Raw genomic sequence first — 576716 nt, 5'->3', positions numbered from 1 at the left:
TATTAGAATATCATCTATACCCGTTTGCTCTCTTGTCCAAACTGCTCTCTTTGTGTGTCTTAAAGTTATACTTAGCATTTTTCATTCCATCACTCTTTGCACGGCTCTTGTTCTCAAGATTCTTTGTCAGTCTCCAAATCTCTGCGCCATATGTCAGCACCCATAAAATGCACTGATTGTATACTTTCCTTTTCAATGATAATGGTAAGCTCCTAGTAAGGAGCTCACAATGTCTGCCGTATGCGATCCAGCCCATTTTTATTCTTCTGTGAATTTCCTTCTCATGGTCAGGGTTTCCTGTGACTAGTTGACCTGGGTAGACGTACACCTTCACAGACTCTAGAGGCTGACTAGCGATCTTGAACTCTTGTTCCTTTGCCCAGTTATTTATCATTATCTTTGTCTTTTGCATATTAATCTTCAGCCCCACTCTTACACTCTCCCTGTTAAGGTCCTCAATCATTTGTTGTAACTTGTCCGCAGTGTTCCTGAATAGAACAATGTCATCGGCAAAGCAAATGTTGCTGAGGTGTTCGCCGTCGATCCCTACTCCTAAACCTTCCCAGTTTAATAGCTTGAATACTTCTTCCAAGCACGCAGTGAATAGCACTGCGGAGATTGTTTCTACTTGTCTAGCTGACTCCTTTCTTCATAGGTGTCTTCCTACTGTTCTAATAAAGTTTATTTACAAAAGCAAAACAAAGCACTTTCAAGACTGTGGATACTAACTGTAGCTCTAACATGTCCGGCTGAGTTTGTGAATGCCATAAATTAGACACTACCAAGGTGATTTCATAAAAGCTACTTTCTGGGCTAGTTTGTGCATACTTGATTTGAAAATTATAACAACGCTAATGGATCCATCCACAAAGGAACAAGGACAAGACACAAGCAACATGACTACAAACATGACTAGGGTTTATTTTACACTCCACTATCTAAAGAATAAGCAAGAAACTTTAGCCACATTTGAACAAACACACAAGAGGAAGAACACAGACTGAAGTACCAACTTCACCATGCCCATTTGTGCTCACAGATGCTGTATAGAACACCAGGTCTAATTGGCATATGCTTTTATAATATTACAACTTCATATAAAGCTATTTTCTCTAGACTTTGCATTTTTGCATTCATCCTAAAGTGTTGTGATATGTGACAGAACACAAGTGAGCTTGTGCAAAAAGAACAAACTGGCATGGCACACTGACAGGAAGCAAAGAAACAGGACACGCATTGCTATTGGTACAAGATCTACAGCAATATATCAGAACATGACAATACAGCAATATTATTTAAGCAAAAGTGAGTACAGATCTGAGAACTTATTCAAGTAAGAACATGGATTTACCATTTTTAAAACCACATAATCATGAACAAAAACAGCTAAACATCAGTGCACATATTGCAAAATCAGAAGACACAATTCTTCACTGGGTGCTAGTTCAACCACCGCACTTCGAAATGTGTAAAAGTAGTTTAACCTGTGTAGCCTTCAGCATGCGAAAGCAAAGAAGACTATCAGAACAGGCGTCATATATAGTGTTTGGAGCCTTTTATTCAAACCGTAATACACTGTTAAAATAATATTTCAGAGTTTGCTTGTTTCATTCAGAAAAAAGATAGTGTCTTAGTCATGCTGCCACAGTTAACGGATAAACTTGCAACCGCTACATTGAGTCAAAGGAGTAAATAAAGTGAGGCAGACAGATGCATGGTGTGAAAACGATGCTGTTGTATCAAGTAGCATAACTGCTCACTTAACATTCAGCTGCTTTCCATGCCTCTGCATACAGATTGAGAAGCTTTACCTCTTCACCATCTGCTAGTGAAGCACTGTTTGTTCACTGCGATCACCCACTCAAGGCAGTCACGTGGTTAAGTAGGGCCCTTCGCTACATGTAAGGACACCGACCCGAAACTGTGCATAAGTCCTGTGAAATATTGTCATTTTTGGCTACTGCAGCTGTTCATCAGCAGCTGCATCACTACTGCCAACATGCAGACCATGCAATTCCCCAAGCACCTAATCAACAAGAGTACAATAATGAAGAGTGGCAAATTGGGCTAGCTGGTTCATTAGGAAAACAAGAAGCTAACGCAAGAAAAAATAAACACTCTAGAATTTTGATGGCTCTGGCTTGGTTAATATATTCAAACATCAAAAAGCTGATTATTGCAGAATGCCATAAAGTGTGGTGCACTGTTACCAACTGTTTTTTTAAAGCTATAACCTGTTATTACCAGACATTCATTTACCATGGCTGAAGACATACTGTTCATTGTTGCCATGTCTTGAGCATGGGAATTAGTCTCTTTCATAAAGGTTTCGTATTTTCCATTCAAAAATATTGTTGTCTATTTCTACAAACATAAAGGCGCATAACTTCGCTGGGTGTTACGTAAACTAGTGGCTCCTCTCTTCTGATGCACACTGAAAGGTGCTTTGCATGGGGAATTTCAACAGGAAATAGTTTCTTGCATTTCAGAATTATACAAGAATTCGCTTCAGTAAGAATTCTACAAATGAGAGAAAACGCACCTGAGAAGCTGACAAATGCACTGTTTTTAGTCTTTATAGTTCAAGTGTACTGGAGAGAGTGGAATGTTTGTTGGTTGATGACCATTCGCTAATATTCAGTGACACTTGTTGAGTCACAGCCACAGTTGTGGACTACAGCCTGTTTTTCACTTTCATCCAAGTTCAGGCACAGCTTTCCAGTGCCTAACAAAACTGTCTGCTGACCAGCTCTCCTCTCCTGTACACCAAAAAAACTCACTGCTTCTGGTGAAAGATTTAAACTAGCTTTAGCTGCCTGTAACTTTCGAGCGAGTACATGACATTCTAATATTTGTAAAGGAACATCATTAGCTCCGCTGACCAATTTCACAAGAAGTTCATTTCTACCTTCAAAAATGAAGAATGTGACCAATGAGGTCCTAGTTTAGCCGCACTTTTAGGAAGATGCAGCTTTTGGTGTACATTGCATGCCATTGCACCCAATCTAAACAAAGACTGTGCTCTCACAGCAAACTCCGAGAGAAGATCAGATGATCTCATTATGGTCATCTGAAGTGACGGTATCTAGTAGAAGTATATAGACACCCTCCGTAAGCAAACTGGAATGTCTGACATACTTATCTGGCAAAAAGCCATGAAGGCATGGTAATGAATAATGAAGATACCACCACTTCCATTCACTAGATTTCCAGATTGTGAAGTCTAATAATCTTTGTGGTGTACGTGTGCACCAATTCGGTGGCTTGATTGCCAATAACCTCTTGTTTAAAGAGGCTAAACTTTGTTGTGAACCAATCCAAACATCTTTTCTCTTTTAAATGTGATCACATTTTTATTCTTTTTAAGCTGTTGTATGGTGTATATTTCTTCCAACAATCTTTCCTTTGTGAATCCTCGGCTTCATATTTGATTTGTATGTAATGTCTTTTCTGATAATATAAATGCATTATTTCTGACTCATTTTGGGGGAAAAAGAGGAAGCTTGCTTCTCTTTGAAGCACATTACACCTATACAACACACATAGATACTGATAGACTAAAGATCTGGCAAACTAATATGAATACACTATTACACTAATAAAAGGAATACACTAGTAGACTTGTACAAGCAGAATAGCACAGATACGTCCAGAATAGAACTGAAAGTAATTTTATCAGTGTATCAGTTGTATCGTTTCATAATGCAGCAGAAACAAACTGATTTAATTTTTATTAGGTTGCCCTATCAGATTTTTCGCTAGTGATCTTTCAGTGTAAATGCATATCAACTTTTTGACTAATGCTAATAACTGAACACATGGCTTTTTTTGCTGCAAGTTTTCTTGGACTCCTGCTTCCCTTAAACTTATACTGTATAATGTGCTTGCAAGATAAAAACTGGAGTATTCTTCATCAATCCGGGATACACCGACAAAAAACACAACTCTCATATTTAGTTGAAGCCATACAAAACCAACCAGTAAATTTTATTGTAGCTGCTTATTCCCATGCCGCAAGCATATCAACAACTAAAAGTTGCCTTGATTGGCTAGGCCACAAGAAAACTTACCCATTTATTTCACAAATTCTCAATTGAAACATATGTTATTACCTCCTTGTATCTCATTGAGAATGAACTACAACCTCAAGGTACAGGTGCCAACTTGCCAAACCAATCTTTACTATTCCTGTAAAAGGCAGCCTCAGAACACACACACGCACACACACGCACACATATATATCAATGAGCTACAAGGAGGTAATAAAAATATGTTTCAATTGAGAATTTGTGAAATAAACAGGTAAGTTTTCTTGTTGCCTAGACAATCAAGGCAACTTTTGCTGATATGCTTGCGGCATGGGAATAAGCAGCTACAATAAAATGTACAGGCTGGTTTTGTATGGCTTCAACTAAATATGAGAGTTGTGTTTTTTGTAGGTATATCCCGGATTGATGAAGCATACTCAAGTTTTGATCTTACAAGCATATTATACAGTATAAGTTTAGGGGAAGCAGGTGTCCCAAGAAAACTTGCAGCACAAAAAGCCACATGTTCAGTTATTAGCATTACTCAAAAAGTTGATATGCATTTGCATTGAAAGATTATTAGTAATATGAATACCTATGTACAAGGTGCTTAATAAGAACAGAGTGTTTAATTTTGTAGGTAAATGTGTTAAAAGGACTAGTCATGATGTGAAAATCTTTTTATTTTACTTTTACCACCCCACCTTACCACCATTTTACCTTTACACACACACACACACACACACACACACACACATACACACATATATACATATATATATATATATATATATATATATATTAGTATATATATTATTATATATATATATATTATATATATATATATATATATATATATATATATATTTATATATATATCCATGGCACCCATTGCGTAACTCTTATGCTCCATACGATAGAAAATACAATAGAAAATTGGGCAAGTTGTTGAAGCTTCATGGCAGCTACTGCATGACAGATGCCGAGACAAAAGTAATAGAATGGGACAGGATACAGCACTATCAAATGAAGTTTATTGAAAGAAAACAACCAATATATAACACACATCACGTGACCAACACCCGGCCCCCTAGCATATGCAGATACATACCAAAACAACCTTCACATCACCTAATGCACATGTTTTGACGGCAACACACATGTCACGGCTGATTAATCAATGTAAAAAAACAATTACTAAAACACAATGCAACTCAGTGGCTTTAATTAAGATCTAACACGGCAACCTCGCTATCTTGCAGCGAGATGGATGGCTGGCTAACACATAGTGAGCCTTTCTTTCTAATGTGATAAGCCTCCATTAATTCATGTGAGAGCTTTTCACAGTGCGTGAACAGCAGAATAGTACTTTCAAAAACTGGATGACGCCCAATGCTGCAACAATGCACAGAAAGGTGTGGATGCGCAAAAACCCTTCAAAAAACTATGTTACTTCCTTAGTCGAATGTTTAAGCTATTGGGCAACACGATCAGTCACAAGCACAGGTGAAGTCCGCAAAACACTACATGGGCAGAACTACTACGGCCATACTCAATCACTTCGCCACAAGCTCTCACATTTAACGACATCAAACAGCTACAATCACTTCTCCACAGCCACGGACATAGGCGAAGACCGCACGGACAGAACGGACGCACCGATTCAGGGCTCGATCATCTCGTTCATCGCTTTAGCGCCACCTATTTAAAAATAATATACGGAGCCAAGCCAAACCATTATTTAGCGTCTATTTGGGTGAACCTAACGCTTTCGGGCCCTAAGCGTTTGAACGACCCGGGCACTATAACGCTTACCCCCCCCCCCCTTTCCACTCCTACGACCGGGTCGCAGGAACGGCGGCCTTGCAAAAGTCTTGTTACGAAACTTACACTCGTCGGGGGTGTAGCTCGAGCGCTTTCTTAGCAGGCGAGAGGTACTGGGTTTGACCCCCCGCCAGCGCTTACACTTCCTGCTTCCTGCATTTAGATTGCGATAGCAATTATATGGACTCTTTAGGCGCATTTCCGCCTTCGCTGTCGGCGTCGCCATCGCCGTCGCCATGAGGTTCTGTATGAGTGAAAGCTGTGAGCGTGAGCCAGCGAACGCTGTTCATTCTCGCGCGCGCGAGCGAGCAACGCCGCCCAGAATCGCGCCCTCTCTTGCGGCGCGCGAGGAAGGGTGGTCAGGCGTGGGAGAAAGGGCGTTCTTCTCTGGCGGGTGCCTCGGCGTCCTCTTCGCCCGCAGCTCCGTATATAGTGGAGAAAACCGCGGCGTCTGCTACGACATTGACCACGCGAACTCCTTATGCGTGCTTTAGTGTTTACCTGTATGTATTACTTTTTTTAGAGCGCAGCTCTTTGGCGTCCGTTCCTGGGTTTCGCGTCGTCGTCGGCGTTGTCGTCGGCCTCGTAACCAGCTCCGCCCCCCTTTCATCCCCCCAGCGCTAGTAGCGACCGACTGATACCGCTGGATGCCGCTGACGCCGCTAGAGAGTCAAGATAACGTGACTGCATAGAACACCGTCGCCGCCATGCAGAAAGAGGAGGAAAGGGTCCCCCCCCCCCTGTTCTTGTGTGGCGGATAGGGTGCTCTTCAGTTGCCGACGCGCCGGTTATTTCACGTAGGCCCTGGCACGTCGACGAATACGTGACCACCTTCCCACGGCTAGACCTGGTTCTTAGCGCTGCGGAAGCGAGGGTATCATATTGTTTGTGTCGGCATCGGCGGCGTTGTCCCTGAAACCAACTCCGCAGCTGGGGTTAACTCACTATCGGCGTCAGCGGCATCAGTCAGTCGCTGCTATCTCTTCCCTCCTCCCTTTATCGTGTTGTCCTCTTGCTGCGCGCGCTTCTGCCCCCATCGTTTGCCGCTGGGTGTACACGCCGCCCCCCTCTTCCTGCGAGTCTCCGGTTGTCAAAGCGCCGGCTCGAACTTAATTCCTTTCTTCGCTCCTCCTCCAATGCAACCCCTGTGCGGTGGCAATCAGAGAGCCAGATCGGTGGCGGCGGATCTGTATATGTGCACCGCCCGAGCCGAAATTGCCGCTGCCGTTCGCCCTGTGCGGTGGCTATTTTGCTGCGCTCAAATTTCGCATTAGGAAGTAACGTAATCGTCGGTAATTTTTTTTGTTACAGCCTGGCTTTCTTTTTTCTCGGGTTTCGGGAAATTTTTGGCTTATCAGTAGCATCGATGGTACACAGGCGCTCAAGAAGAAAGTCATCCTATCAGTTAATAAGCGTCGATTAAGGTCCCACTGAGCAAAAAGGAGGCGTAAACGTAAATGGAAACAAGCATCTTCACAACGAAAGTATCTGTTTGCCTCCTTCGAGCCTTCATCGAGGAAAGTGTCCCGCCTAGTCCTATGTCATAGGCTATATCACATTGAACTTTCAGACACCAACTGATCACTTGTTCACCACGGACAACTTATTGCGTATTCCTTTTTCATGCCAAGTTGGCTGGCTCATATTTTTTTCATGGACGTGATAGTAATGTAATAACTTACTTCTCTTCATTGCCACAACTAATCACTTATTGCGCCGAGGTCAGCCAATAATAGCTAGTTTGTGTTTCTTTAGCAAAATTTTTGGAATTTATTAATTGCTCAAATCTAAATGTATTGCATTATACTGAGTGTTACGCATACAGAAGCATCAGGTGCACATATCTCATCCTGGAAAACCGCTCGGCGAGTGCCATTTTGCATCATGTTGTGATTACCACCCCGTTTACGGGCATTACTTACTAATTTCATCCGTGATAAATTCAGTGTGGGTGTTTTATCAATTGCGCTGCAACATTTCAATCAGCGCAATCAATTGCGCTGCAACAGGGGACTAGTGGCATATATCACGGGACGGGTGAACACCGTTCTTTCACAGTAGTCATGACCACCGTAGCAACGTGGGCCGTGGAGTCACCTTACCGTCGGCATAATAAAAAGAATTCTCATTAGCATCGCCTCTGGCGACGCTAACTCCGGGCTTTGTTGTTGACTAAAACTTTCTTTCTCTCTCTCTCTCTCTCTCTCTCGCTATGTGTGTGTGTGTGCGTGTTTGTTAGGCGTCTTAGTCATGAATTTCGCAGGTAGAGTCATATTTACCTGGCTCTCCTGTTTGAGCGAGAAACGGAACAAGTGGTCACGTAACCATTCTCTTTGGTGACCGCATAAGATTCCTGACGCTATAGTAATAAAGGAATAAAACCGTAAAACCTGAGTGGTTGTATGCCAAATTGAGTAACACATCAAAGACAACGAAACTCTGCACGCGCATTTTCACGCTGTTCGGCAGTCCCTAAGCGTTCCGTTTGCCACTTCCCTAAGTCTATACAAATACTCACAAAACTCTTCACTCCATTATGCGAAGTTCCTGCTAACTGCTCCCTACCGTTCACGTACTACGAGACGCCAGCGTTGAAAACAAGGTGCCACATCCGCTGACATGGCCCGGGCAGCACACCCATGATATGATCGTGTACATATACACAAATAGCCAAGAATGTAGAAATGGGAAATGCCGTGGCAGGGACCCTCCGTGTCAAGCCTAAAGCTGAAGCCCAGAACAAAAAAAAAGAACATTTACTGCAGCAGTCAAAGAGAAAATTATCTAAGAATTAAAAAAAAAGAAAGAAGTTTATCCAAATGGCGATTTGAAGAAAAGACATCTTCGATTTGAACAAAAGACATCGCACTGGCGCATTGACACACACAAAAATAACCGATCTGAGCGAATGCCTATTCCGGAGTATTTATCCGCTGTTGGGTAGCGCAGCTTGGCTAGCCACAAACAGAGCAAAGCATGTGCTTGTCCGTAGCGCTGTAGATAAGCAAAACACATTTAGAAGCAAGATTCCACAGCAAAATATCCACAGATTTCTCTGACCGTACTGACCACCCCGAAAAAAACTGCTCGCTCCTCGGTAAGCTTGTCGAGGCTTTCTCTATAAGTTCAAGGCTGCTGCAATCACTGAGCAAGAGACCATGTTAAAGGAGCTGTTGGCCAAGACTGCAACAAATGGCGATCGGCTCGACACACAAAAGAACTAGGGAGGAACACGCCCCAACTAAGGCAGTATGTCGAGCTCTCAGTTTAACCGGCGTTTTACACGCCCAAACATGTAGCAGGTGGATGTTGCCTGAAATGGCCTGTGTGGTGTAGGAAATAGCTACGCACTGTTCGTATGTCGTTTCACTCTGTCCTTGTCATATGCATGCTCCAATTATAACGCGGGATCAAGACCAACCGACATGGTGGCTTTCGGTGACAGTATTGCGCGATGAGAGAATGGGGTGGGCTATGATGCGATCAAAGAAGGTAAGAGGAGGGCCGAGTGCGGTTGCAAGTTGAGGTATCTTTGTGTCGAGCTTCGACAAATACAAGTCATCTTGTCCAAAACAATGAGGAAAAATGAGAGAAACAAAATTTGATCATTGCAGGTTTCAACTTCGATATTTTACGATACTGACTAGCGATATGGAGCCACAATATGCATACGAATTCATTTGCCCTAAGGAACGATATCTGCAGCTATCAAGAGGGGCCTACCGCAAAACACATTAAAAGCGATCGAAGCTTGCTTTGCAATCTGTCTCCTCCTACTTTGCTGAATATTTTTTGACCATGAGTGCTCTCTTGCTGACTTTCCCACCAGCAGATGCACAGGACGCACTCAATAAATAAATTGGTTTATATATATATATATATATATATATATATATATACAGCCATAAATCTACCCTTAAAACCCTTAAAGATGTGCCGGGGGCATCCTTTGAAAGAATACTGCGAAATTGACCACCCTTCCACGACTTCGAAGACAGGTGCAAGCGTAGCTCCGGATCCGCGGCTCTGCGTTGTCGTAACGTCTCCGCTTCGCGCTCCTTAATGTCGAGGTCGGCAGGTCAACTACGCGCCTCTTCCAGACCGAGTTCCCGGCGGTGTTCATCATCCGTCGCCTATCATTCGGTCGAACACATGACACGCAACCCGGTCCCGCTCCTTCAACGGAGTGTGCTCTTCGGCAGCACGAACCAAACCTGGCCTCCCCATCTGACTGCCAGGCCTGAATTGGCCGAAAATGGCAGAAGTACCCTCCTCGGAAGGAGGGGACTTCTGTGATTAGCTCGCGTCGTGCACTGCGTCTACTTGTTCATGCATATAAAAGCTTGATTTAAAGGGCGCATATGCTGAACCGACAGTGGCTGAATCGTTTAGCTTGGTGGTCTCACAAGCCGGAGGTAGGTGGTTCGTATCTGGCGCCTGACAAGCAATTTTCATTTTTGCGCGCCTTGGGGTTTTTTTGTACGGCAACACCAACATCGATGCCGACACGGGTGAGGCTATACTAGCTTCGCTAGAATAAACAACGGCTCCTGAATATCCCCACTACCAGAAATATACGTCATCAAGTGCATAATTATTGTATTACAGCGATGCAGTTTGGGATGGTATTCGCGCATGTCCGCCGGTGGTGAAGCGTTCTTTCTGGTATACGGCATCAAATTCGATGATCTCTCGAACTCTGTTGTGCATTACAAGTGCTTCCAGACAAGGTGTTGCCGTGCTGGGTGAGAGCCCTAATGTCTACTTGTGTGCTTTACCTATAAGCTGGCCGGCATATCCAAATCCACAGAACGGAGGAGGTATGCACTGTAAAATAATTTACACCGTTACAAGTGAAAAAGGCTGTAAATGTGCCTATAACTCACGCCCTCGGGGTGTGATTTATATAACTGACACCCTATGGGTGTGAGTTATGGACACATTTACACCCTTTTTCACTTTTAAGGGTGTAAATTATTTTACATTCTGGGGCAGAGTAGGCTATGCTGACCGATTATGAGGGCTTGTATGGGTTACGATAAGTCGCGTTCTCTTTCCGTTCCTAATGCGAACTAACCATGCGAAGGACTTGCGTGGTGGAGGCTTGCAGCCGTTGGAGGCATAGCCACTGCGACTGTCGGCTTGCATGTGCTGGCCGAGGACGCGAAGGGTCTTTACTCGAGGGATCTTGCTTGAAGCCATGTGGTGGTCTATGTTTCCGATCTATTCTTCTGCTCGGCTTCGAAGTCAGGATGAGGAGCGCTGATTTCTCAGATGACCGCTGCGGGTTGCCTAGGAAAGCCTTGTTTGCTGCTCGCAAAGAGATCCACCCGTTGTATGGATTTCTATGGCGTCAGCGTAAAGAGCATGTAGAATGCTGGGAATGGTTCCTAGTCGTTGAGAAAGTTTCATGATGGCGATGTTGAAAGGTGTAGGGGTTAGTACTGTGGTTTGGGGTGTGCCCTTGTTCGGTGGAGGGATAATTGATGTGAATAGATCAGTCATGCCTATGGCGGCCGCACGGTTATTGAGGGAAGCTCTGACATAGCTTCGCGGGCGTTGCCCACAGTTGGATGCGGTTCAAGTTATCTAGAGTGGAGTAATGTATGACGTTGTCAAAGTCGGCCTTTAGATCGACAGTGAGAACTTCGCCAGGAGTGTTATGGGAGACATGATCTGGAGCCTTTTCCTTGAGCTGGAGAAGCAAATCTCGCGCTGTGATGTCTGGGCTGATGATAAACATGGCATCAGGGAAGATATGGTTGTCCTCGATATATTGTTGAAAACGTTCGAGATCAGTATGGACTAGCAACTAACCCTGACACGATGTGAGTGATTGTGGGTGAAGATCGAAAACCCAGAGAACGTACGGAGCACGCCTGTCTCACTAAGAATCTCCAGACAGCAGCCTACGTGTGACCAAGGCGCCATCAAGCCTTACGTTGTGCGAAGAGTGATCTTTGAGACCAAATCTAATATGAATCGCACAGTGCCAGAAGCGAATGGAATCAAATATCGAATAGCTTGAGAATAATTTTCGAACAAAAAGATACTAAATTATTGGGTTTGACGTGCCAAAACCACGACCTGATTATGAGGCACGCCGTAGCGAGGAACTCCGGAAATTTGGGCCAGCTGGGGCTCGTTAACATGCACCGAAATCCAAGTACACGGGTGTTTTCGCATTTCGACCCTATCGAAATGCACTGCCTTGGTCGAGATTCAATCCCGCGGCCTAGTGCTTAGCAATCAATACCATAGCTATTAAGCAACTACGGCTGGTAAACTTAGAATAATGAACAGTTGTTATCGCAATTAATAAAAGAACGATATTCACATCCTAGTATTCTTAAGCTTAGTCAGTTTCTGTCATTATATAGTACGTTATAAAGCGTTAATACAGCGAAGCTATAAATGGCTAGGATTCCGGAATTCTTTTGTGTATGTCGACAAAAAAATATCATCATCAGTGGCTCATACCTCCACAAGGCAGCGGCTATAAGCACTCAGCCACGTGAAGCGAACAGGGCATTTATTCTTTGGAATCATGCATACAACACACAGAAAAGCATACGTTCCAATATAGACCAAGCTCAAAACAAGCCTCCGAACGACATAACTGACGATAAGGCGCTCGTGATAGCAATGCGAAATACATAGCGCTCCCTTCGTTCGTTTCGCGCTAAAGATTACTGTTGCGCAAACTGCCGCGGGCGACGCCAGCCTGAGACGTGGAGTGTGGCATCTCTAGGCTTTCGTATACAAAATAACCAGCCTAGCAAATTATTTCAATGTTGCTGCAGCACCGCTATGGGCGACGGCCTGCTGTCCAAATCACCTTACACTCCCATTCCTACCAATAATCTAAAATAGCACTGCTATCATTTATCTAACACCATTAAGCATTGCATGACACATCAGCAGTTGTAGTTGCTCTTTTCAGCAGATACGTAGGACATCCACTTTTGAAGTGGCGGGATGGCGAATTTTTTTATTAACAGCCCGAATGGAGCCTTAGGAGCAAACAAGCAGTTTATTCACATGCACAGTTGTGCGAATGATCGCTGCATAGAACGACAGAAAGCTGAGCTAGTTGGTAAGGATTCATTATGCAAAATAGAAGTGAGGCGTGCAGACAGGACACAAGACACTCTTGTGTCCTGTCTGCACGCCTCACTTCTATTTTGCATAATGAATCGCTCTATAGCCTGTAAAGTATGGCTACCTAAGCCACGTAGCCTGCTTCCACTACGTAGATTCTCATGCTTTAAGTTTATAGTGTGCCCGCTGGGGTGAAAATTTACCGTACTTTCGCGGCAATATTTCGTTTAGTTGGGCGCAGTTGAGTTTTTTTGAAGCATTCGAAAAATATCCGCATTTAGCACCCCTACCTTAGTGACACACAGGAGCAGGCCTTCAGGGCGTGGTAGCAATTCCCTTGCACAAAGCAAAGCAGTTACCGGTGCCAAGGTAGCCAAATTTATGCAGGCGCAATTAAGATACGCTATCTCCAGCAGCCTTCAAGCTTTCTCTGCGTGGACTGCAAATTTATTTTTGATATCTAATTAGCATTATACGCCACATTGACATAAACATTAAATGATAATGCTCTTTAACACTACCCCATTTCTTTTAATAGAGTATCTTGAAAGCGAGGCAAGTATGCCTCAACTTTATATGCTTCAATTCATTCATTCATTCACAAAACTTTATTAGCTTCCTGAAGCCCGGTCTTTTCAGACCGAGGCGGGCCGCGTCCACGTCGGCACCGCCAGGCCGAGCCTTATGGCGTCATCGTGGACCCTCTGGACAGCCCGTAGCTGATCTTGATATGAAGAGCTTGTTATGAACTTGTGCCAGTAAAGCCATTTTTCTTCGGGGTCGGTGAGAGTCGCGGGACAGCCCGCCAGCATGTGTCTGATGTCAATGATGCCATCGCACATGTTACATTCTGTCCTAATTTCTCTTTCTGGGTGAATTTTATTTATGAAATACGGAGTGGGGTACGTCCCGGTTTGCAGTAAACGTAGCGTCACTGCCTGAGCCCTGTTCAATTTTACGTGTGGCAGAGGGAATTGCCTACGTTCCAAGTAGTAATATTTAGTTATGTCGTTGTAAGTTAGTAAGTGATCTTTATGTTCCCCGGAAGGGTAGTGGGCGTCGGTTCGGTTCTGACCGGCACGGCAAGCAAGTCCTCGTGCCAGGTCGTTCGTCACCTTCAAGTCTTTTTTTTTTGTGAAATGATAGGAAAAGGTGGTGGTGCGAATAAAAGATGACAGTGCTCGAAAAAAAAGAACAAGAACGAAACAAAACAAGCACTGCAAAATATAAGAACCACTTCTTCTGGCGCTTTTTATTAAGGTTAAATTGCACAATAAAACATCAAATGTTCCGGATAGAATTATAAGCTATCCCGTCATTCGCGTAAAGTTCTCGTTTCGACTTCTCTTCGTGATATTGCGCCTAGCTCAAAACACCACCGAGAAGTTCCAGTTTTCACTTTCAAGTGGATCGTTGTGCTTTTCCTGTTTCAATGAGGAGGAGGAAAGAACTTTATTGTGTGCCCTGCGAGTTGGTGGGGAGGGCCAAAGGCCCCGCCTAGGTGACGGCCAGGAGTTCTTGGGTCCTGGCGGCATCCTCGGCCCGCTGGACGGCCCATAATTGATCTTCGAGGGCGGGGCTGAGCAGCGCGGCTTCCCAGCGCGTGCGAAGGCTGCTGCTAGAGGCCGCGTTTTCTTTATTGTTATTTAGCCCTCTGCATTCCCATAATATATGCTCCAGAGTGGCTCTGGATTCACATGTTTTGCATTTGTCCGTAGGGTATACATCCGGATATATGATGTGCGAGAGCGCAGGATTCGGATACGTCCTAGTTTGTAACTGCCGCCATGCGACAGACTGCTTTTTTGTCAATTTTGCGTGAGGTCGTGGGAATATGCACCTCTGTAACCTATAATGTTTCGTAATGTCATGTTGTCATTCTGTCCTCCCGCTCCCACTCATTTACCGCACCGTCACGTCCGGAGGGTGTCGGGGCGTCACTTGCGACTGCGGCTCGGTCCGTAAGCCCTCGAGCCGCGTCATGTGCCGCCTCGTTGTTGCCCTCCTCCGCGAGGGTGTGAGCGGGTGTCCAGGTGATGTATACTTTTGTAATTTTGCCCTCCTGCAAGAAGAATTCGTAGTGCCTCCGGGGAGATTCGGCCGTTGGCAAAGTTTCTTATTGCCGTCTGAGAGTCGCTGACTATCACGGTTGCGTTAGTCTGAGCTGCTGCGAGCGCTATGGCTACTTCTTCAGCTATCTCGTTACTTGTGGTGCGTATCGTCGCGCATGTCTTGCACCGTTTATCCCTATCGATTACGGCTGCCGTAAATCCCCGTCTGCGACTGTATCGAGCCGCGTCTACGAACACTGCGTCCTTGTCGCTGCCGAATTTCTTCTGTATTTGCTTCGCTCTGTTCTTTCTTCTGTCCTCATTGTGTTCTGGGTGCATGTTCTTTGGTAAGGGAGGTATTACCAATCTTTCCTTTGTATCTCTCGGGATGTCCACCTTGACACCATGCTGTGTGTGGTAACCTATGTCTAATCTCTCTAGGATGTGCCTGCCTGCTCTAGTCTTGTAGAGGCGTTCATATTGTGCCGTACATTGCGCTTCAATGAGCTCGTCTATAGTGTTGTGTAGGCATAATTGCAGCAACTTGTCCGTGCTGGTGCTGATCGGTAGTCCTATGGCTAGTTTGTATATTTTTCGAATGAGGCATTCTAGTTTGATCTTTTCCGCTACCTGCCATTTTAAGTACGGCGCTACGTACACTATTCTACTCATTACGAAGGCCTGTATTAACCTGATCGTGTTTTCCTCTTTCATCCCGCTATGTTTATTTGTTATCCTTCTGATTAGCCTCATGATTTGCGCTACAGTTCCCTCCAGTCTTCTGAGGGTTTCTCCGTTGTTGCCCTCGGCTTCAATGAGGAGCCCCAATACCCTGATCCTATCGACCTTGGGTGTGGGTTTCCCATCGGCCGTCTTTAACTTTATCTCCTCTCTATGGGTGAGCTCCGATTTCTCTGCCGAGCATGTTGGCCCTGTCCCCTCTAGATATTTTTCGATTGTTTCGGCCGCTGTTTGAAGCGTTTGTTCTATCTGCCCATCACTTCCATTTCTCACCCATAGGGTGATATCGTCTGCGTATAAGGTATGATTTAGACCCTCGATTTCTTGTAGCTTGGCTGGCAGCCCGATAAGCGCCAGATTGAATAGCATCGGTGATAAGACAGAGCCCTGTGGCGTACCTGCACTGCCTATCTCGATATCCTCCGAAACTAGGTCCGCTATCGTGATCTTTGCCTTTCTGCCCGTTAGAAAATTGCTTACATAATCGTTCGTGCGTTTTCCCAGTCCTAGTTCGCCTACTCTATCCAGTATCGTTGCATGTGTTACGTTATCGAAGGTTTTTTTTAGGTCCAACCCGAGAATTGCCTTTGTCGATCTGCCCGAATCGTCTATGATCTGATGTTTTAGTTGTAACAGAGCGTCCTGCGCTGAGAGGTTTCTCCTGAATCCTATCATCGTGGGCGGGAGCGCGTCGCAGTCTTCGAGGTAGGTGGTCATCCTAGCTAGGACCACGTGCTCCATGAGTTTCCCCACGCAAGAAGTGAGAGATATGGGTCTCAAGTTCTCAATTTGCAGTCGCTTGCCTGGTTTAGGTATTAACACGATTTGTGCTGTCTTCCAGTGCTGCGGAATCTGCCCTGCCTCCCAGCATTCGTTAATATATTCGGTTAACTTAGCTATAGACTCATCGTCCAAGTTCCTTAGCGTTTTATTCGTTACACCGTCTAGTCCGGGTGCCGACTTGGTATTGAGTTTCTGCAGGGCTGCCCTGACCTCTGACTCGCCAATTTTGCTGTCTAATTCGTCATTTACCTGCCCTGTGTAGTCAGGGTGTACGACGGGCAGCACTTGCGAGATGTATCTTTTCTCGATTTCCTTGAGGAAGTCCTGCTCTGTCCCTCGGTACGTTTGTATTAGCCGATTTATATTTTGCCTATGTGCCGACTTTGTCCCGTCCGGGTCTAACCAATATCGAAGGATGTTCCACGTTTTTGCCATTCCTCTCTGACTGTCCATGTTGTTGCATTTTTCCTCCCACTGTTGTTTGCATAGCTGCTGGGCGTACTTTTCTATGTCCCTGTTCAATTTGGCTATCTTTCTACGAAGCGTCCGGTTGTGCTTTTGTTTTTTCCATCTCCGTTGCAACCCTGCCTTAGCTTCCCACATGTGTAGAAGCTTACTGTCTACGTTCTCTAGATGCGCCTCCGGCGGGACCGTTCTCGTAGCTGTCGCCACATCTCCTTTTAGTTTTTCGGTCCATTCCTCAATACCTTGTTTCGTGTCGTCGGCCTCCTCCCTTATTTTCCTGAATTTGTCCCAGTCGACAATCTTAAGTGGTCTACCCTTTGTCTTGTGCCGTCCTGCCCTTACCGTTATTTCTAGTATATTGTGATCGCTCCCAAAGTCGTGTTGCGTATTTGTCCACTGCGCGTCCCGTATGTTCTTGGTGAATGTTAGATCTGGCGTAGTATCCGCGCAAACGCTGGTACCTATTCTCGTGGGAACCGATGGGTCGGTCACGAGGGTCAGGCCTTCCTGCTGCGCGTCTAGCCATAGGTTCCTGCCTTTTTGAGTTTCGATTTTGTAACCCCATGCCGCGTGTTGGGCGTTAAAATCGCCTCCGATCACTACCGCTCGGTTGTCCGCTATGGCTAGGGTTTTTTCAAAGAGCGATCAAAATTTATCGAATTTCAATGACTCTCAAATTATTTACCCCGTAAACTCGTGAACAATGCGTCACCGTAGTACGATCATCGAAACTCTCTCTATAGTTCGTCCAATGTCGCATGTACGGAAACATTTAACCTGTGCGACGCACCAACTGCGAGCAAGAAGCTGCAAGCCTTCTGCAAGAATTGAGGTGCGTTGCGCAGCTTCGTCATCGAAAAATTACTTACACGGCGTCTCTTGTCCTGCATATTGTGCCAAAAAGAAGTAAACAACAGATATGGCTATGCGCCTAAAAAACGAACGATGTGGGAGCTGATCGGTGGATTCATCAAGTAAGGGCCAAAACAAAACTAGGCAGTACTAGGTACACAAATACTCTCAGTCAGAGTGTTTCAGTAAAAAAAGAATGTGGCGAGTTAGCGCGGTAAATGATAGAAAAACGCGTTAGCGCTACGTTGCATCTCGTTGAGCTCCCAGATTCATGATTTAAACCACGTACGCTAAATTTCAAAGTGTGGTTCAGGAGCTCACTCGACACTATATATATATACATATATATATATATATACATATATATATATATATATATATATATATATATATATATATATATATATATATATATATATATATATATATATATATATATATATATATATATCGATATTGTAAGTTCTCCCATCCCCTCTGTACATCTGCCACGTGGGCTGCTTCCCACCCTTTACCCAGACACGCACGCGAGCGCGCACACACACGAACACATACTTTTTTTTTTCAATTTTGACAGTCGTAATGCTAGCGCATTAAATGTCCTCAAAGTGTCGTTTTTACCGACAGCATTATGCCTGAAGCACAATAGAACATTGATAACGCCTTGGACAGGGCACCGTATAAAGCGAAGTGCGCCAAATTGTTTCTCGGAATATGAGCACTGGCTTGATGCTTTCAAGATGCTTCGGCCTTTTCTCATAACCCCAGCCGGTACGTTTTGAGTGTCCGGCTGCTTGACACGTAATAGAAGCCAATAATATTTAACGTGGAGGAGACTCTGACAAACTAGACGCGTCTTGGAGTGTTTTCTGACTGGAGAAAAGCCATTCCAACAGTGTCAATAGTCAACATGGCGGTAGCTAAATCACAAACTGTTTTCTAAATGTCAGCTGAAACAGGTATGCATCTGCACACTGCGACCTAAATAAACAGTGAGACCTTGAATGTCATTGAATCCATGGAACCGCGCAAAGTAGTTGAGTTATTAAGGGAAGATCAAGTAAAATACAAGCAGCATGACAGATTGCTTGCAAAAAATTTGCGCAGTTAGCGATTCCATGGAGTACGCAAGCGCATCAGCTCAAATTTCTGTACTTTGACCCCATGCGACGAAAAATCGGGATAGAGTTAGGAGAGGTCAAAACAGTTGATCAAGTACGTGAAGTACACCCCCATTTTTTCTGGCTGCATTGCATACGGCAAGGAAAACTTAACGCTCAGCTTGCCCAGCAAGACAAGATGCAACAAAGCCTCCTCAACAACCAGGAACTGCTCCAAGAGGCAGTATTTATGGGAGATCTTGGGGTCAACAAATATACACTACAAGCAGTCTCGGACAAAGTTTAGCTTTAAAAAAAGGCATGCGCAGTTGTTTGGACCTGCTGACACCAATTTCTTCAGCAGTCAGTGCGCTTGAACCGGACAAGTCCTTGCTAAAGCACGCGTGGAAAGTCTTTCAGTCCACCAAAGGAGAAATGACAGCAAGCCTATGGGACAACTTTGTGCAGAAGCAAGCTAACAAAGATACATGCGTTGAGCGGGTGCGAAGAGTACTTTGTGCGACTAATTCATCTCGCTGCTTACATCTTAGAGCAAGAGGAACCGCTGCAAAAACGTCGGTGTCGAGCTGCTTGCGGTCGCGTTTGACTGGTCCCGCTTTTCCAAGCAAGCGGAGCAACTCTCGCTTGAAAATTGTTATGTTAAACATATTTTAAAATGTTAAGTTGATAGGTCAGTGGTGTGTCGTGCGTCTTCCTCCCCCTGGTGTCTGCTTTCTTCGCTCCGACCTTTCCCGGGCGGAGGAAAATTGTCTTCGTAGTCTTCGGCACTGACACCAGTTGTAACATACCGCTGGGGATCTCGAAATGACTACTCTAAAACGTGTCCTAAGCGCCCGGTACCCGTCTCTACAGCGGGCAGTCACCCTGTTTCGTGGCTGTGTGCTGGCACTAAGGACATTAGGCGCGAGATGCTTAGGTAAGTCAAACTAAAGACGAATGTCCCAGATGACTTTATAAATTGGATAACCGACAAATTGTGCTCTAATTCATTGCTGTAGTACCTGCATCAAACAGGGAGGCATGCATTTAAAGGACGCTTTTTGTAGTACGGCTCGTGTAAAAAATTAGGGGCGAAGATGAAGAAGAAGTTGAAGTGATACTCCGGGCCTCCAGCCTCTTGCTTCTCCTGGTGTTATCCGCTTTTCGCAGCTGTAGAAGCACCAAACTGGTCGCCAAGAAACTCCAGGTGCACCGCGTCAGACTGCACGACTCTCTGGTGATGCCTTGCGCGGCCAAGGAAGGAGTAATGGTTAGGCGGGCTCGCTGGAGTGACCAGGCTGGCGGCACGGCGTGGCTCAGCCAGGCGCTGCTGTCAGACAGGTGAGGCACGTGGTCTGTGGTAGATTGGCTGATGAACGGACAGATGATAGATGAAAGAGATGGTGTAATAAACTTCAGAGATGTATGTATACAGATATACATTTCGCTATTTTAATTCACTAAAGCGTCGAAGCAACTCAAAGTACAAACAAGAGGCGGTTGGCAGGTGCAAAGTGCAGTAAATGCTGAGTGCAATGGAAGTGAATGCAAGTGAACGGAGGAAGCCTAAAAACAGTGAAGAAGAAACTAGGAATTGGCAAGAATCAGATGTATGCGTTAAGAGACAAAGCCGGCAATATCATAACTAATATGGATGAGGTAGTTCAAGTGGCTGAAGAGTTCTATAGAGATTTATACAGCACCAGTGGCACCCACGACGACAATGGAAGAGAAAATAGTCTAGAGGAATTCGAAATCCCACAGGTAACGCCAGAAGAAGTAAAGAAAGCCTTCGGAGATATGCAAAGGGGGAAGGCAGCTGGGGAGGATCAGGTAACAGCACATTTGTTGAAGGATGGTGGGCAAATTGTTCTAGAGAAACTGGGCACCCTGTATACGCAATGCCTCACAACGTCGAGCGTACCGGAATCTTGGAAAAACGCTAACATAATCCTAATCCATAAGAAAGCGGACGCCAAAGACTTGAAAAATTATAGACCGATCAGCTTACTGTCCGTTGCCTACAAACTATTTACTAAGCTAATCGCAAATAGAATCAGGAACACCTTAGACTTCTGTCAAGCAAAGGACCAGGCAGGATTCCGTAAAGGGTACTCAACAACAGACCATATTCACACTATCAATCAGGTGATAGAGAAATGTGCGGAATATAACCAACCTTTATATAGAGCTTTCATTGATTACGAGAAAGCATTTGATTCTGTCGAAACCTCAGCAGTCATGGAGGCATTACGGAATCGGGGTGTAGACGAGCCGTATGTAAAAATACTGGAAGATATCTATAGCGGCTCCACAGCCACCATAGTGCTCCATAAAGAAAGCAACAAAATCCCAATAAAGAAAGGCGTCAGGCAGGGAGATACGATCTCTCCAATGCTATTCACAGCGTGTTTACAGGAGGTATTCAGACCTGGATTGGGAAGAAATGGGGATAAAAGTTAATGGAGAATATCTTAGTAACTTGCGATTCGCTGATGATATTGCCTTGCTTAGTAACTCAGGGGACCAACTGCAATGCATGCTCACTGACCTGGAGAGGCAAAGCAGAAGAGTGGGTCTAAAAATTAATCTACAGAAAACTAAACTAATGTTAACAGTCTCGGAAGAGAACAGCAATTTACAATAGGCAGCGAGGCACTGCAAGTCATAAGGGAATACATCTACTTAGGGCAGGTAGTCACTGCGGATCTGGATCATGAGACGGAAATAATCAGAAGAGTAAGAATGGGCTGGGGTGCGTTTGGCCGGCATTCTTAGATCATGAACAGCAGGTTGCCATTATCCCTCAAGAGAAAAGTGTATAATAGCTGTGTCTTACCAGTACTCACCTACGGGGCAGAAACCAGGAGGCTTACGAAAAGGGTTCTACTCAAACTGAGGACGACGCAACGAGGTATGGAAAGAAGAATGATAGGTGTAACGTTAAGGGATAAGAAAAGAGCAGATTGGGTGAGGGAACAAACGCGAGTTAATGACATCTTAGTTGAAATCAAGAAAAAGAAATGGGCATGGGCAGGACATGTAATGAGGAGGGAAGATAACCGATGGTCATTAAGAGTTACGGACTGGATTCCAAGGGAAGGGAAGCGTAGCAGGGGGCGGCAGAAAGTTAGGTGGGCGGATGAGATTAAGAAGTTTGCAGCGACGGCATGGCCGCAATTAGTACATGACCAGGGTCGTTGGAGAAATATGGGAGAGGCCTTTGCCCTGCAGTGGGCGTAACCAGGCTGATGATGATGATGATGAATCGCCTTCATCATGGCCGCGTCTCGTCTCGTCAAGCAGCACGGGTCGCCTGCGGTTTCCCAAGGTCACGGCCGTGCTGAGCGGTCACTACGAGTGCTCGGGATACGTCCGGCTGCCACGCCGCGAGGTGTTCATCAAAGTTCGTCACGAGATCCAAGGTGGGGGTTGGTGATAATGCGCATTGCATTTCCGTAAGAAATAGCACCTTCATTCCTTTCTCCTGCGAGAGTACATTCGAACGTCGCAAGCAATATGTGTGGTTCGTACACGCACGCAAACACATGCATGTCCAAATTGCGCGCACACGCAAATAGACCACGGACGTTCTCGCTGGCACACAAGTAATAACACACGCACATAAACGCACACGCATGCACGTGAGCACAAACATACAAGCGTAATCACCATGTGCGATCGTAAACTTAATGACCGACGTTATCGTTGTCGAGAATTTTGAACAGTTTTCTTTAACAGCGCAGTCAGGAATGTACGGGAGAGCTTCAATCCGTATAGGATTGTGAGCATTCGCACTAGATGAATGGATGGTGATACCAGACTTAACGTCCTTTAATACCAACAACACAAATGAAATTGCACCTAAGTGTCATAGCGAGACCATGCATAACACGAGGTTTAGTTTGAGACTTCTCGGTGCATTCACCCGTATCCCACCATACTTTGTGCTTTACGTGTGCACAAATGCATCTGAATATGAGTGGTCAGAAAAGGTTTTCGTTCTGTATTCCAGTGTTCGAGAGCGACAAGAACGGAACCGGATGTCGCTTGGGATATGTCGTGGACGACCGGCGCTGCTGGGAGTAAACTCGCATGTCGCCACAGGCTCGGTGCGAAAGTCGCAGAAACTGGAAAAGGAATCGGCAATGCTCCGGGAGGCTGGGACCCTTGACGAGCCGTCTACGTTTGTGTAACGTGTTTAATCGCAGCTATCGTTGAGGCTCGTGTAGTGGAGCACATACGCTGGTCATTTTCTAATTGCGGGAAGACGATAGATTTGTTATTATGTCTCGGAGCGGTACTTGTAGCTATGACGGGGCGGTTAGCTTAGGCTACGGATTAATTTCCCCCTATGAAGTTTTCCGAAAGGCACCAAAAAAGTCCTTCGTGCGGGTGCGTAAGCATGTCGCCGCCCAAGCGTAAAGATAGGTGGAAAGTGTGAAGGTCTGGGACAGACGGTTATGTACCTTTATCTGGGGCATTGCGCAAACGGGGAGGAAGGAACAAAGCAGAAGTCGTGGCTGTGTGTGTACTCAGTTGCCCACTTGCGTCCCGCTTGCACAAAACTCCAGTAAATGTCTGTAGAAAGCGAGAACGTGCACCGCATGACCATTTCTCTTTCGTTTTTGTTTTTGAAAGAGGAGCATCAAGGCCCGCAAGCTTTCCAAACAGACAACCGACGAGTCCGCGATGCGCTAACAGCAAGAGGAACCGATCACTCTAGCATTGCCATGTCTTGCAGACGTCTGCCGGCCCGGGTCCTTCAGCCCTGGCGGCGAGTTCCGCAACTGCATCCCCTGCGACTTCGGCGCCTACACCGAGCAGCACGGCTCCCCCTTCTGCCTTTGGTGTCCACCGGGCAAGTCCACTTATCGGCAGGGAAGCACCTCGCCCAATGATTGTGAAGGTGCAGAAATCCGTTTAGCGCGGTGATTAGCGTTAGTTTAGATCCGGGCATTGTTGTAGAGTGAGCGCATGCTAGTAGGGCGTCATGAACGGCCTCCTACGGGAGTGAGCACCTAGCGAGGAAGGTGCATAACGTTCATAACTAGCTTGCATGCACAGGGTGTCCCAGCTGTCATGCACCAAGATTTAAAGATACGCAAATGCCACGTAGCTGGACAGAAGTAAGGCAATGTGATTTGCCGTCGCTTGGAGATACTCAGATTAATTTTTGAATTCTGCCAAATCACATAATTAGTCTAGATAATGAACTTCTCAAATTTCATAGATTAAAAGTATCAATGAGAAAATTGCAGAGCAGCATGAAAAACTTCCGACACAGGTTTCTGTTGCTCAATACGTGCTGCATAAAAAAATATTTTTTGGCGAGATTGAAAAAAACCCCCGAACACATGCAAAGTGCCTCGAGCGGCTAGTCGTGAGATGCCGCCACGCTGCACCGTGCCTCCTTCAGGCGATTTTACATACCGCTGTGGCTTAGCGGTTGTGGTGTAGCGCTGCTAAGCTCGAGGTCGCAGGATCAAAATTTCGATGGAGGCGAAATGCAAAAACGCCTGTACCCCGTGCACTGGAGGCACGTTGAAGATCCCCTTGTCGTCGAAGTAATCCGGGTCCCCCTCTACGGCGTGCCTCATAGTCAAATTGTGGTTTTGTCACGTAAAATCCCAGATTGGATTGATTCCTCTTCTAGCTAGGAAGTGTGCTCTGTCTCCCTGGCGTCTTTCACTGCCTATCGTGCGGCCTTCAGCCAGGTTACTTCTTCTCGCTGGTCAGCTATAATATGGTCCTGTGCACAGTATGGCGTGGTGCGGTGTGGTGAGGCGTGCTGTTGCGAACATGCACTACACCTATTTTTAGATTGTTGCTAGTATCATCTCCAACCAATCTCCTTTGCCAGATGCCATTTGATGCTTAATCTACTCTCGATTACCGGAGAGCCTGCATTTTTGTTTATTTAAGCATTCGTTTCGGTAAAAAAAATGTGGCGTTGTAGTAGGGCTGCTCCGACCTATTTTTCAGTTTCCTGGATGATCTATGCTTTCCTGTTTGGAATAACGACCCTGACATCGCTGGTCCTATTTGTATGGTAAGTGCCACTTTACTGACTAGACATTGCGACACATAGTCTTCGAGAATTTTACCATAACAAATATGTGAAACGGTTTTTCCTGGTGCCATCGGAGAACAAGCCCTGAAAATCAGAAATTGCTTACATTATTCTATTGAGTAGCATACTAAAGCTTTGAATTCTTATGAACAAGTAGCATACTCGGCCGCCTACGGATATACGCATCTAATTTACAAATTTTCGTTGTCCATTTTTCAAATTGGTTACCTGGATATTGCAATTTGTTGTGGAAGTAACTTATGCGTTTTCAGGCAATCCACCGAAACAGTTCGAATAAAAAAGAAGTAACCCAGTTCATATTGTTTTGTATGTTAGTCGAACCAATATGCAAGGCTTTTTGTCAGTATTCCTGGTACCATCTGCAGTGTGTGCGTAAATTAGTTTTCAAGTGAGCTTCAACTATCACCTATTTTGCAATAAAGTTGATGTCCATTAAGCACTGTTCACTACCACGCGTGGCGTTCCTATGTCGTCTTGAACATTAACGCGACGCGACACGACAGCGTATGACTTAAATCAAGATCGTTTGAATTATGTTATTGTTAAGCGGTCGCTACGGTTCGGCTACGAACTTACAGACCCCGCACAATAAAGTATGCGCTGGCTGAACTTGATTAAAATGAAAAGTCGAGAAACAAGGCAATATAAAAAAGTAATGAGAAAGCGGTTTTCTTGAGAGACTTCCGAACCTTCGCCGAAGGTTGGACGTCGTACTCACGCGCGAAAAATCTGTGACTTTTCTGGATGAACACGTTGTCGCTCTTTAAACCAGGGTGTCACAAGCCTGGTCATCCGAACGGAGGGTTAGGACCATCATCATGGAGGACAAGCTCTCACGGTGCTTTCAGGTAAGGAGGCAGATACCGCATTCCGGTCAGAAGTACTTGTTAGCCTAGTTGGCATTTTCTGAAACTCGAGTTCACTGTTAAAATGTAGATAAATATCTAGACGTGGCAACCATCTTCGATATTCATACTTATACGCTTTTTGTATTCGTTAATGTACATTACGCAGCGACATATATGTGGGCACATTTATCCTTCAGCATCGCAGTGAGCTTAGTTTCCTTGGAATGACGCTACTGTTTAGGCCAGTTGATCGGAGTAAAGCTTGGAATAATATAGAAATACATAAATGCCCCTTTCTCTTTACTGCAGCCCAAGGTTCTTCCGCCATCTCGTAGCAGAGCTTCGGGCCGACGTAAGTTGACCAACTTACCACCGTCACCACGATAACCAATGTTTGTGCAACGGGACCTTGCTCAAATCCTAAGTTCAAATTTCACTCCGCTTCATTTTAGGAGCCTCGACGGCCTGATGGAGTGCACCGAATCAAACACAACCAAATTTAGAAAGGCCAATTATTTTTCATAGGGTTCCTCAACGCCGTCCTGCTTTCCTGATAGATTTGTGCTTTTGGCAATATGAAGTCTGTATAAGCTGACTACGTACAGCAACTGTTAACTAATACATTTTTCAAGGAGTGTAGCATCCCTAAATTGTATGTGGCGGTTTACGTGGGACGCCGTATGGGGCTGCTCTCGGATAACTTTGACAACTCGAGCTTCTGTAACGTGCACCTAAATGTATTTACGCAAACCTTTTAATTTCGCTTACATAAGGATGCGGCTGTAGTGGCCGGTTATCGAAATGCTTTAATACCTTTCGTTAGAAGTCCATTTTGTTTTGATTCGCATACTTCCAGACAGCCTGTTATGGCTGCAAAGAGTTGATAAGCAAGTACTAGTTGACAGAAATGTGTAGAACGATAATGCCAAGGGCTACACAGACAAGCTACATAGCTTGCATGGAAGCTTTATTAAGTTTTCTATAAGCTAGCTGAATGCGTTTTATTGAGGGTTACATGAAAAGTATGGCTGCAGTAAAAAAGCACACAAAAAAAGCAACAACAGATAAGCCTTATGTAGGAATCTGGAAGCTAACAATTTAGACTGTGTGAGCAAATTGCCGTGACTACTGGGCAACCTACAAATGCAGAAATGGAGAAAACACTGGTACAATGCGCACAGCCTGGAATGTAACTACCTTAGGGCATTGAACTCGTGCAGCGTGTCATTTCCAGCATTATAACAATGAGCGATTAGCTGCATCCTACAATATTAGCTGCTCTAGTACAATATTTGAGGGAAAACAAAACAAAGGGATGCAGCGCCTTCAGTGTTGACGTACAAGATTTATTTTACTCGATTCCCCACACAGAGCGGTTAAAATGTGTTAAAATGTGTATTTGCGAAGATAATGATGAAGTAAAATTTAGAAATGACAGCGTAGCACCGGTGGAAAGCTTCATAGAACTACCATTCTTTTATCTTCATTCTACTTTTGTCGTTTGGAATGAAGCAATGTATGTGCAAAAATCAGGTATATGAATAGGTTCCAAGGTATCCCCAATACTAAGCGACATTTATCTAGCTCGTGCAGACCAAAGTATTCACGGTGCTTTAGAAAGCTTGGCAAATTTTTTCCATTTGTTGATGATTTTTGGTTATTTTTGATGGGAATGAACATGGCTGTAATGAGGTTAATGTACTGAAAGTGTTCCATGATTGTGGCCTAGGCTTTAGTTTACCCATGAGATTGCCAAAGAAAACGAACTACAGTTTTAGATCTTTCTCTGCGATTGCTGCCCGATCACAGGCTGGATGTACAGCCCTAGATAAAAAAAACTGTATTAAGTACAAATCAGGACATCCAAAGATTGTAAAAAGCGGAATTGCGGTGTCTTGCCTTCGGGCAGCTTTAGTAAAATCTTGTTGCCACCTAATAAAAGAAAGCTTTGCCATTCAGGTAACAAGACGAGCTTCAGTGGGATTCCTGGAACACATTATAGTCAGAGCGGCCGAAAAGGTAATAAAAATAGTAAAGGGCGTACAACCCACCGGTTCAAGGAACAGGCTTAGCACGAACAAAAAGCGCCTTGCAGTTGTACCTTACGTCCATTATTTTTCCCATGGGCTAAAGATTGTTGCCAGCCGGTATGGCGTTGAAGTGGTTTTCAGCGCTCCTAACAAGGTGCAAAACCTGTGCCAAGCTATTTCCAATAAGTTAGACAATAGGGTAAAAGAATGCAGCTGTGGTCTAAAAGAAGATCAAAAATTCACAACATGCCGAATAGGCGTTGTGTATCGGCTTCCGTTAACCTGTGGCAACATGTACATAGGACAAACCGGTCGGTGCATAAACACCTATCTAAAAGAGCATGAGCGTTCTCTCGGTAAAGAAAACCATTCGCACTTGTCGAACCACTGTAATCTTTGTCATGGTGATCCGGTATTCTTTCACACTAATATTTTGTTTTCAGATAAAAACAAACTAACTCGTGAAATCACAGAAGCCTTTCATATCAATAAGTGCGCTGACAAATGCATAAGCCAACCATCGGTTGCAATCACTGAAAATGAATTTGCTTTTTAAATACTGGTTGAACCTTCTTAATCTGTTTTTAATCTGTTTCTTTTTTACTGACCACTCTTGTTGCACATGCTCAGCACTGATAGCAGGGGTATATATGTTCTGTATCTTTCCGAAAATAAAATAGTTGTGAGTAGCGCTCGTGTATCTCCCTTCACTCTGTCCTTGTCAATTGTGCGCGCTAAACATTTTACTATGAATCCCTTTTTGCATTTGGTGATTATGCTCCTGCAACCTCACGTTTAGGCACCTTCCCGTTTGGCCCACATCGTGCTGCCCGCAGGAAAGGATATGCCGTGCATTCCTCCTCTTGTGCACTCGACGAAAGCCTTTCTGTGCGCAGTGTTGCATGGTTTTGATTTTCTGCTGACAGGCTGGTTCTGGCGCATAACTGAGATAAGGCATGGGGCACAGAATAATCGACGGGACCTCTCGCACTTTGGCCTATCCTCTTTAGTTTATGGGAGATAGCGTGAATGTATTGGATGACCGCTAGATTCTTGCGTATGGTATCACCTGGATCGGGACGGATATCACAAGATTGCAACTTCTTACGCAGCGTCTCTGAAACGGAAACAATAAGGCAGCTGCAATAGCCAACAGCCTTCAAACGAACTACCTGTGAGCTGAAGCTCTCTTGTACTCAGTGGTAACAGGGTTTTAGCAAAGTGTTTTGCAAGCAAGCCTGAACAATGCCGCGTTTGACCAATTTGCTATGGGCTGAGGCAAAAGGCAGCAGGGTTTTTTAAGCGAGGCTCAAATTTTCACAGACGTGTTCGCCTAAAAAGGAGAACCTCAAATCAAGAAATTTTAATGTACCATTTTCAGGACGTATCTGATAGCGATCAAGTGCGAGAGCTTATATATGCATGCCTTTTAGTAATAAACGCCAGTTGGAAGTCGGCGCTTATCCTTGTGGCCTTACTAGTGTCCCGTGTCCACTCTTGCACTGGTTACATCAGTAACGTTGTAAAGTGTGGATCAGAGAGCAAACAGGGATAATCGATATTCTAGTTGACATTAAGAGAAAGAAATGGAGCTGGGTCATGAATGCGTAGGTTAGATAACAAGTGGACCCTAAGGGTCACAGAATGGGCGCCAAGAGAAGGGAAGAGCACTCGAGGGCAGGAGAAGGCTAGGCGGGGGGATCAAATTAAGAAATTTGCAGGCGCTAACTGGAAGCGGTTGGCGCAGGACAGGGATAATTGGAGCTCGTAGGGAAAGGTGCCTTCGTCCTGCAGAGGACATAAAATAGGATGATGATGATGATGATGATGATGATTTGTGACCCTACGTCACTCACGTCATTTAACACGTGATAGAGATGCAAGGGATTGCGATGTAGACGGCATTCAAAATAACGAAAAGTAGGTGACTCTGCCCGTGAGGTTGACTTCTCTGCAGCACGGCGGAACATTGGGTGTCAATTTAGGCTACGTGACGGCACCCGGCGAGTACCGACGTTAGAGCAAGTGGCAAAAAATATTACAAGTACCGCGAAAGTAGGCAGCATGCCGGCAACACTGGGCGCCGGCGGACGTATTCCATCCGGAGCGCCGGCGCACTGCTGGCGTGCGTTGGTGAGATTTTTCGCGCCTGTTTCTCGTGTTCCATTCGGCAGTAATATGTGTGCGAGTGTGTGTGTTCAGATGAATATCATAAGTAATTCTAAGATCTCGATGGGCATCAACGTACTGCGTGGTAAGCAACGAAACAGCGATGGTTCTGATGCTCATGATGATGCTTAGTGCCTTCATGTGCCATCTTGCGTCAGGTGTCGTGTTTGTTATGTCTGGAGCTGTACGCATACTTGAACGCTTTCAGTGAAATCGTGTAAAACGTCGTTTATTTGCACACTGGGCCTTGAGATTGGGCTCGTGCTTAAATTACAGCTTCACACTCCATTGCATGTGCAGTCGGAGATCATATTGTGATCATAGTGCTCATTATCATCCCTCTAATCTTGGCGCGTGCCCTCACACAGCCAAGTTGCGGGGAGTGGCGGCGATTTTCGCTCGTTGGCTCTTGCGCTGCCAGGTTGTGAGGAAGGGACGTAGGAAAGGAGAGGATGGGGCACTGGCGTGCTTGATCATTCGTTTGTTCGGCAAACTTCCGAACGTGCAGCACGGCCTGAACTCCGAGGATGTAACAATCTGGGTAACCACAGGGACGGATGGCGCTGTTCAAGACGCACTATAGGAAGCAGTAAACACCGTACATGAGCAGCTGAGAAATCGTAGCTCCTGCTTGTATTCCAAAAACGCAAGAAACCCGATATACCACCAAACATCACATCGCATCTCAATGGCAAATTTCATTTCATTTTTTCATTTTTTTTTCATTTTTATTTCCCTAAAGACCCCCTGTAGGAGTTTTACATAAGGGGTGGGGTTAACATGAGAAAGTAAAACATTTTTTTCATGATGACAGGTGGGATGTAACTTTTTCTAGGAAGGTTGATGGACAGGTGATGGCTGAAATTTCATGGGGAAGGTCGTTCCAGTCGCTTGCTGTTCGGAGAAAAAATAACTTGGAAAATGTTGTCGTACGGGCACATTGGCGCGAAACTTTCAGCGGATGACCAATTCGGTGAGACGTGCGTGATGGCGGTGCGCAGATGTATGGTTGCTGTTTGAGCTGGGAATAATAAAGTTTGTGAAATAGGCACAGGCTAGAAATACGGCGGCGGAGGGAAAGACTGCATAATTGGGACTGTAGCTTGAGAGATGAAACACTAATATAGGTAGAGTATGAGCGGTGAATGAAACGGGCGGCTCTGTTTTGCACAGCTTCTAATGAGTCAGTGAGCTAAGCTTGCTGTGGATCCCAGATGGCGGATGCATACTCAAGTTTGGGCCTGATTAATGATTTATAAGCAAGTAGCTTTACATTTCGAGGGGTGTCGGGAAGGTGACGTTTAAGAAAACCTAGTTTTTTATTCGCAGATGATATTAGCTGTGTTACGTGCTCGCGCCATGATAAGTCATTGCTGATAGTGATGCCGAGGTAAGTATAGGACAGGACAAGTTCGACAGAAGAATCAGAAATCTTATAAGTAAATAAATGCGGGTGTTGACGATGATGCAAAGGCATGTGCTTGCACTTATTGGATATAAGTGTCATCAACCAGTGATTGCACCATGATTGAATGCGGTTAAGATTGTTCAGAAGGGATTCTTGATCAGCGGTATTAGTAATTGGGACATAAATAAAGCAATCGTCGGCGAACAGACGGACATGACATGATAAATTTTGTCGTAGATCATTAATACAAATTAAGGATAGAAGAGGGCCAAGGACAGTTCACTGAGGAACGCCCGATGTTACCGGCAGACGGTTAGAGGAGTAGTTGTTAATAGTAACGGACTGTGAACGATGTGTGAGGAATTCTTTTAACCATGCAATAATTTGACGATGCAAGTTTAGCCTGGAAAGTTTTAAGAGTAGACGTTGATGAGGTACCTTATCGAATGCTTTGGCAAAGTCTAAAAAGATGGCGTCAGTTTGTTAGTTAGCATCAAGGTTGGAATGAAGATCGTGAAGAAAGATGGCAAGCTGTGTCTCACATGATAAGCCTTTTCTAAATCCATGTTGGGATGGAGTGAAAAAAATTATGGAGTCTAGATGCTGCATTAGCTGGGAGTAGATGACCTGTTCCATTAGTTTACAAGGGATGCTAGTAAGGGAAATGGGGCGATAGTTGAGTGGAGAGTTTCTGTTACCTGATTTGAAAACAGGAACTACCTCCCTCATCTTCCAGTCTTCTGGGATGATACCTGTGGCGACTGACTGAGATAACAACAAGCATAAAAACTTGGATGAAATGTCCTTAGTTAAAAACTTTGTGTTAATTTCGTCGGTTCCGGCTGATGATGACATTTTCAATTTGTCGATTGCGCACGAAATGCCATTTGGATGAAGAATTATGGGTGGCATTGCTAGTTCAGTAATGGAGGGTAGGGAAAGGAATGTATCTTCAGGTTCTTTCGTGAATACTGCTGAAAAGGCAGTATTAAATATATCGGCACAATGAGCATTACTAAAAGAGCCGGCGTTATCATTAGTAAGGGCGATGTCATGCGGTTGCTGGATATTTATCACGTTCCAAAATTTTCTCGGGTTAGTTGTTATCATTTTGGGTAAGTCGTTGTGAAGAAAGAAATGTTTCGTGCTTTTCACTGCTGCCAAGTACGCATCTTCAGCGCTGTAGTATTTTTCCCATGCAGAAGAGCTGGGTCTAAGTTTAGCCGCACGGTACAGCCACTGCTTTTTATTTTTTAGTCTTTTGAGCGTTTTGTTGAACCAAGGATTATGGGAATCAGAGTTCATAGTGCACTTTGGAATATATCTGCTCCTTATATCACTAATTTTGCTTTTGAAGATTGGCCAGTTTTCGTCGACTCTATGCTGATGAAAGTGAAATTCAAAACTGGATAAGAGGGAGTTTAATTCATTATTTATTGCTACGTAGTCGGCCTTATCGTAAAGCTTTCTTGTTTTTTTTTGGACACTTTCCTTTGAACGGGAGCAATGTTAAATGAGGCGTGAATAACTTTATGGTCGCTGATTTTCCTCAGTTAAGTAATAGAAGTTAAGGTCTCAGGATGACTAGTTAGAATGAGATCAAGAATGTTTTGTGAAGTCTCTGTGATGCGTGTTGACTCAGTTATTAGCTGTTAAAGATTAAAATTGAGACATACGTCGACAAATTCTCGAGGCTCTTGAGAAACGGTAACGTGAGGTTGGTGCCAGTTTGTAGAAGGGTATAGAAGGGTACTCACCGAAAAGAATAATTCGTGCGCTTGGATACCTAGTTGGTAATTGTAGCAAAACACTGTTAAACTCACTGGGGAAGTCAGGGCTATTATGTGGCGGTCGATAGCAGACACCAATTAGTGTTGTTAGTGGCGCAGTGCGGCAAATGAGCCACATAATCACAAGGTGAGATGTGATGTTGACAAGTGAGAATGGTTCTCGATTAACGGCGACTAAAACACCGCCCCCTCGAGAACCCTGGCGGTCGTTGCGAAAGAGGCGAAAATTTGGCAAATTATGCAGAACTTCAGAATCGCTTATGTTTTCGTTGAGCCATGTTTCTGTTAGTACAAGTATGTTGCTTCCGGACGACGATACAAGGTTAGATACAAGTTCTCGTTTGGGAAGGAAGCTGCGTATATTTGTGAAAATGACGGAAAGGGAAAGGGTGGTTCGGGAGTTGGTTCTAGAATGACAAGCTGATAGAGGGCATTGTGGGGACCGGCGCCGAAAAGTTATGTGCTGTGCGATTTCCTTCACTGTGTTTGACGTTTCGTCGGAGAAGTAGCGCTTGGGCCCGATATGAAGCGTCTTATAGGGGAGCGAGAATTTATTAGCTGTTTCTTTTGCAAATGCAACCAAGTGCTTTCGAATATTTTGGACGCGGCTGGTATAATCTTCACCTACACTGAATTTCGTTCCTATAAATTTAGGCCCTTTAGATAGAATAGTTTCTTTTGTCTTGGATGATATGAATTTGACAATGATAGGGGGTAGATGGTTTGGGGTATGATGGCCAAGCCGGTGGGCGCGCTTTATTACTTTGGGATCCAATGCTATTTCCAGGTGTACTAAGCAATGATCAGCGATAATGTTTGCAGACACGGCATATGTTTCACGCGGGGATGGATCAGGGAGACCCTAGAAAATTAGATTGTTCTTGCGAGAGCGGTTTTCAGTATCGTCAAGACGAAGCTGCAAGACTTGAACGAAAAGAGCTCTTTGGCTAACTGTTGATTGAATGATTTCAACGTCTGATTTAACTGAAGACAGATTCTGGAAATGTTCTTCGAGTTCAGTGAGGCAGGTATTGAAATCGGAAATTGTTCTGTCGATTGAAAGCATACGTCCTTTTACATCTTGCAGGTCAGAGATTAGTGTTGCCTGGCCATCAGACAGCTTTTTCAATTCAACCAGAACAACATCCAATTTTTCAGATCCAGGGTTATTTTCAACATGACCAGCAAGAAGTAATAAGGACCGTAGACTATGACAACATTCGGCACAAATAGCGGTCAAACACTTCGGGCTCGGCAGCTGTATAAGGAAATAATTACTGGATTTTTTAGTAAATAGACTGACCGGTTCACCAACCTGGATGATGAAGAAAGTCAGATTCGATAACCGTGCCGTGGCACAGCTGCCGAGCCCACAGATCGTGCGAGGTGATTGCTAGCCCTTTATAGGTGGCTCGCCGAGTGATGTTGCTGCTGATGGTGTTTCCCAGTTGATGGCGAGGGTCCAGTTTTTCACGTGCGGTAAATGGGCAGAGTCGGCGATGGGACTTTATTCCTTTATTTAACTTTATTCCAGGTATAGACAGACTCCGTGTACTAGGCCTCCACATACAATACAAGGGGAAGACCACACATACCCTACACATACAGCGCCAAGAAATTACCCAAGTAAAGCGCGTGATAAAGGGCATTACGAGCCGCCGACAAGGACTCCTAGAAATAGATGTACACCGAACCATGCAAGCCCCATAATTAGCAGATTACCCCACCACCTCCCCTACGGCAACCTGACTCAGACCGAGACGAAGCAGACGGACACCCTCCTCAGCACGGCACTAAAGCCAGCGCTGGGACTACCACAACATGCGTTCACGCAGCTCCTACGACGGCTCGGGATGCACCTTAATAGCCAGTTAGGGCTCCTCCAACGAACAAGGCAGGGGCACCTCATTCTATCCCGGCTAAGATGCCAAACACCAAGAAATCAACCACAGGAAGACGGCGCACTTCTTCCGCCTAGTATTCGAAACAAAACTCAAGTGGCCCCAATTCCCCGGAATATGCAGCCTGACCATCGCAAAGTCCGGAGACAGGAAGGAGCACAGTGCTTGCTCGATTCTTTGGCGGGGATAGATCGGACACACCTGCCCTATATACACTGACGTGGCCCGGTAAGCACAGATACGTGCCCTGTGTCTGGTTGTACTAGATAGCACAGACATTCTAAGGGCTTCGGCCACGCTCGAAACTGTGAACAATGGCGTGGCAGAAGAGGCTGCTATCACCCTAGCCATCGTATATGCCTCAAACATACCGACCGGATGGACCCGTCACAGTGGTCACTGATTCACAAACAACCGCACGACTTTGGCACCAGGTAGGGCGACACCCTAAACACACCGCATCCTTACATCATTACACCCCGAAGCATTACACAGGGTACTACTGGATACCTGGACACATCTCTATGGTTACGAACGTGCTAATGCATTAGCCCGAGAGCTCACACAGCAGGTGTCACTCGAAGAGCTATCCAACCCAGACGACCCACTGGCAGAACTGCTGAACCGCACTGAAACTCTGCAACATTACAGAGATAGCAGGAGACACCTCCCCCTACCACACCATTGCCTTAACCGAGAATATGCTGTCGCGTGGTGACAGCTACAAACTACTTTATTTCCCTGTCTATTTTACATCCACCTATTCCATAGCGCACCATTATTACTCATACTCTTCATACTGTGAAGCAAGCCCCACAGTATATCACTGCACCTAAAAATACCCACACCCTCCGGGCTACTCCCCTAGTCATTCACCTTCACCTTCCTCCTGGCAGGCTGCGTCCACCAGCTTAGGCCATGTACAGTCACACACACACACACACACACACACACACACACACACACACACACACACACACACACACACACACACACACACACACACACACACACACACACACACACACGCACACGCACACACACACGCACACGCACACACACAGAGAGAGATAGACAACAGAGATATTTACACAGTTTCGTTAAGTCTCGCAGCCCGCAAAGACGTCTGCAAAGCCCTCTTGGCGCGTAACACACTGGTGTTGGTTTGCCATGGGCGTGGATGTGCCGTAGCGACAAGCACGAATCCTGTTGAAGGTGCAGTGACGCCTTCAGAGGCTCTCTCTTTCTAACGCGTAGCGGTAGCAGTCACACAAAACATTTCAGAAGTCTTCAGGCGCGTTACATTGAGAGCACATTGGCTAGTCCATGAGTTGAATCTTCCACCTGAAGTTGTTTTTGTTGGCCACGTTGAATCTTTTGTGGTGAAAGTATACTTGGTCTTGTCCGTTGAGGCCTCGCGGCATACAAAAGTAGCACGATGGATCTGTTTTGTATAGGGGTCCGTATTGGTAGCTGGCACATGTCCAGAGGGATCGCTGGAGACGGCAAGTCTGTGCACATACCAGCGTCACCGCGTCTTTTCTTGAGAAAGGTATCTGGACCATTCCTCTCTAAGTGTCGTGTCCAGCTTTAGCCGCATGGTCAGCCTGGATATTGCCTTTTATTCCGCAGGGGCCTGGTAACCACTGCCTCACAACGTTGGGATGCAGCTCGCAGGCCTTATTGCATAGGCTTCTGATGTCCATTACGTGTTGTTCCTGCACGCTTGGCGACTTCAGGGACTGCAGTGCCGCTCTTGAGTCGCTGAAGATGACCCAAGAATCAGCTGTCTGGTCGATGATGTAAACTGCCCGCAGTGCAGCTAGTTCAGTGACTGTAGCCTAAGTGTGGTGACTGAGATCTCTGCCACTTGCTGACGGAATACACACACCAATGGGAGATTATGTGGCGTAACAGAGCCATCAGTGTAAATATGTCGGTCAGCCCTGTAGCTTGTGGCCCTGAACTAAGGGCTCCACCCTACGAGGAATATGTTTTAACATATCTGTTTGTTGGCCTAGTTGGTGCCTGCTGAAAGACATCCTTTTTTGCGGCAAATTAATACACAGAGAAAAGGACACGTAGACGACGGCACGGGCAGCATTTCCAACTGATTTATTTTGGGTGTTCACCAGGAACGTGTATGCGTGTATGTATATATATATATTACAGGGTCAACGCCAGAAATAAATCAGTTGGAAGTGCCGCCCGTCTCGTTGTCAAAGTGTCTTCCTTTCGTGTGTGTCTTAATTTGCGGCAAAAAGCATGTCTGTCGACCTACGAGGAAGTCACCCACCTCACTCAGAATTAATGTTTTCTTTTTATCTCTCTCTTTCGGGCTATTCGCCTACATGGACAATTATCAAGGGTGATTTATGCACAATTTTGTTTTGTTTGTGAATACGTGCTTGTCATTTTCTTACTGATCTATAAAAGAAGCCATTTGAAGAATATGACCCGCGTTGTAAACAGCTCGTTAACAGCGCTTCATTGGCGTGAGCCGTAAACGTACTTTCTATGTGGGCATGAGTCAATGTGTGTACGTATGTCTTTTTAATATGTATTCTTCCTCATTTTATAACATCAAACTTGAAGCGTAATTGCAGATCTGTTACTGTGTTTTCGAAGGTTGTTTTGTAGACGTTTCCAGTTGCAAAAACGGGGCGTGTTTCTTCTTTTAACGCCAACATCTCCATATTCCTGTCGACCGCGCTCTTCCCAGTATAAGCTACCGTTTATGTGACAGATAATAGAGAAAGGTATCCTAAGAGGAAGTCTGTAAATTGACGCTAAAACCAGATATGAAGAGAAAGAGAAAGAGAGAGAGATAAAAATGAAAGAAAGGCAGGAAGGTTAAGCAAAGTTCAAAGCGCAATCATGACCTATTGTGCGAATTGGGCACTTACATTTTTTTGGAAGGACACCCTGCTTTTGCTGCACAGCTGACAAAACGACCTAAGATGCTCTTTAGAGATGCAATGCGTGTTTGCAGTGTTCAAGAACTGAAAATATGCTGTAGCAGGGCGTACGCTGTATTTAGGATACCATGAAGCACGGCGAGCCGCGTGGACCGAACAGCTTACTGGAAAGGTATGTACGTTGTTTTCAATGGAGCTAAGCCGAGCCACATGAACCAAACAGGTAAGCTTTATTCGTCGCATGGAAAAAGTCCAGTTACGTGAGAGCAACTATTCAGGAAACTGCGCGTAAGTACCTGTTCACCGAAATTCTGTGCCTAAATCATCGATGATAATTTTAATGCAATAGAATAGCCCGAAAGAGTGAGCTATTGAACGAGTGACGTGCGGAGTGGGTGAGCGGCCCAGTGAGTGACACTCTCCCTCCCGTCTCTCCCCGCAACTCGGTTGAGAAAAGGCACGCGCCCTTTTCCTCGGTGCCTTCATATTGCAAGTCCTACCACCGACCATCAACTATCGCCGGAAGCCAAGCGCCCATGACCACAAAAACGGGTGCCACACAGAATGCAACAAAATATACGCGTATTTCCAGGTCCGGTCGGTTACTATACACGAAGGCGCAGCAACCAGGCATGATGTTGGGGTAATTTCTGGCGCGTGTTAGTACGCGTTGAATAAAGTAGTCAAAGTGCTGCTAAAAGTCCGTCCACGCTGTGTGTTCAACGTGTGTACAAAGAAGACACTTGGAATAAATATGGCGGTGGGAAATCATAAGGTGAAGCTACCCACTCAACGCTGCGGCGGCGCGTAGGAAGAAGAAAATGTAGGTGCAACTCTTCAACCTTTTGACGGCATATACAAAGACACTCTGCTACATTTAAGTAGTTCTTTGGGTTCTTTTAAAACTGGGCTTCTTAGATTTTCCACTTCTGGATACCCGCGTGCTGTGACAGCCACCCAGCGTGCCTTCATTCTAGAGCACAGCTCTTAGGCGCCCGTTCCTGCGTTGAGCGTTGGCGTCCCTCGGCCTCGTCTCTTGGCGTAACCGAGTGACCGAGCACAGCGAAAGTTGAAAGAGCGAACGCGTAGCGCAGCGGTGGATGAAAGGCGGCGATAGTGAAGACAGGAGGAGGAGGTTGCAGCGGAACCATGAGGCGAAAAGCTGATGAGAACGGTATGATGAAAGCGTGAGAAAAGCGTAGTGCTGCGCAAGGCGGGCCCTGCAGTGATGACTGCTATGAGATGGCGCCAGGGTAGTGCACTGTCTTCTGTTCACCGATGGCATGCGGCGAGCGCGTCCACAGACACCATATATGGAAACAAAGCCCTGCACGAGTGGAGGCCTCTCTGCGGCGGCTGCTTGAATCGCGTCCACGCGTCACCCACGTGCTGAGTCTCGCGATTTCCTGATTAGCGAGGCAGCCCCGCCACGCATTTGCAATGTGCCGCACGAGACAGACTGTGTGCGCCAGCCAATATATCGCGAAATGAGAACACATATAGGTGCTCATATTTCGCATTAGGGAGTATCGTAATAGTCGGTAATTTTTTTTTCTTGGTTTGCTCCATCCACTGTGCGACGCACTTCCGCCACAGGCTCGTTTTACTGGGGCTGGACGGTTCTCGCTACCCACAGGCTGCCAGAACGAGCCAGGACGATTGTCGTTTGGCTGTTCTTTGGAAATTTTCTGGCTAACTGAAGACAAAAAGAGGCGACGAACGCTCAACGCTGTCTTTGAGGGGACTTGATGGATTGCAACGCGGACGCTTGAACAATTTCACCTTATTGCTCTCTCATGATCAATGAATAGTGTTTTCTGTGGAGACCTCTCGCTGGGCCCAGGCACCGTGCATTTTTCATGCGCCAGCCACAGCCACAACTCCTACAGTACAGAGGCAGAAGCGAAGCCCTATTAGCCGAAACAATATTTATGAAATCGAAGTCCAAGCAGGTAGGCACGAAATGTAATGCGTTCAAGGTGTACCCGAAATCGTGCATTTTCGTGTCATGTCAGATGATGACAAAACGCCAACTCATGAATGTCGCCTGTGTATGACGTGATCGTTGCGAGCAAGCATCCTCGAACGCTCGCCTTCAGGGTAACGATCACCTACGCGCGATTTCGCGCCTTGGCATCGGATGCGTTAGAAGTGGTTTGTTGCGCTGTGCAAAGTGAGGTGCCCAGTGCGCGTAGCGTGCCGTCTCTTAGATTCAAACATTCAAGGAGCAAAAAAACCCTTACTTTCTCTCTCACAGTCGCTCTTACTCGCGCATGCACACAAACATCCGGCGCCTCTAGAAGTGCCACGCGTCGCTGCACTTACTAGAGTCGCGTGCGCCTAAATGTCGTACAAAAATTCCTCGCGTGACCTGATCCTAGGTGCCTAGGGACAGGAACGTTTAGGGACTTTTGAGAAGAAGCGATGGTGGCGCCAAGTGATGCCGTGGCGCCATGTGGTGCGTGGAATCTCCTGCTCACGCCGACCGCTGGTCGTATGATGTCTCCGCAGTGGGTTCAGTATTTGTTGGCGAAAAGTCGTGCAGTAGTAGTGGTGTGGCATGCCAGCTTTTGGTCTCCGTGAACTCTGCTGGTGGGAGACTCGTATTTCTGAAGGATTCAGTGGTGCTGACGATCGAAATATTCAAGTGGCGTAGCACGTCGGCCATGCAATTTGCGAACCGGCGCTGTGCAGCAGCGTGTTCGCCCTTTTCGGCAGCGTCATCACGTCTCACATGCACCTTTGCTTGACGGGCGTCGCAGGCGGAGGTATTGTATGTGTTCTTCACCATGACTTACATCACGTTAGTAACACAAGGCATAAGGTGGTGTTCGCTCACAACTGCTCACGCGTCCTTGAAATGAGGCAGCGCATGCTTTCAATCATGTTGAGCGCTAGTGCGCTGTCTCTGACTTCATGTAATTTACCTTTATCGTGGGCTTTACGGCAATTATCGCGTAGTGCTGTGAACTAACGAAGCTTTAGTGACATCGCGTAGTCTGCCAGAATTTCACGAACTAAAATGCAGAGTAGATTTTAATATTGGTACTAAGAGCGCCATAGACACAGTGAGGTGGAGCTGATGTTCAGCTGCGTCTCTGCCCGTTTTTCGCGCTCTTAGTTTTAGCAGTGTGACGCAGGGTTCTGTGGAATGTTGGGACGAGTGAATGTGTATATGCGTCTGCAATAACTTCCCCGCAACACACTTGTGTAATGCGATGAACCAGTGTATTGTGGTGACGGGGTGTATGGCAGCTCTATTTCCAGCTTTGATATCCTGGTTACCATGAAGGTACTGCACCGCCCGCTTAACTAAAATCTCTGGTGCTCTCGAACTCTCTATTTGCCGGTATTTTTATTTTCAGATGCTGAATGGTCCCACAGCAATACATATATCTAGTGAGGTTAAGCTTATTAAATTTGCCAAATGCTTTGACAGTGTCAGACCTAACAGTTTTAGAATGACATGGCCAATACAACAGCCCAGACCTTCACTTTAACAATTTTATTACGACTTTCAAACTAATCTTACAGCACAGAAAAACAGTGTAAACACCTCAAGAGTTGATTAGCAAGTAATACTAGAAAGCACGAGTCTAGTGGCAAAGGGTGTGGTGAAGTGCTTTAAACACTCAACCGACACACCTTAAGTGCTTAAAAATTTTTAGCATATAGATGCAGATTGATCAGAAAACTGCGATATTGCTTGCTTTAGAATGAAAATAATAGCATTGGACAAGATGATGCAAACAACTCGTGTGCTGCTTGGTTATACAAACCACATGGGTCCCAGAAGTACCCAAACAGGGCTTTTGTTAGCGCATGCTCTTGCGTCCACTAATCTAAAGCTCTCTAAAGTCAGTAGTATAAAGAGAGGCTGTAAAAATAGGGCTTTGAACTTCACGACTCCAATTTCGTTTCTTTTATACTCGTACAACCTAAACACTACACTGTCGTGCCAGCATCTGCCTAGATCATTGTCACATTTTGCGCCAAAAGCAGTGAACACTCAATTAGAGTTACCTGTCCTAATATTACTCCAAGGATTCTTTAAACAGTTCATTTTTAAGCACGAAGCATGTCATACCGAACAAGAAAATTAAACAAGCACTAGGCTACTAGAAGTAGCTGAAAAATCAGCAGTCTTCAAAAGTCAGCTTGATTTGCGTCTCCTAAAATTGGCTATTATTGAATTAGGGCAGGGAAAGAACAGCTTGAATAAACATATCTCATAAGAAAGCTGTGGTGGTATGCTGCAGGCTAAGGCAGTGAAAGGAAGCCGTTTTGGCATTGGTCTACCTCTGTCCGGAAACCAGGCACCGCAGCCGAGGTGACAACACTGGGCTTTGACATCTTCAAATTCGCTTTCCCGAGCACAGAATACTCAGTCGAGGTGACCTCAATGCACATTACCCACATTGGGGATGGAAAGACCTAGAGCCAGGAGGATGCCACCTTGACGAATCAGACACCACAGACCTCAAATTAACAAATGACACCAAATATCCCAACTGCCACACCGTCCATTAAAACCAGAAGGGCAGTACACTTACCTAGCATGGGCAACTGGTGCCTTCATCCAGAGTGTCAGTGCGACTCTGCCCCAAGAGGCAGCGACCATTATCTGATATAACACTTGGTGAAGGGGGGGGGGGGGGGGGGGCAATGTGCCCCATTCACAAAATCAGGGTTTCAGGCTGGAACCATTTTCGTGATGCACTTGAGTCTGCAGTATGTGAAAGTGTTGAAGAATCGCCAGCAACACGCATTATTTACACACTGCAAAGAGTGACATCTGAACTACAGCTTACTGGGACAACATCCAGCCCTGACAGGCACCTGCTGCAACTTTGGCGTGAGCAAGTCAAGTTGCAAACCGCATACTTAATTTGTCGCGGCACGCAATAAACCCTGATGAATATTCTGCACAAGACTGAGCAGGCAAGATGTGATGCTAACAAACTTGTCAGAGACAAGGGGGTGGACCACAGCGCGTCATTTGAACGTAAAGGTCTCAGTAAGCTGTGACACAATCTTGGCTATAATGCAATGAACCAAATACGGCACAACTATTGAAAACACGCTGCTCGGTCTTAAGTGCACATCTGAGAAATCTGAGGAACAAGCTGCAGATGCTTTCCTCGACCACCTCACAGTGACTGACCGTCACCAGAGTTGTGCGCACCTTAATGACCACTTGCCATGGAAAGAATGGAAAGCCTCTTTACGATGGCAAAAGCTGTCGTTGCTCTCGAACATGTCAACACTTAGGACGCACGTAGCAAAGATGGAGTAATGTTGCAGATGTTGAGAAATCTTGCCAAAACGAGGAAGCAAGCACTATTGCTTGTAATCAATGCAATCTGGATTATTGGAATTCCCCACAGAGTGGAAACACTTGGTTATGATATATGATATATGTATAAGCAAGAGAACCCACCACATTAGTGTAACATGTGTTGTACATCACAGTAATATGTGCTTTAATTTACCAAGTGAGATGAGTTACTTTTATGGCTCATTCAGCCAAATCACACTGCAAGCTGCAATCATCAGTCTTTTATTGGATTTTGCAAATCTTTAATGAAACATGTTTCCCTGTTATGCAGATATGCAATGACAAGCCCTGCTATGTGTTCCAAAAGTAAAATTTAAGCTCTAAGGTAAAGAAGACATTTCTAGTCAGAAATACAAGTAAAAATTGTGAATGCATAGTATTAGAAGCCCAAGGTACAGAAATTATGAGAAGTATCGAATAATTTTGAGGAAAGAATGGTATTTCAATATGCAAGACTCTTTAGTGGATGTCAAGCAAGTCACTATAGGTAGAATACTCTGCAAGATTAGTCGAGTAATGGGATAGCAAACAATGGGTCAGGAAATGCGTTGTTTTTTCTGCAAAACAAAAGCTGATGATCCTTATCACGAAGTCACTTTAGCATCATGAGGCTGCTGCTTGAGAAATTCAGAAACAAACCCCAAAACAAGTCACAAAAATAAAAGACAATTTAATGATGCTCTCTCCACACTGGGATAAATAAAAAATGGCTGTGGCTTAGGTAAGGTTAAGCCCAGGATGCGAAGCATACTAGCCTTTATTTTAGTTGTTGAACCACTGTTTAGCCTGGTGAACTGCTGTTGCTTGGCTATATTTGGTTCGGCTAGACGAAGAAACAACTCATGCATTACTGCTTCGCCTTCAAGAGTGGAACGCGACAGCGTTCCCGTCGACCCGCCAAGGGGTGTAAGACAATGGGCTACAGGGCAGCGACTACGCGCCCCGCATTGGACGCGGTGAGCGTCGAGCAAAGCAGCGTTCGGCGCGGCAACGAAATGTGCGCCTGAGCAAGAGACGCACGCCTTAGAAAGAGCTCGTTTCTAAGGCAACACCGCATTCACTAGAGGCGCTTTTGTACCGCTTTGAAGCATCGTACTCGTGGCTCAGTGGTAGCGTCTCCGTCCCACACTCCGGAGACCCTGGTTCGATTCCCACCCAGCCCGTCTTGCAAGAGTTGAGCCAGAGCCACTTCTCCTCTGTCGTGACGTCACGGTGTCACGTGGTTTCATGGCGACACCGCCGCGCCTGAGGAGCTGGGTTGAGCTCTCGTAATATGCTTCAAATAAAAGAAACGGATCACATATCTAATGTGGACATATCAGACACCTTGTGAAACACTAAAGGAAAAATTAAGTTTAGAGCTATGGCACTTGCCGCATAGATGTGGAGGGGCTTGCACCAATAGTGATAGTTACCGCTGCATTTAGAAATTGAAAGCATTCATGCAAACAAGGATGATTCTTTATATGTTTGGCTACCACTTCAGATGCCTCCACCAAGTGTTACAATGCTGCACGGAGCCATACTAAGGATCTCACAGCAACACCTGCAGTTAAAAAGCAAAAGCAGTCAAAGTGCTGGTGTATTCTAGACACTATGTTTGAAAACTTTTAGGCAAGAACAGTGCAAGAAGCAGACATAAGAACTGAATTTATTTCCATAATTCCCCATTTGAATGGCGTTTTCTTTTTGCTCAGGCAATGCCTATGCCTAGCCACCGCAGCTCCCTCATGCAGACTCCACAAGACAAAAGACCATGGAGGTAAATGCAGATAAGAGGCAAGAAGCAATAGCACTGGTATTGACACGGGTGTGTCACCCAAGTCGCCAAGGACGCCTTTGAGGGAAAGCGACAGGCAATGTAAACAGCCACTTCTCCATGTAAACGATACTCTTTCTCTCAGACGACTCCTACGCCTCGCCATGCCAGCTCACCTGTACAGACTCCACCAACAAAGATGCCGTGGAGGCACGTGCAGGTCAGAGACAAGAAGCAGTGCCACTGGTTTTGACATTCACCCAATTTCTTTCTTTTGCTTACGCTGAGGCAGCCAGCACACCTTGACTGCGGGTGTGTAAGTAGATTCCTGTTGTACATATGCTCATAATAAACTTCAGTAAACTTGAACTTGATAATAAACCTGAAGCCAAATGGACATTCATGCATTGCTTTATTGAACATTTAGTGTACACATTCAATATATGTTATACTTTGCAGTGCTACAGAGTGTATATTGAAACTTCCGTCTATATTTTTCACCTTCAATTACGTATGTGTTGTGTGGTCCTCAATGCTGCAGTTCATATTGTAGCGGCTGATTTGTCTGTGTATTACACACTGGATTAAGCTTGTGATATCCACATGTGCAACAGGCCCATACTTCTCTCACATATACAAAATAAGGTTCTATGTAGTTCTCAGTGTTACAATAAAAAATTTAAGTAAAGCAATTGGAGCGTGGAATTGTATTTATTAGAGTTATTTCTATGACAGTTATTGACAAGTTGATGACTTGAACTAGTCAATCCGTCATGGGAAGGAATTGTATGTATACATATAAAAAAGGTATGTGTGTGTGTTTTGTAGGTGCGGGGGCTATAGGATTCGGGTGGTACGAAAAAAAATGTACCAATGCTCTAGACCCATTCTTTTAAGGTACTGTAACAAAGCCTACTATACATAAAGTTCATACAACTAACTCTCACATTACTACATACGCTAGGCGACGCGAGCTTACATATGCCCTGACTCGCATTCGGGACTGCACCGGATGCCCTCCATATTATTCTGGTTAAGCTTGCTCACTGGAACGAGGCAAACGAAAGATCATAGGCGCAGGTGCCTTCAAAGTATCTCGACCTTGCGAGGCACCACTGCGCGCGCCAGGGAAGCTGTCCGTGCGAACACTCCCTGGCACACACATGCCTCGGTGGCCCCAGCCTATATACGTACTGTTCTCCTTCGAGCTTTGATCCCCCCCACTGTCCCTCGGTGTCCTGGAGTTCCTGCGCCACCTGCTTTATTATAATCTCAGGTGCCTGAGACCTCCGTTTGTCGGTTACATGTGCCCTGCAGCTGAATCAGTACTTGTAAAAAAACGATCTATCGTCGCGACGATAGATCGTGACAGAGGCTTCTGCAACATGCCGCGCCCATGCGAAGAGAATTACGGAACGCCCACGAGGAGCCTGACCGCGGCCGCATACCACCGGAAACTTTAACAGGGTCATCCTTCGGTTGCATAAGTGCCACCTGCATGGCCAACATCAACCACACCTACACCATCCCGCAACAAAGACTAAATAACCAACTTATAAAGCACAAACACACGGCTGCACTCACACCACATCACCACACGACAAGCGAGACGCTGCTACTTGGGCTACGGCGCTAACTGCTAGAATATATCGGTTGCCAGATTAAAACTCACTATTGTCGCCAAGTCTAGCAGGCGTCTCAGGAGTTGGCAACCTCGGCGCGTAGCACGATGGCAGCGCTCTTGTGGTTCCCGATTTCAATGCATGGGCCCCATGAGTAGCTTGTCCGGTAAATTCAGTATAGTAACTCTATGGTTGTTGTCAAGGGTTGACCATCACGGCGTCACGGACTTTATGTAACGACAAGTTTATTTATTTATTTATTTATTTATTTATTTATTTATTTATTTATTTATTTATTTATTTATTTATTTATTTATTTATTTATTAGTATTACACTCAGGGCCAGAGGTATTACAGAGGGGAGTGGAACATACGGGAAAAAAATACGCCATACAGGTTTTTGTTCTGTTAATACAATATTAGCTAAAGAGATGAGGTAAAAGCGGGAAGCAACAAAAATTCAAGAAATTTATCGATAAGAAATCTACTAACATACTTGGTTAGTTACATAGCAATACATTTGAGTTTAAAAGATTATGAAACTGGGAATAGTGAGCTGTGAACGTGACTGATCCCAGAAGATGGTTCCAGTTTTGTGAGGTGCGGGGTACAAATGATTGATAAAATGTTTGAGTTAAGCACGGCATTATTTCCACCTTTTGCGCATGATCGAAAAGAGGGGAAATGTATGATGGAGGAAGAATAAGGTCGTTGTGTAGGGCGGGACTGTAGTATATTTTGTGGAAGAAACATAGGCGAGAAAACTTGCGGTGACAGGCGAGTGACACAAGCTGTAGAGACTCTTTCATTAAAGTGACACTGGCAGTACAACTGTAGTTTCCTAGAATAAAGCGGACAGAGTTGTTTTGGACAAGCTCGAGGGCAGAGGTTAATATAGCAGTGCTGGGGTACCAGATGGAAGAGGCATACTCGAGCTTACTTCGGGCTAAAGATTTGTAAAGGAGGAGTTTGAAAGAAACAGGAGCAGATGAAAAATTGTGCCGGAGGTAACCTAACAAGCGGTTTGCATAACGAATTATTTTGCTAATATTGTCACGTATACCCTGCTGGAGTATACAAGCTGAATCAAGACACAGGTGGTTGCACTTTACAAAAACGCAAGCGGCGACGCGCGACGCGCGATGCCGAAACGAACCTTGTTCTCCTTTTCTTCAGTCTCTTGCTGCGCCACACCATGTGGCATTACCCCCTCTTCAAAAAAAAGAAAAAAGAAGGAAAGCATGCATAGGCTTGACCTGGGAGCGCCGAGATGGTCTAGGACGAAGACATAGGCTATAGTCACAATCACTGTGGTGTGCGATATAGTCACAAGGCACTGATGGACGAGCAACCACAAAACTAACCGAAGCGGCTGAAAACGTCGAATTTTAGGGACTATAGTACGGTTTCAACCGTACAACGTGCACAATCTCAGATTGCAGTTGTCGTCGTCGGGGAGGCTGACTTTCGTCAGGAAGGACTTCGTAGTTCACGTCACTAATTCGCTGCAACACTCTGTAAGGTCCGAAGTAGCGACTCAAAAGCTTCTCGGTTAGTCCTTTTCGGCGCACGGGAGTCCAGATAAAACCTTGATCACCAGGTTGGAACTCGACATGTCGATGGCGGAGATTGTAACGGTGCGCATCGATGCTCTGTTGTTGCTTTATGTGCACTCGGGCAAGCTGACGGGCTTCTTCCGCTCGTTGCACGAAAAGTTCGGCATCTTGGGCGAGGTCGAGATGATCGTTGTTGTCGCACGGCAGCATTGCTTCTAATATAGTCTGCACTTCATGGCCGTAAACGAGGTAAAACGGCGTGAAGCGTGTTGTTTCTTGCGTAGCAGTATTATAGGCAAACATTACGTAAGGGAGTACGTCGTCCCACGTCTTGTGCTGTACGTCCACGTACATAGACAGCATGTCAGTCATCGTTTTGTTCAGTCGTTCGGTCAAGCCGTTTGTCTAGGGATGATAGGCAGTTGTCCTTCGATGGGCCATGCAGCTGAGTTTAAAAACGTCTTCAATGAGCTGTGCTGTAAAGGCTTTGCCTCGGTCTGTGATGACGTGCGATTGGGCGCCATGCCGTAGGACAATGCCCTGTATGAAAAACTAGGCAACCTCGGAAGCTGTGCCTCGAGGCAGCGCCTTTGTCTCAGCATATCGCGTTAAATAGTCCATGGCGACGATTATCCACCTGTTGCCAGAAGATCACAATGGAAACGGGCCCAGAAGATCCATGCCGACCTGGTCGAAAGGTGTGCCAGGTGGGTCAATCGGATTCAGCAATCCCGCAGGCTTCACAGCTGGCGACTTTCGGCGCTGGCATTCCCGGCAGGTTTGGACGTACCGCTTAACCCACTCGGCAAGTCTCGGCCAGTAGTAGGATTTGCGCACTCTATCAAGAATTCGCGTAAAACCCAAATGGCCAGACGGAGGCTCGTCATGACAGGCGAACAAAACTTCGGCACGGAGGTCTGCTGGAACGACTAAAAGGTAGGTCTTGTTGGTGGCAGCGGAGTTCTTCTTGTATAAGACGCCAGGTCGTAAAGAAAAGGACGACAATGAGAGGGCACGGGATAGCGGCCACCATGCAGTCGCCGCTAAACCCTTTTTGCTTCTTCATGCAGTTCAGCGTGCTCCTTGCAGTATGGCTGTATCCCTCGACCTGCTCATGTGCGGTTTCACCAATGCTCATCTATAATGACTCACCGACACCGTTGCCAGTCCTGCTATCTGACGAAAGTCAAGATCTTTGGTGCCAGCAAGTAATCCAGGGCGCCATCTTCATACCTTTGCACACGGATTCACAGCCGCCAGGAGCGACATCTCCCTTCTGGCTCCACTTAAGCAGCTGCCTTCGTCCGGCCACTTTCAGTGGGCACGGGATAGCGGCCACCATGCAGTCGCCGCTAAACCCTTTTTGCTTCTTCATGCAGGTCTGTGAAGCTCCGTCTCTTTACTCTAAACGTACGAGTAACGTCTGTCTGCTGCTTTTCCCGTGCCCAAGTGTATTTTTTGCCTCACTGTGTGAATGTGCGTTTGTTGCAAGGCTACTCATCCCATCTGGTGACGTTGAACTTAATCCGGGACCCGCAACTGACGCGCAGTACAATGAACTTCTTGCAGCCATTTCTGCCCTTTCAGCAAAAATAGATTCACGACACACAGAGGTAATAAGTGGTCTCGCCGAATTAAAGGAAAAGCAAGCTCAATTAACTAATCAAGTGTCCGATTTAACCACTAGATTAACGACAGTTGAATCGCTTGTTGAATCACTTGAGCTTAACCCGTCGTCAGCTGACATACCTGCAGTTGTATCTCACGCCGTTAAAACTGAAAATGCCTCCCTCCTGACACGTCTCGATGATCTAGAAGATCGCTCCCGCCGGGATAACTTAATATTTTATGGTATTTCTGACACTCCGTCAGAAACAAGGGCACAGTCCGAAAAATTGGTGTGTGAATTTTTATCTCATCATCTTAAGTTTGAGGTCCCCGAGAATATGGTATGTAGAGCCCACCGACTTGACTCGTATACTGCTAATAAGACTCGCCCGATTATAATGAAGTTTTCTTGCTCAAAACTAAAGGATAAAATTCTGGCCCTAAAATCTAATCTGAAATCCACCGGAGTATCTGTGGGCGAAGATTTCTGTCAAGCAACGCGCCACTCTAGGAAAAAGCTCCTTGATTTTGCTAAGGCATCAGGACAGACATACTCAATACGGCTAAATAAGTTATTTTTGAACAAGAAGTGTTACGTTTACTGTTCTACCACGGACAATGTATGCGAAGTCAGCATGCCACGTGCAGCACGCTCTTCTGTTCGGTCGCGTCAAGCTATCGAAGGGAATGGTTCGACATAGCTAGCACATGCGCAATCTAATAACACCACATTTGTTTTTTTCCCTAACGTGCGAAGTCTACTAAATAAACGTGCTGCGGTGTCATCGCTGATTGATTCATGCGCTGCTGACATAGTATGTCTCACTGAAACATGGCTCTCTGCTCGGATAAAAAATAGTGAAATTTGTGATTGTGAAAGACTGTGTTCATGTTATCGCTGCGATCGTGGTGTGCGATCAGGTGGAGGTGTCTTGATTTCATTTACTGAAACGCTCACTTCGAGCTCAGTTTCCATAGAAACACCACTTGAACTTGTTTGCGTGCGCGTTGTACTCGACAATAGAGATGTTATTTTTTGCACATGCTACCGCCCTCCTACTGCTTCGACATCATTTTGCGATGACCTTCACGACGCATTGAACAAACTAGTTGTCAGATACCCTAACGCTCCCATTTTTCTTCTTGGTGACTTCAACTTTCCCGATATCATTTGGCGTAACGACATGGCAACGTCCCAGTCTTCTCAGAGTGCCCAGTTATTCTCAGAGTGCCCAGCTGGGTGAAGTGGAAATCCACTTGTGTGGATTTGCACTTCACCCAGCTTGTACTGAAACCAACGCACGTGTCTGCCTCTTCATTTAACATACTAGATCTGATTCTCACGACGAACCCTGACACAGTTTCCCCAATTCTTTACATAAAAGGCTTAAGTGATCACCTTGCACTCACTTTTCATATCAACACACGGGCTCCTGTTAAGAAAACTACGAAGGTGATCCGCGATTACAGCAAAGCCGACTTGGCTTCCATTACCACTGAAAAGGAAAATTTCGCAGCTTCTTACATCGCTAATTGCGATCAGCGCTGCGTTGAAGAAAACTGGTGCATTTTCAAAAATAAATTGTTGTGATTAATCGACCGTTTCGTACCGCAAAGAACAGTCGCTTGCAAGCCACGGTCCCCGTGTTTCAACCCTTTTTTGAAGCGACTACGTAACAAAAAAAAGCGGTTGTTTCGTCGCGCAAAAGCTTCATGCAGTGACGTTGCTTGGTCCGCTTGCTACCTCACTGAAAGTGACTACAACACAGCCGCCGCTAGTGCGAAACAGCATTTTTATTCTTTTACCCTTCCGTCCATCTTGCAAACTAATCCTCGTAAATTCTGGACCATAGTTAACGGTACTCCAAGCAAAATAATCCAATTAACATACCCAAATGATCAACCTGTTGCTCCTGAAGAATGCTGTAATGTATTTAATGATGTGTTCTCTTCACATGTTACCACAATGCCACGTGCATTACCGCTTGTATCCAATTCTGGTTTTTCGCCCATGGATCCAATCTCTATTGACTGGGTTGGTGTTAGCTGCCTAATAAACAATCAAAAAACGCCCTCCTCTGCCGGCCCAGACTGCCTGAACTCAAAAATTTTGAAGTGTACTAATGTATTTTCTGCTGTTATTTTGTCACACATTTTCACTCAGTCATTACAGCAGTCTGTTCTTCCACACGACTGGTGCGTGGGAAAGGTGATTCCAGTTCATAAATCAGGTAACACACACTTACCCAGCTATTACAGGCCTATCTCACTAACAAGCATTTCATGTAAAATTCTTGAGCAAATAATATATTCACATTTGGCTGAGTTTTTAGAATCAAACTCCTTTTTCAACCCCTGTCAACAAGGTTCCCGTAAGTTCTTTTCCTGTGAAACACAGCTCTTAACATTTACTAACGATCTCTCTGCAATTTCTGATCTAGGTACCGACATTGACTGCATATTTCTTGATTTTGCCAAGGCCTTTGACTCTGTGACCCATGATTTACTTCTGCTTAACCTGTCTCAACTTAACTTGGACGCAAATGTACTCGAGTGGATAAAAAACTTTCTTTCTAACAGGACGCAGTTTGTAAACACTAATAACTGAAATTCTCGGTTTTCTAACGTACCAGCAGGTGTTCCTCAAGGGTCAGTCCTGGGTCCACTTCTCTTTCTAATCTATATTAACGATCTTCCGAACTGCATTCTTTCCTCTTCCATAAAGCTTTTCGCGGATCACTGTGTTCTTTACCGTAAAATTACTAATCCTTCAAGATTCCCAAGAGCTGCAGGACGACCTTAACCGCGTAATTGAGTGGTGTTCTAGTTGGTGCATGCAACTAAATTCAAATAAATGCAAGGCCATGCGTATATCTCGTAACACTGCCACGCACACCTACTTTATTAATGGTGCACCTGTGACGTCAGTTAGCGCTTACAAGTATCTCGGCCTTCACATATCAAATAACCTTTTTGGCACTCGCATATTGACTATGTTACTAAAGACGCTAATAGCATGCTTGGTTACTTACGCCGTAATTTTAGCTCTGCCCCTTCTTCCCTGAAGCTAACTCTTTATAAAACATTAGTTTGCTCCAAATTGAAGTATGCTTCAGCCATTTGGGATCCGGCTCAGTCTTCATTAGTTTCTACTCTTGAAAGTATTCAAAACCGCAGTACACGCTTTATATTATCTAATTATTCTCTCTATGCAAGTATTTCTTCAATGAAACGAACTCTTAACTTACCTTATCTTTCGTCACGCCGCAAATCTTCCAGTCTCTCCGTTTTTCACAACGTTTTTCACTTGAACCCCCTTTTAAAGAGACCCTTCTTGCCCATCCGTCTTATATTTCTGCCCGCACTGACCACAGCCTTAAAATCGGGATGCCATTGTGCCGTACTAACCGGTACAGTGACTCATTCATCCCCAGGACAAGCACGGACTGGAATCGCCTTCCCGCCTCAATCGAACTCATCACCGACCCTACTAACTTCAAGACCGCCGTTCAGAATGCCTTGTGTTAATATTTTTGTTAATACTTTTTTGTTTGTATTTTTTACTGCATTACTTCTTGTTTTGGCTCCACTCATTTCTGTAACGCCTTCGGGCCTTGAAAGTACGTGAAATAAATAAATAAATAAATAAATCCTCGAGCGATATGCCGGGGTATTGTTGGGTTTCGTCCTTCCACATGTTCGAATATATGCCGTAGTGCATCGTCTGCGTGCTGCCATGTGGACAAATCAGTAACGCTTACGGCCCCAAGGAAAGCGCCGTCATCCTCAATGTCGTGGTCGGTAGTGTCGATAGGGGCGCGCGAGAGTGCGTCAGCGTCTTCGTGTATGCGGCCCGACTTGTACACGATGGTCACGTCGTACTCCTGCAAACGTAGACTCCGCCGTGCCAATCGTCCAGAAGGGTCCCAGAGATTTGCAAGCCAGCATAATGAGTGGTGATCAGTTACAACTTTGAATGGGCGGCCGTAAAGGTAAGGTCGAAATTTCTCCAGCGCCCATACGGCGGCAAGACACTCTTTCTCCGTGGTGGTGTAGTTGGTCTCTGCACGCGATAGTGTGCGACTTGCGTAGGCGATCACTCTCAATACCTTCCTGCCGTTGTACAAGGACCACACCCAAGACCAACGTCACTGGCATCTGTATGAACTTCCGTGTCCGCTTCCTCGTCAAAGTGGGCCAAAACTGGTGCTGACACCAGACGCTGTCGAAGCTCGGTGAAAGCAGTCTCTTGCTCTGAGGACCACACGAACGATACATCCTCCCTCGTGAGCCGAGTCAGCGGCTCCGCCATCTTCAAAAAATTTTCGATGAAACGCCGGTAGTATGCGCAAAGGCTCAGGAAGCGTCGGACACCTTTCTTGTCGGTCGGTGTTGGAAACGAGGCTACAGCGGCAGTTTTCGCAGGATCGGGGCTAACGCCTTCCGCGCTAACCACGTGTCCGAGAAACATCAGCTCCTTGTAGCCGAAATGACACTTCTGAGGCTTAAGGGTGAGGTTAGCCGATCGGATGGATTCGAGAATTTGCCGCAGTCGTTTCAGGTGGTCGTCAAATGCCGCCGAAAAAACAACCACGTCGTCAAGGTAGACGAGGCAGCTTTGCCACTTCAGACCAGCGAGAACGGTGTCCATCATTCGCTGCATTGTTGCTGGTGCCATACAGAGACCGAAAGGGAGTACTCTGAATTCGTAAAGGCCATCTGGAGTGACCAAAGCAGTTTTTTCGCGGTCTCGTTCATCGACCTCAATTTGCCAGTAACCGCTCTTTAGATCGAGAGACGAAAAATACTTAGCTCGCCGCAACCTGTCTAAAGAGTCATCGATACGTGGTAATTGGTACACGTCCTTCTTGGTAACATCGTTGAGGCGTCGATAATCAACACAGAAACGAAGCGTTCCGTCTTTTTTCTTGTCTAGAACGACCGGGAAGGACCACGGACTGTGCGAAGGCTGAATGACACCATCATCTAGCATCTCCTTGACTTGGGCTTGAATTGCCTCACCTTCTTTCGGTGAGACACGATAAGGCTGTTGTTTGATGGGACGTGCGCCGGCGGATGTCGTTATTCGGTGCTTCGTGATTGGCGTTTGGCCCACCTTGGTAACCCGAGCGAAGCACGCGCTGAATTCTTTCAAGAGTTCCTGCAGTGCACTCTTTTGGTCGTCCGTAAGTTCGGAGTTTACATCGATGTGTGAGAGCGAACCATCGTGTGTGTCCACCTCAGAAGCAAAGCACTCGACGATGTCCGTTGATGGTTCGGCGTAGGCAATGGCAGTGCCACGAAAAATGTGCCCATGCTCGAAGGTAAAGTTGGTAACGAGGACCATTGTCTGGCTTTCACGAAGTTCCACAAGGCTTCGCGCTGCGCAAATGCCTTGTGCCAGCAACATTGCCTTCGACAATGGCTTCACCGTCTTGTAGTTCGTCGGACTTGACCGGAACCATAACACACGCACGCGGCGGTATCGTGATGCTCTCGCCCGAAACGCGAAGTGCGGATCCATGTCCAATGTCCTCGGTCTGTGTTGCCCTTTGTGTCGAGAAAGTGATGCAGCGCTCGCGGAGGTCAATAATGGCGCCATATTCCCGGAGAAAGTCCATCGCAAGGATTCAATCGGGGGAACACTCGCGTAGAACCAGACAAGTGGCGAGAAAAGCAGCACCGCGAATTTCTACTCTGGCCGTGCATAGGCCAAGCGGCGTGACGACGTGGCCACCTGCCGTACGAACTGGTGCCCCGTTCCAGGGCAACGTAACTTTTTTCAGAACGCTCGCCAGTTTTCCACTAAGAATAGAGTAATCGGTGCCGGTATCTATAAGTGCACTCACTGTTTTGCCGTCGATCAACACAGGTAAGTCCAGTGAAATCTTGTTCGAGGAGACTGGTTTTGGCATCATCGTGTTTTCGTTATTCTGCGGTCGGCACGATACGAGGTCTTCAGCGCGTCCAGTATCAGCGGCCGCGCCTCTTAAGGTCACTGACGTCAGTTTTCCCGGCGTGTACGTGGCGATCGCCCTTGCGTCGTCCTCGAAGTGGTATCGCGAGCAGGGTAGGGGCACTCCGGATACACATGACCAGCTTCGCCGCAGTGGTAGCACAGCGGTCGTCGATCGGGTGCACGCCAAACCTCTGATTTCCTCGCGGGTGTTCGGCGATCATCGAAATACGGTAGCGGAGTTGTCGCAGCGGCTTGCGCCGATTGCAACGCGACTGGCGGCGCCACATAAGTAGGTGCGAAAGCTTGGACGGGGCTCAGTAATTTTTTTGCGTACGTCTTGTGCCGGGATTCGCTTGGCAGAGGTGGTGCTTCACTGCTGGAAAGAGATGCCTGCAGTGCCTGCTGAACTTCGTTGCATACGACGCTGGCGAGGGAGCTGACTGGAGGTGACGACGTGCCGTGGTGCTTCTGCAGCTCGTCGCGAAGCAATGAGCGAATCAGCTCGCAAAGCAAGGCGACGTCGCACCCTAAGCCTACCGGCGTATCCGGAGTGGAGGCGGCATTTACTTGTCGGTTGTACAAGCTCGACCGTTGCTGAAGGGTCTTCTCCATCGCGGTGGCTTCGGTGAGGAACTCCGCAACAGTCTTGGGGGTACTCCGAACAAGACCGCCAAAGAGCTGCTCCTTTACGCCTCTCATCAGATGACGCACCTTCTTCTCTTCCGACATGCTCGGATCGGCACGCTGAAAGAGACGCGTCATGTCTTCCACGTACATCGTGACGCTCTCGTTGGGCTTTTGGACGCGTGACTGAAGGGCCCGTTCCACTTTTTCTGGGCGGTCGGGGCTGGAGTAAGTCTCCAGTAGCTTGCGCTGGAACTCAGGCCAGGATGACAGGGCGCTTTCGCGGTTCATAAACCACGTGCGAGCACCATCCTGGAGGCTGAAGTAGATGTTCCTGAGTTTGGCGTTGTTGTCCCACTCGTTAAACGCAGCCACGCGCTCGAACTCCGCCAGCCAGTCTTCCACGTCTTCAAATGTGTCGCCATGAAAAGGCGTCGGCACTTGGGGGTTCAGCAGCGTTAGGTAAGTTGGTGTCACCCGTTCCGTAGAAGTCGCAGTGGTCGCAGTCATCACTTTTTCCTGGAGGTTTCCAAATTCTGGGGCGAGGCCTCGGATTCGCCGGCTTGGGCGTGAACTGGAGTCAACTCCAACTGTGGGGCGAGGTTCTCGCGGTTCAGTGGGGTATCCTGCATAAGTTGAGCGTACCCAGCACCTCCACCAAATTGTCGCGTATACCCTGCTGGAGTATACAAGCTGAATCAAGATACAGGCGGTTGCACTTTACAAAAACGCAAGCGGCGACGTGCGATGCCGAGACGAACCTTGTTCTCCTCTTCTTCAGTCTCTTGCTGTGCCACACCGTGTGGTAATATAAAGAGACCAAGAAAGAGAGGAAGTTATGTGGACACCTAAGTAGCAATGGGATTTACGGATTCGAGAGCGGAATTATCGAGCAAGTAGGAAGTGGGGGAAGAAGTTGTACCGGAGATACGTAATACGTTACATTTAGTTGTGCTGAGTTCCAACAGCCAGACTTTACACCAGTTAAATACACAGTTGATATCGTTTTGAAGGATCATAACATCATTTTGGTCAATAATTTCTCAGAAGACTACGCAATTGTCGGCGAATAAGTGAATGTTAGAGGTCACGCATTGCAGCAAGTCATTAATGTAAGTGAGAAACAGCAGAAGGTCGAACACTGAACCTTGGTGCAAGCCAGAATGAACTGGCCTCAACGGGGAATTAAATGTGTTAGCAGACAAGAATTGTGAGCGTCCGGTTAGAAAATATTCGATCCACAAGCGGTTTCCTATCAATGTTCAATTTGCTTAAATTAAAGAGAAGCAAACTATGGCAAACGTTTTCAAAAACTTTTGCGAAATCTAGGAGGACACAGTCAGCTATAGAACGACGATCAAGAATTGTATGTAGTTGGTGTGTAAGCGAAGCCAACTGTGTTCGGTGAGAGATCGAAAAAGATCGGTGAGACCATGTTGGGCCTTCGAAAAGAATGAGTTGGCATCAAGGATATTAACAATGTTTGTGTAAAGGACATGTTCGAGGATTTTACATGGAATACTAGTTAGTGAAATCGGGCGGTAGTTTAGGGGTGATGTTTTAATTCCAGATTTATTAACTGGAACCACCTGTTCGAAAAGGGATTACCGTAGTCGAATGCGTAAATGTACATACAAATTAATGTGGCTGTATTGGCTACAAATTTGTTTTGCTCTTTTTTGTGTTTGGCTACATTTGGGCTACCATTTGTCTAGCTTTGGTCTACGCCGCCTTGCCCGACCTGGCAACATTGGTTCAACGTTGCTCGTATGATTGTGCTTGGGTTGCTCGTGTGTTGATTGTAGGTTCTGTGTTACTTGGCGGAAACCCGCGAGTAGTGGTGGGTATGTCAGTGCGGCTTAGGCCTCGTTGAGGTCTGGCAGTACAGAATCTGCGTTGTGCGACCCGTATTCCTGGAGAATCTGGCGGTGGTGATGATTGAAATGCCGAAGTGGCCTAGCGCCTCGGCAGCATAGTTTAGTGAACCACGATGTGACGTCGCCATGTCCGCCTTTGCTTACCGGACTTCAAGGGATGTGCTGCTCTCCACAACTCACGTAAATATGACTGCGTCGACCACCCACTGTCCAGCGCTGAATTTGAGGTTTGTGATCTTTGCCTGAAAGGAGTGGACCAGCCGTGCAACCGGGGTAGTGGAAGAGCAGAGCGGCTTACAGGCTCCAGTTGCGCATTCACCGACATGTGCTCCCGTTTTGGCCTCATTAGGGGCTGTCGCGGGATTAGGGTGTGATCCTTACCTAGTATGAAGTTTAAGACCCTAACACACAGCTTCTTCACATTCTTCCGTGCTAGGTGTCATTTGCATGACAATCGAGTTGAAAACGAGACTTATGTCTGCTCTTTGCGCTTGTGTGTTCTAAATTGTTTGCTATCTGGAAGTTCTGCATGCCGCTTCACCGTAGTACATATAATTATGCGGTGAAGCCTGCGAATGTATTGCGGTGCAGCATACTGAAAGTAGGTGGGGCCCGCTATGACTGCATAATAGGTACACTTATCCGGCACCCGGTGTGCGCAATGTGACATATGGCGGCGGGTGCGCGAGTCTACAATTAAGGACACTCATGTCCAGTGACAGTGGCCCCTTTCACATTTAATATGCTTCACCGCAGTACTTCGCGTATGCTTCACCGGGAGACATCAGTGTATTGAGGAAAGCTAATTTACTTTTATAGCTTGCTACACCGCAATACAGCAGTCTGATGTGGTGAAGCGCATTGATAGTGGGTGGGGTGGAAGTAAACATTGTTCAGTAAAGCACAGTAAGAGTGGAAAAGGCACACCTGACACATAGGGCTACGCTGTGCCCAGTACCTTCAATTGTAACATCATTTGCAAATGCGTCTACACTCATGGTATGCTTCACTGCGCTGCAATTCTTTGTAGTAATATGTTTCACCACATAACAAATTAGTATCGCGGGGAAGATCACGAAAGCACACTTGTCATTATGGAGCACGTTATTCACATTCAATGCAGAAGCACAATGCCGATTCAGGCCCATGCTTCTGGCTGAACCGTACATGCTGTTTAAGAATTGATCCGTTGTTCATAAGTGCACCTGTGCTTTATCCTAAGCTGGAGGGCTGAAGTTGATATGGAAGCACAATTTTTATTCAGGGGACAAGAGGTTGCCAAGATGGTCTTAGCACAGCTTTCTTTTTTCCAGGCACCTGTTCTGCTAGCAGCTTCCATTGCAGTGCTTCGAACCTCTTTGAGCCAGCACATAGTGTATGTAAAAATAGACAATGATTGAGCTTGGGAATATCACCTATGTTCCTTGCAGTAATCTGTGCACAGTTCATGTCCGTTTATAATTTTAAAAAATATAGCACTACCAGACTAAATAAAAGAAGAAAGGGGTGGGCTGCAGCCTAAGTGTTAAATGGTTATGTATCTTTTCCCTTTCTTTCTTCTTTCTTTCTTTATTAGAACATAAAATATACAATCAAATATGTGCTTTGTTTTCGTGCTTATATTTATTATGCATGCTACACAGCAATCACATCAGTGCCGAATTTGAATTTGTTGGTTTCAGGTCTCATGGCTGTTACAAGGGAGCAGTGTGAAAGTGGAACAAGGTCCTGGAGGGATCCAGTAATGTTGCTAGTCTCACGGTGTCGCTCCCTGAGCACCGTGAATCTCCAGGCTAACTAAGAAGGAAGGTTTGTTGCAATCATTTCTGAACAGCTTTTCCATCAAACCAACAGCGCTCGCCTTTAGGGATTTTGGACAGAAGAAGGCTTGCACCCAGCAAAGGCTAACAAGGAAGCATTCAGGATGTGCGAAGTGGGCCTTTTGAAGCTGGCAGCATTCCTGAAGAGACTTAGCTTGCCTGCCCTCTTTAGGGTCGCACAAAGATGATTTCCCTTTGAGGGAAATTGTTTCAGAGATCGTGACATGGCAAGTGTTGGGTGTTTAGCAGTAAAGTTTATCTTTGCCCACTGTCAATGATCTCTTCCTTCTCCAGGACCCCTGTGAAGGGCCCACTTTTTGGACGCAACGTGCTCTCCATGCATGCATGTATTTTTAGCTCTTAAAGACGTCTATTGCCCTTTGCCTCAAGTTGGTCCTTGCTGATGTCACCCAAAACGGCAACAGGGAGTATGGCAATGCACACTTACAAAACAATGTTGATACCAGTAGAACCAGACTAATGGAGCTTCTGCTTTTTTGTCCACTCCATCCTCATCAGTCACAATGAACAGTTCTTTGTCCAAACAGCAGACATATATATTTGGCCATGCATAGCGCGCTTACTAATGGCACGTTCACACTGAGGAATCCGGCGTCTACAGCGAATGGAATACTCCTGCCACCGAAAATCGCGTCATTCACACTGCTTGCGCACCGCGCCGCCGGAACGAGATACAGCGCCATCTGCCCCATAAAGTTCTAACCTCCAAGCGAGCGCGGGATATCCCGGATGTTCGCGCGACTCGGAATTGCGCAGTTTTCTCCGCCCACGTACAGTTCGTGTGTTCATTTTGCGCGTCTCCTCCATTGCTTGGAAAGGCAATGATGAACCCTGAGCAAGAAGAGGCAGTACTGCTAGCCCTGTTTGGCGAGCACCTTTCTGGCGAAGCGTGACGAAGCGTGACGAATGCCGGTGGCGAAGCATTCGCCGAAGCGATGACGCCACCGGCATTGGTGGGTTCGTCCTGCTTTGCAGGAGCGCACGTAGCTTGGTCACGCCACCTTGTCGGGTCGCTTAGACCTTGTGCTTCGCGTGGTACTCGTCGAAAAGGACGTGGTGGTTACGCACCAATTCGATGAGCATTTCAGATGTCGCGATGCGTTCGAAGACGGCAATATGACGAGCGCGTCGAGCTTGGTCGCCATCTTTCGAATTGCTGAGACGCGCTCCGATTGGTACGCGGTGAGGGAATTTGGCGGCAAAATCGGTCCGGGAGCGATCGGCGCGGAAGGGGCTATTCCGGCGGATCTCGCCGCCGCCGAACTGGGTTCCACCGAACTGGGCGCCGCTCCAGACGCCGAATGTCTCAGTGTGAACGCGCCATAAGACCTGTTAGTGTGTTATGACAGAGACCTGCCTAAGAACCTTAGCACGGTGTCTATACGTAAGGAAATTTCTGATGCGTTGATGACTTCCTGCTCTTGCTTCAAATGTTCCCTGGTGAAGCCAGCAACATGGTCAAGAGGATGTTCAACAGGATTCCCATTAGTTTTCCCTGCCTCCGTTTACCAGGGTGCCGCTCATAGATATCTACGTTTTCTTGACCTTATGCTGTACTTCAACCATGGCCACAGCTGTTGAATATATTGACACGTGTATTTATATTTATCGGGCGACCAGCTTTCGCCGCCTAACAAATATTTTCACACAGCGCGGGACGCGCTTGCATGTATCCGAAGTTTCTGGAAAGTTATCGATGCTTCTATCCACAGTCTGTTGTCGCCGAACCTTGTGTTATCTGATTTATTCGCCTGACGCGAATGATGTAGAACTTCATGGAAGGCACGCGGGTCCCAATGATTAGTCTGCAACATTCGACGACTCTGTATAAAAGCAGACGCGCTTGACCCGCTGATCAGATTGTTGACGATCGCCGACCGTGTTCGCCGCTATCGTTGTGCTATAAGTGTAGCCTGTTTTGTGGGCACAGGTTCGCCCAATAAAAGTTAGTTTTGTCTATCACAGTATTGCTACTGTGTTCTGAACGTCACCACCACGTGACATCTGGTGGACGTGCTTTTGGTTCATGTACCGCACGCCCCCGACAAGCCGTGATCCAAGCCCGGAACGCAAAGACAACACCAGCGTAGTCCCGGACCATCGAGCAAGCCGCCGTCTTCAACAACTGCCCCCGGAGCACGGACTTTTGCCTGAGACCACCAGGAAGATCGCCACCAAGTCCACCCCAATGGCAGCCCCAGCATCCCCCATCGTGCTGCAGAAGCCCAGGGAGCCTCCGACGTTCCGTGGTTCAACGTTCGAGGACCCGGAAGGCTGGCTTGAGACATACGAGAGGGTCGCTGCTTTTAACAACTGGAATAGCGACGACAAACTGCGACATGTCTTCTTCGCATTCGAAGACGCTGCCAGGACGTGGTTCGAGAACCGAGAAGCCACCTTAACGACCTGGGAGCTGTTCCGAAGCGGCTTCCTGCAGACATTCGCAAGCGTCGTACGCCGAGAACGAGCCCAAGCGCTATTAGAAACCCGGGTGCAACTACCAAATGAGACCACCACGATTTTTACAGAAGAAATGAGCCGCCTATTCCGCCACGCCGACCCGGAAATGTCCGAGGAAAGGAAAGTCCGGTTACTAATGCGTGGTGTAAAGGAGGAGCTTTTCGCCGGTATGGTACGAAACCCACCGAAGACCGTCGACGAGTTTCTTCGCGAGGCCACTAGCATCGAGAAGACACTCGAGATGCGAAACCGGCAATTCGACCGCCGCCCCAACTCTACAAACTATGCCGGAGTTCATTCACTGGCCTCCGACGACCTGCGCGAGGCTATCAGGGCAGTCGTACGAGAGGAGCTTCAGAAGATCTTCCCGTCGTCGCAGCCTCAAGTGGCCTCGATCGCTGACATCGTCAAAGATGAGGTTCAGCGGTCGCTTGGAGTTCCGGAGGTGCAACCTCAATTACCGCAACCCCAGCCCGAAGCAATGACCTACGCCGCCGTCGTACGCCGTCAAGGTCCTCCTCCGTGACCGCGCCAAGGCACTGTAACGCAGCAATTCCGTCGACCACCGCCGCCACCGCCGCCAGCACGCCCACCCGTCGCCCAGCGCAGCTACCCGAGGAAGACCGACGTTTGGCGCGCTCCTGACCACCGCCCGCTCTGCTACCACTGCGGAGAAGCGGGTCACGTCTACCGATGATGCCCATACCGGGAGATGGGACTGCGAGGTTTCGCCGTCAACGCTCCGCGGCCGCAGCAAGGTGAACGCCCTCGCGATATCGCCGACTACCTCGCCGCTACTCAGTGGAGCTCTCGACGACCGTCGCGTTCGCCATCACCAGGCCGCTACCTGTCGCCGCAGCGCCGACCATACACTGGCCCAGCCCGGGGCCGGTCAGCGAGCCCATATCCGGAAAACTAAAAGCAGCAACCGATGGAGGTGCGGTTGCTGTTCGTCGAACTGACGAAGATCCTCCGCCGCCGACGAAGACGACGAAGAGACCATCTCGACGACATAATAACGACATGCCGCCGTCCCGACAAAGGCAGGTAGCCAAGACTACACCGAATAAAGACGATTTGACGAAGCGACGTTCCAGATTCAGTTCAACCGGACGCAGCCGTGATCCGACACCAAGACCTAATTGCAATGCCAGACAAAGAACCACCGATCTCGACGTGCTTCTCGATGGCCACGTAGTCACCGCTTTAGTGGACACAGGAGCCGATAACTCCGTCATGAGTGGACCCATCGCCGCACAGTTGAAGAAAGTTAAAACTGCATGGGAAGGCCCTAAAATTCGGACCACTGGAGGACACCTCATCACGCCGACTGGAATCTGCACGGCAGGAATAACCATTCATGACCGGACTTACCCTGCCACCTTCGTTATCCTCCAACGGTGTTCACGCGACGTCATTCTCGGTATGGACTTCCTGAACCAACACGGCGCAATCATCGACCTGAAGTCGAAGTCAATAACGCTGTCCGAAGATCAGGCGATAGCGCCGGAGAGCCCTCGTAGTCACCACGCCTTGAGTGTGCTTCAAGATCAAGTGAGCATTCCGCTTCGCTCCAGCATTGTTATTTCGGTCGGCACCGAAACACCCGCTGACGTAGAAGGCGTCATCGAAGGCGACCAACGTTTACTGCTCTACCATGAAATTTGCGTCGCAAGAGGGATCGCTCGACTGCACGGAGGAAACACGAAAGTGTTGCTGACAAACTTCAGCCAGGAGTTCAAGCACATCAACAAGGGCACGACGATCGCATACATCGAGGAAATTCAGGAAACCAGCGATGCCTTTGTCCTCTCGGATTCTGTTGCATCTACCCCGACGACCGTAGTTCCCGAGACAGTCTTCAACATAAATCCAAGTCTCCCCGTGATTAAGCAGCAACAGCTCAGAAGTCTGCTTCGACGATACAAAGACTGCTTTTCGACGTCATCAAGGATTCGACAAACACCAGTTGCAAAGCATCGCATAATAACACAAGAGTGCGCTCGACCACTACGCCAGAGCTCTTACCGAGTTTCGACGCGAGAACGCGAAGGTATAAGACAAGTCAACGAAATGCTGCGCGACGACATCATCCAGCCGTCGAAAAGCCCGTGGGCGTCTCCAGTTGTTTTAGTGAAGAAAAAGGACGGAACCCTACGTTTCTGCGTCGATTATCGTCGACTGAACAAAATCACGAAGAAAGACGTATACCCCCTACCACGGATAGACGACGGATTGGATCGGCTCTGCAATGCTAAATACTTCTCATCGATGGACCTCAAGTCTGGCTACTGGCAAATAGAAGTCGACGAAAGGGATCGCGGAAAGACCGCCTTCATCAAACCGGACGGCCTCTATGAATTCAAGGTTATGCCATTTGGACTGTGCTCGGTGCCTGCAACGTTCCAGCGCGTGATGGACACGGTTTTAGCAGGATTGAATTGGCAGACCTGTCTTGTTTACTTGGATGACGTCGTCGTCTTCGCCGGAAATTTCGACGATCAGCTTAGGCGGCTTGCTACAGTACTAGAGGCCATCAAATCATCAGGGCTCACTCTGAAGCCAGAAAAGTGCCGCTTCGCTTACGACGAGCTTCTGTTCCTAGGCCACGTCGTCAGCAAATCCGGAGTACGCCCCGACCTGCAGAAAACAGCTGCCATCGCAAAGTTCCCGCAGCCCATCGACAAGAAGGCAGTGCGTAGATTCCTTGGCATGTGTGCCTACTACAGGCGCTTTGTCAAGGACTTTTCACGCATCGCTGAGCCGCTAACGCATCTAACCAAATCTGATGTCGAGTTCAAATGGCAAACGCCGCAGGCCGACGCATTTCAAGAACTAAAACGACGCATGCAGTCACCGCCTGTACTCGCACATTTCGACGAAGACGCCGATACCGAAATCCACACTGACGCCAGTAGCCTAGGCTTCGGTGCCGTCCTAGTCCAGAAGAAAGACGGACATGAACGGGTGATATCTTATGCTAGCCGGTCGCTGTCAAAAGCGGAAGGCAATTATTCTACGACTGAAAAAGAATGCCTCGCCATCATTTGGGCTGCAGCAAAATTCCGCCCTTACCTATATGGCAGGCCATTCAAAGTCGTCAGCGACCATCAGCGGCGTAGCCAGAAATTTGGTTCGTGGGGGGCTCACTTTGCAGCTCGGCCTCCTCCTTATAGAATTAGTCGAGGGATATATGTGTGTGTGTGTGTGTGTGTGTGCGTGTGCGTGTGTGTGTGTGTGTGTGTGTGTGTGTGTGTGTGTGTGTGTGTGTGTGTGTGTGTGTGTGTGTGTGTGTGTGTGTGTGTGTGTCATTCAACAACCTTGTTTACATTTTCGTACATATACAACGACCAGGGGAAAATCTCAATGACGCTGTCCTTTGTTAGAATGTATTGCGCAAGGAGCAGCTGTCACCGGTTGTGTATTGCGAGTAATATCTCCGAAATTATAATCGCAACAGAGAGCACATATAAAAAGCAGGAGTTTTGCAAAATATACGAGGGCGAGTCAAATGAAAGTGAGCCAATGCGAATATATGACAAACGGGGTACTTTATTCAAAAGTAGTTACCATGAGTATTTAGACACTTGTCCTACTAACGAGTCGCGTACTTCCTGTCTCATAAAACTCCTTGGGTTGCTGCCTCAAAAATCTGTAAATGACTATCTTCTGACACGAATCTGGTTCCTTTAAGCAGTTTTTTTTTCAAATTTTACCAAATGTGGAAGACGCAAAGCAACAGGTCTGGGCTGCATGAGGGATGTTGCAGCGTTTCCCACTTGAACTTTGCCAGTTTTGTATTAATCACATCAGCGACGTGGGAACGGGCAATGTCGTGAAGCAAGATGTTCCCAATGCTCAATTTTCCGCGTCGTTTGTTCTTGATTGTGACATGGAGCCGATCCGACCTTTCTCAATATCTGAAACGATTTAGAGTCGCTCCAGGTTTAGAAAATTTGATCAATAATGGCCCCTAACGATCTAAAAAGAAGTCAAGATTTTGCGGCAGAAATGACGGCCTTTGTTTTCCTTGGGAGTGGTGAATTCAAATGTTTCCGCTGTAAGCTTTTCCGTAGTGTTTCAGGCTACTAGTAGCGGCCCCATGAGTCATCCCCGGTCACAATTGCAGACAAAAAGTCATCACCCTCATCTGGGGTTCTTTGAGGTGCACTTAAATCTAAGTACACGGGTGTTTTCGCATTTCGCCTCCATTGAAATGCAGCCGCCGTGACCGGGCTTCGATCCCGCGACCTCGTGCTCAGCAGCCCAACACCATAGCCACTGAGCAACCACGGCCTTTTCAATTGTGTTGGGGGTGATTGCACGGTGGCTTTGGCTCGGCCATGGATCGTCTTTGTAACTTTCATGTCCTTCTTTGAACAGTTTGCTACAACGCTTCACAGTGGCCAATGAAACGCAATGTTCAACGCATACGGCAGCCATACGGCGAATAATTTCTTTTTGGGAAACATCTTCATTTGTCAAAAACCTCACGACACCAAGCTGTTCAACTTTTGGAGTGTCCATTAGGTCACGCAACCATGTTCAACCCAGTGTATGAGAGCATTAAAGGACATTTAACCTCACCTCTGCATGTCACTTGTAAATTAGATGCGCGCATGCCTCCGAAATAATGAACAGAACCATTATTGCGCGGGGTGGGTTGTCTCACTTTTATTTGACTCGCTTTCGTACATTATAAATGCGAAGATGCAATGGAATATACAAATGTGAAGATACAGCTTGATGCAGGGCAAACAATTGTCACTGGAAGCAAAGTTCACAGCGCATATACACAAAACCTCGCAACAAGAAGTTTAAATATACGTATAAGTCTCCAATAAATCTACGTACCTAAGAAAAAGTCACTATATATAATGAGTAAAAAAAAGCAAATAAACAGGTTGCGCAACCACAGATTCACAGATCACAGCACCCCCCCTCCCTCCACTCCCAAAATGTATCGTGTGCGACTGAAGGCGGCACGCTTTCTCCCCGCTTTTCTCCCTTGCGCACACACGACTGAGCCACCATCGTCAGCTCACCCCCTCCCTCTCCCCCCCCCCACGCTTTCACTCGCACATAGAGCATGCTACGCGCGGTCACGATGTTATCGCCCTTGGCCTTTATTTATACGGAACATGAGGGCAACGGCAGGAATGCGCCTGGAGTCTTCATATAGCTGCTATCGCAATAATAAAATAGTATCCGCCAACTGAAGCGTCCCGTGGCCCATTACTTTCCGCAAAACAAGTAACAAAATCCAACTTTCACCATGCGACAATTCGCTGCGCCGCAACAAATTCTTCTTTTTTTCTTTTGTGGGGCGGGGGGCGGCGGAATAGAATAACGCAAAGGAAAGCATGTTGGCTACAATCGAATGCCTACTTTGGGCACCTAGTGTGGCTACCGAAGGAATATCGAAGAAAATGTGTGACGCTGGGTCCACAGAAAACCATACGCATACTGCTCGGTATCCTACACCCGCGAGACAATATTTTCCGGAGAGGTTGCGTTCAGGCGAACGCGTTGCAATCCGTCGATTCCCCGCCGTGCTGGCGGCGAGCGACTATGCATTGTTTCTTATTCTCGTCTGCTAGCCAGAAAGCGTCCAAAACTCTGCCAGGCGAAAATGCAGTCGGCCAGAGGAAAACGAACGCGCATCAAAGTGCGCCGCGCGGTTGTGCAGCACGAGAAAAACGCATGCGCTCTGGCTGGATTGGCAGCCCGCCGTGTTGCGAGAACAAAAAAAAGAGAGAAAAAGGCTCAGTGTATCCTCGCGAATAAAAGTCTAGGTAGAAAAATAAATAAGAACTTCGTTACAATGGTGGCTTCACTGTCTGACATGGATGCCTTGGCGCAGGTGCAAAAAAAATGTTCATATTCTTTCCTGTGACCTGACGGCACAAATGAACCACCACAACGCTTTGTCTCATCGGACCTCGTGCGTGCTTTGTCAACTTGTCTGATAGTATGTCGATTTCGCTTGCCTCTTTGTATGGCCCGATGTACGACTTTAGAAAAGTCGATGCACCTTTGGCGTCAAATATTTAACAGCATTAAACCCACAAAGTTCCGGAATTGAAAATCTAAAGCACGACTTTGGAAATGTCAATGCACCTTTCGCATCAAAATGTTATGAGAACTTTATACCCACAAAGTTTCAGGATTGAAATCCAAGCGCTCCGTAGATTCCGCGGCTTCCGCGAGATGCCGAGACGAGCCCGCTTGCCATCAAAACGCCCTTGAAATATTGTGCTCGGTGGGGCTCCTTGCGTTACGATATGTGACTCCCGATGCAGGGGCGTTTGCGCAAATTCCAGCCCGATTTCGCAATGTTCATGCTACAATGTCTTTTCGAGCGTGAATTAAGGACATTCTAGACAAAACCGAGCATGATTTCCGGCGCCGGGAGTTGTTTTGGTCGGCGGCGCATGACAGCAGGAAAAAATTTCGGGGTGGGCTGAAGCCCTCTCTAAATATTTCTAAAGGCGCAAAAGCCGACGCATCAAATGTTTCGAACAGTTACCGTCACTTTTGTAGAAACCTGTACGTTGTAACATAATTCTAAAGGACACGCTTCTCGTCCACTTTGTTGTTCTGTGTCTCGCGCTGGCACTATATTCGGAACTTCTAACAAGAAGACCATATCAATACGCGCTATTCATAAAGCAGGATCGTAAGCCTGCGGCATTCGCACTTGCCGTAAAATTTTCAGCTTTCTGCTCAGCCTCGCACTTCTGTCACGGTTAGCCTGTTTTGTGGAAATAAATATTATTCTTATATTATTAATGTTATTAGATATTATAGTTTCTTCACTGTAATTTATAGCAATCATCCAGATTTCTTAAGCTAGGCATGCATTTAACCTGTATTAGATAAACATTGTTACGACATGCTTATGGGAGTCATTTCAAACTAGATTTCTCAGCCAGAGAAAGTACAAATGCAAGTCTCAATGTTTATTCGAATTTGGTATTCCTAAACAGATTATATTGGCAGAATTTTATGCCTGCTTGCATTTCCTGCAATTCAATGTTCAGAGCTGGAAAAACTGATTCCTTTTCTTGCTGTCAAAAGGCTGCTTCAATGTCGATAGCAAGCTATAATTATTCATTTCAAAAATTTTAAGCAATGACTATATGTCTAAGCTTATCAATGCGTTCTTGTTCCATGAACACAATTAAGTTTTCTCTCTCCCTCTTTTGACAGCCATGGAATGAAACCGTTCACTTTCATAAGTATCAGGATGCAAACATTCTGGAGTTTGTCCTGAGCATTTGCTTGCATCCTATAGTGTGCATGTTTGTATCAAGTTCTGGTGTTACAATCGCAGTGATCTACACATATTGTTATGTTGCAACAAACAAATTTATTTAACTTTCTTTTCAAATCTACAATGTGGCCATGCAGTAACAACTACATTAATAAGCAAAAAAAAACTGCAGATTCAGTGTACGTGTTGGAATCTATGCGAAGTGAAGTTTTTGTCAAGTGGTCAATTAAATGCGGTTAAAGTAACTGCAATATACACAATTCGTCTTACTTTCAACAATCCAACATGTCATCTTTTGCAAGGTTTGCTTATGCACCGCATAAGTCACAACCTTAATGTCATGTAATCTTTATGCATTACACTATTCACAAACCATACCGAGACGCAAATGACAGTTAATGTAGATGCATGCTGCGAGACATCAACACAGTGACATTTGTTGAGCAAGGAATGGTGCGAGGTGTATGCAGATGAATGAATGACGTGCTTATGTACTTATTTATTTATATACCTCGCAGGCTGCAAGGTTGGAGTATTATGCAAGGAGGAATAAAAAAGTTGTTACAAAAGGAAGAAGGGCACAACATTAAGAAAAAAAGCAGTACCAATACATTGCACCAACTAGCCCAACATGTTTTACTGGCACAACATTATACAATACTTAACAAACAATAACAGAAACAGTTACTGCCCATGCACCCTGTACAGACGGTAAACCTGCGAAGCTGAAATGTGCGGCCCCGGTGTTTATCACTGAGTTAATTCCAATGGTTTATTCAAGTCTTTCTATATTATTGGTTATGTCTGTGTTTCTTAATGAGGTTATGCACATGTTTGGCTTGGGTTTATCACATTGTTTGTTTGGAATGCCACACATTTCACTTTGCAAGATCACCATCATGGAAAGTGCAATGAGTGGTTCATTGTGTTAATCTAGCGGGTCCATCAAAGTCTTTCCTGATTATGTTACGCACTTGTGTTTTGTAATGCGTTAATCATAATGTTTATGACTCAGTTACGCACTGTAGTTACGAAGTGACACACTGGGGCTGCACATTTCATTTAATTAAATACAGGGACACATTTTCGAACCTCTTGGGAAGTCGGAGAGAGACTGCTGCACGCGCACTCTGCTGCTAGAGAGAAACGACGTAACTATCGGTCTAGCCAATGGCCCACCACACCTTCACTGCGAGATAATAATGACATCATGATCTTGTCTTAACCCCATCCCTCTCTGTGTCCCTTCCCTGCAATAATACGCAGATAAATGTATGCTTGAAATGCATAAGCATTTCTATGTCTACCCAACACGATATGTCTCCGTCCATCATGCAAGACGAATGCAATGGCTCACACCCCCTTAAACAATGGCTCACACCCCCACACTAGGGTTTTTGGGATCGGACCACGAGTGTTTCGCATAGGCATACGCAGCTTCACTGTAAAAAGAATGAACACCTTTCTGCTAGAGACCAAGACAATCATGAGGTGTATTAACAAATGAAAGTTTATTGAACATGCCGAGTAAATGCTGTTCGACAAGCAATAAATCAAATTTACACAAAAAGCTGAAGCAAGATCAGATGTGTGTCCATACAAATCCCAACAGGAAACGCATCCATCTCTGAAAGTGTAACAGCGACCATGCTGATACAAGATTCTCCCAGTGTATTTGCATCTACAGCATCCATAATTTCTCTAGGCAGCCGATCTCCACAGAATGCTAGCTTCTTCCTCTACATTGCACTCTCCACATCTGAGCGTGCATTGTAGAGGAAGAGGCTAGCATTCTGTGCAGATCGGCTGCCTAGAGAAATTACGGAAGCTGTAGATCTAAAAATGCTGCGTTAATCTTGTCATCACGACCTCCGTTAGAATGGATGAATTTCCTGTCAGGAAACGCACATGAATTTTTGCTTCTCCTTTTTGTGTATGTTCATTCTATTGCTTGTCAGCGAGCATTAACTCGGTGTGTACATTAAACTTTTGATTGTTAGATCATCTCGGTTTTCTTGTTTGTCCTATGTGTTCTCTGGTGCCATTTGCAGCCAGGCTATTCGTTTTTTTTGTTAGACTGCAACAAGTCACTTTAATGGCCCTCATGAGACCTTATAAAATCTTTTATTTGGCCAATGTAGCAAGAACGTACAGTGTGAAGCAGTAAGAACAGGTTATGCTAACTTCTAATTAAAAGGTTTATTGTGAAAATGCAATGATCTATAAAGGTTACCACACAGTAGTACAACAATAAAACCTGATAAAGACTAGTGCTTGATGAAACCAAACATATAAGCAGGAAAGGGAGAAAATACATATAGATATACAAGTCCAGGGGAAAAAAAACATTGTGATCACCAAGTGTGCATGTGGCTACCTTCCAGGAAACTCATTTTTTTCCCAATGGCATGGAACTGGAAGAATGTGCTTGCAGAAGCAAGCTGTCAGTCTGTCCATTGGAATAACAACAGTGTTTCTTGAAAGGTGCTGGCATGCAGGATTGGCGATTGTAATTATTTTTTCCTGCACTTGGAATTTTTCTGTTTTCTTTCTGTAGCATTTTTATTTATTTTTGGCTGCGTCAAGCACCAATTTTTATCTATCTTTCAAAGATGTCTTTTTTTTCTGGGGAAAACTCGGGGAAGGCAGGAGATGGAAATTCAAGACGATGAGCAACATGAGAACAAGGTGAAAGTAGGAGCCAACGTTTCCAAACGTGGATCTTGAAGAAGACAAGTCCACTAGTCGAGACGTTGGCTCCTGCTTTCACCTTGTTCTCATTTTGCTCGTCGTCCTTTCTTTTTCTGGTAATTTGTATAACTCGCCACATTTTTACAAATGAACCTCAGTTGAAAGTTAGTCCTCATCCATATCTAGTGTCATCCTGTTGATACTGCTTCATGCTATGCACTCTTGCAACATTTGTGTGCGTGTGTGTGCACACATGTGGATTTGGATGTGAGATCGGGCCCTTGGGCAGAGGTATCATTCTTCTCCTGTGCAGCCTTATGAATTCATTAACTATAGTGCAACAGAAATGCAATGGACAGGAACGAAGTGAACACACAGAGCGCTTCGTTCTTGTCTGTTGTCTATCTGTTGCACTTTAGTTAATAATGAATACACACAAACTCTAGTTTTCAGTTATTATGTCAGGCTTATAAGCCCGCTTGTGTCCTGGAATATTTGCGTGGCTATGTATCCTGTAATTTAATTTCTGGCCATGTGCTTGCAAGTCGCGTGTCAATCTCCTGAATTTCCTGACAATCTTGTGTGATGTGCAGGCCCAGACAGTTTCTGGTGAATCCATGCAGGGTGTTGTGCAGGGTGTAATCTGCACTACAAGTGCTGCTTTGATTGCTTTCAGTTGAGCTTTTCTAGGTGTAGGATGACCTGGAATGGTACTCACTTATATGGGGTTTAGTTTTATGTAGTGTCATACTACTGTTACACTGCTATTGCCAGATCAGTGTACTATATGTGCCTTATGTTTGCTTGCATCTTCCTGATTAGCAACCTCCCCTGTGGTTTTGGCAGTTGCATACAGTCTCCTGGCCTAATTGTTTACCCCCATATTCCACGGTATGGGCCTGTTGTGCTTCAAGTTCAGGTACTCCCGAGGTTGTGTTTCTGAAGGGAGGGGTAGTCGTCTTCGCATCTCATATGCTAGCTGGCATAGTATCTTGGTACGAGGTTCTGAGCTCTTGAGACAAAGAATTTGTGCTGCAGGCAGCAATTCTACTCTGTCTATGTGCTTGTTCGTTAGCTCTTTCTCATAGAAGTCTTCAAGCATGGTACAGTTGGAAAGACCTGTTATTACTACCCGATGCCTGTATTCGATGAGTTGTCTTTTTTGTGTGCTGCAGGTAATTCATACCGTACCATAACTTGGACACAAGCAAAGCATCTGCGATTTTCTATAGTATCCACTCGTCCACTCCCATTATTTCGAGATTATTCTTTTCACCAGGTGTGGAAGTTGCGTCCAGGCATTGCATAATTGTTTCACCCACGTGCTGGCTCTGCCATCATGGGCTTACACTTGCTGAGGATTTGTGGACGTTGACTTGCGGGCATACTTGTCCAGCTATGTGGATCACAATGTGCAATCTGGGGTAGTTCTTGATTCTAGTCTTTCTTTTTTTCCGACGTCGATATGAGCTGACTTATCAGAAAGCGAGAGGCCAGACTGGCCAAGAAAGTCTGCAGTGTTGTCGATGGCTTGTTGCATCATTCTTGATTTCTGTATAAGATAGCTTTCACATAGACTGTAATACGCCATAGGCTGTAGTGTTTCTTGTAGTATGCCCGTGTTGTTGGTGTGTGTGGGCCAAATGTACCTCCAACTCTGACCTGGAATTTTCTGTCTTGCAGAAAGTCACTGTTTAAGTGCTGTACCAGAAATGTTTTTGCTCATCGCTCCTCTTATTAGAGCAGCATAAGGTACTGCTGTTCAAGGCCTCTTCACTCTTTCATAAGCGGTATTACACAATGTCCTGCGATAAAGTTTCTGCTGCTTATGGCCCACTCATAACTGCCAGAAGGGACAACTCTTGAAAAAGGTTTTCTTTGTGCTATGTGTGCGACGTAGTATGAGCACTCGTGCCTTGACATTTATACATCTGTAGAACCAGCTTCCTGACACAGTACTTGCTATACCTGATCATGCTTATTTGTGCAGTGCTGTTGAACAATTCATATTGATGCAATGAATATTTACACACTCGAATTATCACGAAAGATGGTTGTTTTACAATTCTGCCCTCTGCTTGCTATTACTTTTTTATTGGTGTTAGATTTTGCATAAGCATGCCCCCCTATGCAATAGTATTTTAACGTCTAAGGGTTCAATAAAAGTGATGAACTAAATCTAAGTGCAAGAGCTTCCTTTTTTTTTCACCGATGACTCCCATCGAAATGCGACTTCCATGGCTGGCAAATCAACCCCTCACCTTGTGTTAGCAGCAGAATGCTATAGACACAGTGGCAGGTGAACAAATTGAATAACAATATTTCTGTCTATAATTTTTTTTCTTGCCTGTATGCAAGTAAAGTTTGGAATAAATTTGTCATTACAATAAAAGCCCAGTTTGTGGTCCTTTATTGAATAAACCACATATTGTGTATTGTTGAAATGCACAAATTTGTTCTAAGATCCTCGGGTGATATATGTTCTTGCAAGTAGCATGGTATTTCATTACTTATAAAGATAGTAATCGCAGCGGATATCGTTATATGGGTTTACACACTAATATATGTGATCACAAACCTATTAGAAACTTACTAGAAACATGTAAGGCATGAATGTTTCTGCACACTTGAACAGCTGTGAACGTGCAAGAACTGCTTGTACTGGCTGACTTCACTGCACAGTTTTGATTTACTTTCCTTCAGCGTGTCGTTTTATACTGTTTTATCCCCACAAGAACAGGCCGTTTGCCTGCTTTTTGCATTGTTGCACAAGTTCTACATGATTGTGCAGGAGGGTACGTTGTCACTGTGCCACTATAGCAAGCAATTTACTTAATCTACTAGCTGTACAGTTAATTACCTTGCAGAGCAAGTGTTCATACAGATGCAATAAGATACAAAGTCCGCAACATAGTCGATGTTTATTGGTTCTTGTGCAAGAAAAAAAAATTCTCCAGAGAAGAGGTGCAACGTAACGTGCATGTAATATTTTATTCGAGCCACGGATTTAATGCTATCGTAGCGAATTCATTACGATAGCCTACGCTTTTGCGCTGTCAAATTTAATAAGAGGCAAGATGAGCTTTCAAGATGCATCGGGAAATTCATGCTTGAAAACCGACAAGAAAATGCAACTGAACGGTACCGCGTTCAGCGCAACTTTGAAATTTCGGGTACTTTACTGTATTGTCATTTGCCCTTGCCGAGGTTGAAATAATTCAAGCTGCTCCGTAAGCGCGATTTTTCCATGCTACTCAACAAAACATTGTAGCGACCTCGTCGTCTGCTGGGGATCGAACATCTCTAGCTACTGACAACTCGCAAAGGCGTACGAAGCAAACGTGAAAATGCACTTCATTTGCTGTGTAGCGTGTCAACAAACGCATAGCAATCGGAGAATGCAATCTGTGGTACAAGTTTTTATGCGAAGCATATTACGAGGGCTCAACCCAGCTCCTCAGGCGCGGCGGTGACCATGAAATCACGTGACACCGTGACGTCACGGGAGAAGTGGCTTTGGCTCAACTCTTGCAAGACGGGCTGGGTGGGAATCGAACCAGGGTCTCCGGAGTGTGGGACGGAGACGCTACCACTGAGCCACGAGTACAACGCTTCAAAGCGGTACAAAAGCGCCTCTAGTGAATGCGGTGTTGCCTTAGAAACGCGCTGTTTCTAAGGCGTGCGTCTCTTGCTCAGGCGCACATTTCGTTGCCGCGCCGAACGCTGCTTTGCTCGACGCTCACCGCGTCCAATGCGGGGCGCGTAGTCGCTGCCCTGTAGCCCATTGTCTTACACCCCTTGGCGGGTCGACGGGAACGCTGTCGCGTTCCACTCTTGAAGGCGAAGAAGTAATGCATGAGTTGTTTCTTCGTCTAGCCGAACCAAATATAGCCAAGCAACAGCAGTTCACCAGGCTAAACAGTGGTTCAACAACTAAAATAAAGGCTAGTATGCTTCGCATCCTGGGCTTAACCTTACCTAAGCCACAGCCATTTTTTATTCTCCCTTCGCGTACGTACCGAATACGACGATCCACGTCTCCGCGCATTGCACTTGTCGATCGAGACGCCATTTTCCAAAACAAACCGGCGAAATAGCTCCGTTGACAGCTCTCCGCGCAATTTCGACGGAAAATCGCAGCGATCGGTGCGACGATGCGACCAACCGGTTGGTCGCAGCCGAAAATCGGAGGGTCGGCACTGCGACTGCGATTTTCTTCGCAAACGACGGAAATCGCACTTCCGGTGCGACGAAAATCGCATCATGTGAAACAGGCTTATGAAGTCTATAGACTGTCTATAGACATTTATTTAGACTGGTCTATAGACAGTCTATAGATTTATGGCCATACACTTTTTATAGACTGGTCTATAAAATGTCTGAGTTTATAGACTGTCTATAGACATTTCTTTAGACTAGTCTATAGACAGTCTATAGACTTATGGCCGCACACTTTTTATAGACTAGTCTATAAAAAGTCTGAGTCTATAGACTGTCTATACACTGTCTATAGACAGTCTACAGACTTATGGCCATACTTTTTATAAACTAGTCTATAAAAAGTCTGAGTCTATAGATTGTTTATAGACTGTCTATAGACTTATGGTCATACACTTTTTATAGACTAGTCTATAAAAAGTCTGAGTCTATAGATTGTCTATAAACTGTCGATAGACTTATGGCCATACACTTTTTATAGACTAGTCTATAAGAAGTCTGAGTCCATAGACTGTCTATAGACCGTCTATAGACTTATGGCCATACACTTTTTATGGACTAGTCTATAAAAAGTCTGAGTCTATAGAGTGTCTATGGATTAATTAAAATTCATGTTTGTAGACAGTTGTCTGCATAATGTCTATGGGCAAGTGTATAGGCTTACAGTTCTACTTTTGTAGACTGAAGTCTATGGAATGTCTACAGACAAATGTATATAGATATATTATAGACATTCTATAGACTTCAGTCTACAAAAACAGAACTTTACAATACACTTTTTTCTATGACATTCTGCATACACTTGTCAACAAACATGCATTTTCATTAATTTATAGACACTCTATAGACACAGACATTTATAGACAAGTCTACAAAGAGTGTATAAGGCCATAATTCCATAGCGGCTATCTACAAGTTAGTTTACATTTTTCATTACATGCGGTAGCAAAACGTTTTGAATGTATTTCATTTCATTTTGTAGATATGAAATGCATGGAAATGCATGGAATGCAGATATTATGCATGTGCACCTGTTCCTTTTCATCTGCACGTATGCATTACCGTTAGTAGATTAATAAAGCTCCTGAACCAGCTGTACTTTCATATATGTTGCATAAACAGAAAGAATTTATATAGTGCTGAATCATGCAGTGTAAAAAATAAAACAAATGCACCGGCAATGCATTAACCGTCTTTATTGCTCGATATAATACATGAATTCCTTAAATTCTTGTCTTATGCTATTATGGAAACAGATTAAATATTTACACTACTCCTTGGCAAGCATGGTCGCCAGGCTGGCCTTGACCTTTATGTCATTAGTCCCAAAGGTGCTGCAGGTGTATGCTGCAAATAAGTACATGCAGCAATATGAGGCAAAAATAACAGATGTGTATTCTTTGTATGTTCATTAAGCAGCTTAATATATTTACTCAAACCATCTAAGTCAATACTTAATGCGGTTTAACTATGACTAATGGCTGCTTGTCAATGCAAATCAGTACCTTTATGCAATGTTCTAGTGCATGGTATGGTGAACTATTAAACAGACACAGCTGCTGCTCGTCTCAGCAACAGTATGTTCCCTTTTATGACAAGTTCATATATGATGCATTAATGTACTTATCTCAAATGGTCCCTATATTTATTGCGGAAACGTTACCCAGTTGGGCTGTCTGTACAGTTTTTTTGGCTGGTAGTTAAGTATGCCCGTGCAGAGGGATATTTTCAGAAGACGTGACTGGAATATTCCCAGTATCATGCCTAAGATTGTAATTTATTTTGCTTAGTACACATTTAAATGTATTTCTCATACTTTTCAATGAATGGCTCATTGGCCATAACTTCAACAGATGGCAGATGGGTTGATTGTATTGATATGGTACCTTAATTTCTTGCAGGTAATGAGGCCTCTTGGGCATCCTAACAGGTTTCCAAGTTAGGTATACCACATGAGCACCCGAAATACCACACGAGCACTTTGTGTCGTGGCACGACAGATATGCACCTCCTAGGAAACGGAACTGATAGTATAGTTCGAATGAATTCTATCACAGTAAATTATTTAAGGTGCTTTGAAAGATGAAAATTTTTTCTAGGTTATCGAGGTTCAGGACGTTTAGTTAACGCAAAAAAAAACATATTGAGTAAGAAATGCCTTGTCAGTCTGCTTGACTTCTTTTTTTAAATAAATAGAACCAATTTCCCTCAATTTTTATGAAGTGAAACGTTTTAAAAATACATTTAACACAGAGACTCTCTGGAAAGTTTGACATGTAACAAGACAGCATACCTATGTGGCCAATTTAAAGTTCCCGATCTTTTTCCAAGCCTTTCCTGGCTGTTTTCATGAAAATTTTCTGGCAATCTATGACGCCTGCAGCTTAAGTGCAATAAAAAATACTATGGTTTAATGCTTGCCAAGTAGTGCCAGTCCATAATATTTAGATAAAACGAATAACACGTCAGTCACTTAACATGTAGTATTAGATGCAACTGACTTGAATCCCTCGTTTAATAAAGCTGACAAGGGCTTGGGTAAGTTCGTAATTGATGGCCACACGAGTACAGCACGGAATACACAGACACACGCGTAAAACAAATGCAACAATGCGAGGGAAAACTATACAATGAGTTATTTTTACTGTTCAATAGTAGTTTTCTATATAATTTGCTCTCATCCCTTATGCCTCTAGTTAACTTTGTTTACCTCTGACTAAAGACTACATGGCAATATTAATCAGTACCATTATGATGCTCTGTTATATTACAGTATGATAAGCAGTTAGACAACCATAACGGTCGCCGGTGTTAGCAACGGTACGTTTCGTTTCAAGACAGCTTCATGTGACACACAGTGTACTTATAAAAATAAAAGAAATGTGAGAATCCCAAACGATTCCTATAATAATAATTGTTGAAACAAAGATACCCTGCTGGACTGTGCACATTTTTCAGGTGTTAATGCAATGTGCCCGTGCCGATCGAACATGCTCAGCATACTGACTGCAGTTTTGAACAATCACGTTAACATTTGCAATTTATTTCCGCTTAGAACAGTCTGCATTGTCTCTTTTCTCATACTTCGAGATGAATACATTTGCCACACTTTCAGTAGAATGCACATGAATGGGGGCGTACTGATCAGGTTACTTATCAACTAAAACATGTTACGATCTCTTAGGTGTGTTAATAAGGGTATAACAAATGCAATGTCCACTGAATTATTTGAATAATCTGTGCGTTATCTACTAAGAAAAGACCACCAAATTGATAATCTGGCTCTTTTTTCTTTTGTACAGCGCATATAGTATGCAGTCTGTCCAAGACGACGGCACTACATGCAACAGTAATGAAAACCGGAACACTTATTGCGCACGACAAGGGCTTCATACCGTGCACGACTGGCACAGTGCGAATCTGCGCCAGCAGCTGCCTAGAGATTAAGAGCACGTAAACTGCATAACGCCGAAGCATCGAAAGGCGCTTAACGCTTTTCATATAGCTCAAAAGATAACTTCTGCTGCTAAACTGTTTAAAAAGGGACAAAAAACAAATCTTCCAACTACCGTCAAACGCAATGCCTTCAGTCTGAAACGTGTAAAGGTGCTTCCCGGAGCGACTAAATTATTGTGCTCCAATTTTTTCGGCTAAGTTGCGAAGCTGCGAGTGACTGAGCTTATCGCAGGTTTCATGCTCCAAAAGCGTTTGTGGTTGCATATAAATAGATTGGGTGAATCTAGAGATTATCGCTTGACATTTCCTCAACTCTCGTGTTTTGCTTGCGGTAACTTCCCAAAATTATTTAGATTGGTTGCCAGAAACCTTAACAATACTGCTACTTTTAAACAATCCGAAAACAGCAGTGCACACACTGCTGATGCATGCCCCGCAAACACGGCCTTTCATCCGAGTACGTTAGCAGTTATTCAACTATAAGTGTCTGTCAGAACATTCTTGATGCTAACACAATTTCGACATATATACGTAAAGCGTGTAACGAGAATTATACGAGAAACGTGTCACGAGAAGCGCCACGAAATGAGATCTACCACACTGGCTGCCCAACATACACAATCCGCTTAGTGGTAGCTCAATATCAAGTTAAAACATGGTGTAGCTTCCTTCTTTATGCACCTAAACTATTATGCTCAAATCAACAAGCCCGAGCGATCGCTCGCCGTAAAACATTCCGTATAGTAGAAGCGAGAACAAGACCGCGTTATGAAACCATGTCAACGTCAAACCGACACTATACCCGAGTCGCCTGCACTACATGCAGCCGCTTCGCGGCACGAAATGCGCTCACATAATCATGAGCTATTGACGCAAAACATCTTTGCTAAAGCTTACCGTTCAGTGTAGTTGACGTGTGATGCCACAAAGATGACACGCATACACAGACACCAACGTTCAGGCCGACACCGCACACCGGTACAACCGTTTACGTGCTTGGCGCACTCGTTGAGATGGTGCACCGCCGCGCATGCGCAAGATCTCCGAGCATGCGCAGGAGCTCCGCGCGCGAGGGCGTGCGCGCTCGGAGGAGTGTGAGCGCCTTTTCCTCCATTTTTTTTTCACTCTCTCTCTGCGCGCCATGCGCGCCGGAACGGGTGGCTTATTCATCTTTATCACCATTATTCATCTTTTTTCGTGGACGAAGGAAATGCGCTGGCAGGTTGTATGACAAACGCTGTGGGCTATCGTATGGGACTGGAACGCTAACTTGAATGCGCTGTTTGTAAAAGCCATTACAGGGCCCTTCAAACGTTTCAGACGCATTATTGCCAGCGTCGATTAGTAATACAGCGTACTTGTAGCATATCTTCCAGCGTACCGCCAAATGTGATGCCCGCACGTATGTTAGTGCTAATTTTCTGTTCCGGTGATAGGTCAAAGCAATCAGTACAGCATTGAGGTACTCATATGCGTGGCTGCCCAGGCATACCGCCGGCGAAATACTGGGTGGGCTCTGATAATTTAGCACCTATTTTAAGTGAATGAGAAACTTTGATGGGTTTATAGTGCAGGATATCAGTCAACAAAAAACCGCCCGATGTTAGTCACGCAGCCGAGGTATGAAGAAAATGTGAAAAGTATCCGAGAATCTGACGACACACAACGCGAACACCACATGCGCGACATCGGTTCATCGCACATTCACAAAGTTCGCGTTGTCAGCTACAAACATTACGAGTGTCTTTGCTGTTAGCTCGATGCCTGTTTGGAATCCACTTGTAGCTGAAGCTGGCGTTCATAACAACTATTATAACAATTGGATCGGCGTTTTGCTTTCTTTATTCTACTGCCGCAAAAGTGATGCGACAACTGTGAAGACTGTCTTGGGATTGCCGAGACCGACTACGTAGATCATATCATGTGGTCAACAAATGCGGAGGTATACACTATGTGTATACTAATGTCTACAAATAGGCTCTACAGCAATCTCAGCAGTATACAACTTCAGTGGCTTATATCGAACGCAGCTACGTATTATCCACCGGTACCTGCGCTTGGTTACAGCGTATATAATTAGCCGACTATTATTATTAATTGTCTAATACAGAGAGTCTATAGACGGAGTATGGACAAAAATAGAGACTGTATCGGCTTTCGTCTATAGGTAGTCCATATAGAGGGGAAGCAGACAAAAAAGAAACAAATACTTTACGGAATTTTTCTATAGACCGTCTATAGACTGCGCGTAGACAAAAAGAAATAAAAACCTTATTGACTTTCGTCTATAGAAAGTCTATAGACAGAGTATATGGACAAAAATAGACAGAGACTGCACCCACTTTCATCTATAGGTGGTCCATAGAGGGGAAGTAGACAGAAAAGAAACAAACACCTTATCGACTTTTTTCTATAGACCGTCCATAATTTACGAGTAGACGAAAACAAATAGAAAGCTTATCGACTTTCGTCTTTAGAAAGTCTGTAGACAAAGTATGGACAAAAATAGATAGAGACCGTATCCACTTTCGTCTATAGGTAGTCCATAGAGGGCAAGGATACAAAAAAGAAACAAGCACCTTATTGACTTCTTTCTATAGACTGTCTATAGACTGCGAGTAGACAAAAAGAAATAGAAATCTTATCGACTTTCGTCTATGGAAAGTCTATAGACAAAGTATGGACAAAAATAGATAGAGACCGTATCCACTTTCGTATATAGGTAGTCCATAGAGGGCAAGGATACAAAAAAGAAACAAGCACCTTATTGACTTCTTTCTATAGACTGTCAATAGACTGCGAGTAGACAAAAAGAAATAGAAATCTTATCGACTTTCGTCTATAGAAAGTCTATAGACAAAGTATGGACAAAAATAGATAGAGACCGTAATCCACTTTCGTCTATAGGTAGTCCATAGAGGGGAAGGATACAATAAAGAAACACTCCTTATCGACTTTTTTCTATAGACTGTCTATAGACTGCGAGTAGACAAAAGAAATAGAAACCTTATCGACTTTCGTCTATAGAAAGTCTATAGACAAAGTATGGACAAAAATAGATAGAAGCTGTATCGACTTTCTTCTATAGTCCATAGAGGGGAAGTAGGCAAAAAAGAGCAAACACCTTATCGACTTTTTTCTATAGACCGTCTATAGACTGCGTATAGACAAGAAGAAATAGAAACTCTATCGACTTTCGTCTATAGACAGTCTACACACTTTGTATCAACAAAAGTCCAAATCTATAGAAAGGAAAGGTCGTCTATAAAAAGTCTATAGACTTTCTATAGACAGTCTAAAGTCATTTTTGTAAGGGTTATTAGGCACATTTTATTCTGATTTTTTCTAATAAAAGCTTTCTATGCTAACTTTTCATCTCTCAGGCCTGTTGCGTTGCTCGATCTGTTTAGGTCTGAACTAGGCTTTCTTTTGTGCCTATGTTAGCCTTAACTATGTCAGTGGCGGCGCGTCGTCTTATTCCTGGATGTTACCGTTTTCATCCCTTATAACCATTTGCGTATTTTTAGTTGGAGGTGCGAGTGCTCTTATATGGTTCCAGAATCTTTTTTGAGACGCCTTTGTCTCTTTTGGGAATGTTATGCACCCAGCGGGTTCACCGGCGCATTTAATATTCTCCTGCACGAGCTCACCGCCACCCTTTTCTTTCACGGTATTTGTTCCACTTAAGGAGCTTGTCTTGGTGTGATCCCAACTTTTTGGGTTCTCGTTGATCCCTAGACGCCTGCTTACGATCTTCTATAGCTTGCTTTATTTCCTTGTTCCACCACTTATGTAGCTTCCTCTTTCGAAAGCAAGAATTTTTTTCTAGTGTCTGTCTTATTTCCGACTGCATAATGTCTACCAGTTCCTTGCATTCCCAGACTACTGTAAGAAAAGCCTCCATTATTTTTCGCTATGCTTTTTGCCGTCTTTGTTATTTGCTCTCATTCATTAGCAATTCTGATGCTGTTGGTTCGCGTTTTGTCTTAGTGTCTCTCAAACTAATGTTAAATGTCTGTGATAGCTATCCAGGCTATTTTTCCGTGTTCGTCTGTTATCGTCTGGTCTATTTGCTCGTTGACCATTTCTGAGGCTAAGGCATATTCTATACATGACTGCCTGTTTCCACATTGCCACGTTACCTGTACATGACACTTATTATCCCTGTTAATTGCTATGAGATTATGTTGATCGCACAGATCCAGCACATGAGAACCGTTGTAATCAGTATATCCGTCCAAAATATCCATGTGCGCGTTCATATCTCCCACTTATATCACCCGGCCCGATTTCTTGAACTCAATAATATCCCTTCTAACGCAAACAATTTCTTATTTTTATCTCTGCTATCCCTACCTGTCCATAGGAAAGCTACTCCCAGCCAGATCTTTTTGCTTTGACATGTTCCGCTAATGCACAAATGCTGCTTACTGTCTCTTTTACTCTTTGCCACTCCAGACCTCACCTAATTTACAACCCTGTGCCTCCGCCTATCCATGACCTAGTCATTCTGTTACATCCCTCCCATACAACATTTTCAATAACAGGCGGCTGCTCCAAATCTCGTAGATACGTTTCGGTCACTGCGTACATCGCTTCGTCATTCAGCAGCGTATAGCTATTTTTCCTGCTTGCGACCACCCCGCGTGATTACGTTACAAATTGTACCTTCCCTATTCATTTCCTTTGTGCGTCTTTTCCTAACTCCTTGCGGTGCATCGTGGGCACGTTAAAGATCGCGTAGTGGGCAAATTGATCCGAAGTACCCCCCTACGGCGTGTCTAATAATCAAATCGAGGTTTTGGCACGTAAAACCCCAGAATTCGATTCCAACTTCTTGTGGTCTAATTCTGCCCTTTAACATTAGTGTGTCACTACAGTCAATACTTAATCTTCCTTGCCGATTTGCCGGGGCCTGCGTAAAGAAGCTACAGCCCGCGCCGCGAACCGACGTCCAACCGATATTGCTACTTTCGCTAATATGTATCCCGTCACGCGAAGAAGTGGTTTCGCTGCCTGCTCGGTGCACTTCTCGGTTGATGTCATTGACCGCAAAATTCGTTCCATTAGCTAGCGTCCAACTTTCTCTGTTTTCTGCAGGCACTATCCTTTCAATTGCATGCCCCTGCCTTTCGACCTTTCGCACCATGAAGACTTGGATTTGTACTTTTTTTAGCGGAGTGCAGAGAAGTGATAACCACTCCGCTCATTATCACTACTAGGAGCCTCTCCTCCATTGTGTCCCACATGCGTTCCTTGGCTTTCGCTATCACGTCCTTAATCGGTTTTCCCGGAAGTGCGCTAACCTAGACTCGTTGGCCTGCACCTGCCCTCTATGTTATCGCTGGTTCTACTTTACGCATGTTGGAATCCCCAACAATGACAACTCGACGCTCTTCCTCCTCCTTGCAGCCAAAGCCTGTACCTGTGGCCGCCATGCCTTCCCCTCCTGTCTTATCCTTGTCCTTTGCTTTGTGGTCGTTTTCCGCGGCCGGACGACAGTGTTAGCCCCTTCGTGACCACCGCTGACGTTTCCGCCACAACTTTTCGGCGTGATGCTTTCGGCTTGCTTAGCTGGTCTCGCTTCGGAGCCAGCGCGGTTGCGGAGCTCGCATCGAAGCGTTCACCATTGTTTTGCGGAATGGTAGCCCACCGCTTCATTTCTGCATTGGCTAGCTTTTTTTTCTACTTCCTTCCTCTGTTTCTGTTCGCTTTTGAGCTCTTTCTCTAGCTTTCCAACCCGTTTAGCTAGCTTATCCTTCCGCTCCATGTGGTCAAACCGCGATCCTACACTGTAAAACATTTTTCCTTAAAATAAACTGAAATTTCCTGGCAGCTGGCTTGCCAGAAAATTTCTGTAAAGCTCTGTTTTCTATTTTTTCTTTTTCTGTTGTTCAACAATTTCTTTCTGTTTTACATTAAAGAAATTTTATGTTTAACGACAGTTATCTGTATTGTGTTACAGGAGAAGTTCTGTTTTCTGTTAAAGGTTGTTCTGTTATTTAAATAATGTTCTCTTTTATTTTACAAAATATGTATGTATAAAACAATTATCCATTTTGAGACATAGAAAAGGTTATGTCCTCTGTTTATATTTTTCTGTTACCTTACTTTTTTTTCTGTTCCACTGTACAGAAGAGCGATGTGTAAAGACAATTTTCTATCGGGGTGAATAATGGGCGAACCAGGACTGTCGCTGAAGCCACGCTTTGAAAGGGCATTTCTCTTCGTGATGACAGTTGCCATCATAACGAAGACAGTTTTCTTTGTACGAACGTTGACTGCTACCGATATTCCTTGTTCGACCACTGTTTATAGCTTCTAGCCTCCATTTTCATGTGAAGTTTTCTCATGTTTGAATTTGCTATCGCGTGTCACATGATCATTATAAAATAACAAGTATCATGTATATCTGCAGCTGGTCTCAAAACAAAATTAGGCTCTACGCTCAAAGCTGAAAATGTTCAACTGCAGCGCAAAAAAAACGAAGGTCACACATAGCACTTGTGTGTGTCTTCGTTTTAATTGAGATGCCCATACTGGCTGGGCATCTCAATTCTGACACCATTTGAGGGATTGATGCGAAAAAGTTCATAGCACCGACCAAAAAAGCGCGACTCCTTGGGCAGGAGAATATATAGCCTCGGGTCACGTGGTGCCCGCCAGGCAGTGTTGTTGGACTGAATCTGGAACATAGCCGATGCAGTGGTCTGTAAATCTCCCTTGACATGCTAAAGGCCCGTTTATAGTCCGACGTTGTCGGCGCGCGGACGAGCGTCGTTCGCGGTCAGTCACGCTACGTCGGTTGCGCTGCGCCAGCCGAGATGCCATCCCCTCTATTGGCGGCGAGGAGTTACGGAGTCGCCCTCTATCGGAAGCGCCTCGATGCCGTAGTATGAGGGATCACGTGACGCGCTCCTCATAGGTTTTGCTGTCAGCGCTCACTGAAAACACCACGCGCGAGCTCTCCCGGACATTTTTGTAAGTACTTTCGAAACGAGAGAAGTTTCTTACTGTCTAAATAATAATCTTGGGCAAGCTGAAAGCACAAAATCGTTTACAGCCGCTATCTCTTTACCGAATACGTACAGTGAACGCCACTGCGCGCGGTCGCCGCGATGGAGTCTCCCGAACCGGCTTCTTGCGTGAAAGGTAGGTAAACGCCGAGAGCAAACTATGTGAAATATGTTCTTATAGTGTTTGTATAACTAAATGGAGCGTAATAGAATGAAGCCTCAATGCAGCGATCGCGCAGATTCGCAGCGACCGACTGCGCGTCTGCATGCTTGTCCGCGCACTGTTTCGCTTTCTCCGCGCGCGCGTTTTCGCATCGTGCCATGAGCTTTAGCCCGCAGAATATGAGCATTTGACAGTATACAGGCAACCATTGTTGCGTGGGCGCTATCAGAGCTGTTCAACAATAATTTCATTGTAGAGACTTCGACGCCTACGGGGACTGTGATGTGCCGTCGCGACGATGCAATCTTTTTTTTCTTCTAAATTCTTTGACCTTTCAATACTATTTCTCGAGTTGCGTCGCACTGTATGTTTATCGGCGTTCTCAGCGTGCAATTTCCCGCTGCTCCTTTTTTGTAATCCAGTGCATTAATTCACAACACAAACATGACCATGTGCCATGCTTTCTTTAAATGTGCTTCTCACCGCTGCCTTTCCACTCCACTGAACTTGGCAGTATCTATAGTATCGACAAGTTCATAGACCAAGCCGTCATGACATTAGTCGGGCAGCGGACTCAGGCGAGCGTCTCAGTGCGCGTTTTGAGAACATCGCAGACCGGGCGCCGTAGCAGAAATCTTCCTCGCGTCTGTGCTTGCTGCATACCCGAGTTGTAGCCGATGACTGCCGGTTTTATGTTTCGCGAGCCAAGCTTCACACAGCTTCTTGTCCTGCGGCTACGTGTGAATAAGGCCGACACCGGCCTCCGTTACGTGCGTCCGGCCCTGCGGCACCGAGCAGTAGCCTACCATGTTGCGCGCCTTCAAAGGCAGCCACTACCTATTGTAGTGCTTTCAAGCGTTGTAAAGGAGACACTCGAAGCGGGAAAATTTCGCCACTAAATGAAAACCGCAGCGTACGAGGGAATTTAAACTCGTTTTCAGCTCGCTTCGGCGCGCCCGAAGCAGCCGACGCGGCCGCTATATCCACGTGATCCCTCCTAGCACGTCACGCCGACGGTGGCGCCAGCTTTTCCAGTGGTGGAGCTCGAGGCCAATACTTCAACGCGCGCGCCGTAGGCTGCTATCTTCGGAGCATGCGCAGAAGGTTCGCCAAGTCGCGCGCCGTCCACAAAAGCCGTCTGCGGAGTTGTGTTGGCGCCTTTTTCTTCGCGCGCAATGCATTGTGGTGCGAGAGTTCCGCCGACTTCGACGCGCGAATGGCTCCGGAGCCAAATCGGCGCCGGGTCCGTCGGGGCGCGTTGGAAGCCGCCGGTTACGTTAGCTGCGCCGGTGCGCCCGACTATAGAGGTGTCGTTTTCGCCGACGTGACGTAGCGTGCGCGCGTGCGTTACGTCGGACTATAAACGGCCCTTAAGTCTTTCATGCTGCCCCAAGGAAAGGTGGCTTCCTGACTTCGTTTAGACGAATGGTTTTCTTCATGTGTGTGCTTTGCAGAGATCAGTGCACACTTCGCCATGCAGGCGTTGGTGTCGTTGAAATAAATCATTGCAGCTGCATTACGGAGGCGTGTGTAAACTTGATTAGTGCTGTCATGTGGTCTCCGAAGTTCTCTTGACAGGCCAAGTTTTTATGGCTGCCTAAGTGCATTAGCCCAGTTAAAACAAACAGTGGTGGCTGCCTAGCTGCCATTGCTTCGTATTGATGTCGTGGGAAAGCAGGTGCGCCTTTGTGCGATGAGCTGCTGCTTTGAAAGTCTTTGAAAACCGTGCGACAAGTGGCATGGTGGAGACTTCTCACAGCTCGGAAAGCTCTCCTTATACGATGAATGTTCGCAGTGCTCCAGGACATCTTGCATAAGGTCATCAATGTAGCCTGCAGAGTGACGAGATGCAGTATCAGTATGCAGTTGTTCGGAAAACCAAGTTTTGTGCCATTGTTGCCAAACACTTTTTCCATCTTTTGTGCAATTTATTTTATTACTTTGCAACCATACATTAGGATTCTGATTCTGACACTCAGTAGAACTCAACTTTCTCAAATGCAAGAGTTCATTCCAATTGGTCCAGCAGTTGTCTAATGAGGAAAGTTTAGAGAAATTAGAGTTGACCCAAAGTTATACCTTCCTATTACCACCCAGGTATTTGCAGCACTCGTTCAAGCGTAAACACCTTCCAATAGCCACAAAACTCGGTCGTCCATAGGATTAGCATCATGTACGTCTAGCTAGACAAAATTATACACAAAAATTGGCTTTCACTATCGTGCTGCAAATTGCTTAGTAGGTCAAACAAAAAGCTGTACAGCACCCACGTAGAGGTTAACTGTCGTATTCTGAGTTCCTGCGAGTGCGATTTGGCCAAATTTGGCATATTTTATTTAATTTCATTGGGTTTACTGCTGTGGTAATAAGAAATGCCGCAGTACGGCATACTATAGGCTCCTGACAGTGGAGTTTCCCGGCGACGGCCGCGCCACCTGTAGCGTCGAAAGCGCAACTCTGGTACTGATACAACTTCAGTCGACGGCGTAGAATCCAGCTGGCGCACGTATTGTAGTTATTACTGCGTGTGATTCGAAACTCCTGAACTACGTGCGCCACCGTCCTGCGGGCAAACGTTCTCATACCACTGTTTTACGATGGCAAATGTGCAAGACATCGAAAACAGCCCAGGAAAAAATAGCGTGGGGACGGCGGTACTGCTGCGTCAAAGGCTGTAGCGGCCGTGCAGGGCTGCCTGCTCTCCGACTGTACAGATTTCCTGGCCGGCCGTGGTTTTGTGCTTGCGCTTCCTTCCTGGAGGATCGCGCTAGAAATTATTGTAGTCAGTAGACTAAAGTTTTTGGTTGAGAAAGAGTCTTGCCGGGCAGCCAACTTGCATATTCTTGCAAATTGTCCATATCTTTTAGAACTATTTATTTTGCTGTACGAAGCGTACTGCGTGGTGGTTGCAGATGTTCTGGCTTGCGTGAGTCGCTGAGCACTTCACGCTGTGTGGCTCTGCTTGGGTCCAGGTTGCCGAATATGGTCACCCGAGTCTTGGCGGCCGGAGCGGCTCAAGGTCGTGCCGGTGCCTCGGCAGTTGTGTACTCTTAGACAAAGGTACCCCCCCCCCCCCTCCCCTTGGGGTGCATATCTGCCACACAACGATAATCGTCATCTGCCTTGTTTGGGTTTCCGTTCTTGAAAACGCCGCGCCCCCTATTTTCCTATCGGGAATGATATGTCATGCCGATAACGCGCAGGCCGTTCGTTACTGGGAAGTACCGGGCTCGCAGCGTTAAATAAAGGAAATGCGGACAAGACAGATGACGTTAATTGTTGTGTGGCAAGATACAACCCAAAGGGTGTAATTTTGTTTTAGAGTGTAAACAAAGTATACTGCAGTTGCTTGGCAGAATATAGCAGCCTAATAACATCTTGTGCAAGTTGTTTAAAAGAGCCTTTTAATAATTCTAAATGATATGGCGCCCATCCTCCATCGCAAATGAGGCTTTGCAAGCGTGTCAAAGCAGCAGCATGGAAGGACATATTTTATCTGCGGTAACTCAAATGGTTGGATAAGAACACCTACGCCTAATGCTTAATAAGCTCAGCCATGCCTGCACACTCAATTGAGCTGCTTGATCAAAGCATAATATGATAGTTGAGTGTACTCAGGCCAGAGATACGCTGCAGTTGTGTTTGCCTTGTTGGGAGCGACACTTCGCCAGCACAGTCTCACTGGTGACTTCTTTCACGCTGTGAACGTGCCCGGCAGCGTAGAGCTTTTCCCCTTTACGACGAATGGCACGGCGTATCCGACCGTGTAATTTTGAGATTGGTCTGAAACCCCATAGCGAAACTTGCGCCATTTGTTCGTTTCAAAACAAGCATGAACATGCGATCACGTTGGCAGATCCGCTTGGGCAGCGTGAGTAGCGTGGTCCGTCAGTGTCAGTTTTGACGGAAGGTGCCGCAAGAGGCGCTGACGATCGCTGCTCGGACGCGCCGCCTGGGCAGTGTCAGGAGCGTATACCACGTCTTAATGAAAAATTGGTTCATGCATACAAAACAGTGAAAATGCGGAAAGCATCCTACTGCAAGGTAATTGCCCTGCTGTTGGCAACAATTTTTCGCATGCGTATTGGTATGTTACCATCGGTCCAGAAATGTTACATAGGATAGCTTGTACCCTCTTTCACTGTGGTCGCACTGAAGTGGCCTCACCTCGACATGGAGGATTCGCTGCTTCCATCCCGAGTGAGTGCTTGATTTTGTGCAACAATCTCATTGAAGTGGAACACAGCGGGCATCGTCCTAATGAATGAGACGTCTCAATTATACCCTTGTCTTATTTCTTAGATGTCGGAAATAAAATTACCTCTAGCATTCCGCCCGCTGAGAAGGCATTGGGAGCAAACCGATTCAGCACGCTGTGGAAGGACTACAAGTAAAATTTTTGCACCTCGGCCGAAAGCCGGCGGATATCTCGCAGTAATCTTGTGTTCTCCACAATGCTCTTCAGACGAACAAATGCAGGCGATGCTGAAACATATGTAAGAAACTTAAAATTCTTTCATCTTTTTATCTGAAGATGTGATGTCCACACTGTAAGAAAAGCTCTGTAGGGCACGAATAAACTTACAGTTGTGCTTATTTGGCCTCAGCCATTCCCTATCGTCAAGAGAGTCATGGAGGCATTTTTTGCAGGGCCCATCGTTGCCATCGTGCTTGTTGCACACATGGTTGAGGAGACTTCCCCACATGCTAACAAGCTTTTCATCGCCGTGGCCCATGGCAGCCACCCAGTAGAGGTAGTTTAGGACTACCTAGATCCATGGCCTGATAACTTGATGTTTGCAGCTGCAGCCAGGAGCTTTTCTTCAGACCTAGAACATATGACAAAGGTTTCCGATTCGATGTTCTATTTACTGACATAGTTGTCGAAAAGCAAGGGTTGTTGAGTAAGCAAGATGGTTGTTACTAATCAAGTAACAGTGCCAGGGGCTCTATTGACTGATCTGGACCATGGACTACAATCTTCATTCAAATTTATTTTATTTTTCAGAAGCTAATACACGTTCCTATATGTCACCTGTCCTTTGAGTATGCACACATTTTCAAAGATTGCATGTGATAGACATTGTTCCTCCTCCTGAGACGCATTTGTGCAATAGACAAGCATAATTTACGCGATAAATCGCAATGTACAGGTATCCAATAAAAAAGATTCGCTATTTTTGATTACTGACTTCATGTCACTTTTCGCAATTGAGAAATTAAAGCAGTGCAATAAGTTAAGTCATGCTTCCTAAATGAAAATATTGAGATTAGACTCCCTTTCAAGATGTGCAGCCTCAAAGTGTGCTAAGAAATACGTTGGTATTCCAGCTAGTAGTTCCTTCAAAGTGTGTGTCGCAAAGTTCGGGATTATCTTAGCCACAACAGCAATGCATATTTCAGAATATTATGTGTACAAAGTCACGGAAATGGTATTGCTCACAGGATTTACGTTAAGCACACATTTAGGCATTGCAACCAAACATGCAAAAAATGTCTGGCTCGTCAGGCAATCCTCCTGGATATGCCGCATTGTGGCACATGCAATTCTTGTGGACGCAATTACTTTAAAAACTGGCCTAAAAATTGTACGTGTGCTTACCCTTAGCAACATGCCAAAGATGAAACCAGTGCCTGTCCACATGGCAGTATCGGGTAACACCGGGATACCGGTCTGTGAAATGTTGAGGCTTTGTGAGCAAGGAGGTTTTATAAAACTTCTAGAGTAACAGTCCCTCACCGAAGCGAGTGAAGCCGCAGCGGCCATGTTGCTAGAGGCAAAAGAGTGCATCCCCAGCATAGGCAATTGTGGAATACGTGCAGGAAACAGTTTCATTTGCAGTACCGCAATAAAATCATGAGGAGAAACATCTTTCAGACGTAAACCACTTCACAATCAGTTTTTGTGAGAAAAAAAACGTTTCTGCATCCAGCCTCTGCCGCAGCCTTCGATAAAAACAACCAGTGAGACGCTTCTTTGTGCTGAATTACGAATAGTCTCTAATGCGATGGGACTGCTCAATATGCACCCCTGAATACCTGCTATTTGGAAAGGAGCATTCTTGGACACCTTTTGTAAAGACCTAATACACTTTTCACCATAGGCTACTGACTATACGACGAGTAAAAACAAGGCATTTCGGCACTAACCTTCTGTATATTGCCAAACTGCGATCAATGATACGTTTTTCGACTGATAGACGACATGCAAACAAGGAAAATTGCGAGGCACTTGTGATAGAGATCAAGTGACACCCACAACAGCAGCTTCTCTGCAGTAGTCACCCGCCGGTATCACTCAAAAATGCTGCCACATACATGGTTTAGTATTGCAATACCAGCAAATATATTATCGGCTCATTGCATGTCGCCATTAACAGCTACCGCCACCAACCCTTCCGATAAGCCTCTTCACTTATCTCTTTCACCATGAGTGGGCCGGAATGTTATAAAACATTCATGCTTTATATCATTCCTGGCAGGGTTACAAATACCTTAACCCTGCAATAAAGAGATATCGAGGCTTAGGGGGCAGGATAGGTTGCTATTTTGGACCTTTACAATATACCTGGCTGGGCGCCTGTTCTCAAGTTCATTACAACAATGTGAATAAAATGCTGTAGTACACACAGCAGCACTGCTCACTGTTTCATATTGCATAACAAAAAATAAGGAACACAAACTCTGTATGGTGCCTGTTGTCAGCGAACATATCCTGATGCCCAGCCTCTCGACACCCATCAAGCACTTGGCAAGCCCTTGTTTTTCTATGGAAACACTGTTAGGGACTTCGGGTGACTGCACAAATACAGCAGATAGTTTCATAAGAATTCGCACAATATGCATACTAATAGCAGTACTATGGGTCTACCTCTCCAACTTGCACTTGTTCTGTGTGCAAAATGCAGCCAATCTGCATAGAAAGCACACTGTATGTCATGTACTTGGCATTGTAGCCGGGAGAGTCACAGCGCCCACTACCTGCAAAGTCGACTTGCAAGCCAGCGAGGTCATTGGCCATTTCATCTTGAGTACTGTGCAAAAGCCGGAAAAACGAATGCATAATACACAACTTGTACTGTTCCGCAATATAACAGGAGTGCACTTCCTAACTAGAGTGCCAAATGCATTAAAACAAAACTGCTACAGTTTTGCTGCCCAAACAGCTTCCTATGTACTCGGGCTGTATGTAATTGGGGCCATGTGCAAGACACTACAAGCTAAAAAATGCAGGATAGCAAAACTGTTCGATGTCAATTAAATGAAACACACAAATGGTTTCGAAAACTCAACACCATGTACCAGAATTAGATGTTAGGTTAGGTGTTAGAACAAGTTAGATGGGCCAGCTGGTTACAAGAATTATGCAGCATGACATTATGGTGTAACATTGAGATAGACAGGAGTAGCGCCATTGTTTGTCCTCACTATCCTGTGTTGTGCATTCTAAATTTGCACAGTAAGATCGTGTTCAGTAATATCAGACTTTCAGCTGTCGATTGTGCATTACCTTGCTGGAACATTATTCTACAAGCATGCATAAATCATGCTTTGGTTCTTTGTAAATGTGGCCAAGCAAGTGAACCTCGTTTATGGTAGACAGCAAGTTGTAGAAGGTCCATTCTGTGATGGTCGGCAAGCAAATAGAATTTAGGCACCGAATTGTCACAGCCACTGCACAGCCAGAAAATAGCACTCCTACTGCTAGAAGAATATTTCCAGCTCCAGCTCCACTCCTACGTAGAAGTGGCTGGCTCCTCCACTGGAGCAAGGCTCCTCCACTATTAGCAAAGTGCCCACAACCCTAGAACTGATGTCGCCTACAGCGTGGCCACAGACTTTGCAGCTGGTGAGTAAATCCCATTGGCAGCTCTCAAAGGCAATGAACTTCCGCTCAGTACGCAATGGTTCTTCTACCTGTGTAGGAACTTCTGAACTCTCGCGATGAGCTCTGCAGGCGAAAGGCATCTCAATGCATGTCAATACTTGTGTGTTCATATGTTTATTTGGTAGTGTACAATGCATGGTGGCACCAGTTATTTTGCTGCCGTTGTGCCGATTGCCAGATAAGCAATCTAAACTCTGTCAGTATTGCCTCCTATGTATGAAATAGAGCATAGCTGCAGGCATCTCGAGGGAATTCTGCTGCCTTTTTACATGTATAGTCATTTTCACATCTATAGCACTCTAAATTGTACTCACTCTAGTCCATTGTATCAGAGCTTGAGTGTCGTGCCTCTTTAAGAGCTATGAAAGGTAGAGCTATGAAGCCTTGGGTATGTTGGTAGTTCATGTTGGGTGTGTTGGTAGTTCTCGCAATTGCAAGAACTACTCGCTCAATAAGCTATCTGAAGGCTATCATTAAATTATAATCCTGATGTTTGCTTTCCATTTAACATTTTTTTTCTTCCTTGTGTTATTTTTTTAGTTAGTATGTTTGTAATGTTCCTGACCTTTACGAATATGCTCTCTCACTAGCCTGCTTGTTTTTTGACTGTTTCTAAGATAATTGCATTCGTTTAGTGCATATTAGAACCCATTGCATAGTTTGTCATTAGATTTATTTAATGCGATTAGCATTATGGGGACACTTCATGCACTGTTATGCAAAATGGTAAAAGATTAACTTATTTTGTCGTGAGTCTACTGTAGTTTAATGCACGTCATGCCTGCAGAATCTCTCACTGAATGATGACATATAGCTAATATCTACATTAGCTGCTGACTTGTCTTCGTCACCTGCACAAGAGTCATCCACTTCCATTGGCACAGGCGTTGAACCACGAAGAGGCCTGAAATCAGCTGGGATCAATGGTAGTCGGGCAACTTGTATTGCAGTGTCTCTTTGGGATTCAGGGGATGCAGCTTCACGCTCATTTTGCACTGCAGTTCATGTGGTGGAGGGATGCTCTGTCTGTGTCGCAGCAGAAACCATAACTTTCACGGTCATGGGCACCTGCTTTGCTGGGTTAAGACCGCTTGGGTAAGCAAAACATGTTTGCGCGACAACGTGCCTAATTTCTTAGCCATAATAAACATTATTTGTTTTTATTCTGCTGACATGCAAATTCTGTCAATAAAGTACAACATTGCACCTGTGCATAGAATGTGCATTGTTTCTGACTTCATTGGTCAGCTTACCAACAGACTGACAGTCTGGTGTTGTCTGAATTCCCACTTTTCTTGCAGGCTTTTCTTGCGGCTGTCTGGCACTCAAATCTCTGCACGAGCTCCTAATATGTGGCGGATGAGAATGAACACCAACGGTGGAAGCTGAGTATCTTCATAGATGCACATTGCAAACATCACACTGCATTTCACGCATCATACAGTGTGGTGCACCAAATACATCACAATATATTTCATATACCACACTGGTGTTTTTTTTGCTAGTAAAATATTTTCACGCCCGGTGAGTTCCCTTCGTAATGCGAGCCATTCAGTTTAATGATGTTAAAAATACCTGTGGTGTTTATGAAGATGACCATGGGATATGAAGTTAGCTGCTCTAAAGCTGTCTTCTGGAGTACCCAAAATAAATTTTAACGTCTGTGGTGAGAGCCGTAGCAGTTGAACTGCCCTGTCCTAGGCCGTCCTGTTGCACAGTGAGCTGCATATTAGTAACGCCCACATGTGGTACGTTTACGTACCTTTGTTCACTTGTTTCAGTACTATCTTGTACAAGTTGAGAGTATACTTACCTGGCTGGTGGAGCTTTTCTAGACATTGACACTCTCTGTCACGCAGCCCCGAGGTGGTGTATTGCGCTGCGAGAAATTAAATCAGCAGCTTGTTTCGCAGCGCACCACATGAAGGATAACAATGTTTTGCACTGATTTCAGTTCATTCGTATCGGCGCATTCGCAGTGTAGTTGCCTTTTCTGCACGTACTTTGCTCTTGATAAAAATGCGTGAAAGCCCCTAGCATGTAATGTTACAGCTACTTTACAAACTTGAGCACCCTCTGAACGACGGACTTCACGATTATTTATAGAACGCCGAGCTCTTGCCCCTCGACATGCTAGAACCTAGCAGTCTGGTAGCTGTATACCTAGAGGCCGCGAGCTCAATTATTTGCTAGGGTAGATCTATTTGCGCTCATTGTATAGGAAACATGCCATCTGCTATACGCTGTGGACTTCTCCAAAATTTTCTGCTGGTCCGAAGATGTAGATAGTAGTATGGTAGTGTCCAAAGAGCTTAGTTCTGATATCGTGCCCGACAAGCAGCACAGCACCTGTATTGCTCGTGATCTTACCTTTGCAACGGGAAGGAACAAAGATGGTAGGGCCTCGTCTCTGAGATGAAATTTGCTCGTGCTGACTTCCAATCGCTGCATGAGCACGGTATTGTAGTTGTAATCCTCCGGCGTAAAGGGACGGCCGCAAACGCGCAAATCCTGGCGTCGATCGGATACCGATAGTCCGAGGCGCTGCAGCCACTCCGCTCGTGTGCTGCCTTGCAGAGGGACACGATATGGCAATTAGACATATTGCCAGTCTCTACGTCTGCAGTCTACAACGCAACAATGTTGATTCATGGTGCTCACGAAAAGACAGACCGACACTGATGGCGAAGCTCTCGTCAAGATGGAGCATGTTGTAACACAAGCAGACGACACTTGCTGTGTGCCTAAGTGTACTGGAAAATTGTTCTTGTGCATTCTCCTTCTGTTACTTTCTGTTTATAGAAGCACATTAACTAACATTCCAACTATTACAAACATTTTTCACCATAAACTTGGAAAAATTATCGATGACGCGCCCTGGGCAGGCAATCGGATAGCTCGCCCAACTGACGTCAGTTGGGTGATTTACGTCAATGGGTATACGGGCGGCTGAAAATTCAGCCGAGCACTGTGCTGCAATCGGCAGCGAAGTACATTTTTAAAACCTTATAATAAATTACACGCTTTACGCGGGGCACTAAGATGCGTCAATTTATGATCAGAATAACCTACTCTAACGACTCAGTACGGTTGTGCAAAATCGTCAAAATTGTTTCAGGGACCCCTTAAGTGTTTTCAAAGCAGTTAAAACATACTTACTAGAATGGCTGTGCTTTTTCACATTTGGCCAATCATTACGCTCATTCTTAGTGGTGCACTATTGTCTGTGTGATTGTAATTAACTGCTTTCTTTATTTTCTTCTGATCTGTAACTTCATGGCTACAACATTGTTCTTTGAAGGCACAGAATCATACTGCTCGCCCTGGCAGACCATAAGTACCTCTTCAGGCACGTGAACGTCGGCTCACCAGGGCGCTGTCACGATGCATATGTGTACCGCCAGTCTGCGTTGGCCGATATGATTGAGGGACCCTTCTTCCAAGCACCAGCAGCAACAATGAACGGAGCAGCAGGCCCACCGTGGACCCTGTGCGAGCAGGCGTTTCCACTGACTTCTAACCTAATCAAGCCCTTCAAGAGCTTCGGAGATAACGATCAGCATCGGTCCTACATTTATAATTTATCAAGGCCGCGGAGGATGGTCGAAAACGCCTTTGGGAGGCTGAAAGTTCAATTCAGGCTGGTGCTGAAGAAAATGGACGTGGACATTAGGAATGTACCGATGATGTAAAGGCCATGTTGTGTGCTTCACAACATAAGTTAACATTTTGCCGACCCACTTTCACAGCAGTAGCTGCAAGAGTCTTGAAAGTATGCCGTATTAGTAACCTGAACATTCTACAGATTTGCAAGTTCGAAGCGGAACAGATGTAAGAGAAGCTCTTGCTGACGACTATCTCCAGCATGAATGTTACTGAAGTTTATGATGCAGTACCATATGCTCGTGAATGGCCACCTACCTATAAGGCAGCCAAGGTTAATTAGAAGGGCAGTATTCAGTTTGCTGTGCTGCTGGTCACTGTCCACTTGTACGCATACATATTCACCTTTTCTTTTCTTATTTAAATTTTCTGTGAAATGTAAAACCGCTTCTGACTCAAACCAAAGTGGCCACATCACCGAATGAAAGCATTCTAGCATAATCATCATGTTGCTTCACAAGTTATTTTTATCGCAGTAACAGCGAAACAAAGCATTTTAACACAAAGTTATCTGCATGGCTTTGTGCACGACAGTGATGCGAAATAGTTTCAATTATATTACAAGTCATTTATCGACATTTTCTTTAGGTTAATAGCCTCTGCTACCTTCAGTCAAGCTAAGAATTCCACTCTAAATAGTGAATTATCAGGCTGCTCCCTGTTATAACTATAAAGCTTAACATGATAAAGCTTAACATGATCTTTAAAAAATTCTCACTTGGTTAGCTGGATTGCCAGTTTCGTTTCTCATCGCTCACAATTCGTATGTTATAATTCAAATAATTCTTCTGTTGACATGTCCTCTGGTGTACCCTAAGGGTCGGTTCTTGGTCCTTTACTATTTCTACTATACATTAATGACTTACCTCGAAACGTCGCTTCACACATACGCCTTTATGCGGACGACTGTGTTTTGTATCGCGTGATTAACACACCAGAAGATCATCTTGAACTAAATTCCTGATTTGTCAGCTTCTGCACTTGGTGCAACACTTGGCAAATGAAAATAAATTTTGCTAAAGCTGTGATAATCTCGTTTTCTAATAGTGCCTCTCCTTCATTGATCAATTACACTTTCAACAACTTATCCTTGCACAGGGTCTCGGAATACAAGTATCTTGGCGTCATATTTAGCACTAACATGTCCTGGTCAAAATACATTAATTTCATTTGCACTAAAGCAATCAGTAAGTTCGGGTATCAGAGGCGCAATTTCAACAATTCTCCAAAAGAAACTAAGTTACTAATGTATAAAACTCTAATTCGCCCAAGCCTAGATTATGCTTCTCTTATCTGGAACCCTCATAAGCAATGCGACATTAACTCCATTGAGAGCATACAACGAAAAATCTAATAGGTTCATATACCATCGCTGTGATCACCATTTTTCACCCTTTCGTGCCTTATCTTCTCTGGACCTAACCCCCTTATCCATACGCCGTCACATTGAGTCATTCAAGTTTCTGCATGGCATCATCAATTTTTGTTATCGTGTCTCACATCTCATATATATTCCTTCAGATATTCCTTGGTCAAGTAGGAGTCACCATAGCCTTAATATTAAGCCTTGTTTTACTCGATGTAATAAATTAAATACAGATTTTTCCCACGTACTATTGAATTCTGCAACTTAATTCCCGGAACAATTAGGTCACTGCCATTAAACGATTTCCTGTTAAAACTTAACTACATCTGATTTTATGTACTTTCTTGTTGTTACAGTGTATTGACTCATTGTCGTTTTTGTACTGACTCTCAGTGCTGCTGTCATTTTGAGTTTCATTTGTCTCATGTGCTTATTTCTCGAGAATTTTTAAATATAATTGTTTACTTGCTTTTGTATGACTTCTTTTGGTCTAACCCACTCCTGCAATAGCCCCATAAAGGGGCAGCAGTATGTGTAAATAAAAATAAAATAATGTATACATCTTTCATTTAGCAACCGGTATGTCACACACGATCATGATCATCACACATTACTATTTTTTCCTGTTGTAGCAGAGAAAGTGAAAATTAATTCGCAAAGCAAAATGACTTCTTAAGAGGGGGGCCACCAGCACATAATAAAATGGCACCTCAGGCACAGCTAACTGGTTGCGTAACCATTGAGCGACATATGCCTAAGATGACCTTTCCCACAATATGAATGTTGAAGATCGTTTTTATTGCGATAATAATTAAATAGACACTGCAGGCACATTTCTGCCATCGCCGTCAGCGCAGTGTTCCATATAAAAGGCAAGGCCGATAATGCCGTCGCCGCGCGCGCCCTACGCTGTATGTGCGAGAGGAAGAGTGCGAGGGGAACAGACGATCGCGGCTCAATAACGATAGCGCGAAAGAGAGGAGATCGAGGACGAAGCGCGCCGTCTTCCGTCACGCGCGGTAGTCCAACGCTAAGAGGGAACGGGAGAGAGGAGGGACGGGTAGCGTTCTACTCCGGCTGCAACTGCGCATGTGCCGGCTGCACACGGTCGCGCGACCGTATCTTGAGAGCAATCTGCTGTTGGGGGCAGTCTAGGTGCGTCAGCGCCTCGTAGCTTTGTGCGTGCTCTGTGTTAGCGGCGCTCAGTTTGCCTTGAAGTGGTAGACAGCACGAAGGTCACTTCGCTTCCTGTTGCTGCCGCGCTTGCTCACGCCTGCGTTTCGACAGCGAGGGTCTGCGGTCATCGAGTGTGAGGTGCTCATGTTTGCTGTGCGCGCTGACACCGTGCTTTTTAATCTAGTGATAAGCGAATGTTTACAAGTTGATATGGCCGATAAAGCTGCTATCCTGATTTCGTATGGCTTGCAGCTAATTTGCTATCGCAATCGATGCTTCGCTTTGCTGGTGAAACTGCAACTGTTTTTTAGAGCGCAGCTCTTTGGCGTCCGTTCCTGGGTTTCGCGTCGTCGTCGGCGTTGTCGTCGGCCTCGTAACCAGCTCGCCGACGAATCTGCTCCGCCGCCGCGCATGCGCGCTGTCGGCTCTCCGGGCGAGGGAGGATGGTGGAAGGGAGGAGGAGAGACTGTGGAGGAGGGCTGGCTACACAAATGGCTCTTTGGCGTCCGTTCCTGGGTTTCGCGTCGTCGTCGGCGTTGTCGTCGGCCTCGTAACCAGCTCCGCCCCCCTTTCATCCCCCCAGCGCTAGCAGCGACCGACTGATACCGCTTTCGTGAGTCCGCTACCGCACTCACGAAAGACGTCGTGCACTTCCTGCAACTCGCATTAACCGTCCATCGATCCACACCGATGTTAGTAGTGGGGGACTTTAATGTTGACATAAAGACAAACAGCAATTTCCTAACACTTATGCGGGAGAACATCCCGTTCCTCTCGCTCGTAACGCGTCCCACGGCTGTGACAACCTCGCGAGGCACTTGTATAGATCTCGTCTTTGAGAATCAAGCATTGGTGTACCAAGTCGAACATATATCAGTCTATTTCTCCGACCACAAAGCTTCCTTCATGACTGTCAAGAACTGTTAGTGGAGTCTTCGTTAAAGGAATACGTGTGAAAAATAAAAAAAAATTCTGTGATAGCGCATACATGTGTTGCTCGATTTCTTTGCCTCAATCTATCGAAAAGGTGAAACAGCTTATTTGCTGCGCTCAAATTTCGCATTAGGAAGTAACGTAATCGTCGGTAATTTTTTCTTCTGCTGCTGAGTGACTTTCATGCCCCCTCGTTCATGTATCGTGGTACAGCAAAGATTAGAAAATTATCAAAATATTGCGACAGTTAGATGCTAAAGCGCTGTATTCATGTCTCGGTGCAACCACTTTATTTATTTATAAGAATGCCAAACATTTTTCTTAGTTTCTTGTGGCCCGAAACGGCAAAAAAGATATTGTTGAGCGTGAAGGAAGAGCGCGATGAAGACTTGCGCGCTCGGCACGTGCAGTCCCTCATCTTACAATGCAATAACAGCGCTAAGACACACCTTTATTTACACCATCCAAAAGTGCAAACCATCATTTATAAGCAGACTACTCTACAACCCGAGAACAGTCTTCAGATGATATGATGCAAGCTACACTAGCAGATGTAAATGTAGTGGGCAGCAGACACTGGCACAGCCCCACCTACACTAAGTGGAGTTTAGCTAGGGATCAGCAGGTGGTGACTCCACTCAAGCGCAGCGAACAGTTCTCACAAATTACGCCTTACCACGTTTATTCAACTGCCATTTTCGTTTAGTGAAGCTGCTGTTCTGTACGAACATGACAGGAGACAGGATGGACTGAAAACACGTTTTATTGTCACTTTTATACGTGCGTGTTGCCAATGTGCACTGGCTGAAGCTGGCACTCCTGTATACCACATTATATGCACATGTATGTACACTATCGTATTTGCACTTTTCTAACACGCAATCCATTTTAATAAAAGGTGCGTTAAAATTTCCAAGTGCGTTACAATCGTAATTAAGTCTACTCAAAATCACAAACGAAACCGATCCTTGCTAAAAAAGATCGCAGTTTCGCTAGAAGGGCGTAGCACCGATTGGGATAGCAAGTTAGCAGACGGCCACACGATGTAAGGATGTAAGGCGTTATCAACTTGTAAGCATTCGCTTCTTCGTAAGTAAATTAACAAGCATGGTGTCAGCGCGCACGGCAAACATGAATACACCCCACTCGATGACCGAGTGCACACATGTCGAAATGCTGGCGGGAACAAGCTTGGCCGCAGGAGCGAGCGTATTGTCCTTCGAGCTATCTATCCCTTCGACGCAAACTGAGCGCAGAGAACGCACAGCAGGCACGAAACTACGAACCGTCAACGCACCTAGATTCTGCCCCTAACGCAGATCCCTCTCAAGATACGGCCGTGCGACCGCGCGCAGCCGCCTCATTTGTAATGACGCAAGGTTTGGGTACGGGGTAGTTGGTATTCCATTGTTTCAAACATCACTTACAGCGCATACAAGGACAAGGGACCAAAAGAATTGTAATTGTAGCCGGAGTATAACACCGCCCCTCTTCCTCCCCTCCCCCGGGGCCTTAAAATGCTTGGTGCCTCGTGCGCGACGGGAGACGGCGCGCTTTCTCCCCGCTCTCCTCCCTTTCCCGCGAGCGAGATTTAGCCGGAATAGTCGGGTCTTCTAGCACGCTTTCACTCGCACGTACACCGTAAGGCGCGTGGCGACAGTATTATCACCTTTTGTCTTTATATGGAACATCACGGCGACGGCACAAATGTGCCTGGAGTGTCCATATCATTGCAATGAAATAGCTCAAGGCAAGGTGGCTAGCCACATTGCCATCCAACGCGCAATCTGAAGAAATCTGAAGAAAGCGACGCGCGGAGACATCGGAAGGTGGGTCCATGGTGCGTGGAGTGAGCTACCGCAGACGGTGGTTACGCGAGCCTTCAAGAAGTGTCGCATTTCTAATGCAAAGAATGGAACTGGAGATGACTTTCTGTGGTCGGTAGACAGCGAGAAGGAGGTGTCGTCGGACTCCAATAGCGGCTAGCCGCTAAGATTCAGTTGTGTTTGTGTCTTTGTGCCTTTCTACGTTCCATAAAATCGTTTCAGCAAGGTACGCGTCAACTCAGGCTTCGTTACTTGATGTGCGCGGTAGAATCGGCATCAAGTTAACTTCTTCGATATTTGAACGATGATATAACTGTGCGTTACAATCAGTAGCGCAATAGAATCGTTCAAATACGGTACGTATATTCACAATAGATAACGTCTAATAGGGCTTGTATTAGTGAATAATTTTAGCATCACGTACAAACAACCTGCATCTGATAGCCCTGAGGTTGTAAACTGACCAACAACTGAGCTGTAGTCACATTACAATTTCATCCGTCACTAGGTGCAAGCTGCTGCATCAACACGGAGAACCACCATCATCCTGCGGAGTGTCCCGCACTTCCACGCGCACAACCTGCCACGGAGACACCTCGAATACCACCGTCATCGGCATGATCGCCAGGTTATAATAATGATGCGGTAACTGATGGATGCTATACGGGGTCTACTCACCAACACGAAAATCCCGTCGGTGCAGAGCGCGCTGCAGGTGCAGGGCGCCCTAGGTCCAGTGCCTGCTGTTCAAAGGCGAAGCAATGGCCCGCGAGATGCCATCGTTTCGTGAGTAGGTCTAGGATGCATCTGTCTTTCAATGGAATGCCAGTGGACTTGAGTCGCGTATGTCTGACTTTCGACAGTTTGTATTCGTGAATACTTTCCCATAATTGTTATTTGTGAGCCAAACCTGTCCTTTCTTACCAGGCTGTCCGGGCATAAATGCATTGTATCCTCCACCCATGGCCAATGCAGCAAGATTGTTCTTTTCATACGCCATGACTTGAGATGTGTTCACTACCCAGTCTCAACTGACAACGAAGGCCAGTACGTGTGTTTGACTGTGAAAAATAGCAAGGTCCCTTTCAAAATTCTGGGAGCCTACTTATCACCATCAAGTCACCTAAATTGCGAGTGCTCGCGGGAAATCTTGTCTACGACTTCTCTGCGGTGTGGTAGACAAGGACGAAAATAAGGAAAAAGCGATGAAAAGCCATCTGTTCAAGTTTCTTGCAGGAAAGAACTGGGGTATGTACACAGAATTCATGTTACAGCTGTACAAGTTCGTCTTTATTGGGTGCCTCCGGTACAGCCTGCCTGTTATATCCAACACCTGCAAGACTAATTTGCGTACAATTCAGACCAAGGCAGTGGTCAGACTTGTAATGCAGCAGAAGGTGCTAAGAATTTCTGGACCTGGACAGGCCGCCACTATAAACTGAACCTGACAACGTTCAACACATGAACCCTCTCGAAAAGCAAGCTTAGCAGTACTCTTTGAGGAAACTATCTGGCATCATGTATAGTGACGCTAGAAGAACGGGTGAGACTTAAACAGTGCTGAATAACAGCCACATCCACCACAATAGAGGACTCCCAGATAAGCAATAAGGGATAGGATGTCTAAACAATAAGGACGTAGCGGGCACCATTGAAGACTTCTGCAGCCTTATTGAGAGAGTAGCAGCCGCCGTAATAAAGCTAAAATGGAGGTATAGGATAAAGGTAGTACAAGCTTATGCTCCAACCTCCACTCACGATGATGAAGAAATAGAACAGTTTTATGACAATGCTGAATTAGCACTGCAAAAAATGCAAACTCAGTGATCACTCGAGATTTCAGTGCCCACCACTATCTCTGAATAAATTCCAAGATTAACTAGAGGGGCAGAAGATTGGTGTCTATTGCCGCTCAACAAGAACTTCAATTGTTATATGATGGAAGCCCCATCTACCTGCGAAGAACAACGTATAGCAACTGCTTCGACCTTAGCTGTGTTTCGCGCTCCTTTAACAGAAGGGTTCAATAGATATCGGACTCACAAACGCGGAGAGGTGACCACATCCCAATTTATCTCACGATTGAGGTGCTGACTAGCTCCAAGTTCTCCAAAGACGTTCAATGCATCGATTGACCAATATTTAAATCAATCCTGGAAAACAGCTGTATAAACGACGTACCATCCAGCCTAGGGGACGCAATGAAAGGTACGTTAAGCTTGCCACGCATTTTTTGAAGCGCTCAACAATAACCAAATTAGACATCGAGCTCGAAAAAGAAGAAAATAAACTTTAATGGAAAGAATGATCAGGCAGCTTTGGTTATGGTGGCTTCAGGTGGTGGCTCGAAATTCTTAGACTTCGCGCCGCAATTCTCGCGGAAACCTCGCGCAATTCTCACCCGCGCAGAACGAGGATATAGACGCTCCAAGTCTATTTATAATTTGAGATTGGCCAGACGCACACAGAATAAAATTCGTCGTCGTGAGAATAAGTTGGCTTCACAACGACGGGTGTTTTTCTGCGAGTCTCTAGATCCACGGAGGTCTTTGTCGGTAATATGGGGAACTGTTCGTGTCCTCCGTGCAACCCCTACGCAGCGCCACCCATTCAATTCTTTGGGTGTTTACCTACAGTGCTGAAATATTGACGTCGCAGACAAACGCGCTTCCCCAGGAATAGAGGTCACATCACCTGATTACGCTCCTGAAAGCTGCAAGTCGTCATTGGACATTGCGTCATACCGTCCGATTGCGCTTGCTAGTTGTGTAGGAAAAATAATGGAGTGGTTGCCTCTAGCACGTCTGCAGTGGTACCTAGAGCCCCATGAAATTTACCCAGGCATGTTGACAGGATTATGGCGCGGCCATTGATGTAGAGACAATGCTGTCGACTTGGTACCGTACGTCGAATTCTAGGAGGCCTCTAAGCGCTTGTCTGTTAGCTTGTTTCTAGCTGTTAAAGGGACTTACGATATAATGAGACCCGTGAAGCTATCTTTCAAACATTAGATGTAATAGGACTTGGATATATATATATATATATATATATATATATATATATATATATGCACGTTGTGATGTTCAGATATGGATCTCGGCTTGCCTTTTGTCGACTCGGCTTGTTTCTGATCGACTACTGTTTATGTCTTTTAAAAGTGTTTCTATAATAATTATTTCACTATGCAAACTAGGTATATAGCAGCTTTTGTCCAAGGTGGGCAAACAACCTCCCAGTGCTCGGCCTTCTCTAAACTTCAAGTCAGATTATGACCTCGCTAAAATTGATCCCACTAAGTTGAAGTGCATCCAGTAGTTATCGCTTTAAATTTCAGCCGCTGCCATCGACCTATCCTTGACCTGTCGCGGTTCAAGCCGGATCCTTAGTCAACCCCATTTTTGATTTCGAGGTTGGTATGTAATTTCGAGTGTCTTTCCCATCCTTAAGTCTGCGTAAACATGTTTGCGTACATCTGGTAAGAGTGTCTTAGTAAATTAAATACGAAGCTTCACGAAAAGCATTGTTCTGCAGAATGCTTCAGCGGCGAAACACGCGATGTGACGGCGTCTTATGGTATTAATAAGGTCAACAGTCGCATAAGAAGTCTATTCAGTACCATCGACTCATTAGATGAAGGGAAGATGAAGGGAACATTAACTTGTATATGGTTCTTATGACTTATAAGCCTAGCGCACATAAGCGGCCGCGGAGAAATTTTTCTTCAAACTTTGTCGTCACCGAGCATTTGACCGTGCTCAACCTCGAACTCACACATAAGGTCGAGCTTAACATTGTTGACCTCACTCGCTTAACTGCTAGCAGCCCCAAGCGAGCAATATCACCTCACTTTGGGGAGCTGAAGTCGACGTCACGAGGTGGGAACCTTGTCAGGTTGCCCACCCCTGCTCATGAACGATGTTAGAAAGGCTGTTGCATTATGCTTTCTCCTCAGATAATCAGAAATTGGGCACGCTAAATTAATGATCGCACCAAGAGGCCGCTATTCAAAGGCGTTTATACTACTTGAGCCAGTCATACGAAAATAGAGCTTCAGATAAACTGAATGAATGAGCTGCTCGTAACAGTGTAGATACTGGGCCTTTGCTCGCGGCCGCAACCAGGAATCAGGTGAAACACTTCAAGCTACAGCGAATAAGCAGAGTGAGCATTCTTAACACTTGGCGGTTCGTGGGGGAGCCGAAGTTCCGACAACGATCTGGCATCGCCTTGCGCATTACACGCGCTTTCGCCAACTCATTTGCATCAGCGCGCCAATGACCCCTTCCTACCCTCCACGCTCACGGTGCGTGCCGGGGTGATTGCGAATACACCGGCCCGCGAGTGGCCGACCCAATTAGGTGCCCGCTGGGGGCGCTTCAAAGCCAGGGACCTATGGCCCTCGCGGCTCTATTTCCTTCTTCCTCGCATCGACATTAACTTGTACGTGTTATCTTGCTGTTTGTGTTGTTTGTTCTACTAACTTCTTCCGGGTTCTTTTATTGTGTCCGCGTCCGTTCGCCAAGGGCTAACTACTTCCGAGGCTAGGCTGAAAGCGACACGCATGAGAAACGCGAAGCCGGTCCATGACGATAACATTGCAAAACTCCATTTCCATTTCTATAGCTTCTATGGCCTCAAGGGTTCATTAGTGGTGGAGAAAATCACAGCCAAACTTTTCTTTCTGGAATTCTGCATCTCTACCCCGAAACCAACGATTTCTTTTTATTTGTGTTACCCTCAAGGCCCGAGGGCGTTACACACACAGAGAGAGAGAGGGCGGGGGGTGCTTTACAGAGAGGAGTGGTAAAACGGGAAACATAACAGCGAAATAAGAAAAATAAAATAAACAATGCAAAATAATAGTAAATTTCTAATCATGTTATGTAATATCTTGCCTAGTATTATGCAACTACCACAAATAATGAAAACAGAATAACATATTCATAATTCCTGCTAATACAATGTTAGCTGTCTTTCTTATCGTTTGCATGTATGGCTAATAAACGAAATAACATGTTAATAATTGCTAGTTACACTGGAAGCATAGCGCGCAAAGGACGATCCACAATGACTAGACAGGACAAGCGCTACTTAGTGAATCCTTGTGGATCTTTGTGAAGTCTTTGTGAATCGTCCTTTGCGCGCTACGCTTCCAGTGCAACTATGTTTTACCAACCAGCCCAAGCCTATACTCTTCTAATAATTGCTAATTGTTCAATGCTAGCGAATGCCTTACGAAAGATTTTGCTATCCACAATGTCGACAACTTCACCGGGAGGGTGGCCCAATTGCCGTGACAATCTGGGAAAAAGAGTGTCAAAGTTTTAGTGGTGCCTGTTTGAATTCGACTTTATGGTAATGATCGATGAGGCTCGAGATGTAATGAGGCTGAAAAATGAAGTCGCTGTGAACGGAGGAATGGTGATAAAATTTGTGAAACAGGCTCAAACGTGCTATTGCTCTACGAGATACATGTGATGGAAAAGATATTGTCTATCATGGATGTTATGCTAGCAGTACGGCTGTAATTTCAAGATATAAATCGGTTTGAATTATTTTGAGCAAGCTCGAGTGAAGAAATAAAGTGCTCATGATATGGGTTCCACACAGCTGCAGCATATTCTAACTTAATACGCGCTAATGACGTGTAAAGTGGTAATTTTATGGATGATGGTGCCTTGGAAAGATTGTGACGTAAGTAACCTAGCATGCTATTAGCTTTATTTATTGTGTACTCAGTATGAAGGTTCCAAGTTAGATTTGCAGTTATATGAACTCCTGAGTACTTGCTCGAGGTAAAAGGTTGTAAAGAAATTCTATTCAGATACTAAGTAGAAAGGGTACTGGCATTCCTATGCACACGCAAAAGGTTACATTTATTAATACTCGTTTCCATTAGCCAGGTGTTACACTAATCAATCACATTCTCTAAGTCACATTGAAGATCATTAGCATCATCGTTAGTACTTATTTCACGATATATCACACAATTATCGGTAAAGGTAAACAAGTGAATGTGAGACGTCATCAAAGAAAGTAGGTCGTTAATTTAAATCAGGTAAAGTAGAGGCCTTAATACTAATCCCTGAGTCACACCAGAGTGAACTTCAGTCAATGATGAATCATAATTATTGCCAGAAACAAATTGATAATGATTAGTAACAAACACTCATCTATTTCAACAGGTTACTGTGAAGGTTTAAAAGACTCAGCTTGAAAATCAGCTGCTTCTGACGAACCTTGTGGAACGCTTTTCTAAAATCCAAAAAAAGCACAGCCAGCAATGGAGGCACGATCTAAAATACCGTGTGGTTTATGAATAAAAGATATTAGTTGGGTTTCAATTGAGATTATTTTGCGAAAACGATGTGGAGCTGAGGTGTAAAATTAGTTTGAGTCAAGGAAGTTAACGAGGTTCGTAAATATAACGTGTTCGAGTAGTTTGGAACAGGTGCTCGTAAGCGAAATCAGGTGGTAATTCATGGGTGAGTTTTTACTACCAGATTCGTATAGAGAAAATACTTTCCCGATTTTCCATTGTGCAGACAGAGTACAAGTGTATATTGATTGTCGGAAAATATTAGCAACTATTACAGAACTGAATGCGGTAGTGCTTTTTAAAAATGATAATATTACTATCATAACGTGGCGCTGAGTACAAATGCAAATTATGAATGAGCTTAGCAACACCGGAGGAATGAGAAGTTATGGGATTCATAATGACGTAGTTGTAGCGCTCTGTGTATGGTATATGAATGTCAAATGAAACAGAAAAATAATTTGTTAATGATTAATTAAGGATGATTGCGCAAGCGTCACTTGGAATGACAACCTGACCGGTCTTTCAAGGTGATAGAGCTATCACAAAAGGAGTTAATGACGCGCCAAACCTTTCTGACACTTGTTTTAAGCATTTCAGGTAATGTGGGGGATAAGTAATTGTCTTTGGCATTTTTTATTGCAGTAAAGCACATTTCATTGGCTACGTTATAGCATTCCCAAAGTGTTCTACTAGCAGGTACTTTGGCTAAGCGATAGAAATTGTTTTCTTTTTTTGACTAGGCACATTAAATAAGAGCTGTAACAAGGTTCTTGCGGATTAGAAGTGATGGTGTGATTAAAAATTTACTTTTCAGTTAATAGGCGTACCTGGTCTACAAATACATCCCAGTAGAAATGGACCGAACTGTTCTCAAAATCAACAAATGTAGTTTCAATGACGGTAGTTCATTGTTGATGACTTCAAAGTTGGCCTTCTTATAATCGCATACATCTTTCTTACCTTTTGTCTTTTTGAAAGAGCAGACATAAATACCAATTGCTAATAGTGAACGGTCACTAATACCAGGTAAGTATGTTTATAGAGGAAGCCAGACCTGGGTGATTACTTAGGATTAAATCAAAAGTGTTTGTGGTGTCGGGTGATGATCTGGTAGGCTGAGTCACAAGTTAAGAAAATGAAAAGAGGGAACACAGTTCACAGAGATCTTTAGCCTGGGCAGAAAAATAATTTGTGCTGGGTGGATGTGTATTTTATATTAGATTACGAAAATTATTATCGCCTAATAAGTATAAAGGTGAGGTAGGAAAACGCAAAAAAAAATATATTATTAGCGCCGTGTAACTCTTCAATGAAAGTAGCAGATGACGAGGGGAAGCGGTAGCAAACGTCGAGGATTACCTTTGTGTGACTGGGTGTTAGGCAAGCCCACGGGGTTTCACGTTTAGCGTTAATATTGTTAAGAATGGCGAGCTGCCATGCAAGATTGCCACCCAGTTACGACCGGGGAACAAGGCACGCATCCCCCACTCTCCGTCGCTTCAGCTAGGATGCGTTCGATGAAGCGGGCTTTGTGCTGACACCGCCGCCAACCTCCAGCCCCATCGCCGTTGTGACGGGACGAGTTCGGCGGGCGAACTATTGTGCCCGAGCTCTCCAGCGCGTACCTGATCTGCTACGCGTGAGCAAGCTTCTGCGGGAAAGCCGTTTTTTGTTGCTTCCCACACGCCTTCCGAGACGCAGGACAACGAGTTACCCACCATGGCTCCGACCTTCCCGGAACGGCGCCCCTCCGACGTCGGCGCCGGACATCGGAATGTGTGTGCCTATGGGTACGTAAACTGTTCTGCAGGGCGGCGGCAAGTTGACAATGAGTAAACGAACGTTCGCGTCACCTTGTATCGCGGGAGGAACGAGGTATAAAAACTGCTGTGGTGCGAATGTTGGACACTTCTCTTGAGCAGTCATGTTAGACTGACACACTTCTCTTGAGCAGTCATATTGGACTGACACACTTCTCTCGTGCAGTCATGTTGGACTGACACTATCTTTCTCTAGCAGTCATGTTAGACTGATTTAAATATTGTAAATAAACCCATATTCCTCGTTCTCGATGGGAAGCAGTTCTTCCCTTCATCAACGTCCTCAGCGTGGATAAGTTGGACGACGGCATGGGCCAGCTACCTTCGAATTCATGCCGGACTCCTATCTTGACAACGGATCACGAGCGATGGGATTGAGCCCCCAATCCTGACAACATCTGTATTAAATTATAGTATATCTTTAGAAATTGCAAGAAAGGCGGCTCCTTCTCGGCGTGCAGTCCGGTCACAGCGAGATAGGCAAATTGCGGGCGTCACTGAAGGTATCATAATCACGCTCATGTGCAGGAAGCCAAGTTCCTGTCAAGGCAATACTTTTTTCACCGCACGTGTCGATTGCCGAAGATAAAGAATTGAATTTATTCGCAATCTTTCTGAAATTTGTAAAGAGAATAGGCAGGAAGCTGTTCGTGATGGTCAGCCACGGCTCCTTACGCATCCCTACTGTGCCGCACATAGTGGAACTATACGATTCTTTAATGTGCCAGATGTCTTCTGCTTTCTTTCACGGATGCTGTCCGTAGACGCGTCATAAATATAGCATTTGTTGTTCGTAAACAATTTATTGTAGCAGAGTTTAAAGTTGGAGGAACCGGGGTGACTGGTACCGCACTCGATTATCGTTTTGCGACCAATGTGGCAGGGTACCGAGAAGGGTTCCCTAATTGTAAGGTTATTTTGTTAGAATTCGTTGCGCAGCGCGAGCACTTTCTCTCTTGTTCTGGAATGTGAAAACTTTGCAATTATGGGGCGACACTTGTTAGGTTTGAAAGTGCCGAGGCTGTGCACGCGATGGAGTGCGTCATCTGGAAATTAATCGCAGGCGGATTTAATCGTTTATATTAGCTTGATCTCGGTTTCTCACCACGATTCTTTGGTGTGAACAATACAGTGAAATATTAAGTTTTCAACCCACGACCTGTCTTCAAAGTCCGTAAGGCATGGATCAAACCGTCCAAACGACCGGCTCTACGGTCAATCTTAACATGCACGTCTGACATTTCTTTGGTTGTGTGGTCGACGTTTCTAGATTTTTCTTCGAGTACGTCCAACCGATTTTGGGGACCATTTATTTTTGTTTCAATCCCTTTCTTGCTACTTTTGATGTCAACAGCTAACTCGGATTGTGTCTTGAAATTCTGAAGCGATCGAGTGTGAAGGGCTTTGAGTATTTTGATCAATACATTCACTTCTTCTGAAAGACCAGCAGGAAGCGATTCAATACCAAGTCGATATCCGGAGCCTCTGTTACGTCCACGATTAGGATCTACATCCTGCCAACGTAATAGCACTAGGGTGACAGGAAAGCAGTCGCAAACTGTCTCTAATAGCATCTGTGGACAGGGGAGCAACAGCAGTGGAGAAGGCAGCGATTATCAGACTTTTTTTTAGCATCAAGGGAGACAATTATACGCACCTGCATAGCGAAAGCAAGACGATTCGGAGGGGTATCATGAGCACTGTTTCCGTGTCCCCTGATGTGTAGGTGGTCGGCAGCTTAAATCAGCGTCTCCTGGTGACGGCTGTGTCGACGTGGCTGGGAGACCGAAAGGGTCGTCTAACGAATATGCCGGTATCACGAATGGCGCATTACCGAGATAGGCAGCGGTCATTCTTGAGACTGGCAGAAGAGCATGAAACGGCGCAGCCTCGCAGGATAAGCAGGACGACCATCGGAAGGTGATCGTAAGCAGGGATGGATGGAAAACTTTATTTGGTCCTGCAAGTAGTGGTAATTAACCACTAAGCGGGCCGCTCCCACGTCGGTACCGGAAGGCCAAGCCTAACGGCCACGTCGTGAGCCTGCTGGACAGCCCAGAATTGTTCATCCAGGTCCGGGCTCCGAAGTGCAGCCTCCCACCTGGACGCATCCTTGATCGCCGAGTCTTCAATTCTTTCTCAAGACCAGAGAATGTGTTGGAGCGTGGCTAAAGCACCACAATCTTGGCAATAAGGCTCTGTATACGTCTCCGAATAAAACATGTTCAGTCTCCGTGGGCAAGGATAAGTACCAGTCTGTAGTAATCGTAATGTAAGTGCCTGAGCCCTGTTTAGTTGAGGATGTGGCAAACTGTAAACCCTGCTATTAAGAAGGTAATACTTCGTGATTTCATTGTATGTGGAAGGGGAGTCTCTGTTGTCGGGGAGTACCGGCACGCCGTTACGTGGGGCATAGTGGAGGGTAAGATCTCGTGCTGTCTCATGCGCGGACTCATTGAGATTCGGAGGGGCTCCCTCAACCATCCCTAGGTGAGCAGGGAACCAACATAAGTAGTGTTGAGAGATCTCACATGTCTGCATAATTTTAAAAGCAACCTTAGCCACCTATCCCTTCTCAAACGCCCTACCGGCCGACTTTGAATCGCTATATACAAATGGCCTGTGCCTGGCAACCTGGGCGAGCCCAACAGCCGCTTGCTCTGCGACCTCTGGTCTATCAGTCCGAACGGTAGAAGCGTTAACGACACTGCCCTCATTGTCCACGACAACTATGGTAAACACCTTCCTCTCCTCGTTAAAAGAAGCATCCACGAAGCCAACCTTCTGATTCTCATCACGAATGAGTCTCAGCAGGCAAGCCCCCCTGGCCTTTCTTCTACCCACATTTCGCTCCGGATGCATGTTCCTGGGAACAGGCTTGACGTGATACCGATTACTGACCTTCAAGGGAATACCGACATGAAGCTGCGAAAGCTTCTCCTGAGGAACACCTAACTCTCTCAGAATCTGCCGACCCGCGTTAGTCGTAGAGAGACGCACCATCTGCGTCCTCTCCTGAGCCTCAGCTATCTTATCCAAGGTATTATGAATTCACAGCTGGAGTAGTCGGTAAGCAGGGACTGGATAGCGAAAACAAGACGATTCGAAGTGGTGCCGTAAGCCCTGTTCCCGTTTCCATTCGATACCGACGTTGCATCATCATCATCATCATCATCTTCATCATCAGCCTGTTTTATGTCCACTGCAGGACGATGGCCTCTCCCTGCGATCTCCAATTACCCCTGTCCTGCGCCAACCAATTCCAACTAGCGCCCACGAATTTCCTAATTTCATCGCTCTGCCTTGTCTTCTGCCGTCCTCGACTGCGTTTCCCTTCTCTTGGTACTCATTCTGTAATCCTAATGGTCCAACAGTTATCTAACCAGCACATTACATGACGTGCAGAGCTTCATTTTTTTTCTCTTGATGTCAGTTAGACTATCCTCTATACCCGTGTGCTCTCTGATCCACACCGCTCTCTTTCTTTCTCTTAACGTTATGCCTAGCAATCTTCGTTTCCATCACTCTTTGCGCGGTTTTTAATTTGTTCTCAAGCTTCTTTGTCAGTCTCCAAGTCTGTGCCCCATATGCGAGCACTGGTAAAATGCACTGATTGTACACCTTCCTTTTCAGTGATAATGGTAAGCTTCCAGTCAGGAGCTCACAATGCCGTATGCGATCCAACCCATTTTTATTCCTTTAAGAATTTCCTTCTCATAATCAGGGTTCTCTGTGATTCATTGACCTAGATAAACGTACTCCTTGACAGGCTCTAGAGGCTGACTGGCGATCTTGACGTCGTGCACTTGCGATCTTGACGTCGTGACGTGATCTGGACGCCATGCACTTCACCATATTTATGAATATTGGGGCCAGCTTTGCTTGGAACTTGCAGTGCATTCCTAGATTGAAGCATTGTTTATGGTCAAGTGTGTGTGTGTGTGTGTGTGTGTGTGTGTGTGTGTGTGTGTGTGTGTGTGTGCGTGTGTGTGTGTGTGTGTGTGTGTGTATGTGTGTGTGTGTGTGTGTGTGTGTGTGTGTGTGTGTGTGTGTGTGTGTGTGTGTGTGTGTGTGTGTGTGTGTGTGTGTGTGTGTGTGTGTGTGTGTGTGTGTGTGTGTGTGTGTGTGTGTGTTTGTGTTAATTTTTATTTGGAATCCGGCGATCGGGAGGCCAAGGCCTGGGCCCACCTAGATGGCCACTGGGATAGGAGCTGCTACTCCCGTGTGGCCTCCTTGGCTCGCTGGACGGCCCAAAGTCGGTCTTGCATTTCTGAGCTGAGCAGCATGGCCGACCACCACGCCCGTAGATTTGCCGGGGAGACTGCCATTTTATCTTGGTATAGTTCACATCCCCACAACATGTGTTGAAGGGTGGCTCTAACAGACTTGCATAGCATGCACACATCGCTCTCGTATATATCGGGGTAGAAAGTTTTTAGTTGGACGGGACTCGTATAAGTTTCTGTTTGTAATCGCCTCCAAGTAACGGACTCAGCTCTGTTCAGTTTAGTGTGAGATGGTAGTAATACTCGCCTGAGGGAAAAATATATATTAGCAATATTACCAAATTTTATGGTCAAGCGCAATGAAATTATTTTCTGTAAAAACACTTCACCAGCTTATAGCGAAGTGTTTCAATTACATTGAAAGCATGTGGTGCTAGAATATCAATAATGAGGAAAGAGTAACAATAATGCCAGAAAAAGAAGGAAAGGATAAACAAAAAATTAGAACACGAAAGGCATAATACCAGAAAACAAACAATAAATATGAACGACCAGTTATTAAAAGGACCACTTCCATGTGTCAAAACGGAAAGTGTGTTCAGTAAGAAAATGAGGGAAAATGCACTTGAACAATATATGAAAAGTGCTATAAAATGTGATGCGAAACGGGGAAATAAACGACAGTGACTTATGAGAACTATGTAGGTAAACAAAATAAGTGTTCGGAAAACTGTATTCTGTAAACAGTTGCGTGTTGATGATGGCAGGAGGGAACGTAGAAATGTCCATGCTTCTTGGCGATCTTACGCGGAATTCGAAACACGATAAAACTGACGAATTCGGGTGAAGCGAGGATACCATGAAGGGGTTTGAACAGAAACAATCTGAGCGTGATTACGTCAACAAATAAGTGACGGCAGAGACGATAATTCAAGAGTGATACAACAAGATCCAGCGCCATTGTAAAGGAAGTGGTCCAAGTATTTGCTTAGAAACTTTTCTAGGTCCGTTCTATAATGTCACTGTTGGATTTAGAAGTGTCATTCCAGTACACCGACGCGTAATGAAGTTGAGGATGACAGTGTTGTGCACAGCTTGCGGAGAGGTGCAACTTGCGGGCAGTGGAGTAATAATCATGTTTTACTTTGACAGAGTACTTGTAGTGCCAACAACTTAAGTTAGGTGAGTTGATACATGATGAAGTTATTAAATATTAAATAACTATTACTAAATTTAGGGGCTGTAGACGAAAACCCGGGCCCGAGGACTGCTGAATTGTTACAACAAATCTTGGATAATCAGAAAGAATCTGATGACAAGATGAACACCATTAGCAAAGAAGTCGCTGAACTTAATATGAAGGCTGCAAGAGTGAACAGGCATCTCATGGCCGTGCAGGAAATAAAAACGAAAATTAAGAGACTAGAAAATAGAGTTCAACAAGAAGCTGAACGACTAGTTGATTATGAAAACAGAAGCAGAAGAAATAATCTACTAATTTTTGATGTCCCCGAGGCCAGAGCTGAGACAGAAACAGATCTGCGGAAAGCCGTCGTAGATCACATTCTCAGAAGCATGTTGGGGGTAGAAACTAAATCCGTAGAAAGAATTCATAGCATTGGCAAACAAAGACAAGGCCGGATAAGACCAGTAATAATTAAGTTCCTGGAATATCGCGAAAAAGAGGATGTGATGCGCACCTGTAAAAAACTAAAAGGCCCTTCTTTCAGTATCAGTAATGACTACTCAAACGAGAAAGAAATTATGGGAAAGTACTGCACCAGACCGTGCTAAGGGATCTCACTGGTGAATGATAAACTAAAGATAAATGGACATATTGTTTATTTGGAGTCAAGAAAAAAATGAACGGCGTCTCTATAAAAGCCGGAGTGACAAGATCGACAAAGACGAAACGACTCCAACAGCATGACCGGCATGAATCCTCTGGCTCGGATGGTTTTGCCAGCAGTTCAAGAAAACCGCCCCACTCATAGCTACGAATTCTTGTGCAGAATGCCCGTAGCATCGTTAATAAAGTCACAGAACTAGAATATATTCTACCGGCGCATAGTCCCCATGCAATATTACTTACAGAAACATGGCTGCGTCAGGGAATGCGCAGTGATTGCATTGTTCCTTCCGGGTACAAATTCTTTAGGTGGGACAGAGATTCACGAGGCCATCATAGTTAAAGATTCCGTCCAAGCTTCAACTATTGAATGCAATGTTCCCGAGAGTGCATGGTCTAAGCTTACTTCCGAAAACAGACTCTACTTCATTGGCGTAGTATGCAGACCACCTGCGTCTTCACCAGAGTTTCTGGATCTGCTAAGCGAATTCTTGATTTACCATGTTAACAGGAGCATGGGGCTGATAATGGCTGGAGACTTTAATTTGCCGCACATTAACTGGCAAAGTTCATTGCGCGGAGAAACAGAAACAATTAGAAAAGTTCTTGTACATAAAATTTTACCATGGCTTGGAATAAATTGTGCAAGAACCAACTAGGGTTACAGAAAAGTTTAAGTCAATATTGGATCTTGTTTTCTTATCGCACAGCATAATAGATTATGCATTAGATACCTTAAAGGGCATACCAGACCATAAAATGTCTTTAAACATGCAGACTAGTGTGTGCAGTGTACGGAGACCGTTTCTTCCGGTAAAAGTAAAAGACTAAAAATGCAGATGACATCTTCATCACCGATTATTTAGAATTACAGTTTAGTGACTTCGAGCAGGCATCAAAGTGCGAGTCTGTAGAGCAACTGTCGCAAAAATTTAAAAGTAGCATCATAACTTGCGTCGAGCACTTTGTTCCTACTCGTATTAAGAAAACGCGCAAACGAAACCCCTGGATAACACGCAGCATCATCCATATGAAACGGAAAATTATAAGACTACGAAAACAGAAAGTGAGAGCGATGCAAATTGCTGCTATAAAAAATGAGATGAAAGAAGCTTTTGTGAATTCGAAAGAACAGTTCTTTCACCACGTGCTTGCCAACTTTCTTAAAAGTTCACCCCCCAAATTATGGCGTTACTTCAGTGAAAAAAAGGAAAAAAATTCAACAAACCCAACATGAGGGAAAAGTCCTGACTCGAGTTGAAGACTTAGCTGATACTTTCAATAGCTACTTTCAGACTGCTTATTCAACAGACAAAGGTGAAAAGATAGGCGACTACATCAAAGGCGACATAAGGATCGCAATGGAACCAGTTATTATAAGCGGTGAAGGTGTTTTACAATTGCTGCTTGATTTAGACGCGAAGAAGGGAAGCGGACCGGATGGTCTATCAACTGAATTTTTGAAACGATATGCCGAATGGGTTTCTTTTTACTTAGAGATAATATTTGCGAAGTCAATTGAAACGCATTCACTTCCACAAGACTGGCGCAATGAAATAGTAATGCCTGTTTTTCAACATGGTAACCGTACGCAAGTAAGCAATTACCGACCCATATCCTTGACGTTGCAAAGTCCTAGAACACGTTATTGCAAAACATATTATTAGTTTTCTTGACACTAATGAGCTACTTTCCATAATCCAGCATGGATTTAGGAGCGGTCTTTCGGCGGTGACACAGTTAACAGAAACACTCCATGATTTCTACTTGAACATGGATGCAAACCTGCAAACAGACGTAATAAGTGTTGATTTTAGGAAAGCTTTTGATAAGGTTTCTCACCCTAAATTGTTTTTTAAGCTTGATAGAATAGGAATAGGGAAAGAAGTAATAAAATGGATAGAGGCCTATTTATCTATGCGTCAACACTCTGTAAGGATTGAGAATTTCACTTCAAGTCCATTGCGTATGTACTCTGGGGTTCCCCAAGGTTCCGTTTTGGGACCCATACTGTTCTTTATTGCTTGTTAATTATATCGGTGCACTAGTTGAACTGCCTGTTAAAATGAACCTTTTTGCCGATGATGGATTTATTCCCCAATAGCTTGCGAATGTGACCAATTTAATCTGAACAGACGCTTACAGGCATTAGATTAGTGGTGTTTAAAATGGGACATGGAAATAGACTATAGAAAAACAACATTTACGCATATTCGCTCAAGTAGAAGCGAACTTTCCTTCATATACTACATCGGAAACCATCCTTTGAATAATGCAGCTTCTTTCAAATACTTAGGAGTCAGTATTATGTACACAATGTAATGGCACTAACACATGGATAATATATGTTCCAAGGCAAACCAAAAGCTATACTTTTTAAAGAAAAAACTGGAATGTGCTACACGGGATGGGAAATTAACAGCCTACAAAACTTTTGTACGACCAGTCTTGGAGTACGCTTGTGTTGTATGGTCCGCTCATCAGAAAGTCCTGAAGGCAAAAATAGAAAGAATGCAAAGGCTGGCAGTCCGTTTCATATGCGGTAAATACCGACGCATGGAGTCTGTTACAGCCTTGTTCAAATCTTGTGAGCTAGAGCCTCTGGAGGAACGCAGACGTAAGCATAGGATAAAGTTTCTTTTTAAATTCCTGAGTGGGCGAACAAAAATAAACAAGGATCTATATCTACAACATCCAGGAAGGAGACGCGATCGTCTAAACAATAGCAGACCTATCCAACCTTATTTAACACGTACTGATGTTATTAGTTTCTCCTTTTTTCCTGACACGATTGAAATCTGAAACAGATTACCTAACGCAGTTGCGAGCAACGAGGGGTCTGCTTACTTCTAAATTGCGTTAGATACTTTCTTTTGGATGGATGTATACTAAATATTGCTACGAGCATTTTTGTTGACTTTTCTTTGTATAACTACTGTTCATTGCTCCTTATTTCTTTTTTGTTGTTGTAGTCGTTAACTACCAACAGCGTCAGTGAATTTTTATTTTACATACAACGAAAATTATGTATCATTTATTTATTTATTTATTTATTTGCTTATTTATTTCTTTACTTATTTATTTATTTATTACAAGTACCTACAGCGCCCGAGTTGGGCATTATCGTTGGGGGGTTAATTAAAAACATAAAGGTCAACTTCGCCAACAACGGTATCATATCATCTGTGGTGTTAAAAATACAATCATCGTAATTAGTAAAGAAAGACAACACATCCAATACTAACAACATCCAATTTGTCACACAATGCACAAAACGGCCCACTGGAAATATTGTCTAAAACAGATTCACGTAAAGTTCTCTATGGGAGATGAAAAATTGGGTGCAGACATTATCTCATCCGGGAGCAAATTCCACTCTGCAATTGTTCGCAGAAAGAATGAAAACTTAAATACATTAATACGACTTTGGTAGACCCTTATTTTCTTGGCATTGTCGCGTCTTTTAGATTGATAATGAGGTCGGTCTAAATATATGTTCTTATCGATACCTGTGTTACCCCTGTTAATGTTGTGTAAAAGCTTTAACCTTATTATTTTTCTGCGTGTGGACAGCAACTTCCATCCTAGACTTTCCCTGATTTGTGAACCTCTAATTTTGTAGTCGTAGATGCCCGTGACATGTATTCTTGACACTTCACCCTCCCTGTAATGACCCCAAGAATGGGATTGACAGTATCAAATAAATAAATAAATAAATAAATACTGAAGCCGCGTACAGCGCTGCACATACAAACATACAACGCTACTCATGTCGGGTTCATCTTCTGTCTTCGTCCCATCGTGCTGCTATACCATACTTTCAGCAATGCCGATCTCGTCGCGTCGCCATCTGCCAGTCCTTTTATGCCTCAGCGTAGATGGCCTGTCCGTGAAATCGGCGAGATTTTGTTTGAAGCCGCCAGGGGAGCAATCGCCGGAGGAGGAGGGCGCCTCGAGGTGGAGAAGGAAATCGCCGCGTTCGCGCCCTCTCTATTTGTGCTTCGACGCCGCGGTGCTCGCTGGTTCGCAACGTCTTTTCTGTGCATGTGTAGCACTTAGGTGCTTTGCCTGTGGCACACCAGGCGTCGCACCGTCGAGATCAATGTAGTTCGCGCCCTTTCGTTTGTGCTTCGATGCCGCTGGGCTCGCTGTCCATGTTCGCGGCATCCATACACTTGCACGTAATTCGCGTTCCGTAAGTGAAACGTAACTACAACTATTCCGAAGCTGATTTGGCTTACCAAGTTTTCGCTCGAATAAAATCTTACACGTCTTGAATTGACAGGAGTAATATACTACCTATCTAGTTCGACTTAATATTTCAGTTTCGGAACCTCTCAAACTTAACGTGAATGGCAGGGGCGTTGAGAAGATAGAGTTATCGTGCTCCTGTACTTGAGCTGCACTTCCTTATACGACACCATGTGGCGCAACGTTCTCGCGAGAGTTAATGCACCATATGTAAACGGCGTCGCATCGCCTTTCCCAAATGCGCTTGGAAATGCGATGCGCCACTGTCGTATTCATGTAAACGGGGCTACAGTAGACTTGGTGACGCCGTGTGGCTCGAGGGTTGCGGTGGCGTTCCAGGAAAAGTTGACGCCGCTGTCGCAACTGGCTGGCAAAACTTGCGCCTCAGCGGGCCGTTCTTAACAAGGGTAAACGGCAGTGATCCCACGTCATTCAGGTTTAGTATCGCTCTCCATATAGAGAGAGAAAGGAAAACAACGGACGAGTTAAAAACAAACGAAGGATGTTTTTTTTTTTAACTTCAAAAGAGGAAAGCATAGGAAGCAAATTTCACTATTCAGAGCAGGATAATGAGGTTGAATCACACCTTCACCAAAGTAATTTTGGGGACTGCAAGCGATGTCGGATGTAAGATACGAAGGCTGCTGACACCAAGCTTTGTGAACTAATAAAAGGCTTAATGACAAAAAAAGACAGGACATGAAAGTATTGAACCTTAGATATAACGTCTAATTGACTGAGCCGTCAATCAAACTAGCCAAAACAGAGAAATATAAGAGACATTTCAAATCAAAACATTGCAAACATTGAGAGGGGAGTAAAAGACCACACAAGCATGAAATAACAGACTGGCATTAGCGAGAGCATGACATATACCTTAAGAAATAAGCAAGCTGGTTTCTTCAGCAAATTTAATCATGTGGGTATAAAGGCAGCAGATAAATTGCAATCTAAGCTGTGCAATGCCTCGAATATTCAGATAGCCACGTTTCGAGTAAGCTGTGCAGAAGAAACGCAAGTCCTGTGTGTAATTATGGATAAATTGATGCCGCTAGTTGAAGATAAGTAAGAGTAGTACGAACTGCCGACTGTATGAAAGCTGAAATATCGCACTCGTTAATATTGCGTATTTGCACACGCTATGGCTCATGATTTCAAGTGTACAACAATCTTGAAAGAGTACTTACATAATTCATGAGAAAACAGATTTAAAGCATTGACCAATTACAAGTTACGAAGCTTTATCTCAGTATTATATGAACTTTTCATTGGGATAATTTTCAGTTGATCACGATCAACAGTTCATTGACATAATTAAAGGAACAGGCTGCTTGTAGAAAGTGAAAATCAGCAATGCATCACATCTAGGTGTTTAGGTAAACCAAAAGCCTGTGGGATGTATGGTAACGCCGTTCCGCCATGTATGGCGGAACGGCGTTGAATTCAGAAGACAAAGCATCTCTCATGGCGGCATCTCAAAGCCAGTGTGAGGAACACAAAACAGATTTCACTTCTTTTTTTTTTTTGCAAGAATACGCTGGCACACCGTTCAAAATCCATTACAATGTATATTGTTGAGGCTTGGGCAGAAATCCAGGAAATTGTCAATTTAAACGAAAATTAAACCTTCAGTTGCTACAGACAGGCAGTTTTAGGTCGCAGAAATGTCAAATGATATTGTAGTAAAATGCATCAGGCATTTGATAGGGCCACATAAGTAATTTAAGTTTACATGAGGGGAAATTTCTTTACACGCACAGCAAAGTGGATATTTTTGCATGGATACCGTTCGAAAACGTTTATTATTCCACCGGGCAAGACATGTCAGACGACTTCTGTGAATAGATATGTAATCTCGAAGTAGACGCATACATATTCGTGGTGTTGCGACACCCCGAGAGTAAAGCTAATCCTCGTTAAAAACTAAATTGCTCCGTTTTACGTGCCGAAACAACAATATGATTGTTGGGAACTTCATTTAGCGGAGGCAAGGAATGCGCGTTTTCAAAGCTTGAGAACGGGGAGTCGACTGGATTTATTCAAAAGTAAAAACATGTTTCCCGAGTGGCAGTGGTAGCACCCTAGTAGTGCAGTCGCTTCGGTTCAAGCAGGGGGCAATAACCCCCACGGTGGGGATAACGAAGTGACGGACAGTCGCTACGAGGGCTCCACCCCTAGAATGCCGGCGGTTTAGGTGTGAATGGCGGAAGGAATGAAGAGTTAATTTTCAAGGCATAGGCTGGTTTCACGCGATCGATCGATCTTCACGGTTTTCTCTGAACGCAAAACAACACGACAGGGGCCTTCATAGGAAGGAGTCAATGGTAACTTGATAGAGTCGCGTCGCAGAAAGACATGCGTGGCTGTGCCCATTGTCGGGAAACAAAACACGGGCTGCCCGCGGACGATACGTGGGAGGATAGGTCGAAGCTGATCGAGCCAGGAATGCAGCCTCTCTAAGTGCTGCGTGGCCGGTGACGGGGTGCCTCGCTGAGTGCCGAAAAACTGGCCTGGAACGCGGATTGCTGACCCATAGAGTATCTCGGCTGCGCCGACTCCGAGGTCATCCTTGATTGTTGTTCGTAGCCCCAGTTGTACTAGGGGCAGCCTTTCCCCCCAGTGCTGTCTGTCGAGCGTGGCGGTCAATGACGCCTTCGGTTGTCGGTGGAGACGCTCGACCATGCCGTTGCTCCGTGGGTGGTCACCATGCAGGCGCGTGCCGAGCAGTCTCGCTAAGGGAAAGAAAGCTAGCTTTGGAATCGGCTGCCTCGGTCAGTAATGCGCAAAGGGGAACCGTACCGAAACGCCCACGCAGCAACAAATGTTTCCGCCGCTGTTTCGGCCATGATGTCTTGTAGAGGCGTCGCCTCAGGCCACCTTGAGCAACGGTCGACACACGTAAGGAGGTACCTGAAACCTTGGCAGGGCGAAAGAGGCGCCACCAAGTTTAAATGCTCATGATCGAAACAGCTCTCTGGTGGTCGAAACGGCTGCACAGCTGAACGCGTGCGCCGGATAACTTTCACGGCTTGACAGCTTGGCAACTTCTTTCCCATATTCGAACATCTTTGTCGATCCCTGGCCAGACGAAGCACTCTGCGATAAGCCTATGTGCCGCTCTGATGCCGGGATGGTTTATCCCACGCAGTGAATCGAATATTGGCTGCCGACACCGATGGGACACGAACGACCGAGGAGCTTCCTGCGATTTGTCGCACGTGACCAATGTTCTTGTGTAGGGAAGCGCCACGTCCGTAATCTGGAGCGACGAGCCTTTTTTCCGCAATTGGCGCAGCTCGGGGTCGTTTTGCTGGGCGGAGGCTGGAGCGTGGAAAGCCACAGGGCCAGCAGCCATGGCGCCGCTCCGCGACAATGCGTCAGCTGCCTGCTTTTCGGACGCATAGATATGGCGCACGTCCATAGAAAATTCGGAGACAAAGAAAAGTTTGGGAAGCTTACGTTCTGTGTACGTGGAACTATTGTTCTTGAAAACGAAGGTTGACGGCTTGTGATCAGTCAAAATGTAAAACCTACAGCCAACATGGCCAAGATCTCCTTCCTGAAGGTGTTGTAGCCAGCTTCTGTAGGTTTGATGTGGTTTGAGAATGCTAGCGGCCTCCACTCTGTGCCATCGTGCTGGTGCACTACTGCACCCACTGCCCTGGTCGGCGCGTCTACGATAAGGCGAGTTGGCGCGTCGGGCAACGGATGAATCAGCAGTACTGCAGTCACGAACCTGTTTTAGCATCCTGAAAGGAGTGTTTGTGTTCCGATGACTAGTGGAAGGTAGGCGTTTTTTTTTTTTATTTCGACGCAGAAGATCGGTAAGCAGCTCAAGAACTTGCGCACAGGGTGGTATGAAGCTCCTGTGAAAATTTATGAGACCCAGAAATTCGCGCAACTTTTGGAAGGAGGATGGAGAATGGAAGTGCTCGATTGCCTGCATCTGTGATTCCAGTAGTCTGATGCCTTCGGGTGAAATGCGATGGCCGAGAAAATCTAGAACTTCAACTCCGAAAATGCATTTCTAGGGTTTTAGGACGAGGCCGTGTTGATGCAATCGCTCAAATAGAAGGCAAAGGTGCCCTTTGTTATCTTAGTCTGTGCGACTTGCAACGAGAATGTTGTCAAGGTAGTAAAAAAGGGACGGGAGTCCACGCGTAACCTCGTCCATGAACATTTGAAAAGTTCGCACCGCATTCTTCAAACCATAAGGCATACGGACAAGCTCAGATAGGTGAAATGGAGCAGTGATTTCAGACTTCGGACTGCCGCTAGGTTCGATAGGAATTTGGTAGTACGCGCTCGTTAAACCAATCTTGCTATACATTTTGGTTCCAGCGAGACGCGCGCCGAAGTCATGTACGTAGGGAAAGGGATATTGATCCGGAGTAGTGACGACATTCGAAGCTCCGTAATCACCACAAGGCCGCTCGCCACTGTTCTGCAGGTTTACCGGGTGGCAGTGGTGGCGTCGCAGTCGGGCAGCCGCTTCGGTTCGAGCAAGGAGTCGTGACCTCTACAACGAGTCAAACTGGATTTCTGGAGCAAGTAACAGTGACCCCATGGCGGGGACAACAAACTGACGGACAGCCGGTAGCAACATGATCATGCGGCACAGCCCATAGTGGGAGCCCTTGGTCTTAACAGTGCAACGCCATAGCCCTACGTAACCGCTGCGGGTATTTTAATCCTTGGCTACGAACTAAGTTCACTAAGTAAAATTTGCTACATACCTATCAAAATGACCCATCGTACATCCATAAACGAACAACTACAAATGAAAAAAATTTACCCACCACTGTGCAATCACTGCAGCCTGTGGCATGACAACTTTTGACTGTCCGTGAGGTGCAGCATCTGATTGTTTTACGTATCTTAATGAATATTTTGCCTATCATTAGATCCTTCCTGCCTTTATTCAGAAGATTTATGTTTGCTTCAATTGTTTTCCCTCTTCGAGCGCAAAAATTATTGTCCTAGAGAAGCGAGTGTCCGTAGTGTAACTATTGACGCCCATTTTAACACCTTGCATTCAAGCTGTATTCTACTACATTATTTATACCACGATCGAGACACAATTACCATAGACCTGGTTAAGTGCTTACAAAAACGCGTTTATAACGCAGCTTTGGAGTTCAGCGTTCTCATTTGAAATGGTCTTCATGGGTAAAGTAAACGTAATAAAATGTTAAAATTTTACCCTAAAACGGCACTAAGACCTGAGGATAACAATCGAAAAATTGAAAGTAATGAGATAACTAACATGATCCTAAAATGACACTGAAACATACCTGTGGGTATATTTTCTCTAACTGACGTGCAGTACGCAACACGGCATTCATCTCACCGCAGCAGTCATTTCCTATGGTTGTCTCACGGAAACACCTCTTCACTGCCTTAGATCAGACCTCAGTCAGCGAAGAGTCTTCGTTCATGGTCGCCGCTGTCGTACCGCCCGGTCGTCTTTGTTGTTATCGCCGTTATCGTCGTGACAACGCCGTAGTCATACCGCCGTCTGCTGTCACGCGGCAGCCGTCCTCGCTGTCGCAATTTCTTCTCGCCGTAAAGGTCGCCATCTTGCCGCCGAGCAGTGCGGACGTGTTTCGCATGGGCTGCCGACTTTCGACCGATTTTTGGCAACTTTACGGACTACGACGACCCGGGAACATCACACCGAGGTCAGTGAAGGTGCTGTGCACCTAACCGCTACGTTTTTGGAGACAAGACCTGCTCATAGCCAGATTTCGGGCACTTCTCCCCCGAGCCGCACGTAGTCGTGCTGGGCCTACTTTAGGCCTACCGCGACTAGGGCCTCTCCCTGCCGCCGCCGGCGAAGACCGCCGCCGCCGGCGCCGAGCCCGAATGGAATGTACCGTGGATGGGGAGGATATCTCCCCGGAAGAATACAACAACGAAAAGCTCTGGACCTCTGCCATCAAGGCCCACGACCGCGTCCACCCTAGGAAGAAGAATGCGACGCCGCTTGCGTCATCCATCACGACTGACGACGGTAACGGCAAGGCCGCCGAGAAAGAGAAATCGGCCGCTGGCCGACCAACAATCAGAAGAAGGAGACCGCTTCCTCGCCTCCCGGCCACGGATTATAAAGTGGTTTTCAGACCGAAAGGAGGCCTCGATCTCCGTTTCCACACCGCCACCACCCTCCTGCAAACGGTATGCCAGGGGTCCGACACGGACATCGCTACAGCTCGAAAGCAAGACCAGGTGCGTGTCAACCCAACCAATAATTCTTTCACCGTGAGCTCTCCATCGGCGGAGAGAGTCAAGAAATATGTCAGTCTACAAAACCTCAGAATCATCGACCAGATATACCCTGTCAATGCTTACACTGCGGCCCCGGACGAAGCCATCAAGGGAATCGCCTACAACGTGCTCGAAGACCAAACCCACGAGGAAATCCTCGAAGACATCCAGGACCTCAACAAAGGGTGCCAAATTGCAGACGCAAGAAGGCTAGGCAGGACCTCATCGGTACTAATAACCTTTACTGGAACCCAAAAGGTACCCAGCCAAATCCGTTTGTTCGGAGGACTATACTCGCGCTACCCCTTCCATGCCAAAACGGAAGCCTGCTTTAACTGCCGACGGGCCGGACACAGAACCGACGTCTGCCCGAGGGAAACGACCAACCTATGCAACCGCTGCGGGACGCAACACCCCGCCAAGGAGAAACCGGACTGCACCCCAAAATGCATCCTGTGCAACGGAGATCATTTCACGGGCGCCAGAAGCTGCAAGGCCCGCTTCTAAAGACCCCACTACAGGGGAAGAAAACCCACCGAAAGCCAATGGCAACGCGGACAACAAGACAGCGGAAGACACCATTCCAGGAGCCGGGAAAGGTCCAACTCCAGCCAAAGAAGATGGAGAAGCCGGAGCCGCTCCATCTCCTTCCCTCCCCTCCCGAAAGCCGACAGTCAAGAACGCCCAAAACAGGTGAGCTGGAAACCGCAGACCTCCCTAGAGAGAGATAGCAACGCAGAGCTCAGGGCTATGATTGAAAGACAAAATGAAACAATCAAAGAGCTTAAGGAAATCATTGTAAACCTACAGGGTAGAAACTCCCCCCAGAAGGAAACACAAAGCTCAAAACAACGCACCCCTTCTACGATACCCAACAGCTCAGTACCTCCCTCCGCGGCATCCTCGCGTGCCTCGTCACCACAAAGAAGCCCCCCGGCTAAAAAGAGAACGATCGAAACGGTCAAAGACGTGGAAAGCCCCACCCTAAACGATGTAATTCACCTAATCCAAGGCATGAACACCCGACTTGATCGCATGGAGAAGATGGCAGCAACCGAAGACAGAATCAGGGCAGACATGAAGGAACAAATTGGTGCATTAGCTACGCAGCTAAACGGGCGCATGGACGCCCTCGAGACCAGACTAAGCCAAACAGAGGCTACCGTAGCCACGATAAAAACTCAACTCGCAGATCATGCTGAGCAACTTGCAGCGATCTCACTATCCAAATCGGGTCTCATCAACACCCAGGTACAAAGATCAAACCAATATGGAGGGAAACCTTAAGGAAATCAAAATATGGCAGTGGAACTGCAGGGGCTTCCGCCCAAAGCGGGAGAACCTACAACTCCACATCCAAAACTTAGACAAGCCGGAAATACCGGACATCATAGCACTGCAAGAAACGCTAACTAAAGCCAAACTCAGAAACTATAAAACGTACGAAAAAACGGGAGCGCAGAACCCGCGTGCGGCCGTCTTGGTCCACAGAAACCTGACCGCTGTCGAACACGAAATTGACACGAAGGACGCGGACTGCCTCCTCGTGGAAATAATTCCACAGAAAAGAGGACAAGCGAGCCTATTTATTCTCAACATATATAGCGCCCCCAGATCGAACCACCCCCCGATAATAGAGGCAGTTAACAAAACACTCAAGCTCTGTGGACACAAGCCGCTATTAATAGTAGGCGACTTTAACGCCAGGAACACGGCCTGGGGCTACAAAATAAACAACAAGAAGGGCACCGCCATATGGAATTACATACAAGACGAAGGCCTAACATTACTGAATGATCCGCTACAACCCACGCGAATAGGAAACAGTGTGCAGATGAACACCAGCCCCGACCTCACGCTCAGTAAGAACATGGGAGAAGGGAAATGGAGGAACACCGCCTGTAGCCTAGGCAGCGATCATTATATAATCGAAACCACCATCCCGGCCACATCGCTAAAGAAGAAAGGGCGGAAAGAGATCACGATCACCGACTGGGACAAATTTAGACTCATCAGAGCACGAGACGAACCCATCACCATAGATGACCTCGACAAATGGGTTGAACAGCTAGGCAAGGACGTCAAAACCGCGACCAAAAGCATACCAGTCACAGCAGAAACACACGCAATAGACAACAGACTACTACACATGTGGCAAGCACACGAAAGCCTTCAAAAGAGATGGCTCAAACAAAAACACAACAGAAGACTCAAGCTCAAAATTACTCGCCTAGTTAAAGAAATAGAACAGCACGCACAAGAGCTGGTCAAACAACAATGGGGTCAAACATGCGACCAGATGAATGGAAAACTGGGCCTAAAAGACACGTGGCACCTTCTCAGGTACCTCCTAGACCCTGAAAATTGTAAGACGGCACATAACAAGAACATCAGCCGCATTATACACGAACACCCCCTTCAAGACGACGAACTCCTCGACGAACTCAGGAGCAAATATGTAGATACCTCCGACAAGGAAACGCTTCCCGAATACAAAGGACCTCCGAATCCAGGAATGGACGAGGAAATAACGACGGCGGAGGTGAGGGCAGCGCTACACAAACTCCGCACATCCTCTGCCCCGGGAGCGGACGGAATCACAAACCGAACCTTGAGAAACCTGGATGAGGAATCAATCACAGCTATCACAAAACTCTTCAACCAATGCTGGGAAAAGGGCAAGCTGCCGGCAGCGTGGAAACACGCAAAGATAACCTTCATACCGAAACCAGGGAAGAGCCTACAAATACAAAATTTGAGACCTATCTCCCTCACGTCATGCCTGGGCAAATTGCTAGAACACGTGATTCTAGGTCGCCTGCAAGAACACATGGACAAGCATGAACTCTTCCCCAACACAATGTTGGGCTTTAGACAACATCTCTCCACACAAGACCTCATGCTTAGACTATCGGAGGAGATCACTAACCCTATTCACAGCAAACGAACCAAAGCAATCCTAGCTCTGGATTTAACCAAAGCATTCGACAAAATCAAGCACGAGGCTATCATGGAAGCCCTTTCAAATCTAGGAGTAGGCGAGCGAGCCCACACCTACGTCAAAGCCTTCCTATCCGCTAGAACGGCGGAAATACGCTTCGGGTCACTCACATCCGACCCTTTCACACTGGGAAGCAGAGGAACGCCGCAAGGATCGGTACTCTCACCCTTCCTTTTCAATGTCGCGCTCACATCCATCGCACAGCTGCTCGAAGGAATACCAAACCTATCGCATTCCCTATACGCAGACGACATTACACTCTGGGTAACCAAAGGGAACGACGGAGAGATCGAGCACCTACTGCAAACTGGAGCAGACGTAGTCTCGGAACACGCCAGAAAGATAGGATTATCGTGCTCCCCGCAAAAATCTGAACTTCTCGTCATGAGATACAATCCGCGATGCCATACAAAAACCTCAGTCCCTATAGAAGTAAACGTGGACGGCACCCTAGTTCCCGAGGTCCAAACGATCCGGATACTAGGTATGCACCTACAAAGCAACGGCAAAAACACAGTGACTATCAACAAACTTACGGCATGCGTGAGCCAAACCAACCGTTTGATCCGACGCATCGCCAACAAACACTTTGGGATGAAGGAAGTGGATCTTCGGCGTCTAATCCAGGCTTTCGTGCTCAGCCGTTTCGTGTACTCCCTCCCATATCTCAACCTGTATAAAGCGGAGAAGGAAAAGGTAAACTGCCTCATAAGACAAACCTACAAGGCGGCGCTCCACCTGCCGAGATACACATCAACCGAGAGATTCCTGAAACTGGGCGTCCACAACACGCTGGACGAACTAGTTGAAGCACGCAGAACAGCCCAATACGAAAGATTAACCAAGACACCTGCGGGAAGACACATCCTAAGGAAATTAAGCATCCCGTACGAGAGCACTCAAACAAACGTCGGGCATACCCAGAGACATCTTCAATCGCCTCAGGGTTGACCCAATCCCAAAGAACATGCACCCGGAGTATCACAGCAAACGGAGACAGGCCCGGGCCAAAGCACTCCAGAAACACTACGCAAACCACGAGGAGGCGGTCTACGTAGACGTAGCCGAACTCGGAGAACACGACGCTTTCTCCACAGGGGTAGTAGGAAACGACCTCAAACCTATCACCGCGGTCACCATTTTTGGAAGGCACGCGGAAGAAGCGGAAGAAGCCGCGATAGCAATAGCTATCACAAATACCGCAGCCAAAATAATTTTCTGCGACTCCAAGACGGCAGTGCGTAATTTTGCCAAAGGCAGAACCCACGAACCGGCGCAACAAATTCTGAAGAAAATACATTTCACGCCCCGCCAGATCAAAATCATCTGGATCCCTGCGCACTCGTCCCATCCCGGGAACGAAGCAGCTCACAATTTCGCCCGAGGACTCGTCAACCGGGCAGTGAGCCAACCGATCCTGCGAGGAGCAAAAGAGCGCATGATAACCTACCACGAAATTACGCAATACTATAAAAACGACAGACTCGAATACCCACCCCCTGACAATTCCTTAACCAAAAACCAGCAGGCGACGTGGAGGCAACTCCAAACACACACCTTCCCCAACCCGTACAAACTATCCATAGTCTACCCAGGGACACACTCCCCTGAATGTACGCTATGCGAGGCCGACAAAGCCGATTTAGCACACATCTTGCACGGATGCCCTGAGCTCAAACCTAGAGCCGAATGGCAGCTATCCAACCGAGAGCAGTGGGAGGCTGCGGTGACCAGCTCGGAACCTGCGGTTCAACTGCAGGCCGTGACCTGGGCTTTAGAAGTCGCCGTAAGACACGGTCTGACGGCCACCTCACGAAGCCATCATGACTTCCCACATCTAATCTCCTAAATCATTTTCTGCTGACGAATTAAAGTTTTTACCACCACCACCTCGCCGTAAACGGCTTCAGGACGTCACTGGAGCCTGCGTCTGCGCCGCTTTACTTCGAAATCGCTTCATTCACGTCGCCTAACTTTGTATGTGTGTCTATGTGTGCGTCTCGTTATTTTCGGTTACTCCACATTTGAATATCTTTCTAGTCTATAATCCGGAGGGACAGTCGTGAGTAAAAACCACAGATCTCACAAAATAAAAAGAAATCGCAGCCTGGCCTGTAGCGCCGAGCATGAAATGACGCAGCCCACATCTGCGCGTTCGACCAATGCAGTGTGCTGACTGAGCTCTACGTTGTGCGAATCTGTCGCGACCTCTGCACCTCTGCGACGTCGAGAGTAGCACACCGAGCCCTCTTTTTATCCTTTCTTTCCTCCCGATACAACTCCTGCTTCCTTCCCCGCAGCCAGCTGGCGACGGCGCCCTTGCGCGGCGGCGCTGGCCACGTGACAGCGGCCGGAGCAGATGGCGACCGCAGCGCTGCAGCCCGCCCGCCACTCTCGCCCGCTGCGCTCGCGACCTGCCCGTAGGCGTTCGCAGTGGGCGCCGCCCGCCGCCGTAGCCGCAGACGACCGCTTCGAAAGCAGCAGCGGAGGCCGCAGAAGAACGAGCGATCGAGCCGAAACGTCGTCATCGGCGCCGCGCGGTAGCAGGATAAGTGGCCTGCGGCCAGCTGTGCGCGTTTCGGCCGTTTGGGTGCGGTGACCGGCGCATCGGCGTCGTGCGGATTCCCCGGGGATACGTGTGCCTGTGTGACCCAACCCGGTCCAGCGTTTGGATACCATTGGACGCCACTCGGCTCGACAGATAAACGTGAGTATTGTCGTGGTCCCCTGATCGGCGCTCGTGTCACCTGGCAGACATCCGACGACTACCTTCCTCGGTGATATTTAAAAAACAAAAACAAATTACTGCAATTAGCCAGCGATTCAATGGGCCTGCGACACACATTTGGCTCGTTTTCCCAGCGACTTGTTTAGCGCTATCGTGGCGTTGAAAGGGGACCAATTCTGTTTTCTTCCCTCGGTCTGCATTGATAGCGACGCCACCGCGCGCGTGTCCTACATGTCATCGATTTTACTTTCTTTTTATTTTCACTCTTCGTAATGCTTATTTGGGTACTTGCATAAGCCCTCAACTGACACAGTTATGGCCACATAAGCCTCGTGAGTGTGGGAAGCTACTTTTAGTTGTGGGCGAGATGCAGAATAACTGTGTGTTCGTGTTTTTCCTATACTTGTCCTTGTGGGGTACACTGCTGTTTCTCTGTTACCGTTAATCGCTACCTTCAGAGTGAGTCCAGTTGAGAAACATCTTCTGCGCAGAAGACCTGCACAAATAATAACATGCGTGCCCCCTTGAATGCTAAAAAAATATTAACGATAAATGCACGCAAACTACTTGAATACTTGGAGACCGCGCGAGAAAACAGGATAACACTGGAAAGCACGAGCGGGGCCTTGTGCCGTCTGTTCGCGCTCTTCTGACGAATTCACATCAACATGTATCAACAGGCTCAGTTTACGCACCTTTTGCAATTTACATGCATAGTGGCGGAGCCAATATCGTTGCACGATACAGGAACCACATACGCTTTTCTCATATAAGTTGGAGTTTCACTACAGGCACCAGTGCGTTCTTTAATTGCTTAACTTCTTATTTCTTCTTTCTTTAATTTGACAGTTTAGTGTCTATTATGTGCAACTTTCACAATCTTCGCTAAAGTTCTTGCCAACAGCATCGGCCATACCTGAATGACGTCATTAACGTAAGGCCATAAAAGCAGGAGAGCGTGCTTCGCGAGGGCGGACGATTCTCGCGGAGCGAAGCACTCGTCCACAGGCTTCACACGGACGCTCTGTTTCGAAACAGCGAGTGCTACTTCGGTCACTTTATTCGACCGTTGTCTCGTTGATCTCGTGTTGGCAATGGAGCCGCGACATTTTTTTTTTTTTAATCAGCTTTGCAAGAGACCACGGTTGGCCTTATTGAGAGATCTTTGCATTCCATCACTATAAAGCCCAGCCGCAACGCCGTTATGACTCTTCATATATCTTATTATTATTTCTTACATCCCCTTGGCTTTAATATAAGCTTAGCCCGCGTATTTCAACTATTTATGTAGCATGCTCTTTATATACGCCCTCTGTTTGTACAGTACAGAAAATACACGCGACACACATTACACACATTACAAATACACACATTACAAATACACACATTAGTGATATACGTGACGCATTCTATATTATTGAGTGGTTACTGGTCCTGGTTCGTATGTTACTGCAATTACGCTCCTAGGAAGAGCCAGCCAAGTTCGCATTCTTCCGTAGAGGCTGTTCCTAAAGGAAAGAACGTTTTCTCCAATATCTGTGCCACCAAGATACCCGGTCTTTTCCAAGACCGGCATCTTGCTAATGACAGCGTCTCTTAACGAACTCGGCGTCGTTCAATTCGGCGGCAGGGGCGACAAAAGCGACACAAGTCACGCAGCTGCGTTGCGAGCGCATTCCGCAGCGACGACCTTCGATTCCCGAGGCGCGCGTACGCACACTTCCGCCATCGGAACGGAGACGATCGCGTTCGTGATGCCATCGTGCCTGGGCGAGGCTTGCTCGTACGTAGGTGCAGCGAGCGAGGCTGCATTTCGGTATGTGTGTCGTGCGTGCGTACTGCGCAGCGCACCGTACCCGTGTTGCACGGCAAAGCGTAAAAGGAGGATGCGAGTCTCATATGCAAGGCTCCGCTTCGCGCTCTTGTTCTTCGCTCTGGGTGTCACGGTTTTTCTGTCTTTTTTCTTTCTTTTCTGTCTCTTTCTTTTTCGCATGTATGTCATGTTTCCGGCTGCTGTGTCGTGCGAGGGATTTGCTCCGCATTGATTTTCTGTATATGATGGGAAAGCTTCAAGGTTAGCAAATAGAGATAAAAAATGTTATAACTCTATTTCCATTTCACTTTTACGTTTTATTGGAAAGACTGCAAGGTGCGTGATTGCTCACGTTTCGTCACGTAAATCTGTGACAACGCTTAGCCCTGGAAAAGTGCTTAACCTGAAGTTTACACGTACATCCGCATCATACAGTAAGCGCTAGATTTTTTCTCTGTCTGCATGGAGCATTTGTTTGACCTATGTGCTTCCAACGCTCACACCCATCAGTGTGAGTGCTCCAAAACAAAACAACGCGACCAAATTAACGTGTAAAAGTGATTTGGTCAACAGTAAGCGAAGTAGGGAAGCCTCTGCCTACGTCTCGAGAAAAGGACTTCTATTCATCAGGGCCCAAACGACAAGTGATTATATCGATCCGTTGACTCCAGGCCGAGGAATTCCTTGTTCGCCAGCCACTTTCGATACACCGAAGCATGTCTACTGCGAATGCACATGGCTAACACCTATGCTCCTGCGGTGAGGTAGAATACACAGCACAGACGTCCCTGCAAAGTGCAAAGCGAAGAAAACAAGCATTGAGCTGAGTAACCTGCGCTAGCCTGGAACAGAGACCTCTCGTAACCAAAGTCATTCCCCTGCTACCTTCGAGAATTATTCTGCGAAAGAAAGAGCGGAACTGCTGTACGCGCACTGGCACCAATAGGTGTTGCTTTCTTTCTAAGACTATACATGACGCAGGCGCCCAGAGAGATGCATGCTGATTGCAGTCATCCAACATGGGCGCACAATGCGCATTCGTGGGTATTTACGAACGGTAATATCTCTGTTTTCCGAATGACAAAACTTCAGACATGATTCCTTCTATTTTAAATTTCTTTCGTAACGTGACCTGCATTGACCGGTCCCACGGTATGTGACCTGGGCCGCGATGTTGTAGCGATGCCTTTTTCCCGGTGCTAATGCCTTTGGGCGCTTTTCGCGTCCGTGAGTGGCCGTGTTCGACGCTGTGCTCCCAGGCGGAGCGTTGCTTGACCACTGAACAACGTGAAAAGTGGCGAACGGCATTAGCATCGGGAAAAAGGCATCGCTACAACATCGCGGCCCTGCACTGCGTGTGTTCTGCTTTATTCTTTAAGATTTGTCATCTTGCTCCTTCTTTCCTATTTTTTCCATTGCCCCCTACCTTTCATTTCAATGTTTCTGTCTTCTCCTTTCTGAAGAGCAGGCAGGCGTAGTGCCCCTCCCGGTGGTAGTTGCCAGCCAGCTCCTCGCTTTGCCTTTCCTGTCAAGTGTACATGTGTTTTCAAATCAAATAATAATAAGAATTCATCGTTCTATTCTCTCTGTTTGTATTTCGGTTGCTTAAATAGCCATTTTCATTACTGTAACAATATTTAGAAGACATATCGCAAAAAAGAATCCGAAACAAACCCGCCTGGCCATGCCACTTGAGTGCGCCTTCATACATACGATGCGATCAAACGAACCAGTAACGAATGATTGTCACATGTGGAAAGCCCAAAGGCTGCTGACCCCATTCAGCGGAAAGGTAAACAACGGCGATTGCAAAGCGTAACGGACGCGCCATGAAAGCCGATGAGGTGGCGAGAATCTCTTTCCGCGGGCACTGACACGAGCTGTCGTTTGCTCTTGCTCTGACGCTGTTGTGCAGGCGCTGGATTTTGCGTTGCATCAGATGGACTCTGCAAACAGCGTCAAAAGACGCTTTCAACATCCTTTTTTTTTTCTCTCTCTCTCTCTCTGCGTGTAGAAAGACGAAACCCGGGCGTGTCGAAAGTCTCGCTGAATCAAAGCGGCCGCTTAACGTGCCACTCTGTCAGCTGGCGCGGTGTGCGCGCGTCTTTGCTGCTGGGCGCACGTCGAGCGTGACGCCTGCGGCTTAATCGCGCTGGGCAGACGTGGTCGGCGACTGCGCCGGCCGACGCTCTCTCAAGGATACGGGAGCACGCGTGCGTGAATGCAAAATGCCCATGGCGCTACAGCGCGAGAACAGGAGGAGAACCGGAGGGCTCGATTTTATAGTCAAGTAGCAGCGTGATGTTTCAACCCGGCGACGTGTCAGGGCGAGGGTCTGCTCCCTTCCAGCTTTTCAAGAAACACGCGAGACTTCAATGGTGGAGTGCCTGCTCGTAAGATCGCGTGATACGTGAAGCCTGCGTCTTAACGTAGGCCGTGGCCTCCGAGATTGCTACGGTGCAAAGATACGCCGGTGCTATCTCGTGGTACCTTTTGTGAATGCAGACCCCGTTTACGTACAGCGAACAAGCGACAACAGAAGCAAGAGCTTCGTGGCACTGAGTACATCACGTGTAAACAGCGGATGCTTTCTAAAAACACACCGCAGAATACTTTTGAGGTCAGCGTCACAGCGCTAGCGGACACGACCCTTCAGGCGATAAACGTAAAAAGCTGCTCGCGCGGTTCACGTGCAGCTGCCCCAAAATGCATCGGCCGCTCCTCGTTGCAGACGAGCGGATCGTGACACGTACAGAGCAGGCACGAGGCTCGTGTTGTCGTGTTAACATTGTCTGGTGGATGAGCTTGCATATTGACTCAAATGAGTTTTGCTAATAATTACCATACCCGGTGGTATCACGTTTGTAATCATTACGCCTAACATGAAACTTTTGTTATGCCTAGCAAAGGTGTTCAATCCTCACATCTGCCTATAGCTGTCGGTTCATTAGCCGTGGACGATCACTGAGTCTCCGTTTTCGGAAAAATAAAGCTGAAATACCAGCGCTGGCTTTTAGCTGTATGTGGGAAATGGTTACCGGCGTCGTTAACATTCATCGTTCCCAAGGTTGTGAGTGCGGGTTTGTTTGTGACCATAATGCCCGCCGTTGCCACGCTTTAACATCGCTAAATGATTAAGTCCTGCGTGGAAAGCGACTACGCGATAGAGTTTGATTAAAATGTCAAATAACGGATGTTAAGAAAACAAGCAAACAACAGTTTTGAACGTGTCCCCTGAACTTTCTCAATAACTATACCACTTTCGCAAATGGAAGGATCAAGCCTTCCCAACAGAACAAATCAACAACTAGCAATTAGAGTTGCACCCACCAACCGGCCTTCATACTTAACGGTGCCGCGCAGACGCCAAGGCACACGGGTATACGCTTAGCAAGAGGTTAGCTGAGCAAGAAGTGAGCTACTCGGGCAATTAACCTTTTCAGCCGACCACGCTTGCTATGAGTATAATGCAAATAGGCTTTGTTCAGCCGCCACTTCTCATTTGTTTGTATTATAGTTGCCTTGTTTTTGATGTTTGGCTCTGATTGTCCAGTGACTTTGAGCGCGAAGAATTGAGTAAGGCTATGTGTGTGTTTGTGTGTGTTTGTGTGTGTGTGTGTGCGTGTGTGTGTGTGCGTGTGTGTGTGTGTGTGTGTGTGTGTTTGCGTGCGTGCGTGCGCGCCCGCGCTTCCACAGGACATAATTCATAAAGAAGCAGACGCGTCCGAGAGCACATTCATGTAGCGGAGCGCAATCATGTTCCTTTATTCATTCTTGCTCGAAATATAGGTATGCGGAAGTTTTTTAGTGAAGTATGCATATTATGTTAAAGACCTCGGCAGGTATTCACACACTAAGATCACTTACAAACAAAAGGATTTGTGAATTGGGCCCCTGATTTCTTTGGTCTAATTATTCTAGGGCCGCTACAGCGTAAAACTATTCCAATATCCCCATCTCAAAATTACGTGCACAGAATAATTATGCACGATGTGGCTGAACACACAAGCAAGTACTTTTCACCCCAATTCTACATCTTCGTTGCACTTTGCTCTTGGCTATTGGTGTAAATTTTTCGAAACGGCCCGCTTGGGCTGTTTGTGACGCGACGTTACGAAACCGCGAAAACTCACCACTTCAAAGTGAGGTGGCCGCGCTAAAGATGCACTAATAAGCCGAACAAAACTAACATTTTTTTTTGCGTAGTCTGTTCAGTAACGAACAGACTACGGCTGCCCGCAGATCGCGCTGGCTACTCGGAGCTGCTGGCAAGAATAGATTTCTTCGCGTATAATAAAAATTTCCCTGACAGTACAACGTTCTCGAGCTCCTTCACGACGTGTACATCACTCTGCCAACGCATTTTCACTAAGGATCCGTTTTGGCAGCCAGCTGCACGCCGCCTTCATCATACACAAAGTAGCGCCAGCTAAGCAAGGGGAAGCGGACCAATCGGATACGCCGGCAGCACTTCGCTCACGCTCTTGTCTACTTTCACTGCACTAGCCTAGCCAGACCGATACCCTCACATATTCTGCGCACTGCTGGCTTCTCGTCAGCCAATTAAATAAGAAAAATGTTCCACTGTAGGCAATTTCATTCACTTTGTAACTGAACAGAGGTCATCACCTGTAAACGAGGTGAGCATTTGGTTGGGCTGCTCAAACAGCGTTGCGGCTCAACGCCCAGGCTTACGTCGTCGGTTACGTGAATGTGACATCACGAGAGTGAAATAAAATCTGAATGGGAAACAGGTTTACGTTATAACACCCTAGAGTCGCGCCGCAACGTCTCAACATTAAAGCCAGCGCTGTAACTTGTTCTTACTTATGATACAGCTAGTGTCTACCCTTAATGAGAGCCTCAGAAAACCTGCCAGAAGCCAGCTGCCGCTTCTCGCCAGCGCTCTCCATTTCGACCGCGCCGCCTCGAGTCGGCTGCGACGCCGCAGCGAATCTTGCGTCCTCCGCCCACGGCGCCCTTGCCGCGAGCCGATGCCTCCTGGCACAGAAACGGGCGACCCCCCACGGTCGGCTGCGAACCCACGCTTCGCCGAGCGGAATCTGTGTGGGACGCGGCAGCGCGGGCGATGCGCGCGGCTGCGGCGACTTGCCCCCGCGACTGCTCGGCGCTTTGACCAAGCCTTCGCTGCCGCGCTCACGCCTTGCGCCAGCCTCGCAGTCGTGCACTGGCGTGGCGTCTGCTTTGGCTCGAGCAGCGCGTGCGATACAGCGGACAGAAAGAAGTGGAAAAAAAGGAGGCGCACCGCTGTCTCTTTTCGTTTTTAATATATGAGTTGCTCTATAAACTACAGTCTCAGCAACAAACGTTGAGACCAACTGGCACCTTCGAAGAGCCATTGCGTGGGATCATAATGTAATTACCTGATTTCTTTTCGTTTCATGTTATTTCCTTAAACACCTCTCGGGGGAACTGAGGAATTGTAATGCATTGCAGAAATACGTAAAAATTATCCTCACATAACTTTATCGTAAACAATGACTAGTTGCATTTTCTCTGAAGGTCGAAGGGCAGGTGAGAGGAGCGATGTTGTGGAAAAGGTCGTTCCAGTTTCTGTCTGCTCTAAAAAAAAAAATCGCGGCGAATATTTCATAGCGGGCTCGTGGACGTTGAACCTGTATGCATGGTTAGTGCGATGAGATGTGTAAGCCGCAGGGTAGGATGTAAGGCTGGCGGTTAAGTGTATAATGGAAGAACTTGTGGAACATGGAGATGGTGGCAAGACGGCGGCAGAAGGACAGAGGAGATTGGTCACATTGCATTTCTAATGCAGACACGCTGACGTTGTAGGAATATGAAGACTGAATGAACGTTGCGGCATCGTTTTGAACTGATTCAAGATCGTTAGTGAAACCAACCTCAGGGGGTCTCCGGATGGGGGACGCGTATTCTAGTTTTGATCGGACTTGTGATGTATAAGCAGAAGTTTGTATTACATGTGATGCGTGGCACAGATGACTTTCAAAGAAACGCAATGTTTTGTTAGCTGCTGAGAAGACGTTGGTCACGCCTACGTTCCACAGCAGAGCATGAGATAAGGTAACCCCAAGGTATCTTTAAGTAGATACCAATTGAAGTTGTGTGTTGTCAACGTTGTAAGTGAAGCAGAATGTGTTACAGTGGAAATTGAAGTGCATAATTTTACCTTTTTTAAGGTTCAAAGTCATTATGGCTACTCATCGCTCCAATTTTGGATGCGGTTGAGGTCTTTGTTAAGCACAACCTGGTCTGATGAGTTAGTATTTGCCCTCTAAACTACACAGTCGTCAGACAACATGCGAATATTAGAAGATACATCCAGAGACAAGTCATTGCTATACATTAACAATAAGAATGGGCCGAGAACACCCGAAGATGCTGAAATAGGTATAGGCAAATAATTACATAAAAAACACTGATTGGGAGCGATTATACAGGTACTTGTTGATCCAAGCTAGTACATTCAGATGCAACTTTACACAACATAACATTATCATTGAGCGTTGGTGGCATACTTTGTAAAAAAACCTTGGTAAACTCAAGAAAAAAAAATGGCATATGTCTGGACATCAAGGTCAAGATTAGCACGATCGAAGATCGTGGATGCAGCTAGTCAGCTTTGTTTCGCAAGAGAAATTCCTGTGAAGCCCACGCACGGTGAAATGAAAGAAATTATTAGAATCGAGAAAGTTCATGATATGAGAGTAAATGACGGGTTCCACGAGGCTTGCAAGGCACGCTGGTTAATTGAGAGAGATTAGTCGGTAATTTAATAAGTTTTTGTCATCAGACATGAAGACGCAAACGACCTTTCCCATTTTCCAGTCATATGCGGTGCAGTACCTACTAATAGCGACTAGTATGAGCTACGACGCCGCAAAAGCGCGTGGCGCCTTGTAGTTGCGCCTTGTACCTCATAACGGGCGCGATAGCACCTTAAGCTTCCGATCCACTGTCAACTCCATATCCACATGATGGATACCACTGGCGCAGCGGCGTGTCCAACCATGAGACTGCTCTTTTTGATGGTGTTACGAGTTTACAATACTTTATACCTTCTTTGAAGAGCTATATGAATAACTTGGACACGTATTTTAAGTGTACTTAGATGGCCGATAGTTCATTATGAATTCTTTGAGGCAACTACGTAGAGCGCGAACAGTTACCATAGCTCGAAAAATTGCGTAATCGCACATGGCGCGGTAGCGTCGATCACCGCAAGCGCACCGGTCTCTGTTCCGTACACGCCTTGGTCACTATACGCTCCGGAAAAGGAAAGGTTACCTGAAACGGATTGGAAAAGCGTTGTAGACGCGTAGGGTAAAGCTGCTGTAAAACATTCGCGGCACAATTTAAGTGAAACGTCTCGCATTAAGAGAGCTACGGAGGATTGCAAGCCATGTCTTTCCTGCTCAACTCGTTCGCCGAGCGACCGGGGCTCCTGGTCGGAGCTTCGCCTTCACTGGCTCTGCGTCACGATCTGACGTCGTGCCATCTGGTGTCCTGGTGCCAGCGCGCTGAGCCTCTCCGATCTCTTCGTTGGCCGCCTCGCCGTCGATCCCCAGCGAGAGATGTTCAAGCAGCGTGGGCGGCGAGCGTTCGGTTACAGCGTCGAGCGTGTCCGGCATTTCGATAAACGCAGGCGAGTTTGCCCTATTGACGGATCGGTGGAGGTGGAAACGTGAGCGGCCTGCACCATGTAGCCACCTGGCACCGCAGAGCTCGACCAACCAGACCCAGAGGCAATATTGTTTAAAATGTGAAACATTTTAAACATTTCAAAGCACGTGTTCACGATTACACTCCTGCCGAAAACTTACACCAGCCGCAAAGTAGAATACGCTTGGTTAGGCTTGTATTAACTCTGTGTTTGGATGGATGGATGGATGGATGGATGGATGGATGGATGGATGGATGGATGGATGGATGGATGGATGGATGGATGGATGGATGGATGGATGGTATGAGCGGCCTTTTTGAAACGAAGAGGTGGGTTGCGCCGCCAAACCCTTGTTATTATATTGCCTAATGTCCTACCTATGTTAAAGAACAAACAAAGAAAAGGAAAGAAACGCGATGAAGTCCCATAACCAAATTTTCTGTACCCCTATTATGAACTTTGTTTTTGTACGCCTCCGTTGCTTGTCGTTTCCTATACTCTTCTTCTACCGATCTTCCAATCACCTCTTACTAATCCCTATTGCGGACATGTTTACTTTCATCTGCTTTCGCTAAAAACAAGGGCTTCAAGGAGGCCATAGGTGGCTAAATCGATCGCTGAGCGGATACTGTCAAATTCTAATAACACATATGTCCATCGTTCCCTTAGCTTTGTCGCAGCAAGCAGATTATTCGGCTTCCTTCTTGTATATATCAGTGCGTGTTATAAGGCATCCTAATCTCGCTTCGTAAAGTAATGAGCTTCCCTTTGAGTTATCATAAATTGTTTCTTTCTTGATTTCGTTTTTCCTCTTAAGTAGTTACTCGTAACAGGTTTCTTTTCCATTGCCGCCACCCATGAGATTATCTCAGCCTGTCTGACTTTCCGCTTGACGTTGTTTGTTGCCATGTTGCTCACCATGCCGTTTGTCTAGTTGAGCTCTGCGCCACCAGGTGGCTGAGCCCTGTAGGGCGCTTGCGCCACCGCCCATCGGGGAAAATGCGGAAAGATTATCGGACACGCTATAACTCTCTATCGTGGTAGTAATCTTCCGGCGTGAAGTGACGGCCGCAAAAGCGCATGTCTTGGCGTCGATCAGATAGCGACAGCCCGATGCACTTCAGCCGCTCTGATCGCCTGCTGCCTTGCAGAAGGACACGATGGCGCAGCTTGGCTCGTCGCCAACCGCTTGAGAGCCGTCCCACAACACATCAATGGTGACTACACATTCCTGGCGAAAAGGAACCTCGCGAGTAACAATGACCGCGCAGCTCGCGTCAACACGGAGCACGTTGTAACACAAGCAGACGACGCTTGCTGTATGCCGGAAATGCTTGACTGCAGTGATAAAAAGTGTCGTTGTGTATTCTCTTTCTGTTACCCTTCCTTTTACAGAAACGAATTAACCAGCATTCCAGCTGTTACGAACAACGTTTGTTCGCCATAAAATTGGAAAAATTATCGATGAAGCAGCGTGGATAGCAACTCGGTTAGCTCGCCCGACTGACGTTATGCGTACGCGATACGCAGATGATGAGAGGAAGGGCCCTCCAGACACATTTGCGTAAAAAGTGGCCCTGGCGCATGGATAGTGACAGCGAAGCTGAAACCTCAGAAGGTCGGCACCGCTAATATCGGTAGCGATGCACATTTTTTAAACTTTATCATAAATTAGACGCTGTACTTGGAGTACTTAAATGTGTCACTTAATGATCAGGAGGACCCCAACGGCTCACTTTGTTTGTACAGCTTCGGGAGTCGACGCTCCGTTAGTGCCGTCTAAACATCCTCTCTTGACGCGCCGAAACCTTCTGGACGATCAAGTCGATTACGTTATTGTTAGGAGCTCTCGTGTATACTGGAGCACAAACATCAATAATGAGCTCTGCTTTTCGTACAGAGCTTCGCAATGTTCCCTTTCCGGATACTCAGGACACAGTGTGAATCGCTGATAGCAGCAGTTTTTCCATGGTTATAAGATGCATTTTCCTTGTACATTTATTGTCGGCCACCAGAAAACTGTTTTCTTTGCGATGCTCGAGCAGTGTAGTCAAAGGGTAATCCTCGACGTCGCTTTTCCCTGGAACGTACTCTGCACTTAGATTGCGCAACACATGAATTTGGTGCTGGCCGTTGTTCAACTGGAACTGCTTTTGGACTTCCGCACCATGTTCAGTGCTCCAAGCGGTGTATGTTCTGCTGAGTTTCGACGATTCCATGTCAAGCTGCCGCGTATATTAATACGTTTAGCGTCCTGTGCTCCTGCACGATATGACGATGACGTCGTATCCCCGCTCTTCGGCGTCATTTTTGCGCACTTTGTCGTCCTCCCGTACACCTACGTCACCATACGCCGGAATCAAGCTTGTCTACCTCTTCTGAACGTAAGAAAAAAAATGAATTCTGCGTTATTACGTGACAAAAGCCCCATCTGAATATCGTGCGCGCCGTGGTGGCAGACTCCGGAATAATTTTGACTACGTAGGACACTTCAATCTAAGTACGCGAGCGTTCTCGCATATCGCTCCCGAGACCTCACGCTCAGGAGTACAACGCCATAGCCACTAAGCCTCCGCGGCAGGGTATTGAAATTTGGCATATGTGCTACCAAACGTTATTACACGTGCCCTTGTGGCGTCGTTGCATGAATGTGATGTTTTTGCGTTAGCAATCAACGGCCTTCGGTTCAGCGCCGTTCGGACAATCCGATATCTATCGCAATGCCGAGTCCCGGTTTTGTAAAGGCGATATCTTTAGACTCCCCACCCGTGCACGTAGATATTGGTCACGTCTTCGTACTTTACGGATATTTCTTTGACATTGGAAACTGTCTATAAGGTCAGGCCTACACTTTTACGCGTCGCATTCACACCGGTGACGCGAACCCAATTCACAGCAGCACGATACGGCGTTTCTTGTAAAGCGAATTCTACCAAAACCTCATTAGGACGTCGTCGAATTGTCATATGGCCCGTGAGTATTTGCTGCCTATGACGCTAGTTAAAAGAACGAACAAAAGCTCATGGTTGTCCAGAATGAAACAACCAAATAAAAATAATAACTGAAGCGAAAAAAATTATCAGGTACCTTTTTTGTTAAGAGGAAGCTTTAGATCAGGGGGGCATTTCTCGAAACGTGAGCATGGAGAAATAACTTTTCTCGGCAACCACTGCGTCAAATTTCACAAATATTGTTGCAGTTAAAAGAAAAGGTTAAATTCTAGTGAAGGAGTCAAGCGAAATATTGATTTAGGCTGCCAATTTCAATGAGTTATCATTCTTACAGTACTCCACGCACTTTCCGGGAGCTATGCAACTATTTATGTACGTATCTAACCGTTTTTCCACTTATACCTGAGCCACCGAGTAGTTCGAAAAGGGTAGCGCATTGGGCTGCTGTTCTGAGGTAACAGGGTTCGAAGCCAACCACGGGTGACTGAGCGTGTGGCACTGTGTGCATACGTGCCGCTCTTCAAAGAGCCTCTTCAAAGAGATGCGCGACTAGGTAGGTACCGCTGTTCGAAGGAACTGTTTGACGCCGACCTGGAGCACACGGTATGTGCCACTGGGCCTGTGCTGGTCTCCTATGAACCTCTTTGATGCCACCTTGGGTCAGTGGGTATGTGCCAGTAGTTGTGTGATCATCATCATCATCATCAGCCTGGTTACGCCCACTGCAGGGCAAAGGCCTCTCCCATACTTCTCCAACTACCCCGGTCATGTACTAATTGTGGTCATGTTGTGCCTGCAAACTTCTTGATTTCATCCGCCCACCTAACTTTCTGTCGCCCTCTGCTGCGCTTCCCTTCCCTTGGAATCCGTTCCGTAACTCTTAATGACCATCGGTTGTCTTCCCTCCTCATCACATGTCCTGCCCATGCCCATTTCTTTTTCTTGATTTCAACTAAGATATCATTAACTCGCGTTTGTTCCCTCACCCAATCTGCCCTTTTCTTATCCTTTAACGTTACACCTACCATTCTTCTTTCCATAGCTCGTTGCGTCGTCCTCAATTTACGTAGAACCCTTTTCGTAAGCCTCCAGGTTTCGGCCCCGTACGTGAGTACTGGTAAGACACAGCTGTTATAAACTTTTCTCTTGAGGGATAATGGCAACCTGCTGCTGATCTGAGAATGCCTGCCAAGAGAATGCCCGGTCATGGTAAATGGGAATATGGTGAATATAGTGGAATATGGAATACAGTAGGTGTGTGCCGCTCCTCAATGAACATCTTTGACGCCAACTTGGGTAACTAGGTATATGCCACTGGGAATGTGCCGCTCCGTAATGACGAAAAAGATCCCTTAAATTTCGCCGCCACTGGGCAGAATCGAGCTTCCCAAGGACAGCAACCCGACGCATTATCAGGCTGCGCGACAAATGCACTGGGTATGTGCCATTTTTCAATAAACGCCTTTCGCGCCAACGCTTTAGCGAGCTGGGCCATCAATGCATGGAATACGTGCCGCTCTTCAATGAACCTCTCGCCAACTTAGGTAACTGAGTACATGCCGTCGAGTGTGCAGCAGGCGCGGGAACAATTCTCAACGTTCGCGCGCACCGGCGTGCCGTGTGTTTCGGAGGCCGCGCGCAAGCTTGGCGGTGGCGCCGCTAGATGGCGCCGAGTTTTCTTAAGAAAGTGCGAAAAGGGAACCCCGCTGCAGCTCACGCCTCATACATGACTCGTTTCGACGGCGGCATTACGTTGTGTCGCTATATTTGCTCGACGCTCAACGCATTACCGTTGACATTCATCGTGAGATGGGTTCTGCAGCAAATGTTTAACTATAAGTTGTTGAATATAGCACAATTTTTGAAAACTAAACTATCAGGATTATAACTCTGTCCCGCAGGAATGAAAAAACGATAGCGCACTTCTATAAACTACAACTAATAGTACATATAAAGCAGACAAAATTGATGAATTTTACACGACTCTCAAGTACAGTACTAATGTATGAGTGGGACTTTTCCAAAACGCTCCTAAACATTCTAACAAATTCGCGTAAGTTATAGATTAATACACCAAATTAGTCCACTTTAAATATTTTAATAGTTGAAGTTTACAGAAGTGGAAAATCTATTTTCGTTGTGGAAGTACAAGTCTGTGAACTGCAGATTCCAATTCCTAATTTATCAATTCTTTAAAATTCTTGTGAAACATTACAAGTCTAAATCAAAATTTTGCTTGTACTGACACTAGAATTTATGCTTTCTCTCTTAAATGCAACAAAGTTAACGTGTTTCCCCGAAAACGTTTCCTCATAAAAGCATTTCTGTCTTTTACATGTTTTTGAATAGGAGGCATCGGAGTTGGCCCGAGCTAAAGCGTCCTTTTTAATTAGTCCCGTGAAGGGTAAGGCATAAATAAATACTATTCCCTTTACCAAAAGTTATTGCATTTGTTGTTTGTCTTGTTTCCTTCACTTCGGCGCGCCACTCGATAACGTGCTTTTTTATATTTTAGGACGTTGCAATGAAAATGCCAAGCCAGGGTCCCACTTGTGTCGTCCGTGTACCTTCTCGTGCAGTCGCGTGTTTCGTAATGAAGTTGTAGTGGAGCAGGCCACACAATGCGTACAGCGGACAAGCCGTGGCCTATTAGAGCAACAAAAGGGGTGCCATGGAAAGGGAAGCGCTGTATAAGACTGCAGATAGTTAATTGGTGTGTTGATGCAAGGGAATGAGCCGTCATGTAAGGAAGCCCGGTGGCACAATGCAGAAGTAGTGGAGAACGAACGTTGGGAGAGAGAGGCCTTCTCCATGCAGTGGCCATAAAGCATGATAAAGATGATCGTGTTGATAATGATGATGATTGAGAGGATAATTGACATGGTAAGTGCGATTCAGAACCCGCTGATATTTATGAATGCTTTATAGATGTTTTCTTTAAGCAGAAAATAAAGTGAGTTGACAGGACTGACCGAGCAATTTCTTATTGCCTTTGGTTTTGTATTCTCAGTATTATGCAAATAGGTACAGTATGATCCGCTTTCTTTACAGTCAGTCACTACATGGACCGTGTTCTCTTACAAAATCAGCGTTGTGAACCAGGGAATGTATCTCGACATCAAAGGGGCTTTCGACAACGTCAGCCACCAAGGAATCCTAGAAGGGCTGGCCAACAGCAACTGCGACGTGCGAACGTACAAGTATGTTCAGAGCTTCCTGAGCCACCGCATGGCGGAGCTGAAGATGGGAGAGATCCAGACCCCAGTGTACCACCCTCCCAACAAGGGAACACCACAAGGTGCTGTCATCTCTCCCACGCTGTTCAACGTCGCCCTGATCGGCCTCGCAAGCAAACTGCAGGACGTAGCAGGTCTGCGGCACGCAATCTACGCAGACGATATAACACTCTGGACCACAGCAGGGTCCCTCGCTGAAAAAGAAGAACGCCTGCATACTGCAGCAAATCTAATCCAAGAATACGTCAGCCAACGGGGACTACAATGCTCGCCCGAAAAATCTGAGCTCCTACGAGTCTGGCGAGGCCGGGGTAACCACGCAGTCCCCACAGACCCAACAAGAAGACTCGAGGTACGCCTCAACGGGGGCCTCATACCAGAGAAGCCATTGCTGAGGGTGCTGGGCATGTGGTTGCAGTCCAACCAGCGCGCTACACACACCCTTACACTCCTCAAAACCAGTGTCAAGGCGATATCACGCATGAGCTCTCGCGTAACATCCAAGAACAGAGGAATGAAGGAAAGGGACACCCTCCGACTGGTCAGTAGTCTGGTGGTGAGCAGAATCACATACAGCCTGCCTTACTACCACCTCACACAGTCCGAGACGAAGCAGGCCGACACACTTTTGAGGATGGCGTTCAAGACCGCTCTCCGCCTGCCAATGAGTACATCGACTGAAAAGTTATTGGCGCTAGGGTTGCACAACACCCTCAGCGAACTGACAGAAGCCCATTACGTCTCGCAACAACAGAGACTAGCGCGGACTCACACGGGCCGGCAGGTCCTACAAACCTTGGGGTTCCCAGCAACAACAACACGAACCCAAGAAACCTGCTTAATACCTCGTCACGTCCAGGGCAGGTTTCACGTTGCCCCGATACTACGCAACATGGACCCTAACCTACACTCCGGCAGGAGGAGAGCAAGGGCCCAGTACATGGAGAAAGCGTTCAGGTTCAATACCACGGCCCGTTTTACGGACGCCGCCATGTATGGGACGAACAACAAGGGCGCAGTGGCAGTGGCATGCGACCACCGGGGCCACGTTACCTCCGCTGCATCGACCCGCCCCTGCACGATCACGGAAGCCGAAGAGATGGCCATCGCGTTAGCCATCCGCGAGGTCCTACACGCAAACCAACCACTGACGATCCTCACGGATTCCCAGCAGGCCTGCCGCAACTTCCTACAGGGAAGAATTGGAAGACCTGCTGCACAAATCCTAGCCCGAATACTTAAGGAGGACCCTGAGGACTTCACCACCCAAACCATCATCTGGATACCGGGCCACACTGGCATCACGGGCAACCTGCAGGCCGGCAGAGCAGCTCGAGAATTCGTACATAACCGAGCACTCATCACGCCGGCTGCAGAAGACCCGGACCCTGTCAACCTCGAGTATTCAGCCATCGTTAACTACCACAGAGGGCGTCGCTTGCGATATCCACCACCCCATCGAAATCTAAAGACAGAAGATGCCGCTGCCTGGCGTAGGCTCCAGACAGGCACTTACACGAACCTACACATATTACAACGGATACACCCCACAGCCTACAGGGACGAATGCCCATGGTGTGGGGCCACGCCAACCCTATACCACATCACGTGGGAGTGCACACTACAAAACATAGAACGCCTAGACACGAACACCACGATGGAGCAATGGGAGGCACTGCTGTCCAGCTCGGCCCTCGACGACCAGCTCAAGCTGATAAAGAGAGCTGAGAAGATGGCAAGAGCCAGCGGAGCCCTGGACTAAGGGCCCCGACCATTAGCGGTTTTCTGATTATTCTTTTTATAAAGTTTATCTATCTATCTGAGTGGAGTACCCCTAGCATTCAGAAATACATAATCTTGGCCTGACAGAGCCATGCCGTGCGAAAGCATTATGTACCAATAGTTGCTGCGACTTGACTGGCAGCGAACTTACTGATACATACATACATACATACATACATACATACATACATACATACATACATACATACATACATACATACATACATACATACATACATACATACATACACACACACATACATACATACATACATACATACATACACACACACATACATACATACATACATACATACATACATACATACATACATACATACATACATACATACATACATACATACATACATACATACATACATACATACATACATACATACATACATACATACATACATACATATGTGTGTGTGTTGACAAGAAGGGCTTCTTGCAAAGACACCGATTTGCGTATCACGTATTCCTGACCTAAACTAACTCACAGCCTCCTTCCGTCACGCCACAGTTTACGGTGCATCAGTGCCCTCAACCAGACACCGCCGCCGACACTTGCGTGAAATCGACCTCTACGGAAATTTCCGCATTCTTCCAAACGTCAGGCGCAGCCGTGCGGGTTCTTTGCATCGTTAAAATCCAGCGCCATCTACGCAGCCGACGAAAGATTAACTTGAGAGCCAGCCTCGGCCTCCCGAGGAGGAGCTTTCCTGAAGTCTCGGATGTGATTCTTAGCTCAGTACCAATCTAACTGAATAAACAAGTTATCGTTGATCAAGCTTCTTAACTGTTATTCAGGCCTCAAAAGACATAAACGAGGGCGAATCAGAAAGACGTTGCCCCTATTTTTTTAGCCAAATTACGGCTGTAAATGCGAAGTCGACATGTCCATTCCCACTGTTAGACCTTTCTCCGACCTGCCCGACCTTTAGAATAGCTGTCAGTTTGGCATGTTGGTCCGGCCTTATCCGCCGGTAGCTTCGCGGCACGGCACTGCTGTCCACCGCGTCCACGGTGTATACATGTCCGCGACTGTCCACACGTCTACAGCGTACGAGCAGCGTAGGGCGATTCGTGTTCTATGGAGCAAAGGATGAACGCTCATCAAGATCCACAGGGAAATGCAGCCCACGCTTGGGGAAATGTGTCTATCTTTGAGAAGTGTGAGGTGGTGGTGTTGTGAGTTCGCAAAAGGCCGTGAATGCTTGCATGACATGAGCGTTCGGGCGGCTGCGTGCGTCGCTGCCTGACGAGAACATTTATCAAATTTAGTACTGCGATGGGACAAGTGTCTGAACCTGTGTAGGGGCTATGTGGAAATGAGTGTAAAGTAGCCAGAATAGTACGTATATGTGTAATTACCTGTATGTACCTTAGTTTGGCTTATAACATATAAGGACAAAGACTTTCTGATTCGCCCTTATTTAACAGGGGGTTTGATAGTACCACGACTTTTTACCGTTTTTCATCTTTCAATTTTGAGATTGTGCGTGCCAGTACCACGATTTGATTATGAGGCACACCGTAGTGGTGGACTCCGGAATAATACTGACCACTTGAGTTTCTTTAACGTGCACCCAACGTGCACCCATGGTACACGGGCGTTCTTGCATTTCGCTCCCATTGAAATGCGGCCGCCGTGACCGAGATTTGATACCGCGGCCTCGGGCTTAGCGGTGCAACGCCCTAGCCACTAAGCAATCGCAGCAGGTCCCCGTCGTTCGTGTTACTAAGCACCGGAGCAGCTCACATATCTGCCGGGTTCCGAAAGACCCGAACAGCCCTTCGCCACTTGCCGTCCATACGTGCGAGATACGTGGGAAACACTCGCGGGCTCTCTCAAACGCTGCGGCAGTTAACCAGTGTCACAGCGTGATATCCTGGCCTCTTAGATTGACTCTGCAGCCGCACAACTGCAAGGTAGGTCGCGAGAGCCAGGGTTAACGTTTTCGCAGACTGGAGACTACGTTCGAGACTTAGAAATTCAATGCGGACATGCCCCTCCCTCTTCACTGTCCTCATCATCATCAATTACAGTCACGTCATGTTTATCACCTTAACCCTTCCAAAATGCTGAGCATGGACCGTTCCAATACTTGTTGTTGATGTCATTGTTGTTGTTGCCTCCGAAACCCACGAGCGGGGATTCAATTAAACTTTTTTTTTCTTGATTACAAGGAGGTAGCAGCTACATGAAAGCTACTGCATTGATCAGCTTGATGAAGGCGGCTGCCCCCATCTTTGGCATAAATAAGAGCTTGACATCGAAATATATGCTTTAGACAGATATCTAATAACTAATAATTCCCGCATGAGCGTACGTACGTATATCAGAGATTGGCTAAGGTTCGCAGAGGAAACATAATGGGATGCCTTCCTGCCCATTAACTTAATCACCTGTATTACCTACATTCAAATAGGAATGATAAATACCAAAAATATTGTAAAGTGGTCATGCCAAATTTTTGTACCTGTAGAGTTCTTGGAAGGCATCCGGTTTCATCTTCTGGAATATTTCGCTAGAAATAGAGGGCACAAAAAATTATATTGGCCAGGCGCAGCTGCTGGCCAATATAAGGTATCGCACCTGCCAAAGCTCTTAATCTGCGCCTTATCACGATCTTATAATTTTTCTGCCAAAACGTCCGAAGTTTTGTGGATCAAGGGGCGCTATAATGTAAAACTATTCCAAACTTTTATATTCCAATTCTGCAAACAGCCCTCCACGATTGGTCAAAACTATTTTGGACCACCCCCACTTAACCTGTCTCTCACGCGACGTCACGAACACCATGATAGCTCCCCATCTGATATGACGTGTACACACTCATTATGCATGATTTGATCGAACAAAAGAAAAATAGTTATTTCTGATTCGACCCCTATTCGCCATTAGCCCTCGGCTATTGGTCAAAAGTTTTCGGGCAGCAACCACTTCACCTGCCTGTCATGCGACGTCACAAAACCGCAAGAACTCACCGTGTCAAAGTGACGTGTACGCAATAAAGATGCATTAATATGCCGAACAAAATTGAATTTTCTTCTTAATAGACGCAGGCTGCCCCATTCCAAAAGGAATGAAAGATGGCTGCCGCCGACCGCTCAGGCATTGGCGACTCGCACCTGCCGGAGAGCATGGGTTTAATTGCGTATAATAAAACTTTTTTCGTGGCCATGTAACGTCTTCGAGCACTTTCGACACGCTTACGACCTCGTTCTGCGAACGCTTCTTTGCCGAGGATTCGTGTCAACGTCATTCTTAAGCATCCGTTGCATGCCGCACGAATTTCGACGAGCCACCGCAAGCGAAGTAAGGGAAAGCGGACCAATCGCAGACGCCGGCACCACCCTTTTCATGCGCTTATCGATTTTCCGCGCACTGGCTCGGCCCCGCCGAATCCCTATGCACGTGAGCGTGCTCCTCGCCTCTTGTCAGTCAATTAGATAAGACAAGCCGTCCAGTGCAGGCAATGTTATTCGTTTTTCAAGCAAACAAAAGTTACCTCCTATGAACGAGGAGAGCGTTTGATTAGTCTGTTCAGGCAACCCTGCGAGTGACCGCCCGATGCTTGCGTATGCGGTTACGCAAATTTGTCGTCAGAAATTTGGAATTAGAACATATAGGAATAGTTTTACGTTATAGGGCCCGAGGGCACGTCACTTTGACGCGGTGAGTTTTCGCGGCTTTTTGACGTCGCTTGAAAGACAGGTGAAGTGGGCACAGCTTGAAAACCTTTGACCAATATTAGAGGGCTAATGGCAAAAAAGTGTCAAACCAGAAATAACTATTTTTCTTTTGTTTGGTCTTATCTAGCATAATCATTGTGTACACGTAATATCAGATAGGGAGCTATTGCGGTTTTTGTGACGTCGAGTGACAGAGAGCTGAAGTGTGGGTGGTCCGGAAATTTTTTTACCAATTGTGGAAGATTGATTCCACAATTGGAATACAAAAGTTTGTAATAGCTTTACGTTATAGCGCCCCAAGTTCGCAAGACACGATGCTCGTGTGTTATGTTTGGTCAGATCTAAGTGAATTAAGAAAATGTAGCGTTTTTTTTGTGTGTGTAGGCAAATTTTGTAAGCAAGTTAGCTGCCAGAAATTCTCTGAGGCCGCTAACACTGCTTTCACAGCGTAGGTTATGGCATGGTATGGAGGATTCTGGAGCTGACTGTCATCTGTGTGGCGGCGGCGGCGGAGTTCGAATCGTCTGCCTCCTTACGCGCGCTCTGCAGTCAGCGCGTGTTGTCACAAACACGCTGACCACTGAGCCTTCGCCGATTTGCCGACAGCTGCGTCTTATGAATGGAGAGGGCCATCAGCCACGATGGCTGACAATGTCGATGTCCCTGAAGAGCGAGCACGTGATATTTCTGTGCGGACAATTAACACCGGCGACTGTCTCTCAAGAAATAAGAGCACGTGATGAGAGAGAAGCGTTGCCTGCGAGCATCTTGGTGCAATGACGAGAAAGTTTGTTCGTGTAATTAGTGTCTGTAGACTTCTGCTTAATCGCTTGAGTGGCCTCGTATACGGCGCAGCTATGGCATTGTTTCAGCGCATCATTGGTGCTATACTTCCCGAACGCGCGCGAAGGTCCACGCAAGGCTGTGGCTCGTTTTAGGCCGCGCACGGACATCTGAAGGCCGTCATGGTCACGCGGATGCCATATTCGAGATACGGCTGAGCAGCGAAGCTCTTTCGTGGTGGTCAGGTGAGGGTAGTGACGAGCTGCCGCTGGTCAGCGTCGAAGGCGGAACAAAAGTGGTCAGATGAGGACGACGGCAGACGAGTTGTTAAAGGCCAGCTGCAACGAGATTTCAGATTGGCTGTATTGGTGATAAATAAGCGTTTTAAGGTGATTGATTGATTGATTGATTGATTGATTGATTGATTGATTGATTGATTGATTGATTGATTGATTGATTGCAATATATGTGATGGAAAGCTAAAGGAAAAGGCATTCAAAAATTGCTTGAGGGGCTCCTTCTCCCCCATACTACCAAAAAGAGCAGCAAAAGCACAAACATTCTATTTACATTGTCGTTCACTTTGAAAAAAGCCACTAAACTAAATACAACATATTCATACAATTTCCCGCAACCATCAAATTAAAGATATCACTAGCTGCTGCTTAACACAGAGCGTCATGCATCAGCACACACCATCATACATCAGAATCAGCACAAGCCTTCTTTACAAAGTGTGTAACACGTGCAGGTAAATAATATACTATTTTTACAATGTTGGCAAATCGGCATGGGTGGTAATTTAATTTTTCTTACCAACAGCCTGTAAATAGCATCTCAACAGGCGACGCGTGCATGTTGTGGTTAGCGGATATGACGTAAGTGCCAGCACGTCGCCTTGGAGATTTTTAGCACGTCGCGAGCGCCGCCTAATCTCCGGCGTGATGTCGAGAAGCTCCGCTGGTCCTCAACGTTCTGGGTCGGGCATCACTTCCGCGGCAGGGTAATTGATGGCGGAGTTTTCAATGCGACGAGCTTTCCTTGGGAACTCTCGATAATCTCGATAATCTCGAAGATCTCGATAACCTAAAAGGGAAGTTCAACTGGGCTACACAGAAACGGAGAAGTTTATAACGCGGTGTGCCACTACATTTCTTCAATACTATTGCAATGCGGTGGCTAGCTTATTGTTACTTACAGCGCGCACTAAGAACGCGGACGAAAAAGAGAGGCGAAACACGAGCGCTGCTAACGCGAGCCTTAAATGCTACTCGCCTTAACGTCGACACTCGTCGTGAGATTTCGTCTTCCCGAATTTTTTTCCTTCTTTTTCAGTTTCAGTATTATAAACCTTTACTATTGCTTTCATTTTGTGATGCACTGACTTGTATTTCAAACGTGTAATTTTGCACGCCGGCTGCTTTGTATATAAACTTTCTGACACTGAAGCCTTTTCACGGTTCAAAATGTTATTTATTTATTTTTTCTCGAATATCCCAAGGGCCCCTAGTAAGGCGGTATTGCGTGGGCCGTTGGCATTTAATGGCCATACTCGATATAGATATGGGTTATTTGATTATTCAATATTTAGCCAAATTGCACTTGCTGAGAAGGAAAAGTGCCGCGCTTCCTTTGTTATATATCATCGACTGGCGGCCTCACGGGCCAACTGGTCGAGGGAGAGGACAACGAGGAAAGTTAACAGGGGTTTCTCACAGTTCGGTGCCACACTAATGCGACAAGCCCTGTTGACCGCGCACGCGACGAGACACGCAGACGCCGAGCGCAACGTCAAGCCGTTCTGAGTTGTTACTTGGCAGGAAGAGTTCGTGCCGTACGAGGTGCACGCAACTTGAGGAAACGCGTGGGACGTGCACGGGGGGGGGGGGGGTGCAGACTCCCGACTCGTCACACGATGATTCCCGTCGCTGCTTCTCCTCTGGAATATTTGACACAATCTCCGAGGCGTTTAAACATTTATACTGTGACCATATATGTCGGCATTCCACTACTTTGTATGTGCGCTTCTAATGGATAGCCCAACGGACAGCTGAACGCTGGCGCAACTACAACCGCCGGCTTCCATTAATGCGCTTCGCGAAACGCGAAAAGCTTCACTCGTTCAAGATAACGCTTGGACTGAACTAGGGGTCGCCAGCGTGAATGGAAAACAAATTTGACCCGTGGATGCGTTGTATACGCCCATGGGTCGTCGTGTTTTTTTTTTTAAGTAACTGATTGGAAAACAGTATACGATAGCCGAAATTAGCTGGATGAGGCCCATCGTTGTCGTGCGACCGACTTGCGAGGACGTGCAGGCTGCGTTGAATGGAGAAACTCGGGAACGTGTTCGAAGCAAGAAGGGTTAAGTTTAGACTGGTCTTTTCCATTCTCAGGTTGCATAAAGCGCTGTACTGGTAGCATGCTCATAAATTGTCGCAACATTTTTCTCTGGCATTCTTTAAGAGACGACAAAAGAATGTATTCGGTCGAGCTAGATTGAAAGATTAGGCTTTCCTAATATCGAATTCGTCGTTCGTAGCGAGCACAGAGATATTGTAAGCGAGAAAACCGCGTAAATGGAATATTGGAGTGGTGCCACCTGTTGTGGGCTGTGTCATCTCTCTTTTTACCTCAGTACTGGCTTAATGAGGGAGTGTGCCATAGAGGGAGGTCACGTGAATATTACGTCAACTCGTCCATTGAGCGGGCGATTCAAATTGAGGAGCATCAGGGAGACATTTGGCGAGATTTTCCACACGACCAAGTGGCACACTGGCACACAGAAAACGATGACAGACTTCCAGGCAAACAATCTATCGATCTGGCTCGACTTAATATTTTCCTTTAATGTCGCTTTAACATGAGAATGGTGTTCATACTGGCATGCTGAAATGTTTTGCAGAACGTTGGCTCAACGACTTGTAAATTGCGTATGCCTGTGAGCATTGTGTGGTCATCGTCGTGGCGTAGACACGCCGGCACCTTTGTCACTTTCGGGTCCAGTCTCGGGTGGCAATTAAGGCTTCCATTTTGAATGGTCCTCCTCTGTTTTTGTTGCACCCTTTGCTACCGTGTGACGCCCTTTCGTTGCTTCGTGCTGAGGCAGCGGTTACCGGCGGCTCAAGGTCAAACGGTTGCGCCGGGAACAAGCCGCACAGACACGTTCGCAAACCGCTTTGCTCGCCTTCTCGGCGGCGTTGCAAACTGGGACGGCCGCTTGTGTGGCGGGGCGTGCAACCCGCCTCGGCGCTCCTCCGCCCGCTGCGCGCGTGCGTGCCCGATTTTTGAATGTCTGCGCTGCTCGCACGCATTCACCCCCACCGTCGTGCTTTCCGCGGCTCGGGGTGTAGGACAGGAACGCTCGTTTAAGCGGATCTTGCTTGTCACCGTGTTGGCCGCACTCGGCTAACACGTAACCGTAATTTCGAATATAACTGGGCAAATTCTTGAACCAAAGTTTGTGTTACACTTTGCTGAGGGCACAAATAATATTTTCCGCCAGATGTGTACTGTAGCGTAAAAAAACAAAGCGTCTTAACGAAAATGTTTCAGTTGAATATTAAACTAGGGTAACTAGTCTTCTTCAACTACACTGCTACGGCGCAGTGCCACAGAGAAAGAAGAAGCCAGCCACGTTTAAAAGACGACGACAATTTAGAGCTAGCGTGGGCCTTTTCTGCCAGTGCGGCGTATCTACTTGTGAATACACTTGTATACGGCCTCCCGTCTGGATTTTTCTCAGCAACATCTTGGTATAGCTGCCCGTAACAATATACATAGTCCGCTTAGCTAAACGTGGAAATCGAGTGAAACACAGACCTTGCTCATGTTCAATTTGCTAGAGCTCGCTTATCCATTTCGCTTACCTTTGCTGTGAACGCTGTTCATCGTAATGTGGCCGTACAAACACCAGAGCTGTTGGAGATAGCCTCCAACTGAACATTCTCGGTCTGCTTGCACTGAAACGCTGTTACTATCAGCGGTCTCCAAGCCAGCCACGTGGCAACAGCGCTCGCGTAACGTCCATGGGATGATGCGGTTTCGCACGTTCTTCTTGACGTTCAGAACTACAAGGATACGTTGAATAAGCCGCATGTTTAGGCCAAGTTGATGCTCTCGCAGAGACGTTTATCGGGAAAGATTCCGCTCTCGTCGCGAACCTGTAGCACTACGAGAACTTCGACTTCTTAATATATGACATTTCGTTACAATGCGAGATGACTCCTATTCGCATTGAGCAAGTATCACTGCATACGTAGCATTTACGCTCGTGGAGTAGGATCGGCAGGTGCCACAGCTCTAAATTGGGCCATGAGGAGTTTCCTGGCTGCATGTGCTCCACATTTCGGCTTATACTTTGGCGTCTTGGCGAGGCAGTCGCAGCCTTGAATCTTGTCCCATTCCTCACGCAGACGGCAAAGACAGCTGCCGTGAGACAACATCGAAGCCCGTAAAGCCTATTTCGCTGTCCAGTGAGCAGACTATATACATAAACCGGTGATATAATGATGACCTGCAGGATGCGGTGAAGTCTTGCGAGCGCCATTAGTCATACTTAACTCGTGCTGAAGGCCCGTTGACGCGGCTGTGCAACAAGACCTAAGGAATCTTTAGGCGGGAGTCGCCGCTCTTGTATAAACACAGTTTCTGAAAAGCGACATCGGGAAATGTTTAAGCTTCAGGGGCCGAATTCACAAAGCTTTTCGTTCATAAGCGCTCTTTCGCCCATGGCTAGCTGCCTTCTCTAATGATATGCCCAGAATCAGGGTTGTCTGGAACTTGCTCTCACGAACACTACTATTCGCATGAGCTTTTTGTGAACACGGGCCCAGTAGCCTGTGTTCACTCAGATTTTATAAGACAGGTTAGGCAGCACCACTGTCTAAAATAAGATTGAAGACTTCAACGACTTTATTTTTCTTCTGTCTGTAGTGACAAATACGGACGGCAGCAAAAGACGTTAAAGAAGACTGTTGTTGATACTCGCACTCTCTCTGTTTTGATCGGGCCGCTTTCGTGTCCCATGATCCACGCCATAAATCACGACTACACTTTAACGTGTGCTTGCATTTATTTCTTTGTTTTCTTTCCTTCTTTTTTTGCTTTTACGATTTTTTTAGGAAAGTTACTTGAGGTGAGCTTCATGTTTACATTACCTTCAAAGATTGAACAGAGGGCGATGCACATGGGTGTTCCAATGAGCCGAAAAGAAGCTGTCGTCCTAGCCATCCAGCTAAACAGCTTCGCTTGCTGTGAGTGATAGTTATACCCTCAATGAAGGTCGCGTCTATCTGCCACACAGCAAGCCACATGCGCGTGCTGAGGTCGGTTCCAGGCAGGTTTGGGTTACGCGGTTCGCAGGCAGCCTTTGGGAGTTTCTTTTTCGCATAACGCACCAATAGTTGAAGCCGCTCGCTACGTGCTGCATAAAGCGCGCACATACAATAGGGCACCCAGAATTAATATTTTCGGAGGTTCCCGCTGCTTTTGTGTCCCCCTCGGCGTCTGCGTGGGAAAGAATGGGGTCTGCCGCGCGACAGGCATATACAATAGAAGGCGCGTAGTGCGGGATTGTTTCGCCACGGCGCATCCAACGATCCGCCGCAGGCTTCCCGCGCAGATTCCGGATGCGCGCCAATCGCCGACGCGCATCGCCCCCTTCCCGGCGGTGGTCCGGGGTGCGGATAACGCGTGGCTGCGAAACGGAGCCGCCAGACCCACGTCGGCGCCTCTCTTTCACTACGACGGGCGCCAACCTGTTTCGGAACAGTGGCGCGGTCGGCCCGCGAGCGAACGGGTGGGTTTCCGAAACAGCGGGCGATGCGCGGCTGTTGACTCGCGCTGACCTGGTGCGCGGCACAACAAAGCAGCGCATAGAATACAGAGCCGAGAGAATAGAGAACTCGGCCTCCGCCGCGGGCCAGCCCGTTGTACGGCATCGCGGGCGCATACTGCGAGGGCTTCGCGAAACCTGCGCGGACGCATACGCGGTTGACATTCCGCTCGACGTTGGCTTCCCGCCTACCCAGACCACGCGGCTTGCGCAAGGAGAGACGCCGGCAGCGCGGCCGCACTTGGTCGGCGCCGTTCGCGGGCAAGGCGCGCACGCGTTCGCGTCCGGTGTAGGTGCGCCGAATTAAGAGCGCCCTGCGTCTCGGCGGCTGCGCGATGGAATAGTTGGGCAGCTGACGCGAGGATCATTCCGGAGGGGGGGGGGATAGCTGCTGGGGGGGGGGGGGCTCTCGGCGCGTCAGTATACGTCCACCCATAGCTTCTTTTCAGAAAGCAGCTACTTTACGCAAGTGACCGTGTTGTTGCTTCGGGCCACCAGGCGTAGAGGTTTTTTTAAACGATTTAAAGATTTTCTGCCAGTCTTAGAGCATGAACAGTAGCCGTGAAAATTTCGAGTGCGAGCGTGTTGAAGCGATTAGAAAGGTTAGCTATGCTTCAGCCGCTTTACCGATCTAGCCTCCTTACGGCACTTTATATGCATAAAGTTCTTCGTCTGATGAGCGGAATCGAACCCGCGTCACACAAAAGACCGAAGCATCAGTACTTTCACTTTTATTCTTTTTCTCTCTCTCACCTATCGCATCCCTTTGCCCCTCCCTCGGTACAGGATAGCCAATCGGAGATGATCTCTGGTAAACCTCCCTGTCTTGCCTTTGCCTTTTTCTCTCTCTCTTTGGTACGCTTTTGTCATTAAGCAACCAGCTCGGGCCTCCAATATAAGCTCTCGGCCCTTCGTGCCATGTGCAGATTTCTAGATAACCTTTCTGATTTGTGATAACCTTTTCGATTTCTTTCTTGCCATTCTCGTAGATATCCATGGTCACCTTCGTTTCCATCCTTCGCGGCTAAATTAATGTCTCTGTTTGTCTCACTTTCTTTTTGATGACTCCTGGTTGTATATTTACATCGTTCCAGTTACCCTGTTCGTGGTTGCCAACAAATTGCCCTCTAGCCGTCGACGCCCGTGCGTTAGCGCGCACCAGCGCGGCGTCCGCGCAATCTCGGAGACGCCGCCGCTCGATGGCGTCCAGAGGGAAGCGCGAGCGAGGAAGGAGCCCGGCTGCGGGGCTCGTGCGGGATGCGTTTCGGCGAGGGCAATGCGCTGTGTCGATACACGGCTTGAATACGAATCGCATTAACGTCGGCACTCGTCGCGAGGTGGGTTCTGCAGGAATTTTCGCGTTCGAAACGTTGCAGTTACGGCAAATCTGAGTTCTACGTTTGCTTTTGTAAGCAGTCAACTCGATCGCAAGCGAACGCTAACGCGACGGAAGCTCCAACGTACTGGACGCACAAGACATTTAATAGTCATATCATGAGAAGCCAACAAACACCAACACCAAGGACAACATGGGGAAAATTACTTGTGCTTAATAAATGGAATGAAGAAATGATAAATTATTGGAAATTAAAGTGCATGAAAAAACAAGGACGTTCTTTAGGGCTACTTGGTTCATACTTGAAGGTAGGTTGAAACTGCGCGAAAAACAAGGACAGCGAAAGAAACACACGCTTCTTTCGCTGTCTTCATTTTTCGCGCAGTTTTAACCTATCTTCGAGACATTTAACTCAAGAGAATATTCACATATGCAAGTTATTTACCCTAGAAAGAAGAGCCTTAATGTCCGCACTGCGCATTCCGCAAAGAGAGACATCGCTTGTTCTAAAACACGTTCTTGCCCCACGGACTATAACGCTACCTGTGCATCTCGCATACCCAAGGCACTTTTACACTTTCTCGGAGACACTGGTCTCAACGAGATACTTTATTTTGTTGAGTGTTGTGGTGCGTTTTGCGTATGTTGCGTACCTGTGCCGTGCACTGTACATGTCATTTCATTTTTTATCATGTCCATCTGGATAGCATGCTAGACGTGCCGTCAGGCAAACCTATCAAGGATTCATTAAAAAACATCTATCTCATTCTCTGCCTCACTCTCTCTGTCTTTATTCCTCTCCTTGTCTTTCTGTATGAGCGTCCGTCTCGTGAATCATGCCCCTATACAGTAGTGGCTGAACAAGAGCTCCAAGATTAGGATTATTTTGTTGTTGGGCCCGTGTTGATCACTTCAAGTCAACGTGTTCCTGCGAACTATTGTTCAAGCGACGATACGACAGCGTAAAAGAAGGACGCAGTTGAGAAAAGAAAACGTTACGCAGTCCAGCCGTACCTCGGGACATTGCTGAGCGCGAAAGCTGAGAGGCTTCTGGTTTTCAACTCTAAACTGGGTGAAACATACGGGGGGGGGGGGGGCGGGGGGGAGGAATAAAGACAGAAATCCCGCCTGAGAAAGGCTTTTCCCACCTGGCTTCGAGCTACACGTATGGTTCACAGCAACATGGTAGTCAACAGAGCAATCACAATGACGAGTATGAAAAAGCCATAATATCAAGTCGTCACAAAAGTCAGGAGGAGCAACGGCTAGCACTCTTAGCAGTGGCGCCGAGTTTCATTCGTAGACGATTGCAGCTTTATTTTTTTTTATATTAGAGTGCAGTAACGAAAAAAAGAACTGAGAAGAACAGAAAAATGTTGCTAGTTTTCGAGTCACCCTCTTCCTCTTCGTTTCAGATTGCTCCGAAAGCTGTATAGCGTATCGATAGGTACGTATAGATTTCTCCATGTTCTTATCAACATTATATTGTTGTGGCAAGAGGACCGTGATTAAAATCCCGGTGCCGCGCAATTCTCCACCGGAAAATACAAAAAAAAAACCGTGTGTTGAGAAAATTGCACAAACAGGCCTGGAGTGCGGCCTGATTCCGGTGACCAGAACCGGTAACGCACTCTCTCACCAGAGCAGGATTGGCCACCCTGGTGCAGTACTTGGCCACAACCTCCTATATGAATACAACAATCAAACCCCGGCCCTCAGTCCCCAGCAGCCGCGAAGCAACTGACCACGGCGGTGGTCAGATCTGAGACGCTGCAGAGGGTGCTAAGAATACCTGGCTCCGGACAGGCCGCCATTGCAATCTGAACCTGGCAACGTTTAACGTTAGAACGTTATCTAGTGAGGCGAGTGTAGCAGTGTTATTGGAGGAATTAGAGGGTAGTAAATGGGATATAATAGGGCTCAGTGAGGTTAGGAGGACGAAAGAAGCATATACAGTGCTAAAAAGTGGGCATGTACTGTGCTACCGGGGCTTAGCGGAGAGACGAGAACTAGGATCAGATTCCTGATTAATAAGGAAATAGCTGGTAACATACAGGAATTCTATAGCATTAACGAGAGGGTGGCAGGTCTTGTTGTGAAACTTAATAAGAGGTACAAATTGAAGGTGGTACAAGTCTATGCCCCTACATGCAGTCATGAAGACCAGGAAGTCGAAAGCTTTTATGAAGACGTGGAATCGGCGATGGGTAAAGTCAAAACAAAATACACTATACTGATGGGCGACTTCAATGCCAGGGTAGGCAAGAAGCAGGCTGGAGACAAGTCAGTGGGGGAATATGGCATAGGCTCTAGGAATAGCAGAGGAGAGTTATTAGTAGAGTTTGCAGAACAGAACAATATGCGGATAATGAATACCTTTTTCCGCAAGCGGGTTAGGCGAAAGTGGACGTGGAGGAGCCCGAATAGTGAGACTAGAAATGAAATCGACTTCATACTCTGCGCGAACCCTGGCATCATACAAGATGTAGACGTGCTCGGCAAAGTACGCTGCAGTGACCATAGGATGGTAAGAACTCGAATTAGCCTAGACTTGAGGAGGGAACGGAAGAAACTGGTATACAAGAAGCCAATCAATGAGCTAGCGGTAAGTGGGAAACTAGCGGAATTCCGTATCAAGCTACAGAACAGGTATTTGGCTTTAACTCAGGAAGAGGACCTTAGTTTTGAAGCAATGGACGACAATCTCATGGGCATCATTAAGGAGTGTGCACTAGAAGTCGATGGTAACGCCGTTAGACAGGAAACCAGTAAGCTATCGCAGGAGACGAAAGATCTGATCAAGAAACGCCAATGTATGAAAGCCTCTAACCCTACAGCTAGAATAGAACTGGCAGAACTTTCTAAGTTAATCAACAAGCGTAAGACAGCGGACATCAGGAACTATAATATGGATATAATTGAACAGGCTCTCAGGAACGGAGGAAGCCTAAAAACAGTGAAGAAGAAACTAGGAATAGGCAAGAATCAGATGTGTGCGTTAAGAGACAAAGCCGGCAATATCGTTACTAATATGGATGAGATAGTTCAAGTGGCTGAGGAGTTCTGTAGAGATTTATACAGTACCAGTAGCACCCACGACGATAGTGGAAGAGAGAATAGCCTAGAGGAATTCGAAATCCCACAGGTAACGCCAGAAGAAGTAAAGAAAGCCTTAGGAGCTATGCAAAGGGGGAAGGCAGCTGGGGAGGATCAGGTAACAGCAGATTTGTTCAAGGATGGTGGTCAGATTGTTCTAGAGAAACTGGTCACCCTGTATACGCAATGCCTCATAACCTCGAGCGTACCGGAATCTTGGAAGAACGCTAACATAATCCTAATCCATAAGAAAGGGGACGCCAAAGACTTGAAAAATTATAGACCGATCAGCTTACTGTCCGTTGCCTACAAAGTATTGAGTACTTACGAAGTACTGATTGTGCCCGTTGAATTTACACAACTATATTTCGCCGTTCGTGGGGCTCACTTTATTAGAGTTACATAGAAAGTTGCACCGATTTCGGAATCAAGCTAGCAACGTCATATATCGCATATGTCGCGCGCACAAATTTCGAGCATGAACGGCTAAATTCTGTTTAGTTCAAAGCTGCAAAAACAGAGATTAGACTCAGTCTTTCGTGGTTATATAATCATGAATCACTGAGCCACCTAAACACAAAATTTTGTGAGGGAATAGTACCTCATCGCTCATCGTACCTGTGCTCGTACATTCTTATGGCAGCAAGCTGCGTCCAATGTCCGGCAAGGTTTGAAATGGGGAATATTATACGCATACTCACACATTGATCATAACAGTACGATTTGCAAAGCAAGCATACCCCAAGAAATACAGTCATTCACTGTTGAGGAACTCCACTTTCATTTCATTTCCGTCTGTATACAGGAGTACATAATCGCAGTTCGAAAACAGCCTTTTTCCAAACGTCACCGTACAGTTTACAAAAAGTGTATAGAATAAACGGAAATTATTGACCTATATGGCGTAGAGGAAAACAGATACAAGAGCGAGCACCGGTTTCATATTTCAGAAAGCAATACAGTCCCCCAATTCCAGCCGCAGTTTGCCGTCGCCCAACGGAATTAACATGCGCCCGATATTCTGCATACATTTCTTTTTTGCTTTTCCCCTGCCTAACCGTTACCTCCGCACAAGCACACCTTCCAGTTCGCATGTTCACTTGGCTCATCGCCTGGGCGAGATAGTTGTACTCCATCACGCTGATTGACAAGTAGCCGTCGTGCGGCGGCGGTTAATGGAGCTGTACATAAGCCACTCGGCGTGCAAAAGCATCGTGTATTTTGACCGGCGACGGAAGAGGAAGAATTAGAAACACATAGAGTGTGGAAACCAAACAAAAAATACTCGTAGCCGCAATAGGAAAGCACAGCTGCTCGCCTTGGCGAAGGAGGACGAAGCCACTCCGGGCAGCGAGCCGTGAAAATCATTCCGGACAGGAAAGGTTCCGCCCAAGACTGACGCGACCGTGCATGCGTGAATGTACGATCTTATTACCGGTGCAAGACGGTATCCCATTTGAGCATGTAAGCGTATGCGCTGTTACCTTCAAGGACGGCACATGACGTGGCAGTTCGGTTTAAGGAAAGAGACAACTACATATACTACTTCGCCCAGCCTGCTGTAAGAGCCTGATCAAGAACCACCCTTCTTCTTTATAATATCCGCTGGTCAATGCGCTGTTTTCATTGCGATAGTGAATATAAGGACGCTCAAGGCGCATTCCCGCCGTCGGAGCCGCCGTAGTGTTGTGCCACTATCGACGGCGCATGCCCGGCTAGCGCATGGATGTTTAGAGAGACGCCGAGTGCATGCGCATGGATGCAAAAGCAATACAGCTAAGTGTACGCTCGTTCAACGTTCCATTCTATTGTGCACTGGCTGGCAAACTCCAGCCTACCGATTTCCTTCGCCCCCACTTCCCCTTAATCCTCCTATCCTATCTTCTTCCTCCCCCCACTCTCCCCCCTCCCCGTTTGCCCTGAGCCGTGTTCCCTCAAGGGCTGCGGAAGACAGCGCCAACCTTACCCTTCTTCATAAAGAACCACCTCTCTCTCCTCTCTCTCTCTTTCTCCCTGCGCTGCGAAGCCTGCTTGAATTTGTGGATTCAACTGGAGTCGCCACGTCGTGAGCGCCCGCTACATCGCTGGCCTCTTTGCTAAGGGCCAGTGAAAAAGATAGACGCACGAAGTTTATAAATTAATAGCGCTGCATCAAGAACACATGTCACGGTTCTATCAACGACACCCATTAGATCATTCAAAGCGGACAAATTCTATATGTCAATTTATATCTTACTTGAATCTTACCTTGTGTACATGGGTTCTGCAAAAGTTGTATTTCCATATTACTAAATTGTTTGAGATTCATGTGTAAGATAACAATTTTGCCCGCTTTAGATGTACTATTAGATGCAAGCAACATAATTGTGATATCATTCTTTTTTTGCTGAGTTACAGAATTGTAAACTTTATTTTTATTTATTTCACAATACTGCCAATCCCGATTGGAATTATTACAGGAGTGGTTATATGGTCATCAAAAAAGTACAATGTGAGCAAACACTGAGCAAACAAGGAGTTAGCATAGAAAAACATGGACGCTTTCATTTATTGAGTAACACACTGGTCTTCACATAGTTGCTCTTGCAGAAGAGAAAAAAATAAAATAACTAAAAGACTAAGTTGTGATTGATAGTATTGTTCTTGGAAAATTTGCTACATTTGCCAATTTTTAATTAAAAAATGACGACTAAATCAACAATTGCAAACAACAGTCAATAGATTTTTAGTTTTTGTTTAAATGCAACAAACCTCGTCAAGAGAGATAATTTATTTGAAAGAAGGCAGAGATGTCGGCCTGAGCTAAGGCGCTCTAGCCTGCTACTCTGCACAGGGGGATGGGGAACGGGGACATAAAGGCGTGATCAGGGATGATGATGACATAGAAAGAGGGATGCGCAAGGGTGAAAGCAAGTTCAACACTCTGATGATAAACGCTCACAAATGTCATCCATGAAGCCACTGTCAGGTTCCGTATCAAGTCTGTAGTCAAATTTGGTGCAGTGGTTGCCGGAAAAAACGAATTCTCTTTTTACATGTATTTAGGTAGGAGCACCTGAGCTAAAGCGTCCTCTTAATTATGGGCAGGGATTTGCCGCGGATCTGCTGCACTCGCCGAGCTGCCGGGTAGCCAGATCGGTCAGAATATGGCAACCCCAATCTGGAGACGTCGGATCCCTCCGTAATGTGTGCGCCGCGCACCTATTTTCCTCCGGATGAAACGATGGCGTTCCTTGCAATCATTAATGAAATGATAATAGGAAAGCTGCTGGACTCTCGGCGTCAGCGCAACATGTAAACGCAGCGCTGTATTTAAAAAAATCTTAATCGGGAATGCGACGTCAATCCATGCAGTGACCGAGCCAAGAAGAAACCGGGAACCGGTTGTGCCGGAAGCACCGGAAACGTTCCTTTGTATTGATTGGGTGTGCGACACCATGCGCCGGCACCACCAGGGGCATTGCACCAGGCATGTAAGCGCTGGAGCATCGAATTACTCGTGATGCGCTAGGAAATGGGATACGGTGCTTTCGAATTCTGTCTTATTCGTGTAAACGCGGCTACTGCTGTAGTATAAGCTGTCGCGGCTACTGCTGTCGTATGTTACACGACACATGAGTGTTGTGTAACATGGCTGTCGTGTAACATGGCTGTCATGTAAGGAGTAACACAACACATGGCGGTCGCGTAACATGCTTATCGTGTAAGGAGTAGCACAAGGGTGTCGTGTAACATGGCTGTCGTGTAAGGAGCAACACAGCACATGGCTGTCGTGTTACTCCTCCATTTCTTGTTTGTAAATTGTAGGCTGTGCGCATAAAATAATGAGATTGTTCAGTACCGGTTTCTTTCTTCATTCTTGCTATAATATTTGCTCTATGTGAAAAGGAGTAACAGTCGCCGAATAAAGGTGCCAGCAGCTTATACATATCATGTAACAAAAATAAGTGGTGGTGTTTGTGCGCGTACATTTCGGGGGGCCACGCCAAAAATACGCTAGTGGACGAACATGATGTTGCGAGCATTGCGTAGAGTAAGCTTTTAGTTAAATCAACTTGGCAAGCAGCACAGACGACGGTACAAGCGATACGAACAGGGCGGATTCACCTTAAGAAAAAGAAATATGGAGTTGTTCTTGGGTCGAAGAAGAAGTCGACTAGTGCGGGCGCATTGACATCAGCTCCGGCTTTCATCAAAGTTCTCGTGTGGCTCTTCCTGTGGAACCGGGTGATTTACGCCTTAATTGACGAGGCAAGTCAAGAGGACTATGCCGATAGCGCATTTTCATCGGTTGAAGGACTTTTCGCTGTTCTGTGAGTGCTTGAAACACGGCAAGGCTAGGTTTAGGCCTACTCCCATACATGTGGGACTTGGAACCCAGTATGGACGTTGTGGAGGGAGGAGAGATTGCAGACACAGGGAATAGAGTGGAATGGAAAACTTTATTGCCTCTTTAAAGGTTTTAGCGGGTCGAGGCCGAAGTCTTCATTCTTGAAGCTTGAGTCCTCTTCAGCCATGGATGGGCCCCTAGTCCAGGGCTCCACTGAGCCGGGCCGCCTCGCATGCGTGCGCTATTAGAGCTCTTTGAGTCTCTAGCTCGCGGCTGGTGAGCCAGCTCTCCCATTGCTCCGCACTTGGTGTTTTGTGTTTGTGGAATGCCTGGTTTCTTGTACACTCCCATGTAATGTGGTATAATGTTGGCTTAGCTCCACACCACGGACAGGTTGCGCTATACTGCGTGGGGAACATCCTATAGTATGTGTAAGTTTGGAAAGGTGCCCGTTTGCAGTCTCCGCCATCCTGCGGCCTCCTCCTTTGTTAATGCTTTATGTGGTGGCGGATATTGATATCTTAGACCCTTATAGAGGTTTAATAGCTCTGAATAGCTGTTCCCGCAGTTGATCTGTGGCCCCTCTGGGGCGGTTGACGTACCTGCTCGGCTGGTCATCCCTCGAGCTAGGCAGTGCGCCCCTTCGTTGCCCCTGATCCCTGCGTGGCTTGGTATCCAGATAATGTTATGCGTGGGTTGTCCCTCAGCGACTGGAACTCTGCTGAGGATCTTGAGCGCCGTGTTACTTAGTCTGCCTCTTATATAGCTCCGGAACGCCTCTTGTGAATCTGTTAGAATATTGAGGGATATTCCTGTTCTATAACCTTCTTCCGCTGCCAGTGCGACAGCAATTTCCTCTGCCTCGGTTATGTTAGCCACCTCGGCCGTGAGTCCTGTGATTAATTCTCCTTGATTATTTACTACTACCGCTGCCGCGTTGTTTTTGTGTGCGTGTGAGTATAGGGACGCATCGGTATAGACTGTATTGTCCCGATGTCCCATCGTCCTTTCGTAAAACTCTGCCCTAGCCTGTCTCCTACTCGCATGGAGGTTTGGGTCCATGTTGCGAGGGATAGGTTGTATGCGTAGTTTCTTTCTTAGTGGGTCTGGTATTGTGGCCCTGCTACTTTGTGGTTTTTCTACTTCCCGACCTAGCTTTGTCAGGAGCGCCCTTCCCGTCGTTGTATTGCTGAGTCTTCGTACTTGTGCGTTGAGCTGGCATTCCCTTAGTTCTTCAAAAGTGTTGCTGATTACAAGTTGCATGAGTTTGTCGTTGGATGTGTTCCTTGGGAGGTGGAGAGCTGTTTTATACGCTTTCCGGAGGATGGTCTCCACTTGCTCTTTTTCGGTTTTGGTGATTGCATGGTACGGCAGTGAGTATGTGACCCGGCTGACTATCAGGCTGTTGACCAACCTGAGTGTGTCCTCCTCTTTCATGCCATATCGCTTGTGTGCCACTCTGCTAATCATTCGGCCCACCTGTCCTGCTGCTTTGTTTAGCAGGCAGATTGTGTGGCTGCATTTCCGGCTTCTTTGCAACCACATGCCGAGGATTCTAATCATCTTTTGTTCCGGGATCTTCTGTCCTTCTAGCCTTACTTCGAGCGGGGCATCAGTGGGGTGTCTGCCCACCCTGAGGAGTTCAGATTTCTCCGTGGAGCATCGAGGCCTCTTTGCTTTGTGTATTCTTCGATGCAGGTGGCAGCTTCTTGTAGTGCCTCTTGTTTATCCCCTAGTGAGCCTTGAGTAGTCCAGATCGTTATGTCGTCCGCGTACATTGCGTGACTGATTCCTTCGATCTTGCTAAGTTTCTTGGTAAGGTTGACCATCGCTATGTTGAAGAGTACTGGCGAGATTACTGAGCCCTGCGGAGTGCCCTTGCATGGCGTTTGAAAGGAGTCACTCCGTAGGTCTCCTAGGCCTACTGTCGCTGTTCTGTCGGTTAGGAAGCTTCTGATATAGTCATGGACTTTCTTCCCGCAATTAGTGGTGTTAATCCCCTCCATAATGGCGGCGTGGGAGACGTTGTCAAAGGCTCCCTTGAAGTCGATGGCGATGACCACGTTTTCCCCGTGTTTCGGAATTGTCTCGAGTACCTCTTCCTTTAGCTGTAGCAAGATATCTTGGGTAGACAAGTTTGCCCTGAAGCCGAACATGGTGTTGGGGTACCATCCTCCGTCTTCAAGATGCGTTTGGATTCTTCGGGTCACAATTCTTTCGTACAGCTTGCCTAGGCATGATGTAAGCGAAATTGGTCTGAGATTTTCAATTTGGAGTTTTTTGCCAGGTTTGGGAATCATCACCACTACGGCGTGTTTCCACTCCGCTGGTACTTTGCCATCCTCCCATAGTTTGTTGAGGTAGAGGGTGAGCTGATCAATTGCTTCGTCGCTGAGGTTTCGAATTAGCGAGTTTCGGATTTTGTCTGCCCCTGCTGCTGTGTTCTTTGTTGCAGCCCTTACAGCCTCGACGACCTCTTCTCTTGTGATGGGTCGGTCCGTATTTGAGTTTTCGTCACCCTGGTAGTCGCCTCGGTAGCCTTCTACCGAGATCTTTCCGTAGCATTTTTCCCGTACTGCTTGGAGCAGTTGTTCTTCTGTTCCTTCATACTGGTGGATTAACCTCTGAATGGATTTGCTGCTTTCCGCCTTGCTCTTGCTCGGATCCATGAGTGTTCTGAGGATATGCCATGTTCTGGCTGTGCTTAGGGTGCCATTCAGTGAGGTACTAAACTGCTGCCACCCCTGCCTTGCCAGCTGCGTTGCATACTCCTCTGCTTGCTGAGTTATTTCGGCAATTTTCTTCTTAAGCTTTCTATTTAGCTTCTGACGCTTCCACCGCTTGGTTAGGCCTCGTCGTGCCTCCCATAACCTGAGGAGTCGTTTGTCCACTTCTGGTGCTTGTTCTGTTCGTTCCACTTCTTTTGTGTAGAGATCTCTTATTTGTCTGAGTTGATGGCTCCAATCCTCTGCCGAGGTTATGTCCCCTTTTAGCTGTTTACAGTGGACTCGAAAGGCATCCCAGTCTGTTAGACTTGCCTTGCCAATCTTCCTCCTGATGATTTCTGCCTCTGTGCTGACCCTGATGATGTAGTGGTCGCTGCCGAGGTTTTCTTGCAAGTTCTCCCATTCGACTTGCTTAGCGCCCCTGACAAAGGTTAGGTCGGGACACGTGTCCACGCTTACGCTCTTGCCCTGTCTGGTGGGTTGGCTTTCATCTGTGAGTAGCTCGCAGCCTATGTTTTCTGCAGCTGTGCAGATACTCCGCCCTTTCTCGTCTTCGATTCTACTGCCCCACTGCGGACTCTTCGCATTGAAGTCTCCTGCTATTATTAGGGTGTTTTGCCCTGCAAGCTTCTTCGCTTCCGCAAAAAGCTTAATGAAGTTTCCTCTGTTTTTAGGTGGGCTATATAGATTGATTACGAAAGTGCTCTTCGCTTTCTTTTTTCGTTTTGGAATCACTTCGGTCACTATATGTTCTAGATGTGTGTCTTCTAGTTCCTTATGTGTTATGGTTGTTATTTTGTTGCTTATTAAAGTCGCTGTTCGTCCATTTTCCTGACACGTATATCCTTTTAGGGTTGGGATGCAATTTGTTTCCTGTAGTAGTATTAAATCTGGTGGATTTCCTCTAGTGTTAATGAACTGTTGCAGGAGCCCTTGCTTGCGCTTGTAGCTCCTGCAGTTCCACTGCCAAATCTCTAGTTGGTTTGGTCCTGCCATGTTGATGTATTGGTGTTGTTATTTGTTCCCTGGGATTCTGATCCAAACCTGCGCTCGTTGTAGAGGCGGTCTCTGGCGTCGTTTACTGTTCTCTGTGTAGTTTGATTCTTTACGTAGTTGCGGAAGCTCTGGTCTTGCAGGGCTATCTTTTGATTTAGCTGCTGCATTTGCTGCTGCATTTGCTGCACAGGGAATAATATTCCTCGGTTCAAGACGGTGGAAATACACGTGGCAGACGGAGGGACGGCGGCCGCACCACGCGACACGATACGGCGCGTCACCGATGCTTCGAGGCTCCCTCGACTGCCGAGGGACACCTTTCGCATCATTGTCAAACCGCGGGACGGCCTGAATGTAAACAAGGTCAGTAAAATACGCTTTGAGCAAGCCTTGGCCGTGGCGGCATCCTTGGCTCCAGCCGCAATCGAAGAGGACCCGATGTGTCCCAATGGAGGTCAGTACATTTTTGTGGTGTGCACTCCGCACGAGAAAAACGCGGACGCGTACGCCCGAGTGCAGCAGATCAGGCTTGGCGAAGGCAGGATTGGGGTGGGGCGTACATGGCCTCATCCGAGAATACGTGTAAGGGAGTCATAAAAGGAGTCGGCGTGGAAGTCAGCGACGATCAACTCAGAGCGAGAATTGTGAATCATTGGAATTTGGGCGCTTCAGAGACCAGGCGGATCAAGAACACCACGGCGGTGGTGCTGCTTTTCAAGGGCATGAGCGGGCCCAACGACGTGCCATGCGGCGCGAGTATATTTGACTGCACGCTAAACCCAAGCCACACGGAAGTCTGCTACGGGTGTGGAGGACTGGGACACCGGGCTGACGTGTGTCCCAGCCCGGGAAGCAAGTGGTGTTGCACCTGCGGCAAACGATCGCCTACGGAAGATCACCAGTGCGATCTGAAATGCACGTTGTGCGGTGGCCCGCGCCCCACAGCGGCCAAGGAGTGCAGGGACAAATTTCAAGATCCCTATGTCGTCAGAAGAGGACGGCGGCAGCTGCGCCGACGCGCCGTGCCGCTGCAGTTGGGGACCGACGTCAACAAGGCGGGCGGCAGGAGCTGCTCGCGCACGCCAGCTGCGCGGAAGCACGGCTCAATCAGGCACCGCTCTCGATCCAGAGGGCTTTCGGTCTCCAGCGTGAGGACCCAGGAGGAGCCTACCTGGGCGGATCGCGTCAAAGGGAAGACGAAGAAGGAGCAACAGAGACCCACGGAGGTAACACAGTCGGCTTCGCCAGAGCATGGTAGTAGATCGTACGTCCGAGCTCAAAGCAAGGCAGTGAATCACTCCGAGGTTGCTCCGGGCGTTGAGCAAGGCATGGTAATGTAGCATTATGGCGGGCAATCAGAAAGAGCTGGTAATCTGGCAGTGGAACTGCGCTAGTGTTCAAAGGCACAAGGTCCCGCAACGGCAATTTTTGGCGAATGAGGTGGAAAAACCACAAATTTTGTTATTACAGGAGACACTATGTGACGTCCCTACCCTCTGGCTTCAGCACTGTGTCGGTCAGGAATGAGGGAGGCAGAGGACTAGCCACGATCATCAGAAAGAATTTAGCCTTTGTTGAGCATCCAATCCAATCTGGACGACGTAGCATGGATACCCTTTTCGTGGATGTTATACCGCACAGGCGGCTTAAGCACGTCAGTTGCGCGAGACACAACGCTTCATTTGGCATGTGTAAAGAACGTAGGTAACGTCACGTGGGCAAATAAGCAGGAGAACCTGGCCAGTGGCCACTTTTTAGCGGCGGTAACACTAAAGGTGGACACCTGACCGGCCAGTGTATTTCTAGTCACAGACTGGGAGGAGTTCTGAAAACTTAGGAAGAAGCGAATGAGCACATTTTCCTAGTTTGGCGAGGCTATCGGCTCGCTCACGGAGGGCGTAGAGAGGGCTACTAAGGTAGTAAAAACGGAAGCGGAGGTCCTAAGAATAGACCCGCATCTAGCGCACCTGTTGGAGGCCAAAGACTCAATTATGATGAGGTGGAAAACACAACGCCTAAACTTCAGGCTGAAGGAAAAGGTTGCGGAGCTCAATAGGCTACAATGGGACAAGGTCTGCGCGGCAGTAGACGGGTCCATGCGCTCAGGAAAGAGTGAAACCTCCTCCCAAGCGGAATCAAAGGCTAAAACTTAGTAAAGTCATACACAGGTACAAACAGGAGGGAGGTATTGAACAGTCGCTTTTGAATGCGGTCGCAGATAGATACGTCGCCATAGGGCTGGCGCAGAAAGAGGATTATCCACAGATCAAGTGCGCCACGGTGGAGGTGCTGCACGCGCCCTTCACAGAATCGGAGATCAGGGCGGTGCTCTAGAACTACACAGAGCGCAGGGACCCCTTCCCACATAATATGGTTGGCCTTCGGCCTGGCCTATCAACGGTAGAGGTTAAGCTAATGATGAAGAAACAAAGCTTTGACAGCGGCACCCGGTACTTGAGAGGGATTCGACGCAATCTTGCATCGATACATACTCCAAGCCATGGCCGGGATAGGCCTGGGAGTCAAATTTCATGCCTTTATCAGGTCCTTTCTCATGAATAGAACCACTACTATTCAGGTGGGGCAGAGTCGGTCGAACGTGTACGTATTTGGGGCACGGGGTACCCCCCAGGGATCGGTCATCTCCCCACTGCTCGTCAATATAGTCATGAAGGGTCTTTCAGACAGGCTGGGCGGCCTCCAGAGCATAGGTCACGCACTCTACGCATATGACATAACGATCTGGTGGCCAGGGGTCTCCCTAGCGGAAAGGGAGCAAGCTCTACAAGCAGCCTTGGATGAGACGGAGGCCTACCTCGCGGACACGGGTCTCAAGCTGTCTCCGAGTAAGTCGGAGGTGTTACTTCACAGACCCGCAAGGGAGGGGTCTGACACCCCTCAACCAGCTACCCGTGGTATTATACGGGAATAATGGGCAGAAAATTCCTTGAGTCGACTCAGTTAAGATCCTAGGCCTGCTCATAAACGCGAGGGGCTGTAATGCCAGAACAATTACACACGTTACAGTCAACACAGAGAATATGGTGCGGTTAATCGCTAGGGTGTCCAACCGAAAGAAGGGGCTAGGTGAAGACAACCTCCTTCGAATGTACTACGCGTTTCTCATGAGTCATGTTAACTATGTGCCGTCAACTCTAGTATTTACCAAAACGGAAAAGACTAAGTTACACTAAATACCCTCATGCGCAAGAATATCAAGAGAATGCTAGGCTTGCCTATTGCCACGAGCTCCGACAGGCTAGATCAACTCGGTATGCACAATAACGTAGACGAGATCACAGAGGATCCAGGTGGTTAGGCTATCGTCGACCAAGGCTGGCAGACGAATTCTTGACAAGGTTGGCATGGCTTCTAGCATAATATAGGACCGGCGCGTAACACTGACACGGGAAACGAGGGCGACCTACCTGTTGAGGCCCTTCCCGCGGAACGTACATCTACAGCTTAATGAGGGAAGACGTAAAGCCCATGCACGAGCCAAGGAAGTTGGGAATCACAGAAACTCTGCGGTCTTTGTCGAAGCGGCGCAGTACGGGAACAGGAGAATGTTCGGGTTGTCGGTTGTAGACGGGCGGGGGGTGCTTCGCTCCTCCGCCTCGGCAAGAGCGGCCACCCCGAGTATAGCAGAGCGAATTGCGGTTGCGTTGGCCTTGTGTGACCCAGAGCGTTCCTACATTTACACCGACTCAAGAGATGCAATCATAGCTTTCGAATCGGCTAACCTCGCTCGAGAGGCGGCCTCTATTTGAGAGAAAAGGGCTTGCTCTGGTTCTCATGATATCATGTTGCTCCCTGCACACACGGGGACGAACGTTCTCGAGGGCTTCCCAAACCTCAACGAGTTGCCCTACGACCGTGCGCGAGAGCTCTCGCGCCGCGACGGTCTGGAGGTTCCGGAGGGGCAGGAAGAGACTTAGCAGAGCGATCCACTTCTCACATTTAATGAAATTACTAAGCATTACCAACTTGGTAGGATAGTTTATCTTCTTCCTCGCCCGAAGCTCAATAGAGGTCTGTCAGCAACTCTCAAAATGTTGCAGACGGGATCTTTCCTGTCGCGGGGATTCCTCAGAAGTACATACTCGGATGTGGACCCTAGTTGTCCCGACTGCAGTGAAACCTTTTGCTCTATGGCTCACATGCTCTGGCGATGTCCCGCGTTGCCTAACGACCTTCTCTGCGGCGAAGCCGAATGGAAATAGGCCACCAGAAGCACGGCACTCCGAAAGCAAGTCTAGGCTATCCAGAGGGCCCAGGAAAGGGCGGTGTGTCACGGCGTGCTGTCCTCTACGTGGGCGTGGCCAGCAGCTACAATGGCCTCCCGTGACGGGGTCCTGACAGTAGTTCCTCAGAATCAAATAAAGTTCGCTGTCTGTCTGCTTGTCTGTCTGTCTGTCGGTCTGTCGGTCTGTCTACTTGTCTGTATGTCTGTCTGTCTGTCTGTCCGTCTGTCCGTCTGTCCGTCTGTCTGTCTGTCTGTCTGTCTGTCTGTCTGTCTGTCTGTCTGTCTGTCTGTCTGTCTGTCTGTCTGTCTGTCTGTCTGTCAGTCTGTCTATCTGTCTGTCTGTCTGGCTGTCTGGCTGGCTGGCTGGCTGGCTGGCTGGCTGGCTGTCTGTCTGTCTGTCTGGCTGGCTGGCTGGCTGTCTGTCTGTCTGGCTGTCTGCTTGTCTGCCTGTCTGTCTGTCTGTCTGTCTGTCTGTCTGTCTGTCTGTCTGTCTGTCTGTCTGTCTGTCTGTCTGTCTGTCTGTCTGTCTGTCTGTCTGTCTGTCTGTCTGTCTGTCTGTCTGTCTGTCTGTCTGTCGGTCTGCTTGTCTATCTGTCTGTCTGCTTGTCTATCTGTCTGTCTGCTTGTCTGTCTGTCTGCCTGTCTGCTTGTCTGTCGGTCTGTCTGTCTGCTTGTCTGTCGGTCTGTCTGACTGTCTGTCTGCTTGTCTGTCGGTCCGTCTATCTGTCTGTCGGTCTTTCTCTCTGCTTGTCTGTCTGCTTGTATATCTGTCTGTCCGTCTGTCTGTCTGTCTGCTTGTCTGTCTGTCTGCCTGTCTGTCTGTCTGTCTGCTTGTCTGTCTGTCTGTCTATCTGTCTGTCTGCTTGTCTGTCTTTTGGTCTGTCTGTCTCTCTGCTTGTCTGTCTGTCGGTCTGTCTGTCTGTCTATTTGTCTGTCTGTCTGCTTGTCTGTCTGTTGGTCTGTCTGTCGGTCTGTCTGTCTGGTTGTTTGTCTGTCTGTCTGCTTGTCTGTCTGTCTATTTGTCTGTCTGTCTGCTTGTCCGTCTGTTGGTCTGTCTGCCTGTCGGTCGGTCTGCTTGTCTGTCTATTTGTCTGTCTGTCTGCTTGTCTGTCTGTTGGTCTGTCTGCCTGTCGGTCTGTCTGTCTGTCTGTCTGTCGGTCTGTCTGTCTGTTTGCTTGTCTGTCTGCCTGTCTGTCTGCCTGTTGGTCTGTCTGCCTGCCTGCCTGTCTGTCTGTCTGTCTGTCTGTCTGTCTGTCTGTCTGTCTGTCTGTCTGTCTGTCTGTCTGTCTGTCTGTCTGTCTGTCTGTCTGTCTGTCTGTCTGTCTGTCTGGATTTAGGGGGGGGGGGGTGCACTGCATCGCTCAGTGTCCATTTTGTTACAGCCGTGCAACATGCCAGCTGCATGACGCTCGTGTGGAGCAACTTGATTTCGTTATGTTCACAGCCAATTCAACCTGTCATGTAATCTTAAAATGAACTCGACACTCGGTATTCCGTTAGATCAAGAGATGACAGTTTCGCAGTAACACTTATCGGAAACACCATCATACTTCAATAGCACCATCATGGAAAGAGGGAAATAAAGTTTCTGTTTTTACAGAAATAGTTAAGGTGTCTTGTAATTAACGACGACGTGGTAACAATGCTCATTATAAGGATATCTCGAATTTCCTGTCCTGTTCACCCAATTAAAGCCCGTATGTTTAAAGAGGCGGGCAGACGCGTGTTCAAAATATGGTCCTGAAACAATGTTCAGCAACAAAAGAAAAGGTCCACTACGAATGTGGAACCGTGGACTATTGCGAATGAGTGGAGTATGGTCAAATGTGAGAGTGCGTTACGTATGTGAGTGTTGAATTCGTAAATACCAAGATATTTTGCGGCATATTATAGGATTTTTGGATTGTAAAACTTTATTTGTCCAACAGATGTAGGGAAGGCTTTAAGTCTTCCCACCTAGACGACGGCCAGGAGTCCTTGGTCCCTAGCGGCGATTTCGGCCAGTTGGACGGTCTTCAGTTGAATCTCCGGATCGGAGCTGAGTAATAAGGTCTCCCACTGTTCTAAAGACGTTATTCTTCCCTCAGAGGGAGCCTGTGGGCATTCCCACAGAATGTGATTAAGATTAGCCCTGGCTTTACATAGCTTACTCTGGCTAGAGTACTGACCTGGGTAGTAGAGGCTGCACGACACCGGGCTTGGAAACGAGTTGGTTTGCAGGCGACGCCAAGTGGAGGCCTGGCTCTTGTTTAAGGATGCATCAGCCGGAGGATATTTAACCCGCCCTAGTCTGTAGTGTTGTGTGATCTCTCTGTAGCACACTAAGCGGTCTCGCCCCGTGAAGCCTTCGGCTAGCCCACCAGCTCGGAATGTGAGTCCTCGAGCTAATTCGTGGGTCGCCTCATTCCCAGCGAGGGAGGCGTGCGCAGGTGCCCAGATTATTTCAATTTTCCTGCTATATCTGCAGGTCTGCAGGATTCTGTTCGCCTCGGGAGAAATTCTGCCTCTGGCAAAGTTCATCACCGCAACCTTAGAGTCGCTGACTATAATTTTCGCTGAAGTACTTGCAATTGCAAGTGCTATGGCAGATTCTTCTCCAATTTGAGAGCAATCCGTTGGAACTGTGTCACTGGCTATCAATCTAGTTTCAGCGCTCGCTACAGCTAGGGCCATGCGGCCGTTGCCATAGTCTGCAGCATCAACGTAGAGAACGTCCTTCGAGTTTTTGAAACGCTTCTCAAGAGCCTCGGCCCGTTTCTGTCTGCGTTCCTTGTGATGGATTGGGTGCATGTTTTGAGGTAGTGGTGGGATTATTAGTCGGTTCCGCACGCTTCGCGGCAGGTCTGCTTTGATGCCTTCCTACCCCTCATAGTTTATGCCTAGCCTAGCTAGGATTTTCCTGCCCGTAGGGCTTCCCGCAAGTCTCTCATATTGCGAGATCCTCACTGCTTCAATAATCTCCTCAAGCGTGTTGTGGAGCCCTAGAGCTAAAAGCTTTTCATTTGCAGTGCGAATGGGAAGCCCCAGCGCCTGCTTTATACTTTTACGTATGATGCCATCAATCTTCTTCTCGAATGACCTAAAACTGAGGAAGGGAGCAACATAAGCTATTCTACCTATCACAAAGGCCTGGACTAGCCTAACTAGATTCGCTTCTCTCATCCCGGACCGCCTGTTGGCGATCCTGCGGATCAGCCTCATGGTCTGCAGTGCGTAGCCGTCTAGTCTCCTTATTGTTTCGCCATTAAAACCGTTGGCCTGAATAAAAAGTCCCAGAACTCTGATTTTGTCCACTTTTGGAATGGGGATCCCCCCAGCTGTGAGAGAGATTTGCGGTTCCTCCTTACTGGCCCTGCCTTTCGGCTGGTATAGAAGCAGTTCCGATTTTTGCGGTGAACATTTAAGCCCCCTAGGTCCGACATAACCTTCAACTGCCTGGATAGCCCTTTGGAGGGTTTCCTCTATTTGGGCATCGCTGCCCCTAGCTATCCACAACGTAATGTCATCAGCGTATATGCTGTGATTTAGTCCTTCAATAGCATCCAGTCTTTCAGGGAGTTTGATCATGGCCACATTGAAAAGAAACGGCGCGAGCACAGAGCCCTGTAGGGTCCCTTTGCTGCCTAATTTAATGTCATCCGATTGGCATTCTCCAATCTGGATTTTTGCTTCTCGGTCTGACAAGAAGTCCCTAATGTAATTGTAGGTTCGTACGCCTACTCCCAAGTCCTGAAGATTCTCAAGAATGGCTTTATGTGTGACGTTATCAAAAGCCTTCGCTAGGGCAAGCCCTAGAATTGCCTTTGCGTCCCCCGTTTCCGCATCGATGATTTGGTGTTTTAGTTGCAGCATCACGTCCTGGGTGGAGAGCCTGGGCCTAAAGTCCACCATCGAATGCGGATAGAGGTCATTATCCTCCATGTTGTTATTGAGCCGCGTTTGAATAATGTGCTCCAAAAGCTTGCTTGCACAAGAGGTTAGAGAGATAGGTCTTAAGTTCTCTATCTGGAGTTTCTTGCCTGGTTTTGGGATCATCACCACCTTAGCGGTTTTCCACTGATTTGGTAGTTTACCCTCTTCCCAGCACTTCTGCATAAAGTTAGTTAATGCAGTTATAGAGTTATCGTCTAGATTGCGTAGCATTTTATTGCTAACGCCATCCGGGCCTGAAGCTGATTTGGTTTTGAGCTTGGCAATCTCCGCCCGGACCTCCGCCTCGCTGATGGGTTCGTCTAGGCTGGAGTTGCCTACGCCTTCATAGTTAGGCAGGGGTTCCTTGCTAGTGTCCCCTATGTATCTCTCCTGTATGTCCTTCATTAGATCAACCTCCGTACCTTCGTACAAGTGAAGAATTTTTTGAAGGTTCTGTCGCTGCGCTGTTTTGCAGCCCTGTGGATCCAGCAGGTAGCGGAGTAGATTCCATGTCCTAGCTAGGCCTATATTTCCGTCCATCCTATCGCAGGTGGACTCCCAGTTCTGCCTGGTTAGTTTGAGCGCGTAATCTTCTATATCTTTATTGAGCCTAGCGATCCGTCTCCTGAGATTGCGGTTCCGTATTGCGGTTCCTGAGATTGCGGTTCATATTATAGGAAGGAATTGTACATACTATACTAGAGAAATGGCACATTTTTAATGTTTACTGCGGGTATTTTTTCCGGCACAATTTATATAATAAAGTGTGCCGGAAAAATTAGCTCATAGTATTCGGAGATTTGACTGGGCTTCTAAAGATATTCCTGCCAGTCCCAAAGGCTACAAGGCTTGTGATGCGCCAAGTCATGCGAGACACAAACCGTTTTATCGTCAATCGCTTCCAGCCTCCCACCTCTTTCACCCTGTTATCAGTTGTAGTGACAGCTATCATAAGCCGAGGCTAAGGCGTGTGCCTCGGCCTGTTCAAGTCAGAGCATTTCGTTCAGTGGCCCGGATCAGGACCGAGAGGTGCCTGGTTGCCAACCGTCACGTGAATTTTGTTGTTTGCCTACGGAACAAAGGAAAATTTTCGAAGATCCCGCCAAATATACGCGTGAATGCTGCATAATGGCGCTGCTTATTCGAAGTTTTACAGCAGAAACACAGCTGTATGCGTGAGTAAATGATTTGGGGGAGTACGGTCTCTCGGACAGTTATAGTTTACATATATCCCTATAAGGTGGATTCCGACAACGGACAGCACCACCGATATATTTTCCGACCCAAGAGTACTACTGGTCAGCCACCAGTGTGTGGCCTCGAAGTGTTTCATGGCAAGGTGAGGGAGCGCCTCGCTGCGCCCTGCCCCATTGCCGCACTAAAGTCAAGCAGCACCAAACGCCGCCACATATGTCAAACACAATGCACCTGCACTCCAACTACTGAAAACAAACAGCAACCACACGGACCAATGGGGACGGCGAGATGCAGGCGGCAGCGCTTATCCGGTTCGTGCTTTCATCGTGCAAGGCTTCAAAAGTCGGTACACTAATGCGGCATTGCAGCTCCCAGCGCATCGGCCTTTTTGCTTGATGTCTAAACGCTGCTCCGCCGAATCGGGTTGCGTCATTTGACCGCGCGGCTGATTCACGCCCCGCTCGGCCGGTCCCAGCGACGATTGATTGATTGATTGATTGATTGATTGATTGATTGATTGATTGATTGATTGATTGATTGATCTTCCGGCCGGAACAGAAACTTGGAAACGGATGGCAAGTTTTTCAAAAGATTCTCCCCTCCCGGGATGTTCATTAAAGTCGCACCTCAGGGAATACTTCATTTAATGTGAATCGTCTCCACCGAATGAAATCCAGGGTTTCAAGGAATCCCGTCTGGTCAGGAAGACGATGAAAACAGAGAATACCAACCCAGCACAACTGTGACCAAGGGTCCCGTGTGGGAACTGAAACGTCTTTTAATTTTTCATTAAACTTTTGTATTTCGTCACGTCTCCACCGAACTGTCAAACTCCTGAAACCAAGAATCGAGCGTACTACATGACGCTCTGCGAATAGTCCCCTGTAGCCACGGGGATTCGCATAACTTCGGAAAGTTATTGCTTCCTTCGCAATGCACGTGTGCGCCCCGCTCTTGCCGACAAGCAACCGTGAACAGCCTTGTCTTGGTACCCAGGATATTGGCCTGGCACCACAGCAGGCCTAGTGGGATATCTGCTCTCCTATTTACTGTTTATCACTTTGAAGCTGCCGCGAGGGTTCCCCACTCGACGCAAACGCACCATCGACACTAATGTTTACCTCGAGGCCAGGCGCTGGACTTAATTACGATCGATTACGAGACAGCTAAATTTTGCTAGGCGAGCAGCGAACCCACTCGCAATAAGTGCCCGATACCCCGCGTTGATAGCCTGAGCAGCTGTTTTCCTTTTATTTTGTTGTTTGCTGTGTTTCTCCAAGCGAGCTTATAGGTAGATTTTAGATTGACCTAGTGATTATTGGTTGTGTTATATTCATTTGGATGTTTCTAACCAATGACGGTGGAAACGAGCGCCTGGATCGGCGATTCATATATTATAATAACGAGATGCAACTTCGAGCACTTGCGCGCTCGTATCATTCTTGTGCGACAGCGCGTGCAGGAAAAACACGATCGTTGTGTTCTTTAAAAGGGTGATAACTCGGCTGCGTGCTCACTTGCGCGAGTTCCAACGGCGGCGACCATTCTAGAGGCGCTAGCATTCAACGTCTTGCGACCTTGAGGCCTTCTGTTTGCTAGAGCACAGCACTTTATCCAAGGTCTCGTTAGTCGCCTCCTCCTATACATAGTGCACCGTCATATCGTAGTGAAGCCTTGGCAGAAGTTAGCAGTACGCCTTGCATAGGGTGCGGCATAAGGACAATCGTGCTACGTGCTACGACAACCTATAGCCGCTGGGAACCTCAGTTCGTCGCGCGAGCTTTCGCTGCCCAATACACGAACTGGTGAGCTGCGCTCGCAGCAGCGAACGCCAAGGCGTGTACCAGTCAAGGCTTCCAGTTTCCGGGGTGCGTTAGTTGCCAGAGCAGCGTTGGGCCTCGTGGCAGGCACGGCTGAAACCAGAAAAAGGTGCGCACACAGGATATCACCCACAAAAGTGCACCCACGCGCCATCTTCGTCATATCAACTGCATCTTAAGCGTGCTGCCATCTTAGATGTTAAACTTCGTTTCGTGCGTCAGTTGATAGGACTTGTGACAAGAAGCTCCAAAGCTCTCCTATTGCAGTGAAGGAAGTAACTGGCAGCAACATGTTAGCGAATGCACAAAAAGCGCGGGCATATTGTACCCTCTTCGCAGTGGCAGGCACATGAGACCTAAGCGCCGTGCTTCGCCAGGTGCGAAGAGACAGCATGGAAGCGTGCTGATGTACTTATGCATGTTCGGAAAACGCTCGCTGTGTATTGGTGCGTAACCTTTGTTACGCTGTACAGCCCTGCCCATCACTGCAGCAAAGAAGTGGCATACCCATTCTGTCGTCTGTGCTGATGAAGCGTGCGGTAGAACGGCGCAACAGAGCATCGCTGGGAAACTGTGTGTTTCGCGCCAAACACGAGTTTGGTGGGGCTGCAATTTGAGCACAGGTGCAGAGCTGAGTGCGGTAAAACTGCTTTAATCAGTGGCCGGGCTGACAACGGGCGCAGGCTTCTCTCGAAAGTGAATTCGATGTCGCTCGCGACCGCGGATGCGAGAAGACACTAGTGGCCAAAGCCGGGATGGTGTGAGGATTCTGTTTGAATTCCTGAAACAAAACAGACTCCAATGAAAATGAATAAATTATTTAAACAAACTTAATGTTTTTATCCCAACCTGAGTCCTTGTTCAAAAGCTCATGTGTGGCGGCCGAGGCGTCAAGTTTTCAATAATTTATTCACCTTGGTTTGCAGTACGCTTTCTTTTCTTCACTACTCTTCCCCACCAACAAGATTTCGTCTGACTCTCGCCTTGATTTCGTTTATTTTTTTATTTTCGCGCATCATTTGACCTCCGCCCACGTTATCGCCAGGGTTGGCCGATCATGAGGGGCGGATGATAAGAAAGAAATATAAACGAAATAAAGTATATTCGTTACATTATATGGTGCTAGATATGCCGATTGCTGAGCGGTGGATGGCGACGGTGAAGGAGGGCGGGTGAAGAGCTGCAACAGAGTCACGCAGTTAAAATTACTTTCCGATACCGTCTTGCGCTTTCTTTTTGTGCGGATTGTTGCAGTGGTGTCGAGTAGTCACGGTTTCGGCTTTTCATTTCGGAAAACTTGACGTCAGAGCTAAGGATCACGGGGGCCACATCTGTACCTGATGTGGCACCATCGATTTATGCTCATCGTGCCACGATATTTAGCGGCCGTTTGCTGTTCGACATGTGTAAACGAATGGCAGCGTGGAAAGAAAATTTGTAACTTCATATTAAACACAGTGATTCAATTTCGCCCAGCTCTACATATACAACACCCTCCTCACTGCTCTATGAAGGACTTCCGCCTTTGTTTAACAACAGTGTCGCATTCCAGCGAAACTTTTATGTCATCAAGTGAGGAGCGTGTCTAAAAGGAGCCGCATATCAGTTCGGTGGCAGCACAGGACAGGGCAGAGTCTCGTAACGACCGCAAATTCGTGAGGGCCCCGTCGAAAAGCGAACGTCCAGCCACCTTATGTGAAAAGCCTATAGCTTGCACAGGCGGCCATTATTCATACTTCTGCGGCGCCTAGTGAGGTGTCGGCTTAGCTATGGACGTATGGATACCGCGTAGAGCCATCTTACACAACATGTAAGCCTGATATATTACTAGAAGAGAAACTTGGGCGAGTTGGTGGTGATTCATCTTTCGGAAACTAACAGCGCAAAACAGACCAGGACGGAGGGAAAGAAGAAGCGCCAGTGTCGTATTTTTCTTTCCCTTCGTCCTCGTCTGCTTTGCGCTGTTAGTTTCCGAAACGGGATGTATTACGTAACAATAACGGCTGGCGTTCTGTGAGTGTAAGCTCGCTACGCAAATCATTGTAGTTTGTCTTGCAGTACATTTGAACCATTCATTCTGCAGTGCATCACAGCTAACAACCTTCTTGTTGCCTTACTTTTTTGTTCTTTCTTTTTTGTGTGTTTTTTGACGTGAAATCTTGTTTTTTTACAGGTCACGCTGATCTGTATGCTGCCTCTTTAATGGCTCCGGTACATGCAGTAGACCTTCCATAATATTATATACTTATATTTCACAATTTTTGTTGTTTTTTTTTCTTTTTAATTTTATACTTCTGTCACAATTGCTACCTCGGCACGTCGGCTACGAACGCACTCTTGCCTGTCGTCTGCTCTTTGGGTCGCACACAACACGAGCCCGCGCATTATCTGTGTGTATGACGTCCTCCATCACTGGAGCCTGGCGTGTCAATGCATGTAGCTCACCGAATTGCCATGCTTTCATTGAAGCGTTCTCTCCCTCAGTGGTTCTTGCACAAGCGCCGCACAGGTTACGTAAAGAACGTGAGGAATAAAAGAGCGGCGGTCTCCTCCGCGGCCGCGCTCTCGCCGGAAGAGGAGATCGGAATCTGTCCCGCGCCGAGGACGCGGTCGAGGTCAGGCCGGAGTGGCCGACCGTCGGTGGACGGGCCCGGCTAACGCGGTCTCCGCGCTGGCTCACTTTGTTCCCCGCTGCCCCCGAGCGCGCCGAATGCGATTAGTTCCGAAAGTGAGCGCTTGCTTTCGGAGTTCGCGGGGTGTGACCGGAATGCCGTCCCATGCGACGCAGCCAAGTGCGGCCGAGACTCTCTCGCGTGTGCGCTCTCACGACGATTGTCTCCCGCGCCCTGATTAAGGACCTGACGATATCGGCTCAAAGTGGCCGCACGAGACACGGATGCACTCCGCAGCCGAGAAACAACTCCAAGATAACGTGTCCTAGATAGACAGAGATAGTTTAATGTTGGAGAGCTGGAGAGAGCCTAAAGGAATTCTGTCATGCTCCTCCACATGGAGAGGAGAGGGCAACGGGAAAGATAGGGGCAGAAGAGGTACGGGGTGGTAAGGAGGAAAAGTGGTAATAAAACAAGTCGGTGATGTCACACACATGCGGTAACAATTGTTTTACACGAGTCGAAAGCAGCCAGAATCGTCTCCATGGCCTGCGTTCCTGGCACTGCTATTTTAGCCACAGGAGTAATTAAATAGCAAGTAGCAGCTGCAAAGCACTTAGCATTTGCTTCAATATCATCTTAATGTGACAATCCGACACTTAGCTCTCGCTGTGTTGCTGTTCGGAATGAAGTTCGAAGCGGCGTTCGTGTTGTCCACTTCTCTACTCTTGTGTCCTGTATGCACGCCTCACTTCTATTTTGCATATCGAAGCTGCAGTTCCTAGAATGTAAGGAACGCCACGTTTACAAGTCCAGCCTGGTGTCGTTTACTCGAGGCTGAACTTTTAGTCTAGCATCTTCAATTTCTGTAGTATGTTTTCGTGGAGTTGACGACAATACAGACGCAGTTTTCAAATTCTGAGGCGCATTCCATACGACGGGAATGCTTCCTCCCCCCCGGAAGCTCCTGCCTCGGTGCGATTGTTCTTGGCCATTTGCTTCAGTATGACGAACTGTGTTTTCATCTTCGGACAGTCCATCAAAGTCCCTTCGAGGTGACCGGTGCTTCGAGCATTTTGTCACCAGTAACGTTCACGATGTTCACCCGTGTTTGCCTGCACAGCGAGGTCACGTAGCCTGGCCTGTGCAGACCGCGCTAACGTGGCCCAGCTTCAAGAACTTGTGGCATTGCACCGGTCTGGTGACGTTTCAGCGCATCAGGTGTCTTAAATACCGCACCTGTACACGTGACTGCAAGGTGTCTCGTTCGAGGGTAAGCTTTACGCTCGCCATCCCGCCAAGACAGCGGAACTCAAGAAGTTTGATCGGGGAGGACGAGAGCTCTTGCAAGTCTGTATCAGTGATGAATGTGTCATGAACGAAAATGGCGCCGGTGCTCATGGGGAATCCATGACCGATAAAAGAACGCACTTGTATGTGTACAAGTATCTTCACAGACTTCGGTGTATCCACGTGTCCGGTGAGGACTCGTCAACCCTGAGAAAGTTCTTCAACTCTGAGAGACTGGCGTCTTTCGGATGAGCCCATGCTATAAGCGCATCCAGTTAAACACGATCGACAAATATATAGATTTTGTGCGTATTAAGTTGCACAAATACACGAGGCCATGTAACGCCTCGTGAAAGTTTTAATACACAAATGTACAATCAAGAAATCTTTTCCTGGTTTAGAAGCTGAGGCACAACAAATATAAAAATTGCACTATATATTACAATTTGTGAACACAGCTTCTGAATTATTAGCGTAAACCAATGTTATTCCATAACGCAATAGCTTAATTACTTATCAAAGCAAATGTATTAGCGACGCGCGAAACCATTCTGCGCGCGAGAATTCGCGAGGATTCGATAGGTATATATCAGCGCAACGAACGCGATTGCTTCTGGATTGCTTCTGGACGTGAAGACTACTGAAAATGGGCAAAAGAACATAGAAACAAAGATCACCGGTATATAAAAAGACTATTCGAACTTGAAGGAAAATGATGCTACTTCGTCCATCTTGGCAAAGAATTAACAGAAAGGCACAACGTATTTGGCAGCTTAACGGACCGCAGTAATTGCTTCCAAACACGTCTTGAGGAATTTGAAGATCAATTTAGGCGCGTCAACTTAACCTTTCGTGGCCTTGCCGGCGCTAAAGAAACCGGGAGCGACACAGAATGAAAATTGCCAATCGCGATAAAAAGAAGTGTTTGAATCCTTCAGCACCGACTGAATTGATCGCGCCCACCGTCTTGGTCCGTTTTCACCGACCAAGTACTGTCCCCTTATAGCCAAATTTGCGAGATTCGAGGTCAAACAAAACATTATTAGGCCAAACAAACATTATCATTAGGCCAAACAAACAAACATTATTATAGTCAGTTGAGACAATAAAGCATTTCAGTGAGCGAGGGCTTCTCCCCCAGCACCCCATATCTATCGAAAAAAAGACTAACCAATTTTACTAAGAGCCAACCAGATTCCCCTCAGTTCAGATGGCACTACAGCAGATTGTTCATGCATAACAAATGCTTTAACTACAGCCTCGACCGTGTGCAAGCGGTGAACTACTTAAAACAAATCTTAAAAAGTTTTGGTAAACAGTAAACCGAGCCACTAACAACAGCATTTCATTGCAAGATTTATCTATAAATGCTGTTTCCGACAAGATATGCTCGACCGTTCTTAATGATTCATTTACAAGTCAGTTTTAAAAAACTGGCCATGTTGAATATCCTATGGCATACCCACACGAATACTTAACAATTAATCCTGTGATTGTAGAGGTACTCGGAATTAACAAGTTAATAGATAGTTTACCGTATCATTCATTACTTGGCTACGACTGCATTAACAGTAAATTCGTGAAAAGCACTAGCCATGGAACTACTATCATGGAACAATAGAGTCCCATGATACTAACACAAATATTCCACAAATCAACTATATAACACAAATCTTTTAACGCGTGTGAGCTTCCAAAGGAATGAAATATTGGGAAGGTGGTTCCAATCTATAAATCTGGCCCCAGGAATTCACCTAATTATCGACTCATATCCCTTACAAGCAGTAGCTGTAAATTATTAGAGCATGTTGTTTTCACGAATCTGGCTTGCTTTCTAGAATCTAACTCATAGTTTACTAACCCACACCATGATTTTAGAAAATCATATTCCTGCGAAACACAACTAGTATCGTTCACTTATCAGCTGCATCGTATCCTCGATCGCTCATCCTGCACTGAATGTATCTTCGTGGATTTTAGTAAAGCATTTGATAAAGTATGCCATAAACTACTGCTATTTAAACCAAGCTTAGCAAATAGCAACCCTAACCTTCTAAAGTGGGTGGAGCATTTTCTTACTGACCGCTTCTAATTCGTTACTGCTACCCGTCCTAACTCTCCGCTCACCGAAGTTCAGTCGGGTGTACCACAAGGGTCTGTGCTGGGACCACTATTATTTCTTATATATATTAATGATATGACTGCTAAAATATATTTTAACATACATCTGTTCGCAGATGATTGTGTTATCTCCCGGGAAATTAAAAACACTGCTGATACTATAACACTCCAAGCTGATCTGGATAATATAGATGACTGGCGCGGGAAGTGGCTAACGCAATTGAATATTAACAAATGCAAAGTAACGCGCGTATCCAGATCTAATTCTACTCCTAACACCTACCACCTGAACAACGTTCCCTTAGATTTCGTCGCGACATATAAATATCTACGTAAACACATTACAAATAAGTTAAATTTGACCATTCATATACAGTACGTCATTAACAATGCTAATCGCATGCTCAGGTACTGATGGTGCAACTTTTGCGAAGCACCGATTACATTAAAGTTAAAGCTTTACAAGACACTAATACGCTCGAAACTTGAATATGCATCTGCAATATGGGATCCGACTAACGTTAATCTCATTACGTCACTTAAACTAGTACAAAATAACTCTAGCCGTTTCATTCTTTCTAAATACAACCGTACAGCGAATATAACCTTAATGAAAAGTAACATAGCACTTTTTTCACTGGCTAAACGCCGCTAAATCGCCGTCTTTCGCTACTTCATAAAATCTTTAATCACACCACACTTCGCGACGATTTCATCCCGCGGCCTCAGTACTTTTCAAACCGCGTCGATCGTCGCAGTAAGGTGGGGATTGATTCACGTTACGCGAAATCTTTCTTTCAGTCTTTCATCCCCCGTGCATCGAAGGAATGGAACCACCTTCCGCGAAGTGTCGCAGACACCACGGATAACAATGTTTTCCGCGTAACATTTGCTAACATTGTATAATAAGGTGAACCAGAAATTACTGTACTTGTTTGTTTGCTTTATACTACTCTTCTATAAACACTCCCCTCTTTAATGACATATGGCGCTGAAGGTATTTTAAATAAATAAATGAATAAATAACCCCCACCAAATATGTAAGGCGGTTTAATTACCAAGCCAGAACGTTGCACGATACACAGGAAGGTCTGTTGATCAAGCGTTGGGCACCGATCGACGCGTTGACGATGCGCCTGAAGCACACGCCTGTCTTCTTCGCTACAAAATAAATAAATAAATAAATAAATAAATAAATAAATAAATAAATAAATAAATAAATAAATAAATAAATAAATAAATCGCAGTTGGCAAACACACACTGTAGTCCAATACCGGTAATAACCGGCAGTCTTTTCGACTTACAGAATGGTTGGCAAGGGAAGAGAAGATCAGTCCACGACGGCGTATGGGATGAAATTAGGAAATTCGCAGGCATAACTTGGAATCAGCCACCGTAACGCTGAGGTCATCAGAGCGCTGAGATGCCTTCGTCCTGCAGTGGACATAAATAGGATGATGATGATAATGATGATGCTGATGATGAAATACAGAGAAAGTCCCGCGCACGAGTCCAGGAAGCTGCAGAAGAGAAACTTGTAAAGCTGCATAAATAAACAAAAGTAACGCCTTGATTAATCAGTAAATTGATAATCACGTACTTAGACCTTCCCGAGGACACCTTAACTATCAATGATAACTAGCTCTTTCATCAGACTTTAGCGAGAATTGCATCACTACGGGTGAAATTTTGTGTTACAAGTGTTTACCATTTAGACTCTCGTATATTTTTTTTTTACTTGCTCACTAATCACCGCTAACATTGTATAGTTGTTAAATAGTGTATAGTTAGGCACATTTTCTTTTTGTCATATACTAATTTATTGCTGCAGCTGTTCTCTTTTTCTTGCTACTTTGGAACCACGCCCTTCTTTATTGCCGTATGGCCTTGAGGGTAACATCAACAAATAAATAAATTAATATGGGTAGTTTCTGCATGTTGCTGAACACTGAACATGTTACGACAGGAAAGGGGACGCGCAGTAAGACACGAACGAGATAAAGTGGCACGGCAGCGCTATCATGCCTTCCAGGCATCTGCAGCCTCCCGGAGCTTGAATGATATCGCGCGTTCGTCGGCCGCGTGACATGCCAGCGCCTGATAAGCACGGAGTGACGAGGAGGGAACATTGCGCAACATCATTGAAGCCAAACGTGTCGGCCCAACGCGTAATGGTTCGGTCATAGCGCGCGGCCGGTGTCAGAGCTCTCGCTCTGCAGGCATAGGCAGGGCTATGCGTTCTCGGCCAATACGCCCAGTCTCAGAGTTCGCGTGTTGGACTGGCACTACGAGGACAAAAGCGAAGGCCATGACTTCGCAGAGTTCGCTGGCCAAGGCTGGCAGCGTGGCACGTAATGGTATTTACTAGTTTATTTCCTTCCCTTGGGCTTCGAACAACGCAGCCCGATCGGCGATAGCAGGTGCAAGCTCCGAAAGCTCGCTCCACTGCAAGCGTCGTCTGCTACGCTGTTACTCTTGTTGTGCCATTACCACAAGCCCGGATTCCGAATCTGCAAGATGCAGAATTTATCCTGCGAGCGCCCAAATTCTCCCTTAAAAAGGCAAGATGCTGAGCCGTCAGGCAGCGGTGTCCTGCGGGAGAAGCCTCGGCGAGCAGCGTGTTCGGACGTGTCAGCGTGTGCCAGACAGCCCGGCGCCGCACCTCCTTTTGCATGGAGGTCTCCGCGCGCGCGAACTTTGAACCGGGTGGCCAGCGCGGTCGCTGGTTGGACCCCTCGGACGACCGTCGTGTGCTGACTTTGTATTGGGCCGTTTGAGTGACAATGGTTCCTCGGGGATTATAAAAGCAGCGACGCGCTGCCTGAAAAACAGGATCCGCCGACCCACCGGGAGCCAGTGCCGCTCTCGACTGGAGTGAGATGTGTCACGCGTTTTCGCCGGACGTCGCCGTGCGAGAACAGTCGCGTCTGTTGTGAGCACTCGGCCCCAGTGCCGACCCGTTCATGTCCTGTATGATAACCTGTATATAATGTATAAAGTCCCTTTTGTTATTCTCATCGACGCCTGGCTCGGAGTCTTCGCTACCAACGCTCTGTCACGAAACGGGTGACGAGCGCTACGGGACCACAAAGCCGTAATCGTGGTGCAGCGGTGAAAAGTCGTAACAGTGGCGGCACCGGTTGGAAGTTCGTAACACTCTCCAGAAGGGCACGCACCCTGCCGCAGTCGTCTCCGTGGTTCTGTTCACAATCAGAAACCGTTGCGAAGCAGAACGCGTGCACGTATAAAATGTTCCAACTGCGATGCGTTCCCCACATTTCTTTCGCATTACTAGACCCGCTCATGCGCCAGGGAATCAAGGTGAAAAAGAAAAATTGAAACCCATGAGGCACGCGCTGGTACTTTTTACTTTTGTTTTGACTCTGAAAACTGCCTACAAAAAATTGTTGAGACGTGGTAAGTTTCAAAAGCATTGAAACACGAAGTTTGCAGCGCACAGTTTACTGTGCCCCAACAGGGATTCAAATTCTTTAAACATCATTTGTTAGAGCGCCTGAAGATGGTACATACGATATATTAGTTCGAAGCGTACGTTAAATTGTTGCATTGTTTACGGAGACTTCGCAAAAGTTGTATTTAAAAACTAATGTTATATTTCAATGACGTCTACGCATGTTATCAATTGTGCGCACTTTAGATACCCCGATATATATATATATGTATATGTGGTTTGCAGAATTTTCGAATCGCATATCTTTTTTAGGCGAAGCTTTGTTTATAATTTCTGTCATTTCCTTTCATTTTTCATTTGTTCATTTCGCTGCCTTTTGTTGGCCATTTCATAGCCTGCGAAATTTGACTCTTATTGATGTTACGTTGGTTTTATAATATTCATTGATGTATTTATTGTTCGGTTCTCATTCAAAATAATATAGTTGGCTACATTGCAGCTCTTTCTAGGTAGTGATAACGGGACAAGCTGCTGTATATTTTACTACCGCCATCGTCTTCGTCATCATCGTCATCGTCGTTATTATTATTATTATTATTATTATTATTATTATTATTATTATTATTATTATTATTATTATTATTATTATTATTATTTCTTTATGTCCACTGGACGACGAAGGCCTTTCCCAGTGATCTCCATTTACTCCTGCCTTTCACTAGCTCATTCCAACATGCGCCTGCGAATTTCCTAATTTCATCCCCCCACCTAATTGTCTGTCGTCCTCGACAGCACTTTCATGTACATCACATAAAAATAAGCAACAAATTCATAATTGAAAATTGTTTTAAATATAGCGATGATAATTAAATTTGGTTCCGTGAATGCGCATGCAGGAAAGCGAATTCGCTCTCGCGTCCTTGGATAGCAGGTAACGAAGTAAAAACGAGGTGATGAAGACCGTGACAGCTGTCGTCGTTGTGAAGGCAAAGGAAACCTCGTTTTAATAATCAGTTTGCTGTTCGCAAAACTATCCCGTACACCTGTCAAGGCACAGTCCCGCTATCGTAGCGTCATCATGTTCAAAGTGTGGGGGATATTTGAAAAAAAGATCAAATGGGGTCGTAGAGCAATGTACGCGGGTGTTTACTTCAGTTTTTTTTGTTCTACTCTATAACGTGTCTGAACTGAGTTCTGTGGCTGGATTGTCGACCCTTGTTACTACATGGAGGAGTCGTTTATTGAACGTTCACTAACCGTTCGCTAAACGGCAATGTACTTCGCATATCTATCGCAGAGTAGTGGTTTAAGTGTCACTTGTAGCAGCCGTCTCTCTCTCTCTCTCTCTCTCTCTCTCTCTCTCTCTCGCTGCTTTTTTTTGCATATACATCTTTTTACGTACATATATTTTTTTACGTATACGTATTTCTTATTTCTGTAGGACAGAGATACACAAAACAGCCAAGATATTATTATTATTATTATTTTGGAGAAATGCCTGCCCAGGTCTTAGGAGAGCTGTTTGCAAACGAAGATTATTTCACACGCCGGGCCCGAAGCGGTGCATTAAGCGCTTCCACTGGCCGCAGTGCTGTATACCGGCTGTGTGAGGTTGCGCTGCTAAGCACTAGGTCGTGGGTTCGGCTCCCGGGTGCGACGGCCGCAGTGGGAGTGCGGCGAAATTGCAAAAAAAAAATTTAAAAAAATAATAGACAAGCCAACGCTCGCGTACTCAGATTTAGGAGTGCACTAAAGAACCACTTGGTAGTCAAATTTGACCCGGAGCCACCAACAACAGCATGCCTCATAATCATATCGTACTTCTGGCACGTGGAACCGCACAGTTTAATTTTTAATACAACTGAGCGCACTCGACATACCTACGACCGTCGGGCCGAAAGGTGCGCGGCCGCAAACCGGGCCCGTATTCCGAGAGTGCGACTAACGCGGCCGGTCCCCGCTCGTGCAGCCGCCGGCCCCAGCAGCAGCGACATGACGGCCACGTGGACGGCAACCACGGCGAGCGCGACGGGCCCGACCATGTCCCCGGACCTGTTCGGCGTGTACCAGGAGCTGGCATCGGACGACGACATCGGCTACAGCTACTTCATGCCGCCTTCGGTGAGTGCCGTGCGTGGGCGAGGGGGAGACGCCGTCAGCAGTCGCTGGTCCAGCAAGGGACCGTTACTAATTGTGGCGCTTGGGGAAAAAATTGAGAACATAAAAAACGAGTGCACGTTATCTTTGCGAGCTAGGGAAAAATAAACAGACGCTCGCGCAGGTTGCTAACCTGCACGAAGACGGATGAAGAAGGAGATAACGCAGAGTAAAATCCCCCAACTTCTCGCATGCGTAGATGCGCACACCTCGTTTATAAACGGTCGCACATATCTGTCGACTTGAGTAATTCTCTTGCCGCCACTGAGGAAGGAACAATATAGAATGGAGCATTACGTCACGCTGCCTGCCTCGGCGGGCGAGCACTCCGTGAAGCCAACACGGGACCTATTGCGTCGAGATCACGGAGCAAGAGATTTTATCCGGTGTGGAGCAGGAGATTTTCTGAGCAGGAGATTTCATTCGGTGCGAGCTTGTATGGCTGCCCTACCGTGGCTCTGCCTGCAGAGCGGTAACACTAAAACCAACCGCGCACTTCGACGTGCGATCACGTGTTGTGCCACCAGGTTTGGCTTCAATCGCGTTGCGGTATACTCCATCCTAACCTTTTCCTTTCTCCATGCTTGCCACCAACGAGAGTAGCCCATGCATGTAGGTGTATTTGGTAGATTCCAACGAGCAGCGAGCAAGCGTTCGTAAAAGTCGCCCCGAGTCAGAGGCGGCGCGGTATAATTTAGCAGCATCAAAACGGGGGTATAATTCGTCTTGGCATTTCCAGCTCTAAGAAAGGGTTGAATGCGAGCGCGGCAAAGCATTCTTTACAAAGAGCCAGCAGGCTAAAGCTCACCTAGAAGTTGAACATGCCTTCGATTAAGAAATCTGTGCTTGAACATGAAATACCTAGTATATACGTAAACTATCACTGACCCATGGAAAATACCGCTTGGCGCAAAATGAAGGCATACAGTATGATATGAGCACGTCCACAATAGAAGCACTATTGTCTTTGTGTTCCTTTTGGTCGCGCCTTTTTAACCATATCTTCTTCTTCATTTCGTACTTATTAAGGACTTCTATGAATATGAACTAACTACCCCAACAAGAAGCGCTCTTAAATCGATACCTCGTGGGCCCGTTAGCACCGACGACTTCCTTCTATCTTTTATAGTGATTTGTTCTCATTGATTTATAAGACAGTCGTGTTCTTCGTTATGGGTCTTCCCTCGCGGCTGTTAGAGGGATTCGGTTGTCACGATGGTGTCGATGGCACATAGATCGTAAAGGAGCTATTGCGAGTGCCGAAATAAGAAACTTAAAAAAGAACGTCTACATGTGCCAAATAAATTGCATCGTTCGTTCTCCCAAATAAATACTGTGGCGTATAGCACGTTTAGATTTTAACGAATCACACTAATCAGCCCAACTAAGAATTGTCTCGGTTATCACAGGCCATCACCCGCCTGTAAAATTCACAGAACATGTATAACAGCACTCCAGATGTTGCGCTGTGGTTCAGTGCCTATGGAAGAGGGAACCGTAGGGTTAACACTTTCTCGGAATTATACCTAATTGATGCGCCCCCAGCTGGGCCTACTATTGCTGTACACGTTTCGAGCGCACTCCCTGAAGTGTGCAACACATCGGATGCATTCCGCTTCCAACATCAGTTGCGGGTCTTTTCTTCGTCAGCCTTTGAGTGCGCGGTCCTTTATTTGCATGTAAATAGAGTAGTGATGGTCTACTATTTGCGCTGTGAACTAGGTTATTTCCACTCTTATTTCATTTTTAGCGAACTGACATAGCCTTCCGCTTGCTGTCTGCGCTTGTAACGTACGGTGAGCATAAGGTTGGGTGCTCATGTGCGCCATGCTTTCTGGCAAAGCGGATAACATGGTAGCCATTATAATGTCAAATGGCAGGCCACGATTGATTCACGCGATAATTTGTTGCAGCGGTGGTTTATTCTGCTTTTCCTACACCTCTCTTGTTTTTGTTTTTTCTTTTGCACTCGTGAGTCTCCGTGGTTTGTCGTTGACGTTTGTTGGCATAGCCGGCCCTCCTGTGGCCTCTTTTGCCCGCTTCACGGACCACTTGCTCCGACGCTTTTCCGCAGAGAGACAACTTCTCGGCAAATCGAGCTCTCCGTCCCTTTCTTTTGAAGACCGATTTTCCGGGCACTCGCTCACCTGTAGAGGGAGCGAGTGCGTGCACGTTTCGATGGCATCGTGTTACGACCACCCTCTGGTCGAGCAACGTGGTTCCGCACCCAATCGAGGCGAGTGGTCGAAACCGAAAAGTGGGAGCGGCTGCGTCCCGGAGGCGCCTTTGAGCGGCGAGCCGGCGGGTGAAACTGCACCGCGAGGCACGCCCTATTGAGCGCGCGGGCTCCTTTCTTTTTTAAGTAGCACAATTACCCGCATCGTGTTCGCAGACTTCCTTAGAAAGTTTCTTATTGAGCGCTGAGCTTCCGTCTTCCGGCTGACTTATCTATAGCGCTTTCGCAGCAGCGAGTGAGCTACAAGAACGAAGCCTTCGTAAGCCCGCACGATACATACGCGGGCTCTTGTTGCTATAAGTTGCACAAAGGACGATCTGTAAGGGCCGCGAAACTTCGGCTTCAAAGTTGTGTTAAACTGATTAGTAGTGGCACAATTAGTGACTTGTCATTGTTCTTCGAGATAGGCTGGAGGGAAGGACACGATGGAAGCGTGACTCTGAAATAGACTGGAGTAGGGGGGAGGGGGGGGGGAGCCTGGTAATTGTTTACTGGTGAAGAAGGACTTGGAGGTTAATACAGAAGCTCGAGAACAAGCCAATGACCGCGCAAAGAGCGATGGAATAAAAATTGTTCAGCGTAACGCTAAGAAATCGGAAGAGGGCAGTGTGGATCAGGGCGCAAATGGGCAAACGGAGACAGCCGATATTCCAACTGACACTAGGAGAAAAAAAATAGAGGTGGGCAGACCTTGTAAAGCATAGGGCCGATAAGCCTGATAACTGGTGGACCATTAGAGTTATATAATGAACGTAAAGGGGAGGGAAGCGTAGTCGAAGACGGCAGAAAATAACGTAACGTGAGGAAATTAGGAAATTAGCTGGCGGAAATTGGATTCAGCCAGCGCAAGATAGGGGTAATCGACAAATGCTGGGAGAGGCATTTGTCCTGCAGTGGACATAAAAGGATTATGATGATGATGAGGATGATGATGATGATGAGTATGATGATGATGATGATGATGCTAGGACTTCGTTGCGTTCTAATGAAAAAATTTAAACTTAGCAAGACTAGATAAACTTTCGAGCGCCGAAAGAGCTTAGCTAGATACAAGAAAATCGTCCAAACCCATTGACGTCATACTGACCCATACAGAGGAGCTGTGATTTACAAGCCGCGATGGACTAGCAGGTATAGATAGCATCGCAGTGCTATGGACGAGGTCGTGACTTTGGTTCTCAGCTATAGCCGCCGCATATGGAGGGGGGGGGGGGTGAAAAAGCAGGAACGCTGGTGCTCGTCATTTAGATTTAGTTTAACGAACGCTAGGAGGTCAAAAATTTATCCGGAGCCCCCACTAGTTCGTGGCTCATAATCATATCGTGATGTTGGCACATAAAACCCCAGAACTTAAGAAGCTGAGCTTTCAACGCAATTACTTAAAAAAAAAAGTTAGGTATTGCCTTCTTGTCCTTCAGCATTAACTAAACTTTTTTTCACCGCTGAATCAATGAGGATCGTTTGGAAAGGGTGCTAGATATGCTTAAATTGATCTAGTCTTCCTCTTTAGTTGTTTCGTTAAATGAAACTATGGTGCGTTGCTCTATAGAAGTGTATACTTACACGTACACAAGTTGTGTTGACCATGTGATCCAGGGTTGCACTGCCATGAAACACAACTGTCGTTCTATTTGTGAGTATTTTATTCTGTATAACGTACAAAGGGAGCTTCACTCCCCTCTGCGAAACACGGATCTCTGTGACACGTTTACTCTTTTGACGTCCGTTTATTTGTCTTCAGGTATATGCGCGGTGCCATACCGCACTTATTGCGGAATTGTGCTAATTGAACGAAGTCGAGCCGACTACATGCGCGTGATCGTGGAACAAAACGTCGTTAGCAGCTGAACTGACCTGCGTGCGTTTTGGTGTTACTGCGTCCGGTGTTGTCGAAACTCGCAGCAAGTGTTGAAGCGATGACAAGGTACGGCTCCAGACAGCACAGATTCCGGACATCCCCTGTGAAGTCGCCTCTGCTGCGCCGGAACTACTCCGGTGGCGCGCGCGCGCAAACATACACACACACGCACGCACGCACGCACACACGCGTACACACGCACACGCACGCGCACGCACACACACACACACACACACACACACACGGTGCTTAGCTTCCTGCAGCTCATCTAGCTCTCCTTTCTACAACGATACACTTTTGTGCCTCACATGACAAACGGGCGCGAATCAGCGAGTAGAACGAAGCAGGTAAAGACATGTTGATATGCACGTACATGGAACGCTGCTAACGGCAATGCGCTCCATGACAGCAGGCGAGTACCTGTTGGCGATAGTGCTGAAAAATGAACGTAATTCTTGCTGGCTACTCCTTGAGGTAAAAACAGACGTTTTGTTCTTGCTGAGTGTGCCAGGAAAATCAGACAGGCTTTTCTTAAGTAGTCCAGTGTTAGATCCGCTTTATCGTACAGGTAAACGCCCACCTGCACGGTAAATCACTTATTCTGAATATGGAAAACGTGCGAATCAGAGCGTTACCCAATTGACCCAGGGCTGATACGGCAGCTACACTGCGCTAAAACCCTCTAATGATTCCCTACTCCCAGAACATTGCTCTGATCAATATGACAGAATAACAGCGCCCACTCAAACAGGCGTTTTTACGAGCTGGAATACGTCCTGTGGGGAACAATACAAAAGAAAACATTTGATTCGTGCTCGAGACCACGAATTGTCCTCCTTTCAGGAGAGAAACCACGAAAGTACGACGCGGCAGGACGTATTCGACAGAAAAGCTGCATAACGAGTAGCCAGGAGTATGTTCTGAGGCCCCATTTCTGCAAGAGACGCTCCATTGGTACAAGCAGGGGGTACTATTCATTCATTCATTCATTCATTCATTCATTCATTCATTCATTCATTCATTCATTCATTCATTCATTCATTCATTCATTCATTCATTCATTCATTCTTCAAGAAAACTTCTACAAATTGTCTTGGGATGCATAGCAAAAGGTCCAGAAAGTGCCTGACTAGGCTATGCCACCCAAACAACAGCCGCAGCAGTGCTATCATTTTTCTTCTTTTTTGTTATACATCGTACAATCACAATGAGGTGCATACAACAATGCAAATCGATTCGCGCTGGCGCACTCTGTACATCGCCTCCCGCATTATTTGCACTCCGCGTCCATCTAGCCTTCGTATGGTGCCAACGGCTTTGCGCTGGCTGTCTAATTTGTTATCATGAGAAAGAGCAATTGTAAAGCACAGGCACACGAAGCCTTTGCCACCTTGTCGTACACAGCATTAGCAGAACGGCTACAAAATTAATTACTTGCCTTAATGCGTCGCTCCCATCACAGTAATTGTGTATGTTTGCAAGAGCATCGCGTTTCCATATTTCAGTGTCCATATTTCATATGGACGATATTCATTATTCGCATATTATTCTGTTCCGCAAGCTCTATTAATAACTCTCCCCTGCTATTCCTAGTGCTTATGTCATATTCCTCCACTGCGTTGTCCCTGGCCTGCTTCTTGCCTACCTTGGCATTGAAGGCGCCCATCAGTATAGTGTATTTTGTTTTCACTGTACCCATCGCCGACTCCACGTCTTCATAGAAGCTTTCGACATCCTGGTCATCATGACTGCATGTAGGGGCGTAGACCTGTACAACCTTCATTTTGGTAATTGCAGTTTTGGACACTCCAGGTGCATATTTTGCCGTCGCCGTCGCCGTAATGGTCGGTATAAAGCCCAAGGGCGATAGCATAGCCGCCGCGTGTCGTACGCTGTATGCGCGAGTGAAAGCAGGCGATGGAAGCCGACGATCGCGGCTCAATCTGACACGCGGGTAGGAAGAAAGTGGTTTAGAAAGCGGAGGGAAAACGCGCCGTCTTCCGTCGCGATAAAGACCGTGGGGGGATGGGAGGGAGGGAAACGGCGTTGTGCTCCGGAAGCAACTGCTCATTTCGCGACCCGGCGCAAGGGAACTGACGATTGCGGCTCAATCTCGCGTGCCATATATGGAGGAAAGCGAGGAGGCGGCTTGGTAGGAACGAGGGGGGGGGGGCGGCTTCGACTCTGCCTACAAGTGCGTACTTTGCACGCGGTCGCGCGCGCCGTATCTTAAAAGGGATCTGCAGACGACTCATACCTTTGTGCGCGCTGTGTTCTCGACGTTCTTCCGTTGAAGCGATAGACCACACGAAGGCCATTTCGCTCGCTGCTGCTGCCGCGCTTGTTCACATCGGCGTTTTAACAGCGAGTGTCCGCGCTCATCGAGTATGAGGTGCTCATCTTTAGTTGTACGCTGACACCATGCTTCTTAATTCAGGCAGTAAGCGAATGTTTCCAAGCTTATACGGCCTATAAAACTGATATCTTTACTTCCTGTAGCTGTGTTCTAATTTGCTATCCCAATCAGTGCTTCGCATTTCGGGTATAACTACGGCTCTTTCAGGTAACAAAAACGTGTCATTACGGGACTGTATCAAGGGACCTCCAGAACTTTTACATAAGAGACTGGTTATAGCTTTCAAAACATTGGACTAAACAATTCGGTTCTACAAAATAACGTCATAAGTCTATTCTTGCGCCGCATGCGACTACAGATGGTTCAAAATTTTTTATGCATGTCGTGCTCATCCCACAACCTTTATGATAGCAGTTTAAGCTGTCAAGACTGTACACTACATGTGTGAGAAGTTTCAATTCGCTAGAGAAATTACTTTCAGTTCAGTTCAGTTTATTTCTTTAATAAGGAGGAGACATACATGTTTACATAAGTATACAGAAGGAGGTCCCAGAGCATGTGGCTGAAAGGGGACCTCCTGACAGAAAATATATACATTAAAGAAAATACAAGGCATAAAACAGCAATACAGTAGTCACAGTGATGAAGAATATTCAAAGTATAAGTACAAACTGTAAAGTAACATGAAGTCAATAGCTAGTCGTACAAATAAAACAGTAGTTTAGGGCATTCGCAACATAATAAACCAAAATACTTATAAAGGCTATAAATGAGAGAATAAGAAAACTAAAGAAATAAGAAAAAAAAACGGCAAGGAAATGAGCAGGAGTGAGGTGAATAGCTTAGATATGTGGATTATTTTGGCTATCTAGTAGGAAAGTGAATAATGTTTTCTTGAAGGAACTCAAAGAAGAAGAGTCCTTGACATTTAATGGGAGGCTGTTCCAAGTGGATACTGCTGCGAAGTATCCAGATTGTTTTCCATAATTAGTATGTATTAGTGGTAATAAGAAATTGTTGTTAGCTGCAAACCTTGTGCGGTTCAAGTTAACCAAAGTAGCCGTAGAAAATATATTTACTGGAGAAGGATTACGTATTACCTTAAATAACGTTATGGCTAATTTATATTTAACAATATTTTTTACTGAAAGTATTCTGTGGTTGAAAAGCATATCAGAAGCACTGCAGTTGAATTAGCTGAATGACAATATCCGGATGGCTTGATTCTGCAAATGCTGTAGTGGTGCTATATGAGTTGGATATGTGTTACCCCATGCTGTAATGCAATAATTAAGATGGCTGTGAATAAAAGAATAATACAAGATCAGCAATGTTGGTTTGCTAAAATAATATCTAGATTTAAGTAAAATTCTAATACCGGGAGAAATTTTGCGCTTTAAATAGGCGATATGCTTCGTAAATTTTAAGTTTGAGTCAAGAATTATTCCAAGAAATGAGCATTCATTAACTGCACTGATGTTAAGAGAGTTTAGGTTGACAGTGGGAATGAACTCTGGTGTCCTGTGATTCGAATGAAAAAGCATAAAAGACGTTTTGGTAGGATTTATGCTTAGCGAGTTAAGCTGGCACCACGTTAAAATATTTTTCAGATCAGTGTTTAGCTTAGTAGTCAGGGAAGTTAGTGAACGATCGGTAGCAAGTAATGTAGTGTCATCGGCGTAAAGAAAGGCCTCAGTTTCTGTTAAACAACCGGGTAAATCATTTATATAAAGCAGGAATAGTAGCGGGCCAAGTACAGACCCCTGCGGAACCCCTTTATTGGTTATTCTGAAATTAGAAAGTGAGGAACTAAAATACACAGCTTGTTGTCTATCTGTTAGGTAACTTTTTATAAGTGCTAATGCTGGGCCATCGATGCCTACTGCTCGTAGTTTAGTAAGTAGGATGACGTGGTTTATTGATTCAAATGCTTTGGATAAGTCGATAAAAATTGATCCTGCGTAGAAACCGGCATCTATAGCGCCTTTTATTTTATCCGTGAAAGAAAGTATAGCACAATCAGTCGAGGATCCTACCCTGAAGCCGAATTGATTTGGCGAAAGAATGTTAAATTTTGAGAAGTACTTGGTTAAGCGTTTTTCAAGACCTTTTTCGATAATCTTGCTACAGAAAGGAAGAATTGCAATAGGGCGATAATTAGAAATGTAGGAGCGGTCACCCTTTTTAAATACTGGAATAATTTTTGCTTTTTTCAGTTGACTAGGAAATACTCCAGTCTTAAAGATTAAATTGACAACATGTGATAACGGGCGAGCGATAAGATGAGCTACTAATTTAATATTAATAGAGCTGATTTCGTCCAGACCTGCTCCTGTAACCTTTAAATCTTGTATGATATTAATTATTTCATCTGGGCCAGTTGGAAATAGGTACAATGATTGTAAGCATCGTTGAAATGATAGTTGATTATCAGTGGTATGATCAGAGGAATGGTCACAAAAGAACTCATTAAATGCGTTCGCGATTTCATCTGCTTGTTCATACGTGCCGTCTGATGAATGAAGCGTACTTATTGGTTTAGCCTTATGGCTTCGGTTCAAGAAGGAATTTATTACATTCCACTGCCGTTTTGTATCTGTGCCGGCTTCAGCTATTCTTAATTCATAATATTTTCTTTTGGCTACCCTGAGCAGACGGTTTAACAGGTTACAATAGATCTTATAGCGAGTTTTGAGTCGAATGTTAAAAGGGCGGTGTTTAACTTTTCGGTACAGGTTATCTTTTTTACGTAGGCTAGTGAGTAGACCATTGGTTAACCAAGGGTTCTGTAAAGCTGGGACATGTCTTCTGCATTTTACAAAGCTTGTAGAATTAGCGATGCATTTCTTTATGTTGTCCGAGAAGTCATTAAATGCAAATTCAGCGTTTGATTCTGAAAACACAGAACACCAATTTAGCTCACCAACGCGAGCGATGAAGTCGTCTTTATTAATCACGGCTTTATAGAATTCATGACAAGGTTTATGTAATTGATAAGGAAGTTTAAAAAAGACAGGAAAATGGTCAGTGATGTTAATTTCAAGTATACCGCAAACTGGAGGGCACATAAGGTTGGAAAATATGTGATCTATTAAGGTGGCCGAAGCCCCTAAATTACATCTAGTTGGAAGCGAAACCAATGATTCGAAGCCAAATCCATGAAGGCAGTTAGTGTAAGCAGTAGTAGCAGAGCTGCAGTCATCCAGAAGATTGATGTTAATGTCACCAAGAAGCACAACATTGTTCTTTTCTGAAGACAAGTTACCAAGTATACCGTTCAGGTCATTGCAAAAAGCAGATATGGAAGTTGAAGGTGAGCGATACAGGCAACCGACAATTGTCTGGTTCGCATCTTCCAGTTCGATCCACACAGCTTCACAGTTTGGCATTGAAAATGATATATCATGTCTTCGTTTGTAACGCACATTTGAAGATATAAAAACAGCGACCCCTCCGTAGCTTTGATGAGGGCGGTAGCAATACTCCGAAGCATAAGAGGGAAAGCGAAATAAATCATTATCTGCATCTGAAAGCCACGTTTCAGAAATGCAGATGAGAGAAAATGTGTGGTCTAAAGATGCTAAAAAGTTGTGGATTTCATCATGGTGTTTTTTTAGACTTCGAGCGTTAAAGTGAACGATATCACTTTATCAATTCATGGTATTTTTCAAATCCTTACCAGCCTAGACACAAATAAAGCGACAGGGCCTGATGGCATACCCAATCGCGTGCTGAAAGAATGCGCTAGTTCTCTTAGCAATCTTCTTCATACAATATATATGACGTCATTATCCGAAGGAATCGTGCCGGACGAATGGAAGTTTGCTCATGTGGTTCCTGTTCATAAGAAAGGACCAAAAAATAATTTAGAACAATATCGCCCAATTTCCCTCCTATGCGGCGCTTCGAAAATTATGGAACACATCGTATACAGCAACCTAATAAGGCATTTGAATTCGCAAAACTTTTTTTACACAGAACAACATGGCTTTCGCGCCGGATTTTCTTGTGACACACAGTTAACGGAATTTTCTTTTGACATAACGACTGCATTAGATCAAGGTACTAGCGTTGACTGTTTGTTTTTAGATTTCAAAAAAGCATTCGATCGGGTACGGCATGATTGTATAATTCACAAGCTTCAGCACTTAAAAATTCCCGCTGACCTAATGAACTGGTTAATTAACTACTTCGTAAACCGCAGACAGATAACAGTGGTAAATGGATGTTGCTCATCAGCTGTTCCGGTCACGTCAGGAGTACCGCAGGGGTCTGTTCTGGGGCCGTTATTATTTCTTATTTTTATTAACGATATAGCGAAGAACATCCAGTCGAACCTACGATTGTACGCAGATGACTGCGTTGTTTATCGAGCGGTAAACAATCCAAATGACAGCAAAATCCTTCAAGATGACCTTAATAAAATTTCTAACTGGTGTACCACTTGGTGCATGGCCCTAAATGAATCAAAATGCAAATACGTGTGCTTTTCTAGAAAAAAAACTGACGTTTCCCATTCTTACAGGCTAAATAATTCGACCATTTCGAACGTAACAGGGGCCAAGTACCTCGGCGTTCACTTCTCAAGCGATCTTACTTGGCATGATCACATTGCAGAGATTGCCGCGAAAGGGAATAACACACTAATGTTCTTGGCTCGAAATTTTCATCCCTGTCCTCTGGCAACCAAAAAGTTATTATACACGACATACGTAAGGCCTATTCTTGAATACGCGTGCACGATATGGGACCCTTATCAGGACAACCTTAAGTACATCTTAATAATAATAATATTTGGGGTTTTACGTGCCAAAACCACTTTCTGATTATGAGGCACGCCGTAGTGGAGGACTCCGGAAATTTTGACCACCTGGGGTTCTTTAACGTGCACCTAAATCTAAGCACACGGGTGTTTTCGCATTTCGCCCCCATCGAAATGCGGCCGCCGTGGCCGGGATTCGATCCCGCGACCTCGTGCTCAGCAGCCCAACACCATAGCCACTGAGCAACCACGGCGGGTGATTAAGTACATCTTAGAGCGCGTGCAAAACCGAGCGGCACGCTTTATCACTGGGAGCTATCGCAGATGTAGTAGCGTCACACAAATGAAAACACGCCTAGCGCTTACGACGTTAGCCGAACGCCGGCGCTGCTTGCGTCTCAAATTTTTTCATAAGATATTTTACAACAATACTGGCATTAATAAATCAAAATACATGCTTAACCCGCATTACACATCCCATCGCCGTGAACACCCATTAAAAGTAAGGCCAATGAAGTCAAGAACGAACTTGTTAAAGTATTCTTTTTTTCCAAAAAACATCAATGAATGGAATGCTCTGCCTCAGGATACCGTTTCTAAAACATCAAATTCAGCCTTTTTCGAAGAACTGCTTGACATGTGATCATTTCGCGTGTTTCTATGTTCTTTCTTTTTTTTTCGCGTTTCCTTGCCTACTATATGTATTTCTGAGTGTAGATGTGTTCATATGTTCATGTATGCCCATGTATGTGTGTATGTATGTACATATAGTCCATTTCTTTTTTTTTTTCTCCTTTATGTTTTGGCATAGTTATGCTGCCTGCACTGCATTATTCGTCACCGTGTTTTTTTTTATGTAACCATAATTACAACTGTTTAACATGTGTATTACTTCCCCCCCACTGTAATGCTCTCCGAGCGAATGTGGGACTGTATAATAAATAAATAAATAAATAGCAGATAGGCATGGGTTCCTAAAAAAAGATTTAAGTTCTTCAGTCGAAAAATAAGATGACATTATCAAGCGCAACAAAATAGGTTAATATTCAGACCCTCCTACAACTACCGGACTACAACTATGTGGAGCAATCGTTTGATATTGGGAATTGTTAGAACCACGCATGTACCTGGACGTTTAAAATATTGTTCGAGGCATACATTAAGTTCCGACGCAGTTCAATAAATTAAAAGACCACGGTCCTCCGTCTAGTTCTTAAAGCTCCGTCCACGCACTCATTTGCCTATCCGCTTGTGTCTGGACCACGACTTGTATTGCCCAAGTTTTTATATGGCGCAAAAAAACAAAAACAAAGGAACACACTTCTACCAACTGGCTTTATTTCACGAGGGAAACGAGCCTTTATACCACAATCATTGTCAACAGAACATGCGCAATAGCAGGAGCAGCCCCTACGTTGCAACAACAGATACAGTGCAACATGCGCCTTAACAGTATCGACGAAACAGACACACTCCTAGGCAATGCGCGTTTATAACGTGAGTAAATGCCCCGTCAAAAACGATACTACTTAATCGAGCAAAGGCAGCGAAGGTTAACAGACGCATGTGTACCCCGGTTGCCAGAATCGGAAAGCCTATGCCGACTTTGCCGACCGGCGAAACGGCGGGGACCACACGTACTAGGAAGAGAAGTTTCATGGCGAGCTTGTTAGCGGGTTGGCATTCGCTGCACGAGCAGCGGTTGTTTGTTTTGTTCGCGCTTCTTTTCTGTCACATCCATTGTTACACTGGAGCAGGTGCCCTGCGCCAACCACCGCGACACACATGGCGAGGCGAGAAATTGGCGTGCGCGCAGAGAGGGAAAGCGATGGGCGAGTGGCGCACGTCAATTGTCCGATGGTCCGCCGCCGCGAGGGCGCAATTAGGGCGGCGCGGGACCATTGAGCGCGCCGCGCGCTATCTCGTCCGGGAGGGCCACGAGCGACCGGAATGCAGGGTTGCGGCGGCGCGAGAAGAAAAGGTCGCCTCGGGGCGGGCCGTACGAGACGTGCGTGTCACTCGCGTAGATGCGAAGATTGACTCGTATGCCCGGAAACATCCGATCCTCAAGCCGTTTTGGTTGTCCGCCTGTTCTGGATAACGGGACGGTTGCGAGCGTTCGCAAAATGCATCCCACGTATCCATCGTCCTATGGTTTATTCATTCGGCATACCCTGGGGGTACAAGTGAATAAGGAATGCCGCTGGAGCCGTAATGTTTGAACAAGTGGAGTTGCCTTCGTCGGGCCAGCGAGAACTCCTCTTGTCGAAACGCTACGTACAGCGACAATCCTGTTCGACCACTGTTAATCGAATAAAGCCTCCATCTTGTTCTGAACGTCTGTCCTGGAGGCCGGGGTACTATATGAAAGAGTGAGTTAAACTTTGAATGTATAAAATGACAAAACCATGCAGCATTGTTGCGTACTCCAGGGTAGCGTATCGTACTGCTGCCGAGTTGTAGCGACGCCTGCCTATCGAAGCACGACCGACGTTACTATGGGGTAGCGTGGCGTTGTCGGCGGGTTGCAGGCATCCGGTAGACCATGGCGACCGGGCAAGGACGAGACGATTTCTAGTGCGAAGTTTGCACGGTTTATTCAAAGGTTGATGAAAGATGATGAGAAGAGAATTAAAAATGAGAAGATTAAAAATTAAATTAAATGAGAAGTAAAGAAGTACATTTCGGAGCCCCTAAATAGGCTTTCTACAATCGTGGGAGGGATCTTGCTTCCGTCGACGTCACGTGACCTGCACAGAGTCTGATCCGCGGAAAGAGGGCCCCTCCTCCTTTGGTCATACCGAGCCTTTCGTTACACCGAGCCTGCTGCAAGGAGGAGGGCGTCCCGCCTCCGGCCACACCAAGCCCCAGGTCCGGGAATTGCAGAAGCTTGTCCTTCTCTTTTGGGCGTTGCTGGATCGCGGAAGTTCCCCTGTAGAGCTTGACCGTTCAAGGAAAGGGTCCCTCTAGAGTCGCACACACGCACACACACACACGCACACACACACACACACACACACACACACACACACACACACGCACGCACGCACGCACGCACGCACACACACACACACACACACACACACACACACACACGCAAACAAAGGAGGCCTGTAAACACTGCGGTGCTTCCGTCAGACCGGCGGACACTCGAAATGGTCATGGCGAATTAGGAAGTCACGCTTCATTCCGACGAGGCAGTGTGGGTGAAGGTCGGGTGAAAGAAAGTCCTTTCTGCACGAGGTGCTGGACGCCGACCGTAACAGAAGTCACGCCTCATTTCGACGAGGCATGTTGAGAAGAGGTCGGGTGAAATTCCTTTTTGCACATGGTGCCAGACGCCAACGGTAACAGCATGCGCTTATGTAATTATTGACATGGTCGGTCATCTCCATCAAAAGGCAAACGTATTCTTCAAAGGCTTTTTAGTGGACAGAGAGTGAAATAAGCGTCTATAAGTCTGTGTGTTCACTTATATGTGAAGTGACGTCCCTGTGGTCTGTACAGTGGACGGGACTTAAACGGATGCTCGTGTTTGGACTCGTGTTTTCACATAGACAGATCCCATCGAACTCTCATCTGCGAGGTTGTGTTCTTTATTAGTTTCGCTGACATATTTTTATTCATTTATTTAGCTTAGTTTGATCATGTATTCATATTTTTATTATAAACTGCTGTCGGCACGTTCATAATGGCAGATAAGCAGAACACAATCCTAACTGCAAATAGAGTTCTGCGTGCTCCGCTTGAACACAGCGTCATTGGATGTGTCCTCCAAGGCTCTGCGCTATATCCTTTCGGTATTCTTGTACTGCCCTAGTATACGCCTCGAATGCGCTGAAGCTGTTCAAATACCAACGCCATGCGCTGCAACTCTTCCGATCAAGCAAAGGCGGCAGGGACACTGTGGATTACAATCGTAGTGCTTACCGTGCCAAAGCAGCATGGCTTTCGAGCAGGATTTTCTACAACAACGCCGTTATTAGAATTCACACATGACATAGCCACATCACTAAATAACCGCGGTCAGCTTGATGCGATCCTTATCGACTACTCAAAAGCATTTGACACGGTAAGCCATAAAAAATCGCTTCTAAAACTTGCTGCAATCTTTCCTGGTAATAAACTAATTGACTGGATATCCGATTACCTGCACCTCCGATTCCAATCCGTCACCTTTAATTACAAAACCTCTTCTATAGCCCAGGTTACGTCAGGGTTGCCGCAGGGCTCAGTTCTCGGGCCACTCCTATTCATCATATATGTTAACGACATTATTGAAGTAGCCAGAAACACACAAGTGAAAATACGTCTTTATGCAGAGGATTGTGTGATCTATTCTAACATTCGTACTCTTCGTGATCAAGAAGTGCTTAATAGCTTATTTTCATCCTTTTCAGACTGGAGTAAGACATGGCAGATGAGCATTAACTTCAGCAAGACTGTGGCAATGTCTTTTACTAATAAGAAACAGCCCCTAAAATTTACGTATCGCACACAAGGATACAGTATTAACGAAGTTGACGAGTTCAAATACCTTGGACTTACTATCACAACTAACCTTAGTTGGCATAATCACATCAATATAGTGTGCTCTAAGGCGATCCGAAAACTAGGGTGCCTAAAACGAACTTTAAAACACGGCACTAAAGAGTGCAAGCTTACGGCCTATAAATCACTCATTAGACCTGTTTTAGAGTATGCTTCTGTAGTGTGGTCGCCTTATCGCATACAGGATATTTCCAAATTAGAATTCATTCAGAAAAAAAGATGTTAGATTTATCTATGGCCGTTACGACCATATGTTTTCACCGTCATCCCATGCACACGCTTTATCACTGGACACATTGTCGTTTCGTCGCACGTGTGAGCGCCTAATCCTGCTGCACAAAATCGTTCACGGATCATTTAACATTGAAGCGCCTATCTCGCTAACCACACCTACTGCGCGAGTAACCCGGCGTACTCACCCATTAAACATAGATCCCTTCGTTCCAAAAATAGATTGCTACAAGTTTTCTTTTTTTCCACACACTGTTGAATTATGGAATAACTTGGATGGTTCTCTGCGTTCATTGCCGACTAATCAATTTCAGAAAGAACTGCCCAACCACGTTGGTTGACATGTTATGTTCATAAGTTATGTAACCCACCTCTGCTATGTCTCTAAAATGAGATAGCAGTATTTGTAAATAAAATAAAAATAAAAAGTGTAAAATGCGCGTGCTGCGTGCACCTTCTTGGTAGCACCATAAGTGAATTTTCAAATTGAGCCCGTTCTCCTAGTTGGATCACATGTGGGGCAGCTTTTGGAGTTTCTTGGTCCTGACCACGTGACTCGAACTGCTGAAGCGCATCGCGACGATGATTCTGTAACACTCCAGGCGACCCACATTTGCTGCGCGAACTCAACAAGAGTTGTCTGTCCGCGCCCTCCAGACGTCTGAAGTCCGGGAGTTAAAAAAGCAGGCTTCTCTGCACAGCGCAGGATGATTCTCTAACGTCCCAGCCAACGTTGCAGATTTTCTCCGATGAGAATTTGGAGGACGATTAAGTATAAACCCCATGCAAGCGATCTTGCACGCGACAGCGACAAGCGACGCGATGGAGATGGCTGTCGCGTTCGCTCGTCGCCTACAAGTTGCACCCCATGCGAGCGATGACTTCGAGCGACGTCTCCCTAGTGTTGCCGGTATGAGGGCAGCAATATAGGCGCCAAAACTAGCGTGACGCTTGCTTTATTAACTTAACTTGATGTATTTTACTGTAAAAAGCAGCATAAAATATTTCTGAAAGTCTTGCAGTAGGTTTTTATCCTTGCACGTATAAAAATTCAATCGTTTGCTCGTTCCGTGCGACAATCGGAAGTACTGGAGTTATGTACATCCAGTTCCGGCTTTGCGCTATTGGCTAGTCGCTCATAGCACTTCCTGGCGACGAGCGACGAATTCTAGATTTGCAAAACCGAGCGATCGCGCGACCGAGCGATCTGTTCAAGCGACGGCCGATCCGTCGCGCGAACCCGTCGCTCGTCGCTGTCGCGCACAAGATCGCGCTAATGGGGTCAAGCCTTTGAGCTTCGCCTTTAAGAGTGGAACGCCGATAGCATTAAAAGGTCCCTGACTACTTCTCACGCTTCCCGGCAGCTACACCGTATGTAACCGTAATGTTTACCGGGAAGCGCTCGCGGTGAACGCTATGCGCGAAGGCGGGCTTTCTGGTATAAACGCGGTCTCTTGCGTGGGCCGCGATGCGGCGGAGGCGAACGCCATCTGGAAGTACGCACCTCAAGGAAACGGGCGCGCCGCTCCGTGGACTCCGATAAATTCACGCGCTGGCGCGCTCAAATGGCGGCCGCCGTGGCCGGTCTATATGAACGGTGGGAACGCTGGCAAATGTGTTTGAGTTTTCACGTAACATAATTATGTTTTCTCGTATATTCAGATTACAATCCGACGCTGTAATGTCTGTAAGTTGTGTGTAAGTCGTGCTTTACAATTTTTGTGCGTATTTTAGCTTGAGAAACACAATTACTTCAGTAAGGGCCGATTTACGCTTGAGCCGCCCATCGCCGCAAGTCGCACCGCACGCTTGCGGTAGCGCGAAAAATTGCACTTATGCAGCACTTGTGCACAAATTACCATTCACATTGTGTGCACAGTGTATACCTTACACATTGTAAACTGAAATTTGTGCACAAGTGCTGGATACGTGCAATCTTTCGCTCGACCGCACGCGTGCGGTGCGGCTTGCGGTGATGAGCGGCTCGAGCGTAAATCGGCCCTAACTTCCTTGCGCCACATGAAGGACCTGGAATCTCTTTGCCGAAACGACGTCCGACTCTGGACGCCGACGCAGGATTTTCTGCAACGCGGTGCCCTTAACGCTATCGAAAGTACAGCAGCGCGACCGCAACAAGACATGGTGCTCAGGTTCTCGTACCACATTCGGGCACGCTGCGTGGCGGCCTGGCGTCAGCCTTGCGTCTACGGAGTTGTTCGGCGAAGACGTTTCAAGTCTGGTCTTTTCAGTACGCTATTTAGGGTCCTTCGTTTGACAGCGAATCGTAGCTTTTAGGAAACCTAGATGTTACTTGCCATCTTAAGGAGCGAGTGTTTGCACTCTATAGACCTTCGCTAGACCCTCTCGTAGACTGCTTATCCCTTTCTTCCTTCTGTAATCACCGTCACCCCTTCCGCCAGCGCAGTGTAGTCAGATACACAACACCTCAAGCCAACCTATCTGCCCTTCATTTATTTTTATAATAGAAGCACATCTATGCCGATGGCTCGATAACATATGATTCCTCCTCGATAAATGTCTAGTCCCAACCTACCAGAAAAACGATTTCGACCAGTCTCAGCCATCGGACGGCTACAGTCCCGGAGCTCACTGCGATTGGCGGACTTTTCGCCTACAGTCTAAACCATCCAGAAAGTCGGAGGGTGCTCTGCACCGCAGCAGTGTGCCTCTTAGCCTTCCTCAATACACTGGCCTCGACCCGTCATTCTAGTTGTTAGTCTGCGTGCTTGTGTATGTTTACATTTTTACGTCATTTCACTTGTCGACTCCCGTCATTTGGAGCAGCATACTAGACCGTAGGGCCAGGCAAACATCTACAGCAGCCATTATAGAATCTCTCTGTCTTGTCCTGTGCAGAACAAAAAGAAATAAACGAATAAGCAGGATGTCAGTTCTCACGGCATTTCTTCGCTAGCAAGCAACACTTCACCAAGAAGGGAATCGAGGCCGGAATACCGCTTTATTTCGCCCGTGCGCCCGAAACGTCAAAGTTGCCTATGCCAACATGTACTACGCCAGTCCGCGCACGCATATCGTTTCTCTTGTCGGTATCGAACTTGGCTCCGCGCACCGAGCACATACGCGCCTTGTCCGGCGCGTCTATATGTATCGGTGCCGCGCCGGGTCTCCTTGGCCTCCGACGAGAGAAGCGCGGGCGGGCAAGGATGAGGGCGAGTGACCGGTTTTGCCGCGCAAACAAGCGCGCACTTTTTAGCGCGCCAAAAGGGCTGCCGCGCATTCCTTTTCTTGCACCGCGCCACGGCATCTAGTGAGTTCCCCCATGGCCGCTTTAGCGACGAGTTGCGATGCAGCAGCTCTGCTGGACGCCGAGCTCCCGTTGTGGCGATCAGCCGCCTGAAGCCACTACTCTTCTGTACCCTCCCGCTGTCTCCGCGTATTATAATTTCGTTCATTTCCAGTTCAGAGGCTCTTGCTCCACTCCGTTCAGTTCCGCTAAAGGTGTTGTGACTCGGAAGCATGCACGCGGGGAACATTCCTGTGGCACAGCAAGTTCTTTTACCCCTGTGGTACTGCCATAATTGCTGTTGTTGCTGATACCGCTACTACTTACTATCACTACTACTGCTACTGGCCGTAAGATATTATTAATAAATAGAGCATAAACACCTTAGACACATTGATCGTTAGCTAGAATAACATGAAGGCAACATAGGGCGCAGCCCAAGGATGCGTGGATGCAGGAGAACGCGCAATTGTTCCCTAAGTGGTCGTGCCAGTTGACGCTACTAGCACCAACAGTGGACGGCCGCTGAGAAGTATCCGAGAGAAGCAGAAGTTGCGCGACGACTGATCGAAGAAAGCTCAGAAGAAGACCTACAAGTGAATAGATCGACCGCTCAGTTTCGTGAGTTCGGATAAAACGACAGCTTCGCGACAGTGACTCATTTTAATGAATTAGGAATGAAAGTGTCTTCAATAACTCGGTTGTTTGCTGTGCATAAACGTCTGTCTGACAGGGCACTGGGGGTGCAAGTTACGTGTGCCGACATATCGAGAACCGGAAAACCGGCCAGGGCTGCGCCGATGTGGGGTTGAACCGGTAGCCGGCATCGTGATAGAGAAACCGGCTTTGTCGCTGGAAAACAGGCCAGCTGGCAAACCTGCAAGCAAGTGCGATCGTCCCAGTGGCAGTTTGGATTATCAACGACATGAGGAAATTTGAAGCTATCTGGTACGTCAGACGATCATCTAGGGAAAAGTCGCACAGCTCGAGAAAGCTACGTGCACCCGACATAGCGAGTGTGTTCGTCCGGACGCGGTGGCTTCAACGGAGGCGTACCGTGTGTGGGCGCTTCAAGTACGCCTCGACACCCTAAGAGCGCACCTTCGCAGTGAATCTGGGAGGCCACCGAATTGGCTGATAAGCTATTCAGCACGGTTGCCTTGACGGGGTTCCTAAACCCGACTCGTAAATTCAAGAGGCCATGGCGTATTCAATTCTATATGACGCGTTTGGTGGCGCTTGTAAACCGAAGTGCAGCACATTCTCTTCATTTATCGATGGTCTTCGAAATAAATTTCGATTACGAGAGAAAAATAAGTATATTTTTTTCCGAATGTGCCTTCAACGTTAAGTTTAAGAGGGTTGGGCTATAAGCTTCTTTTCTTTTCGGGCAATGCAATATGTTTGTGAAGTAGTCATACAGCACCAGTGACACAGCCGTTCGCGTTCTTCGCTCAGACCAAACTAGCGAAGGCAATTTTTCTCTTAATTTATTCGTGTAGCCGAGACCTTCGAGTGTAATGTTGCGGTTATAGCCCTATCCATGCAACTCCTTAGCGCAATAAAATAATGCAGCCAAAGCAAATCTAAAGGGAGAGGCGTGGCCTTTCGACGAAAGCCGAGCGATCAGCTGGCGAGCCGACGAGCAATGCTCGGCATGTGCCCGTTTTCGCGCTTCGAATCCTCCCCTCGAACGCGGCCGAGACAAAACCACGTAGGAGCCCGAAGTGGTCGAGCTCGGCCGCCCGTCGCCGTTGCGCAGCCGCGGCCTCTCGCTTCTCTGCCCCCGTTTGGCGCCGCGCGCTTTGAATTCGCCGCCGAACGCCACGTGGCCGGCCGAGCAGAATGGACGCGGTCGAAAAGAATGGCCGCGGGGCGCGAGCGAGATAAAAGCGAGGAGGAGGCGGAGCGCTTTGCGGGTCCCCTCACGGCGGTGCGCGTCCGTGCGCTGCTGACCCGTGCTTCCCTTTCCTGGCTGCGTTCGCGTTTTAACTTTCTCTGCCTTCTTTCTTTTTTTTCTCTCTGAATAAAGCACGCAGGTTTCGCAATTATGGAAGCTGGTTTGCGCATGGGGAGCACATACACGCACATGTAGACCACATAGGTCGATGAACTCACTCTTGAGCCGGTGATTCTGGGGTCCCTAAATTGTGACAGAAGTCCTATGGGCCCCGGGTGCCAGACGACCTAGCTACGCCACTGCACGGGCAACTAGTTTTATTGAGATTTGCGTTCCGATTCTGCGAGCGTCGCGCCAGAGTACCACTTCATTTTCGTTGTTTTGTGAGTTACGTCTGTTTTCTGACTCTTTCGATTCGTATCTCTAGACTGCTTGTCCCTTAACGTTGGCTCTCTAGCTCAGCTACTGCAGTCCCCACACCACGCACGGCACGCGGGCAAGTGGGTAAGCCAAGACGAGTGTTGACTTCGACGTCTTACTTGCCTTACACTCATGCCTAACTTTGCACCGCAACCTAAGGGACACACACACGATTCCTTAACGAAAATTGCAACTATGCTACACCAATCGGCGCATGTTTTTGAGCTAGGAAAAGATGAAGAGGAAGCTTGGTTCGCCATAGTCGCACTGCTGTCTCGCTTCCTAGTTTTTTGCATTTTTTAGGTTGAAATTTGTCAACAAAATTGACGAAGATGTCAGATGACTCGCCTAGATACCTTCCCTACCAAAGGCCGGTGGACTGGGAAGGGGTGAGAGGGATTCCCCTCCCGCCATTTCGATAGGAGCCTGCAGAAGAGCCCATCTAGTAGCAGCAAGAGCTCCGTCATGATTACGCCAGACCTGACGCCGAGCCAGAGGAGACCACCTCTGGCTTGGTGAATGTAAGCGATATAAGACTACAGAAACAGACATCGAGTCTACGCTTTTTCATGATTGTGATATAGCTGGCATCATAGATCTGGACGATGAAGGCTTCAGGCTTGAGTGCCATCGCAAGGAGAGGACCGTCGGAATTTCAGTGATAATTACATCTGTCAAGGAAGGATCTGACCTGTAAAAGGTAAATATGATTGCTCGGCTACTTACATTGAAGAAATTCTTGGTTCATCACCAGTTAGGAGTAGATTTAATGCTCAAGGGGCGCTGTTTTGACATATGCATACCGAAGAACATGTGAAAGCCGTTCTCAGTCGCAAGTCAGTCTCAGGGATTGCAATCTTAGCACGAGTTCCTTACTCTTACATGCAGAGAACTTTCATTATTAGAGGAGTGCCGAAGTGGTACTCGGACTACCTAAAACTACAAGGAGTTAACTAAACATGACTACCTAAAACAACAAGAGGTTTATCTTGCAAGGAGAGTCGCGCGACGCGTCCAAACTTCTGAATCCGAATGGGAGTCCAGGCGAACCAGCGCAGTAGTTCTGACGCTCGCTCCCAACACGGACCGTACAGAGTTGGTAACTTGAGCTTCACAAGGCACGAGACTATTGGCTACGTTGAGACACCACCTTGGTGCTTTAAGTGTGAGCGCTATGGATATATGGCCAGCTAATGTCGTGGTGATCAGCGGTGTTAGAGATGCGGAGGACCGCATGATTTCAAAACATGTGCGGGCAGTGAGAACTTTCTTTGTGCAAATTGTAGTGGCGGCCACCCAGCTAGTTACAGCGTGTCCTAAGCGGGCAGCGCCAATAAAGCGAAATAAATCGTTTATCTTGGGACGAACAGCAAAGGATGAGAAGAATAAGATGTAGAAAAACTGGCGGAGTCGCAGAAAGTCAGACGACAACGAATGAAGCTTAAAGAGTCATACTGATTTCCCAAACTTGAAGCTCACATGAGGAACCCAGGACACAGTAGGGCTTGTTTAAAGAGGAAAAGAACCGCGACCTCAGATGGGACGGGACGAAGGAGTTGACAGGACGAGCGGTAACTAGCGACTGAAGTTTATTACCATGAAACACATAGCAGCAAAATGTCGCGTCTGCTCGCAGCATGCCTTGGCATACTGATGAACAAAATGAAATACGTGGCAGAAAGCACCCTATATGACTAGGGAAAATGCCAAGGAGCAAAAAATCAATTATCACAGTTTATTCAAACACCGGGTTTCTTTATCTAGGAGCGCCACCAAAAGCCCACTTACACACGTGTCTAGGCAAATTCTGCGCATGTGTCTTTAAAGAAGTCTTTAAACATCTCGGACCAACTGGCCCAAAGTTCCCTCCCTCTTGAACACGCTAGGGCCATCGCACAGCGGACCAGCTAAAGCAGTGAGGTCATTGAACAGAGGCCCCGTATACAAGAAGACTGCTGAACAACCGAAACATAGAAGTTATTTACCTGCACTGTAGCGACTCCATTCCCCATGGACGTTGCGGTGAAACAACACCATCACAGGAGGACTGTCAACAGATTCTACCTGCTATTTTCGAAGCCATGCGATCACACACGGAGGAGGTACCGACGAGCTTCATGAAGGAAATGCTAGAAGTCGTCCTGGACATTAAGTCAGTGATTCTAAGCTCTGCCTCCTCTAAGAACACCTGGCGACACGACCGCGGTCAGGACACTATGTTCCCTGTCTCGTCCAAAGGTGCCGCATCTTATGCAATGGAACTGTGCCGATCTTGCGTGTCGTTTACCTGAGCTGTCGCTTTTCTTGCGCAACATGTCTGTGCCAATATTAGCTCTGTCCGAGGCTGGCCTTCTAAGTTCCAGATCAATTGCTGGTTATTTCGCACATGGAAACCAAAGTATTCTGACATTTCCGAATGAAAGCTCGTTGAAACAGACGTTTGGGCAAGTTGGAAAGACATATTTCAAACAGGCCCAATAGACACAAGTGTGAAAAACTTTGACTCAAGCCTTATGCTGATCAAAGATACCTTTGTTCGGTGCCTTCATCCTCTCATATTAACTACTGAAATGCCAGAAAACGATGTCATCAGATTTTTGGATATCAAACTCAGATTAATGCAACATCACACGTGTTGGTGTTACGAACCACGAAGCAATAAGCTACCTTTTAAGTCATCTCATTCTAAGCTGGTTAAACGAGCAGTGGCTAAATCATGCTATCATAACGCGCTTAACAATCATGCACGCACTCCATGCAAGATAGCTTCAATCATCAAACAGATCGTCTGGTAAAGGCTTGTTGTTATCCCAAGCAGTTGCTAGTGTCAGAAACCATCCTCAGTAGTTTGAGCCAAAACAGAAAAGAACAGAGGGTACATTCGACGACAGGAAAGGAAAAAGTAAAAACCGCTGTGGTGCCTTATATTCATCATGTCTCCCATAGAATAAAAAAGACAACGGAATGACGTAGACAACTCCCTCTTTACAAGAGACGAATTGATTTTCATGTTTAATGTTGCACTCTCTTGGAACGCTCGTCCGTGTCGTTTCTCCCTGCTTGTCCCCGTGAACACCGCGCTATTCTGTTTCGAATGGAAGCGCCACGCTATATGTCAGACATGAAATACCACATTTCGGCCTACCAGTTCAAGACCTTCGCAGCAGTGTTTGGAGGCCACTGCTGTACATGTTAGGTTGGGAAACCGAAGCCTCAGCGAGGCGTCCATACATGTGAGTTCTCGTCAGAAGGTCTCGATGGGAGAAATTATAAGAGACCTCTGCAGGCGCTGCCCTCCATCGAGAATTATATGCGGGGAAATTAACGCGCACCATATACTATCTAGGTTGACAAGGGCATTTATGCTCGTGGGAAGCAAACTGCCAGTGCTTTAGATACTGAGGGATTCTGTGTGGCAAACGACAGATATAGCCAACGTTTTCCCGACCACTGGCCTCTTACAGTGTCACTGACTTCACTTGCACTCAGTGGACACCCTCGCATTATTAACGACAAGTAAAGATAGAATGGGCAGCGACCATTTTCCTGTCTTCGTCAACATTGCTGGATTTCGAACCACCGGCCGAAGAGCATGTCCTATGACACACTGGGATACTTACAGAGACGATCTAAGCGAATCTTCTGGATACCTGTTCGTGGATATGCTACGTAGCAAGATATCAGCTACCGCTGAGGTGAAGCTGCCGGACCACTACCCCGCTCCGGACATAAAGCTCAAAAATCTGTGCGCTGCTCGTAGAAAAAGCGCAACGAAGGCTGATGAGGACGAAGGACGACCCATCAATGCAGACAATATATAATAGAATTAACGCAGTGATTCGCCGTTACACACGGAAACTAAGAAGAGATCGATGGGCAGCATTTTGTGCAACCCTCTTGGTCTTCACACCAGTGACAAGGATATGGTGGGTCATTCACAAGGTTGCTGGAAACTTTCGATCAAACAAGTAAGTTGACATTCTAGAAATGAAGTTAGGCCAGATGCTCGTTCGTCTTGCGAATGCCTCTGCTCAAGTAAACTCTTCCGTCAGGTTAGCCGGCACAACCGACCCACCTCTGCCGCTATCATCTTCTCGGATGGATGCTCCTTTCACACTGAGAAATTTGGAACGAGCTATGAGCAGCCTCCGACGTCGCTGTGCGGTGGGACTTCACCTTATCAGTAATCAGACGCTGACTAACCTACCGGTTGAGAGATGTGACTTGCGGGAATTTTTTAATGAAGTGTAGGCCAGAGGGGATGTCCCACATTTATGGAAGGTAGCATGTGTGGCACCGGTTTTGAAGCCTGAAAGGAATCCTGCAGCTATGTACTTGTACAGACTGGTATCGCTGCCCTCCTGTGCAGCGAGTCTTATGGAGAAGATGGCGTGCACAAGACTCATTTGGTACGTCTAGCAGGGTCGGAAACTACCGCCGTGCTTGACTGGGTTACGGTAGTGTCTTAGTGCTAAAGACAGCGGGCTGGACCTGATAAATCACGTAGAACATACAATGCAGAAGGCCTGTTGACACCTGCTGTTTTTATGGATGTTTCCAAGGCTTACGACTACGTGCCTAAAAGAGCCATCGTCAGCCAGTTATAAGTTATAGGCGCCACGGGAGATCTCTTGCGCTTCATACGTGCGCTAATAAATGATCGCCGCATGAGAGTTCGTCTTGGCGACACTTTGAGCAATGAAACTGGTATATTTCGCCGCGTGCCACAAAGGAGTATTGTATCTCCCTTGTTATTTACAATCGCCATGGCTAGTCTCCCAAGAATACTAAATCATCGAACACCAGTGAAGCTGTCTATATATGCTGATCATATCCGCATATGGGTCTCCGGCTAACAACGTCGGCGCCTCGCGCGAATAGCCCAGGGAGCAGTAAATGCCATTCAAGACCATGTGGCAACGCTTGGCTTATCACTATCAGCAGCGAAATCATCATTCGTACTATTTCCTGGAATTAAAAGAAAATCTGCATGCTTTAAGCTCAATTTGAACGGATACCAGATTCTACAAGTCACCAACGCCCGATTTCTTGGTATTATCGTGGACACCAAGCTACTTTGGTGCCGCGCTGTTGACCACGTTATAGCTTTATCGTCATAGAGGCTTCATGTGCTCAAGCGAGTCACTGGCATATGGTGGGGCAACCACCCGATGTCGATTCTTTAGCTGCATACAGCATTGGTTGCAAGTAAGATCCCATAAGTGCTACCTCCGATGTCACTCTCAGATAGCGAATACTAATGCGCAGGAGCCATACACCGAAAAGTTATTCGACTGTGTCTGGCAGTCGCTCAGCCGGCATCGAACAAACAAGTGCTCTACGAAGCTCAGTCCCGCCCTCTGCTACTTCAGGCTGTCCAGACTCTCATGACCAATCTACTGCGTTTAAGTGAATCTTCGCCCGGGCTCCTAAGACGTTTAGGTAGCAGGCGGTGCTGGCATTTTTATGCAGCACTGAACGCGCTTCGAGTCTTGGGATTCCACAGCTCGACACATAGGGAAAAGCTAGACCCACTCTTGGCCCATTCGAAGATATTGTTACGGTGAAGTGAAGGAAGACGTTGAATTGGACTAGAGAAAGACGAAGTCTGGCGGTTGCCTGAACGCCATATCCATCATTTGTAAATATAAGTTATTTTACACTCGTGGGCCTGCTTTCTTCCCGCAACATTTTGGTGGAGGTGCGGGGTACCACCACGGAACTTCGCAGCGGACGTCATCTACCTGCTGCCACAATGGCAAATCAACCGACACAAGCGACAACGCCTCGGCAGCCCGTTCCCACGGTCATCCTCACTCACCCACGGGACCCGGGAACATTTTGTGGCACGGACAACGTCGACGTCGAGGACTGGCTTACGATGTACGAGCGAGTGTGCGACAACAACAGGTGGGATCCTACAATGATGCTTGCAAACGTAATATTTTATCTGAAGGGAACTGCGAAGCAATGGTATGACACACATGAAGCTGACCTAACGAGCTGGGATGTTTGCAAAGAAAAAATGCGAGACCTGTTCGGCAGACCTGTCGGTCGTCAGCTGGCAGCTAAAAAAGAACTTGCGTGCCGCGCTCAGACGTCCACAGAATCCTATGTCGTGTACATACAGGATGTGCTGGCCCTCTGTCGCAAGGCTGATGACAACATGACCGAGGCAGACAAGATTGGCCATATATTGAAAGGTATTGCAGACGATGCCTTCAATCTCTTGATGTGTAAGGATTGTGCCACTGTGGATGCAATTATTAAGGAGTGCCGGCGCTTCGAACAAGCGAAGGGCCGCCGCGTCACTCAAACTTTCGACCGGTTGCCCAATACCGCCGCGACATCTTCTTGCGAAGACCCGCCGCGGTTCGTTCAGCCCGCAGGACCGGAAGAAATAACGCGCATCGTTCGCCGTGAGCTTGAGGCCATGGCCCCGGCTCCCGTTCGTTCAGACTGTCGGGAAAGCGTACCCGCTATCTCCCTTATACAAGCGGTCGTTCGGGAGGAAATAGCAAGTTTGGGCATTCCATCTCTCTGCTCAGTGCGCCATACCAACACCTACCAAATTTCTCCGACCGCTCGCTCCCGGACGCAAAGCTTTCCACCACTCCGTCGCAACCCAGCTGAATGGCGCACAGCGGATGATAAACCCATCTGTTTTAATTGTTCCGGTATTGGACACATCGCCCGTCATTGCCGCAACCACTGGTCGTCGCCTCCTCGGTGGTCGTCTCCGAGTCACTACAGCCAAGTACCCGACAATCGCACTTTCTCGCCCTATACGCCGACTAGGAACATCAACGCCGACAGTGCTCCACCAAGATCCAGCCGATCCCCGTCTCCGCAAGGTCGTAGGTCCCGTTCGCCTCTCGTTCACCGCTCTTCGTCCCCTTCTGCAACCGGTCGCTTCGCTTCGGGAAACTAGGCGGTGCAGCTCCCGGAGGTGAAGCTGCAACTCCGACCCGGCCCACAAATCCTCTATTGACCCTGCCTACATGTGGAAACCTGCTGGACATTGAAGTCGATGGCGTTCCTGTTAGATCTCTCGTTGATACAGGAGCGCAGCTTTCATTTATGAGCGCTGCTCTCCGCCGCCGGCTCAAAAAGGTTCTGACCCCCGCCGTACCGTGCACCGTGCGAGTCGCCGATGGGAGTACGTCACCTGTCCTTGGAATGTGCACAGCACGTGTGACCATTGGGGGCCATTATACCGTTGTTCTATTTATCGTCCTTGAACACTGCCCACACGACCTAATTCTCGGCCTCGACTTCCTTTCGAAACACTCTGCCCAAATTGACTGCTCCGCAGGTGTTGTACAGTTGGACCTGCCGCTTCCTGCCGACGCAACCACTTGTGCTCCACACCGCTTATGTGCTGCTGAATTTGCAAGGCTGTCTCCACAGGCTGCTACAAATGTCCTGCTGACGCCCTGTCCTCCCGTACCTGATGGCGAGTACGTCCTGTCGCCGCTTACTGACGTGGTTTTGTCGCGTAATATTGCCCTACCGAGCACCTTAATTCGGATCCGCGAAAACTGCGCTCGCGTGCCCATCCTCAACTTTGGGTTCTCGTCACATGTTTTGCCACACGGTATCGCCATAGCGCATATCACTCCTTTGGAAGAATTTCAGATTTCTTTTTTGACCTCTGAATCCTTCCTCAGTACGAGCGGACCTTTGTCATCCACTCCTTCGTACTCGACGCCTGCGGACGATGTTTCTAAGATGATCGCCCCCGACCTTCCTTCCGAGCAAACAACAGCTCTTCGTCATCTCCTGTCATCTTATCGGGACATCTTTGATTTGGACGACCGTCCACTTGGCCAGACATCTGTTGTCACGCATCGCATCAACACCGGTGACGCCAGCCCCATTCATAGGCGGCCATATCGTGTCTCGGCAACAGAAAGGGCCATCATACAGAAAGAAGTAGACAGGATGATGGACAAGGACATCATTGAACCCTCCAGTAGCCCGTGGGCATCACCGGTTGTCTTAGTAAAGAAAAAAGATAACTCGTGGCGCTTCTGCGTTGACTACCGTCACCTCAACCGGATAACAAAGAAGGATGTTTATCCCTTGCCTCGCATTGATGACGCTCTTGACTGCCTTCACGGATCCCAATACTTTTCATCAATTGACCTCCGCTCCGGCTATTGGCAGATTAGCGTCGATGAGATGGACCGCGAGAAAACCGCCTTTGTCACACCGGACGGTCTGTACCAATTTAAAGTCATGCCCTTTGGATTATGCAATGCGCCAGCTACATTCGAGCGCATGATGGACTCTCTCTTGCGCGGCTTGAAGTGGTCTACATGCCTGTGTTACCTCGACGATGTGATTGTGTTTTCGCCGAACTTTGAGAGCCACCTGCGGCGCCTCACAACCATACTCTCCGTGTTTCGCAGGGCTGGCCTTCAGCTAAACTCCTCCAAGTGCCACTTCGGTCGCCGTGAAATTAACATGCTTGGTCATCTCGTCAACGCCGCCGGAATCCAACCTGATCCACAGAAAGTTCACGCCGTGCGAAATTTTCCTGTACCTTGTTCAACGAACGATGTCCGTAGTTTTCTGGGCTTATGCTCTTATTTTCGGCGATTTGTGAAAAATTTTGCGGACATCGCTCACCCTCTCACTGACCTTCTTAAGAAAGACGCCTCTTTCTCTTGGGGACCGCTACAGGAGAAAGCCTTCTCTACCCTGATTGAGCGGCTTACCACTTCCCCGATTCTCTCCCACTTTGATCCTTCTGCGCCCACTGAAGTACGAACTGACGCGAGTGGTCATGGCATCGGCGCTGTCCTCGCTCAGCGTCAACAGGGCCAAGACCGTGTCATCGCTTACGCTAGCCGCCGCCTTTCCACGCCCGAGCGAAATTACTCCATTACTGAGAGAGAATGTCTCGCGCTCGTATGGGCGGTCGCGAAATTTCGCCCGTACCTTTTCGGTCGGAGCTTCTGCGTTGTCACCGACCATCACGCCCTCTGCTGGCTCTCCTCTTTGAAGGACCCAACTGGACGACTTGCACGTTGGGCATTGCGCCTACAAGAATATACATTTTCTATTATATATAAGTCAGGACGCCTGCATAAAGACGCTGACTGCCTGTCCCGCAATCCCGTGGATCAACCGGACGATACCGATGCAGACTCGGACATCAGTATTCTGTCCCTCTCCGGCTTCCTCCACATTGGCGACGAGCAGCGCAAGGATCCTGTTCTTCGAACACTTATGGAACGCCTAAGCTCCTCGCCCAATGACCCGTCCCTTCGGATGTTCACCTTGCGCGATGGAACTTTATACCGTCGTAGCGTTCGTCCTGACGGCCCGGAGCTCCTCCTAGTCGTCCCCAAGCACCTTCGACTCACCGTGCTCCAGCAACTTCATGACGCTCCTACTGCTGGACATCTGGGCGTCACTCGTACTTACGACCACCTGCGGCGCCGCTTCTTCTGGCCTGGCATTTATCGCTCTGTGCGCCGTTATGTCGCTTCTTGCGACCTGTGTCAGCGCCGGAAGACGCCTGCTATGCCTCCCGCTGGTTTGCTTCAACCCATTGATATACCTACAGAGCCCTTCTTCCGTGTGGGCCTCGACCTCCTTGGTCCGTTTCCAATTTCCATCAAAGGAAACAAATGGATTGCTGTAGCAACCGATTATGCCACTAGATATGCCATCGCACGAGCCCTGCCAACCAGCTGCGCTACAGATGTCGCCGACTTCTTACTAAAAGACGTCATCCTGCACCACGGAGCCCCTCGCCAGTTGCTGACGGATCGCGGCCGCTACTTTCTATCGAAGGTCGTTGATGATCTGCTCCGCTCCTGTTCTACAGAACATCGGATTGCTACCGCGTACCACCCTCAAACGAACGGCCTCACCGAGCGACTCAACCGCACACTCACTGAAATGCTCGCCATGTACGTTTCCAACGATCACCGCGACTGGGACGTCGCTTTACCATACGTCACTTTCGCATACAACTCGTCCCGTCACGACACGGCCGGATTTTCACCATTTTTCCTTTTGTATGGCCGCGACCCCACCTTGCCTTTTGACACGTTGCTACCTTCCGCAGTACAGTCACCCAGCACTGCTTACGCTCGCGATGCTATTGACTTAGCCGCCCAGGCCCGAGATGTCGCCCGTCATCGCCTCACAGTCTCGCAAGCTTCTCAAAAGCGACGCTACGACCTTCGGCACCGAGACCACCATTTTTCACCTGGTTCCCTTGTCCTTCTCTGGACGCCTTCACGTCGTGTCGGCTTGTCGGAAAAATTACTGTCCCGTTTTTCTGGTCCGTACCAGATCTTACGCCAACTGTCCGACGTGACCTACGAGATCGCCCCACTCGGTCAGCCTTCCGTGCCTCCCAACTTAACTAGTGATGTTGTTCACGTCACCAGGCTCAAGCCCTATGTCCCCCCAATAAGTGAGGCTGTTTAACTTGCACCGGGACGGAGCTCCCCCACCGGGAGGGTGATGTTACGGTGAAGTGAAGGAAGACGTTGAATTGGACTAGAGAAAGACGAAGTCTGGCGGTTGCCTGAACGCCATATCCATCATTTGTAAATATAAGTTATTTTACACTCGTGGGCCTGCTTTCTTCCCGCAACAATATCACATGCAACTTAAGTGTACCACGAATGCAGTCAAAGAGCTGCATTCCATCTGCAGAAGCCAAGTCACTAGTTCTGGAACATTTGAGCACAACTTACCCAACTCGCCTCCAAGTATACGGACATGGCTCTGTCAAAGTAGACGAAGACCGCTGCGCAGCTGCTATCTATATTCACTCTCTGAGATATACGTGGTCTAGCCATCTTTACTTCATAGCTTGTAGCTGTGCAGTTGTGGAAGGCATGTCAATAGCTGCTGCTGTGTGCACACTAAAGACTTTGCCTCCACAGAATGTCGTTCTCCTTACGGACTCAAAGACTGCGTTGCAACAACTCTACGTGATCTACCATCCCTCAGGTTTCCGCACAAATCACTAGCCTTCGGGAAGCCGGAACTCGACAACAAAGCCTTCACAGTAAAGCTTTAGTGAATTTCGTCCCACCTTGGCAATGCTGGCAACGAGAAAGCTGATGCTCTTGCATACGCAGCGCTCTACCAACCTATCAAAGTCAAGGCCCCAAAGAGTAGTCCAATTTAGAAAAACCACTATTCCAAATCACTTTGGGTGAGCTTGGTTTCCACCACATAAGGGCATATGTAACCAAGAGAGGAAGCCTCACTTCTATATCGAATGAGGACAGAATCTGATGGTACACAAGCATGGCTCTTTAAGACGGATTATCAATTCTCTGAACTGTATGGCATATACGACGAGACAGGGGGCATTGAACACTTTCTGTGGTCATGCCCGAAATTCCGAGATAAAAGGGGCGCTCTCCGGCAAAACCTGCAAGCAAGAGACCTTCCGCATGTGTGCCTGCAGCACTCTGTGTTCGCCGAAGGATCAGTTATAGCCTGCAAAGAAACTTCACGTCTCCTTATCGCATTGTTTAGAGAGAATTGTTTGATGTACATGTGGTGAAACAGCGCAATGATATAAGAGACGCTCTAGTGGAGCAACTGCCGGCCTTGATCGCCAGGTTGAATCCGCCTGTTGCTACAACTCACCACCACTACTGAACGAATTTTTACCTTGCTAGAGTATATTTGACGTCCTGGTGTTGCAGGTGAAGAGAGTGGCGGAGAAGACGTGCGGATGAGCAGTTGTGGAAATGAGCGTGCATGCCGTCATTCATCGCCACGGGACAATGGGTGCGTACTCGGTCGACAACAGGATACTGCCGGAATCGGCGTATTGTGCAAAACTATTCGCGGCCGTGTGCACCTTCCAGACCGGCCGTGCACTGTACTACACTCGTGGACAACTTTCTGTGACAGTGTAGAGACAGCTGTGCACGCAAAACACAGACTGGTAAGACTGTTCTTGGAATATAGTGCCACATTCTTAATCGTATAATTGTTTATAAGCTAGGAAGCAGCAACCATATACATCTGGCCGTGGGTGAGGAGTACTTCTGTTTTGGGCAAGTCGGTACGACATATTTCAAGTTTCAGCATCGAGACAAAAAAACGACGACAACGAACACTTACACAAAGGACCGGCGCTGGCCCTTTGTGTAAGTGTTTTTTGTGATCGTCCTATCGCGCTGTTTCAGATTGAAACATGTACGTCTTACATGCTGTACTAGAATAAGACATAATATACGCCACTAAGTGTTACGTATGACTTACTTTTGCTGTTTTCTCTTCCGCATTTAGGAAAATTCGCTACTTTCGCATGTGGCCGCTGCCCGCTGATTCCCGTATCTGTTCCAAGAAACCGAAAGCGCTGTGAAACGCTGCTGTATACTTGACGCTGCAACACATGCGCAGAAGCACCGCTCTTCAAACTTGCATCTTCGTTGTCACAGAAAGTTTTTCCGTGAGTACATGCACGACAAAAGTGAGACAACGATGGCTCTCAAAAGCTTTCGGAATGTCGACAGCGGAATGGCTCCTCGACCTCTGGAGAGTGACGCAGCGCATGATGCTGATTTTTTTGCCAAAGACAAGAAGTGAGGTTTCCCTTCCTTTGGCAATCATCTTCGGCGGTTTTCGCACAAATCTTTAGCCCGAGAAAAAAGGATAGTGCTAAGTAAAACCGGCCAAGGCACATAGGCGGATCGTAGCATTATACGAAATTGAAACATCAGTGCTATATACACAGTATGACTCGGAAACAAGGGACATTTTGTGGCGAGGGAGTCGACCTAGGAGATGTTCTAGCCGGCCTTGGCTAGCCACTACACTTCAATATTCACATTCTCGCAGTTCAGGCAAAAAGGTGTCAGCCGTTCTTTTTAATTTATTCGTTCATTTTATCGCTTTTTTCCCGCCTTTCTTCGTTCAACAGAATGTGTGTTAGTTCAATGAATGGTTATGTCACGGCAAAATACGTACGTATAAAGGAGCGCTGGTTTCAAAGGAGCCACGAATAGAGCTCTGTTCTTAAACGTGAGGAAACATTCAATTCCTCCAGTACCTTGAAACGAACGTACTCGTCCGAAGCAGCCTTGCGAAAGCATGGTTGTAGTAGTTGCACAACGTCAACACCAATTTTTTTCCCGCTGAACGGTACCATAGAATGTAGTCCTCGGATCGAAACCACAATGGCATTGCTTCTAGTTGAATCTCACTAGTGGTATAAGAATGTTAAACCTGTACGTATGCAACATTTTTGTCTCCCTATTATGTAGTCACTGCATTGCGACGTCCACATTTGGTACGTGCTTGACCCCTTAGCGGCGTTTAGGTGCGTCGGTGCGTCCTTACCTCCTGGCGCCTTCCCTGCCTTGCTACTATATTCACATCGTAGCATTTAGAGGATATAGATGCTTTCATTCTGTGCTCAGTAGACAGGCAGAGAGCGAGGAACCGGGAAAGGCAGGGTTGTTAACCATATGAGAAGATCTGGTTTGCTACCCTACGCTGGAGAAAGAGGGGAGGGGAGGTAAAGGGATAGCATAGTAGAGATAAAAAATGAGAGGAGCATAGACATACAATCACAGTCGGTCACTGCCATCGCATACCGCCACCGCACAGCACAATAGCACTTGCAGCACTATAAACATCTGTTCAGGCTACAGCCGCTTGTCCAATCCTGTTGCCCTTAAAAACTGCAACAGTGCCCTCGTCACCCTCCGCTGCGATGGCTTGTGATATCGGCATTCTAAAATAAGTTCCTCTATTCGAAGTCTTTGGTCAAAGCACGCTATCGCAATTGCGAGCGATCATCTCTCTAAATTGTAGCGAGGACAGTCACAGAGAAGGTGTTGAGCCTCCTCGCTAGCACATTCATCACATGAGGCGTCGTCGGCCCATCCGATTCGGAATGCAAAAGACTTAGTGAAGGACACTCCTGGGCATTTCCGACAAAGCAGGGTAGCTTCGCGACGACAGAGTCCAGCTGGAATTCAAAGGCGTAGCGAGGAGTCTAGGTTGTGCAGTCGGTTGTTTTGAAAATTTCCTGCGTTCCACAAGGAGAACGTGATATCACGCGGGAGAATTCGAAGTTTTCTAGCAGCATCTGTCCTTGATATCGGTATCGGCTCCACTTCGTCCCCTTGAAGAGCCGAAGCGTTATCGGCGTGCTCGTTCCCTATGACGCCTCAGTGACTTGGAAACCACTGAAATGTCACGTGGTGTCCTTTTTCAGTCAAGGTATGGATAAGTTCTCCAATGTTGAATACCAGTTGTTCGTGTGGTCCACGCCGCAGGGCTGATAGCAAAGACTGCAGTGCTGCCTTCGAGTCACTGAATATTGATTACCTTCGAGGTTGTTCTTGGCTGACGAGACGAAGCGCAGCGTGAAGAGCTGCACGTTCCGCAGCCGTTGGTATCGTTTGGTGACCCGTCTTGAAACCGGTACTGGTGGCTTTCGCTGGGAAAATTACGACTCCATAAGACACTGAGGAGTTTCCGATCCATCAGTAGAAATATGTACGTGGTCGGCGTACCTCTCGTGCAAAAGGAGCGAGTTAGTTGCTTAAGAGCAGATAATGACAGCTCAGACTTTTTCCTGATCCCTGCTGCGGTGAGGGGAACTGAAGGTCGAGCCAAACACTATGGAGGAATCGATGGCTTGGTTGCGAGGGTGGAGCCTGATGAAAGGCGGGTGTAATAATTCGAAATCATAGTACAAAATGATGCCTGCGGCCTTTCTGACGGTAGTGTTGCCAGCTGATGCGAACGGGCACGGGCAAAGCGCCTAATGTGCACTCTCAACACTTCCACCGCAATGTGGGTTTGTATGGGTTGGCTCTGGGTGATTGCAATAGTCGCCACTGTCGATGTGCATTTTGGCAAACCAAGACAAACCCTGAGAGCCCGAGCTTGAATAGCCTGTAGAGCACGAAGATTTGTGCGGCAAGTGTTTGTCGGTCAGTGCGGGCAAACCGTATCTCGAGAAGCCCAGAAAAAGAGCCCTGTACAATTCCAACATTGCATGCACTGACATTCCCCAAGTCTTTCCACCCAGAAACTTGAAAAGCTGGGAAACTTCTGTCAGATGTTGTTTCAAGTAGGTCATGTGCGGGCTCCATGAGAGATCTTTATCAATGATTATGCCAAGAAATTTGTGAGTCTTGTCATAAGAAATTGTCTGGAATTTATTGAGATGGCGTAGGGTGCCATTAGTTTGCGAGTAAATGCCATCAGTGCACATTTGCTTGTCGAGATTTCAAGACCTTGGTTGCGGAAGTATATAGGTGTCAGAGCAGCAGCTTTTTTGAAGTCTTGCACGTATCTGAGGACGTGTCATACCTGAAGTCCATGCAGATATGTAGTCTGCGTACATTGATATCTTGATCGCTGCTGGCAGATATTCAACGAGACCAATGAGTGTGACGTTGAATATGTACACCGCCTTGAGGAGCACCTCGGTAGATGTAGTGTGGTGTGGTTTGACCATCGCCGCTACACACAAAGAATGATCTCATAAAACGGTAATGAAAAATCCAGTGAAAAAACCATCTCAAGAGCACCGAGGATAGCCTCGTGAGATACGTTATCATATGCCCCCTTGACATCCAAGCACAAAGCTGTAGATAATCTTTTGCATGACTTTTGATGCTGGACATACGTAGTGTTATCAACAACACTGTCTACTGATGAACGATCTCGACGAAAACCAGTCTTGCGATTTGGGAACTGCAAAAAAAACATAACAAAAATATAGAACACACCAGACGTTAGTGGACGCGTGAAAGGTGGGCGAAGTCTTTCGTTTTGTAGCCACAGAAAATGCTCGCTCTAGCGCAGCTTCCATTCTCTCGGCTGTTTTCGTAATTTCGCGCGCTCCTGTTCCACTTGCTTTTCCACCCTTTGCTGGTGCGTCCGTTGATGGCCGTGTGGTCTGGTGCGTCTTGTGTTACCGCTGCCGACATCCTTCTGCAGCAACGAAAGCTACACGGAAGCAACGCCCACGCGTCACTGCGCTCCCGGAAATAGTTTCACAGTTTCGTTTAAGCTGGGGAACGGAAGTGATGGGCGCCGTATTCACCACAGCACTTACGGTAATCCCACACAACTCGGAGCACCATTCCACATTAAGGAAAGTAAAAACAACTTGTTCGCATTCAATTCTTCCCACGTAGAGTATACTGGTATGAAGAAAACCATGATATCACAATTGAGTAGAAGTTACTTAGTGTGGTACTTTATTACTTTATTGGTGATTGATTTGCTGACCTATCCAGATTTGAAAACATCCTCCAGCATATTAAAAGCGCCAGTATGGGCTCCACATTGGTTTTACAGTGTACATTAGAGGGTTTGGGCATCAAGTTCCGTGTATCAAAAATGATACGTTTGAGTTTGTGGGATTAAAATATTACACAATATTGTAACACTGAGTGTTCAATTTAGTTGTCTCACTTTGCTCTTCCAGCGTTCTGGCAATCGCCTTCAGTCAGGTTTTTCAAGGCGCGGTAGGATATTTCATTTGGTCCCGGAAATGAAGAACGCCTGCATAGAGCAAGAGCCGCTTCTAGTTCCTCCATTGTGAAAGGAAGATCCACGTGGCAGTCACGCGAAACAAGGATGTCACTGCGGGCTGGAAAGCCTGGATCCGTTGATTGGGCAGCGATCCTTGCACAAAAGTCTTCTGCAACATCAGCATCCAGTCGCCTCTAGAAGAGCACCAGTGCTTTGTATGGGAAGCGCTGTTCAGGTAGGGAACGCAGACCACGTATGGTTCTTCAGATGTGGGAAAGTGGTTTTCGGGGGTCTAGTGACTGGCAAAACATTGTCCAACTGAATTAACACGGCAAGGGTTGTGTGCTTGCCGTGTTCGTGTACTTCCTTGTCTTTTGTCCGGGTTTCGCTGCCCACCCCTAGGAACATTGTCCAACGTCGAGAAGCCAATCTATCTATGCGACGTTGAATTTTTTTTTGTAGTCGTCTGGCTGTCCTAAGGTGATCGATGCATTTTGTACGCCGGTATCGCCGCTCCGCACGACGACGGATTGCACGCAGCCGTTCCAACTCTATATCCGAATACGTGTGCTTCGATGAAACCGTGACCGTCCGCGTGGCGTCTCGCGCTGCAGACTTGATTGTTTCCTCTAATCCAGAGGGCAAGCATCTTCCATGGCAGAAGTAAAATTTAGCCAGGTTCGCAGCACCGAGATCGGCTCTGACACGTGTTCATAATCATCATCAATGCCAGCCCATCCGTGTCCACCGCAGGACGAAGGTCTCTGCGAGCTATGTCTCTCAGTTTTTTAACCTTATCGGAAAGCTAAGCCTACTCGTCTTTGCTTGACGCCCATTATGCTGCTCAATAGACCACGGGGTTCTGCTTTGCACATCATACGACCTACTTAACCGTACTTGGTTATCTTAACATCAACTATATAATATCGGCTACTTTCGTTGGCTCTCGTATCTAAAACGTCGTCTTCTTGTCTCCTGATGTAGGGGCTATTATTTCCCACTCAATGGTTCATTTCGTAATTTTTAGCTTCTTTTAAGCTTGTTATTACCAAATTTGGCAAGTACAGGTTATCCAGTGCTGGCACAATGTCTTCTGATTATATATGATTTGCTCTTCAAGGGCATCGTTAACCTGCTTCGCATCGCACCGAAGTGGCTACCATGTGCGCTGTAGCCTTTTTTTTTAATCGTCAGGAGGTTCTTATCACAGTCCTCCTGACTGCTTGGTCGAAATAACGGTACTCAACCACAATCCCTCGTTTTTTTCCAGGCCATTGAGCGCTACTTTTGTTTAGTGTGAGTTATGAGTATGAGCTAAACGACATACTAGATTTTGTTGGTTCGAGTCTTCAATCTTTTGATACAAGTCCTCAGCAATGTTACTGAGGAGGACATTGTCGCCTCTACAAATCGCAGATCGCTTACATATTACCGGTATATTTCGATCCCCAATCCTTTCAATCTTGCCTTTTAATACTTATTGCAAGCATACCATGAATGACATTATGGAGATTGTCTCTTCATTCGTGTCACGTACTCTTCGTATCCAACGTTTTTTTTTTTAACTTGTGAAGAACAGTGGTAAAATCCTGTGAATATTCGTGTAAAAAATCGTGTATTCGTTTACGTCTTCGTTACACACTGTCTCCACGACTGCAGATATCTATATACTAAATTGAGTGGCTTTCCGCAGTATATAAAGGTCATTTAAAGCGCTTGGTTTTATTCCACTGACTACTCAATTACTGATCAATAGCATAGTTACGATCCATTGAAGTTTTCGTCTACAATCAGTCTGTCCTGTGGGATGGCTTTGGTCACGTATTCCCTTACTATACTGTAAATCACCATGGTACAATGCGAATAACAAGACAATAGCTATACAGTTCTTCAACTCTTTAACTCATCGTTTCTTATAGATTAGTATCATGTTGGCATTCTTTCATGTTCTTCTGTGTATCACGCCCTGAACTTTTGCACATAAACGCTCGTAATCATTTCGAGCATAATACCCCCTTCTTATCTTATCCTGGTTTTCTCCTAGACGTATCTTGCAAAGGCCTTATAAACCTGCCTCCAGTGGCAATTGAGACTTGAATATCTTCTCTACAATAACTTCTGGCTATGTGGTTCATTGTATATTGTACGCTTCGATATACAATTCCTCTACTCGCTATCACGGGTCCTTTCAACCGCGGCATTACGCAAAAGGTGTTTTTTTTTTCTCCCTTGGCTGATTTTATGTTATGATCGGCGATTCAGGTCTAATTCTTTCTATTCTTCTCAGCTAACAGACAACAACAAAGCAACCAAGTAATACAGCTGGCTATATATATATATATATATATATATATATATATATATATATATATATATATATATATATATATATATATATATATATATGTATGTATGGATATATATATACAGTAAAAGCTCGTTAATTCGAACCGCAAGGCGAAGCCGCCTCAGTTCGAATTAACGAAAGTTCGAACTAACGAAAGTGAAGGAGAGCAACAGTACACTGCGATTTGGAAGCAGTAGGGCGTGTCAGAAATTTCGCGAGTCAGAAAGTGATGGCGTGTGCCGCGGGCACACGCCATCTTGAAGTCGAAGCTCTGGGTCCGACTGTGCCACACTACCGATGTCCACCGAAACGAACGTTAGCCGAGGCTTAACACCATCACAATGAATCGCGATGGCCGATACCTCCTAAGCTGAAAACAGACGTGCACAACCGATGAATACTGCCGAGACAAAGACGCTGAACATGTGAAGGTGGCGAAGGCCCTGATTCGTTAGTTCTTGATTGCAAGCGCAGCTGCGACGTACTTGATTCGCTGTGTTACGATGGCGCTTGCCGTGCCATCTCCGCACAACATTAGCAGCTGTACAAGATTTGCAAAGCCTCCGAGATTCGCAACGGGCATGAAGTCTCGGAGGTTACGTAGAATGGAGAGGCGGCAGCCGCCGCTGCCTTCTGGCTGACCCCGCGTCGGTTAGATTTTTTTTCCGATTTCGCCTTCTCTCGCCGTTCTCTCCGTTTCGGAGGCAATACAGCCTTGTGTGTAGGCAGTAGGCACGTTTCTCTGGCCGTGCGCCAGGCGAGCGTTCGAATTATCCGTGAGGGAACCTTCTCGCGTTCGAATTAACGGACTTTTTGATACATACACTTCTGTGGAGCTTGGTCGGACCAAATCGTACAGTTCGAATTATCCATAAATTCGAATTATTGAAGTTCGAATTAAGGAGCTTTCACTATATATATATATATATATATATATATATGTCATCTCTCTCCCTACTTATCAATCTATTTCCCTCTTTCTGTAATGCAGACTTCATTTTTTCTGGTTACCATTAACACCCCTTAAACTTTGTAGAGTAGCGACACTCTCCTGCTCCGCCTGCACTTCTCAGAGCGCGCGAGGAGAGCGCGAGGAGGAAGCGGCATTCTTCAAAGCGTGGCATTACTTTACGAAGTTTAAGGGGCTTTAGTTGCCATCGCTGATTCTCTCTCTCTCTCTCTCTCTCTCATAGCAGCGCGCTTTGCGCAGCCCTGTACCTTGCACTGCTGGCCTATCGCGTTACCAAGATCAATGCGATGGCAACGGCAGTGTGTCGTGCGGAAGTTCCTTCACTTTCAGCGGGGAATGCGTTTCACTGAGCTCTTCTACGGTTCGCTTCTTTCAGCCGCTAAGCCGCAATCTCAAGGTTCATGCGAAGAATGCGCAAGTAGGCAAGAGCCCCGGAACAAAGCCACGTCTGCGCTCTCGAAGCTGGCCAAGCGGAACGTGGTTTGGCGTCTTTCTGTGGCACTTCTGTTGGCTTTTGTCATTTCGCAACCGGCGCTAAACGGTAAGAGTGGCTATGCTTTCGTGAGACCTCCTGTACATTAAATTGAACTCCTTCTGGCGGCAGCAGCTTCAACGTTGCATTAATTAATTAAATAATTAATTAATAAAGCGCTTATTTGGAAAATACATCCATGGCCTGGACCAGATATGAGAGTTCTTGGGAAGGGTTGGGGAGACAGTTGCGCCAAAAGTGCTGAACATCCGTTGGATGAGGTCGGTCTCTGTGTCGAGTTTCCATGCTGATAGCAGATGGTGTTTCTGCATTTCTGGTCGAAGATTAGGAGGTAGGGAGATCTACTCTACGTAGCCCGTATTATATTGACACAATGATGTGGGGCTCCCGCACGGCGGGGCGGGACGCGCAAAGGTCGGCGCCATGAAAGACGATGAAGCGCGTGAGCTGCACGTTCTTCTCCTGGCCCGCCATTAAACAGAAGCGTCTATTTTGTAAGACTCCGTCCTCAATCTACGTTACATTTTTCTGGTGGAGGTACGGGGTACATGCTACCACCCCCAGATCCAACACCGCCTACAAGCCCAGTACGAAGTCCGGTTGAGCTGACTCCAGTTCACGTACAGACAGGCCGTCGACTTCAATGACTGCCATCTGAGCACGAGCCTCTACCCAATCGAGTCATAAGGATGAGTATCTCAGTTTTGCATTCTTCCTCAACCCCACCGACCGAGGTCGTCCTTAACCAGCCGCGAATCCCCACATCCTTCCATGGGGACACCTTCGAAGATGTTGAGGGCTGGCTCGATCACTTTGAGCGTGTCGCAGAATTCAACGGCTGGACTCCAGAGCGCAAGCTACGCAACGCCTACTTTGCCCTCGAGGACTATGCGCGGACATGATTTGAGAATCGTGAGGCGGCTCTATCGACATGGGACGAATTCCAATGGCAGCTGATCAGCACATACACATGCCTAGATCGCAAGAAACGAGCTGAATCTGCAATTCAGGCGAGAGTGCAGCGGCCGAACGAAAACGTCGCAATGTTTGCGGAAGATATGAGCCGACTTTTCCGACGCGCGGATCCATCCATGCCGGAAGAAGAGAAGCTCAGGAACTTGATTCGCGGCGTTAAGCAAGATTTATTGGGTGGACTAATATGCAACCCTTCAAAGACCGTTGCAGAGTTTCCGGAAAATCGGTCCAGAAAATTTTTTCTGGACCGTTGCAGATCCATGGAAAAGGCACTGCAGCAGCGAACAAGGCAGTACAGTACAACCGCGATGTGTCGACCCTATCGAGATGAGCTTGTCCGAGAAGAGCTTGAAAAGCTTCAAGTGGCTCAAGTATCGGTACCGCGACTCGCTCTGGCTGAGGTCGTCCGGGAGGAAATCAGGCAGGCAGTACAAGTCCCGGAGTGAAGCGAGGCACCACAGCACGAGGTACGGCAGCCACGGCCTCGCATGTCGTATGCGGAAGCTGCGAGAAATTCGTTGACCCCGACTTTTTACGATGTGCGCGACGTCCCGGACTTTCATGGTGTGCGCGGCGTTGAACAAGCAACTGCCGACTTCAGGATTCGCCGCATGCCATTCATGGCTGAAACACGACCACCTCGCAAGAGTGACGTATGGCGCACTGCAGACCGGAGACCCTTGTGTTTTCATTGTGGTGAATCCGATCACCTCTACAGGGCTTGTCCTTACCGCCGAGCTGGGCTCCGTGGATTTTCACTGAATGCGCATTGCCCACGCAATGGTGAACGCCCCCTCGAGATTGAAGCCCACCTCGCGGACGCCAGGAGCTCGTTTGGTCCACGATTCCGTGACCCCCGGTCACCGTCACCTGCCCGATACAGGTCTTCCAGCCCCGTATTCACGCCGAGCGCAACAAGGCGTCGCTCACCCAGCCCTGCCTCCCGGGAAAACTGAGTCCAGCGACCTGCGGAGGTGAGGTCGCTGACGTTGCGAACGCAGTAGATCCTCCATTACGACAACCGCGAAATGACGTAATTGATACGCAGAGAAAGCAGTGTAGTTCGGTGCCAGTATCTTGCGACGTACCAGTTACCATAGGTGAGCACGAAGTCGCGGCGTTAATCGACACGGGGGTGGACACGTCTGTTATGAGCCAAAATCTCGCGCGTATCCTGAACAAAGTTTCGACGCAATGGACCGGGACTCAGATTCGTACTGCAGGAGGGCACCTCATAACTACAATGGGCCGGTGCACGGCACGAGTCAACATTCGGGGCTTCGCGTACCTCGGCGACTTCGTCATTCTTCCTGAATGTTTGAAGGAGCTTATACTCGGCATGGATTTCCTTCAGGCGAACGGTGCCATCATCGACTTGCAAGGGTCTAGAGTCAGCTTCGCTATATACTACGCAATCCATAGCGAACAACAATGGCAATGACCGTGACATCGCACGTCACGTAACCACACAAGAGCGGCGTGGTTGCCTTTGTCCGATGCGACATGGAGGACGACGCCGAATGAATTTCGGAGGCTTCTTGAGCGCCACATTTGCATAGCCAGAGGGCTTCTTCAGCTTCGCAACAAATGTTCAACCGTCTTGCTAACAAACTTTAGCAACGAATATCGGCATGTACCGCGAGGAACGACAATCGCATTTCTTCGCGAGATCATTGATGTTACTGACATTGCCACATTAGAAGCCGCATCGTCTCTGCAATCTGAGTTACCCAGCCTAAAAGAACGGATTCACGTTAACGCTGCTCTGCCAGACCATCAGAAAGACTCTCCACTGAGTCTCGTGAATGAATTTGCGGACTGTTTTTCAACGTCGTCCAAAGCACGGCGCACGTGCATCACAAAGCACCGCATTATAACGGACGAGTCTGCACGTCCTGTTCGTCAGCATCCTTACAGAGTGTCTCCAGTGGAAAGGAAAGCGATCAAGCATCAGGTGAAAAAGATGGTCTAAGACGATGTGATCCAGCTGTCTACAAGCCCGTGGGCTTCCCCTGTAGTGATAGTCAGAAAGAAAGACAACACACTACGCTTCTGTGTAGATTACAGAACGTTGAACCATGTCACCAAGCACGATGTTTATCCATTGCCACGCATCGACGACGCATTGGATCGTCTACAACATGCCAATTTCTTTTCTTCGTTGGATCTTAAATCAGGGTATTGGCAAATCGAATTCGATGAACAGGATCGTGAAAAAACAGCGTTTGTGACACCTGACAGGCTTTATGAGTTCAAAGTTCTCCCCTTCGGTCTCTGTTCAGCACCTTCCACCTTTCAGCGTATGATGGATACCGTGTTTGCTGAACTCAAATGGCAAACCTGCCTCGTACACTTGGACGACGTCGTCGTGTTCTCGAGCACGCTTGACGAACATCTCGCACGACTCGAGAGTGTCCACGTGGCGATCCGTACTGCCGGCCGCACCATCAAGCCTGCAAAATGCTCATTCGGGTTTCAAGAGCTCAAATTTCTTGGCCATGTCGTTGGTCCTAAAGGCGTCCGACCAGACCCCGACAATTTAGCTGCCGTAGCCGAGTTTTCGCCACCCACAGACAAGAAGGCTGTCCAACGATTCCTTGGTTTGTGCGCATATTATAGGCGCTTCGTCGAGGGATTCTCGAGGATTGCTGAGCCTTTGACACGGCTCACACGCGACGATGTGCCTTTTATTTGTTCGGACGAGTAGCAGCAGTCGGTCAATGCATTGCGCAAGCGCTTGCAAGCGGCCCCAATACTTGCTCACTTCGACGAAGACGCTGACACTGAAATTCATACTGATGCCAGCAATACGGATCTCGGCGCAATTCTTGTGCAGTGGAAAGCTGGTGCGGAACGCCCCATGGCTTATGCAAGCCGTGGTCTCACCAAGGCTGAGAAAAACTACTCAACCACTGAAAAAGAATGCTTAGCGGTTGGGTGGGCAATTGGTAAATTCCGACCCTATTTGTGCGGTAGACCCTTTAAGGCTGTCAGCGATCACCATGCCCTGTGCTGGCTTGTCAACCTCAAAGATCCTTCAGGCAGACTAGCACGTACAGGCAGACTAGACAGTTTTTCGTGCATTCGCGGGCTTCTTTCACGCTCGGAAAAACACTTTATGTAGCACATAATGAGCAGTTGAAAGCTGTATCGGCTGTTTTTCATATTGCCCTACAATTTTCTCATTGAAACTCGACGTTGTTTCAATACGTAAAAAAGCACGATTGAATAAATATATTTACATCCAACCGCCAACTTGCGACGCTAAACCACACCCCGCGACTTCTGCCGGCACGCCTATATGGAAAATCGCACACAACACGCGCTAAGAAACTCCTCCGTAGTGCCTAGGCAGAGTCGTATATTCTAAGAGCAAAAGTCCCCGCATGTCCTCTCTCGCACCCGCTACTCGCGCATACGCGCAAACGACCTTCGTCTCCGCAAGTGCCACGTTTCGCTATACCTACTAGCAATTGTAAATACGCATACAGGACTTCGAAGATCGCGTGACGCATACGTCACAAGCCCCGCCTTCATTTTTTTTTGCTCCTCGCCTTTTTTTCGGCGCTACGTACTTCCGCTGACGGCGTTGTGCGCGAGCTGTTGTGATGTCTCGTATCGCGCAGCGCACAATTTTGGGCACTGTGCACGAGAACACATGACTAGTGGTGTAATTCAGTGCTACATGAATACTGAGGCAGATCATGTGGATCGAAGAGCATGACCACGCGCTGGAACACGGTATTGATTGATTGATTAATTGAAAACATCTTTATTTGCACAATATTCATAGAACTCGTGGGTGGGCCGCCTAGTCCGGTAGTCCACTGGTTATTGCTGCTGCGCTGGCCCTCCCCACCAGCCAGTGCTGACGGTCAGGATCATCGCTGAGCAGAATAGCCTCCCACTGCTCTTCTGAGGGATTTGGAATGGGGTCAACTATGGGATTAAATTGGCATGCCCAGACCATGTGGTAGAGGTTAGCTACCTCTCCACAGTGTGGTCATTGCGGGGAGTATAATGTAGGGTACCACTGGTGTAACGTAGTTGGCGTTGGGTATACGTATTGGTTTGTAGCCTCCTAAGGGTGTCCTCAATTTCCTTCTTTCCTTCCCTCCTCTCTCTCTTTGCTATCTTTGTTTTCCTCCTTTCCCATTACCCCGGTGTAGGGTAGCCAACCGGACGTGATTCTGGTTAACCTCCCTGCCTTCTTCTTATCTCTTTCCCTCCTCGTCCTAAGGGTGTTCTCTTCTAACTTATTGAGGAATTTATGTGTTGTTGGGTACTCCTTCCTGGCTGTTCTGTGTGGTGCGAGATTGTCAGCATACACTGCTAAAGCAGTTAGGTCGCAGCACCCTTCAAGGTCATCAGGGGGAGACGCCCGGTATAGAAGAGCTCGGGCATGCCTGTGAGCGGCTTCGTTTCCTCCTGGTAGCTCCAGGTGACCGGGAAACCAGATGACTGAGGTTTGGATGGGTGGATGCTTAATCAGCAATGACAACCGTGACCTGTGAATTAATCGGACCTGTGAATTAATCGATTATTGAAGCTGCGACAGGCGTTCTGGGAATCAGTGAGCACATCGGCGTTGGGGTTAGATGTTATAGCTAATGCAATAGCTGCTTCCTCTGCGTGAGTGGGGTTGGATGTTTTCATCGAGGCACAGTTCACCATCGATCCTGAAGGCGTTGAGACCACAATAGTCATCACTCCGTTCGTTGGTCCTGCGGCGTCCACGTGAAGGGTGTTAGGTTGCTCGTCCCATTTCTTCTGCAGGGCTTACCCTCTTGCTTTTCTCCTTTCGATGTCATATGCGGGATGCATGTTCCGCGGAATGGGGTACACGTCGATGCGTCTTTTCACATCACGTGGTACCTCTTCCCTTTGGTCTATCGTATAGGGCAGATTAATATGGATCCTTTCGAGCACATCTCTACCTGGTTTTGTGAGTGCGAGCCTATTGAGTTGTAAGAGGTACTGTGCTTCCCACATCTCTTTGAGGGTATTATGTACTGCTAGAGCCATGAGCTTTGCCGTTGGCGTGGAGTTTGGTATCCCCAGTGCCGTCTTGTAGGCCTTCCTGATCAACCAACTTTTCACTTTCCGACCTGGGGAGGTTAAGGAATGCCGTCCCGTACATTATCCTAGAGATCACGAAAGCCTGCACTAAGCGGATGGTGTCCCTTTCTTTCAGGCCATGGTGCTTATTTCTGATACGATGTATCATCCGGAGGATTTGCTCTGTGGATGTTGTAAGCTTCTTCATAGTGGTGGTGTTCTGTCACCCCTGCGGGATATACAGCCCTAGGATCTTGATCTCCGTGGGCTTCGGTACTGAGTGGTTGTCTATATACACCGTGATGTTTTGCGCCAGAGGTGCCCTCGGGTTCTTCACGATGAGCAACTCGGACTTTTCCGGCGTACACTGGAGGCCTCTCTCCCTGGCGTACCGGTCCACCGTGTCCGCTGCTGCTTGAAGACGCTCCTCGATCTCGGCGTCACTCCCCGAGTTGCACCAGACAGTGATATCATCCGCGTATAATGTGTGTTTGATACCCGGGATTTCGGAGAGAAGGCCTGGGAGATCTTTCATAGCCAAATTGAACAAAAGGGGTGACAGTACCGCCCCTTGCGGAGTTCCTCTCGGGCCTAGAGTGATGGTATCTGATTTTATTCCACCGAAGTTTATAGTGGCTTGCTTTGCTGATACGAAGTTTTTGATATAGTTGTAAGTTCTGGCGACACAATTGGTGTCGGCGAGGCTTTGCAGAATATGTTTATGCAGAACGTTGTCAAACGCTCCTTTCAAATCAAGTGCCAGGATGGCCCTTGTTGTGACTTGGGAGGTGTCTGAAGGAGGTCTTTGTACAGGTACAAGAGGGCGTCCTGCGTCGGTAGGTGAGGGCGAAAGCCCAATTGAGTGTTAGGTGGAAAATGGCAGTTTTGCTACTTGCGCACGTGACCGCACGACAGTAGGAGCAAGCAGACGAAGCGGAAGTACATCTCTCTTGCTGAATTCGGTGCGAAGTAAAACAAAAAACACGCAGACATTCCGTTTGTATGTTTTATTATTTCTCTAAGCTTCAATTCGTCAATTCAAGCAACAGACCGCACAGATAACAGATGTCTTGAATAAATCTCGAAGTCAGGTGTCACCACGAGCGACGTCACGCTGCGGACACGACTACGTAGGCGCAATGGCACGGCTACGTCACCGTCCGGCTTGGAGCGTGGCGGCCGAGTGAAGGAAACACGGTGTTCGGTTTGAAATTTCAGATCCTTCCCCGGCGCGTAGCGATGTAATACTTTGCAGACACGATCGTTATCGCGCAATGTATGCTCAGCGCTTGTCAGCTCAAAATGGCCAGACCTGATGAGGGGCCCTTTAACTGAAAGTTCACTAGACAGACGAGTCACTAGAATATGGAACGGTGTAGGGCAAAATCAGATATCGACTCAAAATATCGAAATGCAATTTCTGGAGTTATGTACATCACTATATACAAAGTACAAAACAGTTACGTTGCTGCTTATATAGGCAGCAACGTAACTCCAATTTGCAATTTGCAATTGCAGTGGTGCTCCTAAAGCGCATGAAGTGACAAAGATGTCCAGAGATTCTGTTTTTGGGCGCTTCCTGTGGTAAAGCTTGTTGCTGAGACACGAAGGCTCGCAAATTTCCAAGGCATACTACAGTCTCGGCAAGAGCAAAGGATTTGAATCGGCCTCTGCCATTGCATCTTCCTAGTCGCAGTCTTCTTCTTCGGGTGAGCTTTGAAAACAATCTCCAGATCTGATAGTTCACCACCAGTAACGAGCTCAATGTCGCACTGCACATAATTTTCAGACAAAGTGTTGCCAGGGCCACTGATCAAGTTCGTTTAACTGAAATATTCGCTATTAAAAAATTCGTTTAACTGAAATACTTTTGTGTAAAATGAATAAAAGAACCGCCGTGGATTTTCTAAATGTTCTTTATTGTAAAACATTCGTTAAACCAACGTTCGTACAAGTGATAACTTACTGCGTAAGGATTCCGCTTTCTCTCATATAGCCTGAATCTCTAATTATGGACCCAGCCAAGTATTGAGATTACTTAGCAGTTCTGGCGTCCACAGACCAGATGAAATGCGTCTACATAGAAACGGCACATTGGTTGCTAACTTGGACCGGTTTAACATCAGGCACCAAATGGCGCCACGTCCGCTTCTGTTTTCTGCACATATGCGATACCATACGTCAACTAAACGTCTTCGGGTCACGTGCACCGTAACGTTCTGAAAAGTAATTACGTTGGACCTACTAAGACAAGGATACTATTCTGAAACTGTCGAATACAAGGACAGGCGATATCCAAACCCTGACGACACTGGTTCGAATACCAAAAGCTCCAGCATTTGCTTTTATATTTTCTAAGACATTCATTTACACCGGTGACTTGAGGAGGTCGCGCAACCATTTACTACTAGCGACCAAAGAGCGACTGAAAGTGACCGATGCCCACACCGACAAGTGGAACCAGCCAGCTCACCCCCCGCTTGCAGGGCCACGCGAAATAAGTATCAGCATATACAGAGGTCCTGCTCCTGCGCATCTGATTGGTTCAGCAGTTTGAAAAATGGCGCGACTGAATGCGCGCGACTCGAGCAGCGAGCGACTGGCCCAAAATGGTCGCCTTTTGAGAAAAGCGACCATGTGCGACCAAGCTGGTCGCGCGACCGCTGTCAATCGCCGGTGTGAATGAGCATTTATGCGCATGAATAGCGAACAGAATGCGGTCGCGAAGTCGCTTCGCTCCATGATTCGAGTCGGTTGTCTTCACCACAAGCCCTTCTGAGAGGAAAAGCGTAACCTTACAGGAGGTGCACCTCCATTCAACGGTAATTTTGTTGCCACTTCTCAGCGGAAAGCTTTTGAGAAATAAGTTCTATTAGCAACCTGCTCTTGGCACAGCATGGCATGAGCGCCGTATATACTACGGCAGATCAAGGGACGATCACTTCGGCGATACGATTGCCTTCAACGTAGTGCTCAACCAGCCAACTAGCGCGCGCCTGACGACGATACTATTGCCGAAAGTGATCGTGGTAGAATAGGTCCCAAGGTAGATCGCCTGAAGAGCAAAATGTGAGAGCGACAAAGTAAGCTTTTTTATCGCTGTTGTAATATTACACATTATAATATAAGAGTCCTTCAGTGAATAAGGGTTCTGATATTATGAAACTGTTTTTTCTTGCTGTTCTACTAAAGCTCTGTTGTAATGAAAGCGTTACAGCATTATAAAACGAACATGACGTAAAAGAACAGGCACAGCGTTGAATTAACACGCGAAAGCCCAATTTCCCGACGGCAGGTGTAAATGAACTTGCCACTGAGCAAATCGAAAAAAATGAAAACAGGGCACTATATGTCACAAGCTGCAAAACACATCACAAGTCGCGTGTCGATTAAACACAGGCCGCGTGTCGATTATTCCACAATAGCATTTTCTATACTGACCCGACAGGTGGACACACGCTTTGGATGTTTATGTCGTTTTAATAATTTTTTCATACAAAAAAAAAAGATTTGCTGTGCCTGTCTTAGTCTTCGCAATTACGCACGCTTGATAGAAACGAAGGCGGCGACCACGATCGTGATAACCATTTTGACGTCATGTCTGCGCTCTCGACGTCGTTCAGTCGCAGGCGTGGGCAAAATAGTCCTACATGATCCCGCATGCTCGATGCCTGAATGATGTAAACAACGCCTTCACTATATGTGTTGCGAGCCTTTCTTTGCGACTTGTGGTACGCCCTTGTCCTGAACATGGGCGAAGTTTCGCTTGACCGCACATTCTTTGATATTTGTCTGGGTACGAAAACACAACGTTGGTGCCAACTGACGACCGATGCAGTCGAGATGTATGCAGTGCTTTGCTCATTTCCCATGCGGATACTCCGGTATTTATTTTGCCGAATTAGCGCAAGCTGCGCCACCGCCAGCAGCTTACCCTTTTAACTGCTGTATATTTTAGCATGTGATCTGGGAAGTGCTGCTTATTATTTAATACATTTATTACTGCACGTACTTACTGATGATGTTGACACGGAAACGCTTTACTTTGTATTACGAAATCGAATAGCGCGCTCGTATCTCTTAGCAACATATCTTGCGCCAAATAGCCCAGAGTTGTTCCGCACCTTCTTGGCGTTTCCTGGTTGCGTGACATGAGTCCGGTTGGACAGTGGCGGGAACCTCTTTAGTCACAGCTCTATCGCAAAATGACTAGAGCGGATATATATCGTAATTATTTCTCGCATATCTTGCTCGAATGCTTATTCGGTTCTCATACGAAAACATTCCTTGCTTTTTCTTTTGAACACTGAATTATCTGTCGCTGTGGCAAAACACAACGCACTTGCGTTCATTTTGTGCACAAGGATAAAAAAAAAAAGATGCGGAATACACAAAAAAGAGAACAAGGAGAAAAATATATAACTCGGAGAAGTGATTCTATACTGTTGTTTAAAACGCATGTGTCAATTAGGAAACTGTCAGCATTATCACTCGAGGGGATAAACATTGTAATAGAATTATGGAACTTTGAATACAAACATTGTGAACGATGTTATTTATATTATTGGTATGAATATATATTCTTCTGCGATTAAGCATATTCTGAGCGTAATATTTGTACGCGAAAGCTCCTATATAGGTGCCCGTGTTAATGCGCTGTAAAGATTGTTTTGGTGAACTCGTCAATACAATGCAAGAATGAACGAACCTCTTGTGCCAGAAAATTGCACACGCTGCCTACTTGCGCTGCACCAAAAGGCGAGGGCAGGAAAGCACGGATAAACGAGCTTGCGCCAACTTAGAACTGCTTTGTAAGTTTGCAAACAGTTGTAAGCTTGCGAGCCGTTCGATTGTCCATGTTCTATTGTCCTCGCCTTTTCGTACATTTGTATAGAGCAAGTAGAACACGTGAAAAGCCACAGAGTAGCCGCTCTCATAGCCGTTTGGGAAACTGCGGTCACAAATTGTAGGTGCCGAAACCCGTACTGAGCGCCATCATTCTTCTTTATTACCTCCCAGATTGCTGCAATTGTCGAGAGCCACGCGTTTTTGCACCCGGGTGCTTTACAACTATCAGCTTGTTCGATCGTATTGCCACCAGACCCAAACCGGAATCTATAAGGGCCGTCGATTATGCGTTACCTGTTCTTAGCAGCCGTTTTGGGCGAACTCATGATCCTTACTCCATCCCAGATGCACGTACACCTAATTCTCTGTGGAGAGGGGGCATAGCCAGATGGAAGAACACCGGGCAAATGCACCCCCCTACCGTCCCCGTAATTTCTATGCACCAGGGATATCTGTCATTAAACGACGTGTGACCACACCCGTCTGCCTCGCCCCCCTTCCCTGGTTTAGTGCGACATTCCTGGCTGCTCCACTATACTTGTGGGAAACCAGCGCTGCTGAAAACTGTCACCGATACCAATTGCCTATGGCCACGTTGCTAATCTATACTCGTTCTTCTGCGAGATGACTAATTGCAGAACAAAGAGTTTCCGTCTTTGGTAGCAGCACTCGGGCACCCTATTTCTGGACTCATTAGGCCATTGTTATCCCTATTAGGCCATCCCTAAATAAACGCCTCTCGTCCTTAACTCGAGTGCTCTGCCGATATTCGCGCGGCTGGGCGAATGTGTGAGCTACGTGCGAGGGTGCAGCTCAGAAAAGGTGCTAAAGTGACACTAACTTTCGAATATAACGGCGACAATTATAATAAACTGAGATACAATGGAGCCAAGTTAAAGCGTATAGTTTATTATATCATGTTTCGCATCTCTCGTCATGATCACGAGGGGCGCTGGCTAACACTCCTAGGGCTAGGGGTATTAGCCTAACCTAACCTAACCTGACCTAAGGACGGAAGCCCAGCCGTAACCGTGGCACAATTGGTGCATCACCGCACCAGCGACAAGTTGTCTTTTCTGTCTGTTTCATTCCTATTTTCCTTTATTAAGGACACGAAGCTTTCCCAAACCTTATCCGTGATTATATCTGCACTTGAAATAAAAACAGCACTTAAAACTTCCCTATGCTTTCATTGGATTCATTGTGTTGTTGATCAAAGTAGTGTCCTTTGGTTCCCCTGATCCTCCTGGCTAAAATATATTTGATTGGCTGATTACATTGCTAGAATACAGCGTGCACAGCACAAATTCGGCGGCAAGGATGTGATCTGTGTGAGCCGGGAAGTGACGAACGCTGGCGAGGCCTCCGCAAAGAGTAAGCTTCCCTAACTTTTGACTGCGCCAGTTTGACTGCACCACGGAGGGCACTCGAAAATGCGCAGCGTATATTTTTCTTTTCTCTCTCTCCTGTAATGTTCAAGTATTTCAAGGCCAAAATGTTCAGACGTAAATTTAAAATAATTTAAATTGATTTAGTGTTTTAGTTCACTAGTCCTCTAAAACACATTTCTTGCTCCTCCTTGGTTTCTCCTACATGAAGATCTTTTTTTCTTTGAATCCATCAAGCTCGAAGGGAACAGACAACTGAAACCTTAGTTTTGTTTTGCGAAGGAGTTGAAATTGTAAGCTTTTCATGCGGTGTACGGCCCAGCAGTACGTGTTGCTGGGCTAGTCAATTTCGGACCAGAACACCTATGGCGACTTGCGCAAAGATGGAAATAAAAAGGCAGTGGTATAAAGAAGTCTTCGTCCCTTTTTATTTCCATTTCCAGGTGGGTTTTGATTAAATGGACTGAAATTGTTGGGTATACGACTCCTCGATCTCATTTCTTTTAGTTTCGAAATTAATTTGCTTATAACCGATCGAGCGGAAAACTAAGTTTCACTCACGAAGATTTCTTAAGACAGTGCTATTTACTTATAACTACCGCTGATGCTCTTCTTGCCTTACTATATAAAACGTGAAGTTCTCTCCGTGTCTTTCGGAGCGTGCTTAATTTTGTTCCTAACCAGACGTGAAACAGAACTTAAAGCGTCATAACGCGATGGAATGCCGAAGAAGCAGGAGTGACAGAGAGGGAGAACAGAGAAGTTTACGGAAGGGGCATGCCGCAAATATTTGAAATCCTTCCACTTATCGACAGCTGCATAGCTAAGCCGAAAAGAAAAGCAACGAGTGGTCACGTGACCATTCCATAAGCAGTCCTCGAAACGGGCGAGTAGTCAAGCCGGCTTCCCACAGCTCGCAAACAGTTGCCGCAGCTCAGCTGCGAAGGAAATGAATGAAAACCGCGCAGAAAGAAGGGGTTGGGGGCCTGTCTCCGGCATTTGTCTCCGGCCGGAGGGGCGCCGTATTTCCGCGTTCGCCGTCCACCGCCCGAGGGACGCCGGCGCCGAGCAGAGGACGCCGACCTCCGTCGCCGCCACCGACCGCGCGCGGCGGCAGCGCGACCTGTTGCGCCTTGGGGCTTCGCGCGCATCGCGGCCCGAGACGGCCGCCGCGCGTTCCGCTCCTCCTTTCCGGCATTCCTTCGCGCTCGCAACGTGACGTATCACGCTTGGGGCAGTAAAATCCAACGCGCCCGTTTCGTGCCGCGGTGCTTTTGGTTGCAAAGAGCGGACCCCGACAAGCTTCTCGTGACGTAAACGTCCACAACGCAACGTCATGGATGACGTCTGGTTGTTCTAGCGGCACAAACCGAAGCGCCTTTCGGCACGCGCGGCGCGCTCGCAAGTTTGCTACCGCGTAGTTCGTCTGGGTCGTGACGCAAACTGACGTCACGGTTGTTCGGAGGCGACGGCGCGTTTTCATTGGTAGAGCCGGTCTCCCTTCTGTTCTCCCAGGTGCGCGGCGCGCGTGTTGGGCCAGGTGGCCCGAGCGGTGCAGAAGCGGGTTTTGCGCGCGGCGCCCGTCGAGTTCGTGCGCTTGCTGGCAGCCGCTGAGTTGACTGGGTTCCGTTTCTGCGATTGTGTGGCGAACCCCTCAACGTCTTTTGTCCGCGACTGCCCTCGTCGTCGTCACCGTTGCGAGAGGGCGAAGGAACGAAGACATGTCAAGCTTTGCGGGCTGCCCGTCGGGCCGACTGTGAGCGGTGTTCTTTTCTCCGTGTGTTGTGCCAGTGGTCGTCGTCGTGGTTCGGCCGGCCGGCCGGAAGTTGTGGCTCCTCTGTTTTGTTGCACGGCGCTGTCATGGCGGTCCGCCGTGCGGTGTAGCGCGCGCGAGACGTTTCGGTTCGGCCGCGTGCGTGCTCCCCTGCGAGACGGCGTTTTGTCGTTCATGGCTGCGCCGTTCCTCGTCGCGACCCCGTGCCGTCGTCGTCTAGCGGGGCCGTCGGCTTAACCCCGCCAGGAATACCGTCTCTTCGCCATGGTAAGTGGCCCGACGGCTCTGCCCTTTCCTCTTTTCCTCGCCAGTTGCCCCTCGGAACGCCGTTAATCGGGGACAGCCGCCAACACCGCCAGCGCACGCTTTCGCGTGCGTCCACCGGCGCCGTTTTGCTGGTGACGAAACGTCGGCGAGTTAGTGGCGTGTAGCCTGAATGGGGTAAGCCTGGTTAATGTCGCGAAAGCCGCGGTGGGCAGTCGCCCCGTCATTGTGATGCTTACGCAAGTCGATTTTCTTTTCCCAACGAGCCTTGGCCCACATCGACCGCTGTGCAGATCATTCGAGGATCGCGCACTCTGGCACGTTACGTAGTCGGGGCACAGAGAATAACAAAAACAAAGATCTTTGTTTCGCCAAAGACAATGTCAACGTATATCTTAGGCGCGCAACGCAAGGCAACACAAGCACACGGCTCCATCGAAATCGGTTTAGACGATCGGCGCCAAGCTCGCGAGCATTTTTCGCCGGAAACGATTCGAGGTAACTGGCCCTAGTGCCATTGTTATGATACGCACCGACCTGCTGCGGTAGGAAAATAATGGATGGCATTTGAATCGGTGCGTCTTGCTTAGTCATAGCGAATTGCAACGTTGTGTACACGTGATCACTTGGCTTCGCAAAGCGCCGAAATGCTTGGGGCGGCTGCCGACCCTCTAAAAGATGGTCGTTTTGATGAGATTGCCGCACGTGTTTCGTACGTCACGTTAAGTATTTGTTAGCTCAAGACAGGTCGATTCGGCCGTGCGCCTCAGCGAAGTGTTCACAGAGTGACCGATCAAGTTCGGCTGCAAGAGCACCTGTCGCGTAGTGAATGCCGGCTGCAGCTCACTCGCGCTTGCTGAACCCCGACTCAGAACTGTTCCAACCTAACACACAGGGCTTTATTTCGGTGGGTTTCAGTTGAGCTGAAATGAGGTGACCTTTCTTAATGCAAGTTCTGAACCATGAGTATATAGGAACCTACTGCGTCATTGAGTTTCGCATCGAGCATCTATTTCAGGTGTGTTTGACAGCTGTTATGCTTGTAACGGCGCTTGTTTGGAAATCGTTTGGTGTTCTGGCTCTAAGGGGTCTTGCGCGACATTCGTCTCTACGTTAACAGTGCCTTTTGGTGCCACTTGACATGGTCTCTTTCTGAGCTTCGTCGACGGCGTTGTCGTTGTACTGATTGAACGAAGTATAAGGCCGTGATTAGCGCGGCATCTGCTGTGTAAAGCGATGTGCAGGACATATCCTCCGCAATCGTACTGTAAGCTAGGGGCAATCGTAAGCAACGGTGTTATGCGGTTGAACATATAGGCGAACCTTTGCATAATCACTCAAACGACGGGCTAAATGCATGTCGTGGTTTTGTGATTTTGTTGAAGTTCGAATTTTCATAATTAAAAAAATAAATGAGCGGTATTGATGTACATGTTCGTAATGGGTAATCATGCCGTGCAGAAACGTAAATTTTCAAGGTGACTTGGTAGTGCGTCTATCTAATGCCTGAAGAGGTATTGGATAGCTGTCAATTTTTGGCATAGAGCAGCGTGTCGTAATGAAATGCGACCATTGAGTTTTTGACCGTACTTCCTGAATGCATTTAACGAATTCAACAACCTCCCAAGAGGTGTTTGAAAAGTTTTGCCTTGTAATTCAGGCAGTGTGCGCTACTTGTGTATTCTTAAGCAGCTGAAATAAATAAAATACACGGTGCACTGCCGAAACAGCTTCAGCAGTGCCTTTCAGCTATGTATCGAGGGGATTGCAGGCATAATTTTCGAAAGTGTTGAGGAGATATGTGCGCGTAAACTTGCCCGGCTTTCCGTTTAAAACCACTCATGAAAATCTGTATTCGTGTTCCAAACTGTGCCATAGGTGCAGGCTCGACCACGAAGAAGTTAACCTGAAAAAAAAAAAAAAAAACGGAACCCTTTCTTTCTATTGCTACAGGAAATGTATGCCGGTGAAAGAAGCAGATTGTTTTAATAAATTCATTCTCTTCTGTTTGTAGCCGAAAACAATTTTCTCTATATTTACAGAATTTGTCCCAATGCTGTAAAGTGAAAAATTTCTGGTCAGTACTGTGAGCGAAATTAGATTCGTTCGTTTCTTTACTGTACTCGATTAGCATTTTATGTGCAGCTTCACCAGCCAAGCAAGCGTACGCGGACAGATCTCGTGTGCGTGAGCCAATTGGTCTTAGTCCCCTTACAAGGTACAGCAGCAGCTGGGGGCGGGGTCTCGGAGCACGGCTATACAAACTCTTCGAGATGATACTCGGATGTGTCGCGTAGTGGCGGCCGTCTTGGCGCCAGATGGCCTGTCAGGGCGGTCACACATCGTATGTTCCGCGTAGCCCGCTTACCTCTACGTGTATCTGTTACAGCCGTATCCCAGCCATTGGTTCTTTCGTAGTACACGAAAGCTGCACTAAACTATGTGGCAGCTTCTTTCGGTAAAGAAACGGGAAAACGGTGAACGTATTGTTTTGTTGAAATCGCAGAAAAATAAGCTAACAGAAAACAAAGCAGAAAAGGGTGATACAAGCATTAGTATACTTTTTCCTGCTCTTTGTTGCTGTTCTTTTATTTAATTTTGTTTGTTTTTTTCGCCGAACTAACAGTTTAAATTTTAGCGTGGCATGGGGGTCGTTTCGCCGGGCTTCTCGAGCGCTTGCAGCGCACGCAAGCGGTAGTCCAGCTGCCTGCCCGGAGTCGTCGCAGCGCGAAATCGCGCGCCGAGCGCACTTGTCGCTGCTAAAAAGGCGCGCGCGACGCCTCGTTTAGCGGTGCGGTGCCTCGACGCCCAGCGCGCCCTGACATCGAGGCGCCCGGTTTAGCGTCGACGCGCAGCGATTCGCGCGATGAACGGCATTCGCGTTGCCCGGCGCCGTGGCCGACGCCTTCACCCACCTGCTGCTTTCTTTTCTCTTTTTTTGCCCCGAGCAGTGGCTCGGCGGCTGTGGTTTCCTGCTTCTGGGCACAAGGTCACGGGTTCGTTTCCCGGCCGCATTTCTGCCGAGGTAAATTTAGCCCCGCACGCACGTTATAATGAACCTCGGCTCGTTGGAATGCGCGAGGGCGCTCCACCGCGACGTCCTGTGGGACTTGGTGGTGCGTACTGCGTCGTGGCGCGAGGCAGGCGCACGTGCACGCGAGCTCTGAAGTTCCGACTTTTCTCTTTCTTTTTCTCTCTTTATGTATTCACCAAAGCCTTGGATTTATAAATGTCCGATTTGCTGCACAAGTGAAAAAAGATAATAAAATAACAAACCTGCCACCTACAGGACATGAATCGAGTATCACAACGCGGCAATGCATGAAAGTGTGGATAATAAAATAACAGTTTTCACTGGCACGTCTGAAATCGTAAGCAGAAGGGAATCGAGTCAGAAACACTGCAAAAAAAAAATGAACATAACAAAAATATGGAACACACCACACGTTAGTGGACGCGTGAAAGGTGGGCGAGGTCTTTCGTTTTGTAGCCACAGAAAATGTTCGCTCTAGCGCAGCTTCCGTTCTCTCGGCTGTTTTCGTGATTTCGCGCGCTCCTGTTCCACTTGCTTTTCCACCCTTTGCTGGTGCGTCCGTTGATGGCCGTGTGGTCTGGTGCGTCGTGTGTTACCGCTGCCGACATCCTTCTGCAGCAACGAAAGCTACACCGAAGCAACGCCCACGCGTCACTGCGCTCCCGGAAATAGTTTCACAGTTTCGTTTAAGCTGGGGAACGGAAGTGATGGGCGCCGTATTCACCACAGCACTTACGGTAATCCCACACAACTCGGAGCACCATTCCACATTAAGGAAAGTAAAAACAACTTATACAACGTATACTGGTATGAAGAAAACAGTGATATCACAATTGAGTAGAAGTTACTTATTGTGGTACTTTATTACTTTATTGGTGATTGATTTGCTGACCTATCCAGAACTGAAAACCTCCTCCAGCATATCAAAAGCGCCAGTATGGGCTCCACATTTGTTCTACAGTGTACATTAGAGGGTTTGGGCATCAAGTTCACTGTATCAAAAATGATACGTTTCAGTTTATGGGATTAAAATATTGCACAATATTGTAACACTGCGTGTTCAATTTAGTTGTCTCACTTTGCTCTTCCTGCGTTCTGGCAAATTCGAAGCCGTCGCTTGTACAGCGAGCTACGACGATTCAGTATCCGCTCCGAGAAATTCTGTGGACGCTACCGAATTTCCCAGCTTTTCCAGCTCTGATTCGCTAACATGACGCCTACGCCGTCTCTGATTGTCCCGAAACGCCAATGGGGCGGAATTCGACTTTCGTGGTGGAATGGGACCAGTCTCCAGGATAACAACCCAAAACCAGCGCGGTCAAACTTTGGCGGAATATTTTCGCAGTAACAAATGAGAAAATTATCTCCGAACATAATCCGGACCGGCTCGCTGCTTTCTCCGTGCGTTCCTCAAGCCTGTTTCACGTTGCGTGACCTTACACTGCGTTTTCCGCAGGTGTGATCTCTGCAAATGCGAACTTGCCATTTACGTGTCACGTGTACCGAGCGCTGCCGCTGCAATTTTCGCATTTGCGAGCGCCTATATAGCGGAGTGCGGAATTATTCTTGGCGTCAGTTCGACTCGATGAAAACGAAGCAAAACAACTTAGAAGCTGTGTGCGTGGCAGTTTGTGTTTGAGTGCGTTACGTGCGTTACTTGTCGAAACAAAAATTAAGTAGGCAGGCCACAACGACGGGTCCACGATCCACGTGCGTGATTGGTTCGCCGTCATTGCCGCCTGTGCGTTCTCGCGGAAACGTTCGGCACTCCGAGCATCGAAAAATCGCACGCGCGAAGAGTCCGAGTGCAGGGTTGCCGCAACTGCGAATTCGCACGTGTGAGGACGCAGTCAAATTCTCACCGTGCGAAACCGACTTTACCCGGAGAGATGCCCCCCGGTGCAGTGCGCTGTTTCCGTACTGCCGAACACGTGCCGTGTCATTTTTCGCGGGATTCGTGGGCGCTTGGAACTCGGCGAGTTCTAGCAAACAGTGCGGCACGCAGGACTGGTCATGGTTAGGGCGACAGAAATGCACCGCGTGAGGTGTTTAAAGCGTTGCCACGTGGTTGAGAAGTGTTGTTGCCAGCCTCTGGGGCTGTCGTCACCGTGTATTGCGTTTTGTTAACGGACGCTATGGAACCAAGGGGGCCTTAACACTTCGTTCCTTTTTTTTTCTTTTTGTTTTTAAAGGCTCCTGTGCGAAACACGCCCGTACTGCAGTGCGTGCGCGCGTACTCCAGTCCGGCCGCGGCTGAAAACGCTGGACGAGAAAGCCTGTGCTCGCGGTTGCATCCGGCAAAGCACCACAACGGCAGTACACTGGCGCAGCTCCGAGCGTTGGCGGAGCTGCGCCAGTGCGCCTCTTCCAAAGTTTGCTGACAACCGCCCCCGCTTCCCACCTTTCCCGCGGAAGGGAACGTTTCAGGAGCCGGACTCCGAAAGATCGACATAGATGAAAGTGAAAGATTGAATGTGAAAGCAAGGCAAGTGGAGGTCCAAAGGGGGGGGGGGGTCATTGCCATGGTGGCGATCCCCTCTCCCGTGCACAGAACACTGCGGCGCCACTCGTGGCGCGCCTCTACCTCATTCGGGATCATGTTAACGATAACTGCTCGGGGGGAGTCCGCGCTAAAAATTCCACACGCAGATAAAGATTAGAGAAAAACAGGACAAGAAAGAAGAAAATACAGAATGCTGATTTGCGCACGGCAAAATATATCAAGGACGGGGTTGCTGCACTAGGGAAGCTAAGAAACTGCCAGAACAGATGGCAAGGCAGGTATGTGAATGTCCTCGAATGCACGCAGAGACATAAATATAGGAATGTTAGGGGCCGCCGTGCCGTGCAACAACGTGGTCAATGTTTAATGGTACGCCCACACTAGCGACAAAAACGCGCGCGACACGCCGCACGCGGCAAGCGCCCGCGCGGCAGACGCGTGCGGGCAAGTCCACAGTCGCGTTTTGCGGCACGCGGCAGCGGCCCGTGGAGTCCCGCGTTGTCTCGTTCCATTCGATACTTCTCGCGACAACGCGCTCTCCGTTCTGCCCATTTCGTCTTCCATCGGAAGTGTCTGTGTTTTTTTGCGCCGCTGCCGGCCACGCTCAGGCATGTCGGATACGGACGAGGAGCTACTGGTGACTGTGTACACTATAATACTTGTTTGTTCTTTACTTGTGCGACGCCGACGTGCCAGACAGCGGACGAGAAAGTTTTGAGTGCGGTACAGGGACACTGAGGGCCAGGCGCACACTCTGCTTCCCCACCTTCACCAATTACTCACCTGTCATGCCAAACTGCTGTCCATAATGTGCCAGCGGTTGGCGCGCAGCTCCTTGTCCGACGCTCAATTTATCGTAGAGGTACGCATACCCGCGAACGGTTTCCAAAAACGCCTCCATTGCGAGGCGAATTCTTCGTCGACGCCTCAGTGGCGGTGTGGTAAGGCTTAACAAAAACAGCCCCCTTGACTGGAAATGGCCTCTGAGATTTTACGGCGCGCGTGTCACTGTTCAGTCTCAGAGCCCATAGATTATGATTCTTTGCTTATGCGACAGGTGGCGCCACAACAGCGCGGCTCGCAAAGCGGCTCGCTTCTGATTGGTGGACGTTTCGCGTCTGCCGCGAAAAATGGGTCTCGCACCCATTCGCGCGTTTGCCGCGCGTTGCTGCCGCTTTTCGTGAATCTTGCCGCGCGCGACAGCACCGCTCGCCGCGCGCGTTGTGTCGCGCGCGTTTTTGTCGCTAGTGTGGACGTACCATAAGAGTGCCACAGCGACTAGCGACGGAAAATAATTTTAACAAGGATAGTGTGGTGACGGATACGAGGAGGGGTGGGGGCGCGCATAAAAGGCGTCAAGAACGAAGTTCGGAAGAGCGTCTCGTCCCTGCCAGATAGCTCAACACCAGGCGGCCGTGACCAGTCGCCTAGCTGTGGCTCACCTTCCCCGTCGTTTAACACGGGTTGCTTGCTGCGGAGAGCCGATCCTATAACTAAACGTCTCGGCAATTTTCAGACTAGACGGGTGTCCGGAGACACGACACTTTGAAATCTCTCGGAGCTACTGGCTCTTACTTTACTGCGAACTACGGATGCCGTAATTTTCGCAATCGCATCTGCACAGAAAACGGCCCTGCTTCCGACTGTCTGCTTCGTGATCTGGTAACAATATGCGTCGCGCGACGACTACAATACCGTGATCGCAAGTTACTGCCAAACATCTCTTCAAACAAGTCGGACAGCAGGTCACCGAATGCGAGTGACACTTGCATCTTAAGATACTGTCGAAATTCTAGCGCAAAGCTTCGTTCCTGTATTTTTAAATCTATAGCATGCCCACAACGCCAAAAGAGCGTTTGACTGACAGGCGACTCGCAAAATAAGGCCCGACCTCTTCCATACGTAGCCGTGGCCATACCACTCACTAGGAGATCTGGCTGAAAGCCATCTCCACTGTTACTGCAACAAATCTGGCCATCTGGCCTGGAGACAAGAAGACGTGCGATAGTGCACTGTTTGTTTTGTGTTTAGCCTCGTTTTTAGCGCTGTTAGTCTTTCCAAGTTATGTACCAGCTAGGTCATAGACGTACATTATATCAATGCATCCATTCGTGAACAAAATTTTACTTTTCTTTTGTATCATCACTTTTAAAAATAGCATAAGCATGACAGCATGATTTGATGCGAAGTGGCTGCATGCCTTAGCGATGACAAACTTGTCAGAAGTTAAGCAACATGTTGTTTCTGCAACTCAAAAAACGTGCATCCTCGTTGTTAAAGGGGCACTAAAGTGAAAAATGATTTCTTCTGCATCAGTAAATTGCCGTTCTACAACACCAAAAACACCACTTTTACAACGATGAGACGTTTGGTAAGCCGGAAAAAGCGCAAGAACGAAATACGGGTGGCGACGCCTACTTAAGTTCCCGCACCTGGGGGCTGTGACGTCTTGGATTTTGATGGCATCTTCAAGGGCCTACTAATTATATATAGCGGTACAGATTGACTACGTTGTGTTCTAAAGGAACCAAATATTAAGCATGACAAGTTTCTGGAACCTTTACTCAGCCAACGCGGCCCGAATGCGAAAACATACTTTGGAATCCCTGACGTCATGCTGACGTACAGGTGCGGAGGTTTCAGCGCGAAATTCAAATATTGATACTTGGTCCTTCATTTTCTCATCTAATAAACAAACTATTTTTTTTTAAATGACTGCCTGCTGGGTTCTCAAACAATGCTTCATTAGTCTAAACTGATTTATTGTTTCACTTTAGTGTCCCTTTAAAGTATTCTAGTCCGGGTAGTGCTAGGAGTTTGTCTTTGCGTGGTATACAACGCCCCCCCCCCATGTATATATATATATATATATATATATATATATATATATATATATATATATATATAGAGAGAGAGAGAGAGAGAGAGAGAGAGAGACTGCTGGTTGGAAAGAAGAAAGAAAGCATATACAACGCAATGTTAGAATCTAAATCACGCGAAGTTTGTTTGAAATGCCGAGGTAGCAGCCACAGGGTTTCATACAATTACTATACTCGCGGACAGCTTTCTGTGCCTACGAAGGGAACGCTACGGAGGCAAAGCGCGCATAAGTGAAAGCGCTTCTGAAAAGAGTCCCCTGTTTTCAACCACGTTAGTTTAATCTGGGGAAGAGAAAACATAAACACCTTATTAGTGTTAAGAATGGCGAGCTGCGAAACAAGATTGCCACACAGTTACGACAGGGCGACACGACGCGCACCTCTCCCTCTCCGTCGCTGCAGCTGGGAGGCGTTCGAAGAAGCGGCCTTTGCGCTGGAATCCGCCGCCTTCCTCCAGCCCCTTCGACATTGTGACGGAACTAGTTCGGTGCGTGAACAATGATTCCGGAGTTCCCCAACGTGGAGCTGATTTGACACGCATGGACAAGCTGCCGCGGGAACGACGTATTTTTGTGCTTCCCACGCTTAGGCGTGGCGCAGAACAACGAGCGACCCTCGATCGGCACCGATAATTCCCGGAACGGCACCCCGCCAACGCCGTCGTTTGGGCTTGGGAATGTGTGTGCCTTTGTGTTTGTAAACTGATCTGCAGAGCAGCGGCGAGTTGGTGATGAGTAAACGAACAGTCGCCGCGTCGTATGACCGGCGGATCGAGTGTATAAAAACTGTGGTTGTGCGAATGCTGAGACACTTCTCTTGAGCAGTCATGTTAGACTGAGACACTTCTCGTGAGCAGTCATGTTAGACTGATTCACTTCTCTCATGCAGTCATGTTGGACTGATACTCTTTTTCTCAAGCAGTCATGTTAGACTGATTTAATTTCTGTAAATAAACCCTTTTTCCTCGTTCTCGATGAGAAGCAGTTCTTCACTTCATCAACGATCTCAGCGTAAATAAGTTGGACGACGGCATGGGCCAGCTACCTTCGAATTCATGCCGTACTCCAATCTTGGCAAAGGACCACGGACGATGGGATTGAGCCCCCAATCCTGACAACTGGCTGACAGCGGTGAGATGAACTTTGCGACATGGTGCTGTATCTGCGGTGAGTGCTTGGTTTTTGCTTTGACTCTCTAGGCTTCATTTTGTGGTTGTTCTGTTTAGAACAGTAGGGAAGCTAGATTGTTGTGTGTTAGCTAGGTTGTGTTTTCCTAGCTAGATTTAGAGAGCAGAATCAAGGCAGTAAAGCAGCAGTCATGGAGTTAAGGACACTGCTGAGAGACGAGTTGTTGATTGTTGGTGAGGAACTGGGCCTAGATGTACGCAAGGAAATGCTCAAATCGAAATTATTGGAGCTAATTTCCAATCAGGCCAGTGAGGAAGATATTGAAATGGGATTGGAACTTCTCAAAAAGAGAGAGAAACGGGAAAGAGAAAAAGAACAACGGGACAGAGAAGAACGGGAAAGAGAAAGAGAGGAACGCGATAAAGATCGCGAGTTAAGAAAAATGCAACTTGAACTTGAAAGCAGACGTTTGGAGTTGTCTCAAGGAAGTGAAGGCGCTCTGGGTCGATCAAGTGAGGCAGAATCATACCGCATGGACAGGCTATTAAAGCCATTTGAGGTCGGGACCGACATAGGCTTGTTCTTAAGCAATTTTGAAAGGACTTGCGAAAAGATGAACTTCGGCCCGAGTACATGGCCATAGCGGTTGCTGTCTATGTTGCCGTGTGAAGCGGCGGAAGTAATCGCCAGACTGAGTGTGCAGGATGCATATGATTATGCAAAAGTTAAGGCTAGTCTCCTGAAGAAATACCGCCTTTCAGCCGAAGCTTTTCGGCAAAGGTTTAGGAGCACAGGCAAGAAAGATAGCGAGGGCTATCCGGAGTTTGCATATAGCTTAAAGGCCAACCTAGTCGAGTGGCTTAAAAGCGCGGAAGCGTACGGCAGCAGAGACATGATCATTGAATGCATGTGTCTAGAGCAGTTTTACAAAACCATCCCCCAAGCTGTGAAACTGTGGGTGCAAGACAGAGGTAATGTAAACACTGTGGAAAGGGCGACTGAATTAGCCGAAGAGTACGCAACCCGTAGAAAGTTGAACGCCGAGGAGGGAAACTGGGACGGTCGAAATGGACCGCGGAAACCATTTCCGTTCAAAAAGGGTGCGCAAACTAGACGATCCGAGCCTGTAGACCTGGCGGAAAAGCCCGCAGAAAAGAGCGAGGAGAAACTTAACGGAGAAACCGCACAAAAAGAACAGAAAAGAAAATTCGAATCTGTTAGACCAATTCGCTGTTACAAATGCCACAAACTGGGACATATAGCTGTAAACTGCGAGAAGTCTAGCGTAGTTTTTTCCTACGTGGAGGAAAAGGATGAGAATATGGAACTTTTAAGTCCATATCTCCACGACCTGCAAGTTAATGGAAAACCATGCTGAGTGCTAAGAGACAGTGCCGCCACGCTGGACATTGTCCATCCGTCTTACGTGATGGTAGATGACTTCACCGGAGAAGTAGCGTGGATAAAACAGGTTGTAGAAGAACACAGCGTGTGTCTGCCCATGGCCAAAGTCAAAATCAGTGGACCATTCGGGGAGCTAGAGACTGAGGCTGCAGTTTCCAAATTTTTGTCAGTGCAGTATCCCTACATCTTTTCGAATCGTTCGAATCAGTTACTGCGTAACAGAGGGCTCAAACTGGGAGAGGGCATAGTACAGGCATTGACCCGAGGCCAAGCTCGTAAGATCGCGGCGCTTTCGGCTGAAAATGCTCAAGCTCCTCCAGCGGAAGCAGAAAAGGGAATAACTTCAATACCCGAATCCGAGCTAGGCCCGAGGGACAAAAGAACAGCTGAGGAGAGCCTGCCAGCTGACCAGCTCAATGAGAGCGTAGCACTAGAGTGTCAGAGTTCTAGCCTGCAGGAAGAGCAAGCAGACGGGCTCACAAGCGAGACAGGGTCGTTATTATCACCGGCCTCAAAGAACTTTGATCAACTCTTACGCGTGGATAGAGAGTCACTGGCAGCTGAGCAAAAGAATGATGAGAGCTTAGCTAAATTACGTGACACAGCTAAAGAAGGCATTGCTAGGCGCAACGTAACGATACATGAGAGAGGAGGATTGTTGTATCGGCATTACAGAGATCGAAAGGGTAGGATTTTAGATCAGTTAGTCATACCTACTAAGTATAGGGAGGACCTTTTGAGTCTTTGTCATGGAAATGGGTGGTCCGGCCACCTAGGGATAAACAAATCAAAGGAAAGATTGCTTATGGAATACTACTGGCCTGGCTGTTTCAAAGATGTAGAAAACTTTGTAAGATCATGCGACGCCTGCCAGCGTTCTGGTAAACCAGGAGAGACATGGAAAGCTCCACTGAAGGTAGTGCCCTTAATAACAGAGCCTTTCAGACGACTTGTAATAGACACGGTGGGGCCTCTTCCAAAAACAAAATCAGGCTACAGGTACTTGTTTACCATGCTGTGTCCGGCTACCAAGTTTCCAGAAGCAATCCCTTTGAAAGAGCTCAGCTCCACCGAAGTAGTAGACGCGCTTTTGACAGTGTTTGCACGAGTGGGGTTTCCAGCCGAAATTCAGGCAGATCAAGGGTCAGTATTCACGAGCGCACTGACTTCCACATTCTTGCAAAAGTGCGGGGTAAAGTTAATACACAGTTCTGTCTATCACCCTCAGTCAAACAGTGTAGAGAGGTGGCATTCGGTGCTTAAGCGAGTTTTGCGTGCGCTCTGTTACGAGCACAAGGAGGACTGGGAGAACTGTCTGCCGGCAACTTTGCTTGCTTTGCGAACGGTTCCACATGAAGCAACAGGTTTCTCACCAGCAGAACTAGTGTATGGGAGGACACTCCGTTCTCCACTGAGAATGTTAAGAGAGATGTGGGAGGAAAGAGGGGAGAGTCCAACAGTGGTTGAATACGTGCTAAATTTACTGGAACGGCTAAGCGCAACACAAGAACTAGTCGGAAAGAACATGGCACTAGCTCAAAAGAACGCCAAATTCTATTACGACAAGAATGCGAGGCTTCGTACGTTTAACGCCGGAGACCAGGTAATGATCCTCAAACCTTCAAGAAAGAACAAGCTTGAAGTTCACTGGGACGGGCCCGTTAAAGTGTTGCACGAACTTTCAGATACCAACTATGCTTTGAGAATGCCCGGTCGCAGGAAGGAAGTGAGGATATATCACTGTAATTTGATTAAGGCGTACGTAGAGCGGAGCGGAGTCGTTAACTATACCGTCAAAGAGCCGGATGGCATTGGTACCAAGTTTAAGGAGTATAGGGCAACCTCCAACTCTGAAATCGGCCTAGAAGAAGTAGTAGAACACTCGGTAAGCTCGCATGCTCTAAGACCCGAGCAGCTAGATGAGCTAAAAGGGGTGTTAGGGGAATATCTCGACAGATTCAGCGATCGGCCGGGTAGAACCGAACTGATAACGCATGAAATTGAGCTGACCTCTACCGAACCAGTAAGATCAAAACCTTACAGGGTGTCTCCAAGACAGAGAGAGATTATGGAGGCAGAGATACAGCGCATGCTAGAGTTGGGAGTTATTGAGCCCGCTGAGAGTGACTACACGTCACCGCTAATACTCGTAGAAACCCCTAACAAGGACCCTCGTCCGTGTGTTGACTACAGGAAGTTAAATGCGATCACTAGGGATCAGCTGTACCCGATACCCAACATTGAGGAACGAATTGAAAGAGTTAGCGCTGCTAAATACATTTCAACTATAGATCTCATGCGGGGGTACTGGCAAGTTCCCCTTTCAGAAAGTGCCAGCCGCTATGCCGCATTCATCTCGCCTGTAGGCACTTTTCGCCCTCTCGCACTCAGCTTCGGGCTGAAGAACGCGCCGTTTAGCTTCTCTAAGTTAATGGATATTGTCCTAAAAGACTTGCAGGAGTTCGCCTTACCTTATCTTGATGATGTGGCCATTTTTTCGGACAGCTGGGAACAACACGTATCGCACCTCAAACAGTGTTCTCACGGTTGAGGGAAGCCGGCTTAACGATGAAAGCGGAAAAGTGTAGGTTTGGTTGTTCGCAGGTTACTTATCTGGGCCATGTTGTCGGTCAGGGCATGAGACGGCCGGCTGAGCTGAAAATAGCGACGATTGGAGATTTTTCTCAGCCGCGCACGAAAACGGACCTTCGTTCATTTTTGGGACTTGTGGGGTACTATCAACGGTACATTCCGAATTACTCGCGATTGGCAAGTCCATTAACAGACGCCCTCCGAAAGGGAGCACCGGGTAACGTACACTGGGATAAGGACAAAGAGAACGCTTTCCAAATTTTGAAAACGCTATTGGTTTCTCGCCCCGTGCTTCGCGCGCCAGACTACACAAAGGAATTCATAGTTCAATGCGACGCAAGCGACAGAGGTATGGGCGTGGTACTTAGTCAGGTCGGCGACCATAACGAGGAGCATCCTATCCTCTATGCCAGCCGTAAACTAAATGTAAGGGAGGAAGCCTACAGCGCTTCAGAGAAGGAATGCGCTTGTTTGGTTTGGGCCGCCCAGAAGTTGGCGTGTTACTTGTACGGAGCGAAGTTCATCTTCGAGACCGACCACTGTCCTCTGACGTGGCTCAATCAAATGTCACACAAAAACGGCCGCTTGCTCCGATGGAGCCTCACTCTCCAAGAGTACAACTTCTCCGTTAGATATAAGAAGGGAAAGTTGCATAGCAATGCGGATGGTTTGAGCAGGATAATTTGAATTTGAGGGTCCCGCCTAAATTTTAGGGTTACTAGTGTTAACTTTTATTAAGCGAAGAAGCTCCCCTCTCATTTAGCAGGATTCCCTCCATGATTGCTGAATTTGTCAGCAGGAATTTGCTTCAGAAATTGGCATAGTGAAATGTAGCATTTTTTTTGTTTCTGCACTTATGTTGTTGTTTTTTTGAAGCCTAGCGAGTCTAAAGTGAGAGCCAATGCGCGTCATCTCGGCGCAGAGCCGTGTTGTGGGGTTCATTTTGCAGTTGCCTGTCCTTGTTGGATGTTTTGGGGCGGTGACATCAATGCACAAGTGGTCGCTGCGAGCCAAGACATCAATCCCCCCCCTGACCAGCAGCCGTTCTCTTCCTGCCTAGCGGTTGTCAGCGCTAGACAGTCGAGACTTTCCGGGCCATGGAGGCGCTGTTAAGAATGGCGAGCTGCGAAACAAGATTGCCACACAGTTACGACAGGGCGACACGACGCGCACCTCTCCCTCTCCGTCGCTGCAGCTGGGAGGCGTTCGAAGAAGCGGCCTTTGCGCTGGAATCCGCCGCCTTCCTCCAGCCCCTTCGACATTGTGACGGAACTAGTTCGGTGCGTGAACAATGATTCCGGAGTTCCCCAACGTGGAGCTGATTTGACACGCATGGACAAGCTGCCGCGGGAACGACGTATTTTTGTGCTTCCCACGCTTAGGCGTGGCGCAGAACAACGAGCGACCCTCGATCGGCACCGATAATTCCCGGAACGGCACCCCGCCAACGCCGTCGTTTGGGCTTGGGAATGTGTGTGCCTTTGTGTTTGTAAACTGATCTGCAGAGCAGCGGCGAGTTGGTGATGAGTAAACGAACAGTCGCCGCGTCGTATGACCGGCGGATCGAGTGTATAAAAACTGTGGTTGTGCGAATGCTGAGACACTTCTCTTGAGCAGTCATGTTAGACTGAGTCACTTCTCTCATGCAGTCATGTTGGACTGATACTCTTTTTCTCAAGCAGTCATATTAGACTGATTTAATTTCTGTAAATAAACCCTTTTCCTCGTTCTCGATGAGAAATAGTTCTTCACTTCATCAACGATCTCAGCGTAAATAAGTTGGACGACGGCATGGGCCAGCTACCTTCGAATTCATGCCGTACTCCAATCTTGGCAAAGGACCACGGACGATGGGATTGAGCCCCCAATCCTGACATTAGCAACTGCTAGATAAGACAAAGCACACCACCGAATGTAAAGGTTCACTTATTTTGCGGCTTTTTTCTATCCGCTTCTGGGTAAACGCGAAACCGCCGCACGTGGAAGTTGCGCCGATTCACCGCCTGTTCCGCGCAACCAAAAGCACTGTGCAACGGTGGCGGACTACTTGGCGCGGTGACACACGTTGCGGGAGCCCCGTCCCCTCTGCTTTCTCTTCGTAGCCACGGAAGCTTGTTTGCGAGTATAGACGGAACTGTGTGGCGCCAGTGCGTACGTGAGCTGCAAGCTGGGCAGTTCAGTCAGCACGGGAACGATGGGTACACAGCACACGGGATTGCCTAAACTTAGCCCTTCTGGCTTTAAGTGGCTTCGTGACCTTGCAAAGGATTCTATAATGATGAAGTACTGCGTTATAAACAAGTAAATGCGCATTATTAAAATTGGGCGACGGCAGGATTCGAACACCGGACCTCTAGCATAAAGGCCCGATATTTGAAAGCGCTGCGCCAAGGACGCATCGTGGTGAAGGGGAACCCCTGCAATTAGCAGCGTTTATACGTGCTTGCATTGCATTACCTTCTGCAGTAACAAAAAATATGTATAAGTAACTTTGAAATTTAGGCCAACTTAGGCCCAGATGGGGCGTAATAAACGAAGCCCCAAGCTCGAAGATAAGGCAGATCCATGTATACTACCCGTCATTCCCACGGTGGCTCAATGATCGCAGCTCCAGAGTTACATCTAGTAATTATTGCAGCAAATTGTGTGGTAGTAGCAGTCTATAGGAGATGAAACACAGCGCACCCATGTTGCCTGTGTAGCTGTCTGCATTACGCGGACGAATGTGATGTCTGATGCTTGTCGAGGGAAGAACGTTGATCAGGGGTGTATACGACACAGTGCGGCACTTGTCTATAAATAAGTACGGAACTTATCTGTAGAAATTTGATGATTCCATACAACTCGCGTAATAGGGGCATACCCATTCTGAGGGACTGGACGTGTGGCCCAGTGCCGAAGTTGCCTAATACGGGCACATACGGAACTTACCTGTGTATATCTGGCGGGGAGACGACAGTGAAAACCAGACCCCGGAGAATAAGCGAAGAAAGCAGAGAAACTGCGGCGCAGTATTCCTGATTGGGGACAACGAACAATTAAACCTTAAAGGGAAGCTGAAAGGTTTTCCAGAAAAAATGAGTGAACATGTATACATAATGGTTTTCAACCCTCCGAATTCGAATATCGTATCGAAATTGAGCGAAAGAAAGCGCAAATATATTTTATTTCGACGAAAAGTGCAGCAGCGGACACGCCCAGCTCGCGCGTCTCGTTTCCGCCTGTGATTGGTCGGGCGACCCGTGACGTCAACTTTAGCGACCGACCGCTGCCGCTCCACATGAAGCGCGGTGCCAGGTAGTTTGGTGCCGTAATGGAAAATTAAGAGGTAATAGAAAATTTAGAGAGACTGCGTTTTGCTGAAGAGTTCGGCGTTCCTCCCTACATGTACGAGCCGATTGCAAAGAGCCGGCCTCTCGAAGAAGCAAACGATGCTGGTGCGAGCAGTGCTTTCGACGAGAACGAAAGCGATGTCTTGGGATCTCCTCGTGTTGGAAATGCTCTTTGGTGAGTATGTTTTTTGCAAAGCGATCTAGTGATCTCGCCGATCTTTCGCCGATCTAGTGAGCTCGTTTCCGGTCAAACAACTGCAGTGTTGTGTTCCTGCATGCCTACTCGTGGAACGTAAGCGGGGATGCGATCGTCGGCATTTGTGCGCTGTCCAAAGCTGTCGGCAACCTACAAAGACGGTTCAAACGCGTGAAAAGCTTCCCGGTTCATGCAGTACGTGTAGTGACCTTCATCTGTGCTCCATCCGCGCACTACTCGTAACCGAAGTCGTAAAGGCGGCGAATTCCGTCGGCTACGTGAGACGGTCGGTTTCTCGCTGTGCGCGAGAGACGGGGGGAGCGTAGCGTCCTGGTGTGCGCCGGCTTTCCAGCACATGCAAACTCTACATTTGCACTGCGTTATGCTATAGCTGCATGCAGGCTGTTTTACAACACACGTGCAAATAGAAAATTCGCGGCCCTTTGCGACGAAACCTGCGTCGAGGGCGGGAAATAAACATGCACCTTCCGTTCAGCGTGCTAACATAAAGGAGCTCTCAGTAAATCAAAATCCAGGTTTGGGCGAGTTCGTGTATTCATAAGGCCTTCCAACACCAGTTATCATCAGTCAGTCCGCACTCGTGCCGTCTTTGTTTTCGTTGCTCCGATCTTTTCGCGCTGCGTTTAGAAAGCCTGCTAGTGGAAATTCTGGTGATAATCGTCGTCACGGAAGTGGTTGGAGCAAACCAGTGTTGTTCTTGAGGGCTTGAAATTCTTTCGCTTTACAGCAGCCTCCCACTTCCTTAAAAGCTTCTTGTCTTGTGGGAAGCAATGGAAGACAACATCGTCGCGGCCGCTGGTGTTCGTGCAACCGTAGGCTGCACAGAAAGACGGCATGATCGGCCCACCACATCAGTTGATGCTGCGCACGTTGACCACCACTCTACATACACACAGACGCACCAACAAAGAAATGCAGGGTCGATCGAAGCAGATTACGACGGCACGCACGCAGAAACAAGCACGGTCAGGCACGGTCGCGCAGGCTGCGAAGGAGCAAAACACTAAAGTTGACGTCACAACACCGCGGTTTCCGGTCTCCGCTCGCATCGTCAGCGTCAGCAGCAGCGCGCGGCATTCGACGGGGGGCGGAGCTACAGCGCAATTTCAACCGACGATTACGTCGCTCCTATTTGAAAACAAAAACCCAAATTTGACCTACATGCTTTATAAGGTTCCCGCATCCGTATATGAGCGTCTTATTGAATTCGACAGACTCTTCAGCTTCCCTTTAAAGCGCAGAAGAGTTCGAGTACACCCGCTGAGTGTGCGCTTCTAGCACTTAAACGCGGCAGCCGGTACATCACCTCGCCGACTGTTGAGTCACGCATATAAGGCCTGCCGCGGTATGTGTGTGCGTGTGTGTGTGTGTGTGTGTGTGTGTGTGTGTGTGTGTGTGTGTGTGTGTGTGTGTGTGTCAGTCACGAGATGGTGGCAGCTGGAGTCGTTGACTGACGCGGACGCACTGACGAACAACCTAGGGTCGACTGTTCTCCGACGCAGTGACTTCCGCGACGAAGCCAACGTCCTCGAAGGTTGTGATTGGGCACTGCGTAGCTCCTTGCGGCCCTCAGTCTCTCTTCCGAGCTATAGATGCAGAATTCCGCCGCACACCTAGCACGACGTGTTTCCGCCATTAATACTGCTGCTGCTACTACTACTACTACTACTACTGCTGCTGCTGCTGCTGCTGCTGCTGCTGCTGCTGCCGCCGCCGCCGCCGCCGCCGCCGCCACTCTTGCTGCCACCTGGTTGTGTTGACTCATTGTTTATGGCGCTTATTTCAGCCGGCCGAGGCACAGCTGCAGCGGTCGGCTTTGGCGTCGCTTTGTTAAGCACGAGGTCGTGGGTTGGATTGCCGGCGTCGGCGGCGGCCGTATTTCGAATGGGGGCGGAATGCCAGAACCGTGCGTTCGGCGCACGTTGAAGAAACCGAGGTGGTCGAGATTAATCCCAAGTGCCCCGCTGCGCTTCGTGCCTCATAATCATATGTTCCGGCTCGTAAAACTCCAATATTGGATCGAATTGCAATAAGAACGACGCTCTGGGATCGATTCCTGGCCCTATTTCTGTGGAGGTGGCATCCAGCAACGCTTGGCTGCGTTCATGTCGAAAAAAATCCCGTGTGATCAAAATTAACCGGGGTCCCTCCCCTGTGCCTCGTCTCACGGTCTCTAAGTCTCTACCCAGTGGATTGTTCATTTTTGACTGCTGCGGAACGATCATTGGCTCGGCTGGGGTACCAGTGAGGAGGAGACAGACACCCCCAGCCAGTCTCCTCGCTCGTACTACTGCAGCCAATGAGCGGCATCCGGTGGATTCCTACAGAATACCTTTCCCGGTGTCGCCTTGAAATGCCGGCCTCATCAGCCCTCGCAGCAGGCTGACTAAAACGTTGTTACAATTCGTAAGAACGACAAGCCTGCTTAAATGGCACTGGCATCAACTGGCGCTGATAATGATCTTGTGCAGCGATTGTGAACGGAGGTAACTGTTTGCCTGTGCTTGTTGAGTGTCTTATATTTTCCCCTTCCGCCGTCCCCCATTGTGTAAGCAGGGCGTCTACCAACTGGGAAAACCGAGAATTCTCAGGGAACTTGAACAGTCTGGAAATACTCAGGGAAAACTCGGGCAACTTGTGCAGCTGTCAGGGAAAAATGTTATTGAAAGTGAACGAAAGTCGCGCTAAATCTCTCTCCAGTGACAGAGTACTCGCAACAAATCGTATTTGACGCCGTGTCGTCGGCTCTAGGAGCTTCTAGAGTACAGTCAACGACCGATTTTCCGGACGACCAACTTTTCTGACATGCCCGATAATATGCACGGCTTCGCGGCACCACCGCATGGTCAATGTATAAGAACGTCTGAAATTTGGGATACATTAACACTTCGCCGATCGATATTTCAGACTTTTTCCCATGACTGCAAGTCCGAAACGGCATTACTCAAAGCCACCACCGCCGCCATTTTGATTATCTCGCCGCCTCGAACCGGCGCTCTCGCACGCAAATCCGCTGGCAGCCGTAGCCACCACCGTGGCACCGCCAGGCCTAGCTGCTTCTACATTCGCTATTAAGCTTCTTGCCGTACGGTGCCGTGTTTTTCATTGAAAGAATTTGCCGCTGTCACTAATGGCACCAACTCCGCCGTTGTAATCCTCCAGATGGGCTTCGAAGGTCGGAAAACACAACGCGTTGCATAATGCTGGTTTTCGAAAGTCACCTACGCCTCGGTACAGAATTGTTAGGCGGTGAAGCATACGCAAGCTATTGCGCTGAAGCTTAACAAGCGTGGGAAGGGGCAATTGTCACGGGACACGGTATGTATTCCTTAATTATACATGCGTGCGTCCCCGTCTCCTCTCGCACTATGAGCACCGACATGCCTAATAAGTTTACTGGCAAACCTCCAGAGCTTTTTCGGACGTGCCTGTGGCGAGCCCTTAAGTACAGTTAGACATGCATTAATATTTTCGGACTGCCCGACTTTTCGGCCGTTTTCGCGGCCCTTAGGGAGTCCGAAAAATCGTACGTTGACTGTGCGACGAAGATTATGTTTCAAATGGTCCGTGGGGCGAACGCGCGGTGGAAGGAGGAATAGAACAGGAAGAACCCACGCATTGAGGAATGAACTGAAAAGGAAGCGTGCCGCGGCTTCTTTGAAGGAGCTTGAGCTTAAAAAACTGTTTGCTGACGCCGAGATGAAGGTGTCCCTCATCCAAACCAAAATAAACTCTTTAAAGCAGTGAAACCCAACACTGAGGCATTGTGCGTGGGCTGAGAGTATGCCAGGACAGTTATGGTTGACTTGCCAGCTGTTGAGAGAGAATCTCACTTGTGATAAAGTTCGGGCCTGATACCGAGGGACTTGCTATCATTTGATGGAAATAGCTCATTTTCGAAAATATTTGCTTCTGTATGCGTCTCTATTTTTTCGTATTTGAGAATGTTCCACTTGATTTGCGATGGGATCTACCATTTTCTTTAAGTCGTGCATTTATTCGTCGTGCATTTTAGTAACACCTTGCATCTGTTTTCTTCTTGAATAAAATAAACATTACGCAAGCTTACTATTCAAACTGGATTAAGTCATTTTTTGTTTCAACATGCTTACTAGAGAGTGACAGCATCGGGCAACATGGGGTCAGCCCGTCTTCACAATTAACAAAGTTCTGTATCACTCAGAAAATTTTGCAAATATAAAGGTACTCGGGGAAAACCTGGAAAACTCAGGGAATTTAATTGGAAATGTGAACCCTGGTAAGGTAGCAAACCAGATTTTATGGTATGCTTAACCTCTGTCTAGTTCCTGTCTATGTCCTAGTTCTTTACGTCCGTATGGAAAGTATTGCTCTGCGCTGCAGTATTCCATCATGTCAAATGCTCAAAACATTAGCTTGCATCTTTTCTCTTCTGAGGATGTCGGGTTGTTTTCAACGGATTTTAGCGAATGGTCCCCACCAGAATTCTTCAATTTCTGTAAAGAAAATGTGTGTGTGTGCTTGTGAGCGTATAGGTTTCTATATGCGAATGCATGTGTGTTTGTGTTGGGAGGGGTCAGAATGTCGGGCCTCATCAGCGTTCCCGCATGCACATCGCGCGAGGTATTCGTTCGACAGTGTGCGAATATTGGAAACTCTCTAATGGCGAATCGAATAGTGTACAATTTCTTTCGGTCTTCAGTCATCTATTCGTAAATGCGAACATTTTTCGAATATTTAAAAATGTCAATTGCTCCCAATTAAACATAAAATTGGAGCAAAAGTACCGTAAGTTTACACGCCCGCAGGGACCATACTATAGACTCAAAACATGAGGACTTGCGTAGTGGAGCGAGTAGTCGACTGCGTAGTGGGTTCTATAAGTGTCCACATATTCAACTAATTAATAAACATTCACTCATTAAAGGGACACTAAAGCAAAACAACAAAATCAGTATAGACTGATAAAGCATTGTATGAGAACTCTGCCGGTGGTCATTTCGAAATAATAGTTTGAATATTAGATGAAAAAAATGAGTCAAAGAATCAATATTTGAATTTCGTGCTGAAACCCCGACACCGGTACGGCCGTGTGACGTCATGGGTTCCAAGGTATGTTTTCGTATTTGGGCCACGTTGGCTCAGTAAAGGTTCCCCAATCTTGCCATGTTTAATATTTGGTACCTTTGGAACACGACGCAGTTAATCTATACCGCTACGTAGGCCCAAGAAGACGCTATCAAAATCCATGACGTCACAGCGACCTGGTGCGGGAAATTCAGAGGCGCCGCCACCTGTATTTCGCTTTTGTGCTTTTTCTTGCCCACTAAGCGTCTTATCGGGGTAAGGTTGGTGTTTTTGGTGTTGTAGAAGGGTAATTTAATGATCCAGAAGAAATTGTTTTTCGCGTTAGTGTTCCTTTAACTTTGTAATTAACTACCTTGTGGCACATATTGCAATCAACGAATTGTAGCCAGTGAACTAGCAAGACGTATCCATTTGAAAGCAATTTCCAGGATCACACCGCTTTGGAGATATTATTTCCCAATGTGGGGAATTAAATACATGGGTGTTCCAGTCACTCTCGTGCTTCAATGCATGAAACAGCGTTGTGTAAAAGAAGTGGAACAACAGTGCTTTTTCACGCCAAGTTCTATGGCACATATCTCCATGTTGACGTCTTTCTGCTAATTCATTCTGAATGGATACACCTTGCAAAGTCACAGGCTGCAATTCGTAAATGGCTGTATGCGCCGTAAAGTAATTAATTGAAAAAAATAATTAGTGGATTTTGTCAGTTGAATATGTTTCGATTTCTCGTGCAAGTAATGACCACCTCTCTGAATAATCGAGTTCTATGATTAGAATTACGTATCTGCAAGGTGCTGCATTTTAAAATTCCATAAAACTTAAAAGTTCTCACCCTTTATACAGCGATCATTCGCAGTCTGCGAAGAAACTACTTGTCTTGCTCCTAACGCTGCGCTTTTGCTTTTAATAAACAATGATTCGTAACGTACTATGCAATGACGCAAACTTGCTAAGCTTAGGAATACTAGGATGTGAACATCGTTTTATATGAAATGTGATAACGGCCGTTCATTATTCGAAAACGATTCGATTCTGGCACCTTTTGATTCGTATTCGATTCCATCTAAAAAAAAAAAAGCACTATTCGCGCATCCCTGTTCGAGAAGCTCATGCCCCGTCTTCGACATTTCCGGTACGTCACTGCGCGGTTCCATCCAAGTCGACACGATAAGAGTCCCAGATGATTGGCGGCGGATTCTCGTACATCCGCGTGCTGGAGCCGTTGTTGAGCAACGACCGCGATTAGGAAAAAAAGAAAGAAAATAAACAAAACAGCGCCGTGGAGGCCCAGTTGTGCCATTCGTGCGGATCGTTTACCGGATAGACCCGCGGCCCTCGATTCGTGAGGTGCTTCGGCGATCTCGTGCGCGGGACAGCGACGGCCAGACAACGCTCCTCGCCGCCGCATTGGCCTCGTCCCCACGAAGCGACCGAACCGGCTCCACCGATGCACGTCAATGGCATCGGCGTCGTTCCGTTGCTAGTCCAACTGTATACGCGTGTAGTTAGGAAAAGCGCCAAGGGACAAAGATGGGAAGAGCGCTCGTTCCTATTTTTCTTAGTCCCATGGCGTTCATTCCTGACCACACGAATCCGCACCAACGCGCCCAGTTCGCCGTTTAGCTCGTGTCGAACTAGTTTAGCGCCAGCAACGTGACGTTGCGTTCGGTATTTGTACGCGCAGTGCTGGACAAAGTTGGGAGGAAGCACCCGAATGCTCTTTCGAGAGGAATTCACTTTCGCCTAAACGCGTGTTTCGTTTGACGAAAGGATGCTGGAATTGGGCATCGTGTAAATGTGCGTCGTAGAAAGTCTATTTTGCGTGGTCATAAATTATCTGAGCCGTATAAGCGGTGATCGGAAGCTTGATCCGTACTGTTTGTGAATGAGCCAGAACCATGGGGCTAAAAATTACAATTAAATTATGTGGTTTTACGTGCCAAAACCACTTTCTGATTACGAGGCACGCCGAGGTGGCGGACTGCGGAAATTTAGGCCAGCTGGGCTTCGCATACTTTTAAACTCTGGCCAAAGTTAGCTGGGACACCCTGTAGATATTTGCGTGTATACTTCAACGAAACGCGAAACATATCTTCACATGTTCTAAGTATGTGTGGAACACCGCGCCCGTTTTGCTATTAGCATTATCTGTCGCTTAGCAGACGACTTCCACTGCCCTGCAGCCTTTCTGAGACTGTGTGCTCGTGACGCTTAACACCACTAAGTGCAAACACCTGCGTATTTCTAGCCGCCTTCATGATAACACCCCTCGCTATCTTCTTAATAACACTCCGTTATCACCTGTCCCGTCGTACAAATATCTGGGTATTCACCTAGCGCACAGCGTGTCCTGGAAAATGCACGTGAAACACGTATGTAACCAGGTTAGCCGCATGGTCGGATTCTTACGCCGCCATTTTATAGCTGCTAACAGCACCGTTAAGCATTTCTCTGTAGGACGTTACTATTACCGAAACTAGAATATGCGTGCTCCATTTGAGACCCTAACCAGATAACTTTAACACTTCGCAGTGTCCATCCAGAACCGCGCCGCCCGCTTTGCTGTTTCATATTACTACCAAACAGCAACCGTATCTGCAATGAAAGCAGGCCTTGGTATTCCGGTTCTTTCTTGCGCCGTAAATATTTTTACCGGTGTCTTTTCCATAGATTTATTATAAGAATCATATTCTCAAAGAGATGTTACTCGAATATCCATGTTATATATCTTCACGCACTGACCACAACTTCAAGGCAGAAATACCGCACTGCTTAAGTACCCTTTTGTATAATTTAATTTATTCCTCGAACTGAAAATATATCGAACCATCTCCTTGCCATCATTAGCTGCCATAACCGACGTCGACAATTTTAAGGAAACCGCCGCCGATTCTGTATGCCCCTCCTCTCTGTAATGCCTATGGCCCTGGGAGTACTGAAAATAAATAAATAAGTAAATAAATAAATAAATAAATAAATAAATAAATAAATAAATAAATAAGTAAATAAATAAATAAATAAGTAAATAAATAAATAAATAAATAAATAAATAAATAATGTAGCGTTCCTGGTAAAAGGACAATACATTTAAAGCTTAGCTCTGGAACTGGCGTCCATCTTGTCTACATTCCAACTTCATCCTCGCTTTCTCCCCTCTCCAGGCTTCTGCGCTTCTTCATCTTCTAGCCGAAGGCTCATACCGCTTCACCCTTCCAGGTTTCCTTGGCTGACCCTTCCTTGGGTAATACTTGAAATCGTTTCCAATATAAGCACATTCAACTGAGTCATGTTGACCGATGTACCAAACAGTCTTCAATATTTCTTTCTGAATGGCTGTCTTTGTCACAGAGTAAGGACCATAAAATTTGGCACAGGAATCTCTTACTCCTCGCCTAATTAAAACGAGGTTGGCGACTTGAATATCTGGGATGCCTGAGCAATGTCTCTTGTCAATTTTTTCCCCTCTCCTCGACGATCTTGAGATTTTCTAAGAGCCACAACTCACAGTCCGCCTGCAGAATAGGGGTTCCTCCTGAACAAGTGAACTGTGGACTGCATCCCAGGCCACTGATGCAGGAACGATTGTGATGTTTTACAGCTGCTCCTCAAGAATATTTCCATCCACAAAGGAAACTATCGGACATCCTGATGTACTGTTTCATATTTCTTATAGCACGCTCTGCAAGCCCATTCGCCGCGGCACGGTAAGGCGCACAGAAGTTGATTGACATATTGTGGTCTCGAGCCTATCTTGATAGTTTTTCACTCTTAAACGCTGGACCGTTGTCACATACGATGGTCCCGGTAGTCCTAAACATATCCCGTTCGAGGAGGGCGATGACGCTATTTGTATCTTCTTTTCCTAAGCCCATGCCATGACCGTCCTGGTGCATTTGTTTATGGCCAGAAGTAAAATTTGCGTTTTTCCAACTCCATCTCGTTTCTTATTTAGCTCGGCAATATTCAGGTGTATAACTTCTGAAGGCACATTCGAGTGGAAAAGTATTATCATAGCGTCCGGAGGCTGCTTATATTTCACTTTGTTGACTTGACAAATAGGGCATGAACGACCGTATTGAGTGACTTCTTCTTTCATGCGAAAGCCACGTAAACCTCTCAACTAGGTTGTTGTAGGTGCGCCAAAAATCCGTTGTGCCCTCCAGATTGTGGGCTATCGTGGAACAAATAAAGTACTCTGAAACTAGCGTTGGCGGGACGTGATACCGACCTTTAGTAAAAATCAGTTCAGCGCCTTCCTACAATTTTACTTCATTTGTTTCTTCCGATTGTTCTTTGTTGCATTGTAATATCAGTCTCGACAAAGCATCTGCATCAGTCATGGAGGAAAGAAACAAAATAGGAGATGCCTTGACGTCACGCTTTCGAAACCCGAAATGCAGCCATGTTGGTGTGCCGTCTCTGTCTGCGCCTGCAATCAGCTCGCCGGAATAGACAGGCGTGAGCTTTGAACTTGCATTGCTACAAGACGCCGGAAGTGCGTGCCGCCGACGCGCGCCAGAACAGAGCCTATAGCGAAACGTGTGTGAACAGTTTTCGTGAAGCAGACACGCTATTGGGCTTTTCCGTGGCATGTTGAAGAAGACGACGAAGCCCCGGGCCGTAATTACTTGAGTGTCTCTGTTGCCGGTTCATGAGAAGCCAACAAACACTGACACCAAGGACAACATCGGGGAAATTACTTGTGCTTAATAAATGAAATAAAGAAACGATAATTTAATAGAAATTAAAGTGGATGAAAAAAGAACTTGCCGCAGGTGGGAACCGAACCCACAACCTTCGCATTTCGCGTGCGATGCTCTACCATTTGAGCTACCACGGCGCAGTTTCCCCATCCACTTTCTTGGGTATTTATGTGTCCTATAGTAGAACCCTGGGAATGTTAGCCATCTTTTTGGGTGAAGGCAGCTGGTCAATATTGGTCTACTGACCAGTTGCCTTCTCCCAAAAAGATCACGTTCTCGTGACGCCTGCGGCAAAAAGGACGTTCCACGTCCGCCGCCAAGGTCTGTGAGTGGTGGCGCTGGCTGGTGGTGGCGCTGGCTGGTGGTGGCGCTGGCCTTTCATATGTGTCCAAACTTGCATGTTGATCGTCAGGACGGATTATACCTGCTGTTTCTCTTTTCCGGGGCGCACGGCACAGCGCATTCGCGAAATAACTCAAATGCAACTTCGCTCGCCGGAAATTTCTAAAGGGCAATTTTTCTTTTGTCTTCTGTTATTTTTTTTTCTTTCCTTGGTTTGTTGTTGTTGTCGCACACTCTTGTTGCAGAAACGACTGTTCCATGATGCAGTGTTTTTGCTAGCGCTGTTTACGACTGCTACGCGGTCTTCGAGCACGCCATGACTGCTGTCGTAAGCCGCTCCCTATTGAAGGGGAATAAGCGGCCGCGAACGGTGATTACAGGAACGCGTAGGAACAGGGCGCAGTAACGTAGCAACCGGCGCACGCCTCGAGTTTTCTCCAGTGCTCCTGTCCTCGTTGTGTTGTGTCGCAAGCTTGTTCCCCGTCGACACGAGCGACCGACTCGCCGGAAACAAGACCCTGGCTGGCCGCCCTTCTCGCTCGTCTCTGTGATCGGTCGCCGACCTCGCGCCCGGATCGGGGCGCACGTGCTTCTGCCTGGTGCGTGTGATGGACGAGGCGACTGTTGCGGCCCAGCAAGAGAGCGCGATGAATGCCTCGCACCGAGTCTTGTGTGCGTGCGGGTTGGAACGCGATGCACGCGTATCGCACGCTTCTGCCTCCGGCTGATCGTCGGGAGACAATGGAAGGACTGGAGAGGGCCGGCGAAGCGGAGAAAGTGTGCTGCGCGATACGAGTCCCAGATAAGAAGGCTCCCCCCCCTCTATCTCGAGTGTGTGTGTGTGCCGCCTTTACGGGGGCAAGAAGAGCGGCAGCCGGAACACTCACTGGGCCGTCGATTGCGCCGATAAAAAAAAAGGGGGGTCCGGCCTCTCGGCCCTGGCAGATATCTGACCGCTCGCATCTGCGACGATAGTTCTGCCCTGCGCTGTATTGGCGTGTTGCGTGCAGGGCGCGTTTGTGTGGTGGGTGTTTATAAGGGGGGGGGGGGGGGGGAGGGGTAGTGAAACAACAAGCGCACGGCTCACAATGGTTGCGTCTCTCTCTCTCTCTCTCTCTCTCTCTCGCGCTCTGTTTCTCATACCTACACAGACGCGCGCGCGCACACACACACACACACGCTTGTCGGACTCGGCGAGATTTGCGAACAAACGGTCTCGGAGTGTGTGGTTCGGGAAAAGAAAAGGGTCACGTTTCGCTTCGCATCAGATTGGCCGGCGGCGTTTCTTGTGAGAAACGCCCGACGTCTGTTTTGGTCACGTTTACGCGCCAGCAGTTAGAAGCGGTTTTGGTCGACGAACTTGCTCGTGAAGCAGGCCCTGGGCTCGCGTCCTTACAGTGGAACCTGTGTATGTATCCCGTGCACTGCGGCGGAAAAGTCCGCGGGGTGCTTGTTTGCGCGCGTCACGTTCTGGTAGATTACGTAATTTATTTGCTGGAAATTTAACGTTTCACAGCAGCGCAGGGATGACCAACGTTACGTTCTACACATAGCAAGCTGGCGCCCGAACGGACTCGGCGACGGAAGGACAGACGTCCGCGGCGCCCATGTATAAAATGTTTGACGCGGGGTTTCTCAAGGGGCAAGTGACATTCGCAGTGGCGTTACTTGTTTTATGCAGAGGTTTGTTGTCGCGATCGAAAATGAACTGTTTCGCGTCATTCGCTCCCCGCTCCGTCATTGCAGCCCTGTAAATAATGCCGCGGACCTGCTTAAGCAACCACATACGTACGGTGGAATATGCGAATATATTTTATACGCGGCTCGCCGTTTGGATCCACATGCACTCAGTTGACGCCTTTGTAGCTTTTCAGTATGTGGTCATTTTCCGTAATTTTGCTGTGAAAAAATAAAGGCAATTTGTAATCCAATGTGCGGCATCCGGCGATGACGTCGCAGATGACGCCGTCGTTGTAGTACATTAACGCGACGTGGCCGTCAGGCAGACCAGCATCTCTCGAGTCTTTTCTGTTGTACCGAGAGCGACGCAGGTTAGGCCAAACGGGCATGGTTGCGTGTTCAATAATTAGCCTGCATCTATCGCTCCGGGCACCAACCGAGCGGCCTAAATTGACGCTAGGCGACGCGTCGCCGCCGTGACGCCTGAAAAGACGGCCCGTGTAGTTTTGACGAGGGCCTGCTCTAGCGTAAGGGCGGCGATATCGCGCGTTCCGTTTGGTACATCCTCGACACGGACCTGTATCGTCAGTTATCGCCACGGGAAAGTGAACGGATCGGTGGGCGCTCGACGAGGCAGCGGGGACGGGGCCATCGTTCCGTGTCGCGCCCGCTAGTTGTCGCGGTGTCGGCACGTCGCGGGAAGCTCTTCCGCTTCCGGTCCACCACCGCTGTGCGCCAGCATTGTTTCAACGCCACGGTCCCCCCTTCGCCATCGGGCAGAGGAGCGTGGTGCGCCCGTTCACCGGCGCCTGTCGTATCGGCCCGTCCCGGGCTTCCGCTTTGGGCATCGCGATATGGCCACGCCCGCTTGTCATCTTACGTCACTTAATTCGGTGCACCGGCCCGAGAGGCTGCTCCGATCGTCTCTGAACCGTACTGTATACCATAGCCGAGATAACGTGACGATCGTGCTCCGACGCTTTTCCTTTCGCGCCTTGTCAGTGACGCAAGTGGCGCTATGCCCATCGCAGAGATCGCCCGGTCGTCAGCGCTAGACGATACAGAGGAACAGAATGGAGCGAAGCCGATTCTGGCATTATATGGCCACACCATTTAGAACCGGTCGTGTTCGTGGTTCCAGGAATGTCACGTTGATGCTCGGGCTTCGAGGAGTGCTTCACGCTTATAACCTAAACAGAGCTTACTGAACACGAGTATGTTACGGCCACGTGCTACGTATGAAACGCGTGGCAGCGCACACAAAGAACAGGACGGGTAGAGCGCGCTGCGCTCGACGTTTCGCGTTCCTCCCGTGTTCTCTGTGGTCTTCTGCATTGTGTAGCGTAACATAATTGTGCGCAGCCCTTTAAGTGGGCGCGTAGGTATAGGGACGTCCGAATCTCCTCGGCGGAACGGAACGAACTGCTTTTTGGCGGAGAAAATGTATCGCGTCAAGTCGTCCAGCTATCGCTTTCTTAATCTCTCTCTCCTGCCTGAAGCGTGATCTATAGCAGTTCACCACTATATGTGACGTCATAAATTTCGCTACGCTTTTGCTGTTTGGGTGTACATCTCCCGCCAGGGAATTCCGCATTGATAAAGAGACAGGTTGCATTTCTGTTAAATCGACTGCGGCAACTATATACCATGCCATTTGCCCCCCGTTGCCTTCTTTGCGAGTTCCTCTAACTATCGTACACCGAGTCAGTCATACTCCTTCGGTGCACGTCGGTTTAAAATTAAATGTTCAGCGCTGTCATGCAAGAAGTGGTGACGACGCCTCGCTGTCATTTCGGCTCAAGCACTGGCCACGCCCTGCGGTCCCTTGTAGGGCGTGGACCGCCCTCCGTTCGTCACCCTCAATATTCGAGCCGCTTTAAGGTAACGAGACTCGGTGTGAGAAAGACGGGCCCGAGGCAGCGAGCGAACTCACGTATACATGTAGGTTAAATATTCATAGAGAGGTCTTTTTTTGAAGAAAGGTTTACCGGCGTAAACGCATTCGCCTACTTATTACAAGACATGGGTAAATAGGAAAGGCCATAAGGAAAATGGAGGGCCTGTCAGATAGCGAAGCACTCGCGCGACTCGTAATCTCAGTTAACTATTGTTCGAATGACAGTCTTTAAATGTAGCCAACTGACTGAAGGCACGTCATAGATTCCGTGAGTTGACGCTGATTCGATGAACAGTGCCATGAACCTAATATGCCCTTTTGAGTGGAAGGGTATTGGTAGAATGCATCCATATTCATATGGTATAGAGCATTTTCTCCACTTCACAATAAACGCAGCGCAAAAGGAACGGCAACACAAGACGGAGAAGTTACACAGGACAGACGCTAAACAACTGTACGCTGTATACGGTCCAATGTGCTGCTGTCACGCGTCCGTACGCCGGCCGTGTAACGAGCGTTGGTTCGGCTCACGTGGTGGAACTTCATCAGGGACCTTTCACTCTTATACACTTGGTCTTCTGTGGCTCATGGGTTGCGTTATGCCCCCTTTGTGTGCACCGACACCGAGTGTCCTGTACCTATAATGTCGGACATCTTTTTTCTCGCGTGCAGCTTGAGACGCCCGCCGACGCACCGTGGCGCTCGCTCATTCGGCGCTTGTGGTGACCGCGGTTAGGTTAGGTGCGGCAGCGTTGCCGGCTAGCCGTGCGCTAAAGAGGCGTTCTGTCGTTCAAGCTTTCCCTCTCTTGCGTGTCGTGGTTTTCTTGCTTCGCGGTGCGTTCGCCACGCTCCCGTTGGCGAGGAGACCAGCGGGAACAGCGGTGCGTGCGTGGCTCGTGCGCATTTATCGCCTAGCGGGCTGCGCAGGCGTCGCCGTCAGTTCGGCGCGAGCTGCGCTGTCCTGCAGGCCAGTCGCGATCGTCTCGCTGGGCGCCCTGGCAGTCACACCTGCCCTCACCCCGTGTCGCGCCGGCGACCAGAAAGCACGCGTGCTGCCTGCACAGGGTCTGGTCCGAACGTCCTCCTCGCCTGTACCCATCTCATTTATCGTTTTGCTCGTTTGTGTTTTTCTAGCCCGTTTGACTAAGTTGGTTCTGACTGCTGTCGCTGAATGCGAGGTCGCTGGTTCGATTACTTGCCGCAGCGGCGTCGTTTCGACGGCGCCATATGCAAAAAAACACTTTGTGTACTGATCGAAACGCATTGTTGGCTTAGTTGGTTCATTATAACGGCAAACAGTGCCAGGGAACACGAGGTCCAACAAAAAGGGGGCGGGAACGATCACTTTCCTGCTGGCTTTGGTCGTGCGCTAGAGAAGCGATCTTGCACGGATGCCCTGAGCTCAAACCTAGAGCCGAATGGCAGCTATCCAACCGAGAGCAGTGGGAGGCTGCGGTGACCAGCTCGGAACCTGCGGTTCAACTGCAGGCCGTGACCTGGGCTTTAGAAGTCGCCGTAAGACACGGTCTGACGGCCACCTCACGAAGCCATCATGACTTCCCACATCTAATCTCCTAAATCAATTTCTGTTGACGAATTAAAGTTTTTACCACCACCACCAGAGAAGCGAAGTGGTGGAAATAAGGCGGAACCCTTCACAGCGGCGCACGTTGTCGCTCGTATACTGTTGCTCTCGGGCGTTGAATGCCCCCGAACTGGTTCTGTTCCCCTTTCCATTTGTTTCCTCGTTTCGTACTTGTGCCAAGAGTGTTCCGGTCCCTACAGTCATCTGGAGGGGCCGGAACAGCGCCTGAACAGCCATTACCCTTACCCGTCATTTTACCCGACCGGCTACGCCGATCTACTGGCAAGTGCGACTTGGTCGCTAGTTTGTACTACTGGTTCTGTGACGATGAAGGCAGAACGAAATGTATGTATGTATGTATGTATGTATGTATGTATGTATGTATGTATGTATGTATGTATGTATGTATGTATGTATGTATGTATGTATGTATGTGCGTGTACTGAGATTTTGCGAAGTAAGGATGAACCTCTAATTCAAGGGGTAGCTACTCATCTCCACAGCTGCGGTAGAGAAAAAAGAACAGCGACCTTGCGGACGAATTCGGCGCCAATTGTGTCCGCCCTCTGTTCCCTCGCTCCAAGCGCCTCTCCTCCGCGAGCCTACACACCGCTTCTCTCGCAAAGTCGGTCTCTTCGCGCCCCGCCACGCAATGGACAGTACATCAGGCTGCCGCAGACTGCGTGGAACAGGTGAAGAGTAGCAGTGCTCACAGCTGCCTGCTGTCGATCATGTGTCCCGCAGAAGATGGGTAGACTTTTTCTATTGTCCCTCTCGAATTGAGGCACCCACTGGCCAAGAACAGCAAAACGACGAACCCTTCTCGACCTGTGGCACCGCGCAATCCGAGCCATGGAGGTCCTGTCGCTAAATGAATGCAGTCGAGACTTGTATACATTCTTTCAGCCATTGTTCGTCAACTGGGCTTGATTTGTTCACAACGCTGGCGGTTTGGGTGAATTGGTATTCCATGACGTCGCTCGCAGTGAGTAAATGAAAGGTTGCATAAACAAGAATGAACAGAAGGCGAAAAGACGCTAAACTTCCTACTGTTGTCCCGTTACTTCTTGCTTTTCCTGCTTTTTGCTTCAGTCATTCTCAGTTGCGCTAATGTGAAACAATGTCTCGATTTATTTGCGTATTCCTAGTCTTTGTATTTAGTCTTGATGTCTTACTTTTGTTGATATGCGTCTCTTCGTGACATCATAAAACGCTTTATCTGAAGTAGCAGGCCCCGAGTATACTAAGGCTGGCACCTTCGGTTTCCAGTAATTTTTTTCTTTTTAAGCGAAGCTTTCTTTGCCTCTTCCTTCGACTTTCCCACTGCTGCTGCTGTAGCGCACACTGCGTCGGAGGGTGGTGGGGGGTCAGAGCGTGTATATACATGACAGCTCGAGTAAGAGAGAAAGGGCGACGGGAGAAACTCGTTTTCACCCCACCATGTTGAATGTGCACAATACCCTCTGGAGCTCCCTGGCCGTCGCCACATTAGCCGCTGGACAGCTGTAATTATCCGTGACTGTCCTCAGAAGCATTGCAGAAACTGCAGCGCTTCCTTTTCTACTGAGGTGCGAGGCTAGAGGGGACGCAGATAGAACTGTAAAGAGGAGAAGAGGCAGTTCCCATATAATATAGTGGGGGACGTGACGTGAGAAGGCAAGGAAACCCCACTACTATACGACAGCGGTTGGGGGGAAGCAGGATAAGGTTAAGTTCAAGGTACGGTGCAGTACGTTGCTAACGCCATGCAAATATGTCAAGCGGGAAACTTGCGCAGTGCGTGCAGAAGCAAAGCCGCATTAATTAAAACGCACCGCAGGGTCCAGGAGACACTACGGAAGCGGTCGACCGTCAAATCAACACTTCTGTGCCCGCCGCATTAGCTTTGCGGCTATGGCATTGCTAGAAGTCGTGGATCTGATCCCAATCGCGGCAGCGGTATTTCTACGGGTGCTAAATAGAAAACGCACGTGCACTTAGATTTTGGGACATGTTAAAGAGCATCACGGTGTCAAAATTTATCCGGAGTGTGCCACAACGGCGTGCCTCATAATCCGAGTGTGGTTTTAGCACGTTGTTAGGATTGGGGGCTCAATCCTATCGCTCGTAACCCGTTGTCAAGATTGGAGTTCGCCATGAATTAGAAGGTAGCTGGCCCATGCCGTCGTCCAACTTATCCACGCTGAGGGCTTTGATGAAGGGAATGACTGCTTCTCATCGAGAACGAGGAATATGGGTTTATTTACAGTATCTACATGCAGTTCATCAGTCTAGCATGACTGCGAGAGAAAAGTACATCAGTCTAACATGACTGCTTTAGAAAGTGCCTCAGTCTAACATGACTGTTTCAGAAAGTGCACTGAGCAGCCGCACAACAGCGGTTTATAAACACACGGTCCTCCCCCGATACCCAGGTGACGTAAACGGCTGTCCAGTCATCGTAAACAAGTCGCCTCTCTGCGGGACGGTTTACACACACACTCACACACACACTTCTTTGCGCGAGGTTCACGGTCCAGAGCCAACGTCAGACGGACTGCGTAGAACTCGGGGCTTGTGTCAGGAAAGGTGCCTTTTATTCCCCGAGCTGACCCCAGCAGCGCGGCCGGGTGCCCATTGTCTTGCGTCTTGGACGGCGCGTGGGAAGGAGCCTCGAACTACGTTCCCGCGAGCACTCCCCCGCTCACGGCAGACCAGGGCGGCGGTGGCGGCTCAGTAACAATAGTTGGTCCGCCGAGCGCATTCAGTCACAACGGCAACGAGGCTAGAGCGGAACGGTGGCGTTCCAAGAGAAGTTGCCGCCGCTGTCGCAACTGGCAGGCAAAACTTGCACCTCAGCTGGGCTGTTCTTAACAGCGTACTGCCCCGTAATGCAATTCAAGTTTAATACATCTGCCACAATGCGATGTGCCATGTGAGGCAATGACAACGCGCAACCCTCTCAGAGGTTAAAAATATGGTGCACAACAACGCGCCTCAAGCAAACACCTCTCCCTGTGTGTTCTGTGTACTACGCAGACAAACGGCAGGGGTGCACGCAAGGTAGCGTTTAACATCAACTCACCACTCTCGCGTTAGCCTAAACGTTGAAGAAATTAAGCTTTAGTCATCAACATCACCGCTAATAATCGTCAATCAAGGCATCCAGCACGGAAAGCTTCGCTTACATCTATTCCCACAGTGCGTGGGATCTGCATAATTTTTTTTTTCTCTCAACCTTGAAGGAGCGCTCTGCCAATGCAAGCAGTTTTGCTTGCATTGGCTGTGCTCTCGTGAGGAGGCGAGTGTTGTAATTAGCAACGTCGAGTGACGGTGCTAATCGAGTCATCGCCAGTGTGCTTTTCACGCTGCTGTGGCTGCTCATGTTCGCCCGCCGGGCTTCAATCGGTCTTTCAATTTTTCCTGGCCGCCGCGGGCCCTTCCTGTATGGATACCGTTCAAACGCACCCACCAGGCGCGGCTCCTTTCCGTCTCAGTGACAAAAACGATCTATAATTATGCTTTAGTTGACTGCTTGCGCCGCCAGTGATTGCAGGATCCAGAAACACCGTCACGGCCGCCATGTTTTGGACATCACCTGCTACCGTCACTCGCTTTCGGTGCATGCAGTCAGCAAAAGCCTTAGAGTAGATTTTCTGTTTCTCAGAAGGAGCCATCGCCGTGGTACGGATTTAGACACCACCTATTGCGTCGGAGGTGTTAAACCTTATCAGTGGTGCAGGTGACGATAGTCGTACGTATATATAGCCGTCATGAAATCATTGCATTTTTTTACGAGGCAGATTACGGATATAAAAAAAACAACGCATCTAAGGAGTATGGCCTGGGCGTCCGCCTCTGGAAAGAAGTGACCTCGCATCCTGGCTCCACTAGTTGAGCCAGGCCGGTGTTTGTGACGCGTGTCGTTTGGAGAGCTCGCGGTCGTACGGCCGAAGCTGGAGCGTTCGACGTAAGCGGCGTCACGAGACCCTCCAGAGGGTGTTGCACGAGAGCGCCCCGCTTGTTCGCAGCTGTGCGCGTTGTCACTACACCGGCCGAGCCGTGTCGCGGAGGCGCACCGCTGCGGCGTCTTCGAGGTGGGCACTGTTCGCGTACAGCTGGCCGCACTTTCGTCTCGCCGCTGTGGCGCGCCGATAGGAGCTCGCGTTGCGACGCGTGCGTGCCGAGGGCCTGCGGCGCGGCGGAGGCGGTCGTGGTGGGAGCGACCCTCTGCGCGGGGCCGACGTCGGTGCCGTCGCGTCCTCGCCGGGACGCCGACAGCACTGCGGCTGATTGGACTGCTTCGAAGCGCGTTCCTCTTCCACAGCGCCAGCAGTTACAAGCTGCCGAAAGCTGAATTATCGGCAAAATGTTATTAGCTACGCTTTATTATCTGAACTGTACGAACTGTTATGAATCCGCGTTGTTTTTGCATACGTATTCTTTGTGCTTCGAAGGTTTTTATTCGCCCCTGCACTAGTGTCCTACGGGTAATGTCATAAATAAATAAAAGTTATCTGCCGTGCGTGCGTCCTGCAACGGCGGCATGTTTGCCATTGCTGCGCGTGCGGTTCCACGGCGAGCTCGTTACTTTATGCCGACGACGTGGGTGACGACCGCACGGTCACCGCGTGGGCCCCCCGTGACGAAAGTGGCTTTCGCGCCTTTACGACGCCCCCCGAGGAGCACCCACGTTTATCGCGACAGCCTTCGAGCGGCACCTCGTCGGCCTTTTTGCCCGCTGTACCTGGGCGGGACACTCGCGATACGATCGCCAAGTGCTCAGTCCGCCTGGTCGCGGACTGGAGTTCGAACCCCACGCCCGTCCCACGCACCCGCTTTGCCCGACCGCTGCCGCAGCCTCTCTCTCTCGCAGTGGCCGCTATCAGTGTAGCGAACGAAAGGGCACATGGCGCGCCCCCATCGGTATGCGGCCGATTGAAAGGCACTGAATTTGGCAATATTATATAGACCGTCTGGACTGCATGCCGCCCTTTCGACGAAGGATATTTTGCGTGCATGCATGCAGTCTGATCATGTCCAACGCGCCGTAATATCCCTGCTGCAGTACTGTGTGGAACGGACTGGGATACTCTTGTTTAGAACTTGCTCGAGCACGTTTTGTTTGCACAGTGCATGCTTTGCGTATTGGACGCCGTGTGTACACACTCCCTCGTGCTCTTGCGCCCTCGCAACACCCCTCCCTTTGTTAGCATAATTTTCAACGCGAAAAAAAAAAAATGCGCACGCACTCAGAACCGCACGAGGACAGACTGACAGGACGAGCGAAACAGCACCACAGCAATAGATAGCGAACAGATGCAGCCTGAGATTTGCATCAACTATAGCCCAACAAGATCTTCTTGTCAATTACCCCTCCATTTCACCTCTCTCTCTACCGTTTCCGACCACTAGCTCCTCCACTCTCTTCATCGAATCCTCGGTCAGGTCCTAGAGAGAGGAGGTTAAGGTGCCGTGACTTGACGTGTGCGACAGCATATAGCTGCCAGGCGACCCACTGTCGCTGCTGTCTTCTGTGACGCGCGCCAGTGGCGCATGCCGGAACCGTTATGTCACGCTCGTTTCGTGCTTTCGTTTTCTTAGCGCTCCCTCTGGCTGCTTGGCAGTGAGCGCTGCGACGGTGATCTCTCAGCCGCCGCCGCACTCGGCGGCCCCTGCGCGTGTGCTTGCACGTACGCAGCCTGCCCACGTGCCCTGCGCTGTGTAAAGCACGCCTCTGCACCGGCTGCCGTCCTTCGCGAGATAAGGGCGCCGGGGGTGCGGCCATCTGCGGCCCAATTCAAGTGGCAATAAAGAAAGAAAGTGGCGTACACCTTGCCCTGCGCGAACAACTATCCGATCGATGCCGATCGATGACAACGGGAATTCCCGCTCGTTTGTCCTTCAAGCGGGCATATATGTACGATGGTTCGGGGGACCGATGCGGACAGAAGCCGCTTTCGTATTTGCTTAGTGCGTGAAAAACGTAGTGTCAACTTGGGTCGTTTGGATCACCCTCCTACATTGCCAAGAAGAGCTGGAAAAGAAGGAGAGAGGGGGTCAATGTCTTCGGACACTTCCACGCCTCATTTCTAATCCGTTCTTCCCGCATTTTCTTCCAATCTGCGAGAAATGGGACGCGGGGTTCGCACTGTGACCGTAATACTTGTAGTAACGCACGTTCGTAATATCGCAATTAATCGTTAGTAGATACTAGCGAAGGGTATACCGGAATATCGTCAGGCTCGCTCAAAACTAGCAGTGTCGCCTCGCGTCGTCTTGTCAGGCTGTGGTCACCGTGTGTAGTCTAATAAACGTTACGTTCTGTTGGGCCACTTTACACTTCGAAAAAGAAAATATGCGAAAGTGTCTTCATGTTGATTATGCCGCCGTCGAGAGTGTGTAGAATGCGGTCGGTCTACGGCCACTCGACTGATGACCTGTTATTACGAGAAAACCTTAACGCACTGTTATTGAACACACCTTGCCAAGACGTTGCCCCCAGTGCTGCTTCCAGCCTCTGCTTTTTTGCGTACGTCTCTTCTGTGTGCTATATAATGCTCTCCAGTTATGGTAATAGTAGCCTTACGGACAATATTTCTATCTCTCTATTTCTCTCTCGCATAATGGTTTCTACATTCATTTAAAAAGAGACAGCTTATTTCATGCCTTCTTTGGCTTCATTGTCTGTTGGCATCGTATGGTTGCCTCTGATTTGACGTTGAATAATCAACTGCCGCATTATTAGCAGCAAAACGTGGGTGGAATCAAGTCTACATTTGTTCCGATGCGCACTGCATTATCGTCTATCTGCTCTAGAAATGCAAGGCGAAATTCTCGGCGTAAGACTCCAGAGAAAAGACGGGGAATGCGGGAGATAGAAATTCAAGACGGTCAGCAAAACGTGAACAAGGCGAATGCAGGAGCCAACGTTTCGACGTGTCAGCCGGCGTGTCGGGACACCCCGGCTGACACGCCGTCTGACACGTCGAAACGTTGGCTCGTGCATTCGCCTTGTTCAAGTTTTGCTCATCGGCGTAAGACTGTAACACTAGATTCTTGCGCGACTTCTTTTTTTTTCCTTCTTCTAATTTCTTGTCATATATATACGTAGCTTTTATGAAAGCGGGATTGTTCCGTGGTAGCGTTATGCGACTCCCTCGTTCGTAGTACCATCATGGTGATATGGCCATTATTGGTACTTTTAATCAATCAATAAATAAAAGACGCAGTTGCGCCCTAAAGGGGAAACATCGATTGCGATAGCAAGTTATTAGATAACTACACGAGGTTAGGATAGTAGTTTTATAGGCCATATATACTTGTGAACATTCGCCTACTAATTCAACAAGCTTGCGTCAAGCGCACTCAGGAGAACGTGAACACATCTCACTCGATGACCACGGAAACTCCCTATCAACACGCTGGAGTGAGGAAGCGCGGCAGCAGCAGCAAAGCGAATTGACCTTCGTGCTGCATCTCGCTTCAACGCGAACTAACCGGCGAAAACACAGCGCACACGAAGCTATCAGCGATCGGCGCACTGTCCCCATCGCTTTCAAGATAGGGCCCGTGCGGCCGTGCCGTGCGCAGCCGGAGCCGGAATTGGAACCCTTCCCCCGATGCCTTGCGCGCGACGGAAGACTGCGCACTCCCTCCTCGCTTTGCTCCCTTGCGCGCGCGAGCCATCATCGTAGGCTCACCCTTGCACGCTTTTATTCGCACATACATCACACGGCGCGTGGCGACGATGTCGTCGCCCTCGGACTTGAAAGGACTGACGACTGGCCAGTATGCGCTGTGAGATGTTCATTGAAATGAAATGACCATGTTTTATAGTTATAGAATCCAGCACGCTGTTCGCGAATTGAGTAAGAATTGTGATTTTAAATTGGCAATGAAAGTCTCAAAAACTAGCAAGTGGCGAGGCCTGGCGGTGAAATCTTCGTGCACCGGATGTTGTGTAGAGATTACTGTACATAAGTCGGCTGTTTTAAGTACAATATAATTATGGCTAAAATTAAAGTGGCTATATTATTAGACACTTACCCTTTATTCTACGCTTGTGAAATCAATAGCACACGCATGACAACGGCAACACGCTCAACTGCATATCACATGAAAAGCGTCATTTCGTTTTCGATCCGATTGGTTTCGTTTTGACTGGTTTTGACTGGTGAAATACCAAAGCAGTTGTACAGAATACTACGAAACACGTAGTAGTTATCGCAGAAATACTTTATCACTTCGGGAAACATCTATCGCAGGAGCATAGACTTATATACTTATAGACAAATAATACTTTCTAAGTTACGGCCGCACTTGTGGTCCGCCTCCCGCTAATGCCGGCGTATAATGGCTATCGCGCTCGCCTATCACCGTTTTCAGCATGCTTCCAGTGAACGACTACATCCTCACTGTAGTTCGAAAAATTCTGATAATGTTCCACGGCGTTTCCCGCGTTTACACTTCATGATTGATCGCTAAGCTTTCCATTGCATTAAAAAATATAGATACCATGGAAATTGTTTGTCAGTACCTTTAATACGGAACATCACGGCGAGGGCGACGGCAGAAGTGCGCTGGAGTGTCCATGTATTTGCTATCATAATAACACTGCGCTATTCGTCCAAGACCGCAGATGAAAAATGGATTACGTAACGCGCGTTCTGTTACGTCACCCAGCAGTGTGCAGCCAGGGCGCTGCGACGGCGAGGATCACGGAGCTTGAGCGCGCAGGCTCTGGGTGACGTAGGCACTGCGTTGCCTCGAGGGACGCGGCTTTGCGCTCGCTGCAGCCGCCCAATTTCGGTTTCCGCGCTCTGAAAGCCAAAACCCGTCGGGGCACAGTTCCGCGGGTAATCGCATTTTTTCCAGCTCCAAAAGTTGTACGGAGAGCTTGCTTCAATTTCCCAATTACGATGAACCCGCTTACACTAAAAGTATGGAAGTTATTTTTTTTTCATTAGCGACTAATTAGCGCGTACGTGGTCGCCGCCATTGGCGGCATGTCTCTGAAGGAGCACTTCTTTTATTTCAAGAGGGCTCTTTTATCTAAATATTCTTTGGTCTGCGTAGAAACTCCCGCTATAGCGGTGATATAGTGCACGGGCACAGATGAAGAGAAAAACGCACATGTACAGTTGCACCGGCTGAGATTATTATATATATTTTTTTATGCGAAGCATATTACGAGAGCTCAACCCAGCTCCTCAGGCGCGGCGGTGTCGCCATGAAATCACGTGACACCGTGACGTCACGACAGAGGAGAAGTGGCTTTGGCTCAACTCTTGCAAGACGGGCTGGGTGGGAATCGAACCAGGGTCTCCGGAGTGTGGGACGGAGACGCTACCACTGAGCCACGAGTACGATGCTTCAAAGCGGTACAAAAGCGCCTCTAGTGAATGCGGTGTTGCCTTAGAAACGAGCTGTTTCTAAGGCGTGCGTCTCTTGCTCAGGCGCACATTTCGTTGCCGCGCCGAACGCTGCTTTGCTCGACGCTCACCGCGTCCAATGCGGGGCACGTAGTCGCTGCCCTGTAGCCCATTGTCTGACACCCCTTGACGGGTCGACGGGAACGCTGTCGCGTTCCACTCTTGAAGGCGAAGAAGTAATGCATGAGTTGTTTCTTCGTCTAGCCGAACCAAATATAGCCAAGCAACAGCAGTTCACCAGGCTAAACAGTGGTTCAACAACTAAAATAAAGGCTAGTATGCTTCGCATCCTGGGCTTAACCTTACCTAAGCCACAGCCATTTTTTTCGAGGCACTCCGTGTGCGCGTGTGTGGACCCTGTTCTTCCTCTGTGTCCATCCGTAGTAGTTACTCTACACTGAACGGTTTCTGGGGACCGCTGTGCACAGCGCGAAAACGCGGGGCATCGGGGCAGGACAGACGTCGACGCAGCGCGGTGACACGAGCGGCCGTTATCGCCGACGAGGAACCGCCGTGCGCAATGAGAGAGATAAGTGTCCAGCAAGGAGACGGGGGAGGGGGGGGGGGTGCTAGCAACGACTGTGGGCCAAAGAAGACGTAACGCCTTTCCCGGACAAAGCTATCGGATAACGCCGCAGCCTTTATCTCGTCAGCTGTGCTCCTGACACAGCTGTCGCCTCGAGCGCGCACTCCTTTCTGCTTCACTAGCTGCCTCTCTCAGGTTGGTGCATTCGCTTACAAAAGGATGCTTCGTGTGCGTGTGTATTCACCGCAGTAATTATTTGTGCTTATACGCTTCCCGCACAGTCATCGTGGCTCCTCCAGAATGTTATCGAAAGCGGCGCTTTGGAGAAGTACTAAATCAGTATGGGCATCCTTTCAAAATTTCATTTGCCTCTTTGGGAGGAAGGGGTCGACTACTATCAGCGAAAATGAACACCGAACTTGCCGTTCTTCAGTGACTGTGTTAAACCGCGGTACCGATCTCGTCAACCTGGCGGCACGTCCCGTTAGTATTTTCGCACATTTCAGCTGTTTTCACGCACGGTAAGCTTCCTGGTTATTACTGTTATTATTATTGTTGTAGTCGTCGTTGTTGTAAACGATTAACTACCGCCAAGCCAACGCCATCTAGATAGCAAAGGGCCTTTTCACTCCGATCCACGAAGTGCATGTTACCTGGCCCGACTGCCATCGCATCTAATGTGGATGCTCCCGAGTAGGCACCAGTGATTTTGACGTCGCCGCTTTCATCATGCCAGCCTTGTCAATGGAAATTTCAGGCCAGCTAGCGTGACTTCATGCACCGGAGTAAACAGGCCTTGTGCTATTTAGGTGTTGGCCGAACCGACGTAGTTGCACTTTCTGACGTCACGACTAGCTCGAATTGGCCGGGGTTGCGCGAATTGGCGCCGTGACCACCTGCTTTTCGTTCGCGCATTTTACCTCTTCTCTCCTTCCCCCCCCCCCCCCCCCCCCCCCATTTCTTTACCAAGCGTCCGCTCACAACAAGGCCGGCCTATTCGCAATTTCCTGGAATCTGTCAATGTAATAAATTAACCTTTCGGTAATTTTGAACTTCCCGTTAAAGGAACGACCAGGCTGCCTGACGTAGTGCTTACACCACTGAAGGGCATCAACCATATCGTGTTTAAACAGTGTGTCACTCGGTTTTTATTGCAAACAGTGTCAGTAGGCGTTGCCGTCGGGGTGGTGGTTTCTTACTACGTATCGACGGGTCTCTGCATGTTCATAAAGCTTTCGGTAAATTGCTCATTCGGCGGGGCTGGGATTTATTTTTACTGGAGTATATTCTCACTTGATACATACTTTTCCACATGGTTGAGAAGTGAGAACGCCGAGCTTAGCGGCCAATCTAGTCGCAAGTTACAACAAAACGCACTCAGCTTGTAACCGCGTAAAGTGTGTACAGTCCTACATTCAGAGCGTGCGCGTAATGTGGGACCGTGCATTGTGCCCCTGCGGCATTTGTTTCAGCAGTTATGTTCCAACCTTGCTTCTATGTGAAGAAAAATGAGCAAACTGCTCACCGCGTTGCGAAGTTGCCCATTTCGTCTGTGCAGAACGTGTTGCGAATGGCTGGTGCTTTTTCTCTTTCTCTCTCTTTTTTTGTGGATTTGTTCTTTTTTTTTCTTTGCGAAATCTGCGGTGTATGCCGCCATCTTGTGCGTAATAAGTGTTACCGTCTACATCGTGTTTCCAACGTCTGTAAGTGCGTATTCAACACGCGACCAAACCAACCTTCACACGCACGCACGCTCAGGCGCGCGGTCGTTGCTTTTGCTAGGAAGCTCTATTATTAGTCCGCTTTCGGCTCCGTGAAAACTCCGTGAGCTGGGAAAGACGGCGGTCTGCCCCGCGATATGGCGGGTCTGCAATCGTCGTTGTGGCGCCATATATATATATATATATATATATATATATATATATATATATATATATATATATATATATATGATCTTTTCCTTTAGTTCTTTCGTCGCAGTCCTGCAGGCCGACGCTCGCGAATGGTGCCAGGCTTTTTAATCGTCTCCCCCGAGCCGAGCTTCGTCTGCGTCTCCGCCGTTTTGTTCTTTCGATCTCGACTTCTCCGCGCTCCTATACACGCGCTTCACGGCTGACTTTTTCTCCGCCAGGTGGTGGATTGCTCTCTTGAGCCGCGGCGCCATTTTTGCGCCAGCAGACTGCACTGCGTCGCGCTGATTAACTTGGCGCAGCTTCCTTCACAGCGCTGAGGACAGATCGCCAAGTTCAAGCGGCGCTTATGTGGCGTGTACGATTTCTCGTTTACCGAGTGACCCCGATTATTACCATCGTTATTATTATTGATATTATTACTGCTACTTCCGTGACACCTCCCTCGCGTCGCACGACTCCGTCCCATGCCCGATGATTTCCTAAGCTCATCACTCCACCTATATTATCTTCAACCGTTCTCGAATGTGCTTTTCTTCCATTGAAACCTATATATTGTGCTGCGCTGATAAGCAGTCGGTTATCTTATGCACACGCATTGCAACACGAAATTCCCAACTCCACATTACCCTTTCAAATAGCAGTCTGAAGGACTTTATTTTTTCTTTTAGGTAAAATGTACGAAATCGACGAGACACATATAAACCGACGTACACAAAGCGGCTTGTTTTTGTCGCTCTGTCTGTCTCGTCGTTCTGGCACCTGTTACCTCGAGATGCAAAACCAACATTCCCGAATTTCATCCTCAAGGTCTGATTAGAGCATTCATCTTCTGTGTCCCTCTGCAGTGACAGTACGCGTGCTTTGCTCTGTACAATGCTGTCGTGCATCCTCGATAGCCCAACTACGCGACCGCATGAAAACTATCGTGAAATGCCCCTGTGTACATAACTGCCAAGTTTTCGTAAAGCGTATTAATTACCCACGGTTCCGAAATTTTGCTGATGCTGAGCCAAGTTTTCAGAAAAGTGAATTCTATTCGCGAAGAAGCTTGCTGAAAACGTTTGTTGAAATGATTTGCTTTGCCAGCCCCTCCCCCCTATTTTGACAGGATTGACGGAAAAGGGGGAGGGGGATAGTGCACGTTTCCTCCGCCTGTGTGCGGCAGCGCAGGGCGCCGTCATTGCTCCGAGCAAGTTTATTCCTACCGGCGGTGGCGCGTAGATGCAGGGGCTTTAATTCCTACAAGCTCCGGAAGCAATTGAAATCCGCTACACTGCGGCCGTTAAAGAAGTCACTGAAATAAATAAAAAAAGAACAATTTTGTGCCATTTGTTAGTCACAGCTATTGCAAGTTTGCTGTTGCTTGTGTACTGCGCGTCTCGAGGTAAATGATCGTTAATAAAGTGCGTATGTATTCCACGAAATGTGTGCTCTCAGGGCAAATAAATAAAAATTGCGTAGTATGTCCCCCTTTCTAGCTGAGGTTTTTCAATGAATTTCAAAAGTTCACAGGGTGGCGGCTATGTACGCAGCTTCACCGTAGAAAACTAATTTGCGATATGTGTTCAAACGGCTAACCGCCAATACGGGGAGTGTGCCGTGTGCCGATTTTCTGCCTGATCCTTTGCTTTTGATAAGCACGCAGCTGATTTCCACTGCGTTGTTATCAACGGGAAAGACGAAGCGCTGTGCTGTTGCGCCATTGTGGCTGCAATCGTGCGCGAGGGGGCGCTGCAGTACAGACGCACGCACTGCACACGCACAGTGCACTTGTTGCGAGCGTGACTCCGGGTAATGCGCGCGGGAAGTGTGCTCGTAATTGCGGCAGCTGTGAAAGCGTGGCCGAAGTGCCCGGCCGACGCAGACGCGCAACAACACGTTGCTGGTCCAAGTCGATGCGCAGTTACACGCATAATGACACCGGCGCGAAGCAGGTGAGAAGAAAGCCAGAAACAGGCGCTGGTCTTGTCGTACCCCTTGTGCTGCGTCGACGTCATTATACGAGACATTTGTGGCTGCCGAGAATGTGGAGCGCCTCCAGCGCTAGCCTAGACGCCTACTTGTCCAAAAAAAGAAAAAGAAAGATTGTGCGCGACATTATACGGTGTCGGTGTGCGTTCCCGCAATTAGGCGCAGTAGTCGGTCGGAGCTGACCCTGCTTCGCGAATGTGCGGGCCACAACAGACCGCGGAGTCGAGTGTCACGCGCGGTCAGTCCTTCAAGTAGCACTGAGACATATTTTTGGAAGTTGTGGACGCATTGCTTCGCTCGCACGTAAAACCGAAGGCGCCTTTAAACGGAGGGCGAGAGGGGGCTGCCGACAACCCGCTACATTTCCTCCTGCCCCTTTCACCGCCTCTCTCCCCCTCCTAGCTCTTTCCACCACGGGTTGCTAAGCGATGGCCAGGCTGCCCTGTGGACCCCGTCAAAAATACACAATCACGTTCCGATTCCCCCGACAGAAATATTCTGGCGCGGCGCCCCTAGTAAAACGGTAACACGGCATATCAAGGTTGAGATGTGTTGACACTACTTTAGTTGTAGACGTAGCTGAAGATCTTGTAAGGTGCGGGCGATAAAAGATGACACGTAGACAAGTGTAACAGTAAAAAGAAGGGAAAACTCTTCTCACTCTGTGAATTTGAATTGAATGCTCGGATTGTACGTCTCAAAAGCACGATTTGATGATGAGGCACGCTGTAGTGGGGGACTCCGGAATAATTCTGTCCACCAGGGGACCCCGACGCACGGGGCGCTCTCGCGTTTCGCCCCCGTCGAAACGCGTCCTCCGCGGTTCGATCCCGCCACACCGCGTACAGGGTGTTTCACGTAGCTTGAAGCAGGGATTTAAAAAAAAAAAAAAAACGTCGTTAACCGCAACTTTATTTATTTGTTTAGAAACCGACATCGCCCGGTTGGGCACTATTGTAACGAAATTGGTCGAAACGTATTGTAACGAATTGGTCGAAACGAGAGCCATAATCAAAATAAGCGACCAGACAGACACAGCTGTCACTTGAACATTCAACTAAAGCATACATCTTGCAAAGACGAGGAAAACGCAGTGAAACCAACTACGTATGGTTTGTCGTCATGCGGCGCTCCTTAGGATAATCTTATGTTGCGCTTAATTAGTTAATTAAGATCAGTTATGCAATTATTTAAATATTCCTTTTAGGGCCAAGTGCGTTTCGTTACGTTGTAGAGGGCATTCGAAAATGACCGATACGATTTTTTGTGGCAACGTATATATGTTGCGTGGGGATTTTTTTCGTCGTTTAACAAAGCCCGCGAGAGGGGAAACAAAACCACGTGAGTGCGCTCGTGCGCTATCGCATTGGAGCGTGCTCAACCGTGCGTCGAAGCCTATCGCCCATCAGGGCCGACGGCGCTTCCTTTCCGGGTGCCTCCGTTAAAGATGCTGACGCAAGGTGAAGCCGATATCCGCTCACTTCGCCTCGGTTCTTTTGCACGAAGCGCGGTCGAGAGCGCTGCAATGTGGCAGCGCATTTGAGCGCGGTCACGTTGTTCTGTGTCACATTTCGCGGGCTTTCGCCGGTAAAAATCACTGCTCAGCATGTACGCGTTGCCACAAAAAATCGGATCGGTCGTTTTAGAATGGCCTCGACCAAGTGACGAAACTCACTTCGCCCTAAAAGGAATATGTACAAGAATGCATAATTGATCTTAATTAATTAGCTAATTACGCTCAACATAAGGTTATCCTAAGGAGCGCCGCATGACGGCAAACCACATGTCGTCGGTTTCATTCAGTTGCGGTAAACCACTTTTTCTTTTAATCCTTGGTTCAAGTTACGGGAAACACCCTGTATGTGCAGGATGTTCCAGCTTCGCACTTTAGCTACGGTTTAAAAATATGCAAATGTCACGTAGGTAAACATAACAGAGGTAACATTGTTCGCGCTCGCTCGTAGATACACCGTGTATGGCCACTGAGCAACCACGACGGGTTTCGTCGTTTGCCGGGCGTCTCTCTGAGAAGTGTCTGCCAGCAGGACCGGCGTGGCCTCTGCGAAGTCACGCGGTCCAGACAAACTGTGGTGGCAGAGTCACGCGAGCGCAAACCGTTGCCGTAACACGAGGGCTCGGTGCACGGGGCTCGCTGGTACGCGCCGGCCCGAGGCTCGGTCATTCTTGCGAGCGATTCTTTCGCCTTCTTTGTAACCTTCCTCCTCTCCGCTTGCTCCAAATGCGAAACACATCGAGACAGGAGGAAGATTACGCGACGCAAAACAGGTACATCCTAGATTTATGCCAAAGTTGATCCCGAAGTGTTCACCCTGCGTCGTGACATCGTGACGCAGCAAATTTTGCTGACATAGCTTAACATATATGCTGCGTACGGTGACATTTTGCCCACAAGAAATATACGGTTGCAGCGTGTGGTTTTTTTTTTTCCTGGTTCCGCTCGCGTGTGGCATGCACCGATCGAAGAAAAGGAATGGAGAGAGCGCCACTGTACCATGACGTGTCCAGACCTAGGGAAGGAGAAACTGTTTCGTAATAGAATAAATAGTTTAGGGCTATCCCACGCTTGCCAGTCTTCTAGCGTTCAGAGGTTCTGGACCTTCACCGAAATAATAATAATAACGCCACGTGACAAGTCTAAGTTTATATGAATCACCTTGGGTATGTAAAAGCTATTCTATGGAAAAGATATGCGCCGAGTCGTCTCAGTGGTTGAGGCTATTCGCAAATTCCGTGTTCGGTAAGACCATCGTGACTGACTCGACGTTGCACGTCAGCGGAGGGTCCCTCGTGTGCGCAGCTCGCAGTTAAGCCCAGATAGACTCTGCCCGCATGCGCGCGCGCGTGAGTGCGCCGTGTGACACATGCTCGTTTTCCGAGGCAGCTGCCGCGCAGCTGGCCGAGCTGTCCACCTTCGCACGGGCTGACGGCCTCTTGTCAGTGGAAGCCTGTTCGGCGCCAGTTTTGTGTTTTCCGCTGGCGGTGCTCCCCGGCTCCTTCGACTGTAGCGTTTCGCGTAGCTCTCGCACGCAGGGCGCCTCATGTGCGACGTGCATCTATTTTTTTTTTTCCTCTCACTTCCTTTGTTTCTCTTTTACGTCTTGTGGTTAACACCTCGTGGGCTTATGCTCGTGGGCGTGTGCTCTCGCAATAATTCGGCGCCGTTGACTTTGCAGGAAAAATGCTCCTCTCACTGGCGCTCTTGTATTGTTCGTTCGCATGAAGACATCAATCACGCGGCAGCCACTGCCAACCGCGCGACCTTTATTCGGCATACCTTCCTCGCACTTCATGTCGCTTCTTGGATATATCGGTAAATATTCATTGTTGAATTGATGCAGAATTTACGTGTTTCGTGGAAGAAATTTACGGGGAAAACCACCGTGAGTCGACCGAAACGCCCCGACGTAGTTGCGGGCTCGTTGGCTTCGTCGCGCACGAGTTTCGGGCCTCGCCAACGGAGAGGCAAGAGCACGGAAAGCGCGTTCGCAGATCTGCTACATCTATCGCCCACCTGATAATCTGGTGCGCCCGTGTTCATTATTTCTTCGTTTTCTTGATTTATGCCTGAGGGGTCCCCGGCGGAATTGATGATGACGTTACGAACACGACCCAAAGCACGGGGCTCATTGGTTATCGGTTTGTCTTTAACACTGACCAGTTGCCGACTGAACCCATCGACAGGCGCTGTGCGTAAATATTCTAAGAATTACGAGCGGTTGTGCGGAACCAGTCGTGCGAACGAGTAGACGAACCTTCCCCCCGAATCCCGATAGTGGGGCGCCGCTCGTCCGGATTCGAAAAACACGTGAAAAGCGTCAGGGGAAAAAAAAAAAGTGAGAAAGAAGAAGAACCCAGCAAAGAAAACAAAGGCAAAGGCGCACTCGGTCAGTTGCGTACAATGGACGCTGGTCCTCGAGTGCTTGTATACACTTCTCACAGCGGTGGCGCAGAAACGCTTGACTGATCGCGCCTGGCGTGGTGGCGAGTTGGGGCGGACGAGGGCCTCCGCTGTTGCCCGGTAGCTTCTGTTCAGTAATAGCGCGTCCTCCCTTCGACGTGGCTATTACACGGCGGCTCCTGCGTGGGCGCAATCTTCCTTCCTCCTCTCTCGTCGCTCGTTCTTCTTTTGCTCGCAGCAGGAACCCAGCGCCGCCGTGTACGGAGGTTCCGTTCTTGTTGCTTTTTTCCTTCTTGTGTGTCTCTCGTCCCCAGCGCTCGCAGCCGTGTGCAGTATACGTATAGCAGTGCTATTACGAGACGGCTGAACGGCGACACCTTTTTTGTTTTGTCCTCTTCTTCGGCCGTCTCTAACGCGGCATCAGCTGGACTCGCAAAACTGAGGGAAGGGTGGTACGGTGTGACCCGTGCCGTGTTGACACAGGGAACCGCCGCGACTTCGTGCTGTACGCGACGGCGGCCGAGCGAAGTCGCTGGACCGAGTCCGGCGCCGCACTTGGCTGGGGTTGGGTTCGGCCGAGCCGGGTCTCTTTCCTTCCGCTTGTGGCATTGCTGCTGCTGCTGCTGCTGATGGCGGTGCCGATCGCCCGTGCGCGAGATTCAGAATTTAGGGGGTGGGGTGGGGGCAGTATATGGGTGAGGACGGAAGGGTTCCTTCGGGAGCTGAATGTGGGCTGCAGCAAAGCAGTACTGCTTTTAAAACGGCTAGCTTTTATTTTTCTGATCGCTTAGAGATGTTGGATATAGGTGGCTTTATAAATAGCAGCGCCAAAACACTGTATGCAATTGGTCGTGCGTGCAAAATATATATAAAGGAAAGAACAGGGCTATGATTTCCGAACCATTAGGTGATCGCAGAAGCTGAGGCCCGTGGGCGCTGCAGAACCAATGAAAGTAATCACGGGGAGGCGCTGGTCGCGGTGTGTGCGACTAGCGTGGTCACAGCGTCGTCACTGGCTCGTCTCGAAGGCCCCGAATCGGCTTGGCCATGCGGCCTGACGCTTCCTCTGGCACTTTTGTGCCTCACTCGGTCCGTTGAACTCTCTGTCGTTGACGCAGCGCTTTCTCAAGACACGGATCAATGACGTACTGTCGCGCATGAGGGCCGCTAAACCAAGCGACTCCTCCGTGCGACTCTACGCACAATACCCTCACCGAGATCATTTAATGATATTTTGAAATGAACCGATGTCAGATTCAGGTCTTCAGAAGATCGCTAAATGCAGTGTTTTCATTATTGTTGTGAGCGTCATTGTTGTCAACCGTCATGATTGTCGGCCTCTTTTATGTTCATTGCAAGACGAATTCCCCTCCCAGTGGTTTTCAGTTAGCCGCGCCTGTGGTGTGTCAGCTGGCACTATTTTGCATATGCCTGCAAATCTGTTTTCTCCTATAATACCACCGCATCATCTGCCGTACTTCGCTGCGATCGTCTCTGTATCGCAACACTGTGACAGTATTCCGCCATCCTTCGCAAGCTGCAGAATTCGCACAGACTACCTAGGACGACGCCCGTTTAAGTGGACGCCTCTCAGTCTTTTATACCGTTAACGTTTAAACCCCGTCTGTGTCGATGGTCAGGCAAACGATTTGTGTTTTTATGCGTTAGCGACTTTAAGGGAGGGTCCGCACTTAGTATCATTACCTAATTTCATCACGTGCCGCGCTTTTCGACCGTTGGGATTCGCTTCCCCCTTCTATTTTTCCTAGATGCAAGCTCCGCGCCGGTGACACATCCTAGCGTGACGTGACGGAGGGAGAGAGGCCGCTGGATGAGGAACGCCGGATCGCCCTGTGCTCCTGCAGCAGCGAGTTGGCAGCGCGCCCGTCAGGTCTCCCGATCAATCCGCAATCCACAATTCACGCGATCGATCAGGTGTCTCTGCCCACTACATAGCCGCGCAAACAATATCTGAGGTCCGCAGGGCTTACTCCCGAGAGTAAGTGTAGCTTTTAGTGAGTTACAAGCCGTAGTTGAGGGAGAGAACTCGAATACGCATCGACTTTAGCCCTCGAAGCGACCGCGAAACCCGTAGAACTCCGCATTAACACCTGTTCCTGTAAACAGGGAAGAGGTGCAACGGAAATGAGTGCCCATGGGAAATTTTTCAACTTCCTGAGTTTTTTTTTTTTTCTGTAAATGAGTCTAAACTCTAGGGGAGCAAGAAACATGGAAGGCGCTTCAGCCTCCAGTTGAAGTCGATGAGTCTTCCCGAGCGAGTTAGCGGGGAAGTCAAGGGCGGAGTCACAGGGCACCGCGCTTTGTCGCGTCACTGATCGCGTGAAAGAGGAGCGTTGGACGAAAGGTTTATTATTTTTTATGCGAAGCATATTACGAGAGCTCAACCCAGCTCCTCAGGCGCGGCGGTGTCGCCTTGAAACCACGTGACACCGTGACGTCACGACAGAGGAGAAGTGGCTTTGGCTCAACTCTTGCAAGACGGGCTGGGTGGGAATCGAACCAGGGTCTCCGGAGTGTGGGACGGAGACGCTACCACTGAGCCACGAGTACGATGCTTCAAAGCTGTACAAAAGCGCCTCTAGTGAATGCGGTGTTGCCTTAGAAACGAGCTGTTTCTAAGGCGTCCGTCTCTTGCTCAGGCGCACATTTCGTTGCCGCGCCGAACGCTGCTTTGCTCGACGCTCACCGCGTCCAATGCGGGGCGCGTAGTCGCTGCCCTGTAGCCCATTGTCTTACACCCCTTGGCGGGTCGACGGGAACGCTGTCGCGTTCCACTCTTGAAGGCGAAGCAGTAATGCATGAGTTGTTTCTTCGTCTAGCCGAACCAAATATAGCCAAGCAACAGCAGTTCACCAGGCTAAACAGTGGTTCAACAACTAAAATAAAGGCTAGTATGCTTCGCATCCTGGGCTTAACCTTACCTAAGCCACAGCCATTTTTGTTTACTTCGCTGTCTTCTGGATCAGCCTGCATTTTCGACGCACGATGACGTGGTAACTAAATTTGAGTAATTTCTGGGATTTAACGCGTGTAAACTACGATGCGATAATGATCGAGGCTAGCCATTATGGGGGAAAGGTGTCCGTGGCGTGATGGTTACACAGTACAGGGCTTCATGCGCTGGAAGTCCTCCATTCAGATGCGGCCCGTTCGAATATTTTATTCATTTATTCTGTCGACGGTAATGCGATTAGCGTTCAAGCAATGTAGCGACGCACCGTATCGCTGAAGTCACGTTTATCTGTCTCCCGTATCAGCCCACTTCGGTATGGCACTCGCTTGCCAAGATCACCGTTGAGTATGACGACATGACGATGGCTGTATGGCAACGACGCAGCGACGACAATGAAATGGCGAAGAAGGAATGGCGTCGACGGAAGGAGAAAGGCGGTATTACGAGAACGCACGACTGCGATGAGACCTGAAATGATGCCGTTGATAAAACGACGGCAGTGTGAAGGTGGCGGCGTGAGGACGAGTGTATGAATATAGTGCCTAGAATATACTGTCACTATAGTATGAAGACCATGGCCTGAAGACGACGGCATCACGACCGCGTTATGACAACGGACGCGAGTGTGAAGACGATGCGATGACGATAATGGCCCTGACAACGGCGCCATAATCGCGATTCGATGACGAGAGTATGATTACGATACCGTAAAGAAGAAGGAATGACGTCGGTAGAGAACGAAGGGTATACGACGAGCATGGTATGAGGTCTCTGAGGTGATTACGATGATTGTAAAAGGACGGCATGACGACGACTGTAGGATGATGACGACACGACAAGAGTCGGATTATTAACTTCGAATGAAGACTCTGAAAGGACCGACAGAGAGACCACGACGACGGTATTACGACGAATGCCTTACGATGAATGACGGCGATGCAATGCCGGCGACGGCATGCGGCAATATGAAGACAATAGGGTGACGACGGTGGCGTGAAGACGGCTGTATCACGACGAATGCATAACAACGACGGTGCGACGAAAGTCGGTTGACAACGCTGGAATGGTGATGAGGCAACGACCGCGGGCGCGTACTTAGTGGCTCAAGGTAGTAGCCAACTTGGTTAAAACACGTTGGCGGGCTAGTTGGTTAGAATCCATGATAGAGTGCATAAGCCGCAGCGCTGTCTCTGTAGTATCTGTTTCTACGTTCTCGTTCAGTCGCGCTTGTGCACTCTATCATAACCAACTCGGGTGGCTGGATTGCACGTAGTCGATGTGACGATGACTGCACGACGAGAGTCGAATGACCAAGCTGTAATGACGCAACTGGGACGACCACGACTGCTTCGGGGCGACGCTATGACAGCTGCATGACGATGATGGTGTGACGAAGATTTGTCGACGACGGCATAACGAAAGTCAGATGACGAAGCTATAGGACGACAACGATGAAACGACCACGACGGCACCGGGACCAGGAGCATACACTTAGCGGCCCAGGCATTTAGATAACTTTGGCTACTGCATGTGTTGGCGCAAGAGAATAGATAGATAGATAGATAGATAGATAGATAGGCAGACAGACAGACAGACAGACAGACAGACAGATAGATAGATAGATAGATAGATAGATAGATAGATAGATAGATAGATAGATAGATAGATAGATAGATAGATAGATAGATAGATAGATAGATAGATAGATAGATAGGTCGATCGATCGATCGATCGATAGATAGGTCGATCGATCACAGTTTCGCAATGAGGGAGAAACAATGAGTGCGATACAACATGTTAGAATAATGCACGAAGCGAGGCACGCAGCTTTAGTGGCAGTATGAATTGCAGTGAACCTGGCCACAAGTAGACGCGCTTGACGTGACGTGCGCGGACACGCGCGGACAGAAAGAACTGGATGACCGCGAGTAGCAACAGCACGATCTTGCAGGCTCGAGTCGCTGGTCTCGCGGCGGGCACCACGCGCGTCCGCTTCGCGCTTTTGAACTCCAGGGTTTTTGTGTCGCAATTGGCCTCGACCTCGCGTTTCCGGAGCGCCCCGTCTGGACGCCCCCGGCGTTGAATCTGTAGCGTGTGCTGCACACGCAGCTGCGCGCTGTTCCTGCAGGGAGTAGTCCCTAGCGCGTGTGGGAACCCATAGAGAAATGGGGAACCTTCCTCGATTCATTGCCATTGGCGTTTCGATGGGGCTATTAGCCCCGAGAACGACCTAGAGGGGCGCTGCGAGCGCCGCTCGCATGACGTCAGGGCACGGACTCGCGCCTGTCGTCTGCTGCAGTTCGGGTGGTGTCCGCACGCCTTCTGCAGTGTTTCCGTTTGTTCGCTCTCGTTCTCAATGCTTGTATACTTATGACAGGCCTCTCAAATATATATTTTACGATGTCTTAGTTCGCGAAAAGGTAATCAAGGAGCTTATTTCCTAGACGACAATATTCTCGAGGGCTATGCTATAGTGCCACCCGAGGGAGCTCAGACCAGCCCATTACGGGTTTTATGCGAAGCATATTACGAGGGCTCAACCCAGCTCCTCAGGCGCGGCGGTGACCATGAAATCACGTGACACCGTGACGTCACGACAGAGGAGAAGTGGCTTTGGCTCAACTCTTGCAAGACGGGCTGGGTGGGAATCGAACCAGGGTCTCCGGAGTGTGGGACGGAGACGCTACCACTGAGCCACGAGTACAACGCTTCAAAGCGGTACAAAAGCGCCTCTAGTGAATGCGGTGTTGCCTTAGAAACGCGCTGTTTCTAAGGCGTGCGTCTCTTGCTCAGGCGCACATTTCGTTGCCGCGCCGAACGCTGCTTTGCTCGACGCTCACCGCGTCCAATGCGGGGCGCGTAGTCGCTGCCCTGTAGCCCATTGTCTTACACCCCTTGGCGGGTCGACGGGAACGCTGTCGCGTTCCACTCTTGAAGGCGAAGAAGTAATGCATGAGTTGTTTCTTCGTCTAGCCGAACCAAATATAGCCAAGCAACAGCAGTTCACCAGGCTAAACAGTGGTTCAACAACTAAAATAAAGGCTAGTATGCTTCGCATCCTGGGCTTAACCTTACCTAAGCCACAGCCATTTTTTCATGCGCGGATCTACACTTTCCAGTGGTAGCTCACTTGAATAATAAAAGCATAGACGCAAGAGCAGAGCACATAAGAATCTAGTAAACGCTGACTATATATGACTTCTACAACATTTATCTTGATTTTAACCCGCTATAACATGTTTGCTCACGACGAATAGTTCACGGTATAATATAGAATTTTTCTATTTCTTCACAGAAACCCTCGGCAATAACACGAGGACTTAACTGCCACTGCAGTTTAGATTCGGCCAGCGCCACTTCCGTTTTTAACTGGTTCTCAAAATTAGGCCGTTCTTCACCGGTTAAATTTAAGTGGCGGTAACCTGAAGCAAAGCTGATTGAGGTTTACAGCTGTTTGCAGCACACAGAAAGGAATCTACCAATATTTATTCCTTTTCCGTACTACACGTTGGCGTGTGCTGTGCGTCGGCGCAGTGCGTGTCTGCCAATTATCGGGGGTAGTCCGAATTCACTGAGCTGCTCGCACATGCTATAACGCTATAAGTGGCTTCACTCATTCGTCCATTCAGAAAGTGAAGTAGAGTTAAATAAAACAGAGACAAGCGGAAGCAAAAAAAAAAAAATCGGGGAACGGGGCGGAAAATCGGCAATCGCCCCGTTCCCGATATCGTAGCGACCCTAGGTGGACGCCGACGGCTGCCTAGGATATCGGTTGCAGTTCGTCGATAGCGGTTAATTAAGGCCGGCAGTATGCGCGATCACTCACTCGCTCAGCAACCGTCATTTTTTGTGGGGCCTCGCGCTCACTGACGTTCGTGCTCAAGTAATACTCGTACCGATAGGGCGACGACAGCTATTTTTCACGCAGACTGCATCTCGTTGAGTTGCACGCAGACAAGCGGTAAGAGCGCAGTCTTGTCGGCGGCCAGGTCATACTTGTGCAGTGTAGACCGGAGCGATGTTTCTGGGAGGGCGGCACATCTAGGGTGGCCTCGCACATCCTCACTTGGAACCATTGGCCCCTATGCATTCGGAAAATCGCCGGGTGGGACTCGTGAAAGTAGGCTGTGGGGCGGGGAGCCACACGTGCCAACGCGTATCCAACGGCAGTGCACCGTTTCAATGCGACAGCGCGAGTATGTCCGCGGCGGTTGTCGCGATCGCTTTCGCGCGCTGTCGGCTGCCTGCCCCGTGTTGTGCGCAGCTCTGCCAACCCGATCGAGTGCCAGTTTCTTGGAACAATCGCTCGGGGTGAACCTTGCGCCGACGATGCGCGGCGTTTATGGATAGCTCTCGGTCGTGTACCGCATGTACTTGCGTAATGCCCGCGCTTCGTGTTTGCGGTGAATTGGTGCCAAGTTAGGGGTTGCGACAGTTGCGCGGGGAAAGACCTCCTTCTATTAGAACGTTATAGGTGCTAAATAGAAAATGAGACAAAAGGTGACCTTAAGTTGGTATTCTTACGCCATCGGCTGTAAACTCAAAATATTATTTCCAAAAAGGAATTTCTTTTATAATAAAAGCGCAGGTTGCACAAAAGCAGGGACCGCGACCGCCTTTGATTTCCAGGTAGTAGCCTAGACGTAGTCACTAAGCGCATAAAGAATATACGTTGCCCGACCTATTCACAGACGGTGTCAACTCTGACGTCCGAACAAGCGGAAGACTATCGCTACAGCGATTTTCGAGGGTGCGTTTATCACTCGAGTAAATAAAAACAAAGCACAAAGTCATTCTCGATGGCCGTTCTGGCGGTGCGTGCGAGCACCATGCCAGCGAACGCGGTGTGGTACACGGCCGCCGCGCGCGCTCGGCTTTTGCCTTCGGCGCTGTCCGCGACGCGCTCCGCTTCGCTCTGACGTCATCGAGAAACGCGGCGCGAAGCGATCCCTCCTCCGGCCCCGTCGGGTCGGCCTTGCGACCAAAGCGGCGGCCGCGCGGTGCGGCCGGCGTCGCGTTCTCACGCTACGCCGCGTTTTCTCGGTCGCCGTCCCTTTCGGTACCGCGGCTGGCCACCGACCGGCGCGCATTTGTTCCCACGGCGGACGCTGCGCAGTGGGGAGCTTCCTTTCTGCTGCCTTTTGTGTCTCTCGGAGGCACGGCGGTAAGGGGGAGAAGAAAGTTGGGCGACCTTTGACGTGCAGGTCGTTCCGTAGAAATAGTGAGAGGGAACCCCTTTGTACAATGTTCGTCGCTGGATAGCTCGAAACCGCCGTAGGGTAAGACGGCTCTTATCAAAATATGCGCGCTCTGTACATTGTAGGTAAAGACGGGGAAATTTCGCGTACACGTAAGTCATTTTTTGTGTCTTTTGGTATTCTGTGGGGGGTATTATAGTATTGTTGAAAAAAAGTGTATCCATAATCGTTGCACGTTTTTCTGACCAGCAACTTTGTCCGCAGGAAGAAACAGAAAAGAAGGACCGGTAGGTTATATAGAAGTCGGGACTGAGCCTGGTTGACTACCCTCGATGGGGCATGGAAAATACGGTGAATGGGAAGTCAGTGACTTGACATGTATAAATTGTCACGCCTACGCTCGTCTACATATCGACCGTTTCTCACCGGAATGTCACTGTTGTCACTTGGAAAATAAGTGTGCAGGAACTCCCCTGGAGTTGTCCAATTATGCATGCCCCGAAATTTCAGTTGCTCCACCCACAAATTTCAACTTGGCCCACCCAAAATTCTAATTTCAATTGTATTTTCCTATGTTACAGTACAGATCGAAGGGTCGTAGAAAAAAGCGGCGCCAGGGCAGGCCAACCCCCAAATTTTAAGTTCGCCCCCCATGCATTTTTTATGGAGCCCTGTCTATCCCTATGGGTATGCGCATAAATCTGATTGTACGGGTATTCCCTATAATCGATTTTTTTTTCAATGGTTTATTATCGCTTATAAAGCTACCGATCTATATTTACGCTATTTTAAAGATTGAATGTCTTAACTTCACAAATTACTCATTTTTGTGCAGATACATAGCATTACACTCTTCGCTTGACACACCGATTTTGATGGGATACTCGCCAAGAAATGTTAGACATTTAGACATTAGACATTATTTATTCATCATGAATTTGTACATCAACATAGGCAAACAACTGTTGGGCCCATAGCCAAGGCTAGTGTGGGCCCATGTGGTATACATGCGTTTGTGCTGCGGCGATCAGGACAGTGATGAACAAATGTATATTGATTATACATAATTGTACAGGATGAGAAACAAGAGGGAAAAAAGAAAACATACATCAGTGCAACAATAGAATAGTGTTACAGAAAAAATATCACCACAAAGCAACATTCACGCATTAAAAGAAAACATGCAGTGTCACCACAAAGAAGATAGTTGAGCGTCCCAGTTGTATTCCAGCTGTTCTCAGCGAGTTGTGTTTGTGGTAGGCCACGCAAGCATTCTAGTTACCATATTTGTTGATTTATTTATTTGTTTGATTATTTATTTATTTGTTGTTTGTGTGTGTTCTTGCTTGTTTATTGCCTTTTACCGCGAGTCATCCAGATGATGAGTCCTTGGATTTTCTTCGTGCGTCCGCTGGAGTAGTCTCGATAGCACAATAATAATGAAAGAACACGTGTTCCATTGTGGAGTTCGAACAAGTCGTCTCCCTGCGCAGCAGCCTCATCCTGTACCCATGGTTAGGTAAATAGAGTAATGACGCATGGGCTATAACAGGCGGAAAGCGCATTGTTCGTTTCCTTGTACATGTGTAACATATTATAACCGTTGTTTTACTCTGTCCTCTATCTGACCCCTGCTCCCGTGCCCACGCTGCTGGAGTAGATCCGTTCACGTGTCAGCAGACTTCGCTTGCAGTTACGGGGCGCGGTCAGCAGTAATTTCAGTCCCTTCTATTTGCTTCATTTCATTTGAACCCAGGTTGGTGCATGGTCGCTTTTCTGCCCATTAGGTCGTGAAAGCATATATTGCAAGTATCGTTAGGTGATTTCAATGCGAAAGCATTGTGATTGCTCTAATCGATTAGTTATGTCCATGATACGTGACGTCGTGCATTCTCACGTCTCCATCGTAACTCTAGCTTAATCCACCTTGCTCTAATTTGTACGAACCTTTGTCCATTTTAATCAATCTTAATACACCTTAATTACTTTAATCCACCTCGCTCTAATTTGTACCAACTTTGATTTACCTTCATCAACTTTATTTCACTTTAACTCACTTTACTCCACACCCGCCGTGGTTGCTCAGTGGCTATGGTGTTGGACTGCTGAGCACGAGGTCGCGGGATCGAATCCCGGCCACGGCGGCCGCATTTCGATGGGGGCGAAATGCGAAAACACCCGTGTGCTTAGATTTAGGTGCACGTTAAAGAACCCCAGGTGGTCAAAATTTCCGGAGTCCTCCACTACGGCGTGCCTCATAATCAGAAAGTGGTTTTGGCACGTAAAACCCCAAATATTATTATTATTATCACTTTACTCCACCTTCAGTCTTCTAACTTCAATTCTGCGTTACTGCTGACGTCACAGAAGACGCTGATCGCGTCACGGATGATGATGATCTTGTCTGCCACTGGTTGCCCGCAACCACTACAACGCCGGCTTTCGTGCCTCACGGGACGCGCGATGCTTTCGCATTCAAACCTCGCCAAAACCTTTCCTCGTGCAAGCCAGCGGACGCCTTGGCGCGTGCGTCGCGACCGTCCGCTCACGACGGGGAGAGCAGTTCTCGCGTGCTCCCGATGTGGCCTCGCGCACAGAAGGCCACCGAGTTGCTGCTGCTGCTATTCCCGGAGGCGTAACGGCACTAATGCTCGACCATTTGAGCGAAGCTGCGGTGGTGGGCACAAGTAGTGTCCCTGCATGTGTTCCCGCAGGCAGCATTTACAGGAACACTAGGCGCAAGGGGGCGCCCCATCGCAAATCCCTTTCCAGACGAGAGCGCATGTGAACAACCGAGCGCCCGGTCGTGGTGCGTCTCCACCCATTAGAAGAAAGCGGTGGTTTTCTGGCGGCACCGGGATTCTAACGCAGCACATCCCGCACGCGGGGTGGACGCTCTACCGTTTCACGACCGCTTCGGTTTGAGGCATATTGCAAACGGACAACCACGCACCGGTGGTCACAGGCACGCATCGATACTGCAGCAACACGACACTGCGTTTGCTCAAAGAGGCGAAGTTCGGCTTCAACGGGTATCGGCGATGACACAAGAAGGCGTCCTGTCGTTATTATAGACAATCATTCGCGTTACTTTAATTCTCGCGTGACGTGAGATCCGCGTAACTTTTTTCTGTTTCTTTTATTTTTTTATTTATTTCTTCTTATTTTTTTCCTTTATTGAATGACTACTATTGTAACTGTCTGGTGAATTCAAACAACACTGGTCTGCTATGATAAAACGCCGGCCGTTGCCGACGGTAAGGCATCGTTCTTTAGTGATTTTATGCGCCTGGGTGCGATGATGACGTTTAATTCGCTTGACGTAGCCCTATACACTTACCGTGACGCTGGACTTCTGACAGCCAATGGAATCGCTGATGCAGCCTTGCGCTCAAGCATTGCTTTGCGAGTCGTTTTTTTTTAAGCTGTTCACATAGTACTGTTTTTTTTTTCTTCTTACTCGCGCCGTGCGAGGCGGTGTCGTGCTGCCCTGCCTCGTTTAACGAGGGGCGTGGCCCGGGTCTCTTTGATTCGAGGTTGGAGGTGGGAGTGGCGGCGGGAAGGTCGTGAGAAGTCGACCCCGCCGAACGTAGCCCAACGTGGGGATGCGAGCTCGCGTCGAGCATGCGGGAAAATAAAGTGCGCGCCTTCAGTGGAAGAAGCGTCGGACGCCGATGAGGAAACGAATCGTCCGCACACGCTCACGATGCACGCGCTCCGCCCCGGCAGTTCCGTGCATCGCGACCGAAGCTGCGCATCCGCTGAAACGTGTGCGGCTCAAACGAAGGGAAGATGATGTAGTAAAAAAAAAAAGTGTTACTGCCGCCATGGCGGTTGACCTTCACTTCTCGAAGAATTGGAACCGCCAAAAGTCTGTGCTGTCGCCTAAATGGCCTTGGCCATTTCGGTCGACGCGCAAAATTTGATATTCGAGTCATCATTGTGACCGGAATCGCGCAATCAATTGCGCACCACAGCCGCTCTCTCACCCTATCGGTAGTTCGCACTTGATCACTATACTGTCATAGAAAAAGAAACACGGCATTTAACTGCCAATTTTACCCACAAATTCGGTCTGAATAGGAGAGGCCTGAATGAAAAACGCGCTTTCTTACCCCCGGACGCTGTCCGATTTGGGCCGTCCACTCGTTTCGCGTCTTGTCCTCGCGTGTGCGGGTGGCTCGTTTCCCAGTGCACGCATTTCCGCCCCCGCGCGCTTCGCAGGGGCCGCCCGACTACTGGCGTCTCCCCAGGCGCTGCTGCGGCTGTGCTGCGCGCATTTGTGGGAGCCGCAGTGCGGGCCGCTTGCGAGGACGCGCAGGTGGGCCTTTTTATTGCACGCGCCGCGTACGCGTGCGCCGTGCTTCATTCATGGCTCGCTGGCGTGCGACGGCCGCGGTATGCGCGCGCACCGCGCTGGCGCTTTCCTGGCGGCCATCGCTTCCAGTTCGGTCGTGGATTTTCAGTGCCACGCTGTCTTCGCGTTACCGTTGGCCGAAAGCTGAGCGCAACGCCTCCTCGATTGTATTTCTGCTTGCACCCCTGCTTTTATTAATAATTTTTTAATGCTGCTAAGGGCTGGTTTCCTAGACACCGAATTCCGAAAACAGTGCGACACCGGGCCGACTCGCGGCGGAGGTGCGCAGTTCACCATCCTTCTTCTGGTCATCCTTCACAGTGGAGCGGCATTGAGTTTCCTCGTTATTATTATTATTATTATTATTATTATTATTATTATTATTATTATTATTATTATTATTATTATCTTCATTCAGTGTGATTGATTGCAAAAGTAACGTAAAGAAACAGTTGGGGAGGACCGCCTCAAAAAGTCCACGCAAGGGCTCTTCGCACTTGGAGAACGGACGAACGGAAAGAAACATAAAGGCAGAAAATTATGCAGGTCCCACGCGCCGTTCATCAATTTAAGGGAGTGTTTCATCGGTGTATTTAAGGAACGCTCTTCTTTGTTGGCGACCATTTATAAGTGTAGGACGCACGACGAAGTCGGAAACGTTTTCACCCGAAGGCGCCCCGCTCGTCTTAAACGTGTGGTGTTCCAAGAACATGTGCACTTTCGAAAGCAACCGTGCGCACCTTGCCGAGCTCAGCCTGCACCAAGTTGTTTTTAAAGGTACTCGTTTGCACACGTAAACCGACGCGATCAGGTTCCGCTGCTGCCTCACCAGCGCGTACCGACACCGCCCGGTTTCGCGTTTACGAGCAAGCGTAAAGAAAACTAGGCACATTTTTAACTTGTATGCCAGATGTGTAAACACTAGGGACATTTCACATCAAGTTCGGAGCCGTCACTCAGTAGAGTATAAACATTATAATTTTTGTTATTAAACGTACAGAGGTTTCTATAGCATTTACTTATGTATGAATACATCATATGTGCCCTAACATATCTACGCAGTGTTATAATATATATTTTATAAAGACGAAGATTTTTACAGTTGCTTTGACAAAACAGAGTTTCAGATTTTCGCTTCAACTGCAACTGCCGCGCTTTTTGTAGTGAACGGACCACAGATTATTGATTTGTTTTTCTTAAGCCTACTTGTTCTCACCACGCCATCGCACTTTATATACGTATATGTGACGACGTACGTTAACCTTACTGCAACAAGTGGTCAATCGGAAACCGCGGCTCTGCTCACGTACATGGGCACGAGCGAATAGAGTTAGCGATAAGCGAGTATACCGGTGTCAAACCTCTATCTATAGCCCGAACGGGAGCTGTATATACGCTACGAGATATGCAACCCGCCACCAGCGTCCGTGGTCGCCGGTGACAGCGACAAAACGACATGCAAGTCCGCGCCAGCCCATCGGCGACAAACAAACATGGCCTCGCAAAAAAAAAAAAAACGCTAGATATGGTGACGCGTACATTGTAAATTTTATGAAAAGCGATGTCCTCTGTGAAGCTTTAACCACCAACAAGTGCTCACACACTTCTCGAAGTTAGCTACGGTGCACGGCTACACGGTGCACGGTGAATCGGCTCAGCTGTGCAAGCATCGCAATCAACAGCGCCGCGAATATCGGCGTATTTTCTTCTTGGTGTGAAATTATTGCGAGAGGATCGAAAAGTGGCGACAGCGGTGACAAAGTATTGCGGCCGGGGACCATCGGTGGTTCGTTGCGAAGCGCTGCGAGCATCACATAGCTTCGAAGTGAACTGGAAAAGGCCTAGCGACGATGTCGGCGCCACCGAGCGCTCAATGGCGGTGAAGGCTGGCGGCGATGTGACAGAGTGACCGCTCTTCTGTCGCTGATTAACCAAGTCACCGCGTGGCTGCCGCATATATTGAGGACCCATCCTTTGCCGTTGGCAAGCAAAGTAGCCGTCGAATGGCGGCTCGTATAACAGCAAACGGCGAGCTGCCTTGCCCAACGTGTGAACGCACCTGCACGCCTGTACACCTGTACGCTTCGCCGCAGTTTACGGACGCCGCCGGGCATAGCAGCCGGTTTTTCATTTCTGTGCGAAATTAGGCAAGCAAATTTTAAATCTATCTCGACAGTGCATTTTGTAAACGCCAGCGGTCGTTTTTCGAAGCGCCATCCATCCGCGATTGCTTAGAAGCAAGATCTCTTAGAGAGGCTTAGATCATTATCGCGACCGTTCTAACAATTTATCGCCGCTAATTGAAATGCGTGCATATAACATGGTTTTATAGTAACAAGTATGTGTGCTATCGCTGTGCTTACTAGCCTGTTGTATTGTAACAAGCATTCTGTCAAAATTTATTGCTTATTTACGTAGAAAGGAGACGATCGCACTGACACCATATCGGTGGTCAAAACACCATGGCTATATATGCAGCCTAGCCGGTATGTTTCCGTGGACGATTGAAGCAGCGTTTTACATGGCCACCAATGGGGCCACCGATATGATCGATTCTTGGAAATGCTTACTGGTATTACAGCCGTTATTGCGGAGCGTGATACAGGACAATGTCATCTGCCATGGTCGTGTATCTCTGGAAGATACCGAAAAGCATGAGCTCGCTCGTGCTGCAAAGGTGGGGCGTTCGGCGGAAACCATCCTTCAGCAGACGGCATGCAGTGCATTGATAAGTCTGTTATTCTTTTGTTTCTGCCGATTTTCCAGCTCAGGTGAACAATGCTATGGCTTCACCAGACAAGGACAAAATGGAGCGAATTGTATCTCGTGACATGCCTGACATAAACGAGGAGACGGCTAGGCAGTTGCATATGGAATGTGCAGCGTTAACTCCACGCCTGCCTCCACATGCATGTGTCCCGGTGGCCAAATACATGCAGAAAGTTATCGAGCACTCATTACAAAAAGACATCACAATGTAACCACAACTTCTGGCAGCTTTGATGAGGATTGTATACAGCTAGTATAATCAGACTTTCAGCAAACATCAAGGGTAGTGGGCCTTGCGCGCTCATCCCTAAGCTGTAATTACACAAGATCAGTTTGTCCGCGCCCAGTGTGCCCTATATATACACGCTTGCGGCATCCTCGTATAGTCTGGCACACCAAGTACAGGTTTTACAGTACCGCATAGAACTTCGAGTGCATCACGAAAGGCGTTTCATAGCATAAAGAAATGCGGTACGTATACTGTGGGGCACTGCTAATTTTTGGATCGCACAATTATTCCGCAATCGTTGGCATCGAGCTAGGTTTGGAGATTGCACGCTTGCAGACAAAAAAGGAAACGAAATAATCTTAAACGTCCATGTCTACTTCTATGTAATGTATAGTCGGATCTTGGACGTGTATAATTATATGGCTGTTTTCCCACGGCCATGCGACCTGTATATAACGGGGCTTTCGCCCACACTGCACCTGAATAGTACTGTTTATCACAGCCACCACTGCAGGTAAAGCATCCTGTTTTGGGTAAACTGTATAGCGCCAGTCTTCTTTACTCTGTTTGCAAGGGGGAAAGCCGGCACATATTCCCGATCGTCATTAATCGGACGTGGTTGCTCTTACCCTGTCGGTCATCTGCAAGGAATGGAAGAAGGCGCTGCATACTCAGAATGAATGAAACAGGGGAGCACTCGCTTACTAAGTCTCTGGATTGCAGCGCGCGATCTGTCACGTACCTGTATGGTCCATTGGCGCGGAGTGCAAACTACATAACTGTTGTCAGTCACAACCTTATGGTGAGTGTAACGGACAGCGAAGCCAGCGAAGCATACGAGGGTGCATTGTCCAGTTGCGGCTGCCCTAAGCTCATGTGCTATACATAGCTTAAAAACCAAAGTACTGCCGTTAGAAGGATGAGTCTTGGATGAGCCTTGGCAGCTGGAGAGGCGCCGCCTGCATGCAGGGGTCAGATCGTGTGCTCGTGATCGTCCCCGCGGGAGACGGTCTTTACAGTGCGTGCCAACTGGGCCCGCTCTGCATATGCTCAGACCACACATGAACATGATTATATATGTAATTAACCTCTTAATGTTTTCAAATAAAAGTACAATCGAAAAAATAAACTGAAACGAAGCGTGTCAAATAAAAAAAGACGTCATTATTCGTTGGTCTGCGGAAGCCACAGTGGTTTCTACCTACATCCCCCTACGCGCACACACGCACGTACACTCGCGCACACACGCACGTACACTCGCGCACACACGCACGTACACTCGCGCACACACGCGCGCACTCACACGCGCACACACGCACGCACATGCGCACACACGCACACGCTCAGACACGCGCACTCACCCACGCACACGCGCACTCACCCACGCACACGCTCAGACACGCGCACTCACGCACGCACACGCTCAGACACGCGCACTCACGCACGCACACGCGCAGACACGCGCACTCACGCACGCACACGCGCACTCACGCACGCACTCACACGCGCACTCACGCACGCACACGCGCACTCACCCACGCGCACTCACGCGCGCACTCACGCACACACACGCTCAGACACGCGCACTCACGCACGCACGCACACGCGCAGACACGCGCACGCACACGCGCACTCACCCACGCACACGCGCAGACACGCGCACTCACGCACGCACACGCGCACTCACGCACGCACACGCGCACTCACCCACGCACACGCTCAGACACGCGCACTCACGCACGCACACGCTCAGACACGCGCACTCACGCACGCACACGCTCAGACACGCGCACTCACGCACGCACACGCGCAGACACGCGCACTCACGCACGCACACGCGCACTCACGCACTCACACGCGCACTCACGCGCGCACTCACGCGCGCACTCACGCACGCACACACACGCTCAGACACGCGCACTCACGCACGCACGCACACGCGCAGACACGCGCACGCACACGCGCACTCACCCACGCACACGCGCAGACACGCGCACTCACGCACGCACACGCGCACTCACGCACGCACACGCGCACTCACACGCGCACTCACACGCGCACTCACACGCGCACTCACGCACGCACTCACGCACGCACACGCTCAGACACGCGCACACGCGCACGCACGCACGCACACGCGCACTCACCCACGCACACGCTGTAGGGGTTGAAGGACGGACGTCGGGATGAAAACCCAAAACTTGGGAGGGATTTATTCTACATTATTTACAAGGAGGTGAGCGTCAATTAACAGTCGTACAGACATTACGGGCCGGCAGCAACTCGGACGCTGAGGCCCGCGGCAAGAAGTTCGAGAGAGGTGACTCAGGGAATCAGGGCATGTCCCAGAATGCTCAGGTCTCTCTGGAAGGCTTCTTATACCTCTGTCACACAAGCACGCAAAAACTCTTTTACCTAAGCGGTCCTTTACCGAGTTGAAAGACCTCTAATTAAAAGGAGTTGCGCTGCAGACACACGGCGCGGGCGATCTCCTTTTATCGTTTCCTTCCGAACACGCTATGGAAAGCATGGCGCTAGATTCTGAAACAAAACCAGTTAGAATAAACCAACGTATTTCAATATAGAAATTAGAAACGTACTATAATATGCTTGTTTTAGTGAATTTAGATACAGTTTATTCGAAAAGGTTAAATTAAAGAAGATTTAATAAGGTAGCTTCAAGAGTCTTCGCAGAAGTAGCAAATTTTACATGTTCGTCTAGCAACCTTGGGCCACTGTTTACATCGGAGTCAACATGGAGGTCGAGAATATGGGGGACTGCACGGACACGAAGGAAAAAGTCGAAATAGCATGCATTTTGGCAAGGATTCTTGCTGCAGAGAGCGAAGCAGACGCCGCAAAGGCAGTCAAAGACCGTATTAAGCGGCAGTTGCTACTCAACGGGTGTACATTTTATGCCTTGGCGCTTCCCACGAGAGTCTGCAACCGATCGACGTGGGCTTTCATCCGCCACGAAAAGTGGTTCGAGGAGACTGTGCCTCACCTCGGTGGCCACAACTTCAAGCAGTCGTTTCGAGTGAACCCCTCAACGTTCCGGTTTCTCGTGGAAAGTCTGCGCCATGTGCTCGAAAAACAAGTTACCAACATGCGTGACCCGATCACTGCGGAAAAGCGTGTCGCCATTGGCCTCTACAAATTGTGCTCTTCTGCCGAAGATAGAACTGTGGCAAACCTCTTCGGCGTTGGGCGCTCATCCGTCAACGTCATTTACAGAGAGTTTTGCGCAGCTGTTGTCTCTGTGCTCGAAAGTGACTGGATCAGAATGATTACTGAAGAGGAAATGCCTAGGCACATCCAAGAGTTCGAAGCCGTGTGCGATTTCCCTCAAGCTGTCGGTGCCCTTGATGGCTGCCATTTCCCTATTTCGCCTCCAAAGAAGTACGCCACCGACTACTACAACTACAAGGGTTGGTAAGTGGCCACGATTTAACTTATTTCATGTAAGTGTTCTGTTTGGGCCCATTTTTATAGTAGTAAAAAAAAGTAACTGACTGACCCATATTTTATTGCTAAGTAAAATGTTATTCAATTTTACCAGCAGCTCTTAAGAAAACGCGTAATTTGGTTCGCAGTCTTGCAGTGTTTAGCAGCGACAATTTTAATGCGACGACGAAAAGAGTTCTCCGCAGGACTGCAACTCCTATACGATGTAGAGTACGCTAACAGCGACCGGTTGTGGCATTATGTGAAATAATGTAATCCGAGCTGCACTCACAGCTATTAATAAAAGCAAACTGTAAAATCGCATCACAGTAACTAAAGGCAGTGAACTCAGCAGTGCCATGCTGCACTAACCTTTATTCACTTTGCACTTTGTTTTTTCTTGCAGGCACAGTATTATCCTACTAGCATTGGTCGACCACAAGTATCGATTCAGATACTGCAATGTCGGTGCCCCAGGACGCTGCCACGACGCACATGTGTTTGGTGTTTCACGGCTGTCGAAGATTGTCAACAGTCCCCTTTTCAAAGCACCTGTTGCCGCAGTGGGTACCACAGCAGTCCCACCGATAATATTATGCGATCAAGCATTTCCACTAACCCCAAACCTCATGAAGCCATTTGGACACCGAACTGTCATCAGTGAAGCTGAAAGGAATTTCAACTGTCATTTATCTGGAGCAAGGAGGATAGTTGAAAACGCATTCGGAAGGCTAAAGGCCCGGTTCCGTTTCATTGCGAAAAGAATGGAGTGTTCTGTTGGCAATGCCCGTTTGGCTATACGAGCATGCTGCGTGCTCAATAACATTTGCGAGCACTTCAACGACAGTGTCCACCCACAGTGGTTAAGTGAGGTGCAGCAGTCCAATGCTACATTTCCACAGCCATCACGCAGAACAGAAGCTGAAATTGGAAATGCATCCGCCATCAGGACAGCACTTGTGGAATATTACAAGCGAAGGAACTGAACGCAAGAGTCCCAAGAATCAGCAACAATTGTGGAACACCATGTCAGTTTTTACTAAAAAACTTCAACATTGCATCTACAAGTTTCTCTTGCAACTTGAGCCCCTCTTTACGGAGATCCATTTCCATTTTGTGCGCATCAGCAAACTGCTCTCTCTGCCGTCGCTGCTCCTCAAGCATCCTTTCTTGAAAGTCGCCAGCCGGTTGCCTTCTCTTCCTGCGGGCACATTCGGAACTGCCACTTGCGAGGTTCCTGGATTCAACCTGTTGTACTGGCGACTCGGAAGGTGAACAATCTTCGGCGACGTCTTCACAAGAAGCAGAGCCGGAATCAAGCATGTCGAAGATCAGCTGCGTTTGAAGAAGGGATCCGAAATACATTGACCACATTAGTTGATGTGTGAAGCGGTAAACAATTAGTTCAGGGTTTTTACTTGCAAGAGAGCTGCCTCTCCTTGCGTGTATGTATTCACGTTTTTTTATTTTAGAGTCTGCATTTTTTTTATTCTCCAAACAGCGCACTGCCAAGCTTGCAAAATGAACAGCGCGTGAGCACAAGCAGAAATGAACCACAGTATTAACAAGAGCAGTCCGCTACACTGCAGGGTTGTGCAGATTATGGGCTTGGCAGCACAGCTGATGCTACATTATGTCTTGAAATTTAGTTGACTGTAATAAAGCATATATAGTCTCCACTATGCATTTCTTACTTCTTCGACGGAGGCAGTGCTGCTTGTTGTGCTCTCGCTGCACCCAGCCTCTTCCATTAAAGATGTATCGTGAACAGGCAGGGATCCTAGAAACCTATGGACTTCGGAGAAGAATGGCCAGCTCGGCGGTGATGACCCTGTTGTCATGTGTTTCAGGCAGCTCCTGGATAAGAAAACGAAAGAACTAAAATTTTATATACTCAAAATGTAAAGATATACACAGAGCAAAACGTTTGCCGATAGATACAAACGCGACTTGATGGTACAGAAAGCCTGAGAAGCGAAGGTAACCCTTTTTACTCGAAAAAATTTAAAGTTTCTCATGTTTTCTTGTCTGAGAACAACGCTTGCGCATGGTCCGAGAAAAATGCAAACCGTAGTCACATCTGCAGAAATGAAAACATGCAGACGACTTCCTGCTTCGTATTATATGTTGCCGTGAGAAGGCGTACAATATAATGTGAAATGCGCCTGTCCATAAGTTAAGGTTCCCGTTATCTTGTGACGAACGAAATCATGCTATTGACGACCTGCGCGGGTTGTCATTCTTCGCCGCATGTGAAGGCGAATTTGCGTTTACTCAGACCGACTCGCACTGTAAAGGAATTGCAGAAACAGCCTTTAGCGCGTCGTCGACTTTCGTGTGTGCAGGGCGCAGTTCAGCCCTGCAAAATTCGACGCTAGCTGAAATGAAGGGTCTCTGCCTTAAAACCTTCGTTACTACGGCTCCGTCCGCTAGATTAGGGTTCCGTCGCTGCCTACTACGGAAACAACGTTCGATGCTGAGGTCGCGACACCACAAACGAGAGCTTGCAGCTTGCGACCACAGCCTGAAGCCGCTTCAAGGTAAATTTAGCGCTCACAGCTTACTGCTGTGCTTTGTCTTACCTGTAGGTCTGTCCCAGGTTCTCTATCTTGCTGTGCACTTGCGCCTTTGTGCGAGGTACACCCATGCTCGTCAATGCTTGTGCAATGCCATCGTAAACGCCTCCGTTGTGCTTCTGCGCACGCAGCGAGGGCAGGTTGTCTTCCCATAACTTGATTAACGCCCAGGTGTCTCTCTCCGACCACTGTACCCGCGGTTTTCTTTGGCGTGCCGGAGGCTGTTCGTCGGTACCGCTCGCCGTAGCCATGGTCGCAGAAAATGGCGCGAATTTGCATCGTCTGTTAGCGTCACGTGATATTTTCGAACTGCTTACGAGAGTGCCGTGCAAAAAGTGCAAAACTGCGCCTACTTAAGGTTCAACGAAAGACAAAACCCTTTTTTGTGATGTGTACACTTGAAATAAAAATGCACTTTTGCTTCGTTTCTTTATTGCATGATAATTACTGGTGCCCACTGCGTTGGAGGCTACGCCTTTCCAGCCGTAAAAGAGATCGGTGATCTCCGGTTTCGGAAAAGACCGCTTCTGAAAAAGAGATTAAACTTTGGCGTGTGTCTGCGGATGCAACTCCTTTGTGTGAGATGTCTTTTTCTTCAAATGCCTTTAAAGTGCTCGTGTGACAGGGGTATTATAAACCCTTCGAGCACTGTAAGTCACGTCATGTTTCACCAATGGGAGAGTCCGCTCCGATGACGCCACTTTCAGCCAATGGTAGGCGCCCGTGTCGCGGTGTCGCACCTGACGGCTCTCTGCGGTCTTGCCTCGCAGACTGGCAATCCACTTCTTCTAGGCTGGAGAAGGAGGGGGGGCGCTCATGCTTCATTGCACAAGGGCCCACCTGCACCCGGTGGCTCGGCTCCGCAGCGGTAGCAGATGCCTTCTTCAAAGCCGAAGGGGGACGATTGAGCTCCATTGTACGAGGCTCCCTTCTAATCCCGGTGACGCACGAACTTGTTGGCACGTGAACTTGTTGCCTTAAACTTGTTTGCTCGGCCGCTTCTCTGGAATGCACTTTCCTGCTTCTGCATTCCTCAATTAGCTGTGCTGCCATCCGATGTGGTCTGGGGAACTCGAAGTAATCGCAGGAAACAGCTCCATATCTAACAGCTCGTCCTCGCCCCGGTTGTTCTGAATGGCCGGTGAACTCAATTCGCTGGACATGAGGAACGCTGAAAGAAGCTGCAGGGTACTGGGGTCGAGCCTCGTTTGACAACCCTCGGGATCCTGGACCCTGGAGAACATACGTCAAACAAACCAAACAACACAGCGCTGCACCACGCGTAAGCGCAGGCTCTTCACCCCTGACTCGCCAGGCTATTACTGAGTCAAAATCAACCCTGATCTTTTAGTTCCCCCAATTTTGACCAAACAGTTCCAACCACCCCTCCAAACAGCTATCCATTTCTCCTCGATTGCCGACAAGACCAGAGTACTATTGTTGTTGCAAAACAAAAGGGTCGTTGACGATGCAAACAACAAATGAAAACAGCCGAACATAACTTAAGTGGCCTAACCACACGAACAGCATGTTTCCGATCTATCGCAGTGGCGTACATATCGCACGTAATGGTGCCACTGAACAATCTGGTCAACCTCACAAGTACGTAATCACAAGCGCACTAACCTTGTGGTCACTAAACAGAACGCGTACTTGCGTTGTAGGCAAACTCTTCATTACGCTTAATCACGTTTCTTCCTTTAGTCCCTCTAGGACACGTGACTTAAACGAACAATTAAATTCGCGGGACTTAACACTCCGCAGAACTCTTAAAATGATGCGTCTTCTACTAACTCTTTCCACGCACGTTCACTAAAGAAGTCAGAATACGGCTGCCCTTCGCACACACTAGCAACCCAGTCATAAAGTCTGCTTCCTTCCGTCCACACAGGACACGCGCTAATGGAACTAAGAACGCTCCTCAGTGCAAATCATGCACTCACTGAAAATCTACGCGCTTAACCTTAGAAAATTCAAGAACACTTAAAAAGAAAGAAGGTTAAATAACACACGCGCTTTACCATAGGCCTCTGAACGATAACCTTGACGTTCAGGTTACTCACATACACACAAAAAAAAAGCCTATCTACTTATTAATGAGCATCTCGCGAGACTACATGTTTACATAAAACGCATCTTTCAAATCTCGGAGCTTTCTCAAACCAAAACATAAACAAAGCTCAAACCTTACACATTGAAAGAAACTCTAGTCTCAAATCGCGAAATTTTCCGATGCTCAAAAATAAAAAACAAACACTTCATTTCTACGGAAGCGCTCTTGGCCCCCCGTTCCCGATTGCTTACGACTGACTCATACTTTCAGCCTGACCCGCGGTGGGCGAAGTTTCAAAGCTACTCTGGCTGCCGAGAGACAACAAAAGGGCTGATTCACTATCAGCTCCCCCAAGACGTTACGGTCTCCTGCCAATTTGCGTCCTGGCGCCCCGCTTTCAACACGAACTCGATTGACCGCGTCGCTACTCCCCACCTGGTCTCGTCCTGCCACCTTGCGTTTCTTCGAACTGCACGCTGAGCTGTGAAAAGAACTACGGAACGACGAGGAGCTTAACTGCCTCGTGCCCTTTGTCCGCGTCCGTGCAGAACATTCTTCGCGGTCCCCCTTTGACCTGTGGCTCGAACGTTTAGGATGCGTCAACATCGTCAGTGACGACCGCACCTTTCTTCTCCTCGCGCCCTGCCCATTTGGGTTTCTCGCCATTTTTGGCGGCGCTACATTATTTACCGACTTTCGGTCTTTACCGCGCTTCTTTTTACGGCGCTTTCTCTTTGCACTCGCTTTCATGTCGCCTCGTGCCTCGTGCTGGCCGGTACACATTTCGTCGGCCCGGATCGGTCTCTTACCCGCACAGTCTGAGTGATTCTCACTTAAATCTACTCTCTCTCTCTGCCTCGACTGGCAGACAGCTCAACCGACTCTGGCACAATGCAGCAGGCTTTACTCGAGTAAGACAACTCGCACTCTTGCGAACTGCCCTGTACTACATTGCCCAGCTCACGCTGTGCATCGGCACACAGCCCGTCGGCATCGATCGCTGTCTCACGCGCACAGTCCGAATGATTAACAACTGAATCATCCCCATCTAGGCCATCTAGACTGGCGGAGAGCCGCACCGATCCCTGAACAATGCAGTTGTATTCTCTTGAGCTACGCAGCTCGCAATCCTGAGAATTACCCTCAACTGCACCGCTCAGCTCGCACTTCACTTCTGCACGCACATCTGGCTCTACATGGGTGCCCGCGTCTGTCGCGTCAACAGTACCCTTTTCCTCGCTAGCAACCTCGCTAACCTTACCAGCGACGCACACACGCGGTAACTGTGCCAATTTGTTCGCAGCTGGCCTAGCTGTCTCCACAGTCATCTGTTGGCACAGCACCTCGTCGCTCTCACTACGGCCTTTAACGGCCTCTGTTGCCACTAAGGCATCGTTAGCAGCTAGCGTTTTCCCTTCACTTATGAATCGGCAGCCAATCTCACAGGCACTACTCTTCTCGTCGGCTTTTGGCGAAAATCTGTTAGATGCTTCCTCATTCTTTCGCTCTGTACTACCTACAGAATTCTCAGACAGCCGTTGTCTCTGTGCCAATAACTGATCACAATGCTGTATCTCTTTGATCAGTGCTGCCTTCTCTCTCTCATACTCTTGCTCACGCTCAAGCTTACGTTGATTCTCACGATCGTGAAGCTCACACGTAAGAGTAAGTTCTTGAAGCTCATGCTTCCGTTCATTCTCGCGTTCTTCACGCTTATGCTTACTCCTAAGCTCACGACGCTCTCGCAAACGTACACGACGCACACGCTCCCGTGGCTCCTGTATCACCTCCCAAGCAAGCTCAATGCTTTTGTCATCATTGCCACTATCATTAATCGCCTTTATGATAGCTGGCGTTTTCATCCGTTCGTCCGCCTCAACTCCCAAATCGTCGCACACCAACAACAAGTCTAACCTCGTCAACCTTCTAAGATCCATGGCAGCTGCCCCGACAGGTGGTTAAAACTGTTTTCCTTAATTAATTTGTGCAAACACACAATGCAACAAACTCCCGATTCCCAGAACTATCAAAATTGAACACACAACCTTTGAGTCTGGCGAATCATAAGGAAAAAAACCACGCGCTCACTTACGGTTGCAGCACCCTGCCATCCGGTTCATTCGTCCGCTGTTTCCGGTTCCTCCGGACTCCCTGGGTCGAAGGCTCGCTCCTTCTTCGCTACTCCCAGTTTCTTTGGACCTCTTCCGACGAAGGCTCTCTCTTCTTCGCTCTTCCCGGTTCCTTAGGATCTCTCTTGAAGGTTCATCCGTAGCGCTGCCACCAGCTGATGCATTCGGAGGCGATCCCACCGCTGCCAACCAGATGTAGGGGTTGGAGGACGGACGTCGGGATGAAAACCCAAAACTTGGGAGGGATTTATTCTACATTATTTACAAGGAGGTGACCGTCAATTAACAGTCGTACAGACATTACGGGCCGGCAGCAACTCGGACGCTGCGGCCCGCGGCAAGAAGTTCGAGAGAGGTGAGTCAGGGAATCAGGGCATGTCCCAGAATGCTCAGGTCTCTCTGGAAGGCTTCTTATAAACCCTTCGAGCACTGTAAGTCACGTAATGTTTCACCAATGGGAGAGTCCGCTCCGATGACGCCACTTTCAGCCAATGGTAGGCGCCCGTGTCGCGGTGTCGCACCTGACGGCTCTCTGCGGTCTTGCCTCGCAGACTGGCAATCCACTTCTTCTAGGCTGGAGAAGGAGGGGGGGCGCTCATGCTTCATTGCACAAGGGCCCACCTGCACCCGGTGGCTCGGCTCCGCAGCGGTAGCAGATGCCTTCTTCAAAGCCGAAGGGGGACGATTGAGCTCCATTGTACGAGGCCCCCTTCTAATCCCGGCGACGCACGAACTTGTTGGCACGTGAACTTGTTGCCTTAAACTTGTTTGCTCGGCCGCTTCTCTGGAATGCACTTTCCTGCTTCTGCATTCCTCAATTAGCTGTGCTGCCATCCGATGTGGTCTGGGGAACTCGAAGTAATCGCAGGAAACAGCTCCATATCTAACAACGCGCACACACGCGCGCGCACACGCGCACTCACCCACGCACATGCGCACTCACACGCGCACTCACGCACGCAGGCGCACGTACATGTGCACTCACGCGCACACTCACGCACGCAGGCGCACGTACACGCGCACACACGCACGCACACGCGCACACGCGCGTGCGCAGCATTTTACCTATCCAATACGGCATGCTTGTCTCATAATTAGTTCGTGACTTTGGCACGTAAATACCCGTGATATGATTTGTTTTCAGTTGCTTAATCAACAAGAAATGTGAGCCCTTCGGGCCCCTTTGTCATTCTCGCTCGCAAGTGGCGTCAGCCGATCAGCGTGCAAGTGCACACGTGACCTTCCTTCCCTGTCAGGGCGCTGACTGCTCTGCGCCCGTGACACCTTGGGCCGTACGTACTTTTAACATTGATTTTACTTGATTATACATATATTGATTCGACCCGCTCCACCCGTGGCGGATTTCACCGATAACGGCTTCTGAGGTCAATAATATTTGTTTTTTTCTTCTTTTTTAAAATAAGGGAATCGCTAGCAAATACTGTCTCTGAACGAGCGTCTCAGGTCATCTCACTGCAGCAGATTCAATACAATTCACTTTTATTCGACACAGAGCAGATCTGTTTGGACCGCAAGCAGAAAACGGCATTCAGACCTCGAGCAAACGCCGAGGCGTGTGCGTGGCCGCGTTCCGACCTTCCTTCCGCGTTTGCGTCCGTGCGCGTATACGATTCGTGCGTGCGTGCTCGTGCTCTATGTTCGTGCGTGGCTGTGTGCTATGGCGGGGGCCGTTCAAGCGCATTCCGTGCCGCGAACCTGTCGCCCCCTCTTCCTCCTCACCGTCGAGCATGGCGTGACACGCGTGCGCGACCTTTCGCGCTCGACAACCTGCTCTTCCTCGCGCGGTTGACGCCCGCGCCTTCTCTCCGGGCGAGGGGCTTCTTCACCGCGACGCGCGAGGAGGCGGCGGCGCGTGTGACGCGCCCCCCGGCCGCGAACACGTCGCGCGAGGAGGCGCGTGGGAACCCGCGAAGAAGCCCTCCGAGCTGCGCGCCCGTGGCTGTCTTTGGGCCATGCCGCGTTATTACGCACTGGCGAAGCAGCGAGAAAAGAAAAACGCACAGCCATTTGAAAACATGAGAAACCTACGACCGGTGAAGTCATTTGCAGACACTTTATTTTTTTATTTTCGGCTCATGTTATTTGATTGCTTTTTGTGTTCGGGATTTGGGTTTTTGTTGAAATCAGCGCCTTCCTTTAAGATCTGTGCACGATGCGCCCCTTCTTGCTATAGATGTGCTGTCTTCGACTCGGTTGCCAATCTCCGCACTTGCTAATAACGATTAAAGGTTGGATTAGGGGTTTGGCTTGCGGCAGCTCGTGTTCGTCGCCGCTCTGGAAGCAGCTATCCAAAGGCGTTTTTCGTGGAAGCATTTTTGTATATCCCTGCGGCGCTTAGAAAAAAGAGAGGCCCAGCTAACCGCGCTTTGAGTTTTTGTCAAGGTGAAAACCTCGTCATTCAAATGTTGTGACGGCTGTGGTGCAGTACAAGTGCTCGCATTGATCGTCGCGTGTTCGTGAATACGCGATGTGGTGCCGTGAAAATTTCCGCAGCTTGCGTAACTATTGTCGATGGTGTAAATATTACAAATAGCAGTCTTCTCCTCGTTGTTATCTCTTTTTATCTCTCCACTTCCTACAAGGCTGTCAGTTTTCACCTTACCACATTTCCTCCCTGCCGGCTGATTGTTAGGGGTCAGCTGTCGGCTCGACAGTTGCGGTGCAACCATCAGAATTCTCTCCGTTTCCTCATTGTCATAACCGCAAATAAAAATAATCATGAATATGGGAAGTATGACCGTGTTTCTCATTATTTATCCTTGTGCTGGCGGAAGTATTGTCGAGAACAGAGAGACCAGGCGGACACGACAGACGCTCACTGCAGCAATTGCGCGTTCATCGAAACCTTCGCATGACCACCAGAAGTATACGCATGCGCTGGGAAATCACGCACATGCTCCTCGGACGAACCGGGCACTGGACAATTCCGTGAGGAACATCGTGCGCATCGTATCGCCGACGCCGAAGAACGTTTGTTTCGACAAAAGCTGAGCTTTCTTACACGAACAAACGGGCCGTCGAAACCAACGTTACGTTGGTCGAGACAACAGCACGCGCGCAGACACCCACTTCCTTCGGCCAGCAAAGCTCTTGTTGTCTGTACGCTAGTAAGGCCCCTATAGCTGCGCCATGTAAATGACGGGAGAACTACGACATCACGTGACGTGCCGCTGCAGTTCAAACAGCTGGCGTGGCCTGTCGCACCATAGTTCGCAGCTGCGTGCATTGCCCGCCGAGAAAGGACCTCGCCGACGGATGCCGTCACGTCGTCGCGCACGTGCGCTCGTTACGGGATGCGCGAGCTCGAAGGGGAGCGGTGCGTGCCGCGTATGTACACTTGTGGCGGCTGTGTGCGCTCCCCTCAAAGCGCACCTTTTCTTTCTTTCTTTTTTTGCCCAATAGGTCAAAGCATCGCATCCGAGCTTTTAGTCACCGTATAAGGTTACCACTATGTTAGCCTCGTATTAATTTAATTAGGTGTTTATTATTTTGAAAATACTGCCGAGTCGAAGAACGTAGGTGTCATAACGGAACAGACAATACAAAGCAAGCGCATAAATGAGTGAGCACCTACTTTCGTGAAAATTGTTTGTGCAAGGTAATTTCAGTCATCTATTGTACAGCGTGATCATTCTTAAGTTTTCTGGAATTTTGAGTCTCCTGTGGCAGGTTGCATAATTCTTGTCATTCAGCTGAATTACTAGCAAGGAAATTCAAACACACATTCAACTAATTAACAAAAACTTACTAGTTAATTAATTAATTACTTTCCAGCGGCTATAGCAATATATGCGTTGCCGGTGAGGTTGCAAGACGTATCCATTTGAAATGAATTTCCAGGATGACGCCAGTTTCTAGATGTTCTTTCCAAAAGTGTGGAACAAATACATGAACGTACCCGTTACTTTTCTGCTTCAATGCATAAAAGATCCTTTTCTTTAAAAAGTAAGCGGAACAAGAGTACACTTTTAGGGTAAGTTTGATGGGGCATATCTCCAAACTAGCGTCATTCTGGAAATTCATTGTGTGACTGAAGTTACGTGGCGTCCTTCGCAAAGGAGCATTGGAACTGGTGTGTGCCAAGCGCCAACGTTGCCATAGCAACCGCGCTGCTAAAGCTCTCGCCGCCGCTCTCGGCCTCTGAAAAGCCAGGTGAGATTTTTCGGCTCGCGTCTTCCTCGCAGCACATTCCGTTCGCGAGACAAGCTGACCTTGGAGCTTGGCGTGTAAGCTTGAAATTTGTGTCTTGGGTCTGTGAGTGCGAGTGTCAGCTAGCAACAGGCAAACTCAAGTCATCAGGGCGCGCGCCTTCGTTGCCTTCTACGTTCCACGGAAGAACACGGGAGGGCGTCTGCTTCGCTACAACTGTTACAGAAGTTTCGTAGGCTTTGGGCTGACGCGCGTCAGCAGCACACGCGTCGGTGGCTCATAGACGCGCAAGTTCTAAGTTCGCGCCTATCTGTTCCGGCGAGCTGATATGAGGCGCAAAAGGAGATGGCACACAACATGGCTGCATTTCCGGCTTCAAAAACGTGACTTCAGGGCCTCGCTTATTTTATTTCTTTCCTCCAGCAAAAGCAGGACAGGATGGTTGATAATGTATTGGCGTGACTTGAATACGTTTGCAACGAGGCACGAGACGACTCTCTTTTTGACGTCTTTCCTACGTAAGCGTTCCCGTGAAGTAAACTGAGGCAGTGTTCCAATAGTCGCCAATACTCGCCGTAGACGGGTAAGTGTACGGCTAAGCGGACAGCGGCCACCTTAAGTCTCGTTCTAATTTTCACGGACGTCAAAGTAGACAGCTTCGCAAAGACAGCATCGAAGTCAAAAACGATGCAGGCTACTTTCCTGTCCAAACAAGATGGCGGCTGAGCAGGACGCTTGGAAAGCCGACAGGAAGGTTGTCTGCGCAGAATAAAACGCAGACGTGCGATCGTACGCCCTTAATGTATGCTACATCGTGTTTTTCACAAGTTTGCAGGCTCAAATACGTAAAATACGGAAATGTGTGCTTTCCTCAACTTTTTGTTGTCGCCGCGAGGTGGCGTCACATCGAAGAGGCGTCTTCCGTGAGTCTTCCGGACGGTTAGAAACGCGTTCCATTACATGGCCTCGAAGCTGTCTACGTGGACTGTCTCCGATGCTGGCCAGAACTGGAGCACAGCCAAAGTCTTGAAGGGACGCGCACCGCACCGTCCCGCAAAGGCGCTTGCGTTTAAGTTACGCAAGGCGACAGACGCCATTCTAAAATTGTCTGCTGTCTGTTGTTTCGGTGCTGTAATTGTATAACCTCGTTGTATCGTCAGAGTCGAGATTACCGGGACATGAACATCACTAAAATCGAGACAAAATGCAGGCAAAAAACCGGGACACATATTCCGGGAACAATGCCCATAGCATTGAAAAGGTCCAATTTTGTTTATTAGTATTCAAATGCGTATTCCGTTCTGCCCGCTAAAACACTTGGTCGCACCATCTCAGTCGTCTGCTCTCTCTCTCTCTCTCTGTTCTTGGAAGTCAAAGAACGAGCGCTCACTCCTCCTGCAGGTACGAGAGATGAAAACCTGAGTCCTCGTTTTGTGTCCACGCCGTACGATCGGCATACGCTGTTGTTGGTAAACGCGCCCACTCGGTGTGTGCGTTTTTTTCAAACGAGTTTTTTTGGGGTAAGCTCTTCCTTAGCAGGACCGTCCAACTTTGCTGCTACAGAATCTGAGGTGCCACCACGTTTCACCACTGCGCCAAGCCGTCCCTACTTCCCAGTGCTCACCGGCCCGGCAAGAGCGTCGCTGGTTGCACTTTCCTGCCTTCGCGGCAGCAGTTGTCAACAATAGAGAGTTTTAGATGAGGGGACGCAAGCGGCTTGCGTACGATAGAACTAGGGCCATGGCACTGCGCATGCGCAGACCCCTACGTCTGGGTCTACGCATGCGCTGTACTGTAGCCCCCAGTTCTTGCGTCCCCTTACCTAAAACTTTCCAAATTGTTCACGGGGTACGCTACCTTGACGCGTGATTTTCTGCGTAGCGTCGTTGCTGCTCGTAAGAACCTGCCTCAACGGGTCACCACAGGCACCGGAGGTAGTGGAAGGTTTGTTGTGGAGACAAATGGCGCCACTGATTTTGAGAGAATTTGTTTTTCGTACGAAACGATCCCATTCGAGGTAGGCCGCACGTCGCGACCTTCTCTGAGACGCGATGAAGAGCGTGAGCAATGCACTCGACGTGTGTTAGTTCAGGAAACATGCACTTGAGATATCGGAACGCGGCTATTGCATATGGAGCTGCCTGGTCGGTCGTTACAACGATGCAGTCTTTCATATGGGATCGTACCGTGGGCCACAACCTTTCCTAAGCTTTTATAGTGCATGCACGCTGAGCTGTCCTGCTGTTAGTTTCCACCACAAAGTAAACGTAGAAGATTGAAGGCCGAAAGAAAAGCCGCCTTCGAGTGGAGCCGCAAGCACATTGATCACAAACTGGTGGCAGCTAGGGGGCAGATTAGTCCATTTGAAAATGTGCGGCCTAGTCACCTGCTGGTGCAACTTCATCAGGGTTGTCCTGTTGGAGCAGTTCTGTACTGTCGCCTTAAACATGAAATTCTGAACGGATCGGCGATCAAGCTTGTTAAATGAAATATTCGCAGGCATGAAGGTTTTTGCGAGATCGTTGTTGAGTTACCGCAGGCGACTTTGGCTGTGTTCTGCCTTTCCAAAAGTACCTTGAAGGTCGCCCTGTTTTCTCTGCCTCTTTCTCTTCCTATATATCCTTCTTGCTTTTTTTTTCTTTTTTGTGTGTGTGGTTGCGTAGCCACGTTCTCCTGAATTCTATTTCAATTATATGGCCACTTGATGAAGTGGTTTAAATGTGTGATGCAGGACCCGCACCTTACCGAGAATCCATCGTTAGTTCCGATGCCTTCCGCTTCCCATTTCTTCAAGCGGCTTTTCAGGGATAACATCGCTGGTTGTCTTCCCCACGTACACCCATGACGCAGCGCGAACTGTTTCGTGCACGCCCCACCGTGGGAAAAAAAGAAAGGACGAAAAACTAAATAGAAAAATGAGGAGGAAGCGAAACAAACTATAGAGGAATTTAGCAGGCAGAGCACCATGTCGGGCACTAGTAGTTTGTGCATAGCCTATAAGGGATGTCAGCATTAAAACCAAACAGAAGAAACAGATTGGTTGGTTCTGTTGGCTTTAGCCTTGCACCTCACATCTTTCTTAACAATAGAGGAGCGTGCTCGTAACCGTCACGTGACAAGCGAGCGGTCCAATCTGATTTTGTCTGCAGGCGCACACTCGGTGGTTTCGCAGGCGTCGTCCTGCTGCACTGCTGCTTGCAGTTTGGGGCGTGCGACGTATTTCGAAACCGCGAAGTGAGGCTGTACATGTGCCGAGAAGACACTGATTATCTTTCTCATATATCTGCACACTGTACTGTGCTCGACATAAGATATATATGGAAAATATAGACAGTCGGAATAATTTGTCATTTTACATGACACACTACGTGGATTCGCGACAGTTCGAGAGAACAAGGTTCCTTAAACAAGCAGCAATCTGTTGCCTAGGTGTCTGTTTGTAGCATGACATCATACTACATGGACAAATGTCCGCGTAATCTCAACTCTGCGTGTCGTATACACGCTGTCATGTGGTGAAGTGCGGGTGCGTGCGCAAGCAGTATTTTTCGTTTGTAACGTACGCTATGGCACCTATTGCATAAATGTTTCCGTCGCACAGAAACACTACGAGCTGGTAAAAGTACTAGACCGAGGTGGACTTGTGTTTAGGCGTATTCAAGTTGCTCGAGTCGAATTCACGCGGCTTTTCTATTCGTAAGTGCACGCTGCTTGCTATTAGGCGGCAACCGTCGATTGCAGTGTGCCCAAGATCATCATTAACTGACAATCGTGTTGGTAAGCGTTCTTTACTTTCTACGCTGAAAATATGGTTTTAACGTTTTCAAATGCCGGTCCTTATGTCCATCGGCTGTTTCCTAACTGGCGAAGTTTCTAAATAAGAAACTTCCAGTCTGTTTCCCTAGAAGAATTATTTGTGCAAGCCAACCTGAGCTTCACGCAAGTGACATCAGCATTGGCGTTGGTTCCGACGTCTTGCGAACGTAGGCCCGTGTTCGCAAAAACCACTTGTGCTATTGTTCGTGAGAGAAAAGTCCAGCCAATCGTTATGCTCGATGTATTATTAGCGAAGGCGTCCGGCCAATGGCCAAAAAGCATTTGCGAACGAAAAAAAAAGAAAACTTCGGTGTTACGCGCCATATCCGCCATCTGATTAATTTTGACTTCGTCGAATTCTTTAAAGGGACACTAAAGCGAAACAACAAATCAGTTTAGACTAATGGAGCATTGTTTGAGAACCCTGTTGGCAGTCATTAAAAAAATAGTTTGATTATTACATGAGAAAGTGAAGGTCCAAGTATCAGTATTTGAATTTCGCGCCGGAACCCCAGCGCCGGTACGTCAGCGTGACGTCAAAGTATGTTTCCAAAGTATTTTTTCGCATTTGAACCGCGTTGGCTAAATAAAGGTTCCCGAAGCTTGCCATGTTTAATATTTGGTTCCTTTAGAACACAATGTAGTCAATCTGTACCATTATGTATAATTAGTAGGCCCTAGAAGATGCCATAAAAATCCAAGACGTCATAGCCCCCAGGTGCGGGAACTCAAGTAGGCGTCGCCACCCGTATTTCGTTCTTGCGCTTTTTCTGGCTTACGAAACGTCTTATCGTTGTAAGAGTGGTGATTTTAGTGTTGTAGAACGGTAATTTACGGATACAGAAGAAATCGTTTTTCATTTTAGTGACCCTTTAAGTTCCCGCAATGCACGGTATACACGGTGTTAAGAACGGCCAGCTGAGATGCAAGTTTTGCCAGCCAGTTGCCACAGCACCGGCAACTTTTTCTCGGAACGCCGCCGTTACGCTATAGCATCGTCGCCATTGTGACTAAACGGGCTCGGCGGCCCAACTATTGCTACTGAGCCCGCGGGAACGTCTACTGAGACCCCTTCCCACGCGCCGACCAAGACGCCAGACAATGGGCAGTGGTGGAGGCCACTGTGCAAGGTCCGCTCTGGAATTTAGAGGCGCCGGCTGGGGTTGGGCGTGACCACCTGGCCACGGGGACGCAAGGCAATGGACAACACGACGGCCACTTTGCGAAGGTCAGCTCCGAGTGCAGTGAAAGTGCGTACGTGTGTGTGTAAACCGTCCCGCGGAGAGGCGGCTTGTTTACGATGACGTCGAACGTTTTGCCTCACCTAGGGATCTAGGGAACACGAAGTGTTTAAAAACCGCTGTTGTGCGGCTGCTCAGGACACTCTCTCTCAAGCAGTCATGTTAGACTGATGTAGATACTGTAAACAAACCCACACACTCGTTCTCAATGAGAAGCAGTCCGTCCCTTCATCAACGTCCTCGGCGTAGATCAGTTGGACGACGGCATGGGCCAGCTACTTTCTAATTCATGCCGTACTCCAATCTTGACAACGGGTTACGAGCGATGGGATTGAGCCCCCAATCCTGACAACGGGCGTTCATGCATTTCGCGACCCATCGAAACGGACCCGCCGTGGCCGGGATTTGATGCTGCGATCTCGTGCTGCAGCACAATGCCATAGCCGCTGATCCACGACGGTGAACTTAAAGCTTTCTGGATTCGCCCCCTGCCTTTCAAAGGGCAACTCTGGTGACTTTCCGTTTTGAACGGATGTCGATGAAATTCGCTGGGTACCTTCCTCTGCACACTCCCGTCATGTCTTCAAAAAATCAGGTTTGGGAGTTGCACAGATTTTTTACAAATGAATTTAATAAATTGCCTCGAACACTCTACCTTATCTGCCCCTCAGTTACAGGCAACATTGTGTATGATGTTAGGGGCGTCCCACTCTGAGCACGCCTCAGAGCATGCCGGGATCATGCAGACGACAGCGACGAGAGCGCGCAGGAGTCAACGATCGTCAACTGTAGTGCTTCGCGTGATAAGTTGCCGTCACCAGAATTTGCGGTCCCTGTCGACGGGCAAGTGATGGGAGGCGGCAAGTGGTGTCGCGTGGTTGGCTGCACGAACTTCAGCCCATATACGGCCTCCGCACACACAGTTTGAGCTGATGCCGATCGCGTTCAGCCGATGCTAAGCCTACGTGTCACAGTCGCGTAGTTCATGCGTTTGCTGCTGGCGGACCCGAACGACTGACCTGAAGCTAATTAAGCTATCATGATGAATAAAACTCCTTCTGTGGTTCAGTTTTGCCCATACAGATTTGAAATAAACCATTCCTCATTTCGTACAGCACATACACAAAAAGCGAGAAGCGACGACACGGAGCAGTTTCGGCATCGGTACGTTGCCGTTTTCGACGGAAAGCTGCCCGCCGCACTCACCGGCACTTACCTAAATTAAATGCGACTACGAAGATGGGTGTATCTTTACTTATTGTCATGCCGACTCATTATTTAGCTTCCGAGGTACATTGCTTGCCTCGTATCCCAAATGGGCAGCGAGCGTAGGCCCCTTCGACACAGCAGCGTAAACAACTGCCTCGTTCAGCTGCCAACGGTGTCTACAGTGGCATCGGCGCTTCCGCGAGAAAACTACGCGTTCTCTAAATGAACGATCACACGCGCAAAGTCCTCATCTATGTACACATTACGGAGCATATTGTGTGCATGAAGAGAATACGAAGAATTATAAGTAGGCAGCATAACGCTCCCGTACTACAGTCTCCCGCTAGCTGTTTTCTAAGGTGCGTGATCGCTCATATCAGTGTACATGCATAAAATCTGCCTATTTTGATATGGTCTGACATTATTTGATGTCAGCGATGAGCGGCTATATCTCAAGCGAACGGCAAGTGGTCGCTGCAGCTGCCGATCGATGTAGATATGCACCGTTCGGTGCTTCGGACTGCCAGCGGCGTTTTTGCGAGGTACAAACGCGGAAAGTCGTGCTCCGCGTCTTACAGTGAGCATGCGAAGCGTTTCCCTGAGGAGGGTATAACACCTAAAATAGCAAGCAGGACCTACAAAATCAGTGGTTTTGTCTTCGTGTTGCAGCACGATATGTAGCGCATGGGCGCTGGCTTTCGGGATGGCAGGTCGAATGCGAACGGCGATTCGTGGCTATCGAATTCTCCAGAATCATACCTGTCAATATTTGACAGATCCGAAGAGCTGGTGCAGCTGAGATTGTCACCCAGAGACCCGGCGCGGTCAGGATTCACGCGAGCGGTTGCTCTTCGCTGCCAGCTGACGAGACCGGCATGCCTTGCGCGCCTCCCTCGGTGGAGACACCCGTGGCGTCACACGAAGAGGTTCGCTCGGCTGCTTAGTCAGGACTCGGTTTCGTTCTTGCGATTTTTTTGCTTATCTAAAATTATTTTCGAATTCGCGAAACAATTCTACTATCAGACGCGTGACAGGGGGTCTCGGGAACCTAAATATTCTATTACCTTGACATGGTCAAAAAATCGCCGGAGTTGTACTTTAAGCCTGCAGAACCCTTACGACCGCGGATGATTGTTTTCAACCTGCTGTTGTAAAGCTACTGGCGGTGACGTGACCTTATATGCGTAATGTTCCCGTTTTATCAAACACCTCGTCTCGATATATGGCTGTCAGCGCCTTTGTTCCCCGTGTACCTGCTCAATCGCCGCTGACGTCACCAGCCCTGTGGGCTGCCTGCTCTAGTTTCGATTCCAAGGCGGGGGTTTTCGCGCTTATTTGCAGTTATTTATGTGGGCTTATGCGAATCGTAGTATATTTCACGGCTGACAAGAGGCGCGCAAAAATTCAAAATACTTTCCTGCCGTAGTAAAAAAAAAAAGACAAAAAAATCCGCAGTTGCAAGCTCTTTCTTCTACGTTGCGCTGTTGGAGTTTGTATATCCTTTCTTTTTTTTTTCTTCTACTGCTTCTGGTGACTTCGTCTGCGAAAGACCTCGTGCCGCAACAGCAGCTGCTGCAGCTGGTTCATCCGTGACCCGCCAGTGCAGCGTGCGGGCTGCTGCCGCCGTACCGTGCCCACGCGGAGCTGCAGGATTCGCGTCGCTGCTGCTGAGGACGAAGGCGGGAAGGAGGCAGGCAGGCGAGAGTTCGTCGTCTCCATGGCCCGCTGGTGCAGGGCTTCGTTTCTTTTGACAAAGGCTGCGCCCTTGTTTTCGATCGCTCGATTCTGCTCCGTGTTTGGCGCAGTTTCTCCTGCGGACGCAATGCGCTCCACGGAGAGCTGATTTGACGTGTAAGTGTCTGACGCATGCAGTTCACATTCAGTGACTTGCGTTTCTTTTCTGACACACACACACACACACACACACACACACACACACACACACACACACACACACACACACACACACATACATACATATATATATATATATATATATATATATATATATATATATATATATATATATATATATATATATACACGCGTGTGTGTTATATGTGCTACAGCAGCATCGCAATGATGTAGCCAAAAGTTACACGGTCTCTAGCGCCCTGGCAGAGCATCACGAAAAGACTGGACACAGTATTAACAGGCATTCGGCTTCTATCATCGAAAGAGAGACAAAAATTATCATCCCGATAACTCCTTGAATCATTCTGCATACAATCTACTACTAACACGATAAACCGGACACGGGGACCCCTTCCCTGAGTTGTACGCAAGCGCATTACCTCTTCCGACGCGTATATAATGAAGACCACCATTGTAAGATTCGTCGGTCGATCTCGCCGCTGCCACCATTTGTTAGAGTTGTCGGACGATATACGAGCTGTAGGCCGATCTCACCGCTGCCATTCAGATGTACGATTTGGCAGTCGTAGCTGTAGGAAGGAGCTTGACTCTTCGTCGGGACTTAGGAGAGCAGGATTTATTTACATGTTATTTACAGTTGAACATGAAATACATCGACAGTCTAGCATGACTCCCAAATGGAGCGCGCAAGACGAGCATACAGCAAACAGCTTACGAGCACACAGCTCACGAGTACATTTCGAGCACGACAACGAGAACCCTCTAGCAGCCGACAATCGCTGCTTATAAGCACTTTGCTCGACGTCATAGTTCGACGTCATTGAAGATGACCCGCCCTTTTGGAGGAGAAGGGCTCACATACACGTGCCGCGTACACAAACAGCTGTAATGGTCCGGAGCCGACGTCAGAGGGGCTTCGTAGAACTCTGAGCCGTTCCGGGTAGCGCGCCCGGGTAGCACATTGTCTTGCGTCTTGGTCGGCGCGTGGGAACGAGCCCTCGTCGGCGTTCCCGCGGCAACTCCCCCACTCATAGCAAAACAGGGCGGCGTTGTCGTGTTGCGCACAAAGCCTGCTTCGTCGAACTCGGAGCCGTCCCGGGTGGCGCGTCCGAGTAGCACATTGTCTGGTGTCTCGAAAAGTGCATGGGGGAGGTTCCGCCAATTTCCTCCCCTCGAGAACTCCCCTGAGCTGACCCCTCGACACGTGGCTGCCGGTTATCCGCAGTTCTCTGAGGTACGCCACCGTCCCTGTTGGATCGGAGCACGTGCAGCGGGCTGAAATAGCTGCAGGCCGATCCTAACACTATGCATTCGTTCATTGTGAACAATGCACCCGTATTGGGCGCCGAAACGTCAATCTGTGTTTTGAATTGTTTCAGTTGGCGAGTGTACGTTTATCCAGCCATGTTCTTTCCTCGCCAGACGAGTTTTCGTCAAACCCTACACTTCGTATATAATTATTTTGCAGGACAACGTTGCAAAAGAACTTCGCACTTACTGCTGCCGTGTATTCCCTCGGATTATGCATCGAGATCGCCTTTTTTCTTCTTTTTCTTGCCCGCAACGTTCATTAACGTGTTTCGCATCTCTCCTGGCCTTTGTTTCTCCCAAAAACATAACAATAATACTAAATTATGTAGCTCTAACCCACATGTACAACCGACAAGGGCCTATCTTGGCAAGTCCGCTTGTTTAAACGCTGGCTTCAGCCTGAGGTATACCCCTTGTTCATCCACTGTGGATCACATCGCGCACATGTCCGTATTCCTGCCACTCATTTGAGTTGTTATAACTCTTCTTCGTCGTTCAGGGACGTTCAAGGGACGCGTACTGAGGAAGTTGGGCACACACTTAGTCGGTCCGGGTCCTTTGTGTACGAGTCCAACTATATTGAGGCATTGTACAATAGTGCTGAGGTTGCCACCCGCGCTTTTACATCGCCAGCATAGAAGTAGCCGTTACTCCGTCCGTGTTGCAGTCAAGCTGAACGTCACCAGATGGCGCCATCATCACAGCTTGCTTCCGTCGACGTCTCCGGCATTCCGTGAAATGCATTGGCGCCTAGCAAATACGTGACCCCGCTTTCTCCGAATTTGCTTCTTTTGCCCCGCCTGATTGCGTACGTTCGATTTTTTTTTTTTTTTACAGTGTAGGTCGGCTGTTCCAACATTTTATGAGGCCTCGTCGGAGCCGTTATAGGAAACACGGCGAATCTTTTAGAGCCCTTTCTGAAGGGGTACGATTTCGTTTCGCTTTCAAAGCGAGGCCTGCTCCAGGTGCGCGAAGCATCGGTCACGTGGCATCTCCAGGAGAGTGGAGTCGCGCGCGCGCCTCTTGCGTTCTTTTCCATTCACACGTGCGCTGCTGCGTCTCAATCGACGCCGCGTCCCGGTGCCATTCATTGCGTGCCCGCGCGAGCGAGGTCGGCCCCTGTTGGACGATGGAACACGTCGGCGGCGGTTCTTGGCCGTCGAAAGTCGACCAGAAGCCAAACAAGGGCCGGCGGCGAAACTGGATTCCCCGCCGTCTGCTGGTCGGTCGCCCGCGCTGCTGCCGTCCTGAAAAGCAGCAGACGGCGCGTCGACCTATCCTCTCGCTTTGTTTTTTTTTAATTTTATTTTATTTCTCCCGCTGCCCTTTTCGTGCTGGTTCTTCTTTTTCCGGGAGCGCGTTATCGCTTCCGCGCTGAGCGGCCGTGCAGGCCTCACAATGGCCGACCCGCTCTCCCTCTCTCACCTTGCGCGCTTTTCAAGTGGCCGCCTGCGCAGTGTCCGCTTGCAGCGCGAGTTTTGTGTCGAGCGGCCGCCGGGACTGACCCCGACGGCACCCGCTGGTCGGTGGCGCAGTGCGGTGCCGTTGTACCGTCGAATCGGCTGCACCGACACAGCACGCCTACGCAGAACAAGAAATAAAAGTAAAAGCGCAAAAAAAATGCGGCGAACACAGAGAACCACACAAGCGCTCACGAACAATTGATGTACATCACGTAAAGGTGAACGTTTTTCTCTGTACTGCGTCAGTTGTTAGCGAGCGCTCGTGCCGTTGTGTCTTGCACGTGTTTTTAAGCTTCTTTAATTTTGTTCCATATCATGAACCAGCTCGCCCAACAACTCGTATTGTTCCGCAGAACAAGCTCAGGTATGTTGGAAAAATACGAGCACCACAGTTCGTGCATGGCACACGCTCTGATCCGCACGAACTCCTTTGCTGGAGAGTGGATTATTTTACTCCTTGCCGGGAACCATTTTACGGCGAAGCGGTTAGCCTCTAGTTGGTCGGGATTTCTCGTATCCGTCAGGAAAAAGAAAAAAAAAGAAATGAATGCAAAAAAGTGCACGTCTCATTTGGAATCATGCATATAACACACAGCTCAGTATTCGTTTCAATAAAGAAAAGCACAAAAGAAGCGCAAAACCGCATGATGGATGGAAAGGCGCCTGTGAACGATGCGAGGCACGTTCCTTCACCCCGCATGTGTTTCCCGGCAAAGATTACGCTTGCGTAAGCTGCTCCGGTGGGAAAGGGCAACGGCAGCATACGAATCAGTTAGTGACGTCACCAAACTTCATATATAAAAGGGCGTCCTGCCTTGCAATTACTCATTCAGTTCATTGCAAGACCGCTATGTGTAGACCACGCAAAGACTCCCGAAGAGCAGCGTGAATACGACGAGTGTCGAACAGAGCAAAATCGCAATGCTCAACAACGGTGTCGTGCCCAGACTAGGCAAAACACATTTCATGTCCCCATCGACGGCATTTGAGTGGTTTTCTAACAGCGTCGCTGGCCATCCACTGTAGCAGGGTCGGGATGGCGAGTCAATTTTTTTCGCTCGAATATTGCTGTTCTGAAGTTATCGTTCGGTGCAAGATTAGCCTACTGTATCCGGCAGTTCTCGAGCCTTGTCGTGGTTCCTTTAGCAAAACAGTCGGATCCTGTCCAATCTGATGGCTCGCTCGAAGCGAATGCTGTTGTACGTTCCCGAATGCGAGCGAGCCACGAGCCCAAAGGAATGCGTGCCGTAGTACGTATTATAAATAACCGACAGACTTGACTCACGAGCCTAGATTCGGCGACGGTGGCAGGCCGCTATCGTTAAGGTGCTGCTCGTTTCTACTGGGCACAAGTTTGCCCCTGGGAGGAATTAGGCTGGTAAAATGTAGCGATTCTTTACGCTGGATATCAATTCATTCAGTTCGGACATCAGTAAGTGTGCAGTCTGTTTTAGGGGGAAACTCGGAGCGCATTGCATCGCGATGCCGCTAGCGCTGGAGTCTGGCGGCGGCAGCAGCTCGCGCAGGCGCTCGAGGGGCGGAGTTTTGATCCCCATCGTCTGCTACAGACGAGACGTTCATTTGAGGGATCGCCAGTCGTTTCTGCGCAGGCGCGAGTATAAGAGCGGGCGTGAGAGAGAAAATCTGGGGGCTTTTGCTCCTTGAATATATGACCCTGCCTAGGTACTGCGGAGAAGGTTATCCCCTAGACATACCGGCATCGCGGAGTGCGGTCCAGTTCGCTCGGACGCTGGCTGCTGGTGCGGTAAAACAGGTGAAGCAGCGGGCACTGATGCCCGATTTGGTGACCGCTGTGTTGGACAGACTGCCTCGCACCTGCGGCGCTCGTGCTGAGTCAGTCGTGCCGGACCATAGCTTTCTTTCCCGTTACGGCCCTGTACGTTGGAAATAACATCACAGATGTTTCCGTGTGAGCAGCAGCGACCGTAGTAGAGCCCGGGCCGCATATATTGAAAATGTGGGAGGCAGAGCGCCTTAGCAATCGCGGTTGAACGGCTGAAAGGCCGCCGGTGACGATGACTGACGCAACGCCGCAGTCGCGAGAAAGTCTGCCTGACGTACCTTCAGAGGCAATGTTCTGACTGGTGTTAAAAATTAAATTATGGGGTTTTACGTGCCAAAACCACTTTCTGATTATGAGGCACGCCGTAGTGGAGGACTCCGGAAATTTTGACCACCTAGGGTTCTTTATCGTGCACATAAATCTAAGTACACGGGCGTTTTTCGCATTCCGCCCCCATCGAAATGCGGCCGCCGTGGCCGGGATTCGATCCCGTGACCTCGTGCTCAGCAGCCCAAAACCATAGCCAATGAGCAACCACGGCGCGTTTCTGACTGGTGTTACAGTAGTCGCGGGGTGCGGTAGTGCTGAACGTAGCGTCACAAGTTGGCGGCTGGATGTAATTAGGAAAGGATAGAGATAACTTTAATAAAGTGCCGGCAAACGATGGCTTGACGCGTCGTGACGCTGGCCAAGCGTCCAACCCGGGGTTATATCCTACTCTGCACTACCCCAGTTGAGCCCGTTCGTAGTGGGTCATGAGGCTTGTGCTTTTCGAGCGCACCCGGGGCCTGCTGGACGGCCCATAGTTGTGAGTCCTTGTCTGCAGACTGCAGTGCACCTTGAAGTTCGGGCGGGTAACTCCTGGAGGTAGCTGCCGTCGGGAACCTGGCACAGTTCCACATGATGTGCCATTGGTCCGCCGGAGCCGCTGCACAAAAACCGCACAGCCCACTCGGATAGAGCTCTGGGTGAAGCACGTGCAGCATTGCGGGGGCGAGGAGTGAAGCGGTCTGTATTTGCCTGAGGATTACGGCCTCCTCCCGACTGAGCGCCGAGTGGGGAGGTGGCATTGTCCGTCGAGCTAAGCGGTAACACTTGGTTACTTCGGCATAACTAGTCAATCTGTCCTTGGTTTCGAACCACCACACGGAACGGTCACTCTCGGGGGCGCGGAAGCTAATCGCTCGCGCCGCCGAATTGGCCGTCTCGTTGTGGTTCGGTGAGGATGCACACTCGCCGGCGTGCGCCGGGAACGACTTGATGCGGACGTTGCTGCCGCGGTCTTGAAGTTGGAGCTTGCCGATGATGGCGGCCGCCGGCGCGCACATTCGCCCCTTGGCGAAGTTGCGCACGGCTTTCCTCGAGTCGCTGAGCACGGTGCGACACTCGGCGTCGGTGATCGCCAGAGTGATGACAACCTCCTCAGCGTCTGTGGCGTTCGTGCACCTCACGCTCGCTGCCGTTGTCTTTGTGCCGGTAGCCGCCGCAACGACCACTGCCACGAAGCCTTCCCGCTTGTATTCCGCGGCGTCCACGTACCGGGCGTGCGGGTCTTAGGCATGTTGTTCGGTGAGGGCCTTGGCCCGCGCCTGCCGCCGTTCTTGGTTGTACTCTGGGTGCATGTTCTTCGGGATGAGGTCCACGTAAATGTGGGCCCACGCCTCATCTGTGATCTCGCATGGTTGCCGGCTGCGAGCTTGGGGGTTGTAACCCAGGGACGTCAGTATACTGCGGCCCGTCTTGGTGGTAGAGAGGAGCTCGAATTGCGCGGTCAGCTGCGTCTCGGCTATTTCTTCTAGGGTGTTATGGACGCCGAGCTGCAAGAACCGAGCCATACTCGTGGTCTCCATTAAACCCAGCGCCGTCTTGTAAACCCGTCTGATCAGTGTGTTGATCTTGGTCCTGTCAGTGACGTGCCAGTGGAGGTACGCCGCAACGTAGGCGATGTGACTGATGACGAACGACTGGATAAGGCGCACGAGACTGTCTTCACGGGCGGGCATGCGCCCGCCCGTCGTGTAGAGACGCGGTGTATATGAGCCGGATGGCGTCCATTGCCTTGGTGGTAAGCTTGTTGATGGTATCGTCGTTGCGACCGCTTTTGTTGAGCAGCAGGCCCAAGGACCCTGTTCTTGGGAACTTCGGGGATGCGCTGCCCCGATGCAGTCACAATCGTGATGTGATCACACTTCCGAAGGGGAGCGCGCTTCCGTCCCGGTCGAAGCGGTGTGAGGACGAACAGCGCGGATTTGGCGGGCGAGCACATTAGGCCTGTGCCGTCAAGGTGCTGCTCGATAGCGGTAACCGCCGCTTGCAGCTGTTGCTCGATGCTGGCGTCGGTGCCGCCGGCCGCCCACAGGGTAATGTCGTCGGCGTAGATCGTATGCCGGACGCCGGTCCCCGCTACTGCCCTCGCTACCCCGATCATGACGAGGTTAAAGAGCAACGGCGAGATGACCGAACCCTGTGGAGTACCCGTACTGCCGAGCTAGTGTTCGGGGAGCTGGAGGTCTCCGGCGTGCAGTTCCACCGTGCGGTTGGTCAAGAAGTCTTGAATATAATTGTAGCTCGTTACCCCCATGTTGACTTTGTCGTTACCCCCATGTTTGACTGTCGAATGCACTTTGTAAATCGAGACCCAGAATTGTGTGCTGAGTCTGCGCTCTTCCTTCTCCTTCCTTCCTTCCTTCTTCCTTCTCTAGGTATTCCTGCCACCGGACGTGAGCGAGATGGGACGCAGGTTGCCGATGTCCAGTGCTTTGCCCGGTTTCGGAATCAGGATCGTTCTTGCCGTTTTCCACTGTCGGGGGAGCTTGCCCGAATACCAGCATTCATTGAAGTAATGGGTTAGGGCCTCTATCGAAGCGTCGTCCAGGTTGCGTAGCATCTTGTTTGTAACGAGATCTGGGCCGGCTGCTGAGCGGGTGTTGAGCTCGTGCAGCGCTACTCATACCTCTGATATGGTAATGTCTCGGTAGAGCCACGCGTTGGGCAGTCCCCCGTACGGCGGGTGGGTTTCCGTTGGCGTGTCTGGCAGATACTTGGCTTCCAGGCTCCTGATAACAGCGTCTTTTCCTTGTTGCTGTGTGATGGTGTGCATGAGGCGGGTCCGGCGGTCGCGCTGGTATGACTTGGTCTTTGTTTCGTCTAGGAGGTGCCGAAATAGATTCCATGTTCAACTGCGATGCAGTTCCCTGTCAGCTCGGTTGCAGATTTCGTTCCACTGTTGACGGCACAGGGGCATGCAATGTTGTTCAGTGGCCCTGTTTAAGTCAGACACCTTCTTCCTCAATTTGCGATTCAACCGGTGCTGCTTCCAACGCGCCTGTATCGAACGTTTGGCCTCTATCAGATGGGCCAGGCGGCTGTCCATGATGATGACGTCCTCGTCTGTTTCTATGGTCTTTGTGGCTGAGCGCACTGCATCGCGGAGTTCCGCAGTCCAGGTTTCGATCTCTGTGATGTCTTGTGCCGTGGTGAGGCGCCCCTTACGGAATTCGTCCTAGTCCGTTCACTTGTGTATATTGCTCCGTAGTTGGTTGGGTATCGTAATTTCGAGCATGTAGTGTTCACTACCCTGGTCGACGCCCGTGTTGTGCCATGTTACTTTGCCCGTGTGGTCATTTTTGATGAAGTAAGGTCTGGTGTGGTGTCTCATGCTACGGAGTTGCCGATGCGGGTAGGATGAATTATATTTATTCAATAGTGCTTTCCACTAATTGCAACGACGTGTCATTTTTTCGCATTATTGGCGGCGCCTCCAGGAAACCAAAGCGGCAACGGGGACACCAAAGCTACAACCGTGACTGGTCCGTGGGTTGGGGCTCGCCGAGGCCTACTCGTGGCAGGCGTGTATAAGATCGGCTGTCCGCTCTCGCGGACAGCAAATATCGCTTCGGCCTCCGTGGCCCCGACCCACGTGCCGTCCTGCTTCCAGCTTTGATGTTCCCGCTAGCCCCTGGGTGCCCCGGAGATCCTGCGCCGCCTGCTTTACTATAACCGCAGGTGCTCTCCGGAGGCCACCGTTTCCCGGTTACATGTGCCCTCCTGGAGCAGTGCTTGTAAAAAATGCAATCTATCGTTCCGACGAAAAAAAGCGACCCGCGACTTATACCACACCAGTCAGGCGATCACCAAATGGGGCGTGCGTGCCCACTGCCTCACCGCGCGGGCAGCCAGCGGCGGAGCGTCAACAAACTCGACCGCACTGCGCGATGCGGGCATGACAAACGCATGCAACACGCGCCAAGAAACCTCCTCCGTAGTGCCTAGGCAGAGTCATACATTCAAGGAGCAAAAGCCCCCAGATTTTCTCTCTCGCGCCCGTCAGCGCGCCGATTTCATCGTTACTGCGGGAATTGAGCCGGTATTCTTTCCTAAGCGTTGCTAACAGCACTGCGAGCGCTCTTCAGCGGTCTGCACTACAGCGACACGAGATCGCGCTTGCCAAAAAGTATTCTGTGTATGTAGACAGTTTCGCGCGTGCGATAGAACAGCAATGAGCGCGCGGCCCCAAGAAAGTTCCGGTCACCTGCCTTATCAATCGGCTACACGGATGCGAAGAACATTTTTTTAAAGTTTGTTAAACGTACGGAAAGTATCTTTTCGCGTTTTCAGACAAAACAAACGTGCATAATGCCTCACGAATAACACCAGTAATTTTTTGCGTAACTTACAGCAAACTTGACTTGTAGTAAAGTTTTGGTTAACTACAAGGGAGTATAGTGTTGAAAAACTTTGGGGCTTCTGTTTGCTACCACTCGCCGTTGCAGTTTTGCAGGCTAAATTTAGCATGGCCACGTCAGTGGGCACAAACAGAAAGCTTCCCGTGGGAAGCCGTTGCTGGTCCAGGACCGATGTTTGTGCACCACTTTCGCAAAACATGCAGCCACTCTACCTGTCGTTCATATATACGTCACAATGGATGGTAAATATTAGTCTGTTGTCACCACGCCTTTGGGGAACTCCGTATTCCACGCAAACATATGCTAATTTAACCGGCGACTCGCGTCTCGTGCTGCGGTTACGATGAAAACCGTGTCGCCAGCGCGCTCGACCAAACGCATTACCTCCCTCGCTTCCTGCAGCGCGCAGCTGTGCTCGCCGCGCTCCTGGCAGCTGTTCTATACAGTCGCTCGTGCTGCGAAAGTTTTGCAACGGAATTTCTCGCTGGTGCTCTCGATTCGTGGGTGTCCGTATTGCCCCGTTCCTGACTTACTGTGTACTCACTCGCTGACCCTGTGCGCATTGTTTTGTATTGACGCCAGCAGGCAGGAGACGAACTAAACGAGCAACGGTCATCTCCCGGGCTCTGTCGGAAGTGACGCCGCGCCCGTGCCTCGAGTAACGCCCCGAAATTCGCCCAATTTTCTGCTCCGCTGGCGCTCGAAACCAAATGGCGGCGTTCTGCGGAACCGGCCGTGACCTCGACGGCTGCGATTCTGCGAGCAGCTTCTTCCTGGCGAGCATGTTTGGTCGTCGTGTCTGAAAGGTTCTTGGGACCATGCACGGCGCTTAAGTGACAGGCAAGTACGGTGGGCTAACGAATATATCGACTGAATTTTACTTCTAAAAAAAATGCCTCATTCACGCGCGAGCTCAACGACGGAACTATAGCGACCCGAGGAAACAGGACTATAGGCAAATAACCGCGCGTGCAGAGGCCAGGTAAGCCATCTCACTTCTACTCGGCGTCACAGACGGAGCGTTGACGCAGCTATGTGGGCACCCGCTTCTGCGATCAAGGTGGCTTTACAGAATTTCTGTGTCCTCGCTGCTTAAGCGATCTATGTGGTCCTAGTACCAGACCAACTAGCCGGGGCGTCTGTACTCCTGAAAGGTTTCTTTAGCGACACCCTCTGTCTCCGTGCTTCTTGCTTGCAACTGCGCTGTCATTACTCTAACGAGAAAGCATCGACTAGCTGGTTATTCGTGCATATTTACGCGAGTACAACGCTCGGCACATGTGAAGACACAAGGGGAACGCAACGTTGCGCTGACTGGCAACTGTCTTACTATTGCGACAAACAGTTCAGTACACTGCAACGCATCTTCAAAGGCATAAAAAAAAGACGCGAAAAACGTCCGAAGAGAGGCAGGACTCGGTCACGCGCACGCAATGGTTCACGCGCGCTGCGAATGCGCCTGGCCGTGGATTTGCAGACAGTTGCGTAATTCCCTTGTGGGAAAGCAGAACGATGACGTACTGACACATTTCTCTTTCAGTGCTGATATTCTGTGGGCTTCGATAATTTCCAGCGTCATTCGGTTACTGTTTTTTGCCAACGCGTCGCACCTGTCAAATTCATACGGGCCACCGTATACCGCTCACTGTGTGCACCCGGATGGCCACTCGCGGATTTTGTCGCGCTGTAATGTTCGCGAAGCCTCTCGTTTAAACATCGGCCTGTTGGGCCGGCATGAGCTCTTCCGCGCGTTAAGATGGACATGGCACATGTCAGGAGTATAGAGTTGCGTTGCTAATTTTATATCAATTTTTTATCTCAGGATTACACAGTAAAGTTAACGTCGAAACTAAGCATATAGGTCCGCACCCACTAAGAAACACCAGCTCGTGCCGCGAACGTGGTATCCACTCGTCCTCCGTCCCCTCGACACGTGGAAAGGCTTATGTCGGCCACACAGACAGACGCGACGCTTGGCGAACACCGTTAAACAACGTCACAATGGCACGGAGGTTTAGGCAGATCCGTGTACCGAACGCCATTCCAGTTGTAGCTGAACGATCCGAGCGTCAGATTGCCCTCGGGTAAATTTTGTAGGAAACTCTACTTAAGAGTGTCAGCAGCGACATCCGAGCGTTTTCGCTTGTTCTTGCCGTGTGTTTAGCGTCTCCGTTCGTTGATCTGGTCGCGGGGAGTTGTCTCATCCGCTGGCTGAGTCACACACCGTTTGTTGTGGCGCCTGTGACCTCTGTTTGTCACTTCCGGCTTTAGTTGGCCGCGTCCGCCTGCCGCACGATGGAGGGGGTCGAGGCCTTCCGCCGCGAGCTGGATGATCGTCGCCCTCGTGACACGAGCAGTGCGTATACGCCACACTGAGGCGACAGCGTGCGCTCTGTGTGTCTTCGGCAACGCCGGCCATGACTGGAAACTCGTCTGCCCGACGACACGACGTTCGCGTGCATCGGCGACACGCTTTCCAGGTGATAATCGTTGACGCTGTTAGCAGTTCAGATAACGCTATAGTATCTTGAAATGGCGCGTTATTTAACCAGGCATCGCGGTAACCAAAAGAAATGGTTAACTGACGTTTGAGAACACCCACTGCTTCCGAAACGTTATGATGCTGTACCACAGCATGGAAACAATACGAAAGCTGGATGCCACCTTCGTATATACTGTGTGAATGTGCCCTATAGCTTTGACGTCGCATCATACAAGCAATGTGCTAGCAACCTTCATTTCCGGAACTTCAACAATTTGTTCAGTGAACGCAGCTTTAGCTTACTCGCGATTGACTTACTTGTCACGGTTGGCGCTTTGTTTGTCTCAGCGCTGTGCGACCTTTCGACGAATAAGAGTGTCGATTTTCGGCGAAGAAGCGAATGCGACGTCTGTATTTTGTCAATGTTAGAATGCTATTTCTAAACGCTTGCGTGTCGTTAACAGTTCTGGCTTCTTCTTATTTTCCTGCTTCCCACGCCGAGATTTCCCTTCAAATCGTCATTGTGCTGTGCTGTAGCAGGAAACTTTCGTGTGATACGAATGTTAATTGAAATCTTTAGCCTTATATAATACAGAACAAGGGTGATTGCTGCCACATTGAATTGCGGAATGGTCAAGAGGTAACTTAAGCTCCCATAATTGAGGTGGACTCCGCTAGAGGATCAAAGCGTCACTGCAATTCTGAAATTTAACGCTGAGGAAAATGTGCAACAATTAATGCAGACAGCAGGTATACATGATGGTTGATTGCCTTGCTGATATGCATAAGTAGGAGACCTGCTTAGTGGCGGTTAGGAAATCATAGGGGCGCGCTCTCGTCTTTATAAGCAAATTGTTGCTACGCAACGGAACGCACGCGCCAACCTTTCCAAAGCCTGCAAGGATGTATGGGAGTAACATGGCTGATATTCAGTCGTTCCATGCTTGCGCCTGTGGCTATCACGTGTTGAATTGAAGTAACTGAACTTGCTCCTAACATCAAAGCTTTGGGTGTTATGTTTAATCAAAAATTAATGTGGAATGAACGCTATCACGTGTTGAATTGAAGTAACTGAACTTGCTCCTAACATCAAAGCTTTGGGTGTTATGTTTAATCAAAAATTAATGTGGAATGAACGCGGAACGAGCACGCCGCAAGCCAAAGCTTGCGGCGTGCTTTGTAGGCTCCGTGAGAGGACACCATCTAAAGTTAAGCTGATCCTCTATAATGCACTATTCTCATCTCATTTAATGTATTGTCACCTTGAGTGGGGTACCACGTCAAAGCAAAATATCAGTAAATTATTACTGCTGCAAAAAAAAGGAGAGGGGGGGGGCTGTTTGTCATATCGCAAACGCGCCATTTGACGCACGTATATATCTGAACTATTTTCGAAGTTTAATATCATTTGTCTAGCAAGCTTATATGTAGTTAACCTTGCCCTGAAATACCATATGTACTTTAAGTATAACAATGAAGCGTTCTAGGGGTTGTGCGCCCTAACAGAACCAACAGATATATCTTATAACATTAGAGAAAGCAAAAGATGGCTGCTACCACTCTCCCATACAAATTATGGATCAAATCGTTTAACCAATCGCGTCCCATTCTTATTAAATAATCTACACAAAAACGGTGTCGAGATAACTGACATTACTACGAAAACAATACGAGACTTCCTAATTCAAATTGAGTAATTATTTTTGTAACGTTCCTTTGGCTACGGGAAGTCACTACTTACCTCCTTTATCCTTTGATTCAGTGCTTTTACATTTCGATAACATTTTCGCATATAGAATGTAACCTGCAAGACATTTATACACACCTTTATTTGCGGTCTGTGTTTTCGTATGTAAATAGAATATAATATAAATTTCATCCCTTCAGCAATTGGAAATAATTACGTATATCTGTTATATACTGTATATTCACGTATGTCATTTGTACTGACTAAACACACTGCTTTGTGACACTGATCGTACATTTCACCTTACACATTTTCACGCGTACATCGTCATTGATTGTACATTGCACGCGCTAAAGTGCACAAACTTTATTTTATTATGTCCCCGTTATCACGAATATGGGCAAGAGCCTTGTCAAGCTGCAAAAAAAGCAGCTTTCAGTTCTTGTCCCAGCGTTCTTTCTTTTTTTTTTTGTAAATGAGTGAATGCCAAATAAAGATTCATGATGATGAAGGTGTCCGGTTCCTCCCATTGAAAAATAACAGCAATAGTGCACCATGTGTGATTTGTTTGCTATTTGGAATATATTGAATATGTAAGAGCTGCAGGATCGACAGACACGCTGACCAATTACCTTGTCTTCCAAGAAGCTGTTAAGGGCAAACATGGTTTAACGCGTTCGATCCCTTTCCTGGGTGGAGTCGTCTTCGAGAATCTTGTTTGCTTGCCCTAGTATTGATTTCTCTTCGGCCTCTTTAGTACAGTGTGCGTTTCTGTTTTCTTCCTCGTTCTTTTCCTTCTTTTTTCTTTTTTTTTAGTTTGTGTATTATTGTAAATCCCATCATCGAGCGCACTTTTTTTAAGGCCCCTAATTTGAAGCTAGACGGAAACCTACTACGATGTGCCTAGTAAGAGGCAAAAAGTACTTCGCATAAAACGATATCATGGCTTAGTGGGCGTAATATTACATTAGGCTTAAAAATGCATGAACTGTGGCTTGGTCCCAGGCTGGATATATTTTTATCCGACGTAGTGCTGCACCAAAGCCAAAGTGTGACGCACGAGCGCGGTCGACCCAGTTCCGAGCATGATAACATGCTGTGCGCCATGAAAACGCAGCTCGGCGCGGTCACGTGCGTGCCGGAGGGACGCACCGTTGTGTGGGCGGCCCCCTCTAAGGCGTCCCTTGCGTGCGAGTCGACTTAACTGCGATGCGCTTCCGCCTTTCCGATTAGAGCGTCCATCAGGGGTCGTCGTGACGTCTCTGCTGTAGGTCGATCGATATCGGTGCTGACCGGATCAACGGAGGTCGCTGTCATTTTCCGATCGCCCTCACTCGTTTCGGGGCCACCATCAAAGGCCAATGCCGCTGCGTGGTCGTCGTCGTCGTCGTCGTCGTTGTTGTTGTTGTTGCAACTGCAACAGCATGGGTCTTCGTTTCCTTTTCTTTCATATCTTTCCTGTGGCTGTTTGAACGGGTATTCGCGGGTGCCTCCGTCGAATTCTTTGTCGTACGTTTCTCCTCGCGCGTCCAACCACTTTTGTAGGTTGCGTACCCGTTGGAGTGATTGAACGGACGTCTCTCTTTCAAGGTGAAATATGAGGAAAATAAATAGGCAGTGTCTCAGGGTGTGGGGAATAAACTTATTCATGTAGAACATTCCTTCTTCGTCTTCTATCCGTCTACCTTCCAGTAGACTGTCAGGTGTAGTCGACTGTCAAGAATGTACATATCTCTGTACATTCTTGACAGTCGACTACACTTGACAGTCTCTGTTGGGAGATTTTCTTTTTCTTTTTTTGAGTACTTTGGAGTGGTAAACGTTCGCTCGCTTTGGGCTGAAAAATATTTTCACCGCTTCATTCATTCTTCATTCATTTTTTGACGCATGCGTGCTTTTGCTGGTTCTCCTTTGTCGTGCGTGCGCCTATTGAGTGTCATATCGTTATCAGCGAGTGTCCGGCCGCTCCGCCGAATGTGGATTTCCCCTGGGCCAAAAAAAGTTATTTCTTGGACCTATATGTTCATGAACAGTACGGTTAAAGTCTTGTTAAAAGGTTTTTGCTGTTATGTTTCAGTGGCAAAAGGTCACATGCCGCCACTGTTCTTTCCCGAGGACGGTCTCCGTTGCTTAGATCGTCGATATGCTATGCATTCTTTTTGGGACATATTATACAGAGAACAAAGAAATTCATAGACGTCACGTCATATTCGATTGGTTTGATTCATTCGATAAATTGCAGTCATGTGTGCAGCGATTCCATTCGCTCGGTTCTATTCCTTTCTCATCGTCCACCACTCACGACCGACCGACCGACCGACCGACCGACCCTGGTGACGTAGACAGAGCGCAGCTCGTGCCTAGATCTTTAGCGCAGAATTTTGATACAACACTGAAACGCGCAAGACGACAGGTACGAGCGCTAACTTCCAGCTGCAGCTTCATGCCAGACACTTAGAAATAGTTTTTTTTTTTAATGTAGAGAGGGGCACAAGACAAAAAGAAAAAAAAAACAGCAAATCACATGACAGAGCTAGCACACGTGGAATGTCGACAGATGTAACAGTTACGAATTACCAACTATGGCACCAACAAACGCTTTGCACTGATGAAGCGCGAGAAGGAAAATAATGTATGTACAATAGCAGCGTTATCATGCTCCTGATCCTCCGTGCGCCTTGGTCCACAGCAACATTGAATGCTACCTCTCTTAGCAGCCATTCCCCTCTACCTGTGCAAGCACCGCCTCCCTCTTTACCATCACAGACACTAAAGAAATATAGGGTTGCCAATCGTCACGAATTTGGCGAGTCTAGCCCGCACTTTGTGTAGACGTCTCGAATTGACCTATTTCACACTGTCGGAATGGTGCCTCTCGTCTCTACACGCAGACACATAATGTCCTGATATGCAAGGCTCACCAGGAAATCATGCTACTCATGAATTATTTGCTGTGCTTGAGTGCTGGCGTGATTTCCTGGCGTGATTTGCTGGCGTGATTTCCTGTTGCGCCTATCCTATCCGGCATGCATCACGTGCCTGTGTGTGTGTGTGTGTGTGTGTGTGTGTGTGTGTGTGTGTGTGTGTGTGTGTGTGTGTGTGTGTGTGTGTGTGTGTGTCAGTGGCATATTCTCAGTATAATAAAACGTTTAGCTTTGAGTCAGCACTCGTGTTATATCACCCTTTGTCCGTCGTCCGTTTCGTGTTGTTTGATTTGGAGTACGTTAGCCTCCCTGCTTGGCGTTTTGATCCGAAACTAATCCGGAGGCCTCCATTGCCTCATAACTATATAGTGCGCAGTGTCCCAAGGTTAAAGGAGTTCTGGCATTTATCACTCCTCAACTTGCCATTTATTTACGCATATCGAAGCTGCATTCCGAGTCCCCTGAATAATTTGTTATAATATGCTCGCTTCTGCTGGCCACTCTCAGTTTCGGTACTCTGGAGGAGGGTGTGCCATCTCATGACGTCATTGTCGTACTCTGGAGGTGGGTGCGTCATGACGTCACACGACACCGTCTCGCACCGTTCCTGTGATCTCTACGGCTGCTACGCACGCGAGCGCAGCCGGGAGAAACGCGCACAGCACTCGTGATTTTATGAGCAACGCCTTCGTAGCTTTGTCGCTGTGTCGCTATCGCTATGTTGTGCGTAATTAACAGCGTGTATATTTTGACCGCTTTACAGCCATGCCACAGATACCTCTTGTCATTGATTACATCATACCGTTTCATTGCTTCCTTGGCCATCATTGGCCGTTGCGCCACAAAACCACATGCACCTTTATGCGTCAGTACTTCTTTAAACATCGCAATTTAGTTACCTTTGCTTTGCTTTTTTTTTTTTCGACGCGGCGTCTTTTCTCACTTGCTCTCTCCCACCCTGTTTTCGCAGATGTCCGGTCCTGGCCTGGACTGGACTGCTGTAGAGAAGCTGATGCATGCCGACGAGGAACGCTTCGAAGAGGCCGTCAGCTCCCTCAGCGTGCGGGTAAGTGCCACTCTCTTGCTAGCATAAAATGCTCACGGCGCCGCATGTTATACAGCGATGCTCAGAGCTGTACCACGCTTATTGTCATTTCTTGTGTGGATAGCATTCTAAGGATACTTTACGTACTATCCAGGTTCTGTCTATTCGGTGACGGACTGTCTGCCTGTCACCGTTTTCCCGCCAACTTGGGTCACTGGGTAGTAGATGGTGTAGTGCAGGCACGTACCCAGGATTTTTTTTCGGGGGGGGGGGGGGGGGCCCACCACCTCCATCATCATCATCATGTTTTAGGTCCACTGCAGGACGAAGGCCTCTCCCTGCGATCTCCAATTACCCCTGTCCTGCACCAACCGATTCCAACTAGCGCCCGCGAATTTCCTAATTTCATCGCTCCACCTAGTGTTTTGTCGTCCTCGATTGCGTTTCCCTTCGCTTGGTACCCATTCTGTAACCCTATTGGTCCAACGGTTGTCTAACCGGCGCATTACATGACCTGCCCAGCTACATTTTTTCCTCTTGATGTCAATTAGAATATCGTCTATACCCGTTCGCTCTTTGATCCAAACCACTCTCTTTCTCTCTTAACGTTATGCCTAGCAACCTTCGTTCGATCGCTCTTTGCGTGGTCCTTAACTTGCTCTCAAGTCTCTGCCCCATATGCACTGGCAAAATGCACTGGGCAATGCACTGGAAAATGCATTGGCACTGGACATATTGCAATGGCAAAATGCACTGATTGCACACTTTATTTTTTAATAATAATGGTAAGCTTCCAGTCAGGAGCTGGCAATGTCTGCCGTATGCGATCCAACCTATTTTTATTCTTCTGAGAATTTCCTTCTCATGATCAGGGTTCCCACTGATTAATTGACCTAGGTAAACGTACTCCTTCACAGTCTCTAGTGGCTGACTGGCCATCCTGCTCTCTTGTTCCTTTGCCCGACTATTTATCATTATCTTCATCTTCTGCATAACAATATTCAACCCCACTCTTACACTCTCTCTGTTAAGGTCTCCAATCATTTTTTGTAACTCGTCTGCATTGTTGTTGAATAGAACAATGTCATCGGCAAACCGAAGGTTGCTGAGATATTTGCCGTCGATCTTTACTCCTAAGCCTTCCCAGTTTAATAGATTGAATTCTTCTAAGCACGCAGAAAATAGCTTTGGAGAAATTGTGTCTCCCTGTCTGACCCCTTTCTTTATAGGTATCTCCCTGCTTTTCTTGTGTAGAATTAAGGTAGCTGTAGAACCTCGTAGATATTCTAACGCGAAAGACGACTCAGTAAGACCACAAACTATTTACAAATTATATTTACAACAACGGTTGCAGCGCTGACCGGTTAGATTCACAGCGCGAGCCCAGTTCGTTCTTCCTCCTCTTTTCTGGAGTGATGGCGCCTACGCGCCTCGTTCAAACAAACAAATACCTCAGGCATGTAGCAATATTTTCCAAGCTTTTTACGTAAGCGTTCTGTACTCCTTGATTACGTAGTGCCTCTACGATTGCTGGTATCTCTACTGAATCAAATGCCTTTTCGTAATCTATAAGCCACATAGAGAGGCTTATTGTACTCTGCAGATTTCGCGATAACCTGGTTGATGACATGGATGTGATCCATTGTAAAGTATCTCTTCCTGAAGCCAGCCTGTTCCCTTGGTTGACAAAATCCAGTGTTAACCTTATTCTATTGGAGATTATTTTGGTAAATATTTTATATAATACTGGGAGCAAGCTAATGGTCCCATAATTGTTCAATTCTTTAACGTCTCCTTTTTTGTGGATTAGTATAATGTCTGCATTCATCTAGTTTTCTGGGACCCTTGCAGTCGATAGACACTTCGTATAAAGAGCCGCCAGTTTTCCAAGCATTATGTCTCCTCCATCTTTGATTAAATCGACTGTTATTCCACCTTATCCTCCCGCTCTTCACCGTTTCATGTCTTGCAGGGCCCATCTGACCTCATCGCTAGATATGAGGGTTTCTGTATCCTGTTCATTACTGTTTCTAAGTGAACTATCGTGACTCCTCTTGGTACTGTATATAGGTCAGCTTAGAATTTTTCCGCTGCTTTTACTATATCTTCGAGATTGCTGATGATATTATCCTTCGTATATTTTAGTGCATACATCATGGTTTGTCCTACGCCAGGTTTCTTTTTTACTGATTTCAGGCTGCGTTCATTTCTACGGCTTCTTCAGTCTTTTTCATGTTATAGTTTCGAATATCAGTTATTTTCGCCTTGTTGATCAGTTTTGACAGTTCCGCGAATTGCGTAACGCTGCGCGGCCGCCAGTCCCATACAACCGCGTAGAGCGCAAGACTCTGCGATTCTAGACGCACTGCGCTCACTGCGAAAGGTTAGAAAAACACCCACATAAGCACAGCAGAGAAGTGGCTACGTGAGGCGGTTCTACCGATAACTGTAGAAGCGTCATTCAAACAAGTAATTGTTCTCCACTTCCGGCGGCGATTTCTCTACTTCCTTTTTAAATAAGAAGATGTTGATCCATAAATATTCTCATAAACAACGGTTAACTTTTTTATTATTCGCTTTTGCTTGCAGTTTAGTTGTTGCCTTGGCTCTCTCCCTTATAGTAGATCGCTAAATATCTCAACTCCTTGCGATTTTTGTTTCCAGATGCCAATTTTGCACGAAAAGTGCTATACAGTTAGGGAAAAACAGACGAGGTAACGGGCGACAGTCATCTTGCTTATGGGTTTAATGGTTGTTGCAGGGTTTTTTCAAGATGGACGCTCTTTCACATTATTTTATTTCCCACCTTATCTAACCCATATCACGTGTATATGGTTCCGGACATCTGTCAGCGTCGCGGCGAGCCGTAACTCAAGGAAACAATGAAGCAAAGGGATAAGTTAAACGCAATTGGCGTTTTCTCCGGCCGCAACTCGTTCCATGAGAGTACAGACCAGCTGAGCAACAGCCGCATCCCTCTCCTGGTCCCAGGATCAGCCTGAACAAAGAAGGTTGAACTAACAAAAGCAACAGCTGTGCTCATGACGGTTGAATAGATGGTGACAACTGAACGCACCTCGAGTTAATCGCGCGGGTGCGGAATCTACGAGAAAACTGTCCTTCACATTACAAGAGGTGCCGATAACTACCGCCATCTAAAAGGAGTGAAAAAGGCAGCATAATGCTGACCGATGAACAGCTGCGAAGTCTCAACATTGATCTGGCGGCGCTTTAGGAATGTGTGAGGAGTGGTGGCGTGGGTGGGGAGGGGGGGGGTATGCCATTTGATTTCGGGGGGGGGGGGGGGCCCGGGCCCCCCCGGGCCCCCCCCTGGGTACGTGCCTGGTGTAGTGTACAGACCGTCGGGCTGCTGTGCTAAGGGAAGCGCGTTCGAAACCAACCATCGGGCCAACTCGGCCCACTGGGTATGTGGCTCTGGGTACGTGCTGCTCTTCAACAACAAAAAGAAAACTTCTTTGGTGTTAGGCGGAATCGAACCCGCGTCAGTAATTTTCTGCGAGTCTTATCTGAACACGTGTTCACGCGCGCTCCACACGCGGTCATGGCGGCGTAGCCAGATGACGCAGCGTGTCCATAGGAAGCGCAAGAGAGAAGCCCGACTGCAGTAATACTTGCGTCACAAACGGCGTGCTTCGGCTGTGGCAACGCGGTTCGTCGCTACGTTGATTCATTGCCAATCGCGTTGACGTCGACATTCATCGTGAGACGACTTGTGCCGGAAATTTTGTTAACCCCAAAGCCGTGCATGTGTCTGAAACCTACTAGATTGCTGTCGATCATCTAGAGGAGAAGCCCCCGTATTTTCTCTGGCATTTTTTATATTTTCGGTGAGCACTTTGAAACCGCGAGAGATATGACTGCAGTCGCGGCGCGGACCTGCTCATTTTGGTTGCACCTTCCGCATATAACTCCGCGTTCCGGCGCGCTCTGCGAGCTTGTCTGCGTGTACAACTCTTCGAAGAATTTATTGCTGGGCTAGCTAGGGAAACATTTATAAATAGACGATGGGAGCAAACATGACCACATGCAGAAAAAAAAATTGTTCTCACCGGCTGCGTGTCTCGGAGAACGAGGAATCAGTTTGCCCGCCGTCTGTTAATCGTTTCGTGGTCATTCCGTTAAGCCGGTGTAGTGCACGGGAGTATCAGCGGCGGACGGGTTACGAGGCAGCGGGCTGTCGTTTTTGATTGGCCCGATGGAACCCGCTGCTCTCCCTGCACTGTACGGAGCTGGCGAAGCGGAGCGTAGAGCATCTCGTTCGCTGCACGCGTGATGCAGTGGGCGACCGAGCGTGCCAGTTCTCCGGTTCACCGCGCCGGCGCAGTCTCCGCCTTACTAATTCCGTGCAGTGAAGCGAAATCGGCGAGTCACTTTACCCAATGATGAGCGACGGCCAGATGTAGTGCTTGTCTATTGTCTGCGACTAGTACTTACTCCCCCGCGCGACACCGGTGAGCGTATAAGCGGTGTTCATACGGCTGGTGCCATTCATCCGATTACGGTTGAATTAGCGGCGCACAGAGGGCGAGCAACGTGTTTTGCCGATCGAGGCATGCTTGAGACGTGCTGCTGGTCCGAGTTCGTTGGCTTGCGGGACACGCAGCGTTCGCCTCGCTGCATGAATTCCGCGAAGCGAAGCGCGGGTCGCGTCTGTTCTGACGGCCGACAGGGCATGTCACGCCCGTCTGCTGCACTGCTTGTAGGAGGGAAGTGGAGGATGCACTGCAACACTTCCCCAGTGTAGCGATATCTTGTCTCTGTGCTGCCGTTGTAGGCAATGTAGTGCTATTTCTCCACCACTGTTACAGTTAAAAGGAAGCTTTAGCTCTGGACCTTCTCTCTAAATACATGGTAGTGGCGAAATCGTTTTTTTTTTTTTCTGGGCGTGTACTGCACTGAATTTTATAACGTTTGTTGCATCTAAAAAAAAGTGAGAAAGTTACTCTTCCCACTGTAGAAACCGGTATTTCTTTATTAGCTAGGCCATCAATCATTGAAAAATTGCTTAAAACTGCAAAATTGAAGAAAGAAATTCAAAGAAAACCAACTCAAATCTTAAGTTTACAATTTTTAACTCACTGAAAAACCAGTAAAATCAGTAAAAGTTTATGCAGCATGAAATCAGTGAGAAGGAAACTTGGCGTATGACAAACCAAGATGTATGCACTGAAAGATAAGCAGGGTAGTATCATCAGCAATCTCAAAGATATAGTAAACGCAGTGGAATAATTATACTGACCTGTGCAGTAGCCAGAGCAGCCACAATACCTCCCTTCGAAGTAGTAATGAACAGGTCACAAAGGCTCCCTTTATAAGTAGCGATGAAGTTATAAGGGCTTTGCAAGGCATGAAATGAGAAAAAGCGGGAGAAGATAGAATAACAGTGGATTTAATCGTAGATGGAGGGCACATAATTCTTGAAAAACTGGCAGCTCTCTATACGAAGTGTCTATCGACTTCAAGGGTCCCAGAGAACTGGAAAAATGTCAACTTTGTACTAATCCACAAGAAAGAAGTCGTTAAAGAATTGAAAAATTATTGGCCCATTAGCTTACTTCCAGTAATACTTGAAATATTCACCAAGATAATTTCCAATAGAATAAGGGTAACACCGGATTTCAGTCAACCAAGGGAACAGGCTGGCTTCAGGAAGGGATACTCTACAATGGATCACATCCATGACGTCAATCAGGTAATAGAAAAATCTGCAGAGTACAATCAGCCTCTCTATGTGGCTTTTATAGATTACAAAAAGGTATATGATTCAGTAGGGATACCAGCAGTCAGAGGCATTGTGTAATCAAGGAGTACAGGATGCTTAGTAAATATCTTTTAAAATATCTACAGAGGTTCTACAGCTACCTCTATTCTCCACAAGAAAAGTGGGAGAGAGAGAGAGAGAGATAGCAAAGAGATAGCAAAAAGCGGGAAGATACCCATAAAGAAAGGAGTCAGACAAGGAGACAATCTCTCCAATGCTATTCACTGTGTGCTTGAAAGTATTCAACCTAAACTGGGAAAGCTTAGGAGTGAGGATCAATGGCGAATATTTCAGCAACCTTCGGTTTGCGGATGACATTGACCTGTTGAGCAACATTGGGGACGAGTTACAACAAACGATGGAGGACCTTAACAGATAAAGTATAATAGTGGGGCCGAAGATTAATGTGCAGAAGACAAAGACAATGCTCAATAGCCTGGCAAGCGAGCAGGATGGCCAGTCAGCCTACAGTGTCTGTAAAGGAGTACATTTACCTAGAGCAATTACTCACAGGGGACCCTGATCATGAGAAGGAAATTTACAGAAGAATAGAAATGGGTTGGAGTGCATATGGCTGACATCGCCACATCCTGACTGAAAGCTTACCACTATCATTGAAAAGAAAGGTATACAATCGATGCATTTTACCGGTGCTGACATAAGGGGGGGGCGCCAAAAACTTTGAGTCTGACAAAGAAGCTTGAGAACAAGTTAAGGACCACGCAAAGAGCGATGGAACGAAGTATGCTAGGTGTAACGTTAAGAGACAGAAAGAGAGCGGTGTGGATCCAAGAGCAAGCGGGGATGGCCGACATACTAATTGACATTAAGAGAAAAAAAATGGAGCTGGGCAGGTCATCTATATGCGTAGATTAGGTAACCGGTGGACCATTAAGGTTACAAAATGGGTGCCAAGAAAAGGCAAGCACAGTCGAGGATGGCAGAGGACTAGGTGGGGCGATGAAATCAGGAAATTCGCAGGCGCTAGTTGCAATTGGTTGGAGCAGGACATGGGTAATTGGAAATTGCAGGGAGAGGCCTTCGTCCTGGAGTGGACATAAAATAGGCTGATGATGATGATGTTGATGAAAGAATATCGCAATTTTGTATACTGTAAATAATAATGCACCAAATGCGAACAAAATTTATGTATTATAAACCACCCTGAAACGTAGACCAATTTGTGAGCAGTATTTTTCCAAACTTGTAAACATTATAACAAATTCATATAAGCAGTAAATTTCTATATGGAATTCACCCGCTTGGGATTATCATTGGATGCAGATTACATAACAGTGATATCTGTTTTTGATGCAGAGTTATGGATTTGTAAACTTCATTTTAAATTTCTTTTCTTTTTTTTAAAGCTTACCAGTTAATTAAGGGATATTTGTAGGACTTTCCAGGCCCCATCACAATTCTGCTTCTACTCAGTATAATTAACCTTTTTCTCTCAAATGCAACGCTTTTCTTTCCAATCGGTCCGGCGGTTGTCTCATAAAAGCATCTGTGCGTTTTACGTGTATTTGAATAGGGAAGTCAGAGTTGGCGCCGAGCTAAAGCTTCCTCTTAACGTGCCATGGCTACAAATAGAGGTATCATTGCTTCATCACGAGCTGCCACTAGCTTTATCAGAATGACATATAACACGACCTTGTGATCAGGGTTCCTTTCACATTTGCCAAGGGATAGGAATGTGTTCATCATTATTTAGCTTATCGTTGTCCTTGCTTCTGCCTTTTGACGCTGTATGTTGTTACTTTTTGGCTTGCATACTCGTTGAGCTCGAGAAGAAAAATGTGGCGTCCTGTGTGCATACCTTTCTTTTATTTTTTTCGCTCTGACAATAAGTTGCGTAGCACGTCGCTAACTGCCCCATTTTACTTGTTTAGGACAATCTAGTTCACTTAAGTGTGAGTTTGCATATTCTATTGGGAATCTTGTTTTTCGTTCCTGACGGCTCGTCAGTTTATGAGATTTCTTAACACCTGGGTCGATTATAAGGGAATAAGATTTGTGTGTGTGTGTGTGTGTGTGTGTGTCCTATGAAATGTTGAATATGGCCTTGCCACATACCGGCAACCTATCTTTGAAATGATATGAATATGCGTTTCATAACAAAGAAGCCCTTTTTATCACTCTTAACCTTGAAGCAAAGGTTGTCTTCTTTATATTCATCACATCGCGTGTTTGTTTCAATACATATGCCCGAGTCGGAAGTGCGAACAATGAACACAGCGGAATTATGCTTTGGGTTGGACGAAACCACGGCAAATGATAAAAAAGAGTGCTTCGTGCTTGAAAAGGCACCACGCATAGAAGTTGGAAAAACATTTGTTGCTTGCCATACACAACTATGTCAACTGTACCACCTTGTGACTGTCATTGGACTGCGCATAGACTCACTGCTCAGGGATATGTTTCTGCACTTTGGATTGCAGCAGAAAACTTCTCCGAAAACATTCTGCCATCCATACTAGTAGCGAACATTAATGAATTCTGGTGCGTAAATGCAAGAAACATTATACCTACTGAACAGTGTGCATCTGACCTTAACAATGTTTTTGTGACCAAGTTCTCATCTGCAGTGACAAGTGTTTCACACACTGCCATAATAATCCTTGAATGCCTCCGATTATAGTAGACCCGTGTGGCGTAGAGCATCTAATTAATAAATTGAAACTTTCTCCTGCTTGCGACGCAGTTAGCCTGACTTTCCTCACTCTTCTATCATCCCATTTCTCTCACATCCCAAGCAAACTTCTCGAACATATCCTGTTTCCTAACCTTGCCAACTTTCTGGGATCTGATCCCTTTCTTGCACACTCGCAACATAGTATTTGCAAAAATTACGCATGCAAAATATAGCTTACGTCTTTCACACACCAGCTACGTGCCATCCATGATCGCTCTTTCTCTTGCATATCGTATATGTATATATTTTTACATATTTTTCTAAGGCATTTGATAAAGCGATAAACAATAAAATATAAATTACGCCAGCCTAACTTTGACCCCAAACTACTTACCTGGCTTCACTGTTTCCTGTCCATTCGTCCTTAGTTTGTTTCTGCTAACAGCGTTGAATGTCCCTTCAGGCTAGTCTATTCAGGTGTGCCGCAAGGCTCTGTCCTTGGACTGCTACGATTTATAACCTGTATTAATGGGTTGTCCACTAGTATTTCACCCCATATTGATCTGTTTGTAACGACTGCTGAATATCTTGAGAATTAACTAGTAACCACAATACAGTAATTATTCAGTCTGTCCTTAATGCTATCACTGTGTGGTTCAAAACATGGCGTATGAAATTAAACACAAGCAAATGCTAGTCAATGCGTGTAACCAGACATGCTAACACCCTACTGGTGGAATACATCGATGGCATCCCGTTCGATTCCGTTTCATCCTATAAATGTATCGGTATTCATGCCCCATCTGACCTTACCTGGAATACACACATCGCACCCGTAATAAGCAACATTAATGGATCATTAGGCTACTTCCAACGCAATTTCCTACGTGCCCCGCGGTCTCTTAAGCTGGCGCTCTACAAAACAGTAATCCGATCTGACCTCGAAGACACTGCCTCAGTTTGGGACCCTAATGAGGACAATTTACTCAGTAGAAATGGCACAAAGCCCACATGATTTATATTCGTGAACTTTAGCAGGACAGCCAGCATCAGCAGAATGAACCTTAGCATCCTTAATGGCCAACCACAGCATATGTTCACAAGCGCGCACTTAGTACAGATCTTAGCTAGATAACCCTCAGCAGAAACCTGCGTGTCAGCGTTTGGGAAAAGTTTATTCTCAAGAGGAAGCTTTAGCTAGGGGCCTCATATCTGAATTCATGGGAAAGGAGAAATCGTTTTTATTGGCAACCATGTACCGCACGAAATTTGATGAGGTTTGTTGCATTTAAAAGAAAAAGTTAAAATCTAGGACAACTGGTAGGGATATTTTTATTTAGGCCGTCATTTTCCTAATAAATAGTGTTGAACATAGCAAATTGTCAATTGTGAACATAGCATAACACTGTCAAGTTTACAACTCTGTAACTCGGCAATGAAAAACGATATCACAATTCCATAAATTGCATCAAATAGCAAATCTAGAGCAGGTAAAATTGATATATTATACAAGGCCCTAGGTACGGCCATAATATTTCAGCAAGAATTTTGCAATACCCTTGCAAACAATGTAACGAATTCATGTTACATATTATTACGATACCATCAACAAATGCTCAAGAGACTAGCTGCCGACAAAAAGACGATGAGCGCTCTGGGCTCCTGGCGCGAGCGTGTCTGCCTGGTGGTCTGGCTCTGGTGTAAATACAGCGTAAATAGTCTCTTTTGTCTGTCTTTCCATATGTAACAATATGAATTGATAAATTAAATTGTTCACTTTAGATGCTCTAATGCATGCAGTTTACAGAATGGTGATGTTTGTTCTTTGTACGAAGCTACGGATTTGTAAACTTGTTGCTTCTATTTTTTCAAGCTTACCAATATTTGGAAATTTCTTTCGAATAATGCAGGCCCTAAATCGAAATGAAATAATAACAGCTGTTACAATTTAAGTTTTCTTATAAAATGCAACACATTTGATTAAAATCGGCCAGGTCGTTATCTCAGAAAAGTGTTTCTGCGTTTTACATGTATGTGAATAGGTGGCATCGGAGTTGGGTCCGAACTAAAGCTTCCTCTTAACATCATCATGCTACTCTTTTCTATGTAATTTGTCAGTGTAGAGGTAATAGATTTTTAAAGTGCAGCTCTCAGGCGCCTGTTCTTGCGGCGAGCGTCGGCGTTGTCCCTCGTAACCGAGCGAACGGGCACAGAGAAAGATGAAAGTGAATGCGGTGTGCAGCGGGAGATGAAAGAAGCAATAGCGAAGAGAGTGCGAGGAGAAAAGCGGAGGAGGAGGGTATGACAAAAGGCATGTGAAGAAAAGCATAGTGCGTCACAAGTCGGGCTTTGCGGCGACGATGCCTACGAGATGGCACCAGAGTAGCGTGCATCGTCTGTATGGAAACAAAGTGCTGCATGAGCTGAGGTCTGTCTGCGGTGGTTGGCGTCATCGTGATGATGCGTCACTCGTGCATCATCCACGCGCTGCGTCTCGTGATCCCGATTAGCCAAACAGTCGCGCCAAACTATGCTCCATTTGCAGCGTGCCGCACAAGACAGATTGTCCGCGCCAGCCAATACATCGCAAAATGAAAACACGTATAGAGCTGTGCTCAAATTTCGCATTAGGGAGTATCGTATAATCGTCTGTGAATTCTTTTGTTCTAATTGAGGAACACAGCCGTTTGTATGTGGGCATCGTCAACCTGTGCCGAAAGTTGACATGATGGTCACGTGATGTCGGCTCGCAGGCTTCCGTAGCGTTGCACTCAAGCGCGCGCAGCCTCGGAGATGCATGATGCATAAAGCCAGGCGCTTGCGACTAGCCCCGTGTGATTGGGCTTCTATCGTTGTGCCGTAACTTCTTGCATTGCGCACCGAGCTCCCATTCGCTACTCCATTACATATCATCTCAGCCTGATCACCAACACAAAGTTGGTGTCCCGTCACATTGATGCTTCACCTTCTTGCATTTATTCGTTCCGCAAACATGTAAAGAGTGTAATCACTTACCTGGGACTGTTGCCTCCATAAGTGAAGCTAATCCTTACAGAGAAACTTTACGCTGTGTTTTACTTTTAATGCTTTCATGTATTTTTCATGTGTTCATGCTCATCGTTTGCATTTCTATTTAGAACTATGGATAATGTACCTTGAATAAAACTATTAAATGCGTACTCTGATCTGTGATTCGCTAATATCGTGTAATAATGGTGTTTGGTTGTGTTGCTATTTTCTTTTTCTTTTTTGCGCATAGGTTATGTTGAACTTCCCCCCCCCCACTTTCCTCTGCAATGCCATTGACGCTGAGGGTGCAATAAATAGTAAATAAAAAAAACTGTTGCGAGTTGGACACCCCCAGACGCCTCCCCTGCTTTTAATCCTCCCTGAACGCGAAGCACTTTTGCACGTGCCTGCACGTGTGTAGCTTACAGCTGTAAAGCTGACTTCTCCCCAGTAAAAGGCGTTGTGGGGAGAAGTTCGCTTCCCTTAATTTGCCCGTGGATTTAGAGAAGCGGCACACAGGCTTTGCTAACAGCTTGGCTTACTAACGCTAGCCAAGCTATTCAAGAATAAAAAGAAATATTTAAATAAAGAAGAGAGTGCGAGATAGTTACTAGACCAGCGGTGTTGGTTGCGAGAGTTCTGACAACCGAACACCGTAGGTTTTAAAGTCGTTTCTGACACCGTGCTCTTTAAATCGTCCTTTTCTTTTCTTTCTTTTTAACAGTGTGGCTAACGTTAGCTGGGACACCCTAAATACCAGCAGGTCTACGTGCGTGGCGCGTGAAACTCGCCGCCATAGCTAGCTCAGTTGCTATGTCGTGCATGGCTGAGTCTGAGGTTTCGATCGTGGCCACGGCAGCAGCACTTTGATGGGGGTGGAATGCAAAAAAATGCTCGTGTGCCACGCATTTGGTGCACGTTAAGGAACCACACGTGGTGTAAATTAATCCACTTGCAGTTCTAGCTTTGCAGGAACGTGAAACATGTAGGCGCTATATCTGCCTGCATGACGTTAGGTGAACTACCTTGTGGCTGCTGCTGGTTACTGTGTTACACGACAGGACAGCACCCAGACCGCCCGCTTCGATCTGAATCGGCGCTTGCTGCTTGCTCTCCATCTCGAGACCAAGAAATACATGAAAGGCAAAACAACCTGTCGCTTCGTGTCATCTCACGCTGAGAACAAGGTACTGGCAATGATAAGTCAATATTGAGATCAGCTTTTTACTTTAACCCTGCTGTAGGCCTAAAGAGATGGCGTTGAGTCAGCAAAATTGGTTTGATTTCTACCTAACAAATGCCACCACAGAATTTAGCATTAGTGATGCGTTCACAACGAGGAACGCTTAAGAAGTGTAATTATTGACTGCATCATAATCTGTATTCAAGTGGCTATTACTGCAAATTTTCAAACATCACTTGCCAGCATGATAAGTCATTGTCGTGCTCAAAAATGTACAGCATTTATTTATTTTTTTGTGTGTGCATGTGTGTGTGATTGGCATTAAGTGCAAGTTTGCACTGAAAGAATCCAATGTCAAGCAGGCAGCAGTGTGTCGCACATATTCTGAGCAAGAGTGTGAGGTGCATCGAAGTTAAACGCAATGAAGAAATGTCGGGGTGTAAGCGAGTCTGGAGATGCATAGTCTGAATTACGTCAGGCAGGTCGAAAGCACTCCGGCACTTGTCAAAGACGCATTCCATGTTGAACACTGTGACAAATTTTACTTGCGCACCATCTGGTGTTTGTGTTCTTCGCGAGTACTAATATTCATCGACATTGCGTGCATCCCTGTCAGTGGCGCCATGTGACGCTGATACACACATCAAAAAAGAAAACAGGAGTAGCAGCGCAAGACACAAAAAGGAGATGGACGAAATGCGAACTATCAAGCAATCTTTTATTGTGCACACGTCAAATACGTACAGGCGCATGAAGGAAAAGCAGAGGATATACAGGGTAAGATACGCAGCAAGGAATGAAGGAGTGATACTGGAAAACCATTGTCAACAAAGGGGCGACATCATAAATGTTAGAGAAACCCGATTTCCTTGGTGAGGAGCGATATCGATGGCACACTCACGCACGTGCCACCTTTTTCTTCGATGCAGAAAGCCTCCCATATCTCATGCGCACACGATAACGCCTTAGTACTTTGCCCCGATTTAATAAAACCTCACAACCACTTGGCTAACAAAATTTTACTAATAAACTCTTAACTAATTACTTTAGCTAACATATTGAAATACACAAATTGAATCGAGTTATTTCACAAGGCACGTCCGCTTGCGTCGCAAAATTTGAAACACCAGTTTTGAGATACGGGCTATCAAACTCGTGGTAAAAATGCAGTGTTGTTCCATTTAATTTGTAACTACACATCATTTTATATATTGCACTTAAACTAAAAAATTACTGGAACACTGGTGCGCTTTCTCAGAATCGCTTTCTTGCAAACTTTGCGTATATATTGAAACGTGTCATCCTCAGAATTCACTCTAAGTGGATATGACTTTATGATTCATCGGCCGGCTACAATTTGCAAATTGCAATACGAGCGGTTATGTAATTTGTGTAAGGGTTTTTTAGCGAAAATTTGTTGGTCAAATATTCTCTTTGATTTCTCATGCACATAATGTCCGCCTCTGAGAGTAACATAGCTTAAGGAGTACATGTGTGCATCGTGCCAAGAATGATTAAAAATTCTGTTAACAACAAGATTGAGCACCCCGTATATCTCACGAAACTAGTAACGTAGTACACTTCAGCTTAACTTGGTCAACACAACAACCGAAGCTGCGCCGCGACGCGCGATTTCGAGATGCACTCTTTAGGAAAAATTTGCGCCCTAATTGGGGCGTATCTTGGCCCCCCAACAATAACGGTGCGATATATATATGTATATTGCGTGCACTTTGCGGGCTTCCACTGAACTGATTTGCTATATTAAGTGTCTGAGTGCTCCGAGTGCCAGTGTTTGTTAGCCTCCTGGTTAGCTCAGATGCTAAGCGAGCGGAAAGGCGTCGATCCTAGGTTCGAATCCCAGACCAGGAGAAATTTTATCTCAACTGCGAAGCTTTCTTTCTGAGAAATCCGCATGGGTTTCTGTTGTAGCATCGTACTGTGCAAAGGTAGAGCAGGTGACAATTTGACCTTTCTTTAATAACGCTGCGGTTCCGGGACTTTCAGGTCAAGAACACCAACATGTGTATCACCGTGACGTAGCGCTTCTGACCAAAAAGTAGCGAGTGCAGTGTGTTAAATATCTGGTGATGCACGAACGAGAGTACTTGGGACCAAACTGAATATGAATGTAATACTAGCTGAAGCAAATCGGATATTTTTCGTATGGTTAATTGCAAAGAATGTATGTAGAGCCTTCGCATCAACAATTTTCACATCCAGGTATTCACAGCAATGGAAAGTTTCTGTGTAAATCTTGTTTTATTAAAAGCACAAAGGGACCATTAGGAAAAACTAAGCAGATTGTTTGCGAATGCAGGGCCCTTTGTAACAAATGCGTTCATGCATTGTCCCACACTGTTTATAAAGGTATCGTTCTGCTGAGCACAAGGTCGCGAGATCAAATCCCGGCCACGGCGGACGCATTTCGATGGGGGCGAAATGCGAAAACACCAATGTACTTAGATTTTGGTGCACGTTAAGGAACCCCAGGAGGTCGAAATTTCCGGAGTCCTCCACTACAGCATGCCTCATAATCATAAAGTGGTTTTGACATGTAAAACACCATAATTTTTATAAAGGTATCAATGTGGGCCATTTAATATCTGTATACATTCACGACCAAATCAGCCATGTGTGTTGTATGCGGTGATAGCAGAGTGAAAAATTTCACGGATTACGATACTCCCTAATGCGAAAGACGTGTTTTCATTTCGCGATATATTGGCTGGTGCGGACAATCTGTCTCGTGCGGCATGTTGCAGACGAAGCGAAGTGTGGCGCGACTGCCTCGCTAATCGAGAGGTCGCGAGAGGCAGTGCGTGGATGATGCGTGCGTAGGTGGGTTTGCACAAGGCTGATACTACGAGTGATGGTCAGGAAAGGGCACAACAATCCTCCACTCCGCAATGCACAAAGGTGCTACGGCTAGGTTCGTTGACTCTCCGACATGACACAGAGAAGGCTCCAGAGTCAGATTGCCAACAAGCACGCGTTTATTCATCCCAGATACAGCACGGTGCGACAGTCGCGGCGCTTACAGGCAAAGGCTCACTGCAATATTGATTGAGTACGCCCTCCTGCTGCGCTAGGGCTAATTGGGCAGCGGTCCACCAAACGCAAGAACGGCAAGTCGCGGAAGCAAATGTTCCATGTAACCACCTCGTTTCGGGCCTGTGAGCATCTGCTGCAGCAGTGAAGCGCTCAGCAGAAGAGCTAGAGCTCGGGTAGAGGGCGCCCGGGGGCTGCCACTCGGGAGACCAATCGGGGCACGTCCCAGTGGCACTTGCTCGCATGATGACTCGACCAAAGGAGGGAGAAGCACAGTTTACGCAGGAAATTAGCTCCGGCATGCTAGTCGTGTCTGCCATGTTGCTCCTACGGTGGCGGTTCCCGGAGATAAGAGCTAAGCACAATGCACGAGGTGGGGGACGAGACGCGGAAAGTTACCTCGATCCCCACACGCGCGAGCGCGATTCACAGCAGTCACCGCAGATAGATCTCTGCTCATGCAGCGCTTTGTTTTCATGTATGTTATCGATACACGCGCTCGCCGCGTGCCTTATCGATGGCATCATAGGTGAACAGACGATGCGCTACTCTGGCTTCATTTTGTAGTGGTCGTCGCTGTACAGCCCGTCTTGCGTGACACTACGCTTCTCACATTTTCATCATACCTCCTCTTCCGCTTTCCTCCTTGCACTCTCTTCGCTGTCGGGGTCTTTCATCCCCTGCTGCGCTACGCACTCGCTCTTTCATCCTTCGCTGTGCTCGTTGTTGCAATCGGCCAGCGGTGGTGGTGACCTTCACAGCATTCCGAAGACGAATTGTTTCACCTTGGTGAAGTTAAGTCTTCCTGCCAGCATTGACCATACAGCAACGTCAACCGCCGCCCTCTGTGGAAGCGGTAACGACACGGAGTCTCCCAATCCTGACAAACCAACCATCATGGAGAGGTAATTAATTGATGAAAGCGGCTTCGAGAACTCCCGTGGGAACGACAATGACATCAGGTTCACAGATTGCCACGTTGTTGCCTCGTATGCAGGGACGATCGTACAACCTTGGAGGCAGAGCCTTCGGGGACTACGAATGCTCTGGTTGGAAGAATGTGTGCCCGCGGGTTTCCCTGGCCTTGGGATCTAGGGAGACCAGCGGGATTTAAGCAGATGTTTCTACTGTGCTCTTGTGTGTGCCCTCCCAGAAAGATGTAGTCTGGTATGACCTGACCTGTAGGCCAGATACCCATTAAGAGTCTCACCAACGGCATAGGCTAGAGAGCGACCCTCTGTGTGATGCCAGACTCCGAGGCCACGACCCCAGACTCCTGCATTGTTCGCACACTTACGCCGAGGACCTTAACACTCAACATAGGAATGGGCACCTAAGAGCTGCGCTCTGAGAAGAAAGGCACTTTCTTTCGAGTTCGTATGGTTGCGGCAGATGGTGGCGTGCATGCCCTTGCGTTAACTATGTTGCAATGAAAGCTGTTCTGATTTGTTCCAATGAGGGGACACAGGTGCTGCATTAGCAAGGGGGATCAAACAGTACCAACTTATGAATGCCATCTAATCTACATTCTAATGCGAGTGATTACGCTTAGCCGTAGAGTTTTAGTTTAGGGTACGCAAGAACTAGGGTCGACGGTGCTGCCCATGTGCAGACCGCTATGTCTACTTGCGTCCTTAAGTTTTTGGGAAATCTACATCGCTGCCCCTGAGAGTATGGCCCCTTGAATATTGGCTAATCTGTCGTCCACCGACGAGAGTGAGGACTGTTTTCGAATGACGGTAGCAGTACGGCACTTGGCCGCCCGGCTGCGTGTCTGCAAAGTGCGCGTGTGCTCAGCGTGCAGTTTAGTCATTTATCTCTTTCAATGATTTTCTGGCGCTGCATTAGAGCAGTACATGCTACGGGCGTGATGAGAGGTTTTAGCTGCGTGAAGTGGTATTCGCTCGCCTTTTTTCTTTTTGCTGAGCTGTATGAAGCGTACGTCTCAGAACACAAAGCGACTGCGCAGTCTGGAATTGCTTGAGCACTTAATTCATTTATTCATGCAATACTGCTGCCCTTTCGCAGCCAAGGCCGCAATGGTTAAAGATTAAACAATCAAATTGAAGGGGCCCTTAATTATCCCAATGTGGAAGCATTGCGACCACCTCGCGATGCCTGTGCACTTTCAGTGGTCTTAATTTAACTTCGCCCTAACTAACAACCAAAGGTTGTGAATTCGAGTGTCTTAATTAACTCTACTTTAATTACCTTTGCCTTAATTAATACCATAAGTCATGGGTTTGACTCCTGCCAAGGTCGTCAGATCGAGTGTCTTAATGAACTATAGACTAACTGTGCTTTAATTTCACTTAACACCAAGGGCTATGGGTTCGACTCCTGCCAATGGTGTGGGTTCGAGTGCCATAATTAACATTGCTTCAATTAAATTTGAATTAATTGATGTCATCAACTGCCTCGCTTGGCTCACTTAACTTTTTCGACCATCAGGGTCACACAACGCCGACAACACTGGATTTTCCGCCTCATGAGCCATATAATGTTTCCGCATTAATAACCAACATGAGGTACAAGTGTGCGATGTGGCAGTAGAGGGTAAAAATAAAAATCAAACCCAAGCTCGTTCAAAACCTATACAAGACAAAAAGAAAGCACTTCCAGTTAAGGGTGAGCAAGAACAGTGAGAAGAAATGTCAACACATAATAATACATCAAATTGCAAATGGCAAAAGTAAACAAAACGAAGAAAAATATTTGCGATGCACATGCCGCTGATGTGGTGCAAGGAAATGACACATGTAAAGTTGATAGCGCACATAGTCAAGGAGAGCACGCAATCATATTTCAACAATAGATAAAATTCTGGAAGCACGTTTCACTGCGTGATAATCCTGCACAAGTAATCAAGCACACAGTCAAAACAAATTATGAAGGGAAGAATGAAGAACCTTTAGAAAACAGTGTAAACAAATTATACCACACAACATCCTATGAAGTGGCAAGAGGTTCGGGAATAAATATACAAATTACTTAAAAAAAGACAGCAGAGAGTTTTAGAATAGGGGCCCCAAACGTTTTGGGGCCCCAGAGGAATAGCATTTAAGCGACTGTGCATGCGCGAGACGCAAACTGCGTTTGGGTTTTGCGTCAGGAAGGCAATTTCACCGATTTAGCAGGAGCCCAAACAGCAGCCCCGAACGCTCTCGTCAAAAAATATGGCAGCACCCATCGAAGCAACGGCTCTAACTTAGCACCAAACTGGGCTCGATTCGTGCTGATGTGTGCAGTTCCTAAGCTAGGAGAAGTGACTAGGGTTGTCGCTTTCTCTCAACTAACCTGTGTAATGAAGATTGGTTCACTAGACGCCGCTGATTCCGAATTCGATTGTCGATTTCGTGGCTCGTAGGCCTAACATGAAAACGCTTCGGCTGGGCAAGAAGCAGGCGAGGAGAGATGGAAGAATCCACTGGTGAAGCCAAACTTGAGGACAAATGCAGCCGAGGCGTACCTTAGCCAAAGACTACACATTTGTTCTGACAACCATTTCCGAAATAGCACCTATGCAAACACGATTTTCTTTACACGATGACATCGCTTTGTTGTGCGAGGTTCGCGCAGTGAATCCATTTGTAGATCTGGCAGGCTGGGCAAGCGTGTGTAGAAACATAAAAATGGCAACAAGGAAGTACTTCAGCCAGCGCACTCCATGACAGGCCAGACCTGCTGCTCGCTCAGTACTGACGCAACGACCGGGCGAACATGAGGAAGTAAGTACTATCCACCGTTGTTATCGCCAGTGCCTATTTTTGTTTTTCTTTCCTGTGGTGGTTTGATGTCTACTTGTATTCATCTATAGTTCTCGCTTCGCAGGTCTGGAACTGAAGAGCAATACTCAGAAAAGGATCCTCTTCTACAGGAGATTTCCCAGTTAGCGGATGATTTTGGCCATAAAGTCAGGCTTACTGCTGCGTGGAAAGTGGCTTGTGCGTGTCAGCAGCCGTCTTCCATCTCGGTTGTGGAGTGTAGTGCCACCTCTGACGCAAGAGATACTGCTGCGGCATTGCACGCCAAGGAGGCTGACCTCACATGTAAGGTTTGAGTGTCTGCAAGGCAGCACCATGCACTTCATGAACCCCGCGTTCAGCACATCTTATGCGAACATTTAACATATTTTTTCATTCCAGGAGAAATGCACCAGCCCTGCATTTATAGCTTCTTGCCACGATGCAGCCATGATGTATTGCTATCTTTAACACAGTAACAGCTACACATGTATGTGGGACAGTGATTGTGGTAAATACGTTCAAAGTTAGAGCATCATATTAGGGTATTGTGATTGTATACTTAATGCATGTCAAAATTACAAAATACATCACTCTTTGTGTCTGTCATACCATGTTCCGTATTAGTGCTTCCCACAGCACTAGTTGCATTTTAGTTGCTATCTGTACTGTGAAAGACAGCGCATACGCTGTTCACCCGTCCTTTTGTGCCCAACTGAGGTGGTGTTTCAGCTCAAGTATGTCTAAGCCACTACAGCAAGTAGGAAGATCTGTAGGGGCTGCACTACACTACAGCACCAGAGAAGAAGACATTGTAGCAACATGAATTCCTCTTAGCACGGAAGAGAAATAGTACTAGGAATAGTGACATGTCTGTCAACATTTATTTTGATCCAGACAACATGGATTACACAAACATCACTGCACCACAACTAATGCGAATGCATGTCAAGAGCTGCACACAGATGAAATGTACAACTTTGATGTTTATGCAATGTTTTTAACATGAGAACAATAGCACGTCAGGTTTGCAAACATTTATTTCAACTAAGGGGTTATGGATAAGTCAGACAGTGCTGCATCACAACCTATGCAAACATAGGTCAAATATCATCATCCATGCAACAATGCAGTAAAGATGAACATGCAATGTTCTACTCAATGTGCTCCATTTAACATCATAGTTACTGGCTGTACATGAAAAGATATTTCACTTTACCGTTCAAATGGTGCATTGTGCTAAGCAGAGACTTTTTTTTTTCAATACATGTGGCGAAAGGACACATGCTATTTAGTTGTATGTTTAAAGCACCACAGCATGCCGCCAAAACTAAGCTGTAAGGTGCCTTCATGAGCCTGCATTATGCAGCAGGAAGAAGCAGATGTGGTGATATGACTTTCATATTTCTTCGTTTGACTGCCTCTTAGGAGGCAAAAGAAGTAATGCCAGCTAGAGTATAATATTACAGAATTCGTTTGTGTCTTCTATTTTCATCCAGAGAATGTGGATGAAGAAAGTCCAGCGATAACACAGTTGCTGCAAACATATGAAGATGTACAACCAGGCGATGAAGCTGCATTAAACTTGGATGTGCAACCTGCAGCAACTCCTGAGCATCCAAGTGCACAGCCTGACCCTGATCAGTGTAGTGCAAGAGGGACGCTGTGGGGAAGGCAATATTTGCTGTGCGTAGTTGGGCCACATGTGAAATACAAATGTTGCGTGGAGTAGCTTGTCATTGTCTATTTACCAACGGCATCTTAGCAGTACCCGTCTCATTTGATCTTTATTTGCAGGTGTAAAAAGAGCTGCCGAGGTGGGCAACCTGGCTTTCTTCGAAAGAAGGCCACACTATGAGAAATCGATGAGAGCCATGGAGTGCTCCATAGAGGAACAAAAGATTGCCCTCGCAGAGCAGCGCCTCAGTCTGGAGGTTAACCAGCTGGAGTCAAGAAGGCGGCAATGAGAGGGGCAGCAGCGAATGCTAGACAAAGACAGACAGCTGTGGGTTGAAGAACTTGGAAGGCTGCAGAAGCAGCATGAAACAAATGCAGGAGTTGAGGGCAGAATGAGAAGCATCCTTTGCAACCCAGAGAGCACTTCTCGAAATCATACACAAGCTTTTGCAGAATAAAAAATAAACGTCCTTTAAGCTCAGTACGGGTGCATTTATTTCTTCAATAAGGAAGTTACGAGGTCATTATCCTTGTAACATCATGCCTAAATGCTTGAATTATTTCGGGAGGCATTCCTTGCAACCCAGAGGGCTATTCTTGATGTAGCACACAAGCTTAGTCATGTGTTCGACGAAAACTTGTCTGGCGAGGAAACATATTGATGCCAAAAAACTTGCACTCTACGTTCTTTATTTTTATCTTATTCTTGGCAAGTGCTCGTTTTTTGGCACCAATACACAAGCTTCCGCAAAATAAAAAATAAATATCCTTGAAGCTCGCCATGGTGCATTTATTTCATCAAAAAGGGAACTTGTGAGGTCATTAATCCTTGTAACATCATGCCTAAATGCTTGAATTCTTTCGGGAGGCATTTCTTGCAACCCAGAGGACTCTTCTTGAAGTCATACACAAGCTTTTGCAGAATAAAAAATAAACATCCTTGAAGCGCAACACGATGCATTTATTTCTATAAAAAAGAACTTAGAGGTCATTATCCTTGTAACATCATGCCGTAAATACTTGAAAATACAATTATTTCGCAAATTAAAGTGCTTTAAAACTACGGCTCTGATGCTGGTGCTCTACCACTGCTCTAGTACTGCATACAAGCTGAATAAAGCTTGCTTTAACAGGTCACGCAACATGTAGCATCGGCAAACATAAGATTGTTCAGTGGCTCAAATGCAGCCAATAATTGCTTGACAATTGTAAAGTGCTTTCCAAAATGCTCCTGTGGGCTACACATATGGAAGTTCCAAAGACATATACGTGAGATCTGCGATCCGAGGGGATTGAGGATCTCAAGCAGTGACAGGAACCAGATATTCTGACAGAGATGGCGGTCTTAAGTCAAAAAACATCGAAACTTTACTGCCATACAAACATGTATGGCAGTTTGTGAGGATTGTACCTACTTTGTACATCTGCGGCATATTTTGTAGAAGAATATTTCGATTTTTTTTAAAGTCCAAGAATTCAAACAGTCCAACAGTCTTGCCGAACCCCCATTCTACGGCCTGGTGGACTGTACTCATGCCCGCATTAAACCTTTGCTGTGTCTCCGTCTGAGAAGAGCCGGCATATGGGCGCGTCAGCAGTGGACGTACTGGATAGGCAGGGTCACCATAGATGGTGTACGAGGAACCCTGCACCAAGTGCTCAAGCCTGCTGTAAAGGCCGCTGTCTCTCAGGATACCTACAACAGAAGTAACTCTCCTCAGCACTCTGCAGGCACCCAAGAAATTTTCTCACAAAGAGCACTAAAAGAGATTTCATAGCTGAAGTGCCTCAACAAGAATATTGCTTAAAAAATAAAATGGCACTTACAATGGTTCTTTCTCAATCTTTGTGTCTCATGATATTAGCTTGGTCAGTGAATAACAGAAGGCCTTGTTGGCTACTATGCATGCAGTTATATTCTCAATAATTCTGGGGTGCAGGTGCACACAGCATGAAAGAAAACCAATAATCACGTTTCCTTAAGGTGATCAAACATGCACAAAGTGCACTATAAGTAAACGTCCTGTGTACCTTTTAGTCTTCACATAAGATGTGCAGCATTATTCTTCATTGCAAAATATTTTTGTAATGACCACTGTTTCTATGAAAATACCATTATTTGATTAAAAAAAACATTTTGCAACATAGTAAGTCTGTCATGGTGTACCTACCAGCGTCGTGTCTGTGACCTGGATAGGGGCCGTCAAGATCACACACGATGCCGTTGGCGCTCATGACAGATTGATATTTCACACCAGGGACGCGCTTATGACCAGAGAAATGTATTCTCTGGTTCACCGATGGCCGGCAGATCGGTCTCGCTGTCCCATCCACGAAGCCCCAGCAGTTTTTAAGTGGTGCACCTCTGCGATGCACTGCCTGTAAAGAAAATTAGATAATGCAAACAATTACTTTGCCACTCAGGAATTGCTCAAAGAATTTCAGAGTAATCTGGTTACGTTTCGTGCTAGTTTCAGCGAGGCATATCTATGCACTCATGTTCACGCAGTTAGGTATTTCAATGCTCTGTACTTGCCTGAGAAAAACGACCTAGTTCTGCAAGGTTCAGCCACTTGTTATTAGTTAAGTCCAGTAGGTGTCCAAAGTTGTCTTCAATGTGCGTGAGCACCTTTGACACAATGCTTGACAAAGTGGAATAGTGGCGGCCAAACAGTGGCTCCAAATCCCACCACCTGTTGGGATACGCCAGCCTGCGTAGGGTTATTAGAAGAGCTTCCTCGCCACTTACGCAGACACCCTGGGTGCTTCTTACAATGTCCGGGATAAGCAGAGACGTGCTCAGGTCATTGAGGTGTTCCTTATGAAACCTAAACATCCGCCTAAAAGCATCTTCCTGCAGTTTAAATAGGCCGTTTACCGACTTATACCGCCGTGGTGTGCGCTGTCCATATCCAAGGAAAATGTCTTCCAGATCACTCCAGCTGAGATCTAGATGGAGTAGCTGCTCAGAAAGAACACCTACGCGCGATCGACTCACTTTCGGCATGAATGGTGATGGCAAACTGAACTTTACGTCGCAAACACGGCAAGAAGCACGACTGGCTCTGAGTATAGTCTACTAGCACGCGCGCAAGTGTGAGCTTGTGGATTAACTTGGCTGGTGAAGGCACGTAAAGTTGGTTACTCAAAACTAAGCGGCAACTAATTGTTTGCTGCTGATAGATTGACCTCTATATCGTAGTTAAGCGGAAAACACGACAATGAAAATTACCATTCTTATCATAAAATGGTATGTTTATTTCATTGTTTCTAATAGCTTTTCTTTGACGCCGTAGTGGCGTTGTCAGCGCAAGACATGACGTCCTGAACAGGAAAGGGCCAGGACTAGCCCAGCGCTTGGCGAAGGGGGTGGACGACTTGCGCGAGCTATCCCCTCAGGTGCAGATCGTGGTGTGCACGGTGCCGGAGGTGCCTGTGCGTGACAGTCACGTACAAAGAGCCGTAATGGCTGCCAATGAGGCAATATGGAAAATGAGCCGAGAGAAAGGCTTCGAGGTTGTCGAAGTAAACAGGGAAGTGAGAAGTTGTGGTGGTTTTAAACGAGATGGGATCCACTTCAATTACAGGCTAGCACGAGAAGTGGGCTGGCGACTTGGGGGTCGCGCTGTTGCTTTTTTAGGGGGCCCGCGGGCGCTCAGGAGGTCAGAGTAGGTAGTAATAAAGAAGGTCCCCTAGGGGAACAGCAGAAGAGCATCGCCGTCGATAAGAGAAAAAGGAGGAAAGCAAGAACAAGAGCTCGCCATGCAATAGGCTACATAAACATGCAGGGCGGCAGAAGAAAGGAAAAGTGGGCAGAGATTGAGGAGCAGTTACATAGAGAACAAATAGGGGTATATGCGGTTACAGAAACGCACCTTAGAGTTATTGAGAATTATGTATGGGAAGGGTGCAACAGAACTAAGTCGGAAAGAAAGGGAGGGGGAGTCGGAATGCTCATCCATCAGGGAGCCAAATGGAAAAGAGTAAATTCACAATGTCAAGAGCATCTTTGGTTATCAGGTACAATGAGTGGGAAAGAAACTTGGCTTGGAGTTACGTATTTGTGGACCGGAATAAATTGCACAGAGAAGAATAAAGAGTTAGTGGAATGCATAAGCGCTGATATTAGGGGTTTCGGGAATGGTGCTGAGATAGTCCTATTAGGTGACATGAATGCCCACATACAGGATTTAGATGGCTATACCGACAATAACGGGAAGTCAATGCTAGACCTTTGCGAGCAACATAACCTCGTGATCGTGAATATAGGGCCTAAGTGTGAAGGACAGATCACGTGGGAAGTGGGAAACCGGCAATCGACCATTGATTACTGTCTGATGACAGAAGGAATTCATGATAAGTTGAGAGAAATGGTCATCGATGAGGAAGGGTTTAGCAGCATAGGGAGTGACCATAAACGCATCATTTTGAAAATGGGATATGTAGTTGGGAAAGAGAGCAACGAACGCAAAATGGCCAGCCCAAATTTGAACGCTGAACAAATAGCAAATATAGTCACTAGAGTGGAGGAAGAAATTGGCAAGTCGCCAAGTAAGGGGTGGGAATATGGTGAGCTTCTAAGTGTAGTAACGACAGAAATACGGAAAGAGAAACAACACGTTCATTGGAAAGGAAAAAAGAAACCGAAAAGCTGGTGGAACAAGGAGATACGAGAAGCGATCGCCGAAAGACAGAAAGCATCTCGAGAGCACAGGCAGGCAAAGAAGGCGCAGTTGCCACAGGATGAAGTAACCGGTAAATGGGAAATATACCGGGAGAAAAAGTCTATGGTTCAAATACTGGTGCAAGCAAAATTAAAAGGTGAAAGTGAAAGTTGGTTGTCAGAAATACGTGAGAAAAAGAAGGCCGCACCTAGAATATTTTGGAATCACATAAAATTATTAGGCAGGAAATCAACAACAATACAACAACATATCCTAGACGAAGATGAAAACAGACTGGAAGGAGAAGCAGCAATAAATTACATCCAAAAAGTAACAGCCGAATCTTTCCAAGGCAAGGACGAGGTTGTATTTGAAGAAAAAAAGAGCATGAAAGAGACCCAAGGGGGAAAGGAGCTAGTGCTTACAAATTTAAACTGGAAGAAAGCGGAAGAGAAAATTCCTAAGCGCACAGCCACAGGGCTAGACGAGGTTCCCGTTAGGCTGATAAATGAACTGGGACCAAAAAGTAAGGAAGCTCTCGTGAAAGCAGTTGAAAAAACTTTAAAAGATAGACGAATACCAGACAGTTGGCGACAAAGTAGAATGAATTTAATTTATAAAGGTAAGGGGGAGAAAGACAGAATTCACTCGTATAGACCGTTGACCATTACATCGGTAATATACAGGCTAGCAATGCAGGCAATCAAATTAAAGCTTCAAGCATGGGCAGAAAATAATGACATTTTGGGAGAGCTTCAGAATGGCTTTAGAATAGGTAGGCGTTTGGATGATAACTTGTTTGTTCTTACTCAGTGTATTGAAATATCAAAAGCAGAAAGCAGACCGTTGTATGTGGCCTTTTTGGACATTACAGGAGCATACGACAACGTAGACCGCAGCATTTTGTGGGATATTCTGGAAGGGGAAGGCTTAGGTAACGATTGTATACAGCTTTTGAGAGAGATTTACCTAGAAAATACTGTTTGCGTTGAATGGGAAGGGATGAGGAGCGCGGAGAAAGTTCATATCAACAAGGGACTGAGGCAGGGGTGCCCTTTATCCCCGCTGCTGTTTATGATGTACATGGTGAGGATGGAGAGGGCGCTAGAAGGAAGTAATATCGGGTTTAATCTCTCATACAAACAGGCAGGTACAGTAATAGAGCAGCAACTCCCAGGTTTATTTTATGCGGACGACATTGTGTTGCTCGCAAACAAGCAAAGTGATTTGCAACGTCTGGCTAATATCTGTGGACAGGAAGGCAACAATTTAGGTTTGAAATTTAGTGTTAGAAAATCAGGTGTTATTGTATTCAATGAAAACAGTGAACAGACAGTGGAGATACAGGGCCAAGAAATACCTCGGGTAACAGAATATAAATACCTTGGTATATGGATAAACGAAGGCAACGGATATATGGAAACACAGGAAAAAACCATAACAGTCAAGGGGAAGAGAAATGCAGCCATAATGAAGCACAGAGCGCTATGGGGATACAATAGGTACGAGGTCCTCCGAGGTATGTGGAAAGGGGTAATGGTTCCAGGACTTACTTTTGCAAATGCGGTTGTTTGCTTTAAATCAGGGGTACAATCAGGACTCGACGGGAACCAAAGGTCAGTGGGTCGCCTCGCATTGGGCGCTCACGGGAAGACTACAAATGAAGCTGTGCAAGGGGATATGGGCTGGACTAGTTTTGAAGTGAGGGAAGCTCGCAGTAAAATTGAGTATGAAGAACGGCTGAGGAATATGGAGGAAAGTAAATGGGCTGGGAGAGTGTTCAGGTATCTGTACAGGCAAAACATTGATTCACAGTGGAGGAAAAGAACTAGGAAGCTTACCAGCAAGTATGCGGCCTGTGGGGTGGGCAACACAGGAACAAAGAAGGTCAAGCGGAAAGTCAGAGAGGCTGAATTAATCTCATGGGTGGCGGCAATGGAAAAGAAACCTGCCATGAGTAACTACTTAAGGGAAAAAAACGAAATTAGGAAAGAAACCATTTATGATAACTCAAAGGGAAGCTCATTACTTTTCGAAGCGAGATCGGGATGCCTTAGAACACGCACGTATAAAGCGAGATATAAGAAGGAAGAAGAAGCATGTGCTTGCTGCGGTAAAGCTAGGGAAACGACGGAGCATATTTTATTAGAATGTGAAGACATCTATCCAGCGGTCGATTTAGGCACCACTGGCCTCCTTGAAGCCCTTGGGTTCAGCGGGAGCAGTGGTAAAGCAAACAGGTCCGCAATAGACATCAGTAAGAGGCGATTGGAGGATTGGTGGAAGAAAAGTAGAGAAACGACAAAGGACGGAGACGTACAAAAGCACAGTTCGCAATAGGGTATCAGAAAATTTGGACGTGGTAGTTCATAGTGTGTGTGTTTTTGTTTTTTTTTTCTCTCATTGGTTAACCTAGGTAGGATATTAGGCAGCATAGTAGCAAGAGCTTGGTGGCGCAAGCCACCGCCCCGTTCCAAAGGGGACGCTCATAACATCCATCCATCCATCCATCCAGCTGTTCGCAAACGATAAGTCTATTATAAATCTCTTGACTCCTGCGTGCCCCAACGCTAACACCCCCGAAGCTCTTTCGGGCCCCAAACTATTCGGCCTTATTTTAAAGCTCTCTAATTACCAAGGCCGCTGAGCATGCGTTCCCGATGTAGCTGAATTGTCGAAATGCGGTTATTTTCATATTCTCATTTTGATATGTTCTAGCTTCTCTTTCTTTGCTGTACGTCCTTTCATTATCGAGAGACTTCGTAAAAAACTGGAGATGCAGATGTTGTAAGCCCGCCCGCGCCAACCCGCCGCGGTACGTGCAGGCAGCCAAGCGAACGACAACGAAGAGCGTAGCAGGATGCATAGATGTTATGAGCGTCCCCTTTGGAACGGGGTGGTGGGTTGCGCCACCGAACTGTTGCTTTTATGCTGCCTAATGTCATACCTAGGTTAAAAAAAAGAAAATAAAAACACTGAACTCTCACAACCAAATTTTCTGACCCCCTATTGCGAACTTTGCTTTTGTACGTCTCCGGTTTTTTTTTTTGTCGTTTCCCTACTTGTTTACCAAGCTTCCAATCGCCTCTCACTAATCTCTATTGCGCACATGTTTACTTTTCCCGTGCTCTCGCTGAACCCAAGGGCTTCAAGGAGGCCAGTGGTGCCTAAATCGACCGCTGGGCAGACGTCTTCACATTCTACTAAAACGCGCTCCATCGTTTTCCTAGCTTTACCGCAGCAAGCACTATGCTTCTTCTTCCTTCCTGTATCACGCTTTGTAGGTACGTGTTTTAAGGCATCCCGATCTCGCTTCGAAAAGTAATGAGCTTCCCTTTGAATTATCATAAATTGTTATCATAAATGGGGCGCTGCGTGCAGGATGGATGGATGGATGGATGGTTGAGGCTCAACCATTTGAATCGGGCGGCGCGCGACCTAGCTTTGAATGGTACTATATGCATGCATGCCTATGTATTTACTCCTTTACTTTTGCTTTGATATTATCCACCATTCTGATAGCCTCCGTTTAGTTATTTCTACCTGTTTAAAGTATATTTTACTTTCACTGTCTTTAAAACCCAAAGCTTTGAATAGTTCCCCATTACATTCAACTGCAGGGAGAAGTTGTTTACAAGCAAGTATCAAGCGTTCAGCCGTTTCCTCCACCTCTCCACATGCTCCGCACAACAAATCTATCTCCTGGTATCTGACTCGGTACATTTTTAGTCCGCAGCACACCGGTCCTGGCCTCAAACAACAATGAGCTTCCCTTAGAGTTATCGTAAATATTTTATTTGGCTATTTCTTGCTTAAACGTCCTGTATGTCTCTAATGCTGATTTGGTTTGCATCTCTGTTTTCCACATACCCCTCTCTGTCTCCTTAACCTTTTTCTTGACGGATGATTCCTTACCTGTCCCCCCACTGCTGCCCAAGTATTTGCTTGACAATTTTCTAGTTCGCTTCTTCCACCTTGTGTCAACATTCCTCGTGTATAAGTAACTGAAAACCTTCCTAGCCCACCGCATTTCCCCCATTTTTCTCAATCGCTCCTCAAATACTACCATGCTACTAGCCTCTCTGCCCTCGAAAGAAGACCATGCCAGATCCCCCTGCACCCCATGATTTGGTGTCTTGCCCTATGTGCTCCCTGAGCGAGCCTACCCACACCACGTTGCCTAGTTTCCAACTGTTGCCGGGTCTCTGCTCTCATACATAGAACTGCATTGGCAAAAGGCAGGCCTGGAACCATTACCCCCTTCCATATCCCTCGAACTACCTCGTAGCTATTGTAGTTCCACAGTACCCTACTCTTCATAATCGCTGCACTTCTGTTACCTTTAGTCCTTACATATTTTTCGTACTCTGTCAGATACTCAATGCCATTATTTATCCACACCCCAAGACACTTGTATTTATCGACTATTTCCAGCGTGGCCTCCTGTATCTTATGCTCGCCGCAAATGTTATCATTAAAAATCATGACTGCTGATTTTTCTTTGCTAAACTTCAAGCCTAATGTCTCCTTCTGTACCACATATGTCCATCAATATCTGCAAATCTTCTGTATTGTCAGCCATTAATACAATATCATCCGCGTACATCAGTCCTGGTAATGACTGTTCAATCAATTTTCCTTGTTTGAAAAATGATCGGTTGAAGCCGAGTCCGCTTTGCTGTATTTTGGCCTCTAAACCTTGTAGGTACAGCATAGACATCAGAGGTGACAATGGACACCCCTGCCTAAGCTCCCGCCGAATCATTACAGGCTCCGAAACCTGCTTTTCCCATTGTGTAATCACCCGGTTACATTTATAGATATCTTTTAAGAAATTGGTTACACCATCTTGCACTCCTGAAGTTTCCAGAATGCCCCACAAGCGCTCTTGAACAGGGGCGTAGCCAGCAGGGGGGAGGGGGGCTTATGGGGCTTCAGCCTCCCCCCCCCCCCCCGAAATTTTTTCGTGCAGTCCATGCACCGCCGACCAAAGCAACCCCCGGCGCCGGAAATCATTCTGGATTTTGTCTAGAATGTCTTCTCACGCTCGAAAAGACATTTCACCGCGAACATTGCGAACTCGGGCTGGATTTGGCGGTAACATCCACGCATCTGGAGTCACATAATACAAGGAGCCCCCTCCTAGCACAAAGGTCGTTTTGATGGCGAGCGGGCTCGTCGCGGCATATCGCGGAGGCAGCGGAATCTATGGAGCGCATGGATGTCAATTCTGAAACTTCATGGGCATAAAGTTCTTATAAACTTTTGATGTGAAAGGTGCATTAACATTTCCAAAGTTGGACTTACGATTTTCAATTGCGGAACTTTGTAAGTTTTATGTTGTTATATACATTTGGCACCAAAGGTTAATTGACTTTTCTAAAATCTTACATCGGAACATACAACGACAAAAGCCAAATCAACACACTATCAGACAATTTGACAAAGCACGCAGCGAAGTCCGATGAGACGAAACGTTGTGGTGGTTCGTTTGTGCCGTCATATCATAAAATCAACATTTTTTTTTCACCTACGCCAAAGCATCCATGTCAAGATACGAAAGCCAGCCAAGGTAACTATGTTCTTGAGACGAAACGTTGTGGTGGTTCGTTTGTGCCGTCATATCATAAAATCAACATTTTTTTTTCACCTACGCCAAAGCATCCATGTCAAGATACGAAAGCCAGCCAAGGTAACTATGTTCTTTCTTATTTTTTCTACATTTATTTGCAAGGACACATTGAGCCTCTCCTTTTTTTTGTTCTCGCTACCCTACCCGCGGGCAGCCAGAGCCAGCGAGAGCGCATGCCTTTTTCTGTGTTGCCTCTACCACCGCGCAGTGCACTTCGGTGCGCGTTCGGTTTTCTCTGGCCGAGTGAATTTTCGCCTTGGAGAGTTTTGGACGCTTTCTGGCTGGCAGACTAGAAAAAGAAGCAATGGTCGCTCGCCGCTCGCCGCCATCACTGTGGGGACTCGACGGAATGCAACGCGTTCGCCTGAGCATAACCTCCCAGGAATATTTTGTCTCGCCGGTGTAGGATACAGAGCATCATGCGTACGGTTCTTTGTGGGCCAAACGTCTCACGTTTTCTTCGATATTCTTTCGGTAGCCACATTAGGTGCCCAAAGTAGGCATTCGATTGTGGCCAACAAGCTTTTCTTTGCGTTTGTTCATTTCGGTGGCCCCGCCTCTCAAAAGGAAGAAAAGAATACATTGTTGTGACGCAGCAAATTTCTGCATGGTAAAAGTTCGATTTTGTTACTTCATTTACGGAAAGTAATAGGCCACGGGACGCTTGAGTTGCCGGGTACTCTTATGATATTATTGCGACAGCAATTATATATGGACACTCCAAGCACATTCCTGCCATCGCTGTCGCCCTTGTGTTTCGTATAAAGTCCAAGGGTGATAACACCGTGACCGTGCGCCGCATGGTGTATGTGCGAGGGAAAGCGCATGGCGCATGTGCGAAGAGAAAAGCGGGGAGCAAGCGCGCAGCCTTACGGCGCGCGCTATACATCGGGGGAAGTGGAAGGAGGGTGGGCGGGCCTTAGGATTATGTGATCTGTGAACCCATGATTGCGCAACATGTTTATTTGCCTTGTTTGACACGTTACAACAGTGGCTTTTTTTTAGATGCGTAGATTTATTGGACACTTATATGTATATTTAAATATCTTGTTGCGAGGTTTTGTCTATACGTACATGAGCTTTGTTTCCAGTGACACCTTGTTGCCCTTTATCAAGCTGTATCTTCGCATTTGTATATTCCATTATATCGTCACATTTCTAATGTACGAGGGCGAGCCAAATGAAAGTGAGCCAACCCACCCCGCGCAATAATGGTTCGGTTCATTATCTGCGAGGCATGCGCGTAGCACGCAACCATCGACCATTTACAAAAGGGACATGCAGGTGTGAGGATAAATGCTCTTTAATACTCTCATACACTGGGTTGAACATGGTTGCGTGACGTAATTTACGCTCCAGAAGTTGAGCAGCGTGGTGTTGTGAGGTTTTTGACTGCTGAAGGTATTTCGTAAAAAGAAATTAGTTGCCGTAGTGCTGCCGTGTACGTTGAACATCGGATTTCATTGGCCACTGTGAGGCTTTGGAGCAAACGGTTCAAAGAAGGACGTGAAAGGTGCAAAGATGATCCAGGACTGGGCCAAAGTCACCGTGCAATCACCCCCAACACAATTGCAACATTTGATGGGCTAATAGACAAGAACGGAGGATAAGCATTGATGAACTGGCAGAGCGTGTGAACATCAACCACGCTTTTGTTCCCATCATAATTCATGAACATCTCGGTTATCGGTTCTTGTGTGCGCAATGGATGCCCAAGATGTTGAACCCCCGCCAGAAGACGGAGAATTTTGGCACTGCCTTGACTCATCTGATCTGGCATGACAATGAGGATGACGCCTTCTTGTCTGCAATATTGATCGGGGACGAACCATGGTGCCACTACTACGAGCCTGAAACACGACGTTAAAGCTTACAGTGGAAACATTCTAATTCACCACCCCCAAAGAAATCAAAGGCCGTCATTTCCGCCGGAAAGGTGTTGTTTACGTTTTTAGATCGTCAGGGGCCATTACTGGTAGAATTTGCCAAATATTTAAAGAGTATCAATTGTTTCCGATATTGTGAAACGCCGGATCGGTTGCGTGTCGTAATCAAGAACAAACGACGTGGAAAATAGACGAATGGGGTCATCTTGTTCCCCACGTCGCTGATGTGGTGAATACAAAAATGGCAAAGTTCAAGTGGGAAACGCTTCAACATCCGCCATAAAGCTCAGACCTGTCGCCTTGCCACTTCCACATTTTGGAGCAACTGAAAAAAACAGCTCAAGGGAACCAGATTCGTGTCGGACGATGACGTGTAAAAGTCAGTTGCAGACTTTTTGAAGCAGCAACCCAAAGAGTTTTATGAGACGGGAATCACGCGACTCGTTAGTCAATAGGACAAATGTCTAATTGGTCATGCAGACTAATCTTAAATAATGTATCCCGTTTGTCATATGTTCGCATTGGCTCACTTTCATTTGACTGGCCCTCGTATATGTTGCAAAAATTCCGCTTTTTATACGTGTTCTCTGTTGCGACTATAATTTCGGTGCAATTACTCACGATACACGACCGGTAACACCTGCTTCTACGTAATATATTGGAGCAAAGGACAGCGTTATTGAGATATTTCATTGGCCGTTACATATGTACAAGAATGTAAAAAAGGTTCTTGAATGACAAAGTTTCATTAACATATTTGTCCTCAACTTGTTCATTTCATGGCTTTTACATTTTTTCATATCAGCGGCATGCACTGCTTTGCTGGTTTCGAACTGATATAGTTCTAAAGTTCGTGGGATATTTTCTTTGCTTATTAAATAGACAAGCAAATATCTCAAAAGTATATCAGCATCTTTGGCAATGACAATGCAGTAGGTATTTGATCCATGAATTCATGTATTTGATCCCTCGACAAATTGTTTGAGAGGAAGCTTTATCTCGGGCCCTGTTTCGATGCGGTCTGTTCAGATACATGTAAAACGCAGAAACGCTTTTCTGAGATAACCCCTGGGTCGCTTTTAATGAAACTTGTTGCATTTGAGAGAGAAAGTTAAATTCTAGTGTCTGTTGGTAACGGAATTTCGATTTAGGGTCTGAATTTTGTTTAAGGTATTTTGAAAATTTTGAAATTTTGAAAAAAGTTGAAGCACGACGTTTGCAAATTAATTGCTCTGCATCAAGAATAGATATTGCGGTTCTGTAAACGGCATCTGTTAAAACACTCAAAGCGGACAAATTTGATTTGTCAATTGGTATCTTAGTGAATTTGTTACGTTGTGTACAAGGATTCTGCAAAACCGTATTTCCATAATATTATTTTTTTAGAATAATGTATAAAATAATTTTTTCCACCATAGATATACTATTAGATGCAATTCACAGAATTTTGATATCATTTTTCATTATTGAGTTACAGTTTTAAACTTCATAATTTGGCTTTCTGAAAATTTGCGATTTATGTGAATTTCTAATAAAGAAGTGACTGCCTAAGTAATATATCCAAAACAAAAAATCACTAGAATTAATGTTTTTCTTATAATTGCAAGAAACCTCGTCAAATTTGGTGCAGTGGTTGCCGAGAAAAACGAATTCTCCTTCTACATGTGTTTAGATACGAACACCCGAGCTTAAGCTTCCTCTTACGGAGGAGGCCGAGCTGCAAAGTGCCCCCCCCCCCCCCCCCCGGACGAAATTTTTGGCTACGCCACTGCTCTTGAAGTAAACTGTCATAGGCTCCTTGATATCCAAAAGCAGGATGGATGGAATGGATGGATGGATGTTATGAGGGTCCCCTTTGGAACGGGGCGGTGGCTTGCGCCACCAAGCTCTTGCTACTATGCTGCCTAATATCCTACCTAGGTTAACCAATGAGAAAAAAAAAAAAACACACACACACACACACTATGAACTACCACGTCCAAATTTTCTGATACCCTATTGCGAACTGTGCTTTTGTACGTCTCCGTCCTTTGTCGTTTCCCTACTTTTCTTCCACCAATCCTCCAATCGCCTCTTACTGATGTCTATTGCCGACCTGTTTGCTTTACCACTGCTCCCGCTGAACCCAAGGGCTTCAAGGAGGCCAGTGGTGCCTAAATCGACCGCTGGATAGATGTCTTCACATTCTAATAAAATATGCTCCGTCGTTTCCCTAGCTTTACCCCAGCAAGCACATGCTTCTTCTTCCTTCTTATATCTCGCTTTATACGTGCGTGTTCTAAGGCATCCCGATCTCGCTTCGAAAAGTAATGAGCTTCCCTTTGAGTTATCATAAATGGTTTCTTTCCTAATTTAGTTTTTTCCCCTTAAGTAGTTACTCATGGCAGGTTTCTTTTCCATTGCCGCCACCCATGAGATTAATTCAGCCTCTCTGACTTTCCGCTTGACCTTCTTTGTTGCTGTGTTGCCCGCCCCACAGGCCGCATACTTGCTGGTAAGCTTCCTAGTTCTTTTCCTCCACTGTGAATCAATGTTTTGCCTGTACAGATACCTGAACACTCTCCCAGCCCATTTACTTTCCTCCATATTCCTCAGCCGTTCTTCATACTCAATTTTACTGCGAGCTTCCCTCACTTCAAAACTAGTCCAGCCCATATCCCCTTGCACAGCTTCATTTGTAGTCTTCCCGTGAGCGCCCAATGCGAGGCGACCCACTGACCTTTGGTTCCCGTCGAGTCCTGATTGTACCCCTGATTTAAAGCAAACAACCGCATTTGCAAAAGTAAGTCCTGGAACCATTACCCCTTTCCACATACCTCGGAGGACCTCGTACCTATTGTATCCCCATAGCGCTCTGTGCTTCATTATGGCTGCATTTCTCTTCCCCTTGACTGTTATGGTTTTTTCCTGTGTTTTTTCCTGCGCTGCGAGCAGTAAGACTGCTCGCAGCGCCCTCTGCGCTTTTATTCAAGAAGCGTCCCGCCCGCTCCATACGGAGCAACGTTGGTACCATAGAGTTTCTTATTAAACTCTATGGTTGATACGGAGCGGTGCGCGGACGGCAGACTAGCCAATATTCTAGGGACCATACTACGACGTACTGGAATGGGGCATTTTGTCCTCTGCACAGCAAAACAATGGCAGAACCGGGGACGCTTCTGCAATGACGCCACCAGTAGGACGCTGCGATCTACCGGCGTGCCTAGCGCGCGAAATTTAAACATATTGCGCAAAACTTTCTGTATTTATGATCTAAAACGCTCTCAAAACATTAGAAATCAACTCAAAATCAATTCACAAAAAATAAACACTACAAACTGTTATGATATATCAAAACGGCGTCAAAGCTTGCACCTTTACAACCACAGATCGTGCAGTGTTCCTGATCGTCTGCTCAGCGTTTCGGTTGCAGAAGATAAACACTCGCCTACTCGTTTCCGTTGGGTAAGAACGCATATGTTCTTAGTATTTTGAATCACGACGATAAGAAGCCCGGAAGGAGCACCTGCACTGTGCCTGGTGGGTTGCATGGTATCCCTTTCATGTTGCATCAGCCAGACAGGCGGTTGCTAGGTTTCACTGAAGAAAACAAACAAATGCGCTCGCGCACACACACACATATATTTAGAACTGCAGCGCTTCCCGTGCACACAAAGAATATGCGAACGCGGCAGGAAAAACCGCACCAAGCAATCGGCAAGATCCGTACGTACATGCATGACCTCCGCGACAATCATAACTGCCAATCCCGGAGGCCCTGTGTTGCACCATTATTTTCCCTCTTGCCAGCAATGACACCAAGCTACAGCGACAGATGGCAATGCAAGAGACCCGCGTGCTCCAGCACCCCCTGTCGTCATCGCAAAAAGGCTCGTTTTCGCCGCCGGTCAACACACTACCCTGTTCCAGTACACCATAACCGTACGGAGCCCGTGGCATTCCCATAGGGACAATGGGGCCAATTTTCGCAGGCGACGCTAGGGCCGCGTGGATTCTAACGGTAATTGCACTGATACCAGAAAAACGTTTACTTATAGTAATAGATAATGTTTTGAATATTATTCACTTACAATCTAAATTTAAAAATGACAGGCGACGTCTGAATTATTTCTAGTTGCTTAGAAACGAGAAGGGGATTAACTACCTTTCTTCTCGTTCATTATATAACGAGGGTCTCGAATACGGCTACATTGATGCCTTCAGGTAGCATATGTGGGTTTATTGACCAGTTGCCTTCACCCAAAAAATTCACGTTCTCGTGACGCCTGTGGCAAAAAAGACGGTCCACGTCCGCTGCCAAGGTCTGTGAGTGGTGGCGCTGGCTAACACTCTCAGGGTTCTACTAGGACACATAAATACCCAAGAAAGTGGATGGGGAACCAGCGCCGTGGTAGCTCAATTGGTAGAGCATCGCGCGCGAAATGCGAAGGTTGCGGGTTCTGTTCTCACCTGCGGCAAGTTGTTTTTTCATCCACTTTAATTTCCATTAATTTATCGTTTCTTTATTTCATTTATTAAGCACAAGTAACTTCCCCTATGTTGTCCTTGGTTTCAGTGTTTGTTGGCCTCTTATGAATGTTGCTTAGAAAGTTACGTGTGTATCGAAAGCGCAATGATGCTTGCGAAGAGTGCCGCACAGCAGACGGCCGACGCCGGCGTCGTCTGCTTCTGTTATTGCTGTTGCGCTGCCCGCTTGCATTGGACAGGTATATCCAAATATATATATCTTCTTATTTAGGACTCAGAACTAGCATGTACATTTACCTTTGAAGGTTGACACTGCTACATAGGCCGAATGAAACCACGACGCTAATCACACTAACTTGCTGCTAATAAACAGCAGCTTTGTTATAACATCATCGACGTTTACATGAAATTAAAAGCACGTGCACAGCGTTTAAGAAGATATACTGGTGCGTAACATGCACAGTTATTTATGTGCAACAAGTTACTACGTACAGTCTCGTCACACATTTCTGGTGAACACAAGTTGTCCCCCGCTTAATGAAGAAATACATCCGACCACATAAAACCGTTGCGCGCTGGTATGTTGCTAAAGTTCCTCCACTTTTGTAGCTGAAGATTTCACGCCACTTCGTTCACAATATTAATGAACTGTAACTTGATTTGAGCCAGTGCCTCCTGTTTGAGCAGAAACGCGTAGCTTTCATAAGGGTGAATTCTGTCGCGACAATCTAGTAATGTTGGTCGCGACTGTTCGTCTTCTGGTCCGGAATGCCTGCTTTCTCTCTTGCAGCTAACCACTCGAGGAGTTACGTCATAAAACTTTTCTGTGTTTAAGCTGAATTTGCTTTGAAAAGTTTATAATTTCAGTTAGAAATGTTTCCTGTGCGTGCTAGTTTGATGCATCGCAAATGAAGTTAAACGCCAGCTAAGCCTTTCGGCTTAGCTGGCGTTTCGATCATACAGTTTCTCATTATAACTCCTAGAGAGAAATCTGGCGTCACCGTCTATGGGACTTTCCTAAGACGCGCTGTGCCGTCATGGAAATGACAGTTTACGTATAGAGGCTAACCTTCTAGCCTTTATAGCTTACGTGTCCGCTAAGCTTGTGTTGGCTGGTGTTGTAAGAGGCTTCGTCTAAAACGTGGATATGGCTGCACAAATAACGCGTTCTTAAAGTAAAGTCTTCATAATATGTTTCATTCAGGCGTATAACTTCTTCCAGTGAAGTTTACTCACCTGAAATGCATAACCAAGCGAAGGAAAGCAAGAACAAACGACGAGCTGTTCCAAAGCGAGCACGAATCTTGTCGTCTGTCCTCCAACTTTAGCGGCCTGCTGATACTTTTACTGTTCATATATTTGTACATGCAATAACAAGTTCTCATAGTTAAACAAAAACAACATGTTTTCGTGTAATAATAAAGTTAAAACAGCTTTTTACGTGCTGATTTAGTAGGAAATGAATCATTGTGACAGACGGAACGGTGCTTGCCAGGCAAATAAGTCTTTAAGGCGTCCTGTCTCTCCCAGGACGATGCCAATCCGAAGTCACAATATACCGGCATTCCCTTGCATACCCTTGTGCATACCACAGCGCAGCAGCGCCATATTTCCGTCTAGGTAATATAGTGAGAAATTCTATGGTTTCGATTACCGTTGCCGGCGGTGCGCTGTCGTCGTTTCTATGGTGGCGCCACCCCAAGGCTTGGACACGAAACACGCCACATGCCACAGGCTTGACCATAGTGCAGTGAACTAGAAGGCCTTCTAGTGATGCGAGCGGCTTCCTGGGATCGAGCCTTTCAGCGTGGAATTATGCGGCGGCGCTGGCGTTGACCACTCTTGACAAATGCCGTCGGCCGCACGCTGCAGCGCCTGCAGCAGCGCAGCATTATACTTACTGGGGTATCTTACGAGAAACTCGCTAGCCGGAACTTCGGAAGGAAACAACAACAAAAAAACGTTAATATACGCACACAAAACGAGGAAATATTGGCGTATCCCATGTATCAGTACGAATCTGGGAACAAAAACGGGGCGCGTTGGTTTAGCGACTTCACTGTATTGCAGCTATTGCGGGCGAGGACTTGCGGAGTCGCCATCTGTCGGAAGCGCCTCTCTTGCGTAGTATGAGGGATCACGCGGCGCGCTCCTCTTTGGTTTCGCTTACGGCGCTCTATAAAAACACCATGCGACAGCCTCCTGGACATTTGTGTAAGTACTCTCAAAACGAGGGAAGTTTTTGACTGTTGATATAATAACCTTGGGCAAACTGAAAGCACAGGATCGTAAATAGGCGGTGCTCTTTACCGAATACGTGCAGTGGACGCCACTGCGCGCGGTCGCCGCGATTGAGTCTCCCGAACCGGCTTCTTGCGTGAAAGGTAGGCAAATACCGAGAGTAAACTATGTGAAATGTGTTCCTTTATATAGTGGGTTGTCCGTATAACCAAATTGAGCGTAACAGAATGAAGCCTCAATGCAGCGATCGCACGGGTTCGCAGCGACCGACTGCGCGTCTGCATGCATCTCCGCGCACAATGTTTTGCTTTCGCTGTGAGCGCGTTTTTGCACCGTGCCGTGAGCTTTAGGCCGCAGAATAAGAGAATTTGACAGTACATAAGCAACCATTGTTGCGTGTACCCTATCAAAGCTGTTCATTCGTTATAGAGACTTCGACGCATATGGCGGATGTGATGGGCCGTACTTCTAAATTCTTGGACGTCTCAGTAGTATTTCTCAAGTTGCGTCGCACTGTATGTTTATCAGTCTTCTCAGCATGCAATTTCCCGCTGCTTCTTTTTCGTAATCCAGTGTATTCATAACACAAACATGACCATATGCCATGCCCTTTTTTAATGTGCACCTTAGCGCTTCCTTTCTATTCCAGTGAACTTGCCAGCATCATATAGCATCAACAAGTTCATAGAACAAATATTGTCATCACATTAGCCGGGCGCGGGCGAGCGTCTCAGTGCGCGTTTTCTGCTACTCACCGAACATCGCAGTCCCGGCATCGTAGCAGAAATCTTCGCGTCTGTGCTTACTGCATACCCGAGTTGCAGCTGATGGCTGTCTGCCGGTTCTAAGCTTCACGCAGCTCCTTGTCCTGCGGCTACGTGTGAATAATGCTGGCACCGGGCTCCGTTGCGTACGTCCGGCACTGCGGCACCGAGCAGTAGCCTACCATGCTGCACGCCTCTAAAGGCAGCCACTACCTATTATAGTACTTTTAAATGTTGTCAAGCAGACATCCAAGGCGGTGAAGCCTCACCACTTAATCAGAACTGCAGCGCAGCTGGTACTTTAAACTTTCGTTTTCAGCTCGCTTCGGCGCTTCCGAAGCAGCCGACGCGGCTACTGTGTCCACGTGATCCCTCATGCCACGTCACGCCGACAGTGGCGCCTGCTTTTCCAGTGGTGGAGCTCGCCCCGATAGTTGTTCAGCTGTTCGTAAGGAAAGCGCATCTGCACGGATGCGCTCGTTAATGGGAGGTGCCTGAAGTATGTTTAAAACTGCTTGGCTGATTACTTCAGTGCTTTACGTAAGTGGAGTTGTTATAGTAACCCGCACCGCTATTTGCTTGTGAGCGCGCTCGGAGGCGCGTCACGTATGAATGGCCGGCTTGTCATTGCCGTGCAGCCGTCAGACATCTATCATATTTCCTTACACCCATTTTTTTTTCACACGTGTTCTGTTCTCTGTGCAAAATGACTGCATACATGTACACTGTACCATCCCTTTATTTCAGCAGTTCCGTGCACGATATTTGAACGAAAGATTAAATGAGCATGATGATGATGTTTCAAAAGCAGTCGTCGGACATCTTGGAATACATTGTAGAGATAGCGGATTGTGAGCAAATATGGCAGCCCAATGACGCGAGAGATAATCGTAGCCGCTGAGATTGCGCGTGTGGGAAGTATGTCCGTAAGCATGCCTTACGTCTTCCTTAGTGCAAAAGAAATAAATTTCCTCACGTGCTAATCTGAAATTTTGTATCCTCGTTCCTTTTTTTATTTTTGGCGATGTCGAGTGCAGCAAAATTGATCACGTGACAAAGCCGGCTTGGCATTGGTGGATGGCCCTGCTTGTAAAGTTTTTTGCGCTCTTCCCCTTTGTGTACCTTCCTGTATTTATTCCACTGATAAGGAAATAAAACTATTGTTGCAAGTAGCGCTCTGTGGTGTGTGTTTCTCTTCTGTGTGTCTCGTCAAAATGTTGCGCAATCCAACCTCTAATTTGCTATACCAACACGCCCAGTTTTCAGCCTTACCAAACATGGAGGAAGGAAAACTAGGAGAGGCCCTACCCCGTCCGCGCGCTAGGAGAAAAGTGTGGAGGAAATTACGTAGTAAGTTCTCTTTTTCTGTGCAGATTTTTTTTGTTTCTTTTGCTGTAGCATATTGCAGCAAAATATTCGGACTTTCGAGTTGTTCGATTCGATGACCGCATACCGAATAGGACAATATTGACACGCGTACTTTATCTTTCTCCGGTGACTGCTTCTGACTGGGCAACAGATGTTACACGTTATCGGATCGGCGCAGGACGCGCCGGCACCAGCGATTACGCCGAAGCCTTCGACGAGTCACGCGCTTGACCCGCTGATCAGATTTGCGACCATCGCCGACTTTGCTCGTCGCTATCGTTGTGATTGAGTGTTACTTGTTTTGCTGGGCACAAGCTAGCCCAATGAAGAGTCAAATTTGTAACAGTTTTGACACTGTTGCTCTTCACCGTCACGACAACGTGACATGATTCGATTCGGTATTTGAAAATTGCGAGTAGTTGATCAACCATATCAAATAAAGGAAGTGTACGCAAGATTGGTGACGATTATGGTTCGAGTACAAGTCTCTAAAAGGGTGGGGAATTTCTTTAGAACGTACCGTGTACGCACGCGCGCAGATTGCCACGCGTCGCGCTATGCCCAAATGTCTTCTTATCAGCGTCCTTGTATTCGATGTGTTTCCTGACACGCATGCCACAGGAAAAAAATTAAAAGCCAGGAGCCCAGTTCCGGAACGTGGTTTCTATTCCTGCTGCCGCGCCAGAAGTGTGCCCGTTTTCGACCGTCGAGTCGCTTCCTCGTGTGCTTGCCGCTCAAGACGCTGCCGTCGTTGCGACCGCCGTCACGCCACGGGTGGTGCCCTACCCGGTCGCGTTGTCACCGCCGACGCCTGTCGCCGGTTGGCTGGCGCTGCCCGTTGAACGACCTTGCGCCCCGTCTCCGTGTTCCCCCGTTTCCCGGAAAAAAACAGAAAGAAAAAACAGGCGCCGTTCGGAAGGTTTCTTTTTCTGCTTCCTTATTGAAGCATACTGATGGAAGTTCCTCGAAGCGCGAAGTCCGCCGTTTCGCTATACATGCACGTACGCGCTGTCAAAACGGTAGTGTAGCTGAGACACGCATAGTGTAGTTATTAGTAGCAGATTTTAGTGCTGTTTTGCAGTAAATGTAGAATGGTTCAGCTCAGTCATATTCTCTAGCACTCATGCGCTGGTGAAACCTGCTCAAGCCCAGTGTGCATTAGGATCAGCGTGTGTGCGCCTGACACAGTGAACAGGGGTGGTAATGGCAAGAAGTAGCATGGTTAAAGCGTTACGCGTTTGGATCTTTTAGCATGTGCTGTCTTGGCCAGTCGCCACCCAACGGTAATTATTACTGAAAGTGCACTCTAAGATTCTTTCAAATCCGTGCTTGGTTTCCTCTAAATAGCTTTACCGCGGATACATATTTTAAAACGACTTCAGCTAACAAATAAAGACAAGCAATTATCGAAGGTAAAATACCAATTTTTAACTGAAGAAATCATCAACCGTAATATGAGACCGGCTATGTGAAGAGTTGGTAACAGTTTCTAGAATTGCAAAAAATCTGATGTTAGTCTCTCCTGAGTAATAAAGATCGGCCAGTTTTACCTACAAAACAAAAACTGAAATGCGAACGCACTGTAACTTTCATACCCATAGCACACCCTCATGAGGGATGCACGTTTCCATTTTGCCATCAGGCAAACATGAAAAAATTTTTGACATTGTGTCGCCCTTGAGATGACTTCACCATGTACGTAAAATGCATTACCTTAATTGTAGTACCCATGAGAGCGTGTTCCCTCCTGCGAAAGCTGTCCAAGATAACCAAATGGAGCCAACGAAAGCATTATGATGTCATTAGCTGCGGTTGAAATTACGCAAAGGTTGTGAGTTTAGTCCCCACCAGTGTCAAGTTATCTTCCACTTTCATTTCCCTTTCTGCATTTTAATTTCAACCACAGCTAATGCTTTCCCCTATGCTTTCGTTGGCTTCATTGCCGTTGGCTTTATATGGTTAAGATTAACAAAAAAATAGTGCCCCTCCATCTCCTTTATTCTCATTTAAGATCATCATAGTGGCTTAAGCTACAATTTGTGACTGTTAGGTCTACATACTGTGCTTACTGTAACTGTAAAGCTACCAGGGAGGTCACATTGGGCTAACGGGATCACCCATTGAGTCATTTCCACTGTTCTGGCTCTGGAGCTAGATGTATGGCATAAATAACTTTATTGGGTCCTGAAGGTCAACCCTAGGTTAACGCGGGCCGCTCCCACGTTGGTACTGTCAGGCCGAGCCCTTCAGCCTCATCGCGAGCCTTCTGAACTGGAGCTGGATGTCAGAGTGAATTTTTACACCAGAGTTGTTTTATGCCGAAAGATAATGTTGTTGGCTCCGTGTTCTCAGGAGAAAAAATAAAAGCAGTGTTGTATCATCCAGTGTCATTCCTTGAAACTGTCATGCATGCACCTCTGCTGAGTGATTGAATCAATCAACTTATTGGGTATAGCACGGGAGATCAGCAACACAGCAGGTATAGGTGTCATTCCTGAGGGATATTCATTCACATATTTTTGCGTACGGGGAGGCTCTTTAGTACGCCTACCCAAAGCCCAGCACACGAGCATCTTTGCATTTCAATGTAGTTGTAATGTGGTATCTGTGGGCAGTAAAAACCGAGTCCACAAGTCAGCGCTCATCATCAGATTGAACCACTGTAGCGGATGAACCTGGGGAATGTGTCGGGCTCATCTGCTTCTTTCTTTTTTAAATGCGAATAGCCTTCTTAGCTTTCTTCAGCCACTTTGGTCTATCAGCCTCTTTGCATCACTCTTCAGTGAAAGGAAAATCCTTTAAAATGTTTACAGTGCTGGGCGGAATCGAACTTTCGTCGCACAGGTTGCGCACCTGCCTGACAATTTAGCACTGCTAAATTCCTCATTAGTTCTGAGCGCGCACTGGCACGCCACGCGTCTGGGAGGCCACGCAAAAGGAGGGAAACTTCGCGCAGACCTCACGGGCACCCCGCTAGGGGGCACAGCTTGTCCAGCGGGCAGCGTGCGAGAGGAGCCCGTCTGGAGTGCACGGCCGGCACATGGCGCATTTTAGCGGTGGAAACACAGTGCGTACATTGCTTGATTGCTAATTGCATTAATGTTCACAGTGATTGTAAAATGGTTCCTGCCATTTCCCCCCTTCCAACGTTAACACTGGGATTTGGCGACATCATTCCTTTGCCGGTTTTAATTTTTTTTCCATACAATTTCTTATGCCACCTCATCCCCCCTTCCCTGTGGAGCTCCTCACCACAGGGGGCCGCAGCCCACCTATGAGAGCCATGGGGCTATTGTATGGGGTCGCATTCTCCCTCTTCACCAAAAGCTGGTAGCTCCACAGTCGTTTGGGAAATGCTTGCTAAACAGTGGCCGCTGTTATCGCTTCTTCCCCAACCGTAGGAGCTGCTGGACCTGGTGTCTGGCCTCCAGTCAGCCATGGCCGAGGAGCAGCGGCGGTTCGATGCCCTGGGACTGCAGCTGCAGCGGCTGGGCGCACAAGGCGGCGATCCTGAGGAGCAGAGGGCACTGTCTGCTGCATTGTGCGCCTCACAGCTTCGCCTTGCACGGCTCTGCACCCGCAACATGCGCTGTTTCGCGCAGGTATTTATGATCCAGCACTCAGCAATGTTCCGTAATTCTCAAATAAATTGTTAATTGTTAATCAATGTTTAAATGTTAATTTTGTTAAACACTGTATAGATTGATGTTCACTGTCTGTATTCATGTAACCAGTATGTGTTGTAATGCGTTGCTGTAAGCTCTTATTTCGTTTGTTTACATATTAGATTGTTTTTTAAATCTTTCACATATGTATTGCCCTCCTGATATATATGCTCTAGCTCAGCTGAGAGCAGCAGTATTGAAAACAAATAAATAAATACGATATCTGTAGCGTGCCACAGGTGCATGAAACGTTTCAGCAACATTCTGTGTACATAACTTCCGCTTGCCCACTTTTGACTTGTGTAGAACTTGCAGGTGTAGGCATTCTTTCTTTGTCTGAACTCTAGACGATGGCAGAGACTAGGCATATTACGGAGGGGCATGCAACGCTTTTTGAACGAGCTGGCGTGGTCACTTGATAGTGTGATGAAATGTTGAGCATAAAATTATCTCCGTATTCACAGCTGGCAGCCTGCAGCTTCATTCTGAATACTGCCTGCTTTTCCTTCAACCTAAATACTTTATCAGCCTAAGCCTATTTAGTGATGCTCTTTGGCATCTGTCGAACCTCCTTCTTGTCTGTTCTTCCATCTGAGTGCAGCAAGCGATCCAGAAGAAGGAGGGTGAATCTCGCGCCACAAGCAGCACCAGCAGCGGCGGCGGCAACAGGGGTGTTGGCAGCGCCAGCAGCAGCAAGCGGCTGCGGGAACCTTACCGCGACCAGGTCACCACCGAGCTCTCAACATCGCCGCTTATCCGGCGGAACCTTCTCGACATTTCTGACTTTGATGAGGCGAGTGGTGGCAGTTATGCATCAGTCATCTCATGAACTTATTTTACTCATTGCTTTTTACGAAAGACAGAAAAAAAATGGCGCTTGTGAACAAACCAGACGAAAAGCATAAGATTCAATATACTGTTTGTTAATCAGGATGTCTACCAGCCGGAAAAACCGAGATTTCCCGGGGATTTTGAATAGTCTGGAAATACTCAAGGAAAACTCGGGGAACTTGTGCTTCTATTAGGGAGAATAAGCTGTAATTATATTCAAACTGAACGAAAGTCGCGGAAATGCTGGCTGAGTAACAGAGAGGAATTGTAACGAATCGTCTTTGACGCCATGTCGTCGGCTGGAGGAGTTGGCAGTGTATAGTCAACGACCGACTTACCGGACATCTGATAATTTTGACAAATTCGTGGCACCACCACGTACCCCGGGCCGTAGAGTCAATGTTTAAAAGGCAACTCCGGCGTTTTTTTAACCATCTCATGGCATTGACAGACCTGTCACTGGTAACGTGGTTCAGTTTGCTTAGAAATTCAGCAATAATTTTCAATAAACAATAAGCGAGATACCAAAACAGGTAGCTGCTTCGCGTGACGTCACGATGAGTCACTGGCGTCAGATCCTACACTGCCATAATGTAAACACGCAGTACACGTGGCGCTAACGCCAAAGAAGCGAAGCTGATTGTCTCCCGACGACACAGGAAGCTTTTACAGAGTTTCCGAACTAGACAGCGGCGATTCAAGTGACGATTTCAGTGACAGTGGCGGTGTAGTCTCTGACGTCACAAACACAGGGTGGCCAGTAGGAAGTCATGAGTCGGGAACGCAACCAATCTTTAAAATTCAGTTTCAGGAAAACTACATGACTTGTAGCCATATATAGCACAGAAAATCAAAAGGCGAAAGAGAAGATGTATTCAAAATTTTACTAGGATCAGTGGATATCGAAAGATTGCCGGAGTTGCCCTTTATAAGAACGTCTGAAATTTCGGATGCAACAACCCTTTGCCGTCAGAGTTTCCAGACTTTTTGCCTTGACTGCCGAAAGGGCATTATTCTAAACCACCACCGCCGCCATTTTGATTACGTCGCCGCCTCGAACCAGCGTTCTTGCACGCAGATCTGCTGACAGCCGTAGCCACCGCGGCAACGCTAGGCCTAGCTGCTTCGACATTCGCTATTAAGCTTCTTGCCGTTCGGGGCCGTGTTTTTCATTGAAATGATTCCCCGCTGTCAGCAATAGCAGCGGCGGCAGTAGCAGCGGCCTCGTGGTCCTCGCGATTGGCTTCGAAGCTCGGAAAGCACGGCGCGTTACATAATGCCGGTTCCCAAAAGTCAGCTTCACCTCAATACAGTGGTGTTACGCGGTGAAGCATACGCAAAAGTATTGCAGTGAAACAACGAGCGTGGGAAGAGGCGTGTCACGGGACACACAGTATGTACCCCTTAGTTATACATACGTGCACCCGCCATCTTCTGTCACAGCACTAGCACCGATATCCCTAATAAGGCGGGCCTTCAGAATTTCGGACGTGCTTGTAGCGATTGAGCCTTTAAGGGCAGTAAAGGGCATGCGTTAACTTTTTCGAACTGCCTGAATTTTAGGACGTTTTCGCGGCCCCTACGGAGTAAAAAAAAAATCAGATGTTGACTGTACATTTGACCAAGATGATGCTTCAAATGGTCCGTGGGGCAAACGCGTGGTGGAAGGAGGAATAGAACAGGAAGAATTACGCATCAAGGAATGAACTGAAAAGGAAGCGTGCCGCGGCTTCTTTGAAGGAGCTTGAGCTTTAAAAAATTGGAGGACGCTTAAGCTTCGCCTTCAAGTGTGGAACGCGACAGCGTTCCCATGGACCCGCCAAGGAGTGTAAGACAATGCGCTACAGCGCAGCGATCACTTACGAGGCGCCCCGCATCGGACTTTGCACCCACCAATCACGCGATGAGCGTCGAGCAACGCAGCGTTCGGCGCGGCAACGAAACGTGCGCCTGAGCAAGCGGAACGAACAAAGAACTCGGTGTCTCGGAACGTCGTGATCGGCATGGACAACCGGGCGGCGACGCGCCTCGCACCGGTCCCCGCACAGCCCCAATGCGCGCCTGGCGCGACACCTGTTGGGGCAGCGCCGTACATTGTAAGGAGGGGGTCTTCTGTATTTGCCGCAAGATGGCTCTGCGTGTGCGGAAAGCGCAGAAGAAATGTAGCGGAAACGCGCTTCGCTACGCGTTTAACTGCGACTTCTGTAATTTACACGCTAATAATTACCGATATACACAGCAGTATAACTTTCTACAGCACGTTTGTAAGTCAACACCGCATTCACTAGAGGCGTTTTTGTCCCACTTTGAACGATCGAACTCATAGTTGAGTGTAGTCAGCCAACAGCTGACGGTTTCCGGTACTATTATCTTGTTAATCTGTTCTTCTGATCTCGTAAACTCTGTGAAAAGCGAGGCAATAATGAAAAAACTCATGGCTGAGTGGTAGCGTCTCTGCCTCACACTCCAGAGACCCTGGTTCGATTCCCACCCAGCCCATCTTGCAAGTTGCTTTTATTTATGAATTGCCTTCCGGGATTTTTCGCTCACGGCCAACGCCGCCGACACCGACGACACCGGCTTTTCTGCGACACGAGCTCCTTAACGCTGTCGCGTTAAAAACAAATTGTTGGCTGACGCCAAGATGATGGTGTCCCTCATCCAAACCAAAATAAACTCTTTAAAGCTGTGAAACCCAAAACTGAGGGTTTGTGCACAGGCTGAGAGTATGCCAGGACAGTTAAGGTTGACTTAACAGCTGTTGAGAAAAAATCTCACTTTTGACAAAGTTCTGGCCTCATGCCGAGGAGCTTGCTATCATTTGATAGAAATAGCTCATATTCTAAAATATTTGCTTCCATATGCGTTTCTATTTTATTCGTACTTGAGCATGTTCGACTTCATTTGCTATGGGTCCCCCCCCACTTTCTGTTTTCTTTTTGAATAAAATAAGTACTACTCCTTACTGTTCAAAATGAATTCAATGTTCTTTTATGTTTTTAACATGCTTACTAGAAAGTGACAGCATCAGGTGATATGGTGTCGGTTCGTCTTGGCACAAAACGAAATTCTGTGCCACCCAGGGAATATTGCAAAGGCACTCAGGGAAAACCTGGAAAACTCAGGGAATTTGGAAATTTGTAGGTGGTAGGCACCCTGTTTTATGTATATATTTAATGTATATTCGTAGCTAATGTGTATTAGTAGTTAAACCTCGGTATAACGAACTTAAATATAACGAAATTTTCTATATAACGAAGTATTTAACTTTTCATAATCTCTTATCCATAGAACACCATGTATTTAGAACCTCATTATAACGAAGTGTGTCTTTATGCCATTTCAATATAACAAAATTTCACTCCCGTCGCAAGGGATGCCGAGACAATAAATGGAAACGTCCGCCAACAAGGATGGTGAAATGATTAAATTACAAGCGACTGTTTGCAAACACACCTCAAATCGCACAGCAATCCCCGAAGTGGAACCGCATCATGTCTCGTATAAAGTCCAAGTGCGATAAGATCCTATCGTGCCCTGTGCATGGTGTGCTTTAGGTGAGAGTGAAAGTGTGCGAGAAGAAAGGTGGCGGCTTCACAAGTGGCCGTCTTGTGAAAATGGGGGGGGGTCAGTTAGCGCGCGCCTCTGCCGTGGCTGCGCATGGATGGCTGTAAGCGCGGCTGAACGCATACGCAGCCGCACACCCTACTTTAGAGGTAATCTGCCACGTGTGCGAAGAGTGGGCTTGCTGAGACTGCATGGCACCATGTAAACTATCTTACCGCGCATTTACTATTGGAGGTTGCATAATCTACAGTTTCGGTGACCCGTTGGAGCGAGGCAGATGAAGCATTCGCTCCCCCTGATAGCGTCGTCCCAGTGCGGGCACGCTATCAGCAGCGGGGGTGGAATGCACGTGGAAGCGTGTCTGGCTTCACTTAACTCGTACCGCCGAGAAGATATCGTTGACTTACGTGGCGTGAAACCATATCATTCGTCGCCGCGGCTCCCAAATTTATCGAAATGAATTGTTTTCTCATTCAGGTTTGCTTTTTTCGATTGCCCGATAATTCGGAAAATTCTGCGGCCTCTTTCCCTGTTAGAAAAATTGATCGGCGACTGTACTTACTTGCGTAAAATGTCAAATTTCAATAGAACGAAATTGTTATATAACGAAGCAAATTGCCAATTTTACTTAATTTGTTATATCAAGGTTTAACTGTACTTAATATACTGGGAGTAACTTCTGGTTATTCAAAATGTAGGTCTGGGATAAGATGGCAGTTTCTTCTCACCATGATTCATGGCCATAAAGGATATTGGGCCCACTATATGGCCTGCATTATTATATGCATAAACATACAAATAAACAAAGCACTAAATCACTGAACAATTGAGTAACTAACTAACTTTCTAGTGATTAAGCTTAAGGACCATGTTTCAGTTGTAGGTTTCAAGCCTTCTTGTACATAAAGCATCACCATTCCCTAGAAACTTTGTGCCAACCGCCGGTCTCTAAGATATATGGACCGAAAATGCACTACGAAATGCATTGCTGTTGCAGTCAGTGTTTTTCTTGTTTTGTGAAAAAGCGTGCATTTAGAACCCTTTCGTTCAGAAAGATTTGTGAGGTGGTTGACCTTTAATTTCGTTCACACCCCACAGCTTCCATATAAAGCATTGCAGAATTCCTTCAAGGCTTCCTTAGCAACATTGGGGTGCACTGATAGTGGGATGGCTAGCATTGCACTTTTTTATTCATCATCTATGAATATAGATATCTATGAGTAAACTCTTTTGTCATGTTTCTTTCAATTTCCTTCAGGTTCCTGTGTAGTTATTTCATTTATAACCTCATCTTAACCTTCAGTACATGCTTATGTGGTCGCCTTATCCACATGTACCACAGTACTTGCCCCTGTGAGTCAATGATGCGGTGCATTTTTCATGCATTTCTTGTTCATTATTTTGTGTCCAATTGTTCTTTGTGGTGCCTTTAAGTTTTGCCATAGCAGTTGATAGCGTTTGAAGCTGTTGCTGTGTGATGGCTTGAGATTTGGAGACCAGTGATTGGGCACATTCTCGAGTCCTACTTGAACATATTTATTTTTATTTTATTTATGTATACCGCAACCTTCAGTTGGGGTTTTAGAAGAGTGGAGTTACATTTGTTGGGGTTTACAAATTCGCATACAACTAACAATAAAAGAAATACATAAAGGAAGTACGTAATTTGGCAATGTAAACATAATGATGTATCAGAACCAAACACAGGGGCATATAAAAAGCATAGTGTGACATGCGGGACAAGTCACTGCTGCAGTTGTACAGCAAAAAGGTTTAAGGATGGTTCTGAAACGACTTCTTTGGTAAGTTTATTCCATTCAGTTATTGTCGGTATTGTCCTAGGAAAAAAATGAATATTTAAAAGTGTTATTTCGAGTGGAAAGAGGAGTTATGGTCAAGGCTCTGCCTTATGGCATATACTGTAGAAAAAGAAAGTATCTGCAATATGTCTACCTTATAGTAACCTTTAACCAACTGAGATAAAAATTTATCTCAAAACACGATTTCTTTGCGTTAGCATTGGGAGGTTGGCTTTTGCTAATAATGATGTGATCGAAGTTCGCCCAAAGCTGTTATCAATAAACCTCACCGCTCTCTTTTGCATTTTTTCAATTTGGTTAACACGTTTCTGAGTGTATGGGTACCCAATTATAGATGCGTAATCTAAAATTGGCTGAATAATTGCCTTAAACACTTAAGGCGAACACTGGGAGTAGAAAGTTCGAGAGCTTGTCTTAGATAAGAGTTTATAGTTAGATGAGCCACCATATGATATATCATACTTAAATGGTGGTCTTTGAGCTACCTCTTTATTAATCATAGACTTCTGAACATTCCATGGCACATTGATATGATTCCTGGGCATTAATTCAGCTTCTGTTCATTTTGCTCCTTCCTTGTATGCTTGGATTCAACGCTTGCTTCGTGGTTAAGATGCATTTGGTGCTGTGTTCTGTGAGCAGTGTTACATCCAAGGCACTTGCATTTCTTGTGCTTTTCTGAAATGTTATACATGTTGTGCATTATTATCTGATCACCCTGAGCTCTCCTGGGCTACCTTCTGGTCAGTGACGTAGCAACAGGGGGGGCCGGGGGGCCATGGGCCCCGGCTGCAAGGGGCCAGTGGAGGGGGGGGCGTCATACGCCTGAATACACCCCTCTTTCCGCCGGCTTGACTGGGCGCAAATGGCAAAGAATGCTCCAGTATCCAGTAGCTCGAGCTCGTGTATATGATGCGTTGCGCCACAGAATTGTCGGCTGCAGCTCTAGCAACACCCCACGAAATAATTGCATGAATGTTCGGGCTAAAAAATTTAATTCACAAAATGGTCATTAAACTATTTGCCTTAGCGGAATGTTTCATGTGGGGTGCGCTCGTGCCGTGCTTTCATGCTGGGAGCAGGAGTCGCTAAACATACAGTGAGGCATTCTAAAGCGTTGAGGCTCTTGGGTCCCTCTTCCGTTCAGAACGCGCAGCGAGGACGAACAAAGACAACAGAAAGAGGGCGTTCAACCAGCGTGCCCGGCGCTCGCGTTTACGTCGAAGCATTCGTTGAGAGCGACGTTGCATAAGTGCGGCCGTCAAAATTCGCGAATGGGATTCTCTGGATCGTCTTCAGACTCGGTGCGGCCGAAGAGTTTGGCGGCGCGTGACTCGACAGGCTGTATGCGCCGCGATGTTCAGCTCGCTTTTACTTCCCCTCTCCTGCTCGCTCCAAGAAGCCGCTGCGAAACCTGCCGTTATGCTTCATGCTTTCCTTCTTACCCTCGAAAGTTTCAGAAAACTGTTGTTGTTGTATGATTTCATGTCACAAGTACAGTGTCTTTGTCAGCTGCACAGAATTTTACAAAAATAAACGATAATCTTGCAAGGATATTTCCCGATATTCTATGAAGTTATGTGTCTTTGTGATTACTAGTAACTCAGTAGCGTGAGAAATATGGCAGATAAGTAATAACGATAACCTTAATAATCCCTTAATTAGTACTTATAGAGGAAACACTTCAATTTCAAGAATTGAGGACTCAAAGTCATATTATTAACTCAACAGAAACTTCTTAAACAAAATCGTTTTGGGTGCTACAACCTACAGTACTTTGGCACTGCTGGCGGCGCCCAGTATGGCAGCAGCGAAAGAAATATGAAATAGTAAACCAGTGACATTGATCCCTCAACCCTCTCCATTGTGAGTGCATACCAACAGGTTTCACTGGCATGGGCTTCATCGCGGTCTTCTTTTTTTTTTATGGTGACGCCAGGAATCGACGCGAAGCGTGCTCTATTCTGTTCCCGATCTTTTGGTGGTACCGCAGCTCGGATAATCACGTTTGTTCGTATAGCAGCAAATAAAACAAGGCTTTATTGCTCAGAATGAAGAGAACTAGTAATTGTCATAGCATTGGTGCCTGCGCAGCAGAGAGGCAGGTGCCGTTTTCCGTTTTTCTAATATGGTGGGGAGATCAGCGTCACTGAGACACAATTTAATTTTCGTTTTCGTTCAGCGCTGGCCACAGCCAAAATACTGCGGTCCATAGTACCTACAACAATTTTTGTGAAGTTGTTGTTGGGCAAGATATGAATGTCAGCCTTCAGTTTTGCAAATGCAGTGTAGCCGCTAAAATTGGTAATTAAAACGTTATAAAAATGTTCTTTTTTGCTTGTGACGTGAGCCGTATTTGCCACGATGCCGCATTTGCATTGGTTGCCAAGCCTTACAGTCTGACAGAAGATGTGTACATGCCCTTATCACAAGTTATCAGTGCAGCACCCTGTGTTATTTGGCGCAGAAAAAACAGCGTGTATTGGCCTCGAGCTCCACCACTGGAAAGCTGGTGCCACCGTCGGCGTTACATGCTATTAAGGATCACGTGGACATAGCGGCCGCGTCAGCTGCTTCGGGAGTGCCGAAGCGAGTTGGAAACGAGAGTTTAAGTTCCCTCGTATGCTGTGGTCCTCATTGAGTGGCGAGATTTTCCCGCTTCGAGTGTCTCCTTTACAACGATTTAAAGCACTAGAATAGGTAGTGGCTGCCTTTGAAGGCGTGCAACATGGTAGGCTGCCGGACGTACACAATGGAGCCCGGTGTCAGCCTTACTCACACCTAGCCACAGGACAAGAAGCTGCGTGAAGCTTGGCTCGTGAAACATAAAACCGGCAAACAGTCATCGGCAACAACTTGGGTATGCAGCAAGCACAGACACGAGGAAGATTTCTGCTACGGTGCCGGGTCTGCGATGTTCGAAAAACACGCACTGAAACGCTCGCCCGAGTCCGCTACCCGACTAATGTCATGATGGTTTGGTCTATGAACTTGTCGATGCTATAGATACTGGCAAGTTCACTGGAGTGGAAAGGGAGCGGTAAGAAGCACATAAAAAAAAAGCATGGCATATGGTCATGTTTGTGTTGTGAAATAATGCACTGGATTACAAAAAAAAGAAGCAGCGGGAAATTGCACGCTGAGAACACCGATAAACATATAGTGCGACGCAACTCGAGAAATAATATTGAAACGTCCAAGAATTTGAAGACCTATGGTCCCCGGGTGCCAGACGACCTAGCTATGCCACTGCTTCTGGTATGAAAAGAATTGCATGTTGTTACTGTTTTATCTTGTTCACTGCAGAATTGTGCCTCACTGTATGGCATTGCTGGACAGGTGAAGTACAACGCATCAGTATCACATTGTGGTTGTACTACGAGACCTTGAAAATGCACTCACATTTATCCCTCAATGACCATGTGGCTTGCTAATTTCCCCTTCCAGCTGATTCATTTAAGCATGCCTACTGCCCCTTATCAACCACCATTTCATACCTTGTACCAAAGCACCAAGTTTGTGAAGGAAGTGTACATAGATCCTACATAAAGCCTTTGGGTAGCCTTTATGTGTGTGCACCTAACATTGTTAAAATGTTAGATGGATTTTATGAGAACCAACACGCTTCCAAGTGATTTTAAGTGGTGTGTGTACATTTCTTTGCAGGTTGAAGCAGCCTTTTCCTCAATGATGGAAGACGGTTCTTCTTCCCAGGAGGTCCTCTCCACACCTTTTTCCGCACAAGAGGAAAATCATGTTGACAACGACTATGACCCGAAGGATTTTGTTGTGCACAGGTAAGCCCTCCCGACCTGCTGAGGCTACCATAGATGCTCATGTATAATCCCCACTTTTTTTTTTAAATGGCACTCGGGGGTGGGTCACAAGTCAGGCCTGCAGCTACACATTTAACAAGCCATGTAGCGCCACTGTGACTACTGTGTAGAATAATGCAACAACTGGTGACAAATTATGAATATTTCATGTAACCATTAATTGCCGCTTTTACCCTTATCACTGTTGGAGAAGCCCAGCTCATCGGCTCACTCCCAAAGCTGATCATCCTCTGTGCCGTCCGTGGCATTTGATATTCTTCTGACTATGAAGCTCTTTGCAATGGTGCCCGCCGACAACAAATGCCATGCATTCACAATCCATATGCACGCTTCCTGAAGAGACACCATCCTTGGTCGCGCTGTCAAAATTTTTTCGTGGCTGCCCACTGCCATCCACTCGGAGTAGCACTGCTGAAATTCTATCTCTGATGACAAAATTCAAGCCTGACAGATAAGAAAAACATGAAAAATAGGCAATGCTATTTGCTTTGAAAGCAAAGAAAAATGGCCTCCTATAAACGAGGGAAGTCTGGTCACCACCTGATGCTTGAGTCGGTGGTTACATAATAGCATAGTAGTCAGGAAATTGGGATAAAAACAGATTGAAACGCAGACGTCGAGTAGCTGCTGTACACTTGTCAAGCCACCTGGCATCACGGGCAAGTCCATTTGGGAGTCGGCCGGCCAGCTTTCACTCTGTCTGTTAGGTGCCCTGTAAAGCTGTTGAGAACAAGGGCTTTGCGCTGTAGTAGGCCTCCTTGTTGGTTCTGTCACACTGTTTTCACCCAGTTTACGACCAACATTTCAGGCATCCATTCTTTTTGTTAAACCTGGCCCATGACACCTTGGGAGAACTTCCCTCTTGGCAAAGTTTTTGTGTTAAACACATTGTAGGGTGGAAGCTTCCTTTTATCGGTGGTGGTACAAAGCATCACGTGCACCTTTGCTGTTCGGCGCCATTCGTGCGCACAGACACTTCTTCCACCTTTGGCTTCAAGTGTGCAATTTTCTAAGGCATCGAACCAGGCGGAGGTCTGGTCAGCATTGCCAATCTGTGACAGATCTTACTAGTGCTCCCTCCAAAGCGTGTTGACAAAGCGATGAAGTAGCACTATTTGGTCCTTGTACTCGGCTGGCAGCTTCTGGCACGATGTCGCTCGATGGGAAATGAAGAGGTGGTGCCGGTTCATAAAACGCCGAAGCCAACCTCGACTTGCTTTAAAGTCCACAGGTGAAATGTCCATGTGCCAAGCAATAGCAATTGCTTCTGTGCGGAGCAGTTCTGTCGACACTACGTAGCAGTTGCTCCTAACGGTGCGAACATAGTCGACAAGGTTCTCCTCAAATTTTTCTGAAACTTGCATTACTTCCTACAGAAAGCTTTTCGGGTTCGGGTGGCCTCGGTGAGGTCTGGCATTTGCAGGCACCAACAGAACACACACACTTTTCGTAGACGCCGAACTTGCACCCAGCCACCCATTTACCGTGTTCTTCAGCATATTTTACAACTTGAAGTTCAGTGTACCACCCATAGTTTGTGGTTTGCCTATTGCTTTCACTTGTTCGCGTTTGCAAGCACACGGCCTGCTACGTGTCACTAGAGTGATGCGGCACACACAACACAACCGACCGCAAGCAGGGCACATACTTCCAAACCATGCACAAGATAACAAAGACCAAATGGCACTGGCAAGCTGCCGTGAAAAACGAAAGACAGAAGTATCGTAAGGGTCATGTCGTGCAACGATGATGATCACAGTGTGTGGCGAATGGCAGAAACTAGCTGCCGCCATCTTGTAGCATTTCACGGGACTAGGGCCTCGGTGACAGGCAAAACTTTGGTTTTAGGTGCATTTATCATTTCTTTTTTCACATTTTCCATCAAAAAGTAGTGATTGTGGGTTACACATGAGGGCGGCTTATACGCAAGTGAATGCGTTATTGTCATGTTAGAATAAAAGCAGGTTGGAGTACACTCGGCAGGCATTCTCCAGTCATGAATCATTCTCAGGCCATGTCTTGAGCACATGTGAGGCATTCTCAGCACATTTGAAAGCTCATTGCTATGGTAGCTTACTAACTAGCCCAGCATTGCATTCTACCTGTTTCTAATATTGTTAAAACATTATCCTATATCCAATGCGATATTGTTCATGACTGTTTACTGGCATCCCTGTAAAGCGTATGCATAGACTCCCTTTAAGACAAGCTTGAAGGGACCGTTAAAAATTGTTCCTCTTATCAGAAAAATAATTGGCAACCTGACCAATTGCATCCAAATATCTTACTTCAACACAGCAAATGAACTAGACTTTAAAATGAGGGGGGGGGGGGGGGTGTAGTAATGACATAAAAATAATTTATTTAGCTGAACTTAATAGAAAACTGTTTCAAGTGCTACTCTTGCTTCGTTTCATCCAGTCCGTGGTAAACCAGGGAGCAGCCACAAATGATGTCATCTCGCCTAATGACCGATGTCATCTCACCTAATCACTAAGCCCAAGGGGCCTTGAGCCACCCCTCGAGCTTAGTGAAATAACACAGTCTGCGCTTAGCATACACTGCTGTGAACACCTCAGCCAAGTTTTGCTGTCGTACGTGGTGTGTGGAGCTAGCAAGCGGATCACAGTCACCTTTCTCTCAAACTCTCTCTTTTCAACAGAAGGCCCTGTCCTCACTCTCTTTTAGATGCGCTATTTTGTCATTGGACGGGCTCTTTCATCATTCCCTGAGACGGCTGCTATTGGCCAATAGCTGACATCAAACTGCGGTCAGCTACATGGCGTAGATACCGCGGCCGCCGCAGGGTGCCGCTACAAGTCTACTAGCTAAGCGCACTGCAGCTCACTGAGGGCAATGGCATTTGGCTTATGTTTAGCGCATCATAGGCACCAAAGGTGGAAGTTGTGGCATCTATCTTAACATCCAAAATGAAACTTGAACTGCGCGTCAAGGTGACAATTAGAAGGCGGAGTGTTGTGGGCACGCCCCACTGTGCTGTATCTTTCGCTCTACAGGGCATTGAAGAAGGAACGGGAGCACAGTGGAGGCTCTGTTTGTTTGCCAATAACTCCGCTTCTTCTGAACGCATTGAAGTACTTTTTGCAAAAAAGTAGCCACAAAAAAATATGGAAAGACCTATTTTCACTTCAAATGCCTTTCTCCACTTTGATAAAACGTGGTTCAAGGCTCTTGAAGATCCTTCTGTGCCTTGTGCTGCTGGAAAAAGTTCACTAGGAGTTAAAGCAGGCATCTGCTGCCTCACAGGTCATCAGTGCAGGCTCCATCCAAGCTGGCGAAAGCATGAAGGAGCACGTTGAGCACGCAGCAAGGCAACGGAACCTAGAGGGGTCTCTATAGTCGGATACAACTTTAGAAAAAAGTGGAGGCCCCGCCCAGATGACCGAAGCGCGGCAGCTGATTGCTTCTGCGACTAAAATAGTCCCGCTCGAAAAATTGTGCTCCTGAAACATGTAATTCTCGGTATAAATAAAGACTTTTGTATTTTGATGACTGGTTTAGTAGAGCTCTCATATGCTACAGCACATGCCGGATAGCGACAGAGAAATAGCCCCGTGCATGCATTCTACAACGCTGCCCGTCGTCTGCTCTTTAGCTTCATTGCAAGTGACAAAAGTAGAAAGAGCAGCTCTGCAAGGCTTTTGTGCTTGTTCACATGCACACGGTGTATCTACTACCTGTTTTCCAAGCTCAACATGAATCACTTGCCATTGAAAAAGGACTCATATAGAACAATGCATTTATCACAACCATTACAAACCTGGGGCAAGAATACGGTCGAGGCAATAAGGTACAAAAATTCTTCATTCATCGCTATAAATAAATACTCTTGGTTTTAAATAGCATAAAATTTATATTTCATGGTTTTGTGTTTTCACAATTTTACAGCACGCGTTCTACAGCTTGCGCTTGCAGTGAGCACTGGTGGACAGCAATTAATCGACGGTGCTACACAACACTCAAACAATGTCGCTAGAGGCTCGGCTATCTCACTGCTGACAATGATCGTTCACGCTAAGTTGACGGCGACAAATCTTTCAGTTGAAGTCTTCTTCTGCAAATATTTTCTGTTGAGACACTCGTAGGTTTCTTTCATGTGCACACACTTTTCTGATTTTTCCTGAGAAGGGTTTTGCTCCATCACTTCACTTTGTCCGACGAAAAACGCAGCGACACAGTACACGAATAACACACCCGCCACTAACAGTAGGCACCAGTCTTTGGAAAACTTTTCTCGTCGTAACTTCATTCGGGAGCGAAATAAAACAACATGGAACAAACACGCAGGATGCGTGTTCGTAGCGGTCGCCACGGGATCCTGTTTTCAGTCAAAGCGTAGCGCAGTGCCACCGATGCTCGCTGCAATGTTCCTTCGCCAGATCACGGCTCAAACAAACGCACGTGGCACGAATGCCGCATCGTAAGCTCGCAGTAATATTTCTGGCATGATAGACCATCACAATCAGTTCTGGAATTCTCTCTGACGAGGGTCTAAAGCACAGAGCTGACGCGACCTTGCCCAGTTCGAAGCGCGGGCGCCCATCTTCTCCGCCGGCGGGGTCACCGGCCGTCCGGCTCATGACGTTAGTCCAGAGCGTACGCCCATTGGTGGATGCTCGTGTGCCTCCGCCTAGGAGGATTAAATGCCCCTTTTTTCTAAAGTTGTATCCGACTATAGGTGACATTGAGAAAGATAAACAAGGTAAAGCTTTGCAGAGGAGGAAGGTAGGCAGAGGCACACTGGGGTTAACCTCCTCTGGCAGTTACTACAGGTTTCATTTGCGATATGGACGTACCAGGCTTGTCTCATGATAATATTGACCACACACGCTGTACGCTGTGTGTGTGCGTGAAAGCGTGCCACAGTGAGCTGATGATGGCAGCTCAACCTCGCGTGCTCAAAGGAGGAAAGGGAGGACGTATTGTAGAGGGCTCTTCTAACCCTATTAATGTCACTTACGAATGACACTACTTATCATTTGTCTATTCTGTTGTTCCCTTGGCCGGTATAAAATGTGCAGTAATAAAGCAAGCAGACATTCCCATCTGCGAGTATGTGACGTGCGGTGCTACTTCATTCACTACACGGGGGGCGCCATCATTTATAGACGGCCGCCGAGAGCGCTCCATCTTCCGTTGTGCACATGGCACTGCGAAGGGGAAGGAGGGGGTGTTGTACTTCAGCTGCCTGTGGCCATGCAAGCTTTTATCTTAAACGTGATCTGCTTTGAGGACTGCTACCGGAATACGGACCTCTTCTTGAGACGACCAGGAAGATCGTTACCAAGTCAACAACCATAATGGCAGTACCAGCGTCCCCCATCATGCTTCAATAACCAAGGGAGCCACCTACCTTCCATGGAGCTTAGTCGTAGGATCCAAAAACCTGACTCGAGACTTTCGAAAGGGTCTCGGTCTTTAACACCTGGACCTCTGAGGACAAGCTGTTCCATGTGTACTTCTTGGAAGATGCCGTGAGGACATGGTTCGAGAACCGGGAGTCCACCCTTACAACGTGGGACCTGTTCTGCAGTAACTTTTGTTGACCTTCATGAGCATCATCCGGAAAGAAAGGGCCAAAGTTCTATAGGAAGCCCGAGTGCAGCTACCTAATGTGAATGTGGCCATCTTTATGAAAGAAATGATCTTGTCTGTTTCACAACGCCTACCTAGAAATGCCCGAGGAGAAGAAAATCCACCTACTCATGTGTGGTGGGAAGGAAGAACTTTTCGGCGGAATGGTACGAAACTCACCGAAGACCATCGGAGAGTTTCTTCGTGAGGCTACCAACATCGAGAAAACACTGGAAATGCGGAACCGGCAATTCAACCGTCGCACGAACTCAACAAATTACGCCAGAGTTAAATCACTGGCCACCGACAACCTGCATGAGACCATCAGAGCGGTTCTCTGGGAGCAACTTCAGAGGTTGTTTCCTTCATCACAGCCTCAAGTGGCTTCGATTGCCAACGTTGTACATGAGGAGCTCCAACCATCACTAATAGTCCCTGAATCGCTGCAGCCTCAGCGGCAAGCAATGACGTACATCGCCGTCGCCAGCCACCAAAGTCCCCCTCTGCGACCACGCCAGGGCCCTGTAACGCTGCAATTCCATTGTTCACCGCTGCCGCCGCCAGCATACCTGTCACCCAGTGCAGCAACGCGATGAAGATGGACATCTGGCGAGCCCTCAACCACTGCCCACTCTGCATCACTACGGAGAAGCAACTTCAGCCTGGAGTTCAAGCACATCAACAAGGGCACGACAATCGCGTACATCCAGGAAATTATGGAAACCAGCAATGCGTTTGTCCTCTCGGATTCTGCCGCATCTACCCCAACAACTATAGTTCCCAAACCAGGCCTTGACATAAATCCAAATCTCCCCATGAGTAAGCAGCAACAACTCAGAAGTCTTCTTCGACGATACAAAGACTGCTTTTCGATGTCATCGAGAATTCGACAAACATCAGTCGCAAAGCATCGCATAATAACTGAAGAGTGCGCTCGACCACTCCGCCAGAGCCCTTACCAAGTTTCGACGCGAGAATGTGACGCTATTTGGCAACAAGTCGACGAAATGCTGCGCGACGACATCGTCCAGCCGTCGAAAAGCCCGTGGGCATCTCCTGTAGTCTTGGTGAATAAAAAGAACGGAACCCTATGTTTCTGCGTCGACTGAACAAGATCATGAAGAAGGACATATACCCCCCTCCCACGGATAGACGACGCATTGGATCGGCTCTGGAACGCCAAATACTTCTCGTCGATGGGCCTCAAATCTGGCTACTGGCAAATAGAAGTCAACGAAAGAGATCGCGAAAAGACCGCCTTCATCATGCCAGGCGGCCTGTATGAGTTAAAGGTTAGGCCATTTGGACTGTGCTCGGTGCCTGCAACGTTCCAGCTCATGATGGACACTGCTTTATCAGGATTGAAGTGGCAGACCTGTCTTGTTTACTTGGATGACGTCATCTTCACCGGAAATTTCGACGATCACCTTAGGCGGCTTGCAACAGCATTAGAAGCCATCAAGTCATCAGGGCTCACTCTGAAGCCAGAAAAGTGTCGCTTCGCTTACAATGAGCTTCTGTTCCTAAGCCACGTCATCAGAAAATCTGGAGTCCGCCTTGACCCGTAGAAGACAGCTGCAATCGCAAAGTTCCCGCAGCCCATCGACAAGAAGGCAGTGCAAAGATTTCTTGCCATGTGTGCCTACTACAGGTGCTTTGTCAAGGATTTTTCACGCATCACTGAGCCGCTGGCACATCTAACCAAATGTTACGTCGAGTTCAATGAGGAAATGCCGCAGGCCAATGCATTTCCAAAACTCAAAAGATGCATGCAGTCGCCACTGGTACTTGTGCACTTCGACGAGGACACCGATACCGAAATCCACACTGACACCAGTAGCCTAGGCCTCGGTGCCATCCTAGTCCAGAGGAAAGACGGACTTGAACAGATGATAGCTTACGCTAGCCGGTCGCTGTCAAAAGTGGAAGTGTCATGGCTTCTCACCTATTCGCCGTCGGTGCAAAGTCGTCGACGGGGTATACAAGCCAGTTGGTCGTTCCACACTGACGTGAACTCAGCGAAGGAGTTGGAGTCGGGAGAAATAGAGAAAAAAATATTTCTCGACTGACAACGATACGCAAATTAAAAGAAACACAAAAACACTAACACCCATTCACTTAATCTTGATCAATGATGAAAACAAAATAAATACAACGAACACTTAACAGTGGATACAAAACTGACGCTACACAAAATACACTTAACGGTGGTCAACTAAACAGAGTTCAAAAGAAAACAAACGAGGGCATACGCATGGCCGGGCAGCAGCAGCAAGACCATAAAGCATGGAATCGATGGCAGTACTTTCCCGACGAACGCTGGCAAGCCGATTTCGTTGCGGTGGGTGCGATTGCTGTGCTGTGTTTCCTGGGAGTCCAGGTCTGACGTATTCCCTCTAGCAGGTTGAGCGAACTTGAGGAAAACTACCGTGAGCTTCGCTGCAGACGTTGGTTTGTTGTCTCAAACTTCAACTGGTCCCTCAGAGCTCAGATGCTGCTCGGCGGCCCAGGCGGTACTGGATGGCACCAGCTCCTCGACGCTTCTCAGCAGATGATAGGCTCATCATCTAGACGCCTAGAAGCCAAGCTAGACCGAGTTTTAGGCCGAGCTTCGGTCTAAAACCTGCATTTAAATAACTTCTCCTGTCACTATGGCAGATGTTGGTGACGACCCATCAAGTTGACCCATTTGTATGACGGCTCCTCCGAAGACCTTGGCCACGCCCCTTTTAATTAGGGACGAGGGAATGGGTGATTCCCTCCTGCTGGTAGAGGTCGTGCACTTGTATTGCACCACAGACACCCACACACACTCTTGAGTCCGTGGCGGACCTGTATTGTCCGTCCACAAACACAGAAGAAACGACGGCAGCCGGCCATACAGCACCAAACCCTCTGGCACAAATACATTGTCAGCAATTCATGGACACGGGATTGCACAGAGATGCCACATATTTCGGGGTATCCACACCCCTGCCATCTTAGCAAGCTTCTCAATGCATGCGCAGGACAGAGAATGCACAGGTGTTCCTACAAAAAGCTGTCGGGGCGTCAAGGTCGCACGAACAACAAAAAAGAATAATCTGTAAACCTGCCTTCGACTTTTTTCGGTCGCTTGCCCGAGTGGCCAGCAATACCCATCTTGCTCACCGGTTCCCATTCCCATGAACCTTTTGCGCCCATTGATTGGTGCTTCGACGACTCAATTAATGTTGCACCGTGACAGGAAGGCAATTATTCTACGACTGAAAAGGAATGCCTCGCCATTATTTTGACTGCCACAAAATTCCACCCTTAGCTATATGGCAGGGTATTCAGTCATCAGTAACCATCACGCGTTATGTTGGCTAGCGAATATAAAGGACCCTTCAGGATGGCTGGTGCGGTGGAGCCTCAGACTGCAAGACTATAATATTACTGTAACCTACAAATCAAGACGAAAACACTCTGATGTCGATTGCCTATCACGCGCCCCCATTGACCTGCCGCCGCAAGACAACGAGGATGACGGCGCTTTCCTTGGAATAATAAGCGTGGAACACTTCGCTGAACAACACCTGGAGCTAAAAAGCCTCGTTGAGTATTTGGAAGGGAACATCGACGTTGTCCCTAGGGCATTTAATCGAAGATTATCTTCATTCTCGCGTCAAAACACCCTACTCGTAAAGAACTCCCAGTCCGCACCAACTACCTTCCTGTTGTTCCCTCAGCACTGCGTCCAGAAGTACTGCACACCCTACATGACAATCTGATTTCTGGACATCTCAGATTCTCCCGGACGCTATCGAGGATACAGGAAAGGTATTACAAGCCGCGCCTGACCGCTGACGTCACCCGCTACATCAAGACATGCCAAGAGTGTCGGCGACTGGAGACGCCACCGACATGGCCAGCAGGATTACTACAGCTGATAGAGCCTCCTTCCTGACCATTTTAGCAGATCGGGATGGATTTGTTGGGACCCTTTTTGAGGTCAACAACCAGAGATAAGTGGATTGTCATGGCAACTGACTACCTCACCCGCTTCGCTGAAACAAAAGCTCTGCCGAAAGGTAGTGCAGCCGAAGTGGCGAAATTCTTTGCCGAGAACATACTGCTGTGACATCGCACCCCAGAACTCCTCATCGCCAACAGAGGAATGGCCTTTACAGCAGAGCTCACCCAAACCATTGTCAAATGCGGTCAGACAAGCCACAGGACAAAAACTGCCTACCACCCGCAGACGAATGGTCTTACGGAGCGTCTGAATAAGAGCCTCGCCAATATGCTAGCAATGTGCGTCGATGTGGAACACAAGACTTGGGATGCTGTCCTGCCATACATAATTTCGTTTACAACGCGGCGGTGCAAGAAACAACACAGATCACACCATTGAAGCTGATTTACGGCAGGAACCCAATGACTCTCAATGCCATGCTGCCGCACGTCTCCGACAAAGAGAATCTTGACGTCGCCACCTATCTCCAGAGTGCTGAAGAAGCCCAACAGCTCACTTGCCTGCAGATCAAGAACCAGCAAAGGACCGACAGCCGATACTACAACCTTCGACGACGCTACGTCGAGTACCAGCCTGGCGAGCGTGTTTGGGTTTGGAACCCGATACGCCAACGAGGACTCAGTGAGAAACTATTGTGACGCTATATTGGACCCTACAAGATCATCCGACGTATTGGCGAACTCGACTATGAGTTCGTATCAGACGGCATTTCGCTATCACAGCAGCATCACGACCTGACATAGTCCACATTGTACGACTTGAGCCGTTCTACCAGCCCTAATTAACTTTGGGACTTCGTGTAGCTGACTTTTGGACTTTCTTTTCTGGGGCTCTTACTTTCGACTTTGTTTCTTTGATAAGTGTCCTTTCGTGTTTCCCTCTCCTGTTATGTTTGTAGCATCGGGACGATGCTTTTTGAGAGAGGGGCATTGACACATGGACTTCCCTATATTTTTCGGTTGAGCACTTTTCACCATCTAACAAATCTTATCGTACAGCGCAGGTCACCCCTGCATGTATTGGAGGTTTCTAAAATGGTTCTGTCCACTGTCTATTGTCACCGAACCTTGTGTAAGCTGGTTTCATGTATGTGTGATGTGAATGGGGTAGAACTTTCTGGAAGACACGTGGGCACCAGCAATTACTCTGGAAACTTCGATGACTCATGTATGTAACTGAGCATGTGTTGGTGGGCTAGTTGGTTAAGCATGATTACAAAAACGGCGCCGAATAAAACAACACACGAAGAAGGGAAACACGAGACAGCACGTAGGCGCCTACGTGCTGTCTCGTGTTTCCCTTCTTCGTGTGTTGTTTTATTCCGTGCCGTTTTTGTAATCGTGTTTGTAAGCTGATGCACTTGACTGGCAGATCAGATTTTTGATGATCGCTAACTGTTTTCGCCGCTATGACCGTTTTTTGAGTGTAGCCTGTTTTTGAGGGCACAAGCTCGCCCAATAAAACGCTAGTTTCGTCATTCTCAGTTTTGCTGCTTTCTTCACCGTCACTACTATGTGATAACACGATCTGCGATGTGGAGTCTAGCTGCACCGTTCACGACGTTAAGCGTCACTGTCGTTTTTTGTTTCCTCCTCCTGTTTTCGCCTCTGTCCACTGGTGATGTGCACCGTAGGCGTCCAGTAGGGTGCCCTAATTCGCGCACCACCGAGTGCAGTGCATCGAGGCACCCTAGCCTCCAGGATCGATAGCGGTGGCAATCACTCCAAATGTTCATCTTAAGAGGAAGCTTTAGCTCGGGTGCTCCTATCTAAATACATCTAAAAGGAGAATTCGTTTTTCTCGGCAATCACTGCACCAAATTTGGCGAGTTTTGTTGCATTTAAAGAAAAACTTAAGGTATAGTGACTGTTGGTTCCGAATTTTCGATTTAAGTTGTCAATTCTTTATTAAAAATTGGCAAAAATATAAAATTTTCAGGAAGCGAAATTATCTAGCTAACAACTTTGTACCGCATCAATGAAAAACAATATCACAATTCAGTGAATTGCATCTAACAGTACATCTAAAGTGGACAAAATTGATATCTTACACATGAATCTCAAGAAATTTAGTAATATCAAAATACAGTTTTTGCAGAACCCTTGTACACAATGTAACAAATTCACGTAAGATATAAAGTGACATGTCAAATTTGCCCGCTTTCAATCATCTAATGGGTGCCATTTACAGAACCGCAATATCTGTTGTTGATGCAGAGCTATTAATTTGTAAACTTAGTGCTTCTATTTCTTCAAGCTTTCAAATTCTTAAAAATTTTTTTAGCAATACTCGGGCCCTAAATTGAAATTCCGCTTCCAACAGTCACTAGAATTTAGCTTTCTCTCTCAAATGCAACAGATTTCATTAAAATTCATCCAGGGGTTATCTCAGAAAAACGTTTTTACATTATACATGCATTTGAATAGGCCGCATCGGAGTTGGGCCCGAGCTAAAGCTTCCGAAGAGCATGTCTGAGGCAGTTTGTTTTAAGCAGATATTTTTTTTGCCTTGAGTCTATGGAAAACCAAACAAACATTCCCATGTTGTTCGTTATATGCGAGAATTCGGCTTAACTGACTTTGTATTAACAAGAATGGACTGTAATTAGGGAGAGTGATACTTGGTGGGCAACAAGGAAATTCGAGAGGAGGCTAAGGCTCATGCAGTGAGTGACGCAACAGAAAAAAATAGGCATAGCATTATCACACAGGGTGCATTATCAGTAGATACAGGTGGAGCTGATATTCTAGTTGAGAGTAAATGAAAAACAAAAAAATGCAGCAGATCTAGTGAGTTGGTATGTATATAAAGCGAAGCTTTGTGTCAGTGCATAAACAATCGAAACACGAGTTTGTGTTTATTGAACATCCGCAAAAAGTGACATGCAAGGCTTTGTTCAGGCATTGTAGAGAGGCTAATGCAATGCCGCCACAGATGCGCAAAGGTGAGCTTTCTAGTTCTTTTCTTTTTCCTCTGCACGGTTGGTGCCACCGATCTGGTAGTGGTTCAAGAAACCCAGCGGGAGTGATGTCGCGCAGGTCCTTCGCTGTGATTGGTTAACCTATTCGACTAGAGAATAGCCGTGCAGCACCCATGGTCATGAAAACCCGGCGATATTTACAAAGAAAAGCTTGGCTTCTAAAAGCAAAGTTGGGCAACTTGTTAATGCCTACGGTAGCTAACCAAGGCTGCGATTTTGTAGCAGTGCCTTTTCCGAAGTTATTTCTTATCATGCTTTGTCAGTGGTCAGAGCCATGCTCCGCCTGCATTATCAATTCGATCAACCAGGCTTGATTGGGGGATGATAAGAGTGGAGTAGAGTCGAGAGAAAGGCATCACTACGAAATTATGACCCAGAAATCTGTTAGAGCGACAGACTGGGCACCAATAGAAGGGAAATGCATTTTAGAATGACACAGGATTAGGTAGGTTGATAACAGTGAAAAATAGTCAGCTGACGCAAGGCAAGGGTAACCTGAAATTTCTCAGGGATTTGTCCCACGGTGGAACCTGATAATGAGAACTTTGTGGTAAATTGAAAACACTTGCCAGCACTTTGCTGGCAAGTGTTTGGGCACCTTGGGCTTTATATGTAAAGTGTTTTGTGATATTTATTAGTGCTGTGGGAGAACACTGAGCAAGAACTCGTTCAAAATATATAAATTGTAATGGTAAGAAAAAATCAAGCGAGCACTCGTTTAATAAATGTAAAATGCTAATGGGATGAATGAGAAGATTATTTGATGCTTGCCAAGTCTGAAACTTAAATGAAACTTTACACTTTGGTGCACTGCTCTCACACAAGAATAGCAAATGTAAAAAACAATTATATTGTAGTCATCCAGAGTGCTTTGAAACTTTATAGGAAGTAATTATAAATGAAAAGTTTTCAAACATCAGTGTCATAGTTTTCATTTATTTGACATTTTTTTTTACTACTGGATGTTTGTGTCGTTTTTCACTCGGCACAAAAAAAGAATGATAACAAGGCTAGCTGTGGGTTACATACAAAGCATGTGAACATAATTTTACGGCTGCAAACATAACTTGTATTTAGTTTTTATGGTGTTAACTTGATATGTAATCCTCAGCATGCTATCTTATATTGAAAAATACCTAGAGGAACCCCTAAATAGCCTGAAAGCAAGTGTAAGCGTTCATGACAAATAGTGGCTTAGGAACCACTGTCATAAAAGCACATATGTCGTAATGAACTGTATTGCAATACAATGGTACACAAACACAGGAATGGAGACACACACGAGCTGTCCACTTTCAACGGAATTCTTATTGAGAAAATAGGAACTTGAATAAAACCATTAACATACATGCATGCGCTCATTACAACAGCTATGTTGCTACATCAGGCTTCACAACAAATATGAACATAGAAAGTGACCGAGCCAACTGGAGCAAGTGTCGGAATGTTGTAACATCCTGCTCCCATGTGGCCACCTCCTGCATCATGTCATCAACGGCACAGTGACATCCCAGGAAACTAAACTGAAAGTGGCTGTAGAAAAGCTATTGTATCAAATTATTTAAGCTGCCCTGAGGCTATCCAGTATTCTTTTTCTTCAGGGGTTTTTAATTCTGGGGACTTAATTTAGGTAAGATATTACGTCAGTAGAATCAATTTCCATTAATTGGATCCTGACGAGATAGATGAAATTGGTCGAAATATCCGGTGGGTCGAATTAAACGAAAAACACAAAAGAAAACGCTGAAGCATGCCGTTGATTGACTTGACAATATTTCTGTTTTAGGTTGGCCTCGCCGCAATGCAGCCGTAATACGCAGTGAAGCATACCAAGTGGGGGAAAGGTGCCACTTTTATGGGACATAAAATGTGTTCTTTAATTTACAGATGCACATGCGCCATCTTCGGTCACACTAGGAGCGCTGCGACACCTAATAAGTTTACCAGCATGCGTTCAAGGTTTTAGGTAGACCTACATTTTTTTGTTGGCTTTTGTTGGCTTTTATTGGCTCTTAGCGTCTTTTGCGTCCCTCGTACAGTGCCTAGATTTACATCCAACTACCTTGTACATGTGCCGGTGCTGCTTACTGCCGAATTGTAATGCAGGGGAACGGGCTTATTCAAGCTGCAGTTAAGCAGCTTTTCCCCGCCACCCCTTTTCTCTTCTTGAAATGAATAAAGTTTGATTGATTGATAAACGTCTCCTTGACTTGGGAGGTTTTTTTTTTTTCATTTTACCGCTTTCGTGTTTGCTAGATTTCTGAAAACATGGATTTTTCTCCACTGCTCGGTGCAGGGTGTGTGTGCACATATAATTAAGGAACGCATACTGAGCCTTGTTAACGACCTCATATACGAGATACGCATGGCAGGTTGCTGCTTTTATTAAGCTCATCTTTTCTTAATAAAAATTCAGTTGTAAGTGTTGTGTTTGTGTGTGCATCCTTTCTTCTGCATAACGTCCATCTTGTTGCACTACAGTTGAATGTGGCATACCTCTCCCAACTCACTCAATTTCCTGTCTGAAACAGCTGCCAGTGCTTAAGTTGTAGACTTTGTTGTGCCAAGCGCACTACTTTTTAGCTCCACAAAGTCCAATATATTGTTTTTATAGGCTGAATTTGGCATTTCAAAATGCTAACTTAACCATGGGAAACAACACAAAAACCACAGAGGCATTTCTGACATCCTGGAGCAAAGTTGCAGTTATGAGGCACTTAGCAAATAAATTACTAAATAATTAAGGACTACCCTAATTAACTTTAACTCAAATAAAATTTCATAGTTTTTTCTAGTACAATCTACTCTCCATGGTCAGAAATCAAGGCGATTGCATTGTATTTCTCCTTGATGTGAGATGGTGGGTTGGCATTATGTGCAGAAACACGTTCATCACAAACGAGGACTATCACTCTGAGGACTCGACACTACCTGGCAGCAGCCCTCAACCGTTGGTGCGCGAAGCCTCCAGTGACGTGTCAGATGAAGACGAGGGCGACTACCACCTGCGTTACGATGAAGACGAGGAGGAGATGCAGCAGCGTGGCTACGACTCGCGGCACCACTATGCCTTCTATCCAGAGGAGACTGAGCTTGAAGTCATTCCTGAGGAAGACGAGGACCATGCTAGCAACTCTGATTGCTCGGATCCAATGGGTAAGCACCCCCCCCCCCCCCCCACCCCTGCTTTATGCACTGGTGGTGGTCGCCCACGGTCTATGGCATTGCGCTGCTGAGCTCAAGGTCATACATTCGAACTCTGCTGCAACATCCTCATTTCGATGGGGGTTAAATGCAAAGACACCTGTGTACTAAATGTGGATGCAAGGTGAACCCCAGCTGGTCAGAATTAATCCCCCTATGCAGCGTGCCTCAACATCAAACTGTGGTTTTAGCAAGTAAAACCCCATTAAATTTAATAACTTCATAAAAAGCACCCTTTGAGGAAATGGACAGGGATAGGTAACAGCTTTTTTATCTTCATGTACTTGTTTACTGATCTATTCAAGTGGGGGAAAGAAACCTGTTCATGTGCTGTTGTAGCACAGTAGCAGTAAGGTACTGTTCTCAACCAACATGTGATAATTTCAGTTCACTGCTTTCAGTACATTCAGGGCAATGTCTTGTTTGCAGGACCAGTCAATTTCCAGCTTGTTTAAGGTGAGAGCTGTGAGAGTTGGTGTGTCAAAAGGCATGTATGCACAGTATTGTGACATCAGTATTGCAGCCAGAATTTTAAAGCAATATCACTGTTAAGTGTGTTCCATGCAAAGGGCAGAGGCATGGGAGGGGTACAGGGTAACAATATGTCTGGCACATAGGTGCCATTCTTATTATTGCAAAGGTAGGCATGTACATTGGAGCCAACACCAGAACGAACGACATCCCATGTCGCATCTTTTTTGCATTTTTCTACAAGGCAAGATTGATTACTGTGAAGCATGCACTGTAAAACTTCATTGATACAATCCCATTACCTACAATTGCCCCACGCCAACGTTTGCGATCGAGAACGCAAAAATTACTCAACACAGTTATGCTTATTTTTTACCAATTCATACATTCCTGTAAAACACGGTCTTTCGGCATAAACATTTAGTAGATCGGCAAACTGTGATCGCATGATACATTTTCCAGCTGCTAGATCCCATGTAAACAAGAAAATGTGCAAGGCACTCGAGATCGAGAACAGTAGCCACCCTTCGCGGCCACATCACTGCACTACTCACCCACCTGTGTCATGTAAAAACGATGGCACGCACTCCGTTTATTATTTTAGTAGCAGCAAATCTCCTCTCTGGTCACCTCGTGCAGCTTTCACAGCTATCATCGCCAACCCTATTGCAATAAGCAATAATCTTCACTTATCTGTTTTACAGTGTGTGGGCCATAGTGCCGTTGGAAGCATACTGCACAATTTTAATAGATGATAACCCAAACGTGCCACAATTCCCTGCTGCAGGCAGTGCAAAGGGAGCATCATGTATCGCTCTGGTGGCATAGTTGGCATCGTATTCTGTTGTTGCCCATCAGCTCAATTCGTTTAGATTTCCTGTCACTGTCCATGGGGATACTCGACTCTCACGCGTCCCCGGATGTTGTTTTCCCCACATGGCTCTCACATCTCCTGTAATATGGCTTTTCCCAGTACCTAAGCGCTGCCGCCAGTTGGTGTGGTTACAGCATATTTACGAGAGATGGAGCAAGTGTTGTGCTGCTAATGCCACCTAATAGTGGGGTTGGTCAGGCACGGCAGGAACTAGGCTTTTCCTCTTTGGCATGGGGTCGGTGAACGGTGTGGACGCTTTGCACGTACGTCAACCTGCCTGTGGAAAGCCTAGGAGCGGGACACTGTATTGGACGAACACGCTTGTTCGAACTCAACATCGTTCGCATAACTACGCGCACACGACTATGCATTAGTGTCCGGCATGCGGCAAACATATTCATTCGCTATCTGGTCGTGGTGAGTTGGACTTTCTCAATTTTTTGCGTGCCCATTGGCGTAGTAATTTGGCTAGCAGACATTAGTGTATGAAAGGTGCTGTAAACGCCCTTATGATTGTTTGCACTACTGTGTTGTCGTTCCTTTGTGCCAGGAGCACGTGTGAGACCCCACAAGTGTTGGAACACTTGCGGGGTCTTGCTGATTTGTTGTTAAAATGGCAACGCTAAGACCCTACCAACTCAACGCACATCCGCCTCTCGTGCAATAATGATTTGCGCTGAGTGGGCACATCGAAACCCTGCCAAAATGCCCCTTTCGAAGAAGCTGCTGACCCAAGCTGAATTCAAGGAGCGCAAATGCAAGCTTGCCCAAGCCATAAAAATGACAACACACGGGGATGACAGCATGCAGGGACACCCAAGCCCCACCAGCTCTGCTCATGCCAGCGTCTCGTGCTGTAAAAACTCACACAATGCCCTGCATTACGTAGATATCAACTACATTTCTGTCTGTCAATTTTTTAGTGAAGTCTTATCGTACATTTTATTGGTTAGTCCATGTGTTCTGGCATTTTTTTTTTTCCAGAATGTATGAATGAGGTTCTACTGTATTTGTTTGCTTGCAGCTTAAAATAGTGTTTTGGTAGTAAAAATGTTAAAGTGCTAGGCAAAGACCAATTTGTACAGGCACAATCTAAACACACCTACGCATTTTGGCCAGTGGCATGACTTGGTTGGCCGGCAACTGGCAAACCATCATGCCAATCTTGTGTGATCACACTGATTGTTAAGTCATGTGATCACACGATTGTGTCCACAACTTTCCATTTATCCAGTGCCACATACCATCATGGTGAAATTCTCACAGGCCAACAAAATCTATGGTAGACCCGTGGCTGCCCCTTTAAAAACATCATGCTAGCATTTCTTGTTGTGAGATTATTAAAATGAAAATTTCTCAATGTTTTAATGATCATATCATCATGTACATGTATAACAAATATTGCATGTAACAGAGGTATTCTTGTGCCTGGTGTGTGTGTGTATGGTGTGATTCTATTGTAGAGCTAGTGCACACATCCTACAGTCTTTGCAATGAATTGAAATGCAGGCGAGCGGAGTCGAATGACTGAGCATGATTCAGGGGTGACTGATGAGCATCACAGCAGTGGCAGTGATGATGACCGGAGGCATGGCAAGCGGTCAGAGGACACCGACAGCGGACTGCACTCACTTCCGTGGACACGAGACTGTGACTCATCCCGTGGGAGTCCAGAAACCAGCCCCGACACCAAGGAACGTCCCGAAATGAAGCACAACATCAAACCTGAGCCTAAGCATGAACCAAAGTTAGAGTCAAAGCCAGAGCCAAGACAAGCGTCAAGGCATTCAAGCGATGTCCCGCGAGCTACTGTGTCTATTCAGTGCAATGGTCCTGATTCGCTTCGCAGTGTAAGTGCATTTCAACCTTCTCCGTTTATTTTTGCTGGAATAAAAATATTACTGAGTTGTGAGTGTGCTTGACCTGTACATGTAAATATAGGGGTCATATTTTTATTGATGCATTTTATTATTCCATTTATTTATTATCAGCCATTGTGCCAAGGGGCCAACATTGGAGATGATAGTGGCGTGACAAGACCTGAACCTATATTGAAAAGTCACCATAGTCGCACTGTTAATTTGTCTAGAACACTCGTTGTTATGCAAGCACACAATTAAGAGAATGTTGACTGTTCAATCAACCCTAGTGCATTTAATAACTGCATGCCACATGAGCAGGTATATGAGGCAGCAAATGTAGGTCGAACGTCTATCCCTATGCTGAAACGGCCATCTGTGACCATCCTTGTGCAGGTTCTCTCAGCACAACAGAATGACTCATCACCACGAGGCCCCGAGCTTCTCAAAGGCAGCCGACTGGCCGAACTCATCAAGAGCTTCGAGCAAGTCTCGGTCATGACAAACGGCCAGTCGCCACTGCCATCACGCTCCACAATTGCCACCACATCAGTTATCACATCACCCTCGCCTACCATGACCCCGATGCTGACCGTGACTGCAAGGTCACGACCTGCTGAAGCTGTCACTACGGTAACAGTGAACCACGTATCTGCAAACAACTCTCCGTCGTGGACGACCAACGGAGGTACATTACCTGTCACATCAACACAAGTTGACCCCTCTATCGATGAAGAGCTGTTGCCAAGGAGTTCGACCCTAATGTGGAATCCTGTAAGTGTATTTGTGGTTGAACTTTAAGGGGTGTTAATCCTTGCAAGTTATTTATTTTGTCTTCTGACTGGGAAAACTCGAGGCCTCATTACATATCGAAAGGGAATAGTCTTTGTACACTTGAAATGCAAGTGTTTTCGTTTTTATTATTATTATTATTTTCCCTCTAAATATGTGTCACCCAGCCCAAATGAGCACTTTGTTGACTTTTGCTGTTCTTTTGCTGGGCTATTCAACGTGTGCAGCAGTCATAGTTTGACTGTGCTGTTTGTTCCACATGGCCATACTTTCTTGAATTGGCATTGGGCAAGCACCGTTGAACAGAACCTGCCAATCATGAACAGCAGCTTACAAATCTCCTAGAGAATGAAAGAATACAGTCACTGTATTTTGGGGGGGGGAGGGAGTAGAACTAGGATAAGAGAAACTTGAGATGAAACTAAGAACCACTGAAACAAAGTCATAGATGTAATGTTAAAAGACAAGAATATGGCAGTACAGATTAGAGAGCAAACATGGGGCTCTATATCATAAGGCTATTCCAAACTGTTTCTGCGCCATTTCTGCAATCAACTTCACGAGTGCGAAAAAATTTCTTGGTCGAGCTCCTCTTCACCTGTCTGTCATGTGCCGTCATGAAAAGAATGAAAACTCCGCATCTGATATGACGTGTACACCCTGATTATGCATGTTTAGACTGAAAAAAACGAAAAATAATTATTTCCTATTCTAAGCCTTTCTCGCCATTAGCCCTCTGCTATTGTTGAAAAGTTTTCAGGCTGTGCCTGCTTTGCCTGCATGCCACATGATGTCACAAAACCGCGAAATCTCACCACCTAAAAGTGATGTGTACATATTAAAGATGCATCATTACCGTATTTTCATGCCTATAACGCGCACCAAAAATTTAACAGTAAGGTTGGGATACGAGTTAAATGCGAATTTTGCCTCGGGGTGTGGCTTCACATCAGCATAGCGCGTGCTTCCGTAAAGCGGCATTTCAAGGCACAGTTCTCCGCTATTCAGTTTCGTCATCTCCTAAGGAACCCCACCCTCTCCCCAGCACTGCGCTGCCATGAAGCCACACCTCAAGGCAAGGCTCTCTGCCGTACGAAGTTTCGTTATCTCCTAGGGAACCCCACCCTCTCCTCAGCCCTGTGTGTTAAAGTTCCTTTCTTCCCTCCTTCATGGTCGCCCGTTCTCTTCCTCTTCATAGGTCGCTATTTTGTGTTTAGTAGTAAGGAAATTGTGGACATAGCACCAGCAAGTGCAGTTCCCACGACACTTACGATACAGCGCGAGCCAAATTGTGGCTGGGATTTTCGGCTCGATCGCGTTTGCTCTATTGGAATTGCCCCATGATATGGTGGCTCCGTCAGTGCTGTCATCCTCTGTCGTGTGAGTGCTAGCTGCAAAGTGTTCTGATTGAAGTCACATGTGTCATGTGACTTATTTGTCCATGATCACGTCCATCGTGTGAATCCAGCTTTATCAGCATCACCAAAGAGGAGAGGGAGGGGTGGGTGGGAAGTGGAATAGAGCTAATGGTCGAATGTACGATATGAGTCATGCATCCACGAATGGAAACTGTTTCTGCAAAGATTTGAGCGTTGTATAGAGTTATTTCTGAAGGGTAATACGTACAGATTTTCCTTTTCTTTGCAGGCTTTTGTCATTGGGGGTGGGGGTTATATGCAGTGGTGGATTATACGTGGAAAAGTATGGTATGTGAAACAAAACTGACTTTGTTTAGGAATAGCTGAAGATTGCCCCGTTTTGAAAGGCATAGAAGATGACTGTGTGCTGATGGCTGTCGCACTGGTTGCTCAGAGTTTCCGGCGAGAATGGATTTATTTGCTTATAATAAAAAATTTGTCATGGCACTGTAACATTGTTTTGCCCTTTCGGCACGTATGTGACATCGCTCCGCAAGCTCCTCTTTGCTTAGGATCTGTCTTAGCAGCATTTTTAACCTTTCGTTGCATACCACTGCAATTTTTTACCTTTGCTGAGGATCTGTCTTAGCAACATTTTTAACCTTTCATTGCATACCACTGCAATTTTTGACCAATTACCACAAGCTAAACAATCGGAGCTGGGCCAATCGCAGACGCTGGCACCACCCTCCTCATCCAGTTATGTACTTTCACTGTGCTGGCTTGGCCCCATATCGAAACTCTCTCCGCTCAAGCATGCTCCTCGACTCTTGTCAGCCAATTGGATATGGAAAACCTGAAAAGTAGACAATGCTATTCACTTTGAAAGCAAAGAAAAATGACCTCCTATAAATGAAAGAAGCGTTTCATTTGGCTGTTCAACCACCGCCTGATGCTTGAGTTGGTGGTTGTGCAATAGTATTGACGTCAGGAGATTAGGATAAGAGCAGATTGGAATAGCTTTACGTTATTGGGTCCATGGTTTAGCATATTCTAGTTTAGATTAAAGATTAAGAGGAGGAAGTGCATGTTGCATAATAATGTGAAGAGCAGGTAATTGGAGGTCCATTCGAGTTTCAGATTGAGTGCCAAGGGAAGTAAAATGCAGTTGAGGGCAACATGCGATACAAAAGTGATTGGAGATTGCTAGTAGAAATCTTCAACACTCAGGGGGTTAAATAGGTCAACGATAATGAGCACTGAAATTATTACTTAACAGTCTAGATCCCGCATGTGCTCCACTCAAAATGCATTGTTGAACACATGCACTGTGCAGCTTACGTGTCAGAGTTGACGAGACAGTTAGTTGTTCATTTGCAGGATGCATGATGCAAAATGGCAACAAAACAACTGAGAGACTGGACAAGAAGGAGTAGACAAGCAAATGCATTCTGTAAATGCTAAATAACATGCTGAATGCCCATATACGTGCTAGCCACATTACTTGTTAACTCATCACGTGTGCCTACAGCTTTGTGCACAGCCTGGTTGGTAGTTCAGTGCACTGATGTCGACTTGTAGAGCATCTTGAGTTGTATTGCTTGTTGGATTCTGCTGTTGGCTAGTGTGACCAAGTTCTGTGCCATTTAAGTTTAGATGCCTCCTGTGCAGTGCATGAGAGCTGTGGCGCTTAAGCAGTCTATTTTGGCCCAGTGGATCTGGTTCTCATGCTCAATGCCATTTCTTTCTTTCCAGACTGAGCTCCTGAAGGAACTGTACAGAATTGAAATGCCTCAGCAGGTATGCACAACAATTTTCTTTCTACACCTAGGTTCATGCAGAGAGCCTGCCTTTCCTGGTTTCCCTGTACAGTAACCTGCATTTTTCACAGGGCAGCGTAAAATGGCCCATTGAGCAAAAAAAAAAAAAAAAGCCTGTAGCAGCAAAACTTCCCATTGGCTGCGATGCCACATCACGAACGCGTGTGTGCTTGTGACACTGACTCACGCTTGCTGGCTTGGGCCTCAAATGAACAGAGCAATTGAAAGGGAATACTTACTGCTGCAGTAATGCAAGGGGGAGAGGGTATTGCCACAACGCCACGTCACCCTTACTCTCGAAAGCCTGTGTTATTCATGCGTTCCTTGTCCAAGCAAGCTCTCTCTTGTGTTCTAACTGCGCCTCGGTAAGGCCAAATCAAAACACACCAAGCGTTTCAATACGCTCGCTTGCCCGCGAGTTCATAACTCGGAAGGACCGCTCAGTAGCGTTCAAATAGACATTATTGTTTTTGCATGCACAACACATAACAACTGCTTAGGTTTCCTCAGATTTTTTTCTAAGACTCTTATAAGATGATATTGACGTGTACTTCTTTATCTTTCTCTGGTGACCGCTGTTCACCAGGTAACAAATGTTAAACATTGCTCAGCACAGGGCGCGCCTGCATGTATCGGAAGTTTCTTGAATGTTATCGGTGGTTCTACCTGCTGTCAGTTTGTTATAACAAAGTCATATCCAACATGAAAATATCATTGGTATTCAGTATTCATTGTAAGAATATATTCATTACATGCTGACATCCCTGAGAAATAGTTTAGATTTACATCATTATATCCGCTGATTTACTGTATACGTGTTTGTCATATTGAGGTTTGATTCTATTGATGAACTTTCAGGAAATAGAAAGCATATTCCAGGGCCTGAAGCAATCCTGTGCAAGTATGCTTGAGCTTGAGTGCAGTGGATTATTTATAACACTGTGGTAGAACAATTGTGGTTGCATACCACATAATTTTTTTATGTTATATTTGTAATTTCTTTTTTTTTTTGCTTAGTTGCCAAAGATGCACCATCACAGTACGTTATGATTGCCTTATTTACTTGCAAACATGGTTCTTTTAGTTTGAATAGCTGCAGGGGACAGTCCCTGCCAAAGACAAGGCAGGCACATTGTTGAAGGTTGTACTGTTTCTACCAAAGATGAGCTGTGGTCATCTAAAGTAAAAACTCGAAATACAAGTTCACTTTTAACATGCCTAGTTAGTTGGGCTTCACTGCATGTGTTTCTTTCGTTTCTGTTTCTCTCTCTCTCTTTTCGTGTGTCACGAAAGGTGGCCGCACAAAAAATATACATATATACTATACCAACGAATGTAACCAAATTTAAAAGTATGTTTTTGTGTTGTCAGCCACTTTCTCAAGATGGCCTCATGGTCTGGTGATAGTTATTCTGTTGAGAACTGGGTTTCAAGAGTACTGCGAGTGAGCCAATCCTGCATTCAGTGTTTTTCAGTGTTTTCCAGTATTTTTTTTTTTTGCAGCCTTCTGAAACAGACATTCCCTGAAATATATTTATGGCATTTTATTTATGTGTATATTTGTCTAGGTCAATAAAAAAAATGAATATATTTAGGTCATTTTTGCAGAAACTGCTCATAGTGAACAGGTGAAACAAATGCAGCGATGAGGAAAGGTGGCTGTAAATAAACAGTGTCCTCATCATCCAGGGTTCACGGGACTGCGGGGCATGCATCAACCGCGAGGGATACCTGGATGTGATGCCTTCCAACCGCAAGAAGGCCACCTACTGGAACCCCTGGAGGCGGCGATACATGCGGCTACAGGACGGCATGCTCTCCTGCCTCGAGGCACGTCTTCCCCTTGCCTCTGTCGCTTGCCATGCTGGGTTTCTTCTTTATTTACTATTTGAACCATTGTCACTGCCATCGATGAGGTGGGCGAAAAACAAATAAACGTAGCATGAAGTCAGTTTCCATTGTCTGATGCGCAATGCACTCGCACACGTCTTGTGTTCGTTTTGTGTACACGCAAGAATGGCAGCCGGGCCACTATATTGTAGCGATTCCTTCTTCGATGCCACTGCCTTTCAGCGCTCCTCCCTTTAGCGTGTGGCTGTGTTTGTCACTCCGCCCAGGGGGGAGTTTCGCTTGACAAATGCAAAAAGTGCTGTAAAGGCATCGCTACAAAATCGCGAGCTTTGTCTCTTCAATTGCGCACGTCTATGCCTGATCATAAACTGCACAGTCGTAATTGTAGGCACACCTCTGGCCTCTTACAAGGCACTGGAGTAGACATATGGCTCTTGCGATTCTGCGTCATGGTGAATACACACTTCCTTGTATTCATCATTATCACTTATAAGTGCTCTTTTTTTCCTTCTTTCCCAGTGCAAAGTAGCGAGATATAGATTGGGCCAGCATCTCTGCCTTTCTGTTAATTGGCTTGCTCTCTTTCTTTGTTATTAATTTGGCATTCATGGGACCGATGCAGAGACACTAAAAGACATGATCACTGAAGAGAGCTTCTTATCACCACGTCTTACTCTGCCTGTAAATGCTACATGCTGGGAATCGCCATTCAAGCAACATCATCGAGCTTTCTTCCTGTAGTGACCTCTTTTTAGATACAGTAGAATTCTGTTAATTCGACTCCTGTAAATTCAAGTTATTGAGTTATCCAACCAATCCTGACTGAAGGTCCCGCCGGTGCCCATACATTTCTATGGGACCAAAGTTTGCTTATTTTGATCCCGAAATTAGCCTTCGCTGGATATTCATATCTGGATGGTCATCACACACGTGCCCGACTCCCATGGTGACCACAGTGGTGACTGCAATAGCAGCAGCATATCCGTCTCGGCGTCTTAGGAGTGCAGTGAATGCATCAAACGCATGTCATCTCCCGTTGAAAACACCTATTTTCAGCCTGCCCCAGCAACATTTTATAGCGGTAATGATGGCCTACAGTAATTTATTTCAGTATAAACCCAATGTTTATGTGCACCTTTCTGTCCAATAATATTTGTCCACAAATTGCATGGGTGGTGCAGTCTGATACAAAAACAAAACTGCGCTTGAAACATTCACATCAGCCTATTGTCAGAGCCAGCCTCACCAGCATCATCGCCATTATCATTACAAGAACGGCAACTATGGAAAGTGACAGGACAGAACAAGTTCTCGCTTACGACAACGACTACGAGGTGCCGCCTTCGATCTGATTAGAAAGAACATTCAAAAGATATTTTGCATACCAAGCTAGCAGCAACAAGTCGCACCACGTGTTCTTGGAGTTCCAGAGAATTGTATGCATCACAGGACAAACCAGCAAAGTGGTTAGTCTAGGCCCGTTTGCAATTGTTGTAAAATCATTTGATAAACACAGAATATCAAATGTGCTGTGGACCGTATGAAGGACGACATTTGGTTTTTCACAGACAGCGATAATGTGCTGGCTCGAAGTGACGAGGAACGGACATTGGGCAAATAAATTTCTATTATGTTAAGGTAAAGTTTGCTCGTTTCCACTTTCTTACTGCCAGAAGCAAAGGCATTTTGTGCAAAGAAACTGGGTGAAAATTCATTTCTACTTTAAATTCATAAAAAGTGGGTGCTTATTCAATTCATGTTCGTGTATCAAAGCTAATGCTGCCAAACAAATCAGGTAGATGTATTGTACTATTTTTCCACCTCATTTATTTCTGCTCGCCTAATAATAAGACCGATTTCGTCTGTCCCTTCAGGGTCAAATTAACTTTCTTTTTTGTTCTATGGTCTGCATTTTCTCTCTGCAAGCTGATGTGTAGTCAAATCTCACTTTTCGCTCTCTCTTTGCCACCAGAACGAGAAGTCAACAAAGCCACTGGTGAAGATGCAACTTCTCGGTGGTCAGGTTGACACTCTTGAGAACCACATGATTGGGATCGATGACAAGGTAAGCTTTCCTGGTACATTTGTGCACACATGCCCTACTGTTTTCTTCTTTTGATGTATATAACAGTGCATGAAGGATCAGCGTCAGCATCGGAAAGGCAGCCAATCAGATGCACATATGTGCTCAAGCAGGATAAACTCCATCAATCTATCATCATCAGCCTGGTCACGCCCACTGCAGGGCAAAGGCCTCTCCCATACTCCTCCAACAACCCCGGTCATGTACTAATTGTGGCCATGTCGTCCCTGCAAACTTCTTAATCTCATCCGCCCATCTAACTTTCTGCCGCCCCCTGCTACGCTTCCCTTCCCTTGGAATCTAGTCTATAACCCCTAATGACCATCGGTTATCTTCCCTCCTTATTACATGTCCTGCCCATGTCCATTTCTTTTTCTTGATTTCAACTAAGATGTAATTAACTCGCATTTGTTCCCTCACCCAATCTGCTCTTTTCTTAACCCTTAACGTTACGCCTATCATTCTTCTTTCCATAGCTCGTTGCGTCGTCCTCAATTTGAGTACCCTTTTCGTAAGCCTCTAGTTTTCTGCCCCATAGGTGAGTACTGGTAAGACACAGCTGTGTCTATCTATGGATATACAGTAAAACATCATTAAACCATACCCACTTAAGGGGGGAGGCTGCTCTGGAGAATGAACTTTTTTATTCTTTAATATATCCAGATGCAACTTTCAAGGTACGTTCACACCACCGAACTATGAGGAACTACAATGTTTCATGAAGATACGTTTATTAGTTATAGAGTTATAGAGGTCTAACTAGGTGGTTCATGTGAGGCAGTTCATGTGAGGAAGAGCTTGGAGAAATGCCAGGACATCGTAGGAAGCTGAAACTCACGGTGATGATCCCTTGGTAGATTCCAGGGGGCTACAAAGCCCTTTTCTTTAATTTCCCCTCCAAAAAATTTTGACACAACTTTGAATTTGGTGTAGCCAGTAATGACCACATTCATAAAAAATTAATTGCTGATTATAAATTAACTGCACCAGCTTTCAAAAAAAGAAGCTCGTTACACCCTGGCAAAGTCACTCAGAAAGAGAATTTAAAAAGAACGGCACGCAAATTTGGAGAGCGGTTCTTGAGATATTGCCTTCCCCAGCACCACTACTAGCGAAAAAATCCATTCCGAGAAAACAGGCCTTAAAGTTGAACACATGTGTTTTTATTAGAAAGCTCCTGTGGAGCTTCTAATTAGCTCTTGCGGCTCCAGGCACACTCAATCTGTCGAATTCTCGACTAGCGACAACCGATAGCACAGTTCCACTGCTGCAAGCGTCTACACAGTAGGCACTCACTATGGAAGATCAGAAGTTCGATGCTCGTACAAGTCGCATATTGTGCTTCCGCGCACCGAACATCTGCACTGTCTTGGGCATTGTTGCCGGCATCTTGTGCACCAAAGAACCAGGAAACAGAAAGAAAAGCTGACAAAATCATCTAAAAAATAGCGCAAGGTGATGAGCAGCTCGCAAGCTCATCGCCTTGCGCAAGTCTATTGAGGCAGATGGTGCAAGGGGCAATAACGACGCGAGAGTGGCGGGCATGGAATCGAAAAGAGCAGCCGCCGCCATCCGCGCAGCAGCCAATGGCAGGCGCGCTTTAGCCCACGAGATTTGAACGCGCTGCTCCGGCCAATGAGCGCTCCGCGTCGCATCGCGGGAAAACGCCAATAGCGCCTCAAACGATTCAACGATGCCATTTTGCATGGTGGCAAAACAGAGACAAGGAATTCACGGACAAAACGACACCAAGATGGCGTGAGCAGGCCGCATGGTCCAGGAATGGTGCGCGCACGAAGTTTGAGTTTATTTCGGCATTTGGGCGCTTGTGTTGTGGGCCGCAGTGGCCTCAAGAGTAGAATTTTTTTTGTATTTTTCAGTTGAATTAGGTGCTAATAATTACAGAACAGGTATTTTATGAGACATACAACCTAAAAATATTGTTTTTCAGAAATCGACTTTCTCACAATTTTTCCGTTTTTGAGGGCCGCGTCCCTCCCTTAAAGGGACACTAAAGTGAAAAACAAATCAGTTTAGACTAATGCAGCATTGTTTGAGAACCCTGCAAACAGTCATTTCAAAAAGATAGCTTGATTATTATATGAGAAAATGAAGTTCCAAGTATCAGTACTTGAATTTCGCGTCGAAACCCCAGCGCCGGTACGTCAGCGTGATGTCAAGGATTCCAAAGTACGTTTTCGCATTTGGGCCGCGTTGGCTGAATAAAGGTTCCCAAAACTTGCCATGTTTAATATTTGGTTCCTTTAGAACACAATGTAGTCAATCTGTACCGCTATATATAATTAGTAGGCCCTAGAAGATGCCATCAAAATCCAAGGCGTCACAGCCCCCAGGTGCGGAAACTTAAGTAGGTGTTGCCGTCCGTATTTCGTTTTTGTGCTTTTTCTGCCTTACCAGACATCTTAACATTGTAAGAATGGTGTTTTTGGTGTTGTAGAATGGTAATTTACTGGTGCAGAAGAAATCATTTTTCACTTTAGTGTCCCTTTAAACATTAGTTTCGTTTTAAAGGTAGTAAAGTCAAATCCCCGACTCAGCGGCCATTGAACATAATGCGTTTTGTATCCGCATAAACCGTACCAGCTTATTGCGTACGTATTAGTTAACACTTACTGTTTCCACTTTTCATCGCAAAATCCCTGCACTACGTCAGAACAACGAGCCTCAAGAGATCAGAACGGCCTCCAAGCACAAATGCAGAGGACGCCTGAAAGGTAGAAGGGCGAAGCCACATCAACATCAGCATCATTTTGGCACCATGCCACAGTTTGAGAGCGTTGTTGCCCGTGTTGTGGCATCATGCAAGCTGCGACAAAAACCGGGTGCTCAGCATAGAAGAAATATTGGACATCGTTCGTACTATCGAACATGGCACGAACAAGTCGGTGCTGGCATGCGAGAGGTATCTACCATTGACTACAGTGTGTGGAATTTGGAATGCGAATGAGAAGTGGCTCTGCAGTGCTGCTGCGACTGCAAAAATACGTCGGCCAGAAGGTTGAACTTTTGGAGGTTCAACTTTTCGCCATCGTTGCCTCTGTTATTGCCGAAGTGTCGCCTAACGACAGTGACAAGGACAACACGGAAAGTGAAAGTGTGGGCGATTCAGGCCTCACAGTGGCAGATGCTGTGCGTTACGTCAGCCTCATGCGGGTGTTTGCCGAGAAAAGCTGGCTCGTAGCCGAAGTGAGTTTGAAGCCACCATCGTTGCTGCTAGTCCGCCATGGCGTCAAATGAAAATAGCATACTTTTGTCACACAAAGTGATTAAATACTGCATGTTTTCTGCCCTTTCATCGCACTCTCTCGTAGTTCCATTTTTGACAGGCAAGTGGGCGATCTTATGCAATTTCAGTAAAGCAGTACTACCGTTTAGTACATACTTTTTCCGAGCTCCGGCCAACTACGGTTTAGCAAGGTTTCACTGTATATATATTTTTACAACGGTGAAATCTGGCTTTAACCTAAAGCCTTCCGCAGGAGTGGACAACGAGTCATACCGATTGTGATAAACATTGCAAAACTAAGGGAGGAAAAACTACGCAATTTCAAAGATCTCACACAACAAGCACCTATATATTATAGTCAACTTCCCTTAATTTGGCCCTTACGGGTCCGACAAACTGGATCAAATTATCCGGTGAATTAAATTAAACAAGATGCAGAAAAAGAACTTGATAACACCGCGATTCATTTGGCAATAATTGCTCATTTCTAGCATGCCCTTGAATCAAACGAGTGCCTGCTTTCTATCTGTACAAAGTAGAAAACTAATGTAGAAATGACATCAAAGCTCCGAAACAAAGTAGGAATCTAATGCGTACCTGATTTTTTAGCAAGAAAAAGAGGCAAATGTGTTGTACAGTGATGATCAATTTCGTAAAGTCAGCTTCGCCGCATGTTATTTTTAACTTTGGCTTTACCAAAATACAGACGTGTTATGCGGCAAAGCGTGCAAATGCTGCGAACATGCTTTTGCTTCAATTTTTTTAAAACTGGAATGATGTGTTAGAATCAGGTAAATATTGTAATCAGACAATGTGAGATACCTTTATTGCTTGAAAATCTTCATAAGGCAGGCCAAAATACAAAATTGGGGTTTTTGGTGGGAGATGATGTCTGTTAAACTCGTTCACTGTTGCCTGAGCACTGGTGAGACAGATGCTGACACTAAAGGGGTCGCTATTGGGGTTATGATAGGGATTAGGCGCATGTATGGTGATTGGTCAAATTTGAATTATCTGGTGAAGGCCAGTTGTAGGTTAACAGCATATCAGGGGATGCGTGAGAGTCGCGCATCCCCACAGTTTCAAATAGCGAAAGTTTGGACCTATAGAAATGCATGTGTGCTGGTTGGGGTCGAATTAACAGAAGTCTGCTGTACGGTATATATACGAAATCCAAGCATAGATCATGAGCAAAAATTTAAAGGTAAAGGGGTGTCATTGGCTCTTAAAAATACTTAAGATGGGATACAGCCTTTGAAAACAGAAAAATTGCAAAAAAGTCGATTTTTGGAAAACCACATTTTCGGGCAGTATGTCTTATAAACCAGCATTTCTGTAAATATCCATATCTAATTCATCGCAAAACTATTTCAAACAAACCTTATAACAAGCCACGGCAGCCCTTGAGCGGCGAACGAGTGCTCAAAATACCCCTACTTGGTGCGAACACCATTTCTCCACCGCTCCCATGGGGGCCTCCATTTTGGTGTTATTTTGTTTGTGCATTCTTGTGCTTCTTTTTTCCCGCCACCCGCAGTGGTGGCGGCAGCGTGGCAGATGCGTAAATCGCTCATGATTGGAGGGCTCACGAGACCTTTCAAGTTTTCTGCGGCTGAGACGCGAAGCTGAGTTTGGGCAAAGTGCACGCTCCTCAAGGACACGGGGGCGCCCGCGACTCCCGTTGGCTGCTGCGTGTGATGATGTAGTGGTCTCTTGCATAATGCATCCAGCCGTCGTCTGCTTTGGCTCCTCCATCGCCGGCGCCCTTTGTGTGTTCCGCTTGCCATCTTCTATCTTTGCCGTCGTTCACATATTTTCCAAGTTTCTACCGTCTTTACGAGACGATTTTCAACCGTTTTTATGAGACCGTTGTTGCATTTAGCCTGCCGATTGTTGTGCACTCGCTCACGATGCACCCAAAGAAACTCAAGACGACACTACACACGTTCAGTGCAAGGAAGCGTTCTATGAAGCTCGCCCGGATAGCTGTGGTCCCTGATGCCCAAAGAGCACCATGCGTCGCTGATTGCTGTGGAGACAGCACTGCATGAGGCAGTTTTAAGATATAATGCTGGCTGCCACCCAAGAGCTATGTTCACCAGTGGGGCTAACACCTGGCCACCTGGCCATTTGATGGGCAGCCGAGAAAGATTCTCTGTGCTTGAAAAAGGCCAAGAAGCGATCGCAAGAGAAGGTGGAAAGGCGGCAAAAGAAGAGAGCGCCTAAGGACATCTCCAGTTGCGCTGCAGAGTCATTTTAGACCAATATATGGGCTCAAAACTTTCAAAGCTCATTTTCTCAAAATGACTTTTTTGGCTGGTGAGGCTGCCTGTTCCAGCCATACCTCTATAACCGATCATCAGATTTCCAGAAGCTTTTTTTTATTGTGTATCTGACTAAATTTCCGAGGGCAAGACAAGCCCATTTTTTATATATATTGTGTCTGTTATATGTGATATTTAATCAAAATTTGATTGATAAAATCTTAATCACCAATGCTAAATTCGGTGGTCTGCTAAAATATTTCAGCAAGGAAATTTTAAAAAAGGGCTCTGTCTTGCCCTGAGGTATCCATCTGGGAATTATCATAAGAATTTCACAGTCGCAGCACCTTTTGAAAATTCTGCAGGCCTGGAATGGGAAAACCATTTGCACCATTCTGACATTGCTGTAACTTGAGAACCAGTGAACATAACTGCATGAAATTTTCTAGTTCTACTAATAATTTTGCTACGAATCTATCCTGATAATTTCATTAAGATATCTCAATAAACAAACACAGTGGTATCCGAGGGTAGCCTCCCCCCTTAAGGACGTACACAACGTAGCACATTGCCTGTCTTTAGGCGCACATCTGCATTATGCAAGAACTCATGCTTAGTATTGAGTCTAGCTGTAACACTAATCGAGTCATCTGATACTGCATTTATTTGAATCTAGGCTGATTGTTTTTTTTTGTTTTTGTTTTTTTTTCGAATAATCATATGCCAAATTCTAGGGTCGGCTTAGACTCGAGGATTTTGAAAAGCAGGCCAGTTTTTTAATTGAAATTGATAGATATGGTCCATAGCTAGCACAACCTAGAAAAATCAGCATCGCAGCCGCTACTAGTCGTGCCAGTAGCCAACTGAAGTACACGAGCGACGTCACTGTTTTGACCCATCTAAAATCGGCGGGCGGCGTGGCTATGGTCGCTAGGTGGCATAGTGTGGTGTTATTGTAATGGTACCAAACAGGCGATGCCACTATAGTGCCTCTTTCAAACGAATAGTTGTGGTAGCCGCAGAGGCATCGTCAAACGTTCAAGCCAGGTAGGACTTCCACATCGATGAGAGAAACTTCTGCCATTGGAGCAACGGGAGACGCTTTTTGCGTGCACCGTACTGTCACTGTCATCGCCCAGGGAAGCACTGGTGCTGTCTGCTACATTCCTTTTGTTTTCAAGCTTTTAGTAGTCACTGTGCACATGAGGGGGTGCAGTGGGTTACTGACGGGGACTTTCTAGCGTGTTCGGATTGAGCGAAACGCCGAATTAATCGAAGTGGAATTAACCGGAGGCAAGTGTACTTTTGTTTCTTGTTTGTATATGCAATCCTTACTGGCCTTTAGTCATGGAGCTCCCGTCCAAATAAAGTGTGGACTGAAGAGAAAGTGTGGCCTGGTTTGTGTGTGCAGAAGGGTCACTATGTGGCAGTCAAGTGCTCCTCTGATTCCGAGTGCCGGGCATGGCTGGAGGCCCTGCAGTCGCACTGCCAGCAGGATCCCCAACGCAGCTTTGTGCAGCCTGTTGAGAGGCCTCTGCCCTGCAGCAAGGTTGGTTGACGCACATTAACCAGTGTGCACGTAGCGAGTGCGTGCATAAGTTATGTGTAACTGATGATCGCGTAGATAACAAGTCCGTACGTAGTGATTGCGTGCATAATAAGTCTTGGATCGACTGCATGCATGTGTGTGTGCTTATATAACAAGTGTTTACATAGCGAGCACATAAACTTAGTGTGCACATGCCGAGCATACATGTAATGTGTATGTTGAATGCATAAATGAGCGTGGACATGGACTTGATGAGCGTAAAGATTACATAGGGAGTGTAATGTGCATGTTACAGGTGTGTTGGGGAGGCTTTGATAGCGAGGAGTGTTGCCTCTGGAGAGCGGGCTAATGTGTCATTTCTCGAGAGAGCAGTTTCCCTTTGTTTACCCGATTCCATTTGCTGTGAACATTGTGAAACTAATGTTCAGCGAATTTTTATTATTGTTTGCTTCATCAGACTACACAATTTATGATTAGACCCTCACAGTGCTCCAGTTCATGTGATTTGAAAGGTAGGACCACAATTTGGTCAGACACAAAATAAAATAAAACCTTTGGCTCACATTTTTAAACACCTTAGTCGAGTAACGAAAGGTCTCAGCACGAGTCTGCTGTGTAATGGGGCTAATCCTTAATTCTTTCTGCTTAGTTTTTTCCACAGCGTCTGTGTGGACCACAAGTTAGTTGTCCTGCTTCTAATCCACGCCACTTTTCTTTTTTTTTTTCAATTTCGTTGCAGCGTGTTGTTATAGTCGACTTGGGTGGATGCTCAGTCAGAGCTGGAGTCCTCATGGAACAGCGTGAGTGATGTTCCATAATGTATCCGCGCTTCTTATTAAACTCTTAACCAGGCACCGTGCCTTTAGAGATCCATAGCCTAATGCTTTATCTAAATCATACATCTCAAGTAGCACGAGATGAACGAAACACATGCACTTGCTTCTGTGTCAGATTTCTCTTATGTCAACCAGCCATGGTGAGCTCAATGGCTGTGGCGTTGCACTGCTGAGTTCGCGGTCGCAGGTTCAATCCCGGCCACGCTAGCTACTTTCTAACAGGGGTGCAATGCAAGAAAAACGATCATGTACCGTGCATTGGTTGCACCTTACGGAACGTCGGGTGGTCAAAATTATTTCGGAGACCCCCCTTCCCACTACAGCATGACTCGTAATCAGATCAGCGTTTTCACGAGTAAAACCCCAGAATTTAATGTTTTTTTTTAGAATCAAGATATGCTCTACAACCTTGGCCTTGTCAAAGCATATCTGCCGGGAATGTAAAGTGGAGTCTGTCGAAGGGTGTCCACTGAAAAGAACAAGGCTGTTCTAGTAGCCATTTCTAAAATTGTGTAACGTAGCGTTACTTCATAAGCTTCTGGCTCTCACTCGAATCTTTTGTAGAAGTGTGGTTACCTGTCCACATTTTACAGCTGGTGCAAGTACTAGTATATTATCATGTACTGTCATCCATATTTATTTATTTACTTATTCAAGTGCACTTATTTACACCCACTGTTAACCCAATCATGAACCAAAGTAATAGCAGAAAATACAACAAGCTGCACAATTAAAGCCATATAAATCCCCACTTAACATATTTGTAAAAGTGTAACAACGCTTGTGCATTTGCTCATTTTCTTTTTCTTTGTTTATATATATTTAGCCGGTGTCCCCATCAGACGACTAGAACCCAATGTTGCTTGCATGACCTTCACTCATATTGGCCCTGTCTTTGCAGCTGCTCTACCAACGGTCTACTTCCCGTCGGTCTGCAGCACAGACCGAACTACGTGAGTAGCAGTCTGGAAAATTGGATGGGATGTAAGGATTGCAAGGACAGCCGCTATGGATAGCCACCTACCTGCGTGTGCATTGAATATTGATGGAAAACATCATGAACATTATTTGAATAACAGTGTCTCCCTTATAACATTTATGGGTGTACAGTGAAACCTCATTAAAGCATAGTTGGCCAAAGCTCGCGTAAAGTACATACTAAATGGTAATACTGCTTAACCGAAATTGCATGAGGTCGCCCACTTGCCTGTCAAAAACGGAACTCAAGAGAGAGTGCAATGAAAGGGGGAAAAAAAAACATGCAGTATTTATTCACTTCGTGCGACAACAGTGTTTTTTTTTCGTTTGATGCTACGGCCGGCTAGTAGCGACAACAGCAGCTTTAAACTTACTGAATCTGCGAGCCAGCTTTTCAGCCAGCCCCCTCTTCTCTGCGAACACTCACATGGAAGATTCCTCGTTGGCATTGCACATTCTCCATGAATCCGGGCAGTAACGCTGCAGTAGTCGCGGGGTGCCTTTTTCATAGCAGGGTGCTGTTCTCGTCGCGACAATCGCATTTGCAAGGCTGATGTAATGTGCAGCTTCTGCCACTGTCGGGCCTGAATCGCCCATGCTGTCGCTTTCCATGGCATCCTCATCACTGTCATTAGTCGACACTTCGGCAAAAACAGAGGCAACGATGGTGAAAAGTCGAACCTCGTAGCCGACATCTTTTTGTGGTCGCAGCAGTGCTGCTGAGCAACTTCTTCGCATTCCAAATGCCACACACCATAGTCAACACTAGACCCTTGTCGAATGCCAGCACCGACTTCTTTGTGTCACGTTCAAAAGCACGAACAATGCCTTATTTTTCTTCTGTGCTGAGCTTCAGCATGACGTGAGCCCTTGTTTGTACGACGCCACAATGCTCTCTGGCACGGCGCCGAAATGATGTCGATGTGGCTTCACGCGCAAACATGCAAGGCGCTTGAAGGCCATTGTTCTGATCTCTGAGGTGTGTTGTTCTGCCGGGCTGCCCGATGGAGACCACGCACCGCCGTGTTTGCATGACGAAAAGTGGAAACACTGCGTGTTAACCAATAGGCGCGCAATAAGATGGTATGGTTTGTGTGGGTACAAAACACATTATGTTCAATGACCGCTGAGTCGGGGATTTAACTTTACTACTTTTAAAACTAAACTACTGTTTAAGCGGTTTTGCTGCTGTACTAGCCTAATTGGGCTAGATCAATGTAGCCCATGTTAATCAAGCAGGCCTGTTACTGCTGGTACTGATTATATTATATTTGGCTACCCTGTTTGACATACAGGCACACTGGTAACTACAGAACCTGTGCTCACAGCATGTCACAGGGACGCATAGAACTCGTGAAACAATGCGTTAGACTAATATAAATATTTATCAAAATATTTGCTGGGGATGGTGCAGGGTTTCATTTGATTTCATTTATTTATTTTCTGAAAGTGCCCAAGAACAGCTCTATGCCCTAGTGTTGGTGCACTTGTGTTACAGAAAGAACATAAAACTGAAGAACAAAACAATATCTCAACGAACAAGGTATAAAGTGCAACGAAAAGTTGAATTAGTCAAAGACAGAAGTCAAACAATGTGCAAATAGTAGAGCTGAATATATCAAGATCATGATGTAAGGGATTTTGTTGTTTTACAAGACCTGTTATAGCATTAGAGGTGCAAGAAGAATTCCCCTAGAAAATGCTAGGTTTACGCAAGTTTGGGCAAGGCATGCAGAATGTTACAGCTGACAGTAACTGCAAACACGAGAAGTGGTTGTGATTTAGTTTATACAAGAACAAGTAATCACAATATTTCTGCCTTATTTCTAGGGGTCTAATATTAAACATGCGCAGTACATGCTCCTAGGCATAAAATACATGGTATCCCAGAAATTGATTGTACAGGATACAAATTAATAGTTGAACACATTCAATTTTTGCAACTTTGGTGAAATTAATATAGTTCCATAAAACAGAACTAAACTGCAACTTTGAGCACACAAAAGAAGAATGCAAGATAACAACGCAGTTGACATTTGTAAACTTTTTTGTCATTCTTGATACGAGGCCTTACTTTCTGTAGGATGCATTAATGATACTTGAAAGATGTCCTTCAAAATTTAGCTGGGAGTCAACCAATATTCCTAAGTCATGCATACAGCTCGTTGTTTTCGAAGGAATGTTACTAAGTATGTAGTCGTATAGTAAAGTGTGCATTTTATGATTGAAGGAAACAACAAGTGTCTTAGTTGGATTAATATGCAAAAAGTTGGTAACACAGTCTGCAACAGAATTCACATCTGCCTGTAATAATTGACCACTAAACCTCGTACCACTACGTACCACTGACCTCGTACCACTAAAACCTACACATACCCCCGTATTCAGAAATGCATTTTGAATTGAAAGCCCATGCTTGACTTGATATAAGTGACGCCTGGTGTGTACGTGCTCAAGATGCTCATTGTGTTTCCTTTAGTGCGTTCATGATAGGCATCACTTAAATCAAGGCAAGCATGGGCTTCAAGTTAAGAGGCATTTCTAATATGGGGCTTACAGTCAATCAATCAGTCAGTCAGTCAGTCAATAAAGTGTAACTCAAAATATTTTTTTAGGTTCTTGTAGAACAGAAAAGCTCGTGGAGACGGATACTTGAAGTGATCCAGAGTTGTTGAATAAGAGCTGTCTCTTTGGCCATCGTTTTGATGAGGGGACTTGTCTTCGTCAGGCCAGCAACTGCTTTCAGTCAGGTTGTTGCCCTGACGAAGATAGATCTGCCTGTCAAAATGTTGGCTTCAGCAACACCTCCAGTTCGACAACTCTTGGTTATGTTCCCCAAGGGTTCGGTAAATTAAAATTTTACTGCAGTCTGTACATTTCTTTGACATTCTCTGGACTTGAGATGTGTGGGGTAAGCTGTTTGTGCGAAACATTTTTTTTTTCTTTTTTTTTTTTTTTTTTTTGCTACAGAGGCAAGCGCTACTTTGGCCTCGACGCTGTCCAGCCAGAGGTGCGCAGGAATTCACAGCTCAGCTTCCCCATCCTGCCATCGGCCAAAATTTCCAAGGTGGGTCGCTGCACTGTGGCTTTTCCAGTGAAAAAGAGCAGTTTTGGCAAGGAATATATAAAGAGTGCTTTCAGTAGCATCATTGGCCGAGTAGGCACCAGTTGGCACAAGGCACTTAAGTATTAGTTATTTATAATCTGCCGCCATAGTGGAAAGTATTAACCCTTTGAAGGTTTTTGCCGTACATATATGGCGGCGGTTTTCTGTCCCGCAAGGTCTTTGCCGTACGGGTACGGTTCCGACCCTCCGTTTGAAATTTCGCGCCCTAATGACGATGCATGCTCACCGTGAGGTGCTGCCACCTCTTAGCACTTACAAGAAACGTTTGAAATTTGTGCTACCTTCTTGGGGAGATAAACAGAACTGATTGATAGACTGCGGCAATGCCCCTTTGGCGGTTTCGGCTTTGCCACGTGATCGCAACGGAGGTGCGTGAAACGTAATTTTTTTCTTTGTCGGCCCTTTCTTGCAGGCGGTGAAAGTTGATTTCTATCTTGATTGGCGCTGCTCTCAGCTTGTTTATCAGCGCCGTTCGCAAGGTATTCTCGCTCTCAGTGGCAACGCGCTTTATGGTTTCGGTTCTGCCGTGCGATCACAACGGAGACGCGCGAAACGTGGTTTTTCTCTTTGTCGGCACACTCTCGCAGGGGCGGCGGAAATTGATTTCTATCTTGATTGGCACTGCTCTTAGCTTGTTTATCACCACCGCTCACGAGGTATTCTTGCTCTCCGCGGCAACGTGCTTACGTGAGAGGGTACCTCAGACCTCTGCCCAAGGCAGCTGCACGCAGAGATGTAATGTGTGCGCCAACACAACTTCTCGCTCCAAGTGAACAGACACACATTTTAGGTGTGCAGACTGCGATAAGGCGCTGTGCTTAGACCCGTGTTTCAAGGAGTACCACGCTCGGAAATACTATTGAACATATTGTAGTTCTGAGTGATGCTGACACCAAAATACTGTTCATAATTATTTTTTACTATTTATTCCCGACTTTATACATTTTGTACATTCAAGATCAGCAATAAAATAATTTGACCGCCTGGGAAAGTGTTTTTCAAAATAATTCGACCCTCAAAGGGTTAAAAAAAAACATAGCATGTGTATGCCAATCCAAGCAACCTATACATCACAGACAGTGAAGCTTTTAAACAAGTTCTCGCAACCGTTCCGAAGTTCTACGAGTCTGGCTTGCCACTGCCCATAATCTATCCGAGATTTGGAAGATTAGTAAGTGCGATTTTTTCGCAGTACTTGTGTTTTTCAAGCTTTTCACTATATATTAGTTTAGTGCTTCTATACTCTATGCTATATAGCTGATGCCGGTCCCTGCATGCTGCACTCACTTTACCAATGCCTGCACCTAGCTATGCATTCAAACAGCTTGGCTATGCATCAATATGCGGCTGCGATGCAAACTGCATTGCTGACTGTATTATAGCTAACATTTGGTACTGAATACAACACCATAAAAAAACCATTGCAAAACTCCCACTTACGGTTTCACTGTAAAGCAAAACTTCACTCACTGTGATGATATTGCCACTTAAATGAGGGAAAAAAATCCAACAATGCATTTAGAAAATTATATTTCTTTTTATTGAATATTTGGATAGCACTTTTTTACAGATTCAAAATATATATAACATGGGGGTTGTAAATTCATAACTAGTGTCTGAAAATACACAAATTTCAGATGAGAAGGCATTGGCAGAAGGTTATGTCCAACTAACTTCATTCACTGCTGTGCCGTATCAAAACTGTCATCGTAGTTGGTGACATCAGGGCCACTCAATGTGTCTAAAGCATGGAAAGCACTGCCATCACTGTCAGTGCTTTCGTGCAGAAGCAAATCATCTTTAGAGCTTGATGACTGATGCAAATGAAAGCCGCACTTTCGAGACGGGCGTGGCGACAGGTGACTGCGCTGCTCGCAGGTTGCTCGCATGTTGCTCGCTGGCTCCTCATTCAGCACAGTTCTGCAAACAGCTTAATCGCTTGTGTTGGTCTTCGTTGTCTGCGTTGAAATCGTTCCTGGCCACACGATTTCTCTCCGCCGAAATGGAAGATGGCTGATCTGCCCGCTGATCATCGGCAATGCACAACGTTGCCGGTGAATAGAAAGCACACGGCTGTAGATGTGGAAACTAAGTGCTTCTAACTGATGAGGCGATCGTCGCGAACGCGCTTGCATCAGATAGCCACGGCAGCGATGACGCGGTAGGGCAGGCTGCCCGATGAGGCGATCGTCGCGAACGCGCTTGCATCAGATAGCGACGGCAGCGATGACGCGGTAGGACAGGCTGCCCAATGAGGCGATTGTCGCCAACGTGCTTGCATGAGATAGCGACGGCAGCAATGACGCGGTAGGACAGGCTGCCCGATGAGGCAATCGTCGCGAACGCGCTTGCATTAGATAGCGATGGCAGCAATGACACAGTAGGGCAGGCCGCCTCAACATTGTCCTCACAGGAGGCCCAGCAGATGAATCTGTCCCTCCGGGACTTCATTTTCGCTAGGAACCATCCGCTGCACTACAGAGCACCTGGATGCCTTAGAGAAGGATGCCAGAAGGCTTTGCGTAAAGCATGCAAGGCTGACGGACATAGGGTTTTCTCGTGCAAGCCAGTGTGAAGTACGTGGCGAGATGCTTGTGGCAATCTCACCTCGGCGTTTCTTCTGGATTTATCAAGCTGACAGGCTGCCGGGGCAGCCTTCTCGCAATTTTTAAAAGGCTCCTGTTGGGGCCGCCAATGCGATGCCTTGACGATGCTTGCCACCCGTGACCCCTCCTTGCAGTTGTTCTAGCAGTGCCATTCTTTAACGTCTACAGCCGTGGCTTGTTACACACAATCGGAGTGCCCAGGAAGCAGTTAGAGTGAGCGCAATCAGTAGCCGGATGAAGGAAGGTGGTGGGGAGGGGCACTGGCTTCCCCACCATGATAGTTTTCCCACAACAGCTCTGCCATCCGCTATTTTGATTTTTTCATGCAAGCCGATTATAACAATGGAATTTTCGTGGCACTTGAATATTGTTATAAGTGGGGTTGACTGTAATCACAATGCATGCAACAGGGAATTTACAGTCTCATGTCAAAATAGGCAAGAAATCGCTTGCTCTTGTTTCCACAGTTGTCCTGCAGTGTACCGTATTTACTCGCATAATGATCGCACTCGTGTAATATTCGCAGCCCTGAATTTTGTCATCAAAATTCGATTTTTTAAGTATTTCCTGTGTAATGATCACACCCTAAACTTGCCGCAGCGATATGTCATGTGCCAAGTCTAGCTAATAATGATCACACTTACCATCTGTTGAATGCTACGCGAACGACTCTTTAAGACAAACCAAGCGATCCGCATGCACCAAACATTCTTAAGCAGATGCCCCATTTCATTCCTTTCATCACTTCCCGCACTTCCATGACAAAAAAAAATGACAGCCACACTTGTCTTTATTATGTGTAAGCTATATAATGGTTGTGGTCAACAACAACAAATAAGGCGCCTTTCGATTCTTCTCGTCTGCACTCGTGGGCACGCAACCGTGAGCGGCAACGATAGCAGGCGCATTTACACTGATACGTTGGTAGTGTACCCTATTCATACGCCGACACTTGTAACACAGCTAACATAATCGCCCACACTTAGCGGAAACGTGCTGTATTAGGATGGTAGTGAAAACAAATTCCACAGTTTCCGCATCATGCCCGCCATGTGTTTCTATGTCACTGGCAGCTAAGCATGCCCATCTGTCTCTGTCCCCTCAAAGTGAACATGGCTACGTTATTGCCGCATACTTGCCGATATTAACAATATTATTCATTACAGATACGGAAGAAACTGTTTCAGTGCACGCAATGTACCCACGAGAAAAAAAATCGCGTTCGGCACGTTTGGCTTGCTCCGCCGGCCGCCATTTTCGTTTTGGTGTTCCACACTACATACAGTGGCAGCTGCCTATTTGTTGACCTGTTGTCATCCCGCAGCAAACGCAAAATGAAATAAAAAATGTTGTTTTTTCTGCGGGAAATATAACCCGTATAATGATCGCACCCCTGAATTAGCGTCAATTTTTTTTACAAAGAAGTGCGATCATTATGCGAGTTAATTTGGCAATCACGAGCACCTGCACACACAACAGCTATTAGCTGATTTTGTGATACATTCTCAGTAATGCAATTATTGCTTATTTGAGTTCAATAAATAAAATATACAGTGGAACCTCGTTTATACCTCCCCATGACGTACGTTTTCTCGGCCTCAACATTCACAGTCAAGAACATAAAAAATGACCCAATAGAGTAACGCTAATTTTTGCCGGTTCATACATTCCCGGAAAACATGATTTTTCGGCACCAACATTCGGTATGTCGCCAAACTGCAATCATTTTGCCGCGAGACAGAAGTCTCGCACTAGGCCAGCATCAATGAAGAAGATGTAAAGGAGACGTCTCGCCATATTGGCTGCTGTGACTCCTGTGCTGCTCACCTTACTTGGTAAATATACATTTTTTGTTCAACATTTCTTATTTCTTGTGGAGGTGCGAGGTACGCTGCCTGTTCATCACCATCATCCCAGCACGATGGCCAGTGATGGCCGATGGCGATGGCCAGTGAAGCACTCACCTTGCCGGAACTTATCGCGCCGCAGCCGTCCCCACCGACTGTCATCTTATTGCTTCCGAAAAATTCAGGCACCTTCTGTGGCACAGATGACGTGGACATTGAAGATTGGATTTGATAGTACGAGCATGTCAGCAAACAGAACAGGTGGGATGATACCCTTATGCTGGCAAATGTGGTATTTTATCTTAAGGGAACTTCACACGTCTGGTACGAGCACGATCTCACCAGCTGGGACCTGTGCAAAGAAAAACAGAACGACTTGTTCGGCAAGCCCTTGGGTCGTCAGCTAGCCACTAAAAAAGAAGTTGGCTCTCGTGCGCAGTCATCTACAGTCGCCAACCGTTTATTCGGACCTCATGGGGACTACGGAAATGTCCGAATAAACAGGTGTCCGAAAAAGCAGATTAAGAAAAAATAAATTAAATCCTTTATTTCCATGCACTTGTTCGGGCTCGGCCGTAGGCTTGAAGAAATCGTGAATGCGCCGTTGCATGCTGTTCCGTTTACGTGCAGTCAGATAAGCCTGAATCTCGGAGAGGGTCATATGGTCACTATAGGCGGCTGAAAGCACAGTCACTGCATGTACACGCTTTGCATGCGACGGCAGCGTAGCACATGGTGCATCATCTTCTGACTCGGAGTCATCGTCTGGCGGTACAGCAGAAACCTGACGAATGATCTCGCCGTCGTCGAGTTCTGCGCATGTCAGTGCTGCAGCGTCAGCACCTATGAAACTGTCAAATGAGACGGTGTCCGGAATTGCAATGCAACCACTGCGCACGTCTCTGCAGAATATTTTACGCATCGGTAGGGAGCACATCTGAAGGTGACAAATCTTAGGCCTCCCAGCGCCCACTTGCCGGCATTCCCCAGTGCAGTCTGTGCGGGCACTGTCGGCACCATTAGAAACTTGACACGATGTTTCCATATGCCGCGTTGAATCACCGGAACCTCGACACAGAACACAAAGCAAGCACCAGTCGCACAAACGAAAAATGTGGCCTACTCGCAACGTCATGCGCGAAGAAACAAATCAGCTGCTGGATTGTCTTGACATGGCTTACTAAGCTGAAACCGGAACTGCTGTAGAGCCACTCTATCGAACCAGGCAGAAATGATGATGATGAGTGGGGATTTGCAGCAGCAGCGCCACTTCGTGGGGCAGCAAGGAGGCTCCGTTCAAAACAAAAATGGCGTTCCGCAAGTCGAACCATGCACCGGTCAGAGCCGGTGTTGCGATGTTGCTCTCAATCGAGTTGGCTCAAGGAGTGTCCGAAAAATCAGATGAGAGGTTGCAATGTGTCAGAACTTTCGGCAGTTGTTATACATAATGGTCTATAGGGAGAATGGCAGTGCCACGAAGCAGACCAAATAATCGAGCATGTCCGAATTTTTGGAGTCTGGAAAATCAGTCGGTGACTGGACAGTCATTTAGGATATTCTAGCGCTTTGCCACAAAGTTGACGGTAACATGTCCGAAGCGGACAAGATCGGGCACATACTCAAAGGTATTGCTGATGACGCATTCAACCTCTTGGTATTCAGGAACTGTGCTACCATGGATGCCACCATGAAAGAGTGTCAGCAATTTGAACAAGCGAAATCCTGCCGTATTGCCCAGCTATTCAACAGGCGCCCCAATACTGCCGCATCACCCTCATGTGAAGAACCGTCGCAGACTTTACACTCGCCTGCTTCGAACATTTTCACACGTATTGGTCGTCGTGAAATACAACCAATATCACCAGCCACTCTTTTGCCCATTGTCTCAACTGCTAACCAGCCTATGGTTTCCTTGATTCAAGCCATGGTTCGACAGGAGGTCGCTAATTTGGGACTCTCCTCTGTCTGCACCATGTGCATTCCACCGGTTACACCAGTCACACCATCAGTTCCACCAGTTGCACCGAGGGGCCAGCCCTTTTATTCGCGATACCACAATCCGTCCGAGTGGAGAACGCCAGATGATTGCCCAATATGTTTCGCATGCTCTCGAGTTGGGCATATTGCGCGGCACTGCTGGAACCGTCGGACGTCGCTGACTGGTTGGAGCATCCAGAACCCTCGTCCTGAAGGCTACTCCCGTACAACATCATTGCACTCTCTACTGCCTGACACGCCCAACGTCGACACTCGCACCAACATGTATAGCAGCTCACCATCACCGCGCCACCGCAATCTCGTTTGCCGCAAGCCCGCCGATTCCCTTTGCCTTCGCCGCAAGCCCGCTGTTTCCCGTAACCTGCCAACCCTAGACCCTACGCACCAGAAAACTAAAGAGTGCAGCACCTGGAGGTGACGCTGCATTCTTGGCCCGGCTTCTAAATCCTTGTCTTACTGTCCCTACCCGCTCTTATTTCCTTGAAGTACAAGTCGACGATGTTACTGTTACAGCCCTTGTTGACACCGGTGCACAAATCTCGGTGATGAGAGCTAGTCTTCATGAGAAGCTGAAGAAAGTCCTGACACCTGCCTTGCAACATGCAGTAAAAGTCGTCGATGGAAGCACACCTACCGTTGATGGAACATGTACTGCCCGCATCACTATATCTGGCCAGCGGACAAGTGCTCTTTTTCTTGTGCTCGAGCAGTGCCCATACAATGTAATCTTGGGCATTGACTTTTTATCGACACATTCAGCCCTTGTCGACTGTGGCGCCGGTGTCCTTCAACTTGAACTCCTTTCTGTCCCCGAGACTATTGTTGCTCGGCCTACGCAACTGTGTACTGTTGAATTTGTGCAACTGCCACCGCAATCCACTACTTATGTTCTTTTGATGCCCTCTCCTTCTCTTGCTGATGGGGATTACGTTTCATCCCTATTATTGACGTCTTGGCGCACAATGTGACCCTACCACACACAGTTGTCGAAATTGTCAACAATGAAGCTTATCTCCCTGTGCTCAACTTCGGCTTATCCACCCATGTTCTACCTTCCAGAATTGCGTTTGCAACATTGTCATCCCTAAACGGCTATCAGATTTCCACGCTAACATCTGAAGCCCCTTCACGACCTACGAGTGCAGAAGGATCCATCAGCTTGCCCACCAGTGAATTCAATAAAATGATCGCTGCGGACTTTTCACCTGCACACGCTGCTGAACTTTGCCATGTGTTAGCGTCGTATCAGGGTGTTTTTGACTTCGACAACCACCCGCTAAGCCCGACAACAGTTGTCATGCATCGAATTGACACCGCATTTCTGCTGCTGGACTGGCGATTATACAAAAAGAAGTCAACAAGATGACAGAAAAAGACATTATAGAACCCTCGAGTAGCCAATGGGCATTTCCAGTTGTGCTCGTCAAGAAAAAAGATGGCACCCGACATTTCTGTGTTGATTACAGACACCTAAACAAAATCAGTAAGAAGGACGTATATCCATTGCCTCGCATAGATGATGCCCTCGACTGCCTCCGTGAAGCGTGTTATTTTTCATCCATCAATCTGCGATGTGGGTATAGGCAAGTTGCCGTAGATCCTACGGACCGCTAGAAGACGGCGTTTGTAACACCTGACGGGCTATACCAATTTAAGGTTATGCCCTTCGGTCTATTCAATGCGCCAGCCACGTTTGAGCGTATAATGGATTCACTCCTACGAGGCTTCAAGTGGTTGACCTGCTTATGCTACCTGGATGACGTTATTGTTTTTTCAACGACATTTTCCAGCCATATTCACCACCTGTCGGCCATTCTCCAAATGTTCTGCAGTGCCAGTCTTCAGCTCAACTCATCCAAATGCAACTTCGGTCGCTGTGAAATAGCAGTGCTCAGACACCTTGTTAATGGCGTAGGAATCCGACCTGACCCTGAAAAAATTCGCGCCATGAAGCATTTCCCTGTACGTTCCTTTACCAAAGACGTTCGCTCCTTCATTGGCTTATGTTCTTACTTCCGTTGCTTTGTCAAAAATTTAGCTGACATTGCACACCAACTCACTGAACTTCTCAAGCAAGATACACTTTTCTGATGGGGCCATAGCGGAGCCCATGCATTTTCATCGCTTATATGCCTTCTCACTTCTCCTCCATTGGCGCACTTCGACCCTTCTGTTCCTGCGGAAGTTCGGACGGATGCCAGTGGTTACAGCATTGGAGCCATCCTTGCCCAGCACCAGCATGGTCATGACTGCATCATAGCGTACGCTAGCTGCCTGCTATCTGCCCCAGAGTGCAATTATTCAATTACTGAGCGATAATGCTTTGCCCTTGTTTGGGCCATATCCAAATTTTGGCCGTACCTCTTTGGCCGTCCATTCACGGTAGTGACTGACCACCATGCGCTCTGCTGGCTTTCCTCGCTGAAAGATCCTATAAGGCCGTCTTGGACGCTGGGGTTTGCAGTTACAAGAGTACTCGTTTTCCGTCGTGCACAAGCCTGAGCAATTACGTCAGGACTCGGACTGCCTGTCCTGATATCCCGTTGATCTTGCTGACAACACCAACCCTGACACCAATGCTTGTGTTCTTTCTATCTCTGACTTTTTTCATGTCGGCGATGAACAACGGCGTGATCTGGCGTTACGTTCCCTCATCGACCGTCTCAGCTCCAGAGCTTCTAACGAGTCGCTCCGGATGCTTACCTTACATAGTGGAACCTTATACCGCCACAATGTATACCCTGCAGGTCCTGAGCACTTGTTGGTGGTACCCTCCACATCTATTCCACTGTCCTCCAGCAGCTTCACGACGAACCCACAGCAGGCCACCTTGATGTAACGCGCACTTATGATCATGTGCGCCGTCGTTTCTTTTGGTATGGGCTTTATCGCTCCATGCAGAAGTATGTTGGCAGCTGCGAGCTGTGTCAACAATGCAAGAGGCCACCGACGCTTCCTGCCAGCCTTCTTCAGCCTCTCGATGTCCCAGTAGAGCCGTTCTTCTGCATTGGCCTTGATCTGATCGGACCTTTCCCTACATCAGCATCGGGGAACAAATGGGTCGCTGCCGCAACAGACTATGCCAAGCGCTACGCTATTACACGTGCCATAGATTTTCCGGCTGTTATATCCCATGTAAACAAGAAAATATGCAAGGCACGCGCGATTGTGAACAGTATATAGCTGCCAGCCACAGCAGCTTCACCACAATACTTGCCCGCCTGTCTAATGTGAAAACGCTGACGCGCACGCAGTTTCTCATTTCAGTACCAGTAAATCTTCTACAGGATCGTCACAGGCGGCATTCACAGCTATCGCCGCCAATCCTATTGCAATAACCATCTTCGCCTATCTGTTTCATAGCGCACATGCCTTCAGAAGCATGGCGCACGCTTTTAATAGGCAATAACCGAAACGTGCGACTATCTTTGCTGCAGACTGCAATCATATATGTTTTGCGGCCGCTAGATCCCATGTGAACAAAAAAAGGCATGAGGCACGCGCCATCGAGAACAGTAAATAGCCACCTGTCTCACGTGAAAGCAACGTCATGCACAATTTCTTATTCTGGCCCAGCAAATCCCTGCTCGGGTCGTCGCAGGCCGCATTCACAGCTATTGCCGCAGAACCTATTGTGATAAGCACCTTCACCTGTTTTACAGCGTGTGGTGCGTAGTGCCATTGGTAGCGTACTGCATGCTTTTAGTAGGCAATAATCCAAATGCGCCGCCATTGCAGGCGCATCCAGCGTTGCCCACCATCTCGATTTTGTTTCGGTTTCCCATCGCCCTCTTAAAAGACCATGCAATAGGAAAACAACAATATGCGTCTCAGGCTGCTGGAGCACCAGCAGCTCGACTCGCGTCAACGTCTCGTTTTGCAGCGATCTGCATGATGCTTCGCATTTCGTAGATGTCAACAAAAGTTCAGTCTGTCAAATTTTTTTAGTTACTTCAGATCGCACATTTTCCCACTTAGTACATTCTTTCTCGCTTTTTTTTTTTGTCCAGAAATGTGTGAACGAGGTTCTGCTGTATGTGTGTGTGTCATCTCAAAGAGACTGAAAAACCATTTCATCTTTGCACTGACGGTCGAAACACGACATAAGTGGCTCATTGCCGCTTCTGCTGCGCATGGCTTCCTGAGATTAAAAGCTCAGCGTAGATGCCACAGCTGCCACTGGGTGTTGCCACGAGCTGTGTCGCGTTCAACCTTTGGACCTGGCCAGTGAAGCATTGTGCCCTTGCACCCCTTTGCCGGCTCCCCTGTGTAGCTTCCAGCGCGCTAGTGGAAATGAAAACAGAGCGAAAGGCACTGATCGGTCCCATAACTGCGTCCAACTTCGTTTGTGCTTGAAGTATTCAAAAAATTTAGTGGCAGTAGATACACGAGCCAATGCAGTTTAATAGTGATGTCATTCAATGATTAGTTGGAAAAGTGTTTCAGGGCCCCTTTAAAGAGTTAAGTTAGGGGCCAGACACACTAACCACCGAGCTAACTGCTGAGCTTGGATATTTGGATATTTGTATGGGTTGCATTGTAGCTTTGGAAACCAGTGTCATCTTCTCATATACTTTGCAGGCAACAGCAAGCGATTCACTGATGCTGCATAGCCTGTACGGACTAAAACATGTAAAAATCAGTTTCTTGTGCATGATAACGCAGATCACCGAGGAGGAAGTGTAGTAGCACAGATTGGAAGAGGGTGTCAAAACGAGACACGACTTTTGCCAATGTAGTCTGAGATATGATTCTCAGTCTCTTTAATGGATGACTGTTTAAAAATTCAGAGCATTAAACATTAATAAAAGAATGAATTCTGGCCTGAACTTCACTGTCTGAAGGTAACAGGAAGACAGCGTGGCATAAAGAAAAAAAAAACACTTGGGCCTCATTATAATGATGTTGCATCTGACACAAAAATACCATTATTATATCTGATATTCGTCGCCCATACTGGGATGATGCTATCAGGAAAAGCCCTAGCAGCTGGGAGGGAATGCTTCCTCTGCCTCTCACTCCAACGGGTCACCGAAACTCGAGATTACGCAACCTCCAATGCTAAATGTGTGGGAAGACAGCTTACATGATGCCATGCCATCCCGGCATGCCCACTCTTTGCACATGTAGCAGATTACCTCTTAAACAAGGTGCATGGCTGCCTCTGTGCTCGTCCACGCTTACAGCCTTGTGCAGCCACGACCGAGATGCGCGATAACTTACCCCCAACTCCGCCCCCCTCCCTCCATCCCCTTGGTTGCATTACCGCAACCTCACTCTCCTCTTTCTTTTCTTTTGCTCCCACAGAAAGGCATCACTTGTAAATCCACCATCTTTCTTGTCTCACCCTTGCACACTTTCACTCGCACCTAAAGCACACAGTGCTTGGGGTGCAATAGGATCTTATCAGACTTCGACTTTATATGTCAGTGTGATGCAGCTCCTCTTTGGCGATCGCTCTTGTCGCCCGATTTAAGAGATGCGTTTGCAAGCAGCCGCTTGTAATTCAATCATTTGGCCATCTGCACCCACAGAAGTTTCTATTTATTGTCTTGGCATGCCTGTGCGGCAGCAGTGAAATTTCGTTATATTGAAATCGCATACAAACACACTTCGTTGTATTGAGGTTCTAAATACATGGCGTTCTATGGACAAGAGGTTATAAAAAGTTAAATACTTTGTTATATCACGAATTTCGTTATATAGAAGTTTGTTGTGTCGAGGTTTAACTGTATCAAGATTTGACTATGTGCATCTTTCAAGAGCTCAGTTTGTAGGAGTGTTCGAATAGCAAAATTTCTAAATAGAATAGAATACAGATACTAGCAAAAAATGGCCTTCAAATATTGAATCAAGTATACAATATTTTATTTCTAGCACACTGAAATATAAAGTACGCAGGAAATCCTCTTGGTAAAAAAGCATCCATTCATTCAAGGAGAGAAGTGTATTGGTATAGCACCAAGTGTTGTTTTAAAGTGATGCAGATGTGTTCTGAATGGCCAAATAACAAATTGCTTTGCCTAAATCGAGGCAACGAATTTACTTATATAGGCTGCCTAAATGCGAGGAATTCATAACAAATGAATGAAAATTATTGAGCAGAGGTTATCGGCCCTATCTGTTCGCTCAGCAACTGGTGCCCCTCTACAGCAGAATCATTTGGAACAGTCCTCACTGCCATCATTATCTTTCCTGTAAGACTACAGTAAGTGTCCTTATCCCCCTTACACATTCAAAGGAAATGAATATTCGACAATTTCGAATAGTAAATTATCAAATCGAATGACAAAGGCTATTTGATCTGAATTCGAAATATAGAATATTGGAACACCCCTACTGATTTACTGCTGGTGCTCTCCAGAAGCACATGATGGGCAACAGACTGCATTGTTTGTTGACTTGTAATTGTTGAGCAGGTGTGTACCTTGTGAAGCATTAGATAACTTAGCCCCTTGTCACTGTCTGTTTCAGTACACGATAGATGTGGATGGGCTTCCCGAGCTTATGAACAAGATCTTCCGGGACCTGGGCATCACAAATCCTTCCGAGTACAAAGTGAGTACTTGAAGATATGCTTTTTGTTTACTTACGGCAAAGCGACATGAAGAGTACCTTGCTGACACAAAGACTGCCATAAAATTTCGAGCATGCGCCCCCTTATGGTGGAAGATAATCCGTGAAAGCTTGCGGGGGGACTGAAATTCGCGGACTGAAATTAAAGTAGTGTCAGCCCTGGCTGGCAGCCAGTGAGCTAGGCCTATACTGTGTTCCAGCGATTGCAGGCTCGCCTGGCTTACTCGTTTGCTTCCATCGGCATCGATAAAATCAAATGTATTGCAATTTAAGCGCAACATAATTGTGTACATGTTGTGCTGACCAACATGGGCACTTTATTACGCATGTCATGAGTGTCACCTGTCTCCGATTCGATCTCAAATCTACAAATTTAAAATATCTCATTTAGAAAGAAAGTTATGACAAAATCCCACATTGTAATTAGGTGTTTTTCTTACGGTTCATTATGGTAACTCAAAATTCAAAAAGGTACTTTTCATAACTATGTGGTTCTTCTTAAAGGTCCACCCCACAGGCTAAAGCTAATTAAATGTCAATACAGCTGTTTCATTGATCAGAAATAATTTTCAAGCTTGGAAAGTAAGAATTAGCTTTGAGTAATTTGCATGCTTATCAAATAATTACAATTGCATCAAGGTTATGAAGAAAAGAAATGCTTTAGCCTGTAGTTCAGTTGTTACTGAAAAGAATGATACCAAGTTTGTTTAAATCTGTTCGTGGAAACTTCCTCAAAACATCTGTAAGGCAGAGGCAGTTCACAAAAATAACAAAGCTGAGATAATCGCGGTCAAAATTTTGAGGGCATTTGCAATTTTATCTATTGAGCCTATAAGAAAAAGAATGGCTTTAGAATGAAGCTCTATTCTTGCTGAACAAAATAAAATCAGATTTATTAAAATTGGTTCACTCAGACATGATCAAAACATGCGTACTGCAAAGGCACGTGACAAAAAAAAGGTGAGTCACTTCACGGTGTTCAGCCACTTTACAGCAGTCCTGGGCAGTAGTCCTGGCTCACATTGGGCTTGTGTCTCTTGACCATCCTTTTCTTGAGCTCTTCGCTCTCTGTGTGCCCTTTGTTGGCCTTGCAGAGCCTCCTCTTGTCCTTCTCAAGGCGCCTTCGGATGAGGCAGCTCCCAGGGCTGTAGCCAAGCTGCCCTGCAACCGCACGCTGGCTGAAACATGAAACTGCTTCTGCAACAGCCCTTTCCACAGCAAGCAGTGACTCGGGTGTGTTTTTGGAGCTTTGACTCCAGATAACAGAGTGCAGGCACTCGATCGCATTTTGGGTCATCCCATCAGCACGACTGTGCAAGAGGGCACGGTCACCTAGCTTTGGAAAGACTGGCTCCAGAGCAGTACAGACAGAGGCTGGCAGTGGAATTTCGTGGGGTGGTGGTTTTTCATGGCTGGCCAGTGCACGGTTATGAACGCACCATGAACTGGAACCTTGTGGACAGTGACTGTGGTTCATCTGTTGCTTCATCTGTTCGTCTGTGATCATCTGTGGCTGTCATATGGATCAGTGTGGCATTCACTGCCTTCTGCATGGCTGGGACCCTATGCTTTTGGCTCCCCAGAGCATATCCATAATATGCTGCGATCTTCTTGACCTTGCGCTTTCTTTTTCTCCTGCAAGGTGCGGAGAGCAGTCCCCATCCTCTTGTGAACATGGTTGAGGCAGTCCTTTTTTCTCTGTGTCAGTATATCCATAGACGCCCTCTTCTTTCAAAGCATGGAATGTGCAGCTGTCGCCATCTGAAAGGATGGTTGTATAGCACAGCCCATTCTTTTCTAAGGATCGCCTGAACAAAATCAGGGCTGCCTCAACCTCCGCCTGTCCGGCACTGCAGTCTATATTTTTTAGGCACTTGTGGTTGACTGCCCAGTCACTATAGCTATCACGACTTGGGCCAGGTGCCCCCTGGCAGCCACGGCAGTACCTAGACAACACAATTTGGTCTACCACCAGGCCCGTGTACAGTTCAGTGATGCACCCAACAGCAATGATAGATTTGTATCCACGAGTCTTCCATGTGCCGTCAAAAATGATGTCAACATTCCCACCCAGACTGAGGAGGTCCTTGTAGAGGGTCTTGACTACCTTTACACTTGCCATTTCTGTGGCTGTAGTAGCTGCTTGGCAAGCTACCACCATGGTGTCCATATGTCCCCTGAAGGTTTTATGATGAAGGCCACAGTGGGAGAGGTTCAGGGTGGCACAGAAGTCCGCAAGTGCAGTCACCCTCTTTCCTATGCTCAGGATACCTTTCACAGCGTTCACATTTACCACAAAGGGCGTGATCGCCCATGGGCCGTCGACTCGTGGTGACGAAAAGTGGTGCTCGGCAAAGTCACAACCAGAGCACGTGAGCTCCAGTTTTACTGCCAGGCTGTACTGGCTCTTGTTGCATTTAGAGAATTGTAGACTGACTGTCCTGCACTTGGTAGACGTAGCACTAGCAAAAAATTTTTACATCACTCTCATGTCAACGATGAGGAACTCCGTATCACGATCGTTGTCTTCATCACTCGCCATGACATCTAGCAGGTTGATCTTCTGCAAAGTCGCCGAAATCTCTGCCAAGGAAGATTTCAGGTTTTTTGCCCGTTCTTTGCATTCTACACACTGTAAAACACAGTGTTCATGCGCTCTGCGCGCGAACTTGGCCTGGGCATGTCATTGTAAATGCGCTCAGCACACGAGTTTGCTCCAGCAGCATCAAGCGGCGACGAACGAGGTTGTGATGGCACCGAAGTCGACGTTGTTGAGCATGGCCCAGCCGTACTGACCACAGAAGAAACAGCCGGCGGCGCCACCAAAGTTGCGATTTTCACTGACGCTATGTTCTTGTTCCAAGCGCAGTCTCTTTTTGCTACACGCTTTCTGTGTGCTTACTTTCAAAAGGGCATCGCGGGCCATCGAAGCATGTGAAACAAACCAAATTCTGCAACGCGGGTAGAGCGACCAAGAACTAACGCGGGTGAACTCATGGCAATGAGAAAAAGCTCGCAAACACAAAGAGAAACCCGTGTCTAGGATGGCGGAGCGAACAGTAGCAGATGCTTCAAACTACGAGGCCTGACTGCACCGGGGAGGCCAGGAGAGGAGGCGCACGTCATGGCCAATCGGAGGGCTGCACTTCGCGTGGTGACGTCGCGTGCGCTTTGCCCAATCAGCATCCTCCCGACTTCTCAAAAGGCATCGACTGCAGCGGCTCCACAAGGCGTAGGTTGGCTTGAAGCACACCAAATTCAAACGCTGGGAAGCAGCTTTGTAACAAGGCCAAGATGGCACTGATTGGTTGTCGTTCGTTGTGCAGAGCTACAGCAGCTTGAAGTCGGGTCAAATTTCCGAATGTAGGCATTGATTTTCGTCTACCTATGGTTCTAAATTATTGTTTTTTAGCACTTGTTGACGGAATTCAGTTATAATATTGCTACGGCACAATATGTGCGATCACGAAAGGCCAGCAGTGTGAAGACGACGACGACGAGTAGAAGCTAGCGCGGGCTGTTGCCTCTTGGCCAAGCGCAGTGTATTTTCCTTGTAAATATATTTGTACATAGCTTTTCGTCTGCGTCTTCCTACGTAACATATCTGGTGGAGGTGGACATTCCCTGTACCTCGTCACGGAGCTTCGCAGTGGACGGTACGTCGAGCCTTCCTTCATGGCTCCCGGCCATGAAAGTTATTGCTGACATTGTGCGTTCCTGCTCCATTCAACACATCTGACTACTTCATACCATCCTCAAACCAATGGCCTGACAGAGCGGTTAAACCGTACTCTTACCGATATGCTGGCCAAGTACGTTTCCAAGGACCACCACGACTGGGACATTGCCCTTCCTTACGTAACATTTGCGTACAATTCTTCCCGGCACGACACCGCCGGATTTTCTCCCTTTTATCTACTGTACGGTCGCGAGCCTACCTTGCTTCTAGACACGGCACTTCCTCCTGCTGCGATCTCAACAAGCGAGTATGCGCGCGACGCCATCGCCCTCGCCGACCATGCACGCCAGCTTGCCCGTGCTCGACTTACGTCCTCACAGATCACTCAGCAGTGTCAGTACAACGCCCGCCATCGTGACGTACAGTTTTCACCTGGTGCGCTCGTGCTCCTGTGGTCGCCCTCTCGTCCCGTCGGACTTTCAGAGAAGCTTCTTTCGCGTTACACAGGGCACAGGGCCTTTCGCGTTTGCTAGAGCATACTTTGGACTATAATGACTTCGAAATCGGGATTTCCTAAAATTGACATTTTCAAAAACTTTTTTCTATTTTTAGACTCTCATCCCCCCTTATTGAGGTTAGAGATAATTATCTTACATTAAGAAGGATGAATGAGCACGATCAGAAGATGGATGAATGAGCACCATCAGCAGAAGAGTACAGTAAATGATCCGTTTATGCCAAGTTTTGTAGTGAAATTAAACCAATTTATTACAGTTCTGCAGTGAGGTAGCTGAATCATATACCTATGATTAACATTTTTGCCTGTTCTTTTCCAGAATTGGAAGCACAGGTCTCTCATGACTAGACAAAAATAAAAATAAAACTTTTGCAGGAATAGAATGGTGGCACCACCTTTTGTTATTAACAGTGGCACACAATGCACATTTTTTAAATTGTCCTAATGGACGGCACCACCGTTTCATTGCAGTGAAATTTGTTTTTGTGCCTTTTTATGCACATTATTTATTGTGGACAGAACAGGCAGGGTTAAACTGCATAAACTGCAAAGCATCAGCTTTCTACAAATTTTGAGCTCAAACAAGTGGTTGGCTTAACCAGAACAGTTTTGATGACCTGGTACGCTTGTTTACACAGCATTCAGTATGTCTGCTTTATGTAGTGTACTCCTCGTCAGTGATATTAATGAAGAAGGTGATATGCATGAGGCTTTCTGTCTGTCCTGCCCTGTTCCTATCTGAACAAGTTTCGTCCTGTGGTTTTCCATGTGTCCCAAGTGTTAATGCAGTCAAACCCTGCTGTAACGAGCTTAGATGTAATGAATTATTGGATATAAGGAAGTAAATCTAAAATTTCTTTGGCTATACTTTATTTAAGAAAGTATTTTGCAACCATAATAAAACTTAGTGTAATGTTCAAGACAATATTGGTTACAATGAAGTAAATACTTTGTTCGCAGCTCTAATGTGTGTTCTGGTAGTAAAAATCTCAAATATTCCGCAAGAGCAGCTTGAAACTGCACATTTTAGATGTCTGTGATCGTTATGGCTAGTGGCTTGGCCTGGTTGGCTCGTGTCCGACAAGCCAACATGCCAATCCCTCATGATCATCGCACCAATCGCACAGTTGTGTATTAACAGTGGTTGCGAAGTGCGTGTTTGTAACTCAATAGTTTATCATAGTTTAGGTGCCACACATCAGCACAACCAGCCTTTGACAGGCATCAAAACTGACAGAGATGCTTTATTGCCCTATTTGGAGCATCATGCTGGTATTTCTTTTCTCATAGACCCAATCAAGAACTTCTTTCCTGCTGATATCGGAGTGTATAGTTATAACGAATATTATATATAATGGAGGCATTTTCATGTCAAATGAAACTTCATTATAACAAGGTTCAAATGTAAAACTTCAGATGCATTTAATGTGTATCAATTTAATTGTTATGAAGTACATTAATAGGCACTGTTTCCCTAACCTTGCTTCACGTTAACATTTGTGCATCCCAGGCTTTTGTCTGGAGCTGCCAAAATAGAGCCTGTTTTGGGGCAACTGCTGTAGTAACAGCAGTGCTCACGCGGCTGTCATAAATTGTCATATAACATGTTAATTTGTGACTGGCTCTTCACTATGGCAGGTGTTATAAGTGGATCGCAATCCTTTTTCTTTGCTCGATGCTTGATATAACCTTGATTTAACGGACCTCAATTTAATGAAATGCACAATGTAACAAATTGTTTCCATGTCCCGATCTTAGTTTAATTGAAAACCATGTACACTGAAACCTCGTTAAAATGTAGTTGGCCGGAGCTCGAAAAAAGTACGTACCAAACGGTAGTACTGCTTAACCGAAATAATATGAGATCGCCCACTTACCTGTCAGAAACGTAACTCAGAGAGAGTGTGATGAAAGGGGAAAAAAACATGCAGTATTTATTCACTTCACATGACAAAAGTGTTATTTTCATTTGATGCCGCGGCAGCCTAGCAGCGACGACAGCAGCCTCAAACTTACTGTAGCTGCGAGCCAAATTTTCAGGCAGACCCCTCTTCTCAGCAAACACTCGCATGGAAGATTCCTCGTTGGCGTTGCATGTTCACTATGCACGCAGGCAGTCACGCTGCAGAAGTCGTGCGGCGCCTTCATTACATGGTGCTGTTCTCGTTGCGACGATTTCATTCATGAGGCTGACGTAGCGTGCAGCTTCCGCTACTGTCAGGCCTGAATTGCCCGTGCTGTTGCTTTCCCTGTCATCCTCATCACTATCGCTAGTCGACACTTCAGCAACAACAGAGGCAACGATGGCGAAAAGACGAACCTCGTAGCCGACATCTCTTCGCGATCACAGAAGCGCTGCTGAGCAACTTCTTCGCATTCCAAATGCCACACACCATAGTCAACAGTAGATCCCTGTCGCGTGCCAGCGCCGACTTCTTCGTGTCACATTCGATAGCACGAATGATGTCCAATTTTTCTTCTATGCTAAGCAGCCAGTGTCTTTCTTATCTGAGCTTCAGCACGACACCACTAGGCTCTCTGGCATGGTGCCAAAATGATGATGTGGCTTCACGCGCAAACACACAGGGCGCTTGGAGGCCGTTCTGATCTCTGAGCCTTGTTGTTCTGCCGGGCGGCCCAATGGAGACGACGCACCACCGTGTTTGCGCAACGAAAAGCGGATACAAAACACATTATGTCCAATGGCTGCTGAGTTGGGGATTTGACTTTACTACTTTTAAAACTAAACTATTGTTATATGGGTACGGTTTAACAAGTTTTTACTGTATTTCTTTCTTTTCTTTCTTTTTCTCCAATTTAAAGGAGTAATTTCATTGCACGGTTTCAATTTAACAAAGCTTTTGGCCATCTCAGGCATGTACTTGAAGCCTGTGTGTCTGGTATATCTATCAAAAAACTATAAAAATGTCAGCCGAGTAAGAAGTTATTTGAAAGTGTCATTCCACATGAGAAGTTCAAGCGGCAAGAACGCTACATGTGCGTCGGGATGCAGTATGCAGGCAACGGCACTGCACCATTTGTCACGTAACAACTTGTGGAGGCTGCGGGGTGCATGACATCTTGCAGCACTTCGGGAAACATAATATGAAAAACACGAATATAACGATGTAAATTTAATTTGCTCCTCATCAATATCATCATATAAGGAATTTATGTTTACAATGAATATTCAAGACAACAAATTTATTTTCATATCAGATAGAACTTTGTTTCAACAACAGTAGTGTTATGTAAAATGTGAGTGCGTCATGATGTGCTTAAACTGTAACAGAAAGCAAGGGGACTCAGCTGTGTCATGTGTAAGAAAACGCTTTTGCACAGTCTACCACCAATGCTCTGTCCTGGAACACATTCGTTGCAGGTGCAGCTCTGTGTACCGCGTAGCCTCAGCCTGCAGACTCAGGCAGCCCTTGCCGAGGCCCTTCTCTCTCACGTGGGTGTCGGTGCCCTGAGCGTCACTCACCAGGCCATTTGTGCTCTGTATGCCTACAACACCACATCAGGCGTAGTCGTCGACCTGGGAGCGCGCATCGACATCCTGCCAATAGCTGATGGTTGGTATATTTTCCTCATCTCTCTCTCTCTTCCTCCTTGTTCATGAATGGTCAAGTTGTATTTCTTTGCATTGCTTGTTTCCTACTCATCTTTATCTTGAGTTCCCTAATGAGTGCAAATGTATGGGTTATGTTACCTTGTCAGTAGTATCCGTTATAAGGTAGGGGTTCGAAAATACTCGTATATCACCAAATCAAACGGGGAACATTAAAATGATTAGATTCTCGAATCGAATATCTACTGTTCGATTTCTCGAATATTTAATATATTACGGGTAGAGACCTGTGCAGTGTCCCGTGCACAGAAGAGCGCCTCACACTCGCCGCCGCCCAAGCGAGTGTTTCACTTCATTTCGGTACAAAAGGATCACCGAGCATGGCACAGACAGGCTGCCCCAGGTGGCGCAGTAGCAAACTTTGCACACATGCAGTGTGATGCTGGGCCCGCCTCTGTCGATAAGTTTAGCTGGGTCGCCAGGACCGAATGAAATACTAATGAGACATCGACAAAGGGAGAGGCAACAAAAGCAACACTTATTTCATAAAGTGCTAAAGCACGTACAAAAATTGGACTGATTAGCCCAGATAGGTAAACAGATCGTATTGGATACGCGGCAACAAACTTCACATTGCTTCAACAACCATCGATCTAAGCTGTACACATTATCTCGGCAACGATCGGCAATGAGTCACCTTTACTAACATTGACAAGCATTCTGCAATGGCTTACAGCCCATTGCCACATCGGTAAGCGGTGCATTTACGTCACGGCCACATCACCTAGACCATTAGGCCTAGTTGGCGTTGCAGTTTGGTGTCGAATTGATGCAGATCTATTCACAGCAGCCACACAACACTCGGTAAGCCAACAAACCGCCTATATCGGGCTTTCTGGCCACTTGTGGAATAAAGTCCTAACTAATAATATGGGATTCATGGTTTTTGAAGTACGCCGCACACAAGGAATGGCTGATGCAGACAGTGCTAGGTTGCAACTAAAAGATTTCTTGGGGCTACATGTGACATAAATACCAGTGCAGTTGAACTTTCGAAGGAAACATGATAAACTCAAACAAGAAATGATGTACTGAAAAGCAACCTTAGAGTCTTATCGTTTACAGAGAATGTTCTACATGAGGAAAGGAAAGCCACTTTCCACTGCATCTAAGAAGAAAACTTAAGCGCCTTAAGAAAAAGGACGAGCTACAAACACTATTATAGCCGCTCGAACAACGTTTAATGAGGCGTTGAAACGTTCCAAATGGCATATTTTCAACATACCCTACCAAATTTTTTAAAATAACAACCTCAAAAGTTCTGGAACTTCTTGAATCAACGAGATACAACTCAATGGTGTTCGAATTGTTGACAAGGAGGCCATCGCGGAACGTTTTAACATTTTCACAGCATGTTTTCTGACCCTTCTGAAACAGTCAGTCACACCCCTGTATCGTGCTCTGATCTCAACGATATTGTCACGTGGTGGTGACGTTGAAGAACACAGTAGCAATACTGTGAATGACAAAACTAACATTTATTGGGCGAACCTGTGCCCACAAAACAGGCTACACTTATAGCACAACGATAGCGGCGAACACGGTCGGAGATCGTTGAAAGTCTGATCAACGGGTCAAGCGCGTCGGCTTTTATACATCAATCGTCGAATATTCCAGACTAACCGTTAAGACCCGCGTACTTCACACAAAGTTCTACACCATTCGCGTCAGGCGATGAAATCAGATAGCATAAGGTTCGGCGACAACAGAAAGCGGATAGAAGCATCGATAACTTTCCAGAAACTTCGGATACATGCAGGCACGTCCCGTGCTGTGCGATAACATTAGTTAGGTGGCGAAACTTGGTCGCCCGATAAAGATAAGTACACGTGTCAATATTCTATCACTACAAGGTGTTGTGGCTTCGCTTCTTAACATGAAGACTAAAGTGCCACCTGGCCCTGATGGTCTTCCAAATAGTCTGTTGGTCTCCCATTTCCGCTACGCGGAAATGCTTGCCCCATTTCCTGCATGCATTTCTTTTGCATTCATATCATCTGTGGATCTACTGGCTGACTGGCAAACAGCACATGTGATGCCCATACACAAGAAAGGTGACACATCGCTGATTTCAAATTATCGTCCTATATCTCTGACTTCTTCGAGCTGTAAGATGCTTGAACATATTGTTGCTAATTACATAATCAAGCCTTCAACAAATAATAACATTCTCTCCTCTTTTCGACATGGTTTTAGGAAGGGCTTTTCTGACATTATAGTTCGGCGGAAACCCACAAGGTGGAGAGAAGTAATTAATAAAGGGAAAACAAGACATCCACCTAAATGTAGCTCAGTGCTACAAAGAAACCCAAACAGGTTCCTCAAAAAGAAAGCTTCGCAGTTGAAGAAAAATTCATCCTGGACGGAACATTAGCCACTTAGACGGAACACCAGCCTCATGATTGGTTGGTTTTGTATTCATGCAATGCTCTTGAAACATGAAACTTTCCGGACACATCTAATCTTGTGTGTTGCTTACAAATACAGTAAAACCTCATTAAACCGTACCCGCTTAAACAGCAGTTTCGGTTTAAAAGTAGTAAAGTCAATTCCCCGACTCAGCGGCCATTGAACATTATGTATTTTGTATCCGCATAAACCGTACCAGCTTAGTGCGTACACATCGGTTAAAACGTAGCGTTTCCACTTTTCGTCGCGCAAACACGCCGGTGCGTCGTCTCTATCGGACTGCCCAGCAGAACAACAAGCCTCAGAGATTGGTACAACGGCCTCCAAGCACCCTGTGCGTTTGCACGTGAAGCCGCATCAACGTCAACATCATTTCGACGCCGCATGGACGCCGCGCCAGAGAGCGTTGTGGCGTCGTGCAAGCGAGGACCCACGTCATGCCGAAGCTAGGATAAAACAGACGCCGGGTGCTCAGCATAGAAGAAAAATTAGACATCGTCCGTGCTACCGAACGTGACACGAAGAAGTCGGCGCTGGCCCACGACATGGATCTGCTGTTGACTACAGTGTGTGGCATTTGGAATGCGAAGTTGCTCGGCAGCGCTGCTGCGACCACGGAGATGTCGGCTACGAGGTTCGACTTTTCACCATCGTTGCCGCTGTTGTTGCCGAAGTGTCAACTAGCAACAGTGATGAGGACGACACGAAAAGTGACAGCACGGGCTATTCAGGCCGGACAGTGGCAGAAGCTACGCGTTACGTCAGCCTCCTGAATGCGATCGTCGCAAGGAGAACAGGGGCGCGATAACGTAACTATTCCAAACGAAAAGTTTTCCGAACTCCGGCACCCGGCAACGAAAAAGGCACCCCGGGACTTATGCAGCACTACTGCGCGCGTGCACGGAGAATACATAACGCCAACGAGGAATCTGCCGTGCTAGTGTTTGCCGAGAGGAGGGGGGCTGGCTGAGAAGCTGGCACGCAGCTTCAGTAAGTTTGAGGCCGCTGTCGTCGTGCTAGGCCACCGCGACATCAAACGAAAATAACACTTACTTCCCGCGAAGTGAATAAATACTGCATGTTTTTTCCCCTTTCATCGCACTCTCTCTGAGTTCCGTTTTCGACAGGTAAGTGGGCGATCTCATGCTATTTCGCTTAAACAGTACTAGCGTTTAGTACGTACTTTTTCCGAGCTCCGGCCTACTACGGTTTAACGAGGTTTCACTGTATGCTATTAAGTTTTTTCTAAAGTAAATAAAAGAACTAGTTACAATTTTTCTTGCGTTAAAGATTTGGCATGCGACTTGCAAGATATGCACTGCAACAGGATAGCTAAAGGTAAGCAGGTATGTTCTTGGATGTTCAAATACTGCAAGTTAGCTCTTGGATGTATGTATCTGTACTTTAGCCAAAGTTATGAAATTCTAAAGTTGCATGCAGCTTTACAAATGTGAATTCTTGTTTGTGATTTCTACAGGGTTTCAAAATATTTCAGTGTCCTAAGACACTACATCATAGCTTTGTGCACTCTCTGACTCGCCTGCATTCAGGGAAAAAAAAGTATAACGACAATTGAATGAGTAGAAGGGACACAGTTCGGATCCTAAAGTTTGAAACTTAAAAATGCTGTACTTGAGAACAAAGAAACTAAGAAAATATAAATTTCAAGCTTCAGAAATAGGAAATAATAATTACAATATAAATAAAAACGCGAAATTATTCCGCTGATGTTGACATTAGGCGCACGTATAGGATGCTAACAGAATCTGGAATGCACCAGCATGAACCCGCGTATGCCTGAGAGGCACTTGAATATAGGCATCGACACATCGTCTGCGGTCTCCAAACCAAACCCACATGCGGGGATAGAGTGCAAGGATCAGCTTCACTGGCTGTGTTATTGCCGATGCGGTACGAGATTGCACAACACAGTGACTTATCTCCGGCGTGATTCTTGTCAGCTCGTTTGAACCTTGGAATAACCGCCTCCTCTTTCTTGTCATAGGAAGCAGTAACGGCTAGCGCTTCGCTTTTCGCGGACGCGTGTTCAGTTTCAAATGTTCTTTTTTTTTATCTGAGGGTCAATTTGTCGCTTACGTTCGTAATACAATGAACAAAGAAACAGCGTATCACTGGTTTTCAAAACGACCCACTGCCAGGCGGAACTTTGAGCTTTCGAACGATACCAAGATGGTGGCGCTCGGCAGCGGGAAACATGAGAAATAGCTCCGTGAACTCCGGTGTTTCGGCACGACCTTGTGATCGTTTCTCGCCGTCCGCGCTGACAAAATAATTTTTTTAAGACACTTATGGTGCGTTTCAAATCAAATCAATTTCAGACGGTGTAGATTAGGCATTAGAGATGCCCAAACAAGTTCTGAAAAATATATATATATTTTTTTTTTGCGCTTTTCGGTTTTTAATACCCACGTCCCCCCTTAAACAGCACTGACTCAATTGATATGATTTATTTTGCTATCAGTTAATTTCGCAACAGAGATGTCAGCGTTTTTCTTTGTTTTCTTCTGAATGCATGTATGTATATTTTTGTAATTTTAGCACTCCTGCTTGGGCCCGCTAGGACCTGCAGTATCTCGTAAATAAATAAAAATGAGTAAATAAATAAAAGACAAATGAAGAATAAAGAATGCCTGTCAAGAAGGCCCCAGTCTGTAAGCATCCCAATAAACTGCGATGATATTTAAACAATGCAGCACTTGAAAGCATAAGACGTATAAAAACGAGGGTCAATACAACACCAAAAAAGAGCATGAGCACATTCACCCAGCGGGGAAATCTGTTTCTTTTTGCAAGTAACATACAAATTTCCACGTGAGTGATCACTGACCAGAAGTAAAGAAATGCTTCCTAATTTGTTGAACACTCGATAAAAAAAATTTCACTCTTAGTGAAATGTACTCTGCTGTGTGTAATGTTTACGTGCTGAAGTTATTAATTACGCAGCTTCCTAATGCTTCTTCTTTACTCAACTGAAGCTCATTTTATTATAGTTTATGTGCAGTGAATAAATATTGAGAACATTTATTCATTTTATTCAAATTCATTCATTGTGCTTAAACTATATCTTGTACTTATTCCTTCCCACACTGTCATGGCAATATTCTTGAATTATACAGCAAAGGTGTTAAGTTCACCGACTGCTTTCGTGCCTCGGCGGGACCATTATATCGATGTTATTGCTGTGCAACATGCGTCTGAGTCCCGAATTCGCTTTGAAACGCAGTTTTTTCAATGACTTGAGACATTGTTAACTGAACAAGAAGCACACAGGACATAATGCTTCTTGTTCTTGTCCCACGTCCTTTTAGCATTAGTTAACAATGTCTTTAGGCTCAAATGAAACATCAACTGGCCCAACTATCTTCTCTATGATGAATGGTTATAAAATAATTGTTACCTTATATATATCTGATTTGAATAGAAAACAACTTTATGCATGTGTGTTTCTTTTTTTTTTTTCAAATACCGGTAATCCGCAATACTTCTTTCTCATCTCACATTATACTGGCTCCACATTGGAGGTCAGCCATTGTTGCATTAGTCGCCCGTGCAAAAATTTGTAGCAGTCAAGCAGTAGTCATAGTGCTTCCGATTTCCAGTCACCATTTTGCCTTTGTATGCGTTTGTTGAGGTGAGATGTGATTGCTGTTCACATGTACAGTGCTCACGGAATGAAACGCGACAGCGAGTATTTGGTAGAACCCAGCATATGTGCAGAGAACTCGAGAGTACCATGTCATGTCGCTGTGAATCTGGTCACTAAAGGTGACTCTGACTCCGTTCTAAGTGTACACACCAAAGTTACGTCGATGTGACACGAACTGCAGCCAGTACAAACGAAAGTCTGGGCATTAGTTAGCCCTAAATTGACGCGTTTCATTCCGTGAACACTGTACATCTACAGTACGCCACACCGCAGAGGCAATGGTGGCAGCATGTTTCAAGATGCTTACAATGTCACATAAAAGTTTTTGAGAGGCCAACAGCAGTGGCCCAACGATGCTGCCATCTGAAGTGACTGACAGTGTGTTGGAGGACGAGGCCTTTGATGGATTCGAGTTAAGTGAAATAAATGTTGATTTTGTGAACCTAAGAGAAGCATTGATTGTTTTATTCTGATAGCATTTGCATCTCCTTTAAGATTTTGTTTACAGAAGTTAAATGCCCTGAAATGGTTGAGTACAGCATTTCAGTATGAGTGTACTGGCATGCATTATTGTGTCTTATGCACAGTGCATATTATACACTTTTTTTTAAACTCTTAAACTTTTATCCCAGCATCGTAGAATTTAGTATGTTCGTAATTTTGGAAAATATCTGACCGAAGCTAGTTCGATGTTCTTTAACCCCCAAGCCCAACCTGTACTCGTCCTACCAATATGTGCCAATATCTCCAAGGGCAAGTCCGACTCGTTCGCACTGCAGTTTCCAATGCCTTAATCACTATGAGCGCCTGTCCATCGTACATGTTCTTGTTTTAGTCCGCGTCTTTGTAGTGCTGTTTTTCTTCAAGTATGTTAAACCAACTCGCCCACATCAAGGCTTCTGCTGCTTCAGATTTCTTCTACACTGGCCTCCTTCCTGTCTTCACAAGATAGTGCCTGTCCGTCACACAAGTCATACCTTTATTTATTTCAACATCAGGGATGTTAGAGGTGCACCCAAAAAGCCTATGACTGGCTTGACAGAGGGGGGCACCCCCGTACATAAAAACCGGCAGCAACAGAACACGGACAGAACAATAATTTAAAAAAAAGACTGCAGTGCATAGGTAAACATCACATTCAGTAACAATTAGTGAACATCCTCTTGCAATAACATATAAATGAAGGCGGCAGAATTAACACGAAAAGCTCAGGAACACTAAAGAATGCGAAACGAAGAATAACAATAAGAAAAGAAAAAGGGAGAAAGGAGGCGCAAACTTGCAGAAAAAACAAAAAGCAAAAAGAAAATTGTATCATTAGGTCCTCGGTGCTCATTGCGCCGATTAAGAAGAGTTGGAATTATATGTCGGAGCATTTGACGACCATAATTAGTACGAAAGGATAGCACATACCAGACGTCGTCGTTACGTGTTGGGTAGTAATTAGCTTTGGGCCGTAAGTTAGCTGTGTCCTCAAAGAATGCGGCATGGTTTTTCCGTTTTCTTTCATATCGTTTACTTAGCTATAAATTATATAGGTCATTAATTGGTGTTACTTTTAATGATTCGAAAAGAGGTTGAGTGTGAGCACTAAACGGGGCATTCGCAATGATACGAATGACCTTTCTCTGTATTTTCTGCAACCTATATGTATTTTACCATGTTGTACCCCACACCAGATGACAATATGAAAGGTTAGATAAAGATAGTGCATTATAAACTAAAAGTCTAACACTCAGAGGTAGTAGAGGGTGGACTCTGTATAACATGCCTGTGCATTTTGCAAGTTTTTTAACCAGGTTGTCGATGTGCATGTGTTTGCTCATCCCACTGCCTACTACTAGGCACTCGTGCATACTTTTTCTACATTTGTTTTGCTGTCATGGGTTGACAGAATGTTATCAAAAAGTTTTATGCATTGGCCAAAAAAAGTCTTTCCTGACCGAGGTTTGTTATTCGATGTTTTTATTAAGTGAAAGAAATAAAACAATTTTTTTTTTTGAGCACATCATGTGCAAACTTCTGGAAAGTAAAAATAAAAATAAGAAATTCTTTGCAGTTCTTTTGCAGTTCTCCATGAAACCTTTTGGGAGTTAAAAGGGTTAAGTGTCTGTGATGTACATCGCCTGTGCAGTGGCTTCACCTGCGATGCTTTGCAGGATATATTGTGGAAGGCGGTGTGTCCCGGTTGCCTCACGGAGCCCAGCAGCTGACGCAGCAGTTGCGGCAAGCCCTCGCCCAGAAGCAGCTCAGGTTATTACTGATATTCATAATTTATCTGTACTACTCTCTTGTGCAAGTCTTTCAGTACTATTGTATCTTGGCAATGTTTTGCATCATCATCAGCCTATTTATGTCCACTGCAGGATGAGGCCTATGATGGCTTCGAGTGAACTGCCACAGACTTGTCACATGTTTCTTAAGGGCACTGCTCAGGCTGCAGAGGGCTGGCGAACTGGGCAAATTGGAACTCGTACTCATTCAGAAACTCTGAACTACACTCTCCATTGTTTTAAAAAGTTTGTTCGCAACATTGTATTTTTTTTTAAATGGTGCGGTTATACGAGCTCAAAACACAGTCTGATTATGACACACGCCGTAGCAGGGAATTTCCAGAATAACTTGAACCACCTGGTGTCTAAGGTGCACTTAAATCTAAGTACACGGGTGTTTTCACCCTAATCAAAGTGCGGCCGCAGTGGCCGAGATTCGATCCTGTGACCTTGTGCTTAGCAGCCGAATGCCATAGCCAACATTGCATTTAAGAGCCTTATGTTCTAATACTGTTTGTACATCGTTTTTTTCTTTCTTGCTAAATAAACGGAAAATCAGACATCCAGCCATTTGTAGCAATTGCTACAAAAGAAACCCATACGGGTTCCTCGAAAGAAAAGCCTCAGAGTTGAAGAAAAATTTGTCCTGGTCCGGGACTCAAACCCGGAACCACCGCCTTTCTGGGGCAGCCGCTCTACCATCTGAGCTAACCAGGCGGCTAGCAGATGGCAGGGCAAAGTCGAATTTGTTGACAACACGAAGCATTATATTCTCGTTCACAATGGCGGCCCAGATTTCCCTCGGCTGCTTGACGCCTTCTTTTACGCTACCTTTCCTGCATCACGCTCCATATCAAGGCAAGTGTTCGATGCAGGAATAATTTTCTTCAACTTTGAGGCTTTTCTTTCGAGGAACCCATATGGGTTTCCTTTGTAGCAATTGATGAGTAACGGTGATCACATCGAATACGCCAGTTCAGTGTTCACACACACAGATTTGTGCAGCTCAGAGCTTTCTACCCAGATGTAAGCACACAGACCAACATGCATGCATGCTCACAGTTGCCGGCTTGCCGACCACAGATATGAATTCTGTTTCAACAGCCGTCAATCTAACCCGTACACATGATTTCGCGACCGATCACCAACGAGCCACCAGTAGGAACATATTTGCAAAGAGCTTTCCTCAAGAATTGGCAGCCTGTTATCACATCGACCAGCGGCGAATTTTCCTCGCAGCCAAACCATTGGCCACACTGTCTACCCTGTTCGGCCTAATTGGAGCTGCGTCATTGGGTGTCACCGACTAAAGTTACGGTTACCAAATTAACACAGATCTATTCACAGCGGTAGGGTGACCCTCAGAAAGCCGACAAACCACTTCCCCAACAAAAGTGTGTGCACGTGATGACTGTTGCATGTTCGCGGCTGCTATATCCTTGTGAAATACCGTACGGTGACCCCTCGTTCCAAACACTGTTTGTAGGCACACAACAGTGTCTTTTCGTAGCTTAGAGCAACCTGTCGCAAGAATAGCAGCTTTGGATTTACATGGTGGGCCCGAAAATATCATGCGACAGTGAGTCGACCCCCGGCTGCAGGTGCATTTACACGAACGGCAGATGGACATGGACAGAAAAATATGGGGGAGGGTAGGGGATCTCGTGTAAACCCGCTGGGGGCCTCTGGACTTGAAAACTCTCTGCCGTCGGCACCAACCCCACCCGACACGTGCAGCACGAATGACCACACGAGGGGTGTGATGCGCATTCCTTGCTTTTTCTCAGTCGTGTAGATTGACCTTAACGAGCTGGCGATAACCCGCAAAAACCACCTGCCATAAAGATGGAAAGGGCTCTCATATTTTCTGGAAGAAAACTTGATAACAGAACTTTTGAAGTAATACAAGATTGCCATTAAGCACAGTATGACCCACTGTTAAACTGAAACCCTGCTGATATTTAGGACAACTTCGTCGTTTATTCAGCTTCAGAGGGAAAAAGCATTTGATTCTATTTGGCAGTAGCAGTAAATTTCACTTGGAAGAAAAAAAATATTGCGCTACAGGCACTGTATCAATAAAAAAATTTTTGCAGACCTTTTTATATGAACTTAGTTGTTATCAGTGCTGGCGTACTAACTTGGTGTTCCCATTAGTAAGAGCAGAGCATACTGTTCATCTCGATTAATAAGTACCTAAGTTACTGATAGCTAGCAAGGTTATTGTTAAGTAATGTGATTAGCCTCCTTAGCATGAGCAGCACTGTGTTCTATGCACAAAATTTGGAAACATAAACGTTCGCGTTAAATTTTCTGATATCCAATTTGATATTTGGCATTACTTTCTTGATTCGATTCAATATTGAATTGAAGATCTACTATTTGGTATTCGACAACCCTCGTAAATAGAGTTAAAGCTCAACATAACGAACTTCAGTATAATGAAATTCTCTGCGTAACGAACTATTTAACTTTTTATAAGTTCTTGTCCATAGAGCAACTTGTATTTTGCACCTCAATATAGAGAAGTATGTTTATGCATTATTTCAATATAATGAAACAGCACTGCTGCCATAAAGGAATACCGAGACAACAAATGGAAGCTTCTTGGGATGCAGATGGTGAAATGGTTGAAAAACATGTAGCTGCTTGCGAATGCACCTCTCAAATCGCTCGCCACGTAACCTAGAGCAGCCGCCAAAGCGGAGCAGCTTCAAGTCCAAGGGCGATAAGATGCTATCACGCCTGCATGCACGCTGTATGTTTTAAGTGCAAGTGAAAGCGTATGAGGGCTAGTCGAGAAGGATGGTAGCCTGGTAAGCGCCACGTTCCCTTGCGAGCAAGGGGAAAGGTGTCAGGGGAGCGAGTTCACGCTCAAGCAATCAAGCGCACATATTTGCAGGAGCAGGTGCAAGTTGGCGTTTGTCTCCTTTCCTAGCTGGGCGGTGTGCATGGCTTTCAGTGTGGCTGAGCGCATACACAGCCTGCATGCCCAGTTTTTGAGATGATCTGCCACGTGTGCCACGACTGGATGAGCTGACGTGACAAGACATCGTCCGCTGCATTCCCACGTGCTCAGTGCTAGAGGTTGCATAATTTCGAGTTTCAGAGACGCTTTGAAGCAAGAGGCAAACAAAGCATTCACTTCCCGCTGCCAGCACTTTTCATGAGAGCGTCGTCTCGCTGCGTGCGATGCTGCCAGCCGTGGGGGCAGAGTGAACATGAAAGTGTGGCTGGTTTCGCTACATGCCACCGATGTGACGATATTGTCGACATGTCACAAAACCATGCGTTTCGTCGCCGACTCACAAATTCAACAAAATGAGTTTTTTCTCATTCAAGTTTGCCTTTTCGAATTGCCCAATAGCTCAGAAAATTTTGCAGTCTCTTCCGTGTAAGAGAAATCCATCGGTGACTGTACTTACTTACATAAAAGTTCAAATTTCTATATAATGAAACTGCGATATAACAAAGCAAATTGCAGATTTTACCAAGGTCGTTATACTGAGCAATAGTAAATAAAGTACATGTGTGTCCCACAGAAGGCATGTGCTGAGGGAAAACAAACAAAAATGCATGCTGCTTCCTTACCCTCAGCCTCTTCCCCTTGTCATGTTCGTGAGTGCTTTTACGATTATTAAAGTTCGCAGGTTGGAGTGTATGCCTACAAGTGTTTACAAAGGCTTAATGTGCACAATATTGGGCCAGCTGTTGCGTCACTGCTTCGCATCATTGAAGGAAATGGTTCTGCTGCTTTGTATCGATAGCAATTTATAATTGCACGGTCACACTGGGTGTTCTTCGCGCAGCCTGTTTGGAGAGTTGGAGTTGTACCTGGTGCGCTGGGTGCAGCAACAGGTGTGCTATGTGGCACCCAACTACCGAGCCGAGCTCAATGCCTGCCACTGTGATCCTGCTGCCTATGAGTGCTGCCTGCCCCTGGGACACTTCTTCCAGCCACCCGCGCCTCACATGTGAGTATCGCTCCCTGCACATGTCTTGGCTGTATCTTTTTTTTTGGTACGAGAACGTCAAATGGCCCACTGAGCGAAAAATATGGCGGTGTCAGTAGCAGCCGTGAAACGGCACACAACTTCCCACTGGCTGCGATGTCACGTCATGAGCATGGGAGACATGGTCTTGATGCTGGCTCGCACTTGATTGCTCAGGCGTCGACAGAGCAGAGCTGACAAAATGGGACACCTGCTGCTGCGGTATTTTGTGAGGAGAGAGGGCAAAGCCGCGATGCAACATCACCCTCGCTCTTCCTCTCGGAAGCCTGTGTTATGTGCGCTTGACCGCACAAGCTCTTGTTTCCGTTCTAACTGCGCCTTGGTAAGGCCAAATCAAAACGTGCCAAGCATCTCAGCGCACTCGCTTGCCCACGAAGAGTTCATAACTCGAAGGACCGCTCAGCAGCATTCAATTGGACATCAATGCTTTCACATTCACAACTGATAAGTAGTGCTTAGGTGCCCTCAGATTTTTTTTTTTTTACAGCAGCAATAATTAAGAGATGATAGTGGGTTTGCTCTGCCTATCCTTCCATCCATTCTGTTATGTCATCACCTTCATTATGCTGTGACTGTGTCATTCCGCAGTTGTCATGATGCTGCCATTGCCACTATTTTCGCCATGTATTCATCATCATCAATGGCTTGTCATCACCTCTTCCTCTGTCACATTTTCAATGTTGCATGCAGCTGAGGGCATTTATAGGAACTGAGAAGGTCATACAGTGCATAGAACAGGCAATTGATGATCTGTTAAGAAAAATCTAAGGAAAAATAAGTGCAGTAAAGGCAGGAAGAGGGTTTGGTGGATGGGGGTGAGCTCGGGAATTTTTACACGCAATGTTCTACTGATACAGTGGAAGCCACTTATAGTGATACCAGTTTTAACAATATATTGGTTATAACAATGACACGCTACTGCACCATCAACTTTTGTATGTTTTCCATGGTGAAATAGCCCGCTTACTACAGGGCCCCGATGCCGCATTATCGGTTATAATGATGAAGTCTGGCTGCTGGGTGTCCGAGCCGAAAGTAGTGAAATGTGAGATCCTTGAAAAGAAAAAAAGAAAACAAGAAATTTGAGCCGTTGCATGATGGGCCTCTGCTCCAACAGCCACCGCATGCTCATTTTTCAGCCATCTCTGCGCGGCTCTCTCCCGTCGCCCTTCCACCCCTCCGAACATGAATGAGCTACGCCCATACCTCTACGCCGCTCCACCCTCCGAAACACCAATAGACCGTGTCAACTGCGCCACTCGCAGATTGCTCGTATGTTGCTCGCTGGTTCCTCATTCAGCGCAGTTCTGCAAAGAGCTTAATCACTCGCGTTCACCTTTTTTGGTTGCGTCGAATTCTTCCTTGCCATGCGGTTTCTCAGCCTCGCGTGACTCGCCGCCGAAACGGAACATGGCTCATTCGCCCACTGATCATCGGCAATACACGACGTTGCCGGTGAAGAGAAAGCACACGGCTATAGATTTGGAAACGTAAGTGCTTCTAACCAATGAGACGACCGTCACGAAGTGCTTGCATCAGATTGTGACGGTGACAATGGCAGCGATTACACTGTAGGGTAGGCTGCCTCGCAGGAGGCCCGGCAGATGATTCAGTCCCTTCAGAGCTTCGTTTTAACGAGGAAGCTTTTACTGCACTAGGTGGAGCACTTGGATGCATTGGATAAGGATGTCTGCAAGCTTCATGTAAAGCATGCATGGCTGACGGACATAGTCTTTTCTCGTGCAAGTCAGTGAGAAGTACATGGCGAGATGCTTGTGGTAATCGCTCCTCAGCGTTTTTTCTGGATTTTTCAAGCTGACAGACTGCTGCGTCAGCTTTCTCGCAACTTTTAAAAGGCCCCTGTTGGGGCCACCAAAGCGATGCCTGGGTGAGGCTCGCATATCGCTTGCCACCCGTGACAATCCTTTGCAGTTGTTATAGCAGTGCCATTGTTTAACGCCGACAGCCGCAGCTTGTTTCACGCGATCGGAGCGCCCAGGAAGCAGTTCTTGAAAGCCACACGTCGACACTCGTGGGCAGCGCGTGAAGGTGGGGAGAGGGTAGAGGGGCACGAAATGGATAATTCACCACCAAGGAGGCTTGGGAAAACAGACCACACGTGCGAAGGGTTCGGAGCTTGTCGTTATTTTGCATCGTGGCAGTGGTTTTACGCTGTCCGTTCGCTGTAACTGATCGGCAGGCCTCAAAGACGTGCGTTATACGTGCGATTTTGTGCCATTTAAATAATGTATATTTTGACAGCTGTACAGCTCTCGTTTGTTTTAAACGAAAGTTTGTCTTTCTGTCTTTTATCTGTCAGTTATATGTGGGCTTGACTGTATGACATGCATTCGAATCAAATTTGAATTGCATGCCACGGTGATGCAATTCCACGGTGTGCACGGTAGGCAGAGCATTGTGGACACGTCCCACGCCGCCATGGCCTTTGCAGTACGTGGCATTGAAAATTGAGCATGAGCACTGCGAAGAGGATCAAAGGCAATCTGATTGCCAATAACTCTGCTTCTGGCGGCCTTTCTTTTCCTTCTTTTTTTTTGCTTCAACAAACTTCTGAAATAGATATAACTTCAAATGTGTTTCTCGTCTTCAACAAGAAGTGTTTCAGGGCTGCTTTAAAGCACAGTGGTTTGTGAGTGGGGTCATTGTTGTTGCGTCCCCTGCAGTATGTTTTGTATGCATGCTCACAGGGAGGCACGGCTGGACCTGGGTCGATTCCAGTGTCCAGAGGGACTGTTCCGGCCCGAGCTGTGGGGTCTTGACTGCCCAGGTCTTGGCAAGCTGCTGCAGCGTGCCCTGCAGGAGTGTTCGTTGGACGTGCGCCGACAAATGGCACGCTCGGTGTTCCTGTCGGGAGGCCTATCCCTGTTGCCGGGATTACCTCAGCGACTGCAGACCGAGCTGGACGCCCTCACTCCCGAGTCGCTGCAGCCCAAGGTCGGTGCACTCATCGCAGTGCTTCTGGCATGTTGAAGTAGGCTTGTTTGCTATTCATGACTGATTGTTTAACTGCGCAAATGAAACACAGACAAGGAATGACCAATAGTGGTACAAGGGAAGCGTGAGCCAACCCTTTAACGTGGGAATTTGTCTTTGTCAGGGAGCCAGCATTTCGACAGAGCAAATTGTCTTTGTCAAGCTTCCGACAAAGACAAGTCCAGCAAGGTGACTTGTGTTTGTCAGACATCTGGTGAAGACATGCAAGTTCCCTTTCGAAATGTTGGTTTCCTGATAAAGACAAGTGAAATGAGGATGCCATACTTATCTACTAGAGGACATTGTAACAATGTTACTGAAGCCAGTGTTCATCATTCCTGTTCATTTAAGGGGGGAGGAGGTCTTTAGAAACTTTTTTTTTTACTAAGTTTAATGAAAATTGTCATCCAGACAGAGTTTTTCATGCCGATTTCAAAAATATAATAACTTTTTAAATTCACTGAGTGGTTCCAGATGTAATTAAAATTAATCACCTATTGTTTATCGAAACACTTGTAAGAATAGTATCAGCCAGAATGTTTATAAAGACATATGGCTGGATACTGCAAAGTATAAGCAACACAACTGTAGGACTACTGTCTGCAGTTTCAAAAAGACAGGAAATGATTTCATCTTTGCACTGTGCGTCTACTGCACGTGGCCTCCGAGGTGTCAGCGGCACAGCCTAGTCTACTGCAGCTGCCACAGGGTGCCCCGGTGAGCCTTTTCACTGCCACGACACTAAACTTTTGGCCAGGGCTTTGCCCTCTTGGCTTCTGTCTTCACTGTGTAACTTCCAGCGTGCTTGTAGAGAAGAAAAGAGAGGGACAGCCGGGCATCGGTGCTATAACTCCACTTACAGTTGAAGGATTAAAAAAAAAGTTTGTGGCGTGAGATTCATGGGACGACGTACTTTAATAGTGAGGCCATTCTATGATTTGTTAGAAATGCGTTTCAGGGCCCCTTTAAAGTGAGTTCAGTATTGGCGACACATTTCCTCAACTAGACGCGGTAATAATGGCAAGCTTGTAAACACAAGCGCGGGAGCAAACAGAGGATTGATACGTTCAAATTTCAAGATTGCATGTGATTGGTGAACAAGATAAAACAAGAAGCGCTAACAGGCGGCAGTTTCACTGGCTATATTTGGCTATTCTTGATGTCGAAACTTGCGCCGCGCATAATTTTGGTGCCTCAAAAATAAGAGTTCTGCAATTCTCGCACCTTGCAGTAGGTGGCGCTGCCAACCTTCTTGAAATCATTCATGTGGCTTATACATCGGTAATTTTTAAACATATATATATTTTTTATTTTCTTTACAAAGTTAAGGGTGCAGCTACTACATGAATGCAGCCACTACACGCATAATATGGTAAACTGTTTCAGCGAACATTCAGGTGTATTGAAGACAGTGCCATAGAGACAGTCCTTTTTCAGGCACTGAATTGTTGGTGGCTGTTTACATCAGTGTGTGATGATCAGTGGTAACCGAATTATCTATTTTCCGGTATATAATTCTAGATTAGAAGTCATGCTGGTGGGTAAAAGTTGAAAGGACGGTGCTGTACAAAGGACTATCCCATGTTCTTTCTTATCATTGTTCATGTTGCACTATATTTCCAAAATGAAAAATGTCCTTATTTCATTAATTGCTTCAGAGCACACATTGCCATTGTGAACTTTAAAAATAATTGTCATTCAAGGCTTGTCAAAATATTGCCACTAGCACCAATTTCAATATATTTTCCTAAAATATATCTCTTACAAAACATCCTGGTGTATGCTCCCTGCTATTTCACCCAGCAGTTCACAAGGAAGGCTTTCGGGCAAAATGATGCGTGGTATGCTGCTGCATCTTTCCACAAGTTTGGAGAAATATCTTTTTAAAGCTAGTGCCGCTCTCAAAGCTTCTATTGTCTTCATGCCTTGAGCACAGATTGATTTATTTCTGCTGTTGCTGCGTGTTTATGAAGATACTAAACCTTGATTAAGTAATTGAATATTGCACATTTGTCTATAGTCGCTGCACTTAACATTGTGTTGCCAAATAAAAACAACCTCTACTGCACTGTCTTCAATAAAAAAAAATTTCTCACTAAGCATTTATTTTATTGCTTAAATTATGTTGCTGTGATGTGGTCATGCACTCACAACATAAAGACTAATCATCAATCAGTCTATCAATCAGTACTTATTATGAATACAACAGCACTGATACAAAGGGGAATAGTATGCAGAAGGCAGAACTGTTGGAAAACTTTGACAAATGGTTTCTTAATTCCTCACTAACCATGGTAATGGACTTGCAGGTCCATGCTTCTCCCTACCGTGTCCACATGGCCTTCCTCGGCGCAAGCACCATGGCATCGACTTCAGCCTTCGAGGAAGTGTGCGTAACGCCGCGTGAGTGGAAGCAGAAAGGTCCATCATGCCTCAGTAGGTGGCATCTGTGACAGTCCCTCACCTGAGCAGAAGTGGAGTGCTTTTTGTGTTTATAAGAACTTTGCCATGCAACATTCGGGGGAAAAAAGGACATGCAACTGACCTCTACCCTGCCCCGTGCTGACTCATCCCAGAATGACAGTCACGCAACAAGTACAGTTGTGGAGTCAAGCCACCCAAGAAGTATGTTGCACACATTGTCATATGATGAAGCAGACAGTCCCATGGCAGACGGCTTGCAGAGAGCAGACGACCTACACTCCCAATGTGACGAGAATCGTAGAGCAAGTACATCGACGGAGTCAAATCTCAAGCAGATGATCCACACCTTTTGTTCATTTCATACAACGTCGTGAATCGTCGCCTCATCGAGACAACCCCTGGGCAGACACTCCACAGAGTCGGGCAGATATTATACATCGGAAGCTACATGCTCTCCGCCAACCAGTTCTGCAGTGTGCTGTGGAAGCAAGCAGCCTCGGCACATGGTAGACCTGGTACTGTGGCACCATACAGTTGCTTCAAGAAAGAAAAAACTATGCGCCATACCGGCACCAAGACCAATGTGGGCATCTGCTCTATCAATGCATTCTACTCATTTTTTGAAAATGTTCTCACAGTGGCAAACACTCACGTGAGCAGCCCAAGGCACAGTAGCTCGAGGGTCCAACAGCTTTTGCATTGCGAGTTGCTCCTAGGTGCATCCTGTCCTTTTGGAGTTTGTAGGTGGCCCTGATGAAACGACATGCATTCCAGAGCAGTATGTGCATTTGACAGAAAGCCACCCAAGCGTCCTGCTGCAGGTGCACATGGCTTTGCCCAATGCTGGTTCTACCTGCCGGTGATGTTGTGAGAAAAGTGTTCTGCGTGTTTTTATCGCTGGTGATCGACGAGCAAAAGGCCCGCCTGGCACAGGGCGTTTTAGCCACAACTCATGCGAATAAGGGACTTTGATAAATTTTTCAAGCAGTTAGAAATGAAACAACAGCTGCTGGCATGCATTCACAGACCATACCTCCTTACTTAGAAAAGTTGTATTTTCTGTTTCCACGTTATGTGCGCCTAAGCTGCAGATGCCGTTTGTCATCGTTTGACTGTGTGGTGCACAGTTGGTTTAAATATCTTGTTCCACCCTCGTGAAGAAGTAATGTGACTAGGCAGCCAATATTGAAACTGTAGTTGTGCAGAAGAGAAGGACCCTGTGCCTCTTTGTGGACGTCTTGCCAGCATTTTACATATATGACAAGGTAAAGTCCTCACAACATGTCTCTCTACGTGTTTGTGTTCCTCCTAGTATGTAAATACTGATGCCAATTCTTTCTCGTCCTAAAGCAAGTTCGAAAGTTGCTTTTACATGTGACGTCCAGAATTATTTTAGATACTATGCACGTAGTCACTGCAGTGCTGCTAGCTTGGGTTTTCATGAAAAATATGTATTGAAATGATTGCAGCATATAAGATCGAAAATTATCATATAAGAACTGTTTGTCTGCTATTTATTGTGCTCGATGGAAATTTCCGTCCACTCTGGAATCTTTCTTGTTGGGTGATTCCAAGGTGATGCTTGTATTTTTCTGCCATCGTGCTGAAGCAGTCCCGAAGTCAGGGGAAAATTTTTCAAAAAACAATGTCGGTGATTTGTCTGCCAGATTCCTCCTGTGTTCACTGTGCATTTACTTTTATAGGGTTGTTTTCTTTTTCTTTTTTTTTTTCACTATTCTTAAGCAAGCTGTCAATTTTATGCCACTTTGTACAGATGCCACTGAAGAGGCGTTTTCCCAATGTCCACTTTCTCGGAGTGTGGTTTCACCTAATTTATAATTCCTTTTCCTTGTTCTGTGTTGACTCCAGGAGTCCCTTTGAAATAGAGAATCATTAACATTGGCTCGTGTTATGAGCAATTTTTTTGTGTGTGATGTGCTTGTACAATACAAGTGCTTGGATTCCATTGTGCACGTTGTAATCGGCTATTCAACTGTTTCTTAATGCCTGTTCTGCGTTGTAGTGAAGTACACAAGAGCCTTAATTCAGGCCATTTGTGTGAAAGAGAGCAAAACAACCAGAGCTCTCAAATTTGTGGCACCAGTTTCACCAGATAGTACCAGTGTGAATTATTTTCTTGCTGGTCTTGCAGTGCAACTTGTTTTGACTGGGAAAGTGTTACGATTGCTGAAAAAGGTTTGAGCTTGGCCTTTTCAAGAGAACAAGTTTTTATTCAAGGGCACATGCCCCCCTGGACATGTCTGGTATTGTGCCTGCAACCTGTCTGCAGGTGCTGCCACCTGGAGTGCAGTTGAATCTTGTGCCTTTAGAGCAGTGGTGTTCCATGCTGTGACGAATTTTTTTCGTGTATACAGAAAGATTTATTTTGCTCGCTTTTCCCCTTCAGAGTTGTGAGATGTTATTCTAAATTGTGGGCATAATTTGTATGGCTTACTGTCTGCATCACATTCTTTCTTGATATGTGCAGTCTTTGCCAAAGGTTTCTAAATCAACTAATGAGAGACAGGAACTGCCACAAGAGGGACACTTAGCAGTGCTCCTTTAGCAAATATTGTGCTCAGTAACTTTATGTGCAATTTTTTTGTGTGTGATGTACTTGTACAGTACAAGTGCTTGGATTCCGTTGTGCACGTTGTAATCGGCTATTCAACTGTTTCTTAATGCCTGTTCTGCGTTGTAGTGAAGTACACAAGAGCCCTAATTCGGGCCATTTGTAACTTATGTCATAAAGTCAGGACCACTGTACCTTTCGATCTCCAAGGCTTTGAAGAAATGTTCGTAGCAGCATCTGAATGTTCGAAGGATACTGTATTTAAACATAGCCCTTGTTGTGCCTATCAACATTTCAGTGCCGTTATGTTGCACTGTTAATTATGGCAGTGTGTAAAAAATATTCTGCATTTGGCATCGGTAGCATTCGAGTATAATACAAATTGCATTTTAAATTTGAAGTTACTGCACTCAAATTTGGAAATGTGCAATGCGCATAAGTCTCTGATGCAATGGTCAACTAATTAGCTGTGTGCCTATGGTGTCCCTAAGATTGGTAGAACAGTTCTTGAAAAAATAAAGCGCTTCGCATGAAAGCTTGCCTAGGTGTTGCATGAAAAGCACAACACTGGGACCGCCAGCATACCTACAGTTTGTCAAGAGGAGTGGACAGTTCTCATAACCTGCCACAGGCACGCCTGGCTCCTGTGAACCATATTGTTTTCTTTACTTTCTATCAGAATGGAGAAAACTTATTGTGAAATTTTAATGCTCTCGCTTAGAGTGGTTGATTCCCTCCACAGTTCTCACGTCTCCCCATAGTCGTTTAATGGTCCTCAGATGTTGTCATATAATTTTTCGAAGAAGGAAAAAAAAAAACGATGTGGAAATATGAGCTTAGTCATTCGACGTTTTGTACATGCTGGAACTGTGAAAAAACAACAACAAGGAACACGCATAAGCAGGACGAGCGCCGACTTCAACTGATGGTTTATTGTGACAGAGCACAGTTGGTGCCAAAAACGAGAGGGAAAGGGGTGAGGCAAGTGAGAGGAGAAAATTATGTCTAAAGAAATGAGTCGTGCATTTTTTTATACAGCTGCCAAGTCTCAATTACAATACCCTTATTTTTTGTTCACTATGCTACTGAAGAAGTGCTCACACATTTATTTATCTTATTATTGATTCCAAAGGCAGCGAAGATTTCCTTTTGCTTAGTCAATAAAAGAACACTGATTAGATTGTCATGTTATTTAGCGAGAACCGTTACTGGCTTTTGTGGTAACTTATTTATCCTAAGGGAAAGCATGTATGGGTCATTTGTTGCGCCAGTTCTAAACAAAATTTTTTTAGCCCAGTGTGGTGAGGGTACAATAACGTGCCTTCAAGGAACAAAAGTATCCAGGGTCTTGTTCATAGATAAATATCATGTGGTAGCGAAACCGATCGAGCCTTAGCAAAGGGACAGCTTTGTTGGCTTTATGCTGGACATTTTGCATGCTTGTTCAAAAGGCCATCACTTCACCCATGAATTGCCAGAGGTTGACGCCCTGCAGTAGCTTCTTAATGTGTCTTACCATTTTAATGGAGCCATGCTGCAAATATGGGCCATGGTTGAAAAAATAAATATTCAAATATGATTCCGCTTATTCTAGATTGATCAAAAATGAAATCGCTGTCGGCGCTCGTCCTCTTTGTGCGTGTTCCTTGTCTCATCTTTCGTTTGCACTGCCAGTGTGCATGAAAAAAGCCTTGTGAAGATTCCGTTTTCACTCAAGATTTGCCACAGAGCTCTCTAAGAAGGGGAACTTCCCTGTATGGAACATCACTGCCTCATCTAAGCTGTCATCTGAGAGAGAGAGAACTTGCATGTTATTAGTGGATAAAGCAGTGCCCGCCAATGAAGTCTTTCAATAGGAACATAGTGTTAGAATTGCCTTTCAAAACCAGCAGCGCATACTGCCCAGAAACTGACTGCATACTGTGACGTAGTGATCACACCAGACCAGATGCGGCCTCTAGTTGAGACCATGCGAAGTCGTGTTCCACAACATACACACACATTGTTGACCTGTTCCTACTGCCATGTTAAACCGTTTCTGATACTTATTTGGCATGACTGGCATTTCATCATTTGATGACATTGAAAAGGAACCAGTAACAGTGGCATCATACAAAAGCACTTGCTAGAAGAATCATCAGCCTTCAACCAAATAACTTGCATCTCCAAATTGAAAACCAACTGAAATTGAAAGATCGCTTGTGAGAAAACGTATGAGGGAAACTCAGTCACTGGGCATATCCTTCATTGATCCTTCTCCGAGATGCTTCCACCATTTTGTGATCAAGTGTGCAGCGCAGTACCTCATCGAAACAGCAGGCGTTTTGCTTGCAGGATTAGGTATTAGGTAATCAGCATGCACTGAAATTAAGCGAGATCACTCAGAGTGATCAATCCAGAATATGGTCTTAAGACGGCAATGAGCAAGAAAATGATTCCTGTTGCTGTCAGTTGCGAACTCCAAGCAACCCGCTACCTTTAGCTGAGGTGCGAGACATTGACGACAATTTTCTTTTGTGTCCCTGAGGCATTGTGGGTGTGTTTGGGGAGAGCTGTTAGATAGGCAGAATTTCAGTCAGTCATTGTAGTTAGTTTGATACTTCAGATGAGCGGCTCATCTTGACCGCTGTTCATAACAGCCTGCCATGTACAATGTGACATGGTGACTGTCACAGATGACCTCTCTTAAACGCGAGTTAGAATAAACTACTTGTTCAGGCAAGAAAGCTGCTACTATAACTGAATGCACAAGTAACACATGGGCCAATCATCATAATGGGCCGTTGTATTACTGATGAGGTCAACCATTTAACGTTGTGAAGGTGAGGCCTCACACAACTGACGCAACTTTACACTGAAAGTCTGTGATCTAACTAGGCATTCGGAATTGTTTCATGTATTGTCAGCATTGAAGCCACATGAGGACTTCAGTCAAGATGCCAATTAATTGGAAGCAGTTTCTTTACATTCCTTAATTTGTGAAAGATTGAAGATGCACTCTGTTCCATCTCAGTTTAATATTATGTTCTGCTTTGTTTGTGAATTGGCTGTAGTTGTGGAGTGTTTCGTACGAACTTCGTGCTTCAAAGAACAGCAGGGAGGTTGGACTCTTTAGACGGGCAGGTATTGGCCCTAACACTCTTGATGTTGTAATCACTAGTGACTTGTTCTTAGAAGTGCAAAATATGTGCAGTTTTTTTTTTTTTCGCTCTTGCATAGACAGGAGTTTTTTATGATCTTGCTTCACAACGTAACCTAAGCGGTGACTCACTACATTACCCTGTCTTGCGCTGCTGCTGTTGATGATCCTTTATTTAATAATTCCAGTGATTTTTTTTTATGTGGCAGTTGTTCTCTATGTGAGCCCTGTTTTTCTTTTGTTTTTTGCCCTCGTTTTTCATGTCGCAAAGGCAGCTGTTCATCAAGGGCAGCATTTTCATGAACCTATTTTTTCAGTCATGAAGCTTTTTGAATAATCGTGTTAATAAGTGCATTGCTAATATTGCCTTGTCATACAGATTGTGTCAAAACACAAACATTTTGAATGTTAAATAATACTTGAATAAAAGAATGTTCACAAAAATATCAGTTTATCATTGTGTTTATGGGGTAAAATGACAGCGCTGATACTGCGAAAACACGGGGAAGGTGGGAGATGGAAATTCAAGACGATGAGCAAAACTAGAACAAGGTAAAAGCGGGAGCCAACGTTTCGACAAGTGGATTTTTTTTTTTTTTCATGGCCTTGAAAAAGACAAGTCCGCCTGTCGAAACGCTGGCTCCCGCTTTTACCTTGTTATCATTTTGCTCATCGTCTAGCACTGGTACTGGTAGCGTTATCAGCGCTGCATTAAGAAATGGAGGGACCAGGGATTATAGTCTAACATTTTTCCCACATCACGTTCACTTCAACAAATGTAGAAAATTGCCCCACTGTCTTGCAATGAAATTTTAGTACGTATTTGTTCCATAACTGCAGGTATTGTGTTTAGTGAGGCTCCCCCTCTATTCATGTGCAGTATGATTATTTCTAAACATGCAAGAGTAAATGAAGTGCAACCCTTCTAATGCAAAATGCATAAGTATGAGAAACAATGTGAACAGCACCAAATTGATTCATTATTGTGATACGTTACTTGCAAAGAAAAGAAAACCTTGGTTAGCCCTGGACGCCCATGTTTTGTTGCTGAAAGAACAATAAAATCAGACACTTGCAATATGATACACCGCACGGTGACAAACTGTATGCATTTGCAATGTATAACACTCGCCGATGTGTGCAGCAAATACTGAACACTTAACCGAAGCCCCAAGGAAATCTTATGGGCTGTCCTCGAAGGAGCCTTCTGGGACGGCACGCACACAATGGTGGTGCTTTTGCGTCTCGTACACTCAAGCCATACTGTGCACACAGCACTCTTGCAGCACACAAATTGCCTGCAGTAGCCTGAATGTTGAGATTCCTGTGAAAAGCAAGGCGCATTAAATGTTCAAACGCTCCATGGTCCTCGTTGCAGCATGTTGGTTGACAGATGGTTGAACGCCACTGGGTGACGCAAGCAGAACGTCATTTCGAGGGCCATGGCATTGCGCTCGCTGCAGCCTCCCAGTTTTGGTTTCGTGTGCTCTGATAACCGAAATACGGGATAATCACATTTTCCAGATCCAAAATTTGATTGATATGGCTTGTACAGATCCCCCATTATGATAAGCTCGCTGAAACAAAGTTTAAAAGTAATTTTTTTAAATAGCAACTAATTACCATGTATCACCCATCATGATTTTTAAATATTAATTGGTCATCGTTTGGACATCCTGTATATAGGTATCATATTGACCGAGAATACGACCCCCGAACTCGCGAATGTTTATTGACCGTATTCTCGGTCAATGTATGCAGTATACAGGGTGTTTCTAGGAAGACTTTAAATGATAGAGAATTTTAGAATAGGGCGGCAAAAGTTTGGAGCCAGACAGAGCTTTGCGGGTGTGCAGAAGTTAAGTGTTTTAGAATAGAGCTTTGCGTTTGCGGATAGCGTCTTGCACTTGCAGCTTCACTACGGCGTCAAAGAAAAGATACGTATTATAAATAATCACATAAAATATACCATTTTGTGATGAGAAGAGTAATTTTGACATTCGTGTTTCTGTGTTTAATTACAATTTGGAGGTTACTCTCTTAGCAGCAAGCAATTGGTTGCACTTAGTTTTGAGTTACCAACTTTACGTGCCTTCGCTAGCCAAGTTAAGCCATGTTAGGACTGCGAGCCATGAAATCGACAATCAAATTGGGAATCAGCGGCATCTAGTGAATCAATGTTCATAACACATGCTAGTTTAGAAAAAACAATAACCGTAGTCATTTCTCCTAGCTTGCGAACTTCACGCGTTACCACGAATTGCGCCCAGTTTGGTGCTAGGTTGGAGCCGTCGCTTCAACGGGCACTGCCATGTTTGTTGATGCAACGCTTTTGGGGCAGCTTTTGGGGCCCTCGCTAAAGGGTGAAATAGCGTTCCTGATGCAAAACTCAAATGCAGTTTGTGTCTCATCACATGCGCAGTGGCTTCGACGCTACTTGTTTGGGGTCCCTCTTCTAAAACTCTAATACTTAAAAATTGCCCTGTGTATACCTACTCCATAGGTATGCATAGAGACGCGTGTATACCTACGGAGTGCACCGTGTTACAGACAGATGGACGAACAGATTTCCGAGAGAAGTATGGGGGCCATATGTATATGTGTGTATATGTGAGTATCTATGTGAGTATATGCGAGTTTTACCGTCAACCTGGGCAATTATGTAGTCCATACATTGGTTAGAGCATCATGCGGCTGTGCTGAGAGAGCAGGGTCCAATATGAACTGTCGGATCAACTTGAGCCAGAGTATGTGGCACTGTGGACCTGTGCCACTATTCAATGAACCTCTTTCATGCTGGCATGGGTCACTGCAGATATGGGACTGGGTATGTACCGCCCTTCAGTGGCACTCATTGGTGCTGACTTGGAGGACCAAATATATGTGCCCATCACTTCGTGCTGACCTTTAGTGCATGAACCTCCTTGATGCTAAGTTGGGTCACGGGTAAGTGCAAGTAAGACATGTGTGCTGCTTTTCAATGAACGTCTGTGACATCAACTTGAGTAACTATATTAGGTATGTGCCACTGGGAATGTGCCAGTTTACAATGACAAAAAAAGATCTCTTAAAGGGGCACTAAAGGCAAATATTAAGTCAAGCTAAAGTTATAGATTAGTGCTCGAGAATCTCTAAGGTGTCAATATTATCGCAAACAGAGCATTAATAATTGCGAAATGAGGTAAATGCACGACATGATTAGAGACTCCCCCGGGACATTCAAGCACTTGCCCAATGACGAAAGCCCTCTTCAGTTAAATTCTGTCACTAGTAGTCAACCACTCATAACACAAAACATTCTCGTATTGCATTATAAGATGAAATAAAATGCTACTTGTCCAGTTCTATTTCATGTCTAGACAAAAGAACTTATTCAAATTACCGTTGACAACAACGTAGGCGGTCGAACGGTTTCGTTTTCTCTTAACTGCACGCCGGCCACATTTTCACGTTTCAGTAGTTATCGCATAGCGCTGCACTGGTTTTGCTGGCTTGCAAAAGTCGAAGAAACTGCTAGTAGCAGAGAATTCAACTTCCATGTGATGTCACAAGATGCCCAAACAGTCTACGCCACTTGGCCAAAAAGCAGCTGCAGCAGAGAATCTACCACTCCGACTTTATCTGTCTTGGCTTGGTACCGCTGTCTGTCGGACACCGTTTCACTCACCGACAGCAGCAAAGGGCGGTGATGGCGTTTGCAACGTCACCACTCCCGCGGTTGGATGGCAGGAGATTTAGATTTTGAGAAAAGTATTCGGACCCTTCAGATGCAATTTTCTTGCAAACTAAGTCTTTTCTTGGCACAAAACGAGCGTTACGAGGTTTCTGGAATGGTATTTAAACAGTCCACGTCAACTTAGTATAAACATGGAAGGACTCTGGTATTAGCCTGTAGTGTCCCTTTAAGTTTATCCGAGGTTGAATGGAATTGAACCCACGTTGCAAGGGTCCCACAAAGATGGCAACCCGACACAATAAAAGGCAGAGCCACAAATGTGCTGGGTATGTACCGCCTTCAATGAACGCCTTCCACCACAGCGCTTTAGCGAGCTGCGCCTTGAATGCACTGGGTATGAAGTGCTCTTCAATGAACGCCTCACCAACTTGGGTCACTATAGGAATATGTGCCACCGAGTGTGCGGCAAGTGAGGGAACAAAATGTCGGCGTTCGCAGGCACTGGCACCCCCACGGAATTCTCATCTCAGAGGCCACTTGCAAACTCTGCGGCAGTGCCTCTAGCTGGCACAACATGTCCAAAAATAAGTGCAAGAGAGTAGCCCAGTTACTGCATGCCGCATTTCTCAGCGTTCGCATGCCCCCGGCGCATCATGCATTTCGGATGCCAAGCGCATAGAGTGGATAGAGTGGACTGCAGTACGTGCTCGTTTCGACAGTGGCAGTGCGCTGTCTAGCTATGTTGATTCAATGCAAAATACCCTCGACAATCGTCGTGAGATGGGTTATTCTGCTGCAATGTTTTTTTCATTACTTTTTTGGCAGGAGCTGTGGCAGGCACGTACGCAGGATTTTTTTTCGGGGGGGGGGGGGGGCCACCACCTCCATCATCATCATCATCATCATGTTTGATGTACACTGCAGGACGAAGGCCTCTACCTCTGTCCTGCGCCAACCGATTCCAACTAGCGCCCGCGAATTTCCTAATTTCATCGCTCCACCTAGTGTTTTGTCGTCCTCGATTGCGTTTCCCGTTCTCTTGGAACCCATTCTGTAACCCTAATGGTCCAACGGTTATCTAACTGGCGCATTACATGACCTGCCCAGCTACATTTTTTCCTCTTGATGTCAGTTAAAATATCGTCTATACCCGTTCGCTCTCTGATCCAAACCGCTATATTTCTCTCTCTTAACGTTGTGCCTAGCAATCTTCGTTCGATCGCTCTTTGCGCTGTCCTTAACTTGCTCTCAAGTCTCTGCACCATATGTCAGCACTGGCAAAATGCACTGATTGCACACCTTACTTTTCAATAATAATGGTAAGTTTCCAGTCAGGAGCTGGCAATGTCTGCCGTATGCGATCCAACCTATTTTTATTCTTCTGTGAATTTCCTTCTCATGATCAGGGTTCCCTGCGATTAATTGACCTAGGTAAACGTACTCCTTCACAGTCTCTAGTGGCCGACTGGCGATGCTGATCTCTTGTTTCTTTGCCCGGCTATTTGTCATTATCTTCATCTTCTGCATACTAATATTTAACCCCACTCTTACACTCTCTCTCTGTTAAGGTCTCCAATCATTTGTTGTAACTCGTCTGCATTGTTGTCATCGGCAAACCGAAGGTTGCTGAGATATTTGCCGTCGATCTTTACTCCTAAGCCTTGCCAGTTTAATAGCTTGACTTCTAAGCACGCAGTGAATAGCTTTGGAGAAATTGTGTCTCCCTGTCTGACCCATTTCTCTATAGGTATCTCCCTGCTTTTCTTGTGTAGAATTAAGGTAGCTGTAGAACCTCTGTATATATTCTTACGCGAAGGACGAGTCAGTAAGACGAGAAACTATTTACAGAATATATTTACAACAACGGTTGCAGCGCTGACCGGTCAGATTCACAGCGCGAGCCCAGTTCGTTCTTCCTCCTCTTTTCTGGAGTTATGGCGCCCACGTACCTCGTTCAAACAAACAAATACCACACACATGTAGCAATATTTTTCAAGCTTTTTACGTAAGCGTTCTGTACTCCTTGATTACATAGTGCCTCTATGACTGCTGGTATCTCTACTGAATCAAATGCATTTTCGTAATCTATATAAGCCACATAGAGAGGCTTATTCTACTCTGCAGATTTCGCGATAAACTGATTGATGACATGGATGTGATCCATTGTAAAGTATCTCTTCCTGAAGCCAGCCTGTTCCCTTGATTGACAAAATCCAGTGTTGCCGTTATTCTATTGGATATTATTTTGGTAAATATTTTGTATAATACTGGGAGCAAGCTAATGCTCCTATAATTTTTCAATTATTTAACGTCTCCTTTTTGTGAAATAGTATATTGTCTGCATTCTTCCAGTTTTCTGGGACCCTTGCAGTCGATAGACACTTCGTATAAAGAGCCGCCAGTTTTCCAAGCATTATGTCTCGTCCATCTTTGATTAAATCGACTGTTATTCCACCTTCTCCTCCTGCTCTTCATCGTTTCATGTCTTGCAGGGCCCTTCTGACCTCATGGCTAGTTATAGGAGAGTTTCTGTATCCTGTTCATTACTGTTTCTAAGTGAGGTATCGTGACTCCTCTGGGTACTGCATACAGGTCAGCTTAGAATTTTTCCGCTGCTTTTACTATATCTTCGAGATTGCTGATGATATTATCCTTCTTATCTTTTAGTGCATACATCATGGTTTGTCCATATGCCAGGTTTCTTTTTTACTGATTTCAGGCTGCGTTCATTTCTTACGGCTTCTTCAGTCTTTCTGATGTTATAGTTTCAAATATCAGTTATTTTCGCCTTGTGGATCAGTTTTGACAGTTCCGCGAATTTCGTAACGCTGTGCGGCCGCCAGTCCCATACAACCGCGTAGAGCGCAGGACTCTGCGATTCTAGACGTACTGCGCTCACCGCGAAAGGTTAGAAAAACACCCTCATAAGCACAGCAGAGAAGTGGCTACGTGAGGCGGTTCGACCAACTGTAGAAGCGTCATTCAAAACAAGTAATTGTTCTCCACTGCCGGCGGCGTTTTCTCTACTTCCTTTTTAAATAAAAAGATGTTGATCCATAAATATTCTCATAAAGAACGGTTATTTTTTATTATTCGCTTTTGCTTGCAGTTTGGTTGTTGCCTTGGCTCTCTCCCTTAGTAGATCGCTTAATTTCTCAACTCCTTGCGATTTTTGTTTCCAGTTGCCAATTTTGCACGAAAAGTGCTATGCAATTAGGGAAAAACAGACGAGGTAACAGGCGACAGTTATCTTGCTTATGGGTTTAAGGGTTATTGCAGGGTTTCATGATGGACGCTCTTTCACATTACTTTATTTCCCACCTTATCTAACCCACATCACGTGTATATGGTTCCGGGCATCTGCCAGCGTCGCGGCGAGCCGTAACTCAAGGAAATAATGAAGCAACGGGAAAAGTTAAACGCAATTGGCGTTTTCTCCAGCCGCAACTCGCTCCATGAGAGTACAGACCAGCTGAGTAACAGCCGCATCCCTCTCCTGGTCCCAGAATTAGCCTAAACAAAGAAGGTTGAACTAACAAAAGCAACAGCTATGCGCGTGACGGTTGAATAGATGGTGACAACCAAATGCATCTCGAGTTAATCGCGCGGAATCTATGAGAAAACTGTCTTTCAGATTACAAGAGATGCCGATAACTACCGCCATCTAAAAGGAGTGAAAAAGGCAGCATAATGCTGAGCGATGAACAGCTGCCAAGTCACAACATTGATCTAGCGGCGCTTTATGAATCTGTGAGGAGGGGTGGCGTGGGTGGGGAGGGGGGGGGTATGCCACTTGATTTCGGGGGGGGGGGGGGGCGGGCCCCCCCGGGGCCCCCCCCCCCTGGGTACGTGCCTGAGCTGTGGAGTTCGCTATGTATGTATGTATGTATGTATGTATGTATGTATGTATGTATGTATGTATGTATGTATGTATGTATGTATGTATGTATGTATGTATGTATGTATGTATAGATTGCGAACTTAAATCTTGGCTGATAGGCCGAGAAGCGTGAGAACAGATACAATACTTTGAACAGAGATTTCCGAAAATATTGTTTACATTTTCCACACGATGAAAGTAACTGTGTTTCCTATATGTAACTTTCCTATATTCAAGGCGAGCCAGTGTGAGCGCGTTTCTGTGTAGATTTCTGTTTGTTTTATTACTTTTCTCACGCCATGCCAAACCAAGTGCTGTGTGCAGTGATGGCAATATGCACACGTGTTTCCCGCAACTTGAACCAAGAATATGGTCAACTGTAACTGAATGAAACTAACGACATATGGTTTGCCGTCATGTGGTGCTCCTTAAGATTCTTTTTTTATAGTGCACTTCATTATTTAACTAAATTATGCAATTTCTTAAATATTCATTTTAGGGCCATGTGTACCACGTTGTAGAGGGCATTTCAAAATGGGACCCACCCAATATTTTTGTGGCAACGTACATGCTGCGTGGTGATTTTTTCCGGCGTTTAAGAAAGCCCGCGAAATGTGAAATAAAACCACGTGAGCGCGCTCGTGCGCTATCGCATTGCAGCGCGCTCTACCGTGCGTCGAACCTATCGCTCACCAGGGCCGGCGGCGCTTCCTTTCCGCGTGCCTCCACCAAAGATGCTGACGCACGGTGATGCCGATGCCTCTGGGGGGGGCAGAGCTCCCGCTCCCCTAAAGTGTCATTGCCAGAGTTCTATTACCGACATCAGTTGAGGTTTCCTTTGAGTTGCCTTTACCTTGTCACTTAAAATTTTATTGTAGCTTAAAGCTTACAATATATCATTGTTGACGCGGACGTGCACGGCTGTTAATTCATATTTTCACTTTGTTTCTGCAAATCCTGACAATAGTAGGATAAGCGCATTAGAAGCACCAGCGGCGCGGCTACATCATCCATATTTGTCACTTTAATTTATTTTTTTAAATTTCCACTCTAAACATCATGCATAAACAAGATGTATATATATATATATATATATATATATATATATATATATATATATATATATATATATATATATATATATATATATATATATATATATATATATATATATATATATATATATATATATATATACATATATAGGGAAAGTTTATTATAATTTTTTAAAGAGAAAGAGGTAGCCAACTAACCACTATTTCTAATGGCATGGATAGCCTATGCCCTGACAACCACAAACATCCAATAGGTGTGCCGGATTGATCCAAACATCCAGCAAAAAATGGGGTGTCCTATGAACATCGTTTAAATGCACATAAACGTAAGGAACCGACAATGGCATCAAAGTTTTGAAGGACCGTTGAACATCCATTTAGTTCATTCACCAGACGTACAGCAGACAAACGTTGGATGTCCATAGAACGTATCCTAAAAGCAGTACTTCAGACGTACAGTGAACCTCCATAAGGCCCCGTGCACCGACTATAGAGGCGCCACTGATAGCCACCTAGCGGGCGCTTCCAACAATACGCGCGGGAGCAGTGGCAGACGACAACGCTTTGCAGCAAGGGTGACTGAAGTTTGCGGCTGCGATTTGTTCTTGGTTCGGGCGCCAGACTGCTTCTTCTGCGGTGACAGCTGAAGGGAAGACGCAGACCTCTGTGGGAGCGGGTATGAACAAGATGTTACCGGTGTTTGGGGCAACATGGTCCAAATACGCGCCAGGTGCGTCCCGCAGACAAACGCCATGAAGACCATTTACATTAAGTGGAGCTCATGTAAACTAGCCGACAAATTTTGTTGACTAATGCGATGTGTCGACCATTTTTTTTTCTTTAGTTCTACCCTTGCCGTAATGCTGCTTCTGTACCTCAATGACATAGTGCAGACTTAGATAACAAATCCGCACGGGTGCGATGTCTGCATATGCCGTTGTGATTTTTCTGCCGATGAATACATGTGACGCAGCCGAATAAGTGTAGTGAAAGTCGCCAGAAGTAGAATAATTGCGAATTTATTGATAGGAACGCGTACTCTATAGTCAACGAAGCCACCAAACGCACGGGTTAATAAAAGCGCGTGTTAGCGCTGTACCGCCGATGAACTGCCGTTCGCGCTGCCGTTGTTGCAATTTTAAATTCCCTAAGGGAGCTGCTTGGAAACGTACAAAGCTATAGTCTGACTAACTTTGCAGTACTTTTTTTAAATGTTACTAGAGAGAGGGGCCACATGATATATATAAAGGCAGAGCAGCGCCAGTCAAGTTAGATCCAGCGCTGGCAGCAAGGCCGGGTTTAGTCCTATGCGGCGTAAGCATAATAAGAAATAATTCAGTTGTGTACAAAATTCACTTGCAAGAAGCGACTACGTTGTGAAACAAACAAATCACTCGGCGTGTTAAGTCTGCTCAAACAGCATCAAGGTGTGATGACTTACCAAACGTGACGCGAACTATTCAGCGAAAAATGGATCAGCGAAAAATGGAACAAAAATACCATCTGCAGCAACTATTAGCAATTCCCGCCCTGAGCTACCTATTTTGTAAACACATTTCCCAAAAAACCACAATATCTAAGATGCCCTCGGGCGAAATTAATAAAGCTGTTAAAGAAGCACTTGCTTGGTGTCATTCCGATAAGACACAGCGTGATTTATACCCTTTACAAACGAGGCAGGGTGAAAACCTCGCAGCTCAAAAGAATCAAGAGTTATGCACGAAGCAACTAGCAACAGTTAAACATGGGCGAAGCCACGCATAAAATAAATGTAAAAACATGAAGTGCGCGACAGCTGGTGCGAAGATTTACCGGGCCACACAAAACTAACAATTTCAGTTCTTGCAAACTTATGTAGCTTTAACATAGAAAACAATGCGCTCATGCAGTCGTGCTGCCTAGCTAGCCCAACGCGGTAAAGAAGCGGAAAACAATATAAGCGGCAAACGGCATTCCGAACTTTAGCGAAATGCCTTAAACCGCATGTTGCACTGCAGACGAACTTCGTCGCTTACGCGTCTAACTACAATCGAGTAAAAAAAATAATAAAAAAGAAAAAACACCGAAGCGACAAAGGAAAGGATGAGAACAAGAAATTTCGCGCCGAAGCGACGATCCATTGCCACGTTGCTCCTGCTGATGAGGCTTTGCGGGGAATAATTAGAACCGTATCGCCGGCACGTTTTCGCCGGTATTTGAGCCCCCCACCCTGCAACAATTCTTCTTCGGCATTCTTCGGAAGCTTTGGCCATCCCACACATGCAAAGGGTGTTGCCTATTTTGCTCTGAAAACACAAATAAGACGGAGAAGCACTGTCAGCGACGCAACAAACTACGGCGTGTTTCGGCGCGCGGCTCGCTCCTCTCCCGTGCGTTCCGCGCAAGGCCGCCACCAGTGGCGCGGCCATCGGCGTGCACGCCGCGTATAGTTTAAGCGTACATTGTAGGCCCTCCAAAACTTTCGCATATTGTATATGGATTTGGCATGGACGATGCCACGCGGTTGGCGCCTCTAGTTGTAATGGTGCAACTATATCGTATCATCAGTTCACATGTAATGGATGTCCATATGACGTCCCATTCTTTTGCAGGACATCAATCGATCGATTCTACTGATATGTCGCTTTATGTACGTTCTCCTCGCTTCTAATTGCGTTGTGCGCTTTTTTTAACCCTTGAAAAAGGCCTGCAGACTTCAGTGACTTCTTTGGCAGGGTCTTGTATCAACGACGCGTGAGGTGCACGCAAATTATGTGTCTCAGTACTGCTTCTCTTTTTAGTAAGCAATGCTAACGACTCATGAAAAAAAAACTGTTCTATTAATTTCCAATATTTATGAACAATGGAAACATCGCCATTGGCGTGCAGTGGTCACAAACTTATGTAATTCACTGAGTAACCGAAATGAAGGCAAGCCGGATTCACTCGTAATCAAAATCAATAGCAGTCATGCGCAGCAGGACCCACAGCAAAAAAAAAGCAAAAAAATGCCAATCCCTTCCCCTACTGGAAAATGGGGGTAAGCGAAGCTTGTCCTGCGTGCACCCAACCGTCGTCATGGTTAAGTAACCCAAAGGTAACGGTGCTCTGGATTCTCTCACGGGCGAGCCCTCGCCGCTGCTCATCGAACGCTGCCCATTCCTCGGGGAACGCACAACGCGTGGCCGTCCCATCCGTTTTCTGAAAATGAACTGAACGGGAACGAAGCCGGCGCGTGCGCGCGATACCCTTTCGTGCCTTTTCCCTCCCCAGCGGAAGCGAAACGGCTGTGATTGCTTGCGCGCGTGGCGTGAGCGCGCGCCTATGCAGCTGGAATCCTCGCTAATGACTCACGCTCCTGCGCCGGCGCAGCTGTCAACTCATCAAACCGCCCTTTCCCGCAGCTGCTCTGCTCTGGGAGCAACTGTTTTTTTTTTTGCGCGACCATGACAGCACCACTTGTGAGCCAATACAAGCTTAGCTTGAAAAAGAGAGGCTGCAGTTTTGCAGGAAAGGTGAAGGAGTGTTAGTGATAGCGAAGTATTAGGCAAGTACTCGAAGGAACATTCCACCATATTGAGAGACTTGATGGTGTGAGAGGACTCGGGCTATGAAAAGGAACTGTCTCCTACTACGAGGTCTTGCAAATGCTCATAAGGCCGCCACTTGAGTGAACAATTCTTCGAGTTTACATGGCTTCTTCAAGTGGAACTGTTGTTAAAGGTAATATATTGCCACGTGCGTTTACTTCTGCTTTACCGTTCTTCTGCTTTACCAATGTTCGAGGCACCGTCAGCGGAAGTGCGCAGCGCCACAAAATAAGAAAATAATAATAATAATAATAAAATTTACAAAAATAAGCGAGGAGAAAAAAATGGCGCTATGACGTATGCGTCACGCTATCTCCGAGGTTCGGTATGGGAGAACGCTGGGAAGGAATTTCGCTTGCGGAGGATAGACAGGGCGAGTGGAGAAAGTATCTCATAGTATCTCGCTTGGCAGTGGCGCTCGCCAGCTGAAATTATGGGTCGCGGCACTGAATCTTTCTATCTCAGCTATTAATTAGCCGATTTGAAAATGCTTGCGGCAGAACGCTCCCTAGATCGAGTACACGTAACTTCCAGCGTGTAACCAAAATTTGCTATGGGGCCTGGTGAGGGGCCTTTTAAATATTACCGTTCAACCGCTCCGTACATATGGTTGACCAGCAAAGCTGAAACGTGCAACCCTGGTGCACTAATAATTTGCGATTAATGTTGCACTGAAATACGTGCAAGAGGAGTTAACTACATCGAAGGCTGTCATCTTTAAGGACTTCCGTGCTGCCCTTAGCAGGTTACAACGCAGTGAGCTTGATTGTCCACTTGTGCGCAACATTACTGACTCTGCGAGCAAAATTACATCACGTGGGGTATCTCTCGTTGCTCAATTGATATCTGCACACGTAGGAATCACCGGAAAGGAAGAGGCAGATCGGCTTGCTTCAAGTTGCGCTCATAACAACTGTGACTGCCCAGAAATTTTGTGCAGGCTTGATGACGCTCGTCTGCTGATTCGTCGCCACCTACTCAAGCAGCATCCAGATCAGCGCGTCACAAATTGAACGTCCCCGCCCCGTGTTCGCGGTCAAGGCTTACCTCGTCGCGCTAACACACAACTGCTCAAGATGAGGGTTGGTTGCGTGAACGTGCACGAATGTTTATACAGACAAGGGCGTGTGGCAAGTCCATTGTGTACGTCTTGTGGTTGCTACGAGACACTTCAGCACCTTATATTTGAGTGCCCCGCTTTCAGTGCGCAGCGCATGTCGCTAGTGAGAAACTATCATCTCCTTGGCCTGCGGTGTGCGACACTCGAGGAATGTTTATACCCCAGTGGTTGTGCGTCCAAACGGGATCAGGCCCATCGCGTCCTTCGAACGTTTCTAGAGTTAACTAACTTAGGTTCACGTTTGTAGCGTGAACATTCAACATTCTGTAGCAGCGTGACCTTCAGTGACCGGTCCTACTGTGCATGATCTGTACTGTGTTCTAACGCTTCCTCCTTCGAAGATGGGAGGTGGCGGGTTCAAACACCTTGTAGTGTATATTGTGAACTGACTCGGTGAAATCCTGATTGCGTGCAGCTGTATTTGGCGTCTCATCGTGGAGCGCACAATTAGCCGCATAGTGAACTAGCCATGGATGGTGCTGGTGGTAACAACTTTATTGACAATCCGGCAAATTCGTGTCCTGGTCTTAGGCCGCCCCCGAGGAGGTCCGGAGATCCTGTCTCCTCGCCGCCTCACGGGCTTGCTGGATGGCCCATAGTTTATTTTCGAGGTTTGAGCTGCGCAACGCGGCCGTCCATCGCGCCGCAGCTTCATTTGGGGAAATTGCATTTTCTCTGCATATGACCTCACATTCCCAGAGAATGTGTCAAAGAGATGCGTGAGCCCTGCCGCATAGTTTGCAGTTATCGTCTGAGTAGATGTCCGGATATATCCTCCCGAGATGGACGGGGTTGGGGAAGGTCTTTGTTTGTAGCTGCCTCCAGTCTACCGCTTGGGCCCTGTCGAGTTTGGGGTTAGGGGGCGGATAAACACGCCTTGAGTTTTGATAAAATTTTGTAATATCACAGTACCTGGTCATCTGTCCCTCTCTGTCCATGCCTCCGTTGGATTTCCTACCCCAAGAGAGGATCCTTCTTCGCGGGCGCGGAATGTGCGACCTCGCGCTACGCGGTGGACCTCCTCGTTGACGTTGGGTACGGGGGTTGTCAGGATTGGGGGCTCAATCCCATCGTCCGTGGTCCTTTGCCAAGATTGGACTACGGCATGAATTCGGAGGTAGCTGGCCCATGCCGTCGTCCAACTTATTTACGCTGAGATCGTGGATGAAGTGAAGAACTGCTTCTCAATGAGAACGAGGAAAAGGGTTTATTTACAGAAATTAAATCAGTCTAACATGACTGCTTGAGAAAAAGAGTAACAGTCCAACATGACTGCATGAGAGAAGTGACTCAGTCTAACATGACTGCTCAAGAGAAGTGTGTCCTCAGCATTCGCACAACCACAGTTTTTATACACTCGATCCGCCGGTCCTACGACGCGGCGACTCTTCGTTTTCACATCACCAACTCGCAGCTGCTCTGAAGATCAGTTTACGTACACAAAGGCAACCACGCTCTGTACACAGAGGCAACCGCACGGGGTGCCGTTCCGGGAAACTATCGTTGCCGATCGAGCGTCGCTCATTGTTCCGAGCCACTCCGAACCGTGAGAAGCACAAAAATACGTCGTCCCCACGGCAGCTTGACCAGGCGTGTCAAATCAGCTCCGCGTTGGGGAACTCTGGAATCATTGTCCACACACCGAACTCGTCCCGTCACAATGTCGATGGGGCTGGAGGAAGGAAGCGGGTTCCAGCGCAAAGGCCGCTTCTTTGAACGCCTCCCAGCTGCAGCGACGGAGAGGGAGAGGTGCGCGTCTTGCACCCCTTGTCGTAATCGGGTGGCAAGGTGGCAATCTTGTTGCGCAACTCGCCATTCTTGACAGCGCCTCCATGGCCCGAAAAGTCTCGACTGTCTAGCGCTGACAACCGCTAGGCAGGAAGAGAACGGCTGCTGGTCAGGGGGGGATTGATGTCTTGGCTCGCAGCGACCACTTGTGCATTGATGTCACCGCCCCAAAACATCCAACAAGGACAGGCAACTGCAAAATGAACCCCACAACACGGCTCTGCGCCGAGATGACGTGCATTGGCTCTCACTTTAGACTCGCTAGGCTTCAAAAAAAACAACAACAACATAAGTGCAGAAACAAAAAAAAAATGCTGCATTTCACTATGCCAATTTCTGAAGCAAATTCCTGCTGACAAATTCAGCAATCATGGAGGGAATCCTGCTAAATGAGAGGGGATCTTCTCCGCTTAATAAATTTAACACTAGTAACCCTAAAATTTAGGCGGGACCCCCAAACGCAGAATTCAAATTAGCCTGCTCAAACCATCCGCATTGCTATGCAACTTTCCCTTCTTATATCTAACGGAGAAGTTGTACTCTTGGAGAGTGAGGCTCCATCGGAGCAAGCGGCCGTTTTTGTGTGACATTTGATTGAGCCACGTCAGAGGACAGTGGTCGGTCTCGAAGATGAACTTCGCTCCGTACAAGTAACACGACAACTTCTGGGCGGCCCCAAACCAAACAAGCGCATTCCTTCTCTGAAGCGCTGTAGGCTTCCTCTCTTACATTTAGTTTACGGCTGGCGTAGAGGATAGGATGCTCCTCGTTATCGTCGCCGACCTGACTAAGTACCACGCCCATACCTCTGTCGCTTGCGTCGCATTGAACTATGAATTCCTTTGTGTAGTCTGGCGCGCGAAGCACAGGGCGAGAAACCAATAGCCTTTTCAAACTTTGGGAATCGTTCTCTTTGTCCTTATCCCAGTGTACGTTACTCGGTGCTCCCTTTCGGAGGGCGTCTGTTAATGGACTTGCCAATTGCGAGTAATTCGGAATGTACCGTTGATAGTACCCCACAAGTCCCAAAAATGAACGAACGTCCGTTTTCGTGCGCGGCTGAGAAAATTCTCCAATCGTAGCTATTCTCAGCTCAGCCGGCCGTCTCATGTCCTGACCGACAACATTGCCCAGATAAGTAACCTGCGAACAACCAAACCTACACTTTTCCGCTTTCATCGTTAAGCCGGCTTTAAACGTACGAAGCCTCGCATTCTTGTCGTAATAGACTTTGGCGTTCTTTTGAGCTATTGCCCTGTTGTTTCCGACTAGCTCTTGGGTTGCGCTTAGCCGTTCCAGTAAATTTAGCACGTATTCAACCACGGTTGGACTCTCCCCTCTTTCCTCCCACATCTCTCTTAACATTCTCAGTGGAGACCGGAGTGTCCTCCCATATACTAGTTCTGCTGGTGAGAACCCTGTCGCCTCATGTGGAACCGTTCGCAAAGCAAACAATGTTGCCGGCAGACAGTTCTCCCAGTCCTCCTTGTGCTCGTAACAGAGCGCACGCAAAATTCGCTTAAGCACCGAATGCCACCTCTCTACACTGTTTGACTGAGGGTGATAGACAGAGCTGTGTAATAACTTTACCCCGCACTTTTGCAAGAATGTGGAAGTCAGTGCGCTCGTGAATACTGACCCTTGATCTGCCTGAATTTCGGCTGGAAACCCAACTCGTGCAAACACTGTCAAAAGCGCGTCTACTACTTCGGTGGAGCTGAGCTCTTTCAAAGGGATTGCTTCTGGAAACTTGGTAGCCGGACACAGCATGGTAAACAAGTACCTGTAGCCTGATTTTGTTTTTGGAAGAGGCCCTACCGTGTCTATTACAAGTCGTCTGAAAGGCTCTGTTATTAAGGGCACTACCTTCAGTGGAGCTTTCCAAGTCTCTCCTGGTTTACCAGAACGCTGGCAGGCGTCGCATGATCTTACAAAGTTTTCTACATCTTTGAAACAGCCAGGCCAGTAGTATTCCATAAGCAATCTTTCCTTTGATTTGTTTATGCCTAGGTGGCCGGACCACCCATTTCCATGACAAAGACTCAAAAGGTCCTCCCTATACTTAGTAGGTATGACTAACTGATCTAAAATCCTACCCTTTCGATCTCTGTAATGCCGATACAACAAACCTCCTCTCTCATGTACCGTTACGTTGCGCCTAGCAATGCCTTCTTTAGCTGTGTCACGTAATTTAGCTAAGCTCTCATCATTCTTTTGCTCAGCTGCCAGTGACTCTCTATCCACGCGTAAGAGTTGATCAAAGTTCTTTGAGGCCGGTGATAATAACGACCCTGTCTCGCTTGTGAGCGCGTCTGCATGCTCTTCCTGCAGGCTAGAACTCTGACACTCTAGTGCTACGCTCTCATTGAGCTGGTCAGCTGGCAGGCTCTCCTCAACTGTTCTTTTGTCCCTCGGGCCTAGCTCGGATTCGGGTATCGAAGTTATCCCCTTTTCTGCTTCCGCTGGAGGAGCTTGAGCATTTTCAGCCGAAAGCGCCGCGATCTTACGAGCTTGGCCTCGGGTCAATGCCTGTACTATGCCCTCTCCCAGTTTGAGCCCTCTGTCACGCAGTAACTGATTCGAACGATTCGAAAAGATGTAGGGATACTGCAGTGACAAAAATTTGGAAACTGCAGCCTCAGTCTCTAGCTCCCCGAATGGTCCACTGATTTTGACTTTGGCCATGGGCAGACACACGCTGTGTTCTTCTACAACCTGTTTTATCCATGCTACTTCTCCGGTGAAGTCATCTACCATCACGTAAGACGGATGGACAATGTCCAGCGTGGCGGCACTGTCTCTTAGCACTCGGCATGGTTTTCCATTAACTTGCAGGTCGTGGAGATATGGACTTAAAAGTTCCATATTCTCATCTTTTTCCTCCACGTAGGAAAAAACTACGCTAGACTTCTCGCAGTTTACAGCTATATGTCCCAATTTGTGGCATTTGTAACAGCGAATTGGTCTAACAGATTCGAATTTTCTTTTCTGTTCTTTTTGTGCGGTTTCTCCGTTAAGTTTCTCCTCGCTCTTTTCTGCGGGCTTTTCCGCCATGTCTACAGGCTCGGATCGTCTAGTTTGCGCACCCTTTTTGAACGGAAATGGTTTCCGCGGTCCATTTCGACCGTCCCAGTTTCCCTCCTCGGCGTTCAATTTTCTACGGGTTGCGTACTCTTCGGCTAATTCAGCCGCCCTTTCCACAGTGTTTACATTACCTCTGTCTTGCACCCACAGTTTCACAGCTTGGGGGATGGTTTTGTAAAACTGCTCTAGACACATGCATTCAATGATCATGTCTCTGCTGTCGTACGCTTCCGCGCTTTTAAGCCACTCGACTAGGTTGGCCTTTAAGCTATACGCAAACTCCGGATAGCCCTCGCTATCTTTCTTGCCTGTGCTCCTAAACCTTTGCCGAAAAGCTTCGGCTGAAAGGCGGTATTTCTTCAGGAGACTAGCCTTAACTTTTGCATAATCATATGCATCATGCGCACTCAATGTGGCGATTACTTCCGCCGCCTCACACGGCAACATAGACAGCAACCGCTGTGGCCATGTACTCGGGCCGAAGTTCATCTTCTCGCAAGTCCTTTCAAAATTGCTTAGGAACAAGCCTATGTCGGTCCCGACCTCAAATGGCTTTAATAGCCTGTCCATGCGGTACGATTCTGCCTCACTTGATCGACCCAGAGCGCCTTCACTTCCTTGAGGCAACTCCAAACGTTTGCTTTCAAGTTCAAGTTGCATTTTCCTTAACTGAAACTCGCGATCTTTATCGCGTTCCTCTCTCTCTCGGTTTTCTCTGTCCCGTTCTTCTCTTTCTTTTTCCCGTTTCTCTCTCTTTTTGAGAAGTTCCAATCCCATTTCAATATCTTGCTCACTGGCCTGATTGGAAATTAGCTCCAATAATTCCGATTTGAGCATTTCCTTGCGTACATCTAGGCCCAGTTCCTCACCAACAATCAACAACTCGTCTCTCAGCAATGTCCTTAACTCCATGACTGCTGCTTTACTGCCTTGATTCTGCTCTCTAAATCTAGCTAGGAAAACACAACCTAGCTAACACACAACAATCTAGCTTCCCTACTGTTCTAAACAGAACAACCACAAAATGAAGCCTAGAGAGTCAAAGCAAAAACCAAGCACTCACCGCAGATACAGCACCATGTCGCAAAGTCCATCTCACCGCTGTCAGCCAGTTGTCAGGATTGGGGGCTCAATCCCATCGTCCGTGGTCCTTTGCCAAGATTGGACTACGGCATGAATTCGGAGGTAGCTGGCCCATGCCGTCGTCCAACTTATTTACGCTGAGATCGTGGATGAAGTGAAGAACTGCTTCTCAATGAGAACGAGGAAAAGGGTTTATTTACAGAAATTAAATCAGTCTAACATGACTGCTTGAGAAAAAGAGTAACAGTCCAACATGACTGCATGAGAGAAGTGACTCAGTCTAACATGACTGCTCAAGAGAAGTGTGTCCTCAGCATTCGCACAACCACAGTTTTTATACACTCGATCCGCCGGTCCTACGACGCGGCGACTCTTCGTTTTCACATCACCAACTCGCAGCTGCTCTGAAGATCAGTTTACGTACACAAAGGCAACCACGCTCTGTACACAGAGGCAACCGCACGGGGTGCCGTTCCGGGAAACTATCGTTGCCGATCGAGCGTCGCTCATTGTTCCGAGCCACTCCGAACCGTGAGAAGCACAAAAATACGTCGTCCCCACGGCAGCTTGACCAGGCGTGTCAAATCAGCTCCGCGTTGGGGAACTCTGGAATCATTGTCCACACACCGAACTCGTCCCGTCACAATGTCGATGGGTCTGGAGGAAGGAAGCGGGTTCCAGCGCAAAGGCCGCTTCTTTGAACGCCTCCCAGCTGCAGCGACGGAGAGGGAGAGGTGCGCGTCTTGCACCCCTTGTCGTAATCGGGTGGCAAGGTGGCAATCTTGTTGCGCAACTCGCCATTCTTGACAGGGTGTCGGGGGACGTGTGAGCCGAGAACCATATAATGTGTCGTTCCTCCGTCTCCTTGGAGGCGACATAGTTCGCGTTGGATTTGAGTATAGCCTCAGCCTTCGTCGAAATTCTGCCTTGTGCATAGTTTCTGACCACCATCTGCGAGTCACTGAGTACGTATCTGCAACTGGGGTTAACGATGGCTACGACTATCACCACTTCATCCGCTACCTCGGGGTTTTTGACACGTATGTTACAAGAACTGACCAATTGTTTGTCGGTATTGAGGACGGCCACTGCAAAAGCACGTTGATCCTCGTATTCTGCAGCGTCTACGTACAGCGCTTCCTTGTCCGTACTGAAGGCTTGGAGTGAAGCCTTGGCTCTACTCTCATCTTCGACCTTAATTGAATTCGGGGCTCATGTTCTTGGGTATATTAGCCACCTGCAGCTTTTCCCTGATCGCGCTTGGAAGGGATGTCTTGTCGCCGTGCTGCTTGGTATAACTTATCCCGAGTTTGTCCAGGATATGCTCCTGCCCGTTCGTGTCTTCGCTAGTCATTCGAGTTGCGAGATTTGGTGTGCCTCAATTAACTCTTCAAGCGTGTTGTGGACGCCCAGCTGTAGCAGAAGTTCCCTGCTGGTGCTGTCTGGAAGGCCCAGTGCCATCTTTTGTGCTCTTCTAATGAGGGTGTTGAGTTTGGCATATTCGGCCGCGTACCAGTTGTGGTAGGCGGCCACATAGTTAATGTGGCTAATAACGAAGGAGTGTATGAGTCTGACGACGTTGGCCTCCCTCATACCCTGATGTCTGTTGGTGATTCTTCTGATGAGCCTCATCGTGTTCGTGATCTTAGTCTCCAAATGTCTGACAGTTTCTCCGTTGTTGCCGTTCAATTCTATATATGATGAGTCCGAGCACCTTAATCTGTTTCACCCTGGGTATTTGTTGTCCGTCTTTGGTGCGTATGCAAATTTCTTCGTATGCAGCATGCTGGATGTAAGCCTTGGGGGGTCTTCCCCTAAGCATCGGGCGGTAGAGGAGGAGTTCCGATTTTTCTGGCGGGCAGACGAGACCGGTTCCGACGAGGTACTCCTCCACCACCTCGACCGCGGTCTGTAATCGCTGTTCGATTTCTCCGTCGCTTCCCTCGGACACCCAGATCGTAACGTCGTCCGCGTATATTGTGTGATGCACTCCCTCGATGGCGTTGAGGCGCTCGGGGAGGCCGATCATAATGAGATTAAAGAGCATCGGCGAGATGACCGAGCCTTGCGGGGAGCCGACGCTGCCTATGTTCCTGTCTTGGGATGCGAGTTTGCCCAGCATTAAGGAGACTTTCCTGTTTGTGAGGAAATCCTGAACATAGCTGTACGCTCGGTTTCCTAGATTGAGTGCGGCAATGCTGCGTAGTATGGCTGCGTTGTCGAAGGCTTTCTTGAGGTCTAATCCTAGAATGGCCCTGGTACCTCTTGTCTTGTTGTCGAGTATCTGGTGCTTGATTTGCAACATTGCATCCTGCGTGGAGAGATGAGCTCGAAACCCGAGCATGGTGTCTGGATGCGCTTCCACGTCGTCCAAGTGTGCGTTGATCCGGGTGAGGAAGGCGTGCTCCATCAACTTGCCGACGCACGACGTAAGGGATATTGGTCGAAGGTTGGCCAGATCTCGGAGTTTCCCTGGTTTTGGGATGAGCACCATTTTGCTCTTTTCCACTGGTCGGGGATGCATCCTCGGGTCCTGCAATCGTTAATGTACTTGGTCAATTCGGAGATGGTCTCGTTGTCCAAGTTACGAAGGGTCTCATTAGTTGCGCCGTCCGGTTCCGGGGTCGACTAGCTGTTGAGCTTTTGCAAAGCGGCCAGGATTTCCGCCTCGCCAAAGTCTCTGTGCAGGCGAATTGTGGAGGCTGTTTGACGCGGCATCACTTTAATTCCGGCTGCAGAGTCGAAATTCGGCAGAACAACGTGCGTAGTGTACTGTGTTCTACTTTAGTCTTTAAATTTGTCCTGTTGCTCTTCCTTTCCTCTTTCCTCCCATCCTTCCTATCTTCCATTTCTGTGTTGCTGTCACCTCCCTTCAGAAGAGTAGGCAGGCGTTGCGCCCCTTCCGGTGGCAGTTGCCAGCCTGCTCCTCGGTTTCCCTTTCCTGTTAACTGTGTATATGTGTTCAAAACAAATAATAATAATTTATCACTGGGGCCGCATGTCAGTGACTGTGTGCTTGCAGCCCGCCGTTGTCGCTTGCGTTCGATGCTTCGAGTTTGCTCGGCGACGTGGTCAGCATTACCCGCCTCCCATTGACGCTTGCGATTCTTCAAAATTAAATTGCTTTATATTGTTGGATGATGATAGTGATCTAAAGAAAGGAAAAACGCGCGCAAGACAGGGCTAATTGGAGATCGCAGGGAGAGTTTTTCGTCCTGCAGTGGGCATGAAATAGGTTAATGATGATGATGATGGTGAAAATTAAATGTGGCCGTCAGCTCATACCCCCGCAAACGCGGCCTCCCCATTACGAGGACAGAAGTGAAGTTCCACGCTCGAATGATGAGCGAACGGAGCCAGCTGAGGACGAATACGACGACGACGAACGGGGGCACGAGCGCGGTTACGAAGAAGGCCGCTAATGAGCTAGCTGTGGAAGACGACGACGCATTGCTGATGATGATGGTTTTTTGCACACAGGCGCGGACAGACGCATTTTCGTTTTGTCCAGCCATATAAAGCTTCGCCTTAAAGAGGAAGCTTAATTTAGCTCGGGTGCTCGTATCTCTACATGTAAAAGGAGAATTCGTTTTACTTAGCAGCCACTGCACCACATTTGTCGATGTTTGCTGCATTTGAAAGAAGAACTTAAAATCTAGGACTGTTGGTGTCGAATTTTTGATTTAGGTCGTCAATTCTTTATTAAAAATTGGCAAAACCCGAAATTTTTCAAAGAACGAAACTATGACATTTCTGCAACTCTGTAACTCAGAAATGAAAAATGATATCACAATTGTGTGAGTTGATTGCATCTAATAGTACATCTAAAGCGGACAAAATTGATACGTTACACATGATCGAATCTTAAAAAAATTGGTAATATGGAAATACAGCTTTTGCAGAACCCCTAATATTGTAAACCATGTAACAAATGCACATAATATGTAAAATGACATATCGAATTTGTCCGCTTTGAATGCCCTTTACAGAATTGCGATATCTGTTTTTCATGCAGAGCTATGAATTTGTAAACTTCGTGCTTCTATTTTTTTTTCAGACTGTCGAATATTTGAAAATCTTTTTAACAAAATTCAGGCCCTAAATTGAAATTCCGTTCCCAACAGTCACTAGAATTTAACTGTCTCTCTCAAATACAACAAATTTCATTCAAATCAGTGCAGGGATTATCTCAGAAAAACGTTTTTGGGTTTACATGTATTTGAATAGCCCGCGTCGGAGTTGAGCCCGAGATATACAGGAACTGTGAAGAAAAGTAGAGGGGGGGGGGGGGTGACGCAGCGCTCATCAACAGGAACGCTTGCGGGGCCAGGGTGGTGTGCCGGCCCGTATTGGCCGGTATGTATGTCTCGGTCTCGAAGTAATCGACAGCGTTGCTGATTATTGCTAATTGAGCACTAAAGTCAATAAGGCGCCTTCAAACCACGACACAGTCAAAACGCGCGCTAATGTGAGGGAACGCACCGAATGCCGTTTCCGGATCCGGTTGCGCGCGGCCGCGTCTGCTACATGTTCTTTATTCTATGGCCTAGAGGGAAATCTGGCGCTGCTGCGCTGTGGTATGCATGGGAATGCCGGTATATTGTGGATTCGGATTGGCATCGTTCTCGGAGAGACAGGACACCTTGAAGACGCGCTTGGCAAGTACCGTTCCGTCGGTCACAGTGATTCATTTTCTACTAAAACAGCGCGTAAAAAGCTGTTTTAGCTTTATTATTACGTGAAAACATGTTTTGTTTAACTATGAGAACTTGTTATTGTGTGTACGACTACATGTTACGTAAAAAGTATCAGCGGGCCGCTAAAGTTGGAGGACAGACGACAAGGTTCGCACTCGCTTTGAAACAGTTAGTCGTCTGTTCTTGCTTTTCTTTGCTTGGTCATGCATCGTGGGTGAGTAAAGATGTAATATGCGTGAATGGAAACATTTTATGAAGAGTTTACTTTGAGAGCGCGTTATTTGCGTAGCCACATCCACGTTTTAGACGAAGCCTCTTACAACACCAGCCAACACGAGCCTCGCAGACACATATACCGTCATTCCCATGACGGCACGGTGCCCCCTTAAGACACTCCCATAGACGGTGGCGCCAGATTACCCTCTAGGTCGTATAGTGAGAAACTCTATGATGACATGGCTGCAACAGCATGCCAAAGCGCTGTTGTTCGAGCCGATGCGAGCGCTCTGAGCGCAATAAAATTCACAGTACGTTTATGGTGTAGTCGCTCTCCTTCTTCACGAAGTTCGCGATCTTTAGTGCGGGTATCTTGAAGCGCAAGCGTGAAATTGCAGCGAAAATGCAAGGGCAGGCTCTTTTCGTGCCTGTCGTGATCTAGAAGTTGTTACCAAAAGTTGTGGCGGATACTCGGCTTTGCGCCGTTGAAGTGTGCAGCCTCCTCGACTTTGTTCACGGGTCTGAGCTGCACCTTTTTACCCTAGAAGAGGGGCCCGAGCGTGCGCGGTTGTCCTGGCGGCGAGCGAAGTGGATGGACACCTCCATCGAGCATGCTGCACTTCGAAGCTTGCGGTTCCAGTGCACGCAGAGAACGGCTCTGAGGTGCATGTGACCCGCCAATGGGCGCTCAAACTGGGCGGCGTGCCCGCTTCTACGGTGACAGCGGAAATAGCTCGCAGTGATATGGGCACTCGCGACGGTGCGTCTGTCACAGCGCCCGCGGAGACGACGCTTCAGGTGAGTGGGCCGTCACAAAACTCGGAAGCGTCCGCCGCTAAACTTTCCACACTACCCGCGAGGTCTTGGTGCGTACTAACGTTTGCGCACGGTGAAGCGTTTGTCAGCTGGAGGTCGCACTAGCTGTGCAGGCGTTATTCGCCGTGCAGCCACAGTGGTGTCACTCTGCAACCTTGATCAAGCAGCAGTAGAAATTACGCTTTTCAGCCTTTGCAACGACGTCGTATATTCTTATTTATTTATTAATGCGAATAGCATTCTTTGCCTTCTTGAGCCGTATTGAGCATGTGTACCCATAGATAGATGGATAACTAGGTAGGTAGATAGCTATCTAGCTAGCCAGCCAGCCAGCCAGCCAGCCTCTTACGCCGACCCATTGGCACAAGTTGTCTATTGAACCACTTGGTATGTGCTCCTGGTCGTGACCCATACTGGTCGTTCCATCATTGTCATTCCAGCTCAATGACATATTACTCACGTCATGCCGTCGTCGTCGCGCCTTCTATCCTGACCCAGTGACCCAAGTTGTCTAATAGCTTGGGCTACTAGGTGTGGACTCGTGGTCGTGTTGAATTTTGGGTCTTTGCATCACTGTCATTTCAGCCTTGTCATCTGACACTCGTCATACCGTCGTCCTCATTCCATTGTCGTTATACAGTTATGCACTCACTGTCGCACTGCCACAGTGATGCCGTCATGGTCGTTATTGTCATCATTCCAGCTTTGTGATCCGACTCTCATCATGCTGCCATCGTCACTCTTACTCCAACCCGTTGGCCCAAATCGTCTAATAGCTTGGGCCACTAGGCTTGTGTTTGTGGTCGTGATGCTGTCGTGGTCGTTGCGTCATCATTCTAGTTTTGTCATCTGACTCTCGTCAAGCTGTTGTCATCACGGCATCATCGTCACACGGTCATCGTCCCCTTTGTCGTTTTGTTTTTGCCATAACTTTGGTAATGTCATCCCATTCTCGTCATGCCATTCTCATCATACCAGCTTCCTCATTCCAGCAATGTCAGTCCTTCTGTCATTGTATTGTAATCATGCTTTTGTCATGCACTCGTAATTATGCCACCCTCGTCATGCTGTCATTGTCAGGCTGGCGCTATGATGCCTCCATTGTCAGAATGTCGTAATGCCGTCATGATGGTGGCATCATCATCATCATTCCAGCTTCGTCATCCGATTCTCGTTATGCTGCCATCATCACACCATCATTGTCATTCCATTGTCCTCAAGCTGTTGTCATTGCCATCATCGCCGTAAAGTTGTCATGCATTCTTTGCCATACCGTCCTCAGGCTGCCGTCATCATCTTTGCATCGTCATCACTGCAACTTCGACATCTTAGTCTCATCATGCTGTCGTCTTCATACCATTGTCATCATGCCATTGTTGCCACATTGTTCTTGCACCATTATCATCACTTCAGTATTGCCATCCCATTGTCGTGCCATCGTTGTCGTACCACCTTCATCGCTACATCAACGTCATTCTTTGTTCCTCATTCTATCGCAGTCTCATGCTGTCATCATTCAGTCATGTTTATGCTGCCATTGTTATGCTATCGTCGCCATTGCGTCATCGTCACTCAGACGCTATCATGTATTCATTGTCATACTGTCGTCATCATGCCATCTTAGTCTTGACATCTCTGTCATCACATTGACCTCATGTCATTGTCGTCATGTTGTCGTCGTTATACCATTGTCAAAATCTCAATAATGACATCTCATTGTTGTCATGCCATCATAGGTATAGGCATTTGTCATTAGATTGACATAATTCTTTCTTCGTCATTCAATCATCACCGTGTGGTCGTCACTCCTCCATGCTCTGTGCCACCTGGGCAAGTGAGTGCCTTAGCAAAGTGGGATGATATCAGAGTATGTGGCATATAACCAAAGCAACAAAATCCTCATCATTACCACTGCATGTGTTAAATGATGTAAAGTACAAGCAGCAGAAGAATTCTATACTGACCTGCACAGTACCCAGAGCAGCTGTGCTACCTACATTCGAAGTAGTGATGAACAGGATACAGAGGCTCCTTCTGTAAGTAGTGATGAAGCAAGACATGATCCGAGAAAAAGCGACAGCAGAAGATGGACTAACAGTTGATTTAATCAGTGATGGAGGAGATATCATGCTTGAAAAGCTTGCAGCCCTTTATATGCAGTGCCTCACAATTTCAAGTGCACCAGAGAGCTGTAAGAATACCGCAGTTGGGGTGTAGTGTACAGGGTCTCTGCCATGGCTATGGTAGGTAGATAGTTCGAAACCCACTGCTGGCACCTACCGGAAATAAAAATCTTGGAGGACGCTTAAGCTTCGCCTTTAAGGGGCCCATCACCAGACATTTCGAGCTGACAAGCGCAGCGCATACAATTGTGTCTGCTAAATATTACTTCTCTACGTGCCGCGGAAATATGTGAAATTTCAAACCAAATGCCGTTTGCCCTTCTTGCAGTCGCCGTTCTCCAAGTCGCAGGGTGACATATACATGCTAGTGCGCCTATGTACACGAGTTTGTGCTGTGAAGTCACTCATAGTGACACGTCACCTCGAGAATTATTCAAGGCAACATCTGTTATTTGCATAACCTGTTGCTTGAATAGACAAATTAAAGTTTATAGAAATAATAAAACACACAAACCAAATGTCTGCATGTTTTTGTTTTACTTTGCACTACAACAAGAGAGATGTACTTCTGTTTCAGCTGCTTGTTCCCAAGTTGTGCATTCGCGTACGCAGAGTCCGAAACTAAGTCATTTTCTACCATGTTCCAGCGCTGGATCATGCTCTGTGATCCGCTTGTGTCTGCTTCAGTGTTCGTGTAGCACTAACTTATACTGCTAGTAGGTGTCCTCATGCATAGCGTGCAAAATCATGCGCTGCCCGAAATGAGACAATCACAAAAGCGGCGCACTTACGTCAGCGGAAGTGCGCCGCTGATGGAAGTGAGGAGAAAAAAAATGAAGGCAGGGCCCATGACGTATGCGACATGCGTTTCTCAAGCTCGGGTGTGGGAGAACGCTAAGAACGAATTTCATTTGCGCTTGCTACATGGGGCAAGTGGAGAGAATGCCACTCTTGGCAGTGGCACTCACTTCCTGAAATCATGGGTTCGTGATACTGAAATATTTCTATCTCGGCTTTTAATGAAGCGATATGAAAAATTTTTGTGGCAGAACACTCCCTAGAGGACATTTAACAACTTCCAGCATATAACTGAATATTGATGTGTGGCCTGGTGAGGGGCCTTTTTAGAGTGGAACATGATAGCACTCAAAGATCCCTGACTACTTCTCACGCTTCCCGGCAACTGCAGCTTATGTAACTCTAATGTTTACCGGGAAATGCTGATGGCAAATGCTATGTACAAAGGCGAGCTTTCTGGTAGAAATGTGGCCTCTTGCGTGGACCACGATGTGGCAGAGGCAAACGCCATCTGGAGGTGTTACAAGAAACTGGGCGTGCTGCTTCGTGGCCTTTGAGATTTGCGGGTGCAAATCTTTGAGGCTGTGGCCACTCTATGAATGGTAGAAACGCTGGAAATGGGGTTTGTGTTTTAAGTTTCTGCGTAACATAGTTATGTTTTCTCATATATTCAAATTACCATCCAATGCTATTATGTCTGTAGGTTGTGCGTATGTCGTACTTTATGATTTATATGACGTATCTTACCTTGAGAAATTCAATTATTTCACTAACTCCCTTGCGCTACATGGAGGGCCTGCATTGTTGGGTATGCATAGTTCAAAATTTTTGCTGAAACGATGGTCAATGCGAGGCGCCAATGCTGGATTTTCTGTGTTACGTGGCCCTTAATGCTCTCGCGTTAATATAGGTACTAGTGTTTGGAGTGTATTGCCTGGGGAATGCACCTGACTGCATAATGCCCTACGAGGCACCCAGTTTCTAACTGCAACCTGGACGAGTGGATAAGTTTACTGGCTGTAATGCAGACATGGCTGCCAGAGCTGGAAGAATGCCAACCTTATGGTGATCAGTAAGAAGGGAGACATTAAAAAACTGGATAATTGTTTTCCCATTAGCTTTCTTTCAGTATTGTATAAATATTCATCAGGATAATTTCCAATAAAATCAGGGCAACACTTGACTTCAATCAACCAAGAGAACAGGCTGGCTTTAGGAAGGGATATTCTACAATGGATGACATCCATGTCATCTATTGGGTAACTGAGAAATCTGCAATGTACAATTGACCTCTTTCTGTGGCTTTCATAGATTATGAGAAGGCATTTTATTCAGTTGAGGTATCAGCAGTCATAAAGGCCTTTCTTAACAAGGACTACAGGAAGCTGACATGAAATATATTGGGAAGTATCTACAAAGATTCCACAACTACCGTGGTTCTCCACAAGAAAAGTAGAAAGTTACCTATTAAGAAAGGGGTCAGGGAAGCAGGCACAATCTCTACAACGCTATTCACTGCATGCTTAGAAGTATTCAAGCTATTTGACTGGGGAGGCTTAGGAGTGAGCATCAGCAGTAAATATGTCGGCAATCTTTGGTTTGCAGATGACATTGTCCTGTTCAGTGGCAATGGGACCAGATTACAATGAATGATTGAGGACCTTAACAGAAAAAATGTAAGAGTTTGGCTGATGGTTAATATACACAAGACAATGTTCAGTAGCCTGGCAAGGGAATAAGAATTCAGGATCACCAGTCAGCCTCTAGAGTCTGTCCAGGAGTACGCTTATCTAGGTCAATTACTCACAGGTGACCCTGATCATGAGAAGGAACTCTACAGAGGAATAAAAACGGGTTGGGGTACATATGGCAGGCATTACCAAATCCTGACTGGAAGCTTACTGCTGTCATTGAAAAGAAAAGGGTACAATCATTGCATTCTATTAGTGCTAACATATGGGGCAGAAAGTTGGAGGTCAACAAAGAAGCTTTAGAACAAGTTAAGGACCGAAGGACCTTGCAAAGAGTGATGGAGCAAGAGATGTTAGACGTAATGTTAAGAGGAAGGAAGAGAGCAGTGTGAATGAGAGAGCAAACAGGGATAGCTGATATTCTAGTTGACATTAGGAGAAAGAAATGGAGCTGGGCATGCCATGTAATCCGTAGGGTATATAACTGGTGGACCATAATAGTTATAGAATGGGTGCCAAGGGAAGGGAAGCACAGTCGAGGATGGCATAAAAATAGGTGGGATGATGAAAAAATTCTCAGGCGCAAGTTGGAATCAGCTAGTCCAAGACAAGGTAATTGTAGATCGGAGGGAGAGGCCTTTGTCCTGCAGCGGACATAAAAATAGGCGGATGGTGATGATGATTGTGTTAAATTAACGTAACTTCAGGAATATGATTTGTTGCTACATTTCTCGATTGCTATTCTCATTGCCATCGACAGTCATTGTAAGATGAGTTCTGGCGTAATTTTTTTATTTGTTTAAAGTCGAAACCGCTAGTGGCCAAGATAGCTGTTGCACTATTACAGAAAAGAAACAAAACCAAAAATTGCTAACAAAGCTGTCTCAAAGAATGATTACAAAGACGGCGCCGAATAAAACAACACACGAAGAAGGGGGACACGAGACAGCACGTAGGCGCGTGTGATCTTCGTGTGTTGTTTTATTCGGCGCCGTCTTTGTAATCATGCTTAACCAACTAGCCCACCAACACATGCTCAGTTGTCTCAAAGAAACAAGGATTGATACAGAATCACCATTGAAAAACATAACCATACAGGAGCATACTGATGAATCAGTGTTAACAAGTGACGCGGACATAGTAGTAAAGCTGAAATGAGACACTGAAAAAAAAAAAGAAGACAGGAGAACGAGAACAATTAAAAGGCAACAACCTTACCTGTATCCCCTGTCGCCAATTCATGCATTTAATTCTAGACATTAATGCATTCACAGTGCCCACATTTTTTATTTATTTATTTATTTATTTGAACCTCAAGGGTCCCTGGATGGACATTACATGAGGGGTGGGCGCAAGAACGGCGGTTAAAAATGAATGTTAGATGAGAATCATGACGATGACATGGCTTCCTCGATGGCAGTCTTGAAATGGACTGGATCAGGGATTAGTGCTAAGTCACAGGGAAGGTCATTCCAGTCGCGAGCTGTGTGGACAAAAAATGATTTCTGAAATGTAGTTGTTCGGGAACGATGCGGGATGACGCTGTTTGGATGGCCTGTGCGGGGTGTTCGACGTACTGGTAGGATGAGGTTGCTGTCATGGGGCGAGCAATGGAAAAACCTGTGATAAAGGCAGAGACGTGAAATTCGGCGGTGGGAAGCGAGAGAAGGAAGTTTTAGTTGCAACTTCAAGGCAGATATGCTAGTGTATCGCGAGTAGTTTGAAAGAATAAAGCGAGTGGCACGATTCTGAACAGATTCAAAGGCTGAGATAAGGTTAGACTGATGGGGGTCAAATATTGCGCAAGCGTATTCAATTTTAGGTCGTACAAATGTTTTATAAGCTAGTAATTTTAAGGAAGAAGGTGTCATGTGCAGGTTACGTTGGAGATACCCAACTGCTCGATTAGATGAATTTATTTTGTGGTTAATGTAGCAAGACCATGTTATGTCACTAGCAAGGTTAATGCCAAGATACTTAAAAGAGTTAGTGGAAATAATGGCAGTATCGTTAATTTTATAAGTAGGCGGAGTATAATTTCGGCGGCGGTGAAAAGAAATTTGTACGGTCTTTGTAGTATTTAGGGACATTAGCCACTTAGTGCACCACTGCTGTATGTTATCCAGGTCATTTTGGAGGATGTAAGCATCCTCGGCGTTAGTTATGGGGCGGTAGAGTACGCAATCATCCGCGAAAAGGCGGATACTAGATGTTACTGTGGAAGGCAAGTCGTTAATGTATATTAGAAAGAGCAAAGGGCCAAGAACTGTGCCTTGAGGTACTCCTGAAAGAACGTGTGAGTAGGATGATGAGAAGCCATTCTAGACATTAATGCATTCACAGTGCCCACATTTACTGCCTCACTAGGCAGCTGATTCCATTCAGCAACTGTTGGCAGAAAAAACTGTGTTTAAACATAACCTTTTCCAAAAATGTGCAGGTTCCATGCATTATGGAAATCAGTGTAACTGAAGCTTTCTGTGCGGTTTACGTTTGTTGACGGTATTTGACGGTGATGTTGATGGCATACAACAGTCGTGATGTCATCTTAAATGTTACCTTGCCTGCAGCACTTGCGTTTGTCTACATAGTACACAGAGAGATGTGCCATTCATCCACTCATTCTTTACTGAAGAGAGCCCAAATGAGTAATGCTTTCTGACGATGCATTTTCTTTCTTCCGTGTCATGTTAGATGAATTGCCACGCGCGAAGAGGGGTAAGGTTAATTACCCATTTCCTGACTGCTTCGGTATGGGATCTGGTTGTATGCATTCCCACAATCTCCCTCTGTCTACTCCCCCTCTAACATTATTCATACCTGCTCCCTGAACTGTTGTTGCTGTTAAGCGTGAGCACAGAGGCAAGCACGGCAGCTCCTGCAATGCTCTTGTGGGGGGTCATGCCTAATTACAGCACCTAGATGGCATTATTGCTTCCCCCAGGGAGCTGCAGAAGGCATTTTGTTTTGCCCCCAGGGCGTGTCAGAGGGCATCACCGAAATGTTGTTGACATTGCTTATCTCGTCTCCAGCTTCTATCTATGCCCCTTCTGAACTTGCACGTTAGTCGAAAAGTAGGGCTGCAGTTTCTGCAGTGCTTTTAAGGGGGGTCACAGGGAATTACAGCTGTCAAGAAGCCAATGTGTCAACACCTATGGAGCTCCAGAGGACATGCCACGCAATGGAAAAGTTGTACACGTTCTGAACTAACCCCCCCCCTGTGCAGCGTGCAAGGAAACAGCAGCAGCAGCAGTGCAAAAGTCAAAGGAAGAAACAAAGAAAGCTTTGCTTTAAAAGAATTTGTGCAGCATCTTGCATTTTGTTCATGTGCATTTGCTATCAATAGGGCTGATGTATTTGTTAATGCCTAGGCCAGTGTAACCATTTACAACCTTAAAAACATCTTCAGTATGTTGATGTTTCTTAGTGGTTAAGGTTGGTAAACTGTTTAAATGATACAACTCTGTTATGAATGAACAAGGGTCATAGTGATCGAAGATAAAGTGCCCTTTCTGAACACTTTCTAATGCTTTAGTGTTTGTGTCCACGGATGCCATACCACGTCGACCCACCGTGTTTGCTAGCTGCTATGGCATTGCACTTCTGACCTCAAGGTCAAGGGATCGATCCCAGCCACAGCAGCCTCATTGTGATGGGAGTAAAATGCAATAATGCTCGTACAATTGGATTTAGGTGCATGTTAAAGAAGTTCGGATCGTCAAAATTAATCCCAAGTCCCTGAAACAGCTACGGCATGCCTCATAATCAGATTATCTCAGTGTACTGCAGTTAGTGTTTAATTAGAGCCTTATAGGCAGCAAGTTTCACTGATGACATGCAATGTCTTAAATTTCTTTGCAGAAACTGCAGCTTCTTTTTTTATGCCTTGCTGAGTATGTCCTTTACATGTGTATTTCAGGATAGGTTAGAACTTATTACGTCTAAATATTGGTAGTCATAAATTTCAAGAGGCACATTGTTGATGCAATATGAATGTTGAAGTGTAAGCTACTGTCGTGTGTACACGTTCCTCGGGGTTTAAGACAATCGCTAGTTAACAAACCATAAAGAAACTTCAGCAAAACAGTCACTAGGTTCTCTTTGGTCTTCTGAATGGGTCATTTCTGCAAACACAATACAGTAGTCTGCAAGGAAATGACAGTGCACCAATGAGTGTGAAGCAGTCAAGTCACTGATAAATACTGGGAAAAGGAGAGATCCGATAATGAACCCTTGTGACACACCAGAAAAAATGCAATTTAGATGCGACTTGCAGTTGTACACATACTGCGTGCAATTACCTAGTTAGGTATTAGCTGAACCACACTACAATTTTCTTATTATTGAGGAGGAATTTCAGTTTGTGCAAAAGTTTGGGATTTGACACACAATCAAATGCTTTTTGCAAAATTCAGGGAAATTATATCTGTCTGTCCCAATTTGCCCACTATTTCACCTAACATGTAAACAGTGTGTAAAAGCTAGAAGCTGTGCAACATTGGACAAACCACACCTAAACCCATCTAAATTCGTGCAAAAGAAAATATATTCTTTTTAGGAGGACAGTTCTTATCACCAGCCTATTTGTGTCCACTGCAGGATGAAGGCCTCTTCTAGTGATCTTCAATTACCCCTGTCTTGTGTCAGCCTATTCTTCCTTATGCCAATGCCTTGATACCATGCAGATCTACAAGTGATGTTCCTTTGTCAACAATGTAGAAAAAAAGGTGTGCTTTGCAACCTTTGAAGCCTACTTTCACAGTGAAACAGCTGTGCACTGAAATTGGGTTCTTTCAAAAATCGACCTGAGTGACTAGCTATGCAGAAAGGATTGTTATCCCGGAAAGGTGTGTCTACAACTTCTGCTGTTAGAATGGAAACTGAATAACTACAACATACAATAGGTGACAGTGCCAAAAGTGTTGGCATGACATGTGCCACTTCAAGTCAGTGTGGATTGCGGAGCATGCAGAAGATGACGTAACAGGAACTTCTTCAGTGTCTTGTTAGGAATGGCCGTACGGCGGTGGCGACGTGCCAGCTTTCAGCCCGCTGCGCGTGTTCCAACCCCCCCAGACGAGGCGCCTTCTGAGAACTACGGATGACAGGCGGCCACGTGGCGCGGGCGGCTCTGGAATGTGGTGCGCCGCCGCGCCACCCGGGACGGCGCAAAGTTCTACGAGGCCCTCGGTCGACGACACCGCGGGCTATACCGAGAGTTCTACAAAGCCCTCGAACGCGTTAGCCTTTGTGTGTGTAGGCTCGAACGTGTTAGCCTTTGTGTGTGTGGACTGTACTGCGGGGCGGCGGCAAGTTTACCATGATTGGACGCACATTCCCGACCATTCGTGCTCCGTCCACGCCGAACGATGACATCGAACTATGACGTCAAGCGGAGGCTTATAAGCAGCGTTTGCCGACTGCTAGGGTGTGCTCGTGCTCGTGTCGTGCTCGTCGTAAGGAGCCGAGTGCTCGATGTTATGCCAAAATGTAGTAGTGAGCTGTTTGCTCGAATGCTGTTTTGCTGAATGTTAATCTTGCGGGCTCCATATGGGAGTCGCGCTAGACTGCCAATGTACCTCATGTTATAAAATGTAAATGCTGCCATTAAATCCTGCGCGCCTAGTACTGTGGCCCCAAGTTTCTCCGATCGTCCTACAAGTACGACCGCTCCAACTCCGACGACTCCGACAACTGAATGGCAGCGGAGGGATCCGACTACAGCTCCTAGATCGGCCTACGACTCGGGAGACAACAACGGCAGCTGACGGACGTTGGCACATGGTGACCGACCGGCATCCTGATCAAGTTGGAGGCGACTTGGGCGACCACCTCTTGCAACTGACCGGATACGGCGGGGAAGGACTGGTGATATGGTGCTGCTTCAGTGGGTAAGCGTTTGGTTTTGGCTGTAAGATTTACCAGGCTTCAATTTCCCTGTGTTTTTGGATTTGATTCGCTGGGGATCTTTTACTTGTATTTTGATTTGCATGGGTATCGCAACAAGTATTGTGTGACAGCAGAACCAAAGCTTAAAGTAGCGACCATGGTCCTAATGTGTTTGACGAGAGCTGACCTGTTGTGGTTGTGTGAGGAGATCGAGGTAAACGTAGAGGAGGACTTGACGGAAGCAGAAATTCGTAAGGCAATTCTAGAAAGCAACAATGATTCAAAATTCATAGAACAAATGGGCAAACGAATTCTAAGCAAAAAGCGGGAACAGGAAGCAATTAGCCAGGAACAGGAAGAATTTAAGCAAGAACAGGAAGAAGCTAGGCAGGAACTGAAAAGCATTTCACAGGAAAAAGGCCTAACAGAAGTAAGAAGGCAGTACATTGAGGCATTGAACATAAAGATTGAAGGTTTCGAGCAGTTAATCGAACAAAGTCAACAGCGGCTTGAAAAATCTGTAGGCTGGACGCAGCGAAAGTGGCAGGATGTCGACAGCAGATTTCAGTCGAAAGCCGAGAGTAGTAGTACCTGTGAGAATAGCAGCACATTCATAAGTGAACTCGAAGTGCTAGCAGCTAGCGATGCCTTAGTGGCAGCAGAGGCCGTTAACGGCCAGAGTGAGAGCGACGAGGTGCTGTGCCAACAGAGGACTGTAGAGACAGCTAGGCCAGCTGCGAACAAATTGGCACAGTTACCGCGTGTGTGCGTCGCATCTCATGGTATCAAGGTCGTTAGCGAGGTACAGGGTACTGTTGACTTGACAGACGCGAGCACCCATGTCGAGTCAGATATGCGTGCAGAAGAGAAGTGCCAGCTGGACGGTGCAGTTGAGAGTAGTTCTCGGGATGGCGAGCTCCGTAGCTCACGAGAGAACAACTGCATTGTCCAGGGATCGGTGCGGCTCTCCGCCAGTCTAGGTAGCCTAGAGAGGGATGATTCAGTTATTAATCATTCGAACTGTGCGCGTGAGACAGCGATCGATACCGACGGGCTGTGTGCCGATGCACAGCGTGCGCTGGGCAATGTAGTAGAGGGCAGTTCGCAAGAGTGCGAGTTGTCTAACTCGAGTAAAGCCTGCTGCATTGTGCCAGAGTCGGTTGAGCTGTCCGCCAGTCGAGGCAGAGATAATGTTGATTTAAATGAAAATCAATCAGACTGTGCGGGTAAGAGACCGATCTGGGCCGACGAGATGTGTAACGGCCAGCACGAGGCACGAGATGACGGCATGAAAGAGAGTTCAAGGAGCAAGCGCCGCAGAAAGAAGCGCCGAAAAGATCGGAATGCGGTGGCTAATGTAGCGAAGCCAAAGACGGCGACAAGCGCGAGAAGGCAGGGCGCGGAGAAAAGAAAGGTGCGGTCGTCACGGACGATGTTGACGCATCGAACAAGTTCGAGCCACCGGTCAAAGGGGGACCGAGAAGCTTGTTCTGCACGGACGCGGACAAAGGGCACGGGGCAGTCAAATTCCTCGTCGTTCCGTCGTTCTCTTCGAAGCTCAGCGTGCAGTTCAAAGAAGCGCAAGGTGGCAAGACGAGACCAGGTGGGGAGTAGCGACGCGGTTAGTCGAGGTCCTGTTGAAAGCGGGGCGGGAGGACGCAAATTGGCAGGAGACCGTAACGTCTTGGGGGAGCTGATAGTGAGTCAGCCCTTTTGTTGTTCCTCCGTAGCCAGAGTAGCTTGTAAAGTGCGACCACCACGGGTCCGGCTGAAAGTATGAGTCAGTCGTAAGCAATCGGGAACGGGAAGCCAAGAGAGCTTCCACAGAAGTGAAACGTGTTTTGTTTTATTTTTGAACATTTGCAAATTTTCGCGATTTGAGACTAGGAGTTCTTTCAATATGTAAGGTTTGAGCTTTGTTTGTTTTCGTTTGAGAAGCTCCGTGATTTGAAAGACGCGTTTTATGTAAACCTGTAGTCTCGCGAGATGTTCATTAATAAGTATATAGGCTTTCTTTTTTTGTGTGTATGTGAGTAACCTGAAGGTCAAGGTTATCGTTGAGAGGCCTATCGTAACGTGCGTGTGTGTTATTTAACCTTCTTTCTTTTTAAGTGTTTTTTTGAATTTTAAGGTTAAGCGCGTAGATTTTCAGTAAGTACGTGATTTGCACCGAGAAAAGCTCTTAGGTCTATTAGCGCGTGTCCTGTGCGGACGGAAGGAAGCAGAAGGTTTTTGACTGGGTTGCTCGTGTGTGTCGAGGGCAGCCGTATTCTGACTTCTCTAGTACGCGTGCGAAGAGCTAGTTAGTAAAAGACACATTTGTTCAAAGGTTCCTCTGTGTTGCGTAAGTTACGCAAGAGTGGTTGTTTGTTTAAGGAACGTGTCCTGTGTGGATTAAAGGAACAAATGTGAGTCAGCGTGATGAAAACTTTGTAAGATGCAAGCACGAGTTCGGAATAGGGACCTCAAACTTAGCGCGTTTGTGATGACGTACCTGTAGAGTTGGCCAGACGGTTCAGTGGCAGCAGTACATGAGATAAGTACGCCACTGTGATAGGGTAGTAACAGGCTGTTCGCGAAGTTAGGCTGCTGAAGTTATGTTTGAGTATTGGTGTTTGAAAGCGTTCGGTTTAATTCTGCGTAACCCTTTACTCTTGAGCAGCGCGACGGCCGGGTTTGGTCGAACTCAGGAGGAACGTGAACGCTCGCTTTGGTGGCACGAAATTTTGGGGCAAAATTTGGGATTCCCAGTTGAGTGACTTGCATGGAAATTGTGATAGGAGGCCTGGTGGGTTAGCAGCTAATTCCGGGCGTTTGAACGCTGAGCGGTATTGTGTTGCCGGGTCGACTCTTCTGTGCCAGTTGTTGTGAGATGGTTGAAGGCATTCCAAGTACGCAGGGGTTGCAGAGAGCAAAGCCGTCATCTTGCTCTCCAGCCATTCTCTTCCTGCCCAGCGGTTGCCAGCACTGGCCAGGCGAGATTTTCCGGGCCATGGAGGAGCTGTTAGGAATGGCCATACGGGGGTGGCGACGTGCCAGCTTTCAGCCCGCTGCGCGTGTTCCAACCCCCCCAGACGAGGCGCCTTCTGAGAACTACGGATGACAGGCGGCCACGTGGCGCGGGCGGCTCTGGAATGTGGTGCGCCGCCGCGCCACCCGGGACGGCGCAAAGTTCTACGAGGCCCTCGGTCGACGACACCGCGGGCTATACCGAGAGTTCTACAAAGCCCTCGAACGCGTTAGCCTTTGTGTGTGTAGGCTCGAACGTGTTAGCCTTTGTGTGTGTGGGCTGTACTGCGGGGCGGCGGCAAGTTTACCATGATTGGACGCACATTCCCGACCATTCGTGCTCCGTCCACGCCGAACGATGACGTCGAACTATGACGTCAAGCGGAGGCTTATAAGCAGCGTTTGCCGACTGCTAGGGTGTGCTCGTGCTCGTGTCGTGCTCGTCGTAAGGAGCTGAGTGCTCGATGTTATGCCAAAATGTAGTAGTGAGCTGTTTGCTCGAATGCTGTTTTGCTGAATGTTAATCTTGCGGGCTCCATATGGGAGTCGCTCTAGACTGCCAATGTATCTTGTCTTAAAATATGTTAATCCTGTAAATAAATTCTGTTAACCGAGTTCCTCATCTACGACCTCCGACTCCTTCAAATGGTGGCAGCGGCGAGGTAGTCCGACGAGTCCTACATCTGCTTGACAGCGGTAGGATCGTCCGACAACCCCGACAGTCTTCATATATATCAGAATCTACAAGAAGTTAGTCGACTCTTCTGCATGAGCGTTGCTTCTGATTGCAGATGGACTGGAAGTGACCTTTGCGGCCACAGAAGATGTGCGTCTTCCCATGTCCTGAGCAACAGGATAATGTGGCACGATAGGGTTGGGAATCACAATGAAGGCATTGTGGTGAAGTGTCGCTTACTTTTTGGAAGGATCATGAAATGGGTGCTTGGCGGTGGGGGTTTTGCATGCTGACGTGTTGTAACATGAAGGTGAATGCTGGCAACTTTTCTTTTGACTGTCACCACGTTGTGCTGAATGGTGGCATGTGTCTACACCCTCGATGTTTTTTTATATGACAACTCTATGGCAACGCTGCAGTGGACATGTGGTTCCATCTATTGAAAACATTTTAAAAGAAGTATAGCGTATATTGCCAATTGTGGCACACCTATGAACAACCCTTTAAACCAACCATACCTCCCACAGGCAAATCGCTGGCTTAGGCAATGGGGTCCCTGTTTTCGGTTCCCTTTTATTACCCCTACCTCCTTCCTTTTTTGCTCTTGCGAGCTGCGCTACAAGCCTAAAACAGTCTCGTCTATGTCTCTTCCACAAAATATACTTCAGTCTCACCCTGCACAATGATGTTATTCTTCCTCCATCATACATTTCCCCTCGTTTCAATCATGCATAAAAGGTGGGAATAATGTTGTGCTTAACGCAAACATGTTATCAATCATTTATGACCCGCACCTCACAGGACTGGAACGAGCTTTCGGGAGCAGTCACATCCATTGTTCGCTATTCCCAGTTTCAGAATGTTTTAAACCCAAGTTTATTACTGTGTAGCTAACCAAGTATGTATTTATGTTGTTTTCGGTCAATCGCTTGAATTTTTGTTGTTCCTGCTTCTAGTGCACACTTTCTCCTGTTTTCAGCTAACACTGTACAAAGCCTTTATCGTGTGTTTTTCGGTATGTCCCACTCCCCTCTGTAATGCCTCTGGCCCTGAGGGTAATAATAATAAAATAAATAAATCTGTGGAGATTGAATGTTCATTTTCTGCGTATAAGCTGATATTGATGGACAGAAGGCACAGCTTTAGGACAGAAAAGCTCAAGATGATGGTGGTCGCTTGCCACTGCTTCCATAATCCACTGCTTGCATGTATCTAGGCAGACACCAGCCAGCGGTGCTGTATATGGGCACGAGCTTGTGCAGTGTGTTCTTTGTTTCCTGAAAAATATTTTAAAAGTAGCTAACCAACATGGTGCACCAAGCTACTTTTCTACAGTATTATAAAAGTACAATGCAACATAAAAGCTACTCGGAAAGCAATGAATATTAGTGGCTAAATCTGCTTAAACCACACCTTTTAGTGCCTATTATAGGCACCTAAACAGCATTGTTTAATGCCTAAAAATATGGTCTCTAATGATAAGCAGTAAGCAGAACAGATCATACAGTCTGAATGGCTTAATCTATTTTTGTGCATTGACTGGGTGTTGTGTATTGCACTGGTACATAGGAATTGTAAACATTGTATAGTGGTTGTAGGGACAGGACGTCATGCTGGTTTCAAGTTGAGCCTTTACTTGATGCTTGTGTTTGACAGGTGTGTGCTGGTTGCATGGCAGGTGACAATGGTGGACATCATACTTACGTTTCTGATGTACCTCCAGACACAGGTTAGTGCTTGTTTTATTTCATCAATTATGTTTGTTAACAGTAACTTATGGATAATAATCACGAAATAAAAGCTGCACAATTCCTGTTATCTTTATCGGCTTGCCATGTGTCTTCATAATGTGGTATAATTCTCTCAGAATCTAGAGAAGTATGGTGATTTCTAATGAGCAATATGACCTGCAAATATTGTTTGCTTTCTATTAATGAAAGGTAGTTGTAGTTACTTGCTGACAAACAGCATTCAGGGCTTAACCATTTGTATAACACCAGTGTATGATTATTGCAAATGAAATCTCCACTTTTCTCTTTTCTCCAGTTTGTTCTGAGTGAGACGAAGGAAGTCCCAAGTTATTTGTCGGTCTTTGTTTTTAAATGAAAGCTTTCAGTGTCATTTAGGAGAGCTACTTACTTCACCTGAACGCCTTCTAAGCAATTGAATAGTCTGTCCTCCTAAGTAGAAAGCTAGATGGAGAGGATCTTTAATGAAAACACATGTACGGTCTGCACCTATTTTAAAGTGTTGCTTGGCTCCAACCATCGTGCCTTGTTTTATTTACATTTAATAAAGTTTTACTCTCTCTCTTTGGCTACCATTCCATGGTTTTGCCTGGGTTGGTTGGTCACTGGTCAGGTTTTTGCTGACTGTATTTGCATTCAAAGAAACATGCATTTAGTGCACCTGATGGCTGGATTCGAACCTCAGCCCCCCACTGCTGCAGCCCAATGCTGCCCAATGCACAACTGCGTGTGCTATTCTCTCGTGCCAATGCCCACTAGATGTTTAAACTGATTGTCATGTGTTGATGATTGTGATTCCCATACTATGGTACATATCCACAAAGGGGGCGATCGGACAAGGAACGTGTCGCGTGTTGATTGTGATGACAGTGATTTTCAAGCAGTGGCACATACCCACAGTTGGGTGTTGGCCAAGGAGTGGGAGATAGATATTGTGCAAGGAGGTCATAAAATAAAACTTGATATCGTGCCAATGTCAACTAGCTCTCTGATATGATTTCAGTATGTTCATGATGATTATGATTTCCACACTATGGCACATACCCACGATGGAATACTGGCCAAGAAGTGGCCGGTATATTTCAAATAAATAAGAAATAATGGAGAAATACAAGGCTGCACAAGATTTGTCACATGCGCATGCCAGTTTCCTTTACGACGCAGGAATTAAATGAGCAAGTTTATAGCATTTCATTCAGTGCTTCACAAAAGCTTTGCTTTACAGATTTACACTTGTGCTTTAGATCTGCATAAACTTTTTATTTTATCTGATTTATTGCAAGCATGTCAGTAACTCACAGCTGAGTGAGCTGTTGTGGGGCAGTTTCCCAGGCATGCAATACATGTCATCATACCTGGCACATGCCAGGTGCATCTGATATTGCATTACTGGCATCTCCACTGCGTTTAGGTTACCCCTGGATAGTCTGTTCTGCTTTCGTGTTCCTCATATTCACCTGCAATCTGCAAGCTGCCATTGCATTGTATGCCCTTTTCTATCTCATTAAAGAACTTAGTTAAAACATGTTGGTAAGCTATTTGGTTAAAATCGATGGTAGAGTGTATAAGCGCGACTGTACAAGCACGTAGGAAGAAACAGATACACAGACACAGCGCTTGTCTCAGACATCAGACAGATCAGACAAGCACCGTGTCTGTGTATCTGTTTCTTCCTACGTGCTTGTACAGTCGCGCTTATACACTCAGTAAAGAAGTCACCGCTAGTGATGTTGAGCAAAATGAGAACAAGGTTGCAAGCAGGAGCCAACGTTTCGACTAGTGGACTTGTCTTCTTCAAGGCGACATATGCTTAACTGAGTGAACCGCCAGGCCAACACTCACCACATATTAGCTTTAAGAGTGGCACCACAACACACATCATCCGAGACCCCATTGCCGCAACTCCACAGCACATCACACATTTCGTCATTCACTGCAGATCTAATGACAACCACGACACAAGTGACAACACAGTTAAGGCCATGAAAAAGCTCATAAATGATTTGCACACCAACAGACCAAATGCAGAAATCACCCTGACAACAGTACTTCCCAGGATCGCAAGCACAAGCCATTTGCTCAACAATCGGAGACACTCCTAGCTCATGCACTAGGGACATGTAAGCTCAGTGATTTACTTCTGGACATTGGAAGCCAACACAAGAACGTCAATGTCATCCACCATGCTGAAAGACACCAGGACCCCAACATTCTGTTTTCCCGAGACAAACTACACCCCAGTTTTTATGGCATCAAGGTAATTGCTAACAACATCAAGTACAGGCACAGGAACTTTTCTAAATTGACCAAACCAACAACACCAGTAAAGCCTGCATCCCAGTTAGCTTCAACACAGAAAAAATGCCTGAAATCTACAACACCAGCTTGCATGCACATTCTGCCAGAGCTAGAACCCAAGAAGTATCTACACAGACGGTGGACGCAGAACCAACACCACCTGAACAACACCCGCCCAAACGGAAGCCCACAACCACCCACGAAGCCTTCACGCAAACAGCTACATACACTTATAAGCAGACAGATACACAGACAGACAGACAAACAGGTGCAGGCCTCGACAAGAAAATAAAGCGTAAAAAGACACCACCTGGAGATGTCTCGCCCCGGAGGTCTGCCCGAACCAAACAGAAATTACTACCACGCACTACGGATAGCACGCGCAACAACAAATCTCGCCCTTTCCTCCAATCCCATGAACTCACTGCCAAACAAACAAATGACAGATTTCACCTAAAAACTTACACTAGCTGGATTAAACAGAGGAGAATCCCAAAAGGTCTCAGAATTAAGGTTAAATGTGCCTTTGGCTTCTTACCCTCCGGGTTATTATTGAAAATGGAATGCTGTCCTAGAAAATGCATCGGTCTCATTAATTGATATTCTCGAAGAACACTGCAAGGAACAACTTATGATGATTACTAATCAACTCGACAGCATAAATTTATCTGAACCGGGAAAAAGCGAACTTGAATAATTCATCCGAACAAGGGAGAAAGAACTACTAGATAAATACCAGCATGAAGGTACTAGAGCTGCAGATCTACCCAAGAAGACTAATGTAACCCCTACAGCACATGGCTCCACCAGTAGTCCTACAGGCAAGCATCCAGAGTACTGCAGCTACATAGTAGACAACCCGCTGTGGTTGCTCAGTGGCCATGGTGTTGGGCTGCTGAGCACAATGTCGCGGGATTGAATCCCGGCCACGGCGGCCGCATTTCGATTGGGGCGAAATGCGAAAACACCCGTGTACTTAGATTTAGGTGCACGGTAAAGAACCCCAGGTGGTCTAAATTTCCGGAGTCCTCCACTACGGCGTGCTTCATAATCAGAAAGTGGTTTTGGCACGTAAAACCCTATAATTTAATTTAATATTTAATGTAGTAGACATATCCCAGAGTCTAAGCCCCGATGAAGTTCATATCCTGAAACGTGGTCTAACGTTTTGTCCCAAGAACAATGCAGTAAATGAATACGAACTCCACAATGATATAACAGAGTTTTCAAGATGCATGCGGATCAAGAAGTTCTTTTTCAATAGGCCAGATGTAGGAAAACAAGATAGAGACTCTCTTCGACCACCTAGCATGTGGACACCGGAAACTGAACAGTGCCCAGATCTGCATTTATACATAAAGCTGATCTCAAAGGAAATTCTAGAGTCAATGTAGCATTGCCAGAAACGCAAAAATTTGTCCCCTGCTCAGCATCAAATCTTTAAAGAACTCGCAGAAATAAATATTATTGGAAAGGCGGCAGTATCGTAATCTGGCCTATAGAAAAGTAGTAGAATAAGGTCTGCAAACAACTGAGCAATCACATCCATTATAGAAAACTCAACTCTAACCCAACTTCAGACTGCAGCAATACTGTGAAAAACACAATAGCGGAGCTCCTGTCTAGGGATCTAATAACGCAATCTGAATATTGCTTCATGATTCCTATCCTGTCACCTTTCATCGAGAAAACCCTAAAGGACTGCAATGTCCCCGTTTCTGTGTTAAAAAGAGAAAAAATATGTTTCAGTGTCTAAACATAAATGCTCGGAGCATAGCAAACAAAATCTCCGAATTAGAGAGTATTGTAACTGCCCACAAACCCCATGTTCTAATAATAACAAAAACCTGGTTGCATCGTGATATCACCGACTCTGAAATAACACCTCGCGGTTACGGAATCTACAGACATGACAGGGGATTCCCGTGGCGGCGGCGTTGCAATTCTCTTCCAAGAAACATTGAGTGTTGGTAGGATGCCTGATATTACAGAAACTGATTGTGTTGTGAAAATTTTTCTTGACGATTGTAGTCTAATCATAGGAGGGCTCTATCGGCCTCCAAATTGCGACACCACCTTCTTTGAAAATCTCAATGAGTTCTTGTGCGCCTATAAAAATAAGCACTGCAGTATGCTACTTGCGGGTGATTTTAATGTTGCTTCTGTAAACTGGAATAACAATTTCCCTGAGCCCCTCTCAAGTGCTTGTGAACCTTTCATAGATATAGTAATGCTTCACAACCTTTCACAGCTTGTCAAAGAACCCACCCGTATTCAAAACAACACACTATCAATTCTGGACTTTTTCCTTGCAAATACTGCTGCAGTCCGCCGCAACCCACAAATTCAGGTTTTCGAAGGTATATCGGATGACAAAATTGTATACCTTACGTTGGAAATGAACTTCGCTCCACAGATTGAAAAACAAGAAAGAATTGTCCCAGATTTCTCCTGTGCCAGTGATATTGATGTATTGGATGCCCTAGTAGGCGCATTTTCAGAATTTCATACCATGTGTGAGTCAAACAGTTACTTCAAATTCCTGGTACTGAAGTGTATCCGTGATTTTGTACCTGTGAAGCGAAAAGTGCTGCTGAAGCGCAATCCTTGGGTAATAAAAGAAATAGTACGAATAGAGCGGAAACTGAAAAAGGCAAGAAAACAACTCAAGCAGCACCCGACTGTTCCCGCAAGCAATCGGCTTCGTGGCTTGCGTTCATTATTAGCTGATAAAATGAAAAAAGCAAAAGAATACTATAAAAAAATAACACTAAAAAGTTTTGTCGTCTCATCCCCAGGAAAGTTCTGGCAGCACTTATCGCCAAAAAAGAAAGCTGCACCCAAACTCTGTATCGGTGATGACTTTTTAACCGACAGTGCCAAAACCACTCAACTGATATTTCTGCTCAGTGTTTATGCGTGATGACGATATCAGCCCACAGTTCCCTAGCTATGAACACATTCTGCCGATTGGTGATGCCACAATTACTGAGGAAGGTGTGTTAGCACTTACGCTTAACCTCGACGCTAAAAAATCGCCTGGAGCTGATGGAATCCCGAATGCATTCCTTTCCTTGTACGCCGAACGGTGTTCAAACTATTTAACCTTAATATTCGAGAAATCACTGTCATGCGCGGAAATTCCAACCGACTGGAAATACGCGAAACTTTCGCATACATGCAGTGGCCCTTGAAAAGATGGCTGAAAGTAAAAGAAGAAAAGTGGCTGCACGCATGTGAAGTACTTTTTCGGGGGTTTCACAGTAGTTTTGTGGACAAAAGCCCGACTGATGTTGAAACTTGTGCAAATTTTCTTCATTGGAATTTTTAGTTGGCAGTTGATTAGAGTACATAACCAGAATTTTCTTCATATTCATTGCTGTGCTTCTGTATATTCATAATGTCTGCTTAAATTTAGTAGATAGGTTTTCATGAATGGGGTTTTCTGTCAAGGTGCTATTGTTCCCACTGTGGTATGTTTAGGCCTGCACAGTTAGTCATGCAGTTTCACTCAAGTAAGTGTATTCTCTGCTTTTTTTGTTTTTTGTTAAAGGTTTTTTTCACTAGTCAAGCTGCCTCACTCATGACTATACACACAGTTGTTCACTAGTCCTGCTGTTTCACTCAAGTGGGTGCATTCTCTGGCATGTTTTGTAAAAGGCTTGTTCTATAGTCACGCTGCTTCACTTGGTTGAGTGTATGGCTTAGTTTTGTAAAAAGGTTGTTCTCTAGTCATGCTGCCTTTCATTACTGGGTTCCTTGCTTTATTATCAACAAGGTTTGCTTGCTAGTAATGTTGCCTCACTAGGATAATTGTATTCCTTGGTTTTTCTCGTAAGAGGATTGTTCTTTAGTCGCGTTGCCTCACTATTTTGAGTATTCCTTTTTGTAAAATGTTTATTCACAAGTCGTGCTAGTCCCATGAGCATATATTCATTGCTTTGTTTCATGACAGCTTTATCAGTCACATTGCCTCACCCATGTGAGTGTATTCTATTTCCTTTGTGACAGGCCACTGTTGTGATATTTAATCATGAGATCTGTTCCTGTGATCTTTCCTGTACAAGTACGTGCAAATATATGCCCAAGCTGCTGTGATAGTATTGTTGCCTTAGGACATTTTATAATAAAGTGCAATAATTGTATATTTGCACATTGTTTGTCTGGTAACATTAGTTAAAGCTAGACTAGTTGGTGGTATTAATAATTTGAATAAGTTGCGTTTGTTATATTTTGGCTATGATAGAACACCACTCAGCACTTCTTGCTTTCATATTATTTGCTTGCTGTGAAAGCTGCACATATGTTATGCAATTGTTTCAACAGACACCAGCTTCGAACGCTCGTTTTACTGCTCTGAAAAGCAATTTTGCGTGCTCCAAAAGCCCCATTTTACTGCTCCAAAAAAGCATTTCTGCCTGCTCCGAAAGCCTATTTTATTGCTCTGAAAAGCATTTTTGCCTGCTCCAAAAGCTGCTCCGAAATGGCCAAGGCCAATATCATCACTGCGAAAGTCATCCCCATACCAAAAACAGCAAATCCGTCTCTCCTCACATCACACAGGCCAATATCATTACTATGCACATGCGCAAAAGCCTTCGAACACATAATTTTCAAGCACATTTCTGCCTTTGTTAACGACAACGCAATAATTTACGCAAGACAACATGGTTTCTGGCGAGGTTTTTCTACCGTAACTCAAACAGTTCACGACTTAGCTACAGCTTTGGATAGACAAGGCCAAATTGACTTAATATTTCTCGATTTTGAAAAAGCATTTTACTGCGTCTCTCACTCCAAACTACTTCTTAAACTGAAACCCATTGTAAAGAACGACGCCTTGGTTAACTGGATTGAAACATACCTTTCATTACGGAAACAAAGTGTTCAGGTCAGCGATGCAGCTTCGACACCCGCTACTGTAGACTCAGGCATTCCACAGGGATCATTGTTAGGGCCGCTCCTCTTTTGTATCTTTATCAACGGCATCATCAGTGACATACGTGTCAAGATAAAGCTTTTTGCACATGACTGCATTTTGTACAACGAAATACGCAATTCAAGTAATCAAGAAGCTTTAAACACCTCACTGTCTACAATACAAACATGGTTCTCGAAATGGCAGGTGACTATTAACCTCAAAAAGACTGTTGCAGTGACAATTACTTGCAAAAATAATCCCTTAACCCCGACTTATAGCATTAACAACCAGTCTTTATCAGTCATGTCTACGTACAAATACCTGGGAGTAGTAATAACATCAGATTTTAGGTGGAATGAACATGTAACATACATTTATAATAAAGCAATGAAGAAACTAGGCTTTTTAAGGCGATCAATAGGAAACACTTCACCTGAACTAAAACTTTTAGCGTATAAAACATTCATCTGACAAATTCTAGAATATGCTGCGATTGTTTGGGATCCACACACACAAACCAACTTCACTAAAATTGAGAAAGTCCAAAGAAAATCAGCCACGTTTATTTTCAATTCGTACAGCTGGCACACATCCCCATCATCTCTTCTAAGAGCTGCAGAACTGGAAAACCTTGCAATAAGGCGTTACCGGGACAGAATGAAAATTTTCTTCTTACTCTATAGCAATAAATTAGGAATATATAAAACACTATATATTCTACCAGCTAGCCACCGCTGCATGCACTCTTATCACAACAAAAAGGTTAGAGACTTTTCCTTCAGGACCAACGCATTTAAAAATTCTTTTTTCCCGCACACGATTTCCATATAGAATGCATTGCCTGCCACAACTGTCGACGGTCCAACAGTTTCATCCTTTCTTTCTGCACTTTGTGAAGAAACCATAGCGTTCATCCCTCGTTTTTACCAGTCAAATCATGATTGTGAAAAGGTTCCTCTTATGTTGTTTGTCTGTTATCTTGTTTGATCTTATTTCAAACTTGCTTTCTTTGTTCCAAATGCCCACTCCTGCTTAAGGCCTGGTAACAAGGCTGCAGTACTTGTTAAATAAATAAGAACAAAAAATCAGGCCACTTTTGTCTTCTTCCTAAAGTACATAAAGTTCCTGTCAACAAAATATTTACAGCAGTAATCCCAGGTCGGCCTATTGTGTCTAATAACAACACACCTACTGAGTCACTATCTGAATTATTAAATCACCACCTTTCAACCATCCCCACCACCCTCCTATCTTTTGTTCAAGACACGCTGCACTTCCTCCGAATTATTGATGGCATCAACGCCAACCAAATCCTTTCCAACCGCACTATTGTAGTCACTTTGGATTTTTCTGCCCTTTAACATACCCATGAGTGAAGGAATTAAAGCCGTTTCGAAATCCCTCGCAATCAATCCCCAAGCGCATGCTCCTGAAGTTTACCTGTTGCTCCTTAGGTTATTTATCACACTCAACTATTTCAAATTCTATTCTATTCACTACCTGCAAACGTTTGGCACTAGCATGGGAGCACCATTCGATCCCACGTATGTGAACATTTTCATTGGACAGCTTGAAGCAGACCTGTTGAAATCCACCCTTTAAAACCCCACACCTATCTTCATTACATTAACAACATATTTGTAATATGGGAACACGGCACAAGCGTGTTAACTGACTTAATTAGCCATTTCAATTGCTTTCATGTGAGCATTGAATTTACTGCTTACCACTCTGCTGGTCAGATCAACTTCCTCGACACGGTGGTCTACATAGAAAATTGAAAACTGAGAACGACACTTTACTGGAAGCCTACGGATAACCAGCAATATTTAGACTACAACAGTCATCACCCGTGACACTGCAAGCAAGGAATTTTTGTCGGACAAGTGAAAGGAATAAGAAGAATCTGCAGCAAAGACCACGATTATATCCACCACCTAAATGACCTTAAAACAACGCTAGCAGAAAGGAACTATCCCCAAGTTGCTCTCGATAGAGCTTGTGATGTCGCTTCGAGATTGGAGAGGCAGTCGGAATTGGTGAAGAGACAGCCCACACCAGAATCTGACAGACCGACAGCCTTTATAACAAAATATTCTAATGCACTCCCAAACATAAACAAGATTCTACGAAAATACCACCCAATATTATTAAGTAACGAGCACCTGAAAAAAGCGTTCCCGGATGTTCCAAGGGTTACCTATCGCTGCAACAGAAACTTTAAAGACATGTTAGTGCACGCAAAAGTCAGCCAACATCATACCTCCGTAATATAAGCATGTTGTTGCCCCAGGTGCAAAACCTGCAGGCACCTTCGAAGAGAGATTAAAATTAAAAGCGCTGCAAATTGCTATGCACACGAAGTCAAATCTAGCTTTACCTGTACAAGTTCAGATGTGATTTATATGCTTGAATGTTCCTCCTGTAAGAAACAATATATCGGTAAAACAGGACAATCAATGAATGTCAGATTAAATGGACATTGCGCGGACACAGCTAAAAAGCTTGACAAAGCCGTTGCCGAGCATTTCAACCAATGAGGTCATAACTTTGATGAACTTAAACTCTACATCTTACAGTTAAATTTCTGTTCTGAATGAGAAGGAAAATACAGAGAATCATACCTTATCCATAAGTTGAAGACATTGCAACCAATAGGCATAAATGTTTCAAAGGGAGCTTTAGAATCTATTCGCTATGCCAAATTTCAAGCTATAGGCAACACTTAGTTTGGTCGCGTAGTTTATGTTTTCCTTTATTTATATATGTATTTATTCCATTTCAATATTTTCTTTTAACTTCTTTTTTTTTACGAGCACCAGTTTCTGTTGCTTTTTCTATTATCTCTTTCAGAGACATGATAGCCCACAACCACCAGACACGCTGGCTGACACACGGCCGTTGAAACGTGATTGACAGACGGTTGTGTCCCTGGCCTTGTGCACAGCACTCCTTTATTCTCAATTTGACACCCTTGCCGCAAACACACCTTCACTCGCTGCTGCACCCACCCGCCTTACGCCGTCTCCCCTTTAGAAGAACCCCACCTATATATACTCTAGCAAGGAGAGCACATGTCGCGAAGCATATGTCACCTTGAAGAAGACAAGTCCACTTGTCTAAAGTTGGCTCCTGCTTTCACCTTTTTCTCGTTTTGCTCATCGTCTTGAATTTCCATCTCCCACCTTCCCCCTGTTTTGCTAGTGATTTCTACTTTAAGAGGAAGCCCATAAGTGTAACTTGCGTTTTGCAATTACAGGCTTCAGTTTTGGTTTAGGCTTGGAAGTTTCAGCATACTGGTACGTAGTAGCAGCCTGTGTGATGACCTTGTTGAGGACTGCCCGACCTGAATTTTCGCTCTGTTCTTATCGTTTGGAGAGCAGTACTGATTCATTGGACTTACTTGTTCTGGTTTCCAATTGGTTCATGGATAGTATCGCAATGATGTGTCCTGCATCTGATGCGGTATTGAAGTGTGCAAATTATGTTCTATCAAATGAAGTGCTGTTTTGCAATCTCGCATTATATATAACACCACAGCCTACACACATGTAATGTCACTAATAATGCAAGAACCTGCTACGGAGAACAGCCTAACTGCATCTGTGGATGCAGTGTGCTGGAAAAAGTTCGTGATGTGTTACTGATGTAGCACAGAGTGCGATATTTTGGTATAGACAGCTTCGCAGCAGTACTGCACCATTAGTGAGTTATTATCTGTCCAGTAAATTCTTTTTCTGTGTAGTGTTTTATAGGCTCTCAAGATGCACCAGTTGAAGGCTGGATTATACTAATCATTGAGATAGAATTTGTGATGGCAATTAGCTCAAAGAGGCTTTAAAACCGACACAATCACTTGAGATAGACTTTAATAAAGATTTTTCCCCCAGACCATAAAACTATGCAATTGTATAACTGCCTGCATTTGGTCATTGCCGAAGGAAGAATTCTTGAATGCTTTAAATTTATCTTCCTTATGTGTGCCTTGAATTACATTATTTTCTTACATGTTAGCTTTTACGGCATTGTTTGTTTAATAGTTCTTTTTGACTGATATTGTTTTGTTTATTGTTTAAGCTACATTGTCTACTCATTGTCTGTTCATGCTTGGTCTGTTTATTTATACCATGTAGCCTCTAAACAAACTAGAACAGTGAAACATGGATCCATAACTCCCACACTGGATTAACAGCCATACATGAACTCACACCTGTGCTAGATTTCACTGTAGTAACCTTGGCATAGAACTCTTATGTCTTGCCACAGCAGGCTAAATAAATTGAGTTTATGCGAAAAATATGATATGCAGTGGCTGCTCCGAATGTGCTGCCAAAGAGATGTCCCTGTGGACAGTTGATCGACATGGATGCAAGCGCCCAGGCAGCAGGTTGGAAGGTGCGCAGGGAGGTGTCTATCCAGTGCAGCTTACCACGGAAAGTGCACCGGGAGGTGTCCATCCAGTGCAGCTTACGACAGATGCCCCCTCTACCCCTCCCAATTGAAATCTGTACGTATCATGGAATCGGAGCCTTTCTTTTACCCACTGTAGGCCTTTGAAGCGCTTTAATGGCCTTTTAAATTGGTTCTGCATGGGCATTTTTGTGTGGATGGCAGGCAGTGAAAGCATTTCTTTAACCCTTTAATGATGGTGCATATAGATTGCCCAAGGAAAGTTCATTTTCTGTGTGCAATGTGAAATACACATCAAAAATAACCATAATCAGCAAAAAAAAAGTTTTTTTTGTGGGAACTTTTAAGTAATTGAAAGTAAACACAAGGCAGAAAATTCCAACTGGGCTTCACCCCAAACCAGCAATGGCTTCGTTTGGACAGAGATTAGTGACTTGGTGATAGACGAATCTCGTCATATATGAACCACAGGTGTACATTTCATTTGCTTTACATCACATGTATGACACCAGTGCAGCTGGAGATCTTGCTAAGGTTTGTCTCCTATGACCGTGCTTTCAATAGAAAGAGACCCAAGGCCAAACTTCTTCTTCCTCGTCCTGTGTTCCTGCTCTAAGCCAACAAATGAAGCCTGCTGCCTGTCGTTCAATCTTGGCTGAAGAAATTTAGCCAGAAACTCCGTACTCAATACCAAAACTCTGCAAGAAAAATTATTTTGCTGGTATGTTGGCTGTAGGCAACATTCGTCAATAAAGGAATAATCGGAGGGACTGCTGTCTTGCAACTTGCACCCTATGTTAGGGCATAGGGGTACTATACTCATGGAATTTAACGTCATGTGAAAAGGTTAAAGTAGGCTACCTCTTAGGTGCAATTACTCTAGAGTGCAATGTTTAGCTGCAAAACATCTGTTTCTTAAAGTTGGTATGGATACTTGGCTAAGCATAAGTTGCAAAATTATTCTAAGTCACACAGACTTGGAGATGATGAAAATGAAAGTACACATATTAGTTTGCACTCTTTCTCCACCATGCCCATTGGGTATCGTTAGCCTGTTGATGATAGACTCAAACACTGTCTTTGAGACCTTCCAGACACTTACAGCCACTTACAGACACACTGCACCATATGATATATAATAGGAGAAATTAACTTTTGTTTCTTATGGAGTTTGTTTTTTCTTTCCCCACTTGGCGGCTATTTTTGTACAGGCTCTGAAGACACACAATCGGAGTTGAAAACGAGAATGACTGCTTCTGGCAGTGGTGTGCAGGATCTGAAACATTGCAGATCTTGCGATTCTAATGCATCTGCAGTTGACTTGATTGACGATTCGAACAGCAGTGAGTCAGAGGATGCCAACTTTTCATCTGACTTCGATTCTGAGAGTGACGACAACAGAAACCAGCCTGGAACATCGGTGGCTGCAACCCGGTTAGTTTCACTTTTCTTTCGTTGAGGAGTTTTGCTTCGGCCCCTTTCTGCATTCGTTTCAAGTGTTTTATTTGTATACTTGATTTTATTTATCTCATTGACAGGGTGTACACATCCTTTGGGCAGGACTCCTTGCCGTCTGCGCAGCAGAGAGTGGTGTTCAGCCCTGCTAGGAAACCGGGCATCCATTTCGGCATGCAGTTCCGCAGGGGCACTCGTCGTCTGCTCAAAGCAATAGATGCTTTCCGGCTGTTTTTCACAGTGGAAGTGATAGCAAAAATCTGTAGAAATACAAACAAATATGCCTGGTCAATGATTCTTGAGAAGCCAACATACAGTGAAGCCGACGGATCTTGGAAGGAAGTCACACGCACAGAGATGATGACGTTCATAGGTGTTCTTCTGTACATGGGCATTGTGGAGCTACCACGGCTGCATCTGTACTGGGGTACATCGAGCCTGTTTTCCGGACTTGTCCTAGCGAAAAAAATGTCAAGAAAACGTTTCTGGGCTCTTTTGGGCATGCTACAAGTGTCAGACCCAAATATCGACATGCAAGGAACTGAAACAGAATTCGACAAAGTCTCGTGGTTGCTGCACCACATAAATGAACGTTCAGCAGAGTTCTTTCAACCACACCGTGAACTTTCTGTTGACGAAAAGGTGCTAAAATTAAATGGGCACTCTGAAATGCGGCAATATATTAGAGATAATGTGACCAAATGGGGATTCAAATTGTGGGTTCTCACAGACTCTAAAACCGGTTACACAATCCAATTCATCGTACACACTGGTAAGCACGAAAAGCCTAGCGCAAATGGCCTAGCCTATGATGTTATTACCTGCCTGTGCAAGCTCTATCTCGACCAGGGTTACTGCTTATATATGGACAACTTTTACACTTCCACGTCGCTGTTTCGGCAGTTGCTTGCACGTATGACATTGGCTTGTGGGACGACGCGTAAAGACCGCCATGGATTTCCAAAGGAGCTGAAGGACACGAGCTGGGAAAACAAGGCCAAGCGAGGGGATGTGCGCTGGCTCCGGGACAGTGGTGTTCTTTACCTCCAGTGGAAAGACCAACATGTCATGCACATGGTGAGCACCGCACATACGGCAAACCAGCATGTGCTTGCCAAACGAAGAGAAAAAAGAGACGGAAAATGGCACGAAATTTCCATCAAGAAGCCACAACTTGTAGATGAGTACAACGCAGTCATGCGTGGTGTCGACAAGTCAGACCAATTGACGGGTTCTTGCAACATCCTCCAAAAGTGTTTCCGGCGATGGAAAACCCTGTTTTTACTCTGTATGGACATTGCTTGTGTCAACAGCTACATTATTTTTCAGGAATACAGGAAGCTACATCCTGAGATTGCCGAGTGTGCAAGAATTGCAGGCTATGATCAGCTTGCATTCAGAACAGAACTAGTGCAGCAGCTCCTTGAACTTGAGTATTCGCCGCAAGATTGTGCTCCTCCACCATCTGAAGTCATTCAGCACCAACCAGCCAAAACGGAGAAATTCCGGAACTGCAAGAAATGCTACAGTGACAGTAAAATTGAGCACAAAACAAGAGTTTACTGTAAGACCTGCAATGTTCCCCTGTGTTTCACATCGAGGAACTGCTTTGCCGCATGGCACGCCCAGCTGTAAGGCTTCCAGTTAAATTTTTACAGCAGTAGTGTTCAAGAAGTGTCTCACGTGACTGTGCTGTATATTTCTTTTCATCATTTCATAATTTTATAGTGGCTCTGAATTGAATATGTCAGTTGCAGAGCAATAAAAAGCAGGGCATGTAGAAAGTTATATCCATCCATGTAGAAACCTGTCGTAAATGTTCTGATGAATGAGCTTGTTGCTTAGAAACGAGGGCCTAGAGTGGACTTAGAAAAACAACTTGCCATTTTGTTTGTTGAGATGTCCTAGTAGCAGTTGACTCATGTTCTTAGGTTAGGGTAAGGTACATTACACTTTTCATCAAATTGTCTGTTTCAGTGGCATAATTTATGAAATTGCAATTCAGAAACACCATGGAGAACCTAGCTGATGTATGAAGCAGTAGTTCTGCAGAAACCTGCGAAGTGGAGAGAAGTAATGAGTAAAGAGAAAATCAGACATCCACCCGTTTGTAGCAATTGCTACAAAGAAAACCCGTATGGGTTCCTCGAAAGAAAAGCCTCATAGTTGAAGAAAAATTCGTCCTGGTCTGGGACTTGAACCCGGGACCACCGCTTTTCCGGGGCAGCCGCTCTACTATCTGAGCTAACCAGGCGGCTAGCAGATGGCGGGGCGAAGTCGAATTTGGCGACAACACGAAGCAAAGGCAAGTGTTTGACGTAGTAGTTCTGCGGAAACCCACAAGGTGGAGAGAAGTAATGAATAAAGAGAATATCAGACTTTGTAGAAATCCACCCTTTGTGTTGTTGACAAATTCGACTTCGCCCTGCCATTTGCTAGCCGCCTGGTTAGCTCAGATGGTAGAGCGGCTGCCCCGGAAAGGCGGTGGTCCCAGGTTCGAGTCCCGGACCAGGACGAATTTTTCTTCAACTATGAGGCTTTTCTTTCGAGGAACCCGTACGGGTTTCCTTTGTAGCAAATGCTACAAACGGGTGGATGTCTGATTTTCTCTTTATTCACTAACTTATTTATCAAAAACTTTGTGGGTAAGGCAGGTGTGTCTGTTGTGAAGGCGACGATGCTGGGTGGGAACAAGAAGGAGCAAAAAGAAGTGGCATGGTGGCCGCAAGAAGAAATTGAAAGCGAAAAAGACATTGTGCTGCGGTGACACAGTGGCAGGTCGGTGTGTGACACGACCTTGGGCTAAAGCGCACGTGTCTCCAGCTGCACTCCAAAGACGGCAGCGGGTGGCTCCAAAGGCCTGGTCCAAAGAAGAGACCCACCAGCAATGCACCGGCCCACCACCTCCCTGGAGTACTGCGATGGGGCATTGCAGTACCCGGGCTGGTTCCCACTGGCAGTCTGGCCCCATCCTGCGCCAAGGAGGCCAGCGCGGGCGTCAACACATTGTGACTCGCCAATCCCTGTCTTCATTGAGCACTGTAAAGATAGGCTTGTTAGCCTCATGAGATGAAGCCTCTCTCTGCGGTTGGTAGCCTCCCCGCTCGTCCGAAAGACTGCATTTCATTCGAAAAAACACAGAGCACTGTGCACAAGATTAAGTGCCCAAAGGCTCTGCGTCACATGTTGGTGAGACTAAAATCTTCCTGGGAAGAATTCGTCAACACAGGAAAGACTTTCACCACCTAAACAGAGAACACAGTGCCGTGGCAGAACACTGCAAACTTTTTGATCACCAGATTAGCCTCAACAGTGCCATCATCTTAGATAAAATGATCAGTGTCAGTGGCCCCTTTTAGAATCCTGGAACATCCAGAAGACGCCGGGTAACGTCAGTCGTTAGTCGGGAACAATCTCAAGGTCTACGAAAAGCGTCTGTATGCCTCCCAAAGTGCCAAAAACGCATATAATAACTGCTATGCCTCATGCCATCTCACCCCTGAAGAAGGAGTCTGTCAGGTTCTGAAAAATGGGGTTTTAAAAAAAATTTTGGTTAGAGTTGTTCTTTTCCGTCTCTTTACTTCAGTTATCCCTAGCCAGGCAGATATCTGCAGAGTGTTTACCTTAGATTGAAGTGGTTGAAGGAAAAGGAAACCAGGAAATCACCCGTCAAGAGGAAAGCAGGAAGAAAGCAGAGATCGGCAGTGTTTCACTGCATTCAGTACTCAAAACCATACAAGAAAAGGAGTGACTTGTTGATATTAAAAACAGTGACAAAGCCATCAGTGGCATTGATTGCTCATAAGGACATGCATCCCGAAGGCACATAGGAAAGCTGGATGGCAAAGGATAAAGTGTGAGACTTGGAAGCTCTGTTTATGACTGGAAAAGAGGACAAACATAAAAATGAACAGCATCCCTGCAGGACATTACAGGAAATATATAGGTGTTGGAAGAAAGGGAACAAGACAGGAAAAAGAAATTCGGGAAAATTTCAAAGGTGATGCGAAAAAGCTGGCTGCTGTGACAATGAGTGGCTAAAGTGAACTTGATGTAGAAAGAAACCACAATTTTGATAGGATTCTGGTGCATTGATAAGAGAAGAGAAACTGATGCAGATCACTACTTTCATTTGGTATAACTGACAGAGAAATTTATATCAAGCTCTCTTATTTATTACCTGCGTTATGATGTAGTTGTTGACATTCAGTTATAGTTTGCCGCTTTTACCTATAAAAATATGACTATGAGTGACTAACTCATGAAATAGTAATGTGGTGACTGGGAAACAGCTTCTGTTTTATATGTGGTATCTCTAAGTGGAAATTGCAACCAGGGTAGTTTGTTTGGATCATCATCATCATCATCATCCTATGTCCACTGCAAAACAAAGGCCTCTCCCAGCGATTTCCAATTGCCCCTGTCCTGCGCCAACCGATTCCAACTAGCACAAGCAAATTTCCTAATTTCGTCGCACCACCTAGTCTTCTGCCGTCCTCTACTGCGCTTCCCTTCTCTTGGTACCCATTCTGGCACCCTAATGGTCCAATGGTTGTCTAATCTGCACATTGCTTGACCTGCCCAGTGCCATTTTTTTCTCTTGATGTCTGTTAGAATATCGTCTATACCCGTTTGCTCTCTAATCCAAACTGCTCTCTTTCTGTCTGTTAAAGTTATGCCTAGCACTCTTCATGCCATCACTCTGCGTGGTCCTCAAGCTTCTTTGTCAGTCTCCAAGTCTCTGCCCCATATGTCAGCACCGGTAAAATGCACTGATTGTATACATTCCTTTTCAGTGATAATGGTAAGCTCCCAGTCAGGAGCTCACAATGCCTGCCGTATGCAATCCAACCCATTTTTATTGTTCTGTGAATTTCCTTCTCATGGTCAGGGTTCCCTGTGATTAGTTGACCTAGGTAAACGTACTCCTTCGCAGACTCTAGAGGCTGACTAGCGGTCTTGAACTCTTGTTCCTTTGCCCGGTTATTTATAATTATCTTTGTCTTCTGCATATTAATCTTCAACCACACTCTTACACTTGCCCTGTTAAGGTACTCAATCATTTGTTGTAAGTTGTCCACAGTATTGCTGAATAGAACGTCATCTGCAAACCGAAGGTTGCTGAGGTATTCGGCATCAATCCTTACTCCTAAACCTTCCCAGTTTAATAGCTTGAACACTTCTTCCAAGCACGCAGTGAATAGCATTGGAGAGATTGTGTCTCCTTGTCTGACCCTTTTCTTTATAGGTATCTTCCTACTTTTCTTGTGTAGAATTAAGGTAGCTGTGAAATCTTTGCAGATATTTTCCAGGGTATTTACGTAAGTGGTCTGTACTCCTCGACTACGAAGTGCCTCTATGACTGCTGGTATCTCTACTGAATCAAATGCTTTTTTGTAATCTATGAAAGCCATATAGAGAGGCTTATTTTACGCTGCAGATTTCTCAATAACCTGAATAATGACATGGATGTGATCCATTGTAGAGTATCCTTTCCTGAAGCCAGCCTGTTCCCTTGGTTGACTAAAGTCCAGCGTTGCCCTTATCCATCAGAGATTATTTTGGTAAATATTTTATATAATACTGGGAGTAAGCTCACAGGCCTATAATTTTTCAGTTCTTTAACATCTCCTTTTTTGGGGATTAGTATGATGTTTGCATTCTTCCAGTTTTCTGGAACCCTTGCAGTTGATAGACACTTCGTATAGAGAGCCGCCAGTTTTCCTAGGATTATGTCTCCTTGATCTTTGATTAAATCGACTGTTATTTCATCCTCTCCTGCCACTTTTCCCCGTTTCATGCCTTGCAAGGCTCTTCTAACCTCACCTCTAGTTAAAGGAGGAGTTTCTGTGTACTGTTCATTATTGTTTCGAATAGAGTACTCCTGAGTCCTCTGGGTACTGTACAGGTCAGTATAGAATTCTTCTGCTTTTATTATACCTTCGAGGTTGCTGATATTACCTTGCTTATCTTTCAGTGCATACATCTTGGTTTGTCCTATGCCAAGTTTCCTTCTCACGGATTTCAGGCTGTGTCCATTCTTTACGGCTTCTTCAGTCATTCTCACGTTATAGTTTTGAATATCACATGTTTTCTCCTTGTTGATCAGTTTTGACAGTTACGCGAATTCTATCTAATCTCTTGAGTTTAACACTTTCATTTTTTGTCGTTTCTTTATTAGGTCCTTTGTTACTTGGGAAAGCTTGCCTACTGGTTGCCTTGCTGCCTTGCCTCCCACTTCACTTGCTGCCTCTGAAGCCAGCCTTGTTACGGTTTCATTCATGACCTCTATGTCATCATCATCATCATCTCTCTGTTCTAAGGTTGCATATTTGGTTGCAAGTGCCTGCCTAAATTTGACTGCTTTTAGCCTTACTGCCTCCAAGTTGACTTGTTTTTTTCTTAACCAATTTGACTCGTTCTCTGTTTAAATTGAGGTGAATCCTAGCCCTCACTAACCTATGATCAATGAACTTTACCCTACCTATCACTGCTACATCCTGCACTATGCTGGGATCGGCAGAAAGTATGAAATCGATTTCATTTCTTGTTTCACCATTAGGGCTTGTCCAGGTCCACTTTCGGTTGCTACGCTTCCTGAAAAAGGTGTTCATTATTCTCAGCCTATTCCTTTCTGTGAATTCTACCAGCATCTCTCCTCTAGCGTTTCTAGAATCGATGCCGTAGTTGCCAATTGCAAATTGTGTTTGGGTAGATTATGTAGTTATGGATGGTTGAAGCAGAGTAGTGTAAAAGTTGTTTGTTTATATTGCTCAGTGTTGCAGGTGTAGTGCTGAGACCATCTTTGGTGTATACTAAGCTTAAATACTTCAGTTTCTTTTTTTCTTTTTTTGGGTGAGAGACTTCTGTGATCTGCAGTGATACAGTGAAGGGCTGTTGTAGAACAATGAACATCTGTGCACTTCAAGATCATATTTGTCTGAACGTATTGTACATGCAGTGTGAATGCCCAAGTGAATATAGCAGTTTTATTTTAAAGAACTGAGTGGGGTCTATGTCATGAGTGACAGATGAAGCATGTGTGTGTGTTGAGAAGACAATGATGATGCTGGTCAGCAAAAAGAAGGAACACAAAGAAGTGGCATGTGACAGAAGTGAATAAGAAAAGGAGACTGCTCAGGTGGCAAGTCAGTGAGTGATGTGACTTTTGGCTAGTGCGGACGTGTCTCCAGCCACGCACTGGAAACGGCAGTGGGGGGCTCAGAAGACCAGGCCCAGAGAGAGGACTCAACGGCATTGCATTGGCCCACCATCCCCCTAAAGTGCTGCGATGGTGCATCTCATTACCCAAGCAGGTTCCCGCTGGCAGTTCTTGCTTGCTTGGTCCTGTGCCAGCCCAGGCGTCAACACGTCGCTATTCATCGAGCCCCATCCTGTGCAGTGGCGGCCACTCAAGCACCTAGCTCCTTCCTGTGCTACTACACATTGGGTCCCGTCCTGTGGAACGGACCTCCCGACGACTTGACCCATCTTGTAGTACCAGGGTGTTTGGTGCAAGATTATGACACATCAACTAAGACGATTCTGAGCAGTCAGGATTTTCAGAGTAGAACTGTATACATTGTATAGAGTTTTAGGTAATCATAACGTGTGTGCCCTGTTTGTTTAGAGTTAATTTTTTTTATCCTTGTTTTTCGATTATAAATGTCTGTTCCACATTTGCAACTTGTGCCTGCCTGTCTCTAGTCTGTCAGAATTTGTGACATCCATAAAAACCAACACATCAAATTATTTAAATGATGCCTGCAAAGTTATGACAGCTTTCAGTAGAATAAGCGCCAAAAAGTGACAGCACACAAGAAGAAAACCAGACAGGACAAGGCGCTACTTGCAACTGTGTATTGAAATGACATGTGGCTGATTATATAGCCATGAGGAGAGGAGAATGAAAAAAGAGGGACACTGAATACTTGAATGCGCACGTGCGAGAGCACTGAAGATATAGGGAATCACGCTTAATCTAAATATAAAACTTATCTAAAAACATGCATTCATTCGTGTATATATTCAAAGACGGGGTACTGACACAGTTATCCCCTCTTTTCTTAATCTCGTTGGCCTCCAACAACTCCCGCGCAACAGAATCTTTACATTTATACATGATTGTCGTATCATGAAGCCTTGCTTCACATACCCGTTCATCCTCATTTCCGCAGGCCTTGCAATGCAGCGGCAAGTTAGAACCATATCCATTTTTCAATGAAAGCTTATGCTCGCGCAGGCGTTCATTAATACATCGGCCAGTTTGGCCGATATACTCTTTTCCACACTTCAATGAAATGTGGTATACTACCCCTTCTTCACATTTAACAAAAGGGTTCGTATGTTTAATAGAACACCCTACTTTTTTAGAGTCATCCGGACCAATCAGGCGGCACAAAGTAGCAAGCTTTCGCGGCGCGGAAAAAACAACAGGAATTTTGTACTTCACTGCGACGTGTTTCAGATTATGCGCCACTTTATGAGAAATGGAATCACCACCGCTTTATCTTTCTTTTCGTCTGATTGACCTTCTTCACTTCTTTTTCTTTCTTTTTTCAGTTTTTTCAATAACGCCTCCGAAACTGCGCTTAAAACCAAGCAAGGAAAGCCAGCCTTCCTCAACTTCAAAATCTGGTCGTCAAAGCTTGCTTGTGCCTTATGACAGCACAATTTTCTCAGCGCGGATTCGAGGCACATAGTAGCAATTGCTCGTTTGACAGTCTTGGAGTGTGTAGACTTATACAGCAACACTTCCTTGCGGGCACGGGGTCCCGCAAGGAGTCCCGCAAGTCTGGTTTTCTTCTTGTGTGCTGTCACTTTTTGGCGCGTATTCTATTGAAAGCTATGCACCAACTAGCCCCACAACGTGTTTTACTGCAGTATGACAGCTTATCTGCAAGGCATAGCGTCAGATTTTTCTGCGGAGAAGTTTATGAGCATTATTGGTGCAAATAATTCAGGATTGCAAAATTCCACAAAGGCAGTTGCCTTCTTTGCAGAAACCGTAGCAACAGTTCTGATCGCCAAAGTGCTTTATGCCAGATCATTGGCTGTCGTTATCCGATTGGGGAGGTGAGTGGACCCAGTTCTCCTGTGGACATGTGAATGAATTCTTGCATACGTTCAGATTAGAAGAAACCAGGTGGTGTGATGGCTATTTTTTATTTTGAACAAAATTTCAATATGAGAAACAAAATTGTCTTCCATGAAAGCAGTTCACCTTGGTTTTGTGAAATACTGCAAAGCTTTTCTGCAGAAGAAGGACAAAAAGTTGTACTTCACTGGAAGTGTAAAGTGGCAGTATGGAGATTAGCAAATTTTATGAATTTGGAGGCTTACATCACAGGATTGTACTGCCTAAGATTTCTTCAAGTAATTGAATATAACATTTTCTAAATGCACACGCAGGCTCAGCTCTTCCTGGTGTACAATAACATAGAAACAGTGTGGCAGAGTGGGCTTCCATGAGAAGGCTTGTTTCAATTGAGCAACGTTGAGCGGCCTTAGGACCCTGTATACTCCAATATGAAACTTGAAATTGTGGTAATAGATTTCTCAAACATAACTATGCTTATAACCGACAAAGTTTGTAATTACTGGCTGTGCAGTTGCTTCTAGATTAATGCCTAAAATACCTCAAATTTTTTAGTGGTGTCAAAGTTTTAAATGAAATTTTTTTTGTTAAAATTTTAAATTGGTGTTTTTCGAGCATCATGAAAAAATGAAAAATAAAACATCATGGTCAATTTTCATCAAAATTTCAAAATATTGTATAGCAAAGCACCATATATCTGAACCAATATGTTGTCCTTTATGTGATTACAAAAATACCATAAAGAAATTTTTAGAAATATTCTTGGGCATGTAGCATTTAGTTGTAGCATCAAGAAATAACTTGTAGATGATTGGCAGCCAGTGCATTATACAAATACAAATATATAGTGCATAAATTTTTAATGGGAGGCACCGCATTTCTGCTGCTGTTTTACAAACTTCAAGAAAACATTTTCAAATGCTGTCTTGCCAGTACATGTACAATAGAGCAAGATGCAAGAATGAAAGAACTGGATGGCGAAGAAGTGTTTTATTGTATGATACTAAAGTGAGAAGAGCACACATGGGAAGCTTCACTTGGAAACGGGATCATGTGTAGCACGTTACCTTTCATACATCTTCAAAGTATAAGCAGATAGGTGTCTTGCTCATACAGAGAAAGATTTGAAAATGTCTGTTATCGGTAGTGCATTCTACAAAATGACTTCTTTATCACAAAAATTTTTTCATAATCTTCTTTCGCCAATTTAGAATAAATTTGGCAGAGGAGTGCAGACAGCTGAACTGCTTCGGCTGTACACATTCACCACTTGCGGCCCTTTAGAGGACTTGTTATTTACCTCATGGGCATGAGCTCAGGTTGTTTCCACTGAGGTCAGGATTGTGGTTCATGCTCCTCTAGTTCTCAAAACCACCACCACGTGGCTCATTGAGTTGGACCCTCCCTTCCCTTCTCGTTTTTCTCCTCTCAGCGTTGAGACAACAAGTGGGGTGGTTGCCACTGGTTGGACAGGCAGGTTTTGGGTACCCCGGTGGTTGTACTTGAACTACGCTTGGCAGTTTGACTGAGTCATGACTGAGTCTAACGCAGCAGTATCGCCGGTTCCACTTGTTCTTTTTTGTACCTGTATAATTTTGACGCTTGTCCATGAAGCGCATGCCACTGCACTGTCGCAAGACGTATCCGAAAAGAAAAGGGAGGGCTAATTAACTCAAAAACGGTGCCAACCGTGGCCAACACGAAGTGCAGTGCATGTGAAGCAATACGCGTCGAGCCGGCCGAGCCGTAGCGCTACCTTCTCAGTACTGTCACATCACTGTGGCAGATGGCGCCAGAGTAGCCGCAAACTTGACTGTACAGAGCCTAACTGAGCCACGGCCAGTCTCGAGGGGTGCGCGCGCTTCCCTAGAGACCGGCCGTGACTGAGCCTATTAGCCCCGAGAACGAACGCGAGCGGCGCTGCGAGCGCCGCTCGCGTGACGTCAGGGCACGGACTCGCGCCTGTCGTCTGCTACAGTTCGGGCGTTGTCCGGGCGCTTTCTGAGGTGTTTTCGTTTGTTCGCCCTCGTTCTCTCTGCTTGTATACTTATGGTGGTCGTCTCAAATATATTTTTACGACGTCTTCCTTTGCGAACATTTATTCAAAGAGCTAATTTCTTAGACAACAATGCAGCTCTCGAAGGCAACGCTACAGTGCCAGACGAAGCGACGCAGACCAGCCCATCGCGGTTTTTTTCATGCGCGGATAGACAATCGCAAAAGCATAGCCTATAGGAATCCAGTTATGATACCATACCTGCCGCAGTGCAACAAGTATGTCACAAAGCTGGCTATATGTGACTTCTACAGCAGTCACGTTGATTTTATTCCGCTAAAACAGGTTTGCTCACGACGAGTAGTTCATGGTGCAATATCAAATTTTTGCATTTCCTCACAGAAACGCTCGGCAGTAGCACGGGGACTTAACTAATACTGAAGCTTAGATTCTACACGCCTCACTTGCTTCTTTACCTGCTTGTCAACATTAGGCGGTTCTTCGCGTGTTTATTTTTTTAAGCGGCGGAAACTTGAAGTAAAGTTAATGAAGGCTTACAGCTATTTACAGAGTACAAATAGGAATGTACCAATATATATTCCCTTTTCCGTGCTACACGTTCAACTCACCTCTTTAGAGCGCGTTTGTTAATGATTAATAATGTATGTTATGTTCCTCATTTTTTGTCTATGTTACCTAGTGTATATCATTTATTTATTTCAATACCGTAGTGTGTTTTGCATTGTTATTGTGGAAATATTTCACTGTTCTTTCATATATTCTATAACTGCAATGTTTTATGGCCACTATATAAATGTAATTTATATGGCGCTTGATGTGTTACCCCATGCAGCCATATTGTACCTAAGGGAGTGAGGTTACCTCAAGCAGCGTCTGTGCGGCTTTTTTCCCTCATCCACCTCCACTTACCACTCCTCTGCACATGTGTGTGTGTAAATGGAAATTAATAAACCAAATCAAACTCACTTGAGAAATTTACTGGTGCTTGCTGCTTGAGGAATATACATGACGAATCTGTTTGGCGAACTGACACAGGCTGCTCGGGCCAATTTTTTTAGTGAAGTATGCCTGCTGGACCGCATAGCTGCAGCCAGAAAGAAGTCGAAGCGCCAATGATTAGTAGTATGGGACATATTGAAGATATCGAAATTCCCCCGGTGGAGGGTCAGAAATCAAGTGAAAGTATATGCAAGGCTTGTAGTGCTTTCTTTATGAATGTTTGCGATGGGATTGGAGCAAACTTAATTTGCCTGCAAGGTTCTCTTTTATGTACCGACGAAGCGAATAGTTATCCGTTTGTATAATTGAATAACGCTGGATCGAGACATGGTGAGACAGAAGGTGCTTGAATTTTCCTTTTGTATACAGGAAATCTAAGCTGCGGTGTAGTAGCTCGAGAATACTTTAGCCATTCCAGTTGGCGCTGTAAAAAAACATGCTTTATGGTTTTAATTCGAAGTTTTAGTGAACTGATGGGTTTCGCGAACATAGCGTGCCTCGCCATACGGACAGTCGATTGCTACCGTCACGTGATCAGGGGTGTGCCATATTGTCGATAAAGGCTACTGAGGGCCACTATGAAACATTTCATCACTTTCAATTGAGTGGCTCTCGATCTTAACAACGAAACTTTTCTCTCAGGTGATTGCTACTATGGTGTTTGTGAATTAACTATGTAAATACTCTACATGACGCGCCGTCGTGTTAGCAGCCATGAGCAATTCGTTTTTTGGAGGCCTGTTTCAGAGGGGGATGAAAGTAGCAGCAAACTTTTTCATAAGAAATGCGCGCCTAACTATTTTTTTACGCATTAATGAATGGCCATATTTGAATAGAACAACACACCAGAGTAATAGGAATCATGATGAGAGCTTCGCTGGGCAGTGTCTTTCTAAAATCAGATAACATGTTGACGCCAATTACCAAATTTTTCTTCCACGTAAAATGCAATGCCTCTCATAGCTAAATACTAAAGGAATGTTAAATGTTCAGCGAAGCATCATACACAACTTCGCGCGTTGAATTTGCAGATATTCTTTTTTCAGTCAAAATTTACCGATAGACACGGCGCATATATGCATTGCAAAACCTAGTAGACCCCTTTAACGCTACTTAGCTTGCGATATCCAAGCCGCAAAGTTTCTCGACTCACACGCTTTTGAAGAAACTGTGGTTAAGGTATGGCAGCTGAAAGAAGCCGACGTATCCTTCAATACGTACGGCTCGAGCCACCCATACCCCAAGCATACACGAAGGGAACGAGCGCGCGCGGCAGCCGAGCGAGCCGGAGCGAGCGGCGTCCTGGCCGTGACGTCACTCGCAAGAGGGCGCCACTCCTAATTCTCGGGGCTAATAGACTGTTTTATCGGTGAGGAGGAACGTAGCCTTGAACCAGCACGCCGTGCCGCTATCTTCCTCGGAGTGGTATGTGTAGATTCCATTTTCTCCCAGCGACAGCTTGGAAAGGTAGCGGTCTAATTGCGAATTAATGCGATTCTAACGTGTTGTGTCTGGGATTTCTGCGATGTCAGATCACTCAAGGTCAACGGGGCTACCACTCTGCTGTGTTCGGCTGTTAAAATAACTTTAGGAACAAGCGTGAAGTGCATCTTCAGCCGTGGTGACTGCGTGGACACCGCTGCGATAGCAGAGAAGCGTCCACTTTGTATTGCCAGCATAAACAGAAATGACTTGAAGCCATTGCATGCATGTTCTGAAGCTTTTGCTCCCAAGAACACTCGGCGACGAGCTGGGCACCCATGATCAAACTGGGATATAAGAGAAAGGTATGTATTTGAGTCAGTCAACTAGTGCGAATGGATTCGTGCGCGCACATTAAACTTATTCTGTTCAAACGTGTTCTAAGATTACCATGCTTGGCAACCAACGTTATAGCAGAAGTTGGCCGAGGACATATTATGACAACAGTATGTGCCAACCAAGGTATGAAGGTGTGTTCTTTTCCATTTCGTAACTAAAGCCACGCCTACCGTGTGCCGGCCGGCCATAGTTCACATGAGTTCTTCCGTGCTTCCGAATCCTGTTGGCAAGCTGTCGACGCCGCTCATCGCGCGCTGTATTGCAGAAAATAAAGTTGCTGTTGCAAAGAGTAGTTGTTAGTTTCTCAACTCGCTCGAGTAGACGTGGTGCCCTTGCATCTTGCATGCACAGGTACCATTCAAGACCTAAGAGTGTGCATACTCTTTCAATGCGTCGCGTGCGTCTGGGTGGTCGTCGCCTATTCGCGGCCACTGTCATCAGCTCATTTTATCCATGTTAACAGCTTTTTTGATCGACTTATATCGCAGTTCCTTATTTTGTAAAGCTTGATGTCCGGCTGCCAGATAAACAACGTTTAGAAATTCGTACTGCGAAAATTGTAGGAGCATGAAAGCTAGCAAAACGTCTTTCCTCGGAGCTTTGCAGTTACCTGGATTGGGCTATAAGTTCGTGCAGCACACCGCATGACACATGGAGATACCTCTGGTTGTTGTCACCTGAGTGATGCTTTAATAGAGTTCAAGTCTAGACATACAATATTAACACGTTGCATGTATACGTTATGTATCGACAATGTTCAGGCTTGCGTCCTATTTAGATCGTGGACAGAGCTGTGGGAGTGCCTCTAGGTCCGTCGCCATTCTATAATGCGGTTATATCGAAGCTAAAAGATTAGTGACAACACGCTAAGAAGTTTTCCAATCCAAACAACTTGCTGACACATTTTCGCAAAACGCAAAAATTGCCACTCGTGATCACAGCACATTCGCCGTGCACCCTCCAGCGCGATCCCATATTCCAGCATGGCACCGGACAATAGACGGTGCTGTCATCTTAGATTGTGACAGTCCAGAATTGGAGACCCAGTCATCATTAGTATTGTCAGAGTTTAAAACAGCCTTGCATCCTTTAACTCTGACCCACGAGCTTCCGGCTGGTAACTGTTTAAGATTTTTAGATTTAGAACTTCATTTCTTCATTGTGTCTTGCGTGCTGGCAGTTCAAGCCAAGGGCTAGCAAACCCATCCTCTCCTACCATTCAGCTCATTCAAGAGTAATAAAACGAGGCGTCATTCAATCATGTTTAACCAACGCACTTAACAAGTCGTGTGCATCGGCTGCAAAGCAGTTTTCATTGTCAGGTCAACCGCCTCAATGGGGCAAGTTATCCTCACCATGTGATCGTATCTGTTGCGGAAAAAATGCTCAAACAGCTCAAGCAACCTAGCGTTGTAAACCAGGGTCGAGCAGGCCCTTCTGAAACCAGGTGGGCCGTCATTCCATATGTTCACGGCATATCTCACAGTCTCAAAAAAGTAGCTAAACGAGCTGGTGTTCGTGTTATATTTTCCCCTCCGAAACGTCTTGGTTTGATGTGTGCCAAAGTGAACGCCGGAAATTGGGAAGACAAACAGGTGCGCGCAAGAAAACATGGGCAGAAACATGTCGGATGTGTAAAGAAAGTAGTTTATTCGGTTCCCTTGTCGTGTGGTTCATCATATGTAGGCCAAACGCGCAGATGTCTGAATGACAGATTGCATGAGCATCGATATAAGATGGAAAACCAGCCCTCCGGTCATATAAGTGCGCATTGTAAGGCTCACAAGTGCATCTCAGATTTTGATAGAACCAGTGTTTTGAACAGAGCTGATGATCAACTGACGAGAGAGATATTGGAAGCGCTTGAGATCAAGAAGCGGGGTGTTGATTGTATCAGTGAAGCCTCAGTTTCTCTTTTGACAAAGGAACTGGCGTATCTTGAGATCGACACTTAGAAGTTATTCTGTATCTTGGCTTCCTTGTGCGATGCAGATGACTGCCCTGTTTATTCTTGTTGTTTTGATCCTTGACAGCAGCTATATATTACTGTGCCAAGAAATAAAACACTCAGTTGTTAGTGTGCCTACGTGCTTGTCTCGTGTCTCCCGTCTTCGTGTGTTGTTTTATTCGGCGCCGTCTTTGTAATCACGCTTAACCAACTAGCCCACCAGCACATGCTCAGGATGAATTCCGCCACCGTCGTCGTGCTGCGCGTGTACTCGTCGTCTTTTGTGAGCGGACCATTGTGGCACGCAGCAGTAGTGCGCCACAGCCCCTCTAGCGAGCAAGCTGTGAGCTGGACGAATGGCGGGGGTGCGAAACGCACGCGGCGAGTGCGACTGGCCCGGTCGGGAGGGACGGCGGCTACAGCGAGACGGCTCGGCGGTATGGGCGAGGCGGACGGGCACGTCCGGTTGACGCATCACAAACCAGGAGCACGTCGCTGTGAGGAAGCAAGGTGTCTGCAAACACTAGAGAGGCACCGCTCGGTTGGCCAGCCGCACTGCGTGGCGGAGCTCCATGTCGCAGGCTCGATCCCGACCGCGGTGGCCGCGTTTCGATGGGGTTTAAATCGAAGAAATTCTAGCGTACTAAGATTTGAATGCACCTTAAAAAATACCCGGTGGTCAAAATTAATCTTAGGAACCCCCCTACTGCGTGCCTAACAATGTGATCGTGAGTTCGGCACGTATAGCATCAGAATTTATTTTTCTGTGCCATCAAAGCGATACATCCGTTATAAGAACCAGAGTGACTGTTGTAACCAGCGAAGAGTACGTTTCTGTTCGTGCTTGAGTAATCAGCCGCATGTCGTGAGTCACCTGTGCTTCCAAAGTAGTGAGGGCAAGCTAACTCTCAACTAATGCTGAGCTGGCTTGCACAGCAAGTCAAATTAAAGAGCCCAATGCAGGCAATGCAACACTGCACTTTGAAATCATTGGCACGAGTACTTCGTTCGCTAAATTAGGGCGGGAAGTCCCGCCAAATTGCAAAGTCATAAAGAATGTCCGTGTTTGGAATCGCGGTATATTTCTGTACGCTCACTCGAATACAAAACTCAGAGCACCTGTTGTGCATTATCAATTGTCTTGAGATAGCCCTCGCCTAAGCATGAGGCATTGGGTATACAGGGTGGCTAGTTTTTCTAGAACAATCTGCCCAACATCGTTTAACAAATATGCTGTTACTTGATCCTCTCCAGCGGCCTTCCCCCTTTGCATAGCTCCCAAGGCTTTCTTTACTTCTTCCGGCGTTACTTGTGGGATGTCAAATTCCTCTAGAATATTCTATCTTCCATTATCGTCGTGGGCGTCACTGGTACTGTATAAATCTCTATAGAACTCCTCAGCCACTTGAACTATCTTATCCATATTAGTAATGATATTGCAGACGTTGTCTCTTAACGCATACATCTGATTCTGGCCTATTCCTAGTTTCTTCACTGCTTTTAGGCTTCCTCCGTTCCTGAGAGTATGTTCAATTCTATCCATATTATACTTCCACATGTCAGCTATCTTACGCTTGTTGATTAACTTGGAAAGTGCTGCCCGTTCTATTCTAGCTGTAGGGTTAGAGGCTTTCATATATTGGTGTTTCTTAATCAGATCTGTCGTCTCCTGCGATAGCTTACCGGTATCCTGTCTAACCTTATTACAATGTCCCATTTCTGAAACTTGCACAAGTACATGTATTTATTTCAGATGCCAGAGCGGGACAATTGCAGAAGCAGTCAAGTGACCTGGCCGCACAGTTCTCTGGTGAATGGGCTAACGCAGTTCAAGAAAGGACATTTTAAAATGCCCATACAACACTGTCATTGATTATGTTATGTTTGACCCTACCAATAACCTACTATTACAGCATTTGACAACGAAGTTTTCCTATTTATGTTGTGTTTGTATCTAGATAGTTCAATAAAATTCGACGAGAAATCAACTGTAGTGATAATTTTGTGAAACTTAAGGGCCATTTATTAATGTGCCTATGTATGAAAACGTATTGGTTGGTTTGGCTAGTTGATTCATTATGGCAGCAAGCGGCTCCTGAGAACACGAAGGAGCAAGGAGATCGAGATCACAAGCGAAGTCTATGTGAGCACTAGAAGACGGTGTCCTACAGTCCACACGTCAGACAATGAGAAATGGGACATATATTTATTTATTTACAACTGACTGACCAGCCTTTCGCTGCGAACTGCTATCGGGCGTGAGGGCCACCATTCTAGAGTCGACGGCAGCATCACGTGACATCGCTTCGCTCAGCGAGACTGCAAGCGGCGTAAAGAGCGCCTTTTGTCTCGCAACCTAAACAGATTATCTTATGTTAATTGTCCGTAAGCGTTGGTCTTTGTCATTAAATTATACTGACTGCCGCATTATGAGCAAAAATGACAGCGTACTAGCGCGACCTGGCAGATCCACAACCCAAATTCCAGCGAAGCTGTTTCGTTCGAGTAGTGACTTCACTTGAGTGCAATTATATCGGAACTTTAATAAGTTGCTTTTATGTCGCTGGTTCATTTCAAACTGCGTGCGAAAATTTGCGCAGCTCGTGAAAGTAAATTTGCACGGTCTGGAGCGTTTGATTACATTATTTACTGCACTGTAGGCCATAATTAAGCCAAACACTTCCGTTTTAATGCGTTCGCATTCTTAGGGTACTTCACGCTCTTTTCCTGAGGTTATTTATCTATCTACGAGAGCGAATGAGGAAGTATTTGCCCCTATTTTTTATTAGTCAAAATAAGTTGCATACACGTAACTTCAAATATACGTGCTGTTCTACGTACCTTACACTATTTTTCTACGTAGTCCCGACACCGGTGGAAACGACACCAGTGGCTGTGGTGGCGGCCCAGTCGGGCAGCCACCTCGCTTCCAAGAAAGAGCAGGGGGAAATGACCCCCTACGGCGAGGCAAGACGAGGCAAGCTGGATTCCTCAGAAGAGGGGACAACGCATCGATCGACGGTCGCTCCAGCGCACTGCAACTCATGCGCGATAACAGCGCGCAAGCACTTATCAGCACAGTGGCCACAACTATTAGACAACATGGGCCACTGGGTCGGGGGCAGAATGCGTGACTACAACGTCATTACGACAGTGAGATATTCCGAAGCTGGAATGACGACCACAGCGCGACCACCACCCATCACGACCCGGAGCCCACACCTAATGGCCCGAGCAGCAGCAGCAGCAGATGGATGGATGGGCTCAAAACGGCTGGAGCAGCCAAAGAATGCTATTCGCATTAAAATGTGGCCACGGAATTGTGCGTGGTTGAACCTTCTGTCAAAGTTGCTGATAAAGAGCTGTAATTCTATTATCCAGACAACGAAGACACAAGGCTCAGCAGGAGTTCATCGCCGTTTCATTTGTCTTTTTCTGTTACCTTACTTTCTTTATTTTTTTACTTGTCTTCCTTTTATTGCGCAATCGAGGCAGCGATCGGTGTGATTTTCTTAAAATTAAAACGTTTCTTTAAGTGTAGCGTTCGCCCTGTATCATTTTTAGACTTCTGCTCTTCGAAACCACCATACCTTCACTACGCACCAACTCGCACTATGCACCAACTTACCCAGCAAGGCTTCAACATCGAGCCACTGCATTAATAATGCAGCCGCATCGCTATATCTACGTCTATAGTGACCAACCCCTTCACGTAAATTTGCAGGTAGTTCACCTGTGTGGTTATCCACTGTTCCAGCCAGCACCAATGCAGAAGCCTCCTCAGAAGGAACACGTCGCTTAGATGGTTTATTCATAGCAGCGCCAGACCAGAGCCCCTGGTTCCCATGGTGGCGGATGTGGAACACCCATTAAGTCGCAGGTGTCAAGCAGTACATGATCTCAGGAGCAGGAAACTGCCCAACAGGGGCGTGCAAACAGTAAATTTAAGACCGAATCGAATGCGAATCGAATTGTGACAGAAGCGAATCGAATCGAACGGAATTTGAAACATCTTTTTCGAATAATTAACATTCATTTTCATCAATAATATAAAACGGTATGATGCTAGCATATTTACAGCGTTATCAAATTTTTGCGATTAAATGCACCTCTTAAACAGTTATTAAAAGCACAAATGGAGCCTCAGCATCAAATTCATTAGATTCTACTCATGACTGATTAGTGAGTGCGAATGACAGTGATTTGAGTGGTTTTCTAGCTGACCATCCACTTCGGCAGGGTCGCGATGGCGAGTGAATTTTTTTAATATTCTGTTAAAAATTGCTCGGGTAGGGAGTTCATGGTGTGTGACGTCGAGAGTTGCACGTAAAAAACCATGAAGGATTCCTGCTCACTCTCATTCGATGAATAATGCCCATTCGACATATGGCGCAAATTTTTCTTTATGCGGCAGCCATGATACATCATCCGACATAGCGCAAGGCAGCGCGCCGACCGCTGCGAGGAGCCGAGCTGTAGCCCCATTTATCCTCCTAGCGGGGATCAACTTCCGGTTCGGATGCGAGCGCACGTCTTTTCCTAGCGCTCCGTTTCTTTTCGACAGTTACGCGCGCTGTTCGCGTCTCACCATCTTCTGTCGCACATCCACTTCATCGGTGTCGCTTCGGCACACGTCGAGACAAGCCTCGGAAAGGTGCGTTGCTTTCTGGCCGTTTTGCGGCCGCTTCTACGCGCCAGCGGGCGGCCTTGCTAAGCCTAATGCATGGCCACGACTGCGTTGATGACCGCATAGAGTTTCCTACAAAACTTTGTAGGAAACTCTATGGATGACCGAGTCCGGGTCATCGAAGCTACCTCCATCTGACGACCATGAACAACGCCAGGGACAATCAGCTTTGATGACGCCTACCCAAGACTTGGGCCAGGAAGCGGCTACGCCACGTGCCGATGGCGTTCCGGAAGCGTCTATTACAGAACGCTCTGCTGGGATGTATGAAGAACGCTGTGGGCATGCTACCGCTGACCAACAACATAGACGCGAACGCCACAGACGAAAGAACAATAGGGAACCGAACGAACGCAGCCGCAGTCGCCACCGTCGTGATAGAGACCGCTCTGCAAGTCTGTCAACGACGACCAGTGGGGTATCGAAACGAACGCGGCACGACTCTTTCACGTCATCGACCAACGAAGACGCGTCCGCCCCTTCCAGTGACGAAGACGACATGCAAACACAAGCAGCACCGACATCCTCAAGCCTACAGTCTGATGTGACAACGCCACGTCAAGCAGAGACTGCATTGCACGCGTCTCAAGAACTTTTCTTACGCAAACTCAACTGAGAAGCTAGAGACAATTCGAGACGCCGGAGCCCTCTCCCAGGACGCGTTTGAAGATTGCGGTGACGAAGGAGCGTGGAAAGTGCAACGCCGTAAGCACAACCAAACGCGGCCCGAGAAGGAAACACCGCCAGAAATTTTTGTGCTAGTCGTGAAACCACGGGTAAACGTGGCGCTCACGACTGTACCAGGCAAGGACCTTCACCGCAACTTCGTGATGGCTACACCCGCTGCCGTCAACACCAAGCCTTTGACGTACACGTTGCAACCAGCATCTCACACCATAAGATTGCTCGTTCACGACGAGAAGCAAGCAGACGGGCTTCTCAAGCTTTCACACCTAGACGTGAACCACGGACAGATACCAGTACAAGTGTATCAGGCACCCGGACGAGACATGTGCCGAGGTGTTATATACAACGTTGGCACGTTGACTGCAATGAAACAAAGGATGAACTCCGGGCAGCCTTGACCTGTGAGCACCGACGTGTCCTTGACGCGCGCCCAATGGGAAAGCGTGGGGCATGTCTACTGACTTTTGAAGGATGCCACCCCTCTAACACAGTCGTGTATTACGGCCGCATCACCCGAGTTTCAATTTACGAGCCGTGTGTAATCGTTGTCATCGCTTCGGTCACAAAAAGGATGTCTGCCTGCACGAAGCGGTATGTCCTACATGTGGCAAGACACACGAAGGTAGCACTACTGGCAATGAATGCAAACAGACGACGCCCAGATGCCGCAACTGTGAAGAAGAAGGTCACACGGCGACTGACCCGAAGTTTCCAGCTAAACTGAAGTCCGACGCAAAAATTGCTAAGAAACTCCGCTCAAGGCCCCGCTCTCGTCGTAGAAGGCACGGCGCACACCGATCGAGAAGCCGCACTAGAACTGTCCAGTGCCATGACGTCAAATCGACGCAGCAGCTACTTGAACGTGAAAACATCTCAACGCAGCCACGTACAATAAAGGAAGCAGTGAACGAGATTGTTTCAAAGAGCTGCGCACAACCAACAACGGGAGGAAACGGCTGCAACCTCAACTACGCAGCAGCGCTCAAGCGAACTCAACCAAGTGGGGACAAACCGGTGAACTGTTCACCTTATACCACACCTATGCTATACATTCACCATCGCAGCTGGTTGATACATCGAAACACAGTGTAGAAGCTGAGATTGCAGAACTCGCACGACAGAACGTCGAACTGCGGCGGAAACTAGAAGAGAACGAAAAAAGGCATGCAGCACTGCTCGAACGTGTTCGTGCCAAGCGACAGCAGCAGCCATGCAATCCGCAGGAGCTCACTAAAATGCAAGAAACAACCTCTACTATACCACACAGCAGACAGACCTAGCTCTGCTGGTACAACAACTTTTGCACCCTCTCCTCCAAGCGCAGGAGAAGCACTTCCAACGACAATATGGCTTGCTCCAACAGCTCTTCGCGTCGCGTCAATAGCCACCCGGCTTCGCGTACAGCCCTCGACAGTCCCACTCCACACGTTTTACAGTCGAACTCCCGAGGGCTCGGCACTTGTGCGACAGAACTGAACCTCTTGTTTGACTGTGTCGGACGCCCCCTTGCGCTGTTACTTCAAGAAACTAATGGCACAGATCGGACACTACGACAGTTCAATGGTTATTACCAACCGTCGATAGAGCATAGAAACAGGAAACGACACCGAAACCCGCAGCACAATGATATCGCCAGTGCAGCCGAAGAATTTGTAATACGGGGACAAGCGGCTGTCTTTGTCCGCACAGACATTCCTCAAACGCAGATTGACACTTCTCAGTACTCAACTGCCGTGCAGGAGGGGGTGGCTGTCCGTTGCACGATTGCAAAGCGAAATGCAGTGCTGGTATCGGTATACATGCGCCCTGAAGTTAGCTCCCGTACATGCGGCTCATTCACGTGGATTCGCGCTTTGCGGAGACGTTACCCAAACGACGACTTCCTGATAGGTGGCGATTTCAACGCCAAGCATCCGCAGTGGGGCTATGACTATCACACGCCCCGTGGAACGGCACTTGCAGATGCCATGGAGTCAGCTGACTTAGTGCTCGCAAATGACACCGACTGCCCCACCCGCGCCGCCCTGCATAGTGGACAACGTAACATGACCCCAGACCTGACGTTATCCACACCAACCTACGTGAAAGACTGGCGATGCGATCCGGACGCCTGCGGGGCAGCTACCACTATCCACTGTGGATTACTTTGAACGTGGGACGAAAGCGTGCGGCCGGGCGCACCGTGCGCACGATCAGATGGGATGCCTACAGAAGAGCACTTGCGGAGCAGCCCAAGACTTCATCCGTACGGGACCGCGCGTCACGCGCCCTGCGCAAGGCCACAACTGAGACTGAGGTGAGAGCTGATGCTCCAGCGCCGGACATACATATGCTAAACCTTTGGGATGCGCGCAAGCGAGCACAGTTGACGTACGAAGCCAATGGCCGATGACATCGCGACCGTGTGCGACTTCGACGTCGCACTGCCATCGCTAGAAGATACGCCAAGCGCCTGTATCGGGAACGTTGGAGCCAGCACTGCTCATCATTCAACGAAAGAACTGGCCTCCACAAGGTGTGGCACACGTTCAAGGCTATGACAGGTCAGCGTAAAACACGCAGCGCTATTTCAAACTTCTTGCTCAAAACTAGCCAGTCAGTCAGCCAACTCCAAGATGATGCCGCGAATACGCCCCCGAACGTCGACATTTACCAGAAAACGCCGCCAGTGACCGATGAGGGCATCCAGGCCCCATTCTCACTCTTCGAGCTCGAACGGGCACTTTCTTCCATCAACGCGCGGAGCGCGCCAGGCTGTGACGGCG

General features: G+C 46.8%; 7 protein-coding genes across 14 annotated transcripts; 5 read left to right on the top strand and 2 right to left on the bottom strand.

The window, feature by feature from the left end:
- The first annotated feature begins 20110 nt into the window (after positions 1-20110).
- LOC135899491 (uncharacterized) lies at positions 20111-60247 on the top strand. Its single transcript, XM_070521054.1, has 7 exons — positions 20111-20286; positions 22252-22370; positions 23690-23854; positions 24931-24997; positions 25812-25887; positions 26197-26239; positions 60129-60247. The coding sequence occupies exons 1-7, from the start codon at positions 20186-20188 to the stop codon at positions 60245-60247; spliced, it is 690 nt and encodes a 229-aa protein (XP_070377155.1). The 5' UTR covers positions 20111-20185.
- Positions 60248-134597: 74350 nt separating this feature from the next.
- Positions 134598-496089, top strand: LOC135899451 (uncharacterized). Of its 7 annotated transcripts, none has more exons than XM_065428703.2 (22): positions 134598-134862; positions 197711-197862; positions 359568-359663; positions 405146-405346; positions 406011-406202; positions 415294-415424; positions 430917-431191; positions 434094-434434; positions 434840-435217; positions 438349-438393; positions 440103-440243; positions 442237-442329; positions 449270-449407; positions 450147-450207; positions 451145-451196; positions 454192-454288; positions 467274-467357; positions 474954-475146; positions 483438-483531; positions 487361-487525; positions 490273-490519; positions 492868-496089. In XM_065428703.2, exons 2-22 carry the CDS (start codon positions 197734-197736, stop codon positions 493009-493011), a joined length of 3297 nt encoding a protein of 1098 aa, XP_065284775.1. In that variant the 5' UTR covers positions 134598-134862; positions 197711-197733; the 3' UTR covers positions 493012-496089. The 7 variants fall into 7 exon arrangements, with proteins under 7 accessions (XP_065284775.1, XP_065284776.1, XP_065284778.1 ...); XM_065428704.2 differs by lacking the exons at positions 134598-134862; positions 197711-197862 and adding exons at positions 253580-254097; positions 353776-353984; XM_065428706.1 differs by lacking the exons at positions 134598-134862; positions 197711-197862 and adding exons at positions 253580-254097; positions 341916-342217.
- On the top strand, positions 322199-324852 carry LOC139061364 (uncharacterized). The gene is made up of 2 exons (XM_070541317.1): positions 322199-323160; positions 323579-324852. Exons 1-2 carry the CDS (start codon positions 322484-322486, stop codon positions 324156-324158), a joined length of 1257 nt encoding a protein of 418 aa, XP_070397418.1. The 5' UTR covers positions 322199-322483; the 3' UTR covers positions 324159-324852.
- On the bottom strand, positions 324187-326369 carry LOC139061365 (myb/SANT-like DNA-binding domain-containing protein 1). Its single transcript, XM_070541318.1, has 3 exons — positions 325755-326369; positions 324867-325029; positions 324187-324507 (listed from the first exon to the last, which is right to left on the bottom strand). Exons 1-3 carry the CDS (start codon positions 325997-325999, stop codon positions 324202-324204), a joined length of 714 nt encoding a protein of 237 aa, XP_070397419.1. The 5' UTR covers positions 326000-326369; the 3' UTR covers positions 324187-324201.
- LOC135899454 (uncharacterized) lies at positions 379008-381521 on the top strand. The gene is made up of 3 exons (XM_065428709.1): positions 379008-379030; positions 379134-379351; positions 380843-381521. The coding sequence occupies exons 1-3, from the start codon at positions 379023-379025 to the stop codon at positions 381010-381012; spliced, it is 396 nt and encodes a 131-aa protein (XP_065284781.1). The 5' UTR covers positions 379008-379022; the 3' UTR covers positions 381013-381521.
- Positions 381660-383805, bottom strand: LOC135899452 (uncharacterized). The gene is made up of 3 exons (XM_065428708.1): positions 383255-383805; positions 382894-383097; positions 381660-382418 (listed from the first exon to the last, which is right to left on the bottom strand). Exons 1-3 carry the CDS (start codon positions 383727-383729, stop codon positions 382024-382026), a joined length of 1074 nt encoding a protein of 357 aa, XP_065284780.1. The 5' UTR covers positions 383730-383805; the 3' UTR covers positions 381660-382023.
- A 26967-nt stretch (positions 496090-523056) lies between the features above and the next one.
- LOC135899455 (piggyBac transposable element-derived protein 4-like) lies at positions 523057-570550 on the top strand. 2 transcript variants are annotated; one of them, XM_065428710.2, is made up of 5 exons: positions 523064-523659; positions 539520-539592; positions 551140-551337; positions 552452-552674; positions 552779-560381. In XM_065428710.2, the coding sequence occupies exons 1-5, from the start codon at positions 523606-523608 to the stop codon at positions 554328-554330; spliced, it is 2100 nt and encodes a 699-aa protein (XP_065284782.1). In that variant the 5' UTR covers positions 523064-523605; the 3' UTR covers positions 554331-560381. The 2 variants fall into 2 exon arrangements, with proteins under 2 accessions (XP_065284783.1, XP_065284782.1); XM_065428711.2 differs by lacking the exons at positions 552452-552674; positions 552779-560381 and adding an exon at positions 570331-570550 and having other exon boundaries at positions 523057-523659.
- Positions 570551-576716: the final 6166 nt, after the last annotated feature.

This window comes from Dermacentor albipictus, chromosome 6 (genome assembly GCF_038994185.2).
Source record: "Dermacentor albipictus isolate Rhodes 1998 colony chromosome 6, USDA_Dalb.pri_finalv2, whole genome shotgun sequence".
NCBI lineage: Eukaryota > Metazoa > Arthropoda > Arachnida > Ixodida > Ixodidae > Dermacentor > Dermacentor albipictus.
The sequence above is the reverse complement of the archived record's forward strand: the minus strand, read 5'-3'. Positions and strand labels throughout refer to the sequence as shown.

Excerpts from the sequence above, each read along its gene's own strand:
- LOC135899491 (XM_070521054.1), top strand. The coding sequence starts at position 20,186 with ATGCCTTGCGCGGCCAAGGAAGGAGTAATGGTTAGGCGGGCTCGCTGG. Across the intron at positions 24,998-25,811 it reads TCGCTGGTCCTATTTGTATG|GGTGTCACAAGCCTGGTCAT; the intron begins GTAAGTGCCACT and ends TCTTTAAACCAG. Across the intron at positions 26,240-60,128 it reads TAGCAGAGCTTCGGGCCGAC|GTCTCATGGCTGTTACAAGG; the intron begins GTAAGTTGACCA and ends TGTTGGTTTCAG.
- LOC135899451 (XM_065428703.2), top strand. The coding sequence starts at position 197,734 with ATGACGGCCACGTGGACGGCAACCACGGCGAGCGCGACGGGCCCGACC. Across the intron at positions 406,203-415,293 it reads ACATTTCTGACTTTGATGAG|GTTGAAGCAGCCTTTTCCTC; the intron begins GCGAGTGGTGGC and ends ATTTCTTTGCAG. Across the intron at positions 415,425-430,916 it reads AAGGATTTTGTTGTGCACAG|AAACACGTTCATCACAAACG; the intron begins GTAAGCCCTCCC and ends CATTATGTGCAG.
- LOC139061364 (XM_070541317.1), top strand. The coding sequence starts at position 322,484 with ATGGAGGTCGAGAATATGGGGGACTGCACGGACACGAAGGAAAAAGTC. Across the intron at positions 323,161-323,578 it reads TACTACAACTACAAGGGTTG|GCACAGTATTATCCTACTAG; the intron begins GTAAGTGGCCAC and ends TTTTTCTTGCAG.
- LOC139061365 (XM_070541318.1), bottom strand. The coding sequence starts at position 325,999 with ATGGCTACGGCGAGCGGTACCGACGAACAGCCTCCGGCACGCCAAAGA. Across the intron at positions 325,030-325,754 it reads AACCTGGGACAGACCTACAG|GAGCTGCCTGAAACACATGA; the intron begins GTAAGACAAAGC and ends TTTCTTATCCAG. Across the intron at positions 324,508-324,866 it reads GCACTGCCTCCGTCGAAGAA|CTGATCTTCGACATGCTTGA; the intron begins GTAAGAAATGCA and ends CTTCAAACGCAG.
- LOC135899454 (XM_065428709.1), top strand. Across the intron at positions 379,352-380,842 it reads CAAGGAGGCTGACCTCACAT|GTGTAAAAAGAGCTGCCGAG; the intron begins GTAAGGTTTGAG and ends CTTTATTTGCAG.
- LOC135899452 (XM_065428708.1), bottom strand. The coding sequence starts at position 383,729 with ATGCCGAAAGTGAGTCGATCGCGCGTAGGTGTTCTTTCTGAGCAGCTA. Across the intron at positions 383,098-383,254 it reads AGGTCGTTTTTCTCAGGCAA|TGCATCGCAGAGGTGCACCA; the intron begins GTACAGAGCATT and ends CTTTACAGGCAG. Across the intron at positions 382,419-382,893 it reads AGGTCACAGACACGACGCTG|GTATCCTGAGAGACAGCGGC; the intron begins GTAGGTACACCA and ends CTTCTGTTGTAG.
- LOC135899455 (XM_065428710.2), top strand. The coding sequence starts at position 523,606 with ATGGGCACTCGCGACGGTGCGTCTGTCACAGCGCCCGCGGAGACGACG. Across the intron at positions 551,338-552,451 it reads ACCCCTCCCAATTGAAATCT|GCTCTGAAGACACACAATCG; the intron begins GTACGTATCATG and ends ATTTTTGTACAG. Across the intron at positions 552,675-552,778 it reads ACATCGGTGGCTGCAACCCG|GGTGTACACATCCTTTGGGC; the intron begins GTTAGTTTCACT and ends TCTCATTGACAG.